Source organism: Acartia tonsa, chromosome 9, assembly GCF_053477335.1.
Source record: "Acartia tonsa isolate MP-2025a chromosome 9, ASM5347733v1, whole genome shotgun sequence".
Lineage (NCBI taxonomy): Eukaryota > Metazoa > Arthropoda > Copepoda > Calanoida > Acartiidae > Acartia > Acartia tonsa.
Window position 1 is genome coordinate 39,838,009 of NC_137268.1, and position 545,154 is coordinate 40,383,162.

The following is a 545,154-nucleotide window of genomic DNA, read 5'->3' on the forward strand; positions in this document are numbered from 1 at the left end:
TTGATTGATTTCTGCTATTCTAACTTTTCTGCTGTTTTTGGATCGATAAGTAAACATACATGAATATATTTTAAAAATGGATTTATTATTTCTTGGATCTTACACCAGATTATCATGTACTCCTAAGTGAAACTTGTAGCTAGCTAAAATAACGACCCCTCATATCCATCCGATTTACCCCATCCTCTCCCTCCCTACTGGTTGAATTAACTGTCCAATAAGTGATGTCCATGTTAGCAACCTAAATTTACGAGAATTTTTTCATAATATCCATGTATATTCTACATCCATTATTTTAAACATAAAGGATATTAAGTAATCTTATTTGGTAGTGATTAATAAAAAAAATAGTAATATGTTGTCCCACCTTCCCATCCCTTTAGGTTTTATGCCATTTTGCTTGAGGGCTAGCTAAGAGCAATACCATCGTTTCGTTTTTTTATTTTTGCTTATTTTGAATGTTATCATCCTTGTTTACAAGTATATACAAAATGTTATTTTAATGAAAATTTGTAAATAATTTATAAAAACTATTTAAATATTTCATTATTTCCAGCTACGCAATGCCATCGTTAATATACTTTGATACTGAAAAGAATTTTAATCCTAGTTCGTAGAAAATTTTTGAAATTGAATTGTGGATTTTCTTTAATTTAATTCGTGGATTTTTTGTTTTGTTTATTTCTATGTTTAAACGTAGTAAGTGCATAGTCGAGAACAGAAACACCCCTTACTTTGAAATTAATAGGGGGGGGGGGGGTTAGTTTTTAATTCAGGTTAGGTTATATTGGGTATATGGTATCCTCGGAGGTGTAGTGTTCCCCCATAAAAAAATAATCTCCTCTTTATTTACAATTTATTTACAGGGGGGGGGGGGTAGATATACCACACTTTTCTGGGATCTTGCTGAGTCAAGTATCAACTGTTGGGAATATCAAAGGATGACTCCATGCAAAATTTGAGCCGGATCCGGCCAAAACCGGCCGTGAATTTTCTGAAAAACCGGTTTTTTCCGGTTTTTAAGGGGTATCTGTAAATCGATTCAGCTGGAGCAAAACCGGTTGGAGGTACAAAAAATTTTACTTCACATGAAATTTAGCCAATGCAATTGCCTACAAAAATGTACTTCATCATCAACTTGATTGGACAACTCTTTCCCCTCCTAAATGTCCATTAAAACCTCGGAAACGGCAAAATTCGCGAAAAATCACGCCTTCGGCGGCGAATAACGGCTAAACGGTCAGCCGGAGGCGAATGAAACATAAATAAAGAAATGTCCGCCTCAAAAAGTTGTTCAACATCAAAGAGATGCTTGAAGTCTCTAAAACGACTCCTTCCCCTCCTTTAAGGGGAAAAACTGAAAAAACGTGATTTTCAAAAGTATGCCCACTTCGTGGGTGTGGGGGGCACTGAACCCGTCACCCCAGGGTCACCACATATAAAGTCTAGGCGGCCCACAATGCTGAATTTTCACCAAGTGAAAGTCTTGTGTCAATATCTCTTATGAGAAAAAAGTTATTAATTAATTAAAATTTCAAATTGTGATTTTTTGATGGATTTCTTTGATGAAATGACAGGCTGGTCAATTTTTAGGCCATTTTTTGCGGTTTTTGGGCTGTCACGTCCATACGGTTTGATATAATCTCACGGGACCTTTTGCCCAACCTAAGTATGGTTATTTGTGAGGTATAGGAAAAAAAATCAGACTTATGCAAAAGATTATAATTATAATCTTTACACAGAAAAATGGCACGAGGTGAGGGTTTGAGGGGGCAAAATGAGCCAACCAGCGATTTTTGACGGCGCACAGCGACAGTGTGCTTCATCCAATCCGGGATTTTTTTTTCTTAGACCTCACAAATAACCAGACTTAGGTCGGGCAAAAAGTCCCGTGAGATTATCTCAAACCGTTTGGGCGTGACGGCCCAAAAACCACAAAAAATGGCCTAAAAATTGACCAGCCTGTCATTTCATCAAAGAAATCCATCAAAAAATCACAATTTGAAATTTTAATTAATTAATAACTTTTTTCTCATAAGAGATAATGACACAAGACTTTCACTTGGTGAAAATTCAGCATTGTGGGCCGCCTAGACTTTATATTTGGTGACCCTGGGGTGACGGGTTCAGTGCCCCCCACACCCACGAAGTGGGCATACTTTTGAAAATCACGTTTTTTCAGTTTTTCCCCTGAAAGGAGGGGAAAGAGTCGTTTTAGAGACTTCAAGCATCTCTTTGATGTTGAACAACTTTTTGAGGCGGACATTTCTTTATTTATGTTTCATTCGCCTCTGGCTGACCGTTTAGCCGTTATTCGCCGCCGAAGGCGTGATTTTTGGCGATTTTTGCCGTTTCCTAGGTTTTAATGGACATTTAGGAGGGGAAAGAGTTGTCCAACCAAGTTGATGATGAAGTACATTTTTGTAGGCAATTGCATTGGCTAAATTTCATGTGAAGTAAAATTTTTTGTACCTCCAACCGGTTTTGCTCCAGCTGAATCGATTTACAGATACCCCTTAAAAACCGGAAAAAACCGGGTTTTCAGAAAATTCACGGCCGGTTTTGGCCGGATCCGGCTCAAATTTTGCATGGAGTCATCCTTTGATATTCCCAACAGTTGATACTTGACTCAGCAAGATCCCAGAAAAGTGTGGTATATCTAGGGGGGGGGCTATGAACTCGCTAAGCAGGGAAAATTTCCAATTTACAAATGTTTCTACTTTACATAATCCCTAGCAGACAACCAGCTAGAACCCGTGGCAAAGCAGGAAATCATGCAGAGAAGAGATATGACCCATTTTTATAATTATTGTTATCTTTTTACATTTCAATCAAAGGACACTAAATCATTTATTAGTATTTGGTTTCTAATTTATGTTATTTTCATTTTTATTCTTGTTTTCAACTTATTTCCTTTTATTATCTCATCTTATATTAGCGGTTTCGCCCCTAGCCTCGAGGGGCTGTGCCCCAAGAGGTAATGAACAGGGTTATATCAGTTTCTCTGTAGGTGGGGCTGACCCACGCCCCAAGAAAATAGCTTAAAACCACCATAGAATTATTATGTAAATTCACTGAAGAGTAGAGCCCAATCAGCGGTTACAGACATACGGACGGACACCATTCTACTTTATATTAAAGATAATAGTTTAAAAATATCTGACTGAATATTCAACCGTCAGTCGATCAAACTAAAGACTTGCTTGTTTTGGACTTATATCAAAAAAATAAAACTGTAAGTATTTTATAATGAAATTCCATAGTTCGTGATTAATTGACAACGCTAGACAAAAGGTTTTATAAACACGCGACGATAAGTGTCCTTATTTTAAGGACAGGCGAACAAAAATTTCGAAATTCTTTATTAGAAAAAATCCGCGAACCATTTCCGGTGTCGGCGGATGCGTTCACACTGTGCGCGGCAAATACGCGAGCTTATTAGAGAAATATGCTCTGCGCGTAGTAGAATTAGGAGCTTAAAAGTGTGCATGTGATACTACAAAAGAAAATCACATAATTTTAAACAAATGTTAGATTTTGATATTTGTACACTATACCCGCATCTTGATTACAATTATTCAGTATCTTTGCTTTACATATTATGTCTTTTGTATGGGGTTAATGACGATCAGACAGTTCTACACGGATGTTTTATAAGGTACATACCATCTACTTTAATTTTAGAAAAACGCTTTATAAACAGAATATTCTTCTTACTAAAGAAATGATTTTTAAGCTTTAAAGTCATAAAACCTTACATAAATGTTTAAAAACTGAAGAAAAAAATAATTTGTGATGTAAAGTATAAACTTTGATGTATCATATTTTGCTAAATTTTTATAGTTTCGATTTGTAGGAGCACTCAGCTTACTTTTCCTACTGTGCGCTTCGAATTAGCTCAAATGTTTGCACCTTTCAATATTTGAATTGTATTGTTGTATTTGGGTTTTGTTAGGTACAAGCGAAGCTTTTCTACATACGGGTATGTCTGACAGTCCGTCTGATAATTTTTTTTACAATTTATCAATGAGATGATTTTTATTCAAAGAGTTTTTTTTATTGGCATTTTCTTCTATACTAGCGGCTATGCCCCTAAAGGCTTGAGGGTGAGTGGGGAGAGTCGACCTTCAGAGGACCTATGGGAAGCCACACTGTAAAGGAGAATCATGTCGGTTAAGTGGTTAGCAAGACCTCCTTATAGTAAAACTCGAAGTGAAAATGTTATTTGCTCTTAAAAAATGGTCATCCTTGGTAAATTTAGGTTTTAACCAGCTGTATGTAAGCTATAAATAAATATATAATAAATATTTTACATTTAATAAAATCTTAGAGAATAAACTCATAAAACATAATTTTCTAATTTGATATAACAAGTATGGAAACATCCAATAAAGAAAGGGTTAAATATTTAACAATATGGTTCTACTTTATAATTTAGCTTTTCATATGTCCTGGAAGGTTTATAACCTTTTTTTGTGGATGATTACCACCCTCCTTCGAAAAATAGCCCCAAGAAAAAATGACCCCCGCAAGCAAACAAAAAAAAATTTATAGAAGGAAGACTTCCTCCCCCCTCCAAAAAATGTACATATATATTTCTTTTTTACAACCAAATTAAAATAAGTTCCGTTCCACCCCGCACCCCCGCATCAAGTGCTTGTATATGCCTCTAGGGGGTGCTGCCCCTAGTATAATATATATTTCATTTTTCTTTTCTAAAATAAGCAGAACATCTATCTACCTCTAACATGCACCTTTAGCGCAAAATAAAGGGTTAAAATAACTCGTTGATTGGGTTGAAAAGGAAACAATTTGGTTTCTATTATTTGATTCAAAGAAAGAAAGTAAAGTTAAGTAACCCTTTCCAAGTTAAGTTTGTGTAAGTAGTAACATGAACTTTTGCGTATTCCTATTACGCTGCTCTTTAACTTTGTTCGTTCTTCACTTATGTATCCTACACTAAAAAGCAGTTAGGCTTATTGTCTAAAGCACAAGATCTCAGAAAAGACTGGTCAGAATTTGATACGCTTTATAGATATATTAGTGTAGGCTATTTTCCTTACCTTCCCGCCATCGAAGAAACTAGTATTCTATTATTTATTTTGACCGTCCGTCCATAACTCTGAGGATTTGAGGAAATTTACGTGGTGAATATAAGAGATAGACACATTTTTTTGTGAAGATTTAATGAACCAATAAATATCTACTATTTAACTTGAAATCTTTAGGTGGCTGCTAAACGATATAGATCTATTCTGCTATTCATTCAATCACATAAAGTTTCCAGTATTGCTTCGAAACTGAACGGTATCCGCTGCATTTGAACCAGTTCTCGGTAATACTGGGGGGAAAAAACATGTATAGCATCGTATTACTGATAATTTTTCACGAATGTTAAAGTAAAAATCATTAATTAAAACAAGTTATGTTAGCCAGGGACTTCGCAAACTTGGGGCTAACAAAACTGGTGATAATCTTATATTTTTTTATTATAATATCTGTCTATAATACGATACAATAAATAACTATACTTGCTCAATCTTTGTTTTTTTTAATTCTTTTCCTACTTTATTTAAATACTTTTGTATATTTAGGCTTCCCGTAGGGAAACTAGAATAGATGGGTATGTACACAAAATTTACTCTACATTTTTACCTATAGTTCAGAAATAAAAAGATCACTAAAAATCTTCCAAAAGTAGCATAAAATACAGAATATTTCAATGCGTTTTATATAACTTTTCAATATACAACTCTATATGTATAACTAGCGACTTCGCTCCTAGTATCTAGAAGCTCTATATTTAAAGGAGTAAGGAAAATAGCCTGAAACTAAACCCAGATATAAGAATTAAATCGCCTAAAACCATCAAGGGACCTATAAGAAGCTTCCATAAAGTGGAGAACTCAATCGGTTCAGTAGTCTTTAAAATCTTAAGGTACAGACAAAAAAAAACTTACTACTTTATATAATAGGATAATCTGTCTGTCTGCCTGTCTATCTATTAATTCTTTAAGAAAATTTTCTATCTGAAGACATCAGTCAGCTAAAAAACCTCTCTTAATTAAAATCATAAATTTCTTTACTTCTTTGAAAATGCTCTAGATGTATAAGTTTATACTACAGTATGGTCAATCAAAAATATTGAATGACTGTTTTTTGCTATTCAAAGAAGCTTTTTATAAATCTTAGATTAGTATTTTAATATTTTAAGACTAAAACCAATATTTAAAACATTTGAACAAAGACAAAAAGCTTTGAAAATAGTGGGGAGGAAATTTTTATAGCATCCCCAAATTTATGTCGGGGCGGGGTTAATACCCCTTTATCCTCCCCGCTTGGACATCCTTAGTCCCTCAGACCTTTTATTGGACGTTATCATGTTTGTTTGTATTTGCTGGATCTCTATTCCTTTATCCCTGGTGTTTTGTTTGGTTTCAATGAATCCTATAATTGGCGCAATTCAAATTTACACTGCATGCCATTTTTCAGGAATACAGGAATATGTCAATGGCATAAAATATTTCTAATTTACACTGCATGCTATTTTTCACTGACACAGGATTATGTCAATAGCATAAAAAAATTATAATTTAAACTGTATGCTGTTTTTAGGGAAGAGAGGGAAACAACGATAAGTCAATGGCAAACAAATAATTTCAACAAAAAATATAGAGGATACGTGATAAATTATCAACATCACTTGATTTTTATAATATGAATTCCTAAACATTTAAGAACAATGATATAAGAAAAGCATTTCTATGATCAATAAAAATTAAGTTTTTGAGTTAACAATCATAGCATACATATTACATAACCTTATTAATACACTATTACTTCTGGCATTTACTTATAATTTTTAACCAAAAGACAACAAAGTTTTTGTTGGGTATAATACAAAAAATGCATGTTTTAAATTAAAATTCCAGAAAAGCTTTGTGTCTCCCAAGTAATGGGATTAAAATAACATCTTTGTAAGTGACCAATAAGAAAGTAGAATCGCCCCCCCCTCCCCCCCTACAAAAAAAAGAACATGTACAAACTTACGGACAATCTTAATTATAGAAAAAAAAGCGCTACTTAGACGACAATCTTTACAGAGGGACCGAATCTTCTTGGTATTCGGATGTGGATACAAAAAGTGAAGGTTGTCATTTTAAGAAGCTCTATTAGTCCATCGTATTCTAAAAATATGGAATTTTAAGAATATGTAAAATCTGTCTAATGTGCATTTTAGGTATTTCCTACATGAAAATGTTCTCCATTTTCTTTTGTTATTTATCCATGCACTATTAATTGCAATGAACGAACTTACTGAAAGACACCAACTTTACATTTTGCTACCTATTACAGGAATTAATATACCAAATTTGATATCAATAGGACAATTCTATCATGTCTTAAATTATGTTAAGAGCTAACGGAAAATCAACTCTGTATATTGAAAGGCTTTGTACTTAATTAGGGTCAAAATTTAAAAAATACATTTACATTGTGGCGTTCTATTCAAAGTATAAGAAAACTGTAAAGTTCCAAACATATGCTCCAAAGTCCCACGGTCAACCCTCAAAAACTATCAGGGATCTAGAGGGATAGACCAATAGCCGATAAATTGATGTATATCCCCAATGATGATACACAAAATTATCTCTTCTGTATCTTACAATTAGTGGTTGAAACGGTACGAAACCCAACTTAATGAACAAAACAATCAAAATTCAAAGGTCCCCAAAAAAGTTAAGCAAACTAAGAAAAATGTTATTATACAGCTTTGAGGACTAGTGAAATAAACAGCCCAATATCCCATACCTCCCTGCAAAGCTATAGGTAAACTAAGGCAGCTGTTCCATTTAAACTAACACTCAACAATCGTTAGTGAAATAAAAGAGGCGATGGGTTAAAATCTCTAATTGATGTTTCATCTGGAGCACCTGACCTATAAGATACAGGGTGTGCGTTTATTTCCGTTAAGGCACCATTTAGCAAATCATTAAAACTGTATTTTTACAAAATAGCATAAATTATCCATTTCCCCTGTGCGTCTCACTTATAACAATGGACATAGAATATACGTGGATATGGACCTCATTTACTGGTCAGTTTGTTCGTCCAGTAGATTTGGAGGGCATTGGGGAAATGGGGGTATATTGTGGGGTATCGTTATTTTATCCAATTGCGAGCATTACTTTATCAGAGTACATGAAAATCTGTCGCAACATCCCAGTGATAATTATTCACGATGTCTTTATGCAAATGTGATACATTGCGCAAGTAATTGCACACTAAGATATGATATTGGGTAGAAGTTAATGGGAGGAGATATGGGGGGATTTATCACCTAATAAGAATTTCAATTTTTTTTATACTTACTAAGTTAAAGATGTGTCCTTAAGTCTATCTGTCCGTCAAACGGAGCAATTCAAAATGCAAGCTCAAATTGATGATAGCTATACTCAAACTAAATATTACATTCTACAAGATAAAGGGTGTTATAAAAAAAACAACAATCGCTTCTCCTTTTTTAATATAAACCGTACGGTTTTGGTCCAAAAATAATAAAAAATAAACCAATTCATTCTCAAGCAATGACAATAAGAAAACAATATTGAATTTTGAATCTACTCACCTCTCCAGAGATAGTAAAATTGGCTGACTCAGATTATGACGTCAAAAAAATTAACCAATGAGAGGCCAGTATACACTGTAATTGACAAATGGTAAAATTTATAGTGGCCTCTCATTGGCTGACTCAGATTATGACGTCAAAAAAATTAACCAATGAGAGGCCAGTATACACTGTAATTGACCAATAGTAAAATTTATAGTGGCCTCTCATTGGTAATTTTTTTAAAGTCATAATCTGAGTCAGCCACTTTTACTAGCTTTCTCTCCAGAGTAATACATCTCGAGACCTAGCCCTTATGGAAATTTTTCTACTACTTAAAATTAATCACCAAAGTTTCATTGATTGACTAATTCTAACTTACTATACAGAATAAATAGAACTCAATTAGACCGTAAAACCAACTTTGGAGGATTTTCCAGAGGGTAAGATTAGGAATACGGAGTCATTGATTTTAATCAAATTCAGGGATTAGGGACAAGTAAATAGTAAATAGGGTCGGTCCGTCCGTTAGTATGTCAGTCTGTACATCCATTAAAAACATGCTTATTTTCATCTTTTTTTGGCTACAATTTTTTGTATAGTATTTTATACTATTCATCGGATTTTTAGAATGAAAGTATGCCCTTTTACTGTATCTTGTTGTACGTAATTTTTCATCAAATTTATGTAAAATTTTGATTAAACTTACAAATTAATGTTATGCAAATTAAGTTCTGACACTATATGAGTTATTGTTCGTTTGTACTTCCTTCTGATTTTAAAGCTTCCATTTTTTTATGTTATGATTTATGCACCGTGTTCCAGAAAAGCCAAAAAATGACAAAAAATCATAGAGAGTGTATATTTTAAATTTTTGATGAAATTTTATTTGAATAGCAATAATTATCCATATATCTTTCAATATAATAGCGAAATTTTGAATATCTCCATCCTGGCTGGCACAGGATGCCAGCAAACCTGGAAGGGTCATACAGGTAAAGAGCAAAAATATTTTGCTTGCCTTAAACTAAGCATTTTAAGTTACCAAATACTAAAATATCCTATACTAGTATACCTATATGAAATTTAAGTGTTCAAGTTAATTTCAGGGTCCAGGTATGATCCTGCAGGTCCTGATCCCCCAGGAATCTTTAAATAGCTCTTCAAACCGCAATTTTTGACCTATAGACTTCAAATTTGAAACATAAGCTTTTCTAACAAGTATATATGACCTACTAAAATTATAAGAAAATCTGCCGCCATTTTCCCGCCGCCCGCCGCCGCCAAAATTTATATTTTGAGATTTATAATCTAAAGTTTACATACAGGTCCTGATCCCCCAGGAATCTTTAAATAGCTCTTCAAACCGCAATTTTTGACCTATAGACTTCAAATTTGAAACATAAGCTTTTCTAACAAGTATATATGACCTACTAAAATTATAAGAAAATCTGCCGCCATTTTCCCGCCGCCCGCCGCCGCAAAAATTTATATTTTGAGATTTATAATCTAAAGTTTACATACAGATAAGCCTATTTCTTATTTATTTTCTGTGCTTTTATGTAGGGAGGGAGGGGACAATGGGCTGTTTATTATAATAGTCCCCAAAGTCACCAAATAGCGTTTTCTCATTTGTAGGCATAACAACTTGTGGGACTTTTATTGAATTTTGATTGGTTGGTTTATTAGTTGAGTGTCCAAACGTTTCAATTACTAATTGTAATTTATAAAAGGGGCAATTTTGTGTATTAGCATTGGGAATGTACATTAATTTCTCGGCCATTGTCTAATCCCTATAAATCTCTGATATGTAAGACTTACATTTTATTTTCAATTTACTTGAAAGGAGGCATTTTCTATCTTAAACAATACAAATTCTACTTGTCTTTTTTTAATAAGTATGAAAGCACCTTTTGCAAGAGGTTTCTTAATAAAAGGGTGAAGGGAGTAAATAATGCTAACGAATTAAATAAGAATATATATTTGATGAACTAGAAAACCACATACATTTTTGAGACTTCTAGCTTTAATGTGTTCAGATGTGGATATAAGTGGGGCATTTACCCCCCCCCCCCCCTCCCCAAATAACAAGGTAAAATTGTTAAGATAATAGCCTAGACATTTAGGGATAATCTTTATTTAAAACTTTTCTTTACTTTTAGTTTAAATAAATATGTATTTAAAATAAGTAGAAAATAAATTACTTTTATATCTTAAAAAAATATTATTTTTTAGTAGACCCTAGTATCTAAAAGGCTTGAAAAAACAAACTTCGCATACATTATACACAGGGTAAAGTTCTCTGATATTATACATACATCTAATATCACCATGTAAGAGGATTTGCTTGCGCTCTTTTGCGCTTAAGAGATCTTGAACCAAACGTAAAATTTTCATTAGAAGAAAATTGTCTATTTTACAGAAATTGGGTATGCTAAGAAAACCATCTACAATTACAAAAAAAAATGGAGATTTGACTTCTTTTAAAGGCTAAACGTATAAATTATTACATACTGATTCCAAAAATATATAATACTTAAAAATAGCTTTAAAAATAAAGGGTCAACACTGTTTTGAAATGTAGTTTAGTTGACCTTAAAAATAGTTGTTTACAATGATGAAAAGGAACTTAATTCCATACCTCTTGTATAATTACACATAAACTTCTTATTTTTCATAGTAAAGAGTTAATTCTTTCGGCTTTATTTCCCAAAACTTGTGTATATTACTAAACAATTGTTTAAAAGTTTATTTTCCAAAATGTAAAAAACGATTTTTTGTCACTCGCTGGAACATAGTGTTATGTTTTTATAGCATTTAAAATCACTGCAAATACCTGAATAATTGTACTTTATTGATTTAGTTATCCTATCCCTGAACATTAAAGTAGAAAGAATAGAGGGTGCATGAGCTACATGTAACTCTGTGCACAGGGCGGGGACACTGTCCTGATATAGTACTTGGTTTTTCAAATCAGCTAATAGAATAAGATATATAAACACAGCCGAGTCCCTACAAAAGAAAAGAAAGCAATTTAGTCGCAAACGAAAAGGGTCTCAAACACTTTGGCAAGGAGTTGTTTGGCTTATACATTTATTCTCTGAACTATGATGCTTTTAATGCTGTCATCCAATTAAGCTATATCCCTCAATCCCTGAACGGTTCAGTAGTAATGTAAGTATCTGGTTTACTATTCTCTGGTTCACTGAGTTTAACCAACTTGTTGCCGTAATAATCAAGAGAATATGGACAGTTATTCAGCCATTTTATCATGTAATATTTGTGTGGGTGTTTATTTTCTTCCTTTCTACAGAGAAAGCAATTTAAAAAGGTACAAAAAATAGTTTATATAAGTTTTCCTGACTCCTTTTTATTCTTATTTTATGTTATGTTAGAGCTCAGCAGTGATGACATTTTTTATGGAAAAGGACCCCGCAGGATCACAGCCCCGGCCAGGGGCTAGAAATAAGTTATTATTTCTTCAAAAGTTTAAAATGACGGAGTGGGGGTTTTGGTGGTGTAGAAATAGGTTTAATTGAAAGTATCTAACTATTAAGGTTTTAAATGGAGAAACATTTCACAATAAGACGAAATTTAAAAGATGCAAATATCCATTTCATGACATATTATTTAAATTGTTGAACAATTTTTACTATCTCTATAGTAAAGATACAATAAGTTACACTAATATAATTTTTACAAAATTACAAAGAATTTAAAGCAAAAAAAGTATAACTTTATATGTGATTTTATTTTGCATCCGACTTTAGAAACATGATTTTGTATTTGGATTAAATGATGTGTAAACTTATAAGAAATACGACAGGAATCCCTAATGAACTCTGAACTCATCCAAACAAGGATAATTTAATTAGTAGCACAGCAAGCAAGGGATATATGACAGTAATTTTTCTTTTTTAAAGTCATAAAGGTGAAAATAAAAATAGGACTATTGTAATAATATTTTGACTAAAGTAACACAGTCAAATAACTCAGGCCTCGGCAGACGCGACTAAGTTTTAAATTTAAACCTCTTTGCAGGCTTTAAAATCTGTTTTAAAAAGAGGAATTGCTATATTTTGGTCAGGTTTAGACTTCAAGCTGATTATTTATTTTGTAAAAGGTTGATTTCCCTGAGGCTTACAGGCGGCTGAGCCCTGAAATTAACATTTTTAGCAGAATATAAATTATATTTGAGCCATTGAGGACTTTTTAAAAAGTCTTTATTTACTTGAAGCTTTCAGGTCTGACAGAAAAATTTCAACATTCCACTTGACAAGCTAATTTGTAGTTTCAGAAATAATCCTGCAAGTTCAGATCCTCCAGGTTACTTTTAATGGTTCCCTTGGCCTCAGACTTTTTTCCTACAGGTACAGACTTTCATTTTTTTCTTTTTATTGTTATAGAGTAGCTTTTATATTTTTGCAAATTGACTCATAGAATAAATTCGATTATTATTAATATTACAACTTGGTTAGACTTACAAAACATTATTGTTAGTCATATACCTAACTAATTCAACCAGAAATTTTTAGTTTACAAATTTTTTGATTATCCAAAACTTTTTAAAAATACAATTATATTCTATAAATGTTATTTATTTTCTAAAATGATAATCCGAAATAAACAGTTTATTATACCAGTCTCCAAAGTTTTATATTAGCGTTTTCTTATTAACATTGGAGACTGTTGATTGGTTGGTTCATTAAATTGAGTGTCTAAACGACTCAACCAATAATTGAAATCTACAGAAATGACAATTTGTGCATCAATTTATCGGCCATTGTCTTGTCTTTCTAAATCCCTGAAAACGAGTAGAAAGTTTCTATGAAAAAAACTTTCCTTTCAATGTTAAAAGGTTGCGTGATTTTAACTGAAAATAATTTATTCTTTATAAATGAATTGAAAAACATTAATATTTCTATTTTGATGAAAATGTTTATAAGTTTTAATTTTTGCTTTCATTTTTAGGTAATTAATTAATATTGTTTTTAATTTTTAAGTTTCGTTATAATTGAATAGCTTCAACGTAGATAGATAATGATTTTGTGCTCACAACTTTTATAATTATTTCTGTCTTTTAATATTTATTTTATTTTCATAAAAATTTAACATTCTTTTAGCGAAAAAGAATACTTTAAATGTCGTCATACCACGAAATTTTGTGAAAAAGTAAAGGTATCCTTATAGATATAAAACAGGATGTTTGTTTTCTGTCTGTCTGTTTTAACAGTTCTTCTTTACAGGGAAACTTTTGATAAGTCAAGGGAAGGTTGATAAAAAAAAATTTATGAGGGTACCACCAACCTCCCAAGATAAATTGTTCTTTAGAAAAATCCTCCCACCCTCCTTCCAAAATTTTTCTTTTCTTTTTAAAACTTAGATTAAAAGTAGGAGGGTCGACTCCCCCTTCCCCCCACCACAACTGCTCTAGGAGCGTATCCGCAAGTACCTACACAAAAAAATAAAAGTTAAAGTTATGAATTAAAGCATATATTTTTTCTCATCATAATGTTTTTAATTTTTTTCCAATATTGTAATTTTTAGATTTTTTACTTTTCAGCATGTTTAAATAAAAAATGAAACAAATAGTATATTTCATAGGATTTATTTTCTTGTTCAAATGATACAAAAATATTTAATTTCTACGATGAGTATTCCCAGCCTCAGTGTAGTTTAATTTATCATATTTTACTATTTTAATCATAGATTAAGATCACAAATTTAAAAAAAAAATTTACAATCATTTTGTTAAAATAACATATAATCAATGTATTTTGTACTCAAGCAATTTGTGATAGAAATAAATCATTAATTTTTACATTTATTTGATAGTTAAATTTGAGAGAAAAAAAATAAGTTAAAAGCTTTAAGTGCAACAAAATAAAAACTAAACATAATATTGTTCAATTTAAGGAAATCTTTTATTTCAATGAATTAATTTTACTTTAAGGCCTTTTATAGAATTTGATGGATTTATTTTTTCTATAATTATTAACCAAGATTTAGAAGATTTTCTTTTGATTTGTTTTTAGTGTAAAATCTGTCCAGAACTTTGAGGTTGTTATCCACCGACAGATCATCCATCCCTGGATCCCTAAACAAAAAAAGTTAACAGTTGATAGATGGATTTAGAATATAAGTGGATATTATGACAGGGGAAAAATGTTGTCAATTTAGGTTGCTAACATAGACATCACTTCTTATAGATTACTTCGTTCATCCATTAGGAGGGGAGGGGATGGGGTAAATAGGGTAAATGGGTGAGTTAGTTATTTTAGCCAGCTACAAGCCACTTTATTAGAGTTCAATTTTAGAATATAATCTTAATTCTTAAGAAAATTAAGATTAAAAGCCAAACTTGTCATTAGAACTCGCACAAGATCAAATAGATATAAAGAGGGGCAAATTCTTGGAGTATTTTATTTGCTTAACCTGCAATAGCTGTTTATTGCATCGTAGTAAAGACAGCTCTCCGCAGATAATAAAGTTAAAAAGTATCAGAAAATGGATAAAAATCATAAGAGTAAAACCAGTTTTGTTAGTCCCAAGGGGCTATCATACAATGATATACATGATTTTTCATTATAGCCTAGAACCAGTTATAATCCAGCGTATATTAATCGGTTTTCAAACATGTTATGAATATTTCAAGACAATCCTAATTCATAAAAATAGTTACCTCTTTGTCCTAGTAGCCCAGGTGTCCCAGTACTTGGAGGATCTAGAATTAACATTCATGTTTTCCACCAGATTGCCAGGACCATGCTCCATGCCAGTGAAATAGTTTTCTGGTACAATGGCCAGTATACATTCAGCAAACTCATTCAGATCAACAGCCTATTTTAGAACATCTATAATTATGTTTAAAATTGAAATGATTTACAAAAAGTAAAAGACTAATAAATGCAATTTGTTCAACGTAATGTTGACATAAAAAAATCACAGGTCTAATTCAAATACCAGTTGAAAAATGCATTGGTGAGAAGCAAAAACTGTTATAAGTTTTCTCGATCCTTCTTAAGAGTATACATTGGACTTGAGAGGAAAAAAACTTGCAGTTGAAAATGTCCTTTTAAAAATTAATCAATCAGGAAAATATATAAGATCAAAACTTTAAGCAGTACATAAGGACAGACTTAAGTTTTAGTGTTGCTTTGATAGTAAAAATACAGATATAAGGTATAACCAACAAGCGAAATAATCTAAAATACTATTTAGGAGGCAGATGAAAGATAATAAGGCCCCCAACGACAGCTGAAATAACGTATAGGTTTCGTAATTTATAAAAAAATTATTAAAAAATATAAATACCTGGGGTCTTGGATTTAACAGGAGATTTTTGTAACAGGTGAAAGCTTCTTCAGAAAACAAAATTTCATCTGGGATTCCTATGTCCACTAACCATTTAGGGGATTTCCTGAATTTTTATAGAATAAGCAAGGACAAAGTCCAAATTGTGTCAAAAATGATCCATGTGACGTCATAAAAATGAGGGATTATCCATAACTTTTTTTAGAGATTTTCTTTCCCACTTCTCCTCTCATCTCTCTCATTTTTAGGACGTCACATGAATCATTTTTGATTTGGTCTTTGTCATAAGCAATGACTTACAAACAAAAGTAAATTTTGTGTTGTTAATTTCATTTTTATTAAATTAAAGTTATAGACAGCTTTCCGCAGAAATAAAAATGGAAAATGATTAAATTTAATCCAGTTTTGTTTACTCTAAGGGGCAGAAGGCCAAGGCTAACAACACTGGTTTTAATTTTATGATTTTTATTTCAAGATTCGTGAAAAATTATCTGTAATACATGATTTTTTAGTGTGGCAAAGAACCGGTTTTAATCCAGAAGATATTAATCGGTTTCGAAGCCATACTGGAAAAAGTTATCCACTTTAAATGATTTGACTACAAAGGAATAATGCAGGGAGGGAGGGGATATTATACTAGTCCCCAAAGTTTTATAATACCGTTTTCTTATTCGTTAGCTTACCAACTTTTGGGACTTTATTGAATTTGTGTTGTTTCTACATTAAGTTAAGTGTCCAAACGTTTCAACCACTAATTGTAATCTACAGAAGGGATAATTTTGCTACTCATCATTCTGGATGTGCATAAACTTTTCGCCCATTGTCTTATCACTGTAGGTAGACCCTGGGAATAATGAGTTTATAATGAAAATGTTTTACTGAAAAGTTTACCTTGTTCTTAAAACTTGGGGATGATTTTCTTGTTTGGTTGGATTATTCCTAGACACTCCAATGTCCTGAGTATCATGGATAAATCTTCCCTGAAAAATAAATTTGTTGAAAACTATCACAATGCCCCACTATTAGTTGAGCATCTTGGGTAGGTCTGAATATACAATTGTTCTGTCTGTCTGATGGTCCATTAAAGATTTTACTTATTTTATTTTAATTTAAATTTCCTTTACCAGATAAGCTAAATAGCAAATATCATATTTAAGGATTGTTTGTCTAAAGCTAAGGATCTTTGAAAATATAGATCCAAAATGTCTGTATAAATGTCTAGAGATGGTTTTAGGCTATCATCCTGACTTTCCACGCCCTTCTCTACAGACTAGCAACTAGTTTCTTTATAATGTACTAACATACTGTTATTTTTTTTCATTTTCTAAAAAAGTCTTTTTGTGCAAAGGTCAATCCTAAATTAGTTTTTACCTGTACTAAAGATAGGAGCCAAAAAATAAACAATCTACATATCATTCCTAAAAAGTAAATTGTTGTGCATGTTAATGTTTTTAAAGAATATCACTCCAATGTAGTTGTCTATATGATAGCTGCCTACATACGATATCTGTGCATTATATTGAAGTTTTTCCTGAATAATCGTATTCATAAGGTAGATTTAATATTAGCTCATATTTAACATCATTGGTATGTATTATAAAGTCCACATAAAAATTCGAAGAAATGTTCTGAACCCAATCAAATTGTCTAACAAGTAGGCAGTCAAGCTCAAAAAACTGCCGAGGGGGTGTCAACACCACCATTAAAATTAGAATTAAGAAGAACTATTTCTCCTTTTCTTGATTTCAAACTTTGAATACCAAAAACCTAACTTAGACCAACAATCTTTTTAATTTTATATTTCCATCCATAGCTTGGAATTATAAAATGGTTATTTTAATTGTATTGTTTTCTGAAGGGAAGGGGCGAATTCGTACTGAAACTATTATTTTTCTATCAATCAATCAATCAAATAAGAAAAATATTTAGACCTACCTGTGGGGGATGTGAGCCAAAGACTGACTAGAAATCTATCTTCTCATCATATTTATACAATATTAGATTATCATAATCAGACACCTTACACAAACACAATAACATAAAAAAATATGATTATTTCCTTCAAAGTGCCTGATCGATCACTGAAATCCCCCTCCCAACCCAGTTATATTAAAATAAGTTAAAAACAAGGATGACAACATCCATAAAAGCGAAGCACTGAAACGGTAGGACAAACGGACATAAACACCTATATTAAGCTATAAAAATTGAAAAGAATTTTAATGAATATAATAGATTTAAAATCTGCATAAAATTTTAAGGATTTTTTATAAAATTCGTTTTTTATATAATTCATTATTTAAAAGCGCAAATCCAATTTAAGTTAATACATTTTGACCAATAGAATAGGTGGATTGGAAACTACCTGCGCTCTAATTGGTTGAATGATGTACGTCACTTAAGCTTCTCCAATCAGGGCGCAGATAGTTTTCAATCCACCAATCACAGATGTCAAAATTATTTAACTTAATTTGTATTTGCGCTTATAGATAAAGAATTATACAAAATTTTATGCAGATTTTAAATCTATTATATTCATTAAAATTCTTTCCAATTTTTATAGCTTAACCTATATAGTGTCAGAACTGAACAATCATAATATAAATGTATAAGAGTCGAAACAAAATTGTAAGTAAATTTGTTGAAAAACTGCTTTATACAAATAATGTTTATGGACATACTTACATTTTTAGGACTTGATTATAGAGTTGCTTCGACTAAAACATTATACTTTGTTGTCCCAGGAATCAGTATACCAAAAATCAGATCAATCGGATGATTAGATCACATAAAAATTTGTTGTTAAAAAAGTAAAAAAACAACATATTTAAAATGGACGTACGGACATTTTGGTAATGATTATAGAGTTGCTACGCTTTCTACATCGTACCTAACTACTTAAGGAATCACCATGCAAAATTTGAAATCGATAGGACAATTATAACATGCCTAAATTAACGAAAAAAGCTATCCGTGACGGACGGACGGACGGACGTACGGACGGACCGACCCTAATTATAGAAAAGCTTCGCTTTTAATAAAGGGGCAAAAGTAGTTTTCGTTTGTTTGTTTTTTTATGGTAGGATAAGTTAGGTAGGGAAGCCCTGCAAGGTTTGGAAAAAAATTAACCCTACTAATTTTCAATTATCAAAAATAAATATTGGAAGGGTGTTCAGTATTCGCAAGGCACATTAAGGGAAATCACCAAAATTATAAATTGATAAATATTAGAAAAACATCCAAAATGTACAGACAGAGACACAAATATTTTTTTAAAAGTTTTTTATTTAAGCCTGGTTAGGCTGCTTTAAGCGTTCCCCGAAATGTTTAGATGCACTGCACATTCAAAATAATTAATTTTAAATAATTATTTTTATTAGATTTAGAATTTCCAAACTTATGACCTAGAAACATTAAATTTAAAACTGATGGATTTACTTTTCTTGTATTTACAATTAAAAATACATTTACTATTCCTATTTTTTTCTACCCAAAACATTTAATCACAAGGATGACAACCAATTTCATTTTTATATAAATCAATATTTAAATAAAAGATAAAGGGCATAATTACATTTAAGATATTGAATGGATGCTTCGCTATAATCATTGAGCCAATTGAGGAATCAACATTACAAAAATATGAATATGATAATTATGATATAAATAAATTTTTCGAAAAATCATCATCATAAAATGGACTTTTTAGTAATAATTTTAGATTTGCCACGATTTCTGAACTGTTTCAGGAATCAACTTTAAAAGTTTCAAAACTATTGGATGAGTATATCTTGCCTAAATCAACAATTAAAGCTATGCTTTACGAACGAACGGAACGACATTTATTGTAGAAAATCCGCGATCTAAAAAAATGGATATATTCATAATGTTGTGCGTCAACAGAACTTCGTTTTGACGCAAGTTTCTTGTTTTGCTGAAACCCAAACTAATACAAAAACTAATTCTGTTTTTGTTATTTCTATTTGAAGGTGCGAAACTTCTCAACATGGCAATATGAATTGGAAAGGATTTTTCTGAGGTCCAGTTTTTTATTGGAGTTGTTATATCATTAAAGTAAAACAATAGAGGGGGAAGGGGCTAAATAACTGTATATGTCCCCCACCACGTGGACCTTATGCCAACTTTCAATTGGATCTTTGAATATCAGCCAATACAGTTGCAAATATCAACACAGCCAAGTCGCTACAAAAAAGCAGAAATAATTTGCTAGCAGACGAAAAAGGTCCCCATCACTGGAACCAGGCAGTTGTCCGGGTTAAAACAGGTGCTATAGAACCATCTTAATTTTTAAGGAGATATTAGTCCGTCCTGAATGACTGAGATTTTTGGTTCAGACAGACACACAGACACCTCTTTTATATTTGGATTCTTAAAAACTTGCTTATGTATAACTTTGCATAAAATTTAGATTACTGTAGAACATTAATTTTCCTTTGCTACAAATCATATAAGTTTTTCAACCTTGTTTTTATATTTTTTGTCCTTTCTATAAAAAAAATATAAATAGTGGTATTTAGTAAAGTCTAAATTTATAATTCTGTTTACAATTATTTTCATAACTTCATGTTTAAAAAAATAACAAAAATTCGATTAGGTTCTTTATCCTTTCTTTTATTGAAATATGTAAAAATAGACTTTCACATAATTTTTTGAAAAAGATACAACTTTTACTATAAAAAAGCACAAAATCTAATAGGTCTTAAATTTTCTTTAAAATGTTAGTATCCTTGAAACAGATTTAATAAGTTTAAGGCTTTATAAAACACAAAATAATAACAAGAATTAAAATTAAGACACTGCGAGTTTGAATCAACCAATCAACATTTAATAAAAGTACCTAAAAGTTTAAAGACTACAAATGATAGAGCGTGTTTATAAAATGTGAGTACCATAATAATTACGGTCCAATGTTCCCTCCCTCCCTGCCTAAAGTAAATCTACAAGATACTACTTAACTCTTACCCCCTGGATATTTTAGAATTTTTCAGTAGATAAAGAAATAAGTAATTTTTTTATTTAAATTTCCATTATAATTCCTTAAATTGCCAAGAAAAAAATATTAAAAAAACTGTTTTGTTACAATGACAGAAAGTTTAGACATAGGTATGCCTATCTGCTAAGATACGCTATATAAGTAAAGATAAGTATATCTTAATTTCTTTTATATATTATAAAAAAAATAAAATAGGTTTTATCTTCTTCCATTGCATTCCCTGATAAAACAAAAGAATCGGTCTACTATTGTTAAACTGTAAAACATTAAAGTAAAGGGGGGCATGGGTTGAGTAACTGTATGTTCACTGGGTTTGGACCCTGTGCCGACTATTAATTGGGTCATTGAATATCAGCCTATAGCTTCGGAAATATCAATACAGCCATGCCGCTACAAAATAGCAGAAAGCATTTTGTTAGTAGACGAAAAATGTCCCCACCACTGGAACCAGGTAGTTCTCTTTGTTTTACATCTATACTTATAAATTTATAATTAAAACATAAGCTAGAAATCCTTTGCAATTTGATATACCTAACTATGTAATAGGTTAATCAATTCAAATATATATTTAGATCTTTTTGGTTAGACAATTTACTTAATCCTTTATTCGAGGATTTTTTTTTGAATTAGAATTAGTATTACAGCTATAACTATTTAACCAATTAAAATGAATGAGTTAGGTCTAAATAGAGAAAGGAGAATAGTAATAGATAGATAGAGGGAGAAAAAGCTATAGATAGTATGAAATAAATAAGTTAGATATATACTCAAATACAAATATGAAATAACTTTCAGTTTGAAAAGATGTTTAAATATTACTAACCATAGAGATGGTTTGAATTAAACCTGAATCTTACTATGAATTACTTAAAAACTGTTTGATCAGGAAAATCTTCACCAACTATCTCATATGCCAGGTGAGAAATACCTAAATTACCCCACTGAGTTTCTACTTTACAATGTAAGTTATAGAGAAATAACGTTTCTTAAATCATAAAGGGCTAGAAGTAGTTAACTAAGCATTCATATTTCTTAGCAATTCACACTAATTGTATAACAAAGAAAATCTTGTTATCACGGAAAGAAATTAAACTGTAATATTTTTATTTTCGAGATCTTTAAAACCAGCCTTAACTAAGGATTCTAATTTCCATATTAGTAGCCACAGTAGGAAGCTAAAACAGATTCAAAACAATGCAGAACTACTTTGTTGGTTTTACTGATTTTTTCTATTAGTTGATTTCTTAAGTTAGCTTAAGATAATCTATGGTGACACTATAAGTATTGAAGTACAGATACAAAAGATCTTATAAACAAACGGTCAGGCATAGTTGAATGATAATTGTAGAGTAGAAGCACATAAATCAGATAAATATATACAATAGGTTGAGAAGCCTACCTCAAATAGCAGCCAATAAAAAAACACCTTTCCACGATGATTTCTGACGAACAGAAATATGTAAATACTAATTGATGTAAAGTTTCTCTCCTTCAAACACCCAACTTATTTTTGAAAATATTGGGGGCGGGTGGTTCCAATGCCCAACTTGCGTGGGAGATCTAATCCTGTGGTATAAATAAGATGACTTTGAATTCAAACAATCAAAAAAATTAAGCAGTTTGAAAGATTGTGATGGAACACCCACAATAGGAATTTCATTGAAAGTTTGCTCTCTAAGATCCAAACATTAGGATCATGGAAAGAAAACGAAGTAGCGGGTTTCGTCGTATTTTCACAGTTGCTTTTGATTGGCTATTTTAGGTTAGGAAAGGTTAGGTAAATGGTTATGATTGCCCCGCTGGTTTAGGAAATTTGAAAGGGTTAGATAGAGCCACTCGCAAGAGCTTGAAATAAGAGAAAATCTATCGAAAAATACGACGAAATCCGCTACTTCGTTTTCTTTCCATGATCCAAATATTATATGAGATAATAGACATAATATATCAAGATGATTTTTCTGAACTCAAAGTTTGTCAAACCTAAAAAAGGAAAGTTCTATTTTAAGAAATACAACTATTTGTAGCTGAACCAAGTTTTAAAAAAATATCCCCTTTCCTACCAAAATATGTTGTTACTCCACTGTTTCCCTTTTGGCTGATTTATATAATATCCCTCTAAATTATCTCTATTTACAAGATGTACGATAATTTATAGAAACTTTTCTATAATATGTGTAATTGTATGTTTCTTTGTTCATCTGTTATCTGTTCATCAGATATTGTTAAAGTTTTACTTTCTAGAGAAGACATTCAGAAAATTTAATAAAACATAAATTTGACTATGACTAAGAGATATATTTAGCTTGTTCCAACTTTGGACAGAGATCATCATTATTGAGATAAACTGTATTCGTAACTTTTAAACAACAATCACTTAAATCAAAATGATAAGCAGATCATTATTTTGTAAGTCTAAACAAAATTGTACATACAATTGTTTTCTGGTGACGATTATAGAGTTGCTACGCTTCCTAAACCATACCTATATGTTTGAAATTGATTGGACAATTCTAACATGTCTAAATTAACAAAAAGATCATAAGCTTTGCTTTTAATAAGATGATAAAAAAATGTGGATAATTGTTCTTGTTCCTAGTGTCCACGTTATCAAGATAGTTTCACCAAATTAGAAACATTTAAGCTGGATCCAAAAGAGATATTTACCTTAGAATAACATAAGCAATTTCAATTTTGACCATCTATTATCTACTGTGATAAAGCAATCAGAAATGACTACAGACTCTGCTTTTTATCACATTATCAAAACATTTATAATTAAGATCTTAATCTCACTATATTTTTATTGGGTGCTTAAAAATGATAAATCCTCCAAATAGAGAGAGGAGACAATGAGCTGTTTATTACGCTTGTCCCCAAAGTTTTACATTAACGTTTTCTTATTCGTTGGCTAAATAACTTTGGGGACTTTTAATGGATTTTGCTCGGTTGGTTTATAAAGTTGAGTGTCCAAATGTTTCAACGCCTAATTGCAATCTAAAGAAGGGGTAATTTTGTGTAATAACATTGGGAATGTACATCAATATGTCGGCGATTGTGTTATCCCTTTAGATCTTTGTAAATACTGATATTTAAAGAATAATACATCTATAAGTATAAAAAAAAATAATACAATTTATTTAACTTGAAAAGTAATCACTTGATTAGATTCCTAACTAACTATTTATTCAAATTAAACATTCATTTAAAGTACAAAGAATCATTTCTTAGATTTCTTTCTATATTAAAACTTATTAAGAAATTTCATTTAAGCTACTTGAATTGTCTTAAATTTGGAAATTTTTATCTTAATGGATTAGTTTTTGATATTTCTATTTATAAATGAAATAAAATAAAATTTGTAACCATCCTAAAACTGAGCACATTTATCAATGAAAAATACCTACTAAATTTTAAGTGTTTTCTTAAAACTTACATAAAAATTATCATTTATCTATTTCATCGTATTATGGACAGCTTATCGCGGATATTAAAATGAAAAATTATGATTGAGATCAAAAGCAGTTGTGTTTGCCCAGTGGTGTCAGTGACCCGGGTTAACAAAACTGATTTTAATTTTATATTTTTTTTTATAATTCTTTAAAAATTATCTGCAATACGATGCTATACATGATTTTTCAGTTTGGCTGAGAACTGGTTCTAATTCAGCGGATTTTTATCGGTTTTGAAGCCATATAACAAAATATGTTCTAATTGTCTTACTAATAGTTACTATATATGCTAAATTTAAAATTGACTTTATAGGATCAATTCTTCCATAAAATGAAGACCTAAATATGTATTGGCTTTCTTAATATTGTACTGGAACACATTTGACACACACGTACAAACACACATCCATACACTATCATTTATTATTAGCTAGCTGTTTTGAAGTTGGTAGCATTTGATGGCCATCTCGATGGTTATGAACCTTCCAATTATGTTTGATGAACAGGCATTTTTCTCATAAACAGATTATCAAGCCACTACATTTTTAAACCTTCGAAGATTTGGGAACCAACTAAATTCTTCATTTTATGCTTTCAATTAGAGAAGTATCTTTCTACAAATTTTTACTAGCAATGAATATATTTTTTTTGTAATTTGCATTACAGCCATACAGACGAGGATAAGATAGGCGGTTTAGAAGTTAAATTATATTATTCTGGTACCAAAATATGATTTTTTTCATGAATAAAGTTACATCAATGTTACAATAAAAGGATATAAGTAGCCTGATAAACTAAATTAAACCTAAAAACATTGTGCTTTTATACAAATTAAAAATATATGTCTACGATTTTAGTATTTCATTAATATAATCATAGCTGAAATATAATTGACTATCGTTAAAGGGAGCACTTTGTTATAACACTATTCTAATAATGACAATTTAAAAACATTTTCAAACCTAATTTTCAAAAATGTAGATTTTTAAATATAAAACAAAAATTTGTAAATCTATAAATCTTCGATAATGAAAAATGAATGAAAAATAATGAATTATTAAATACTTCTAATGCTAGCAGGAAATGTGCATATGATTATTAGTAAAAATAATCAAATTCATTGATTTCCAATGGGTATAACAAATATCCAACAGTTTCTGTATGATTTGAATGGGCGATGCAGTTACATTTTTCTTCATGGATAATACAGGATATATTTGAATTGAATTTGTTTGAAAATATTAAGACAATTGCCGATAAATTGATGTACATCCCATTGATTATACACAAAATTACCCCTTCTGTAGATTATAATTAGTGGTTAAAACGTTTGAACACTCAACTATATGAACCAACCAATCAAAATTCAATAAAAGTTCCAAAGGTTGTTAAGCCAGCGAATAAGAAACCGTTATAATAAGACTTTGGGGACTGTAAAAATTAAAAGCCCAATGTCTCCTCCCTCATTGTTTAGATCTAGAATATCAAGAATAAAATTTTATTTTATCTAAGTGATTAATAGAGAACGATGTCTGTCTGTCTGACCGTTTGTCCGTTAGATTAAAACTCGCTAACAAATGGGGTATATTTTTCAGGGAATAAACCTAGTGGTCATACAAAAGTGAAAAAGTGCTTTCGAATAAAGTTACTATTGAGCACTGAAACCCCCCTCCTAAAGAAAAGGGGGGTGGGGATGTTTTATTTTCTGTGTTTAGCCATGGCGGGGAGCCCTAATAACGCGGACGACCCAACATAGCTTAACCTGACCTAAAATAATAAACATACAAAAGAAAATTACCAACCTCATGTTAAAGGTGTCAAAAATATATTTTTCCCTACAAAAAAAGAGAGAAAAATTAAAAAGAGAAAAGTCAGAAATGTCAAGGTTTATCCTATTAAATCCATGAAAACGCCCTTTAGAAGAATAAGTATATAACTCCTACTAAGCTGTTTGAATGATTTCATAGCTTTGGTTTGATCGATCATTGTTTTTATAAGAAAATATCTCGCCCAAATCTTTCACCCTCCTTTTTATTGCCTACTTTCCCCTACCCTTTAAAAATTAGTGTTCGTATAGAGTAGCAAAGACTCGAAAATATAGCAAAACAAGGATTAAAATGTCCACAATTAGCGAAGCATAAACAAGGTAATATAGATTAAACGTGATATATATAAAATCTTTGGCATTTATAATGAATGTGATCAAAATAACCTTTATCATCAAGAATTTACTATACATATAACATTTGCGCTTTGACTTCATGTACTTTAATGAGTAATAATAACTTCAATCTTCCTTTATTTTGATATATATGGAATTTAAATTGAGGGGTAGTTTTCCGGGTTTTTCAAGTTATGTTATGTTGTATTAGGTACTGCAAGGTTAGGGCTCCCGCAGTTGTTTTGCCTTGGAAAACTTACACTTTTCCCCAAATAAATTATGTATTTGTTAAATTTTAAAATGTACCTAGCTTATCCTTAGTTTTACAGGGACACCGTATGTATGTTTATCTTAGCTAATCAACATTCCAATTAGCTTCAAGAATTTTGGTATTTTAATAATTTTAATTTCATACATTTTTATTCACATAGTAACCCAGTTTTTATTGTACCTATAGTTTTTACTTTCAACCAGCGTTGCAGAGCCGTTTAATTTTGATTCGGCTCCAGCTCCGGCTCCTAAATAAAATTAATATATCAATTTTTGTTCATTATTGAATTGAGAAAATAAAATAATTAATATGAAATATTTTGCTTTGCTTTGATTAAAGCTATATGAAAGTAGAAGGATGTGTGTCTATTTGATAAGTAACAATAGTATTTCAATTTAATAAATAGAAATAGACCGCTAAAAAAATCATTTTTAGCTAATCCGGAGCCGGGGCCGTTTTTAACGAAAATTCCAGCTCTGCAACACTGCTTTTAACTGTTTCATATGCTTTAATTATATAGTTAGATATGATATTTTAGTAAAGTTTTTTAAGTTCCTAAACAACCTTTGATTTAATTGGCTTTAACTATTGTTTAAATTTCATCAAGATTTTTAATAAAAGTAAACTTTATTTCAATAATATCTAATCGATTGAGTTCTGCATGATTTTATTTCATTTATTTTAATAATTAAGTCTTGGAATGGTTTTAGTCTATTTTTCTGCCCCCTGCCTACTCCTTGGAATTCATAGCCTCTAAAATTACATGTTAGGGGCGCAGCCGCAAGTTAATGTTGAAAATAAAGGAAAACTCTGATTTTAAATTTTTTATGGTTCCTCCGCTGTTTTCCTATTGGCTGATTTAAAGACTATGTATCTAGATCTTCTATTCTTATGTACGTCTTACGTTAACATATAGCTGGCATGCAAATAACAAGACTCATTGTTGCACAATTTTCTCGCAGCGCACAGAATTGCGCGAAAAAGATTTAATTTATTTGTGTTTTATCTAGCCGAGAAATCTCCGGTAATTGTACCAGATCCTATTTTTTAAAATGTATGTTCCAGTATAAATGTATGTAGAATATATATTGATATTTATTGTGGTCAATTTAGCTTGCCAACATGGAACTCATTCATTGGTCAGTTAGTTCATCCAGTAGGAGGGAAGGGGATTAGGTGGAAGTTGGGTACGAAAATCAGGTGTAAGAACCAAGTAATAATAGTTATTTAACGCATCATATTATAAACAGCTTTCCGCGGATATAAAAATGTACAATTATAACAAAACTGGTTTAATATTATGATTCTCCATTTTTATATTCGTAAAAAACTTGATATAAAACGATATTAAACATGATTTTTCTGTGTAGCTGAGAACCTGTTCTAATCCGGCAGAAATTAATCGGTTTCGAAGCCATACTGGAATATATTCATCCCATCCCAGTATATCGTGTAAGTAGTATATTTGCTGTTCCACAAATACCATTGTGACATCGTCTCTTTATAATTCAGATTTTTATCAGGTTAGGGTACTTCAAAATAATTTTAAAAATAAATTCTATCTTAAGCAAGGTTTTACAGCTTTTCATAACTTCTATAAAATAATACAAATTAAAACATTAATTGTATCCAATGTAGGTTTTAGTTCATTAAGATGATATTAACCTTTTAGTATCCTTTTAGGTTGAATACCTTGAGAATATAAGTATATCTCCACACAAAAATCAGCCGTTTATTAATATCATAAGAAGCCAAGTAAAACACATTATTATAATGAAAATACAATGTCAATTCATAGTTTTAACATTGGACTGACAAAAGCAACTTCTTAGACTGGATGTTTATTTATCAAAGACTATGATGAAAATAATACTTTATCTGAAAGAAATATCCTTTCTTATAGACTTTTTAGATGTAGTGAAGAACGGACAAATGGTCATTTGAAATCATAGAGTCGCTTCGCTGCAAAAAAAGGTGAAGAACCCTAGTGGAATAATTGTGTTGGGTGCATAACACACACCCCAGGATACCTAAACTTACCAAATTAGCTGGCTATTGTATCTTATATCCAGGGATCTAAGTCAATGGCAGATAAATTGATGCATATCCCCAATAATGATACACAAAGTTACCCCTTCTGTAGATGACAATTAGTGGCTGAGACGTTTGGACACTCAACTTAATGAACCAAACAATCAAAATTCAATAAAAGTCCCCAAAGTTGTTAAGCATAAGAACAAGAAAACTTTGGAGACTAATGAAATAAACAGTCCCCTCCCTCCCTGCTTATATCTATCTATTGCTGTATTAGGCCAAATCCTATAACATTAAGTAGTACGTAGTTATGTCTAATGCTAAAAATCTCGGAAATGGTGGTTCTCGTTGCGACGTGACGTACTTTTCAGAAAGCTTTATTTAAGTCTTTTGGTGGTTTTAGACTATTATTACCAAATCTTTCTTCCCTCCCCCCAAATAACAATAAGCAGCTATTAGTTATCTATAATACAAAGTAATTATTAATTCTGTTCTACCCCTAACAAATATACATAATATAGTAATTTTCAGATAGTAAAAATCATAAAAATTAGAGAAATAGTAAATGTATGTATTTATCATTCTCAATTGCCTTTTCAATTGTTATAAATACATTTTCAGTATAGCTTCGAAACCGATTGATATCCGATGGATTAGAACCAGTTCTTAGCCATACTGAAAATCATGTATAGCATCGAATCACAGACATTTTTTCACAAACATTAAAAAAATAATCATAAAATTAAAACCAGTTTTATTTGCCCTGGCCTTCGTCCCCTCGGGGCTAACAAAAATGAAATTTATCCTATAAGTTTTATTTTACTGTCCGCGGAAAGCTGTCTATTGCACGATGCAATAAATAACTATTCACAATTGCCTTTTCAATTGTCATAAACGCATTTACTGATTAGCTGTAAGCTTATTTGGTTGCTCATATATTGTGTATATTTTGTTTTTAGTAGCAAAGCTACACTATAACAGTTTATATATCTCCTTCTGTCTGTCTGACTTTACCGTTTTGTATCTTAATGTATACATGTTTTACATATTCTATTGGCGATTTCTTTAAGATGGTAGGTCACAACCACAATTTTTTTTAAAACTTTCTATAATTAGCGTTACTAAAAAGGAGAACTATATCGTTCCAGTGGTTATCAAATCTTAAACAACACACAGATAAAGAGACATAATGTTTATTTTATACAATATAAATACATGAAAATATTTCCCGAAAATATTTAATCAATTTTTTTTTCTTTTCTACATAAAAAATTTTTCATCCTTGTTAAACATGATTGTATATTCTGATACACAAATTAATTTCTTACACCATTCACGATTTTCTTAAAATAATCAACTTTTTATAACAACTCTTTTTATATTACCTATAACCAGACTAGTTTTATCTATCTTTCTATCACATTTTCCTACTTTAGTTACGTTGCCTTTTCTCTTTTATAGGGATTTTTCCTGTGTGGCTTCCAATCAAAATATCCACTGGATTAGAACCAGTTCTCAGTCAAACTTTAAGAAGCATGTAGAGCATCGTATTACAGACAATTACCCAGTGATATTAAAACAAAAAAAACATAATACTAAATCCAGTGTTGTTAACCTTCGGACCTTCGGCCTTTAGGACTATCTTTTCTCTCCTTACTCCTCTCTCTCTCTCTCTCTCTCTCTCTCTCTCTCTCTCTCTCTCTCTCTCTCTCTCTCTCTCTCTCTCTCTCTCTCTCTCACTCTCTCTCTCACTCTCTCTCTCACTCTCTCTCTCTCTCTCTCTCTCTCTCTCTCTCGCTCTCTCTCTTTCCTTCTCCTTCTCCTTCTCTCTCTCTCTCTTTATCTCCCTATCTCTTTCGCTTTTTCTTTCTCTCTCTTTCTTCTTCTTTGAATCTTTCCTCTTCTTTCCTCTCTCTCTTTCTCAATCTATCTATCTCACCCTCTCTCTTTATCTCTCTTATATTTCATCCATCTATCTATTAATAAGTATCTCATTTTAATATAATCACCACCTAGCTTAAATTATCAATTAAACCTTTCTGTAGCGTGGGAACTTGATGGCTGATAAAAAAAATAGGTAAATATATTATTAATAGCGAAACTACACTATAAAATGGTTATGTTGGTAATGTACAATTCACTGGTAATTACTTTATAGGAAAGGCTTTTTTATCCCTAAAAAAAATAGTTTTAGAAATAATTTAAATTTTGAATGATCGCTAACAAGGGCATCTATGCAGCTCAGTAATGACATGGTAAACAAGGATGACAACATCCATAAAAGCGAAGCTCTGAAATGGAAGGACAAACGAACATTAACACTTGTAGATTGTCAGAACTAAATTAGCAGAATATTAATGCATCAGAACAAACAATATTGTAAGTAAATTTGTTGCAAAACTGCATAAATAGATGATACTGTTTAAGAACATACTTACATTTTCTAGACTTGTTTATAGAGATGATTTGCTTATAACATTGTACCTTGTTGTAATAGGAATCAGTTTTCAAAAAATTGATTATAGAGTTGCTACGCTTTCTAGATTGTATCTAACTACTATCATCATGCAAAGTTTGGAATCGATAGGACGATTCTAACCTGTTTAAATTAACGAAAAGAGCTAACTCTCTTTGACGGACGGATGGACGGACGGACGGACCCTAATTATAGAAAAGCTTCGCTATTAAAAAAAATGTTTATTAAAGTTAAAACTTAATGTCTGATTTGATTTAATATAAGTCTTTAAAGATCTTTAAAATCTACCAATAAAGAAGATAGATACAGTCATTTTATTTAACTTAAACTCTGAGAGGGTCGGTCAGACAGACATACCTATTTATAGAAAAGCCTTTGACAAATTTTATACAAGGAGACCGTAAAAGTCTAAATGAGAATGGGGTATAAGGGAGGTATTTTTAGCCATCTAATTAATCTAGAGCTACTTTTTATACACAAAATATTTTGGTACTCCTACATTTATGCCATAAAAAAACTTTTTATGATTTTCTCTCTATATTTTTATCTTTTTTTCAATATGGCTTCGAGACCGATTAATATCCACTGGATTAGAACCGGTTCACAGCAATCATGAAAAATCATGTATAGCTTCGTAATACAGACAATTTTCCACGAATATTAAAATGCAAACCATAAAATTAATACCAGTTTTGTTAGACTTGGCCTTTCGGCCCATCAGTGCTTACAAAACTTGTTTTTCATTTTAATACCCGTTGAAAGCTGTCGATACCTTTTATATATTTTGTTTGGACACCACTTTTTTCTCTAGAATATAATTACTAGTATGTTTATGAGAGCACGATTAGGGTTTCCAGTTAGATAAATTTGTATGTATAAACCTTTTTGGGGTTTAATTTTTGGCAGGAGGCTTCACATAGGTTGCAAAAAGTTTTTGGTTTGATGCTATTTTTCTTGTTCCTTGCGTGCACATGGTTTCTCTAGGGGGCTGCAAGAAGCTCACCTCAAATTAAAATCAAGGGGGGGGGTGTTATTCAGATAACAAAAGAGGTGTAATTTCATTGTCAGTGGGTAGATGCACCCCCCTTAGGTGTACAGCCCTACATAATCAACTTACTATAACTTAAATTGTCAATTGTTTGGCAAAGTGGTGTTTAAAACCCGAAATTCAACCCACCCCCCCCCCCTCCCCCCACCAAAATTCGAAAGATGTGACTTTTTAACTTGAAGAATGTATTAGTGAGGGTGAATTTTACTGCTATATGGTAACTGCATTGTACTAAAAAATGGAAACCATAAAAAAGCATCTATTTAAACCATCTATCTTTTACCCCTTCCCCACTCATCTTTTACCTCTTTCTCTATTCTCTCTCTCTCTCTCTCTCTCTCTCTCTCTCTCTCTCTCTCTCTCTCTCTCTCTCTCTCTCTCTCTCTCTCTTTCTGTCTCTCTCTCCCTTTCTCTTACATTCTTTTTAATTTTCCTCTCTTTCTACCTTTCTTTACTGGTATCTAATTTAAAATCTTAATTTGTTTAGCTATGATCTCGCTAATATGCTTGTAATTTAAATGAGCTTTTGCCAATAAATTAGCTAAAGGTATACTAGAACTTATTCTGCCTTATTTTAGTAGGTTGCTATTTCCTCTGTCATATACTGGTCAGTTTGTTTAACCAATAGGAGGGAAGGGGATGGGGTAAAGGGGGTGGATTGAGAGTATCGTTATTTAGCCAGCTACAAGTTTCACTAATGTATGTAGAATTTACTTGGATATTATGACAGGGGAAAAGTTGTCCATTAATTAGGTTGCAGCTCCAAGTTTCACTTTATTAGAGAACATGATCATCTGTATGTTCCAAGTAATAATATTTACATGAAACGCATGAAGTTTGTTTTTATTTCCAATTCTAGAAAATTATATATTAGTTTGGAAAGCTTTCTATGATTCCTGTAGCATTTAGGTACGATTTAGAAAACGCAGCATCGGAATTGGTATATTTCAATAGTACATATTCTTTTGGAAAAATAAACAGACCTTTAAAAGAAACATTTTATTCTTTACCTCTATAAAGACAAAAGTACTTTTCTTTTCAGTAACGAAGCTCCTCTATAGTTCACTTTGTCAGACCGTCAGTTGGTCAGTCAGTAACGCTATGGGAGAAATATTTTTTTCTCTGCATCTATAGTAGATAGACAACTGAAATTTTAAGTGAAGATTCCGATGAAAATCGCGCGTTTAGTCTACACACTCTTTTGCCCGTGTGCGTTAGTCTTGCTCTCTCTCTCTCTTTCTTTTATTTGTTATGACAACTGAACATCTGTTCTATAATTCACTTTGTCCGCCTGTCCAATCCATCATTTTTTGTGCTCCAGATGTTGTCATCCTTGTTGTATTTTGTGAACTAATTACCTTTACATTTAATTATTAATACTCTTCTGTCTGATATTACTGTCTAATGATGCTAAAGAGTATTAGTGTCTAGTGTAATGGATATGGTAATGGCACACAATGGATATAGTATACGTGGATATATGGTCACACGGAAAATTTGACGTCAATTTAGGTTGCTAAAATAGAGATAATTTCATTTGTTCATCCATTAGAAGGGGAGGGGATAGAGTAAAGGGGTGGATGGAGACAATCATTATTTAAGCCAGCAGTGGGAGAATCACTTTATTAGAGTACATGAAAATCTGGTGTGCAACATCTAAGTAACAATATATCAATTTATAGTGGCTAGTGTAATGGGTATTGTATAATGGCACAAAAATGTGTAAGACAGGTATAGTTCATTAGATTGTATATGTAAATAGCAGGGATATAAAGTGATCTAGTGGTTGAAACGTTTGGACGTTCAACTTAATGAACCAACCAAAGCCCTCAAAGTTGTTAAGCCAACAAATAAGAAAACATTATTTTAAAACTTAAGAGACTTGTGTGATAAACAGCTTATTGTGCCCTCTCTTCCTGGTCTAACAGGTATTATCCATTAGATATGCGTACATAGAAAGGGAGGGAGGGGACATTGGACTGTAAATTACAACGCTTATAAATATAATCTTTATTCACTGGCTTACAAACTTTTATTAGCCTAGAATGTTTAGTTAAAAATTTCACTGATCCATTTTAACCATTAATTTTAATCTTCAGAAGGGCTAATTTTGTTTATCATCATTAGAGATTTGATTTATAAAGCGTCATTGTATTGCACTCAGATTAAAGCTTGCTATTGTCCCGCTTTTTCGCCTATAATATGGCCACAGTAAAAGTGTCTGACTATGACGTCAGAAAAAATTAACAATTAACCAATGAGAAGCCAGTATTCACAATGGTAAAATATATAGCGGCCTCTCATTGGTTAGTTGTTAATTTTTTCTGACGTCATAGTCCGACACTTTTACTGTTTTCCTATAAGGCCTATTTTTGTAAGAATATGTTAGATCATCTTTTTGAATTATGTTGTAAAATATATCTATAATAAAAAGTAGAATGATGTCTGTCCGTCCGTCTGTCTGTCTGTCTGTCTGTATGCCTGTCTGTATGTCTGTCTGTCTGTCTGTCCCTTAAGATCTCGGTAACCACTGAACCGATCGGATTCTACTCTTCAGGGTATACACCTATTGGTCCTGTGGTGGTTTTAGGCTATTTTCTTGGGGGGTGGGACACCCCTAACCCCCCAAAAAAACAAAAAAAAATCTCCACCATTTTTTTTTGCTGAAGTTTTCCTATGTCCTAGAGGCTAGGGGCGAAGCCGCTAGTTATATATAAAACAAGGAGTAAAGCATCAAAAATTATGGATGGAAAAACGGAAAAAAATAGTTTGCGAGCTGATGTTAACATTTATGGCCATCAAAAATATAGGCGTAAAAATCACAAACCTTTATATAAAGTCCTACATGTCTTTATTTAATATGACCGACAGAACAACAACGGGTGCTAATTGGTAGAGGAATCTTAATTTTAGCAGAAACAATCACATTTCCCCAAAAATGTTTCAGCAAGACATAGAGACTGACCTTCCAATTTAAAGAGAATCTTCGCTACTACAAAGAATATTTGATTGATCGATGCTATAAATTTAGATATTTACTATATGAAAAAGAATTCAATAGATGCGTAGAAATAAAAAACAAACATCAACAAAAAGATTAAAATATATATAAAAAATATGTATAAAATATCAAATTTTGGTTTTATTTTGTTATTTGCATAGAAATAAGGATTTACTTGAAAGTTTGAGTGTTTACCTTAAATTAAACTTTCCTTGGCTTACTGAGAATTAAATTATTTAGAATATTCAGTAGATTCCCTTTAAAAGTGTTGAGTTAAGAACTAACCCCCCCCCCCCCTTTTTTTTGAATTATGAAGAGTGAGTTGTTTCGGTCAGGTTAGGTAAGGTTATACTGGTTATACTTATACTCAATTTTAAAAAAAAACATAAGGGGGGTGTTTTAGTGCTCGATATTCACTTTTAGGGAATGCACTTATGCATTATGACTAGAGATAACCTGAAATAACCTTTCTGCTGGATATTAGAATAAAAAACTATTATATTACAACCAGTATTGTTAACCTAAGGCCCAGGATAACAAATCTGGTATTGATTTTATGATTTGTATCTTAATATTCGTGGAAAATCATCTTTAATGCGATGCTATGCATGATTTTTCTGTATGACTGAGAATCCAGCGGATATTAATCGATATCAAAGACAAAAAAATATCTCTTTAACCTGACATAAAAGCAACTAAAATTCTGTATATGGATATTTCTATGTACTAGTAAATCAAGAATGAAAGAAAATGTGTTTGATTTTAATATAATTCTATTTAATGCAGCTTCCCTAGAATCTAGAGGCTCTATAAAAGTTACAAATATGTTGAATTTTACTTTTTGTCAGTAAATAAACAGTTATTTTATTTCAATTACAACAAATGACTTTTTCGTGCACCAAATATCTTCAAACACAATATTTATTTATCTATTTTACTAGCGGCACTTCAGGAGTGGGGAGTCAAATCTGATAACCCAATTTCTTATTTTAGATTTTAAAAGAAAAAGTAAAAAAAAAAGTTTTGGGGGGTGGAAATTTTTTTTTTTTTGGGGAGGGGGGTATTTTTCATTTTTTGGGGGGTTGGGGGTATTCCATCCCCTAAGAAAATAGTTATAAACCTTCCCGGGACCTCTGAGAAGCTACCCTGTTAAGGAGAACCCGATCGGTTCAGTGGTTAGCGAGATCCTTCGGTACAGACACACAGATACACAAACAGACAAACATCCTGATAGTTTAGTATAAGGATTTACATAAACCCTAGTTTTTTGTGATGGCACCAACGAATTCACAATTTCTAACAAAATTGTTAAAGATTTCATGGAAAAAATAGTTAGTTATACATATTTTTACGTTACGAGGCAAGGTCATGAGTGATGTAAAACAAATCTGTGTTTTCTTCCAAGGATCTAAAGGGCAAGGGCGTCCAAGGGGGGGGGAAGTGGTGATTACCCCCCCCCCCCCCCATTTAAAATATACCCCTACCCTGGGGTTGCCGTAGACACCCACAACCATTTAGGAGGGGGTTATTTATCCCCCCAAAACAATTTTTTTTTTTTTTTTTTTGGGGGGGGGGGAATTTGCGGCACGCTTCGCGCGCCATTTTACCCCCCCCCCTTCCCAAACCAAATTACCCCTCCAAATAAAAAAGCTCGGACGCCCCTGCTAAAGGGATATGACAATGGCCGATAAATTGATGTACATCTCATAGGATGATACACAAAAATACCCCTTTATATATTACGATTAGTGGGTGAAACGTATGGACACTTAATGAACCAACCAAACTAAATTCAACAAAAGTCCCCAAAATTGTTAATCAAACCAATAAGAAAATAATATCATAAAACTTTGGAGACTTTGTAAAACAGCCCAATGTCACCCCCCTCTCTGTTTTTTTTTACCTTTTATAGGATCTTTTTTCAATATTTTGCCTTTTCAAATTCATATATTAAATTTCCTACAAAAGTGGAAATTTTTCCACGATTTTTTGGTTAATGGGATTTAGAAATATTATGTTTTTATTAAAAAACATTCCTATCAACTCTGCTTTTATTTGACATAACCGAAAATTACTTAAAATTTTCCTACATTTTTTTGTATTTCTGATTATTTTGTATTAATTTAAATATGTAAACAAAATTTATATAGACATGCTGTAAATTTGGAATTTAATGAATATCTCCATCCTGGCGGGCACAGGATACTAGCAAACCTGGCAGGGTCATCCAGGTAAAGAGCAAAAATATTTTTTTGACTAAAACAAAGCATTTTATTATACCAAAATACTAAAATATCCTCTAGTAGTACATCCTTATATGAAATACAGGTGTTCAAGTCACTTTCAGGTTCCAGGTATGATCCTGCAGGTCCTAATCCTACAGATCTCCAGAAATCTTTAAATAGCTCCTGTGGCCGCAATTTTTGACTTAGAAACTTCAAATTTTAAACTTAAGCTTTTCTGACATGTCTACATAAAGATCCGCCGCCGTTTTCTCGCCGACCGCCGACTGTGGCGGCTGGCAGCTGCCAAGTACAGCTGCGGCCGCTGAAATTTATATTTTGATATTTCTAATGTAAAAATTTACATAAAGATAAACATTTTCTGGAAAAAAAATTTTTCTAGCTTCAAAAATAAGAAAATTACAGCCGTTTGAAATTTTTAAGTAAAAAAAGACCTAAAAACAAAGGTTGTTAAATAAAAGGGTGAAGGAAGCGAAAATTGACTTAGACTTATAAAAGGTAGGATATTCATTATCAAACAGGGGACTTGCACAAAAAAAATTTAGCCCTCTAGCTCTAACAGGAACTGAGATAATAGGGGGAGGGGCGTTGAACGCCACCTCCCCCGACCGATTAAGGTGCGGCAAGGGGCCCGACTGTAAAGGGTTAAGGTCGAAAATTCATTATCAAACAGGGGACTTGCACAGCAAATTTTAGCCCTCAGCTTTAATAGGATTTGAGATAATAGGGGGGATCGTTGAACGCCCCCCTTCCCCTCCAACCGATTAAGGTGCGACAAGAGGCCCGACTGTTAAGGGTTAAGAAAATACTTACTTACAGACCACAATTATAGAAGAGTTGCCTCTAAAAAATTAATAAAAGCATTTTTGTGAAATTTTTAGAACCTAAACTTATTTAAAACTAATTAAATCAAGTTCTTTCACTTTTTTGTATCTTTTAACTTATTTTTCTATTAACAAGGATGACAACATCCATAACAGCAAAGCAAATGAGAACTCTTATAGAGTATCAGAACTTTTTCGTTATAGGATATACTCTCATTTTTAGGATTTCACTTATAATTTTGTACATTGTTGTCCCAGGAATCATCATTTCAAAAATCAGATGAATGGGATAATTATATCATACAAAGAGTTTTTGTTAAAAATGTTAAAAAAAACACCATTTACAATTAGACGTACGGACTTTCTTGTAACAATTATAGAGTTGCTACGCTTTCTTAATCGTACCTAATTGTTATAGTAATCCTTATGTAAAGTTAGAAATTTATAGGATAATTCTAAAATTTAATAAATAAGAAAAAGAGCTATCTGTAACGTAAGAACAGACGGGCCGACCCTGATTATAGAAAAGCTTCACTTTTTTAAAACCAGGTGGATTGTTGTGGTACAACTCTAATACCATGGGATTATATATTAGTTCATATATTTGTATATAAATATATTTCTTCGAGTAAAATAGTAGATAGTAAACATTAGACCTTCATGCTAGCAACAGTTAAATAGAATTATAAATAGATAGGTATTTTCAATATAAATATAATTCTTCAAGTAAAATAGTAGATAGTAAACATTAGACCTTCATGCTAGCAACAGTTAAATAGAATTATAGATAGATAGGTATTTTCAATATAAATATAATTCTTCTAGTAAAATAGTAGATAGTAAACATTAGACCTTCATGATAGCAACAGTTAAATAGAATTATAAATAGATAGGTATATATTTTTATATAAATATCATTCTTCTAGTAAAATAGTAGATAGTAAACATTAGAACTTCTTTCTAGCAACTTTAAAATAGATAAAAAGTTAAATTAATAGAATATCAGTATTTTGTAAAACACATTTTGACTTTTGTAAAGCAGTAGACAATAAAGATTTGACATTTAAGCTATGGGTTTAATAGTAGGATTTGTGTATGGATTTAAACTCCATACGCACGCACGGACATACAGACTTTGTTCTAATTTGTAATTCTCACAATTCTAACCCATACCTAACCTAACCTAAAATAAGCCTTAAAAAATTTTTTTTTTGTGGTTCAGATGCAATATGAGGGAAGTAACGAAAACATGACATCTTATTAAGTTATATCATATTTCTTGGAATAAATTAGTACTTGAATAATATTAATAATAATGTATGTCTTACATTGTTATTAGATTTACTATGACATCAAATGAATAAAACATATTTCCATGAAAAGATTTTGGATGTTTACCACAAAGTCCCTGTTGAGCAATGAAACCCTCCCACATATTAAAAATAGATAACTAGGGATTGGTGGCAGTTATTACCTCAAAATATGTTAGGGTAGGTTATATTGTGTACTAGGTAGCCCTGCAGTGTTAAAGCCATTGCTGGGATAAGTCAGAGAAGAAAATGCATTTTTATATTAATCATTATAGTTTTTAATAAGTTCATTCGGGGGACTGTCATTTACACATCCAGCAAATTTACAGTGGATGTGTTTTCGCCAGTGCAATGGATGTATTTCTGACAAACTGAATTTTTACTGTATAAATGACAGTAAAATCGATTCTCATGCCATAAAAACACCCAACACTGCCAAAAATACATCCAATATATTAATACACATGTCAAAAATACATCAGACACTGGCATTGACACATCCATAATTTTTCAATTATATGTCATAAATACATCCAACACTGGCATTTATACATCCAGTACAGTACAGCAAGGTTAGAGTCCCGAAAATAAAATGGGGTCTTCTCAGAAAACGCCTATCTCAAAAAACGCCTACTAAATAGATTTTTTAAAGCATTTTGTTAACATAGATAAGTCATAGTTTTATTTAGAAGGTTGGCTAAGTTTTTCAATATGTATTTAGAGTTTAAATTTTTAATAATATTGTAACATTTTGGAACATATAATGAAGCAATAAATATGCTATTTTGTTTATTCTTACAAATATGTTTTTTCAGATGATAAAATGTTTAATATTTAGCTTAATTTCAATAATTGAAAGTAGAGTTTTTAGTCTGCCAAATGGTTATCATCAAGTTGAGCAACCTATTAGGTTAGTGGATTTTTTAAAGCATTTTTGTGTGTTGTGTACATTTTGTGATTTTTTTAGTAATTGATATGATTTCTTGCAGACTTTTTTTGATTGGGATCTAATGATATGAGCACATCGAATGTGCCTCCTGCCTTTTCGGACATATCTGTATTTAAAGTTATTTAGTCAAAACAATAACCTTCGAATACCTTGCTGTTGGCCCATTAATGTTTTCAAAATTATGGGGGAAAGTTTTTTAAATTTAATTTCTTTAAAACTTCGAAATATATTTTTCTGGATACAAAACAAACTCCCCAAACCAATTAAGAAAATCAGACATTTATGATTAGATTTTGTCAATGGTAACTGGGTATAGTTAAGCAATACTATTTTTCTTCAAAATACACACAGTATAAATCTTACACTGCCTCACCATATTTGTGTATAAAACTTTGGAACTATGTATGCAATATTAAAAGTTGATTTTTTCTGACTAATTTTAATTTATATAGTTTATAATTTCAGGTATCAGAACTATGAAGTCAGTTCTCATAATGATAAAGGAAATTTGAATATTACAGACAATTTTAGAAATTTTCTATTGACATTTAAATATTTACATAATGTAGAATTTAAACAAGGATGATAAAATCCTTAAGTAGCGAAGCTAAAACAAATCATGAATGGAGAAAGTAAGTTATAAAACAGATGTTTAGTTGTCAGGAAACATACTTTAAAATGACATGCAATAAATTGTAGAAAATCACAAAAAATTTAAGCATGACGGGCGAACCAAGGAAGCAATATATTGGGAGCTCATTTGTACAAAAAATCTTTAATAGGAGCTTTACAAAATGTCCTAAAATATATGCCGTGTGACGTCATAAAATTTGGGAAACAATTTTGTATGTATTAAAGGGGAATAGATGTTTTAAACCTTTTAGTAGATTACCCCGCTTGAGCTAAAAACTTTTCTGGTCTTTGGTGATTTCACAATATTCACATGTGTGCACAGACTTGGATACCAGACTTGAATCTGGAATTTACGTGGATATGGGCTGCTATAACAAACTTTCTTTGTATAGAAAACAGGTACAAAATACTAAAGTAACAGGATTGATGTCTGTTAGTGTGTCTGTACGATAATTTTGCTATCTGATGAACCGATATGGTTCTCCTTTAACTTACAGGTCCTGGGAAGGTTTGAAACTAAATTGAGCGAGGGTACCAACGACCTCCTAAGAAATATCGCCTTTTTTCACTTTTTAAAAAATAAAATTGAAAGAAAGGGACTTCCACCTGAACCCTCTAGCAGCGTAGCCGCTAGTAGATATAAAAGCAATACAGGATTGGAATCTTAAAGTAATGTCGATGTGAACTACTATGAAAAAAACCTTTATGCTTATAGTGCCTAACAAAAAATCACTTAAAATCCAAATGACCAACGATAGGCAATATACATTTTACCATTGGTCCATTACAATGTATACTGGCCTATCACTGGTCATTTTTATTGCATGACGTTATTTTTATAGGCACTATAAGCTGCTTCTCCAGTTATTAATTGTTTATATTTTAGACCCTTTATTGGCAACCTCCCGTCGAATGCTTGTATGAGGTCAAAGATGGTGAAATTGTTTCTATTGTAATAACAGATGAAGACCTAAGAGCAAATATTGGACATGATGACGTAGAACAGGGCCTCCCAACAGCTAAACGTTCTGACTTCTGGCATGCTCTGTTCAATTTTGATAAAAGGTAATAAATAAATCAAAGAATTGTTACAAATTTTGATATATTTCTAATCTAGAACTAAGACTTCCGATGTTTTTTTTTATTTTCATAATCCTATTGGCTACAGGAGATTGACACTTCTATTTATCAAATTTCAAGTGTTTATGTTGAATATACATACAGATTTAGTAAGAATTATGTTGACAAATGTTAACTTCATTTTTTAACTGGGATTTTTTACCTTTTCGTCATTGTAGCTGTCAATCAATTTATTGACAATCTATTTTTTAGTATATCTTTACAACCGATTAATATCCGCTGGATAAGAACCGGTTCACAACCGTACTGAAAAATCATGAATAGTATCGTATTATAAACAACTTTCTACGAATATTAAAATAAAAATAATAAAATCAATACCAGTTTTGTTAGCCCGGACCTCGGCCCTTTAGGGCTTACAAACTAGTTTTAATCTTGTATTTTTGTATTTTAATATCCGTGGAAAGCTGTCTATAATTCGTCTCGATATTAGTATTCTATCAATATTTAGGAAACCTCATGGTGGAAGTAAATCTATCACGAACAACCTGGACGTTTTGGACCGGCGCTACATGATCTACATGCCCCCACCTCCAAAAGACAATGGCCTCAAAAATATTGGTTAATTGATTCAATCTGTTGGGGCAACGCAGTTTTTCCTACCAGCAAAAGTTCAGACACTGTCTTTTTTGACATTAAGTTGGTCTGTTTTAATGTAAATTTCAATAGTAATTTATCCAAAAAAATACTTTTTATGAAAGTTTTTAAAATAAAAAAAATCATTTATGACAAATATTTTGAAACAACGATACAAATATACATAACAAAAAAGGGTTAGTGTGTAAATGTAAAATTTTAATCTAACAAAATGGATATTAAGCATTTACTGTTCTTTTATTAAAATTAACATGAAAATATATTTCAAACAAATTAGTAAATTATTCATTTTTTGACAATCATTTAAAGCAGTTTTTGAGCTTTTAAGTTTTTTTTATAAAATTTCAAGTTTCCTATTAAAAAATTATCCGTAATTTACCAAATAGATATAAGAGGCTGGAATTAACAAAACAAAATAAAGAAAAAACAACACTTAAAAAGCTATAAAATTTCAACAAAAAAAAATTTCAAATTTGTATAATTTTAAGTGTTTTTATTCATATATAAAAATATGCTTTTGTTATTTTGTATTTAAAGCAATTTGACTTTATTTGATAATAAATATTTTAAATATTTTGTTTTTTGGTACTTTGCATTTTTTATCCTCTATCATTTAGGGTGCACCTTACGCTATATTCTTGTTTTTTACATAGACGTTTATTTTGCTAAAATATCCATATCCTAACTAAAGTTATGAAGGTTTATAGTTTTTTTTATAGGGTAGATTCGCTCCTCTAAAACAGCCAGACGTACAAACCAAATGCACATTAGAAGCTAACAAAAACAAAATTTCAGTTATTTCTGAGCTAAAGCAAAAAAATTACATTGTTTCTTTAAACTCGAGCCTAGATATTGAAGTTTACTTTTTTCTACGCTTAATGTCCCAATATGTGTCAAAAGATCTCACTGTGTACCACCACCCTCCCAAGAGAAATCACAAAACAAGGATGACAACATCCATTAGTAGCAAAAAGGCAGTCTGACCGTCATTGTTGTTTTCTCCAAACGACGGAAAATTTAATTTTGATATCTTTAACTGAAAAAATTTTGAAAATCGGACCATAAACACCAAAGATATGAGGGAAAATTTGGAAAATATAAAAATAGCCTAAAACCTGCTAAAAAGCCGTCCGACCGCCATTGATGTTCTATAGTTAATTGTGCTCTTTAATGATGGGAATGTTGTCAAAAAAATTCAGAATTCTATCTTTTATAGGAGCTGAGTAAATCCCATTTCCCCCATAGCGTTACGGACGGACGGACTGACAGACAGACAAAGTGAATTATAGAGTAGCTTCGCTACTAAACACCGAAATTTTTGTATACATAGAGACTTGAACGCAACATAGAAAAGTTACGTATTATTTTTTTAAAAATCAAACCAAACATTTAAAGTGCCACTAGAGAGGAATATCTTAAGTAAAAATAGTATATATACTTCCAATAAATTGCCATATTTGTTTCCGGTTTAGACTTCCAGCTGATTTTTGAAATTGCATTGATTGATTTCCCTTTGGCTTATAGGCGGCTGACGAGCCATGCAATTTTGGATCAAATATTTTTAATCCATTAAATTTGTCTAGATTTTTAATCCATTAAATGGACCAATAGGAAAACAATGCAGGATTAATCCGACAATAATGTTGGTTAGAAATATATACAATTAGTTCCAGAATTGTACCTTGTTGTCCTAGGAATCAATTTCTATAAATCATATGAATAGGATAAATATATCATATAAAAAACTGTTGTATTTAAAAAAAAATAACTAATATGTTTAATATGAAGCTATTGACTTTCTGGTAACGATTAAAGAGTTACTTCACTTTATAAAACATACCTAATTGCTACAGGAATCATGATACCATGTTTTAAATCGATAGGACAATTATAACAAGCCTAAATTATGCATAGATTTAGACTCTTAATTACTAATTACTTATTATCAAAACAGGTTGGTGATGATTCTAACATTACTCCGTTATTAGTTAGCATCTCTAAGGAATAGTAAAAAGCAGGGATCTAAAGGGATAAGACAGTGGAAGATAAATTGATTTACATCCCATATGATGACACTCAAAATTATCCCTTCTGAAGATTACAATTTATGGTCAAAACGTTTGGACATTTATCTTAATGAAGTCCCCAATGTTGTTAACCCAACAAATCAGAAAGCTTTATTATAAAACTTTGGGGACTATGCCCAATGTTCCCTTGCTCCCTGAGTAAAAAGGTTTAATTGGTGGCAGGTTGCGCCCGTCTTTTTATGATCAAACAAACTTTTTGCTCCAGTTTCGTGGCGTTCTTAAATCATGCTCCAATACATAAACAAAAAATCTTGATGGTAAAATTCTTTTGAATAAAAGATTTCCCTAAAAATATCATAAAAATGCGGGGGTAACAAGTATGTAAATCTGCAAAAATTATTCGAAAATTGTGATAAGGATACGCAGGTAAAATTTGTATGTTTCCCTCAAATCACTTATGGACCTCACACAATCCTTTTTTAAATTGTTCGTCATGGTTGTTAGAGCATCCCCGCAGGGATAATATTCCGTAATAAGAGAGCACAGCATTTTATGAAATGCCGCGCTGTGATTGGCTGAAATTCAGCTCACCACTAAAATAATTTAAAGATCCAGCTCAGCTTTTTCAATTTCATAATAATATTTTCAGTATAGCTTCGAAACCGATTAATATCCGCTAGATTAGAAATGGTGCTCAGCCATACTGTAAAAATAACATGTATATAGCATCGTAATACAAACAATTTTCCACGAATAATGAAATAAAAGCCTAAAATCAATAACAGTTTCGTTATCCCGGGCAATAGCCCCCTCGGGGCTAGCAAAAATGGTTTTAATCTTATAATTTTCCGTCTTGCTATCCGCGGAAAGCTGTCTATAATACGATACAATAAATAACTATTATCAAGTACTTCTTTTTAGGAATTGATTTTACAATGAAGTTAAATTAATTCAAATTATATTGAATAAAACATAAAAATACGTGTTATTAGCTGTTTTACCATAAATAATTGAACCCGAACTGAATTATTAGATTGACAAAATATCCACCAACAATAGATATAGAATATACGTGGATATTATGACAGATAAAAATTTTCGCCAATTTAGGTTGCTGTTTTCCCTGTTATCTATTGGTGAGTTCGTTTATCCAGTAGAAGGGGAGGTGATTGGGTAAAGAAGGCGATGGAGGAGATCATTATTTAAGACCGCTATAAGTTTCACTTTATTAGAGTAAATGATAATCTGGTGTAATATTCATGTAATATTAATTCCATTATATCAACCAATGAACAATTGTTTATGAAGTGATTTTGAAATGAGGGTATATTGTTAGTTTTATGGGTTCTATGTAATTGTATACCATATCAGGGATATAAAGGGATAAGATGAATTGATGTACTTCCTCAATTATGATACTCAAAATTACTCCTTCTATATATTACAATTAGTGGTTAAAATGTTTGGATACTAAACTTAATGAACCAACCAATTAAAATTCAATAAAAGTTCCCAAATTTGTTAAGCTAGCTAATAAAAAACGGCACTATAAAATTTGGTGACTAGTAAAATAAATAGCCCAATGTCTCCTCCTCCCTGATGCCATATACTTTTATCATAACCGCGCGTGCTACTATATCAAGGAAATACGGATATGTATATGATTTAAATGTGATAGCAAAGTAAGAATAATTATTATTCACATCATATCATAGACAGCTATCCGCGGATATTAAAATAAAAAAAATTATTTTTAAATTTTAATATTTGTAGAAAATAGTCTGTAATATGATGCTATACATGATTTTTTCAGAATGGCTGAGAACGGTTCTAATCCAGCGGATTTTGATCCATTTAGAAGCCATACTGGAAATATTTTAATTATAATAAACTTTAGACTGTAGTAACAATATAACCATTTTTAAAAGCGAAGCTTTTCTATAATTAGGGTCGGTCCGTCCGTCCGTACGTCCGTCCGTCCGAGATAGATAGCTTTTATTCGTTAATTTAGGCATGTTAGAATTGTCCTATCGATTTCAAACTTTGCATGATGATTCCTGTAGTAGTTGGGTACGATTTAGAAAGCGTAGCAACTCTATAATCATTACCAGAATGTCCGTACGTCTATTTTAAACATGTTGATTTTTCTACTTTTTTAACAACAAATTTTCAAGTGTTTTAATTATCCGTTTGATCTGATTTTTGGTATATTTATTCCTGGGACAAAAAGAACAATATTATAAGCGAAGCAACTCTATAATCAAGTCCAAAAATGTAAGTATGTCCATAAACATTATCCTGTTTTAAAGCAGTTTTTCAACAAATTTACCTACAATTTTGATTCGACATTTATACATTTATGTTCCGATTTTTCAGTTCAGATACTATACAAGTGTTAATGTCCGTTTGTCCTACCGTTTCAGTGCTTCGCTTTTATGGATGTTGTCATCCTTGTTTACTTATGGATGTTGCCATCCTTGTTTACTTTTAGCTCTTACACACTCTTTCGATTGTTCTTTTTTACTACATTTTACTAAGATTTTTAAAACTATCATTCAATGATTCAAACTTTCTGTTTTTTCTGTTATCCCTTTACTTTAAGTAGAAATAAGAATATTATAAAGAGTTAACTTTTTTAAAAGCGAAGCTTTTCTATAATTAGGGTCGGTCCGTACGTCCGTCCGTCCGAGATAGTTAGCTTTTATTCGGTAATTTAGGCATGTTAGAATTGTCCTATCGATTTCAAACTTTGCATGGTGATTTCTGTAGTAGTTAGGTACGATTTAGAAAGCGTAGCAACTCTATAATCGTTACCAGAATGTCCGTACGTCCATTTTAAACATGTTGATTTTTTTGCTTTTTTAATAACAATTTTTTATGTGATAAAATCATCCGATTGATCTGATTTTTTGATTACTGATTCCTATTACAATAAGGTACAATATTATGAGCGAAGCATCTCTATAATCAAGTATTAAAATGTCAGTATGTCCTTAAACAGAATTCTGTATTTAAGAAGTTTTGCAACAAATTTACTTATAATTTTGTCAAACCATATATTTTCATATTTTGTATATTCAGTTCTGACACTCAATAAAAGTTAATGTTCTTTTGTCATATCGTTTCAGAGCTTCGCTTTTATGGATATTGTCATCCTTGTTAAATTAAAGATTATACCATCTAAAATTAATTATAAAGGGTAACCTACTAAGAATTTACATGTTCCACAAAAATTCTAAAAGGTTGACTTTTATGACTAATAATGAATATAATAACTTGTGTAGTAGTAAAGAGATCAGTCTAATATATTTTGGTCTATTGTTGCATATTATGAAATAAATTTTATTTTGGCTGATTGGTCTGGTCGATATTGGAGACATTTTGAGTATGGATTTAGACAAGAATATCAAAAACAAATCAAAACCTTATACATATATATATAACAAGTTAACAGAATAATTTTTGTCTGTATCTCGTTTTTGTACCGGAGTATCTCGTTAACCGCTGGACTGATATGGTTCTTTCCTTTACAGCGAAGATTCTTATAGGTCCTGGGAAGGTTTATAGCTATTTTAAAAGAGGGTATTACTACCATCACAAGAGAAATCGCATCAAGCAAAAAAGTGACCTTCACCCTTTTTTTACCTTTTCTTTTTTAAACTAGAATTGGAAAAAAACTAAAGTGCCCCAATAATTGTTGAAATTATTATGTACTGACACTTATTAAATAGCCGACACGTGACATTCATATTTTGAAATAAATAATCCTTCTACATAAATCGAGACATTTTTTAAACGGCCATGGCGCGAAACTACTTGACCTCCCAGCAGCCCGATCTTAATTCAATGGACTTTTGGGTCTAGGGCTACTTTGAAGCATGCACCAATAGACGTGCCCATTCCACAAAGACCTCCCTCATTGCCACTATCAAGGAGAACTACGCCAGCTTGGACAGGTACATTTTGACCTGGACCTGCCGGCGGTTGAGGAGGCCGGTAGAGGCGGTGATTGAGGCTGGCGGCGTTTTTATTGAATAATCTACTAGTCATATACCTTCCCAGTTTTTAAAATTCAATAAAATCGTTTTTATGTTCATTTCTTTTAAAATTACAAAATGTCTCGGTTTATGTGCCGCACCCTGTATATGGTGTAATTTTCTTTGTTTTCATTTTGGGTTTAGTTACCCTAACCCAAGAGAAATAGCCTATGATGTATGAGTAAAAAAAAATACTCAAATTTTTGTTCTTTTTTTCTTGAAAAGAAAAATGTTAAGTGTTTGTTGGGTCCCATCAATCCTCCGCTCAAAAAGTGCCTTTTAAGCATAATTTAACAATTTATGTATATATCAGCTCTAAAAATCAAGTTTAAAATATTTTCTCGTATTCATTCGAATCCGGTGGATAGGAACCGGTTCTCATCCATACGAAAAAACTATGTCTAGCATCGTATTATATCCAGTTTTCTACGAATATAGAAATGTACAATCATATTCTATATCCGCGGAAAGCCGTTTATAATACGATACGAGAAATAACTATTCCAATCTTCAACATTAATTCTTTTTTTTCTGAAATAATCTTTCTGATCTAGTATAAAACACGTGACCTCGTGACGTCAAAACATTATGAACAATTTATAAATAAGTAAATAAATGTAGGTTTTACACAAGTTTATAGAATGTATGAGAGCGCAATGGATGTATAAACGTGAATATATTTACAGGGGAAAATTTGGCGTCAATTTAGGTTGCTAATATGGATTTATTGGTTAGTTTGTACATACAGTAGGAGGAGGGAAGGGGATGTCGTAAAGTGTGTGGATGGGGGTATCGTTTTTTCAGCCAGCTGAGAGTATCACTTTATTAGAGTGCATGAAAATCTGGTGCAACATCCAAGTAATTTTATATCGATTGTAAGCGCTGAGCATACCATAAGTAAATTCACTACTGTAAAGTAGAGATACTTAGAACTAAGATTTACAATAATTAGAATTTTTTTAAAATCTAATTTGAGATATTTAAAACATATTTTGTAAAAATGTGCTTTTTGTAATGAATTAAAATGTTTTTCTTTCTTATACGACCCCTGCGATGGCTCCAACCATAATACCCAATAAACCTAATCTAACCTATCTTAAGGTAAAACGCAAACACGCGAAAACCTAACCCCCCACCCCCTATATTAAATTTATTTTAAAAAGTCTGCACTCTACAAGGCACTTTGATAGAAACCATATGCATTTTACTTTCAGGAAGCTATGAAAACATCTAAAAATTAAAGAATATTAGTAGATGGACATATGTTTTACCCTATTTTCATGGTTCTATGTAAATTAATTTTGTTTAACTCTGTATGTGTTGCCCAATTATCGAGTTATTCTTGTTAATAAATCTTATGTCTGTAGATATTAATGGTTGGGGAGCTTACTTTGTTAAAATCTAAAATCATGGTTCAATATTTGAAAATAAAGTAAATAAAAAACTACCCTATCTCCTCTCTTATTTTCAATTTATTTTTCAAAATCACTGCCCGACAAGAAAACCAAAAGAATTTTTTTTGATTAGTAAATTCTTGTGTGTGTCATTCATATATATGTCTTTATGTATCAGTAACAGGATATCTTTCTGTGTGTGTGTAGCTAAGTTCTAACTAACCGCTAAACCGATATGATGCTCCTATACAGTGAAGATTCTCATTCTCAGGTTTTTAACTATTTTGTGGGTGGTTATCTCTTCCTTCCTAAGAGAAATTTTTCCTAGAAAAGTTTACCATCCTAATATTTATTTTTCATTTTAAAACTTGAATAGAAAGTAGATGATCGACTTTTAAACCCATTCCTCTTACCTTATATCATATGAGTTCTATAGGGGCGTAGCCGCTAGTATAAAGTTTTTAAAATTAGATCCCCAACTAATAAAGGATTGAAGATATCACGCAATGATTGTTTTCAATAAAATACCAACAATGATTAATGACCACCGAGGTAAAAATGATTCTAGTCACGCTCTATAACTCCTTATCTTTCCATCTATCTACTTTCCCCTTTTTTTCTCTCCTTTGCGTTCCTATTTATAATTACAAGGGATCTAAAGGGGAAAGACAATGGTCGATAAATTGATGTACATCCCCATTAATAATATACAAAATTACCCCTTCAGTAGATAACATTTAGTGGATAAAACGTTAGAACAGTCAACTTAATAAATCAACCAATAAAAATTCACTAAAGTCCCCAAAGTTGTTGATAAAAAAATGTTATTATAAAACTTTGGGAACTAGCGTAATAAACAGCCCTTTGTCCCCTCCCTCCCTGGTTCCTATCTACATGATTACCATACTAGAAAATATTTGGAATAAAATTTATTTATTATGCTAATTGAGAATGCATTAAATTAAATGTATTAATGTATTCAATTAAAGTAACCATAAGGTGCTCAATGGTTTTGCATTAATAGTTGCCTCAACATAGCCTGAAACCATCCAAATATATCTTTAAAGCTTCCCTATAAAGTACAATACATTCGGAACAGCAATTTTGTGATTTTTAGCTTGAGACTAATAAAACCTTACTACTTTATATTATAGGATTAGCGGTTACGCCCCTGACATTTAGGGACTCTGTATTCAAAGTGGCAGAGGGGCAGAAAACAATAGCTTAAAGCAATCTTAAGCCTTTACTCTGAAAATGAAATAGCCTTAAATCACCTTAGGAATTATGTGAAGCTTACTTGAATTAGAGAACCTAATCGGTTTAGCAGTTAATGAGATCTTAGGCAATAAACAAAAATCTTATGACATAGGATAGTAGTAGAACAACAGTAAAAATTATAGTCAGTTTTGCTTCTGTTCAAGTAAAAGAACCTAATACAACATCTACAGTGATCTATGCTAGTTATATTCAACTAATTAATAATTAGAAAGTTTACTAATTATTTATAATGACTTGAAATTATCAGATTTTATAATTATATAATTAATGTGATTTTTGAATAGGATATAATCTTTAATAACAAAAAAAATAATATCCTTTTTTCTTTTAAAAAACTACCATCCTTATATAAAAGTAACAGGATCTTTGTCTGTCTGTCTCTGTGTAACCGATATGGTTCTCATTTACAGGATAGCTTCTCACAACTCCGGGGAAGTTAATAACTATGTTGGGAGAGGATACTATGACCCACCACCATTCCAAGAGATATCACCCGATTAAAGAAAGCAAACCAAAATATTTTTTGTTTTTGATCAAACTAATATTTACAGACTGGTGTGTTTTGACTTCACAACCCCCCCCCCCCCCTCCCTCCAACTAAATTACCCCTAGATAAGAGCGTAGCCGCTATTGGTTACAATAATGCAGCTAAAAGTATTCTGAACCTTACCCCTAAAAATAAGCATAAAATATACAACCCTAACATTAAGCTTCCATGTAAAATTTAGACCACATAACCTAAAGTGTTCATGCAAAATCAACAATAAAATTTTAAGAATTTTGACTTCTTATTTTTTTCAATAATAGCTATGTTTTTTCCGTGCTTTTAAATTATAAATATTTCATTTTAAATCTAAATTTATTCAAATTAGTTTAGATAAGTATTTTTTTATTTAACTTTTTGAATAAACATCATATACCACCAAAAATCAACCCTTCTTCTATCTTTTAACCATTTAATGTTTATAACCGCGTTTCTTTATGGTAAAAATAAGTTGTTCAACAGTGATCTAAAGGGATAAGACAATGGCCGATACATCCCCATTGATAATAAACAAACAAAGTCTAAAAAGACCAAGCTAATATTGCTTGATTCACTTCTACAAATAAAGTACTAAGAAAGAGAGGTAATCATGCTCCGCCAATAGAAATTCTCTGTGAGAACTAGGCAGACCTGCGATTGGGTAGAAACTGTACACTTTTTGGTATGAAAGGCCTTATTTTTTTAATTCTTCCCAATAAAAAAAGTCGCCTATAAATGGTCGAATTTCTTAATTAAAACCTATAGATCAATTTGTATCAATAGTTTTTAAATTTAGTGAGAGATTGATAAAAAATGAGTCTAATTCCTTTCCATTTTTTATAAGTGCAATTTTAATTTTGAAATTAATTGTCACAATGCATTTTTTAAAGCTAATGGCTTTAGTCCATGTTTTTAGAGGATTCGCTAATAAGGTGGATAAAATTACCCTAACATGAAAGATTAAAAAATTTCGCATATGATAATTGAGTTTTTTTTTCTTTTATTTTTTCTTTTGTCAGTTTATACATTTTACACACTGATATCTTCCAATATGAAAAAGACTACAAGCCGATATTAACACTTCCTGAAAATTGAGCAAATTTATTATTCTATATGTTGATGAGATCTTAAAAGACATACCATGCACAAACCTATTTAATTTTCTTTAAATATCTTCTTTTAATTAAAGAATCTGGTTAGTGTATACTTATTAAGCATGTACAGAATTTTAGTTTCTGAAAGTGTACTTAGCATCCGCGTCCTATCTCAATATTTGCTACTAGCTAAAAAAGCTTCAAACTTTCCAAAATAAATCAAAATTTGAATGTATAATAAGGGATATAAGTTTTCCGGAATTTTAATCTAGGGAGTAGATTTGAAATCTGCATCAAATTTTCAGGATTTTTTATAAAATTCGTTTTTTGTAAAATTCTTTATCTAACAGCGGAAATACATTTTAAGTTAATTAATTTTGACCAATAGGATAGGTGGATTTTAAACTACCTGCGCTCTAATTGGTTGAATGATGTACGACATCCAATCAGAGCGCAGATTTTTTAAATCCACCAATCACGGATGCCAAAATTAATTAACTTAATTTGTATTTCCGCTTTTAGATAAAGAATTATACAAAAAACGAATTTTATAAAAAATCCTTAAAATTTGATGCAGATTTCAAATCTACTCCCTAGATTAAAATTCCGGAAAACTTATATCCCTTAATGTATAAATCATTTATACATTATATTGCTTTTCCTTTTGACCAGAGTAGCTGAAAATAGCGTTTGCAATAACTGGTTTATCTGCTTTACACATTTGAAAACTATTGAAGAAATAGGCAATCCATTTTCAGCACATCTTATTAAGATATTACATGTTAGTTCTTAATTAGCAAATATTTGATAACTTGTTTTAAAAGATAATGTTAGATTCTAAAATAATTTTCTCATAAGCAGAGTAAAAAAAATAAAGTGATATGTACAATATTATTTGTAATGTTTATAAAATTCTTTAATTACTAAAAAAATCTATTAAACTAGTTTTGTTTCTTAATAAATGTGCAGTGATTAAAACTTTTTAAAAAATTACTACTCCTGTACATTACAATGTGTAGTCAAAACATTTGGAGACTCGTCCTAATGAACCCACCAATCAATATCCATTAAAAGTCCCCAAACGAATATGAAAATGTTATTATAAAAAGTTGGGGACTAGTATAATGATCAACCCAATGTCCCCTCCCTTCATGGTTGTTCAAGCTATTTGAAAATAATGCGCTTTTGATACAAGGAAGAAATCTAATGCATCTTTAAAAGAAAACCAGAGTATAACTAGGTGGTGGTTTTATGTCATAAACTGATTTGTCAAACTCCAAAAGATGAGATGACAAAGACAAGCATAATTACTAAAATGATAGAACTACATCCAGAACCAACTCAAATTGAAATCATCACAGTAAATAGAAAGAGGGTTGCAGCTCCAACTTCATCAAATGTCTTCATCCATATTGTATTACCAAGGTGTATCAAGGTGCCCACAAAAGAGTGAACGATAAAATGAGAATAAGGCAACCTGTAAAGTAGAAAAAGTCGTAAAGGCCATGTTGGCCAACATCCAGATCATGGAGGCAAAAGCGAGAAAACAATGTCTTAGTACGTGTACAGCAAAGATAGGAAAGCCTCATCTCCACTGCTGATTTCAAGTTTGAGGAGGAGATCACAAATCAGTTGAAAAACCTAGGAGAGATATGGGGAATTGCTGCAGACGCAGTTGTCACCCCTTAGTGCTGAAACCAATATAACAATACTAAGTTTTGCTGCAAGTATCCAGTTGTTTTGTGTGTTATGTTTTATGTTGTCCCCGGGAGCAACGAGCCTGTTCCTGCCGCCCAGTTCAGCTTCTACTCCGCCCCTGTTGTTGCTTTTGATAATTTAGATCCAGAACACCTCACCAAACCCCATGGTCAATAGCTCGTGCCCGCCATAGGGCCCGCGAGGCCGGTCAGCTCGACCTTGTCACTGACAAGTACAGTAAATTCAAAGTTTAATGTGTACCACAAACAATTTGAACTAGTAAAATATAAATTGGAGAATACTTATTAGTGAAAAAAGGAGAAGAACAAGTGAAAAATTTTTCATCTACATAAAAGAAATAGTTACCTTGTAGTCATAAAAAGTGAATTATGTAGAATATTTAGAATGGATATAGTTTAAACCACTGACCATGACCAGTAAGCTTTATATGTAGTACTGTAAAAGAATATTTGTATGCACAAAACTTGTTATTGTATGTTTATTTAAAAATTAATTTGAAAATTTTTGTGATTCAGTTTATAATCTGTGATATTTAGACCAAAGTTTTAGAAAATTATTTTTAAAAAAGTGCTTTTGAATTAATCCAGAAGGAGAGAATGGGATGGAGTAAAGGGAGTATCATTATTATAGCCAACTACAAGCATCTTCACCGGTGTCCTGGATTGGAAACAGGTTTTTTTTACATACATCTAACAAGACCTATGTAGCCATGACCGGGAGATGATGATGGTTCAGTACATGATTTTCGTTAAATCACAGCTGATCATTTTTGTGGATTTTTTTTGAAAATTACTTTAATACCCAAATTTTAATAGCTTTTCCCCCAAAAAATCACAATTTTCTCACATTTGCAGCTTAGTTAACCTAACTTTACGCAAGAAAAGTATAATAAATACAGCTGAACTAAGGACTGTTTTATCATCAATAACAAAATCTTTAAGAATCAATTGAATAATCTAAGATTAGTAGTCTAGAAACAAAATAAGAGTTATTTGAAGTAAAATATATTTGAATTGATGTCTAAACAGATTTTGTAATTAACCCATTAGTGCCGAGTGCCACTTTTATGGGCCGATCGAGCTGAAAGTTTCAGGGAAGCTTTATAATGGTCAAAACGGAATTCGTATTTTTTTGTTTTGCTCTAGTGGCGTGCACAGGAAAGTTGCAAAAAAACCCGGTTCGGCTCGGCCATAAATACCAACCAGGCATTATGACCCGTTTTGGGCAGTTTCCGCCGGCGTTAAAACCCGGTTTTGCTGTAAAAACCCGGTTATTTTGACCAAAAATCAAAAAAATGTAATTTTTGAAAGCCAAAAGTGAGATGAACACTTTTTAGAACTTTGATACGATCCGAAATTGAAAACTACACAACCTCATGTAATCTATAGAGCTACAAGTATAATACGAAGTGATTTATTTCAAATTTAGTGTTTCGGCTATAGGTGCCGCCGTTTTTGGGTAAAATAACCCGTTGCTCGAAGTTTTAAAAGACACACACTACAAAAAAAGAACATATAAAATTTGAGTTTTACATATCAGAAAACGAGCATAAAACTATTGGGTGACACCTATAGAGATTACTAGGGTTATTAGGGTGGCTCAAACCCTTACTAATGACGTAAACTGTTATTTTTATTGGTTGAAAAGTTAAAACCGGGTAATAAAAACCGAAACCGAGCCGGGTTTTAAAACTGTCGGGTATTTATGGCCAAGCCGAACCGGGTCATAATAGGGCGTAAAAAAACAATAAAAAAATCATATAAAAAATAATAATTTGAATAAAACGAATTCACAAATAGATGTACTTGTCAATAAACATTAGATTTCACGAAAAAAATCAGCGACTTTACTATAAAAACAAAAAAGTTAGAAGGGATATTTTGAATTTTCATGATTTTCAAATTTTGTTGAGCTATACCGGCAAATGGAAGTAAGCTAAACTGCCTGCTCCAGGGGGAAATGAAAGCCAGGGTAGTAGAGGGGGGATTCATATTGGGAATGATGCAATTATGAAGCCGGAAACCGTTTTTTTTCCATTTTTTGGAACCGGGTTTTCATGCCCAGTTCGGCACTAATGGGTTAAAATATTTCATGTCCCTGTTGCATGCCTCATGACATATTATATTGTTAAAACATTTAAAAGACTGTGAAAAGACCTCTGAGGTTCCACTAATGAAGTTAACCCAAACATGCTTCAGAAACAGCAATGATTCTGTTCCAAGTTTTCCTTGAAATATTAACAAGTTAACCTGCTCAATATTGGTTTCTGGCTGATTTGATGTCTCAACATCAAAACAATATCAACTTGGGGTGTAACAGATGTCCATAACCATAGTTGCCATGTTCAAAGTCCTATATTACCATATATACCAGGCTACAATTGATATACAACCAGTCCCTGGTTCAAAAGAGCTTGGCAGAAGATTAATATATTTAACAATTGGGATTATCACTTGTATGTGTTTGACATGAACTTGAAATCCTTGTAAAGACCAGTCAATAGCTGGTCTTGATTGAGTCTCTGCTTTTTGTACACACTTCTTGTCTTTACTACTGATTAAATGTCATAGTGAGAACCATGGAAGACACTCTTGTTCTTTGAAGCAAGAGTTTCAAGTGGTTCAAACTGTGTTATTTAGATGAAGTAAAAAACATAACAAGGTTTTCATAGGTGAACCTACAGAATGATTAATGATACAAATTGGATTCTAAGCTGGATGGATAATTTGCAAGTTAGTGTATTCAAACATTTTGTTGATATGACTCATAAATGTAAGAGCAGCTACCTGACAGGAAAGTACTTGGCTCAAAGCTTGAAGAAAATAATAGTAGCTTATATATATACTAGCGGCTTTGCCCCTAGCCTCTAGGGGCTTTGCCCCAAGAGGTTATCAAAAAAAAATTAAGGTGAAATTTGTAAAAGGACCAAGGAAATCTCATGCAAAAAAAAAAAAAAAAAAAAAAAAAAAATGTTTTTTTTTGTTTTTTTGTTTTTGGGGGGTTGGGGGTGTCCCACCCCCCAAGAAAATAGCTTAAAACCACCACAGGACCAGTAGGTATATTCCCTGAAGAGTAGAGCCCATTTGGTTCAGCGGTTACCAAGATCTTAAGCTTCAGACAGACAGACATCGTTCTACTTTGTATTATAGACTAGCGGCTTCGCCCCTAGCCTCTAGGGGCTTTCCCCAAGAGGTTTGATCAACCTAATTTTTAGTATTTTAGATTTAAAAAGAAAAAGTAAAAATTTTTTTTTTTTTGGGGGGGGGTATTTTTCATTTTTTGGGGGGTTGGGGGTGTCCCACCCCCCAAGAAAATAGCTTAAAACCATCACAGGACCAATAGGTATATTCCCTGAAGAGTAGAGCCCAATCGGTTCAGTGGTTACTGAGATCTTAAGCTTCAGACGGACAGACAGACGGACAGACAGACATCGGGGGGGGGATTTTCATTTTTTTGGGGGGGTTGGGGGTGTCCCACCCCCCAAGAAAATAGCTTAAAACCATCACAGGACCAGTAGGTATATTCCCTGAAGAGTAGAGCCCAATCGGTTCAGTGGGTACTGAGATCTTAAGCTTCAGACGGACAGACAGACAAACAGACGGACAGACGGACAGACAGACATCGTTCTACTTTGTATTATAGATAGCTTATTACTAGAGTGAATGTGAATGCTAGTTACATGAAAGTTCTCTGTCCTAAGCAGATCAATACTTCCCTACCTAAAGCTACCAGTAGTAAAGGGACATACAAAGGTGTTAAGTAGGAAGACCAAAATGTAGGATTAACAAAGCAAAAATAAAGTTTATCTATCAAATGGTGTTAAATTTGGAATCATAGGCCCACCTGACTTTAGCATATCAATCCGCAGAGTAGGCAGAAACCATGGTGAATTTCTGAGTAATAGAGAATGAGAGGACATGAGCTCTTAGCTGAAGTAACTAGGGCAAGGGAGTCTTAAAGACCATGTAGTTAATTGCATGGCAGTCTAGGCTCACACCCATGAAGAGATCTCTCATGACAGTAGCTGGTTCATAGGATACCAAAGGATGTAAAAAAAAAGAATACTTGAAATTTTTTTCTAAATCTTGTGGTTATCCCTTTATATGGCAAAAGTCAAGCCACAAGTTGAAAAGAACGATGAAAGAGTCAAAAGTGTGTGAAATTGTTGATTAACAAACAAGGTCAGAATTATAAACTGACCAGGGTGGAGAGAGGTACCCTGTTTAGTGGACAGTATTATGAGGCATACTTGTTAAAGTTCAAGGATAGGGATGGTAACTTCAACGTCTCACTGCGAATTTTAAAAGAAAAAAAGTTGACCCTCAAAATTTCACCTTAAAGTGATACTTTTCTAATAGTTTTTAGTCCACTAACTCATAAGCAGTAAGAATTCAAATCCATTAAGTCCCTTCTAACGAGATATTGGCAACTTTTTGCACACATTTTTGCAAACGGCAATTATTTCCTTTATTTGAAGTTTTGGATAATAACATTTTCATAAAAGTTTTCAGTAATAATCATTTAAGATCCATTGTTGAGAAAAAATAACTGAAAAAATGTGTTTCCATGCAAAATAAGCTTAAAATCTAATGATTTTAAATATTTGCGATTTAATGGTAAAAAAGAATATTTTTTCTTTTTGATAGCCTGAATATGTTTAATTTTGTTTTTTATATAATCTATTCTTTGAATAGACATGCATATTCTTGCAGATTTTTAAAAAAAATTAAAAAATCAAAAATCGAAATTAATCAAAATTTATCTATAGCCTTTGAAAAATACTTTTGATATTTTTAACCTATATAATCAATAAAATAAATGAAAAATAAAAAAGTTTTATAAAACAAACTTTTGGAAAAGGTTTAAGATAACTTCATAAAATTAGCATTTAAGTAGGATATTTTTCTTGTCTATTTTAAAAATGCAAATTAAACATAGTTAACGAATATTTAATTAGCAAGAATAGTAATAGAATATTTCAATAACTACTTAAACCTTTTTGTGGCTATGTTATTTATTTAAACAGAAAATCTATTTTGTCAGAATTATAAAAATAATGAAATATTTTCAAACAAGCTTGCAAAATAAACGTAATTTTATCAAACTTCCTCACAGTTTTTAGAAGATATTGTTGTAAAATATTAATTATTAAAATAAAATCTTTAATTTACAATGTTTAAAACACCTAAAAGTAAATTCTAAGCAAAATTAGATTTATTCTCTAAATTTAGAGTAGCTGCGCTACTTAAAAAAACATCTAGTATTGAAACCTACAGCTGATCAAAAATCAATAGTCATAAATTGGTGGTTTACAGATATCTAAACATATGTATACACCTTACAGATTTATTTTTAAGATGGAATGTAAAGTATATTATACGAGATGTCATTTAGTCAAATTTTAAACAAAATAATTTTCATTCATTCATTAACAAAAAATAATGTTATAAATTTAAACTCACAAAGAGACTATTGTGTATTTCATTATTATGTTCTTTCTGCAATCTGATTCAAAACAAAAATTTTCTCTCATTCAAGTCAGGGATGAGTTTAGTACCAAAAAAAATAAAACAAATTGAAATACTTTTAATTTAATTTGATATTATTGTATAATATTTTCTTTTATATATAATTTAAGAAATATATTTATAAAATATTTACCTGTCATAAAGACGACATATAAAAACAACATCCTTATAAGGAAATTAAAATCTATTTTCAAAATTTTCAAATTCATTTTATGCTTAAGAAGGGACGAGAAGGATTTGAAATTCAACATTAACTTGTTATTTTGCTTGTATATTTATCATATTTGTTTACAGTTTATTGGTAAAGTTTGGTAATACTTTATTTCGAGTCTATCATGCAGTGGTCTTGAATCATGGATCAAGAAGTTTAATAGGCATATTGATATGAGAGAGTGTCTTTGTGAAAGAAATTTGAGGGCTATAACATTATGTAAGTCAGATAGATTGAATCTTATTAAAGCCAGGTGAATGCCTATGCAGACCAGAAGCAGTTCTGACCTGCAAATTTATTTTTGAACATTAATTCAAAATAATTAACTCTTACTCAAATTCTAGACTATCAATGTTATTCTATTGATTCTGTAAGATCTTGTTATAGGTCATAGCACAATCTTCAGTACAGCTGTTACTTATTATACTTTTCTTGCGTAAATTTAGGCTAACAAAGCAGCAAATGTGAGAAAATTGAGATTTTTTTGAGATAGACTCTGAAATTTTAGGTAAAAAAGTAATTTTCAAAAAAATCCACAAAAATGATCAGCTGTGATTTAATGAAAGTCATGTTCTGAACCATCATTGTCTTCCAGTCCAGTACATAGGTCTTGTTTCCTATCCAGGACACTGGTGTCTTTATCTTTATCTGAGTATATGAAAATCTTGTGCAATACCCAATCAATATTAAATAGATTCTCACTTATTACAGAAAGATTTATTTTAATGCAGAGAGGAAAATGTACTATCCTGACTTGTACGTATATATTTAGGTTTTTACAAATATAATAAATACTATTGCCTATTGTTAAAACTCAGGCACTTGGGAATAGCACAATGGACGGTAAAACATTCTTACCCCCGATAATTCCTCTGATTAACAACCTAACTATTACAGACAACCAACCCTCTGATTACACAACCTTTGTTTGTTAGAAGAACTCCTAACTGTGCATAGTAATAAGTTGCGCCTCTTTTGGGGTCACACCATAATTTGACCGTCATTGTTCATTCCCTCCTTGTTTAAAATGAAAAATGTATCTTTATATCTTTGCAAAGTTGTAACATTAATAAAGAAAAATTCATAACTAACTTCTTTAATGTTATTCAAAGGGTAGATGTTAGTTTCTAGTATTAATCCTTATGCTTGTCATATTTAACAATTGAATATAACATATCTTTTATTAACTTTTCTCAATAAAACCAAATATTACCAAAGGAAGTATCAAAATTCGGCGTAATCGTTCTTATTTTAGTTCAAAATGCCCAAGACACCAAAATATATAAACTTTTTCTAAAAGTGTTTTTGCGACCTACATATTTAGTAGAAGAGACCGCATTTCAAGAATATTTCACCGTTTTTTCCTAGAGGATTATTTTAGGTTTAGCAGATTTTTTTCTTTCAACAGAACCTCATACAGTTCAGTAATTCTTGAAATCTTCAGCTACGGACAGAAAACCTTACTACTTTATATGATAAGATATAAATATGATAAATAGTTAGAAGTATGATTGACAGAAGGATGGATGGATGTAAAAATGGATGGACAAGGTAATGGATAGACATAGGTTTTTAGATAGATAGATAACAGACTTATACGAATATATAGAGACGTCATTTAAGACAGAAATGGACCATATATTTCTTCTAAAGATGGATTAACTAAAAAGGATTTTAGTTGTATTGTATTTCTAGTAGCGAAGCTACTCTGATATTCAATTTGTATGTCCGTCAGACCGTCCGCACCGGTATGCGCCTTTCTCGGTAGCTATTGGAGATAGAGGTTTCCCTGTATCAATAAGCTTCAAATGTATAATTTGATTTTTCCGTCAGTCTGTCGGTCCGTCATAAAAAAAAACTAAATTTGTTTTATTATGATTTCAGAAAGGTTTCGTGATTTCTATGATTATTCCAATTTATCAAATGAACATCTTCTCTATAATTGATTTTATCTGTTTTCCTTTTATGGATTTTAAGTTCTTCAGTTATTATGGATGTTGTCATCCTTGTTACTTTCACTTCTCTTTCTTTATTTTAAATACAATGAGTAAAACGCAGGAGTTGGACAAACGTCGGAGTGGACAAACGCAGGATTTTTGGGACAAACGTCGGAGTGGACAAACACAGGAGCCCCAATTTTTTTTTTTTTTGAATTTTTTTACACAAACCACCACCATTCCTCCCCCCCCCCCCCCCCCTAGGTCCCGTTATTTTTCTTAGTTAGGTTAGGTTAGGTTATAAGCCAGTGGCCGAGCGCTGCGGCCATAGTCATTATTTTGTAGACAGGGGTATAAAAAAATTTCAAAATTGTCATATCATAAAAATAGCGGACACTCTTAGGTTTTACTTAAGCATTGTCCACTCTGACGTTTGTTTACTCCGACGTTTGTCCCACTCCTACGTTTGACCACTCCGACGTTTTGGACTCCTGCGTTTAGGAGTAGGACTCTTGCGTTTGTCCACTCCGACGTTTGGGACTCCTACGTTTGGGGTAGGACCGATTTTTAGATTTTTTTAATGAGTAATACTTTTTCAAACATAAAAACCTAGTTATAGAGCTGCTGCTCAACCAAAAACAGAAACAATTGAAAAGATTTTTAGAATGTGAGTTAACAAACTCATTAAGAGGACAAAGCTAGCAGGATTTTGACTTATTTATTACGGCTGTAAAGATTAACCCCTCTTCAAATTTTTGGTACTCTTTCTTCGAAGTAGGGGACAAGTGTAATGAAAATAAAATGCTTAAAGTGCAAAATACTTAAAATAGTTGAAAATTTGAATTCCTTTCCAAGGTTGACGTATAATTGAGTTTGTACGTGAGAAAAGTTTTTTGGTGAAAGGTTTCGTGATTTTTTCTCCGATAAATCTATTCTTGGTTTTGACAAATGCTATTTAGATCTCGTTGTCAGTACTCCCGTCCAAGATTTTTTTTTATCTTTCGCTATTTTAAGATGTAGTCATACTTGTTTATTGTATTAAATGTTTTGTTTAAAAAAAAACTATTTATTTGCGTCAAATTAAACATGATAACAGAGCTTCCCTTTAAAGGACAATAGAATTTTGAAAAATTTAAAGTAGCTACATTTACTTACTAGTGTATAATTTTTTCTCTCTCAGTATAGATTAGATATCTGATAAACATGTAAAAGGGTTTGTTTTCCTAAAAATTCACAAAAAAAAGGAGGATTGATATATTTTTCAGGGATATTAAGGGATAAGACAATCCTTATACTAAATTAACAGGGTGTTTGTCTGTTTGTTTGTCTGTGTATCTGTGTGTCTGTATCGAAGGATCTCGCTAACCGCTGAACCTATTGGGTTCTCCTTAACCGGGTAGATTCTCATAAGTCCCGGGAAGATTTATAACTATTTTAGGGAAGGGTACCACTACGCGTAACCTAACTTTACTGTTGGAGTATTATTTTACAAGATCAAAAAGTTTCCCTCTAACTAAAAAAAAATTTCAAAAAAATAATTGTACAAATTGTCATTTATATAATTGAATATATTCATGAAGAAATAAAATGAAACAACAATTCATCAAAAACTCATACATTTCTGTGCTATATAATTGAAGCATTTTTTAATGTTCACTTAAAATAGCATTAATAGCAAAATATACATATATGTTTATTATTTTTATTTGGTTATTCTAAGCATTCTTAAGATTTTTCTCATAGCAGACAGACGGAAGAAAGGTCGGACAAAATGACATCTAGATTAGCTTTGCTATTAAAAAGCGTATACACAGATCATTATGATATTCCAAACACCTTAAAGTAGGCATAAAAAATTTCCAATTTTCAAACGAAAGTGTTAGATTTAAGAAAAGTATAACTTTTGTTATTGATTCGTTTATATTTGCTAAAAGTTTGATTATTTTCTTTCTAATTTTTCTAGGACCTGCCAGCAATTTGAGTAATGACGCATGATAAATGAATTATTCTAATTTAAATATTATTCCTCCAGTAGTTTTACAATGTATTGTACAACATTCAATTGGGGGATAAAGGGATATGAAAATAATCAACGGTTTTAGAATAAATTGTCTCAAATGCATGAAATGTCTATTTTCTGCCCATGCTGTTATGTTGGACTCGTGACAGAATAGAAAACCAGACCATAACATAAATGAAAGGATAGTTGAAATTAAAAGCTTTGTTAAGAGTGCTTACTTTTGAAATCAACGTTTAATATTTAATTATTTTATATAATTTATTTTAGAAAAGGTTTAGGTTGAGTTGATGTTGGTAAGTCTCCCAATGGATCTTACCCTGTTTGGTAGGGCTAGAGCGATAGAGCCCACCTTAGGGTGTAGAAATATTTCTTTCATAAAAAATTAAAATAGGTTAGTGGTTCAATGGTCCAATTATATGCATAAACGAAATCACTAAAAAATAATTAGAATACAATTGTAGGCTACCAAGAACGTCCAAAGGGGGTAATTGAGGGATGATTACCCCCTCCTCCAATTTTGAGGTTTTATCTCCCCCCCCCAAAAAAAAATAAAAGCTTGGACGTCCTTGCCAATTAGATATAAAGATGATTACACTATAAAATCTTGGACGGCCTTGTAGGCTACATAATTTAAATAATTATTGGTGGATTTTAACCAGCGGGCGGCAGCCAGCTCTAAAAATGCGAGGCTGAACGCAGCTGTGGCAAAAAAATTAATCATCTGACCAAATATTACATTACAATCTAAACTAATCTATGAAATTTTGTCTATTAGCCTATCTTTATTTTTTGAGTATATGGGACACTTATTTTATATTCATATATTTCAATGAATGATGAAGTTAGAAAAACATTATCATAAAAGGACGCTCCTGTTTCAGGGATTATTCAGTGATCTTAAGGGATAAGACAGTGGACAATAAATATCATCGCCAATGGTGATAAACAAAATTACCCCTATTTTAGATCAAAACTATTAGTTAAAAAGTTTGGACACAGCTATAGTTTGAAACTCATAAAATAAAATTCAATAAAAGTGGCTAATGTTTTTGAGCCAACGAATAAGATAACGTGGTTATAATTTTCTAAATCTGTAGGTACCAGTTTGATTTACCATCCAATGTCCCCTCCCTCCAAAGGAAAATTAATAATTCATCTAGGCTATGCACCCAACCCCTAGGTGGTTGTAAATTAAATTTATTGGTATTTTGTTCAATTGTATAGTATAATATAAGCATACTTTTAACGCTTTTTAAGATACTAACTTAGAATTACAGTACAAATAGCTAAATGCCGTATTATATAAATAATAGATATAAATTACACATATTTATCAAAAAAGGTAAAAAACTTTTTTATTTTTTTTTTATTATTGACCTAAGAGTGTCCCTTTTCAAATGACGCATACTTTTCAATCAACTATTGCTGTCTAAAATACATGTTTTGAATACAAAATTTTCTTACAATCAACTTATTTTTATATTTAAATTATATTTTGTAGACTGAACAAGAATGTTAACATCCATAATAGAGAAACCTCAGAAAACAAACGAAGATAACGAACAGTGAGAAGTATTAAGAGCAACGCTATTTATATCTAACATTGACAAGGATGGCAACATAAACACAAGCAAAGCACTGAAATCAAACGGTCCAACAAACGAACATGTACACTTGTAGAGTAACCACAAAGTTGTTTATGAAATCAAATGTTTTAAATGGTTTTAAGGAACTGTGAGTAGAAATGCTGCATAGTCATACCTCATTGCTGTAGAAATCTTTATCAATTTTCGAAAGTGATTTCAGGAAGGGTGGGGATATTGGGCTGTTTATTACACTGGTCCCCAAAGTTTTATAATCACGTTCTTATTCGTTGACTTAACAACATATTTATTTTGATTGGTTGGTTCATTTAGCTGAATGTCCAAACGTGTCAACCACTAATTGTAATCTACAGAAGGGGTAATATTGCGTATCATTATTGGGAATGTAGATCAATTTTTCGGTAATTGTCTTATCCCTTTAGATTCCTGTCCTTATTTAGAAAATCCCTGAATTTAAAATATTGATATTTTTTAAGTGGATAAAAAACATATTGCGTTTGTAAAAAATAACACTTGAAATATTTTGATAACAATGTTGACTTTTTTAAAATGTTGTTTCAGTATTTGCAAAAAAGGGGTTGAAAATAATCAATAAACAAATAAATGTGTAAAGGGATAAGTTTTATCAAATCAAAAAGGTTTCAAAACTAGTTTAATTTTAACAAAAAAAAGTTTTTCGATAGGATGGATTTTCTTTTTAAAAACATGTTTAGACATGCAGCTGAATGTAAAAGTTATAATATGTCGATTTCACTGAGGCTTACACGCGGTTGACGCACAGCTGACGAGCCCTGGCTATCAGGCCCTTATTCTATATATCTACTTATTTTATTGAATTTAGATTTTAAAGGATTACAAAGCTTCCTTCTTTGGTGGCTCAAAAACATTCCAAAAACAATTTTCTCTTGAAACTTTAAAAGACGTCTTGAAATTCAAAGAATTGCAGTTAGCCTATTGTTCTTTGGGGGACTAGAGTTACATTTATATCAACTCCTATGTTAAATCTTATAAAAAGCTATATACGGCATGTTAAAAACTACGTATAAAGCTACCGTGAGAAACGTACATATGAAATTCAAAGTTAGAAGTTTTAAATTTAGGTTTCACGCTAAATTCATGCACGAATAATATGTTAAGTATTAATATGCAAGTTACATTTTTTGTAACAATTTTCTTATTTTTGTCCATCTGTCCATTTAAAGTTTTTCTATGCTAGAAAAATATTATTCATAGTAAAAAAGAAGAAAGTAATTTGAACTTCTAAAAGTATTTTTCATAACATTATATATTTACTAATTTAGGACTTCCAAATCAAAGGGTTATTTAATGCAATAATTGATATAACCTACACCTAAATGTATACCTACCACAAAAGTGTTATTAACCATCTGCCAAGTTAAATTATTAATCAATAAATAGATCCATGATTATCTAATAATCTTCAAGTAACTTTAAATTCTTAAGATATTAAATCAGAATATTATCCTATTGTATAAAAAATCAAGTTTTTTTTTAACTGTTCTCCATTTAATGCAAGCTTAACATAGGTTGTAGACTATGGTTTTAGCCTATATATTTTTAGATTTAAATTATAGGATATTTTAGGCTATTTTTATGCTTACCTATTTTTACAGATCTCCTATATGCTGGGGAAGCAGCCGTTAGTTCTCAAAATAGTAACTTTAGTATTTTTATTCATTTTTTATCATTTTTAGAGCATTTTTATTCTTTTTAGGCGACACTTTAAATCTTGTAAACTGTAGGAAGCTACAGGACATTGGTATTTGATTACAAAACTGATAAAAATTCCTTTAAAATGTTTCCTTCTTTTTAAAAGCGAAGCTTTTCTATAATTAGGGTCGGTCCGTCCGTCCGAGATAGTTAGCTTTTATTCGTTACTTTAGGCATGTTAGAATTGTCATATCAATTTCAAACTTTGCATGGTGATTCCTGTAGTAGTTAAGTACGATTTAGAAAGCGTAGCAACTCTATAATCGTTACCAGAATGTCCGTACGTCCATTTTAAACATGTTATTTTTTTTACTTTTTTAATAACAATTTTTTATGTGATAAAATCATCCGATTGATCTGATTTTTTTATTACTGATTCCTATTACAATAAGGTACAATATTATGAGCGAAGCATCTCTATAAATTTAAGTATTAAAATGTCAGTATGTCCTTAAACAGAATTCTGTATTTAAGAAGTTTTGCAACAAATTTACGTATAATTTTGTCAAACCTTATATTTTCATATTTTGTATATTCAGTGACACTCAACAAAAATTAATGTTCGTCTGTCATATCGTTTCAGAGCTTCGCTTTTATGGACGTGTCATCCTTGTTTGTACTAAACCCTCTATATAATTTACATAATCCGTCGGTTTGTCAGTCCGTAACGGGAAATTTCTTGGCTGCCATTTAAGATAAACTACTGGTTATGAAAATATCCATTACCAAAGAGCATCCCTAACTTACTAAAAAAAGTCTCTAAGACTTACGAAAAATAGAAAAGCCTAAAACCAATCTAATACAAAAATTCCTTTTTTCAATAAATGAAATTTCTGCGAAAGTTGTGAGCTCAAGATTTATAGTATGGATCTTTGGATGAAGTTAATAAAAATTGTAGAGAAGCTTCGCAACTTAAATATTTTGATGAGATAAACCAACTGTTAAAAGGTACATAACCTAATTATAGAAAAGTTTTAGCTAAGATGCTTGAAAAGTAGTTAATGTCAGGGATGCAAAGTGATAAGACAAAGGCCAATAAATCGGTGTACATCCCCAATGATGATACACAAAATTATCCCAACCAACAAAAATTCAGTAAGTCCCCAAAGTTGATAAGCCAACGAATAAGAAAATGTTATCATAAAACTTTGGGGACTTGTGCAATATTCAGCCCATTGTCCCCTCCCCTCCCAGAGTTAAAGTTGAAGTATTGTAATTATCTAATTAGAGAGCACCAAAAAATAAGTACTTAGATATTTAGAACAATCAGTTATTTAGGGGGTCTTTAGGTTATACGAGTTATTTTAGAGGGATAAAATTAAAATATTGTATTAAAACATTTTACCAGTATGGCTTCGAAACCTATTAATATCAGCTGTATTAGAACCGGATCTCAGCTATACTGAAAAATCAAGTACACAATTTTCCACGAGGAACAATTTAAAAATCATGAATCAATAAGGTAGCCAGGGCCTTCGGCCCCTCGGGGATAACACAGCTGGTTTGAAATTGAATCTTATAATTTTTCATTTCAATATCCGCGAAAATTATATATATGATACGATTTTTAATTGCCATATTTGTATTTATCGTAATGGATATAGAACACGTGGATATATTGACAAGAGAAAATTGATCGTTAATTTCGGTTGTTAATAATTTATTAGTCAGTTCGTTCATCCAGCAGGATGGCAGGTGATGGGGACAAGGGTTTGGATGTGGGTTATTGCTTTTTTAGCCAGCTGCAAGCATTACTTTATTTGAGTACATGAAAATTTGGTGCAACATCCAAGCAATTATATATCGATTATTGTCTTTAATCCTACCTTTTTAGTTCTAACACTCGAATTTATATCTGCTACAATGTTCGTCTCCACCCCTTAGATAGAATCACACTAAAAAATTCTGAACAAAGTTATAGTGTCTCTAAATAGACCAATGATACTAGAAACATCAATGACTGGTTTTGACAACTTTACACTAAAATAAAGAACAGTGATTACTATCTCTAATGTTATTTTTATGTTTATTTTTGATGGATTCTTTTTGAAATAGTCAATTTGAAATTTCATAATCCATCATAATACAGGCACCCATATAACTTGCGTACTTTGTCTAGGCACCCTTAGACAGAAAGATGCCAATTATATAGCAGCTATACTAGTCAAAACTGTCTGTACGACCGGCAAATTTGGGTTTTATTTAACTTTCTCACTCCTGTGTATAATTTGAGTTAAGTTATTCAAATTTGGTGAAAATTGTTCATTTCTTTCTATTTCCGTGTTTCCTCCTTTTCAAATCTTTTGCATCTTAGAAAATAGAAATTGTTACCATTTTTTTCTTTGCTTGTGAGGTCTTTTACACACAAAGAATAATAAAGAATAAATAGATATGTTTTTATGTATTATAGGTCAATAAGTTTTGTAAATTATATTGAGAATGATAATGGATAAATCTGTTTTTGTAACTGATAAATAATTTTAGGTAGGTGTATTCTTCATTTGACTTCAGTTAGGTATAAATATGTGCGAAAAAAAACATTACACTTTATCTTATTTTTAAAAAAAGGTCAAGATTTTAAAACTAGTAAAGGACAAGCTACCTGATTCTTAAACTTTACTGGTCATCTTTATTCGTCTATGGAGTAACATGAGGTCCAAATTCGTGAAATTCTTGTAAAGGAATAGGTACCTTCTTCTTAATCTTTAGTAATAAATGGATCTAGGGTAAGGTCTATTTTTGTTAAATCTGCAAAGAATAAGCTACCTATAATTTTATCTACAGTAGTCTATGGGGCTAAGATGAGGTCTACATTTCTGGAAGCTTGTAAAGAAAAAGCTGCCTATAATTTTATCTATAGTAATCTATGACGCTAAGGTGAGGTCTAAATTTGTGGAAGCTTGTAAAGACCTGTCAACAGTAAACAGTGTTTCAAGTGTTGCTTAAAAATAGCAAGGAACGAATTCTAGGAATACTTTCATAAGCACACAAAAATACATCCATGTTATTTACTAAGTATATTTGCGATTACTTTTATTTAATGAAATCTTCCAATTTTTAACATTTACAAAACAGCCTGCTTTATTGCATCAAGATCCATGACAGATCTATATAGGAAATAAACGTCTATAAATGAGCTCGAGTCTTCCAATGGTAAAGTGTTTAAAACTCATAGTTCTCCAATAATCCTCATTAAACTCTCATTGACCAAAGCGATAAGACCTTTATCCTATTTGTTTATGGAATGAATTAAGTTTTTTACTTCATGTAGATATTTGAATTACATTGAAGTATTTAATCCTTATTTCATAAATAAAAAATATACGTTCATAATAGAGTAAATCTAAGAAAACTGTATTTTAAAAGAATTCAATTGTGGCGACACTTCCTTTGTGTTAAAATATTAAAACTAAAATTTTAATCATATTAACCCTTTGGTGATGGTAATGTGAAAAAATATAATAGAAAAAATCTTTTTAAAATCATTTAAATGAATAAATATTTACTTCTTTCTTTCAGATAGTAATGGCGGGGGAGAAAAATTGATTCATTGAGAAATAGATAAATAGATATGTACTTATAGAAAACTAGCCAATAGCGATATAGTTATATTGAGCCAACTCTAGTATATATTTATTTAACAGAAAGTCAATAATGTAGCACAGCGACAATAAGCAAACGATTTCTTACTAATGAAGAACAGTATACTATGATACTATAGTAATTTATAAAAAATTGTGGGGGTTTAAAACGGCAAGTATTTAAACAATAACTTAAACAATAGCTTATTGAACAAATAATTTCACATCTAATTTAAGTATCTATATTAAAACCTAAGTGAGGATAAAAATAAAGTGGAAAAAAGTTTATATGGATATTTTGAAGCCACACCTTGTTAGAACCATCCTTTACTTTGCATTCTCACGTTACAGTTAGCACAATTTTTACAATTACATTTTCAGTAAAAATATTTTCCTATCAGTTTATCTTTATAGAGCTTTCTTATTTTCTTTAAAAGATTTTAAATCTAGAAAGGCTTAAAATAACTCATTTTTAAGTCTATAAAATATATTCAAACACGAAATTGTTACATTTAAGTAAATAAGGAAAGCGTAGCAAATCTATATTCAATGCCAGAAACAGTTTTACTTTTAAACTTTTATTTGACAACAATATTTTGTACTATAATATTATTATTCATTTGATTAAATCATGATGATTTCTAGGCCGATTCTCTATAATAAATAATGTCCAATTAGATAGATTTATACAGGATTTTTGTTTGAACTTCTAAAATGATAGTTTAAAAGTGGATGTGTTGTTACTTAATATTTGTCATTGTTAATCTGTCTGCTTTGTTGAGCTTTGCTTTAAAGTCATCCTTGTTTATTTTTAGAATATCTGTCCCTCTGTTTAAGAAGTAGCATTAATGGATGTAAGATATACGTGGATATATGTATAAACAGGGGAAAATTTGTCGTCAATTTAGCTTACTCATTTATGGGTCAGTTTATTCAATCAGAAGGAGGGGATGGGATAAAGGGGTTGGATTAGGGATATCATTAATTTAGCCACCTGCGAGCATCACTTTATTAGAGTAAATGAAAATCTGATGCAACATCCAAGTAATAATATAACGATTGTAGCATAAAAATGGTCCAACTTTATCCGTCTGGAAAATTTATGATGTTCTAACTAGAGATACTTTTTTAGGGACCATCCAAATTTATATATTGGAGTTCATATAAAATTGAAGAAGAAAAACTAAACTTTTTTCGTCCACGTACTTTTTTAGGAAAAAAGTCTTTGAACATTCAAATAATAGAATATAGGGCGCATGAGCTATTTGTAACTCTGCCCACAGGGCGGATTCTTTTCCAGATTTTGTATTGTGTCTTTGAAATTTAAGCACAGACAACTCCCTTTAGAAGAACAGAATGCAATTTGCAAGCTGAAGAAACGGGTCTCCACTCTTTGGGCCAGACAGTTATTTGGATTATGTATCTATACTTACATATTTTTATTTTTTTAATAATTATAACAACATATATAGAGCAAAGCAAAAAAAAACAATTATTGTTGGAAAATATAAAACCTTTGCTTTAAAATAATAATATAAAAGAATGTTATGTTCGCTTTACTTGGATTTTTTTTAGCTACTTTTTGGAGAATCCAATTTACACTATTTTATTTCTACCTTATTTTTTCATAGATTAAACATTAATGTTTATTTTTTTCATGTCTGAAGTAAAGTTCTCTATACTTAATTCTAAGTCCTAGGACAATAAGGCATGGATCTACTGCAGTTCACGGTAAAATATTGCTGGTAACGAATATTTCTAAAAATCTATGAATTTTAAAGTATGCTAGCTGCCAAACGGCTGAATGTACAGATCATACCCGCACGCCATTTTAAGCGGCATAAGAAGGCCTACAAATAATCTGGAATAGCCAAGATCTAATGAAGCTTCACTGAAGAAAAAACGCGTAAAATAGGTTTTTTTCGCGAATTTCTCTGCACTGCGAGATAATTATGAATTATTGATTTATGGCTATTCCAGATTATTTGTAGGCCTTCTTATGCCGCTTATAACAGTGTGCGGGCATGATCTGTGCGTTCAGCCGTGGCCCCCGAGGTGCCGAAGGCACGGCCTAAAAAAACTGGTTTTAATCTTATGATTGTACATTTTTATATTCGTAGAAAGCGGTTTATAATACGATGCTAGACATAGTTTTTTCGTATGGATGAGAACCGGTTCCTTCCACCTGATTCGAATGAATAAAAGAAAGTTAGTTACAGAGCAGATGTTTAAAGGTAAAATAATATAACTTGCAGGTAGGCGGATAGAAAAATGTATATACCTATTGAATGGTTTTCATGGGTTTCTTCACCAAAAATTGAGCTTTATATCTACTCGATCATAGAAACAATTATTGGAAATCTACCAAATATTTAATCAAAGAAAAGGTGAGATATGTTTATTACCAAGAGAGATAAAGTTTCATATTCTTATTTCTTCCCACAAGTATCCTTATACATTTTCATCATTTTTTTAAGCGAAGCTTTTCTATAATTAAGGTCGGTCCGTCCGTTACGGATAGATTTTTTCTTTAATTTAGACATGATTGAATTAGAAAGTATAGCAACTCTTTAATACCACAAGTTTGCATACATTTTAGTGTACACATTTAAATCAATATTCAGCTTATCATAAGTTCACGTTCTTTTCTTCTATCGTTTGATTTCAGAGCTTCGCTTATATGGATGTTGTCATCTTTGATAAAATAAAAATCTATGTAACATATTTTGTTTCTTTCAATTATTGGTTAAAACGTTTTGTCACACAAATTGATGACCCAACCAATCAAAATTCAAAAAGTCCCTGAAGTAGTTAAGCCAACGAATAAGAAAACGTTGTTATACAACTTTTGGGACTAGTGTAATAAGCAGCTCAGTGTCCCCTCCCTCCCTCTATTTATCACAGAGTATTATAAACAGCTTTTCGGGGATAATGATTGTAAAATTGTAAGATTAGTTCCAGTTTTGTAAGCCCCGATTGTTTTTATCATATTATGCGTATAAAAATGTATATAATACGCTACGATCAAGGACGTCCAAGGGGGGGGTAAAGTGAGGATTACCTCCCCCCCCCCCCCCCTTTAAAATTTACCCCTATCTTGGGGTTGCCGTAGGCACCCCTAACCATTTAGGAGGGGGTACTTACTACTAAATATTTAATAGTATTTAAATTACCCCGGGGGTAAATTTTGGGGGGTAAACAAAATTTACCCCTGCCAACAGATTTCAGGAGGGGTATTTACCCCCCCACCAAGCAAATTTTACTCCCGGAGTAAAAAAAAATTGGGGGTAGGGATAAAAAAAAAATTGCGGCGCGCTTCGCGCCCCATTCCTCCCCCCCCCCCCCAATAAAAAAGCTTGGACGCCCCTGGTTACGATACATGATTTTTCAAATAAACTTCGATTTCTGTAGATTGAAACTATTGGTTCGAACAATGAATAACTTCTAAATAGCTAAATGTTCTAAATTGTCTCATCAAAATTTCATGAAAATATTCAAAAAGTCTTAAAATGGTAGAGGATATTTCTATAAAACAGAGAATTTTTCTAACAGCAATTTTTTCTTCTTTTAGCTACATGATACTTTATTACAAGGGTTTTTGGAAGCTCTTTATACTATAGTGCCTGTAAAAAATTATGTCATATGAGAATAACTAAAATATTAGAATTATATATTTTTCAGCCAAATTTTATAAATCCATCCCCTTTTTAAATCTTAAAACTTTTAGCCGAAAAATCCTGAATTAAATTAATGGATGTCATTCTTTATAGACACTATAGAGAGCTTTGGTTTTTTGAAAATTGCTTTGCCGTAAGGAAAGAACACTATTAGAAAGGTCTAAAATAAATGAGGACCCGATAAGTCGTAGTAACACAGGGGGTGGTCATTACTTGTTTTTTAAGATATCTTTTTTTTAGAATGGACAGAACACTATCTCTTCTTTTTTTGTTATCTCTTAAAATTTCCTAATAAAATGAATAATTTGAAATTAGCTTTTCTTCTACCTTTTGTAACCTTTAAATAAAAGTGACATGTTGTTTGTCTGGCAATGTGTCTGTCGTTAAATTAAGATTTCTAAAACCGCTAAACCCACTTCACAGCGAGGTCCAGGAAGGTATATAACTTTTTAGGGGGGGGGGGGGGCGGGGGGTACCTCTACCCTCTCATAGGAAATCGCACCTGGAAAAATAGACCCATAAAATATTTTTTTTTACTTTTTCTTTAAAAACTAAAATTGTAAGTGGATTTTCGACTCAATACTCCCTTTTCCCCCTTTTTCTCAAGTGCCCGCTCTTAAATCAATGCTTAATTACTCCTAGGACTTATGGGGTAGTGAAAAAAAATCTTCGAAGAAGAAAAATGGTCAACATTTTGGTGTTCATGTAAACTAGAATAACAAAACAGAGAGAAAAAACGTCAATGTTAATTATAGCCGTCCAAGGGTGGGGATAAAGGGGTGTTTTTCCCAATTAAACTTTGAAACCCCTTATTTACACCCATCAAAATTTTGAAAATGCATTAGATTATCTGGTACATCGACTAACCTCCTGAAAGGACATATCGCCTCTTAAAGAACAAACGTAACACATTCTCGGTGTACCATTGCATGGACACTCAAAATTTGGCGACAGTCAACAAAACATTGGGACATTATTAGGCCAGGGTTTTACCCAACAAACTTAAATTTAGCAAAATATTATTTGTAACTTATATTGTTAGTTTTATTAACTTAAGCTTATTCATTATTTAGGAGCATGCGATTTCTGTATTTTATCTTACCTGAACAAAATTAATAGCAAGAGGCCTTTCTCTTTATACGTAAGCTCTGAAGGGGGTACTAACCCTGCGGAGCCTTGTGCCCAATTTAACCTAACGTAACATATACTAAGATAAAACCCTAACACACAAGAAACTTCTCCCTCCCTTTTTTCATTTTTACCAAATAAGGGAAGGGGTCTGTGCTCGACCAGACATTTTGAGGGAAACCGCTAAATTAACAGCATATTTTTAAGTTTATGTGACTTAAAACCAGCGTTGCGGAGCCGTTTGATTTAGCCTAACTTAACATTGGAAGAAATCATAACACCAATAAAACTTCCCCCTCCCTTTTTTAATTTTTTACCAAATAAGGGAAGGGGTCTGTGCTCGACCAGACATTTACAGGGAAACCACTAAATTGACAGCATGTTTTTAAGTTTATGTGACTTAAAACTAATAATGATAATAATAACTTGATATGGTAGTAAGTTATTTTTTTTTAAAGTCGTGTTAAACCAACTCTCAATATTTGACTTAAAAATGTATTCATTCAATACATATTTATCTGGCCCAGAAAGGGTCTGCCAAGACAGGGAGATGCATTTCAAAAAAGATATTGTTGATTGATTCCAAAAATTTATTAACTTTAAAGGCTGCTAGCGGCTAAACGGATGAACGAATATTTTAAACTTTATTTTGACCAACAAAACAAGGCCTCAAACTTTAGTTTTAAAATAAAAGTTAAAAAATTGGGGAGTAATTTTTTTCCAGGGCGATTTTACTTAGTAGGTTGGTGGTAACCTTCCCAAAATAGTTATGAACCTTCCCAGGATCTAAAAGAAGCTAAATTGTAAAGGAGAACCATATCGGTTGAGCGGTCAGCGAGATCCTTCGGTACACACATACAGACAAAAACACACAGACGCAGATAGAAAGACATCCTGTTATTTTTCTATAAGAAGATTGTTAATGGTTATTTACGATCTGGGAAGGGACTCAAACTCAACACCTTCCCGAGGCAATACGTTCCCACAATTAATTATATGTCAGAAAAATTATCCCTGTCCAAGTTTCTGTCAACTTTAGTATTGGAGGTCCAAATTTATTTCTGAAAAAAGCTTTCCAATACCATTTAAGGCGACTACTGTTGAAACCATAGACGAGTCATTAGGTAGAGCAGAAAAAGGACATATTTGTCAATTTCCTATAAAATTAATTTTTCAACATATTTTTAAAGTTTCAAATCAATTTTACTGTGTCGGCGATACTCTATGATAATGGAATGTATGTAAGTACGTTTATCAAAATGATAATCGTTTTGTAAAAATAAATCCAAAAAAATTAACAACAAATTTTCCTCTATTCTTTTTGTATTATATTTTTATATTCTTTTTTCAATATTAGCACTTGTTAGCTTTAATAGGAATAAATATAATCTATATACGTCCAAAGGGGTATACAGGTATACTGTATACTGTTTCCCCCCTAAAACTTTGAAACCTCTCATTTTACTCTTCTCAAAATTTGAAGAAAAAATACAAGAGATTATCTCTCTCAAACCTTTGATACACCTCATTTTAACCCCTTTAAAAAAGCTTGGACGTCCCTTTTATATCCTTTGAGCAAGATTTTAATAGTTTCTATGCTACAACTACACTATGAAGATAAATATTAAATCAAATATTATATTTATTCCAAGCTATAACTTTTAAATCTTTGCCTCCTTTGTTATTTTAGCTCTTTTTTCTACTTGGACAGAACATGAAATTTATGTGTAAAGAAGTCATTAGGAACAGTTCTATAGTTATTTTTTATTGAAATGTAACAGTCAAAATCATAATGACAGAAACTCAGTTTTGGGTTCTAATCTCACTACAATCCTTGTTATAGCTAACGGTGTAAAAAATTCAACCAACTGCTGCTTGCCGGATGCGTGACATCAATAAACTGGCGCAGCCCATTACTAGTTAGGATTTAAAGACAAAATTTTGTAATGAAAGGTTGGATGTCTAAAATAAAGTATTGATATTATATAGACAACTACCTGCCCACAGTGGCAGAGACCCTTTTCGTCTTCTAAGCAAATTGCGATTTGTTCTTTTGTAGGAAATCATGTGTTTATATTTCCGACTTTATTAGCTGATTTTAAAGACCCAATACAAAATCTGGACAGCCCTCATTCCTCCTCTATTCTTTTACTTCAATGTTGTCTATACAAAGTCTGGATAATAAGATACACCTTTCTCAGCTTATACAGATAATATAATGTGACAATATAAAAAAGACTACCTTAGAACCCAATCAGGGTGTAAATTGGGACCTATACATCTTTCTCAGTAGCACAATACACCAATTAAAGGAATAAAATTGGACCATAATAAATTTTTAAGTCATTGATGATATATTTTTATCAAAATTGTCAGAATTTAATAAACAGAACATTAATTTTTAAGTCTAAACAAAATTATACATAAATTTGTTGCACAATTGCGTTAATACAGGATAATGTGAAAGGACATGCTGTCATTTTAATTTGATAGAGATGCCTTGCTTATGATGCTGTACTTTGTTGTCCTATGAATCATTCCAAAAATCAGATGAATAGGATAATTATATCATACAAAAAGTTGTTGTCAAAAGTTTCAAAATCTGCTTCTTTTTAATGGACTTTCCGGTAACGTAACAAACTGTCATAAGAATCATCATGCAAAGTTTGAAATTTATAGAACAATTTTAACATGTTAATTAAATTAAAAGAGCTAATCGTTACAGGGCTACGGATGGACCGACCCTAATCATAGAAGAGGATTGAGTCTTATAATGTATTACAAATTTCAACTTCAAAGCCGAAGCCTATAATACAAATATACAACTGTACTCTATTGTAGCCTTTTATTCTTTACAATCAGCAAAAAAAGAATCCGCAGTTGCAAGAAGATCAACAAAGTACAAAATCATTCTTGTAAAGTTATGATAACCCCAAAAAATATAAGTTATATTCAAATTAATCATCATATCTAAATCTTTAGGTTTAAATATCGGATGTGCCCCTAGTATCTAAGTGCTCTGAATTCAAAATATTTGGAAAAAAGTTTAAAACAATCCAAATACTTGAATCTAAAAAAAACTTAAAACCATCCTGGGACCTTTGGAAGAATCACTAAAATATGTAGATATCTTTAATCTGTTAGTAGTTATGAAAATGATAAGCATTTATATATTACATAATATATAGCTATTTTTATTTATGCGTATGTTTTGAGCTTTTCTTATATAGATACTGTTGTTTTCATCCTTGTTTCATTTTAGAATTGGTCTCTGATTTTAAATGGTATGTGAAAAATTTGTACTAAAATGTTAAAATCCTACCCAATATTTGATAACTTCCCATCAGTTTCATATAAACTCCTTTTAATTATACTGAAATTAATCAGGGATCTAATGGGATAAGACAATGGCCATAAAATTCAATAATAGTCCCTAATGTTGTTTTGCCAGACTTTGCACTGTTTTAGAGTAGCCAGAAAGTAAATATGCTAATCTAATAATCTCTTACAAAAATTTTAAAAATCCTCGAATAAAGTATATAAGTATACGTGGATATATTGACAGGGGAAAATTTGTCGTAGATTTAGATTGCTAATATGGACCTTATTCGTTTATTGGCCACTTCGTTCATCCACTAGAAAAGGAGGGGATGGGGTAAAGGGGGTGAATTAGGGTTATCGTTATTTTAGCCAGCTGCGAGTACCACTTTATTAGAGTACATGAATATACGGTGCAACTTCAAAGTACTAAAATATCGATTTCTCGAATACATATAAATTCAAAATCAAAAAAAGAGGTTCAAATCCAATCAATAGAGATAATAAAAAAAACTGCCACTTGACTCTTTTTATACAATCCTCTTACTATAAAGTAGACACATTTGCACCAGTGTTTATACAAGACAATTTTCCACGAATATTAAAATAAAAATCATAAAATTAATACCAATTTTGTTAGCCCGGGCCTTTGGCCCCTTGGGGCACACAAAAATGGTTTTAATATTATAATTTTTCATTTTCTTATCCACGAAAAGTTGTCTATTATACGATGCAATAAATAACTACTCACCCCTTTTCCTAACGCTAATGATTTTGCTGAAAGTTTCAAATTAATTTGGGAAAATGAATAAACACTTTCTATCACATTTGCGGATTCCAAAATCAAATAGATCATATCTCAACAAAAACTTAAATTTGACCAAAAGGTGCTTTTCTAATGTGCTAAACGATTTTTGGTCGTTTATCTTTATATACCTTTATTTGACTGTACAATTTTTGGTAAGTTGATGATTTTTATATGATAAAATGTATTAAAACAGACCCTTCTTAATCATATATCAAACGATAGATACTTTCAATTGATATCAAACATCAAAGAATACTTCTCATAAAAGATTGAAATAATCTGTAAATCTTATCTAAAGATTGGATCAAATGAAAATATGAAAATGAACCCATATTTATTAAGTACTTACCAAAACTTTATACTTGTATTTTTTTTTAGTTTAGTAGTCAATTCCTTCCCTATGCATTCCGAGAAAGCCCATAAAATAAACTTTTGATTTCAAAAAATAAAAACTGGAAGGTTTCACAACTCAGTTATAAGAACAACGAGGAATTTGGTAAATTTTTCAACATTTTTTATTTTGCTAAATTTTCAATATGGCGAAAAATCAATTGATTTTTGAACAAGTTCAACTTTGTAATGAGTGTTCCTTTGATATCGATAGGATATCTTATTTTAAAATAGAAAATTATTAACACTTTCACCTTTGCTTGGATTTCAAAAAAAAACTTTGGGAACCTATATCAAATATTGATTAAATGCACAATCCAGTAGTTTTCCTAATTTTAGGAGAGCTTATTGAAGTAAAAATTAGCTATGTTGTGTAAAATCTCATTTTTGCAGAATTAAACGAATACACTTGAAGTGGCATTGTTTCAAAATGTTTCATATTATAACAGTAACGGATTTTTAGCAAGTGGTCTTCCTACAATACCAAAAAAAATAATTTTAAAAAAATTTTATAAATAGTATTTTGCTCCTTCGCCCTTAGTTTCTAATTGTTTTACAAAATTTATAACTGTATGTCCCCAACCCGTGGACGCTGTGCAGGCTTTTAATTGGAATATTTAAATATCAGCCAATAGCGTCGGGAATATTAACACAGCCAAGTCGCTACACAAGAGCAGAAAGCAGTTTGCTAGCAGACGGAAAAGGTCCCCAACACTGGATTCAGGCTGTCTGGGTTATACATCTATAATAATTATAGATTTATTACCCAATCGAAGATCATTTTCGTTTTAAGCTGCAATGCATAATATCTTTTAAAAATTTATGATTGTATTTTAGGTCCCCCAAGGGGAATATTATCAAAAATGAAGGGTTACTTTTATTAGGGGATACCACTTTTTTTTATAGACTTTAATCTTTTGATCTGTAGAAAATTGACCTCCAAAATAAAAATTTGAAAATATTTCTTTAATGCAATAAAAGAAGTGCACTGTCTTTCTTTCACTATTTTTTTGTGTCTCATGAGTTGAATTATAATTTTATAAACTTAAAAGAGTTTTAAGACAAAGGGAGGGAGGGGATATTGGGCTGTTTATCACACAGGTCACCAAAGTCTTATAATAACGTTTTCTTATTCGTTGGCTCAACAACCTTGGGGACTTTTGATGAATTTTGATTGTTTGGTTCATTTATTTGAGTGTTCCAACGTTTCAACCACTAATTGTAATCTACAGAAAGGGTATTTTTGTGTAACATCATTGGGGATGTACATCAATTTAACGTCTATTGCCTTATCCATTAGATTCCTGAGTTAGACAAAAATATTTGGGGCACCCTTTGTAAAATAGGTTTTGATTGCGACATATAGTTCACTATTGAGGGTTTATTATACATACAAAATAATTCTAATAGACATATGGATACTAGAGTGATATTATGAAGAAAATTATCTTGTCTAACATCTTTCTTTTTTACACGATGGATTTTCTGTCATTAATTATATGGTTGCTTATCTATTCATATTTTTTTTAATTCCTAAAACATTTCTTTGAAATCTCTAAATCAATTAGAGCTATTCAATACAGAATAACGGATGGACTTGAATGTATGAAAAAAATCTGGATGATCAGTCTTCATATTTTTCTAACGTAGCAGATAATTGATTGCAAATATATAGCCGACACACTTCACAAGTCAACGATTTCATTATAAACAGTCCAGCTACTCTATAAATCACTTTAATAGGTCAGTGTGTCCGTCCAGAGATGAAAGGGATAAGACAATGGCCGATTAATTGATGTACATCCCAATGATGATACAGCTTAATGAGCCAACCAAAAGAAATTCCCTGATGTGAAATTCCCCATTGTTTTTTAGCCAACGAATAAGAAACATAAAGGACTAGTGTAATAAAAAGCCCATTGCCCCCCTCTCTATGGTGTTCGTCTTACAATAAACATCCAAGTTCTAGGGGGTAACCATATTTATATGAAAGCGAAGCTAAGTTTATAAACTGTTTTCCTTGTATGAATTTTCTGCTAACAATCAATACATTGTAAAAAAAAACAAGGATGACAACATCCATAAGTAGCGAAGCATAATCAATTAAATAAAAATTTAGATATTAGTTGACAAAAGCATGTATATTAGGAAAAAATCACGAAACCTTTTCAACATTTGTTTTTAATTTCTTAATATTTATTTATATTTCAGTAATATGACTAACAGACTGACGGTCAAAGAAAATTACATACTGGATGCTCAGAACAACGGGAAATTTAATTTTGATATTTTATCTGCAAAAATAAAAAAAACCGGACCATAAACACCAAAGACTAAAGAAAAATGTGAAAAATATAAAAATAGCCATAAACCTGCAAAAAGGCAGCTGACCACCATTGATGTTTTCTTGAAACGACAGGAAATTTAATTTTGATTCAATAACTGAAAAATTTTTGGAAATCGGACCATAAACACCAAAGATATGGAGAAAAATGTGAAAAATACAAAAATAGCCTAAAACCTGCTAAAAAGCGGTCCTATCGCCATTGATGTTTTATAGTTAATTGTGCTCCTTGATAATGGAAATGTTGTCAAAAAATTTTAGCCTTTTATCTTTTAACTGAAAAAACTTTGGAAATTGGGCCATAAACACCAAAGGTATGGAGAAAAATGTGAAAAATACAAAAATAGCCTAAAACCTGCTTAAAGGCAGTCTGACCGTCATAGTTGTTTTCTTGAAACGACAGAAAGTTTAATTTTGATTCTATAACTGAAAAAATTTTGGAAATCGGACCATAAACACCAAAGATATGGAGAAAAATGTGAAAAATACAAAAATAGTCTAAAACCTGCTAAAATGCGGTCCTATCGCCATTGATGTTTTATAGTTAATTGTGCTCATTGATAATGGAAATGTTGTCAAAAAATTTCAGCCTTTTATCTTTTATAGGAGCCGAGAAAATCACGTTTCCCCCAAACTAAGACGGACATACGGACAGACGGACAGACGGACAGACGGACATTTCAAATTATAGAGTAGCTTCGCTACTAAAAACTATATTGAGCAATTTATTTTCAATCAATGAGGAGGTTGAAATATTGTATTATTTGTTGTTGAAATATTTTAATCAATTTATTACCGCTTAGTACACTTAACGATGCTTTATTGTTTAAAATTTGCTGTAATAATTCTTAGGAAAAACAATTAATACATAGAATGGGCTAAGATTTCTGAATGTGTCTATTTATTTACTTTTAAATATACTAGCAGAAGCGCCCCTACAATCTCATGGCTATTTATCTTAGAGTAGATCTAGGAGGAAAAAATATTTTAAAAAAACATCTCCAAAGATCCAAATAACGCTTCCCAAAAATTAAAAACTCAATATCAGATGTTAGCGATATTGTTAACAGACAAACTAAAAGATCTTACTACTTTGGTTAAATTTTTTACTTTCAAATTCCTTAACTGTCATAGTTCAATGATGGGTAAAAGATTGGAATATTTGTCTACAGCTAAGCAAAATCTGCAATTTTAACCACTTCACAAATGTTGCATAGTTTGTTTAATAATATATTATACAGTGATCAGCAAACTGGGTGGTTTCCCTCAAAGTGCCTATATGAGCACAGAACTCTCATTAAAATCGAAATAAAAGGTCCGGGTTAGTGTTTAGGTTATTAATTTTACAAGATGCTAAATATCTTTTTTTTTGTATATTCTAGCTAAGTATTAGCTCTCTAATCATCTAAACAACAAGAATGAAAACATCCATAAAAACGAGGCTCTTAAATCAGAAGGAAGGACAAACTAACAATAACTCTTGTAGAGTGTCAGCACTCCAAAAGCAGAACATTAATTTGTAACATTATGGACTTTCTGCTAATAATCATAGAATAGCTACGCTTCCTAAATCGTACCTAACTGTTATAGAAATCATCGTACAAATTCGATAGTAATTTTCTAACATTTCTAAATTAAGTTAAACAGCCTACCGTTACGGACGTATGGACGGACTAATTACAGAAAAGCTTCACTTTTAAAAATATGGAATTCAATTTTGAATAACATCTATTGATATACATTAAACTTACCCCCTAATTGTACACTCGATAATCATTCTTTTTATCCATTCCTGGGGTTAATTTAGCAAAAATTACATACACTAGTGTTTATGCGATATTGTGAAATTTAACATTGATATTTTATTATTTTTCTGACGTTTTTTTTTTTGTTAAATTTATGTTTTACTTTTTAGTGAAAAGGGCGTCCCTCCCAACCCTTATTTAAATTGAATTTTATTTTCTGTTGTGTGTTCTAACCCTGCAGTGCCCTATCCCTACGGGGAACTTACCTTTGTAGGGCTCTCCTAGGCTTTAGTCTTTACTTAACCTTGCCTAACAAAAAATACTTGCTTCGAGGTATAATAATATTTTATCATATAATTAGAAGATGAAATAAAAGTTTATGATTTTAATTATATTAACGGATTAATCAAAAGTATAGCATGTATTTTATGTTCTTATTTTTGCTATATAAAAGTTTTAAAATTGCTTTATTACAAAAACATTTAAAATATCGATATTGCTCATCAAGTATGCAAATTTTATAATACCATTAAGGAGGGTTTTTACAAAAAAGTTAAGTTTGAGACATAAAAGAATAAAGTATAGTTAGTCAAACATTTATTATAATTTTGAATGAACACAAACGTGAAAACCCAAATTGTGTCAAAATTGTGAAAAAGAATCCATGTGACGTCATAAAAATGAGGAAGATGAGAGGAAAAGTGGGAAAGAAAATCTCTAAAAAAACAGATGGAAAATCCCTCATTTTTATGACGTCACATGGATCATTTTTGACACAATTTTGACACAATTTGGGCTTTGTCAACACAAACTTGTTGCAACCTTTATCTCGAAGACAAAATGCTATTAGATTATTTCTTTCATAATGTCTTTTCTCTCAAAATAGTCAAAAAAAAAGAATAATAAAACTAATAAAGGCTACCCTATTTAGAAGAACAAAATCAGTCCAGCTGTTAGTAAGATCTTAAACATCAGACAAACATAGAAATCTTTATAAGGATCAAATCATTTCTTCAAAATTTAAAATTAATGTATTTTTGTGCAGCTGAAAATCATACATCGAATTTGTATGGAGTGTCTCTCAATGGTTACAAAAGTAATTTTATTTATGTTTTACTTGAAGAGTTGCAATGATAAAAACATACTTTTAAAAAAGTTGAATTGAATAATGATTTAGAATAAGGGATATAGAATACGTGGATATATTGACAGGGGAAAATTTGTTGTCAATTAGGTTGCTATTTTAGACCTCATTTATTATTCAGTTCGTTCATCCAGTAGGAGGGGAGGGGATGGGTTTTAGCAGGTAGATGGGGAGGATCATTATTTTAGTAACTTGGAACATCACTTTATTAAAGTAAATGGAAATCTGGTGCAACATCCAATTGAATATAAGTAGGTTATGGGGATATATCCCCAAATGTACAATTTATATCCGTAGATTTGTAATTAACTAATGTTTATTATCTTGTGTTGTTTGTAGCGCAGCTACTCAATAACAAGAGTATGTCCTTACGTCCTTTTGTCCGAATGTCACTCCGTCACAAAGGAATTGTACTAATACTTTCAACAATTCTTGATTTCATGTTTTATTTTAGACCTTTCTTAAATTTAAAAAAAAAATTTGTTTTTGTAGTAGCGAAGCTACTCTATAATTCGAAATGTCCGTCCGTCTGTTCGAGACAAAGTGGGGAAAACGTGATTTTCTCGGCTCCTATTAAAATAGACAGCTGAAATTTTTAGTGAAGATTTCTATGATATATGCGAATCTTTTTAACATACTCAAAAGATAATTTTCAAGATGTCTATTAAGAAATTTTGAGATTCGTTACTTTTTACTGTTTATTGTACTTTTTCTTACAATCATTTGTAAAGTTTTAATGATGTGATTATTGTAGATACAGTTGTCCTTGTTTAAAAAAAAACTCAGCAACCAGAAGTCTATGTGTTCTTTGTTTATTAGCGGATTTTAAAAAAAACAGCCAATATGACCCAAAACATTTTCACCATAAGTTTTTAGACTTTAATTATCTGTTTAATGTTAAGTTATAATTTTTTTACTTTCCTTATGATTAAATTTTTTTTTTAGTTAGATGGTTTTATTTAAATCCAACTTGATATTTGCAAATAAAACTGAAGCAAAGTGCTTGTTGTTCTTTCTCATGCTTATATGCCCTTTGCATAGGCATTGATACATTTTGTCAGATTACTATTATTATTATTTGATTCTTTATTTGTCTTTATCATTTACATACAAAAATTACATTTAATGTATAACAATATTATTTTAAAAGTCATTCACAATATTCAAAAAATAAATTGGATAAAAATTATTAATGTACACATATATTAAAGAATATTATATCAAGATTACAGAACAAACATTAGTAGTCTATGAGATAAAAAAAAGGGTTATTTTTAAAAGCGGAGCTACTCTAAAATTCTTTTTGTCTTTCCATCTGTCACTCAGTTTATAACGCTATGTAGGAAATGAGATTTTCTTCGCTGTTATTCAAACCAGACGGGGCTCATTTTTTTGTGATGATTCCCTATAACAATTAGCATCCAGTATGTGATTTACTTTGTCCGTCGGTTTGTCAATCATGCTACAAAATATAAATATGAAAAAACATAAAAAAAATATGTGATGAAAGGATTTATGATTCTCTCGTTCTTATTCCCATAAATGATTTCTTTGTTCTTCGCTTCATCATCATGTTGTCATCCTTGTTTTAAAACTACTTATTTGGTAAACTGAATTTGAGTTTCCGATTGTGAACATAGCGCCCGCATCCTATCTCTAGCTTTTTTAGCTAGTAGTAAATATTGAGATAGGATTAGGGTGCTTTGTACACAATCGGAAACTCAGATTTATTTTCTATATAAAACTTTTTAAATATTCCTGCAAAAGATACGCATTCAAATACATTTGTCAGTTGCGCTTGCAGTTGGCCAAAAAAAAGTTATGTTGTGTTGATTAGACGAAGATCGCTTCATTGGATTTAATATTCAAATAAACAAAATCAGTTAAACACCACTGCTGAGCCTTAATTAATAATAAATTACTACACTAGTCCAAAACTAATTTGGTCTTTTGTAATGAAGGCAAAATGTATCGCATGTCTTGTTATGATTGTTTCATGTTAAACTTTTGCCACTGCTCACAATTACTCCCGCCAAAATTACAACTGTAAATTTGTATTATGTGGGCATTTTGACAAACTGTGGGGATTAGAGAGAAAGATTATGTTACGTAAATTTAATCCTTGTATAAAATAATATGATGTCTGTCTATCTGACTGTGTGTGTCTGTCTGTCTGTCTATCTGCTCTCGCTCCCAAGAGAAATCGCAAATGGGTAAAAATCACATCAAAAAACTAATTTTCACTTTTTCTCCTTAAAACTGAAATGGAGAGTTATGGGTTCACTTACCCCCTCCCCCTTAAACATTTCTTTGATAAAAATGCAATTTCTGTCAACATTAATAGTTTATGCTATTCTAAAAATTACTATAGTCTGTCAGCGAGGAAGGGAAGTTTTCTTGTGCGTTGGCTCAAAACTTTGGGTACCTTTATCAAATTTAATTTTTTTTAGTTCCAAACTAGTAGTTTTATACTCTTCAACTAATATCTTTTAAATAAAAAAGGGGCAATTTTGTTTATCATCAATGGGGATGTATATAAATTCATCATCCATTGTCTTATCCGTTAATCCCTGAGAGTCTATTGTTAATTAAAATGGCAATATAAATATTCATATCAACATTAATCTCAATGTGAACAATCAACGTTTGTAATTTTGTTGGCACCTAATCTTTGTACGATAAAAAGGTTAAGAGGTGAAATGAAATGTTGTATTGCTACCAGAGACACCATTGCGCTACCAAATGGATATACAATACGTGGATATATTGACAGGGGACAATTTTTCTATTTAGGTGCTAAAATTTATTGTTCAGTTCGTTCATCCAGTAGGAGGGGAGGAAATGTAGGGTGGGTAAAATGGATGGATGGGGGGTATCGTTATTTCAGCTAGCTGTGAGTATTACTTTGTTAGAGTACATGAAAATCTGGTGCAACATCCAAGTAATAATACATCCATTGCGTTACCCTATCATTTTACTGTCTGTTCAGAGGCCATTTTATATCATATACTTAGTAAGTTGTAAGGGGTCATTCAAAATTTTTAAAAGAAATATAAAAAACAATGAGTTATAAATATGATTAATTTATACTATTTTTTTAAGAAGTCATGATATTTTTTTAAAATTTCTCTTTCTGCGATTTAGAAGGCAGTGCCCCTAGTTGATAACGTGTTATTTCATTACAGCTCATTTAAATCCTCTTTTTATTTACAATTAATAAGGAAGTTATTGTTTTTTTCAATAAAAAGAAACACAGCAAATTGAGTACAGACTTTAATTAGTTATATGGTAGCTGAGCCTCAAAAAATGGTTGTTTAATATACAATTTTTTTCCAGTATGGCTTCCAAACCGACTTATATCCGGTGGATTATAACCTGTTCTTAACCATACTGAAAAATCATTTAAAGCATCGAATTACAGACAATTTTCAACAAATATAAAAATAATCATAAAATTAATACAAGACTTGTTAGCCAAAGCCAAAACCAAAACCAAAACTAATTTTAATCTTAATTTTCATTTTTATATACGCGAATATAATACGATGCGTTAAAAAAAAACTATACATTTTGATATTTACCTTTTTTGAAGAATTGAAGCACCTCCATGATTTATATGCAAAATATATGAGAATTAAACTCACAATTGAGAGTACCAACTAAATTATTATTTTCTGACCAATCCACAGGAAAAGGGAATCAGGGAAATTTTTATGTTAAATAAATAAATTTTTTATCGAATATGATTATAAGTTTCTATGTCTGTCCGTTAAGATCTCGCTTACGAATCAATCATATAATTTCTCCTTTTTTGGGGAGCTTTTTAGCTTTTTTTATTTAGATTTCTGATGCCCTAAGAGTCTAGTTATTGTATTAAATAACATGTGACAAAGTGTACCTCTATAACCTTTTTTAATTATTACAGACAGCTTTCCGTATAATAAAATTATAATAGTAAAATTAGAAATTATAAGATTAAAACCAGGTTTGTTAGTTCCGAGGGAATGAAGGCAGGGTCTAACAAAACAGGTACTAATTTTATGATTTATATTTTAATATTTGTTGAAAAATTTTCTGTAATTCGATGCAATACATGGTTTTTCAGTATTGCTGAGAACAGGTTCTAATCCACCGGACATTAATCGGTCTCGAAACCATACTGGAAAAGTTGTTCCCTTCTCCGTGCTAGATAAAGTAGAGATAAGACTGTACATGAGAACTAAATGGGTCAGAAATTTATGTTACAGTCAATTTTAAAATGTTTTTTTTTAATATTCATTTTTGACTTCCACAAAAATGTTAAGAGATTTAATTCCGTTATATCTAATTTACTATTCTTGTATTTTGTTGAATTTTTGGAAAAAAGTGTAAAAAGTGATTAGTTATTTTTTATCTTTATAGAAAGGTAAACAATTATACATACATGTTAGAATGGGATAAATGTCTTCCAGAGAGCGAAGTTTAGAAGGTTGGCAAAATAATTTAAAAACAGAGGATTTAAATTGGTAAATTAAACAATACTTTTAAAGAAGAAACAGGATGATTGTCTGTGTGTGTGTGGAGCGAAGGATTCTCATCTTGTATCTTGTAGCTGAAGGTTTTTAACTATTTTTTGGGAGGGTACCAGTACCTTCCCAGGAGGAATAGCCTTTAGAAAAATTGTCCTAGAGGCTTCTAGTACCCTAGCCGAAGTTGATATATAGTTTGCAAATGTCAAACAGACATAATGTATTGTAGAGAAGCTACGATAAATTCTAAAATAAGAAGCTAGACATCGTGAAATGCAAATTATCTTAAAAGTTTTTAACATTAAACCTCTTTAAATTGCCGAGTAAAATTAGGAAAAATGTTGAGATTTTCTACCGAACAATAGAGTAAAAAAAAGAGTTTCTCGTATTCATTCGAATCCGGTGGATAAGAACCGGTTCTCATCCATACGAAAAAACTATGTCTAGCATCGTATTATATACAGCTTTCTACGAATATAAAAATGTACAATCAAAAGATTGAAACCAGTTTTTTTAGCCGGTGCCTTCGGCACCACGGGGCTAATAATACGATGCGAGAAATAACTATTCTTAGCTTATTATATTTCAGTCCAAACAAAAGTTATTTCCAAAAGCAGAAAGAGAGAGGGGGCAATGGGATGTTCAATACACACACCAGTCCCCAAAGTTTTATGATAAAGTTTAATTAATAATTGGCTTTACAACTTTTGGAACTTTTTGAATTGATTGAATTTTGATTTGATGGAGCTTTCAACCTCTAATTTTAATCAACAGAAGGAATGTTTTGTCTTATCTCATTAGGTCCCAGATTTCTAAGATTTTATTAATTTAAATTTCTTTTCATGAAAATTCTATATTTGTCTAAATTATCCATATTTTAATAATAAATATTTATATCAGAACTGTTTAGTTCCTGTTTACAAATTTAACTTAATTCCCCCCCCCCAAAAAAAAAAAAACCTGTCTAATCTAACTCTAAACTCAATTGTCTATATAATCCATCTTTCTAAAGATAAATGTTCCGATTAGAACTGTTTAGATAGTTTTAATTAGCTCTGTAAAAACCTGTCAACAGTAGTTTACACTATTTTAAAGACAGATAACCGTAAACATGGTCAGTTTTTCTAGAAAATGATGTATATCATTGTAAGTCTATCAACTTTAAGTTATGTTTATCCCTAAAAATTACATCAAATAGTTTAAGGCCTTCCCTGAACCAATGTAGAACTTCCCTGAAAATTAAGACATGATCAGTCCACCTTTAAAGATCTTACACGAGTACTATATAATTTACAGATTGCTTCGAAACCGATTAATATCCTCTGGATTAGAACCGAGTTTTAGCCATAATGAAAAATCATATATAGAATCATAGAATTATTACCATTTTTTGTTAGCCCTTTTGGCACCTCAGGGCTAGCAAAACTGGTTTTCATGATATAATTTTTTTTATTTTAATATCTGCGGAAAGCTGTTTGTAATATGATGCGATAAATAACTATTCTGTTTTAAAACACTTCTTTGTCAATGAAAATTTCAGATATTTAGTTAAAATCTGTAAAAATTCAGTAATAGTATTATTTAGGGGTGGCATTCATATATCTAAAATCTTTGGACGTTGTTCATTACAGTCAAACAAACCAGGGATCTAAAGGGATAAGACAATGGCCGATAAATTGATGTACATACCCAATGATAATACACAAGATTACCCACTCTGTAGATTACAATTATTAGTTGAAACGTTTGAACACCTAACTAACAAACCAACCAATCAAAATTCAATGAAAGTTTCTAAAGTTTTTAAGTCAACTCTAATGAAAACTCTATTTTAAAACCTAGTATGATAAACTGCCAAATGTTCCCTCCCTGCAAACTAACACTAGAATAAAGAAATTTATCTTTGTTACAGTAAAGAAACCTTTAAAAAAGTATAATTTGTCATATTCTGTTTTTACTACTTGAATTTATGGGGGGGGCTGTATTCTGCAAATTCTAATTTTAAAAAGATGAAGTTAAAAAAATTAAGGGGGGGGGGTCATTATTTTCGAGGGGTCTTATATATATATTGGGAGGATTGTGGTACCCTACCTCAAAATAGTTATAATTTTCCCAGGTCCTATGAGAAGCTACATTGTAAATGAGAACCATATCATTTCAGTGGTTAGGGAGATCCTTCAGTACAGACCCACAGACATTCTGTTACTTTTTATGTAAGTAAATATATCTTATCTATATTTTCCTAAAACTTTTAAGATATAACCTGAATAATTATTTTACAAAGAAAAGGCTTTGCTCCTGATTTTTCATGAATGACAAGAACAAATGTTTTCAAAGTAGCATAGCATAAAGTCTTAGGTTAAGCAATATTATTTTGGAATTTTTTGAATGTTTAGATTTAAATCAGAGCTCGGCAGCCGCGCGTAAGCATCACATTTTAACTTCAAACTTAAAATTTAGCTGGATGTCCAAACATGTTCCTAAACAGACAATCTTTTAGAATTTTTTTCTGTACACAGCCAAGTTTAAATTTAAGGCCAATGCATGGCTGTCGAGCCCTGATAATACAAATGGCAAAAGAACTAACAAATCTTGGAATAAAAAGTTGTCTTGAGTTATAGAGTAGCTAAAAATAGAACGAATTACCAATTGTATTTTAAAATATCTCAATTACCTTATTCTAACCTTTTTAAATGTAGCTGGTTCTAAGCATATTTTCTTTCTGCAACACTTTACAGCAGATTTAAGCTAATCAAGCCATTAAATACACTGTAAATATAGGTCACAAGTCTATTCTAAAACCCCGTCAATCCTAACTCTTTCAGGGTCAAACGATGCCGCAATAATCAGAAGTTTCATTTAACACACACACAAAAAAAGATATTTATGAATGATAAGACAATGGCCGAAAATTAATGTATATCCCCAATGATGATACAAAAAATACCCTTTTGTAAATTACAATGAGTGGTTGAAACGTTAGGGCACTCAACTCAATTAAACAACCAATCAAAATTCTATAGAAGTCCCCTATTTAGGTGAGCTAACGAATAAGAAGACGTTATAATAAAACTTTGGGGACTAGTGTAATAAACAGCTAAAATAAGCTTATTATAAATGAAACACACTGAAGGGAAATAGATTTATACAAAGGAAATTAAAGAATTAAAGATATTGAGGCTTTCAAACTTTTAAATCTTTTTTATAGTTCCTACAAAATAGTAAATAAAATTTCTTTGTAACAATAGCTAAGCAAATGGACCGTAAATTGGAATTAGTAAAATATTCTTGACAAGTTGCCTCGCCCATAGATTCTAGGGGAGGGCGACGGGGGTCAGTAAAATAGCCTAAAACCAATCAAAGCCATCTATAAAGTTTCCATTTGATTAATTCAGACTTACAGTGACCGAGATCTTTAGCCTCAGACAAAAAAATCATTCATTGTAACCTATAAAATTCCGTGTCATATTTATAACTTTTTTTAAAAAGTATTATCAACTTGAAATTGTTCCCTTCTTTGCCAAAAAGACGCACAAGAATGAAAACAGAATAAAGGAGAATATAAAGTTAAATAAGTTAACAATTATCGTCAATTTGCTATCATAGAACTCATTTATTCGTCAGTTTGTTCATTCAGTACGGGGAGGGGGGTGGATGAACATTGTTATTCTAGCCAGCTACAAGATTCCCTTTATAAGAGTACATGATAATCTGGTAATAATAAATCCATTACCTTAAAATACTAAAAAGACGCACAAGAAAAAAAAACTTTTTAATACAATTATATTGACAATGAATGAACACTTTGAAATTAAGAAGTATTTGTATAAAAGTGGATGTTTAATGTGAACATTTGGTCACGAAATAACCATTGATACATTTACAATTCATTCAATTAAAAAGCGTGTGAAAAGTTTAAATAAGAAAACTAGACTGAATATTTAGTTCGGCTTCTTAAGATAGCCAAACTATAGGTAGCTTTGCCATAAAATATTATACCAGATTTTTAAAAAATCATTATCGTTATTAACAGTCAAAGTTTTAACTATACTATTTTATAAAGAAGCTTTTTTTTATCTGTAGATAAGTATCTCGCTACTGACATGTCCGAAGATAGTATTTGTAAATTAAATCTGGGTATGGTTTTGAGCTATTTTTATGCCCTCCATATTTCCATCAAATAAAGTGTCCTAGATTCAAAGGGCGCAGCCGCTTGTATATTTTAAACTAATAGATAAAGTATACGTTTGGAGCTTATTTAATGGTCAGTTCGTTCATCCAGTAGGATTAGAGGGAATAGGGTAAAGAAGTGGTGTAAGAAGTATTGTGTTAGCCAGCTGTAAGTGCTACTTTATTACAGTACATAAACCTAATGCAACATCCATATGAAATATATCGATTATTAGACTTAATAAATAAAAAGATAAAGAATTATTGAGTAGCTTTAATAATAATAAAAAATTTTAATACAATCAAAATAATTTATTTCACAAATAGAAGCACCAGTAATAGAATTCACAATATAAAGCAATTAATAAGTAAAGTAAACAACTAATCATAAAAGAATTTTAAAATAAAATAGTTTTGTTTATATAAGTTATTTAGACAATCAAAAAAATTTTTATTAAAGAAAATATTTCATAAATCTTATTCTTCATTTCCTTATTATTTGGAAATTATTAAAATTAATAAGGCTTACTCATTCTAATTTTGATGAAAAGCAATAAAAAAGTAAAGTACAAAATTTATATAAGTAAAAAAACATTTCTATTATATAAGCTGGATTTAATAAGCTATTTAGACAATCAAATATTTTTTATTGGGGAAAATACATCAAAAATCTTCTTATTTCATATTATTTAGGTCTTATTGGAAATTAATTTGGCTTACTCATTCTACTTAAATATTAATATGAAAATATAAATAAAGTATACAAAAATAATGTTTATTTGGTTCCTGTAAAATAATTGATAAAATAGCTACAATTATAAAGATGAATATATAATTGTATAATTGTATGTAAAGGGACAATAAAATAAAAAAATGTTCTAACCAGGGCTTGGCAGCCGTGATTAAGCCTAAAATTTAAAAAATTTATGCTTAGACTTCTAGCTGATTTTTTTTAAATTGTAAAAGGCTTATTTTCTTAGGCCTACCAGCGGCTGCCGAGCCCTGATTCTAAACCAGCATTAGTTACAATGAAATAGAGATAACTAAAGGAAAAAATATTTTTGTTGTACTTCTAGGCTTGTACTTATCACAACGTAGAGTTAAAAATGTACTTAAGCAAAGTACATAACAGTCTTGTGTTAGATAAACTTGTACTTAAGCAAAGTACATAACAGTCTTGTACTGCTTAAGCAAGTACATAATAGTATTGCTGTACAGATAGACTTGTACTTAAGCAAAGTACATAACAGTCTTGCTGTACAGATAGTCTTTTTGTACTTAAGCAAAGTACATAGCAGACTTGCTGTACATATAGGCTTGATGTACTTAAGCAAAGTACATAACAGTCTTGCTGTACTGATGGACTTGTACTGCCTTCTCAATGCTCATAAACCTGAACAAAGAATACTATTTAGTATTTATATGGTTACTTTTTATTGGTGCTTTATAAATTTGAGATAAGGTAATCAAGTTATTACATCGCTGAAGGAAATACATTAACTAGAATTAAGACAGACAGACATAGCATGTTTCAGAGATTATTCGAACTAGTATGATTTAATTTACACAAAATCTTTATAGTTATACAGCGGATGCACGCCTAGCTTTAACGAATGGGTACCAAATGACTAAATAAAATAGCCTAAAAACCATCCTAGAATCTAGTCTAAGATACCCCAAATTAGAGAATTAAATAGGCTTTGCAAGATCTTAAAGACAAAAAAAAACCTTCCTGCTTTATATAAATGGAGATTTCTAATCTTAATTTGTCAGTGGGGTAAACAGTAAGCTATAAAAATTGAAAAGAATTTTAATGAATAAAATAGATTTGAAATCTGCATAAAATTTTAAGGATTTTTTATAAAATTCGTTTTTTATATAATTCATTATTTAAAAGCGCAAATCCAATTTAAGTTAATAAATTTTGACCAATAGGATAGGTGGATTGGAAACTACCTGCGCTCTAATTGGTTGAATGATGTACGTCACTTAAGCTTCTCCAATCAGGGCGCAGATAGTTTTCAATCGACCAATCAAAGATGTCAAAATCATTTAATTTAATTTGTATTTGCGCTTATAGATAGAGAATTACACAAAAAACGAATTTTATAAAAATTCCTTAAAATTTTATGCAGATTTCAAATCTATTATATTCATTAAAATTCCTTCCAATTTTTATAGCTTAGTAAACAGTAAATGATCTGACCTGGTATCATCACAGTTCTCGAAGGTGTTAGTATCAATATCATGTTCCTTGTCAATGATATGATATCTGGCCCTGATGGCCACAAGGTGCGCGTAGTAGGCGGGTGCTGGGATTGATACACTTCGGGTACATCTTAATTGAAAAAAACAAGGATAAGAACATTCATCAATACAACATCATAACTTAATTACATGAAACTAATTGATGCATAAACATAAGTCCTATGGATAATAGAGGCATTTTCTACAGGATCTTTTTCTGTGAGTACCGAAGGATCTCACTAACCGCTGAATCGATATAGATCTCCTTTACAATATATTTCTCATAAGTTATGGGAAAGTTTTTAACTAATTTTGGGGATGGTTCCGCCACCCTTCCTAGAAGAATCACCAATAAATACCAAAAATATTTTTAATCGTCGCTGAAAGACTAATTGACTTCCCATCCTTATGAAAAAAAAACTACAATTGAAACTTGAGGGAGGGGAAGTGAAAACCTGACATACCTGGCATAGGTATGACAAAGCTGATAGGTGAGAGTCTGCAGCTCATCAGCGGTCAAACTGTTATCATCCCATAGGCATCTGTAGTACGAGGGACGGCTGGTACCCTACAATTAAGGATTGTCAGTAATAATCAGAGATGGGTCCTATTTAAAAACAATCTGAAACAAGTACAATTATCAATTATCCAAAAGTTCTGATGTGGACAAATAAATAGTTTTTCTCGTATTTATTCGAATCCGGTGGATAGGAACCGGTTCTCATCCATACAAAAAAACTATGTCTAGCATCGTATTATATCCAGCTTTCTACGAATATAGAAATGTACAATCATAAGATTAAAACGATGCGAGAAATAACTATGCCAACACTGTAAAGTCAAAGACAAGTTTACTTACGTCAGAACCTACCATAGTGCGTACAAACTATCTAAATAATGTGATTCAATATTAAAATAGGATATAGAATCATCTTTAAAAAATAAAAATAATATTTATCTAAGTTTAAATGTTTGAAATCTAAGGTTAAAACGAAATAAATGTTAGATAGACTTCCATGAGGGGGAAAAAACCACTCTCAAACTTTAAAAAAAAAACCTCAATCAACCCAGCCTTAAATTTTTCATTAATTTCTAAATTCTCCCCTCCCCCTCAAACCTTTTGAACATAATGTTACCCCCTTCAAAAGACAAATCTTGGACGTCAAAGATTATTAGATTGTGTCTAAGATTTTGGATAGAAAATTTTTACCTGGATGCCTTGATGGCTACACAGGTAGAAGTCATTCTCTGTAGGATGGGTGATGTTGGAATCAACTGTAGTTCCAGCAGGCACGTTCCCAGATCTAAATAGTTTAATTATTATTTTTTTGACAATATGAAGGAAAGGGAGGGGGTGGACATTGGACATTGCATTTGTACTCAAAGCTTTGTACTTTATCGGTAATACAAAAATTTTAATTAGAACATGTTAGTAATTTTCATCTACATAAGGGGATATTTTGTTTATCATTAGGGATGTATATAAATTTTACGCCCCCTATTATCTTTTCCCATAAAATCACTGCAAAAAATATACTGAAGGTAAAGTTCCACATTATTAGAGTAAATAAAAATCTGGTGTAAGGTCCATGTGACTATAAATTTATTATGACAACTTACCTTCCAGATTGATCTCTCTGATCTGCACAGAACAGCCTGGTGTGGTGCCGTTTCTGGACAACTATGAAGGTGATACCAGGACGGTATCCCTCCTCCAGCTCCATACAGGATTTCCTACAATGGATATAATATACTTGGATAAAATGACAGGGGAAATTTTGTCGACAATTTAGATTATTATAATGGAACTCATTTATTGGACAGTTCGTTCATCCAGCAGGAGGGGAGGGGATAGGTTAAATGGGATGTATAGCTATTTTAGCCACCTGCGAGCATCATGAAAAGCTGGTGCAACTTCCAAGTAATATTATATCGTTTGCTACTGAATAGTGAAGCTGCTCTGTAATTATACTTCTCTGTCTGTAAAAAAAAAAAGGAATTGGGGAAACTTTAATTTCTCGGCAAATGTTAAAGATAAATAGGCGGCTGAAAAGGTTAGTGTATCCCTTAATAAATGAGCGTCCAAAATTAAATTTACTAAGTCCATCAGTATTTCAGTCATAAAAAGACCAATACATATTTTACTTAATGAGAATTTGTGATTGTTAAATTGGAAAATTATTTATGTGTATTTATTGTACATATATAAAATGTATCTAACCTGATAGCCAGAAGTTCATGTTGCAGGACAGTATTGAATTGTCCTTCAGATACTCCATCACGATACAGAATTATCCTTAATATTAAATTAAGACCTTTTTAACATGATATGAATTTCAGTAAAATAGCTATTTTTTAGGAAAGCTTTTGTCGATTTCATACCTAAGAATTAAATTGCATTAACTCGGGGTTGGACAATGCATGTGATGATATTGTTAAAACTAGCACAAAACTTAAATATTAATAAGTATAATATTTTTTTAATTATAAATATAATATTTACTTCAAATTTGTAGTAAGTATTGTCACAAAGGGATCTCAAGGTATAAGACAATGGTCGATAAAACATCCTCAATGATGCAACCCATAATTACCTCTTATGTAGATTAAAATCAGGGGTTGACACTCAACTTAATGAACCAACCAATAAAAATTCAATTAAAGCTACCAAAGCCAACGAATAAGAAAACGTTGTGACCTTATTTAATAAACAGACCAATGTCGCCTTCCTCCATGATAATCACCTGTGAGGTTTGAAACCAGTTCTTCTGTAGAAGCTGACTAATGATTCCTTCACCATAGAAGTCAGGCTGTTGATCACATCTTTTCTTGCCTAATAATTACACTTCTCAATTAAAGAAATATGTAGTTACAAAAATATCTTAAAATAGATATAGAATATACATGGATATAATGAAAAGGGGAAAAGTTGTCGTCAATCTAGATTACCAACATGGATATTATTCATTGGTCAGTTAGTTCATCCAGTAGGAGGTTATATATGTAGAAAGGGAGTTGGATTGGAGGATCGTTATTTTAGCCCGCTGCGAGTTTTATTTTATAGGAGAACATGAAAATCTAGTAATATTACCTGTTGAATTCTGACAACAGCACTGTAGGCACTAGGATGACCATCTACAGAGGCCACCAGGGCAGCTATGCTTGGCTTCTTGTTGTCCCCAGCTGGGGGGTGGGTCACTGTCGCCCCCATGAAAATCACAGGCTCTCTAAAATAAATTAAATTGTTTCTAATAAAACCTTTATAGGACTATTTTTCGTAAAGATTCTTTCTGCATTATTGCTCTAGTCCCCAAAGTTTTGCAATATATATTTATGATTTGTTGGCCTAATAACTTTTGGGACTTTTACTGAATTTCGATTGTTTAGTTTTATTAAGTTGCGTGTTCAAACGTTTCAACTACTAATTTTAATTTAAAGGAAGGTTAAATTTGTGTGTATTGGGGATGTACATCAATTTATTGGCCATTGTCTTATCCCTTTAGATCCCTGCTAATAATAATATAGTAGAATAAATCCTGTAGTTTACCTGAAAATCTTGGGTCTATTTTCTGGAACCAGAATAGTGTTGATGCCTCCGAGCTTGGCATTGATCTTCAGGCACAGGTTGGATAACATCTGAGCTGTCGTCCTTGTCACATTCTTGGACTAAAATAGTTTTTTTCTATCATAAATCATTCTTTCTCTAAATTGTTTTATATTGTTATTGACAATAATCTGTAATACAAATATTAGAAAAATGCCTGTCCAAAGTTTCAATACCTCGTTAACCGTTGAACCAATTAGGCGAGCTTTTCAGAGAATATACATATAGGTTCTAATCTAAGGTTTTAATCTATTTTTCTGGGTGGTGTTTAATAACCCCACACTTTTTTTCACCTTAAGGCTAGTATGATTTACACGTGTATATAAGTCTTTTAAATTTATCCAGACGAAAAAAGGTTCCCACAACTTTAGCCAGGTAGTTGTCTATGTTATACATCCATCGTTATACATACAGGGTGGGGCAAATAAGACCGGACAAACTTTAAACGGCCATAGCGCCAAAACTACTTGACCAATCAGCACGTTTTACCACACTATAAAAAGCTTAGGTAATGACCTTTAAGCACAAAAAAATCTTTGGACAACGAGCTAGCCGCGCATATGTTTAAAAAGGCAGATTCCAAATGCGCCAGTGGTTTAATCTGGATTCTCGACTAGGGCCCACTAAATCTGACCTCAGCCCATCTGTAGGTGAGGTAGAGTTATGCAACCTTCTGGGGATACTGTTAGATACATAAGTAAGACACTAGAAAAGACTAGAGCTCTATCAGAAATGGCTTGGCCGTAGTACTCCAGCAAAGTGAAACGGGGCAGATTTTGACATGGGTTGCATTGACAACCCTAGCTAAAACGTCATGCCATTTTCGAAAAGGTAAAGAACGCCGTTCTAGCTCAACTGTGGTCCAAATAAGAGCCTCCGTGTCTAAGGGTAGCTTGAAAGTTGGGCGAATTTGGATCCTGCGGTTACTCACGTTCCTAAGGAAATATGGCCTCCCAGCAGCCTGATCTTAATTTAATGGACTTTTGGGCCTGTGGCTACTTTGAAGCATGCCCCAATAGACGTGCCCATACCACAAAGACCTTCCTCATTGCCACAATCAAGGAGAACTACGCCAGCTTGGACAGGTACATTTTGACCTGGACCTGCCGGCGGTTGAGGAGGCGGGTAGTGGCGGTGATTAAGGCTGGTGGCGATTTTATTGAATAATCTTATAGTCATATACCTATTTTCCTTGCCAGTTTTTAAAATTCAATAAAATCTTTAAAATTGACGATTTTATGTTTATTTGTTAAGAAGTTAGAATTTGTCCGGTCTTATTTGCCCCACCCTGTATATTGAAATACTATACGGGCATATTATACATATATTGAAATACTATAAATAAGTTATAATGAGTGTAATGAATAACCTTGATGCACTGAGTAGCAATGCCTAGGACACTGTCACCCATCCTCTTGACCTCCGCATAGACTGGAGTCTTGCCTGGTAGCACCACTATAATCAACTGAAGGTCCTTGTACTCATTCCTGAAAAATAATGTTATTAAATCCTCTATAGAAGTAACAATTTTCTGTCTGTGTGTCTGTCAGTATCCGTCAAGATCTGCTGAACTGATGTGGTTCTCCTTGATAGCAATAGCAAGATTTCAACATTAAAAATAGAATGATATTCATCAATTTATCAATTGTCAATCAAGATCCATGAATTAAAAGATTTATAGGCTTAAGTAACATCAATTTGAAGCTAAACTATCCACCCATCTAATATTCATCTCTATAAATCCATTCTATATTTATCTTTTTATGTCTTACTTGAGATAGTTGAACATAGGCTGGACATTAGTAGCATCATGAATATATTTACAGAAGCATGGTTCTCTCAGGATGCGCATGCCAAGGTCAGATGAGATTTGAGTCAGCCGGTCAACAAAGTTCTTCAGGTCCTGGGGCTTCACCGACTGCTGCGGAGTAAAACAGGCTATAGCCCAATCCTTAAAAACAGAGCACTTAATACAGAAATAAAATTTGTTAACAAAATTCTATTATACTTAATACACATAAAAAGTATGAGAGGGTGAAGTGAAAAAAAGAATCGTAAGATTAAATAAAAAACCGTATTAAAAAATCTATTTGTCTTTCATAGCATGGCCGTTAGTCCGAAGGACAGAGTAAGTTGAAAAAAATACGCAGTATATCTTAGATAGCAGCAGAGTCTATCACATTACATCAATAGCGTTATGCACGGACTGAAAGACTGACTGACTAAAGACGGACGGACATCAAATATGTAAATTTATAGCTTCGCTACCATAAAGAATGAATGGAAAATATAAATATTCATAACTACATTACAGACGAGACAATCAACCAACAGACAAATTAATTTACTTTTTTAGTTCCTTATTAATACACTAGCGACTACGTCCCCTTATCTAGGGGATTTGTATTTGTAGGGGCAGAGGGAGCTAGAAAAAAACTATCCCCTGTCATAAATTTGAAAATAAAATAGCCTAAAACCACCACAGGACCAATGTCAAGATTTCCTAAAATAAAAGAGAACCCATTCTGATCAGTCGTTAATAAGAGCTTAAGATACAGACAAAAAATCCTCATTAAAACAATCTTCTTGTATGTTAGCTCATACAATTTTAATTTACACACAAACTAATCAAATGTATAGAGTGGAGCTTGATAGCCCTAGTGGCTAAACAAGAGTGTCTCAGCCTACTCCATGACTACTTAGGCCTAAACCCCAAGAAACTATGGCTAATCAATCAATCAAGTAAGAGCCCTGATAATATTTAATAGTTTATGTATACCTTTATAGTCATCCCTTGGAAGAACTGCTTTCCCCTCATATCCCACACCCCCTGGGAGGGGATGGTGAACGTCCTAGAGTTCCTAGCCCCGTACTCCAGCTTGGGAGGGTTAAGGACACGCCCCTGGGTTTCCATCATGCGGGTGGACACCTCCAGGCCAAATTCTTTGATAAAGGGATCGTTATTGAAGTCTGCCTTCTGAATCAGATTCCTAAAATATATTTACTATCAAAAATGTTTTTGGTAATTTCTCTAAGCCTTTTAACAAGGATGGCATCAAAAAGTATGACAGACAAAACAATGCACATAGGAATCTGCACTGAAAATTTCCCACAGCAAACTGACAGACATAGTGAATTATAGAGTAACTTTCTAACTGCATTCTAATTAGAAATTTTAATTTTATCAAAAAATTACCACACGAAATGGGGCAATAATTTGTTGCTATTAAAAAAATTCAATTAAATTGTCTGACTGGCTATATAAAGTTTATTGTGTTTTTTCTTTCGGTATAAATGCTCCTATTTTATTTACCTGATTTCTCTTTCTCTGTCAGGAGCAGACCTAGCCGTAGCTTTGATCATAGTGGATGTCTGCATGTCTGTAAGCTTCTTCAGGCACCGTTGTCCTGGCACTATACGACATACCTAGATTCAAAATTAAATATTTCTTTACTGTAATAAGATAATCTTCCAAAAATTACCCTAAGCCAATAATATCATTTGGAATTTAATTTCCAGTATGATTTAATACCTAATATCCGCTGGATTAAAATCGATTCTCAGTCATATTGAAAAATCATGTATAGCATCGTATATTTTCCACAAATATTAACATAAAAATAATAGATTCTAGTTTTACTTTTGTTAGCCGGGACTTCGGTTTTACGAGGTTAACAGGCAAAGCCTTATTTTAAGATTCCTTCTTTATAAATCCAAGTAATTTTAGCCAATTTAGAGGCTACTGACTAAGATTTATTCTACACTATAGACTTTCTCATTGCTCTTTATGGGTTTACTAGCGGCTTCGCCCCTAGCCTCTAGGGGCTTCGCCCTATATAGTTTTGGGAAGTCAACCCTCCTTAATAGAAATATTCAAAAAATTATTCTTTGTTTAATTACTCTGTGGTAAAATTAAACCCAGGTTGTGCGCTTTATGCACAAAAATTTTAATTTGTACAAATTAAACCCAGGTTGTTTGCCATATACACAAAAATTTCAATTCGTAAAAATTAGACCTAGGTTGTTCGCATACACAAAAAATTAAAATTTAAAAAAAAATATTTAGATTTTTTTTTCGGGGGGGGGGGGGATTCATGGGGGCTTCACCCCATGTTGCAGTGGGGTTCCCCCACCCCAATTACTGGTTTTTGTTTAAAAAAAATTTTAAAAAAAAAATTTTAAAAAAAATTTTGGAAGTGGGGATTTTTTTATTTTTGGGGGGGTTGGGGTGTTCCACCCCCCAAGAAAATAGCTTAAAACCACCAGAGGACCAGTAGGTATATTCCCAGAAGGGTAGAGCCCAATTTGATCAGCAGTTACTGAGATTTTACAAAAAATGTAAAAAAAAAAATTGGGGGGGTTGGATTTTTTTTATTTTTGGGGGGGTTTGGGGTGTCCCACCCCCCAAGAAAATAGCCTACAACCACCACAGGACCAGTAGGTATATTCCCTGAAGAGTAGAATCCGATCGGTTCAGTGGTTACCGAGATATTAAGGGACAGACAGACAGACGGACAGACGGACAGACGGTCAGACGGACAGACATCAAGCTACTTTGTATTATAGATAATTATATTTGAAAGTAATGGATTTAGGATATAAATGGATATATTGACATTGAAAATTTGTGTCAATTTAGCTTGCTAATTTAGACCTTATTTATTGGTCAGATCGTTCATCCAGTAGTAAGGAAGGGGGTGATTTAATGGGGGCATCATTTCTTTGGCCAGTTGCTAGTATCTTTATCAGAGTACATGAAAATTTGGTGCAACATCCAAGTAGTAATATATCGATTTAGATACTAAAAAGGTAAAACTGACCTCCATAGGAAGATAGGTATGCTTGTGTTCTTGTCCAACTTGGAGACAGGGCAATCCTGGATACTTTAATCTCATCCTACAGATAAAAAGTAATGCAAATAATTAAATTAAGGAAGATTTAGGGGAGTCTCCTGGAATCGTTTTAGGCCTTTTTATTTTTAGAGTTATATTTTTTTCCTTCCATATCCTTTCAAATGCAGAGCCCCAAGATATTAAAAATTGTCAAAAAAAATAGAATTTAGGATGTAACCAATCGCGTGCGTAAGAGGTTTGTAGATAGTTGATTTTAAAATTTGATAGGACAGCCTTCCTCTTTCTAATTCCCCTTAAGGTTAAGACCCCCCTTGGCAAAACCGCATTTATCAATCAGTCATACATTTGATTATGCAAATATTTTCGCATTGTCATCTGAAAAGAGCAAACATGCTTACAAAAATTTGTAATGTCTAAAATCAATTCATATTTTGTTTGTGAGTTAACCATTTACAAATATACAGGGGCGTCCAAGCTTTTTTATTTGGGGGGGGGGGGTAAAATTTTGAAAATAAATTTGGAGGTTAAGGGGGGGGGTAATCTTTATTTCATAGAGGTATTTTTTTTATTTGGGGGGGGGGGTAAAAATTTAAAATCAAAAATTTTTGGGGGGTTAATTACCCCACTACCCCCCCCCCCTTGGACATCTATGCAAATATATGTACCTATACTTGTCCATGAAGAACTTGGCAACTATGCACTCCCCTTGGCACACACCCTGTAACCATTTACAAATATATGTACCTATACTTGTCCATGAAGAACTTGGCCACTGTGCACTCGACTGTCTGCCCATTCTCCAGCTGTAAGGGGAAGCACTGCAGCTGAGCAGACCTGCAAGAGTTATTTATCGCATCATATCAAAGACAGCTTTCCGCGGATATTAAAATAAAAATTATGATATAAAAATTGAAAGAACAAACTAACAAAACCGGTATAAATTTTATATTATTTTTTTCAATTTTTGTGAAATTTGTCTGTTATAAAATGCTATACATCTTCTGTAAGGCTGAGGATCGGTTATAATCCTACGGAAGCAATGCTCGAATAGTTATTTCTCGCATCGTATTATAAACGGCTTTCCGCGGAATAGAATATCAATTATGATATTAAAACCAGTTTTTTTAGCCGGTGCCTTTTTAGATTCGTAGAAAGCTGGATATAATTCGATGCTATACATAGTTTTTTCGTATGGATGAGAACAGGTTCCTATCCACTGGATTCAAAGGAATACGAGAAAGAAATTTATAAAATAATCATGATTGTTTTGTTAGAGTCAAGCTTACATTAAAAATTAATCATTAACATATTTCTTAAATGATATTTACATGATAAATGTAAGAAAATACCTAAGTTTTTAAAATTTGAAGAATATAAAATGGGCAAAAATTTTGAGAGGTCTAAGTATACTTTCAATCTATTTAATCTAATAGCAGCGTACATCATATCTTATTCAGTAATACAGATACTACACAATAAAAATCTAGATAATTACCTTCTAGTAAGATTGCATACTCTATACTTCCTAGGAATCTGTGAATGGGTGATTTCAATCTTCAAACCTTTTAACTCCTTAGACAATCTGGCTCTTTGGGTATCATTCAGCTGAATACTTTCACTGTCAATGTTTCTATAATAAATGCAAAATTATGGATGTATAATCAAGACCCTGCCCAAGTGATGGAGACCCTTTTCGTCTGCTAGCAAATTGGTTTCTGTTCTTAGGTATGGACTCAGCTGTGTTTATATTTCAGACACTATTAGCTGGTTTTAAAGACCCAATTCAAAATCAGGACAAGGTCTATTATTCACATCTTTACTTGCGTATACAATGAAAAAGCCCAAATTGTGTTCAAATTTTGTCAAAAATGATTCATGTGACGTAAAAAAAATGAGGGAGATGAGAGGAGAAGTGTGAAAGAAAACGCCTAAGAAAAAGTTGGATAATCCTCATTTTTATTACGTCACATGGATCATTTTTGACAAAATTTTAATACAATTTTGGCTTTGTCGTATACAACATGGACATCAATTATTGAACACTTCGTACATTCAGTAAGAGGGCAGGGAATAGGGTGAAAAGGGTGAATGGGGGACAGCTACGAGTGTCACATGAAAATATGGTGCAACATCCAAGTAATAATATATCCATTACCTCAAATCGAGCAGCTCGGCCATGAAGTCGATGACTGGCTGTGCCTTATAGAAGGCAGTGGCAGACACATCTATATTAAGGGTCATCTTCCAGTGGGACGGGCGCACAGATTGATGGAATCCAAACCATACCTGAATGATTAAACGTATAACTACAGATGTATAACCTAGACAAGTACATAGCCCAAGTGGAGGAGACCTTTTTCATCTGCTAGCAAATTGCTTTCTGCTATTTTTTAGCGACTTGGCTGTGTTTATATTTCCGACTAGCATTCAGTACATAATTTACTTATTCTGTTGGTCATTCTTTAAAAAACATAAATACTAGTTTGTAAAGGTTTCGTACTTTTCTATGAAATATCCTATACTTTCTTATTGATTTTTATAAGAACTGAACATATGCACTATAACCCAGCTTCGCCGTTTGTTTATTCATTTTTTGGTGTTTCGCTACTTAAGTATTGTCATTCTTGTGTTAAATCTAAATTCCTACCTCTCTACCACCTCCCAGAGGGTGATAGTAGTTGGTTGGAGGGGAGAAGAAAGATCGTCCAACTGGAGTGTACATCATACTCGGTAGATGGCGCAATACAACATCTAAATATTTACTTAGAATCTATTTTGTCAGCCACTGAACCCATTGAAACCACCTTTAAATATGTAGGTTTATAACCCTTAAAATTAGATTACTTTACCACCCACCCAGGCGCCTGTCAGCATAAAACTTGTTGTGTACAGTAACTAAAGGAAAGTAGATAGTAGATGAGAGGGGGGGGGGAAGCGTTCCTGGACACATGGAAAGGTGTAATATAAATCCTTATTAAATATAATATGAAAAATCTACCTTTATCAGCAAATACATAATAGATAAAAAAAATTATATCTTGGTTTAATCTTAAGGAATCATTTATTGAAAAACTTATTGATAAAAATGGATTCGAACAAATTTCAAATAATATTACCTATGGCAAAAGAGGCGTCCTCAGGAACATCCCTGGCGCGTCCTTCAATACTTGACAGCAAATCATACAGAGATATCTTGTGCTAAAAATATATTTTAGGAGTTTCAATTATTCTGTTATAATAGTAACAGGATGTTTGTGTGTGTGTGAGTGTTTGTAGCTGATCTAGACCAATACGGTTCTCCTTTACAGTGAAGCTTCTCATATGCCAGGGAATCATTTTTTTTACTTTTCTTTATTCAGATGAAAATTGAGGATCGCAACCCCCGAAATCATAAGTGCCCCTGGAGAACATACTACATAAAAGATGTATATGTATGTTAGTGCTTCCAAATGTGACTTAATATCTCAAAAGCCGATCTACTTGTGCGCTAAGGCAGATTTTATTTAAGTTTCTTGTCTAGGAGATATCCTATCATATATTTCTGAAGCTTAAGATTTTGTTGACTGCGTTCTTCTTTCTAGGAAAGCTTCATAAAGGTCCCAGTGTGGTTTTAGACTTATTTTCTCCTTCCTAATTACACTCTTTAAATACAGGGCCCCTAAATGCTGGGAGCACATCAGCTGGTATAAGATTTTAAGTACCTCAAACTTGATATCAACAGTGAACAGTCTTTCTCTGCCATCCGGGCCTGCTAAGGTTACTTCCAGAGATACCTGTATGTATACAATCAAATAAATCAAATTTGTATGATATAAGGATATGATCTAATAAGCCTAAATTGGATATTTGTCACCTATCCTTGCCATCCTACAGCATCCTTTTAATTAGATTAGAGTAGGCCGAGGGTAAAAAATGAAAAATACACTCTTACTTTCTTGATCAAAGAACTTTGTTAAAAGACAAAATTGATTTATTCATAGTAGTGTAGCTTAAGATTTCACTTTTAAAAGCTTATATAGATATAGGTGGTTTTAGGCTAATCTAATGTTTAGATTTATGTTTTAAGTGTGAATTTAAACAATTTTTTCTCTAATTTCCTACTACCTCAACTAATATTACGCTCCGAAATATGTTAATTATTTTGTATTACCTTTTCGTTATCAGTGACACTAGGTAATGGTTCCATTGTATATAGGCTGTCTCTACCATCATACACAGGCAGAATTGGACCTAAGAAGAAAAGTTTAATCTTTACATTCAACTTTTTAATAATAGTTAAATTTATCGAGTCAAAAAATTTAATAATTCGTTGGCTCAAAAAACTTTGGGTACTTTGTTCCAATAAGGTTAGAATTAGAAACATATTAACCAATAAGAAGTCATAACATTGTTAAATATGCTATTAAAGTGTATCAAATTATCATCCATTGTCTTATCCTTTAAGATCCATGCATTTTATGCTGTTTAAAATTTGTTTACCTGCCGAATTGCGCCATATTGGTGTATAGGCATCAACCATAGTTTTCACTATCTCTCTATTTACACGCCTAAACAAAATATAATGGATATATTATTACTTGGATATTGCGTCATATTGGGGAATAGGCATCAATCATAGTTTTCACTATCTCTCTATTTACACGCCTAAACAAAATATAATGGATATATTATTACTTGGATATTGCGCCATATTGGGGTATAGGCATCAACCATAGTTTTCACTATCTCTATTTACACGCCTAAACAAATTATGTTTTACTGAACATCATATATGATTGTTGAAATATGTCGTTGAAATGTGTCATTAAAACGAACTCGTTAAGATACCGAAATAATTGCCTGAAGAAAAACTTATATAATAGAATATGTAAACTTCGCTTTTATGCATAGTGGCATTTTTGTTTTATTATATTTAAAAATATTGTTTGTAGAATAATTGTAAATAAATGTTTATATGAATTGACGCACATAAATTTTATGTAAATTTATTTTTAATTTGTTTTTTTTAAGAGTATAAAATGAACATTAACTAGATTGTGTTAGTGTGTCCATTACTTGAAAAAATATTAGGTGGTGGAGGGGGGAGTCGCAAATGCTCCCCCCCCCCCCTCCTCCAATTTCAATTTTAGTTTTGAAAGGAAAAGGAATAAAATTTGGGGACCGGGGGGTTATTTTTTTACTACGGGCGATTTCTCTTGAAAGTGTGGTTGTACCCTGCCCCAAAACAGGGCCTATAAGAATCTACATTAACGAAGAACCATATCAGTTCAGCGGTTAGAGAGATCTTCGGTACACACAGACAGACATCCTGTATCTTAAATATAAGCATTGTACCTGGGACAACCAGAGGGTGTAAAGGACAGCTTGTATTGATAAATATATCCAGGTCGAACTGATACCTGAAAAACAATATATGTAATTTTTATAACAAGTAAAACATGATTAATAATGTAAGAGTAATTACATAAATTTAAAATGATGGATATTCAAATAGTTTTATTAGTAGAGGAGCTCAGGTATCTAAAGATAAGACAAAGGCCGAAATATTGGTGTGTAATGTGGATCTCCAACAAAATTACCCTTCTCGATATTATACAGTTAGTTATTGAAGCGTTTAGATGCTTGGCTTAATGAACCAACCAATCAAATTCAATAAAAGTTCTTACAAGTTGTAACTAGAGAAATAAACAGCTCAATGTCTCCTTCCTCTCTGAGAACAGCTACTCTTTAACTTACTCTTTATCATACTATGTTTTCAAATCTTTGTATTTTGTCAAAACATTTTCTATTGTTTAAATTTTTTCTTGCACAATATATTACTATCAGTTAAAATCCAAATTAGCTTTAAGCTTTAAAGCAGCTTTAAGCTTTAAAGCAGCTTTAAGCTTTAAAGCAGCTTTAAGCTTTAAAGCAGCTTTAGAAATAACTAAAGTAGATAAAATACAGAACCTAAGTTTTATAGAATACTTTGTGCAAGCTATACTTGTTTATTAATGTGTACAAGTGAACTGAACAAATTCTGGGAACCAGGAAATATGTCACAAAAATATATTACAAAGAACAAAACAACTGTATAACTAGGTTAAATTCATTCGTCATTTTATCTTAGTCGATGACGTATTTCAAATAGACTTTTAAACGACTTTAATATAGGGGACTCTTTTGGAAAAAAAGACAAATTTATATTAGCACGCAAAAAAAGCTTTAATGTTAACATTTTTAACTTTTAAATTAAAATGTTAAAAGCTACGTCATCTATGGAAATGTTAGTCGTTTATAAGTAAAATTGGCACCGATCAAGTAATGTCAAACTTTTCATCTAACTTGACAATCAAAAGTTTCAAGTACTTTCCAGTATGGCTTCGAAACCAATTAATTTCCGCTGGATTAGAACCGGTTCTGAGCCATACTGAAAAAAAAAACATTTCTCGTATCGTGTTACAGACAATTTTCCATGAATAATAAGATAGTTTAGTTGGCCTAAGACTTCAGTTTCTCGGGGTCAACAAAACAAGAATTAATTTATCATTTTATTATCAGCGGAAAGATGCCTATAATACGATGCTATAAATATTTGATCCAAACTATAAACTCTTTACCTCCAAATGATTAGCTCTCAAAGCTATAGGCCTTCCTTCCTGGCCTAGAGCTGGTCTTCTAGGGGCGTGGAACATCATTGCCTGCAATAGAAAAAATAAATGTATAGATATAGATGATCCAGACAACCACCTGCCCCAAGTGGTAGAGACCCTTTTCGTCTGGTAGTAATTGGATTGCTTGGATATAGTCCATTTGGTGGCAACGCCTCTGAAAGGGCGTTTTGTCGTTTTTTCGAATTGTTACTGTAAAAATACGACGAAACGCCCCTTAAGAGGCGTTGCCACGAAATGGAATATACCTGATTGCTGTTCTTTACGAGGGACTAGGCTGTGTCTAAATTCCCAACGCTATTAGCAGAGTTCAAATAACCAATACAAAATCGGGAAGGGGTCTCCGCCCTGTGGGCAGAGTTAAATATAGCATCACAAAGTAGCATAATTTCTGTTTAGAAAAAAAAAACTATAAGGCAATTTTTTTTCTATTCTCCGGCTTAAAATACTCATAATTCAACAAAAATGTAAAACACAAAATGCAGTTTTTTGATATGCAAAATAAATGTCTGGGAAAGAATGATAATCATGTTTTTTTTCAGTATGACTTAGATGTGGATCTAATAAAGTGGATATCCATCGGTTTTGAAGTTATACTGCAAAAAAATCTTACCTTATTAGGTGAGGGTGTGGTAGCAGAACTGGAGGGTGGAGAGTTACTACACTCCCTGGAGTCTGGTGGGGTTAGGTCAGGTAGATTATGAGCCACTACAGGAGGCTCCAGGCTCGTCATCGTACCTTCGTCTAAAAATTCAATATTTAAAAACACAAATTTTTTGTAAAGTATTCAGTTAATTAAGGTAACAATGTAAAAGAAAAATTATCAAATAACTTCAAAACAATTTAATAATCATGAAAATGTTGTAGTTTATTTTGAAATAATAAAATAACAAAGACATTAAGTTTAATAAATCAATGTGTACGACTTTTAAAAAACGTTTTGAATTTGAAATTTGTCATTAAAATAACCAAATTATTAAAAGTTTAATATCATAAGGTATAAAAAAAAGTATCCCAAAAATGATGTAAGTAAAATAATATAAAAAGATGTTACCAGTAATAGTATCCATATTCAGGAACACCTTTTCTCACTGGTTAGTAAAATCACAAACGGTAAAACACAAATTAAACTGATCAAAATCAATTCAAAACTAAATTAAGAATTATTAAATTAGTCATGTCCACCCGGCCATATGGGCCCCCTTAAACCCTTCCCCTTTGTTACCCGTTTATATTCTCTTCAACTGTCCCTCCCCCTATTCCGACCAATCTGACCGCTTCAATTATTTGCTGCTTCGCTTCTACATGGTGTTTTTACAATGAAGTATATTTTTTAAAGGTTTGAATGTTCTACAAGTTCTATTTTTGACGTTTCAGCGTTATGCAATTTTTGTGATTAATAAATGAATTTTTAGCGGTTGTGAATTTTATTTTTAAAAATGCAATCGACGGCGAAGTTTTTACGTAGCTAAAAACAATAGAAATAGAAGAATAGAAGCATATTCTGAACCATTTTTTCGACAAATCTAAGAAGGAACATTTCTAGCAGACAAAAGTATTGTTTACTTTCGACTCAAGCTGATGTGGATTCTTAAGAAATTATAGACTCGCTACTCGATAGTGAGGCAAAATTATTTTTGTGAAAAATCATCCAAAAGCACATTAAAAATCTACAAAAATTAAACAAAATCATATGTTAATAACCCTTTAAGATTTTATTTAATTTTTGTAAATTATTTTATTCGATTTTGGATGATTTTTCACAAAAATAATTTTGCCTCACCAGCGAGTAGCCAGCCTAACTTATTTTTTAAGAATCCACCTCGTTACTAAGCTTTCAAATTTAAACGAAATTTTTGGGTAATTAATTCTGATTCCGCAAAGCTTTCTACTAAGAAAATATACTGTTTACAGCTGTCTTTTATGTATGTATGAAATGAAAAAAAACATGCCTTCGTAGCAAAATGTGTACACAATTTCAACCAATGAGATCCAATGTAAATTCCGATGCGATTCTCCTATTGGCTCAATCAGACATTCCCTCTCTTTCTTAGTACCTTTATTCTCAAAACCTTTCATATATATGATTAAATCCTTAATTGCCCATAAATAATTTCAATTGGTTTTGTAGAGGTAAATCTTTCAATAAATAACATTGTTTCCAGTATGGCTTCGAAACCGATAAATATCCGCTGAATAAGGACCGGTTCTTAACTCAACTGAAAACTCATGTATAGCATCATATACCAAACAATTTTCCACGATTAATAAAAATAACAAAACTTGTTATTAATCTTATAATTTTTCATTTAATAAATCCGCGGAAATCTGTCTATAACACGATGCGATGAACAACTTTTACGAAATTGCTAAATTCAACATTTTTTGTGTTTTGTATTGACACTGATCCATTTTTTTGCGCGCGTAAGACAACTTGTTTGGTGTTGTGAGGTGATATGTTTGAGCAATCAGTGTTTTAATATTCTGTATGCTATTTATCTCATCAAGGTAGCTAACTGGATGTATAATATATGTGCATACAATGACAGGGGAAAAACTGTAGCTAATTTAGGTTTCTAACATAGGCATTATTTATTGGTTAGTTCGACTATCCAGTAAGAGGGAAGGAAATTGAGTAAAGGGGGTGAATGGGAGTATCGTTATTTTAGCAAGCTACAAGTACATGCTAATCTTGTTTATAAGATACTTTTAGTAATTTGATAAATTCATTAGTAGCTCTATATATAATTTGTATGTAATCAAGAATAAAATAAAATGGAAGCTATTAGCTCAAAAAACGAACATAAACACTTGTACAGTATCATAAGCAGAATATATGTATGCATATAAGTCTGAACAAAATTGCATGTAAATTTGTTGCGAAACTGATTATTTTCAAAATACTGATTTAGCAGTACAGTAAAATTAGCAGAATATATTTATGCATATAAGTCTGAACAAAATTGCAAGTAAATTTGTTGCAAAACGTCTTAAATACAGGATACTGTTTAGATCGACATATGCACATCTTTAGGACTTGCTTCACTTAAAACATTGTACTTTTTTGTTCTATGAATCAGGTTTCCAAAATTTATCTTTTATTACATGGTCATTGGGTTCTGCTTTTTAGAATAGCAATGCACTGTCGTGGTTGTCAGCTATTTGCTTAACTTCTTTTTCTGATTATTTTGTTTCTGTTTTATCGTGTAAACATTTTCCAATATTTCTACTTGAAGAAAAGCACGCAAACAGAACATTTGATTTGCTGTATTACATTTTTAGACATTTTTTGGTAGAAAAGTGATGACGGGTAAATAAATTCTGAAATATAATTGACGCAAGTGAGTACAAAATATATACGCATATTTTGGTCAATTTTGGTGTTTTAAAAAGTTTTAAAAAATCCGAGAACTCGAACAATTGTCATCAGAAAAGTTAGTTATGAAAAAGGGGGAGGCAGGTTGTGCTAAAATTCCGCAAAGGTGTGAGTTTTAAGGCTTAAAAACAGTTGTAGAACGATAATATTTACTAAATATATGTATATATATAAAAAAAATTGTTTATGGTTCTATTTAATAAGGATTACACATATTAAGTGAATATTATCGTTCTACTACTGTTTTTAAGCCTTTAAACTCACACCTTTACGAAATTTTAGCACAACCTACCTCCCTCTTTATACAATATAGTTATTGACAAATCAAGTAAATGCAAAACAAGAATGTAATTCAAAGCCTTAGTTGATAATGAATCAATTATTGAAAAATTCAAAAGAATAAGAGAGATGGGAAGTAAAAAATTAGTTTTAAAAATTGTCATCAACGGCTATTTCTATCAATTTTGTTGCCAAACTTAAATACTTTTAATTTAACCGACAAGGCCTAACATTAAAGTATAAGAATAGAGGGGGCATGTGCTATATAAAACTCTCCCCTTCAGGGCAGAAACCTTGTTCGGATTTTGTATTGGGTCTTTAAAACCAGCTAATAGCGTAAGAAATATAAACACATCCTATAACCTAAATACAAAAGAACAGAAAGCAATTTTCTAGCAGACAAAAAGGGTCTCCGCCATCTGTCTGAATTATATACCTATACATTTACATAGACTACAGAGAAGCTGCGCTACTATTCTAAAATGTAGTAGTTAAGGAAGTAAAAAATACGTAACACTAATTCTTGGATGGCTAATTATATGAAGACAAAGATCTATGCTAATACTTTCGGACAGCTAACAAAAATATTTGAATACGATTTGCCAGGTACGTCAAAGCCTTTTATTTTCAGATGGGTGAAATGCGGGTTTGAAAGGTTTGAGGGTGGCAATGCAATGGTTTTTTTTTCAATTTTAAGGGTGGTAAATTAAAAAGTTTAAGGTTGTTAAACAACCCATTACCCCCACCCTTAAAAGATTATGCATTTGCAAATATTTTGAGACAAATTCTTTGAAATGTTAGGAAATCTGCAACTGGTTCTGTCATCCGATAGTTTAAAACCTTTGGGGGATAAGGTTATAGATATTCTGTTTGGGGTTTGTAAACTTTACAACCTAAACTGTAAAAGAGTCTTGGAGATGCGACCTCCAAATTTCAAAATTCTTTGAACGTACGAACAAGACTCTTACAGAAATGCTTCGCATCCAATCCACTTACTTATATTCTCTATAAATTTTACACCATATAAAACTCTGATCTAAATAATGATTGACAAGCCATGGTAATTATCGTGCGTAACTCAGGCACAAGACACAATTACTCTGGCTAGCCCTTAGGCACTTTTTATATGTTTTTATGTATTTTTTAGTCTATTCTTACCAATAAAATACCTTATATGGGTAACACTAGCATAAGTATGGTAATCTGTATGTGATTGAATATTGTTATATGCTTATGAAAGACATCATATCTAATGTTAAAGTAACCATGTAACCATTATGTACTACTAAGTATGCCTATAGCCATAGCTTCATTTACGTCACAAGTTTAACATACAAACACTTTATTAAACAGACAAGGGCTTAGATCCTGGTAAATAGTTGTTTTTATAGCTTGCACCTCTTAAAATATCTCAGTTATTCATTGACTCTCGAACTATCAAGTTCTCCTGGCTTAAAGGTAATGACTTAGTTATTTTAGCATGAATTGTGCCTAGGTCTTATGCTAGAGATCTAACTCTATGCACAATTTAATGCTTTGGACTTAGGGCATTTTCTGTCCTACACAACTTATGTTTATTATATCCTATCCTGTAAATATTTTCATACTTAACTGATTCACTTGTAATGTAAATACACTTTATAAAACCATCTTCCTTCTTAAGTGCTTAATATACTTATATGATATAGATCGAACATCTTAACCAGTTATTTATTTTTAGATTAAAGCAATATAATACTTCGCGTGGGTATTTGTTGAGCTACCACGGGTTCAACCAAATTCGTATTATACTCGTGGGAATAAAAGGAAAAGCATTCTACACTGATGAGCCGGCGATGAGAATGTCTATGTGTATTGCAGTAAAAGTAGGTTTTTAAGTAGTACTCATAGAAGAGCGATCTCCATGCCATAATATTGGACAAGCGCCCCATTCGCACTACCAGTCTAAACATTTCCACCAATAATATTAATTTACAAAAGGATAACTTATTCGCTTGTTACACAGTATCTGATATAACCTAACCTAATCTTACACAAAGTAAGGAACAAACGAACGAACAACTATTGCATTTTTCAAAATAAGAGTGGGGTTTTCTGCTCAACAAGGCATGTTGAGGGTAAATGTTTTTTTTCTTAGAAGTGTCTCTTCTTTTCTCTTATAGTGTCCAAACAGATCTTTATGAAAGCGTATAGTTTCAAGAAATTTAGATTGAAAGAAAGAAAGGGAAGTGTCAACACACACTTTTTCTAGAATTACTTAATTAAAGACCTTTAAAACAGGGATAAATATAATATTTGAATAATAAAATTATGTATTTTACTTCTATAAACACAAGTAATTTATACAAAAATCTTGTTTAAAAAAACTAATATAAATTGTAAAAAAAATAATTGACCAAGAATAGATGTTTTTGAAGGTTGATTCAGTAAGCTTAGTTAGTTTTTGTAAGTACAGTGATATGATTCGACTACTTTTAGGCATGCTTTAATTAAAATGGACTTGTACATAGTAATACAAGTTAAAATTACGAAAGTTAAGCTTTAGTTAATTTTGGATTTAATAATGTTTGAAATTAAATTAACTTTTGGGCATAAATAATTGTTTATTACATTACATCATACATTACTTTTTTACAAAAGCTCTTTTTGTTTATTTATACATGTTAGAATTGTTCTATTGATTTAAAACTTTGCATGATGATTCCTTTAGCAGTTATATAAGATTTAGGAAGCGTAGCAAATCTATCGTTACTAGAAAGTCAGTAAGTCTATTTGAAGCATGCCGACTTTAACTTTTTGACAAAAACATTTTGTATGATATTATAATCATATTCATCACAACAAAGCACAATATTAAGAACGAGACATCTCTATAATCAAATCCTAAAAATGAAAGTATGTCCTTTTATTGCATCCTATATTTAAGCAATTTTGCAACAAATTTATGCACACTTTTGTTTAATGTTCTGCTTATAAAGGTTGACTTTCAACAAGAGTTATTGTTTGTTTGTCCTTCCTTCTGATTCTAGAGCTTCCCTTTTATGAATGTTGTCATCCTTTTATATTTAAAGCATTGTTATAAAGGTATACTTCTTGTGCTGCCATCTTTTCTGAATGGAGATTCTGCACCTGACCCTGCGCCTCTAGGTACTGTACAAAACTAATTTAATAGATTAAATAGAGGGATATGGATATGGAAACAAAATAATATTCAGTAATTTTATGCATTTATGAAAATATTGTTGGAGATGAGACTGCGGAGAGCTTAGAGTGTCTTTTACAGCGTGTCTATTTCACTAAGGAGAATATAGAGGATAGATATTAAAATATTGGGGTAAAAATTTATTTTATTCCAAATTGTTTTTACTTAAGGACTATAATATCCTTATTAATAGAGTAAATGGGATCATCTGACTGTTTGTTACAAACTAGCGGCTAAGCCGCATAAGTCTTTAAGGGGCACTTTAGGGATCTACTGCAGTTCACGGTAAAATATTGCTGGTAACGAATATTGCTAAAAATCTATGAATTTTAAAGGCTGCTAGCTGCCAAACGGCTGAACGTACAGATCATACCTGCACACCATTTTAAGCGGTATAAGAAGGCCTACAAATAATCTGGAATAGCCAAGACCCAATGATGCACAAGGAAAGCTTCGCTGAAGAAAAAAAGCGTAAAATAGGCCTTTTTCGCGCATTTCTCTGCACTGCGAGACAATTATGCATTATTGATTTATGGCTATTCCAGATTTATGGATATTCCTTCTTATGCCGCTTAAAACAGTGTGCGGTCATGATCTGTACGTTCAGCCGTTTGGCAGCTAGCAGCCTTTAAAATTCATAGATTTTTAGCAATATTCGTTACCAGCAATATTTTACCGTGAACTGTAGTAGATCCCACTTTAGTTTTGCAAAGTCGTCCCTCTATTTTAAATTTCATTTTTAAAAATTAGAAAGATTGAAAAAATAAAGTGGGGGTTCATTTTTTCTAGAGGCGATTTCTCTAAGGGGGGTGTTGATACCCTCCCCAAAAATAGTTTTGTACAAATAACACACACACAAATAGATGAGGATTTAGAGGAGCTGAATGCTTTGGTTGCAAAAGCACTAGATATAAATGCAAGCAATTATCCGGTTGTTGATAGAAATAAATATGCTAGGAATGGATTTTATTCATTCATTAATACAATGAAACAAAATATACTAATATGTTTTCTTACTACAAATAACAAGTGAATGTCGTAAACCTTCCAAGGACCTATGAGAAGCTACACTGTAAAGCAGAACCATATCGGTTCAGTGGTTAATGAGATCCTTTGGTACAGACACACACACATATACATACATACACCGAGATCCTATTACTTTATTATTAGGATAACTGTTCTTATTTTATTTTTTGTTCTTTTTATGAAATTAATTTTTTTGATATTTAAAAATAATTCTTTTAATAAAATATTATTAATGTATCACATAAAATTCCATTCTGTCCAGAAATTACCAAACCAAACCAATTGGAGACACCACTCCTGTAAACACCAATGAAATCATTATTGAAGATATATTTAATACTCCTTCATCTGATGTGACTGAAGATGATCATAAACATTTACATTATCATTATGATCATTTAGGTCATGAGGTTCCCAGTTACATCAACCATGATCATACATATCATCAACAGGATAATTATGATCATTTGCATAGTAATCATGCGTATAATGATCATGCGCATAGCGATCATGCGCATAGCGATCATGCGCATAGTGATTATTCACAAAATGATTATCGATACCTTGATCATGAAAGTTATGAGCTACCAAACACTGATCACTACAATGAAGTTCATTCATTTGATGATAGTCAGGAATTAGCAAATCAACATGCACAATGGAATGCCTACAAGACAGGCACAAGAACATATTTCAGACCAACTCCTCCAGCTACCTTCCAACAAAGAGCTTCTGAAAGTAAAGTTTCAGGTATAGTCACTAAAGAGACTTAACCCTCAAATATCTTAAATATGTATAATGTATATAGTCAATCAAAAAATCACACTTTTCTTTTAAATTTCTAAAATCATATGATTTATTATGTCTTAAATATCTATATATTTAGTAAAGAGGGCCATACTTAATGATTAACTTGAAGAGAAGCTGTACTGGAAATAAATCCTTTAATCCTCAAAATATTCAATCTGTCAAATTTGTTATCAATTCCATTTTGCTATAAATAAGAAAGTGAATTGATCATGTTGAACTTAAGAACATATATATTTTTAATCATTGAGTAGCTTTCTTTTATAATTGCGAGTATTAAAATATATGAATTACTGAATTTTTTAAATTGTTTTCATATACAGGTTATAATCATAATCTTTTACACAAACCCCTAGAAATATTAGTATTAATATTATTGGATCTTTTCATTGGAGGATGTTTTAAAATTCTATTTTTTCTCAACGTTTTTAAAAACTATGAAAAAACATTGAATACATTAAAAACATTGTAAACATTGGTAAAATGTGGCTGTGATTTTTTTCCCTTAGGTTTAACATGTTAGTATTCTTTGATAAACTAGCGGCATCGCCCCTAGCCTCTAGGGGCATTTCCCCAATAGGAAATTTTAAAAAAGAAAAGTACCACTAGTGCAACAACAAACACATTTTTTTTAAAAAGGCGGAGATTTTTTCCAGTTTTTGGGGGGTTGGGGGTGACCCACCCCCAAGAAAAAAAGCCTAAAACCATAACAGGACCAGTAGGTATATTCCCTGAAGAGTAGAATCCGATCGGTTGAGTGGTTACCGAGATCTTAAGGGACGGAAGGACAGACATCATTCTACTTTGTATTATTGATATATTCTAAATATACATGTATAATATGTACTAATTTCAGAAGAGGAATTCGCCGACAGAAATGATATTGCAACAGATGAAGTGATAGACAGAGCAGCTTACCACTACAGCCGTCCTTATTACAAGCCACCTCACCCGCCCCCACCTCCAGTGCCTGTACCTGTACCTCCCACGGTTGTTCCTGGACCAGTGGCCGTACCTGTATATGGATATAAGTATCAGGTAGTATGAGAGGAATAAATCAGCGGCTTGCATGGTAATGTATCAGTTTGCAGTTCGAATCTAAACATTAACATTTCATACTAGAGACGTTAAAAATGATACCAACCCCTGCTATGTCATGCAAGCCATAATCAATAAACAGGAAAAATAAATAAGCATGCCTAGTTATAACTTCCAGACAATGGTCGTGTAGTCAAAAGTTTGGATGTCTGTTTGATAATTAATAGTCCAGATTCAGTCTAAGTGATTCTAATTTCAAGATATTAGAAATTATTTAATTTTATTACAGCCTTCTGTCTTTTAAAAGAGATAATAAATGCAAAGGAGGGAGGCGTTCACTGCTCCCCCCCCCCCTCCCCTACCACTCTCTTAGGTAGTACATCTCTACGTTTCCATCCATACATGTACAAAAAATAAATTACATTAAGATTACAAAAAAATCCCCCAAGACTGTTTACAAAAAAAATCTGTAAAGAATAAAGAAATAAATCTGTGTTTTGAATAACAAGCTTATTTCCCAATTTATTCTTATTCTCAATTTACGCACATAGGGCCTAAATAGTAAATACAATAAAAAAATATTTAATATATATAAGATTACTTTTATCTTTTTCTTACAAACAATTGTTTCCTTTTAATGCCTAGTCGAGCACTGAAACCCATCCCCTAGTTTGATAAATTTTGGGGAACAAAACTTTATCTTTAATGATTATTTTAGGCTAGGAAAAAGTTTCAAAGTAAGGTAGGTGGGGGGGGGGGGAGTTGGGGGCTGGTCAAGAAATATATTTGAGTGGAAGCACCAAATATTCTGAAAGGCTGCCTTCTATCAAATTTTAATTTTTAAAGTTAGGTATTGTACATTCTTTTTGGTAAATCAGAATTAATTGAAAAAACCTTAAGGTTTTTTTGGTATACTTATCCCAATGTTTGTGGTCTGGTTATAAGAAATTGTTTTGGTTACTTTATAGACTAGATAATCTGGATATAACAACATACAATCCCTTCAGATAATGGATTTATTATCACTTGGATCTTACACCAGATTATCATGTACTATAACAAATGAAATTTGTAGCTGGTTAATACAACTGTAACTCAATTCACTACCTTTAACCCATCCCTTTCCTTCATATTGGATAAGGGAACTGACCAATAAGTGAAATACATGTTAGCAACCTAAATGTACGACAATTTTTAACCTGTCATAATATCCACGCATATTCTATATCCATTGTTTAGAAAGAGAAAAAAATATAAAAAAAAATCTATGAAAAAGACTAAATCAACAATCATTTATGTTCCGTTTAACACTTTATCCAAAGTATAGTACAAACTTAACTTATATACTAATAAAGTTAATGCCCCCCCCTGAAGGCCTCTAGGGGCATTTGAGGGAGGGTGGTGTGTTTCAAGTCGACTCTTTACTTTCAATTTTAGTTTTAAAAGAAAATTTAAAAATATGCCATGGCGATTTCACTTGGGAAGGCAGTTTTACAGTACACACCACCAAAATAGTTATGAACCTTCCCTAGACCTATGAGAGGCTTCACTGTAAAGGAGAACCATATTAGTCCAGTGGTTAACGAGATTTTAGGCTACAGAAAAACAAACGATTTATTTGAGAGGAAAATACTTTATTCTTTTTTTGCTTTTCTGGTGCTTGTTTAAAGTATGGTAAAGTAGAGTTTTAAATAGTCCCGTATGGATACGATACCACTTATACAGCACTATTCAGGTCCTAGAAATTTGTTTCTTTCTTTAAATTGAAGATAATATCGGAGGGGGTTTCATTGACATAAAAACAGTTTTAAGTAAAAGCTCATTTATATTTGTAATCAAACCCCTGAAGATCAAATCGAATCCCCACTAAAAAAATGAAGATTTCTGTATTTATTGAGTATATCATTTAAGGTAACCGCCCAGCCCGTGTATAAAAGACATGGACCTGTCAATTATGGACATAAAGAGGAGAGAAATGGAGATAAGACACAGGTAGAATAATCTTTCTCGTATTCATTCAAATCCGGTGGACAGGAACCGATTCTTATCAATACGAAAAAAAAACTATGTCTAGCATCGTATTATAAACCGCTTTCTACGAATATAGAAATGTAAAATCATAAGATTAAAACCATTTTTTTTGGCCTGTGCCTTCGGGACCTCGGAGCTAAAAAACGGTTTTAATCTAATAATTGTACATTCTATATCCGCGGAAAGCGGTTTATAATACGATGAACTATTACCACTAATTAAAATAATGGCGTGACACGCCTATCAATTTTGAGGGGAATGTTGAATTTTGACACCCCTTTACACGCCCCTGAAGGCCTAGAGGCATTTTTGAGAAGGAAAAGGGGGGGGGGGGGAATAGTTTACTGAAAGGTATTTTTTTCTTGGTACAGATGAGGTACCCTTTCCAAAATAGCTATATTTTTTCCATGTACCTACAGGTAGCTTAACTGTAAAGGAGAACCAAATCGGTACAGCAGTTAGAGAGATCATTAGCTACATACAGACAAAAACACACAGTAAGACATCCTGTTTTTTTTTCATAAAAGCAAACTTTATTTCAGGGAATGTACTACACTCTACTACCAGACGGTCGCCTGCAGAAAGTAGTCTACACTGTCAACGGTGATGAGGGTTATGTAGCCCATGTGAGCTATGAGGGCGCAGCCTCCCACCCTAGCCCTGTGCCTGTGCCCCCTCCAGTTGTATATCCCACCAGAGGTGTAAATCCGGGCGTGGCAGGTGTCCCACCTCCAGTGGCAAGGGCTCCCACACCTCTGCCCCATTATTCAGGTAAATATCAAATATTTTAAAAAACATTTGAGACGGTTTACTTTTTTATTTTAACTAAAACCATTGCACCAAAAACATTCGTGGTTTATTCCACTAGTTCCCAAAGTTTTATGATAACGTTTTCTTATTCGTTGGCTCAACAACTTTGAGGACTTTTATTGAATTTTGGTTGGATGGTATATTAAGTTGAGTTTCCAAACGTTTCAACCACTCATTGTAATCTACTTTTGTCTATCATCATTGGGGATGTACATCAATTTATTGGCCATTGTCTTACCCTTTAGATTCCTGATATAGACCACACATAAATTTTGTTATGTTAGTATAGGTTAGGTAGGGGTTAAAAGATAGTAACATCTTTGACTAAGGTCCCAGAGGGTTTTGGAGGGACTGGAAACATGTTTTTTTTAAATAAATGGAGAGGTGAAGGATTCAGTGGTTCTTTTTATACATTTATACGTTTGAATGTAAAAGCTGTAACCTTTTTTTTCATCGATAGTACATTTCTTTAATCCTATTTTTGTTTATGCACTATTTCTAGTAGCGAAACTACTCTGTAATTCACTTTTTTAGTAGAGATGCTACTTTGTTACTCACTTTGTTGTTTGTCCGTATGCCACTCAGTCAGTCTGTAATACTTTAGGAGAAATATGATTTTCACGGCAGCTATTGAAGATAAACAGATAAAATTCCTTGTGAAGATTCCTATGACATATGCGCATCTATTCTATGCATTTTTTCTGTCTGTCGGTCGGTTATGCTTCAAAAGACACTAACCTTATTTTTAAAGGTTTCGTGAGCTTTTCATATTCTTACTTTCTTTTTCTGTTGTATAACTCACTTGTATGATGTCATCCTTTTTTTACTAAACATTTAAATCTCTTGTATGATAATAAAAGGATTTTCTATAGTAGCTCTACTACTTACAAATATGTAATTGCCCCCTAGGCTATTCTGGAGAAGGTTATGTGGGTGCTAGAAATCCCACACCTTATCCCCATTACTCAGGTACAGTCTAATTGGTCAATTAAGACAATTTTGCAAAGAAAAAAAGAAAAACGTTCGCCCCCCTACATGTAGGTTAAAAATGGCTATGTCTTAGACAAAAATGCTCTAAAAGAGAAAGGGACATTCGACATTACACAGATGCCTGAAATTTTACAACCGAGTTATTTATTCGTTGGCTCAAAAACTTTGGGTACTTTTATTGAATTTAGACTGGTTTGTTACAAACTAAAAGTTTCCAATATTTTCAATCAATAATTTCATTTTGCCCAAATAAGTAATATAATGTCTAAAACTTGGGAAACATGCGAATAACTATTTTCTAATATCTATAATCATTCATTGGTGATCTTTTCTTTATGGAATGGACAATTCAGTCAATCCTTCTCTCTCAAAAAGATTTGCTAATTAAGAGAGGGGTAGGTTTCTGGTAAAATCCGTAAAGGTTATGTGTTATAAGTAAAAAAAAACTGTAGTAGAACGATAAAAATTTATGTTAACTTTTTTTAAAATTTGGTCTATAGTTCTTTTCAATAAGAAATACACATATTTAGTGAATATTATCGTTCTACTACTATTTTTAAGCTTTAAAACACACACCTTTACAGTTTTTACCAGAAACCTACCCCTCTCTTTATAGGACTGTTCTTAAACAAGCTTACATAGGTAGTGTTGGCCAAATATTGGCTTAAAAATGTACATAAAGCTCAGTCATAAAAATGATGATGAGCACATAAGAACAAGTGGTGCATCATAAACTGCCTAATCAAGTAAAGATTCCTTCCCTTATTTTAAACTTTATTGAAAGAAAAGGGTAATTTTCAGTGATTTTAAATCAGTGATTGGTAATGTAAGGGGTTTACAACGCCCCCCTCAAATTTGTAATTGTTCACCATTGTAAAAAAGTATATTTTATTTTGTTTCTAGTAACAGGAGAATATAGAGAGCTTCCAGTGCACGACTACCTCATCCCACCAATAGGAGTTGGACCATTAGGAGGTGGACCACTAGGAGGTGGACCATTAGGAGGTGGACCACTAGGAGGTGGACCATTAGGAGGTGGACCACTAGGAGGTGGACCATTAGGAGGTGGACCACTAGGAGGTGGACCATTAGGAGGTGGACCACTAGGTGTTGGTCCAATAGGACCAGTTGATTCACCCTACCCCCCACCACCACTACATCCCACTCCCGCAAACCCTAATCTCCATCATGGCAGCGGGGGTGGTTATGGGTACCATCACACCCCTCATGGAGGTAACCAAGGCCCCACTCCAGCCCCAGGGGGCGGGGAAGCTGGTGGCCCTAATCCTGGAAATTCTGGCCCTGTCTATTATGAAGATATTCCTAAAAAGGAGACTTGAAAAGTTTTTAAATACACTTAATGTGTTTTGTATTTCGTTGCCAGAAAAAATTGTTTTTAAAAAGCTTTTTATTTATATTGTTACATGTCCCTACAATATAAAAGATATTTATAAGAGAATGATTAATGACTGAATTTTAATATTTAAGAGGGTCATTTTTTTGCGTAATTCCGTAAAGTTAGGTGTTGGGTTGTAGTCAAATGCTATTATTAAATCAAAGTGTCTTAATTATTAGCAAATTGACTTAATAAGAGCATTTGACTACAACCCAACACCCAACTTTGCGAAAAAAATGACCCTCTCCACCTCAAAATATTTACTGCTGAAAGTGTGTAATATTTTTTTATTTAAAATTTATCTTTTTAACTATTTTGTATCTTTTGTATTTTTGACTAAAAATCATACAATTTACCACAGTTTATTATTGCAAAATTTTAGTTTGAGACTCCCAATCATTACAAGACCAATGCCATCAAGTCAAACAAGAAGTAGGAATTCTAAAAAATCTAATTTTTGATAAAATTTAGTTTAAATTTTCAAGTTTTATTTTGATCCCCAATCATGATAAGAAAACCGAAGATTCTTAATACAAAATCCTTTCATAAAGTTGTTCATAAAATCACTCATAAAGGTAGTATTTTTTTGGCAATTTTTCTCAATTATTTTGCTAAGGTCAAGCAAATCAGCATTCAGTTGTAAAGATTTTGGTGTATAGTCCCTTTCGTGACAACGCCTCTTAAGGGGCGTTTCTTCGTATTTTAGCAGTAGTTTTTCTTCTATTTTTAGGGGGCTATAACCCTGCGGGGCCAATTGCCTAACCCTGCGGGGCAATCACCTAACCTAACCTAAAATAACCTATCAAAAGTCATTTTCAAAATACGACGAATCGCCCTTTAAGAGGCGTTGCCATGAAAGGAACTACACCCAGATTTTTTTTATAATCAATAAGTGTAAACCCCTAGGGGATGAAAGTTAAACTTGAAATTTTCAAAAAAAAAATTTATTTTCTGGTTGCCAGTAATGAAATCAACACATCTTGTTTAACTAATTGGCACTGGTCTAGTCATGCTTGGAAATTTCAAATTAATTTTTATAGTAATGATAGCTGTGTTACTTCCACAATAATTATTTATTAATGTTTATAAAATATTATATTTTTGTTTATTCTACAAATTTTATTTTGCTAATAAACGTTTTATGTTTATATGTTGTTTTTCTATATAAGTGATATGGACAAAAAAATAAAAAATTTATCAGTTGCTCATAAAATTGGGTTATTTGTCTAAGATCTAATTCATTTTATTTTATTTTTAAAATATACAAGCTTTGCAGCTTAATCAATTCGGAAAAAATCACGAAACCTACATGTGATTTTCAGTTGTCGTTGGGGGGGCAAAACTTAGTAGAATTGACGACCTACATATCTGCCCCCCTAATTTTATTATGAAATTTCGCTTGTTGGCTATACCTTATCCATTGAAGCTTTGTCTCTTTCGTGGGTTTATATGAAATATAAATTCATAAATATTTTTAACATTTTTCAGTGTTTTATTTCAATAGTGTATTACTATTCCTCCAATTCTCAAATGTATGAGATTGATTATACAATAAGACTATTATGAAGCTTTCCTATAACTTTTGGAATAGCAATAGATTAATACGGACAGACAAACATGAATATCTCCTGATATATAAAAAGTAGTAAGGTTATTTTGTCTGAAGTTTAAGATATCAACTACTTAACCAATTGAGTTTTCTTTTTTATGTATTCTTCTCATAGGTCTTGTGATGGTTTTAGTCTATTTTATTTACAGATTCAAGTCTTGGGATGTTTTACCCTCTCTGCCCCTTAAAATACAGAGCCCTTAGATGCTAGGAGCGTAGCACCTTGTTATTAAATATGTTAGAATTTAGAAATAATTACTAAAACGTATTTTTCTTTCTTTTAATAAAACTAGTTCCTACACTTTACAGGAAAGCCCATTTAAGTGGTTAGCGAGATATTAATTGCCTGACAAAAAACATACTGCTTCATAATATAGAAATTTAAAAAATGGATTTATTATTACATGGATCTTACACCAGATTTTCATGTTCTATGATCAAGTAAACTCTGTAACGGGCTGAAATAACTAACTCCCCTTTACCCCCATCCCCCCACCCCCTACTGTATAGACTGCCTTACCAATGAATGCGAGGGGATTTTGCAACCTAGATTGATGCAGATTTTCCCCTGGTCATAATATCCACGTATATTCTTCATTTATTATATTAAAGAACTTTTTAAAAGGTTGCGCGAATTTCTATAAGAGAAATTTCGTGATTAAAAAAAAACATGTTTATTCATTAACAAATACTTTATTTCACAAGAAAAATTTATGTAAGTTTAATCCATAGTACAACATTTGAATTATCAAGAAAACGTTAGGACGACAAAATAGGAACAAAATATTTCGCCCACTAAATGCTTTCTTCATCACAAATTCAACATATAAAAATTAAAACTGTCAGTTAGATAAAATAAATTATACATTACATATACAACATAAAAACATTACATAATTTCAAAACGGTGTAAATTTATTAAATACATTAGATAAATTAATGTATATTTTAACTTTGAAAGTTTGGCACTTTTTTATTGTAAACTACAAAAAAGATTAAATTATAGGATATATTCTTTTTGAATAAATAAGTTATGAAATAAATTAAGTCTTTGCATTTAAGAGTTTTTATTTTTGGCATTTTAATTAAAGTTTTTATTGTGTTTTTAATTGAAAATATAATATAGTATTCACTTATCACATGCTTAAAATCACTACATTACTCAATACCGCAATTACTCTATAATTTAGTTTTCAACTTAATGCCTCTGCATGGAAATATAACTTGAGGCTGTAGCAGTAATAGTATTCATCGCATCGTATTATAAACAGCTTACTGCGCCACAGTGCGTGTGAAGGTGCTTTGACTTTAGTGTCCGAACCTAAATTGGGACATAGTGCATTTCATTACCCTAGGTTAGGTAACTTCATTTCACTTTTCAATAAAATCTAAAATGCAGCCGTTTTTGAGAATATTAGATTTGAAAATTTCAAATTCAATTTTCATCCACTAGGAGTTACCGCATAATCATGACAATAAAAGCAAAGATTATTTATTTAAATTTTTGAACAACTTTGCTTTTATAAAGTCTGTCATAAAACCTCTCTATATATGATTTATTTCAGGCTGAATTTCCGTGACCTTAGCAAAGCAACTTATAAAAATGGCCATGAATCAACTCACTTTAGGAGTGATTTTATGAAGAACTTTATAAAAGCAAACATATTCAAAATTTTAAATAAATAATCCCAATTTAGGTTCTGACACTAAAGTCAAAGCACCTTCATACGCACTGTTACGCATGTAAAAATAATTCCGCTGCCCATGATATTATTGACCTTGTTCATTTTACTGTAAGAATAAATATTGGTACAAAAATAATGATAAATGGATATAATAAATATTTTAAAATACTTTTTTGGCATAAAAGTTTTTACCATGATAGCTTTAATTGATCAATATTAAGGAAGAACAGTTTACTTGAATAATTCTGTGTGAATCTGTTGTCAGAACATAAATCCTAAAAATATTTCGGATTTATCTTGGAATTCTTAAGACCAGAAGTGTGCAGAAGTGGGTGTATGTAATTACACCATCCTAGAAAAATTAAGGGGTGGTGGATAGATACACCCTGTAGTTGACCAAACCTCTAAAACCCCCCTGACAAAATAAATGATTAATTTTGTCTGTTAGACCGTCCGTAAGTACGTATCGCTATTTAGGAAGGGTAAATTTCTCGGCTGCCATTGACGATAGAAAGCTGAAACTTTCAGTACAAATTCTTATGATATATGCAAATCTAGTCTAAACACTGCTTTGTCAGTCTGTCTAACGATCATGCTTTAAAAGACATAACCCTTACTTTTACAAATTTTATGATTTTCTTTAAGCATTTGCACATTTTTTGTTATGACAACTAAACATCTGCTCTATTACTTACTTTGTCCGTTTTGTCCTTTCTATGATTTTTTTGTGCTTTGAATAAATGCATAATCAATTAATTGTGCTTCGCAACTTATGGATGTTGTCATCCTTGTTTTTATATAACTAAATGGCACAGTTCAGAAAAATGAAGATAGTTGAATAATGTTTTACCTTAGTTTAGGACATAGCTTTATTATCAATGCCTCCTTCTTCTTTTCGTTCTACAGCTTCTACTTTATCCTAAAAGAATATATATTAGATATTGTAAGAGGAAGAAAAGTCGTCAATTTAGCTTGCTATCATTTATTGGTCAGTTCGTTTATCCAGTAGAAGGTGAGGGGATGGGATAATGCGGATGGAAGGGGGAATCGTTAGTGTAGCCCGCTGCAAGTTTCACTTTATTAGAGATTCGAGAATATAACAAACTGGTGTAGGATCCAAGTAATAATAAATCCATTAAGGCTTCATATTCTTTCATATTTGACCATAAAAAAAATCATGTAATATGTAAGTAAATGGATGAAACAATACCTGTTTCTTATATCTTCTTTCATTTCCCATCCAAGGCATCCAAAAGAATCGATCATACCTATGAAAAAAGATTTAACACTATGATAAATTTTACTGATTTAAAGCAGGGCTCGGCAACCGCGCGTCAGTCGCCTGTAAACCTCAGGGAAATCATCCTTTTACAGTTCTAAAAAACAGTTGAAAGTCTAAACCTGACCAAAATACGGCAATCCCTCTTAACAAAAAATTTGCAAAGCATCCACACGGGCTTAGATTTGAGGCTTAGTCACGGCTGACATGCGTGCGGCTATCGAGCCCTGTGTAACTTTCTTAGTGTAGAGAATAAATCCTATTATATAAAGTAGTGAGGCCGGTTTTTTGTCTGTAGCTTACCAATTGGGTTCTTTATTTTTGGTAAACTTCATAAAGGTCCTGTATAGTTTTAGGCTATTTTATTTTTTTATTAAAGTCTTGGGATAGTTTCAAGCTATTTTTCTAGCTGAATCTGCTTTTCTTGTTGGTTCCTATAAGTTGGTCTTTTAATACAAGCTCAACAAAGGAATTGTGATGGTTTAATGCTATTTAATACCTACTTTCCCTCACTTAGATGCTAGGGGCAAAGCAACTAGTAATAAATCAAATAATTCAAATTACCTTCCATATTGTTTTGCTTCTTCTATAGTATTTGGAAGATTTGTGTCTAAAATTATGAAAACTATTAATTTCTTATTTCTAAATGTCTAAAATGAATGATGTATTTTCTTATGCAAATAGGTAACTGTATAATAAGATATATAAGTTGGAAGGAATTTTAATGTTAGGGGAGATTTTAAATCTGCATCAATGTTTAAGGATTTTTTATAAAATTCGTTTTTTGTATAATTCTTTATCTAAAAGCGGAAATACAATTTAAGTTAATTAATTTTGACTAATAGGATAGGTGGATTGGAAACTACCTGCGCTTAAATTGGTAAATAATGTACGACACTTAAGCTTCTCCAATCATAGCGCAGATAGTTTTCAATCCACCAATCACAGATGTCAAAATTAATTAACTTAAATTGTATTTCCGCTTTTAGATAAAGAATTATACAAAAAACGAATTTTATAAAAAAAAATCCTTAAACTTTGATGCAGATTTAAAATCTCCCCTAAACATTAAAATTCCTTCCAACTTATATATCTTACTGTATAATACTGGTACACTTTCTATTATTCGTGTTGTCTTAAAAACTTTTGGGTGCTTTTATTCAATCTTGATAGGTTGATTCAAACTAAAAATGCCCTAACTTTTCAACTAATTTAATCTTCAGATAATTTACTTTACATTCAATATCTCATCCCTTAAGATCCCTAATATTTTCCAAGAACCACCAGACAAAGGTTAAAAGATGAATAAACCATACCTGCAGTTTCAGGTAGTACGAGTCCAGGTATAACTCCCAGAAGGCCAATGGCAGCCATTAGGTAGAAGGGTAGGTCTGCATACACTGTGGACTAAAATAAAAATTTTATTTAATGCTGCTTGCCTAGCATAAGGGTATCTTTGTTCGAAGATTTTCCAAAATAGCCTAAAACCAATCCAAGACTTAATGGTAAAATAAATAATAAAAGTTGAAACTACACCAATAACTTAGATCGTCTTTAAACCTTAACGATCGGGGGGGGGGGGGGGGATCGAACGATAAAAGTGCTGAGAGAGGCCCGACTTTTATATGTTAATTAAAATTGATTAAGGAGGAAAATCGACCGAGCCGGATTAATATATAAGTCTAAGAATCAGAAAAAGAAACTAAATTTATTTGAAAAAAGAGTCGCGAAAAAAAAACTTTGACTTAAATGAAATAGATAACATAATTATTCTTACCGAATATACTATGTATGGTGAAGCTACTTGGGCCAGGGTGGACATAACGTTGGCTAGGGCAATGCCTTGACCTCTCAAACATGTTGGCATTACCTTAAATAAATTAACTGTAATCAACATTCAATTATATTAGTGTATAACTTTCTAAATCGTTTATAAAATTATTGGCTGCATTTTTTTTGTCTTTTTGTTCTTATTGTGCGAGTTTTGGTCTATATTGTAATTCTTTTATATCTAAAAATGTATAATTAAATCTTTAGAAAAATACCAAATGATTACTTTAAAATGTTACCTCTACAGTATATTGGAAACCAGTATTCATAGCATATGTTGCAAAAAATCTTCCAGATAATGCAAAGAAGGTTGACAGATAAACATATTCTAAAACAAGATTAGTAAGTATAAAAACTGATGCCTTTTTGAACTGAAAAAAAAGAAGGATCTATTGCAGTTCACGGTAAAATATTGCTGGTAACGAATATTGCCAAAAATCTATGAATTTAAAAGGCTGCTAGCTGCCAAACGGCTGAACGTACAGATCATGCCCGCACACTGTTTTAAGCGGCATAAGAAGGCCTACAAATAATCTGGAATAGCCATAAATCAATAATGCATAATTATCTCGCAGTGCAGAGAAATGCGCGAATTAATGACTATTTTACGCGTTTTTTCTTCAGTGAAGCTTTCCCTGTGCATCATTGGATCTTGGCTATTCCAGATTATTTGTAGGCCTTCTTATTAAGAGATATAAGTTTTCCGGAATTTTAATGTAGGGAGGAGATTTGAAATCTGCATCAAATTTTAAGGATTTTTTATAAAATTCGTTTTTTGTATAATTCTTTATCTAAAAGCGGAAATACAAATTAAGTTAATTAATTTTGGCATCCGTAATTGGTGGATTTTAAAAATCAGCGCTCTGATTGGATGTCGTACATCATTCAACCAATTAGAGCGCAGGTAGTTTAAAATCCACCTATCCTATTGGTCAAAATTAATTAAATTAATATGTATTTCCGCTTTTAGATAAAGAATTATACAAAAAACGAATTTTATAAAAAAAATCCTTAAAATTTGATGCAGATTTCAAATCTCCTCCCTACATTAAAATTCCGGAAAACTTATATCTCTTACTTCTTATACCGCTTAAAATGGTGTAGATCCAAAAAGAATACTGTACTTTCGTATAAAGACTACAAAACTAGTGTCCTTGTAAAACTGTAAAAACCTATGAAAAGAAAGCATTGAATATTTTTTTCGAATTAGTGGAAGTAGTGAAAACTAGATGCCTTTTTTTCAAAACAGGTACAATAATTTAATCATATTTATTAAGATTTTGGGTAAAAAAAACAATCATAATATTATGCCAGTTGGGAGTGTGGAAGAGAGGGGGTATCAACACACCCTCTTACAATTTAAATTAAGGAGACATGCCTTCCTTTTTTAAACCTTTTCAAAGTTCTCACAACTCCTGACAAAACCCTGTGCACGCAACTGATTAAATTTTGAAATTTTTTAGTTTAGTCAATTAGACCTAACCAAAGCATTTGATTAAAGTAATTGAAAGTTTACTTACGTTTTAAAAGAACAGCTATCAGCATACACAAACCGCAAGATCCTAATAAAAATATAAATTAGAAATAACTAGAACATAAATTGCCAAAAAAAAAATACTAAAACAGTTTTGAAAGTTTACCTATTGAAATAGCAGCTGAAAATCTTCTGCCAATGTATGTCAATCCTGATAAGAAAAAAAAATATAAATTCAACAACAACAACAAAAGATATTATGATTAGAGCAGCTATTTCTTAACTAGATCTTTCGAACCGCCCATCTAATTTTTCTGAATTTTCATTTAAAATCATTATTTTTTTAATCTTCATAGATGTATAATTGATTCTAAAACTTTAAAATTAAAAAATCTACTAAAAAATGTTTTCCGACTTACCTACTATAGATAGTAAGTCAGCTGGTAACTCTAGAGCTGTGGAAACCATGAATGCTATATAGATAGATACATCTAAGTTAGATATATTCCTAAAAATATACAAATAAACATTATTTTAAAAAGGTAATAGTAACTTATTTCATCTCTATTTTTCTCTTAAGAACACGCCACCCAATCAATACATGAAAACAGTATCCAAAGTTTTTGGCCCCCAATAAGAAACTTTGGGAACTAGTGTAATTTTCAGTCTAATTTATCCTTTCTTCCAGCTGATATCTATTTATTAGAAGCTATATAAGAATCATTTAATAATGTTTCCAAACGTCTTTCACACAGGAATGAGGTATAGTGAAATAAATCTAAAATAATTTGGAGGCCAGATTAAAAAGTCGTCAATTCTTCTGAGTTGTTTTCCCCATCCCTCCCCCCCCCCCCCCCCCAAACGACAGCTGACAATAACGTATAAGTCTCGTACATAATAACATAATGGATATAGTAAACGTGGATATTGTGAGAGATTCTTACATATCCTGATAAAATGTTTCTCACAGCTGTCTAATACGATAAATCTCCCACCCCTTTTGACTCTACCACTTCCCCTCCTCCGACAATAGAGGAACTTGACCAATATCAAAAGACTATATTAGAAACCAAAATTGACGAGAAAAAAATCCCCTGTCACAATATCCACGTATTCTATATCCATTATCAACACTATACCTGACACTAGCATCAAAAAGGCAGGAAATGATTACAAATAGTAGAACAACCATAAGTGTATTTTTACAGATCCTAGCCTGGCGGAACAGATCCAGAAAACTTGCTGCATTCCTAAAATGTAAAGGTGTACTTCATTAAATGTTTATACAAAAGAATTTTAAGTATTATGCAACTATTATATTTGACGAGCAAAAATGGAAAATTATGTTCATTATTATAACAAAAGTCAATAGCTTTGATATAGAACGACATTTAAGAATTATGCAACCAAAAATAGTTTTTAAATATTACCACACTCTAACCAAGAGTACAACACTAGAGGGAGAAAGGGTTAAATAAATGAATTTCTTCATCGCAATTACCTTGTGCCGACTCTCAATTGGGTCTTTGAAAATTAACCAATGGTGTCGTTAAATATCAACACAGCCAATTAGCAGAAAATAATTTGCTAGCTGGCGAAAAAGGTCATTGGAAAAGGGGGGTAGTTAAATATCTGTATATACACCTATACTATGGGTCTGTTAGTTAAACAAAATTGATTTTACAAATTGATGCTTAATTTTGTTCATTTTTTACCTTTGAGCATCTTCCTTCTCTTTCTTACAGACTTTCAAATATGATGTATAGGCTTCTTCTGATACCTAAAAAATAATTCTATTACAAAAAAGTTACTTACAATCTATAAAATGGAAGAAATGTATTACTCATAATCACTACCATGACAAGGAATAAATATTTTCTGCCCAAATGAATAAAGATGGAGCGATAAGCCAAAGTAGTGATATGCAATTTCACATATAAACGAAAGACTTCTTTTTTATGTTAAAAAAAGGTTTTATTTTTTGCTTTTCTTTCCTCTAGCGACCATTTCTCTCCCTGACAGATTTAGAATTTTAATGAATAGATCTTCCAAAAAAAATCCAAAAATTAATATTAAGACCCTTAGTTAAGGAAATGGATTTTTCTTACTACAAATTCAGGGGGTGATATAATAAGGTTTTAAACTAAGAAGTGAATAATGTTTAATATTATTACCTCTTTCCTATTTATCTTAGCAATTTTCTTCATAACTTTGACAGCTTCCTCTTCTCTTCCAACTGACTGCAGCCATCTAGAATAGTTATTTATCGCATTGTATTATAAACAGCTTTCCGCGGATATAAAAACGTACAATAAGAGGATTTAAACCAGTTATGTAAGCCCCGAGAAGCCGAAGGCACGGGCTTTAATATTATGATTGTTCATTTTAATATTCATAGAAAACTGAATAAAATGCGATACGATACATAATTTTTCAGTGTGGCTAAGAACCGGTTCTTATCCACCGGCTATTAATCGGTTTTGAAGCTATACTGGAATAACATACACATTATGGTAGATGTCGAATGCTATTGTAAAGTCAAGCTGCTTGTCGTTTTCCTTTAAAAGCGTTTATTGATTCATGATTAATTATAAGCATAAAAGAAAAAAAAGTTTATCAAAATAACTAAATAATTCGCCTTTTACATCTCGGGTAGGAAGAGGTAGGCCAGGAAAATAGCCTAAAACCACCCCTAGACATTTTTTAGCCGTGACCGTAAAGAACAACCCATTCAAACAAGCAATTTCCAATCAGAAAAAAACTTACTTCTTTATATTGAAGTATTGTTAATTAACAATTTAAGCCTATATATAATATGCTAACAAAAAATCCTTAAATAAGTAATATGGTTATTTTGTGTACAGGTTAAAATTTCAATAACCATTGAGCCGTATAAGTATTCAATTTCAGAGATTTTTCTTCCCCTTGGCATTCAGAGTCACTATCGAATTTATTTATAGGTTAATCTTTATCTTTAAAATTTACCTGCTTGATTCAGGCATAACGAATGGTACAGCCAAAGCAATAATCATCTAAAATAAAAACATATTAATAAAATTACAAATATAAGAAGTACTTTTCAAACCCAGATATTTATTTTCAGAGAAAAAATATATGTTTGATTGTAAACAAAGAATTAGAAAATTCTTTGGGAATAAGTATCCAAAAATATTTTAAGAAAAATAGATAAAATGTAAATTAGTAATTTTAAATAAATTATCCCCAGGGATCTAAAGGAATAAGACAATGCCTGTTAAATTTATGGGGGTATAGTCCCTTTCGTGGCAACGCACCTTAAGGGGCGATTCTTCGTATTTTCTGCGGGGGGCTCTAACCATGCGGGGCCAATTGCCTAATTCTAAGAGGCAACCAACTAACCCAATATAACCTAACCTAACTTATAAAAAGCTATTTTAAAAATAGACGAATCGACCCTTAAGTGGCGTTGCTACAAAAGGGACTATTCTCAATTTATGTATATCTTCCATAATGATATATTCAAAACTATCACTTCTGAAGATAACAACTAGTGGTTGAAACGTTTAGACACTTAACTTACTCAACTTATTGAACCAACCAATCAAAATTAAATAAAAGTCTCCAAAGTTTTTAACCAATGAATAAGAAAACGTTTGAAAATTCTATAAAACTTTGGTGAATAGTGTGCAGCCCAATATCCCCTCCCTCCCTCCCTGATCATCCCGTATCAAACCAAATTTTTAAAAGCGAAGCTTTTCTATAATTAGGGTCGGTCCGTCCGGAACGGATATCTTTTTTCGTTAATTTAGGCATTTTAGAATTGTCCTATTGATTTAAAACTTTGTATGATGATTCCTGCAGTAGTTAGGTACGACTTGTAAAGCGTAGCAACTCTATAATCATTACCAAAATGTCCGTACGTCCATTTAAAAGATGTTGATTTTTAACTTTTTTAACAAAAAAAAATTTGGGATACAATAATCCGTTTGATCTGATTTTTGGAGTGCTGATTCCTATTACAACAAGGTACAATATATTAAGCGAAGCATCTCTATAATCAAGACCTAAAAATGTAAGTATGTCCTTAAACAGTATTCTGTATTTGAGAAGTTTGTAGCAAATATACGTATAATTTTGTCAAAACTTTTATATTTATATTTTGCATATTCAGTTCTGACACGTTACAAGAATTTTTGTTCGTCTGTCCTACCGTTTTAGAGCTTCGCTTTTATGGATGTTGTCATCCTTGCTTCTTTAATATCCGCTTCTTAAATTTCTATGCCTACATAAACTTTATAATTTGTTTTTATAATCCTTATTCTTGCCTTTAAATGTTATAATGATATATTCAAAACTATCACTTCTGTAGATTACAAATAGTGGTTGAAACGTTTAAAAGTCTCCAAAGTTTTTAACCAATGAATAAGAAAAGTTTGAAAATTATATAAAACTTTGGTGAATAGTGTAATTATCTGCCCAATTATTTTTATAATCCTTATTCTTGCCTTTAAATGTTATATAAGAATTTAAAATGTAGGAGACGGACACAAAATGCATTGAAAACAAATGCATTTACTTTCATAAACATAGAAAAATAAATAGTGTGAAGTGCGTATCTAAAGTTTACATAAATTTTTAGTGAACACCTCATAGCTAAAAAAATATTTATAAGTATTTTTTATTATCATATTTATTTTTTACACAATTTTTATAAAGGGGTGGAGGATGATTCACACATACATTTATTTAATTTTTTTAAATAACTTTTTGAGAGGAGGGTCAGGTGCTTTTTTTCTGGGGTTATTCTTTAAACTTATTTAGGACCTAAAAAAGCTACCCTATAAACATGAATATATCGTGACAAGACAGAAACACACCAGCAAAAAATAAATACAGATAAACATCCCAATACTTTATCATTTACAATATTTACATGTTTTTACCTGTGGAAAAATGATCCAAGAAAATATTTTCCAATCTCCCGTGTACTTTATTAGCCAAGGTTGAATTATTCCACTAAAATATAGACATATAGAATTAAAGTAAAAGAATAGAGGGGGCAGGGTTTAAATAACTGTATGTTCACAGGGTGCCGACTTTAATATCAGCAAATAGCGAAAAATATTAAAACAGCCGAGTCGCTTCTAAAGAAAGTATTTTTCTAGCAGACGAAACCATGTAAGAAACACTGGAACAAGGTAGTTGCCCGGGTTGTTCTTCTATACTTATACATTTATTGTGTAAAGTTTTAAGATTCAGTTAAAAATTTTAAACCAAAAATCTTAAAAATATTAATGGATGTAGAAAGATGCAAAATAAAAAAAATCTGATTTTTGTTCATGTATCACTAGCGGATACGCCACTAGCATCAAGGGTATCTGAATTCAAGGGAACAGAGAGGGGCTAGAAAATAGCTTAAAACCATCCGCAGACCTAAATCTAAAAATGAAATAGCACAAAAACTCAGACAGATCCTTTATGAATCTTACATAAAAAAAAGTTGTTGAGATCTCAATCTTCAGACAAAAAAAACCTTACCATTTTATATAATAGGATAGGATATGCTGGCTAAAATAACAGATTGAACAAAGAGTTAAAATAATTTTTAGGGGATGAAAAGATGTTTGAATAAAAGAGGGCAACACTCCACAAAAAAAGTTATCTTCATGTTGTACTTTTTATTGTATCATAAAAGGAGTTGAAAATATTTGTACTTCATTTATTCTGAATATTATTTATCTGTTCTTTCAACACAAAAGGTGTATTTTTACCAGGGCTCGGCAGCCGTTCGTAAGCCTCGTGTAAGCCTAAGTGAAATCTTAATATTTCCAAACCTGTTTCTAAACAGAAGTAAGTTTATATTTGATGCTTATGCATAGCTGAGACGCGGCTGCCAAGCCCTTATTTTTTTGTACTTGATCAAATAAAGAATATAATAATATTAACCTCCTTACCTTATTGTTAGGAATAAAGCTAAGCCAAGATTTCCGACCAATGTTCTTTTAGATTTATCCACATATTCAAGCACTGATAAAAATAAGTCAGAATTAATTACTTAACTTCTAAAATTGCTCTATTTGGTCCTTTGAAAGTAACCATTTAATTTGCTGTATTGTATATAAAAGCAAATGATTTATAAGATAGCAGTCAATTAGTCTATATAAATAATAATATCACCAAATTAATCCTACAAATCAGGGAAGTTTCCTACTTTAATAACTAATTATTAGATATCCTATTCCTCAATTTTCAGATATCTATAACAATGCCTTCATTATCCTTATAGTTATACTAAAGTAACAGGATGTTTGTGTGTCTGTGTGTTTGTGTGTTTGTACCGAAGGATATCGCTAAGGTTTTAAAAAAATATTTGAGAGACTTGAACGAAACATTGCATTGGTAGGTATCGTATAGGCTTAAAGAGAGACTGGAACAAAAAAAAAGTGCCACTAGAGGCCTCTAGGGGCGTAGCCGCTAGTATGACTATAATGTAACAATACAAATTTACATACATAATATTATTTTGAGTATATATGTTACTAGGTATTTATCGTGGCCTTTCTCCAAAGTTACAAGCGAGCACAGAAAACCAAACGCTCCTTATTTTTGAAATTAATTATCGATTTATTTTCTTTATGCCTCCCCCATGGGGCTACTCTGTTCCCAATATTATGACATAACCTAACCTAGTGTAAATCACTAACAAAAAAAAAATAAAGGGGGCTTGGGTATCTGTGTTTGACTAAGCACTTTGGGGTTCTTACTTACCTAAGACATAGGGCATTGAAAAATACAGTGGATGAGAAATTCCAGTGATAAATCTTAACAAAATAAAAAAATATAAATAATACCATTCTGTTTTGGCTATCTTTAGTTATCTATAGTTTAAATCGTTGTTTAGCAAATGTTAAAGTTGTCATATCAATTTAAAACTTTTCATGAAGATTCTGTACAATTAGTTACCATTGAGAAGGTATATAATTGTATTTTAAGCACGTTGTGTTTTAGAATTTGACAATAAGATTTTGTTTCAATATTGTCTGTAAAACTATGCTATACATGATTTTAAGTATGGCTAAGAACTGGTTCTAATCCAACAGATATTAATTTGCTCCGAAGTCATGCTGGAAAATCATATAAAATGTACCTTAGGACAAAATATGACGTCATATCATACACAAATGTAGTACCCACTCCTGCTGACATGGCTAAAATAAACAAGGATAAATATAATAATGGATATATAATATGCGTGGATATATTGACAAGGGAAAAATTGACGTCAATATAGTTTGCTACCGTGGACCACATTTATTGGTCACTTCGTTCATACAGTAGGAGGGGAGAGGGGATGGGGTAAAGGGGTGGATTGGGGGTATAGTTATTTTAGCCAACTGCGAGTTTCACTTTATTAGAGTACATGAGAATCTTGTGCAATATAAAAGTATTAATACATCGATTATAATAATCATTCTTTACGTGGTAATAACTTTTAAACGGAAAAGTAGCTTTTTTCCCTGTCAAACCCGTTTTCTCATGGATTAAGGACTAAAAGACCCTAAACAAAGCTAAAATATTACTCAGCCTATATAAATGATGAAATAAATTTGAAGGGTTTACTTAGACAACCTTTTAGCCTTATACTTTTACTATACTACTACATAATATTGACGCATTGTCAATAATTTTCATTTTGTTGATAAAATAACAGCATCAATGATTTACGAAAGTATTAAAAAATGAAAAATAAATCATACCTATTACATTTGCAGCTACAATAACAGGAATTCTAAAATCATAAAAATTGTAAGCTTTTTGCCTGCTCAATACAGCTAAAACTCCCTGCATTAAATTTAACTTTTCTTGAAGAAGAAGTAAAATTAATTCATGAGGGAGTTTCTTGTTAATTTTTCATGCGAGGGTTGAGGTAATCTTCTCTATTATTGAACTTTCAAACCTTCCCAGGATATATACTAATATAGCCTTCTAATAAAGGAGAGTCATATAAGTATGGTATAATAATTTGTTACAATAAATGTAGGCTTTGTATATTTAAAATTTTAAAATTAAAAAAAATACTGACCTTCCATATTTATCAGAAATGTAACCAAAGGCCAGAGTACCAGGTATAGCACCTAAAGTATATTGGTGATCATCGAGGTTGCGTGATTATATCACAATGTTAAAGGGGGGAGGCGGATGTGCCACTTTTTGAAACCAAAACCAAAAATCAACAAAGGAACTCATCTAAAAAAAAGAGTTACAGGTTTGAGATTTTGCATGGCAGTTGCTTTATATGGGTACAATATGGAACTGTGAAGAGACGACGGCGCAACCGCCGAAAACCGGCGTTTCCCGCCGAATTTTTTTTTGCCTTTTCTCGGCGGTTTTCGGCGGTTGCGCCGCCATTTCTTCACAGTTCCATATTGTACCCCTATTAAGCAACTGCCATGCAAAATCTCAGACCTGTAACTCTTTTTTTAGTTGAGTTCCTTTGACTTTTAGTTTTGGTTTCAAAAAGTGGCACATCCGCCTCCCCCCTTTGTAAAGGTTGCGTGATTTCTTTTTTATAATATTTTAGATATTTCTCACCATTTCTGTCTATATTTTATTTCCCTAGCATATATTATCTTATTTTTATGCCCCTTTTTCTATAAATCATCTACAAAGACACAGATTTACTAAGTTAAAGTAGGTAATAACCCACATTAAATAGTTATCTATTAAAACCTTATCTACTTTAAGGTAGGGACGATCGGACTGTAAATTACAAAAGTACTAGACGTTTGATAAACACAATCTCTCATTGGTTAGCATAAAAACCTGGATGTTTCTAACTAGTATTGACAAAACTTTTCAACTATCAATTATAGCAAGAAACGCATAATTATGTTAATCATAATTGGGGACGTGTACATATACATACTTATCTCTCTATGGTTATCTATCTATCCTTATACTTAAGTAACAGGATGTCTCTTAGTGTGTTTGTATGTTTGTACTGAAGGATCTCGCTAACCTCTGAACCGATCGGATTCTCCTTAACAGGGTAGCTTCTCATAGGTCCCGGGAAGGATTATAACTATTTTGGGGGAGGGTACCACCACCCTCCAAAGAGATATAACAAAAAATCAGATTTTTTTTACGTTTCTCGATTTTACAAAGAGAGTTCAACGCTATATAAACGTCAACGCGAACATAGGCATATTTCAAATATAAAAAAAAAACATTTTAAGTGCCACTAGAGGCGCTATTGAAGATGGGCAGCTGAAATTTTTAGTGAAGATTCTAAAGATATACGCGCATCTAGTCTATGATACATTGTTTTATTCCCCTGTCTGTTGGTCATGCTTCAAAAGACATAAACCTCATTTTGTAAAGGTTTCGTGATTTACTAAGTTTGATTTTGAGATTCTCTCTCTTTTCTTTGTAATCTGTTCTATATCTTACTAGGTCCGTTTGTCCGTTCCATTTTTTAGATTTGCTACTTATGGATGTTGTCATCCTTGTTCTATCTACCATCCCAAACTAACCTAGGTAGAAAATAGCTTGAGATAATGTAGGAATCCAGGAATCCTCACAAACCCAATCAAAATCACTCACAACAGATCTAAATAAAAAATAGATGATCTTATCAGTGAAGCTTTACTAAAAATAATAAGAGCGACTGATATAGTAACAGAGGTATTCTATCAGCCCAAAACCGAAAGCTAAGGAAAGTGCGATTTTCTCATTTTCTATTCAAGATAGATGGCTGCATTTGTTTTGTTAAGATTCCCAATACCAATAAGCATCTAGACTATCATTTATTTGGTCCGTCTGTCTGTCAATCATGCAAGAAAATTAAAGATTCTAAAACATAGAAAAAAAATGTTAAAGATTTCATGATTTTGTCTAAAAACGTATTTTTGATTTACGACCACCCAAAATCCCTTTGTCCGCATTTCCATCTCTAATTTGTTAGTGCTTCGCTCCTTAGATGTTGTCATCCTTGTTTTTGTGCAAATTTCATCTGTACAGACTTTATGTAATTTATATTTACAATAGTACGTCAGTAAAAAATTTAAAAATATGTTATGTCACTATTATATGTAGTGCACCTTACATAAGGTTGATTTGACGCAAATGAAAAACAAGGATGGCAACATCTATAAGTAGCGAAGCTCAAACACTATAGATAAATATCCGGAAAAATGAACTGTAGAGCAGTTTCATAAAAAAAGACATTAAACTAAAACTCACGAAACCTTGTAAGATTTATACCAAGCAAATCTAGGAATCGATCCAGCACCTCAACTAATAAGCAAATCTTAATGAAACTTTTTGAGATATGTGTAATGTTAACTTATTTAATCCCTAAAAATATCAGCCGCCTATCTGGAATAGAAGTAAAGAAAATCATAAAAACTTGAAAATCTAGGAATCGAACTAGCACCCCAACCAATAATCAAATCTCGATCAAATTTTATAAAAGTATGTAGAATATGAAAGTATTCAATCCCTGAAAATTTCAGCCGTCTATCTTGAAAAGGAGTTGAGAAAACAATGAAAACTTAAAAATGTAGGAATCGATCTAGCACCCCAACCAATTGACGAATCTTAACGAAACTTATTGAAAATATGAAGAATGTTAACATAATTAATCCTTGATAATTTCAGCTCTCTATCTTTCATAGAAGCCGAGAAAACCACGTTTCCCCCTTTCTGTCTCTGATAGACGGACGGATGGACAGACGGACGGACATTTCGAATTAAAGAGTAGCTTAGCTACTAAAAAGGATCACAACATTCATTAGAAGAGATAGTAGAAAAATATAATTAATCTAATTTAAAGTTTTTTGGTCTTAAGATTAGATTTCTATAACTACTGAAATAATTGAGTTTTTCTTTTTAGCCTTGGGATGAATTTGGGCTAACTTTATCTCCCTTTTAATACAGGGCTCTATATGCTAGAGGCGCAGCACACAAAACCTATATGTGATTTTCAGCTGTCGGTGGGGTAGGGGCGGGGGATAACACTTAGTAGAATTGACGACCTTTTTAACTGCCCCCCAAATATCATTTTAGATTTATTTCACTTTTTGGCTATATTCTTCGTATGGGGGAAAAATCGTCCGTTAATCTTAAATAGCAGCTCAGAAAATAACCTTTACCCTATAGCATTACGGACTCACTGACTGACAGACAGACAGACAGCCAAAATAGATTTGCTAATAAAATGACATACTTATGAAAATTTTCTGTGTCATATTCCCATCCGGCATCACAATGAACCTAAACATTTTAAAACTCGTTAAGTTAGGTATAATCATCTAATTACTTTATAATATAGTGTTTTTTCCATGTTTTATACTATTTGTTTTTTTTTAATAGATTCAAAATGCGATGACAGACACCAAGTAGACAGATAATATAGGCAAGTTTAAAAAGGGCCATATTGCCACTAAAATACTGCTTCTAAACTTTAAAATAATATCTCATTTTACGAATCTCTTTATTTTGTACATTAATAAATAAATCTTTACAACAAAATATAGAAATAAATGTACTGTACAAAAACGGACCTCAAATTTCCCTACCATCATTTTGGGCAATTTAAAAAATGCGTCTATATCAATAAAGATGCATTTTTTCCTCATTTACTGAGTATATTTGCGATTACTTTTATTTAATGAAATCTTCCAATTTTTAACATTTACAAAATGGCCTGCTTTATTGCATCAAGATCCATGACAGATCTACATAGGAAATAAACGTCTATAAATGAGCTCGAGTCTTCCAATGGTAAAGTGCTTAAAACTCATAGTGCTCCAATAATCCATAATAAACTCTCATGGACCAAAGCAATAAGACCTTTATTCTATTTGTTTATGGAATGAATTAAGTTTTTCACTTCATGTAGATATTTGAATTACATTGAAGTATTTAATCCTTATTTCATAAATAAAAAATATACGTTCATAATAGAGTAAATCTAAAAAAACTCTATTTTAAAAGAATTTGATTGTGGCGACACTTCCTTTGTGTTAAAATATTAAAACAAAAATTTTAATCATATTAACCCTTTGGTGATGGTAATGTGAAAAAAATATAATTGAAAAAATCTTTTTAAAATAATTTAAATTAATAAATATTTACTTCTTTCTTTTTGATAGTAATGGCGGGGGAGAAAAATTGATTTATTGAGAAATAGATAAATAGATATGTACTTATAGAAAACTAGCCAATAGCGATATAGTTATATTGAGCCAACTCTAGTATATCTATAAATGAACAATTCCATCGGACCAATGAACAGACGCTAGGAAATAACTTATTTATCTATAATACAAAGTTGCTTGATGTCTCTCTGTCTATCTGTCCGTTCCTCTGTCCCTTAAGATCCCCACTGAACCGATTGGATTCTACTCTTCAGGGAATATATCTACCGGTCCTGTGGTGGTATTAAGCTATTTTCTTGGGGGTGGGACACCCCCCCCCAAAAAAAAAAAAATCTCCCTCAGTTTTTTTAAAATTAATTTGAAATTAGTAGTCGCAGCGCCAGACTCCCGGTACTTATTTTTTTTAATTACCTCTTGGGGCAAAGCGAAACCGCTAGTTAAATAAATAAGAGTTAGGGATTCCTTATATAGCCTTATAGCATATGTAAGGCTAAGGAAACGCTAAATTCTAAACTAGCCTAGAAAAATTAACAAAAATAATGCATAAAATAGCTGTGCCATAAAAATCTAACTTACTATTGGCCAAGATTCATTAACTACGATCTCAGACTCCGAGAAAAGCACCTAAATCAAAGATAATATATTACAAATGTTTTTTTATAGTTATTTATCGCATCATAGTATAGACAGCTTTCCACGGATATCAAAATAAAAAACAATAAAATTAAAACCAGTTTTTAGGGGCCTGCGGCCTAAGCTAACAAAACTGGTAATAGTTTTTAAATTTTTTTTATAATATTCGTGGAAAACTGTCGTTAATACGATGCAGTACATGATTTTTTAGTATTGCTGCTGAGAACCCGTTCTAATCCAGTGGATATTAAACGGTTTAGAAGCCTCACTGAATACTAATAAAAGTATCCAATTATAGAAATTGGTAAGGTTTTTCTTTTTGTCCGTTAATATCTCGCTTACCGCTAAGCCAATTAAGTTATCCGTCCTAGCTTTACGTAGGTCTTGGAAGGGTTTTAGGCTTTTATACTATCTTCTCCCCCCCCCCCTCTTCCCTTAAAAAAATAAGACTCCCTAGTTGCTAGAGGCAGCGCAGTTAGTTTACAATCGTAAATAAAATCATCTCAAAGAAAAACTTGTAATTGTTTTTTTAGGCACTAGTCTAACATGAAAGTTAATTGTGAATCAATGCAAAAAGTTCGGTCAGTTGGACATACGGACAAACTTAAGTTATTAAGGAGCTTCGCTAATTAAAATCTTACTTTAGACCAATCAGGAGCATATTTATGGCAGTTGCTAAATTCACCATCTAGTACATTATCAAAATCACTAAAATTATTTTGGAGGATTTTTTGGAAATGCTCGAAGAATTTATTTTTTTATTTTAATTGAAGATTTGATTTTTTCGCCATTCTATGGAAACTACACATAGGTCCCGGGATGGTTTAAGTTTTTTCGGCTTTCCCTACCTCTTCGAATACTGATCTTCTAGATTCTAGCGGTGCAGCCGATAGTCAATATAAAAGAAAAAACATAGAGTAATAATGCATTTCTTTGTATACTTATAAAATTTGTATTTTATTATGATTTGATAACATAGACAGTTGCTATGATTCTTATATAATATTCTAGTGATTTTATTCCTATTTTTGGTATAGATAGTTCTCTTCTATATTCTTTGGATATATTTGCGTTTATTAATTCATCTACCTACAAAAAAAATATAATGATAGAATTACAAGGAAAAATAACAAATAGAACAAGATTAAGTGAGTCTTTGGTCAGAATTTTTTGAATTATCAATATTATAAAATTAGAAATATATTTATCGTCCATTGGCTTGTCCATTAGGATCCCTGGAAAATAGGTCACGAGTCTTGGTGGTCCAAAAATGGGTTTGAGTGAAAACAGGAATAGTTATTAATCCTATCGTATTATAGACAACTTTCCTCGGATATTAAAATGAAAATTTATAAGATTAAAACTAGTATGTTAGACCCAAGGAGCATAAAAAACTGCTATTAATTTTATTTTATTAGTTTTTATTAATATTCGTGGAAAATTGTCTATAATTCAATGTTAAACATAATTTTTTGGTTTGGCTGAGAACCGGTTCAAATCCAGCGGATATCAAACGGTTTTGAAGCCATACTGTAAAATACCTTGCACCAATGTGGTGGAGAATAATTGATAAGAACCGAGGATAGGTAAACATAGCCAAGGAAAAGGTTGAACGGGAAACACATTATCATCAGCCGTACTTGAAACCTAAATAAACATTTTTTGTGTAATAGCAACATGATCTCTGTCTGTCTGTATGTCTGTATGTCCGTCTGTCTGTGTGTGTGTCTATCTTCACTGAAGGATCTCAGGGGAGTAGCCGTTAATAAATGAATATTGTTCAAAGTAGAAGGTATTATTCCTGGATATGTATGCCTATATCTTACATCTAGTTTTTTATAAAGAAGGTGTACTAATTTGTGATTTAGTTTTCACCCATTTGTGACGAGCTCCCAAAGTTCAAAGTTTTGATTCACCGGGCTTCAACAAAATAGATTTTTTCAATATTACTTAACAGATTTCAAAAGTAAGGTGCAAGGACGTCCAAGGGGGGGGGGGGGGTAAAGGGGTGATTACCCCCCCCCCCCCCAAACAAATTTGGGGGTACCGCGGGGGTAAATTTTTGGGGGGGTTAAAAAAATTTACCCCTGCCAACAGATTTCAGAGGGGGTTATTACCCCCCCCCCAAGCAAATTTTACCCCCGAGGTAAAAAAAAAAATTTTTTGGGGGGGGGTAAAAAAAATTTGTTTGAAAGTATTGATTCACCGGGCTTCAACAAAATAGATTTTTTCAATAATTTCTAAACAGATTTCAAAAGTAAGGTGCAAGGACGTCCAAGAGAAGGGGGGGTTAAGGGGTGATTACCCCCCCCCCCCCACCCGACTAGCTTTTTTTTAAAATTACAAAAGTTAGGACACGTTCATTACATATTAGTTCTGATACAAGTATTCCTAACTTTTGTATTTCTTTTTATGTTTATCTCAGTTCACATAATCATGAAATCTTTCAAGATTCTATCTAAATATCTAGTCATCATTATAACTATTTATCTTCCTCCTATCTATCTATTTCCAGTATTGCTTCTTTTTTGTTTATCTCAGTTCACATAATCATGAAATCTTTCAAGATTCTATCTAAATATCTAGTCATCATTATAACTATTTATCTTCCTCCTATCTATTTATTTCCAGTATTGCTTCAAAACCGATTGATACCCGGTGGATTAGAACCGGTTTTCAGCCATTCTGAAACATCATGTAAAGCATCGAATTACAGACAATTTTCCACGAACATTAAAATAAAAATCATAACATTAATACCAATTTGTAAACCCAGGCCTTCGGCCCGTCTTTGCTAACAAAGTTGGTTTTAATATTTAATAATTGTACATTTTATATCCGCGGAAAGTTGTTTATAATACAATGCGACAAATAACAAAGTTTTCAAACCTGTTCCAGGATCCCACGGCGTCCAATAAATCATCAAAATCTTTTATTTTTACTTCTGTGGCAACTTTTTCTGTTTTCGGACTTTTTTCTTTCCGTTTTTCTAACATTTTCAATCTGAAAAAAAACAATATATCATATCAAGATATTGAGATAAATGTTAAATATTACGGCTAAATTTTAGCCACTACAATCTACCAATCTTAAAATAAGTGTTGCATTAATCTAACACTCAGATAAACGAACATTTGTATTTATAAATAGCGAAGCAATGAAAGGTTCTTTGTTTACTATATTCATTATTCATTTTTAGGAAGCACCAAAAGATGGTTTTTATTATACTACTGAAAACGGATAACAAAAGTTTGGGATGGAAGGAAATCAGGGATTTTAAGGGATAAGACAATGATCGATGCAAGATAAACAAAAATACCACTTTTTTATTAAAATATTGGTTGAAAAGTAAAAGCACTGCCAGTTTAAATCAACAAATTTAAGTTAAAAATTTACCAACTTTCAAGACAACAAATAAAACAACATGTTTTAAAACTTTGGTACCAGTATAATTTAAAGTCTAATATACCCTTTCTCCCTGAGTGGAAATTTTTGAGTTTATGCTTTGGCGGTCATTTCATTCACTTTTTAAAGGGGTAAATAATTATTATAACAATAAAAATTCATAAATTGTAATAAAAAAAACAATTATTTAAATTCTTTAGTTTTTTTTTCTTTCTCTTATGGTGAAAAATAATTTTTTGGTTTTATAAACATTTTGCATTGTTTTAATGACATTAGTCTATTCCAGTATGGCTTTTAAACCTAGTAATATCGACTGGATTAGAACCGGTTCTCAGCCGTACTGAAACATCATGTACAGCATCGTATTACAGACAATTTTCTATGAATGTTAAAATGAAACATCATACAGTTTTGTTAGCCCGGGCCTTTGTTTTTCATTTTAGTATCCGCGGAAAACTGTCTATAATTGGATGGGATAAATAACTATTGTTGTATGTTTGTTTACATTTTCTTGTAATCATATGATTTCCTTTTCTGTCCAAAATATTTGTCAACTAAATGCTTTCTCTCTCCACAACATTCCAGGGATCTAAGGGGATAAGACAATGGCCAATAAATTGATGTTCACCCACCAATGTTGATGCACAAAATTACCCCTCCTATAGATTACATTTCGTGGATGAAACGTTTGGACACTCAATTTAATGGGCTAACCAATCAAAATTCAAAATATTCCCCAAAGTTGTTGAGCCAACAAATAAGAAAACGTTTAATACAATTTCGGGGCCTAGTGTAATAACCGGCCCAATGTCCCCCTCCTCCCTGAACACATTCTCTCCTCACAAACTTTCTTAGGTAGGTGTTCATATAGAACAACAAATTTTTAGTATTCCCATTAAATTATTGTTTAATTTACATTATTGAATGGTTATTCGTTATGTTTCGGTATGTTTTTCTTGTATTCCCTGGCAAGTTCGAACCCATTAATCCCTGTTTCCTTACACCAAATTTCCTAGAGAATGAGTGTGTTACGCGGCATTCCTAACTATCTCCGCGCGGCGCGTAGCTTGTAAACAGACAAAAGAAACGCGCACTTTTTCTTTGATTAGTCCCACGTGAAGAGCTACGTGATTGAAAATAATGTATTGCTTGAATATACATGCGCTCTGATGTGTGGAATATCTCAAATAAGCCTTCTGCTTAGTTTGACATCATAATGTGGTAAGAATTTATCTTAATTCTTAATAATAAGTGTAGTATGGTATATTTTTACGAAGAAATTTAAAACATTAATTTTTCAACAAATAGACCATTTAACTGCTAACTTTTGACATACGAATATTTTCCTTAATTTTATTGATCATTTGAATCTAAAATTATCAATTTCTGATGCTGTTTAATATGTTTCGTGCCAATTTAAAGTTTTTTAGAAATTTCATATTTTTAATTAAATTGAAATCACGCAACCTCGATCTACAAAAATAATAAACCATTAATACTATGTAATTAATTTTTATATTTTTGTTTTAGATTCACCGTTTTCATGGTAATAAATACACATTTGTAAACATTCACATGTTGGTCATTCGGAGGGCTTGGAGATTAAGATTTCGTGTACGGCAAGGCATGCGTACCGAAACAATGAAAACGAGACAGAACAGATGCAGCTAAGAACATTCTGTGAAGTTTTGTGAATGTGTTGGTTGTGATACCTTACCACACATTATTATTATAGTCATAATCAGTACAGTTAACTTTAGTGACAATTATGGGTCCTAAAAAGAATAAAGGTGAACAATTGAGTAAGCGGCTGCGTCCAGCCGTTGATGCCCTAACCAGTGAGCTAAATAGAGTGATGAAGTTGGTCAGTGATACTTCAGAACTTAATGTTAGACATCTCACTAAGGAATCAATCCTTGTCCATGACAAGTTCGAGACATTTGACAGCATCATGGTCGGTTTTAGCAAGCTTGGTTTGAGAATCCAAGAGCTTGATGAGTTTAGTGACATTTATTCTGATATAGTTACTGTGCAAAAAGACTATAGTGCCTTGAAAGATGCTCTTAATGCTATAGAAGAGCTTAGTGACATTCAAAGTGTTGTTGATGTTGTTGGTGATAATTTGCCTAACCATCAGGCTGAACTTTATGATCGATGTTTGAAGATTGTGAAAGTTATTAAAGGGCCATATTTTCCCTTACCTGATGCAATTATAAACACTTTGTCTGCTTTGATGAAACGTTTGGCTGAGGTTAAGCTTGAACCTGTGAAGCCACCTACAACGTCGGCGGGTGCCTCGACAGCATCGCCATTTGTGTCACCGTTTGGCACACCACAGTTCGCCGCCGGTTCTATATTCACGCCAGGATATATGAATCGTGTCGACGAACGTCTTCTTCCCAGCTTCGACGGCCTGGAAGCATCCTACGTAAGTTTTAAAGACACTTTTAAAAAGCTTACTGTAGGACAAGACCCGTCGTATTTACAGTTATTGTTAAGCAGTGAAAAGGTCTGTAAAAATAAAGAGCTTAGACTCCAGTTAATTCAGATTCAATCGCATGAATCTCAGTGGGCCTACCTTGACGCACGTTTTAAGTCCAAAACACGTCAGATGCTCTGCCTTTTCAACCAATGGGAGAAGAAGTCTAAACCGTCGGACTCCAACCAGATTGTGACTGTGTTAGCAGAGTTTGGCGGAGCAGTTAGCCAGCTGGAGCAGCTGACTAAAGATGATGAAGATGATGAAGTTACCACTAGCCAGTGGTTGACTGTGATACTTCTTGAGATGTTATCCAAGAAGTTGCCACGTGATTTTCAAGACAAGCTCAATTTATCATTGGGCTCGATGGATGTCCCAAACGTCCCAAAGCTGTTAAAGATTATTGAAGAACAGCGTGGCGCCATTTTAATGAGGTGTTCGACTGATATGGACACCCCCTCTAAGAAGAAAGGTAACCCTGCGACAGCCGCTACCGCCGTAGGTAAACCTGGTAAATCTAAGATGAAGCAGTCATGTTTTGTAAATGGCTGTAATGATATGCACTTACTTTACAAGTGCCCAAAATTTCATGACCTGTCAGTGTCAGACAGGAAGAGTATTGTGGAGAGTGCTGGATGCTGTTGGATTTGTTTGCAAAAAGGGCATAAATCTGTGGATTGCCCGAAGGCAGATGTAATAGGCGGCTGCAAAGTGGACAATTGTGGTCAGGCCCATAACAACCTCTTGCATGAGAGTGTTGATATGGCTGCCGCCGTCTATGAAGTACATACTTCCCCTGAGGCGAACCTAATGTTAATGTTACAACAATTAGACGTCGTTGACATTAATCGCCAGAAGGTCCCAGTGAATGCCATGTGGGACACTGGTTTAACTACCACAATGGTAACCCAGTCACTTGTTAATAAACTTCAGTTACCTTTTACTGGACGTTCAGCAAGAATTTCTCTAGCTGACGGTGAAGTTAAATGTTTCCCGACGGTCAAGCTATGTTTAGTTGATCGACACAATAATTATCACATGTTAGAACCTGTGGTAGTGCCTCTCATTGGTCGAAAAGAGGCGATCTGCTCCATAAATCCTGTGGATGCAGCTGTTTTGTTTGATATGAAACCTGAAGATTTTACTTTGGTTGATGGGCAGGTTGATTTGCTCGTAGGGCACCTGCACCCATCGATGTTTCCCTACTCTGTACGTTCAGTAGGAGAAACCATGCTTTACTCCAGCCTGTTTGGATCTGGATATTTTGCTGTTAGTGCTAATGGTTTAGCAAAGAGTAGGTATGTTGTCTGCTCAGATGTTCAGCCGCAGCCGACTGTTGGTGCTGCTTGTGATGCTATTATTGAACCTGTTGGTTCTGCTTGTAACGCGGCTGATGAACCTTTTGGTTCTGCTAGTGCTGCAGCCGTTGACAACTTGGCTACGGCGGGTGTTGCCGTGGTTATTACTGATAATGATGTTAGTTGTGCTGCAGTTATTCCTGATGATATTGGTAACGATACTGTAGTCGTTGATAACTTTGTTACGGCGGGTGTTGAGCCGCTGAATGATTCGGTTCCAGCCGGACAAGAGCCGACGGGAGTTTCGGTTCCAGCTGGGCAAGAGCCGATAAGAAATTCGGTCTCGGCCGGACAAGAGCCGACGGGAGTTTCGGTTCCGGCCGGACAAAAGCCAGTAGATGATTCTAAGTCTTATGACAGCCACACTTTTATTACGTGCCCTGATGGTGTTATGAATCAAGAATCGACTTGGTTGCTGCCAAGCTGGCCGCCCGACGCAGGGTAAGAGGCCTGCCAATGGCAGGTGGAAATATGGCGGGTGTTGCCGCCAGAAAGTCATTGAAATTTTTCAAACCACACATATCTAATCTACAACATGAATTATTATGTGAAAATGATCTTTAAAGAGAAAAAAAATGTCACAAGTTATATATTAGGCTTGTGAAGGGAACCAAATGGGTTCTGTAAAGAATAAGTATTCATTATTCAACTAATTTTATTGTTCATACCTAAGCACAAAAATTCTACAAAACTGTTTAGACTTTTAAAGCAGATTTTAAAAAGATTTTGTTTCTTTAAGTATGATTTTGAAAAGCAAAAGTTCGTGAAATGATTTTTGCAGATTTTAAATTGAGAAAAATAGATTTTTTACAAATTATTTTCTAGTTTTTTTTTATGGTTCACGTTTACTCAAAAAATGTTATTTCTCAGATTCTCATATGAAATAATGCATTAAAGTAAAGAACACAACATGTAATATTATTATGATAATGTTTAAGATATTCCTCATTATTATTTTAAAAGATTATCGCAAAAAATCAAGATATTTGTTTAAATTTGTAAGCAAATCAAAGATTTTCTTTCATTCCGGAGGCAGAGATTCTTAACAATTCATGTACAAAGTTTTTTTTGTTCACTCCAGAAGCTGGGATTCCATTAATCCACGCGTAAAGATTTTTTTTCATTCCGAGAGCAGAGATTCGTAGTAATATACGTACCTAGCGATTTCGGACAATTTTAAACCTTGAGAAAGTATTTTATAGCAATTATTTTCCTAGGTATATATATTTTTCGTTCATGTTTAGCATTTATAATAATGAACACGATGTGTAATATTATTAAAATATTGATTAATATTTTATTTGAATATCACAGAATTAATTTAAGATAAACTATGCATATTTTAAATTAACTCTACCTTCATTTTTATCGCATATATTAAAATTGAAGCAGTATTTTTAAAAAGAAGTGGATAACATTTCTTAAGATTTATAAGTAACGCAAATTTTGATACAATTTCGTTTAAATTTTCAAATCGATGCAAGATTTTTTTCATTTGAAATGCAAACTTAAGTTTTTTATACGTTTACGTAAGTTTTTTCAATGATTTAAGTCTTTCCGGGACCAGGGATTCTTTTCGCGGAAAATTTCCTAGGTACCTGCCCAGATATAAACATTTTTATCCTTGTTTGATTGAAATTCGATATGATAAAAAAATTAACACAATGAGATTTTTTACATCATACAAATATTTCTTTATGATTTATTACAATCACATAAATAATTTAATACTATATGTATATTAAAATTATTACTATTTACCTTTTAACCGATGTACCTAAAAGAAAAATGCAGATTTTTTCGCCTTGAATTAAGTAGATTCTTTGAGTTCGAAGATTTAAGCTTAATAAGACCGCTCTATAGTGTATCTTAGCTCTGTTACCTCGGCCAGACATACTACAGAACGGCAAAACTAAAGCATAAGATAATTTTATTTTGATTGCTTTGATTGATGATTCTAAAGTTTCTTGAATTATTCATGATTCTTTAATTTTTGATTTGATTTAAACATCACTAATTATGTTTATTTTCAGTTGATGGAGCCCTGCGCCAGAAATCCTGTCGGAAATTATGCAGTATCAAAAAATTGTGATGGAAAGACATAACGTCCGTCAGGATAGCTGGAACATGGCATTATTAATATTTTAAAGATTGGTTAGTTTGTATCTTGAGGGGTTCATTCTAACTGAGGCCCCAAATTGCCTTAATTTTGACTGTATGAATATGTACAAGTTGCTTTCTTCTCAAAACAGAGAGAAATTGCAAACTCAGCATTTAGAGAAGTTCTTTTCTTATATTGAGCTTTTGTTTTATTTTGGTAAATTTAATTTGCATATTTAATTGCAATTTTAATTTTACGCAGTTTTAATTCACGAAGATTTAAAATTATGAAATTTTAATTTTCCGAAGTTTGATGATTTTTTACAGTCATATTTATTTAGATCTAAGTATCTATTTTATTAAAACATGTTAGATTTAAGGATCTTACCTATCTTATCTTAAAAATGTTTAGATGTAAGCCCGAGTATTTTTCCGCTGGAAACAATGCTAATTATTGAGAAGTTTTTTATGAAATTCTACTTTTCTTTTCTAGCAAAAAGATTTAGTAGAAAAAATGTCATTATTTAATCTTTCTTTCTTTTGATGAAAAAAGTTTGAGTTGATTATTTAATTATCGATGCGATTTTTAGTATAAAAATCATTTACCTATTTTATTATGTAGGTGCCTAATTGAAGTTTAGGTACTATTGATTATTAATTCATGTATTCGCAATTACATGGTCTGTAATTCTAATTTTATTGAGATTATGAGGCCATGATATAATGAGATGTGTGAGTGGTAAATGTGCAATTCATGTATATTGAATGCTTTTCCCATTCCTTATTCCTATCCTTATGTGGTAGTGGACTCGGTTTGAGTTATTGTGGTATTCGCGAGTTACCATAATTAATTTTAGGCCTTATGGCCATAACATTTTAAACTCTTGTGGTTTATGTGTTGTGAGATTGTGATTTAGTGGACACTGTCTGCACGCATATTGCAAAGATGAGGTATTGTGTTCGATTCCCAGTGAATAGACGGGTGTGTTTCGGTATGTTTTTCTTGTATTCCCTGGCAAGTTCGAACCCATTAATCCCTGTTTCCTTACACCAAATTTCCTAGAGAATGAGTGTGTTACGCGGCATTCCTAACTATCTCCGCGCGGCGCGTGGCTTGTAAACAGACAAAAGAAACGCGCACTTTTTCTTTGATTAGTCCCACGTGAAGAGCTACGTGATTGAAAATAATGTATTGCTTGAATATACATGCGCTCTGATGTGTGGAATATCTCAAATAAGCCTTCTGCTTAGTTTGACATCATAATGTGGTAAGAATTTATCTTAATTCTTAATAATAAGTGTAGTATGGTATATTTTTACGAAGAAATTTAAAACATTAATTTTTCAACAAATAGACCATTTAACTGCTAACTTTTGACATACGAATATTTTCCTTAATTTTATTGATCATTTGAATCTAAAATTATCAATTTCTGATGCTGTTTAATATGTTTCGTGCCAATTTAAAGTTTTTTAGAAATTTCATATTTTTAATTAAATTGAAATCACGCAACCTCGATCTACAAAAATAATAAACCATTAATACTATGTAATTAATTTTTATATTTTTGTTTTAGATTCACCGTTTTCATGGTAATAAATACACATTTGTAAACATTCACATGTTGGTCATTCGGAGGGCTTGGAGATTAAGATTTCGTGTACGGCAAGGCATGCGTACCGAAACAGTGTTCATATAGAACAACAAATTTTTAGTATTCCCATTAAATTATTGTTTAATTTACATTATTGAATGGTTATTCGTTATTGCCCCCAACCTTTTCACCAATGAAATAAAATATACTAGCGGCTACGCCCCCCTAGAGCCTCTAGGAGCACTTATGTGGGGTGGGGGGAAAGTAAACACACCTCCCAATTTACAAATTAAATTTAAAAGAGAAAGTAAAAAAAAATTAGGGGGGTAATTTTGTTCTAGGGTCTGTATTTGTTGGGAGGGAGGATATACCCTCTTCCAGAATAGTTGTGAACCTTCCCTGAACCTATAAGTTACACATTAAAGGAGAACCATATCGGTTCAGAGGTCAGCGAGATCCTTCGCTACAGACGTAAAAAGCTTACTACTTTATATAATAGGATAAATTAGTAAGATTAGTAAGGAAAATTTGTCACCATACCTTTACGTGGTTTTCAGCTTTCGTTGGGGGGCAACAGATAGTAAAATTGACGACCTCTCCATTTGCCCCCCAAATATTATTTAAAATTTATTTCTCTTGTTGGTTATTCCTTATACCTGCCTAGATGAGCTAGGTTGGAAACCGCTAGTGAAAATTACTATGACAAAATCTAATCAAAGAATTAAATCTTGATTAGCAAAATAGTTTCTGTTTTAAAAACATTTTAATGCATCTTTGCAGCATTCGCTGTATTATTTGAAGTATTTTTTGGTAGTTATCCTACCAAACTTTCCGAGATTTGCTGAAATAGGAATATTTTACCAACATACAGAGGTGGATTCTTTAAAAAAAAGTTTGCCCTACTAATCGCAAAGTGGGGCAAAATTGTTTTTGTGATAAATCCACCAAAATCACATTAAAAATCTACAAAAAATAAACAAAATTATAGAAGGGTTATGAACATAAGATTTTATTTAATTTTTGTGGATTTTTTATGTATTTTGGAGGATTTTTCATGAAAACAATTTTGCCCCACTAAGCGATTAGTGGGGCAATTTTTTTTAAAGAATCCACCTCAGGTTTACTACGGGAATACTTTGGGGATTACTGTAATAAACAGTCCATAGTCCCCTCCCTCACTACAGGTTTTACTAACATTCACTTTGTTAATAAGTACATTATACTTTCCAGTAGGTATTTGAATCTTTTAATATCCACTAAATTAGTATCAGCTCTCACCCGTACTGAAAAATCATGTATAATATCGTATTACCCACAATTTTCTACGAATATTAAAATAAAAATCATAAAATTAGTACTAGTTTTAATCATATGATTTTTCATTTTAATATCCGCGGAAAGCTATCTATAATACGAAGCAATAAATAACAATTGTATTTTACTTTTGTTTAAGTATGATCTGATTTAATTTCGATTGGAATTACATGAAATTAAGTGTCTAATAAGATAGATTACGCTTTGGAATAAATTAGTTATAGATCATTAAAATATGTATATTACAAAATATTCAAAATGAAACTTTTGATAGATAAGAGTTTATTAACCCAACTAATTACCCAGCCTATGTATTTATCTAATTACCTTATACTTTTATCATTTTTAAAATTATTTAATTAACAAAGCAACTGTTAGCCGGATTTAAATGCTATGGCCTTATCATTTGTGACAAAATAAGCAAAGTAAAAGGAAACTTTGTACAACTTTGTGTTAAAATTCTCCAAAAAGAGAAAGAAAGATATAATCACGAAACCTAATAAACAATTAAGTATTTGTATTTTCTAGCCTGACAGACCAAGTAAGTTGAATACTAGATGCTGTTTGGAAAGATCAATAATATTTGACATAATATCACTTCACATAAATGCATTTCAAATAAAACATTTGAAATAAAACCATTTCACATAAAGGCACATTTGACATAAAAACACTTCACATAAAGGTACATTTCCCATAAAAACGTTTCACATAAAATTACACTTCACATAAAGGTACATTATACATAAAGGTAGACTTGACATAAAGATACACTTCACATAAAAACGTTTCACATAATGGTACATTTATCATAAAGGTACACTTCACAAAAAGGTACATTTGACAAAAATGTATAATTGACATAAACATACATTTGACATAAAGGTACACTTGGCATAAAGGTACACTTGACATACAGGTAAATTTAACATATAGGTACATTTGACATAAATGTACATTTGACATAAATGTACATTTGACATAAAGGTACATTTCGCATTATGATAATGATTGTATACTTGACACTTTTATATCAGCTGTCACTTTAAGTAAAATTTTATTTTTTTAGGCAATAAAAATTTATGTCAAAATCACCGTATGTGAAACCTTTTTACATGAAGTGTAACTTTATGTGAAATGTACCAATATGTAAAAAGTTTTTATGTGAAATGAACTTTTGTGGGAAGTGTACCGAAATTTCCTGATATGTGAAGTGTATGTAAATTTTAAAGTTTTTCTATATGTGAAATGCATCTTTATGTGAAGTGTTCCTTTAAGTGAAATGTACCTTTATGTGAAGTGTACCTTTATGTGAAATGTAATAAATAAAAAGTTTAACTTAGTTAATTGTCAAAAGTACAAATGTAATCAAAATAATAACTGTATATATTTTTTCTAAATTATTTTTTGTATTCATAGTTTATACAAGGATGACAACATCCATAAGTAGCGAAGCACAAAAATTGTGGATGGGAATCCATAAAAGTAGATTTAAAGTTTATTTATTAAAATCAATAATAGATTTATTGGAGAAAATAAACATGAAACCTTGTTTTATTTTGTATGATGAAGATGGTTAAAGTAAATTACATACTAGATGCACATAAGAATGGGAAAAAATATTTTGAAACTGTTAATGCAAAAAAGTTTTAAAATTGGACCAAAAATGCCAAAGATATGGGGAAATATATCAACATATAAAAATAGCCAAAAACCTGCCGCCATTGTTTCTTTTCTTAAAACGCCAGAAATTTAATTTTAATATCTTTAACTGAAAAATTTATGAAAATTGGACCATAAACATATGGGTAAAAATGTGAAAAATATAAAAATAGCCAAAAACCTGCAAAAAGGCAGTCTGACCGTCATTGTTGTTTTCTTCAAATGACGGGAAATTTGTTTTGATAACTTTAACTGAAAAAATTTTGAAAATGGACCATAAACACCAAAGATATGAGGAAAATTTGGAAAATATAAAAAAATAGCCTAAAACCTGCAAAAAGGCAGTCTGACTGTCATTGTTGTTTTCTTCAAACGACAGGAAATTTAATTTTGATATCTTTAACTGAAAAAATTTCGAAAATCGGACCATAAACACCAAAGATATGGGGGGAAATGTGAAAAATATAAAAATAGCCAAAAACCTGCAAATAGGCAGTCTGACCATCATTGTTGTTTTCTTCAAATGACGGGAAATTTAATTTTAATATCTTTAACTGAAAAAATTTCGAAAATCGGACCATAAACACCAAAGATATGAGGAAAATTTGAAAAATATAAAAAATAGCCTAAAACCTGCTAAAAAGCAGTCCGACCACCATTGATGTTTTAAAGTTAATTGTGCTCCTTAATGATGAGAATGTTGTCAAAAAATTTCAGCTCTCTATCTTTTATAGGAGCCGAGAAAATCACGTTTCCCCCAATTCATTAATTACGGACGGACAGACGGACGGACAGACGGACGGACAGACGGACGGACAGACGGACGGACAGACGGACGGACGGACAGACGGACGGACGGACGGACATTGTGAATTATAGAGTAGCTTCGCTACTAAAAAACAACTGTTAGTGTTTTGAATTGTAAAATTTTTATAAATGACAAATGGCATGACTAAGGGATAAGACAATGAACGATGAATATTTCCGAAAATTGTTTTAAAATTCTGTCTTTGGTAGCTGTTGATTAAGTGAGAAAATTATGATCGCCATACTATTCCTTTTGAAAACAAAACTTTTTAGATGCTCCAAAAAAAAAAAATTGGGGGGGGGGATACCTGCGTCAGGGAGGGGGCAGCAGATGCATAACTAAATCAGATAAACACAATTAAGGGCACAATAGCTATACAGCAACCTAATAAATTAAATTGGTATATTTACAATGGCTTCTCTAGTAACTCAAGGTAATCAACAAAATTCAACATTGAGCTGGGGAAGTGAAGCTATGATATAGCCGGGTAAAGTAAGGAGCGTACTACAATTTCTTACTACCCATATATGTATCTATATCAATTTAAACTTATTAAATTTCTATTCATTTATCTATCTCTTAGCATATTTAATTCTATGCTTTAATTTTGATTTATGTTACTATATGTTTATACTAGCGGCTACGCCCCTAGAGGCCTCTAGGGGGCACTTGAAGAGGAGAGAGTCAAATTTGATAACCCAATTTCTTATTGTAAATTTTAAAAGAAAAAGTAAAAAAAAAATTGGGGGGGCGAAATTTTTTTTTTTTTTGGGGGGGGGGGTGCCTTCCCCCTCATTTTTATTTTAATTAAAAAAAATTTAAAAATTTTGGGGGGGATTTTTCATTTTTTTTTGGGGGGGGGAGTTAGGGGTGACCCACCCCCCAAAAAAATAGTTATAAACCTTCCCGGGAACTATGAGAAGCTACCCTGTTAAGGAGAACCCGATCGGTTCAGCGGTTAGCGAGATCCTTCAGTACAGACACACAGATACACAGATACACACACAGACAAACAAACATCCTGTTACTTTAGTATAAGGATTTTCTCTCCTTTGTATGCTTCCATCCTAGTTTGAAATATTATAAAACACCACATTTGTGGAATTTCCTATGACTTATGTAGATGACAAAAAGATTTAATTCATGAAATGTGTCTATTTTGTATATAATTTATAAAGTCGCCGCTACACTATAACCAGAGTAGAACTGACAGACAGACGGAAAAATATGAAAATACAACTAATATAGTCAATCAGAATATATTTAATGCGGTAGAGGTCATCAAATCTATATGTGTAGCAGAAATAAGTTTTCTCTATTGCTATCCTTATACTAAAGTAACAATATGTTTGTCTGTGTGTTTGTGTGTTTGTATGTTTGTACCGAAGGTTCTCGCTAACCGCTGAACCGATCGGGTTCTCCTTAACAGGTTAGCTTCTTATAGGTCCCGGGAAGGTTTATAACTATTTTAGGGGAGTGTACCACCACCCTCCCAAGAGAAATCACAAAAAAATCGGGAAAAAAATAAATATTCGTAGACTTATACGCAACATAGCAAGGTATCGTAGAGACTTGAGCGCAACATTAGATAGGTATCGTAGAGACTTCAACAAAAACAAAACAAAAAAGGGGTATAGTCCTTTCCACGACATCCCTCCATAAGGAGCGATTCTTCGTATTTTTAAAATGGCTTTTTGTAGGTTATTTTAGGTTAGGTTAGGTTATATTGTGTTAGGTGATTGCCCCACAGGGTAAGGTAATTGGCCCCGCAGGGTTAGAGCCCCCCGCAGGGGCTAGAAATAGGAGAAAAGCTACTGTGAAAAATACGAAGAATCGCTCCTTATGGAGGGATGTCGTGGAAAGGACTATACCCCAAAAAAGTGCCACTAAAGGCCACTAGGGGACGTAGCCGCTAGTTTAAGGTTTAAGGCTAGTTAAAAAAGATTGATAGGTAGATAAAGATGTACGTGACGTCATTGTGATCCCTCCTGACAAACTAATGTCAAAAGGACGTCTAATGATTTAGCTTTTTCGAAACAATCATTTTTGAGACGAAATGCGTTGGAGGTTTTGAGTTTTTTATCCATACAGAAATATGTAAATCCTAACCAAAAGAAAAAAAATATTTTTCATGAGACGAAATATAAAAGATGAATTGCATTCAGGGCAATAACTTTATATTATTTATACTGAACATTATATTAATTTCTTATATATCAGGTAAAAGAGTAAACTTTTAAAGATAAGTTTAATAATATGTTTCTATTTGCCTCGCTTAAAGCTAGTCAATAACTTCATTTTTTCTAGCTTCGAAAATTAGATGAAATTTGGAAAAGAAAAAGCTTCCACGAAAATTTTGACCTATAATTCTAGAAATTATATGAAACTTCTTAATCAGATATTTGAAATTTTAAATAAAATTAGAAAAGCTTATTTCTAGGTATAAATTGTGTTTAGACTGTGTCCCTAGCTCCTATGAAACTACTGTATTCAAAAAAAGCTTAAACCACTTAGGACTTGAATTTGAAAATAAAATAGTTGAAAACCATACTGTGACCTAAGAAAGATTCCCTACAATGAAAAACAAAATCAGTTCAACTTGTAAGATATAAACTACAATGAGATGCGATATTTATGGATGTTTTCATTCCCATATTATTGATATTATACTACAAGAATTTATTATCTTCAAATGACGCTTTTTATCAAGTTTTGTTTGACAAAAAATTTTTGTAAAATTTACACGTTCACAAATAAACAAAAAAACTACCAAGAAGGACATTATTCATATAAGCAAAACTCATAGAAACATGGACAAAAAAATGAACTTTGGGTAAGACGTGTTTTTAATATGATGAAGAAAGTTTTAAATCCTAATTATTTACTTTTTTCGTATCAAATCGCCAAGAGAATCCTCATTTCAAATTTTACTTCAATTCAATAATAATTGAAATAGACGATCAAAAATTATAATCAGAAATCACCTCGAAAGTGATTATTCAGTACTTTTACACATATTTTTTATGGGTGGGAATATTATAGATATTGTTATTACAATTAATTATGGTAAGTTTTATTGTTTGCTTGTGATTTTTTTCTATGATATATACCTACATATATTTATGCCTTATTAACGATTCTAATATACAAAATTCAGGGAGTAAAGGAGGGGACAATAGATCGAATATTCAATTTTCAGGAGCCTCAGACTTTGGGTACTGGCTTAAAGGGAATGTGCAAGAATTTAGTAGGTTCTGACTGACTTTGGGTACTAGTGCATCAAATGCCGCTAACTTGCTTGTTAGTTTTGAATATAGCAGACGAGTATCAATAAACGTAATTTGTTATGAAATGGCTGGTTTGAACAATTTTTTTCTCTCCAGAAAATAACATTTCATAGATAGAAACTTTATTGTGATATTTGTGGAATAAACATTCTAAGAACCCTAATCTAACAACCTAAATTAAGGGTTATGGGGTTGAACGGGTTCCAGGGAGATTTTTCTAGTAATTAATTACAGAATGGTTACATCAGTCTGATGTACAGGTAATCAAATTTTCAAATGAATAATTTTTTTCTTAAAACTTTTTTCTTATTTTATAGTTTTCTAAATTTTATTAACACGCCCTTAAAATTTCCTTAACATTTTCTAGATTAATCTGGATTTTATGGTCTTTCAGCGAAACTCTTGAATTTAATTCATTGCCCATTGCCCCCTCCCTTACTCCCTGACAAAATGTAGCGTCAATTGTACAGACGGATATGCCATGAATGTAAAAAAGCGTTTTATGCATTTAAAAGTAAATAAATATGTTTATAATTCTTAATCTTTTTTCAGGATGTTTTTTTTTAAATTTAACATTTTGCGTTCTTTAATGCTGTCATTAAATTAATATAAGACTACAGTCATTGTCATTGTAATTGCGTTAATGAAAAAAAAATTACATGGTCGAAAATTGTCTTTTTTTAACATAAAAAATGGTCAAATTTACTTAATACTTTATGTTTAATTCATAATTATGACTCTACTGTAATTGGATGTTATTAACCTTGTTTCTAAAAACTACAGTCCAGTTTTTAGACAAATCAAATGAAGAAGAAAGGAGAGGACTAAAAAGGCTTGGTTAAAATGGATGTAATTTACATGGATATTATAAAAGAGAAATTATATCGTTAATTTTGGTTTCTACTTTAGTCCTCATTCATTTGTCAGTCCTTTCCACCAGTAGAAGTTGAGGGGATGGGGTAAAATGGATGAATGGAGGGTGTCGTTATATTAGCCAGCTGGAAGGATCTTTTAATAGAGTAGACGAAAATATGGTGCAACATCCAAGTAATTATATATCCATTTTGGTTAATGATAAAAGGTCTGTTTGAAGTTGACAGAGGCGCTATTCAAGATTACAGATCTATAATTGATTTTATTAAAAGGGGCGAAGAAAAACTGCATAAATAAACTTTAATAAGGTAGAGGGGTCAGTAGATTTATCCAAAATTGGAGCTAAAATAACGTTATTCCCCATCCCCTCCTCTCCTACTGGATAAACGAACTGACAAATAAATGACATGTTAGCAACCTAAATTGACGACAATTATTCCCCTGTCATAATATCCACGTATATTCTTTATCCATTTCAACAATAAACTAACAGCCTTTCAGAACTTTATCAAACTTTGCACTAAACTTTAAAAAACAAGGATAAAAACATCCATAAGTAGCAGAGCTTAAAAATTATGAATGGATTTTGGGGGAAAATTTACTATAGAGCAATGTCATACAATAATCATTAAACTTGATAAAATAGGGAAAATCACTCAACTATCTTGAATAGAAATTGAGTCACGAAAACTTAAAAATCTAGGAATCGATCAAGCACCCCAAATAACAGACAGACGGACAAAACAATGTATAGATTAGATGGGCATATGTTATAGTATCTTCATGAAAATTTCAGCTGTCTATCTTAAATAGGAGCCGATAAAATCACGTTTCCCCCATAGCGTTACGGACTGACGGACATACATAGAGTAGCTTCGCTACTAATAACGAACTTTAATATGTGGTTTTTTAAGGATATATTAATATGGTTGCTCCACTTGGAATTTTGAGAATCTGCACGGTGTTTCATTGCAATCTAGGAACTGTAATCAAAGGACATTTTAGCCCTGTATTATCCTTTTATAGTAAATCTCATTTAATTTACAGATAGTGCTTCAAAATTACAAAGTAAAATTGCAAAATAAGGTATTTTTGACTTCAATTTTTTCCCTTTACAAATGACAAAACACACAGTTATAGTAATATTTTTTCCAAATCATTTTTTTCTAAATTATTCTGTCATATCTGGATGATATATCAAAACATAAACTTGAGATTTCAATAACTAATGTAAATGAACAGATTAAGTTCTCCTTTTAGGGAAGCTTTTCATAAGTTCTAGATTTTTTTAGACATTTTTTTTAGGTTAAGCCTTGAGATGGTTTTTAGACTATTTCTCTGTTCCTAGATTCTAGTGGTGCAGACACTAGTAGTAAAAACAGAATTCTAGAAGAAATGCTTTGAATGTCAGTATTATTATTATCTATAATACAAAGTAGCTTGATGTCTGTCCGTTTGTACGTCCGTCCGTCCCTTAAGATCTCGGTAACCGATTGGATTCTACTCTTCAAGGAATATACCTATTGGTCCTGTGGTGGTTTTAGGTTATTTTCGTGAGGGGTGGGACACCCCCCATCCCTCCCCCTCCAAAAAAAATCCCCCTAAATTTTTTTAAGTAATATAAATTAGTGGTGGCAGCACCAGATTTACTTTATTTTCTTTTTAAAATTAATTTGAAATTAGTGGTGGCAGCATCAGAGGTACTTAATTTTTTTAATTACCTCATGGGTTAAAGCCCCTAGAGGCTAGGGGCAAAGCCACTAGTAAATTAAAAAAGGATTAAATCTTTATTTGCTTTTTGCTCTTTATAGGTCACCCGTGCAGGAGGGGACATTGGGCTGTTAAAATACTAGACCCCAAAGTTTTATAATAACGTTTTCTTGTTCGTTGGCTTAACAACTTTGGAAAATTAATTGAATTTTGATTAGCTGGTTTATTAAGCAGAGTGTCAAAACGTTTCAAGCACTAATTGTAACTTACAGAAGGGGTAACTTTGTGTATCATCATTGGGGATGTAATTTAATTTATCGGTTATTGTATTACCCTTATATATCCCTGTTAGCTATGCCACAATACTATCATAAACAAAGATAAATCTAATTTGCCTAAATAAGATATTTAATTATTTTGAATCACCACTGCATTTGGTCTATTGATGAGACTTTTTTCCATACATTCTCTCACAATGCATCTGTTCTTTAAAACACTGAAAAAAAACTATGTTTAAATTTTAAAGGTCAGTTGTCAGGAAGTTGATAAGTTAAAACCTCGGCCCGACATTGCGTCATAACTAAAAACATTAATAGCTATTTCTTTCATCGTATTATAAACCGCTTTCCGCGGATATAGAATGTACAATTATAAAATTAAAACCAGTTTTTTAGCCCCGTGGAGCCGAAGGCACAGGCTAAAAAAATGCTTTTAATCTTATGATTGTACATTTCTATATTCGTAGAAAGCTGGATATAATACGATGCTATCCACTGGATTCGAATGAATACGAGAAAAATGTTTCCTTCTTTTACTGGTGCGCGACATAAATAGTTAATATAGTTAGGACAAAGGTCGTGGAATCAAAAGATTGGTTGTTTGAGGGACGTGCAACCATATAATCATGCACAGCATTAAGCAAGGTTTGGTTCAGAGATACACTAATAGTTATTTCTCGCATCGTATTATAAACAGCTTTCCGCGGATATAGAATGTACAATTATACGATGAAAAAGTTTTTTTAGCCCCGAGATGCCGAAGGCACGGGCTAAAAAAAAAGGTTTTATTCTTATTATTGTACATTTTTATATTCGTAGAAAGCTGGATATAATACGATACTAGATATAGTTTTTTCGTATGGATGAGAACTGGTTCTTATCCACCGGATTCGAATGAATACGAGAAAGTAAAATCTCGTGTAGTATCCCCACCTCATGTTAATTTTGTCACTGAATTTACACATTACATAAATTTTCAACTAATTTTAAGTATCTTAAACCCATATAATTGGTGTCAATGCAAATTTGATTAATTACTGTTTGTATTGTTATTTCGAAAAGAAAAGTTATAGGTTCAATATTAAAATTAGAATAAAACTCAGGGATCTAAAGGGATAAGACAATAGCGGTATTATCCTCATAGGATTTTGATATTTGAATACTTCCACCCCCCCCCCCTCCCCAAAAACAAAACTATGAAACACGGACGCGGCGCTCGGCCCCCTAGCCTCTAACCTAACCTAATTGTAAAAAAAATGCACCGCGGCCAGGTTTCATAGTTTGATAACGCCCAATATCCTAATGTCCCCTCACTCCCTGATAAAACCTTGTATAAATATTATTTCTTACAGTGATTCTAAGTAATTCACGTATTTGTGCTACCCTATATTTTTACAATACAACTATCTTCGCAAAATAAAAAATAACATTATATGATTTGTCTTCTGATGTGCCCATTGCCAACATATTGAGTTATTGTTATAACTATATTATCGGCTATTTGTTTTTAAATGTATATTAGTAAGTTACAATATGGCCTAAAACTTGCCCATAAAAAATATGAACATATTACTTTGCTGTATCAATGTATGAGTTCTTAAAAATTAACTACTACCAATCATCCTATCAATATTGTAATAAAATTACAGAATAAAAATGTTAATTTTGGTTGTATTAATTAAATACTTTTGTTCTCAGGCTAATTGTTTCATTTTTATCCCTTCTAAATGACAATTAACAAAAAAAACAAGGAAAGTCCAGTTTCAAATATGATAAATATAATTCGAGAAAAAGGAAACGTTTTCTTGGGAGAGTGGTGATACCTTCCCCCAAAATAGGATTGAACCTTCCCAGGACCATTCTATGATACAAAGTAGCTTGATGTCTATCTATCCGTCCGTTTGTCCATTTAGATCTCGGTAACCACTGAACCGATTGGATTCTACTTTTCAGGGAATATATTTATATACTGGTCCTGTGGTGGTTTTTGGCTATTTTTTTGTGTGGTGGGACACCCTTAACCTCAAAAAAAAAATCTCCCCCAATTTTATTACCAAAGGTAATTAAAAATTTGGTGGTCACACCACCGCAGGTACTTCATTTTTTTATTACCGCTTGAGGCGAAGCCCATAGAAGCTAGGAGCGAATCCATAAAGAATGACCAAATCGGTTCAGCGGATACACACACAATGACGCATGCACAGACAGAGATCCTATAACTTTATTTTAAGGATATAAAATAACAGATTTAGGCAGTAAAGGAATAATTATTTGTTGCATCGTATTGTAGATACCTTTCCGCGCATAGTACAAAAAAATTAAAACTAGTAAAATTTTTTTAAATTTTTAGTTTAATGTTTATTTAAAATTGTCTATTATGCAATAGGATCCATGATTTTTCAGTTTGGCTCAGTGCCGGTTCTAATCCACCGGATATTAATCGGTTTTGAAGAGAAGTCGCCTCTAAATAAAAATAACCCACCAATGTCGTTTTCTTTTTAAAATAAAATTTGAAAGTGTGGTATGGTCAACTCCCCCCTACCCGTAGAGGACTCTAGGGGCGAAGCCGCTAGTTAATTACATATAGTTATACCATAATATGTAGATTTACTATATAGCATGAAACATAAGAATTAAACGATTTTTACTTTTTATGCAATAATACACATTAATAATCAGATGGAATCTAGATTAGCAATTTCGAAATGGTCAGACTTATGTTTAGTTATTAGTTAACTAAAATGTTTTGTAAGTAGTGCTGTTATATGTAATTAAACAAGGATGACAACATTCATAAAAATGAAGCTCTGAAACGGTAGGACAAACGAACATTAACACTTGTAAATTGTCAGAATAATTAGAATATAAATGTATTGAAGTCGAAACAAAGTTGTAAGGAAATTTGTTTAAAACTGCTTAAATACAGGATAATGTTTAAGGACATACTTCCAGTTTTAGGACTTGATTATAGAGATGCTTTGCTTATAACATTGTACTTTGTTGTCCTATGAATCAGTATACAGAAAAACAGATAAATCGGATTATTATATCACATAAAAAGTTTCTTAACGGACGAACGCCATTAGGGATTTAACCCAAGAGGGTTGAGATACCACCCTTCCTCAAACCAACTAATATTTTAACTAATGAGACTGGGATCTAATTTCTTGGAATGATGATACACAAGATTTCCCTTATGTAGATTACAATTAGTTGTTGAAACGTTTTTACACACAATTTAATGAACCAACCAATCAAAAACAATGAAAGTCCCCAAAATTGTTAAGCCAACAAACAAGAAAATTTTATTATAAAACTTTGGGGACTAGTTAAGCTACACTTCTCTTCCACTAACAGACAAAGCCCTTACAATTAAAATCTTCAATAAATAGAGAAACATAATACTTGATATGACACTTATTATCTAAACAACAGATTCTCCACTAGCCTATAAGTGTTTCATAGTAAAGGGGTTAACAATAACCAACAAATAGTTTTAGCTTAATACACATATGATTATGAACAAAAATACCAAATTTTTCATTAGCGCATAAATAACTAGTTTAAAAATATTTTTTGCTTCAAAAATAAAATTGTAATATGATTTTACTTAAAATCAGATAAATACGCCTGTGTGTCATTAAGATTTCAATCAATATATTTAAATTCAAGTAATGAATAATAAAAGGTCTGTGACCTTATTAATAACTAGCGGCTACGCTCTAGGGGCACTTGAGGAGCAGAGAGTCGAATTTAATAACCCAATTTCTTATTTTAGATTTTAAAAGAAAAAGTAAAAATAATAATAAAAATCACCAATCTGTTAGATTCTATTTAGTTCCTAGCAATTTTGCTTCAAAAACTAAATATTTTTATAAAATTTCTAATTACGGTATATAGCTCATAAGATTAATTTCTTGTGGTAAAATCAAAAATAAAATACTTTTCCAATGCTTAAAGTGCCTATCGAGCATTGAAACCTCCCTTATTTTTGAAATAGATTAGAAACAAGTGAATGGATTTTTTCCTCCTAAGTCTGACCCCTTTGTGGCCAGAGGTACCCTAACCCTGTGGGGCTACTAGGTACCCAATATTACCTAACCTGGCCTAACATAATAAAGAAACAACCACCCGACCCAAATATCCCCCCCCCCCCCGATATTTTTTAATTAATAACAATACAAGGGGGTTAGGGAATTCTGTGCATGGCTACTTTCCTTTTCCTTATTATTGGAATTGCAAACGTTTTGATTTTATCTTAAGATAGACGCAACTATGAGATCGTGGTTGCGATTTTTGTACCCTCTCTAACATTATCAATGTTTTTTGTTAGTAGTGGAAATATTACCTCAATTTTATACTGTATATAAGTTTACTGTGTTTTTTTCCCATTAGCATCATTGGCTTACGATTGCTAGGAAACTTATGGACAAAATTATTATTGTTAAATTATCTCAGTAACTTATTTTCACATCTTTTAAGTCCTAAGGTTCAAACAAAACTGATAGTATGGTTTTATTAAATAAAATTATAATAATTTTCCCTTTCTTTTCCCCCCTCCTATCTCTCTTTCTCTCTCTCTCTCCGTCTCTCTTTTTCACCCTCTCTCTCTCTCTCCCTCTCTCTCTATCTCTCTCTCTCTCTCTCTCTCTCTCTCTCTCTCCATATCTCGCCTCTAAGAAGCGCAAAAAACACCGCATCGAAGTTGAAGGAAGGAGAAAAAAATGTTTGAATGCGTAAGCTAAGAATTTACGTAAATGCAATGTGCTAAACAGCCTACAGCGAAAAAAAAATAAAGATTAACGCAAGCACATTCAGAGAGGGAAGTTTATTCTGAAGAAAATTAAGAGCCTTAAAGAAGGCACATAATGGGAGGTATAAAGGGGTGTTTACCCTCACCCCTCCCTCAAACTTTAAAAGCCCTGTTTTTACCTCCCTCAAAAAATAATACATTAGATAGATTCCCCCCTCAAATCTTTTAAACCCCTCATTTCACCCCCCCTCCCCCCTCCCCTTAAAAAGAGTTTGGACGTCCCTGAAGGAGGGAGTATTTTTCAATTTTTCTTGGGAGGGTGGAGGCACCTGACCAATACCAAGCTTCACTGTAAAGGAGTGGTCAGCAATATCCTTCGGTACAAACAGACAGACAAAAAAACAAAGATGATATAACGATTAATGTTCGATTTGGTTTGAAGAATTATGTTTCCTGCTTGAAGAAAAAGTAAGCGCACCATAGTAACTTAGTTTTCTTTCAATACTACCAAATTAAATAATTGAAAGATTGAATTGTTTAGTTATTATATTAAAGTAAAGTAAAAGAATAGAGCTATACATAACTCTGCCTACTGGGCAAAAACCCTGATCCGATTTTTTGGATATCTCAAATCAGCTAAAAGCGATGGAAATATTAACTCAGCCGAGTCCCTACAAAAGAACAGAAAGCAATTTGCTAGCAGACGAAAAGGGTCTCCACCACTTGGGCAATGTAGTTGTCTGGATTATACATTTATACTTATACATTTATAAGCATTGTAATACATAGATATGCATTGAGAATAGAATCATTTAATTGTTTCTTGGCAAGCTATAATAAATGTATAAGTATTAAGTATAGATGTATAATCTGTCCCTGGTATAATCCAGACAACCATCTGCTCCAAGTGGTGAAACCCCTATTCATCTGCTAGCAAAGTGCTTTTTGTTCTTTGTGTTTATATTTCCGACGCTATTAGCTGATTTCCAAGACCCAATTACAAAAAAATTGGACAGGGTTACATAAAGCTAATGCCTCCTCTATTATTTTTTAAAATTAAGCTAAAACAATTTTACTTAACATTTGTTTGCAATTTATTTTTTTGTTGCAATGTAAAAATACTATAAAACGCACGTGCACAATTATGTTTAATTTTGGTATGAAACTTATAAAACAAATAGTAAAATCATTAATGATATAATAGATTATTACTTGAATGTTGCTCCAGATTTTCATGTACTCTAATAAAGGGATACTCGCAGTTGGCTAAAATAACGATACCCCCCATCCAACCCCTTTACCCATCCTCTCTTTTCCTACAGGATTAACAGAATGAACGAACTAACCAATAAATAAGTTCCATGTTAGCAACCTAAATTAAAGACAGATTTTCCCCTGTCAATATATCCACGTATTATTTATCCATAGATCATATATTAATTACCAAGAATCGACCCAAACAATTTATTGAAACAATTACGTATTCTAAAATACATTAAACGAGGCAGACATTTTTTATGGAAATGGGGGGGGGGGGATTATGGAGATTTTAACTAAGAAATAGACAGATAGCTCCAATAGTATCCTCGCTCCAAGAGCAGGGAGGGTGGGAGTGAGGTATTCCAAAACAATTAATTTTATATTTAAGATAAAAGTTATCAAAAAGAAATTAAATTTCTTTTAAATCCTATTTTTAATAAAAAATATGGGTATGTTATGTTTTTTCTTCATGGGTATCCTCAAACTGTGACCCATACATGACTAGCTGTCTTGATTCTTTTTAAGAATTTTTGAATTTTTTATTAAAATCCTAAATGGTAAAACTAGTATTTTTATTTGGTTTATCAGTAATTAAATGTCATTGCCGCTTTATACAATTTTATCAGGGCTCGGCAGCCGCGATGAAGCCTCAAATTTAAAACCATTTAGATGTTTTGAATTTTTATTTTGAAAGAGAGATTCCCATTTTTTTTACAGGTTTAGACTTTCAGCTGAATTTTTTTAAAAAGGCAACTGCCTAGCCCTGAATTTTATTATTATCCCTAAATACTTTTGTTGTTTTTATATAATTTATTTCGAGTTAAACATGAAACAAACTATGAATTTATGTATTTTTAAATGTTTATAATAGATAAATTACGAATTACGGAATATAAATCATGTACATTTGAAGTATGAGATATTATTTTTTTGTTTTAATAGAAACTCAAGAAAATCATTAAGAAAATCAGAATTTAGACCCATATTATTTAAAATTGATAAAGCAGATTTTACAACAAACAATGATTGAGAGAAACAGTTTAGAATGGTCCATCTTGATAAACATTCATCTTTACTAATTTTTAATGAGCGATCTTTGGCAATTAGAATTAGCAATGATAGTTGAAAAAATATTTCATTTTTAGCAAATATAGGGTACCAAACATTAAAAAGATAAAAATTTTCTTTGAGGTAAATGAATTCAGGGGTATCATTATTAAAATAATAGTCTAAATATAAAGCAAGTGCATTTATAAAGAATTTTGGGTAAAGGCAAAAAAATAATGAATGTTCTATACTACTTTCTACATTACATAGATTACATTTGGTAGAGTCACTATGACCAAAAAGACCTAGTTTTCGTTTTGATACAAGAGTGCGGCATATTTGTTCAAAAAAGAAACTTTTAAAATATAGGGGTAGAGGAAGAGAGAATAATTTATTGAAACTCAATTCAAAAGACTCAGTGTCAGGGAAAAATAGACCATCTCTCAAACGAGTTTTTATTGCAGGATGTTGTTTTTTGAATTTATTTCTTAACATGATTTTGAAGTGTAGAGAAAATATTTGTGGATTAAAATTGTTTAGGTTAATGAGGGGTTTTCCTAAATTCATAAACTCTTTTTTGGTGACTACTGGAAAGTGGGATGCAATAGATTTCAAAACATTTAATTTATTAACTAGAGTAGTACATGCAGGGTTATTTGTTATTTTAGTATGTAGAGTAGGAAGTATGATAATTCTATCTCCAATTATTCTGTGGTCAAAAATATTTGCAACTGTAATGATATTATTTTGTTTAAGAAGGGAAATTTCATTTGATGATAATTTGTGTTTAAGCATAGAAGTAGAGGTTAATGAAATTTTTAAACAAGTGTTTTTATTAGTTTCCAAATCTTTTAGAAATGATATAATTTGATTAAAATATCTATCATTACAGTTAGGGTATATCGATTTAATGGAGTTCTTATTTTGAAGAAAAGTAGAGTAACCAAAGTTATTTAACTGCTATTGAATAACAATTGTAGAAAAGCTCCGCTTAGGGTAGGTCCGTCCGTCTGTTATTAATAAAAACTATATAACATTTCTTTCATTATTTAAAAGATATGGCTTTCATCCGGGCCTTAGATCGGTTGGGGGTTGAAGCGAAAAGACCCAAATTACTATCTAGACTCCAATTATTAGAAGTCTAGAAGTTGATGCGAGGTTCCCTTTTCGCTTAAAGACTTTCTGATTATAGAACAGCCAAAGTCATTTTTGATATATTTTGTCAGAACTGAATAATCAGAATATAAATGTATAAGAGTCAAAGCAAAGTTGGAAGTAAATTTGTTGAAAAACTGCTTTATACAGGATTATGTTTATGGACATACTTACATTTTTAGGATTTGATCATAGAGTTGCTTCGCTAATATAAATAGCTAATATTATTTTATATTATTTGTGAAACTTGTAAATATTTTTAAAAATTAAATGAAAATTGGGCCGAAGGACAGTCAAGATTGACTTTAACGGCCCTGTAGTACAATTACCCTAATTATGTCAATATAAATAAATATATCTATAAAAATGATGTAATTTAAAATGTATTTAATTATTTGTCAAATTAATCTGTAATTTACTGCTAATAAATCATATCATATCATATCACTTTGTTGTCCCAGGAGTCAAAATATCAAAAATCAGATCAATCGGATGATTGGATCACATAAAAATTTGTTGTTAAAAAAGTAAAAAAATCAACATGTTTAAAATGGACGTACGGACATTTTGGCAATGAATATAGAGTTGCTACGCTTTCTAAATCGTACCTAATTACTAAAGGAATCACCATGCAAAATTTGAAATCGATAGGACAATTCTAACTTGCCAAAATTAACGAAAAAAGCTATCCGTGACGGACGGACGGACCGACCCTAATTATAGAAAAGCTTCGTTTTTAAAAACAAACTTTTATGTTTTTATTCTCCCTAATTTACTTATACCCTAAACCTGAGGTGTAGCAACCTACTTTTTTTTAAGGGTGTGGTGATTAAAAAAATAAAATGTTAAAAAATATCATTTACGATTTCATTTTCATGAGATTTGGGTTTTTGATAACCTTGGTAAAGAAATTATTCAGATTAGATGAATCAATTTTTGGTGAAACATTTTGAAAGCAAAGCTTTCTATGATTAGGGTTGGTCTATACGTTCGTTCGTTAACTTAGAGATGTTAGAATTGTCCCATCAATTTCAAACTTTGCATGATGATTCCTCTTACAGTTAGGTACGCTTTAGAAAGCGTAGCAACTCTATAATCTTTACCGAAAAATTCGTACGTCCATTAAAAATATGCAGATTTTTTACTTTTATGACAACAAAATTTTGTATGATATAATTATCCTATTTATCTGATTTTTAGAATAATATTTAAATTAATAGTGCATATTTTCTCAAATGAATGGCCGAAATTCATTAATTGTTTAATTATTGTCATTTTTAAGACAATTATACTTTAATAATACATGAATGGAAAATATAGTTATACTAGAGTTGGCTCGATAAAATTATCTCCCTATTGGCTAGTTTTCTATATGCATATCTATTTCTCAATAAATCTATTTTCCTCACCCGGCATTACTATCTAAAAGAAAGTAAATATTTAATAATTTAAATGATTTTTAAAAGATTTTTTTAAATTATATTTTTTTCTTTACATTACCATCACCAAAGGGTTAATGATGATGATTACAATTTTAGTTTAATATTTGAACACACAAAATGTCGCCACAATCGAATTCTTTTAAAACATAGTTTTCTTAAATTTATCATATTATAAATTTAAATTTTCTTTTTTATGATTAGAAATTAAATACATCAATATAAGGTAAATAGCAACATGAAATGAAAAAAATGAATTTATTTTTAATAAAGTAAAATAATGGGTCTTATCGTTCTGGGCAATGAGAGTTTATTATGGATTATTGGAGCACTATGAGTTTTAATCATATATTCTTTGGAAAACTTGAGCTCGTTTATAGACATTTATTTCCTATATAGATCTGACATGGATCTTGAAGCAATTAAGCAGGCCGTTTTGTACATGTTAAAAATTGGAAGATTTCATTAAATAAAAGTAATCGCAAATATACTTAGTAAATAAGAAAAAAATAACTAGCCACCAAAAATGTATCCAGTTTTAAATGAAAACAAAAAATTAATATTTCAAAAAAGTGAGTTATGATACAATTTTTAATAAAGATGAAAATTGTGATAAAAACATCAAGCAAAAAATCTCTTCCTAAAGATGAAATGGCAAAAAGATGATTTTAGAGCAAGAAAAATAGGGCACAGCAAAAGTGCAAAGTTTTAGTGTTGGTTCATAACAGCAAAAATGATGTGATTTTGAGTAAAAACATTGGGCATGGGCCATGGCTATGTAGCCGGATCTCTAAATCAACTATCGTTTTTTGGGGTAGGGGGAATTTCGCTCAAAGTGCCTAGTCGGGCACAGAGCCTTCCCCCACTCCTTAAAATACGTTTGAAATAGATTTAAATATAATTTGTTTTTTGTTTATAACTCTAGGTTAGTTTATGTTGGGTAAATAGTGACCCTGCAGGTATTGTCTCGCAGAGTTAGAGCCCCTTGCAAGGAATCATATAAATTATAACGTGGATATTGCACCATATTTTATTTTACTCTAATAAAGTGATGCTCGCAACTGGCTAGAACAACAGTACCCTCATCAACCCCATTTACCATATCCGCTCCCCTCATACTGGATAAACGAACTATCCAATAAGTGAGGTCCATGTTAGTAACCTAAATTGACGACTAATTTTACCCTACCAATATATCCATCCATTGAAAAAATACAATGATAAGTACTTAATTATTTAATATTAATATTTATTTTTGTGCTTTTTTGGCAACACATTAAAAGGGTGTAATGGCCGTGGGAATTATACATTTTTACATTCTAGAAAAAAAAAAATTTTGAAATGTAAAAGATAGTTGATAGTACAAGCGAAGCTACTCTATAATTCACTATGTCCGTCCGTCAGTCCGTCCGTCCGTCCGTAACGCTATGGGGGAAATGGGATTTACTCAGCTCCTATAAAAGATAGGATTCTGAAATTTTTTGACAACATTCCCATCATTAAGGAGCACAATTAACTATAAAACATCAATGGCGGTCGGACGGCTTTTTAGCAGGTTTTAGGCTATTTTTTTAATTTTGCACATTTTCCCCCATATCTTTGGTGCTTATGGTCCGATTTTCAAAATTTTTTCAGTTAAAGATATCAAAATTAAATTTTCCGTCGTTTGGAGAAAACAATAATGACGGTCAGACTGCCTTTTTGCAGGTTTTTGGCTATTTTTATATTTTTTACATTTTCTCCCATATCTTTGGTGTTTATGATCCGATTTTCAAAATTTTTTCAGTTATACATATCAAAATCAAATTTCACATTGTTTGAAGAAAACAACTATGACAGTCAGACTGCCTTTTTGCAGGTTTTTGGCTATTTTATATTTTTTACATTTTCCCCCATATCTTTGGTGTTTTTAGTCCGATTTTCAAAATTTTTTCAGTTAAAAATATCAAAATTAAATTTTCCGTCGTTTGGAGAAAACAATAATGACGGTCAGACTGCCTTTTTGCAGGTTTCTGGCTATTTTTATATTTTTTACATTTTCCCACATATCTTTGGTGTTTTTAGTCCGATTTTCAAAATTTTTTCAGTTAAAGATATCAAAATTAAATTTCACGTCGTTTGAAGAAACAACCATGACGGTCAGTCCCATCCACAAAATTTTGTGCTTCGCTACGTATGGATGTTGTCATCCTTGTTTAAATACATTGAGAAAACCTTAGTTTCGTGAATATAAAATTATGTCATGTAATATATATACTAGCGCCTTTGCCCCTAGCCTCTAGAGGCTTTGCCCCAAAAATTATTTTTTTTAAATGGATATGCAACCATAATACATTTTTTTTAATGGGGGGGGGATTTTTTGTTTTTGGGGGGGTTGTGGATGTCCCACCCCCCAAGAAAATAGCCTAAAACCACCACAGGACCAGTAGGTATATTCCCTGAAGAGTAGAATCCAATCGGTTCAGTGGTTACCAAGATCTTAAGGGACGGACAGACAGACAGACAGACGGACGGACGGACATACATCAAGCTACTTTGTATTATAGATATGATTCAATAACAAAACTTAAAATCGTAAATGCAATTAAAAAGTGAATTTAAAAATAAATAGAAAGTCTAAAAAATAAATTTTGGTCCAGAAGTTTCGACGCTTGTAATAATGGGATTGGATTAAATGAATGAATTTAGAATAAACGTTGATATTATGACAGGGTAAAAATTGTCGTCAATTTAGGTTGCTAACATGGAACTCATTGATTGGTCATCTGGTAGGAGGGTAGGTGTTCGTTTTCTTAGCATGCTGCGAGTATCACTTGATTAGAATACATTAAAATCTGGTGCAACATCCAAGTACTAATATATCTATTGTAATATGGGATAAAACAGAAGTGAATAAATAAGAGGCTATTCGTCTGCTTTAAATTCCTTTTTAAGATGGGCGGCTTATAGTGTCTGATTGGCAATTTGGGTAGTAAATCTATTAATAAAAGTATTGATCATGAAAAGAATACAAAGTAGCGGGTTTCATCGTATTTTGCACAATAGCTTTTTTCCTATATCTAGCCCCTGCAGGGGGCTTTACCCCAGTGGGGCCTATTTCCTAACCCTGCGGGGCAATCATTAACCCAAAATAACCTATCAAAGAATTCAGTGAAAATACGACGAAACCCGCTTTTTTCTTCTTTCCATGATCCAAAAGTATGAATCCGAAGAAAGCACGAGTAGCGATGAAAAGAAAAGAACAGAGATAACCTAATATTAGAGTTAGCGTAGAGTTAGAGTATCTTTACCCCCCTAAACCTTTGAAACGCCTCTTCTTCCCTTCCTCAAAATTGTAAAAAAAAACCAAATCAGACTATCCCTCTTAAACGTTTGAAACCCCTTATTTTATCCCACTCACTTGGACTTCCCTGTTTAGTGTTTTAGATAGACTTTAATTTGACCTTAAAGGACGTACTTACATTTTAAAATGTTAGTTATACGTTTCTAGGCTTGCACGAATGTGCTCGATCGTTCAAGGAATCATTTTGTGTTTATACTTATATAACAGTAAAAGGGGTGTTTGTCTATGTTTAGCAAAGGATCTTGTTAACCGCTGAACTACCGATATGATTCTCCTTTACAGTAAAAGGTTCTTATAGGAACACAGTAATAGTGTCTGACTGATTATGACGTAACAAAAAAAATTAGCCAATGAGAGGCCACTATAAATTTTACCATTGGTCAATAACGGCCTCTCATTGGCTAATTTTTTTTTGTTACGTCATAATCAGGCAGACACTATTACTGTGTTCTTCTTATAGGTCAAGTGAATTTTAAAAATTTGAGATGGGAACTACAACTTTCCCCTGCATAATAATCATTTTATTTACGATGAAATTAAAAGAGGAGGGTCCCTCTACCCATTTTTTAAAGTAGCCGCTATTATTTATATTTCAGCCCAAACCAGTTTTACTGTTTCCAATTAAATAAATTAATAAATCATACATTGTGATTAGTCTAGACGTTATCTGTCTGTAAGAAGACTCAATGCACAATGCAGAGACCAAAATTGATTCGTTGCTTTACCTTTATATCTAAAATTACAGTAGAATTAAAGCTATTTAAAGCCTACTATTGTATTGTTAAACTTGTGTAACTTCTAGACCCCAGAACCAGGCATAAGCTGCTAGAATGAAAGGTTAATAAAAATGAATTGAACAAGACTTTTTTGTTCCCTCAATGGTCCTGTCAGATTTTCAGTATTATGATTATTATTTCAAGCTTCTCTGTGACTTTTTCTTCTTTTTAGATGAATCTTTTTTTTGCAACGAATAAGATTACGCGTTTAAAAAAACTGCTTTTCAGATGTTTTACTTTCTTTTTTTTAGTTTTAATAGAAAATTAGTGATTTTCAGAGACTTTAAGGGATAAGACAATGCTTTAGCAAGGCTATTGACATCAGCCCAATATCCTCTACCTTCCTGGTAATTAAATGTCCTCAAAACTGATTGATATACGCTGGATTAGAACCGGTTGTCAGCCATACTGAAAAATTATTTATAGCATCGTATTAAAGAATATCTTCCACGGATATAAAAATCCACAATGTGATAAATAAATTGACAATAGAATTTTTTCTACAACTGTTTGCAAGGATTATTTTTAAAATATTAGGGATCTTTGATTATGAACTTAGAACACTATTTTGGTTGTAAAGCTGCGCAATCTAAGAAAAAGTTTAAACTTGTTGAACATTTTTGTCCACTGCACTGCAATGATATTTGTTTCAGATGTTATGATGTGATGTGCTACAGAGAGAAAGTGAGAGGTGAATTGAATGATATATTTACAGCGGAAAATTTGTCGTCGATTTAGATTGCTATCAGTCTTATTTGTTGGTCATACAGTAAAAGGGGAGGGGGTTAAGGGGGTGGATTTTAGCCCCCTGCGAGCCTCACTAGTATAATCAGAGTACATGAAAATCTGGTGCAACATCCAAGTAATAAAATATGTGTTGGTAAATTCCAAAAAAGTGAAGAAAAAAATCCTTTTATGAAAGGGTGATTACTCTTGGTAGGGTGTTGGTACCCTCCCCAAAATTATAAACCTCCTCGTGACATAAGAGAAACTACACTGTAAAGGAGAACTGTATAGGTTAATAGTACATAATGGATTTATTATTGCTTGGATCTTACACTAGATCACCATGTGCTCTTATAAAGTGAAATTTGTAGCTTTCTATCCACTTACTTTACCCCATCCTCTCCCCTTCTACTGTATGAACGAATTTATCAATAAGTTATATCCATATTAGCAACCTAAATTGACAAGATTTTCCCCCTATCATAAAATCCACGTATATTCTACATCCATTTAGAGCATTTACCTGTTCGTATCTGCGTGTATGTGAATACATAAATATCAAGTGACAAATTTAGAATATTTACCTGTCCCTAAGTGCGTGTATATGAATACATAAATATCTAGTGACAAATTTAGAATATTTACCTGTCCATATCTGCGTGTATATGAATACATAAATATCTAGTGACAAATTTAGAATATTTACCTGTCCCTATCTGCGTGTATGTGAATACATAAATATCAAGTGATAAATTTAGAATATTTACCTGTCCGTATCTGCGTGTATGTGAACACATAAATATCAAGTGACAAATTTAGAATATTTACCTGTCCATATCTGCGTGTATATGAATACATAAATATTTAGTGACAAATTTAGAATATTTACCTGTCCCTATCTGCGTGTATGTGAATACATAAATATCAAGTGACAAATTTAGAATATTTACCTGTCCCTAAGTGTGTGTATATGAATACATAAATATCTAGTGACAAATTTAGAATATTTACCTGTCCATATCTGCGTGTATATGAATACATAAATATCTAGTGACAAATTTAGAATATTTACCTGTCCCTATCTGCGTGTATGTGAATACATAAATATCAAGTGATAAATTTAGAATATTTACCTGTCCGTATCTGCGTGTATGTGAATACATAAATATCAAGTGACAAATTTAGAATATTTACCTGTCCATATCTGCGTGTATATGAATACATAAATATCTAGTGACAAATTTAGAATATTTACCTGTCCCTATCTGCTATCACCATGTGCTCTAATAAAGTGAAATTTGTAGCTTTCTATCCACTTACTTTACCCCATCCTCTCCCCTTCTACTGTATGAACGAATTTATCAATAAGTTATATCCATATTAGCAACCTAAATTGACAAGATTTTCCCCCTATCATAAAATCCACGTATATTCTACATCCATTTAGAGCATTTACCTGTTCGTATCTGCGTGTATGTGAATACATAAATATCAAGTGACAAATTTAGAATATTTACCTGTCCCTAAGTGCGTGTATATGAATACATAAATATCTAGTGACAAATTTAGAATATTTACCTGTCCATATCTGCGTGTATATGAATACATAAATATCTAGTGACAAATTTAGAATATTTACCTGTCCGTATCTGCGTGTATGTGAATACATAAATATCAAGTGACAAATTTAGAATATTTACCTGTCCATATCTGCGTGTATATGAATACATAAATATCTAGTGACAAATTTAGAATATTTACCTGTCCCTATCTGCGTGTATGTGAATACATAAATATCAAGTGACAAATTTAGAATATTTACCTGTCTATATCTGCGTGTATATGAATACATAAATATCTAGTGACAAATTTAGAATATTTACCTGTCCCTAAGTGCGTGTATATGAATACATAAATATCAAGTGATAAATTTAGAATATTTACCTGTCCGTATCTGCGTGTATGTGAATACATAAATATCAAGTGACAAATTTAGAATATTTACCTGTCCCTATCTGCGTGTATGTGAATACATAAATATCAAGTGATAAATTTAGAATATTTACCTGTCCGTATCTGCGTGTATGTGAATACATAAATATCAAGTGACAAATTTAGAATATTTACCTGTCCCTATCTGCGTGTATGTGAATACATAAATATCAAGTGACAAATTTAGAATATTTACCTGTCCCTAAGTGCGTGTATATGAATACATAAATATCTAGTGACAAATTTAGAATATTTACCTGTCCATATCTGCGTGTATATGAATACATAAATATCTAGTGACAAATTTAGAATATTTACCTGTCCCTATCTGCGTGTATGTGAATACATAAATATCAAGTGACAAATTTAGAATATTTACCTGTCCATATCTGTGTGTATATGAATACATAAATATCTAGTGACAAATTTAGAATATTTACCTGTCCCTAAGTGCGTGTATATGAATACATAAATATCAAGTGATAAATTTAGAATATTTACCTGTCCGTATCTGCGTGTATGTGAATACATAAATATCAAGTGACAAATTTAGAATATTTACCTCTCCCTATCTGCGTGTATATGAATACATAAATATCAAGTGACAAATTTAGAATATTTACCTGTCCCTATCTGCGTGTATGTGAATACATAAATATCAAGTGACAAATTTAGAATATTTACCTGTCCCTATGTGCGTGTATATGAATACATAAATATCTAGTGACAAATTTAGAATATTTACCTGTCCCTATCTGCGTGTATATGAATACATTAACATCAGTGACAAATGTCAACACAAAGAACGTGTTAGCTGTGCCCAGTTTTAGTTACACTCAGAAAAAGGCCACTTTAGAAAAAGCCATCCCCAAATTCGCTCGTAAGAAATTTGCTTTGCTTCTTTGAAGTATTTAAGAAAATAGCTGCGATAACCTTCAGAAATGTGCGTATTTATGTCATATCCGTTACTTTAAAATAGTAAGGTTTTTCTTTTATCTTTAAGATTTAAAACACTACTGAACCGATTGAGTTTTCTGTTTCAGTTAAGCTTCACATAGGTCCTGGGTTGGTTTTTAACTATTCTATTTTCAAATTCAAAACTCGAGTTGGTTTCTTTTCCATGCCCCTAAGAATATAAGAATATAAATATATCCCTAGAAAAAAAAGGAAAAAGCATTTCAAAGAAATTTTAAATAAATCTTTTAGTCAAAAATATTTGAGGCACATTTCTAGTTTAACCTAGTTTTTGTTTGAAAAAAATGTGCTTTATTAATTTTTAAACCATCTAATAAACAGACATTTTTTAGCTGCAATATAACAATGGATATAGTATACATGGATATATATTGACAGGGAAAAATTTGTCGTCAATTTAGATTGCTTATATTTTAGCCCGCTGTGAGTATCCCTTTATTTAAAGTATATGAAAATCTGGTGCAATATCCATATGACATTATATCGAATGCAATATAACATCAAAGAAATAAAGGAAAAAGAACGAAATTTTCAACTGTCATAAAAATGAAATAAATTAGTTGAACGTCATAAAAATGATGTAAGATAAGTTTAAGTAATACAATACCAAACCATAATTTGATAATATATTTCAAACATCTTAGGTTAATTTTTAAAGGCGAAGCTTTTCTATATTAACGCTTAAGATACTACGTTATAAGAGAAGTATCTTTATTAGACCTTTTCATGAAAATACACTTTTTCGAATTTCGGTCTTCTGCTAACCTAAAAAGTTACTTTAGGAGCCTAGAAATACATGTACAAAATTTCAGCTCTCTATCTCTATCAAGTCAAAAAATATAAGTATGTTCTTAAACAGTACCGATTAGTAAATGTATACATATATTTACTTCTTATTCAGTTCTGACACTCTACATGTATTAATGTTCGTTGATTCTACCGTTTAGAGCTTAACTTTTATGGATGTTGTTTAAAACAACTGTCAATACTAATCCAAAAATCTGGAGATCATAAAAGTGTCAAAAAATCTCCCCTTTACAAAGGATTCAAAATGCAAGAACATTTTTTTAACTCTTATTTTATACATCTTAATTGGAACTGATGATCTATTTAATAGTAAAAATATTGTCTTCCATCAATAAAAAGTTAAACAAAATAATAAGTGTTTATTATCTATAATACAAAGTAGAACGATGTTTGTTTGTCTGTCTGTTTGTTTGTAGCGAAGGATCTCGCTAACCGCTGAACCGATCGGGTTCTCCTTTACAGGGTAGCTTCTCATAGGTCCCGGGAAGGTTAATAACTATTTTCTTGGGGGGTGGGACACCCTTAACTTTCCCAAAAAATGAAAAAAATCCCCCCCTAAAAATTTTTTTTTTTAATTTTCTTCAAAATTTAAAACACGAAAAATTAGTTTGATCAAACCTCTTGGGGCAAAGCCCCTAGAGGCTAGGGGCAAAGCCGCTAGTAATAATTACAAAGAAGTAGTAAGTTATAGGCGTTTGTGTGTTTTATGTCCAGTAAGATCATATAAACGGCTAGATAAATCGTTACACAGTTTTCAGAGATAGTTTAAGGCTATTCATTGGGGGAAAGATAATTAATTTCTTCATAAGAGATGATACCCTAAAAAACTACTTCTCCCCCCCCCCCAAAAAAAAAATGAGAGATAATTAAAAAGATCACAGTTATTTTTCGTCAAGACTTTTTAGAAACCATCGGAAGGTGAGATATAGACAAATTATATAGTAGCTGCTCTACTATTTTTAGAAGTGAAGCTTTATTATAATTAGGGTCGGTCCGTCAGTCCGTAACGGCTAGATCTCTTCTCTAATTTAAGCATGTTAGATTTGTCCTATCAAGTTTAAACTTTGCATGGTTATTCCTGTAGTAGTTAGGTACGATATAGAAAGCGTAGCAACTCTATAACGTTACCAGAATGTCCATACGTTCATTATATACTTTTTTAACAGCCAATTTTTATGTAACATAATAATTCTATTGATCTGTTTTTTAGTAGCGAAGCTACTCTATAATTCACTTTGTCCGTCCGTCAGTCAGTCAGTCAGTCCGTCAGTCCGTCAGTCCGTCAGTCCGTCAGTCCGTAACGCTATGGGGGAAATGGGATTTACTCAGCTCCTATAAAAGATAGAATTCTGAAATTTTTTGACAACATTCCCATCATTAAGGAGCACAATTAACTATAAAACATCACTGGCGGTCGGACGGCTTTTTAGCAGGTTTTAGGCTATTTTTAGATTTTCAACATTTTCCCCCATATCTTTGGTGTTTATGGTTTGATTTTCAAAATTCTTTCAGTTAAAAATATCAAAATTAAATTTTCCGTCGTTTAGAGAAAACAACAATAACGGTCAGACTGCCTTTTTGCAGGTTTTTAGCTATTTTTACATTTTCCACCATATCTTTGGTGTTTATGAACCGATTTTCAAAATTTTTTTAGTTATAGATATCAAAATCAAATTTCCCGTCGTTTGAAGAAAACAACTATGAAGGTCAGACTGCCTTTTTTGCAGGTTTTTGGCTATTTTATATTTTTTTTAAATTTTCCCCCATATCTTTGGTGTTTTTAGTCCAATTTTCAAATTTTTTTTCAGTTACAGATGTTAAAATTAAATTTCCCGTCCTTTTAAGGAAAAAACAATAATGGTCAGACTGCCTTTTTGCAGGGTTTTGGCTATTTTCAAATTTTTTACATTTTTCACCATATCTTTGGTGTTTATGATCCGATTTTCAATTTTTTTTTCTGTTTTAGATATCAAAATCAAATTTCCCGTTGTTTGAAGAAAACAACCATGACGGTCATTCCCATCCACGAAATTTTGTGCTTCGCTACTTATGGATGTTGTCATCCTTGTTTAAATACTGATTTCTAAGACGTCAAAGTACAATGCTATAAGCGAAGCATCTTTATAATCAAGTCCTGAAAATTAAGGATGTCCTTAAACAGTATAATGTATTTAAGCAGTTTTCGACAAATTTACTTTAAAGGTTGTTTCGAAATTATTAATTTATATTCTGATTGTTCAGTTACACACTCTACAAGTGTTAATGTACATTTGTTCTACCGTTTAAGAGCTTCGCTTTTATGGATGTTGTCATCCTTGTTTATAAATTAATATCACAAGAAGATTATTAAAGGATTTATAAGGTGCAAACTTTGCATTTAGTCCATCAAAGCATTTTAAAGCTAATAAGATTTTAGCAGTTACTTATTTTTTGTTGTGGGATTATTTTCATTCAGGAAGGGAGGGGATATCTGAGTGTAAATTATACAGGTACCCAAAGTACCCAAAGTATTATGACCTTGCTATTGTATTCGTCAGCTCTAAAACTTTGGGTATTTTTAGGGTTAATTTTGTTTATCATTATGGGGATGTATATCAGTAAGTCGTCGTACAGAGAAGCAGTATTGTGTCTTTGTTAATCAGCTAATAGCGTCGGAAACATAAAAGAACAGAAAGCAATTTGCAAGCAGACGGGTCTCCACCACCATGGACCAGGTAGTTGTCTAGATAATACATCTACACCTATATATTTATTGTTAAAAAATAATTTTCATTGCTTGTTTGATTTAAAAGTTCTTGATTATTTCCTGTTATCAAATATATGTTTATCCAACATTTTTGTGGTCTGACTCCTTCTTTTACAAATAGATGGTAAGATCTTGGATGACGGGTAAAAAAATGATGTTTTTCAAAGTCGTACGCGATATTTGAAGGGTGACGCAAATTTTAAATATCAGTTTTCGCGGTAAAATATTATTTCATTTACTTATTTTCTCTATACGATAAAAGCGATTCGTGCAAGATTTTTTAATTTGCTAGGATAAAAAGATTTATTTTTTCTCAAACCGCGAAAACTGAAGTCTGAAATATTGCCTGTGACCACGTATGACTTTGAGAAACGGCATTTTCTTACCCATCATTGGTTCTGGTTTTTTTTATTACTTTCATAATTCTTAGATTTCTTATAAGATCTACATCATAGATATATTTGATGTTTTAATAAAACTACGAGTTTTTAATCCAAATGTTGATTCATATGACCAATATAATAGTTTTATATGGGTTTTAGGTCAAAAAATAACGTTTTTAAATTTTATTTACTCGTTTTTTAGTCATCTTGATGAGATTTCAAAGAAAAGAAATCTTTTATTACATATATAAGTTTTACTTTTGACAAAATGATGCTTTAAATGAGTTTCAAGTTTAATTACATTCCATTTATAACGAAATAACTCATAATTTTAGCTAAAAAGAATATTTTACAAATGTGTAAAACCACCAAAACATATAAAAATCGTAGCAGTTAAATTTCCCCCCTTTGAAAAGAGGCCCTAGGTTAAATAATAACTAGGTTTCTGGATTTTATAACAACAAATTTCTTACTTATGTAAGTGTGATGCTTATAAATAGCAGGGTTTTTAGTGGTTAGTGGTAAATTAAACCAAAAATTTAATTAGCGTTTTAATTCTATTGCCCTAAAAACCATTCCTATTATTTGAAGTAAAATACACCTAACAATAAACAATCCGTCAGGGCTCTTTACCTATCCATGCAGGGTACTAATCTTCTGCTAAATTGCCCTTATAAAGATATAATATTAAGTGATGTTAAGGTGTTATTTTTAAAAGTAAAGCAAGACGGTTAGCTATTTTCAATAATTTAAACATGTTAGAATTGTCATATGATTCTTATAACAATTAGGTACGCTTTAGAAAGCGTAGCAACTCTATAGTTGTTACTATAAGTAAATATTAAGTAAGTATGTATTTAAACAGTATCCTTTATTTAACCATTTTTGCTACAAATGTACTTACAATTTTGTTTAGACTTATATTCTGCTTATTCAGTTCTAACACTCTACAAGTGTTAATGTTCGTTAGTCCCACCTTCTGATTTTAGACCTTCACTGTTATGGATGTTGTCATCCTTGTTAGTTATAAAATGTTTAATTCACTCGTCTTACTGCATAGATGCTTTGGTATAAGCATTATTTGAACTACATTGTCAAAACACTTAAAGTTTCCCCCAAGCCTAAAGCTAAATTTAAGTAGTTAGATAATTAATTATGTTTTCTTCTTCAAATAAACCATATTGGTTTAGTTTATTAACTTCTTTTAGTTTTTCAGTATTGAATAAAAAATCATGGAAAAAGTCTAAAAGATGTAGGTATGCCTATCATACAAAATTTCCCAATGTACTACAATTTCATATTATTGTGTAGATTAAAATTTCACCAAATTATTTATGCTAATTTATGTTATATATAATAGGTCAGATTACAATAGACTTCTGGAAATAGATAACCACTATTTCTAGATGTATTACTGTATTACCCCTTTCAGGTAAGGCAGCATTGCGTCTATTAAGACACCAGGGCTGCCAAAAACAAGTCCACATTGAACTTTGAAATTTTTGTTCAATCGCCTGTAGTTTTTCTTATCAATATGAATTAACAATTCCCTTCCTATAATTAGACCTTCGAATTTCGATAATTAGACCTGAGGAAATATTAGGCAGGAGGGGCTAGATGTTCTCTTATACTGTCTATACTTGTTATTGCCAGTTAATATCAAATAATATGTAATACCATAAACATTAAATTTCAAATTCAGAGGTTTTTTTATATAAATCAACCACTTCTAAATTTCTGATATGCCAATAAAAATTGAAAACGTGCGTTAACATTTTTTACATCAGGGCAGACGTAACAATTATTAGGCGAGAACTGGAAATTTGTGGTTTGCAAGATTTTTAAAAAAAATGATGAAATGGATTATCTAATTGTATTATAACTCACATTTTTAGTAGCGAAGCTACTCTATAATTTGAAATGTCCGTCTTTCCGTGTGTCCGTAAGAAACGTTTTAGGGGAAACGTGGTTTTCTCATCTCCTATAAAATATAGACAGCTGAAATTTTTAGTGAAGATTCCCATTATATATGCCCATCTAATATATACATTGTTTTGTCAATCTGTCTGTTATTTGGGGTGCTAGATCGATTCCTAGATTTTTACGTTTTCACGATTTTCTCTACTCCTTTTCAAGATAGAGGGTTCAAATTAATCAGGAATTAAACAATTTTACATTCTACATATTTCCACCAAGTTTTATTTAGATTTGTCAATAAATAGGGGTGCTAGTTCGATTCCTAGATTTTTAGGTTTTCGTGATTTTCTCTATTCCTTTTCAAGATTGACGGTTGAAATTATCAGATATTGAATTTGCTCATATTTTACAGTTTTCCATCAAGTTTCATTAAGATTTGGCTATTAATTGCGGTGCTAGATCGATTCCTAGATTTTTAAGTTTTAAAGGTTGCGTGATTTTAAAGTTTCTTGATTTCCCTATTTTATCAAGTTTCATGTTTATTGTATGTTACTGCTCTATATTTAAATTTGTCCTAATATGCTTTAATCATTTTTGAGCTTTGCTTCTTATGGATGTTGTCATCCTTGTTTTATTCATTTTTATAAAAAAAATTCTTTCCGCACTTTCAGACTTAATAAGAATGGATGTAGAATATTAGTAGATATTATTTCAGGAGAAAAATTGCCGTCAATTTAGCTTGCTAACATAGACATCATTTATTGTTCAGTTCGTTCATCCAGTAAGAGGGGGGGGGGAGGGTTAAAGTGGGTGGAAGGGGGAAATCGTTATTTTAGCCAGGAACAAGCTATAAGCTTTATACAAAAAAATCATACAACTTTATAGAAAAAATTTTAATAAATCATTTCCCAACTTATTTAAGCATTTTAAAGGTTTTATACAAACAGTCAATTTTGCAAAAAGCAGGGAAAAGGGATAAGGATTCTGACAAAAACTCTAAGTGAAAATTTCCCCACAACCAACTTTTTCTTTTAACCTCCCTTCTTTCCCACTTAACTTTAGTTACAGGACAAAACAAATTTACGCCAACATTACGCCACAAAAATATCCACATATTCGGCAATTTCAATTGGAATAAATTTGCTGAATCCCAATCCCCTGTAAAGAGGAAGTATTAAATTGACAAGAATGCAATCTCTTTAAGATTTTACATATCACTTGAGCAAATTTATTTTAGTTTAATCATGTTAACATAAGAAGGCAATTACAGCATTTAAATCAAACAAAAAGGAAAAGTAATTGGATGTATGTATGAGTGTCTGTTTTAATCATTACTTCTGGCTACGTCCCTAGAGGCCTCTAGGGACGTTTAATTCGATAACCCAATTTTTTAATTTAGATTTAAAAAGAAATAGTAAAAAAAATTGGGGGGGAATTTTTCTAAGGGCGATTTCTCATGAGATTGTGGTGGTACCCTCCCCCAAAATAGTTTTGAACCTTCCCATTACGTATGAAAAGCTACATTTAAAGAAGAACCATATCGGTTCAGTGGTTAGCGAGATCCTTTGGTACAAACAGGCAGACAGACAAACAAATACACTAACATCATGTTACTTTATTATAAGAATTAGTCCTGAATATGGTTGCCTGTTATAAGTGGTTTTCTGTTTGACTTGTTTTTAGCTATTTTTCATAGAAATAGGTCAATCAATTTCCCAATGAGAAATAAGGTATCATGACGACATTCTAAAAAATGGTTTAATTTTCTTAATTCCTCCAAAACAACAAGAATTAAAAGGTTGTAAAATTAAATCTAAATAGTTTCTATCCACAAAAATTCAGACATATTAAAAGTTGTATTGCAACAAGGATGACAACATCCATAAAATCGAAGCTCTAAAATCAGAATGAAGGACAGCCGTATAATTAATTGCTCTTGTAAGTCTCCGAACATTAATTTGTTTTAAATAATTAAAGAGTTGTTTGGCTTCCTAAATCGTTCCTAACTGTCATAGGAATCATCATGCAAAGTATGAAATTGATAGAACAATTCTATCATCTAAATATCAAAAAGAGCTAATCATTACGGAAGGAAGGACGGACCGACTCTGTTTGTAGAAAAGTTTAAAAATTAAATTTTTGACTAGGTAACAAGGAAAACCGAAGCTGTACCTATAAATACCAATTTTTGGTATTTAATGAACTTTAGCTTATTGCTGTTGCATAAGAAATATGCTCAGAAAAAATGACAGTACAAGGAATCATTAAAATGCAATGTAAACTTTCAGTAGCGAAGTTAAAAAAAAATGACCGATAGATTGGTGTACATTCCCAATAATTTCGTATCGTGTATCAGTAGCGTATAAGTAGTTATAAATTGCAACATTAGAGTATAACACTAGAGAGAGAAAGGGTTAAATAACTGTATCCAATGGCATCAACCTTGTGCAACCTTTCTATTAAAAATCAACCAATGGTGTCGCTTATATTAACACAGCCAAGTAGCAGAAAATAATTTAGAAGCAGACGAAAAAGGTCATTGAAAAAGAAAGGGAGGTAAATGTCTGTATATACCTACATCTATACTATAGATCTGTTATTGCAACCATAAACACATCCTTATACTAAAGTAACAGGATGTTTGTTTGTCTGTGTGTCTGTACCGAAGGATCTCGCTAACCGCTGAACCGATCGGGTTCTCCTTAACAGGGTAGCTTCTCATAAGTCCTTCTATTTTCTTGGGGGTTGGGACACCCCCAACCCCCCCAAAAATGAAAAATGCCCCCCCCCCAAAAAAAAAAATTACCTACGTTTTTTAATTAAAAATGATGGTGGGGGGCACCCCCCTCCCAAAAAAAAAATTTCCACTCCCCAAAATATTTTTTTACTTTTTCTTTTAAAATCTAAAATAAGACATTGGGTTATTAAATTCGACTCCCCCCTCCTCAAGTGCCCCTAGAGGCCTCTAGGGGCGTAGCCGCTAGTCCTTATAATAAAGTAAAAGGATGTTTGTCTGTACCGAAGGATCTCGCTTACCACTGAACCGATCGGATTCTCCTTAACAGGGTAGCTTCTCATAGGTCCCGGGAAGGTTTATAACTATTTTGGGGGAGGGTACCACCACCCTCTCAAGATAAATCGCCCCTAGAAAAAAATTACCCCCCCCCCCCAATTTTTTTTTTACTTTTTCTTTTAAAATCTAAATGAATAAATTGGGTTATCAAATTCGACTCTCCCCTCATCAAGTGCCCCTAGAGGCATCTAGGGGCGTAGCCGCTAGTTGCAAATAAAGTAATATTTTATGTAAAGCAGTTACAGCTTGCCGATGAACAGAATGCATAACTAATATTATCACTTTCATAGTAATAGAATTATAATTATTTATTGTATTTTATAGTATTATTTTTGTACTAATCATAAATTAAATGTCGTCCTAGCAGTATTTAATACCGAAATGGTTCTCCTTTCTTAAAAAGCTTCTTTTAGGTCCTGGGAAGGTTTATAATGATAAACATTTTACACCTATCAATTTCAAACTTAAATTCGAATGGATATATGCGGTGTGGATATTGTTTGGAGGGGGGGGGGGAGTTTTCCTGTTGGGGGAGGGGAGGAGGGAAAGGCAGGGTTGAATATAGTGCAAAAGATCAAAGTGGCATTCTGTTGAAAGATATTATTTTGGCCATTTTTTGTTGAATTAAGAGAAATTTGATATTATTTTATTGATCGATTGCAATGAATTACGGAGCATTCTCGAAAATTGCGCTTCAGACACGTTTCTATAACCTGCCGTCACACGAGTTGAAATCTCCTAAAACTTACTTTAAATCAAAACGTTTTTTATATTCTCATTCGTTTTCAATTCACCGATAGAGTTAGTACTCTCTCTTTACATCGCTTTTTAAATACATTTTCAACAGTAAGTTTTAGTTTTTTAGTGAATTATATATACTATTTCAACGTATTACATCATTTACTATTTTCATTTGGGGATTTTTATTTGCATTTGGGATTATTCGGGAGAATTTCAATAGTAAATGGAGATTGGTTCCTAAATACTTCTCGAATTCTTCGAATTTTCCCAATATTCTAACTCTTTTAGCTTACTTTTCGGGGATTCTTTAGTAATTTATGGAATATCGATCGATAAAAAATATGAATTGTAGCATAAGGAAACGAAATAAGACGTTTTTAATGGAATAACATGAAGTTACAAAATGGCCATTTTTTGTTGAATTAAGAGAAATTTGATATTATTTTATTGATCGATTGCAATGAATTACGGAGCATTCTCGAAAATTGCGCTTGAGACACGTTTCTATAACCTGCCGTCACACGAGTTGAAATCTCCTAAAACTTACTTTAAATCAAAACGTTTTTTATATTCTCATTCGTTTTCAATTCACCGATAGAGTTAGTACTCTCTCTTTACATCGCTTATTAAATACGTTTTCACCCACCCTCCCTAACCCCTTTTTTTTTTTTCATATTATTATGGGAAAGTTTTTTACTTCTAATTTTTTGTATTTTTTACATCAATATTTATTAGTTCCTATTTGACATATTAAGCTATTCATGTATCTACATTTCTTTCAGATCATCGTTTTTTAAATTCTTTGTGATCATGACACCTTTTGAGTATTACAAACTAAGGAATGTCAGGACATTTCATTTTTGTAATCTCCGTGAACTTAAGGAGAGATTAACTTTTTGTCTTCTTTATTTTGTCACATTTCATAGTGCCACAAACAAACATCTAACAGTCAGAGGAATGATTAATCGTGTATTCATTCTTCGTGATCAATTAGAGCATTTTAACCATGATTTTAAAGATTGTTTTTTCACTACTAAATCTGTTTATGATGAGTTTGGCCGAACTTTTAAAGAATTGGAAGCCGAATTTCGCACCAACATGTCATGTCTTCTTAATGAATAATTTACTAAATTTCAGTTTTCTTTTCTTATACAAAGTTTCTTAATTTTTTCAAAATTTCCATAAGCAAATTTCTAAATTAATTTCATTTTCTTCCAATTTAAATTTTTCTTTTTTTTAAAAAAATTGTTAAATTTACAGCATGTATTTTTGATTTTGCATGATTTTCCTAAATGTTTTACTTTATATTGTTTTCAAATCTTTTCACTTTTTATTTTTTCATCTTCAGAATTAAAATGCCTGTTCCTACAGGACATTTGCACAATTCCTCAGATGAGGATAATCCCCCCCCCCCCCGCACCTTCTACAGTGGCTTCTACCATAAGTTTATCGAGAACCTATTCGGTTCCATTAAATGCCTCAGCTCCCTCTATGGTTGTAGCTCCAGGCCCTTCATCGGCTGCGCAAACTATTATTCCAAAGGATCCTAAAGATCCTTTAGGGTTAAATAACCTCCCTCAAGCCGGTTCGTATTTGCCGGGGATAGGTTTTGTGCCGCAAATGCATCAGCCGCCAAAAATGACAACGCGACTTCAAGAGTCTGCAGCTTTAGCGCGACCATTGGTGTCTGCAGCTCCCATGATTGAATCTGAAAGAGTTAAAATGCCTGCTAGACATGATTCAGTGTCTTCAGGTAAACTTAATACTTAGAAAATCATGATTTGATTCAATAATTTGGATTTTGAGTTCAAATAATTTTTTCTTCTTCTTGACAGTTTTTTACCCCCATAAAATTTTCTTTTAGAAACTCAAATTTTTTCCCCTCTTTATTTTTTCTTTTTTTTTCACACTTATAAACCTTTTTTCTACTTTATTACATTTAAACAAATTTTTATGTTTTCTTTAGATGATTTTTCCCCCAAACACAAGAAGTCGAAAAAGAAGAAACGCTACCCAAGTAGTTCCTCTTCATCTAGTTCATTCTCCTCATCTTCGAGTTCTACGGAATCAGATGAACCTAAGAGAAAAAGAAAAGGTATTTTTATTAGACAAAATCCTTTCTCTTATACAATTATTTTCATGAACTCCTTAAATCTTAATGATATTATCACAAAAAATTTATTTTAAATACTGTTTAATTTTAAAATATAAATTTCTTAACACCTTATTTCTATAAGCGCTGACTGAATATTTGACATTTATTCTTCGGATAAATATTTCTTCATATATTTTCTTTCTTTAGGAAAGAAGAAGAAAAAGAAGAAAAGCAAGCGGCACTCGTCTGATTCAGACAGCAGCAGCCAGCTAGTAGGTGGCCGGAAAGCTCGACGTCGCCTCCGGCGAGCAGCAGAAATCCTGTCAGACCCACCAGCATGGATAGGAATGACTTCTGCGGACATTCACGCCGAGCGGGAACGTTTATTCGAACATCTCAACGTAAGAAAAACTTTAAAATTTTTTATCAATCATATATTTTTTAATATATGTAGGGGTTAATTAGTCCATTTTTCAACAAAAAAGGGTAGTTACATTGGGTTAAGGGTATTTTTTCTAAAATTCATTAAAAATTTTTCTCTATTCAACATTTTTTCGAATTTCTTTTTTTGGAATATTAGTTTTTTGTTATTTTATCCACATTATCTTTCTTACATTTAAAATTTTTTCTTGGGAATCTCACATAGTTTTTTCTATTCAGTCTTTGGATGAAAAGAACGACGTCTCTCTCACATTTTTAAAATGTGTCATAAGAGACACCTGTCGTTCTAAGAATTACGTCGAGGACGCTGCGAAGCGCCTCGTGGCGTTGAAGGCCCCCAAGAACCTGTTATACGACTTGCAGCAGTCGTTGCAAGCCTGTTACCAAGCAATAAAGGCAAGAAATTCAAATTTCTTTTCTTTTTTCGTCTTACATTAATCAAAACTATGTCATTCATTTTCTCAATTTATTTGAATCCGGCAGATAGAAATCAGTTCATCCTACATAAAAACTATTTAGTATAAAATTATATCTAAGGATGCGCAAGTATAGATTAGCACCAGTTTTATTGGCTCGTGCACCCACGGAAAGATTTTTATAATATAGTGCGTGAAATAACTATTCTTTCGTTCCAATTGAAGTTTCATTTTTTTTTTTTCAATTTCATTTTTAAAAAATATTTTTCTACGGAAACTTTCTTTTAATACAGCAGTTATCATTATATTTTATAATAATTTTATCAATATTTTCGTTTTATCTAGGTAGCTGAAAGCTCCTTAGGATACATTGAACTGGCCTTTTCTAAAAATATTGGCCACGCCAACCGAGTAGCTCTAGCAGGTAACAGGCGCTACCTCACCTCGCAACAGCAGCGCATCTCTGATTCGTTACCTGACTTTCGAGGAGACTTTAGCCGAGGAGCACGTGGCGGCTTCTCTAACGGCCGGTTTAACCACAATGGAGGCTCAAACCCTCGGGGCAGAGGATCCAGAGGACGAGGTCGAGGAGCTCTTCGCTGCCACGGTTGTAACGGCGAAGGACATAAAGTCGACGACTGTCCTTCCGCCAACTCTAAATCATAAATCTAATCCTCTTTACTCTATTCAAGATCTAAATTTACCAATACCTACCTCAGATATTCCTAATTTCCATATTTCTTCTTTAACAAATTTCTGTTTTACAGAAGATTATGATCATTATATACGTTTATATGACATTCAAACAGAATTCTTATCTAGTTATTCTCCAGCTTATTCTATTCATTCGCTTACAGCAATCAATTTTTATAAAAATATCCTTAATGCACCACCTTTTGTTTTACAAACTCTTACCTTTGGATATCAACCAGGTAGATTATCGAGAATAATTCTTTTTATACTTACTTATATTACTTTTGTTAAACAAATTTTTTACAATTATTCTCCATAATCTATCTTTTTTAATTTTTAAGTTTTTACATCTCCTGTGTTACCGTATTTCGAGAAAAACAACAATAGCGCTGTTCGCAATCCTGAATTTGTTCATCAAGAAATTCAATCCTTGTTAGACAAAGGTATTATTGCTCAAATCGATCATCAGCCTTATTGTTGTTCGCCTCTTACGGTAGCTAGTAGAACATGTAGTTTAACTAACACAACTAAACTCAGGAAAATTCTTCGACACATAAATTATATTTTCATTTTCTTCTTTCTTTATTTTTTACATTCCTTTTTTGATTCCCCTAAGTTTTTATGTTCTTTTTTTATAAAAAAACTCTTTTTCTTTTTCATTCTTTTGTATTACCTCTTGAAATATTTTTCATTAAGTTTTTTCAAAATTTTTTAATATTATTCTTTTTTCAAATTTTTCGAAGAATTTTCCTGCTTTTAGATTGTGCATCGATTTATCACGCCATATCAATCTACTTCTCCAGCCTGAGAACGTCTCCTTAAACGACATTAAGACAGTACTGCCTCGCATTTCTCAGGATGTATTTTTTACATCTTGGGACTTGCGGGGCATGTACCACCAAGTACATCTAGATCCCGCTGTTACTGAACTTTTTGGTTTTTGTTACAAGAATGCTGACAATTCCTATTCTTTTTACAAATACCTCAGGCTTCCCTTCGGGGTTGCCTCAGCCGTTTTCTTAGTAGATGCCTTGATCCGTCCAGTCAAACATTTTTGTCATCGTCACAATATAGACATTAGTGTCTATATTGATGACGGTTTGACTGTCGAATTAAATTATTTTAAATGTCTTCTCAGTACACACTTTGTATTATCAGTTTTACTATGTGCAGGTTGGCATTTCCAACTTTCTAAATGTCAACTAGAACCTGTCCGACGCATACAATATTTAGGTTTTATTCTCGATAGTAGTAAAATGATAATTTCCCTTCCCATCATAAAAATTCAAAAAGTTTTATTTCTTCTTGATAAAATTTTACTTGCTTTTGACTCCAATGATCCTGTAGATGTTAAAATTTTAGCCTCCTTTTTAGGCAAATTATGTCATGCATATTTTAGTCATGGAGATTTTATTCGTGTAATAGCTAGAAATTCTAACCATGCTCTAGGTGTTTACACCTCACAGTACGGTTGGAAAGGATCTTTGTTTGTTAATGCAGACATGTTTCAAGAGTTGTCCCTCTGTAAAGAACATTTTGTTTCTTTAAACGGACAACCCATTCGCACTGAATCCAAAACAATAGAAGTTTTGTCCCCCCATCAAATTTCTTTTTTAATTGACAACATTGATCCTAATGATTTAAACAAACATTGTAATGTTTTCGTGTCGGACGCTTCCGACCATTCAGCCTTTTCCTTCAAAGCTGGAGATTGTAAAATTATTTCTGATTATTTATTTACTCCACAAGAGGCTGAATTATCTTCAGGCCATAGAGAACTTTTAAGCATTATAAAAGCTTTCGAACACTACAGCAATTATTTTGCTACTCTTAAAGGGCAATTGGTTATTTGGATAACAGATAGTATGTGTCTTTACTCTTTTTTGCGTATTGGAAGCCGTAATTTAGTAATTCAAAAATTGTTAATCCAATTAAAACTTTTGGAATTCCAATACGCAATTCGTATTTTACCTAAGTGGATGCCCCGAGACAGCTCACTCATCACGTTAGCAGATTTAGGCTCTAAACTTTTTAAATCTTCAAATGAATTTGGAATTAGTTTAGATGATTTTCAATTTCTTCAAAGTTATTTTTCTATCAAATTTTCAATTGACTGTTTCGCAACATCTAAAAATTGCAAAGTAGAGAAATTTATTTCCCCTTTTCCGCTACTAAATTGTGTCGATATTGACTTTTTTACAGTTTCCCTGACTAGTTCAGAATGCTACTACATCCACCCCCCAATTTCTCTACTTTCTCGTGTTTTTAATAAATTAAAATTGTATGATGATATAACAGCAGTAGTAGTTTTGCCCTCATGGCCGACGTACCCTTTTTGGAATTGTATTGTTAAAGGATCTTATTTTAATTCTTTTGTCAAAAATTTTCTTCTTTGGGATCCTTATTATATTGCTTCTACACCAAATAATTTTTTCAATGGCCATAAGACGTTTAAAACTCTCGCCTTATTGATTCACACCGGTAAAGAATATGCAATTCCTTTACCTCAATTTTAATTAATATATTTTTTAACGAACTGTACAAAATTTTTTCAGCATCTTAAAATGAGAACATCTTTCAAACACTCTACCGTTAATTATCATAAGTTTAATGCTTCCTTACAAACCCTTAAAGACAATAGACCTCTAGAGAAGAGAGGCCCCCTCTATTTTCCTTCAGTTTTAGAGAAATACAACCTCACGGAAAGAAGGAAACGTCACATAAAACTAACCGCATCATCAAGAACTAAGTCCACACAATTACTTCACAATCGTACTTTACGACGTTTTGAAATTTTTTGCGGAAATAGAAATAAAACTCTATTAAATTTCTCAAAGAAGGATTTAGCTGCTTATATAGAATTTTTAGAGGACTCCGCAGCTAAAAAATCCGCCGTAGTCGGACTGGCAGGCGCCATAGACTTTCTCGCCAGCGCATTGGATATGAAATCCCCCTGGACCCCCCAAATAGAGAGAATGTACCAAGGTATCACGAGACGAGCCTCAGCAGAACAGCCTCTAACCAAGAAAGCGCCTAAACTGCCCATCCAATATCTGACTATGGCTATTGATAAACACGTGACACCTTTTTTAAAGGATCCAGACCAGGTAATCAGTTTTTTACACAGCTCATAAATCCTTCTTCGGATAAAATTTTCTCAAATTTTTTACCATAGATCTTTAGAAAATTTCGGACCAAACTAATTTCAATATACGGAGTTTCTACACTTTTTTATTCTTTCATCTCACACTAATATTGTTTTCTAATAGAAATCTTATTTGTTCTTAAGATTCCAATTGTAACCTTCCGAGCGATCGTGGCACAACACTTACAATACAGCTTGTGTGCCCGCATCTCCGACCTGTTGCGTTTGAAGGCTTGTGATCTAGCAGTTACTACACTAGGAGATACTCCCGCGATGTCCATAACCTTCAGATCTTCTAAAACTGATCCTAGGTACTTATTTTTTAATACCTTTCCCAGATAATTTTGATTTTAATTCAAAATTTTAATTTCAAATTTTATACAAAATTTCTTTTCTACCTTATTAGTTTTAATTTCTTCGTTAAAATTTAAATTACGGTTACAAAACATTTTTTCTAGTTATCGTTTAATTAACATCTTATATACCTTAGAAATTTCGAAAGTTTTTTACCAAGGAAACCTTTTCCTAATTACAATTTTATTCTGCTTAAATTCCACAAAGTCTAATGAATTTTTTCAATTTTTTATCTCATCTAGAACATCATTTGTTTAAATCTTTTTACACGAAGACATAAACATTATTTTTTTCTAGATTCGAGGGTTCCACCAATTATGTTATCTTCAACGGATCAGAGTACTGTCTTTATTCACTACTAGTCCTGTATTATAACAGGCTCCGGTTGTATTCATCAGATTCATCCTGTTTAGATACCAGCTACCTTCTGCCACGCACAGGCAACGGCACCACTTCGAAATCTTCTGGGCGAGTTTTTTAAGCATAATAAATTCACACATTTCTTTTACCTTTTTTATTTTTCACAATTTTTATTAGTAATTATTTTTAGAATCCTAGTTGCAGATGGACGTTACGCCATTTCAGCTTCTACCTTAATGAAGGATGTCAATTTAATTTATAGTAATCTAGGACTTAAGCATAAAATTACATCTAAATCTGCTAAAAGCTTAGGAGTGTCATCAGCTTTTAGATTAGGTATGAGGGGCTAGGTGGGTGGCCCGCAGGGGTTAAGTTCATTTTTCCCAATATATTTGTTGTGATACATTAAATTATATGTTGTTTAGGTCAAGGAACTCAAATTCAGAGCTCAAATAAGCATTAGACTAATCTGAAGCTAGCCCCAGCGGGCTAGGTTGGTGGCCCGCAGGGGTTTAGTGCATTTTTTCTAATATATATCTTGTTATATATCAAACTATAGGTTTTTTAGGTCAAGAAACTCAAATTCTGAGCGAAAATTAGCATTAGACTGACCTGAAGCTAACCCCCCCGGGCTAGGTTGGTTTTCTGCAGGGCTTAAGAGCATTTACCTAACCTAACCTAGAAACTTACTTATATTTTTATAGGTTTTTTTCTCGAATAAACTGTGTCTATTAATGAAGACTTTATTAAGATGATCCAGCAAGTGGGTGATCCGACCCCAGCGGGCTAGGTGGGTGGCCCGCAGGGGTTAAGTGCATTTTCCCCAATATATATGATGTGATAAATCAAATGATATGTTTTTTAGGTCAAAGAACTCAAATTCAGAGCTAAAATAAGCATTAGAATAATCTGAAGCTAACCCCCAGCGGGCTAGCTGGGTTGCCCACAGGGCTTAAGTGCATTTTACCTAAGCTAACATAGAAACTTACATTTATTATTTTTTTTAGGTTTTTTTTCTAGAATAAACTGTCCATTCATGAGGACCTTATTTCAGATGATTCAGCAAGTCGAAGACCGACCCCAGCGGGCTAGGTGGGTGGCCTGCAGGGGTTAAGTGCATTTTCCCCAATATATATGTTGTGATAAATCCAATTATATGTTTTTTAGGTCAAAGAACTCAAATTCAGAGCTGAAATAAGCATTAGACTAATCTGAAGCTAACCCCAGCGGGCTAGATAGGTAGCCCACAGGGCTTAAGTGCATTTTACCTAACCTAACCAACCTAGAAACTTACATTTAATATTTTTTTTTTTTAGGTTTTTTTCAAATAAACTGTCCATTCATGAGGACCTTATTTCAGATGATCCAGCAAGTCCAAGACCGACCCCAGAGGGCTAGGTGGGTGTCCCTCAGGGGTTAAATGCATTTTTTTAAAAGTATGTGTTGTCATACATCCAACTATAGGTTTTTAAGGTCAAGAAACTCAAATTTATAGCTAATAAAAGCATCAGACTATTCTGAAGCTAGCCCCAGCGGGCTAGGTGGGTTGCCTTCAAGTCTTAAGTGCATTTTACCAAACCTAACCTAGAACCTTACTTGTTTTTTATGTTTTTTTTCTGGAATAAACTGTGTCTATTTATTAGAACATTATTTAAGATTTAAGACCCCAGCAGGCTAGGTGCGTGGCCCGCAGGGGTTAAGTGCATTTTTAGTTGTCATACATAAAATTATAGGTTTTTTAGGTCCAGAAATTCAAAGGGGTAGTTTCACGAAATGCATTTGAACTTAATTTAGTGAACTGAATATTTTTTCCTGGTTAATTGGTTAAACTACATTTATATGGCATATATTTGAAAGAATTTCAATTTTGATAGTACAATGTTAGCGGTGGAAGAATTTAATATGCTAATAGGATACAATTTTTTAATTTAATGTATGACACATACCATGAAAAAACTAGCATCAGGTTGCTATTGTGTTTTTTTTAAAGCTCCAAATTGACTTTAAAAACCTATAGTTTGATGTATAACAACACATAATTTGGAAAATTTACCCCTGCAGGCCACCCACCTAATTCGCGGGGGTTAGCCATAGGTCAGTCTAATGCTTAAAATAGCTCTGAATTTGAGTTTCTTGACATAAAAAACCTATAATTTGATGTATGACAACACATACTTTAGAAAAAAAGCACTACACCCCTGTGGGCCACCCACCTAGCCCGCTGGGGTCGGTCTCCAACTTGCTGGATTATCTAAAATAATGTCCTCATTAATAGACACAGTTTAATTAAGGAAAAAAACAAAAAGAATAAGTAAGTTTCTAGGTTAGGTTAGGTAAAATGCACATAATCCCTGTGGAAAATCTACCTAGCCCGCAGGGGCTAGCTTCAGGTAAGTCTTATGCCAATTTTAGCTCTGAATTTGAGTTTCTTAACCTTAAAAACCTTTATTTTGATATATAACAAGATCTATATTGGAAATAATGCATTTAACCCCTGCGGGCCACCAACCTAGCCCGCTGGGGCTAGTTTCAGATTAGTCTTATGATAATTCTAGCTCTGAATTTGGGTTAACTGACCTAAAAAGCTTATAATTTGATGTATCGCAACATATATATTGGGAAAAATGCACTTAACCCCTGCGGGCCACCCACCTAGCCCGCTGGGGTCGGTCCCCGACTTGGTGGATCATCTTAAATAAAGTCCTCATTAAAAGACACAGTTTATTCAAGAAAAAAACCTGTAAAAATATAAGTAAGTTTCTAGGTTAGGTTAGGTAAATGCTCTTAAGCCCTGCAGAAAACCAACCTAGCCCGGGGGGGTTAGCTTCAGGTCAGTCTAATGCTAATTTTCGCTCAGAATTTGAGTTTCTTGACCTAAAAAACCTATAGTTTGATATATAACAAGATATATATTAGAAAAAATGCACTTAACCCCTGCGGGCCACCAACCTAGCCCGCTGGGGCTAGCTTCAGATTAGTCTAATGCTTATTTTAGCTCTGAATTTGAGTTTCTTGACCTAAAAAACCTATAGTTTGATATATAACAAGATATATATTAGAAAAAATGAACTTAACCCCTGCGGGCCACCCACCTAGCCCCCTTGGGGTCGATCCCCGACTTTCTGAATCATCTTAAATAATGTCCATGTGAATAGATACAGTGTATTTAAGTTAAAACCCTAAGAAAAAACAATTTAAGGCAAGTTTCCACATCAAAATAGACCAAAAAAAGCCTAAAAACCCCATTTCCGCAGGGTTTTTCTTACCTAACCTAACCTAAAAATAAAAAATTTTGGATTTTTTTGCCATTTAGATGTAATACCTATAGGACTAAGCTTATATACCAAGTTTGAAGGGTCTAGCTCAATATTTAGACCATTTTTCTCACGGTTTAAGAGCTTATGTCATTACGCCCCCCCCCCCCCCCCCCTTTGTATTATTTTTTACATATTATGTTTTTTCATTTAAATTCTTAATAAAAACAAGATTTTTTAATTTCATATTAGTTATTTCTTTCAGTATTTTTTCAGATTATTTTAAAATGATTCTTTTTTTTTAAAAAAAGAAAAAAGATTTATATAATAGCTACCTACCATCGAATTTATTAATCTTTCGATTTCGAACTGGTTTATTCATATCCGAACACTCTCACGAATTTCTTCGTTTCATTTCGATTGGTTCCTAAATACTTCTCGAATTCTTCGAATTTTCCCAATATTCTAACTCTTTTAGCTTACTTTTCGGGGATTCTTTAGTAATTTATGGAATATCGATCGATAAAAAATATTAATTGTAGCATAAGGAAACGAAATAAGACGTTTTTAATGGAATAACATGAAGTTACAAAATGAATAACATAATGACTAAATATTGCTTTTTCCCTAAAAGTTTTTTAAGAGAAATAACTTTACTTATTAATCTTCAATGATATATCTACAATAATCCTATTTCGTTTTAACTTTTTCGCCCTTCCCTAGCATCCAGGGGCTTTGAAAACGTTTGGAAGGAAGGGAGTACAAAATATTTTAATTCCGTCCTATCGAAAATTTCCCAATACAGAGCCCTTAGTCGGTTTAGCATTTTATTAGCGATTCTTTGGCAACCAAAATGAACTTTTTTAACCTCTTTGTAGCAATGGAAATCTTAGCAGCTACTTAGATATGCCGTAGAATTTTTCTTACAAGAGAACTGTTGTAGAGGTATTTAACAACATGAAAGTAACAGTTCAAATATTCAATTCAAATTTCTATTTTTGTCATTTTTTTGTCTGTTCCGTTATCCAGTAGGAGGGGGTTATTTTAGCCCGCTGCGTGTTTCCCTTCATTTTGAAAAAAAAACAATATAGAATACAACAAATTCAAATAAAAAGATCTAATTATTCAACATCTTTATTCATCATTATTAATAATAAATCGCATAATTGATATTAATTATTGTTGTGTAGTATTGTGGCCCAGGCTGCCAGACAGACAGCCTGACAGACAGACAGACAGACAACCTGTCTGACAGCAGAAAGACCAGACAGACTAAAAAAGATTGGTTCTGTAAAGTTCTGTTAAAAAAAGATGACAAGGGTGGATAAATTCATAAACGGCTTGCTACAAATCTTTTAAAAACTACAACAATTATAATTATAATAAAACTGTAGGAAAATTTAATTATGAAAAATTACCAATATTAAAATCCTATAGAAGGTAGGTATATCATTCAGTTTAAAAATAAAAAAGTTTTAATATTATTTCATTTTTAGCCACCTTTCTAAAAAACTACATTATTTATTTTCTATCAGAAAAAAAATCAAAAAAATCTAGAATATCAGTTAAGAATAGGCCCAAAAAAGGTTGGCGTTAAAAATTACAGTTTTTGAGGGCAGAAAATATTTTTTTGCTGGTAACTAATGCCTGACAGAGATCCTTGCAACAGAAAGGCTTTATAAAAATCTCTGCTATGAAAAAAATGATAAAATAAAGGAATTATAAATTCTATATAAACGAATAAAAACAAATAATGTTAACAGATAAGCATCAGATACTGTGAGTGACTTCAAGTTAATCACAATTTTGTGGATTAACTTGCTTTATTTTAGTTTTACACTTGTCAATAATTAAGGAATTTTTAAATTTAATTTTTCCAAGGATAACCAACTTAAATAAAACTGCATTAAGTTTTTCAGCAATTGTTTTCAATTCTAAATAAAAGGTTTTTTTTAAATTTTTAGTCTTAAGTTACACTGTAAACAGCATACATGGATTGAATAATGAATATTTAACAATGATTTAATTTAAGTACTTTTAAACATTAAACAGTGTAAATTAAGAGTAGGTTGTTAAGTAAAAAAGGATTTTTAAGACATTTTTCATCTACAAAAATTTAAATGACTAAACAACTTATAAATAATGTCATTAAAATCCCTTTACTTAATATTTTTTTTTAAATTAAACCTTGGAAAAATATAAAGATTGGAATTAAAAAGGATGGGATATTTAATTTTCTGGATGTATGATTAGTTTTAATTATTTTTGTTTTAGTCGACACTGACCGACAGTTGCAGATTTATGTAGGAAAAGTGTCACGACCCTTTGTGGGGTATCATGGAACGTCTCCTTTATAAAATCTACTGACATTAAATATTTGTTTTGTGTATCACAATTCTTAATTCTCTCTCTCACCGACAAATAAAAATGAAACCTACGGCACATTTAGTAATTATGCTAACATTTTAATTTTAAATTGAACAAAAATGGTTGTAAAAAGAAAACTAAATGTCCTTTCAAAATTAAATTATCATTTTCACATTTTTCTAACAATTACAGACATTCAATGTTATACAGATAAATACGAATATTAATCTGTTAATCTTTATAATGTGCCGTACAATTTTGGTTATTTTTTTATGTTTAAATCGAGGCCATTTTGTGACAGTCACACAGAAAAATTAATAATAATAAACATAACAGCCAATTGTGTTTTTTACTTATTTCTTTTATATTTTATAAATATAATGATAGATTAATTTTGCCCAATTGAAAATGAAACTTTAAAGTGATGCTATTTTTTATGTATGAGTTTGTGTGTAATATTAAGTGTGTGTGTGTGTGTGTTTGTATGTGTGTGAGTACACAAGACTCAAAAATAAAATAACATTGAATATTTAAGAATTATACAACATACAAAAAATGACATCACCGTTCATAAATAAAATGAGGAAAAAGAATTATTTATATTAATATGGGCAAAAAATTAATATTGTTTGTATTACCAACATTTAACAAATAAACTTTTTAAGTAATTGTGAACAAGATTTTTTAAACATGCAGCAAACACAAATATAACCCCTCAAATTTTTTAAAAGGTTAAATTCGTGCTTGCAACTGATAATTAATCATTATAGCAATCAATAATGATTTAATTCAAACATTAGAAATAATGATATAAAAATAAATTAAGCCTAATATTAGTTTACCCTTCTCCTTCCATTTCATATTAAACAATTTATATTTTTTTACAATAAACATAAACTTATATGGCTGCCTTAGTAAACAAATATATATAAAAAACTGACCATAGCTTAATCAATTTTTATATCATTTTATAAATATGACATAGCGTTTTTCAGCACTAATATTTCCTAAAATGGCTAGGAGATATTTTTGGAGGTAAAACTATCATTTGATATTAATTTTCTTTTTAACATATAAATGGTGTTTTTCTTTTCTGTCTTTCAACTTTTTATCACTTGCTTTTAATCAGTACCCAACTTTCATTTATTCTAAGATATTAAAAATATCTATGTTTGATTGATTGATTGTAGATAATAATGCGCGGCATTTTAATCACTTTTTACCCGCGCATTTTTGCTAGTTACTGAATTAAAAAACATCAGGCAAGCAACTTTATATAAAATTCACCACGATTATATTATTATTTATATTAAAAAACATTAAACTGGCCAAAATTATAAAGAATTTAACTACACATTTTGAGGAAACATTTTCTATCTTCATTCTTAAAATATTTGTATATAATGCTAGAAGCTTTTTTATGATAATTAAATTCATACATTATATAAATGTATAAATATTGATAGAAGAATGAAAATGAAGTTGTTGTTGTGGCACTCTCTAAACTAAATAGTTGACTCCAACAATGTTGTTTATAAAACTGGAGGTCACTGAACTGTATTAATAATCCACACCAGGTGGCTGCACAAACTCTATCAATGATGTGGGTTTAGGTAAAATCATACTTTTTTAAATAATATATAATCAATATTAATAAATCTATGGCGATCTCTGAGGGGTTCTACTGACACCCCGGGACCCAGTCTGATTATTTCTTTTTGTTGTATAACACTAGCTTTGCTAAAGTCAAGCTGTCTCTAATTAAGCACATAGTTGTCACTAATGGCTCATTAGGGGAATTGGAACATTTTTGTTATGTCTAGGTGAGGTATGGTTGGTGGATCTAGGAATACTTAGTGGAGTAGTGGGAGAATTTCTTAATTTGATGGCATTTCTAAGTCGTTCTAGATGTGGTTTAGCTGGGTGAATTTAGACAATCTAGGAAAATGAGGTATCAAGACAAAAGATTGGTGTTATGAGGTTATAAGGTGGTGTTAGGGGCAGGATAAGAGAGGGGTCAGGGTTGGCTGTTGGGTTGATTGTGACAGATACAGCTGGCGTGTTGGGGAGGCTGGGAATAGTGTTTTTGTTCTTGTTGTTGATGACTGGGAGATGCTAGTTGTTGTAGAGCAGCTATGTACCGATTATCCATCCTTTACGTGGTTCAACTCATACATATCTACAAGAAATAAGTAAGTTAGGTACCTACTTAATGTTTCTTCTTAAAACAAACTCCTAAGCCCTCTAAGAATGTAATTCACAAGGGATGAAAAACAGCAGTTGAATGCACTATTGAAGAAATAAGTAAACAAATACCCAGGTAAAGTTACAATAGCATCGGATAGATTAAGGAGAACGGGATACACCACGAGACATTATTTTGGTGTATCTCTTGCTTAATCAAGTGAATTATTATATGGTCATTGGTCAAAATTCCTACAGACAAATCATTTTTGCCGGAAGTCATTACTGAGTAAGGGGCCAGGGAATTGCCCAAATTTTAACTTTTCATGTCGCACACCTGACAAAGCAGCAGTAATAACCAACAACAAGCGAGTGCGCTACCTCCTACGCCACAGCCGTGGATAAAAAAAAATAAATCCATACTTTACCTAGAGATATGCCTTCCTTTGTTGCGTTTCTGATTGAAAGGTCTTGCATTTTTCTCCATAGATCTTCACGTTCTCTCTCTCTTTTCTTCTCTCTAAAAATTTTAAAAAGTTATTGTGAATTCATGTCATTTGATGAATTTTTAAAGTGGTGAAGCTACTCTGTAAGTTGTTGTGTCTGTCTGTTCGACCGTCCAACAGACCGTAACATTATGGGGTAATTCCTTAACCGCTATTTAAGATACTGTGGATTTATTTGGTGAAGAAAAACCTTAACAAAGAGCGTACAGTATATAACTTACGATGACCGTCAAGCAACAGAATTATAACCCCGCCGCCAAAAAAAAAGGTTTGAACATCCTTGGTCGTATTAAAAAAACGAGCTTACTAAGAGTAAAATGTTACCATACTTACTTTTGTCTATCAGCTTTGTATGACGCGGTGAGATCGTCGAAAAGTTTTGAGTTCATTTCCATGAATGTTTTGAGTACGTTGTACACCAGCGCTACGATGGTCTGGTTCCAGTGCTCTTTGCTGATCCTGTAATACATTTGGTTCATTAGAATCTCAGTAACGGCCATATACAAATTCCAAATAATGAAAAAATACAATAGTTACCTACCGATGCTTTTTTATTAGAGAGGCAATCTTTTCAATTAAATTTTGAAAATCTTAGGAAAATATTAATAATATATTTGCCAATAAAGGCATTTTTATCCTATTGTGTAAAAAAGTAAGGTTTTTTTGTCTTCAGCTTAAGATTTCAGTAGGTATCTACTGATCCGATTATGTTTTCTACTTTGGGAAGCTTTATATTGGTCTCGTGGTGATTTAAATTTAATTTTGGATTTAATCCATGGGATGGTTTTAGGCTATTTTAAGACCTCTTCATGCCCCTTTTCAACTAATATAATTAAGTATGTGTAGATACTGAAGACTGACTCATAAATAGTATAAAGTTCAACGCAGCAAAGCAACTATAAACTTAGTTTTTACCTGTAGAGGGCTGGGAACATTATTGGCATTATAACTTGATTATTTTCATCAATGAGTGAGGTTATGTATTCATTATTCCAGAAATACAGGGCTCTCTCTGCAACCTACAATACACAAAAACGTTCTTGTTGGATCCATTATCATAAATCATATAAATATATGTCATACTTCTATTAAAGTAACAGGATGTCTATCTGTAACCGATATGGTTCTCCTTCACAATGTAGATTCTTATAGGTCATTTTAAGGTTATAGCTGTTTTGTGGTTAAAATCATACCTGTAAAAAATTACACCACAATTTCTTACTTAAAAAAAACTGAAAGTCCGGAAGGGTGTACTTCCTCCCCTCCCCCTTCTAGTGCCCCTAGAACTTGTCTGTTACATAAATTATGGAGATTTTGCTAGTAACATACGATCTCGCCAACCACTGAACCAAAACTGCTTAATATATAATATTAATCTTTAACTTTTAACTATTTTTTCTCCTCTCTCGTCATTACCTAGTCAAATTGCTTCATTTATCAAATAATAATAACCTACAAAAGGAAGAATTTCACATGTGAATTGGGGGGGGGGGGGGGGATTTGTTTAATGTCCAGTGGATTATACCTGGAAGTGCGGACTAGAAACACATTTAGCAATCTGTTTGAACAAAGGCTCCTGTATCTTGACAAATTGAGCGGGCTCAATCACATCCAAGATCTCCTCAATCTCCCCAAGAAACATCACCTTAGATAGATAGATAAATAAATATTTACATTGAGTAGATAGGTAGATATTGAATAGATATGATTAAAGATTAGAGTAAAAATTAGAGGGAGAAAGGGTTAAATAACTGTATCTCCCCATCGCGACCACCTTGTGCAACCCTTCTATTGGGTCATTGAAAATTAACCAATGCAAAGGTGTCGCTTATATTAACACAGCCAAGTAGCAGAAAATAATTTAAAAGCAGACGAAAGAAGTCTTTGAAAAAGAAAATACTTTAGATCTGTTGATTCAAGGGACGATAATACAAATGCTTTCATCTCCCCTTAAGAGATAGGACAATGAACGTAATATTATTATACATTCCTTATAAATGTAAACAATACGACTCCTTACTTAAATTAAAATCATTGGTTGAAATGTTTGGATACTAATAGTTTGAAACCAACCAATCAAATTTCAATTAAAGTACACAAAGTTAATGGACCAACGAATAAGCTTTCAGGGTTATAAAACTTTGGGTACCGGTGTAATTTAAAGTTCAGTTTCTCTTCCCTGCCTAGAAACAGCTAAAAGGTTGGAGCAGCAAACGCAAAAAAAGCAATTAAGGCCGATTTTAGGTACATTTTCTCTAGCTTTGTGCTCCCTTTTTAGCCATAGAGGGCCGAAAAATACCCTTCTTTGCATTTCCAAAGGGATAGTTGAATGAAATGCATTTCAGAAAAATAATTTCAAGCATAAGTTACAATTATGCCATCAAACATATATAATTTTGTATTACCATAAATAACAAACAATTAGACATCACTAAAATAGTCGTCATGCTGTTTTTGTGAAAATAAGCCAATCACAATAATACGATTCAGAGGCGTCCAAGCTTTTTATTTTGGGAGGGGTAAAAATTTTTGAAGGGGGGATAATTCGTTTTTTTTTTTTTGGGGGGGGGGGTAAAATGGCGTGCGAAGCGCGCCGCAAATTTTTTTTACCCCCCTCAAAATTTTTACCCCGGGGGTAAAATTTGCTTGGGTGGGGTAATTACCCCCCATGAAATCTGTTGGCAGGGGTAAATTTAGTTTACCCCCCCCAAAATTTACCCCCGGGGTAAAATTTTTTTTTTTTTTTGGGGGGGGGGGGGGGGGTAATTTAAATTTTATTAGATATATAGTATTAAAAATGCGCGCAAAGCGCGCAAAATTTTTTTTATTAGAGATTTTTTATTTTGGGGGGGTAAATACCCCCCCTAAATGGTTGGGGTTGCCTACGGCACCCCAAAAATCGTTTGGACGTCTATGATACGATTTTAAGTCTTGATATTTTAAAACTACCTGGTAGAAAATTGAAAATCTTTCAAATATATACCCCATAGATGATGTTTAAACCATTGAAGAAAAAAAATTTAAAGTTCACTAAAATCATGTTTAAATGCATTTCGTGCAACTACCCCTTTTCATTTCTTGCTTTCGTAAAAATTATAATCTCACTTTCTATAAAAATTCCATAGATAGTTTTTAGAAAATTGAAAAATCATTATTTAATATTTATACAAAAAAACAATAGATTTCTTAATAATAGAATTACTTTTGATAATTATTTTCAAACAAAAGAACTTTGAATTCTTTTATTATAATTTTAAGAACATTTTTATGAACATAATGACTTTCTGTCTATTATTTGTTTCCAAGATTTTTTGATAAAATTTTATTAATATCTCACCTCTTTTTGCGAACATGTCTTTGGCCAAAACTTGAGGAGTCCTTTTATAACCTGAAATTAAATGAAGGCAGCTATAATTCTGTTTTAAATAAAAATATTTCGTCTTTTTTGTATTATTATCTGTCTATCTATATGTCTTTGCTTAGCAAGTAAGGCTTGGTAACAAAAACCTGTTTGTTTGTTTGTCTTTTCTGTTTAACTGCTCAGTAAGTGTGGCATCCTTCTCCAGAAACTGTCTAACATAGTGGTCTATCTATCTGTCTGTCCATCTGTATGTTTATTTGTATGTCTATCTATCTGTATACCTGCTCAGTAAGTGTGGCATCCTTCTCAAGAAACTATACAACACAGTGGCCTATCTATCTGTCCGTCTGTCTAACTCTCTATCTGTCTGTCTGTCGTTCTGTACCTGCTCAGTAAGTGTGGCATACTTCTCAAGAAACTGTACAACACAGGAGCCTATCTATCTATCTAACTACCTGTCTGTCTATCTATCTATCTGTATACCTGCTCAGTAAGTGTGGCATCCTTCTCAAGAAACTGTACAACACAGTGGCCTATCTATCTATCTATCTATCTACCTGTCTGTCTGTCTATCTGTCTGTATACCTGCTCAGTAAGTGTGGCATCCTTCTCAAGAAACTGTACAACACAGTAGGCCAACTGTGCGTGATACAAGCTCAAACATCGCACCTGCAAAACACAAAAAAATTATGAATAAGCTTGATTTTGGCGCGATTTTTAAAATTCAGAATGAAAAAAATTCTTTTCAACAAACTTTTCGCTTTACGATGAAGTTTTGTGCAAAATATTTTATCATAGGATGGAATAGTTATTTCTCGCATCGTATTATAAACAGCATTTCGCGGATATAAAATATATACTTACAAGATTAAAACCAGTTTTTGACCCCCGAGATGCCAAAGGCTAGAAATATTTTTTTTTCGTATGGATGAGAACCGGTTCTTATCCACCTGATATTAATCGGTTTCGAATGAACACGAGAAAGTTCATTAAAATCTTAGCAGAATTATTTTACCTTATGCAGTGGTATTAGCACACGAACTAGAAATTGTTTATGCTCAGCCTGAAATAGTAATTTTTTATTACTACAAAATAAACAACTTTTAAATAAACAATAGGTAAAGATGTATTTCTAAGATATACACTTCGTAGAACTATCCCTTTCAGTTTTATTTTAGCAATTGGTTGATTAAAACTTAGTTGTCCTAATATCCAAATCATCATACTTCTTTAATCCTTCATTTTGTATAACATATTCATACAGCCGCTAGTATCTTTTAAATAAACATAAATTCTTCATTTACAAGTCTAAACTTACAAATGATTTCAGATGGCCTACTGACTATCAAGACAACTTGTAAATTATAAAATCAAATAATCAGGGATCGGAAGCCGCGCGTAAGCCGCGTGTAAGCCTCAGTGAAATCGTCATTTTATCACTATAAAATTTAGCTGGATGTATAAAACTGACTCTTTAGTAGACAATCCTTCTTTCCAAAATTTCTTTTTCTGCTCACAAGCAGGTTTAAAACTGAGGCTTATGCGCGGCTGAGGCGCGGCTTCCGAACCCTGCAAATAATCACCTTCAGTGGCAACGCGAACCCATTAATAATTGAGCCCAGAATTTCCAAAAGCTCTCCAACTCCATTAAAGTGCTCTGTCTCGTACACAAACCTAAACAGAGGGGGAAACCATGCAGCCAACTTATTACATAAGACATGTCTTCTTGTTGAAGTGATTCCAACAACTTAAGCTTGGTCGTATTACACAAAAAAAAATCTCATCAATTTTCCCCATTTGATTTTTTTACTCTCCCAAAATTGAATATGAAGCAATATACAAATTTTTAAGCATTTAGTAAATGAAACCATATTTAAATAATCCCCATTTTTTGGTTATTAGTAACACACTTACTAACAGTTTTATATAATAGTTGGTTAGTGTTAATTAAAACTAATTAAAAACAAGCTAGATATTTCTAAGGACTAAGGTTTACTGTTTTTTTTAAACTACCAAACATTTTCTGTTGTTCTTGCATACACTTTAATTATATTCTTAAGAAACATTTATTTAGATGTATTTGAATCAAGTTATGTTTTTATGTTCCTTCCTTCTACTTCCCACAAAAAAATTCCAGATTAGAATCAAATTAAAATTCGGACCCTAACCTAACAAATTTGATTTATCTTTTGTTGATTATGTTATTGGTTTGCCTTTTCACACATAAACACTAATAGCTTTTTGATATCTATAATACAAAGTAGCTTAATGTCTGTCTGTCCGTCCGTCTGTCCCTTAAGATCTTGATAACCACTAAACTGCATGGATTCTACTCTTCAGGGAATATATCTACTAGTCATGTGGTGGTTTTAAGCAATTATCTTGGGGGGTGGGATACCCCCCTCCCCACCCCCCCCCCAAAAAAACCAAAAATTCCCCTGAATTAAAAAAAATAATAATTTGAAGTTAGTGGTCGCCAGAGGTACTTAATTATTTTCTTTAAATAACCTCTAGGGGCAAAGCCCCTAAGGGCTAGGGGCGAAGCGGCTAGTCCTGTCACAAATGTTTGCGCCATTAAAAGTCATAAAATTGATCATGTTGTGGGCAATATAACACCAAACCTACGATAATACAATATTTAAATTTGCATTAATTGTTTAAATGTGTGAGTTTGTGTTGAATCTTTCAGGGATCTTAATGGATAAGCCAATGGAGGATAGATTCATATACATCCCTAAGATAATAAACAAAATTACCCCAGATTAAAACTCCTGGTTAATAATGGCTAAATTTCGACACTTTAGAACATACCAATCAAAATAAGTTTCCAAAGTTTTACTGCCAAAAAATAAGATATCGTGGCTTTAAAACTTTGGGTACCAGTGTAATTTACAGTCCAATGTCCCCTCCCTCCATGGAAATGTAAGTGTTACTGTGTATCTGTCAGTGTAAAAGTTTATTTGAGGATTGAATTTTCATATATTAGACCAATAAATATTAGGAAACATTTACAGATTTTTGAAAAATTCAGAGTAATTTTTAAAATAGTATTATTCTTTATTTAATTAAATTTGTATTTGTTTTATTCTAAAAAGCAACTTTTTTAAACTGCATATTTGTTTGTGGTTGAATAACAGTAAGTATCAACTCATTTATTGGTCATTTCCTTCATCCAGTACAAGAGGAGTGGGTGGGGTAAAGAGGATGATGTAGGTATTTTTATGCCGCTGCTAGTTTCACTTTTTTTTGAAAACATGAAAATCTGATGTTGTATCCAAGTTATAAAATATCCATTATGTGTCTATGTGAGAGAGACAGAGTGGTTTTGATGTATTATGTGACACGTAGGGTTGGCAATCCGAATCCGGAATCCGCCCAATTTTTGGCCAATTTTGAAATCTAGAATTCGAATCCGGAATCCGTTTTTATAGCGGATTCGGATTCTTATTGTTAGGCTAAAGTTAGCGTCTTGAGTTTTTTTTCTTTCAACCCCCGCTATTTCTAGGCAAAGATCACAATCCCCATCTCTCCCCACCTACACCACCAAGTGGAGAGATAAGAAAATATGAAGAAAAAAAACGCAGCTTTAGATTCTTCCCAGTACCCGGTATAATTTAATCCCATAACTTACTTAAAAAAAAAAGCCCTTTAAAATATTGCTAAAATCCAGAATCCGGAATCCGTCAAAAAAAATAATTCGGAATCTGCGGAGAATCCGTTTTATTTTTGCACGGATTCTTGTATGAATCCGAATCCGGTCCAAAAATTAGACGGATTGCTAACCCTAGTGACACGTGTTTATTCATTCTAGATTGGCGATAACATGGCATTAAAAACTACAATCAAAGTTTTTAAAATTCAAGTAATGAAAGATTTTACAATATGGGGGGGGGGGGTAATATGCCCATTCAAACTAAAGAAGTTTTAAAGGGTTTTTAATGAGGTGGTGGATGTTTTTGATATTATTTTACTACCTCAGGAAAAGAACCCTATAAACATGCTTTAAAATTAATCTGTTTAAATTAGAGTGATTTTTTTTACAATTAGGTGAAGTTTAATTTTAAAATTCAACACATTTATTTTTTTGTACAACTTTACAGCGGATACTTTTGCGTCATTCTTTTTACAAGCTCTGCCCCACCCAAAAAATAAGTTTATACAAAACAAATGAAAAAATAGTTTTAAAAGATTTCTCGTATTCATTCGAATCTTGTGGATAGGAACCGGTTCTCATCCATACGAAAAATTATGTCTACCATCGTATTATATCCAGTTTTCTACGTATATAAAAATTTACAATCATAAGATTAAAACCTTTTTTTTCAGCCCGTGCTTTCGGCACCTCGGGGCTAAACAAAACTGGATTTAATCTTATAATTGTACATTCTATATCCGCGGAAAGCTGTTTATAATACGATGCGAGAAATAACTTTTAAAGTTATCTGTGGCAGTGGAAAAAGTTTAGCCACTCTGAATCCATTAGCAAATATTGTTATTCCTATGTTACTCATATCATGTCATTTCTATATTTTAAGTAAAAAAAGTTTTAAACGTTGTTTATATTATATAAACACTGGGCTATATAGAACCAAAAAATAAATCCATCACTTTTACAAACACTAATTTCAATCTTTAGATCTGAACCTCTTCAAGACCTTTATATTCATCAAAATCATCCAAAAGGACGTCCAGGGGGGGGGGGAGAAAAAAGGTGTTTACCACACCTAAACAATTTTAGGGTAAATGTTAGATCACCATCCCACCCCCCATCAAAAAAAAACTTTTAAAACGCTCCTTACTGGCCTCTACCCTCTTTCAAAAAAAAGCATGAACGTCCTTGAAACTAACAAGAACAAATTTATCATAATCAAGTAGCTGAAACCCTTTACAGAAGTAAACAATGACGTTATAATTAATCGATATAATTGACCCTAATTCTCTAGAGGTAAAGATACATAAACTGTAATTACTCGAATCAATTTGTATACATCTTTATTTTTTCCTTAGTTATCTAATGTAAGGATATCAGATGGTAGGAAGGGGACATCGGGCTGTATTTAGTAATAGTCCCCAAAGTTTTAAAATAACGTTTTTTTATTCGTTAGCTGAACAACTTCGGGGACTTAATAATTTGAGTTAGTTCCTTGAGTGTCCAAACGTTTCAACTAAAAAATGTGATCTACAAAGGTATTAATTTTGTGTATCATCATGGGGGATGTACATCGATTTATCGACCTGTCCCAACTTAAAGTTACCAAGAAGCATTTTGATAATTGAAAATAAAAGCAAAAACAAGAAAGAACAAGTTCATTTACTCTGTTTCTATATAAATTAGGATTGGCAATCCGTCCAATTTTTGGACCGGATTCGGATTCCGGATTCTTATATTTTTGACGGATTCTGGATTTAGGATTTCGGATTTTGGCAATATTTTACAAGGCCCTTTTTAAATAGATTAAGGGATTAAATTTTACCGGGTACTGGGAAGAATATAAAGCTTCGTTTTTATCATATTTTCACAGTAGCTTCTCCACCCTGCAGCGGACATTTTCTAACCCTTATTCAACCTAACCTAACCTATAATAAGCAGGAAAAGCTACTGTGATATATTCGGTCCAAAAAAAAATCTAGACTAATTTTTGCCTAACAATTAAGAATCCGCTATTAAACTAACGGATTCCGGATTTTGGATTCCAAAATTGTCCAAAAATTGGACGGATTTCAGATTCCGGATTGCCAACCCTAATATAAATTAGTCTTCTGCAATTTCTTTCTCAGTTTCCCCTTATAATCGTCTTTTAAATGACTCTTTCCGTTCATATGCTAAATTACAACATTTAGGCCCTGTTACTTATGTATATTGTAATCCTTAATGTGTCTTTTAAAAAATATTAGAGCTAGATCTTTAAATCATTTTAGTGTTGAGCCAGATCGGGATGAGCCAACTTTCCACCAATGAGAGCACAGCATTAAATAAAATGCCGCGCTGTGATTAACTGAAATTCGGCTCACTCCGATCTGGCTCACCACTAAAATGATTTAAAGGTCCAGCTCAGTTATGTATGCAAGAGAAGGCAAAAAAGAAAATAGTTTGGTATTGGCAAAAATGACATTTCCTAATAACCTCAAGACTATAAGACAACACAGCCAAATACATAATTAATAAGAGGATGTTAAGTCACAAATATAGGAATAGATCAATGGACAAATAAATTATTCTTCCCAAAAATGAAGGTGTAAAAATTCAGATTTTGATGAGTAAACCAACCATTGAATTAATTTCGAGAAAAAAATATATACCTATCAATTTAAGCTATTTTTAGGGGGCTACCTTAGCATTTAATAAGACTACCTAAATCAGATGAATTTACGAATTATTTTTTTTTCAAATTAATTCAGTTGTTGGTTACAGCTAGATTTTGAAAAATAGTAACCATCATGGGGGGGGGGGTGTTTGAAAAGTAATTTAATTATCATTGTCCTATCCCTCCCTGATGTAAAGTATAATGTGTAAGAGAGAACAGATAATCAATATATTTCTATTTTTATACACAACACAAGATTCATATAAATAGAATCTTAGCAACAAGGACAATTTCTTCAAAATTGCAACACAAATTTTTGTGAGTAGAAAAACAACGGAAATAACTATTTCGACTGTAGGAGTTTTTTTTAGTAGACTATATGAAAAAAATCTTTTTAATGACAAAAGAAAACAAATGTACATATATATATATATATATATATATACTGTCATTGAACCAAGTTTCTAACCACCCCCCACCCCATCCTCCACACCCCTGTGGAGAGTACTTTTTCATCAGGCCTCATCTAACCTGGCCCAAAAGTAGCATCACCTTTGCTACATTTTACAACTTCAAATAATAAATAATTGTGTATAGTTCCTTTTGTGACAACGCCTCTTAAAGTGAGTTTTATCGTATTTTCCCAGTAGCTTTTGATAGGTTCCTTTAGGTTAGGTTAATGCCCGCAAGGGATAGAAATAGGAGAAAAGCTAATGTAAAAATAAGAAAAAACGACTCTTGAGAAGTTTTGCCACGAAAGGGACTATACCCAAATAATTTACTTTAGATCTCGGATATTATCTATAAAATTATGAAAATATTCCTCATTAGAAATTCCAGTCTAATAATATAATTTACATACACACAATGTCGTCTTAGTTATACTGTGTCAGCTTATATGCCGCGTAACCTTTTATGTGCTTTTAATGGCGCGCATTTTATTTCTCAAAACTCAAGGCTACACGAGACAAATGTTTGCCATTAATTAAACACAAATTTCATAAAAAATGTACCTATAATTTTTTTAAATTGAAAAAATAATGTTTAATTAATGGCAAAAAAAAATAGTTAACTAAACAGGTATGTATACAGTTTCATTGAGTATTATGTTCTAATATTGAAACTTTTATTAAGATTTAAAAAAACTTCAAATTAAATAAATGATATCTGATCTATGATGCAACAGTACATAAAAGTAAAAAATGTTAGTAAAATTCTCTTCAAGCTATGTTAGAAGATATATGTCTAAATTGATAGTTTTTTCATAAGGTGAAAATTACTCATCGGTTAATGGAAGAAAAATATCTGCAATTATATTAATAAAAATGAAACTATACACACGCGAAAATAAAAGATTTAAATAAAATAAAAACAAACTGAAATGTTGATAATGTTCCTACCTCACTTTTCCACTGCTCAGAGTCTCAACTTTCCTGGGTAAAGATAACGATACTTGGCAAAACAATAAGAAATACACAATGGTATCAGAGATCATGCGCTCACACAAAATTATTTTAAAATAAAAAGTAAAGAAGGTAAATACACCAATAATAATGCAATTGATTCATTTCATTGATAAATAGTTTTGTCTGTTGCAATGACAAGTAAAAATCAAATAAAATTCTCAATTTTTAAAGACAATTTTGAACATAAAAAGTTAGTTCAGATAAGCAAACAAAAAAAGGTCACCATTCCCAATTTTTCATTTTTTGAAAAGTTGGCAGTAATTTTTGCTGTAGATATCATTTATTTTATCATTAAGGGCACATAAAAGCCCTAAAAAAGCTTTTAAAAAGTTCTAAAACAGGATGTATAACTAAAATACTGACATCTTTAATTCACCAAAAAGATTACTTAACTGAACTAAATTTATATTCTTATTAAAAAAATTATTTCCTTTCATATAAATGACAAAAAATATGTTAGCTAAATTTGTGAGACCAAACTGTATTTATTATTTTTTATCAAGAGCACATTTTAAAAATAATTGAAGCATAAATGTTTCATCTAATTTTGATAATATTGTCCAATGTGAGGTAAGTAAGGATAGAATATATATATATATAATAATATTACTATATAAGCAGAGTGTGCTATGAGGCGCCTAATTAGACTACAGATAATTGTAGCTGTAGTAGGGATAATAATAATATAATAATGACTTGGGCTGCATGCAAAATTAACAAAAATTAAATGGACCAAGTGATAAATAAATATTTGAAATCAAACTATAAAACCCAAAATGTTAACTAAACCCATTTCCTTTATTGATTAATCTAGTACAAATATCAGTAAAAAGTATAATAATTTTACCCCTGAAAGGACTGTCTTTCATGATAAGTTCCCTTTTTACTATTTTTTAAGATAAAAATACCTACCACTTGATCCGGAAAATAAAAATTTGGGTTGCACGACCACATTGAAATATAACATTAAGAAAAAAAGAGATTGAGAATAAGACATCATTTGTGTGGAGAGAGAGAGAGCAAAAAAACTGTGCATAGCAAAATGATATAGAACCATTGTCAAGAAATGAATGAAAAGTTTCACATCTAATAAAGTCAAAATATATCATATTCTCCTCAAAATAGACTTGGATACAATATAAAAATAATAATAATTGCTTACATATATTATCTTTAGATGTCCTAACACCAGAAAATGACCTTGTAGGGAACCCGGGCAATTCTACAATTGACAAAATAGGTACTATTGTGCTTTTAGCATAAGTTAATATTTGTGTCATGTTTGGTTTACAAATTTCAGCTAAATAACAGATTTACACCATTCTTAGTTGAGTAATCTTTAGACTGTGACAATGAAATACTTTGGGGAGCCGAAAGTCGTTTGTAAAACTGCCTGGGTACCATTAAAAAAGGCCAAAAAAAAGCAAAATAGAGTGTAATACAATACCTCAAGAAAAAATTATTGATTTGTTTTCTGATAAAGGCGCGAAGACCGAGAAATTTTCCATAAATTCTGTGGAGGACTGTTTTCAGAAAATCTCGTTCTCTGCAAAAAAAAAAAAAATGAAACGTTTATCTAAAACTGTAATTCACTGAAAGTAGGAGTCAGCAACAATAGAACAGTTTTTGTCGTCATGGCAGTAATGACAGACTAACATTATTTAGGATTTAATTTAAGTACATTTAACTGTTATTTAAGATTTTGAAAATATAATTTATTTGGGGTATAGTCTCTTTCTTGGCAACAAATCGTAAGGTGCGTTTTGTCGATTTTTCGCAGTAGTTTTTCCCCTATTTCTAGTCTCGGGACAATTGCCTAACCCTGCGGGGCAATCACCTAACCACCTAACATAAAAAAACTATAAGACGTTGCCACGAAAGGTACTATACCCGTTATTTGAAAGTAAATACGAATATTTAGGCAGTATTCTTTGGAGATAATTCAGACCTACGGACACATCCCTATTATAAACAGCTCCTCTAAAAACAACAGTTTTTTATACATATGGCTTTTTTTACCGCATGATCACAGTGTTATCTATAATACAAAGTAGAATGATGTCTGTCCGTCCGTCTGTCTGTCCGTCTGAAGCTTAAGATCTCGGTAACCACTTAACCAATATGATTCTACTCTTCAGGGTATATACCTATTGGTCCTGTGGTGGTTTTAAGCTATTTTCTTGGGGGGGTGGGACACCCCCAACCCCCCCAAAAATGAAAATTTCCCCCCCCCCAAAAAAAATTTCATATTTTTTTCTAATTTTAATGTTTTTTATGTTTTTATATGTTTTTATATCTTTTTATATTTTTTTATACTTTTCTATATTATCTTTATATTTTCAATTATTTTTCTTCTTTTTAAATTTCTTTTCTTCTTTTAAACTTTGTTTTATCAAATTCAAAAAGATTGTGAAAACTTCCTTAACATGTAGGGGCGAAGCCCCAAAAAGGCTAATGGCAAAGAAATTTTAAAAACAATAAAAAAAAAGAAAAACTTAAAGGTTTTAAATAATATAAATCAATATAAATAAATATAAAAAGTTATAAAGGGTTATAATATGTTATAAAGAGTTAAAAAATGTTATAAAATACAGAAAATATCTAAAAAAATGTAAAAATTTTTATTAAAATTCTCCCCTAAACCTTTAGAAAAAAGCCCCTAGAGGCTAGGGGCGAAGCCGCTAGTTGTTTAATAATCCACTTTATACTAAAAAATTTACACATTGTGTTTTGCGTTAGGTCCTGCCACTAGGCAACATATTTGATATTTCTTGTGTATTAAAATAAAATAAAACTATATAAACAATATACCTATGTAAATATTCGTATCATATAATTGTGTTTTAATATGTTGACTGAAATAAATATTTTGATAAAATACAGGGTACCTACTAAAACAAATTGTAATCATTTACATAGGCATTTATTAAAACAGTTCAATTTTTAATTATTGAATTGATGCATATTAACTCTGTAGTAAGTCTTTGAAGTCAGCTAATAGCGTCATAAATATGAACACAGCCAATTCCCAAAATAAAAGCAGAAAGCAATTGCTAGCTTGTTGCGAAGAGCTTACTGTATAGGTATTATTTTGCTGAATTAAGAAAACATTTTTTAACACAATGTCAATAGGTCAGTATCAGCAACATTATTAATTAAATTCTTTTGTGTGACACAGTGTAACACATAGAGGATTTGTTTATTGAACACTTTTATATAATAGTATCATAAAACATTCTTTTATCTATTATAGAATCGTCTGTATATATGGCTTTAAAATTCCTAACAATTAGCAGATAACAAACCCGTTGATTTCCCGACGTTTTACTGGAAGTCCTACATCTGTGCATAGTATTGATTTGCACTAGTTTTTGGCCATGGCATTTCCTATACTCTAACTAATATATAGCGCACTAACATAGTTTATCTTTGTCTTGAGTTATAACACGGTTTGACCTTAGAATTATTACCACCGACAGCCACAGGTTTAAAAATAAAGGTAGCTGCTTACCTAGGATCTTCTGAATCAAAAAGCTCTAGAAGTTGCAGGACAAACTTTTGGTCAATAACTTTCTTTCCAATGGTTGGCTGGAACTCGGGGGACTCCAGGAATCGAAGGAAAAACTCGTACACAAGCTGAAAATAAAAATTTTTAATGATGAATATAAGGATGCAGGGTTCTTAAGGGATAAGACAATGGCCGATAAATTGATATACATCCCAAATGACACAAAAAATACCCTTTCTGTAGATTTCAATTAGTGGTTGTAACGTTTGAACGATCAACTAAATGAACCAACCAATCATATAACTTTATTATCAGACTTTGGGGTCTAAAAATAAACAGCCCAATGTCCCATCCCTCCCCGACTGGGATGTATTTCTGTGACGCTTTTTAAAGTTTACTTTTTACTTCATCCCGTGCATCTAGGGAAGGGCAGGGATGTCAGGAAACTAGCCTAAAACCACCCTAAAACAAGTATACAACTTCTCCGAAAAGTATAACCAATTTGGAACAGCATTTCCTTAGATCTTTAGCTTCAGACAAAATAGCCTTACTACTTCATATTAAGGATGGTCTATATTTTATAACCTGCAGTAAGGAATAAGTTGCACTTTTGAGTGAGGACTTTTAGATGCTTTACTTAGTGACTTGTTCAATTTATCTTTAATAGTTATTTCTCGCATCGTATTATAAACGGCTTTCCGCGGATATAGAATGTACAATTATGAGATTAAAACTTGTTTTTTTTAGCCCCGAGGTGCTAAAGGCACCGGCTAAAAAACTAGTTTTAATTTTATGATTGTACATTTTTATATTCGTAGAAGCTGGATATAATACGATGCTAGACATAGTTTTTTCGTATGGATGAGAACCGGTTCCTATCCACCGGATTCGAATGAATACGAGAAAACAATTTTTAATCTTTTAAGATTTCTTTAGAGAAATTTTTAAAGTAAAACACTTAAATATTCAGTTATATAAATGTCTTTTTTAAAACTTGAAAGTAGAAGACTTAATCTTTCTGTTAATTATTAAAAACTCTCTAAGAAAAAACGACACATTTTCCAAAGTGGAAAATTAATTTGAAAGTTTATTTTTAAAATCAATAGGTAGATATTAGGGTTGGGCTCAATATCCGGCCGGATACCGGATATTGAAACTATCCGGCCGGATATCCGGCTCTATAACTTTTATACTTTACACCAAAAATCTCTGCTTTTTAAAATCTTAAATGACTATAATTTTCTTATTATTGAAGCTAGAAGAACATTTTTTCTGAATAAGTTTAACTTTATGTACATTTATATAAGATTTCTGAAGAAATTTTTTTTACTACTTTAATATATGGTAATTTGGCCGGTTATCCGGCCGGATATCCGGTAATTTGGCCGGATAACCGGATATTTGCCGGATATCCGGCGTTGGCCGGATATCCGGCCGGTTACCAGATATCCGGCATTTGAAATCAGCCGGATATCCGGTATCCGGTATCCGGCCAAAAAAGTATCCGGCCCAACCCTAGTAGATATTATTTTTATTTTACTTTATTACTTATTCCCACACTTGACCCTTGCTTAACCTAACCTAACTTACCGTTAAGTGTGGCCAGGAAGCTTCCAATGTTGGGTCGTCCTCCTCCGGGTCAAAATCTGGATTATCACTGGGAGGCAGCGTGCGGAATAGGTTACAGGCTATCTGAAATTCAGGCAAAAATGGATATTAGATGGCGAGATATTCGAAATGTTATTTCTTGGATGTTGCGCCAGATTTTCATGTACGACAAATTTTCCCTTGTCAATATATCCACGTATATCCTATATCCATTGGCGAAAAAGATAGGAAATGAAGAGAAATGCTAGAAGACCTCTGCAATAGATTGCATAAATGTTTTTCTTTAAAATTAGGGAGATTTTATACAGGAAGTTTTTGTACACACAAGACAAGCGCAAAAGCGCGGTATTTTTAACAACCACTTGTTTCAAAAAATTCACAACCCTTCTTTACACCATTATACAAGTTTTTAAAAAATAGATTTTAAATATTAAGGATTACTAATGTGTTCAAGATGTTGAACTTTTTATGACATAAAGTTTAAAAACTTGGCATGATGTCATCCTTGTGAACTAAACTCCTAAGCCTGAAAGTTTATTAACAGACTCAGACTGTAAACTTTCCCAGGTACAATGTAATATCTCAACTATTGTGGGTAGGCTATTAAATTGATTCAAGTTTATTTGAGAGGATAATTTTTAACCTATTTATAGATATTATTCTTAACTAATAAAGATTTAGTATGTAAGTTTATTAATCCATACCCCTTCCTAATCTCTGACCAGAGCTGCCTAAGACAGATTTTTAATCAAAATAGGGATTGGAGGGGATAAAGATCAAAAGAGTTGATTTTCAGTAAAACCAGGAGATTTATACATTTAAAAACATCCACGAAAGCTAACAATTCATATATAGCCTCATGTAAACAGATATTACGAATTTTTATTGGAATAAATCTACAAAATCTTATATTGAAAAGTAAAATTACCAGAATTTATCTAATTAAAAAGTAATAATGTCGCTCTGTTGCACCATTATTATGTCAAATTCTTGACTTAATTGTACTCAGAACATTACTATATACATATACTTGAATAGGATGCTAAACTTTAGGTTTTCCTGTTAGAAATGTTAGGTTTATTCATCTATGTCAGGAAAGCTAAGAAGAACAGTGCTGCAGTTTAAGATTTTCAGATTAACACTTATAATAAAACTTGTTTAAGCAAAGATCTCGTTAAGACGAAATGTAATGTTCAACTAGGCTATCGTACTGTTTGAACGATGATTAATTAAGACATGTTTAAAAAAACCTGTGCACGGAACCAGTTTAAAAGTTTAGAGCAAAATAGTTTTCTTTAAATGTATTTCTGAAAAAAACATTATTTTTTCTTCAAATGATTTACACTATATAGCTCTGACGTTGTAACTTTAGACAAAGCAGAGAATCAGGGTTGTAAAAAAAAAAAAAAATTTATAAGATTGAGATTCTGCCTTGGAAAGCTTGCATTTTTTATTGAACAAGGATGACAACATCCATAAAAGCGAAACTCTAAAACGGTAGGACAAACAAACATTATCACTTGTAGAGTGTCAGAACTGAATAATCAGAACCTTAATGTATAACAGTCGAAACAAAATTGTAAGTAAAGGGGGGGTTTTTTAATGCAACCATCTCGTAATCAATGTATAAATGGCACTTAGAATTCGAATTTTGATCTAAAATTCTGCATGAGTAATCCTTGGTAGGTCTATTATCCCTAAATCGAACAAAAAAGTAGAAAAAGTAACGGCTAACGGCTCAGCCGTTTACCCGTTTTTTGGCTATTTTTAGGGCAAATCTGTCATAGATTACGTAGGAATCAACCTTTTGAAACATATTTTTGCTTTAAATCATGTGAAATGATACAAAAACAACATTTTCAGATTTGTAGTACCAGCAACTACCGGCTAGAACCGTTTGAAAACATTTTGGAGCAGAAAATAGCATTATGTGGAGATAGGTTTCGTGATGATTTGCATTGAAAATATCCCAAAAAATGGCTAAACTGTTGCGCCGCCAGCTGTTAGCCGTTATTTTTCCAACTTTTTGTTCGATTTAGGGAAAATAGACCTACCAAGGATTACTCATGCAGAATTTTAGATCAAAATTCGAATTCTAAGTGCCATTTATACATTGATTACGAGATGGTTGCATTAAAAACCCCCCCCCCTTTATTGAAAAACTGCTTAAATACAGGATAATGTTTAGTGCTTGATTATAGAGATGCTTTGCTTATAACATTGTACTTTGTTGTCCTAGGAATCAGTATTACTAAAATCAGATCAATCGGATTATTATATGACATAAAAATTTGTTTTTAAATAAGTTGATAATCAACATGTTTAAAATAGAAAATTATAACATGTCCAAAAAGGTATCAATAGTCTAAGGGGAAAATAAAACTTAACATTTGGGGGAAAATGATAAAAGAGGTAATGTCCCCCCCCTCCCCCCCAAAAAAAATATTGTCCAGAGAAAAATTTCTTACCATTCTAATTATTTCCGGGTAGACAGGTTCAGTAAGGACACCTCGACCAGCTGTTATGTAATCAACCACCTGAAACAAATAAAAATATAAGATGAATGGATTTATAATTACTTGGATCTTCCACCAGATTATCATATACTCTAATAATGTGAAACTTATAGCTGGCTAAAATAACGATCCCCCCAACCTACCCCCTTTACCCCATCCCATCCATTTCTACTGGATGAACTGACTAATGAGTGATAATCATTATAGCAACCTCAATTGATGACAATTTTTCCCCTGTCATAATATCCACATATATTCTATATCCATTAATATATAGATTTCCTACAATTAAGATAACTATGTTAGTATTCAGAGACGTCCAAGCTTTTTATCTTGAGGGGGTAAAAAGAGGGATTTTAAGTTTGAGGGGGGTAAACGCCCATTTACCCCCACCCTTGGACGTCTATATTAGTATTTAGTTAATTTATTTACATTATTATCTTTGATGAAACCTGAAAAGTAAGAACTTGTATTTTATAAGGAAAATAAAGGATTATGGATGATTGAGGGAAAGGTAGGTTGCGGGTAAAATCCGTAAAGCATGTGTGTTTTAAGTTAAAAACAGTAGTAGAACAATAAAAATTTATATTCACTTAAAAATTTTTTTTTTGTCTATAGTTCTTTTCAATGAAAAATACACATATTTAGTGAATATTATCGTTCTACTACTATTTTTAAGCCTTAAAACACACTGTTACGGATTTTACCCGCAACCTACGTTTCCCTTTATGTATACCCCCAATCCCAAATTGGTGGAAAGGTTTAGACACAGCTAATTTGAACTAATTAAGGCTAAATAAAAGTACAAAAGTTTATGAGCCAACGAAAGAATGAACGTATTTATAAAAGTAGAAAACACAATATTCTTGAAATGAATATTGGATGGATATCTTCAAATATGTCCCTTTTTGAGCTTAGTGTACATTAAGATATATAAGTTTTCCGGAATTTTAAAGTTAGGGGGAGATTTGAAATCTGCATCAAATTTTGAGGATTTTATATAAAATTCGTTTTTTTTATAATTCTTTATCTAAAAGCGGAAATGCAATTTAAGTTAATTAATTTTGGCATCTGTGATTGGTGGATTTAAAAAATCTGCGCTCTGATTGGATGGCGTACATCATTCAACCAATTAGAGCGCAGGTAGTTTAAAATCCACCTATCCTATTGGTCAAAATTAATTAACTTAAAATGCATTTCCGCTTTTAGATAAAGAATTATACAAAAAAGAATTTTATAAAAAATCCTTAAAATTTGATGCAGATTTCAAATCTCCCCCTAACATTAAAATTCCGGAAAACTTATATATCTTAGTGTACATGCATGTTGTCGTTTTTTATAAAAAAAATCTTCCAAACTTTAAAACTTTTGACATAAACCTATAAACTTTTAAAGCGTAAATTATTACGTACATTTTGCATTTTCCAAGCTACATACACGGAATACATTTTGCTTTTAATTTATAAAAACTAGCACTTGACGCAAAGTGACGAAAAAAAATTATGTTATTTTGCAATAATTAATTAGTTTTCATAGTTTTTGTGTAAACATTTTACTTATTTTTAACATAATTTAATCCTGATAAATGTTGAAAAAAAGTTAAAACAAACATTCTGGTGCGAGCAAGATAAGAAATTATGTTATTTTATAATTCTACTTTATTTTTGTACAGAGAAGTTTTTTCCTCAATTTTTATTGTCAAAGAGTTTCACATATTTTTTGGGGGGTTTAGATTATAAGTTTGCGGTTGAGCACTTACCACCCCCCCCCCCCTCCCTTCATACGCCATATTTATCAAATAGATGGAAAATAAGAGGATGTAGTTTTTTTTTCATGCAGGACTCGGGTTCTAACCCTTTACAGCATATATTTGCGGTGAACTAACCCTACGGGGCTACCCATCAACCAATATAACCTAACCTAAATTAATAAACAAACGAAAAACTTCTCCCCTCCTTCCCCTTATATTCAGTTTATTTCAAAATAATGAGTGGGTAGGGGTTCTATCAGTTCTTATTTTTCTTTTTTAATATATCAAAATAAAAAATATCAAGAAAATCATTATAAAATTACCTAATACATGTAAATTACTATTTCTATAATTACTATCTTAGCTTTAATATATGTTGTCATCCTTATTTCATATTAAAGTTTGCTTTCTTTTTGTCAAAATACTAAGTTTAAGTAAATACTACAATTTACAACTATCTCCTTCTAGTTATTACCAGCTATACAAGTTAAATATTCAAAACAAATATTTATATGATATTTTAAATTAAAAAGTTGACCAATCAAAAAATTAAATTAATCCTATTATATAAAGTAGTAAGTAGTTTATTTATCTGTGGTTCAAAATTTCAATAACCACTGAACTGATGGGTTATCCAATTTCGGAAAGCTTTACAAAGATCAAGTGGTAGTTTTAAGCTATTTCATTTTTAGATTTGAGTCTTAGGATGGTTTTAGGATATTTTTCCTACACCTTCAAATACATTATAGAGCCTCTAGATCTAAGGGCAAAGCCGTTAGTTTTTCATAAAGGGTGATTATGTTAAAAAAGAAGCAAAGCATCAATCATCTTATTTGGCCATTCATATGAATAATAAACTTACAATTTGGGACTAGCCCAGCAACTAGGGATCTCAAAAACTATGATATTTCATTGTAGATTATCTAAAGACCTTGCAAATATGATATTATTTAGGATATTTCATAAAATATAGACGTTGACATCATTATTTACTAAAAACTTTTGAATAGCATGATGTCATAATATAAAGACATGTGAAACCTGACCGCTTATATTTTATTTTAAACAATATTTTACTGTAAAATTGACTTAAAACAGTTACATATGAGAGTAAAAATGTTTAATTAGATATTTTACCTCTGTCATAATTAAAACCAAATGCATAGCAAAAATAATCAAATCTTTTCCGAGATATCAAAGTAAAAAAAAGAATAGAGGGTGCACGAGCTATATGTAACTCTTCCCTATGGGTGTGGTGAACCCTGTGTTTTGTATTGGGTCATGAAAATCAGCTAATAGCGTGGGAAATATAAACACAGCCGAGTCCCTACAAAAGAACATAAGGCAATTAGCCAGCAGATGACAAAAGTCTCCACCACTTGGGCCAGATAGTTGTTTGGATTTTACTGAATTTATACTTGTGCATTACATTTATTTTCTAGATAATGGCATTTAGAAATCAAAAACGTATTTGTAATATGTTTGTTTTTTACAGCTTGCAGAGCTATATTTAGTTGAAAACCTCACAAATAAAATTTTAATATTTAATCAAATGCTTTGTTTACATCAAGATGTCATAAAGTGTCAACTTTAAAAAGAGTTAAAAAGAAACTTTTACTCACAATGTTTCAACATTTTCTCCAAATTACTGTTTTAAAACTGTTTATCAAGCTATAATAATAAATTTATTTCCTATTATGAAATAAGATACAAGATTAATCAATATATAATATTTGTATGTTTGTGTTTATACGTGTGTTAGTTCTATAACATGAAACTTCAAGTTTACAAACATTTTATCAAAATAAGGATTAACAATCTTCTTTATATTTTTCTTTTTATACATCTTAAAAAGCGAAGCTTTTCTATAATTAGGGTCGGTCCGTCCGTCCGTCCGTACGAGATAGATAGCTTTTATTCGTTTAGGCATGTTAGAATTGTCCTATCGATTTCAAACTTTGCATGATGATTCCTGTAGTAGTTAGGTACGATTTAGAAAGAGTGGCAACTCTATAATCATTACCAGAATGTCCGTACGTCCATTTTAAACATGTTGATTTTTCTAATTTTTTAACAGCAAATTTTTATGTGATCTAATTATCCGTTTGATCTGATTTTTGGTATATTGATTCCTGGGACAACAAAGAACAATATTTTAAGCAAAGCAACTCTATAATCAAATCCTAAAAATGTAAGTATGTCCATAAACTCAATAAACATTATTCTGTATCAAGAAGTTTTTCAACAAATTTACTTACAATTTTGCTTCGACTCTTATACTTTTATATTCTGATAATTCAGTTTAGACACTATACAAGTGTTAATGTCCGTTTGTCCTACCGTTTCAGTGCTTCGCTTTTATGGATGTTGTCATCCTTGTTCAGAGTGTAGCTACTATAATACAAACCAGTAGGCCGTAAATTACTTCGGAGTGTGTGGGGGGGGGATCATCTAATGAAGGGCCGGCCATCTCTCTTAAGGAATCTTATGACTAAGTAGCTATTAATAGACTACACCAGATTATCAAGTACTCCAATAAAGAGATACTCACAGATGGCTAAAAAATGTATATCACTCCCTGTACCCAATTTCCCCTTGAATGAACAAACTAACCCAAAAAATAAGGTCGATATTAGCAACATAAATCGACGATAAATTTTCTCCTGCAAATAAATCCCCGTATTCTATATCCATTGAAACAAAGTTTCTGAAGCATATCTCAAACAGCAGCCGAGTAAATCACACAAATTTATTAAAATATATTTTTTCAATTTTGTATTAGGAATAAGAGGGGGGGAAGTTTTGACACATTTGCGTAAACAGTGAGTATAGGCTTTATCTTTGGACTAAGAGGATAGGTTAATAAAGATAAAATCATTCTTATATGATGAATTTTCCCAAGTTTTAAGATTTTTTGATAGGCCTCCTGGTTCAGGAGCTGCAGGCCTCCAGGTTCAGGAGCTGTAGGCCTCCATTTGGTAGTCTCTGGATGGACAGGTAAAAATAAAAATATTTTTTTTATAGGTAGGGGTCAACTTATTAAACAAAATATGCATCTTTTTTGTTCAAATATGTAAATAATATTAACAATTATGCATATTTTGTTATATAAAATGACCTATAACTTTTGAAGAAAAAATTTTGATTTCAGTTTTTACCTGTCAAGAAACCACCTGGAGGCCTGCAGCTCCTGAACCTGGAGGCCTATCCAAAAAATCTTAAAACTTGGGAAAATATATCATATAAGAATGATTTTATCCCTAGTAACCTATCCTCTCAGTCCAAAGATAAAGCCTATACTCACTGTTTACGCAAATTTGTCAAAACTTCCCCCCCTCTTGAATACAGGGAAATAAAGTGATACTTACAGCTACGCCCCTAGAGACCTCTTATGGTCCCTTGAGGGGGTAAGTGGGATAGTTGCCTCCCTCCACACTTTCAGTTGTAGTTTGTAATAAAGTTAAAAAAAATGTGGAGGATAATTTTTCTCAAGGTTTTTTCTCTTGGGAGGGTAGTGGTACCCTCAAACAAAATAGTTATGTACCTATGATAAGCTACCCTGTAAAGAAGAATCATATCTGTTTAGTGATTAGCGAGATCTATCGGAACACACACACACAGATCCTGTTACTTACTATAAGAATACCCACTAAAAAGATTAAAAAGTAAATCCATGTTTAATAGAAGCAAAGTGACCATTACATGTTGTAGAACTAATTTTAGCTGATTGTACTGACACCAATTTAAGATAAATCAGAGAGAATAGTGGTCCAAATAATTACATTTAGATCAAATTTCTTCGAAGGATTGAATCTTAACCTTTATTTGTTACAAAAAAGTACAATTTAACATATTTTTTTCCAAAGAGATATGCAGCTTTTAAACCCAAAACAAATGACCCAAGGGAAGTAAGGAAAAATAAGAATTATGGAAGTTTGATTTTCAAATTTTGGTGATAAAATGATTTAAAACTTTATTCAAAATCGACAAACTTTCAAAGTTTTTTTTTGTTTGAAGAGAAAACAAATGCGGGAGAAATGTTTTATTTTTAGATAGCACCAATATTTTCCCAGGCTAATTTACATAGCATGTGTGTACAATCATTATTCCCTATCCTACAACTTATCTTTCCTCTACCTTTACTCTGGGTCTAGGTACCCATTAGACTTAGGACAATAAAGTGATGTATAAAATTGTTTATCAGATTTACTACAAATTTCATTTTAAAAAATCAACTTAATGGTTTTATCCATATTAATACTCCATTTGTATTTTACTTTAAGATTATAATAATGTTTTGTCTGAACATGTAAGTTTTTGAGACAACCAAAGAAAATAATACAACTCTATAATTTGTAACTCTATTAAGTTAACCAGAAGCTAAGAGAGGCCTAATTGTGATTCTTCCAAAGTTGCAGCTAGAAGGAAGAAATATTCTAAAAATTAGAATAAGAGTTAAAAAATATGTTATTTTTGACCAAAGTTTTCTAATTCCTAGTGATTTAAATTGATGTGAAAATTTCGTTAAGCATCCCCAGTGACAATACACAAATTACACCTTCTGTAGATTACAATTAGTGGTTGCAACGTTTGGACGCTTAACTTAATAAACCAACCAATCAAAATTCGATAAAAGTCCCCAGAGTTGTTGTACCATCGAATAAGAAAACGTTATTATAAAAAATTGAGTACTGGTGTAATAAACAGCCAAATGTCCCCTCCCTCCCTACTCATTCCTAACCAGATCAAGTTTACTCTTTGTTACCTAACCTGGCTGAAATATGGCAAGTGTCCTACCTTACTGAACCCAAAGAAAAACCTTTAAGTAAATAAACTTGGAGATTAAAACATCTTTTCTTTAGTGATACTAAACTCCCTGAAACAAAGGGCATGAAAAAAAATCATTTTTATTGTTTTTTTTTCAGTTTTGTTTTAATAATACTTGATTCTCTGCCTGGGTTGTAAGAGGAAAAAACACATTAGGAATACAACATTTACAGATTATAATCAAGAACAGAGATAAGAACCATGTAAATGGAATAGTATACACAGTCAAGGAGGGAGGGGATATTGGACTATAATTAACACTGGTACCCAATTTTATCGTATTTGTTGGCTAAAAAAAATTGGGTACTTTTATTGAATTTCACCAATAATTTAATCTACAGGAGGGGTACTTTTGATTATCATCATTAGTGATGTTCAACAATTTATCGTCCATTGTCTTATCCCTAATGAGTTTGTGGAAGTTTAAAGTCACCAAAATTATAAGGGGAGGAGTAGGTTGGGCAAAAAATCCGTAAAAGTGTGAGTTTTAAGGCTTAAAAATAGTAGTATAACGATAATATTCACTAAACATGTGTATTTCTTATTGAAAAGAACTATAGACATTTTTTTTTCAAAGTTAACATAAATTTTATCGTTCTAGTACTGTTTTTAACTTAAAACTCGATTCCGGATTTTTAGCGCAACCTTCTCCTCCCTTTGTTATTTTTAAAACAAAATTTTCAACACCTAACAATGTCAATTTTTCCAGAAGTACTTCAGTAACAACAAGTAATGATTTTTAAACATAAAATAAACAAATAAAGTGGTAGTAAACATGTAGAAAAAAGGAATTTTATGATACAATTTTTTCTAGGAAACAATCATTTTAAACTGTTAGCTTATAAAGTTACATACTTTAACCTCATAAAGAACATTATTACGCCATGTTAAGTAATAATTCTTGATAACGCTTTACAAGCACATCAATTTAAATCTCTTATTAACCCTTTTTTTGAAAAGAGTGAAGCTACTAACTCAGCAAGAGTACTTTAATTAAGGGTTTGGTTTGGTTGGATACTTTTTTGGCCGAAAACCGGATATCCGGCATTGGAAATCAGCCGGTTATTCGGAATCCGGATAGCTTCAATATACGGTATCCAGCCGCATATCCGCCTCAATCCTACTTTAATTGTATTTCATTAGGTAATTAAAGTCAACCAATTTTTAAAAATTTTATTCTAATAATTCAAAATTTATTAAATAATTGAAATATCTATTAGATTTTTATTTCACTGTATACTTCAGGGATCCTATTGGATGAGACAAAGAGTGATAAATTAATTTACATCCCAAATAATGGTGAACAAAATTAACCCTTCTGAAGATTAAAATTATTGGTTAAAAATTTTGGACACTAACAGATTTGAACATGTAATAATTCAAGATAAGTTTTTGAGGCAACGAATAAAATAACTTTCTTGTAGAAGTTTGGGTACCAGTGTAATATAAAGTCCAATACCCCCTCCCTCCCTGATCTACTTACAAATTTTTTTTCTTCTCGTATTCATTCGAATCCGGTGGATAGGAACCGGTTCACATCCATACGAAAAAACTATGTCTAGCATCGTATTATATCCAGCTTCTACGAATATAAAAATGTACAATCATAAGATTAAAACCAGTTTTTTATCCCGGGCCTTCGGCACCTCGGGGCTAAAAAAACTCGTTTTAATCTTCTAATTCTGTATCCGTGGAAAGCTGTTTATAATACGATGCGAGAAATAACTATTAACTATCCTAAAAATCTCCTGCAACACCAAAAAAACTAAAAATTATTTTACTAATCAAATAGCATTAAACTACTGTTTATTATGGAAATGTACTTTACAGAATATAAAATAAAGTTATAAACTGAAATAAATATCTGATTGATATAAAAAGTACCTAGAAGAGATGTGTTTAATCCTCTGTATAGGTTCTCAACTTTGTAAGTTTATTTGGCAAATATAACATCAAAGATTGATAGTCTGTGTTAGTTGGAATAGAGTTTGATAGATGTGCTGTATGTGTATATATTTTAGTATGTACGTCCGCTCGTCACTTCAAGACAAAATACATTTATTAATAATCTACACTTTTTAAATGTTCAGTTATTCTTTTACTTTAAATTTCAGAATTTGATTAGTTTTGTAGTTTTTAAGTTTTGAGATTACCCTATTTATCCTGATAAAAAAGTAACAGGATGTTTTCTGTATGAGTGTACTGAAGGATCTCTGTAACAACTGAACCGATTTGGTTCTCCTTTAGTGTAGCTTCTCATAGTCCTTGGAAGTTTTATAACTATTTTGGGGGAGGGTACCACAAAAGAGAAATCAACACTAGAAAAAAATGCCCCCTCCCCAAAAATGGAATTTTATTATTCATTTTAACATTTTTTAAAATGATTACTGATTCCTATAACCTTGATGATTATGTGTGATTGTGTAAATGCTAATCAGCTGATCACGTCATATCAAACACAAACACAATCACACACATGCACACACACACACACAGACGACAGAGAAGCAGAGAGACCAAATTGATAAGAGCACACTAAAAGAGTATTTAGTCAAAACATGGATGACAACATCCATGAGTAGTAAAACACAAAAAAAAGAATGAAATGGACAAACTGACAAAGCGAGACAAAGAACAGATGTTCAGTTTTTAAAACAAAAGGTAAAAAGAGAATATGCAATACTCTAAGCATATAGACAGACAGACAGACAAAACAATCCAAAGACTAGATGCGCATATTGCATATAAATATTCACTGAAAATTTCAGCTGTCAATCTTCAAAAGCAGCCGTGAAAATCAGTAAAATCAGTTTACATTTAACACCCAGCTAAGCTACAAGGTTTATTTCCTTTACAAGCAACTTTTTCTGTCTTTATTTTTTTAAATTTCTTTATTTTTAGGTACTTATCTTTTAATATATAAATTAAATTAATATGATTTATGTCATTTAGACTGAAGAGGGTGCAATGTTCACCGAAATATAATTCAATTAATAACTAAGAAGTATCAAAGTTTTTTTTTACTTAGTGAATTTATCATGTTGTAAGAAAGTTTTTTAAAATAGGTTGATCAAAGTCAAATACAACAAAGTGTAACATTAAATTGAGCAAATATTTTTATGCTTTTTTGGAATTGATATTTGCAAACGAAGTTTTGCTAAAATATTTTATTTCATTGCTAATTTTGTATAAAATAAATTAAGTTGTAGGGTTTCATCAAATAAAGAATTACAAAACATACAGAATAAAATTAGGATTTATGTGATTTATAAGTTTTATTGATTAAAATATGGAGAAGTATTTAAACTGATATGAAAGTGTAGTTACATTTTATCATGCAGGCCTTCGAATTTTGAACAGGTTATATTTATATAAACCGAATATCATAACTTTATTTACTTAAAAAATTAATGTTCAAAATAATTTTTTCTTACAATCACCACAAAGATAACTATCATTTGATTTGATTTATCTTTTATTTGTGTATTAAAAAATTAATCTTATAATCTTAGTCGAACCTTTAAAAAAGTTTGAAGCGTAGGTAAATATTAATGCTAAGAAGCACAGTTTATAAGCAAGCATTCTTGAAAAGCTCCATATTACTTTATGAAAGCTCATTTTAAAACCAGATTAAAGTGGGTGTGTAATTGTGAAGATGTATTTTAATTTTCAGTTTAATCAAAATAATTCAAGGATGATGACATTTAGGCGCAGCGCAGCAATTGTAATATTGCACGTACGGGAATAGGTTTCCAAATCATTATGCCTATATAGTGATCACATGGAAATTTTTGTAATTTTTCTTCATCGTCCATAAAGGGGAGAGAAATATTTCAAGTTATGCCAGAATAATTGGAATATCCATTTCAGCATGATCAGTATTACCAAAATACGACAAATAGTTATACCTCATTTAGGGTGGCTCGTTTGATCTCCTTGCCCTTGAGATCTGCGACGGGGTCCATGAAGTCGAAGCCGACACAACACTGGCGCAACTTCCGGATAAACAGCTCCTCCTGCTCGTGGCTGGGCACATCTGAAACATGGGCAATTTAAATTTAGCGGGAAATGAAATGTACTGCGTTTTGGCGCTAAAAAGTTTGCTATATATCGGAAACCGGTTTTTAAAAGATTATATATTATGGAAAGCCAATTGCCTTGTTAAATGTTTTAAAACAGAAATTTCGTCATTGACACATAGTAATTAATGATTCTTATTTAAATAAATCTAAGATAAATATTATACATTGATAAATATTTTTTTCTATAAAAAGAATATATAATATAATAGAAATAATGAGGTACTATAGGATTTGTATAATTAAAAATATATAATAGGTATATATTGATAGTATAAATACAATATTAAGGTAACTTGCAAAATAATATTTCTTAACTATATAGGTAATATAGTTATTATTACTTTACACCATCTTTACTGAAATTAATCGAAACCATGGGAGTGCGGTATGGAGGGGAGGACACATCCCCGTAAATTCGAAATGTGGAATGCCTCTTCGCCCTTTTTCACCCCTTTAAAGGTTTTACACCTCCCCCCCCCCCCCAAGTGATTTTCGATTTCCACGCAACTTGAATAATTTTGGATTATATAAAAAGAAATGCCCTTTGTAAATGTTGATTATAATGTTAAGAAAATATTTTAATAAATTTGATGATTTCTAGATGGAGTTCAATGAAAAACTCTTGAGAGAAAAATCTAATTAAATTCATTAAAAATATTTTCTTTTCTTAATTATCTTACAAAATAAACCATTCACTGAAAACTTTTAAATTATGTAACACAAGAAAATTTACAGTGTGGCCACAACCAAAAAAATACTGATACTGAAGAAAAAAAAGGAAATACTGAAAATACTGAATCCTAAAATAAGAAAAAATACTGAAATACTGAACAAAAAAATACAAATACTGAATAAGTATTTTTTTTATATGATTCCTCATTTCAAAATTTCATATCATCATAGCTTTGTTATTAGTGGGATATTTTAAAGATCTTTTAATTTTGCCTCTTAGATTTTCTTGCACCAATTAAGCAGAAAATGACTGATAAATATTTTAAATGATTACAAAACTTAAAATTTGTTTGGGGGGGGGGGGTAATTACCCCCCATGAAATCTGTTGGCAGTGGTAAATTTTGTTTACCCCCCCCCCCAAAATTTACTCCCGGGGTAAAATTTTTGGAGAGGTAATTTAAATTTTATTAAATATTTAGTATTAAAAATGCGCGCGAAGTGCGCAAAAATTTTCTTTGTTAAGAGATTTTTTATTTGGGGGGGGGGTATTTACCCCCCCAAAATTGTTTAGGGGGATGTAAATACCCCCTCCTAAATGGTTGGGGGTGCCGTGGGGGGGGGGGAGGGGGGGGGGGTAAAATGAAAAAAATTTTGGGGACCCCAAATTCGTTTGGGGGGGGGGGGTAATCGCCCTTTTACCCCCCCCCTTAGACGTCTATGGTAAAGAGCATGCTAAAAAACTTTACCTTCAATAATCATGCAAAGTACTCACCTTATATTATTCATTCTATTAATAGACAAAAAAAAATACTGTATAAAAGCATCTCAAATATCTAAAAAATTTATATTTGAGATGAAATTGAAAAAAAAATGTATATTACCATAAATAAAAACAAAATTAATGTACAAAGTTATAGGGTAATTCAAAGGAAAGTAAAGTGAGGCGCGAAGCGCCAAAAAAAATCTGACATCAACTACTTAAATAAACATCTTATTTAAGCAAATTTTTTTGGAATTTAAGAAATAATGAAAATACTGAATCATGAAAATTTCCAAAAACTGAAAAATACTGAATAAAATTTTCAAATACTGAATATTCAGTATTTACTGAAAATACTGAAGCCCCAATTTCCAAATACTGAAGAATACTGAAGATTTTCAGTATACTGAAGAATATGGCCACGCTGAATTTACATAAATAACATCAAGTTCATAAAATAAAGTAATCTAAAATAACCCCTAGTGGGCAAGTTTTTAACTAAAATTACCTATCAAACTTGTCTCCTTGACAAGGATAGGAGAATCCGCTTGTTCTGTGTTTTGCAGCCATTTTCTATTTTACATTTACACAATCAAAACTGGTTTATTTGAGAGCCATGATATACTTAGGGTATGAATGAGGACTATTAGTATTTCAAAAATTAAAATTACTTAAAATAGATAATCTACATTTTTAAATTCTTAAACAAACTTGAATAATATTAAATTTTGTGTTCACATATTATTCAAAATTTAATATTAAAAGATGTTTACATTCTTGACTTAATGACTAAACCCCGCCGATAAAATCTGCCTAAAACTAGTTAATATTTAGAGTTTAGAATATTTTTATTTTGAAATGAATATGAAATTATCAGAATTTGCTGAGTACTTTTTTAAGTTACTCAAAAATTAATTTTAACACGAGATATGATTAACATTACATTTAAATTAGTGCAGCTACATCTCAATTAGTATTATCCAACTATCTTGGTATAATGTAAACAAAACATAATTTAAATGAGTCCCCCCTCCCTTCTCAAAATTAGCATTTTTAACATTAGGGTAAGGATTAAAGTAGAGGTAGGTTGTGCTAAAGTTCCGTAAAGATGTGAGTTTTAAGGCTTAAAAACAGTAGTAAAACGATAATATTTACTAAATATAAATATATAATTTTTTTTGTCTATGGTTCTATTCAATAAGGAATACACATATTTAGTGAATATTATCGTTCTACTACTGTTTTTAAGCCTTAAAACTCACATCTTTACGTAATTCTAGCACAACCTACCTCCACTTTTATCATCTATTGCTATATCATTCACAGTAACCTAAGTTATTACTTGGATTTGTTTGTCCTTGTCTGTTTCTAAGCCAAAAACAAGAAAATTAAAGTAAAAGAAAAAAAGAGAAAAGAAGAAAGAGAGAGGAGCGGATGAATTACATTATTAAACAAAACGTCAGAACAGAAGTAAATAAACATACAACAACTCTTTTTTATGACAGTGCCCTTCACAGACAGATAGACCACAATGTTAGATAAAAATATCAAGACAGCCAATTTAGAAAAAAATATTATTTTTTTGTCAAAGTCAAAAGAAGCATAAAATTAACCAACTTCTTTAATTTCAAAATTTAATTTGCTACTTTTCTACCTATAGCCTTGGGGCTATTTTTATAGTTAGTTTAAACCTATCGAAAAAAATAGCCTACAACAGGACCTTTATAAAGCATCTTCGGAAAGCAAAAAAATCTGTTTATCCATTTTTTTTTACATTCTTTGCTGTTTCAAATTAAAAGTTTAGTTATTAAGAATAGACACTACCGCATTTTTGAGAGGTTAACATATAATAAAATGATAAATTCTTTGCAATGACTTACAATTCAAATATTTCAACTCTTACTTTTGTTTATCTCATTCATGTTTACTTGATAATCTATAATACAAAGTAGAACGAGGTCTGTCTGTCCGTCTGTCTGTCTGTCCCTTAAGATCTCGGTAACCACTGAACCGATCGGATTCTGCTCTTCAGGGTATATACCTATTGGTCCTGTGGTGGTTTTAAGCTATTTTCTTGGGGGGTGGGACACCTCCAACCCCCCAAAAACAACCCCCCCCCCATTTTTTTTTTTTTTTCTTAAGATTTCCTTGGTCCTTTAACGAATTTCGCCTTAATTTTTTTATCACCTCTTGGGGCAAATCCCCTAGAGGCTAGGGGCGAAGCCGCTAGTATGAAATAAAGTATATCCATGAAAAATGATATTTGATAATCATCAAACACTTTAAGTCCAGTTTCATACTTTTTGGAGGCTCAAATTTCATAAGATATAAATTATACTATTTCAGTTTGATTTTTCTTCTAGGTTTAGGTTCAGGAAAAGAGTTTTGACTTTGTAGTAAATTTCCTAATAAAAGTTGGAGACTTGTGTGGGACAGACATGTGTGTGTGGGTGATTATCAGGACAGGACGGGGCTACTGGCATGACCGCTCATGCCAGTAGCGCGTCTATATAATTTTCAAAGGTGAAAATATTGAAATATTTTGTTTTTTTGGTTTAACTTCTATGTAGTCATTAATACAACAAAAAATTTAAAAATGGTGGCACTTTTTTTTAATAACAATTTAATTCTATTAAACTTTATAATCTACTTTTTCAGTATAATTGAATTCTGTATACAAAAGATAATGTTTAAAAAATGATTTATTATATGCCAATGCATAATCACATCAAATCAAATTCTCCCAAAAAGCTGACATGTGCCTTATAAATATATGAAGAATGTTTATTAATCTTCAAATTGCTTATTCCTATCTTTCTGATTGAAGAATTATTAATAAAAGATTCTTGGATCCACATATATATATTTTACACCCCTTTGGCCCGAATATAGGAGCTGTCAAGAAGTCATGTTTGACAAAGAGATAACACCATACTTTAGTTCATCTATAATCACTGCTAGGGGTTCTAATATTAACATTAGGATAACATTATTTTAACAGATTATTCTGAAATATTCATTTTTATATTCGTTATATTTTACTACAGATATAAATAATCGATAAACTCATGAATTTTTTTTTCATAATATATCTAAGAACTGATATTTTGGTTACATTTTTACTTAATTATCATAGAAATAAGCTATGATGACACGTCATCGGAATAATATAAAAACTTTTCCATTTTTGATAAATCCATTGTAAGGAAATATGAAAATAAATGCATTGCACTTATGCCTGTTTGTTGTGCAAAAGTATGCCAGGACAGACAGACTAATTCATACTCTACTTTAAAAACCTATTCTTTTCATTTCAATTTCAATTTTAGTTTTCAACTTTGAAAGTGTCATTTGTAAATAAGTTATAGATAAGACACAAGTTTATATGTTTTTAACCCCTTTTTGGCGTGGGTTACAACAAATACATATAATTTTTAAAAAAAGCCTATACTATCAAAAATAAATTCTTTTTCCTTATTAAAAACTGATACTTAGACATCTCCTTACAAGCAACTCAACAGTTAACAGCCATGAAAATGCCAACAAAAACTTTTTCTTATTTTTGACATTTTCCATTTTTGAACATGCCCTTAATTCACACTCCATACTGTTGATGTAAAAATGGAGTATGTCAAATTTTTTTTTAAAATTAAGTGAAAAAATCATATTTAATGAAAGACCTCCCCCCGTACCCCCCCCCCCCCTCTACAATAAATATACAAAGCTTTTATGAAAGATGGAAAGGGGGGAGGGGAAAATGTAAATCAATGGAAAATTGCAAAACTTATCTTTTTTCTCAAAGGTTGTGTATGTCTTATATTTCCTTACATGCGGATCAAAACAACAAATATAATCTAATTTATGTCTGTGATTTTTGTATGTGAGTTTTGCTATTTTAATTTGCTCTATGTATGACAGTCTAATTAAACTTCAAAATTTAAATATTACAACCAGGGAGAAAGAGGACCTTAGTCTCTAAATGACACTTACAACTGCGTTATCTTATTCGTTAGTTCAAAAAAAACGAACTTTTATTGGATAGTTCTAAACTTGAGGTGTCTAAAATTTCTAACGCATAATTCTAATTGTAATTTTTATAATTTATGGATACATATCAAATTATCATCTATTGTCTTATTCTTTTAGATCCCTGAAATACAATTGAAACATGTCAAAGCAAAGTGTTGCCTTCAAAACATATTTTTATCATTAATCATTTTTTCCTTTATGAAAGGAATTGCACTTACTAATATATGAAAAAAATAAATTGGTTATTGAATTTCCTTAAGGAAACAATATTGCTGGAGCTTCTATTGTAAAAAATAAAATAAAATATTTCCTCTCTTTAAAAAACAAACAGATGATAATGGATTTGGAAACAAAACAAGTTTTTAAAAAATTAAACAATTCACTAATCTTATTTCACCAAAAGAACAGAATCACTGAAATTGAATTAAAAGTTAAGGAATGCCAACAATCTTTAATTGCACATTATGCAGAATAAACACTTTAGATATGAAAACTATTTCTTTAGAACAATTTTCCTCACTTTTTACATATCACAACATATATACATATATTCATGTACAAATACTTAATTGCACATAATATGAGTGTATAGTTTCTAGGCACTAATTTACATTTAACTAATGCAAGATAGATTCTAAAAAAGACTTTCCACTTTGCTAAGAGAGACAGATAAGTGTGAGAGAGTAAGTGAGGATACACAAGGATCAAAATTAAATTATAGCAAATTTGATTTCATCTCATATTTGAATAGAATCAGTCTAATTAAATACTCAGTGTCTTCTAATTGAATTTCCTAAGTTTGCTATGAAATAATAATTTTCAATCATTTTTATAGGAACACCGAGGAGTAAAAGAGGGATTTTAAAGCTCATAGGAGTGTAGGTGTTAATGGGTGGGTTCCTGGGTATTTTGGGAGGTGTATACTGTCCGCTCGCCCGGCTTAGCTTTCCCTTTTCTTTTATACAATAGAGATGAAAGATAGAAACTCTAAAAAGGAGCTAGCATTCAGATTTTCATAGGTATAAAAAAATATTTGTAGTATAAAACTGTATAATGAGATTTATGCCTTATGGCACTTAATATTATATGTTTTTTTTTATCAAAAGCAGCAATTTTAAAATTAATATACATAGTCATTAAGAACATTTATCTAATTTTAGTAGCCCACGCTATGAAATATTTTCATTTCTTACACAAATCTCTTTGAAATGGTGTGTCCAGAATTATTAGATCCAATTAAAAGAGATATGCTTTAAGCTTCCCAGGGTCAGCTTAGGTTGAGTCAGGGATAAGGGATTAAAATCTTACAAAATTGGAATTTTCTACAGGGTTAAACTTTTTCACCAAAATTACATTTTTGCAGGGTAAATTTTAATAATGAGCCAATACAGAAAAAAATATTTCATTAAGCTATTTCCTTTTTATATTTTTTTTGATCCTGACCTATCCCAAAAATTAAGCATGAAATTACAAACAACAAATCTGCTATAGGTTTAATTCTAACAACAATTAATGGCTAAAAAAATCGTTGTAATCTTATTTATCGATTTTAAAATCAAATATATTTGATTTTTAGAGGCTATTAGTTCAATTACTAGATTATTACACACATTCTTTATGTCAAATTCCCAAAAATCATATATTTCTCCCACTTCTCTTTTTATTTTATCTCTTTTTTCCCTCTTGATATTTTTTTATGAAATCCTTTCCACTTCAAGATTTGCATTCCCACAGCTTTCCTGAATTATCATTATTTGTTGTAAAAAGTTTGCTGGGAATCCCCCTTGTCCCCATAATCCCTCATTGGACACCCCCCCCCCCCCTTCATCCTCAAGTACAATAACAATTCTAAACTCCCCACTCACACATTTCCATTTTTTCTCCCTTTCGCCAATTAAAACTTCCTCTTTGCAAAATTGTATTGCAGACACCACCTATTCCCCTTCCCAACTCTCTTAAAAACAAGGATGACAACATCCATAAAAGCGAAGCTCTGAAACGGTAGGACAAACGGACATTAACACTTGTATAATGTCAGAACTGAATAATCAGAATGCGAATATATAAGAGTCAAAGCAAAATTGTAAGTAAATTTGTAGAAAAACTGCTTGATACAGGATAATGATTATGGACATACTTAAATTTTTAGGACTTGATTATAGAGTTGCTTCGCTTATAATATTGTACTTTAATGTCCCAGGAATCAGTATACCAAAAATCAGACCAATCGGATAATTAGGTCACATACAAATTTGTTGTTAAAAATGTAAAAAAATCAACATGTTTAAGATGGACGTACGGACATTCTGGTAATGATTATAGAGTTGCTACGCTTTCTAAATCGTACCTAACTATTACAGGAATCACCATGCAAAATTTGAAATCGATAGGACAATTCTAACATGCCTAAATTAACGAAAAAAGCTATTTAAAAAAAGTAAAAAAATCAACATGTTTGAAATGGACGTACATACATTTTGGTAATGATTATAGAGTTGCTACGCTTTCTAAATCGTACCTAACTACTAAAGGAATCACCATGCAAAATTTGAAATCGATAGGACAATTCTAACATGTCTAAATTAACGAAAAAAGCTATCCGTGACGGACGGACGGACGTACGGACGGACGGACCGACCCTAATTATAGAAAAGCTTCGCTTTTAAAAACATTGCATATCAATGCTTCCCCTTTTTACCTATCTTCTTTGCTGCACATACAAAAATTAGGTAAATATATGCATGTTCAATTCCACTTGCAATAAATTGGAAATTGTGATTTGATAATTAACTAACCTGAGTATTTTTACTTATTTACTTAAAGTAAAACAATATAACATTTTAATCATTAGATTGACTTAAGTTTAAAAACAAAATCAATTAAAATTTTAACAGTTTTGGAAAAACACCTTAAAATTGTCTATTTTCATTCAAAGGTAGCATGAATACAAATTCTGTTTCAAATGTACTTTTATATTATATAAATATAAAAATACTTAAATAAATTGATATTTCCAAATATTCTCAAAATTGAAATATACTATCAGTGAAACCTTTTAAATTAGAAATAATATTTCTATCAACAATAGTATTAAAATATCTGATTTCAATAAAGGAATAATTGCTTTTGGTTTTATAAAAACATTTTTGTGGCATAAATGGAAATTTTTAGAACTCTTTTTAAAAGCTTTAAAACTTAGAGTTTTTCATTAATAAAAACATAGTCTAAATGAAAATATTTGATGCATATTATTTGTTGTATAAATATTTGAATTGGCCGGCCGGTCATCCCATACTAACTAAACACCTGGGCATACAAAAGCGCTTATACAAAATAGCAAAAAAAAGTTTAAAGCAAGTTAAAGTATCTTGAAATATTTTAACTATAATAATACTATAACATTGTCAGAAGTTTGGCACTATGTTTAATTATAAAAAGTTTTCTTATGCTATTTCATTATCATAATATGTTTTTTTTATCTACATCAAGATTTTAATAACTATTCTCTTTTATAGAAGATTCACGTAGGCCCTAGATGGTTTAGGGCTATTTAATTTTAAGCTATAATTTTGCTTTCCCTATTAATTTTATGAAGCTCCTAAATGCTAGGGGCTCAGCCGCTAGTTTAATGTACATTGTATAATTCTTCTAATTGTAGAAACACTCACATATTTATATCAGCTGATTTTTTCTGCAGAAAATAAATGAATTATGAGGAATGCAAGAAAATTGATGCCATCATCCTTTTAAATATTCATGTTTTAAATCAACTTTTTGAAAGAATAAAAAAAGTGTTAAATTCCAAATTATAAAAAAAGTTATTTCCGACATTTCTGATAACTTTGACAAACCTATCATTTGGACTTTTTAACATAATTTTCATGGTGAAAAACTAAATTCTTCTGGGAATAGTAATTTATCTTATCGCATTAGAGACAGCTTTCCGCAGATATTAAACAAAAAATTTTAAGATCAAAACCAGTTGTGTTAGCATAGCACCAAGAGGCCAAAGGTCCGGGCTAACTGAACTAGTTTTCAATCCTATGATTCTTATTTTAAAATTTGTGGGAAATTATCTGTAATACGATGCTTTACAAAATTTTTCAGTATGGCTGAGATAAAGTTATAATCCAGAGGATTCGAAGACATGCTGAAAAATAAATCAGGAATAACCGTAACAACCTAGCGAATATTCTGGTGAACCCTACAGGTGTTAGCTGTCTGACCTTTCCATGTTTTAAGAGACTTCGGAGACTTTGATTGAATTTTAATCGGTTACTTCATTAAGTTGAGCGTCCAATTGTTTCAACCACTAATCTAAAGAGGGGTTATTTCAATGTATCATCATTGGGGATGTGCATCAAATTATCGGCCATTGTCTTATATAGTTAGATCCCTGGCACTTTCTATTGTCAACTCATCCGGCTTAAACAAATTGTTTGGAAAAATTAAAGTATACTTTTAGCAGATATGGGAAAAAAGTGAAACTAAAATAATTTTCATAATTATGATTTTTAGCTTATTGGTATAAAAGTAAGTTTGACATTTTGTAAAGTTACATACTTAAATTCTGCCTATTGCCCCTAATTCTTAATACCACTTTTTACATAAAAAAAAACCAGCAAATATTAAAACTAAAATTGTATTTTGTGTAACTAGCTGAAAGGAAAATTTTAAAATTTTGCTTTGTCTAGAAATTAAAGGATTAATTTCTTGCCAATCTTAGATGCTCATTGCTAATGAATCTTTAACTTTAATGTAGCAAATAATTAACCCTTATAAGAAATTTAGTATGGAAAGTACATCATATCCATGTATATTAAATATATATACATGCTCTAGACTAAAATAAACATAAGCCACAACAATTGTTAACTTTTGTTGAGAGGTTGTGTGAATTTTACTTCCTGCTTTTACATTCAACATTCCTTTAACTTTCTCCTGAGTTATGTAAATTCTTTAGGCTTAAATAGGACAAACTTGAATAATTAAAATGTCATTTATCAAATATTTTTAAATTGAAAGGAGTCTTACAATATTTCGTTTATATAAAAATGATGAATCTATAATTTTGTAACATTTAAAATTAGCTGTAATGAAGATTCTCTTTTTAAAATGTAGCTCTCTCTCCCTCTCTCTTAACCTCTTCAAAAGAAATAAGAAAGAAGAAAATAAAAGTTTTAATTGGGTTCCTTCTTATTTCTAATTATTAGACTCTTAATCCCTAAATTAATAAGGTTAAATCTGTGGTAATTTGAAAATGCTAATAATTAAAAACTTTTTTTGTTAGCAATTATTTAGTAACAGTTTTTGTTAGCTTTTAGGTATATGAATAAAATACAAGATCTATACCTACCTAACATTAGCTTGTCCTGCCATGATTTAGTGTTCCTTTTACATCAAAGAACCCTAATAAACTAGGATGATCTTATTACATCAACAATATTATCTGTTTAGCATTATTAAAACAATGTTATATTGTAGATATAGGTCTTTAAGAGACTAAATAATAAAGCAAAGAATTGAAGACTACAAAAACCGACCTACTAATGTAGATATTATTATAAAACCTACAAGTATACCTTCTTATAATTGTACCATTTTGCTAACCTTGGATTTTTTCAATGGTGGTACTATGTACTAATAACTTTGTACAAAGTTTTGCAAAACTTATTTAATATATCTCAAGCAACAAAAAGTGTAAATAAGTTTTTTTCTTTCTTTCCTTTATTGTGGGTTCATGGCAGGTTATTGTATAGATAGACAAAAAGTATCTAACATTATAGTCTCTTAAATTAACAATATCATTAAATGAAAGGTTAAAATGGAAATAAAAATGTACTATTGAACTCATATTTATGAAGCTAACCCGTTGTTTAACATATTACTTTTTAAGAATATCTTTAGCGTAAGAGCAAACTACACTTTAATAAGCTTCATATTGTTTTTTTTTATTAGTATGAATAATAAAATGGATTTTAAGGTCATAATTGCACAAAAAGAATATTATAGCTTAAAAAAGAAAAGAGAATACGTTGTAAGGCAATTTCTGTAATGTTTTAACAGGCAATTTTGACAGAAAATTTTTAAAAGTATCTAAAAAATCTAATTATAAAGTCCATAAACCACTTTTTAAGAATTAGCAATTTAGTAAAAGTAACAATTTAGCTTAAAATTAAAATACAGAAATTAAACCTGTGTTTCAATAATAAAAATAATTTATTTATAGATAAGAAACAGGATATAGTGTTGCTAACTTAAAAGATAATAAAATTAATTCAGCTAATGTTAATTAATTATCAAATATGCAATTTTAATGATATTTAATAGTGCATTATTACTACATTAATTTATTTTTATGCATAGTTATGAATGAAGTACCTACATTTTAAAATTGCAGCAATATTCATGTTTATATTTGCGGCTAAGCCCCAAGATGCCTCTAGGGGGACTTGATTAAATATTGGAGGAGAGGGGGTCAAACTCCACTTTTAATTTTAGTTCTAAAAGCAAAAGTATTTTCTAGGAGGGGTTTCTCTTGTTAGGGTTTTATTTGTATTACCCTCGATCCACAAAAAGTTATAAACCTTTCCTATGCTTATGAGAAGCTACATTGAACAGAAGAACCATATTGATTCAGCGGTTAGAGAGTTACTTTGCTACACACAAACACAGGGGCACACTTACAGAAACATAGACATCCCATTACTTTTATGAATATGTAAGCCTGAACTAACGAGAACTGTGTTAATGTCTTCATTGCTGCACGACACCACCAGTCAACAGACCAGTACATTCACACACACACAAACCAGGGATCTAAAGGCATATAAGACAATGGCCGATAAATTTACATACATCCCCAATGATCATACACAAAATTATCCTTTCTATACATTAAAATTAGTGGTGGAAACGTTTGAACACGCAACTTAAATAAAAATAAAAATTTTCTTAAGTTCACAAAATTGTTAAGCCAACGAATAAGAAAACGTTATTATATGTAAAACTTTGGGGACTGGTGTAATTATCAGCCCATTGCCCCCTCTCTTTCTCTGCACAAAACACAGATGTTGTATATAACTCATGGTAATACAAAAATATTGACTATAACAAGACTAGGTACTAATAGTCATTTCAATATTTTTAACTTTTTTACCTACCAGGGATCTATTCTACAGGGATAAGCCAAATGCTTATAAATTGATATACAATACATCCCCAATGATAATACACAAATTACCCCTTCTGTACATAATGATAAGTGGTTTAATCGTCTGAACACTCAACCTATCAAAATATGACATAAGTCTACAAAGTTGTTAAGCAACGAATGAGAAAACGTTATTATAAAACTTTGGGGACTAGTATAACAAACAGCCCAATGTCCACTCCCTCCCTGATAACCTTTCCATAAGATATTTACACATAATTATTATCTTAATAAAAACTTACAAGACCTTATTGAAAATTGAATATCCTGTCCAGACTGTAGGAGTAAATGAAACAATGATTTTATTCATGTAATTCTTTTCATCTTGGGTTTAAATAAGATTAAATTTGATGTTCATAAAAACAAGCAAAATGTCTATTTTCAACAGCATTAAAGGGGATGTAATATGTTTTTATGTCTATTTAAAACTAATAGCAGTTACGCCTCTTGAGACCACTAGGGGCCTTAAGGTTTGGGGGAGGGGGGAAGTCGACCCAAACCAAGAAAATTTTTTTAGGGGTTGGGATTTTTTTTTAAGGTACGATTTATCTTGGTTGTACCCTCCGCCGAAATAGGTATAAACCTTTTAAGGACCTATGAGAAGCTATATTGTAAAGGAGAAACATATCGGTAAGATAGATATTTCAGTATTTCTAATAGTCCACGAATTATTCCAAGGTTGGTGTTATCTTTATTCAAGATATTTTGTTTATTTAATAAAATACTTTTCATATCTTTAAGTTATCTAAAAATTAAGTTAAGGACAAATAACTGCACTAAATTATAAATCATTGACATAAAGGTCGATTATCAAAGTTTTTAAGGATTATTCAAAAGATAAGATAATCAAGAACATAATATACAAAATAAAATATATTAAATAAGCTCCTTTTCAAAAGCAAATACCTTACTGTTAACACTTTCCATAATTTTGTTGTTGTGCTACCAATGGCGTAGTTAACATTGTTAATGTTAATAGTATTGCAATATTTTCCCTTCTTCTTTGAAATGGTAGCATTTTACTGTTTTATGTAGTTACTAGAAACTACGCCCCTAGAGGGCTCTAGGGGCACTTGGAGTAGGGCAATTTCTTTTTGGAGGGTGGTTGTATCTTTACCCAAAACAGTTTTAAGCCTTCCCAGATCCTATTAGAAGCCACATTGTAATGAAGAACCATAACGGTTCAGTGGTTAGCGAGAGCCTTTGCTACAGACAATTATAGAACTATCCTTGTTTTATTTACAAAACTAATCAGTCCTAACAATAACAACATAAAAATATTAGAATTGATGATTTTTTACAAAAGAAGATCTCTTAAAATGAACGTCATTTCGAGAAAAGTAATTTTTTTAGTAGCGAAGCTACTCTTTATTTAATTTGTATGTACGTTCGTCAATCCGCAACGGGGAAAAAGAGATTTTCGCGGCTACTATTCAAGATAAGCTGATATTTTCAGTGAAAAATCTAAAATTGTATTGTCCGTCTGTCTGTTGGTCATGCTTCAAAAGACATAAAAATAATTCCTTAAAGGTTTTTTAACTTTTTGTTTTTGTGTCTTTTTTCTCTGTAATAATAATTGAACATCTGCCCTTTAACGGACTTTGTCTGTTTGTTCATTTCATGATGTTTTTGTGCTTTGTTTCTTATGAATGTTGCCATCCTTGTTTACTTCGAGGTTGTATATAATTAGGAGCTCTAATAATAATATAAATATATAATGTTTCATTAAAGACAACTGATATAATATATTTTCACTACATATAATGTGAAGTCTATAGAATATGAAAAGTATTACAATTTAATTAAAATATTATTAAAGAAACTGTTATTTTTTAAAAGCAAAAATATGTTCGGGTTCCCTTACTCCTGGATATCTTTAATTAACATGATTGTTAAAGATAGAGGCTAGAGGCTAGGGGCGAAGCCGCTAGTAAAATATAAATTAAGATTTAAAAATGCAAATATTTATCAGACGTCACTAAAACGTCTCAACATCAAATATTTCAAGAGTTTCTACAAAACAGGACATCAGTTCGACGTCAGGAGAGTTATGGGTTCGAGTCTCGGCAAAAATATTGAAGGCAATTTGACAACAAATTCATGCATTTCATTATAGAATATAATAAATGATAATTTAATTTTTAATGTTTATATAAAAGAATAATAACTACCTAAATAAAAATTTAAATGTATATTTTGATGATTGAATTGGACGTGTACATCAATATAAAATAATTGTCACCAACGAAAACATTTTATTTCGAAGGTTAAATTTTATTTCGAGAAAAATAAAATAAAATTCTTTAGATAAGACGTTATGATTTCTTTAGACCTAATATAACTGTACAAAATGTAATCCTACAATTTAAGCTTATTGAAATTCTTATAATCCCTTTAAGCCTTTTATTATTATTTAAGATATTTTAATTTTATAAATGGTAGCGCAGCAATAAAAAGCTACCTACCGACAATTTTGACAAATGATCTATTTTAGCAGACAGTGTCGATAAATCACTGTATAAATATTTTCCAGTAAAGCTTCGAACCCATTTAATATCCGCAGGATTAAAACCGATTCTAAGTCATACTGAAATGCATGTATAGCATCGTATTACAGACAATTTTCTAGGAAAACTAAAATACAAATTAGAATAAAACTAGTTTAGTTAGCACGGGCCTACGGCTCCTCGGGCCTAACAAAGCTGAACAGATTAAGGGAAGCTTGACATCGGTTGCAAAATGGTTTTAGGTTATTTCATTTATTAGATTTGAATCTTAAGATAGTTTTAGACTGTCCTTATGCTTTTCCCCACCCCTACAGATATTCTAGGAGCGCAGCTGCTAGTATGTACATATATAATGAAGCTGAGATAATAAAAATCTGATATTAGTCTATAAATCTTTTTCTCGTATTCATTCGAATCCGGTGGATAGGAACCGGTTCTCATCCATACGAAAAAACTATGTCTAGCATCGTATTATATCCAGCTTTCTACGAATATAGAAAAGTATAATCCTAAGATTAAAACTAGTTTTTTAGCCCGTGCCTTCGGCACCTTGGGGCTAAAAAACTAGTTTTAATAATATAATTGTACATTTTATATCCGCGGAAAGCGGTTTATAATACGATGAAAGAAATAACTATTATGTGATGATATAATAATGGAAATTTGTATGAAAATTGATGAAAAGTTAATTAGGATTTTCTCAGAATTTATTCTTCAAAGGAATGGGGAGACTATAGAACAACCCCGCCCCCTCCCTCCCCCTAAAGTCTTTAAGATTATAATAGAGAGACAGAGCTAGTATTACAAACAGCTTTCCGCGGATATAAAATGTACAATTATAAGATTAAAACCAGTTTCTTAGCCCCGAGATGCCGAAGGCACAGGTTAAAAAAACTGGTTTATTCTTATAATTGTACATTTTTATATTCGTAGAAAACTGGATATAATACAATGCTAGACATAATTTTTTCGTATGGAAGAGACCCGGCTCTTATCCACCGGATATTTATCGGATTCGCATGAATACGTAAAAAAGTATTAAGAGATATTGAGAGTGGGTAAATGGGGTAAGTTAACTGTAATATAAAACCAAAGCCTCGGTTTTTCTCTTATGATATTAATATATTAATATTATATCGAAATAAAATTAATTTCATATGGTGTATGTTGTAATTCTGTTCCTTAATATTTTATCTATGACGTTTTTTTTAAAATTTAATTGAAAGACTTAATTTTAACAATATATATAAAATGCTTCATTTTATTTTCGGCTGATCTATAGTTCAATTTTTTAATGCTATTTTCCTAACACTCTATCCTAAAAACCAATTTTAAAAATCCATTGAAAACATAATCTATGTTGGTCTACATTGTATTTGTTTAATATCTGTGCAAACAAAGAAAGAAAATATAAAACAGCTGAATCTGAATATTATTGGCTTACAACAGCAACTAGATGTTGGAGCTGAATAAATCACAGGAAAAATGTTTGACAATAAGAAGGAATAAAATCTGGAAAACAAGAGTAAATAGTAGAACAGCAATCAAATATATCATATAGACAATTATTGAATTACTACACATATGAAACTATTGAACAATGGACATAACCAAAAAGGGTAGTCTCTTTAATGAATTGACAAATGTATAAAAGTAACTAATTTTCAGGAATAGAAAACAATAAAAAAAGTATGTCAATCTTTAAAAATCTGCAGCCGATTGTTTATGATACTAGTGAGCTGCAAAAAAATAAATAGTCTATTTAATACTAAAGGGGCCATTGGAATGTATATTACACTAGTTACTAAAGTTTAATAATAAAGTTTTCTTATTTGTTGACTTAATAACTTTGGGGAATTTAATGAATTTTAATTGGTTGGTTCATTGAGTTGAGTGTCCAAAAGTTTAGTAATTGAAAGAGAAAATTTTGTGTTTCGTCATATGGGAAGTATATGAACATATCGGCAATTTCGTACAGGAATAATAATTGTTTTTAAGAAGCTGAATGTCTTTGTGTTTAGTGTTTCTTGCTCCCTTCTGGGATGGAGAATGAAGCCCCCCCCCTAGATATACCACACTTTTCTGGGATCTTGCCGAGTCAAGTATCAACTGTTGGGAATATCAAAGGATGACTCCATGCAAAATTTGAGCCGGATCCGGCCAAAACCGGCCGTGAATTTTATAAAAAACCGTTTTTTTCCGGTTTTTAGGGGGTATCTGTAAATCGATTCAGCTGGAGCAAAACCGGTTGGAGGTACAAAAAATTTTACTTCACATGAAATTTAGCCAATGCAATTGCCTACAAAAATGTACTTCATCATCAACTTGATTGGACAACTCTTTCCCCTCCTAAATGTCCATTAAAACCTCGAAAACGGCAAAAATCGACAAAAATCACGCCTTCGGCGGCAAATAACGGCTAAACGGTCAGCCGGAGGCGAATGAAACATAAATAAAGAAATGTCCGCCTCAAAAAGTTGTTCAATATCATAGAGATGCTTGAAGTCTCTAAAACGACTTCTTCCCCTCCTTTAAGGGGAAAAACTGAAAAAACGTCATTTTCAAAAGTAACCCCACTTCGTGGGTGTGGGGGGCACTGAACCCGTCACCCCAGGGTCACCAAATATAAAGTCTAGGCGGCTCACATTGCTGAATTTTCACCAAGTGAAAGTCTTGTGTCATTATCTCTTATGAGAAAAAAGTTATTAATTAATTAAAATTTCAAATTTTGATTTTTTGATGGATTTCTTTGATGAAATGAAAGGCCGGTCAATTTTTAGGCCATTTGTTGCGGTTTTTGGGCCGTCACGCCCAAACGGTTTGAGATAATCTCACAGGACCTTTTGCCCGACCTAAGTCTGGTTATTTGTGAGGTCTAAGAAAAAAAAATCTCGGATTGGATGAAGCACAACGTCGCTGCGCGCCGTCAAAAATCGCTGGTCGGCTCATTTTGCCCCCTCAAACCCTCACCTCGTGCCATTTTTCTGTGTAAAGATTATAATCATAATCTTTTGCGTAAGTCTGATTTTTTTTCCTAGACCTCACAAATAACCAGACTTAGGTTGGGCAAAAGGTCCCGTGAGATTATCTCAAACCGTTTGGGCCTGACGGCCCAAAAACCGCAAAAAATGGCCTAAAAATTGACCGGCCTGTCATTTCATCAAAGAAATCCATCAAAAAATCAAAATTTAAATTTTAATTAATTAATAACTTTTTTCTCATAAGATATAATGACACAAGACTTTCACTTGGTGAAAATTCAGCAATGTGAGCCGCCTAGACTTTATATTTGGTGACCCTGGGGTGACGGGTTCAGTGCCCCCCACACCCACGAAGTGGGCATACTTTTGAAAATGACGTTTTTTCAGTTTTTCCCCTTAAAGGAGGGTAAGGAGTCGTTTTAGAGACTTCAAGCATCTCTTTGATATTGAACAACTTTTTGAGGCGGACATTTCTTTATTTATGTTTCATTCGCCTCCGGCTGACCGTTTAGCCGTTATTCGCCGCCGAAGGCGTGATTTTTGTCGATTTTTGCCGTTTCCGAGGTTTTAATGGACATTTAGGAGGGGAAAGAGTTGTCCAATCAAGTTGATGATGAAGTACATTTTTGTAGGCAATTGCATTGGCTAAATTTCATGTGAAGTAAAATTTTTTGTACCTCCAACCGGTTTTGCTCCAGCTGAATCGATTTACAGATACCCCCTAAAAACCGGAAAAAACCGGTTTTTTTTATAAAATTCACGGCCGGTTTTGGCCGGATCCGGCTCAAATTTTGCATGGAGTCATCCTTTGATATTCCCAACAGTTGATACTTGACTCGACAAGATCCCAGAAAAGTGTGGTATATCTACCCCCCCCCCCCCCCCCTTAAGAAATATTATCCTAAATAAAAAAAAACTCATACAACCCCAGTAGACCACTTTTTTATCAATTATAGTATAATCCAAAATCATTAAAAATTTTATGCCTAGGGGTAAATTTGGCCCTTTGATAACATTAATGAAAGCTTTTTTTAAATAAATTTTTTTGGGGTCTTGAAAAAAACATGGGTTTTCAAGATATTTAACTCAAAACATGGGTAAAATAAAGCACATTGGATTCTGTCAAAAGTCAAAAGGTGCATTTTCCAATTGTATAAATATATTCTGATTGCACAGACAAATAAATACAGGAGTAATCAGAAGGTTATCATTTAAGGGTAAACTATTTTTTTCTGGATATGAATTTTCAAAATACATTTTTCTTATTCCAAGCTAATGATTATTAATACTTTTATTACATTGGGTAAAAACTATTAGTGGTTTCTTTTAGTTATCTCTATTGTCCAATTACTTAGCTGGGCATGTTCGATGTTGTTAACAATACAATCATGATGACCAATAGTAAACCTCAATAACTTATGTTTTTCATATAATGAACAGATTGCTAGTTAAAATTAAGGAAGGTTTAGGAGGCATAAGGAAGTTCTAGTTATGAAGTATTAGATAGCTAAAGAAATAAGTTTTATATTTTAGATCTAAAGAAAATATCTTTAGTTTTAATTTATCCCTAAGAAAAAAATAATGTAACCATCACACATAAAAATAAAAAAAGATTTTGTTCACTGAAAAACTGTAAAGAAAATTTAGTTTAACTATTGGTCACTAAAATCTATTGTTCTATCAATATATATGAACTCTTCAATAAAACAAGGATGACTATAACCAAAGTTTTTAAATGATTTTCTAATTAGTATTACACAACTAGATAATTGTGATAAATTAGTGTGCAAAGCAAAGACGTTCAAGGGTGGGGGTAGGGGCCTTTAACACCCTCAAAATCCCTCATTTTTACCCCCTCTAAATTTAAAACAATACATAAGATTACCTTCTTTAAACCTTTAAAACTCCTCATTTTACCCTCCTCTAAAAAAAATATATCTAATAGACGTCTCTGGCGGTAATGCCTCCCTTTTATTTAGAAAATAAAGCAAACCACATTGATAGCCAATAAGAAAAAGGAAATAATAAGTTTTTAACAATTGCCAACAATTAGAGATAACATAAAATCATTTTTCAATCTTGTATTTCTTTTTGGCCACTGCTTCAATTTTTGCACTACTAATTGTTTTTCCCTTTCTTATAGTGTTAAATTTAATATTAGATTGGCCAAGATATGTATCAATTACCTTGGGATGTAATAAAATAAATTTTAATTGAAGTTTTTCCTGTTTTTTATGAAAAGAAGCTCCTCTATTTTTACATGAATCGATTTCAAATTTTGCATGGTAATTCCTTTAGTAGTTAGGTACGATTTAGAAAGCGTAGCAACTCTATAATCATTACCAAAATGTCCGTACGTCCATTTTGAACATGTTGATTTTTTTTACTTTTTTAACAACAAATTTTTATTTGAACTAATCGTCTGATTGATCTGATTTTTGGTATATTGATTCCTGGGACAACAAAGTATAATGTAATAAGCGAAGCAACTCTATAATCAAGTCCTAGAAATGTAAGTATGTCCATAAACATTATCCTGAATCAAGCAGTTTTTTTCAACAAATTTACTTACAATTTTGCTTTGACTCTTATACATTCGCATTCTAATTATTCAGTTCTGACATTATACAAGTGTTAATGTCCGTTTGACCTACCGTTTCAGTGCTTCGCTTTTATGGATGTTGTCATCCTTGTTATTATATGAATATAATTGTCCTTGGTAATATTTGTTTAATAAAAGTAGAGCAATTTTCCCTAACCAGAAAAACTGCATTTTTAAAGTGTTGGCTTTGTACTTTCTCCTTTGAATGGTTAAACCATTGGTCAGTTAAATTGCATGCAACTATGACGTAGCAACTCAGAAATCAATATCATAAACAATGGATTTTATTTTGTATGGATTTAATACTTTTTTAAAGAAAGTCTCTGAAAAGTTGTTTGTGGGTTTATAGCTCTTTTTTCTTGATGAATTTTCAAAACTAGCTGGGTCCTTTTTTTTGGAAAATTATAAAATATGCTTTTTCATGGGTATAAGAGGTAGATATTGGAATTTATCTATATCAATTTACACAACATAATGTCTTTTATAAACCATTTTTCGCAAGTAATCTTTTATTCACTATTCTATAATCTAATTTGCAACTAATTCAAAGCAATCAAGACAAGACAGCTGACCTTCAAATTAAACAATGAATTTAACAACATTAATACCATAATCATTTTTAATATTTTTAAACAGAAATTTTCTTAATGAAGAGTAAACATTTACAAACGAAAATTTTGATATCATATGACCTATTTTTAATTGTTTTAATATAATTTTTTAATGGCTCAATCATTAAATGCGTGGCAACCTTATAATGGTTTTTGTAATAATAGCTAACTTTATCATATTTTATCCTTACTTAGAAATGAGAAGAAAAGTTATGACTTACTGGCTAATCCAAATTATCAAACTTTCATATTTAGGTTTCTTTGAACTTTTCAATAACTTTATCATCCTTGTTATTATTAACATTTTTAAGTATATATTTTGGGAAAATCCCCAGATTGTAAATTTAACCTTAGTCATGACATTTCATAATATTATATCACTTATATTAATATATGTTAATTATGTAGTTTTTTCTTCAATAATATACAGTCAGTCAATTTTTCCATTCATGATCCTCATTTTGGGAGGTAATTGGTCATAAAAAAGTTTAGGAAAGTTTTTTTTTGTATCAGCAACAAATATATTGAATGTATGTAGTTTATTGAGTAACTAATAAAAAAGTTTCAGACCTTTTCCAAACAGAATTTATTTGGTAGCTAACTTTTTTACAAAACTTTAAATTTCCTTAACATTTTTGCATTTAAAATTAATCTTTTTTAAGCGTAAGTTTGCAAAACAGAAAATTATTTTTAAATTTTTTATCAGTTTTTATTAATTTTATTGTTAATTACCTATATTTAGTCACTTTAGAAAACCCCTTTACAATTTGGATTATCTTTGGGGAATAAACTTGAGAGACTAATTTAATTTTGCCAACTATAAAAAGTTTGAAAAGTTTTGATGATTTTTGATAGGTAAATGGTAAACACTACCTACCTTAGGGAAAAATATGAATATTAAATTTTTAAATGGTCAGTAAAATTGATAATAGTTTATTAGAATATCAATGATACCAAGAATATTTCAGCAAAACAGAGTTTATGGATCATTTGGTATTTCTCTATTTTGTGTTTAACTTCATGTTTAATTTTTGGTTGGGTAAGTAATTAAAAAATCAATAAGCAACACTTATTCTAAAGAAAAGTTCTGGGATGATTAAAATGAACTGTGTTAAAGTGACAAGGGTCTTCAACAAGTAGACACAAATAACGTCTAGTGTTAGAATTTTAGTTTTAAAGCTATGTTAGAGATGAAGTAGAGTAGAAATTTTTAATGGTACAAAAGAGAATGAACAACCATTTTTTAATGTGTTTTCTCAAAGACATGTAACTAAAGATTTTTAAAAATTATTTTATCATAGAAAGTGTTAAAAAACTTGATAAGTTTATTTAATGGATTATAATAGGTTACATAAAAGTTTAACTTGCAGCTTTAAAACTTAATAATGAAAGTTGAAGTAATAAAAAAATGGATAAAAGTTTATCAAATATTTCAATTTGAATAAAAATCTAACACTTCTGAAACAAAATTACTTATTCTTGTTATCCTACTTAAAAATGATCAAAGTATTTATCCATAAATGTTAAAATTGTCAAAATAAACAGCAAATGAAAAAAGTTTATATATTTATAAGGCGGTAGATTTAAATAACTATGGAAATAAAGCTTATGCTAAAACATATTACATGCCTTTTCTTTTTTGTTAATAAAGTTAGATGATAAAAGTAAAAATGATATTGCTGGTATGAAATAAATGTCAAATCTTGATAGTATGTGTGCAATACATAAATATTTAAAATTAATTTCAATGCTTTCAAAAAAGTTTATTATATTATTTAAAAACTTAATATTAAAGAAGATTTTTTAACTTGAATAACCCTACATAACAAAATGTATCTAAGTTAAAATGAAGTTTATGTAGAAAAATTTAATATTTGTACATAAGAAAAAGATTAGCTATATTGGAAAAGGAATCCATAAAATATTTCACTTTTCATCATGTACTAAGAAAGTCCTTTTAAAATCCTCCAAATCCAATTTAAAAGTATGTTAACTGTGTTTTTCGTCCAAAATTTTTGGATCACAATTGTCCATTTGCATAGACAAAATATTAACAGAAAATTAATAACATTACCCTGTTAAAAAAAAAATATTTTCTTTTATAGGCAATAGATATTATAAAATATACTAGGGTTGGGCCGGATACTTTTTTGTTCGGATATCCGGCTGATTTCAAATGCCGGATATCCGGTAACCGGCCGGATATCCGGCCAACGCCGGATTTTCGGCAAATATCCGGTTATCCGGCCAAATTACCGGATAACCGGCCAAATTACCAGATATTAAAGTAGTAAAAAAAAATTTCTTCAGACATCTTATATAAATTTACATAAAGTTAAACTTATTCAAAAAAATGTTCTTCTAGCTTCAATAATATGAAAATTATAGCCATTTAAGATTTTAAAAAGCAGATATTTATGGTGTAAAGTATAAAAAATTATAGAGCCGGATATCCGGCCGGATAGTTTCAATATCCGGTATCCGGCCGGATATTGAAAATGGCCGGATATCCGGCCACACCGGATATCCGGCCCAACCCTAAAATATACATATAAATGCACTATAATAATATAGTGAACAAATAATAGAATAATAAGTTCCTTCCTACATAATATTAATAATATAATGACAATACAACAAAAACTAAAGATAAATATTGTACAATGTTTTACATAGGTATCTAATCAAAAATAGAAAGGCTAGGTAATAAAAAATATAGTAATGAAATGTAAATTATAATGTAAATAACATCTAATACATTTATAAAATGTATATTGAGAAAGTAAAATATAAAACAAAATTTTATCTGACAATAAGATTGAATAAATACAAAAGCATCTTTTTCCCTAGGTAGCTAATTAAAAAGTGCACTTACCATTGAGTAAAGGCAGTTGTGTAAGCTCGACATCGCCCCCAGTTCTGTATCGCGAGGAGCCCTGAGATTTCTTCTGTTTCTTTTTCAACGACCTAGCCAATGCAGATAGATGTTTCTGTTACTGTCGTTAAATCCGGGAATAGAGGGTTAAATTCAAAGAAAAAGCTAAATCCGGGGGGAAAAGGGCAAAGTCTTAGAGGAAAATGAATTTATTATTACTTGGATCTTACACCAGATTATCATCCTAACCACCCACTGTACCCCCCTCCTCCTATTGGATGAGCGAAATGACAAATAAGTGATGTCCAATATCATTATCCATGCCTCCTTGTCATAATAATGACGTATATCCTATATTCATTAAAAATAAATAAATTGTTTTTTTTTCTCTCAATATAACATTTAAATAATAATAAAAAAGGAAATTAATTCTCAATAAAATACATGAGAAAAGCTTAAGGAACTCTTATCCAATTATTCATTCAATATTTAAACAATCAAAGTTCTCTCAATTAAAAAGAAAATGGTCAACCTTTCCCTATTTCACTTTTCCCCTCCTTTTTATTCTTTTTTTCTCCCTCTCTTTGCAACTACGGCCTCGAGAAAGATCAAAGTGAAGCTTTTTTTAATGTAAGAAGAAAATAAGTTTTCATTGCAATTAGGTGCGAATAAAACTTATTAGCATTTTAGATTGAATTTCAGTCAAACATAAAATGCTTCAAATAAATAAAGAAATTCTTTTACCAGCATATTATAACAAGGAAAAGATAATAAAAGGGCATGAGGGAGAAAAAAATATCATAAGTTTACCAAAATTACTTTTAAAATGTCTTTAAATGGTAGATAAGTACTAAAATGTATATTTATATCTAAATAGTTCCTTGGTTTTAAAATTGATGGCCTACCCAAAAGTAAATTACTGTAGCAAATATAAAAAATATTTCATTTATTCAATTTAACCTCTTCTTAATAAACTATGGAACAAATGCAAATTATTTAAAAGTTAGGACAACTTCAAATCTTAATGGGCGCGGCACTAGAAAATTAACAATTTTTGTGGTTGATCCACTAAGGAACATCTACGACTGCCTCTTTGCGAAAGGATCGATTCTGTCCACAATTGTCCCACTCGACATCCTGGCACTGTTGGCAGCCCTTCCACCAGTTTTGTATCACACAACCTTTGTCACAAGGTTCTTAATTTCATACTTGAGAACTTCATTGCATGCTGTAAAATTAGATTGAAGGGTGATCTGAAATTTTATTTTGTTTTACAAAGATCTATTATTCACAGCATTATAGCGGCTACGCAAAATGAAAACCTTATAGGTCCAGGGGTTAGCAGAATCTTTTGGTACAGACTGTCATCGTGTTACTTTTATTTAAGGATTAAGAAAGGGGAAACAAGAAATAAAACAAACACAATTTTGTTTCTTTTGACATATATCTAAGATTTGACTGTAATTCAATTTTTCAATGATTCAATAGTCTGTTTTATTATCATTATAATTCATCCCTATTGAAGTTTATTTTTCTTAGCTAGAATATTAGTTTATTACTTGTGTAGGTATAAGTTTTGTTTATTTAATGATATAAAGCCAAGCATAGGTAGGTTTAGCTTGCTTATCACAATTATTTATTTCTGTTAATTACTAATAAAATATAAAACAAGGATAATTATGTTAATAGCAATGGCAGTAGGATATAAGTGGATATATTGACAGGGGAAAATTTGTTGTCAATTTAGCTTGCTAATATGTGCCTTTTTTATTGGTCAGTTCATTTATTCATTAGTAGAGGAGCGGATGAGAAATTTTATGTAGAAAAGCTGCGCTTAAAAATATGTAATTTAATACAACTATAAAAGTATATATATTATTTACTTTAGCAAAGCTGTACAACTGAATAAGCTAACTCTTAAACTAAGTACAAACCCAAATTTTTAAGCAACTACGCTTAATATCTCGTATAATAATATAACTCTACTTATCAAAGCTGTAAACGAAGGTATTAAAGGTCAAAGAAAATTTATTAGGATAAACAATTTTGGAACTTGCTTACATTTAAATTTTTACAAATTTTTCTGCAAACTAAATATTTATAGATTTTTCATTTGAAGGGGGAGTTCTATAAAGAGTAGGTATTTAAATCAATTTAAGTATTATACTACTTAGAATGAAAGAAATACAAAAGTTTTGAAAAGTATATTATGGTTTTAACAAGTAGTTTTTAAAAAACTAGAGGCTACGCCCCGAGAAGCCTCTAGGGGCATTTAAGGTAGGAGGGGGAAAAATCGACCTCATCCCACTTTAAAAGTTTCAAAAGATTTTTTAAAAATATTTTTTGGGGGGAGGGAGGTGAAGACACCCACCCCAAAAATAGTTTAAAACCTTCCCTGGACCTATAAGAATCTTCACTGTAAAGGAGAACAATATTGGTTCAGCGGTTAGCGAGATCCTTCGGGACAGAAAAAAACGCTTACTACTTTATATAATTAACTAGCGGCTTCGCCCCCAGCCTCTAGGGGCTTTGCCCCTAAGAGGTTTGATTAAACCAATTCTTCTTATTTTAGATTTGAAAGAAAATTTTTTTTTTGGGGGGGGTGGGTAGTCGACCCTACTATTTTAATTTTAGTTTTAAAAAGAAAATTTTTTTTTTTTTGGGGGATATTTTCATTTTTAGGGGGGTTGGGGATGTCCCACCCCCCAAGAAAATAGTTATAAACCTTCCCGGGACCTATGAGAAGCTACCCTGTAAAGGAGAACCCGATCGGTTCAGCGGTTAGCGAGATCCTTCGCTACAAACAAACAGACAAACAAACAGACAGACAGACAGACATCGTTCTACTTTGTATTATAGATAGGATAAAAACCTTAAAGGGTACCTATTTTTAGCATATATACAACTTTTAAACATACATCATTTTCCCAACAACAACAACAAAAACATTAAATGGGGCTTATTAGTTTTTTTATTTATTCCATTAAAATGCAGAAAGAATAACATAGAGTATTCTGAAAATTGTAACCCACAATACTTTTTTCAATTGGAACTTTAATTAATAAAAACTAAAAAAGGGCACTTTTTGAAAATATCAATGGGATTTAATTTTGTATAAAAATGAAATCACTGTAAACCCAAAGAAAATCCGGTAAAACCAAAGACTAGGAAAATACTGAAATTTTTTACTTTATTTTCGACTAGGTAGGTAGACAAGAAAATACGAGACGAATTATTCTATTTTTACATCAAGCTGACGCATAAATCAAACAAAATAAGGGCGTAAGCTGCTATTTCAGAAAGGGGCACGTTCTCAGCCATTAAAAATAATTTTATGACGCTGAAGTAATAATATTAAGTAGTTAGGCGTATCCTTTTTAAAATGTTAGTATTACTATTAAGTTTGATTGTCTAAAGCTTAAATTTTCAAGAAAAGAATTGATTAAATTCTCCTTTATAGGTAAGCTTCATAAAGGTCTTAGTATGGTTTATTTCTAGATTTAAGCCTTGGTTGTAAGCTATTTTTCAAACTAAGACTTTAGATCATCTATAGTACAAAGTAGAATGATGTCTGTCCGTATGTCCGTGTGTCTGTCTTTCTGCCCGTCCTTCTGTCCGTCCGTCCCTTAAGATCTCGGTAACCACTGAACCGATCAGATTCTACTCTTCAGGGAATATACCTACTGGTTCTTTGGTGGTTTTAGGCTATTTTCTTGGGGGGTGAGACACCCCCAACCCCCCCAAAAATAAAAAAAAATCCAACCCCCAAAATTTTTTTTTTACATTTTTTGTAAAATCTCAGTAACTGCTGATCAAATTGGGCTCTACCCTTCTGGGAATATACCTACTGGTCCTCTGGTGGTTTTAAGCTATTTTCTTGGGGGGTGGGACACCCCAACCCCCCCAAAAATAAAAAATCCCGACTCCCAATATTTTTTATTTTTTTTTTTTTTTTAAACAAAAACCAGTAATTGGGGTGGGGGAACCCCACTGCAACATGGGGCGAAGCCCCCATGAATCCCCCCCCCGAAAAAAAAAATCTAAATATTTTTTTTTAATTTTTGTGTATGCGAACAACCTAGGTCTAATTTTTACGAATTGAAATTTTTGTGTATATGGCAAACAACCTGGGTTTAATTTGTACAAATTAAAATTTTTGTGCATAAAGCGCACAACCTGGGTTTAATTTTACCACAGAGTAATTAAACAAAGAATAATTTTTTGAATATTTCTATAAAGGGGGGTTGACTTCCCAAAACTATATAGGGCGAAGCCCCTAGAGGCTAGGGGCGAAGCCGCTAGTATATAATAAAGTAGAGGATAAATACAGATATAATAATCAATATAGCTACCGCAGACAAAATTGTATAAATATTATTTAGAGGGAGGGAGAAAAGGGTAAATTGCAGGGACAATAATCTACACCAGCCCTTTCTTCTCCATGTATTAATAACAAACTAATATTACTTTAATAATTACCTACCTAATTACATTATTTCAGGTAAATTTTAAAAATAGAAAACAAATAATAGATCCATCAAATAATCCACCTCTTATTGTTAAAGCAGTTTCGATAATAGTCTGACACAATCCAATTGAAATATTTGTCTGTCGATGATTGTCCGTCCGTCTGTCCATCTGTCTGTGTAGAGTATTACCAGAAAAAATGACAAAATACTTTCTGTTGTAAGTAAATAAAACTTTTAATCATTTGTAAGAAATCAAATATATATTGTGTTGTTCTTTTTTAATGTTTTGCCCCGTATAAGAAAATTAAATTACATCCTTTTTCAACTGGCCCTAATGGACCCATAAATCAGAGACCAAATCTATTTCCGTTTTTGTTTTCTAAAAATGTTGCCAAATATTTTTTTCAGGAAAACCTAATTTATTGCAGGTTTGATCGCCAACCCAAAATTTAAAAATAGAAATCTATTTCTAAATATAAGTTTGAATCTACGTAAATGGTGTACCAAGAAATGCAACAACTTACTACCAGGGATTTATGGGAACGGACAACAGACGAAAAACTAAAGTTCTTAGGTGTATGTGTGGTGAAGCTTATGATTATTAGGGAAGAAATGAATGTAAATTAATGTAAATGCCATTATCCCTTCCCTCCCTGAATAACAACCCATGGGAGACAAGAAAACAGAGCTGGATCTTTAAAAGCGTAGCCGTGGCCTTAGTCGTGGTCAGAGTTACAGCCACCAACCTAATAGCAATCTTTAAATCATATTAACCACGCGTAATCGTGGCCACAAAAAAAAATGCGATCTTTAAATCATATTGACAACGCGTAGTTGTAATCGTAGCGTGGTTAACCACGCTAAAAGTGACCACAGTCCGTTGGTGTGGCTAAAGCGTTGCTAAAGCCACGAAGACAGCTGCTTTTGATAATTTTAACATAAAACTATTGAAAACGTAAATTATAATTGTTAAATGAATGTATGAATAATTGTACGGGCATGGAATATTTTATTTAAAAACTATCATAAAAATATTTTAATTGTGGTTTTTATAAATAATAAAATAAAGGTAAATTATAAAAGTTAGGATGTAGTTTATTTATATGATGTATAAAATAACGTACGGGCATGGAATGATTTGTTAATATTGAACCGTCACGTATGGGTATTGGGTAATACTAATAAAGTATGTTGCCTGTGTTACATAAAGAGACAGTTTTTAGGAAATTAATATGATAAAACTATAAATATACTTAAATTAAATTAAATTCTTTTGGGGATTTATTACTGCAATATTATTGATAAGGTTGGAATATGATTACATTTTTTAAATTTTAGTAATTGAATGTATTTTTTTTTATTTATATTGAATTTATTGGACTCTCCCTTTGTCTTGTGTGTAGTGGCTGTCTGTCCAGCCGTGCTGGGCAATTGGCCGGGCGTGCAATGTCGTGCTGTGCCGTGCCCCGGCACGATATAGGCCATACCAGCCGTAGTACCAACTACATTGGCTCATGCCCTTAATAATATGTAAATATTACAAACATTTAAAATGTGTTATTAAAATAGTAATTTTGTATAAAATATAATTTCATTTCTTTGATGAAAATAATTTATTTTTAGGTGGGCCATAAAAGATTTTAGATATCCATAATTCTAGGATAGCCGGCATTGCACTTCTGTAAAATCATTTAAAAATCCATGTTTTATTAGCAGCACTGTGGCGACGACTACGGCTACAGCTACAACCACAGCTACGCCTACGACAACGACTACAACTACAACTACAGCCATGACTACGGCCACGGCTACAGCCACGCCAACGGCTACACATTTAAAGATCCAGCTAAGTAATGTGAAAAAACAAATAAAAAAATGTTATTATAAAATTTGGGGACAAGTGTAATAACCAGCCCAATGTACCCTCCCTAACTGGGTTGGTGCAAGAAATTGATCTTTTCATAATCAATAATATTATGTGTCTTACAATTTTTTAGGTCTGCCTTTAATAGTCGTATATTTTTTTTTCTTCAGAACTTTTGTATCTGTTTATGGAACAGTGAAAAAGTTAAATTGTTACAAAACATTGCAATTGAAAAGGTAGGTAGGTATTAAATACAAAACTACTAGAGGCTGAAATCAACCCGAGATCTTTAAAAATATTCACTAAAATGGAGAACTCCACTGGTTCATCAAGCAAACAATGTAAATCATAGAATGATAAAACTTAGTTTAATACTTTGCAACATAATTATGAAAAGGTATTTTTATCAAACACATTTCAATAAGAAGAATCGGACAGCCAGAATCCATGTATTGAGAAGCTGCGCTTCCATAATTTGTTTTTTGAACCTATTTTGATATATTTATATAATTTTAAGAAATATTTAGCTAGGTACCTAGTAAAATATATTCCCCTTAGGTTGAAATGTAAGATGAATTGTATTTCTTGGCTGTAAAAAGAGGATAATTGCATTTTGTCACGTTTTAGACATCCTGATGTGTTTTAGGCTATTTTTCAGTGTTGTGGAGCCGGAGCCGGAAGCCGCCATATTTTGCTGGAGCCGGATCCGTAATTTTCGTTAAAAAACGGCTCCGGACTAGATGAATAAAGAAATTTTTTTAAAATTGTAATTTAGGTTTTTCAAGTCCATTTTTATCAAAAATTGAACTTTAAAAACCTTCAAAAGTAAAAAATAGACGTGGGAAAAAAATATGTCGAGTTTTTTCTTGATTTTAGGTCGGAGCCGGAGCCGCACCAAAATCAAACGGCTCCGCAACGCTGCTATTTTTAGTTAAAATAATTTTTTAACAACTTGCATAATAAACAGACAATGATTTAAACAGATTTAATTTGGATATTTAACTTATAGACACTTTTTGGCCTAGCATTAACGTTTAAGAGTTGGGGGTAGAGGGGTGTTTAGCTTCCCACAAGCTTAAAAAACCGGTGGTTTAACCCCCTATAATTAAAAAAAATACATTATATTACTGGCCCACCTCAAACCACTCATTTTCCCCATTTTATGTTGCCTAGGTACATATAAGTTATCACTTAAGTCATATCTGCCTGCCTATTCTCATATAATCAAACAAAATAGTTAGACAAAAATATTAAGCAAATGTTGAGGCGTGAACAGCGATTTACCAGGGGGTTTGAAAGTGTTAAAGAAATAAATAAGGAAGCTAATATGTCTTAATAGATCCCCCAAACGTAAATAAGATGTTTCAAAGGAGGCAGAAGCACAAAAAAGATTAATTTTGAGCGGTTTACCAGACACAAACAAACTTTTTTACGGAAAAAAGGTGAAATCAAAGAATTTTAATATTTTAAGTATGAAATTAACCTAGAGAATAGAAATGTTGGGTGTTTAAGATTGGAGTAAAAGGTTTGAAACCCTGCAGCAACCAATGGATAAATCACAATGTAAGTCACACACTAGATCACTGTAATTGTAATAAAATGAGGTGGGATGATGGATAGGTAGAGATAGGTTGTGATGTTGATGGATTTATAAAACTTGTGGGATCACTTTGAGTCATATCACAAATGAACTTTTTCAATGTAAACAAACCTTTTTAACATCAAGTCACTTTTTAAATATCTTTCTGTGGTTATCAACCACTTTTACTATTAAGAACACACTGGCAAAGGGTGTGGCAATTAAAGAGGCAGTGACTTTTTCACTTGCCCTTTTCTTTTTCAGTTTTATTGAACTTATATCTCAAGATTTTTTTCTCACACAAGGTCAAAGAACCATTTTAGTCACTAATTTATCTGAAAGAAAAGGCACGTTAATTAAATCAAGTTATTTTCAAAAAGTTCACATAAAAAAACTAGGTAGGTAGGTATTGATTAAAAACCCAAAATATAAATATATTTTTTTTACTTAGTACATAAAAGGGTTAATCTACCATGTAATGCGCAAATAAACCATAAAGCACGTTTTACTATATAACTTTTTCAAAAATATATTCATGCATAATTATATTTAAGCACACATGAAAGGTAATACTAAAAATGTTTATAAAAATGCATAAAATTAAAAATCACATGATCACTTTTTATTATTAGTTAGAAATACATTTTTTATCAACACGAGGTGTTTATATAATTAGACTATATGTTTCATAGTATACTAAAAGTTGTTAAGGATTTTTAATGTAAGCTGTTTAACATAAGGCCTTATGGCATGTTAACCAAACACAACTCCTAATCTAGGGGGCACTTAGAACTAGAAGGGGGTCCTTATGCTAGATAGATGGATATATTTAGGGGATAGATAGATAGATAAAGTGTTGACAGGTGTGCCCGGCCGAGGGAAGGTCTGTCTGTCCATCTGTAACGTGTCATGTGTGAGTTTGTCTTCCTTCTACCATGATGCACTGTACAGTCTAACTCTAACAACAGCCTATGTAAGCTAAGCCATATAATACACACAGCTTTAGCTATGGTGTGTGTTAGGGAGGTAGAAATATAAATTTTGGCGTCTTCTAAAATTCTCACCACTGAAATAATCCCCACCCTCCCCCTCCCCCTGATTTTAAGAAGGAGGTAGTTAGAACATTATAGTTATCTTATAAAATTGTGCACTCACACAATCACTGGCTTACACACTCACTCCTTCCTCTCTTCTACAAGATGGCGGGTTTATAGTTAGACACTTTATCCATAGCAGCAGTGCACACACACACACACACACACATACACACATTTATAATATGATATATATATATATATTTAGTGTCTTGTGTGGGAAGAGAATAGAATATTCCCCCCCCCCCCCCTCCCTGTGTTATCCTTTCTCTTCTTCCTTTCTTTACCTCATGATTATACTTTTGTATACATATAGATAGATATATTGTCTTACTCTTACTACTTCCTTTTTTATCTTTCCATCCCCCTTTTATTACCCCTCCTCTTTTATAATATTTGTGGACTTTGTCGGCCTCATTTATTCTAAGCATGTTTTACCCTTCCAATGAAAAACTTCCCCTCTTCCCTTTTTTTATTCTGCCCAACCCCTGCCTCCTCCCATCCCCGAGGGGAAATAATATAAGGTAGAAACTTTGAGGGCGGGGGAAAGTCTAAAAGGGAGGTGTATATGAAAGATATCAGCCAGAATTAACTTTAAGGCAAGGTTAAGTTTTTTAGATTCTTTTGCATTAGACATACTTACAAATTAAACAGCCATATTAACCAAATCAATAGATTAAAAATTATATTTCTCTCATTTTTTGGTTTTAAGTTTAAAGATGTTTAAACAAAAGAGATGAAAATTTTTTATTTTACCTCTTGCCAAAAATTGAATCTACAAAACAATTTCTAAAACGAGTAAATAAAATTTTTATATTTAGGTAGAAATATGAAGACATTCTTTTGATGTAAGGACAAATGGAGTTACTAATGGAAAAATATAAAGAGAAGGCACAATCCCTTTAAATAAAAAGTTAAAGTAGTAAGGTTTTTTGTCTGTAGCCTCGATCTCGATTACTACTGAGTTGAGAGCGTTAGGGGCTCAGATGTTTGTTACATGCAGTACCAAGGATTTTTTTAGTTTGTGTATTAAAATTTTTCTAATCACTGAACCAATTGAGTTCTTCATTGTAAGAAAGACTCACATAGATAACTATGATTTAGGCTATTTTACTAACTCCCCTTTTTATGCTATGGGCGAAACCACTAGTTCCAGATGTAATATAAGACCTTTGACATGAAGGCAAAGATGTCTCAAGTTTTTTAGCTTCTGGGAGCATAGCTTTTCTGCAGATGATGTATTGGGTACTTTGATTATAATTTCTTGTAATAACATCACAAGCCACAAGATTATTATTTTTATACAGGCGGACAGTCCATTTTTATTAACTATTTCTATTTTGTTTTATTTGGTGTGGCAGTTGTTATAGTTAGGTACAATGTGCAACTTAAAAGAAACATGGTAAGGACAAACACTAACAGCAAAAATCAATTCTATAACAAACAACAGGCTTAGATAGTAGCTAGGGTTCCATTTTTTTTACAACTACCATTTCAAATCCACTTTTCACTTGTTCATTAGCCACAAGGGAGCGGCTTCTTAGCTTGAAGAAGTTTTCCCCTCTCAACTGAACTCTAATATATAATCAAACATACACAAAATAGCTACACAGCTAAGGTTAGTTTTATAGCCATCTCCAAGTATTATATATGTCATTCACTTATGCATGATAATTGATGATAGGTAGTCTTTACATGTAATTAGGGGGGAGGGGTGATGTATCTGCTAAATAAATGATTTGCTAACGTGGAAAGAATTAGCTTTGCCCTTAACTTGACAGGTGTACTGCAATCATGTGCTCTTAATGGAATAGTGATATCAAAAACTTATATTACCAACATTAAGTCTAAAACTTGACATGCTATCAAATAATACCTGTAATCAAACAAGACTGAAAAGTCATAAATATTATGATTTATATGAATTAATGTTAAATAAATTAAACTTAAATAAAAGTAACAGTATCTCTATGTGTCTGTCTGTCTCTGGTACCAAAGGATCTTACTAGGAGCTGAACTGATATGCTTCTCCATTACAATGTAGCATCTAATAAGTCCTTGGAAGGTTTAACAAAATTTTGGGGGAGGTTACCACAACCCTTCCAAGAGAAATTGCCCCTAAAAAGAAAATCAGGGGTGTATATTCTGCATAAGATTCATTATTTCCCTAGATGCAATTTTTAAAACTCTTTATTTTATTTATATTATTCTCCCTCCCACACATTATTTTAGCTTTTTCACCATTCAGAGGAGAATAACGGAAAAAATGTTTTCATTTCTCTTGATTTTTACATTCCCCCCCCCCCCTTGTAGGATATACAGCCCTGAAGAAATTAAATACAAAAATAATTTTAAAGTGACACTAGGTGGTGCCACTATATGACTTATTGAACTTCCCTTTGTACAATGCAATGGTGCAAAAACATTTTCAATAAAAAAGAAAACTACAATTGTCCCCAGGGGTCTATTATGTTTATATAGTGAGAAGTATTGATTTAGTTTTCTTAAACCTCATCCACCTGTGGAAATTTTTTTTTTATTTATCCTCATCCACTGCACACTGGTCCGAAAACGGAGATTTGGGTCAACAATTCGTTTTTAGCCGTTTTTTGGCCGATTTTATTGCCCAATACGGCAAATTGGGGGTTTTAGGGGTCAGGGAGTCCATTTACGAGAAAAAAAATATATGACCTCAAAGGTCAAAGACCTTTAAAGTCTGATTTTGCCATTCTCGTGGTTTTATTGGACATTTAGGGGGGGAAGGAGGTGTCCAATCAAGGCAACACTGAAATACGTTTTTATAGGGGATTGCATTAGCTAAATTTCATGTGAAGTAAAAAATTTTGTAAAATAAACTGGTTTTGCACCAGCTGAATTTCAAATTTTTCCCTTTATTTTATTTCTAGTTTTAACCCATTTATATAAATATATATATATTGTTAATGTTAATATATTATATTATTAAGACATACTTTTAAAAGAGAATTTATTTGATACTTGCAAATTGTAATTTTTAATTAATGAAATATTTACAAATTATGAAAGCCCAAAAAATGTGTTTATATTTGAATTGAGCAAACGAACACACATACAAACGCACACACACGAACACATAGTTTCGACCAATCAGAGGCAAGATTGTCCAATGAGATCGTCCAATGAGAACTAAGGATTTTGGCTTCGACCAATAAAAGACAAGGACCTATGTTTCGACCAATCAGAGGCAAGATTGGATGGAATCGAGATTATCTGGATTCTATGTATATTTTATGACATACATGTTATTTTTTTATTATTATGCACAAAACAAACAAAATCAGATGCCATATATATCGTGAAATATGAAGTATTACAATACCAACAAATTCTCTTTAATAAACATGCGCGACACTCGGAGAATACTCACTAAGAAAATTTTGCCAAACTTACCCTTATCTTAAAAACTGAGAAAAAAAACCACATTTTTGCATTTTGTACCATTTTTTGTGTTATAAATAATTTTTGAACTTATATAGGACTTATTTTTGTTAAATACCCCTAAATCCCTGCTAATTGGATAATATCTAGGGAGGGTATATTACAACACGAAACACCTCGCTACCGTCATTGTAATCAACATATTAGACATACTGAAATGATAATATAAAGCTTATATTAAAGACAAACTAAAACCTCAGCATAATGATTCTGCAAGTATAAGAAATATAAAACATACAAAGAATAATGATCATGGTTTTATTGTGCATGACAGTTTATAGGATCATTAAATAAACAACAATATAAATTCATAATAAATATTAACATGTGATAAAACATAAGCTGGAGGTTGCAGTGATGGGACACTCATAAAGCAGGACAGCCACGAACCTGTAAACATAATATGTTTAATATTACTTCCGATTCTTCTTTGCGGCTTTTCTTGCAGCCCTGCGTTCCTTCTTACTCATTCGGAGCAGCTGCAGTTCATCTTGTAGTTGAGCGTTCTCTTGCACCAGGTCCTCCTTCATCCTGGTCAACTTTGTGGTGAGTCTGTCCATGGCGTCCGAGTGGCGGCGAAGCTGGTCATTCTGCTGGCGTAGTTCATTGCACTCTAATTCCATTTCTTTCAGCTTTTTTTCTTGCGTGATCTCGTACTCCAGCTTGATGGTCTCTAGCTGGACGGACAGCTGCGTCACTTCACGGCACTTTTCCTTGAAAATGGTGGCCACCTTACCCGTGATTTTTTGTTGCTCACGCTCTCTTTCCTCAGGATCTTGATTGTTGTATTTCCATACTCTGTTGAGAAGACGTTCGAGGGCGTTGATGGACTGTGGGCTGCGGCCTCCACGGGGTCTAGCCAGGCTAACCATACTATCGCTCCTCTCCCTGCTCCTGGTCCTGTGAGAGGTCCTCCTTCTGCCCGTGCTCCTGGAGGCGCTGCGGTTCCTTTTCCCATAGAACATGCCGCGTGCCTTCAAGATCTCCAACATGATAGGGTTCTCTGTATAATCAGCAGAAACCCCTAAGGGTAAGGGCAAAGGCAACATCTCTGGTTGTTTGTCCGACGGCTTGGGCGGCTGACGATAGGCAGATCTATGGTGTTTTATCACCCACAGGGCCACAGTGCTGGCGCCGTTGTCGGATGGTGTGCGCCCCAATGACTTGTTCTCTACATATTCTCTGTACCTCACGCCAAAAGACACATAATGGCCGTTGTACGGAGCCAGAAATATTTTCATCAAATTGAGCGGCTGTTCTCCAGAAATCGCGGTGTATTTTCGAATGAACAGATTCAACTCCTGGATCTCGGACCAGAATTTTTCAAGTTCCGGCGAGAAGCGGACACTTGAAAAGGTCACACGATGTCTGCCGCCGGTAGCCATAGCGGCCTCCACTATGTTCTTGATGGCGTCTTGCATGTCTTCAAGCTGCTCCTCAACATAGAAACGAGTCAGCACATCAATGGTGATCCGCATCGGCCGTTCTGCTGCTTCCAGCGCAGCTAAAATCCCCTCCGTGAATTCGGAGAGACTCTCCTCATCCGCCTTTCTAAAGACGACGTCCTCGTTCTCCTGCCCGTGGATGCTGAAATCGGAGATGTGCAAGTGAAGGCATTCCTCCTTCTCCTTCTCTCCTCTCCTTCCTCTACTGGACTCCTGTCCTCGCTCATCCTCCCACTCCGAGCTCTGGTTGTCCTCCATATCGCGTGCCATACTGAAAAAATTTGAAAATTCAGTTTATTTTGGAAAAAAATAATATATGTTTGAAAACGGGCACGAGCGGTTAAACATAAGTATACTTATGTTGTTAAACTTATTGAGATATACATTATATAGAAAAAAAAAACATTTTGAAAAAACAAATTAGCATTTAATTTGTAGGTTTGTTATTTTTGGAAAGAGAAAAAGCTTGAATATTTTTTAATTAAACTGGACGTTTTGAGAAAAAGGATTAAATTAATAGAATTACACTTTTGAAAACAGGAAAATGTTTGTAAAACATAAATGATTGGAAATAAATTCGACATATAATTAGTTTACTGGATAAAACCATCTTTTATTTTTAGAATAATTTATTACCTAAGATAGCTTGAATGAGGTTTGGAAATGTGATAGCAGAACAGAATATAAAATACTGATATCATTATGTTTGAAAAATACATTTAACGTAAACTTTTTAAAATTCGCTTTAGCCAATAGCGTCGATACACGAAAGAATATGAAATTAATTTCCGTTTAGTAGCTGTTGCGAACGAGGGTGCGCATAGACTGAATGAATGCCGCTGAATGTTGTTTTGGTGTTGTGTTGCGTTGTCGTTTGAAAAAATTTGTAAAATGTAAGCGATTTCCGGTAAAAAAGCGTCTACAACGCTACTCGGAACTCTGTTTGTAAATACAGAGGATTATGGCTTTGTGAGTGCTAGAGTATTATGACAACGCGTTTAATATCTATATTTGCAACGACCGGTTTTTTTTTATAAAAAAAACGATTTTTGGAGTTGTGGGTTTTGTAAAAGTGTTAAAACTCAATTGTGTGGAGAGTATGTTGTAAAAGAATATATTTTTGTTATATACATTAATGAAATATGCTATTTACAGAATTTGGAAAATGAATAATTTAGAAAAAAATTAAGCATTTTTGATGGCTCTGATATATTCAGAACCTATTTTTCCAGTTTGTAAAACCATCATGATTTTTGTAGGGTTTACTCCCTTTTTGGTGAGGATATCGGCTAGTTGGAGGTCTCCAGGTACCCATACTAGCTTCTCAATCTCTTTCTGGCTTATCCATTGTTTCACCATTCCTATTTCTCTGCGGAGTCTTCTTTCACCTACATCAGTGGCACTGTGAACCGCTGCAAATGCATCATTGTTGTCTATGATGGCAATAATTGGCAGTTGGTATTGGTTACCAAGTAGTTCTCTCAAGAACCATCTGGTGGCAATGGCTGCATCAGTTCCTGCTGTGAGACTCATTGTTTCTGCTGTCAGTGTAGAGTTGGCAACTCTTTGAATTTTGTTAGCTTTCCATTCAATCGGTGCACAGTTGCCTGTTTTTGGATTGACAAGAAACAGTATATAACCTTGAGTGCTGTTTACTCCATCATTCAGGTTGCCAAAGCTGGCATCTGTAAAGGACCAGATTTCCACATCTTTGAAATTTCCAAGATCTGCTATCCTGACCTTTGCTACGTCTTTTAGTTTGATGAGTGTTTTCCTTGCTGCCTTAAGATCAGCAATGGTTCCAGCTTGCATTTTTGTTGAAGAATCAATCATCTCAAACTGTAGGTCTGGGCGAGTGGCTCTTACAGTCCAGTTTGTTGCTCCTGTCATTTGTCTGAGTATTGTGAGCTCTTCTGGATTCATCTTTTCTGTCGTTTGGCTCATTCTCTTTGCTTCCAGGTGAGGGATTTTTACTCCTTCCACATATTTCTCTTGGTCAAGTGTTATACCTTGATTGTCCTGTTTGAGCATGAATCCAGTGTAAAGGAAAGAATTGGATTCGGATTTTCCAATTTGGAAAGCTTCAAGGACTTTGGGTAAAATTTCCTTGTTGAAACGTTCTGTGCCACATGATATGAAGTCATCGACATGTACTCCTATCATTCCTTCCAGTTCTCCTTTCTCATTATGAAAGAAGAAAAAACCTGAGTCATAGTCTGATTTTTTGAATCCTAGTTTCTCAAGTCTGTCTCTAACCTTTTCATACCATTTCTTGCTCGCATCTCTCAGACCATATAGACACTTTTTCAGTCTCCAGAGCTTCTTGGTCAGATTGGCTTCCTTGGGAGGTTTCACCAGGACAATCCTGTCAAGTTCATTTCCTTGCAGAAATGCAGATTTTACATCACTGGCCGTTATTGTCCATTTGTTTGTAGCGGCTACTGCTAGCAACACTCTTAATGTGTGCTTGTGCAGTGTAGGGGATTCTTTAGCTACCTCTTGTTGTTCTTGGAAACCCTTGGCTGTTAGACGTGCTCGTAATTCATCTCCTTTCTTTGTTATGACCCATAAAGTGGTGATGTATTCTTGGCCTTCATCCTCTATGATTTCATAGGTGTCAAACTCTTCAAGTTTGTCAAGTTCTTTCTGTTTTGCCTCAGTTGCTTCTGGTGTATTCGTCTCTTCTTTAGCTATTAGTACCGCTAGTACCTCCTCTGGTAGGTTTCTGCTTGAATTCACTTCTCCATCTGGTTTTTCTACCCTTGCTTCTTCAGTTTTCCTTATCTCAAGGTTCTCAATGTCATCACTGAGTACTTCTCCATTCTCTAGAGCAAAATTGTACCAGTTTGGATATTTTCCTGTTCTTTTTCCACTGCTGGTTACTGTGGCATTATGCCAGGTACCATCAAGTTTGATTTGAACTTTCTCAGATCTTTTGAGTATTGCAACTTGTTTGCAGGCTGTTTTCTTTGGTGGTCTGCCAGGTCTCCTCCTTTCCTCTGAGATTGTTCTGGATTCTTCTGGTTGTGTTTGAGGAGTTCTGTCGTCTCTTCTACTTTCCTCCTCAGCTTCTTCCTGTATGATAGTTGCCTCTTGAGGTTGTTCTGTTAGATCAATGTTTATTTGTTCTTGATCATATTGCGTGATATCTGGAGTTTTGTTAGCTTTGTCTCCTTGTTCTCTGTTGTCCATTTTTGGGTCTTTCTCTGTTACAGGAATTGCGTCCTGTTCTTGTTCTTCTGTTCTGATCTTTTCCGCTAGTTCTGGTTTCACTGGATGTAATCTGTTTGCGTGCACTTGTCCAAAGTATTTCCCGTGTCTCACGCAGATTACTTTCCCATCTTGATATACTACTTTGCCAGGACCTAGCCATCTATCATCCTTCTCACGTCGGTAATATACGTAGTCACCAGGTTTGTATACGTGTTGAGCTGTTCTCATCTTAGTTCTAAGCGCTTGCTTGAGTTTTTCACAGTTCTGTGATTTGATAAAAGCAGCTCTCGTTTCATGCATTGCTTTCAGCTGGTCCTCTAAGGCTTTGCTGTGTGATTTCACTTCAATCACATTTGGAGGTTCATCAATGATGTTGGGAATGTTGGGTTGTCTCCCGTATACTAATTGAAACGGTGAGAAACCATATACCGTTGTGAGCGAATTTTTCGCTGCACATGCCCAGGCGAGGGCGGTCTCCAGATCCATGTCAGGGAAGTCCTCCAGATTTCTGACTAGGATGTTGTCTACTAGTGCGTGGTTTCTCTCACATATTGAGTTGCTCCAGGGGCTGTAGGCTGCTGTGGTGTTTACCTTTATGTCTAGTTTACTCATGGCTTCCATTATCACTGATCCTGTGAATTCTGTGCCATTGTCTGTGATTATCTCGCTGGGTTTTTGAAAATATCTCACCCAGTGGGTCATAAAAGCTTTCACCACTTCATCTGGCTGTTTTGATTTCAGAACTGTACCTACTGTAAATCTTGTGAAACAATCTATCATGTATAGAATAGGTTTACCTTTCCATATTTTCAAATCCATAGCTACACACTTGTTGAAGTCATTGGCCATTGGATAGGCTACTGAAGGTCTGTCAGGTGTTCTCTTCTTCAATATACAGCCTTCGCATCCGTCTATTATCTTGTTTATCATCTCATTAAAGTGATCCTTCCACTTTTCTGCTCCTTTTAGTAGGTCTACAAACTTCTCTTTGCTCCCATGTCCAAATTGTTTGTGTAACTTCTCCAGCATCTTATATTGTTCCCTGATAGAGGCTTCTTCTAAATCAATGAGCAGGATGTGTTCCATGACCATTGAGTCCTCATTGTCATCTTGTCCTAGAAGATTTATAATGTAGTGTCCTGCACTTGTGGTGTGAAGTTTTACTGGGTTGCTGTTAGCTGTTGCTGTGTCATTTATCATGTTGATGACAATTCCTAGCTGTTTCATGTGTTCCTTTGACATTAACAGGGGAATGTCACTGTTGATTACATCAATCTCAAGTTCATGAATTTCATTCGCAATGATTACTGGAATCTTGTAAGTTCCTAGAGATGACAGAGATTGTTGGTTTCCAAACGTGAAGGATGTTTTGCTCATGTGTGGACCTGATAGTAGGTGTTTTAAATGTTTTGGTATAGCTTCCATGTATATTTTGATCCATTTTGTGCCAGCTACTGAGCTGGAGCAGCAAGTATCTAGCGCTGCCGCATTGAGTGATTCTGCTGTGAATTTTGACATCCGCAAATTGGCTTCGTGTTGGTGTAATTTATTTCAATTTTTGCCGTGTAACAATGGGCCTAGAACGTCCTCGATTCTTAATGGGCGATTTGTTTTGGAGGTTTCGCTTTTAATTTGAAAAATTTTGATGTTTTGAAAAAAAAATAGATTACACAGAGATACTTTTATTGGGAAGACGACCTACGTTTCTATTCTGTGGGGAGGTTTTGTGAAAACGTACCTAGAATGTCCTCGATTCTTAATGGGCGATTTATTTTGGAAATTTCGCTTTTACTTTGGGAATGTTTATGTATTCGTATGTGCTATTGTGTAATTTGAAAAAAATTGCACTGCAGAATATTTTTATTGGGAAGACGGTATTTGCAAAAATCGTTTCTATTCTGTGACGAGGTTTTGTGATTATTATTATTGGAAATAAATAATAAGCTACTTTTTGTATTTCGTTTTTGAAAAAAAAAAAAACGGGGGTGATCTGTTTGTAAAAGATCAATTAGGTTTGGAAATTGTATGTAGTATGAATAAATAAATGCACGGTTGATATATATTTATTATTGTTTGCAAATTAATAAATAAATACACATAGAGGTTACTTTATTTATTTTGGAATGGATTGGAAACAGAAATTATGTTTGTTAACACAATAATTTATTGCTATAAACAGCGTGTACAATATAATTTGTTTGTAAAAACAAGGAACTTTCATTTGTTCCTGAGCTCTACGGGTTTGGAAAATTTGAAAATCAGTAATACTTTTGACAAAGTTTATTTACCTAGCATCCGCATAGGATTTAGACTAGCCAGCTACGGGCTTCAACTATGGTTCTCTTACACATTTTTGTCAGTATGTCTATTTATCGTTTCTTTTGGAAAAAAAAACTTTACACCGACCACTACGGGTCTAATTTGGAAATTTTACTTTGACTAGTAGCAATTGTGTGTGTGTTGTGATATGGTTGCCGTAGATCTTTTGAAAAAATTAAACTAGCTCTGCTATCACTGTTAAATACCCCTAAATCCCTGCTAATTGGATAATATCTAGGGAGGGTATATTACAACACGAAACACCTCGCTACCGTCATTGTAATCAACATATTAGACATACTGAAATGATAATATAAAGCTTATATTAAAGACAAACTAAAACCTCAGCATAATGATTCTGCAAGTATAAGAAATATAAAACATACAAAGAATAATGATCATGGTTTTATTGTGCATGACAGTTTATAGGATCATTAAATAAACAACAATATAAATTCATAATAAATATTAACATGTGATAAAACATAAGCTGGAGGTTGCAGTGATGGGACACTCATAAAGCAGGACAGCCACGAACCTGTAAACATAATATGTTTAATAATTTTAGTTGGACAATTTCCAACATGCGGATATTTGATTTTATCACATTTAAGCAAGTATAGCCAATTTATCAATGTCAACAATACCTTCTTAGATTTTAGGGTTCTGCAGCTTTGGCCCCAAATTATTTCAAAAAACATATTATCAACATGGGTTGATATTTAAAATAAAGGTGGCCCAGGATGTCTTTGAAGGCTGGCAGGTCAACTTTTGTCTAAATTGTTGGGTAGGAAAAATTGAATTGTTGACCCCTCCAGACCAGTGTGCACTGGGGTAAATTTGATGAATACATAATGGGGAAGTGTGGTATTTAATTTAAGTAAATTGTAAGTTCATTCTGTTCACATCAAAAGAGTAATATTGAAACATTGGAGAATTAAAAAAATAATAGGGTTGCTGTCTAATATACTAATTACTCCATGCCAAGCCTCTAGGGGAGGGCCTGGGAGGTCAGTAATACAGCCTAAACCTTCCAAAGGCGCTTATAAAGATTCCCTGAAAAGTACAACCAATTTAGACTGCTTTTTATTGTGATCTTTAGATTCAGTTCAGGTACTACATCTAAATGGAAAAAATCCAAACTTTTTGATTTTTAGGTTAGGTTGTGCAAGTAAAACCCTATGGAAATAGGGTTTTTAGGCCAATTTTGATCTATTACGTTTTTTCTTGGGGTGCTCACAGGAGTTAAGTGCATTCTTTCTAAAGTTTGTGTTGTTGTATATCAAAATATAGGTTTTTTTTAATTTTGGTCCCCAATTTGCTAAATCATCTTAAATAAGGTCCTTATAAAAAGACATAATGTATTTAAAGGAAAAACTCAAAAACAAAACAATAAAAGTAAGTTTCTTCATCAAAATTGTCAAAAATAGGCCAAAAAATCCCATTTCTGCAGGGTTATCTTACCTAACCTGAAAATTAATAAAAATTGGATTTTTTTCATTTAGATGTAGTACCTATTGGACTAGGCTTATGTACCAAGTTTCAAGAATCTAGCTCAATATTTAGACCATTTTGCTTACTGTTTAAGTTTTGATGTCATTATGCCCACCCCCCCCCCCACCCCCAAATTCATAATACGCTCATCCTAATTGCATATTGTTAAGAGATCATATATCCTACAGTTCATATTTCCATGTGCCTCTGATCTCCATTATTAAGTACCATACTAATTATTAATAGTATCTTAAAAAGGGGCTAGTTATAACTATAAGTTGTCTTCATATTTTGATTTTTGATAGGATATTCAACATTAGGGGAATCTGATTAGCGGGAATCCGTTTGTGAGAATCTAAACAGGGGGAATCGAATATGGGATATGTGTCGGATACCCACATAAATATAGCACTCAATAAATCATATATTGAGTTGTTTTATGAAATACTTAATAAAAGCAAAGTTATAAAGAATTGAAAAATATTAATATTTGTATTTCTTATCATGGATAAGTGTAAGCTCCTAGGGGATTAAATTTGAACTTGAAAATTTTCAATCCTAAATCTTTCAAAAATTTGATTTTGTTGGATTTTCTGGTGGTCACATATGAAATCTATCAGAAGTTTAGATTTCTAACTAGATTTTAAAACATGAACTGAGTATTGTAGGATACACTACCTAATATATCTTTGACTCTAAGGGCACTCTAATAGCATATACTTTAATAACAGTATACTTTTATTTATGAAGGAGGGAGAGAGTCACTTATCAAAGGAAGCGGATACTTAAAGAGATGCTAAGCATATAAAAAAAAAGAATTAAATCAAGAAAGAACATGCTTAAAATTGCTCATTTGTAATAAATAAAATCCTTATCCCGAAATCTCCTTCCTAATATTGATCTTTAAAAAATGTCTGCTTTCTATGTTCCCTAATAAAGTAAGCCGACAATTTACATGATAGATAGATAGATAAATGTACATTCTGCAAGTTACAACAGACAAACACAACAACAATAACAACTATCACAACAACAACGCACACGAAAGATTCATCATACTTGAGAAAGTTGAGAAAAAAATTTTCTCCACAGACAAAATATTAACTTACAATTTCCAGACAACAGAACCTCCTTTTTATTATTAATCTGTATGGCTTCTCCTTATAGATTTCTCATACATATTTGATACATTGTTTAAACGTATATATAAATGTGTGTGTGATTTACAATTTATATAATTAAATTCAGTAAATTACATGCAGAATTAGAACAAGATTTGATTATCTAAATTAGTTGTGACAGCTCAAAATAATATTTCAGAAGAATTCAACACATTGAAAAATGTAAAGTTAAGCCAAAAAGACATTGATTTTTAGAATAATAAGATAATTTGAAAACTGTATATGTAAGACTCGGCAGTAAAACTGCTGCAAAAAAATTTTAACCAACCTATCCTCGTAAGAATTAGTGAGAATGAGTGGCCGACCAGCAGGGCATCAACCCTCCACTCAACTGGAGTTTACTCAGGCCATGAGTGATTTCAAAACAATGTTTCCTAACATGGATACTGATGTTATAGAGGCTGTGCTCAGGTAATATTCTTTTCAGGGAGTGGTCAATTATAAAAAAAAAATCTTTTTTTAACCAATAACAATTACGTCTGTCAGAAATGAAAACCCTTATACTAATATACATATTACTGGGTTTTATGTTTCTAACAATAAGAATTAAAAATTGTAAGAAATAATATCCATAATTGTATACATTTTGACATAATGATCATTTCTGACCACTCTGAAGAAATGTTTGAAATCATTACTATAGCTGTATTTTCTTGAAATAAAATGAGATATTATAGAAAAAAGTAAATAAAAGTTAATACAAGTGACATTAAAGAGGGGGGTGGGGGCAAAATTATATCTAAACTTAAACAGTGAGCAAAATCTAAATAATGAGCTAGAATTTTAAAACTTTGTACATATGCCTAGTCCAATAGGTACTACATCTAAATGACGTTTTGCTCACTGTTAAAGTTAAGATGTCATTGCGCCCCCCCCCCCCTCCTTTTTTGAAATAAAATCCTTGAAAGATCTAAAGATTTGTTAAATAAAATAGAATAATTAAACTCAGGTCCAACAATGGTGCTGTGGATGCTACAATAGACCAGCTGTTGACAATGACAGCTGACCTGGAGGAGGATAAACCCCCTCCAATTAACACCCCCTCACCACCTGATTACCTGGCCAACCCACCTACATATAACCAAGCTTTGAGGTATTGTATATTTTAATCTGAATACAAAGTGTAATTGTTCTGATAAAATTAATGTCTGTGTCTCTGAGTAAACATTCATAGAATTTAATTACTCACAAACTTAGTATTCAAGAGTTTTTTCTTCACAAATATGCCAAGTATTGGAATGTTGCATAGATGATTATCAACATAAAATATTAGGTGTTGATTTCATACAAATTCCTTTTGATATTGAAATAAATTTTTTTCCAACCCTGTCACAGTACAAAGTTTCGCATATTTTTCCTCAAATTATAATTTGTTTCTGTCCTAAAATTCTTAAAATCTAAAAATGAATTAAAATCTTATTGCTATAACTAATACATTCATTTCAGAAATGAAACTTCCAACCCCAATGACCTATCAGATTTACTGAGTGCCTCCAGCATAGGACCACCTGATATTCTCTCAAACCTAGAACAACATGGAGCCACAGGGGGCGGAGCATTTGCCAATGGTCCTCTATGGTCAGCCAAGGGATGGAAACCCCCAATCCTAACCCCCCTGCCACCAGATTTTCTGAGGGTAAAGAAACTAAAACAGGGTCACGCCTACACCCATCCCAACCACCGACCAGAGCATCACTCACCCTTCAACCAAGAAATGCTTCGCGAACGAATGTCCGAAAATGAAAAGAAGCTTGGCAGTCTTACATCACACTCAGACCTTGCAGACCTACAAATGCTGGAGGATGAAAAATTTGCCCTAATGTTACAAAATGAGGAGTTTATGGCGGAACTGCGAGTCAATGATGAATTTTTGTCAGCTCTCCATGAAGACCATGAATCTGGCCAACCAATAGAATTCAGCAGCAAGAAAAGCCATGGCCACGGCCATCACATGGACGATGCGGCCTTCAAAGAAAAACTCAAAAACATGGGGAAGACCTCAAAACAAAAGTTTGCAAAACTTGCCATGATGTTCCGCCAGAGAGGAGGGAACAGATTGTTAGGCCATGCCCCAGCGCCTAGCAAAGATAACCTGCTACTGGATGCAGAGAATTATGTTGAACAGCAGGATAGTGATAGTGAAGAGGAGAAGCATAGCACTACAAAGGTAAATCAAATCATGCAAATGTTTATAGAAAAGGGGGGGGGGTGCGTAATGACATATAAACTTAAACAGTGAGCAAAATGGTATAAATATTGAGCTTGATTCTTGAAACTTGGTACATAAGCATAGACCTGTAGGTACTACATCAAAATAGTAAAAAAATCCAAAATTTTTGATTATGAGGTTAGGTTACGTAAGAAAAAACCTTGCGGAAATGGGGTTTTTAGGCCTTTTTTTGTTGTCTATTTTGATGTAGAAACTTACTTTGATTGTTCTTTCTTAAGTTTTTTTCCTTGAATACACTATGTCTATTCATAAGAACATTATTTAAGATGAATCAGCAAGTCAGAGACCGACCCCAGTAGGCTAGGAGGGTGATCACAGGGGTTAAGTCATTATTTCTAAAGTTTGTGTTGTTATTTATCAAAATATAGATTGTTTTTTTTTTTAATTTCGGTCCCCAACTTGTTAACTCATCTTAAATAAAGTCCTTATGAATAGACATAGTGTATTCAAGGAAAAAAACTTAAGAAAGAACAATCAAAGTAAGTTTCTAAATCAAAATAGTCCAAAAAAGGACTAAAAATCCCATTTCCACAGGGATTTCTCACCTAACCTAAAAATTTTTATTAATAGATTTTTTTCATTAAGATGAAGTGCCTATTGGACTAGGTTTATGTACCAAGTTTCAAGAATCTAGCTCAATATTTAGACCTTTTTGCTCACTGTTTTAAGTTTAGATGTCATTACTCCCCCCCCCCCCTTAAGGGGGGGGGGCGTAATGACATTTATTCGTAATCCGTGAGCAAAATGGTCTTAAAATTTAGCTAGACCCTTCAAACTTGGTATATAAGCCTAGTCCTATAGGTATTACATCTAAATGGCAAAAAAATTTAAAAAATTTTATTTTAAGGTTAGGTTAGGTAAGAAAAACCCTGCGGAAATGGGGTTTTTAGGCTTTTTTTGGTCTATTTTGATGCGGACACTTAACTTAAATTGTTTTTTCTTAGGGTTTTAACTTAAATACACTGTATCTATTCATATGGACTTTATTTAAGATGATTCAGCAAGTCGGGGACCGACCCCAGGGGGCTAGGTGGGTGGCCCGCAGGGGTTAAGTGCCTTTTTCCCAATACATATGTTGTAATACATCTAATTATAGGTTTTTTAGGTCAAGGAACTCAAATTTAGAGCTAAAATAAGCATTAGACTAATCTGAAGCTAGCCCCAGCGGGCTAGGTTGGTGGCCCGCAGGGGTTAAGTGCATTTTTTCCAATATATATCATGTTATATATCAAAATATAGGTTTTTTAGGTTAATAAACTCAAATTCTAAGCAAAAATTAGCATTAGACTAACCTGAAGCTAACCCCCCCGGGCTAGGTTGGTTTTCTGCAGGGCTTAAGAGCATTTACCTAACCTAACCTAGAAACTTACTTATATTTTTACAGGTTTTTTTTCTTGAATAAACTGTGTCTATTAATGAGGACTTTATTTAAAATGATCCAGCAAGTCGAGGACCGACTAATCTGAAGTTAGCCCCAGCGGGCTAGGTCGGTGGCCTGCAGGGGTTAAGTGCATTATTTTCCAAAATACATCTTGTGATATATCAAAATATAGGTTTTTAAGGTCAAGAACTCAAATTCAGAGCTAAAATAAGCATTAGAATAATCTGAAGCTAACCCCAGCAGGCTAGGTGGGTGGCCTGCAGGGGTTAAGTGCATTTTCCCAATATATATGTTGAGATACAACCAATTATAGGTTTTTTTAGGTCAAAGAACTCAAATTCAGAGCTGAAATAAGCAGTAGACTAATCTGAAGCTAACACCAGCGTGCTAGGTGGGTTGCCAACAGGGCTTAAGTACATTTTACCTAACCTAACCTAAAAACTTACATTTAATATTATTTTTTTTAGGTTTTGTTTCTTAAATAAACTGTCCATTCATGTGGATCTTATTTCAGATGATCAAGCAAGTCGAAGACTGACCCCAGCGGGCTAGGTGGGTGGCCCGTAGGGGTTAAATGCATTTTTTAGAAAAAGTATGTGTTATCATACATCAAATTATAGGTTTTTTAGGTCAAGAAACTCAAATTTACAGCTAATAAAAGGATCAGACTAATCTGAAGCTAGCCCCAGCGGGCTAGGTGGATTGCCTGCAAGTCCTAAGTGCATTTTACCTAACCTAACCTGGAACCTTACTTTTTTTTTTAGGTTTTTTTCTGGAATAAACTGTGTCTATTTATGAGAACATTATTTAAGATGATCAAGCAAGTTGGGGACCGACCCCAGTAGGCTAGGTGGGTGGCCCGCAGGGGTTAAGTGCATTTTTAAAAAGTATGTGCTGTCATACATAAAATTATAGGTTTTTTAGGTCCAGAAATTCAAATTGAGAGCTAATAATTGAATCAGACTAATCTGAAGCTAGCCCCTGCGGGCTAGGTGGGTTGCCTGCAAGGCTTAAATGCATTTTACCAAACCTAACCTAGAATCTTACTTTTTTGAAGTTTTTTTAATTGAATAAACTGTTCATGAGAACATTATTTAAGATGATCTAGCAAGTCGGGGACTGACCCAGGCGGGCTAGGTTTTACTTAGATACACAGTGTTCAGTCCTAAAGCCATCATTTAAAAGATTCTTCATACAGGAGGCTGACCCAAGAAGGTCCCCAACTTGCTGGATCATCTAAAAAAATTTCCTCATTCATAGACACAGTTCATTCAAGGAAAAAACCAAAAAAATAAGTAAGTTTCTAGGTTAGGTTAGGTAAAATGCACTTAAGCCCTGCAGAAGATCAACCTAGCCCGCGGGGGTTAGCTTCAGGTAACACTTATGCTTATTTTAGCTCTGAATTTGAGTTTCTTGACCTTAAAAACCTATATTTTGATATATAACAAGATATATATTGGAAAATAATGCATTTAACCCCTGCGGGCCACCGACCTAGCCCGCTGGGGCTAGCTTCAGATTAGTCTTATGCTAATTCTAGCTCTAAATTTGAGTTAACTGACCTAAAAAAACTTATAATTAGATGTATAACAACATATATATTGGGAAAAATGCACTTAACCCCTGCGGGCCACCAACCTAACCTGCTGGGGTCGGTTCCCGACTAGCTGGATTATCTTAAATAAAGTCCTCATTAATAGACAAAGTTTATTCAAGAAAAAACATGTAAAAATATAAGTAAGTTTATAGGTGAGGTTATGTAAATGCTCTTAAGCCCTGCAGAAAACCAACCTAGCCCGGGGGGGTTAGCTTTAGGTTAGTCTAATGTTAATTTTTGCTCAGAATTTGAGTTTCTTGACCTAAAAAACCTATATTTTGATATATAACAAGATATATATTGGAAAAAATGAACTTAACCCCTGCGGGCCACCAACCTAGCCCGCTGGGGCTAGCTTCAGATTAGTCTAATGCTTATTTTAGCTCTGAATTTGAGTTCCTTGACCTAAAAAACCTATAATTAGATGTATCACAACATATGTATTGGGAAAAAGGCACTAACCCCTGCGGGCCACCCACCTAGCCCCCTGGGGTCGGTCCCCGACTTGCTGAATCATCTTAAATAATGTCCATATGAATAGATACAGTGTATTTAAGTTAAAACCCTAAAAAAAACAATTTAGGGTAAGTTTCTACATCAAAATCGACCAAAAAAAGCCTAAAAACCCCATTTCCGCAGGGTTTTTCTTACCTAACCTTAAAATAAAAAATTTTGGATTTTTTTGCCATTTAGATGTAATACCTATAGGACTAGGCTTATATACCAAGTTTGAAGGGTCTAGCTAAATTTTAAGACCATTTTGCTCACGGATTACGAATAAATGTCATTACGCCCCCCCCCCTTTACAAGCATCTAAAGAATACCTAAACTTAATTTCTTCATCTTTTCTGCCATTATTAATTTATGAAAATGACCCATTACCTATGTATAAAAATCTTTCCAATGCCGTTTAAATGTCCTGGGAAGGAATGCATCATAAACTCAGTCCACAGCCACCCCTCCCCTAATATTTCTTTTGTTCTTAATACAAACTTATTACCTGGCAAAAATTATTTTATCAATTGGTACCTACTTGTAGCTAAAACATTGAAAACTTTAAAAACATCAAAACAAAGGTCTGCTAATTAAATAATCATTTTATTTTTTCAGGGTAGAAAGTACCAGTTAATGTAGGGAATAGCCCTGTGTGAGAGGTACGCCGATATGAGTCAGATTTATTTGCAAATGAGGAGGGACAGGCTGAAACAGGACATGCAGGCCAAAACTAAAGAAATTATGGAAGAAATGCATTTAGACATTTAAACTGGAGACTATGTATTAATTTTTCTTTGCACTTTTAAGGAGTGAAAAAATCAACATTCAAAAGAGATTCAAAATAATTTCATTTCAATTTAAAGCCAGACAGAAAGGAATTTTAAAAAGCTTTATATGAATTCCTGAATTGTAAAAGTTATTGCTAACAGCGGGGACGCCAGTTATTGGAAATAAATATTTACCTACTCTATCTTCAGATTATTTAAAAGATGTTATGTTTTTCATTTGAATTTGAATTTTTAAAGTCAACTCAATTTTTCATTCTCAAAAAACTTTTCAGTAAAACATATAGAAAGTAACATTTTTAGTTTGTGTATTTTGTCATTTTTTCTTCATGATTTCCTTAACTGGGAAGAAAGTTTAGCAATTCAAATAATTCAAAAAAATTCGTTATACCTTTGAAAGTGAAAAGAATTTCCTAAATTTTCAGCCACTCATACCTATTATACAAAATAAATTTTGTAATTTGAACTTGCTGTAGCCAAAATTTTACCTGATCTAATTTTTTTAAATGCTTCTTTTTTTAGCTTAGTCCCACCTCAATGTTTTACTTTGCATTACATGTTGATTAGTTAATTTCATAATTATTTATACAGTGTGGGGTTTGACTAGTAATCTGTTTATTAAAGCAGTTCATCACCTATGTTTGAGATCTTTTTGTTTTGCAAACAACTTAAAGATTTTCTCGTAATTATTCGAAACCGATTCTAATCCGATGAATTAGAACCGGTTCTCATTCATACGAAAAAAACTATGTCTAGCATCGTATTATATCCAGTTTTCTACAAATATAAAAATGTACAATCATATGATTAAAACCAGTTTTTTTCAGCCGGTGCCTTCTGCACTTAAGGGCTAAATAAACTGGTTTTAATCTTATAATTGTACATTTTTATATCCGCGGAATGCCGTTTATAATACGATGCAAGAAATAACTATTACGCCATTTTAAAAGAATATTTCAAAATACTTCTTTTATATTAGTAAGATTCGTATTTTCATGCAATTTGATTACTAGTCATCATAGTTAAGGCTATTAGGAACTTATTTCTAAAATCTACTTTAGCCAATACTACTGGTAAGTTCAATTCTGAAATCTTTTTGTTTCATAAATGGCTCATTTTGCAAATGAATAACCAACAAGAAAAAAATGTATCTAAAAATAACCTATGTAATGGTATACATTAAATGGTTAATAACATCTTTATATTTTGCTATAATAAAGAAAATACTATCTTCAAATCTAATATTATGAAATATACCTAAATGTATCCAGATATAAATCATTTTTACAAAAACAAGATTAGATCTTCAGAAACTAGTAGATGAGCAACTTTTATACACAGAATTCCTCTCAAATACTCTGCTATCATAACAATGGGTTTTTGTTTTAATTTACATAAAACATAATATACAGAATTAATTTACTTGCAAATGTGATATTTTACAACTAAATAGCTTTAGTAAAACTTAAGCTAATTTAAAAATTATAATAATATTGTACATTATCTTAAATATCAATTTATTTTAATTTAATTTATCTTTTCAATACATCAGTTCTATTGTCAGACATAGAATATATTCAAAAATTTACATCTAATTGGACATGTAAAATCCAATTACCAAATTCTTCTACAATATATGTCTCATCTTTTTAAGCTTATTATAAAGTACATTTTGAACAAAAACTTTTATAACAATCCCTAAATTTTAACGAAAATAATAAATGTATTATCTTACAATTATGCTTTTAAATTTTTACTTTTTTATTGAAACCATATGAATGTAATTTAGTTATATTTTATTCTTGTAATTAACTACTTTAAGATGCATATTTAATTAGTTACCTAGGTAAATCTATCTTTGTCTCATAGTGACAAGGTATACACTAAACCTTCTATATTGATTAATAAATCTTAATGTATATAAAGGGTCAATTATATGTCAGACTTAAAATTGCAACAAAAAATATTGTAATTACATCAATTTTAATTGTCTTTTTATTACTTTATTGATTAATTCCTTGAATTGGACTTTAATTTTCTAATTCAAAGATAAGAATTGAATGTTTATAAATGAATTTAATATCTTGCCAATATGTTTAGCATATTAATTGTAAAAAAAATATTTTAAGATTCTAAAAGGACAGACAAAGTTTTGAGTTTTTCAAAACATTTACCTAATTGATCTAAAACTATTGATTCATATTATGTAGATTATAGATGTTCCTAATTCTAAAATCTAATAAGTGAAGTGTCCCCTTAACAAGAAACTAGGAGTACCATAGTTCATTATTTAATAAGACTATTGTTATTATACCTAACCTTTTACATTGAACGTCCCAATTTACGAGCTAAATTCTCAAAAAACCTGCAATGTGATATAAATAAGGAGTAAAAGCATTAAGAATATAAAAAAGAAAGATAAAAGCAAAATTATCTTTGTGCATTTTTTATTCTCAATGTTTTTATTTACCTATGAATCTAAATTTTTTAGTTTTGTTTGCTTAAACTATTATTTATTTATTCATAATATTTCACATGTATTAATAAATATGTTTATATCTTATTTAGTTGTCTAATCTTAATTTAAATTTTATACAAGGTTGAAAATGTTTAAAGTACAAAATATCTAGAATTCTTTGAGAATATAGAAAAGAAGAATTTTGTTGTATGACTGCTATTCTATAGGTAGCAAAGGTATGATTGTTCGCCAATAATTTAAACCCAAGGGTACCCAAGCATTGAATGTTTAAATTATCTAAACATTACATGAAATTCATGTGCCATAATATTTCTATTACAATAATTGTTAAAAACATATCTTAAAGCACTCATTTTAATTCTGAAAACTAAAATTAATTCATTAAACACATTTTAATACTGTTTACATACATGGAAAAGGATAAATAATATAGTTTCATACAATTTTAAAAACGCATAATGTTAAGCTTTAAAAACAAAGCTTGATTAGAAATTATCAAAACATGAAAGGAAATAACAGGTCTCGGCAGCCTCAAATTTTAAAACGTTTGATTTTTGTTATGTTTTTAATAGAGGGATTGCCATATTTGGATTAAGTTTAGACTTTCTGCTTATTGTAAATTATGGAAGGTCGAATTCCATACAGCTTATAGGCGGCTGACGCGCGGCTGCCGAGTCCTGTGAAAGACCTTGTAATTGAATTTGGTATTGAAACAGACAAAGATCTGAGATCACGTGTAGGATAAATATAAAATTACAGAAATAAAAAAAACATTATTCTTTGTTTCTTCTTTAAAATCTGTTTATCCTAAACTTTAACTTCACGTTAATGCGTTAATGTTCTAGGACTTCAATTATTTTGTTCATAATCCTAGTCTTAGCTTCTGTTTAAATTATGTTCACTAGAAGAGGATTTAGCCCACCAAGGCAGGTGCCGCCGCAAGGGCTGGAAAAGCTACCGCTAACGGTGCAGTTAAAGCTGAAAAAAATATTCTATTATTACATCTTATTGATAATTCTAAAATTAACCTTACTGTAAGGTTTATATGCGCTACAAAATATTATTAAACCTGAGGTGGGTTCTTAAAAAAGGTGGCTGGCGATAGCTATTTTTTTTAAGTACCACCCTCTGATTTCAATAAATAATGTAATTGTGATAAATTATTTTTTAGGCTTTTTAACAATTAAAAAATAGCCTAGGTATAGGTAGAAAAGTTAGATTACATTGTGTTCTTAAAGGTTTATTTCCACGTTGTGGTTAGGTTTAAGAGGCACATTAAAAAATTTACGGAAATATTCAAAAAACAAAAAAAACAATACTTTTAAATACAGGATGTCTGCCTGTCTATCCACTGAAGTATATCAATAACCGCTGAACCGATATGGTTTTCCTTATAATGTAACTTCTTCTAATTCCAGTAAAGGTTTATGATTATAATAATTTCAAGGGAACCCACCCATAGAAAAAAAACAACCTCTCCAAAAACTGTTTAATATGTTATCTTTTAAACTAAAATTTAAAAGTACTAAGTACCCCCTACTTTAACCTTCCTAGTGTCCAAAGATGCCTCTAGAGGCGTAGCCGTCAATACTATATTCTACCTGTCGTAGTGGCTGTGATAGCTGCTGCTAATGGTGGAGCTACCAAAGCCAAAAGTCCTAAAATATTAATCTATGAAAAAAAAATCAAAAATAATGAATTCAAATTAACATCTTAAGTAACTTGTTTCTAAGGAAGGAGAGGGCATTCGACAATAAATTACACTGGTACCCAAAGTTTTATAATAACGTTATCTTATTTGTAGGCTCAAAAACTTTATTATCGAATTTAAATCTAAAGAAGGGGTAATTTTGTTTACCATTATTGGGTATGTATAATAATTTATCGCCCATTATCTTATACCTTAACATAAATGTTTATAACTTTCCCTATTAAGAAATCAGTCCCACCAACGACTTCAAACTCCTTTTTTTAACCATTTTTTGTCCACTTTTTTTTATAAAATGCATAGAAGATTGAGTACTGTGAAACATTTACCTAAAACCCAATTAAAGAAACCAAACGTGAAGAACATTGTAGCTCCCAAGAGGATGGTGTTCACAAAAGCAAATGCCAACAAACCTAAAATACAAAAATAAACTTATTAAGAATGCATAACAACATTTTTAAGTAGAGCATTACAGACAGTTCGAAGGACAAAGTAATAAATTAAGCAGAATCCTCATAAAACAAGGATGACAACATTCATAAAGCACTGAAACGGTAGGACAAACCAACATTAACACTTGTAGAGTGTCAGAACTGAATAATCAGAATATAAATGTCGAACGAAACAAAATTGTAAGTAAATCTGTTGAAAAACTGCTTAAATACAGAATATTGTTTAAGGACATACTTACATTTTTAGGACCTAATTATAGAGATGCTTTGCTTATAACAATGTACTTTGTTGTCCTAGGAATCAGTATTCTAAAATCCAGTGCAATCGGATAATTTTATCACATGCATCATAATGCAAAGAAGTCATAATTCAAAGTTTGAAATAGATAGGACAATTCTAACATGCCTAAAATAACAAAAAAGAGCTAACCGTTACGTACGGACGGACAAACCCCAATTACAGAAAAGCTCCGCTTTTAAAAATTCATCCTTCTATACTTAATAGCGATCAAGAAAATCATGGTTTCTTCTGCTTAACAAAAATTACCTGCATGCAATAGCTTTTATTGCAAAATTATTGAATCTTAGGACTAAAATTACAACATGCTTTTAGACACACTAGTCTCCCCAAGCCTCTAGGGGGAGAGTTTAGTAAAATAGCCTAAAACCACACAAAGAGGTATATAAAGCTCCCCTAAAAAGGAAAAATAAATTCTTTGACAGAGCAACAGTAGGAGCAATTTTGACGTCTTCAGTTATATATGACGCGGTTATTAAGCCGAGATTCGAACCTATCACCTCCCCGAGCGGATGCGCTACTTGTTGTGTCACGGTCGCGCGGGTTAACGCTTACCAAAGCCAACAATCCAACCAATGGAGATCACATCTACCGCTCTTTCTTGCGGTAGAGAATCAGAAATTGGCTGGTGGGCGGAGTTGGGAGGGTGAACAAGTGGCTCAGAATGGGGCGGGATAGCATCCAGAGGGTCCACTGGTATGGCGTCGAAAAATAATGTTGACGGATGCGTATGAAGTTCTTCAATTGGATTACTTACAATTTCAACCTAAAAAAGAAATTTATTTTTTTCTTGTGAAGAACTGTTAAGATATCTTTTATTCTGACTACAAGCGGCTATGTCCCCGGAGGCCTCTAGGGAGACACGAGATACGTAGGCGGAGTCATCACCCCTAAATTTTCAATTTTAGTTTTAAAAGAAACATTTTTTTTTTTTGGGGGGGGGGTGTAGGTGTTGTGGAACTTATAAAGTGGCTAACAACTAAAAAATATCTCACTAGTTCCTATGTATGAAGCTTGAAAACTAGAAATCTAATTAAATGCTACAATATAGTCAAACAAGCACAAAATATTAAAAAACCAACCATTATTCATTTTGGATGAAATATAAGATATATAAAAACCTTGTCTTTGATTGCTTCTGCATTTGGTAGAACTATCTCTGGTATATCATTTAAGTCTAATCCTGAAAATAAAACACTTTTTTCTTTTATTCTTCTTTAAATAAAATTAACAGGATCCGTGTCTGTCTGTACCAAAGGATCTCGCTTACAGTTACCACTAAACCGATATAGTTCTCCTTTACAGGACAGCTATTCATAGGTCCTGGGAAGGTTTATGGCTATTGAGAAAAGGGTAGAACCACCCCTCCCAAAAGAAATAACCCCTAGAAGAAAAAAACCCCAAATTTTTTTTTCTTTTATATAGAACTGAAATTAAAACCTCAAGAGCCCATAGCCGCAAGTATTTTTTTTTGTCTAAATCTTACAATAACAATAGCTACTAAATATCTGAGTTTTCCTTTCGAAGGAAGCTTCATATAAGTCACAGGAGAATGGTTTTGGGTAATTTTTCTGCATCCTTCTTATCATTTTTAATACAAAGCCCTAAATGCTGTGGGTGTACTATATGTACATTATAAATGTTCTTATTTTAGATGACCAGAGGCACACCCATGAGAAGCAAAGCAAGCCTACATAAACTATTTTCACTCCTGAGCATACCCCCCCTAATTTTTTCTCAATTACTGAAAGTCTTGTACTTTCAGATTATCAATAATGTCAGATTCCTAAAGCTCAGGATTGGAACAGTTTTTTCACCTCCTCTATTACCACTCTACTATTACCCCACTATTACTCAATTAATCAACATTTTCTTATTATCATTAAGAACCTAACCATGGTAATATGTCGTGATTCTGCCTTATAAGAGCTTAAGAACTGTCAGTCATTTTCTCTTCCTAATGAGGTGAGACATTATCAGGAAATATACATCCCTGACAGTGAAAAAACTGACCTATGGTAGAGAACATACTACCTATAGTTAGTTATAAAGTCTTTCAGGAACCCTTGAAAGACACCTATAACTGAATGTTGACTTTAACAGCATTAGGTTATAGTAAATTTTATAGTTGTTTTACAAGCATTACCTCAGGAGTTTAGAATCAGATCAAGATTCTAAATTTGCTGTATACAGCTATAATCAAATGAGGGAGGTCTGGACTACTAAACAGTCAGAACCATCTCAACAAGCAAGCACAGACACCCGTGCTCGCAAGCGATCTGTTAATAAACAACTAGAGTTTAGCAGGTTCTTAAGCTCTTATAAGGCAGAATCACGACATATTACCATTGTTAGGTTCTTAATAATAATAAGAAAATGCTGATTAATTGAGTAATAGTGGGGTAATAGTAGAGTGGTAATAGAGGAGGTGAAAAAACTGTTCCAATCCTGAGCTTTAGGAATCTGACATTATTGATTATCTGAAAGTACACCTTTCTACAAGCCTTCATGCGATTGACACATCGCTATGGAGTACCTGCTAAAGTTTTTTTCTGACCCAGGATCCCAATTGGTCAAAGCAGGTAAAGATACTTAATTGTCTTATGCTGACATCACTCGCACCCTAAATGGTAAATTTGATGTCACTTTTGACCATGCAGTAAGTCCTACTGCTACCCCTAACTTTCAAGGTTGTGTTGAAAGAAATATAAAAGAGATTAAAAATATCTATCACCAAACCTATAGTGGTTTAAAATTGGATGTTGTCTCATATGAAACAGCATTTAGTTATTGTGCAAATGAGCTCAACAACATACCTCTATGCCTTTCATCTAAAACAGATGATTTAGGACATGTTGACCTAATAAGTCCTAACAGACTTATAATGGGACGCAACAACCGTAGAGCCCCCACTGGGCCAGCATCACTAGCCCAACCAGGTAGACTGTTAAAACAGATCCAGTTAATGACAGAATCCTGGTGGAAAGTCTGACGAACAGAACATATAATAAACTATGTTCCTAGACCTTCCAGGTTCAACAGAACAACAGTTCAACCAGAAGAAGGTGATATTGTCATCTTTAAGAAAGATCAGGAAGAACTAAGTTCTGATCATATTTGGCGAATTGGACGTGTAACTGAATGTATAGTGTCTAAAGACAACATTGTTCGCACTGTCCGCATCCAGTATAGATCAGACTGGAAAAATAAGTTCCGTGAAACTACTAGAGGAACTAGGAGTATTGCCAAACTATTTGCTGAAGATGAGATCCCTTTCATTGATCAGCTAAATGAGAGTAGCCTTCATGCTAATGCTCTCTATTTCAACTATCTGAAGACCAATCAGAAAGTTTATGATCTTAGAGACAATGAAGCTTACCCACTCATTCTACCCTCACCATGGGAAGAAGATTAATTATGTGTGCATAATTCATGTACATAACCTTTAAAATATAAAAACAAACAAAAAAAAAAAAAAAATATATCAAAATACTAAAAAAAAAACCAATATTTAACATTGTATTATTATATGTTTATTAATTGTGATAAAATATTATCAAATAAAAATTTAAAAATACATTTATTATTATTTGTTATATTTCAGCTTGCAATCATGGGAGTACCTACTGGTCATTTCTCCCGCCCCCCCAGTGTACTATATGTACATTATAAATGTTCTTATTTTAGATGACCAGAGGCACACCCATGAGAAGCAAAGCAAGCCTACATAAACTATTTTCACTCCTGAGCATACCCCCCCTAATTTTTTCTCAATTACTGAAAGTCTTGTACTTTCAGATTATCAATAATGTCAGATTCCTAAAGCTCAGGATTGGAACAGTTTTTTCACCTCCTCTATTACCACTCTACTATTACCCCACTATTACTCAATTAATCAACATTTTCTTATTATCATTAAGAACCTAACCATGGTAATATGTCGTGATTCTGCCTTATAAGAGCTTAAGAACTGTCAGTCATTTTCTCTTCCTAATGAGGTGAGACATTATCAGGAAATATACATCCCTGACAGTGGGCGCAGCCACTAGTTATATTAAAAACTGCAGGGATGACAAAGATTTTAAAAATTAAATAAGACATAATTAATTTATGAGCATTTTGCATCAATTTTCTCTTTAATGTATGTCTAATATTTTAGGTTATGGGGCAGGGCCTAAAAGAAAAGTTAAAGGCAAAATAATTTTTCTTATATGCCAAATCTCTTCTGATAGCCTTACAAAAAGGATGTTTGTTTGTCTGTACGATGGATCTCGCTAACCGCTGAACCGATCGGGTTCTCCTTAACAGAGTAGCTTGGCTTATCATAGGTCCCGGGAAGGTTTACAACTATTTTAGGGGAGGTTGCCACCACCCTCCCGAGAGAAATCACAAAAAATCAAATTTTTTTTACCTAGAGACTTGAACGCACCAAAGACATGTTATTTAAAAAAACTAGAAAATATTGACTAACCTTTATTGGTATCTGGTATTTGTAGAGAATAGCATCTTATCTAAATTCATGCAAAATATATTTTAACATTATAATCATGAAATGTTATTCCTAAATTTGTTTCATATTATTCTAACTGAATAGTCACATTTAAAAACAAATTGAATCAGGGGTGTATTATATGCTACATAATTAACCATGCTAAAGGGGAGGGGGGGGGGGGGGGGTTGAGGGAATAAAAAATATGTGGTTGGGGGGAAGAAATGTAAAAATTAAAAACTGAAAACATTTTTTGCCATTTTCCTCTCCTCCTTACTGAAAAAAAATGATTAGTTCTAAAAATATTTTTCCATTTTCCCCTTCCTTGCTGCCCCTGGATAAAATTAGGAGAAAAAATATAAATTTTGCAGCAGGGGAAAAATGAATCTTATGCAGAATAAATTTAAACCCCCTGAAAATATACCTAATCATTCATACAACAATTTAAAGAAAGATCAGTGAAGAATTTACTTCTTTAATTTTTGAGGATTACAAAATCAAGAGCACTAATGAACAGATGTAGCGCAGAATTAAATTTGATAATATATAAAGTACGCTACAATAATAATACAACTTATTATGTTAAGAATTGTAAAATAAAACGGCTAAAGTAATTTTAATAACATATTACTATGGACCTTTGCTACTTGTATTACGAGGTTTTTCTTTAGTTCATTAAAATTATTTTTGATTCCTTTGAAGAAAGTAGTATGATGAAAATACTGAATAACGCCCACATTTTACCTGAAAGAGAACATCACCTATTGTTGCTTGCCATCTTTAGTGGCAAGGTAATTAGGCACTAAGCACAAATTCAAGTAAAAAATAAACCATTAACAATAGAATTGGCCAATTTAAAGTCATAAGAACAAATGTGCTTACTATACAACAAGGAAAAACCAAAGCAATGTGCTTAACAATAAATGGCAAGTCGGAGGTATTTACTAGTTAGGAAACTAGAGCACAGCAGCTTTCCTACAATTTAAGTTTTAAATTAATTTAAATTAAGTTTCTTTTGCTTATGAATTCGAAAGGGCGTTTTTTTCATATCATTTATTGTAACTTAAACCTCGACAGAAAAGTCAAATTATAGAGTATCTTTGTCATTTTTAATGTTGATATGAATAAATAAATGCAATAATTTATATTTATTTAAATTATCATAATATAATGTCTAATATCACATAATGTTACAAAACAATTTTTCTAACTACTACTTTACTTATAATACATAACAAGTGAGCAAATGTCATTAAGGGGGGGGGGGGGTATGATTTCTCTTAAGAGGGTGGTGGTAGTTATAATCCTTACATGAACTTAGAAGCTCTATTATAAAGGAGAACAATATCGGTTAGCGAGATATTTCGGCCCAGACACGCACACAGAGATCCTGTTACTTTATTATAAAGATAGAATACTACAATTGTTAAATGTTTAAGGTATTAAAACAAAAATTTTGATTGAACAAAATCGTCAAATACCAAACAAATCATAATCCAAAAGGGAAGACACTAAGTCAAATTTTTAACCTTAAGACAATATGACCTAAGAATAACATTTGATTAGAATATCAAAATTAGTCTACTGAATGCAGGAAGGTAGAGGACAACAGGGATCTAAAGGGATAAGACAAAAGCCGATAAATTGACGTAAATGATTTCAAAAACTGAAGTACAAGTTTTATATTTATTTTATTTATGTTGAATATGCATAGTAAAATAGGCAAGAATTAGCTATATCTTGTAATTCAGAATGGCAGTGTTTAATGTTAATAATTCAGAAAGTTCCTTCTTTCCTTAGAAACAAAATAGTTTTAATCTACCTATACAATTTTAATTAAAACATAGTCAGAAAATCAATCTAGTTTTCTAGCTCAGCCGCCAACCGTCGTAATTTTCCGTTTCTAGTCCTAATATCTCGTAAATATTTCTGTGTTTCCAGCTCCACAATCTTGCTGCTTGGAATGGCAGATTTCTTCTGTCTCTTGCTATCCATTTCTCCACCCGCCATTTTGGATTGAGCATTATTGATTGATTGATTTTCCTCGTGTTTGCGCTTCTTTATAATCTTAACAGCGGCATCCAGTACTTGGTTGTCAGTCAACGGAGGAGGTTCTGGTTTTCTGGAGTAAAAATACATATATGAAATAAATTACACAAATGAAAGGTATTAAAGTAACGATTTAATTTTGTTTAAACAAATAAGTCAATAGCAAACTTTCTGCTGATTAAAAAAAACATTGTAAGGCCATACATTAGTTGTTAAATAGCTAAACTAATGAGTTAAAAATACTTACTTAGAAAACAATGGAGGTCTAGTCTTTCTATGGTGGTGATATAGCACAGATTTTGTTCCATACTCAATCCTGATTTTGGATCAATTTATCCATTACTTTAATTTTCACTTTAGTCAAATTTTAGTAACATTTAATAAAACATGTTCAATAGTTCAGCACACTAATTCCATTTAAAATTGTAGTGCATTTTAATATTTTCAAGGGGCGTCGTAGCTCAGTGGTAACGCACTGAGTTACGGTGATGAGAGTTCGAGTTCTAGTCCCCATGTGGTAACTCGAATTTCTCAGTTGAATACATTCACGCAACTTCCCCTGGTTGTGTAAGAAGGGGATTATTGAGTAAGTTTGGATACTTAATAGTCAAGTACATAATATCAGTACTACCCTTATCCCAAGCTCCTCTGCGGAGAGCGTCATTCATTACGGTGACATAATTTGGGACACCTGCCATACTCGGCGAGGGTGAGGTAATAATGAGTAGCTCTCATGAGATAGCGGGTCAAGTCATAATGTGCTTGAACGTGGAGCTTGATAGCCCTAGTGGCTATACAAAAGTGTCTCAGCCTACTCCATGACTACTTAGGTCCAAACCCTAAGAGACTATGGCTGATCAATCAATCAATCAAAAGGGGATAATTTTGGATTTAACCTTGTTTTGTGATGTAACTAAAGGGAAGTGGGTAAGAAGGAAAAAAATGAAAGAAGTGGGTTAGGTAAAAGTTTTCAATTAGAATTGTTTGTCATATAAATAATCATGTCCCAGGGGTGTATATTCTGCACAAGATTTATTTTTTTTCCCCGGCGACAATTTTTTTTATTTTTTTCCCCCCCTTGTTTTTTCTCACCAAGTAGGGGGGAAAATGGAAAAATATTTATATAACTCTATATTTTATTTATTTTTTCCCTCCTGCCACACATTTTTTTAGTTTTTTTTTCACCTAGGAGGGGGGGGAAATGGAAATTTTTTTTTCAGTTTTCTTTATTTTTACATTTTTTCCCCCTCCAACCACTTATTTTTTATTTTTCCCCCCCCCCTGAGCCGGGGATCCCATGTAGAATATACACCCCTGTCATGTCCTCTAAATCTAACTCAAGCTAAGCTTTGATAAAGGAACTGTCTTGCCAACATAGTTTTCGCATTTTGGGGTGAATAAAAACAAAATTTAAAGAATGTAAAAGTTAATAACATTTCATTGAAGCATAAAATACCTAGTAAAAATAAATCTAAAGTTTCATTTTCAATAATGGATAATATTCCTTTTCTTGTCTGTTGGTGGGCTGGGACTTGCTTCTTCATGAAGACGAACATGCACACGTCTGTTTCCAAGAGATTTGCCATCCAAAGATTTTACCTAAATTAAAGAAGAAACCATTTATTTAGACTACTATTCAGAGGTGTATATTCTGTACATGATTAATGTTTCTCTCCTGCTGCAAAAAAAATATTTCAACCCCCCCCCCCCCTCTAGTTAAAATAAAATTCCCCTTTATTCTTTTTTCTGGATAATAGCATCAGCTGATGTTTTCAGTACACTTCACCTATTTTTCAAAGAAGACGATAAAAATCAAAACACCAATAGGATTCTTCTAAACACACAAAAGTTTTCACATCATCTTTTACCAGGGTTCTACAGGGATAAGACAATGGTCGATAAATTGATATACATCCCCATTGTTAATGCACATTATTACCCCTTCTGTAGATTACAAATATTGATTAAAACGTTTGGACAATCAACTTAATGAAACAACCAAAAAAATCATAAAAGTCCCTTAAGTTATTGAGCTAACTAAACGTTATTAAAAAACTTTGGGGACTAGTGTAATTAACAGCCTAATGTCCCCGTCCTCCCTGTCTTATACCTTGACATTGATGCTAGCTTCTTCCAGAGGAATTCTAATATTGACTTCATTTTCTGTAGTTTCCATAATATCAGTAGTGCACACAACATTGTCTGAAGACGTTTTCTTCGTTTTGGAAGATTTCTTGTTCTCATATCTTTCAGATATTTTGGAGGATTTTTCATAGTTTTTGGATGATTTTATTTCTAATGAAGATTCTAATTCAATGCTGCTCTTGGTACTTCTGGTTTTACTAGAGGTCGATAAATCGGATCTGAAATTAGTATATTTATCTTTTTGGCATATATTGTCAATAAATAATTTAGTAGGTATGACACACTAATTCAATTTCTGTTTTTTTGTCATATTTTCTACCTCCCCCCCTACCCCCCCAAAAAAAGAAAATAAATAAGTTACAGCACTTGGATGAAGCCAGACAGTACTATTTATATATCTTCTATCTATTTATAAACTGTGTAACTTAATTATTAGAATAAAACCAGTTTTGTTAGACCCGAGGGTCCGAAGGACCAGGCTAGCAAAACTGGTATTAATTTTACGATTTTTATTTTAATTTTCATTGAAAATTGTCCGTAATACGATGATATAAATAAATTTTCATTATATCAAAGTACCGGTTCTAATCCAGCGGATATTGACCCGTTTCGAAGCCATACTGGAAATTATATTACCTTGATGATGAAATTTGCACTGATGAAACAGTATTATCTTTGGAGGAATATTTAGAAAATATTTCTTTGTATGAGGAATACTTGTCAACATTGTCCACCTGTTAATTATTGAAATAAAATGGAATGTTAAAACATAATTGCAATGTAAATTTGTAAAATGTTTATTAAATCGTATAATATTAAGTAGATAGCTTGCTTGTATCCTATTATGTAAAGTAGTAAGGCTTCTTTGTTTGAAGATTAATATTTCATTATATCTACTGAACCTATTGAGTCCTCTTTTTAAAAGAAAATTTCACATAGGTTGCAGGTGGCCTAAGGATAAGCCTTGGATAGTTTTATGCCATTTTCCTACCCCCTTCATAACCCTTTGAATAAAAAGATGCTAGGGGCAAATCCGCTAGTCTTAAAAAGTAATAAATACTTAGTTCAATATTATAGTCTTTAGGGAAATAAACTATAACAATAAAAAAATAATTTTGCCGGATTTTAAGGACTAAATGCATCAGATAAAAACCAAAACATCACTACAATTGAATTATTATTCAAATGTTCACCTCTGAAAAATCCGTTGGTAGTTTTTTAATAAAACTAATGTTAGCTTCAACCTTTTCCTTCAGAGAAGATATCTTTCCATACTTTTTCCTCGCCTCTCTGGAGCAAGTTTTCATATATTAACATAAGTTTAATTTTAGAAATCAAATAATATCATACAACAAGATTAGTTTTCATGAAAACTGATGTCATATAATATTGAAAGGAAAAATATTGTTCCTTCTTCTAAAAATCCGATGAATATTGGTTAAGTAATGGCATAGAAACAGGCCACTTTAATACAGTGTGACACGTAGACAAACAAATTGACAACTTTTTATGGACACCTTTGTTTTGGAGGTCCATACTGCATGTGGAGAAAGAATTTTTAAAAATTTAAAGTTGGGGAAAATGATAAGAAGAGTTCTAGAACTTGTTCTTTGGCCACTCTTTTTGTTTATATTAAGTTTTAATCATCAAATAATATAGGAACACTTTCCTGAGTATTCTATCAACCTCTTCTGCGCCACTTGTAGTTCCCCCTCCATTACCCACACCCCCATATTCTCTCTCCCCCTCCCTACTACCACCACTCTTTTCTCCCTCCCTTGAAGATGATTCTACAAGTTGACCGCTTCGTTGTCGCTTATGCTGTTTGGAGGATTTTTTAGATAATTTTGCTTTACTACCACTTTTGTGATCTTGTGTTTTTGCTCTAAAACTAAAACATAAGTTATTTTATATCAATCTTCAGTATAAGGAGAGGTATACGTGGAGATCTCGTAAAACTCGGCCTTTTGTACATTTAAAACATCACAAAAAGCTAAAAATTCATTTCAAAAGCTCCCTACGGTATAGCTCCACTGCGGAGAGCTTCATCCCATACAGTGACTTAATTTCGAATGTTTGCCATGCTCTGTGAGGTTGAGGTAATAATAAAAAGCTCCCGTGAGACAGACTGTCAAGTCACAATGTGTTTAAATTGGCCCTATAGTAGTTATACAGAAGTTTCTCGTCCTGCTCTATAACTACTAAGGCACAAACAAAAACAATAACTACATACACACACACAAGGGACCCTAATAGACTCGTATGTGATTCGTGAGTATAATTCCATATTGGTAGTATTCTAATAAATCCTAAAATTGGGGCTGGGCCGGATACTTTATTGCTCGGATATCCGGCAAATTACAGGGTATATGGCCGGATAACCGGATATTGAAGCAAAAACAATCTTCATAAAAATCGGCTGCCGTTAACCCCGCCGACTGCCGGCTGTGGCGGATGGTAGCTGCCAAGTACAGCTGCCGCCACATGTTTTAAGATTTCATAGAAAAAATTTTCAAAAATTTTTCTTCTACCTTCAAAAATAAGAAAATTACAGCCATTTAACATTTAAAAAGTAGGGATTTCTGTAGTATAAAATAAAAGATTATAATGCCGGATATCCGGCCCAACCTTTCCTAAAATGTTACCTTAATAAAAGTTGATTAAATTCATCTGGATTGTCTGCCAATAAAGCTTCAAATAGAACATTTAGAAAGTCCAATAATAAGTATGTGTGCAACTCATTATTTTCTTTTACCTACAAATAGATATTAATGATTGGTGGTATCTCTCAAATTGCTTAGTCGAGTATAGACCCCCCCCCCATTACAAAAATAACTTATTTAAAATAAATTCTAGAAAGGGTGCTAAATATTTTGCCTCAAACAACCAATATTATTACTTGGAAGTTGCACAAGATTTGCATGTACTTTGGTAGTGATGCTCGCAGCTGACTATAATAATGATACCCCTTATCAAACCCCTCCCCTCATACTGGATGGACGAACTGACCAATTCACAGCTAGCTTAAGCCAGGTACAGGTTTACCTGAGCACGCCAAAGAAACTAACTAGCAGGGGTGTTCTAGGAAGGTATTGTGAGTTCATAACCACTCTTACTTAAATCGTAGCTGTAGCTTCCCTACTATGATTTTTTTCAAAATACATTTTCTTGGCTGCTGGGTTTCAATTTTTCTTTCTACTATAATTATGAAATTAATTGTTTGTTTCAGTGAGCTAGTTTACAAAGTTTAAAGAGCAAATCTATCTGTTAACTGGATATCTCAGTCATATAATCCAATCCATCAATGAAAAATAATAAAAGAATTCATATTCTTTTACTAATTATAAAATTTTAAAGTAGATACTTTCAAGGTTATATAAATTACATTTAGGCTAATAAACCATCCTTATTTTTAATTTAATTGATGAAAGCAATGATAAAAGCCTGGTGAATCTGTATCAGATTGTCCCAGAATATTTCTGAGACAATTCTGAAACACCTAGTATATTTTTCATTTCTCTACTGCAAATTATATCTTTGAAGTCAAAGATAAATAAGATTATTTTAAACTTAATCATCTAAACTATAATATGTCTGAAACAAGTAAACTGAAATAATCATAACACAACAAGAACAAACTCTTAGTAGAAATTATATTTTCATTTATTCAAGCCTTCTCAATTTTGATCATTTGAGAGTTACTGACTGGTAATATCAGTACATGTTTAACAATAGATCAGATAATTGACTCAAATTACATTGATAATTGATACCAGAACTTATTTCTTGTTGGTTGAACAAATTATTAAAGAAGGTCTCTTCTTTTTTAAAAATCTGATAAACTAATTCAGATGATCTATACAGACCTGTTTTTTTCTATCTTTGGAATCTTACAGTCAAACAAATATTACAATTGCATTTCTGCTCTGTTTTATCATCTGAACAGGTACTTCTTTGCAGAATAAGATCTTTATTATTAGGCTAGCAAGTAATTCAGTTAAATTACCAGTATTTTTTGGCAGTACTTAAGATATTTCAACAAGTACTGCATGTGCCAGTTAGAAACACAGGGTTGTTAATGTTATAGTTCACATTCATTAAATATACAGAAGCTCTCAAATGATTAAAATTGAGAAGGCTTGAATAAAGCAAAATATAATTTTTACTAAGAAGTTTGTTCTTATTGTGTAGTATAGCTCTAACCGCGCGTTTTTTGAGAATTAGACATACCATGTAAACTATTTCAGTATCACCTACTCTCATTATTTTTTTTGTCACAATGGACACAGACCATGCCATATTTGCCTGTTAGTGTAAGGATTTTTTCAGTTTACTTGTTTCATATTATAGTTTAGATGATAAGTTTAAAATAATCTCATCTATCTTTGAAGATATAATTTGCAGTAGAGAAATGAAAAATAGACTAGGTGTTTCAGAATTGTCTCAGAAATATTCTGGGACAATCAATACAGATTCACCAGGCTTTTATCATTGCTTTCGTCAATTAAATTAAAGATAAGGATGGTTTATTAGCCTAAATGTAGATTATATAAACTTGAAAGTATTTACTTTAAAATTTATAATTAGTAAAAGAATATGAATTTTTTTTATTATTTTTCATTGATAGATGGGATTATATGACTAAAATATCCAGTTAACAGATAGATTTGCTCTTTAAACTTTGTAAACTAGCTCACTGAAACAAACAATTAATTTCATAATTATAGTAGAAAGAAAAATTGAAACCCAGCAGCCAAGAAAATGTATTTTGAAAAAAATCATAGTAGGGAAGCTACAGCTACGATTTAAGTAAGAGTGGTTATGAACTCACAATACCTTCCTAGAACACCCCTGCTAGTTAGTTTCTTTGGCGTGCTCAGGTAAACCTGTACCTGGCTTAAGCTAGCTGTGAATTAATAAGGTCAATATTAGGAAGCTAAATTAACTAAGTCCAAATTTTCCCATGTCATTATATACTATAGGTATCCAATTGATGATACACATGATAAATTTCAAAGAGGAAACTTTAAAAATACAACTATGGCTAGAACTATTAGATTATGAATTTGTATATAAATTTTCTAGGAATAGGGGTATTGTAGGTCCACAAACTGCTTGGGGTGAAGCCTCAAATTAGAAAAGTAAATATAATATAGATAATCATTATTCGCATACAGACAAAACAGCCTATATGGTAGTTATGCTAAACATTTGATAAAAATTACCTTTTCAATATCAATATGAGAAATATTGATGCCCAAACATTGAAAGATTTTTTGGAGACTTTCTAGTTCCAGGTCAAGGTTCAAGGAGGATTTGCTGCTAGATTCATTCCCAGATAGCTTACTAAATAATAAAAACATTTAAAGCAAGTATTTTTTAATGTTTTATACAGGAACAGAAAAGAGCTCATGATCAATTTGAATTATTGCTAAAAATAGGAATTATTTCCGCTGGGTAAAATATGTGCCGAACCAATGGATATAATATACGTGGATATAATGACAAGGGGAATTTTTTCGGTAATTTAGGTTGCTTTTTTAGAGTTCATATATTAGTCAGTACTTTCATACTTTCCGGGGAGTAACTGTCCGACGTATAATGAAGTTGACTCTATGCTTAAAAATAATCTATTCTCATGGTGTAAAACTTTCTACGTTAATTAAAAAAGTTAAATTATAAATGTTCCGAATTGTTGCCAATTTTGACTTTTTATTATCAATGACAAAGGGAAAAGAAGGTTGCGGGTAAAATCCGTATAAGTGTGTGTTTTAAGGCTTAAAAATAGTAGTAGAACGATAATATTCACTAAATATGTGGATTTCTTATTAATAAGAACTATAGACAAATTTTTATCGTTCTACTACTGTTTTTAACTTGAAACACACAACCCTTACGGATTTTACCCGCAACCTACTTTTCCTTTATTAAATTTAAATTCATTAGGTAATGTTATTTTAAATACTAACTTGTTTATTTTATGTAACAACTTTGCTGTTATTTGGCCAGTAAATGGAACATTAAATCTTCCGCTCAAACTTTTCAAAATATTATTATTTATTTCATCCAAATCCATTTTAGCATTTCTGAAAATAATACATGATTAGTTTGTGACAATATCTATCATATATCGGTTGTATAAAACAATTATGGCAACAAACTGGTTTCATTTTTAGAAAATAAAGGCCTAAAAATGTATAACAAGTAATTATCAAGTTAAATTTAAGATCAAAGAGGTTTATTCAAAGGAGAACTATTATGCCAGTATCTTTTCTACTAGGCAAACTAATCGTTATGTTAAGCTTATTTTTTTTTAAGAGGGATGATAATCTGATAAACTTAATTTTCATATAGTATGATTTTAATAGGATGTTCAAAATTTTGCAGAATATACACCCCTGTTATTTGTTACAAAGAGAAAATGATATAATGTTTGTAAAATGTAATTTCAGACTACTGGAAAAGGCAAAATAGTTTTCATTTAAATGAACAATTCCCACTTGCATTTAAAAATATTGGGATTTTTTAAAACTTTGTCTGTTCTATTTTGCTTTGTTTTTCTACAATTAAAAAAGAAATACTTTTCCCATAATATATTAACAAGGTTACTAAATAATGAGCAATAACAAATATAAAACAAGGCTTTTCTTAACATGGTAGGTAAATGGTAAAAAAACATAAAAATGTTAGATATCGAAAAGTTTTTGAAAACTTTACTTTACATTATCACATATTACACCAGTTTGTAAACTTTCTTATATGGAAGCTCATCTAATATTTTAAAATAAAAATACGAAGATTTTTCAAACAATTTTTGGAGGATTTTTAATATTTCTTTTTGTAATTAAAATAACTGAAATTGGTAACAAAAAATAGAAATGCAGGTTAAGAGTTTTTGATTCTAGCTTCTAGTAGAGTTTGAGATTCCCAGTAACCTAAAAAAATTATTATTGTTCAGACAAATGTAAATATCTACATAAAACAGCATTTTATTACAATTTTAAGTAAGATCTTAAAATATCTGTAATATAGAGTTGATTTTTTAAACAAAAGATCTAGGAAAGGGATAGTTTGATTGAGAAATACTTTTTAAAGAAAAGTCTTATATACTTTTGAGGTGGTTTCAGGCCTTTTACCCCTTCGCAAAGCCCATGGAGGATCAGAACAAAACTAGTATATAAAGTGATTTTTGTTTGTATCTTAGCTTATAAACTCACTAGCCACTAAACCATTTAAGGAAAGCTTCACATGTGTCCCAGGAAGGTTTTAGACCATATCAGTTTTATATTTATGTCTTGGACTATCTTTAATTTTGAAATCAAGCGCTGTAATTAAAAGTATAAAAACAAAGGACAATGCGTCCGCTTAAAGCGAAGCTAGTTAAAAATATAAAAATAATAATACCTCGTTAATACTATCTGCAGGAGCTGGACCAATCGCTAACACAGTTTTACTTCCTAAATAATACATTTCTAGAATCATGAAAGAGATTGAAACAGATAGGAAGAAAATCTAACTATAATTGTATAAACAAGATTTTTAGAAATAATGTTTTTGATAAATAGTTCTAAAATTATTATTATAATAGGGAAGGTTTTAATTATTACATTTATGGGGGGGAAGGTACCCCCATCCTCCAAAGAAAATTACCCCTGGATATGAAAATATACCCTTTCCCACACCCTTTTACATTTTCTTTTAAACAAAAATCCAAAGAAGAGGCTCGACTTCCCCCCTCCCCGCATTCCACATTTGTCCCTGAGTGGACAGCTGCTAGTTTACTTAAAAATCAAAATCTTATTACCTGGAGCAATTTGAGTTCTACCAGCATCAGCTATCACTGCGCTAACCAAACCTGTGGTCACAGAATATAAACAATAATGTCAAACATATAGAAAATTCAAAAAATGCCTACATGTTTAAATTTAAAAAAAAAGACACTACAATTAAATAAAAAAGGATATTTTTCTACACATACCGCGCAGCAACTTAAACAAAGTAATAATAGTTTCTGTAAAAAAGACCAAAAACAGTTCATATTAAATATTTCCAATAGGCCCGTTAAAAGGAATATATTTACAGCAAACTTTTTTAGGTTTACTGTATGTGATTGTCTTTACTATTTAATCTGTGTAATAAGAATAGTATGTACTGTCCTGTTCGAGTATGTTACATGTATAAACAAAATACCTTACTTTAATATCCGAATAAAAGCGTTGACGTGCGAGTATTACTATTTAAATAAAATATATCTCTTTCGTCATTTATTTATCCAACTAAATAAGATTAGGTATATTCCATGCCTGCACTTCTTGCTTTAGCCAGCAATAAATGTAATTCGTCCTCGGAATCACATTTTAAAGTCACCTTAAAATATTACATGTTAAAATAAGAATAAAACAAGTATAATCTGGACACTTATTCCATTATGGCTTCGAAACCGATAAACATCCGCTGGATTATCCATACTGAAAAATCATGTATAGCATCGCAATATAGACAATTTTATAATGAAAATCATTTACTTAAGACCAGTTTTGTTAGCCCGGATCTTAACTTAAAATCTTTTAATTTAATATCCGCGGAAAGGTGTCTATAATGCGAATCGATAAATAACTGTTATTGATAACATTTAGTAGGGTGTGATAAAAATGCTAATGTTTTTCTCTAGAGTTTTTTTTCATATTATGAAAATAACTTTTTTTTTAACGCAACCATAAAGTAAAACATTGCAATGGTTGATTCCTCTATTCCTATGCTTTGGACTTTGAAAAGACTAAATGTTTCATTTTATCAGTAATGATGTTATAAATATATACCTTAGGTTGGCCATTGCATTCCCATATTTTAAGCCATCTGGGACATTTTCTTCTAGCTTGTTTATATGCTGCTAACGTAGCGTGAGAACATTGGGCTGCAGCCTAAAGAGATTAATCAGTGGAATTAATATATTTAGGTATTTTTAATTAATTGTTGTGGACTATGTCATGGAGAGAAGACATTGGGCTGTCTATTACACTAGTCCCCAGTTTCCTTACTCGTTGGCTTAACAACTTTGGGAACCTATTTTTAATTTCGATTGGTTTGTTCATTAAGTACAGTGTTCAAATGTTTCAACCACTAATTTTTTTCTACAGAAGGGAATATACATAATTTTATCGTCAATTGTCTTATCCTAGCACTACGACAACAAGCTAATATTTCAGATTATGAAAACTAGAGAAGAAAATCTTAAGACAAATTTAGTAAATGAAATATTTAATTTCTTACCTTTCCTTTGCCCATTTTAAGATCATTTCTGACGACCAGAACCATTTTACAATCTTCAACATCCTCAATGTCGCTATATTCGCTATCTTCCCCGCTAGAATACACGGCTGAGTCCTCTAGATAGATAGAAAGATAGTCAGATGGATTTATAAGATAGATGTCGCTATCCTTATCATTGGAATACACGGCTGAGTCTTAATGCTTATTAATGCTTGGATATTGCACCAGATTTTATGTTCTCTCTAATAGATTGATACTAGCAGCTGGCTAAAACAACGATCCCTTTGATAACTTCCACCCCCTATACCCCATCCCCAAGCCTCCTACTGGATAAACTAACTTACTAGTAAATAAGGCTTAGACTAGCAACCTAAATTGACTACAAATTTTCCCCAGTCAATAAATCCATATATACATTTCTAATCTACATAGACTCTATAAGCCTACTTTAACTTAATTATAGAAAGCATTAATTTAAAGATATTTCTATATGTACCAAACAAATTGTCTTAAAAAACCTTCCTTCGTCAATCAATCATGATAAATCTAAAAAGTTACAGAGCTTAAATTTACCTGATTTTGTGTCGTCTTCCTCACAATGTTCTGATTTAGTGCTAATATAAGCTGCGGTGAATGTCACTGAATTTAATAGATTTAAAAATGAAATTCTTTCTTAAATCATAAAGGGAAAAGTAGGTTGCGGGTGAAATCCGTAAAAGTGTGTGTTTTAAGGCTTAAAAATAGTAGTAGAACGATAATATACACTAAATATGTGGATTTCTTATTGAAAGAACTATAGACAACAATTCTTTTTAAAGTTAACATAAAATTTTATTGTTCTACTACTATTTTTAAATTAAAACTCACAACCTTTACGGATTTTACCCGAAACCTACCTTTCCCTTTGTTTTTACTGTTAAAAACATAATTACAAGGATGACAGCACCCTTAGAAGCTAATAATACCAATTATGGAGTTGATTGGTATTACTTAAAATCTTAAAACTGCTGAAATAAAAGGAATGAAAACAATAGTGAAGCTTTGATTTGGTCCTAGTACAGTAGTTTTACTCCAAAATGTATAGATGGCTAACAAAAATGTCCAAGAACCATTACAAAAAAATCTGCACTCCCCCCATAAAAGAGGACAAATGATTATTTTCTTTTAATATATAAAGTGATACTGATCACCTAAACAGGGATAGTTTATACCTATTTAGTTTTTTAAAAGTCAAATAATTGAAAATCTATTCCTGCAGCAAAACCAAAGCCAGCCACAGCCCCCTGCCAAAATCTTAGCTCTCTCAATATATCCATATTTATGTGCATTGTGTAAGTAGGGGCGCAGCCTCTTTATCTTTCACTTTGTCCTTGTTAAAAAATAAAATAATTCACTAGATATGTATGATGAACAGTTTAATGATATTGTATCATAACATTTTATGTCAACATCTAAAATCAATTTTAGAATATTTTTTTCTGGTAAATAAAAAGAGAATTGATTGATAATTTTTGGAAGCACATAGGTTTACCGAGTTTACTTAGTAAAATTAAGAATTTTTAATTTTAATTTAGAAAAAAATTAAGGCTATATTCATCAAAACTGAAATAAGAAATTTTAAAATCGAACAAAGTAACCTTTTACTTTTAATCTTTTTAAAGTCCCTACACTAAAATAAAAAAAACGAAGGTTTGAATAAAGCCTTTCCATTCCATCTTATTAAATAAAGTAGTAAAGGGTTTTTGTCAATAACTACTGAACCGATTGGGTTCTCTTTTTTTAGGGAAGCTTTAAATAGCTCTTGTAATGGATTTAAGCTATTTTTTAAAACCCATCTCTGCCTCTTCAAATTACAGATCCACTAGAGGTTAGGGGCGTATCCGCTAGTACAAAAGAATCAAGGTTTTTGTCTGAAGCTAAAGATCTCGGAAAATTATGGTCCGAATTGATTACAATTTTCAAGAGTGTCCTTGGGTTGTTTTAGGATATTTCCCTTACCTCCACCAAAGCCCTCCCCCATAAAGCAACTATTTTAAAATATATATCCTCTCTTAAAAAGCAATAATGGAGAAGAAAATGACATCAATAATTTTGTTAGAAATGCAAAGGAATAACATACCAAAACTGTAGAAAAAATAACTATAGTATGAGTATTGCAATCATCATAAGTAACACATCTTAAAAAGTAAAATCAAACAATTAAAATCAGAAATATAACTGTCAAAAAAAAGGATTTTAACAAACTTAAAAAAAAACTTTTGAGTCAAATTATAAAACTTTATCTTGTAAGTGTAACAATGCCCCTTTATTTTGATTCAGAAAAATTAACTTGTAGGTTGTTGAAACTTTTAATCAAAATTTTTAACTTAAATTTTCTGTCATTTATCACATTTCTGAATGTATTTACACATTGAAATTACACGGGCTGGTTTCAAAACAAAAATATAATCACATTTTAAAAATTCATGGATTGGACAATCAACACATTAATACACCCTTTCTGGGGTATGAATTTATGCCATTGGTAGCATGGTAAATTTTGTGAGGGAGGAGGGCTAGATTAGATTAAATGTCCTCTCCCTCCCAGTACAAATTACATACATATAAAAATTTTCTAAAAAATCAAACAAATGACCAAAACTTTTCTGATCTATGGATTATTTGGCAACGCTCTTGTATCACATCAGTTCCAAGGACCAAACCCTCTTCCCGACATTCCACCGCCGCGGCCGAAGCCCGGGCCACCGCCAGGTTTCCACATCATCTGGTTTACCGCGTCATTTATGCCTCCCATATTTCCTATTTTGTTCAAATAAAATTTGTTATAAATGTAATTCAACAAGGCCGTCCAAGGGATGGGGGGGGGGGGGGGAGGGGCGTTTACCAATCCAATTAAAAATTTGTTTCACATTTTTTGTGAGTTGGTAAAAAATTTACCCCCCCTCCCCCTCTCGAATTAGAACTTACTCCCCTATTGAGATTTATTAACCACCTCGAAAAAAAGCTTGAACGTCCTTGATAGAGTATTATTTATATTTGAAAATTTAAGATTAAACAACATTTTATTATTTTCCTTGATTCATAAACATGTCATTTCCACCCATGTTGTTCATTCCTCCAAAATTACTAAATAAACAAAAAAAAACTATTAAACAAGGATATGTGTGCTCTTATAAATAAGATTAGTTATTTATCGCATTGTATTATAGACAGCTTTAATCTATTTCAAACATGCTGATTTTTAACTTTAACTTTTTTGACAACATTATTTTGTATAATATAATCATCTTTTACATCTGATTTTTGGAACAATGATTCCTAGGACAGCATTCTAGATAAATGTTGACACTTGTTTTACCGTTTGATGTCAGACCTTCGCTTTTATGAAGGTTTTCATCCTTAAAAACTTGAACCTCTAATATATTTTATTAAACTTTTTAAAATGTGTAACCTGTTGTTCCAAGCAGGCATGTTAAAATTGCCAAATCCAGACATACCCATTGGATTTTGCTGCATACTATTTCCTAAATTAAAAATATAATTAAAAAACAAGTAGGTTTAGTTCAATCGATATATTATTACTTGGAAGTTGCACCAGATTTTTTCGCTTAACAATATCCCCATCAACACTTTTAATCTAGCAACTTCTTTTAAAATTTTGATTGGTTAGTTCATTTAGTTGAATGTCCAAACGTTTCAATCAACCACTATTTGTTGTCTATAGAATGGTAATTTTATGCATCATTGAGGATGTACTTCAATTGATCCGTCATTGTCTTAAACCTTTGGATCCCTGATAATGTATAGGGATAAAATACAACCATAAAAGGCAAATGAATGTTTTCTTGTACGAGTTCAAGCCCTGAAAAAGGGATTTAGGATATACTTGGATGTATTAACAGGGGAAAATTTGTCAATTTAGTTTGCTAACGTAGACCTCATTTATTGGTCAGTTAGTTCATCCAGTTGGAGGGGAGGGATTGGGATAAAGGGGGTTGATAGAGCTATCGGTATTTGCCAGCTGGGAGCATAACTTTATCAGGGTACATGATAATCTGATGTAAGATCCAAGTAATAATAAATCCATTTTGCATACAAATGTGTTGAGATCTGGATAAATTACCTGGCATCATATTACGAGGTCTCCTCATAGGGCCACCACTAAAATCTGTATAATTATAGTCGCCAGGATTAATATCATTGAAAGCAGCTGCGCCCATCATAAAACTTCTGTCATTGCCCCCTCCACCTCCCTGGGAATTTGTAATGTTTATTTAGCACAGGCCAATTTTACTGTAAAAGGCTCTGCTAGGTGTCATAAAAGTTACGAGTTCTTATCACTCAAAAATTGTGTCAAAAAGACATTTACTTTCTAACGTATGATGCTTGACATCGTTTTTACTAGAGTGAAAACTGTCTTGGCCCATATACAGCCTTTTTACTATTAAAATAAAAAGAGTTTGTGTGAAAAATTAGAATTATTCCAAGGTCTTAAATAGGTAGGTCTCAATATATTAAAAATAGTTTTAATAGACTATTAGTTATGTAAATAAACACTCCTGCATTCCGCCCATGGGGTCGAGGATACTCTTAATTACTTCCTCTTTGGCCATGTCTTTCCATTCCTGGGTTTTAGATACGTACATTACTTTTTCATCTATATTGAGTATGAGGGGACCAAACGGTTGATTGATACTACAACAAGTATGACAACAACCATAAGTAGCGAATCTTAAAAACTATGTATGGACATACGGAACAAATAAACTATAGAGCAGTTTAATACAAATTAAACATTAAAATACAATAAATCACGAAACTTTTTATGATTTATTTAAAAAATCTAGGAATCGATCTAGCACCACAACAAATATGTAAATCTCAATGAAACTTTGTGAAAATATGTAAAATGTGAACTTATTTAATCCCTAAAAATTTCTCCCGTCGGTATATCTGGACTATGAGTTGAATAAAACCTTGAACACTTAAAAAACCTAGGAATTATTCTAGCACCCCAATCAATAAGCAAATCTCAATGAAACTTTATAGAAGTTTTCAGAATTTAATCTTATTTAATCCCTGAAAATTTCAACCGTATAACTTAAATAGGAGTCGAGAAAACCACGAAAACTTAAAAATCTAGGAATCGATCTAGCACCCCAATTAATCGACATATCTTAATGAAACATGGTGCAAATAGAAAGAATGGGAACTTATTTAAATTTAATCCCTTAAAATTTCAGGAAACTATCTTAAAAAGGACCCGAGAAAATCACGTTTCCCCCCAAAAGATTCAGACGGACATACAGACATATATACGGACGGACATTTAAATTATAGAGTAGCTTCACTTCTAGAAAGTTGGGCGTCGTGGCTCAGTGGTAGCACACTGAGCTACGGTGGTGAGAGTTTCGAAATCTCTACATGTTGACTCGAATTTCTAATTCGCAATAATATCAAGCAACTTATTATTAAGGTAACACAGTTCATTACTGTAACAATTCAAATTGATAATTCCAATCTTGATTAGACAAATGCCTTTTATCTAAAAGATGTGTAGATTTCATTTCTGGCAACTAAGAAATCAAACAAAATCAAATTTTGGAAAAAATTAATTTTGAAAATTTTATCCCCTTTGTGCCTATACTTATTCAATATTTATGATAAGAAACACAAATATTCTTATTTTATAATTCTATGCAAGTTTCCTGTTTCAAGTTTTTCATGTGACCACTACATGATTTTTAGTAAGAAACTTTTTGATGGTTTAAGTATTGCGCATAATGCCACCTACATCGTCTAACCTGGGACAAAATCAACCGTTTTAAAATGAAAACCGTTCCCTTAATTTAAGTAGGTGTCATGTAATGCATCATATATTTTCCCTGACTAGGTTCTTGTCCCCATTTAGTGTAATAGTTGGCTATCCTTGTTCTCAACAGCTGATTCAACATTTGGTATTCTGCTGGTGATAGGTTTGGTTCCCCACTTCCTCCTGCCACTAAAATAAGTATTGAAAATTTTTCCATCAGTAGATTAGAAAGACAGTACAAGAAGCTTTATTTATTTGATTTGAATTTCAGATGTGCGAAAGTTCGATATAGGTTATTACCAGAGACTCGAGAGAGAGAGAGAAAAGGGGGGGGGGAACAATGGGATGTTTAATACACTGGTCCCCAAAGTTTTATAATAACGTTTTCTTATTCGTTGGCTTAACGACTTTGGGGATTTTAGTGAATTTTGATTGGTTGTTTCAATAAGTTGAGTGTTCAAACTTTCCTATTATTTTACTGTATAAAACTTTTTGTTCTTTTTCACCTGTTTTAGCTTAAAAATGCAGAGCTAAAACTAAATATAAATTCTCCTAGTAATTGATTACCTGGTGGATTATCAAAAGAATCAATATCATATCCTCTTGGCGGATTTCTGTTCATCCCTCCATCGCCGATTGGCCCACCCATTTCTGGCCCGACCATCCTTCAGATAACGAATTAACATTTTACACGGAAATAAAAAAACATTAAAATTAAAACATAATCTTAGTTGAAATTGCCGAAACTTCCTAATGTGTGTAAACAATGAAATCTCATAACATTGAAAACCTAATTTTCATGGGAATCGCCTATATTTTATACGTTTAATAATCATTTTGAATGTTAAATTTTCCTGTTATTCCAGATTCCATCGTTGACTCGCATTCTCTCCTCTGGGCCTCTGAAGAATAGAATATTTACAATTATTTAGAACAACCTTCTTTATTAGTCTTCATCTACAAAATTGGATAGGTAAAGAATATTATACATGTACTTTATTATAGGGGAAATATTGTCGTCAATTCAAGTTACTAACATTGGCCGGGCAGGGCATCATTTATTAGTCAGTTCGTTCTTCCAGTAGTTATAAAACTCAAAGTAATAATAAAACCACTCTACAAAATATATCTAGCATTTTTAAATTTATATATCCCTAAAGGGGTAGTTTCAGAAAAATTATATCAAGCCTAAGTTTCAAGTATACCATCAAACATATACAATTTTGTATTACAATATATAACAAACAATTAGACATCACTAAATTGGTCGTCATGCTTTTTTTTGTGAAAATAAGCCAGCTATATAAATTGCATATATCATAAGAATTTTCAAGTCTTGATAGTTTTAAAACTACATGTTAGAAAATCTACATTCTTTAAAAAATATGCCAATGACCATAATTATATTAAATTGAGCTTAGGTGTCTTAATAATATTGCAGATCAATATCTTATGAAGTTGATTAGGGTTTAAAAGATTAATTGCTTTTAATATTTCTGTTTTAATTCCAGATAAATAATGATTGGTTAGCATGGTTAAAAGTGTATTGATTAGATTCCTATCAGGTACGGTCAAGTTAAGGTAGTTTCTAAGTACGTACCTGAAGTCCATGTCTAGCATATCAGGATCCTCGTCAAATCTGCTGGCAACTGGAGGTAAACATGGAGCACCCGGATTCTAAATAAGCAGATGATTGGAATGGATTTATTTTTACTTGGATCTTACACCCGATTTTCATGTTCTCTACTAAAGTATTAAACACGCCGCAGGATAAAATAACGATTTCCCCCATTACCCCATCCCCTCCTACTGGATAAACAAACTGACCAAGAATACACAGGGGAAATAGCAAGCCAAATTGAGGAAAGTTTTTCTGCTGTCATGATATCCACGTATATCCATTACGATTTGGGTAAGATCTGAATTTCTAAAATTTCACGATTAGTTAGGTACTTATGTATGTAACCAACTAACGCACAAAAATAAATAAATAATTGTTTGGGGTTTTAAAAAGATACCTATTCATTACTAATAAGAAAAACCCAAAAAAACTGAAATAAACATTTTTTCGAGTATATTAAGTTGTTTAATACTACCTCCCATCTTCATTTTCAATTTATTTCAAAATAAGGGGTCTGTGCTCGACCAGGAATTTTAGAGAAACTGCAAAAAACAAACTTACTGCTTGAGGCATAGGATTCACTGGATTGACAGGAGCATCAGGTCTCTAAAACAAACATTGGAATTATTTTTATAAAAGCTAACAACTTTGAAGATTAAGAGGATTGTTTTATCAATTGGTCTGTTCATTATTATCACTGCAACAGCTAAGTCCATTGGAAAAAAAAGAAAACGAGAAACATTTAAATTATCACATGGTAAAAGAATTTAAAATTAAGTTGTATAGGCCCTTTTAAATCCTGCAATAAACACAAATCCTTTGACAAGTAGACTAGTCATTCTGAGTATCTAAAACAAAAATCCGTTTTATACGACACATAAAGTTTAGGACGCTCCCCCCCCCCCCCAGGGTTTCGGATCCGGATCTGGATCCGGATCCGCAAGGATCCGCATATTTTTGAGTCCAAGGATCCGGATCCGCAAAAAAATGCGGATCCGGATCCTTAGACTCCAAAAAATGCGGAAAAAATGGAAAAATCTACCTAAATTTATATAAAATCTCAGACATTCTCTTGATGACTCGATGAGAGCCAATCTTTAAGGTTTAGGTTCAGACTTGAAAATTAAAAGTATTTTTGACTTCGAATTAAAGAATAAAATTTTTTTGAAAAATTTGGTGATTTTATTTTTATTGTCAAAGATCCGGATCCGGATCCGCACTGACCAAATTTTGAGGATCCGGATCCGCATAAAATCAATGCGGATCCGAAACCCTGCCCCCCCCCCCCCTCCACGTTAAAATGCGCAAAAAAATACCTGATAAGGATGAAATCTGTTGACCATTTGATTATTTTGATTAGGCAGAGGATAAAGTTCAAACCATTCATTTTTCTTAGAGTTGGCCCGTTCAGCCTTTTTCTGGGCCATAGCTTTTCGGTCCAATATTTCTCGTAGGTCTTTTGCTATAGCGGTTCTTCCCTATAACAAAATATTATAAATTGGAATAGAGTGCCAAGTAAGCATGTAAATAAAAAATTATTTAATCCTTCTATAATACAAAGTAGCTTGATGTCTGTCCGTCTGTCCGTCTGTCTGTCTGTCTGTCCCTTAAGATCTCGGTAACCGCTAAACCGATTGGATTCTACTCTTCAGGGTATATACCTATTGGTCCTGTGGTGGTTTTAAGCTATTTTCTTGGGGGGTGGGACACCCCCAACCCCCCCAAAAACAAAAAAAATCCCCCCCATTTTTTTTTTTTTTTTTTTTTTTTTTGTAGAAGAATTCTTTTGTAGAAATATTCTTTTGTAGAAGAATTCTTTTGTAGAAGATTTCTTTTGTAGAAAATTTCTTTTGTAGAAAATTTCTTTTGTAGAAGATTTCTTTAGTTCTTCTTATTTTTTTTTGAATTTTTTTTGTTGTCATCTCTTGGGGCAAAGCCCCTAGAGGCTAGGGGCGAAGCCGCTAGTACATATAAAAGTAACAGGATGAATAAGTATCTGTCTGTGTGTTGCAAATGATCTTGCTAACCACTGCACTGAATGGTTATCCTGTTAATAATTCTCTGTTGCAGTATCCAGGCCAGAACCTATTTTACATATCCTTCTTATGTAATAGGCCTGGAGAAGGTTTATAACTATTTCAAAAAATATGACCCCCCCCCCTCCCAAAGAAAAAGATAATGTATTCAAATGTTACTAACCTTAGTTGGGTCAAGGTTGGCTTCAAGCTCGTCCAAGGCTTCTAGAACTTCCTCCTCCGATTTCGGACCTTCCTTGATTTTCTTGGCTTTCAGCTTGGCAACTTCAAGTGCAAAGTTTTGCTAAATTCAAAAAAATCTATTAAAATATAAGTAAAGCATAAAGAATGGATGTAAATAAATCTACATTCCTTTCTTACTCCAGATTTTTAAGAAGAATATGTAATTATCATTTGTTTTACTAATCTCTGAACAAATTCTTTAATTATTTTATAACTAGAGAAATTTTAGATTTTTAATGTCGCAATTTTTTTAATCAACATACGAGTTCTCCATTTTAGGGAGGCTTCATAAAGGTCCCGGGATAGGTAGTATATTAGATTTCTTAATTTAAGTCTTAGGATAGTTTGAGGCTATGTATCTAACCCTTTCCTCCCTTCTCGAATAGAGAACCTCTTGGTGTTAGGGGAGCTAGAGTGCCTCTTATTTATTGTTAGATTTAACATCAACAAAAAACAACGAAATTTTACCTCTTCCCAAGGCTTTGTAGGCTCTTTTTGATCATCATCATTCTGAATAAAAACAAAAAAAATCTTCATAAATACATGAAGTACCTAGTAAGTTTTTTTTTGTGTTTGTCCGTTGAAATTGAGTTCTCAATTAAATGGAAGGTTCACATTACATATAGGATGGTTTTAGGCTAAATTTCTGACAATACCCCTTAAATACAGAGCTCAAAAATACTACGGGCGCAGCAGATAATGAATAATACATTTCACAATATAATAACTAGGTACCTACCTATGTAATTTCCTTGGTTAGTATTAATAATGAAATAGAAGGTAACCAAATTACTGTAGTCTCTAGAAAAAGATCCATACCTATCAAATTTATTGTGCACAGGATTTATAATAAATCTTACCCCAATTCTGCCTGTAAGTCCATTTTCTTCCCCATCCCCCCTTCTCCATAGTTGTATGTATGTTAATATCAGGTTTGTTATCATACGATTGGCCATACAGTCCCAATGGATACCATCACGTTTCCGCCTAAAAAAAAAATAATTAACACACAGTATTATAGACAGATTTCCGCGGATATCAAAATAAAAAAAATATAAAATTGAAACCAGTTTTGTTAGACCCGAGGAGCCGAAGGCCTGTGTTAATTATCTTCTTGTCAAATCTAGATCCATCACTTCGTTTTGTAATACCTAGCAGCAAAAACCAAAACAACCCTTTGATTTCACGATTTTTGTCCGGAGATCCTAGCTGTGCACGGTGATAAAATGCGCCTGTTTTAGTGCAAATAACCCCCCCCCCTCTCTCTTTAACATAATGTCTTACAAATAAGTTAGATTTTCATCGTCTTTGGTATGACGCATTTCTAGAGATGTGTAAAATTGAAATGATTGAACATACCTGAATTGTTGTAGCTGGAAGAAATAATGAAGGTCTAGAACACCATAACCTGCTCGTGTCACTTCATGGGCAGCTACTGCATTGGCCTGTACAAAAAATTATTGTTTATAACTTCGTCAATAAATGGTGCTATATAAATATTCTGATGATTTTAAATAGATGTGATAACTTTTGTCTTAGGATCAGCTAGAAGTTATCCAATCGGGTTTGTGTAACATTAAAACTTTTTAATCATAAGAATTGTTAAGGAGAAAAAGAGAAAAGGAAGATAAGTAGAAAAAAACCTGAATTAAAGTACGATTTCAAGAGTAGAATATCTACAAGGACAGATGTTTACATAAGAAGCTGAGTTAACAAATAAATACACTACCTCAACAACATTGTATCTTGTAAAGAAGCATTGAAACTCTAATCCTGGTACGTTCATACCTCGGCTCTGCGTTTCTTCGGAGACTAAAATTAAGTTTATTTTAACTCAGCGAGAGGAAAGGCATTTCGCCGTAAATTACAGTGGTAGCCAAAGTTTATAACCACGTTATCCTATTCGTTGCCTCAAGACTTTGAATACTTTTCTTGAACTTTGATTGGATCTTTCAAAAACTATAAGTGGCGAAAGTTTTCTCAACCATCAATTTTAATCTACACAAAAGAAATTTTATTTATCATCATTGGGTATAATTATTAATACATCATCTCCCGTCTTATCCCTTAAGTTCTCTGATTTTAACTACATGAAAAATGCTAATTCTTTAAATTTTTGTGAGAAAAATATAGGTACTATGACTCAAGGATAAAGGTATAGATTTTAAAGTGCAAATGAAATAAATAGATAATTCATCGAATTATATACAGCTTTTCGCGGATGATAAAATGACTAATAATAAGATTCGTTTCAGTTTAGTTGGCCTACTGAGGCCAAATACCCCGGCCAGCTAAACTGGCAGTGATTATATTTTATTAATTGAAAAAATCTTGTCTATAATACGATGATTTTATTCCAGCGGATAATGATCGGTATCGAAGACATACTGGAAAACTAGTTTAAATTAAAGAAAGGATTACCTAGGGGGCAAGTGAGAAAGATGAAAGAACCGTCCTCCTTTGGTAAAACTTCTCTGACAACTTTCAATAGTTTCTGTAGGTTTTTCTTGTATTCGAATTTACACTGAGGTCCAAATCTGATGAGAAAAATAACGTTTTTATGAACTTTCCTGTTATAAAGATATAGAAGTAAGTATGGTTTTTGTCCGTATATTATGTCTATGATCTCGTTAACTAATAAATAGTTGAAATTATTTATTTTAGGGAAGCTTCACATAGTTTAGTCGCAGGATAGTTTGAGGCTTTTTTTTGCCTTAAAATGGTTTTATGCTAAATATTTCTGCACCCTTCCAATACAAATCCCCTTAAAGTTAGAAACACATCCACCATGTATGTACTTCATATACAGAAATAGATTTAGCACCGTAAGAAAAAACTTATTTACTCCCATCTTTTAAGAAAAATTTATTCAATACATTCTTTTAACGGCCAATACCTATTTTAGGAATGAAATATACTTCTTAAAAGGCACCATAATTTTTTTCTAGCATGTATATTTTTAAACGGAGCTCTTGGGACAATCTGACACAAAGTGGCGAATCTACTGATAACAATAGATATATAACCTGTTAACATCCCATAACGTGGAGTTCATAATAATCGTACTGATGGGAGCACCATAGTTCTTCTCGTAGTTTAATAATGTGTCCTTAAAAATAAGAAAATGTCAGGGCAATGTAATCAAATTTTTAAATGTAATGTTAGAATTGAAACATCGACTTCAAACATTGCAGGACGATTCCTGCATCAGTTAGGTACAATTTAAAAAGAGTAGCTAGTCTATAATTGTTACTAGAAAGTCAGTAAGTCCTATCAAGACAATGCTGATTTCTAAAATTTATTGGCAGTTGGACATACCAGTCCCGAGATATAGACTAAATAGGCCAATAAAATCATTTTTCTGACACCCTTACCTCTAATTCTTGGTGGAAAACCTGTACAGTAAATATGTACAATATAGTTACTTTGTACTTCTTGTTATGGTACCACCGTGGCTCTATGTAAGTTCGCCCAGATGTCAAACCTACAAAATAAAAAATATCTTGTATAATTTACAATATGGTATACAAGTTCAACAACAACCATATGCTATCAATATTGAAATAAACTAACAGTAAACTGTGAATTTAAGTAAATAGGGTAGTGCGGGGTTAATGCGGTAGGGGGGTCTAATTCCGGTCACTCGACCAACTTTTTTAAAACCGTTTTTTAACGGTGTTCTAAACGTTTGCGAGAGATCTTCAGAAAAGCAAAGTTGTAGTTTATTGCCTATACTTTCATTTTTACTTCAGCAAATTTTTGTCAGATCACTCCTTCTATGATTTTTTTGCCCTCAAAAAGTTGCAAAAAATTTGCAAAAAAAATTTCAAAATAGGCCATGTTCAATCTAAAATTGTGAAAAAATGGTAAGTCCTATTGACCCCCGGGTTTTTGTAAAATGAAAGATATGGCATTCATTTATCGTTTGCAATTGGAGGCGTTGTTCTAACTTGATTTTTTCATAATTTTTTTTTCGTCTCAAAAAAAGGGTCTATTCCGGTCACTTTTTTTTACTTTTTTTTATTACTGTATTTATAAATTTATAATACCCTAATTTTTTTTTCAGGTGATCTGGAAGCATGAACAACCCAAATGCATGACCTAAGCTTTAATCATTGCCTTGCCTGTTGTGTGATGTACATTACTAGTCATTTTACTGCTTGTATTATGTCATGTTTTGTTGCCTAAGCTTTTCAATTTGTAAAGACATTAAAAATTTTTCAGACACATTTTTATAGTAATGGGAAGAGTATATCACCCAAAGGAACGCCTTAAATATTTGCCTGAAGATGTATCAGCTGCATTGGCTCATGTAAGAAGGGGTATGTCTATTAGAAAGACCGCTAGAAGATTTAAAATTCCATATGAAACCCTTGCATCTTTTTCATATAAGAGGGTGTTCGCGATTTTTGCGCGGTTTGGATTTTTTATGTCAAATCGGCTAGGATTAAGCTAGAAAGGTGTTTAAGGTGTCTATAGAAAGCTCTTTGCATGTCCTAACAAAAACTCCCCAGGATATGGGTTCTATCTCCAAGATTTAGAGTACATATTCAAGATTTTGTAATTTCAAAATTCCTGTTGCATAAAATGTGTTGAAATATTAGAGTTAGACCCCATGTCATTTGGAGTTAATTGTCAGGCATGTAATTCTGCATCTTTAGACACCTTAACCACCCTTGTAGGTCAATCCTAGCCAATTTGAGACAAGAAAAAATGTATCAAAAACTGCTGTCAAAACTGGCAGGATTTTTAAGATTAAAATTTTTTTTTTGGAAAAAATCACTTTTTTCAAGAAATTCCAAGACCTGCGAATCAGAAATTGCCTCTAATTTATGTATAAAGCTTAAAAAAACCTAATCATGTAATAAAAAGTATGATTTTTTTTTTAAAGTTTGCATGAAAAAAATCGATGTTTTTTTTGCGATTTTACCGACTTTTTTAAAATGGGCAAAATGTGGTCAAAAAATTTTCTGATCTGCATGCGACTAGTACCGTTAGAAAGCTAATGACCTCAGCTTTCTACTCATAGTTTAAAATGTTAAAAAAAAAACATTTTAAGGGGGTGTTCCACCCCCCCCAAAGTCAACTGACCGAAATAGCCCCACTGGTGGGGTTATTCCGGTATAGGCCAACCGCCGCCCTTAAAACCGATTTTTTACCGACTTCTAGTTGCGAGAACTTAACGGGACCAAGACAGGCTTCTTCGTTATTGCCATATCTTTCATTTGCACTCTTAAAAACCGGTAAAAGTTTTTGGGAAGTATGTTTTTTTTAAGTTGAAGCAAAAAATTGACCGGAATAAACCCGCACTACCCTACCTATTTAATTTTACAATGTATTTGTATTATCAACAACAAGAAAATTAAAAGACTATTTTTTTCTTTTTTCAGTAGGTAATTAATTACAAAAAAAAACATTTCAAGTTTGGTATTTTAATCTTTATCTACTATATTCTGCACTATTAAGGTTACCTCGGCTGTCTAGAAGATAATCTCGGTTTTCCTTGTCAAAAATTTTATAAAGCTCTTCATCTGGTTTCTTATCCTAAAAAGATGTAGGAAAAATCCATTATTCTATTTTAATTTAACATTTAATAACAAAATTTAGGTATTAACTAATTTTAGTGTTCTTGTGTATTTAGATGAGATACAGCTATAAACATATACATGTTTTTATGGTTTGGTCCCCACTCCCAATGTCCTGAATTTAGATTCCTTTCGTGGCACTATCCTTTCATTTGATTTGTGATTGGACATATAAATCCTTTAAGAAAATTAACAGGATGTGTCTCTGTCTGTAGCTTAAGATCACACTCACTGCTTGTCGTTAAAGCTTCTTATAATCGCCCCTAGAAAAAATTACCCTTCTGCCAATTGCAAAACTAAAATAGGAAATAGTGGGTAGACCTACCGCATACTCTTTCCTCAATTGCCTCTAGAGGCGTAGCCACTACTTAATAAAAAAGAAGCTTAAAATATAACATAAACCAACCTTCCATTCTGTTTTCTCCATATCAGGAAATCTACTCTCCAATTTACCCCCCAACAGTTCGTTGGGTATGATGGAGGGATGGTTCAACAGCCACACCATGTCCCTGTACAGACCTCGCATTTGGGACCCTCCTGTAAAAGCAAAGTTGTTAAAGATTAACACACAAATCGAACGTTTATCATAAAATTATCAGAATATCCTAATGTTTTAGATGTAATAGATAGTACAATTTAATGGTGTAAATCATGTCTGACGAAAACATTAAAAGCATTATAGTTTTCTTGTTATATCAGTACATGACTAATAACTAAGGTCTATTCCAAGACAAAAACAAACAAATAGAAATCATACCTAGTATTACAATATGTTGATTCCTAAACATGTCCCCGAATTCCTCGGGCATAAATATATCACACATTTTCACAGGTGTATTTTCTTTTTTATTCTAGAGATAATTTCTGACTCTCCTGAAAATATTAGGTAATATATTAAAAGAAGGAACAAAAGCTTCACTATTTATAAGCTTAATAAGGGGGGGGGGGGGGTTAATGCTACCATCTCGTAATCAATGTATAAATGGCACTTAGAATTCGAACTTTGATATGAAATTTTTGATGAGTAATCCTTGGTAGGTCTATTTTCCCTAAATCGAACAAAAAGTTGGAAAAGTAGCGGCTAACAGCTGGCGGCTCAGCCGTTTAGCCATTTTTTCGCTATTTTCAATGGAAATTCATCACGAAACCTATCTACACATAATACTATTTTCCACTCCAAAACGCTTTCAAACGGTTCTAGTCGGTAGTTGCTGGTACTAGAAATCTAAAAATGTCTTTTTGCATCATTTCACATGTTTTAAAGCAAATATATGTTTTTAAAAGTTGATACCTTCGTAATTTATGACAGATTTACCCTCAAAATAGCCAAAAAACGGCTCAACGGCTGAGCCGTTACTTTTTTAACCTTTTGTTCGATTTAGGGAAAATAGACCTACCAAGGATTACTCATGCAAAATTTCAGATCAAAATTCGAATTCTAAGTGCCATTTGTACATTGATTACGAGATGGTTGCATTAACCCCCCCCCCCCCTCCTTAAATGAAGAATCTTATAAATTAAACAATATCTTACCTACCTAGCCTTTACTATATTGATGGATATATTACCCATTTTCTCACCAAGTTTTTCCATTATCATAGATAGGTATTTAATTTTTACATTGCCTACATTTTAAATATTCTCTTTCTGAAAAGTAGAAAAATCAATTTCATGTAATCGTAATTATAAAAAAATGCATAGCATCTGTAAATGTGTCACTCTTCCTCAATAACTGGCCAAGAAATTGTGTAAATTGTTGTTAAATACCTAACTTTCTTGTTTTAATGGATTTTTGTATCTTGAAGTTAAGAGTTAGATTTAAATGTAGATGCAATTTTTGGATCAAGTCAAGCTGAGTATGCCAATAGCCTGTTTTGGCACACGCTACTTGACTTGGGGGAATATTGGCATACTCTACTTGACTAGGGGGAATATTGGCATACTCTGCTTTACTAGGGGGAATATTGGCATACTCTGCTTTACTTGTCAAAATATGCTTTTCCTAGAATTTTGAAATAATTTATGTATATATACTAGCGGCTTCAACCCCGCCCCCCTCTAGATGTCTCTAGGGGCATTTGAGGGAAGTAGAGAGCTGAAAATCTCCTTTACATTTAAGTTTTAAAAAGAAAAACTATGTAACAAAATCTTGAAATTTTAAAAAGAAAAACTATGTAACAAAATCATGATATTTTGAAGGACCAATAAGAAGCTTCATTGAAAGAAGAATCATAACAGTCCATCGATTATTGAGATCTTTTATTTTGAAATTTTAATGGTTTTAGGCTAATTTTCGTAACTTTTCTACTAATTGGAATAGAGAGCTCCTAGATGCTAGTTTATTTATTTGCGTACATAAAGTAGTAAATTTGTAGGTTGAATTAGATGGCAACCTATATAAAAAATATCAGACTTAAATAAATATTCTTAAATCCTGAGTCATGATCATACAAGTAGCAAAGCTACTCTATAGTTAACTTTTTCTAATCAGTCTATCATTTTAAACTTTTTCCCCACATTTAGAGTCAGTCCATTAAGTATTCAATTTTTGTATGTTAAATAAATGTACTTTCGATTTTATACCTTTAAATATGACAATTATTACATGTTGTTATTTGACTTTAGACAGAACTTCTATAAATATTATCATTCTTGTTTCTTTTTAATATAATCCTTTGTAATAAATTCCAATCTGTTATATAAAAGAATTTCTAAATTTCCATTTCCTTATCCATAATTTTTTCGGCCTTTTTTAATCATTCAGTTACGGGAAACATTAATCCCCTAATCCCCAATTTCACATCTCCGCCTCTTTTAAGTCATACATATATTAATACCAATAACAAGGAAGACAACTTCCATGAAAGCGAAGCTCAAACCTACAGACAAACTAACTTAAACGTATTATAGAATGGCATTTATTATTATATAGAAGAAAAAAAATATTATCTAGAAGCATAAACATAGAACCATTATAAACTTGTCAAAACTTGCTTCATATTATTGACCTTGAATGTAGAGTAGCTTAGCTTTGCTAACAAAGCATTTTTATTGCGTGTGAAAGAAATGTGGAATAATGTCGGTCGGAATTTAATTAAGATTAACAATTTAACCTGTTTATTACATACACATGTTTATTGAATAAAATTTCTATTTAAGCAAATGCAAGTTTAATATTTCATCAGTCTTTTTTAATATGTCTACATTTAAAGATACAATTTTAAAACTTCTTACATCTGAACCTAGAGAAGTAATTATTTGGTTACAGGAAAAAAAATTGCTCAAATCAAAATTGCAATGTGAGGCATGCGCCAACCCTATGACCTTTCATAAAATTAATATCATTGATGGTTATTATTGGAGGTGCATGAAAAAAGCCTGTGAAAATTTTAGAAAAGGTAAATCAATTCGAACAGGATCTGTGTTCGAAAAGAGTAAGGTACCATTGCGTACATGGATTCATCTGATGTATTTGTGGGCTGAAGGTGTGCAGCTGAAGCAGGCTTGTAGCTTAGCTAGTGTATCTAAACCTACAGGTGTGGCCTGTTTTAGTTTTTTTCGCAGTGTTTGTGTAACCTATTTTCAGCATCATCCCATCAGACTTGGAGGCCCACAAATAGTAGTAGAGTGTGACGAGTCTGCTTTTGCACATAAAGTCAAATACCATAGAGGAAGAGGTCCTGCACAGACTGTATGGGTCTTTGGGCTGGCTGATAGAAGTGTTAAACCAGCACTAACATACATGGAGGTTGTTGAAAAAAGAGATGCAAACACATTGTTACCCATCATTAAAAAAGTGGTGAGGCCTGGCACGATCATCCATTCAGATGAATGGCGCTCCTATTGTAGAATACAGGAGCTTGGTTTTGAACATCGCACAGTCAATCATTCTGTTAGTTTCATAAACCCAACAAATGGTGTTCATACCCAAACAATTGAGAGTAACTGGAACAGGAAAAAGAGTTTTATAAAGTCTATGAGGGGATGCAGACGTGATTTATTGACATCTTATCTAAACCAATTTATGTGGTTTGAGCGTCACAGTACAAATTCATTTGATTCTCTGTGCAACCAAATTGCGATGCAGCATAAAGTAGGCTAAAGTTGTTTCCTTACTCATACTATGGAAAATATATGGCATTCTTTGTATGATAATGTGTAATATATGAATTATACAATGTATAACAATATGTAAATAATATGTCGTTAAATATGATATTAAAAGATTAATTTAATTTGTTATTTATGTATAAAATTGTGTCTTTTGGTAAATAAATCGGAAAATATGTTAAATTCATCTTTTTTTTCTTTTTTTCGTCATGCTGCTTTGTTTGATAAACTATTGGCATACTTTGCTTTACTTGATGAAATATTGGCACACGCTACTTGACTTGGGGGAATATTGGCATACTCTACTTGACTAGGGGGAATATTGGCACGCTCTGTTTGACTTGTTGCCATTGGCATATTCAGCTTGACTTGATCCCAATTTTTATACATTATTATAACCCACTGATATCTCTATTTTCTAATTTAATGTGATGAATTCTTTTTGGACAATATTAATATTTATCCAAGGTCTTGTTTTGAATACATCCAGTCATCTTTTCGTAAATATAATAGTCTCTCTCCAAAAATATTGATTCACAATTAAAGAGATTTCTATCATGAAAAATTTCCCATTTTATAATAAACTATTATCTATTACTCGAATACCATCATCTAAAGAATAAAATGTTTCTTTGACTTTCCATAAATTATCTTCATTCTCTGTGAAAGGGTCTTTGGTTTTTATATCAATATTCTCTAAGGCACAAGGTACTGAAATATAAAAACAATTTAATAAAATCTCAGCTACTCTAATATTTGAGTACAAGATTTATTTTTTTCCCCTGCTACAATTTTTTTTTATTTTTCTTCCCCCCCCTAGTTTTTTCTCACCAAGTAGGGGGGAAATGGAAAAATATTTAAAGACTTCTATATTTTATTCATTTTATCCCTCCTACCACACATTTTTAAAGTTTTTTTCACCAAGGAGAGGGGGGGGAAATGGAAAAAATGTTTTCAGTTTTCTTAATTTTTACATTTTTTTCCCTCCAACCACTTATTTTTTATTCCCCCCCCCCCCCCTGAGCAGGGGATCCCATGTATAATATACACCCCTGTTTGTCCATCTGAATAGTCCGACCGACTAACCGACCGTGTTCTAGTATCTGCTCGGTCTACAGCTTCTATGCCATTTACAGCACCAACACAATTACTACAAAAATAATGTCTTAAATGTAACTCCTCTTTTAATTAAAACTCTCATTAGATTATTGATTCCCTATTAATAAAAATAAGTATCCTATGAGAGGAAGGGGACATATGGCTATTTATACAATAGACTCCAAACTTTTATAACAAGGCTTTCTTATTCGTTGGCTCAATTTCTTTGAGGACTATCTAATTTCGGTTGGTTGGTTCATTAAGTTGAGTGTCTAATCTTTTCGGCCACTAATTGTAATCTACATAAGGGGTAATTTTATATACCATCTATATATCACTTTATCGGCCCTTACAGCATCCTTATTCTTTTATAATAAATCATTTTATTTGAAACCTTTTTCTATCTTGCCCCCAAGATTTTAAAATCTTTTAGTAACCTTTTAATCTGAAAGCATGCAGAAACATTCTTCGTAAATCTTCATCCCTTACATCACAGTAGGTAAAATCCCCAAGAATTGTGTGTCCGATTAGTTTACAATGAATTCTCAACTGGTGTCTCCGGCCTGGTAAATAATTCAAATGAATAAAATAAAATATTCCAATCTAAAAGAAACAAATGGGATGTATGAAGGGTATTAAAATAGCTACTTAGGTATTTTATTTTCATATTCATTTTCTTGAAAATAATTAAAACGAAGTTTTAGATTAAAAATAAAATGTAAATCAAATTTTACATGAATTGGCCCATAAACAGGAGCAACTCATTGCAATTGAGTTTGCATTTGCACTTCCAGTCAAAGGGTTAGTTCATCGGTCTGATGTTACTTAAATTAATATCCTACAATATAATGGGCATTAAAGAATCGCATCCCATTACAAGCTTCTAGCTCCTATCAATGAGCACTTGAAATCGAAGGAAAATCCCGGCAAAACAATGTTATTAAGTTGTAAAATTAAATTAAACTGGGTATCACTTTACCTGTCATTGGGTAAAGCAAGACTTTACTAACAGGCTGATTTTTGTAGTAACCTCTCTCTAGTAACAAAACCTATTTAATTTAACTATGATTTCACAAAAAATATTGTGATTTTTAGTAATACCATTAAAATAAAGAATTTTATTAGGGCTGCAAAATCAACTATACCAAGAGGGCATATCTAAATAAAAATAACAAGGATCCTCATTTCATAAAATCATGTTCGGTAGAGGCATAGTTTAATTCCTTTGTTAGAGCTGATTTAGGAAAAGCACAAAACTTGCTACTTTCAGTGCACATGCGAATCTTTTCAAACTCAGGTCGAGAATCTTTCCCAATAGACGCATTTATTTCAAGTACATTTTCTATAACATAGAAGATTGGCTTAAAAACTAAATTCATTGTATATCCATCGTACAAATATTAAGAAAATCGTACAAATAATTTCAATTATTACGACTTTTAAAACCTACCTACTGTTTGATCACCTTTTGAAAGCTTATTGCAAGTTACTAACATATTCGATCTTGCTCAATGTAAACAAAGGTTCATTTTTAATATTTTCTATATATATTTAAAGCCATTCCTTGTGTCAAGTGACCTTCAACAAGGGCCAAATAATATTTCTCTGTTTGTCTTTTCTCAAAACATTTAGAGGCTTGAGTCGAGGCCTGTTTGGTTAGGGGTATCATTAACACTCCTGCTTATAATACAAAGCTTATTTTATTACTAAATTGTTCAGTAAAATTTTTTTTTGTCAGAGATAAAAAAATAGTCCGAAGTGGCTGATTTCAATTAAGCTTTATAAATAAATGCCTTGGTTATTTTCCTGACCTCCCCAGTCATCCCCAAGATGCTAGGGGCAAAGCAACCAGTATTAGGGTTTAGTAGTGTTTTTTTTTTATTTTAAATATTTGATAATCCTCCTCAAATAACTCAAAAAATATTACATCTCGAATTTTTTCCAATCCAACGGAATCATTATTTGCTTGACATTACTGCGCTCTTTCTGGAAATAGTTGTCCATGTTATTATTAAAATAAGCTTTCCTGAAGTAGAATAATCAAGTCTATGCGCTACATAAAATCCATGCGAGAGATCTTTATTGACTAATTCTGGAAATTTGTGCGCCAGTTGACCTAATACACTTAATCTATAGTTGTTTAGATTCATTTTCTTGTTATTGTGAAGGTAATGTACTGTAATAATCTTAATATATCTAGCTTAGCTAAGCTAGATTATGGCAGTTGTCCTACTTGACCTAATACTTATTTTTTGGCAGGGTTTCGGATCCGGATCCTTGGACTCAAAAAAATGCGGAAAAAATGGAAAAACCTACCTAAATTTATATAAAATCTCAGACATTCTCTTGATGAGAGCCAATCTTTAATGTTTAGGTTCAGACTTGAAAATTAAAAGTATTTTTGACTTCGAATTAAAGAATAAAATTTTTTTGAAAAATTTAGTGATTTTATTTTATTGTCAAGGATCCGGAACCGGATCCGCACTGACCAAATTTTGAGGATCCGGATCCGCATAAAATCAATGCGGATCAAAAACCCTGTTTTTTGAGATATATATTTCATCCTCTAAATATTTTATTAAACACAGCTCAATAATTACAAACATTCAGTGGCGTGCAGAGTCATTTGCCGGGTAGTGTGAGCAAAAGGTATAAAAGGCCGTTAAAACTTTGATTTTAGTGATAATGAGATGCCCCCACTTATTTCAGAAAAAAGGGGGACGATTAACGATTTAACATATGTTGTCATATCTCTAAAGTTGTATTTAAATGAAACTATGCCTGTCAGGAGTATCAGTATTGAGAACTACATCAAAATCTTTGTTTACCACAAGAAAGTTTTCAGATTTATGCAATACCTAAATATGAACATTATATATGACATGTTACGAAATAATGAAACGTAGCGCGGCACGATCCTAAGTCTTTAAATCTGATATGTACAAACAATCGGCTACGCCCCTAGAGGAAATTGAGGAGAGGAAAATTGAATTCCAACGCCCAGTTTTTAAAGATAAAGTTAAATAAAAATTGTGCGATTTCTATATATGTTGCGTTCAAGTCTCTACGAATATTTCAAATTTTTTCGATTTTTTGTAATTTCTCTTGGGAGGGTGGTGGTACCCTCCCCCAAAATAGTTATAAACCTTCTAAGGACCTATGCGAAGCTACCCTGTTAAGGAGAACCCGATCGGTTCAGTGGTTAGCGAGATCCTTCGGTACAGACAGACACACAGACAGACAAACAAACAAAAAACTACATCCTAGGATATCCTGTTACTTTATTATAAGGATAAAATATTGTAAAGAGTTATAAATAATCGGGTACACGAAGCATCTGAAAATTGACTCTCTTCTATTTATCGTTACATGACCACAAACTTTAAACAACTTAATTTTAAACCTTATCTATATTTAACTAAAGGTGTCAATCCTACCTCTAGTTTGTCCAGATGTGTTTTAATAGTTTTAAGATCCATTATATCATTATTTATCAAGGCCTTTCCTTTACCATTAATACTAGATAAAGTTCTGCAACAACCATTTATTATCGAAGCATTTAATCTTATAATTTTCATTAAAAATAAATTTCGCTGACATTTAATCTTTTCTGAAATGAATATTTTAAAGATTCTTTATTATGGGTAAAACGATAATGACGGTTAATACAAGGATGACGTCATCCATAAAAGCGAAAGCTCACATAAAAAGAGAGGGGTAGGTTTTCGGTAAAATCCGTAGAGTTTTTGACTCCGCTTGGTATTTGGAGGTGCTTCGTCAAAAACCTCTATCTGGCAGATATCTGTCCGTCTGCGGACAGCGTTTCCGCCACTGCGGCTCTCTAAGCTGACAAATAACTGACCTCAATGCACTATAGTTCGAATGGAGAGTGCCGGGAAACAAAATAGGTTAAATTGAGCCGATAAAATGATATTATGGTATGAAACAGGGAATTGAAGTGATCGCAGTGGTGTCAAATTTATGACCAGTGTGCTCAGATGAAAATTTTGCTCAAGTCCATTTTCAAGGTCGCGTGAAGTCCATTTTACATCCATTTCTTCCATTTGAAGTCCATTTGGGAAGAAGGGGGTAAAAAAGGGGAAGGGGGAGAAAATTTTTCTCAAGTCCATTGAACATCGGGAGGTTGCTTTTTTTCAAGTCCATTGAAGGTTTTCAAAAGTCCAATTTTCGTGAAAAATGGACTTGAAAAGTCCAGTCTGAGCACAGTGTTTATGACTGAGGGAGGCATGAAGCGGAAAAAGTATTGTCAGGAAAAAAATGTGCGCGGCATTCGTGCCAATTGGATTGGGAGGCCGCCGTGTCGGCGACGATGTGGCAGCCGTGACAGATAATCTGCCAGAAAAGTCAGGTTATCGTTATGTGTTATAAGTAAAAAACAGTAGTAGAACGATAAAAATTTATGTTAACTTTTTAAAATTTTTTCTTCTCTGTAGTTCTTTTCAATAAGAAATACACATATTTAGTGAATATTATCGTTCTACTACTATTTTTAAGCCTTAATACACAATCTTTACGGATTCTACCAGAAACCTACCCCTCTCTTTGTTGTTATATTTATAAAGTTAAAAAGTCAACATGTTTAAAATGGACGTACGGACAGATCTGATAACGATTGTAGAGTTGCTACGCATTCTAAATCGTACCTAACTACTACAGGAATCATCATGCGCAAACATTGGAATCGATAGCTAGCTGGATACATTCTACCCAGCGAAACATTTTTAAAAAAAGGTAGCATGCTACCTTTTTTGATATCTCTAAGAGTAGCATTTTGGCGAAATTTTGAGAGCTCGTAAGATGGTAGCTAGCTAGTATTTTAGAGCTCCTACTTTAGTAGCTTGCTACCTCATAAATTATTAGCTTTTCTGCTAACTTTGGCGACCTCGAAAATACTAGCAGAAGAAAAAACGCGATGTCGCTCAAACGTAGCATTTTACATTGTTAACACACACATACATCAAACACACAATCAACCCATGATCAAAATTGATAGGGAGAAAAATATAGTTTATAAATTTGCCACTAGGGACTCAAATATTTTTTTAAAGACTCTAATTAATCTTTCTGTTTTAAAATTGAAAACGATAAAAAATGGTAATACATAATGTTATATAGTGTTGATAGTCTTTGGTGAAAAAAGTAATTTTTAAAAGGCATTCTTTCTTTTAAACAACAGCAAATATAGATTCATATTTTAATATTCATTAAATTAAGCCGAGAAAGGTATACTCTCTGCTAAGTTGAAAGATTAGTCAAGTAAGCAATGAGTTAAAATTTGAATAAATTGATAGACATGATTAAGAATGACATTTTCTATCTCTGTCTCTCTCTCTATCTATCTATCTTTTATATCTCTCTCTTTCTTTTTGTTTCTCTCTCTCTAACATTCCTCCATCCCTTCGTGCGCCTCCCCCCTCCCTACATGCGTCTTCCTTTTTTCTCTACTAGCGGCTACGCCCCTAGAGGCCTCTAGTGGCACTTTAAATGTTTTTGTTTGTTAAATTAAATTTTTTATGTACGATACCACCTTATTTGACGTTGAAGTCTCCCCTAAGGGGGGGATTTTTTTGTTTTTGGGGGGGTTAGGGGTGTCCCACCCCTCAAGAAAATATCTTAAAACCACCACAGGACCAGTAGGTATATTCCCTGAAGAGTAGAGCCCATTCGGTTCAGTGGTTACCGAGATCTTAAGCTTCAGACGGACAGACAGACGGACAGACGGACAGACAGACATCGTTCTACTTTGTATTATAGATGAGTATAGCTTCCCCCTAAATTTGGAGCATTTAAGAGTTCGTATAAGAAATGTTTCGAGTCACCGTCGAGATCTCAATTGACGCATTTTGATTTATGCTAATATTGTGCTACTTCGCCCCATACTCTGCTACGATATCGATGGCGAACTCGCATGCTACCTTTTGCTTGAAAGGACGATTTTCCAATGTTTATCGCCACAAAATTAGGTGTTAATTCATGGCGAATGGGATTGGAGGTAGCATAGGACTCGGTACATATATTGCACGAGCTCGAAGGCGACTCTACGGCGAAATGTCTTGCTGGGTAACATGTCTAAACCAACGAAAAAGCTAATATCCGTTCCAGAAGGATGAACCGACCCTAAATATAGAAAAGCTTCTCTTTAAAAAAAGCATACGTTCATCATAAAACAATTAATCATATACAAACTTTAAATACAGACAAACTTTTTCATTAAAGTTTTAAATATTTTTGTTGCAATTGTTGAAAGAGCACGGAATTTTTCAGGGGCAAACATTCATTATAAAAAAAATTAAGTATTAAAATATATAATTTTCTTTATCAAAAGTAAACAAAATTCATTTTCGAGAAATATCTTCGATTTTTTTAGTAAAAATTAATCCGCGAAATTGATTTTTCGTTATTTGCCCCTGAATTGTTTATACAAAGTCGCGGCATTCCTCGCTCAGGGGCAAAACATTATTTTGATTTGAATATACTTAACGAGTTAACTAAGTAGTAATTTTTAAAAACTTGTTTAAAATTATTTCCCGTTAATTTTTGATTTTTTATTATTTAATTTTTTTATCGTAATTATCATTATAAAGTTTAACAATACGTCGATCTAAATTAATTTTGTTGCCCCTGAGGAGTAAAATATCGTCAGCTTCGAAGTCAACAAATGTCAGCAAACACATCACAACAAATATAATTTCTCTTTTTACGTTTTCTGATTATTATTGACAATTTTACATTAAATTGTTTTAAATATTAGATAAATTTGTTATAGAATGTATATCTTTTAAGAGTTGTTACTAAATAGATAATTAATAAGAAAATTAAGATGAATTTTAAAGAAAGTTTATGTTAACGTTACTGTAAATGCCGGGATTTATAATACATTATAAGAGTGAGCTTTCCCTTTTGTTAAATTTTAGATTTTAATTAAGATTAGGTATTATTTTATGCAGTGGATATTTCAATTTAAATGGTAGGTATGTATGTATGTTTCTGAATGTTCATTAAATAACAAATATTATTTGATATGATTACATATTTAAATTTTTATATATAGATATCTCTGAAGAACTAATAAAATTTAGATGCTTGTTTTTTTTGACAATTTGATGATGTAATATATTACGTGTAAACGTCAAGATATTATTTACTGTGTACTTTTGTTAAATTAAGTAATGATTTAGTATAAAATAGACTCTGCATTAGAAATATAGTTTTATTTTAAATTATCTCACACACATAATAAAGTCTTCATATTTAATAACAAAAAGGAAAAAAATATGAAACGTTTTTATTTGTTTCAGATAATCTTTAAGGCTTAAAGCTTTTGTATAGATAAAACATTTTCTATCTTCTCCCTCCCAGTTATATTGAGGGGGAGAAGATTATTAATACAGGAATTCTATCTATCTATTTAAATTAGTTTAATTATCCAGATCTAATCTAACCCTTTAGAGGGGCCGGGATTCAACAGGAGATCTTATTTTGGTGCATCTCTAAACCAAATCTTGCTAATGAAGTGCATTATTATACTGTCGATCAAACGCACTTCAGACAAAAAAAACTTTGATTTCACGACTTTTATATAAGTCCTTCTTGCTATGCATGTATGGTTATGAGTTGCTTCTGTTTTGGGGCAAGGTATTCCCACCTACTCGGCGAAATATATGTATTTCATTACACAAATAGATAGATGTATAATTACTGCAGGCCCAAAAGAAAAAAATCTACCAAAGTAAATAACAGCTAAGCATAATATTAACCATGGCCAAAGTTCACGTGTGCAACGTGTTAGTCCTCGACAACCCCTCTCCATTCCTGAACCCTTTCCAGTTCGAGATAACATTCGAGTGTATTGAAGACCTGGCCGAGGATTTGGAATGGAAAATAATTTATGTCGGCTCCGCGGAAAGTGAAGAATATGACCAAATTTTGGATACTGTTTATGTTGGACCAGTCCCAGAGGGAAGACACATGTTTGTATTTCAGGTAGAAAATTCAATTGAAAAATTTCAATGAGGGAGCGGTTATTGGACTGTAAATTACACTGGTAACCAAATTTTATAGCCACTTTTATTAGGTATTCATTGGGTCAAAATTGTGGGTACAAACTTGTAGGTATTGTCCAAACATTTTAACCAAATATTTTAATCTACGTTAGGTTGTTTACCATCATTGTGGATTGATATTAATTTATTTGTCGTCCATTGTCTTATCCCTTAATCCCTGAAAAATTTAGATATCTTTTTATTGCCTATTATTGATCTTATGTAGTTTCTAAACCAAGTAAATAGATAATTTTACCTGATCGCAAACTACACTTTCTTGCTAGGCTGACCCACCTGATCCATCCAGAATACCAGAGGCCGACCTTGTAGGTGTTACAGTTGTGCTTCTCACCTGTAGCTACAGGTAAATTGATAAAGGATGTGCAAAAAAAACCAAACTTTTAAAATTGACATCTGAACAGTGAGCAAAATAGTCTAAATATTAGGGTAAATTTTTGAAACTTGGTACATAAGCCTAGTCCTATAGGTAGGTACTACATCTAAATGGCGAAAAAATCAAAAAAAATTATTGTTAGGTTAGGTAAGAAAAATCCTGCGGAAATGGGGTTTTTAGGCCTTTATTGGTCTGTTGTGATGTAGAAACTTACCTTTTATTGATTTTTCTTATTTTTTTCCTTGGATACACTGTGTCTATTTATAAGGGCATTAGTTGAGATGATTCAGCAAGTCGGGGACCGACCCCAGCGGGCTAGGTGGGTGGCTGGCAGGGGTTAAGTTAATTTTTTCTAAAGTTTGTATTGTTATATATTAAAATATAGGTGTTTGAGTTTCGGTCCCCAACAATAAAAGTAAGTTTCTACATCCAAATAGACCAAAATGGGTCTATTAGCAATTAGCTCAAGTTTTGGAAATATTAGAACCAGTCCTGTGTCCCAATTAACTTAAAACTTGACTTGTTATTGATAGGTAGATAACTTAATTAGATATAAATAGATCCTACTAAAAGATTACTTCTCTATAAATGAAAAATATATTTAAAATAGTTGATAAAAAAAATGAATATTGTTGAGCTTCATAAACCATAATATCATTATCAAACATATTGTCCTTTTTTTCAGGGCATCCGAATTCATTCGAGTCGGTTACTACATTAATAATTCATATCAGGTAAAGAATTGTATTTGTATAAACACTTATTGGTAATAAATTGCGTCTATTTATGGACCACGGCATTCCCAATACTCTTATTGTTATGGCCTTATATATCAGCAGTAGGTTAAACTTGTCTGTAATTTTCAATGGTGCATAAATCTTTTGAGAATCTACCTTAATCACTGGACCAAGTCAATAACTTGCGCCTCTACTGTTGTTGTTATTAATAAATCTTTAATCTGTATGACAGGATCCCGAACTACAAGAAAATCCACCAAAAAAGCCAATCTTTGAGAAAATTCAGCGGAGCATAATGGCGAGCAATCCGCGAGTGACCAAGTTTAAGATCAACTGGGATAACAACAATGAAACTACAGCGACCTCCATGTCGGCAGAGAACAGTGCGTCATCAGCTTTTGCAACAACTGTCAGTCATTAAGTTGGCTGAATTGGGCACTTTCCACACAACGGCTTTAACCAAAAGAGTAAAAACTGTTCTTAACAACTTCCATGAATTGGCTCTTGTCAATTGCATTATTATTCATAGTTTTGCCCCAATGTTTTTCTACAGTTCAATTAATTTTAAATAAATGCGTGGAAAATCCCAATCAATTCAAGTTAAAGCAAAATTAAACATAATATTGGTGGTCACCCATAAAAATAATATGATTCATAACAAGGACATACACGTGCAATTGAGGCATGAAAGAAATACATTACACTAATCATATGCATAATAACTTATCATCATTGTTTGTAAGTTTATCATCATCCCTGTTAACTTATTTTTTTTTATAATATTTTATTTACCTACCATTTACCCAATCTTTTTAAAGGATGTTGAAGGCTTTAACTTACCTATTTATGACATTTGACACCCCCTAATCAAAAAAGAAAAATATCTCTAACTTGATACCATATTTATTTGATGAAACAAATCTCCCAATTACTTTCGCTGTTTCAAAGGATTGTCAGTCTTAATTTTCGATTATTTGCTCATTATATAAAGCGCAGCTACATAATAATTGACTTAACTCGTTTGTCTGAATTGACGTTTGACATTGAAAGAAAATTGTGCTTTTGCGATTTGTTGTGCTTTTTATGGTAGCTATCATCCTTGTATATTTTTAATCACGTCGTGCATTCAGAAAAATATTATTTAATTAAATTATTAAAAATGTTAATTAATTTTCTCTTCAGATTTTTTTTCTTTATTTCATTATTGTTATATTTTTTTTATTATTTTTGTACGTAAAATCACAACTATGTAAAACATATTTAATCATATTATTTCTTAGTACTTATGTTTGTAGTGTAGAAGCTTATTGGTTCCAGTAATCTCAGCTAGTTTTGTTTTATTATAATAAATAATGGGATCTAGTGCAGTTTACGGTAAAATGTTCCTGGGATCGATTATCTACAAAAATCGATTAATTTTAAAAGCTGCTAGCTGCCAAACTTCTCAAAAATACACAGATATCTTGCAGCGCAGATAAATGCGCGAAAAAGACTTATTTACGCTTTTTTCCTTATCCACGCTTTCCCTGTGCGTTATTGGATCTTGGCTTTTATTGGCTACAGATTATTTGTAGGCCTTCTCATGCAGCCTATAATGATGTGCAGTGCAGGAATAACATGTACGACGTACGTTCAGCCGTTTGGCAGCTAGTAGCCTTAAAAGTTCATAAATCTTTGCAGATAATAGTTCCCAAAAACATTTTACCGTGAACTGCACTAATTCCAAATATTTTATTGGTAATGGTTAAATGGTATCCTGAACTGTTTATTAAAAAACAAAATTGCCATTTACCCATTAGTATTAGTTTCATAGTGTCGGTACTATTTTTGCTTTTTATTTATATAAATTGTTTGAATTGTTATCAGGGGTGTATATTCTGCATAAGATTCATTTTTTTCCTCTGCTGCAAAATTTTTTAATTTTCCCCTCCTGTTTTTTTCCAGCAAGAAAGCGGGAAAATGGAAAAATATTAAAGAACTCTTAATTTTATTCTTATTATTCCCCCTTCTTGCATATTATTTTAGTTTTTTACACCAAGGAGGGAAGAAAAATGGAAAATATGTTTTCAGTTTTCTTAATTTTTACATCAGCCCCCCCCCCCCCCTCCAATCACATATTTTTAGATTTTTCCCCTTCCTTTAGCAGGGTAAATTTTGCAGAATATACACCCCTGATTGTTATTCTTTAATGTGTCAGTTATAAAGCTTTAGTGGTATGTTATTTTCAGTGCTATAATAAAGGGTAACAAAAATATTAAGTATCCAGTACCTTTATTTATTTATTTTTGGGCTAAATAGATTACACCAATTTTCATTATTCATTAGGTATATGTCATTAAAACTTAAAAAATCATTTTCTTCAATTGTTTCCTATTTAGCCCAAATTGTGTTTATTAACTTTGTGATATTAAATGTTGCTGTTATGTTATTTAATCCTACAAAATTATTTTTTTAGCGTACAAAATCATTCAAAGCATCCTTAATCTTATCTTAAAAATTCAAATTTTTCCATTGATCTCTTTTTGATGAAAGTAAATCTTTCTGAATTTGAAATGTTCCTATATTATTTAAGAAAAGAAGTCTAGTAACAAAACTTATAAGTCAGAATAAAATGCTCATAGAATGTAAATATTTATTATTTATTATTAAGGTCATTACTTGGAATTATAATGATAAGTCAATGGGTCAAATTTCAATGAGGCAAAGTTTTGCGGATTTTTGAGACGTACAATGTTATTTGAAATTGACAACAAAAATAACTTCGAACAATAATATGAAAATTTATTTTGCGATGATACCTGCAAAAAATTATTTTATTTTATAAAAGAAAAACGTTGTTAGCTCATTAAGATGCGTATTTAAGCTTCTAAAATTTTATCCATAAACTTATCTTGAAATCCAAGAAAAAAATATAAAAAAAGATATGTAAAAATTATTTTATATGAAATGCATGCATTTTATTCAAAATTACATACTTGCAGATTTCAAGTAGCACAGCTGCTATACAATTTTGGTAGAAAACAAGAAGAATGGAAATTCTTCGCAGCGTTTTGGGCGCTGGCGAACAAAACCAGCCGACGGTCAGCTCGGCTGGAACAATTGGTAAGGATTATTGTATTATTACGGGTATGCATTTGAACTTCCCCGCCCCCCCCCCCCCCCCCTATAAAAAAGAATAAGGAGTAGTTGCATGAAGTGCATTTAAGAAAGTGATTTTAAGCATAAGTTACAAGTCTACCATCAAACATACATACATAATACATATGTTTGTATAACAAAGAATAACAAACAATTAGACATAAATAAATTAGTCGTCATGCTGTTTTTTTTTTGTGAAAAAGGCCAGCTATTAAAATTACATATATCACAAGAATACAAGTCTTGATATTTTTAAAACTAGATGACAGAAAATTGAAATTCTTTCAAATATATGCTCAAAAATGTAGTTTAAGTCAATAAACGGAAAAAATATGCAGTTCACTAAATTCAAGTTTAAATGCAATTCGTTCCTTTAATTAATTTTGAAAATTAGATTATTAGTTGATCCACCCGGCCCCACAAAGTTTATGCCTACACTAAACCTCATTATGAAATTGATTTAACTTTCCTGTTTATTATTGGATTTTAATCCATATACTTTTTTATTTAGAGAGGTTATTAGACAGAGTTAATAGTTCAACACTACTAGAAGATAGAAGAGATGCGTGTAGAGCAATCAAAGCTATGTCAAAAAAATTCAGGTACTCATTTTTGTCAGGAAACTAAAAAGAAAAGACAGTGGCTGATGAATTGATGTACAATGTAGATCCCCAAAAATGATACACAAAAGTATTCCTTCGGTAAATTAAAAATTGTTGTTAAAACGTTCGGACACTCATCTAAATAAGCAAACCAATCCAAATTCAATAAAAGTCCCCTAAGTTGTTAAGCTAAAGATTAAGAGTATTTTTGTTTATCTTGCCTTAAACAAAATATATTTATCTGTAATACATATTTACAATTAAAATATCAAAATAAACTTGTTTTTAAAAGTCCTTACTTGCATACAGCGGCTCCTCTAGTCTCTAAGGCTCAAAATTAAGAAAGGACTAACAATTAAAAAAGCATTAAATTTACTTGATAATATAAAGTTTCAGGAATATTGTAAACCTAGTTTTTTTTATTAATTCTATATACCTTTTACTTAAGTGAAAATGAGAAAATTCGCTAGGTACCATATAAAGAAAGTTTTAAATATTTACCTACCTATTATATGTAGACTGGAAGTTGGTGCCCAGGGGTTGAATTCTATGATACACGTGTTGAAAACTGACCAAACAGACTCGGAGATAATCAGGTATTTTACAGGGGCTAGAGCAATTCTTATATAAAAGTAACAGGATGTCTGTCTGTTGCGAAGGATATCTATTTTTGAAATAGTACGTAATACCTCAACTCTTTCAAGAGTAATTACCCCTAGAAAAAAAGTTTCCCGAAAAATCTTTTTTAAAACACCAGTTGAAAGTGGGAAGGTGTACCTAACTGTTCTTTTTTCCCTCAAGTGCCCCAAAGAGCCTGAAGGGGCGTAACCGTTAGTAAAAAAAAGTAAGCTTATATTTTCCATTGTTGAAAGATTAATAATATGCCTCCTTTAGTTGGTTGTAAGTTATTTAGATTGATCAAATACAAATTAAAATTACTACCTACCATTCAACGAAAAACCCAAAAAAGTGATTTCAAAATAATACATTTTTAAAAATGCTATACGCCTGTTTGTGATCAAATATTCAAAATGATATGCATTTAAAAGCGAAGCTTTTCTATTATTAGTACGATTATGTTTAGACTTACAAACTAATGATCTACTTATTAAGTTCTGACACTGTACAAGACTTATCCTTGTTTGTCCTTCCTTCTGATTCCAGAGCTTCGCTTTATGGATGTTGTCATGCTTGTCAATAATAATTTCATGATTGTTTTTCTGATTGTATTATTGATTTTAGTTATGTACTTGAAACTCTGGCAAATATATTTTGTCCTGATGAGTTTGAGGAAGAGGTCATTCCAGAGAAACAGAGAGATGACTTTACAGGTATAGATAGATGGATAGATAAATTGATAGATGGATAGACAGATGAATGGTTTAGGGTATGGAAATCTTGAAAGATTTTTGTAGAAGATAGATAAAGGATAACAATTTATATTCTTTATTCATAGGAAGACAGATAAAAATATAGATATATGTATATTATATTTATTGATTGATGGATATTTAAACAAATTAAATTAGATTGATAAATAGATAAAAATAAGATTAGGAATAGATAGATAAATTAAATATATATTCCTAGTTAGACAAGTAAATACCTATACTAACAAGAATTAACAAATTGGATTTGTAAATAGACCAGAAGTTATGCTGATGAAAAGAATGATAAATAGATAGACAAACAGGCAGACAAACCAAAAAAAAATTATCAAATTCTTTTGTAATAAATTAATTTTACTTTAAGGTGTTGGAGAAGGTTTTTCAGAAATGTTCCTAAAACACGAAGAAAATCTTCCATTATTGTTAGAGTTTCTAGAAGAATTTGACTTCAAAATTAGGTAAAATTGCCTACTTTAAAGTTATTTTGTAGAAAACACAAATTTTGAGACCAAAGTAAAAAAATTTAAAAGATAAATCAAAAAAATTTCACGACTATCTATCTACTCTTAATTTCATTTGTTAGGGTAATATTTTTTTCTTGCAAAAGTTGACATTCCCATCGTAGTTTATCAAGATCAATTAGCTGGATCATATGATTCTTACAGGTTGGCAGACGGGCATTCTCCTTCCTAGTCTTTTGATTGTTTTATTTTAGACGCCCGACTATTGCTGCAATGAATTCATTACTGACAAACTGTCCAAGAGTTATACAGCAACAGATTCTAAATAGCCATGCAGGTAAGTTAGATAATGACATCCTATTACATCTATAATACAAAGTATAACAATGTCTGTCTGAAGCGGAAGATCTCGGTAACCGCTGATCCGATTTGATTCTACTCTTGAGGGAAAATAGCTACTGGTCCTGCGATGATTTTAAAAATAAATTATCACCCCCTCTTCCCCCAATTTTTTTTTAATCACCCCTGAACTTGTATCAATATTAAGAATGCCGTGGCCTGACTAAACAGGCGCAACTAGATTTCACGCACCGAAGGAATTTCATACAGCAGACTGCAATCAAAGATTTGGGTGTTTTAATAATTGGGTTGAATAGTGCCATAAAATCTACTTTCAACCTTCCTTAAAGGTATTTATCAGGTAAATTCTACACAGGGAGAGAGGGGACATTGGGCTGTTTATTACACAAGTCCCTAAAGTTTTACAAAACGTTTTCTTATTTGTTGGCTTTACAACTTTGAATTTGGATTTGATTTGTTGGTTCATTTAGTTGAATATCCAACCTCTAATTGTAGTTACATTAGCTTAGTATACATTACATCTATAGGACATATATTTAAAAGAATTCAAATTTTTCACCAGGTAGTTTTAAAAATATTGAGACTTAAAAATCATATTTATTGGATATATGCTACACATGTAGCTGTCCTGTTTTCACAAAAAACAGCACGAAGACTATTTTGGAGGTGCCTAATTGATTGCTATTTATTGTAATACAAAATTATATATGTTAGAAGGTATTCTTATAATTTAGGCTTGCAATTAAACTTGTTAAATGCACTTCATGCAACTATCCCTTTGCTTATCGTATTTGTACTGTACACACTTTATAATTGAAGCTTATATATCCTAATTTTATTTGAAATTATGTTCGGAATAAAATCTTAACTAGTTCTTAAGAATATAAGACTGAGATATGTACTTGTAAATACAACAGAAGTTTAAGATTTTCTTGATATAGAATATTTGTATTATCATCTTTATTTTCTAATTAGGGGCTTGTTTATTCGATCTAGATGAAATGAACTAATTTGTCTATTTTGATACAAGAGAAATTTTATAAATGTTTTCAGGATCTACTGCAGTTCATGGTAAAATATTGCTGGTAACGAATGCTTCCTGGTTCCTGGCAATATTACAAGATTCCTGGATCCAGCAGCACGCATATTCCCCTAAATCCTAGGTTCCTGTTAGCTGGCAATCTGCAAATTTTTCCCATATTTTTATGATGTTTGTCTCTGCACCCCCCCCCCCCCCCTCTCTCTAATTCATTATTTACATTTGATCAGTCTAAGGTTTTTGATATACTGTGAATTGTAGCAGAGCGTAGCAATATTTATAGCATTACCTAACTCCCTCAATTAAAACAGAGAAACACCACTACTCTCCCACCCCCCACCATATCAGACAACCATGCCAAAATAGCCACTTTTGAGTTGTGTGAATCTTATCAACCTCTAATTGTGGGGTAAGTGTAATAAGAGGGAAATTGGAATTAAAAAGGGAAATATTGCTTTTTAACAGGAATATTTCAAACATGGCAGTGGCCAGGAATATGCATAAATTGCTGGCAACCAGGAAAGTTAAACATTGGTGGCACCAGAAATATTTCTTGTTATGCTAGATCCAGGAATCTTCTAACATTGCCAGGAAACAGGAAGCATTCGTTACCAGCAATATTTTACCATGAACTGCAGTAGATCCTGTTTTCATTTATCTGTCTATCTTATAGAATAAGTTTTTTTGGGTCATGTGAAGGTAACGGAATTGCGGTTTTCGTCATAATTTCACAATAGCTTTTCTCCTTTTCTAGCCACTGCGGGGCGCTCTAACTCAGCGTTGCCAATTGCCTAACCCTGCGGGACAATCACCCAACCTAATTTAACCTAACCCTAAAATAACCTTTCAAAAGCTGCTGTGAAAATACGACAAAACCCGCAATTTCGTTTCCTTTACATTTTCTGAAGCTTAAGATTTCATTAACTATTATTAATTTAAGGGAAGCTTCACATTGGGGTAGGGATAGTTTTAGTCTATTTTCTTCCCCCATCAAACCTTTTTGAATACAGATACCTTAGATTCTAGATCACTAGTCTAGGTTTATAGCGGCTTATGGGTATGAAATTTCGAAAATGTTTAAAGCTAAGCTTTCTATAGGTATATTTATCCTTATATAGAAGGTTGCGAGTAAAATCCGTTAAAGTGTGTGTTTTAAGGCTTAAAAATATTAGTAGAACGATAATATTCACTAAATATGTGTATTTCTTATTGAAAAGAACTATAGACAACTAATTTTTTTTAAAAGTTAACATAAATTTTTATTGTTCTACTACTGTTTTTAACTTGAAACACACAACCTTTACAGATTGTACCCACAACCTTCCTTTCCCTTTTAAGGTTTATTTCTATTTAATCACATATTTATCTTTGATCTAGTTATCTCGCTGCTTATGGATGTAATAGAGGATTCGGTACACCGACAAACCTCCTATCACGACAATCGTCCTAATGCGACAAACGTCCTAATGCGACATCTCTTTAGTAAAACGTCCTAAAATTTTCAAAAATTATGAAATAAAAAAAATCTTTCAAAATTTGGGAACAAAATCCACTAACAAAAAAAAAACGATTGGAACAATGAAAACCAATATGGCGATATATAAAACACATGGGAATATTTTTTTAACTGAAATTTATTTCTTTAATAATTTCATTCATAGGCCAAATTTTAAAAATCTGTCCGACAGTTTTTCCAAAGTCTGTGTTGGCTATCAAACGGCATGGTTTAGAACCCGATACATCCTTGCATTACAAAATTCGACCTTTATTTTTTTGGACGTTTTACTTAAGAGATGTCGCATTAGGACGTTTGTCGTTTAGGAGGTTTGTCGCATTAGGATGTTTGTCGCATTAGGATGTTTGTCGCATTAGGACGATTGTCGCAGTAGGATGTTTGTCGGTGTACCGAGGATTCTTAGGGAATAGTAGCTTCGCAAAATTGCATAAATTTCATGTGAGTAAGATTTCCAGTCAAATGCGCTTATTCGGTCAAACTGTTTTTAAATATGCGTTTAATTATACTATGCGTTTGATCGACATTAAGAACAGTTAGACTTGTTAAGCGCATTTGACTGGAAGCTTGCTCGCAATTTTATTGAATATTACGAAAGCTACTATTCCCTTTTATATCTTTTAATGCATCAGTATCCATCTATTTGTTTATCCATCTAGGTATTTCTCGGCTAATGGATGTGTTAGGTGATACTAGAGAAGTTCTCAGAAACGATGCTCTTATTCTTTTATTTAAACTAACCAAAGGTAAGCTATATACTATGAAAATGTTGAGTAGCAACAACAAAAAGTAAACAATATTTCGAGAGAAAAATAACAGAAAACTACTCAGTATGTAACATAGATTTAAAGGTCTTTTAAGAAATATTATGTCAGAATAAAAACAATATTTACTCGCATTAGTGAATAAAAACCTATCTCTAATTTGTTTTTATATTTTTTGTTGTTGTTATGTGAGTGGAAGTATTGTACGATAGAAACTGTAGAGACTGTAAAAAATGTTTTTTTACATGGCTTTAACGTTTTTAAGTTCCTACACCAGGGGCGTCCAAGCTTTTTTATTTGGGGGGGGGGGGGGTAAAATTTTAAAATAAAAATTTGGGCGGTGCCTACGCCACCCCTAAGCTCTTTTTTTTTTTGGGGGGGGGGGGGTAATTTTTATTTCATAGAGTCATTTTTTTATATTGGGGAGGGGGTAAAAATTGAAAACTTCATTTGGGGGGGGGGGGGGGTAATCACCCCTTTACCCCCCCCCCTTGGACGTCTATGTCCTACACTAAAAGTGTATTCATCTTATCATAAGGCAAACCAAAGAAAAATAAGCTTGTATTTTTCCCATGGAAAAAATAATATAATATTTTCTACCAAAGAAAATTTTCAAGAATAGGCTACTAAACTTGAAATTGATTTATTATTTCTAGAGAAAATGAAATGTTATTTTTTAATGGAAATTTTTTAAAATTGTTGTTTTTAAAAGTCTTTTTTAACCGTTTTCTCGTAATAAGTAATGACTCTAAGAAACTCGAAAACATTTATCTTCTAAAAGTCATTTTGTTTGTCTCGTTTGTCCGCAAGTTGAAGGATGCATGTAATTTATGTTTGCCACAGTATTACATTTTGAGTAATCCTGCCAAGTTTTATCGGATTTTCCTATTTTTACTTAAAGTATGTATCTGAAAATAATTTCTAGACGTTCTGTGGTGTTTGTGTGTCTACATGGTACAGGACAAATATCTTTTAAAAGCGAAACTTTTTTAAAAATAGGGTCAATCCGTCCGTCAGTTTTTCACGGTTAGCTCTTTTCGTTAATTTAGGCATGTTAGAAATACCCTATCGATTTTAAACTTTGCATGGTGATTACTGTAGAAGTTAGGTACTATTAGCCATTTTAAAATATTTTCAATGCAAATTCATTCTTTGCTGCTCCAAAACGTTTTCAAACGGTTCTAGCCACTAGTTGCTGGCACTAGAAATCTAAAAATGTTTTTTTTGTATCATTTCACATAATTTAAAGCAAAAATATGTTTTAAAAAATTGATTTCTATATAATTTATGGCAGATTTGCCCTAAAAAAAGCCAAAAAACGGCTAAACGGCTGAGCCGTTAGCCGTTTTTTTCAACTTTTAGTTCGATTTAGGGAAAATAGACCTACCAAGGATTACTCATGCAAAAGAGGACTATCCACGAACGAGAGCACATGATTATAAGTACCTTCCAGCATTGATCCTAAGTATTTTCTTTCAGAATATAATAGGTCACCATATATTATTAATATATTGACGAGAAAATTTATGTTTCACCATGTTTTTTAGGTATTTTAATTGATTTTGAAAACTTTTATGAAGCTAATTCTTTTAATAAAATGGATATTTGATGATACATATGCGAATACTCGTGTTATATAGATTGTAAATTAATCCATATTAGCATTAATTTAAACATACATATGAGATATAGTAAATGTGCTTTTGACTTTCTTTAATTTTTATCATTTGACAACATGGACAATTTAAGACACCCCAAACTCAACAAAACGTTTGATAGAATTTTAACGAAAAATGGTGGACATTTTTTACTTTTCTTCAACTTGCAGTGGTGAAACATAAATTTTCTTGTCAATATATTAATTATTAATAGTGATCTATTATATTCTGAAAGAAAATACTCAGGATCAATGCTGGAAGGTACTTAGAATCATGTGCTCTTGTTCGTGGATAGTCCTCTTTCAGATCAAAATTCGAATTCAAAGTGCTCACTGATTACAAGATGGTTCAATTAACCCCCGCCCCCCCCCCCCTTTACTTACAATTTTGTTTGTACTTATGCAATAATAATATGCTTATTCAATTCTGACACTCTACAAGTGTTAATGTTCGTTTGTCCTTTAATTTCAGATCTTCGCTTTTATGGATGTTGTCATCCTTATTTTTTCATTTGAAAACGTATATGTTTTTATAAGAAAACTGATCTCAATTTAAATAATTTTATATTAATATAATATTTTCCCCAGGAAACTCGAATATCCAGAAAATTGTGGCGTTTGAGAATGCCTTCGATAAACTGGTGGAAATTATGGAGTTTGAAGGCTGGACTGATGGAGGTAAATCATTATACAGAATTTTCTAGTGATACTTCGAAACCAATTAATTTCTGCTGGATTTGAACCGGTTCTCAGCCATACTGAAAAATCATTTATAACATCATAAAACAGACAATTTTTCACGAATTTTGATTTTATTACCAGTATTGTTATTCCGGGCCTTCGGGGCTACAAAACTGGTTTAATCCGATATTTTTTAATTATGATATCCGCGGAAAGCTGTCTATAATACGATGCGATAAATAACTCTTCAACGAATAAAGATTCAAAAACTAATAATAACAAGGATGACAGCAAAGTAACGACGCACAAAAAAATATGGATGGAGAAACAGAAAAACTGATTTTTAAAGCAGATGTTCATCTATCATAAAAAAGAAAGAGAAAGATAGATAATGATATGATACATGGTAAAAAAATCACGAAACCTTTGTAAAAAAAACTTTAACTTAGATAGGTAATAAACATATATGTTTTAATTATATAATGTTTGTTTGAATATATCATATGAGTCAAAGTCACTATAAAGTCTTTTAATCATAAGCATGAATAAAAGGGATCTAGGGTGTATCAACCACCCTATAAAACTGAAAAACCTTGGCAAAACCGTGTGCGCGTCACAGCTTATAATATAGTTTTAGTAGTGAAGCTACTCTATGACTATTTACTACTATATAATATTAAAGGTTTTCAATGTTTAGGAATTGTAGTTGAAGATTGTCTGAGGTTATTGTTAAACTTGTTAAGAAACAATCCATCCAATCAAACTTTATTCAAGGTAAGTTGGTCCATTTTTAGTAGCTCAGTTACTTAATAAATATGACACGTACGTTATTGCATCGCTAACGCTTAGGAAATGTTTACATTGATATTAAAGGAGTCAATTTATGACCTAATGTTTTGTTACAAGCTTGCTATGGTTCTCCTTTTAGATTAAAGCTTCTTATAGGTACAGGGAAGGCTTATAACTGTTTTGGGGGAAGGTATCTCCGCCCAAGAGAAATCTAGGGGCTTCTCCGCTAGCTGACAGGAGTAAAGTACAACCTTTCTTAGGCAAGGTGGGCTTTTAGTATGAATTCCACGTCCTGTTAATATTCTAGAAATAGAATATTTAGAGGAGGAAATAAAAAATAATAACATAAAACGGAAATGAAGGTTTTTTTAATAAGATGCTACTCTATAATTCACTTGTGTGTCCGTCCATCTCAGTCAGTCCGTTACGCTATGTGGGTAACGCCATTTTCTCGGTAGCTATTCAAGATAGATGGCTGAAATTTGAGTATCCAATACATAATTTAGTTGGACCGTTGGTCTGTTAGTCATGCTTTAAGATATATGAATATTAAAACATTAAAATAGCAAATTCTAAAGGTTTTTTGATTTTTCTATATTACTTTTATCTATAAACACTAGGTAAACATCTGCTTTTTAAAAAACTCTGTCTGTATTACAATCCAAGATTTTTTTGCTCTGCTAAATGTTAATATTTACATCCTCGTTTTTTTGTATTCTGCTGAAAGGGCTCATTTATTTTTCCTAGCTAAAACATATCATGAATCTATAAAAATATTATTTTTGTAGGAGGGAAGCTACATATCTCGTTTGTTACCTGCTCTGGGCAATCCAGGTACATTTACATTATTCATTAGGTAGTAGCGCAGCAGTAGGGCTGGAAATTTTCGGCACTTGATTTGATTTTGGGTCAATTTATATAGTAATTTTATTAATGTATTACTATTTCTACAAAACTTCCCCTTTTTTTTATATTCCTCTCCCCTTTTTCACCCCAACATTAAAACTGAAAGTGCCCAAAAGTGCCCTAAAGGAGACTGATAAAAGACGGACCAAAACTGCCCGCCTAAAACCAGTATTTGGCCAGACCATCCCTGAGCTCTGCAGCAGGGCTGTCTTGGCACGATACTGGTTTCTACCGGACAGTTTTAGCCGGTTTGTTTAAGGCCGCCTTTTATCGAACCATTATCACTTACATTTTGAAAGCTGATTTTGAAAGCAAATTACCAAAATTTAAAACCCCTTTAGGGCGGTTAAAAAAAACCTTTTGGGCCTCTCTTTAGTACCGCCCTTAGCCCTTAGCTGCAGTAAAAAGATAAATCTGAATTTTATAGATTACATTATTTCATCAATTTTATTATTTGTTACATAAAGTCTAAAAAAGTCTTAGTCTTATGTTTGTTTCGTATTAATTTTGACAAATAAAATCATACAAGTTCATTAATGTATAATAAAGAATTGCCAATTTAGGTCTTGAATTCATTAATGGCTAAGCCTTATAAAGATATATTTATTATATGATTTCTCTCCGAATATTTATATTTTTAATTAGGGTGTCGGAGCCGGAGCCGGAAGCCGTGAGCAGCAACATTTTTGGTGGAGTCGGAGCCGTATTATTCGTTAAAAACGGCTCCGGCTCCGGATTAGCTAAAAATGATTTTTTAAAGTAATATTATAATTTGGCAACGGTCTATTTCCATATAATAAACTGAAAAACTATTGTTACTTAACAAATAGACACACATCCTTCTACTTTTATATAGCTTTAATCAAATAAAAGCAAAATATTTTATATTATTTATTTTATTTTATCAAATTCAATACCTAATGAAAAAAAATTGATATATTAATTTTAAGGTAGGAGCCGGAGCCGGAGCCGCATCAAAATTATACGGCTCCGACATCCTGTTTTTAATGTATAGACACTAGGGTTTCATAAAATTATTCGGCTTCTCACTTTTCGTACTTTTCGTAGTTTCTTTTTTATATCAGTATGGAAGCTACTCTTGTGATTCCAAATGTCTATTTGTCTGTCTATCTGAAACTTTAAAAAAAAAACACTTGAATTTCTCTGCTCCTATATAAGATAGACTGCTGTTAAAAAGATTCCTGAATCGTGTTACTAATAAACATCCATTCTTCAACTATTTTGTATTGTCAGTATGTCGGTAATTCTATAAGAAACATTGGAATTCTACAATTGAAGTACGGAATAACGATAGACAGATTAAATATATTTGTGAATATTCCTCTGGCGTGGCTAATTCTGGATGTTGCCATTCTTGATACCAAGTTGAATACATATAAGACTTATAGCATGAATAATTTTATATATAATGAAATCATATGTTTTCGGCATACACTGCTCTGCTTTCTTCAGTAAAGAAATCATTTTAAGACTTCTTGTGTGACCTTTTTTCATCCTTTCATAGATGTAGTATCGCCATAAATACGTAGTACGTATTTTGATAAATCTCCATGATGGCAGCGGAATTTTAAAAGGACCAAAAATACCATTTTTGATAATAAAATTGATTCATACTTCCGATGATCTCTAACTACAATAAGTATAAAAATCATGGAAAGTTTAAAGTCCTTAGGACAGTTCTATCAATGAATTTATTTATCTAGAAGATGAAGAATATGGTTGGGATGCCCAGAAAGTTTCAAATATGCTCCACATTCTTCAACTTATCAGGAACAAATTTGTTAACCTTATATAAATATTTTACAAGTAGATTCAAGAAAAGAAAACACCAGGGCTCGTCAGTTTCAGTCGTTATTAGCTGCCAACATTTCTTTTACATGTGTTATTGCTGATCTTTTTGGTTGTGTCATTTTTAATCAAATAAAATATTTGAAATTTTAAAATTACATTCGACGTTGAAAGTAAAATTCCTATATAAATATCCCCCCATAAAATAAATTGAGGGGGAGTTGAGGGGGGTGGGGAAATAAATTGGTTGTTAAATGTAAAAATAATTTCCTGATTTAAAAACTAAGAGTTTCGAACCTAACAATTTGGTAATACTCTCCCCGAATTTCCTAGAGTAATTTTTTGGAATGGATAAGGGTAAAATCTAATTTATTTATATCCCCAAAATAATTTTAGCGGGCGTGAAATTACCTTTTTAATCCCCCACCCCCCTAAATCTTTGAAAATAAATTTTTTTTAAGTTAATAATTTGTGGTTTTGCTAGAACTCTAGTTGCCCCCACAAACCCTTTGCAAATAACAACATCATGTCAGCATGCCTGTAGACAGGTAAACATTTTACCTATACATTCTGTATATATGGTCTGTTTGAACTTGCAATAATAAATATGCTTTATATGATATGCAGCTAATCAGACAGACAAAAGAATATTGACTACCACAAATATAAAGTAACTATGTAAATCTGCCCCAAAACTACTTTATTACAAAATGCTTAATGCGGACATATTAACATTTTAAAGCTTGATTCTAGAGATGCTTCGCTAAAATTTTGTTGGACTGTTATAGTATTGTAGAAAAATTTTTGTACTTTAAGTTAAAAATTAGCCTCATGCAGAGTTGGAAATCGATAGGACAATTTTGACATGCCTAAAATTAATATAAGAGCTATCCGTGACCTACGTTCGGACGGACAGACCGACCCTAATTAGAATTGACGCGGAGCCGTTTGATTTAGTTGCGGCTCCGGCTCCGCGAAGCCGCTTCTAAAAATAACGGCTTCGGCTCTTTAAAAAAAATTAAACGCTTAAAAGGGTTTCCATATTATAAAATTTAAACATCAAGTTTAATCAAGGCATAAAAAATCTTTTTTTCCAGATATTTTTAGCTACCTCCGGAGCAGGAGCCGCTCTAAAAATAACTGCTCCGGGACCGCATCCCTTCTAATTAGAATTAAAAAGCTTCCCTTTATAAATGATGACTTAAGACTTGCACAACTGCTGTATATTAAGAGTGGAGTGTTAGGAGAATTAGAGGAAGTATTATTGGCCAGTGGAATACCAGCTGATGTGCTTACAGAGGCTATCAATACCATTGCTGATCTAATAAGGTAAGAGGAATTATTATTGGCCAGTGGAATACCAGCTGATGTGCTTACAGAGGCTATTAATACCATTGCTGATCTAATAAGGTAAGAGGAAGTATTATTGGCCAGTGGAATACCAGCTGATGTGCTTACAGAGGCTATTAATACCATTGCTGATCTAATAAGGTAAGATGAATTATTATTGGCCAGTGGAATACCAGCTAATGTGCTTACAGAGGCTATCAATACCATTGCTGACCTAATAAGGTAAGAGGAAGTATTATTGGCCAGTGGAATACCAGCTGATGTGCTTACAGAGGCTATCAATACCATTGCTGATCTAATAAGGTAAGAGGAAGTATTATTGGCCAGTGGAATACCAGCTGATGTGCTTACAGAGGCTATTAATACCATTGCTGATCTAATAAGGTAAACAAACTCGTCTATATAACAATTCTTGGGTATAGTCCCTTTCGTAACATCGCACCTTTCACTATAACTTTTCTCCTATTTCTAGCCCCTGAGGGGGATCTAACGCTGCGGGGCCAATTACCTAACCCCGTGGAGCAATCACCTAACCCAATATAACCTAACCTAACCCAAAATAACCTATAAAAAGCCATTTTAAAAATACGACGAATCGCCCCATATGGGGCGATGTTACGAAAAGGACTATTCCCGAATTCTTGAAAGTATTTTAAGATGTTGGGAAAAGTAAGGACCCTAATATTCTAACATATAATAATTTACTCGTTCCGTATTAAAATACTAAAGGCTTCGCCACTAGCATATAAGAACTTTGTATTTAAAAGTGAGAGAAAGATGGCATAAAGGTTGGCTAAAATAATCCTAAGACTTATCCTTATAATAAAGTAACAGGATGTGTGTCTGTTTGTCTGGCTGTACCGAAGGATCTCGCTAACCGCTGAATTGATCGGGTTCTCCTTAACAGGGTACCTTATCATTGGTCCTGGAAGGTTTTTAACTATTTTGGGGGAGGGTACCACCACCCTCCCCAGAGAAATCGACAAAAAAGCCGCTCCCTGCGGACATTTTTGCAATTAGCTTAAAACATAACTAACACTATCCATCGGCGAAATTATATTAGAGTACATATTATAGGTTGTAAACTCCAAGTAACAATAAATGTATTATTCCAGGGGCAACAATGAGAACCAGGATCAGTTTAGTTCTGTGGTGGCCCCTATGGAACCTGTAAGACCTGTGCTTGTCCTCCTACTTATCTCTATGGTGAATGACAAACAGCCCTTCCTACTTCGCTGCTCTGTTCTCTACTGTGTTCAGGTAGTAATGTAAAAGAATAGATGGGGCATGAGCTGCCCACAGGGTGGGGATCCTGTCCTGACTTTGCATTGGGTCTTAGAAATATGCTAATAGTGTTGGAAATATAAATACAGCCAAATCCATACAAAGGAACAACAAATAATTTGTTAGCAGACGATTAAGGTCTCCACCACTTAGGCCAGGTAGTTGTCTGGATTATACATCAACACTTTTAATTTTATTTTCTATTTAGTCAAATATGAAAGTTTGCTTGTTTGGAAGCTTTATTGCCATTAATAAAATTAATACCTACCTAAAATTAACAGAATTAAATAATAATAAATAAGATTAATAAATGTGTTATTTTAGCCCTTGAGGGAAAGGATAATACACAATAAATGAATCTTCCCTGTTAACATTATAGTAGTTTGGAGTAAGTCAAAATTCAAATGTAAATATCTTTTATTTTGACGTGGCTTGTAAAAGTTTACTACATAATTTCTTATCTATATACAAATAAAGATATTTACACAAGAAAGGAAATGCTTATCAAATTCCTTAACTTGTATTTAGTACATATTTCATCCGTTAGGTGTTGCAATACTTAAAAATCTATTTTCATATCTTGATATTTACACTCAACAAAACACAATTATTTATGAAAATATAAAACAACCTTAATTTTTGGCATGGTAGCTTGATTTATTGAAATAGAATTTTCTGATTACTGAGCGACTAATGATTAAGCAAAATATTAACTGTATTTTATTGTCCTTTTAACATAATGCCTTAGATGATATTCCATAGGACAGTGATAGAACGGATAAGAAAATTTTAAGAAAGCGGAATCGCTTCTCTATTCTAAGGGATAGTTTCATGAAATGCATGAAATGAATTAAGGTACTTAGAGTAATGATCCAACTATTTAAATTATTGTATAATTAAGTATATTTCAGATGAAAATTGAATTTAAAATGAGGGGGGGGCGGGGGGGTGGTTATCTTTTATGGATGTTGTCATCCTTGTTACAACATAGAATCGTGATTATCTCTTTCCTAGATATGTTTTTTTTTATGAAATCGTAGCATTTCAATACTGTTATATTTTAGTCGTACCTGTACAAGAATCAAATTGGACAGAACAGTATTGTGGACGCACTCCTACCACAAGAGCTTGAAAATAATGCAGGAGGTCAGTATTAATTATTTTCATTAGTGCACCTCTGGGATCTAAAGGGAAAGTATCAAGAATTATTAAACATTATTATGATTATTATTCCAGTATGACGTCGCAACCGATTAATATCCACTAGATTAAAACCGGTTCTTAGCCATACTGAAAAATCATCAACAGCATCGTACATTGGATAACTTTGCACGAAATTTAACAAAAAAAAATCATAAATGTAATCCTGTTTTTAGCCCAGCCTTAGACCCCTCGGGACTAACAAAACTGGTATTTTCTTTTAATTTTTAATTTTAATATCCGTGGAAAGATTCCATACTACGATGAGATTAACTATTATCTTTACTTTATAATAGATTTTTTTTCAAGGTGAATTGTCCAGCGGACAGTTGTTATGTGGAGGATTATTCTCCAATGATCCTATATCCAACTGGTTGTGCTCTGTCGCCGTAGCCCAGGTGGGGTAGTGTAATAACATTTCAAAAATAAGATTGATATTTTTATGGATTATTAAGGTTATACGCTTTAAGGACCCTAATGCTTACCTAATTTAAGTATCTATTGCTTTTTTTACTTGTCATAATCTGATTTCTATTTTGATTTTCGATAAATAAAAACCGGTTTTACTTATGTTTTCTTTTCTTTTATTTCCTTTATTTAAGGTTATATCTGAATCTGCACAGTTAAAAGAAGAGTTGTTAAGAGTTCAGTTAGCAACTCAGGTACTGTATACCTTATTTTCAAATGAATCTTTAGAATTAGACAATAATAAATCTCCTTTTAATTTTAAAGGGAAACCGGCATTGTCTTATCCCTTTAGAGATTTTTATTATTTAGTTATTTTGATGGATAATTCAACGTTTTTATCTTTTGAACTACAGGCTTTAGAGGGTTTTCTGCACCTGTTTCAAAGTAAATAATAACTGCTTAGCTATCCGGGTCTTTTTACGCCAAAAGTACATAAATAATATAAAACATATTTTCTCTTTTAGGGTGGAACGGCTCCAATGTCCTTATTGGTCCAGAGTATGAATCTTATACAGCACAATGCTTCTATTACAACTAGGTTTGTCATAGACAGATGGATAGATAGATAGATAATAAAGTAGACAAATAGATAGATAGGTAAATAGACAGACAATCATCATATGTCCCTATTTTTCCTTAGTATGAATCTTATACAATGCTTCTATCACAACTAGGTATGTATGTCATAGACAGATTGATCGATAGATAATTAGACAGACAGACAGACAATAATCAAATGTTTTTATCATAACTAGTTATGTCATAGACAGACAGACAAACATCAAAAGCTCCTATTTGTTCATAGTATGAATCTTGCATTAAGCAATATGCATCTTTTACAACAACAACAACATCTTTTACAACTAGAAGGTATGATAAATAGAAAGATCCATAGACTGACAAACATTAAGTGCTGCTATTGCTTCTTATTAATTGTCAATCTAACTAAGGACAATGCATTTAATATATCTTTTTTTTTGTCGCAGTCAGACATAAAGACAGTTTATTAGATTGTTTTATTTTGTATTCTAGGCTTGGTTTGCTACAGCTTATCTGTGTTTGGGTTTCTAATTGTCCTCCAGCTGTTACTTGTCTTCTACAGGTAAAATCTGTTTTTGAGATCTTAAAGGTCAAGCATGAATACATAGTTTCATCTATTTAGAGGTAATACGGTACTTTTACACAGAGCACCCTAGTGAGCACTGACTTTCCTACACCATTTTGATATGAATTAAAATTAAGGGAAGTTGGGATGGGGGGGGGGGTGACGTGTTTTTTTACTTATGTTAGGTTAGGTTTAATTAGATGCTTTGTAGCCACGCACGGATAGTTAGAAATAAAGGGGGAAAAAATAATTTATTTAAAAAAATAAAAGGGGGATAGGGAAGGAATCAGTGCTAAAATGACACTTTTTGTAATAAGACCGGTATTGCTTAGAGGTGCACTCTTCGCGTAATTGCAAAGTAATGACATGAGGGACACCTATAATATTGATGAGTATAAAGAGAAGAGAAGTTAGCCAATGCGTAGATCTTTTCTTAACATTTAATGCTATAGGAAGTAATCATTTAAAAGTGAAACTTTTCTGCATATGTGTATAATGAACAGCTATGATTGGTTAATGGTTATTTAGGCATGTTAGAATCGTCATATTGATTTAAACTGCAATTCCTGTAACAGTAAGGCCTAATTTAGAAACTAGATTAACACTAAAAGCATCACCAAAAAGACAGAATTTGTTGACATTTCAGATATCTGATACCTATTTATTGCCTTAATTTTTGAAATAGCAATTTCTTAGAAAGATAAGGCACTATGAAATAAGCGAACAAGTATACATAGACGTTTTTTTCTGATTTAGAAATAAAATTCCTTAATAATTTGACCGCCATATTTGTTAAGCTTCGCTGGATATTGTCTTCCTTGTTTAATTATTGCAAGCTATGCAAAAAGCAGCTTATGTTGCAAAAATATAAGATTCAGTGTTTTTTGCCCCTTTTACAAAGTTACTAAAAAATCAGCTTTTTCTTTGATGATTTTCGAATAAATAGATTGACGTGTATTTCAACCCAAATGTATATTAAATCAGCGTTTATTAAAAAGAAAAGTTTTTTTAACGAGATGTTATCAAAAACAAAGGGATAGTTTCACGAAATGCATTTGAACTTAATTTAGTGAACCGCATATTTTTTGCTAGTTAATGGGTTAAACTATATTTATATGGCATATATTTGAAAGAATTTCAGTTTTCTACCCCGTAGTTTTGAAAATATCAAGACTTTTGTGATCGTCTTTTTGTGATATAAGCAATTTAAAAATACGAATTTTAAGTCTTGATATTTTAAAAACTACGTGGTAGAAAATTGAAATTCTTTCAAATATATGCCATATAAATGTAGTTTAACCAATTAACCAGGAAAAAATATGCAGTTCACTAAATTAGGTTCTAATGCATTTCGTGAAATTACCCATTTAATCCTTTTTCCATTGAATGTTTCTTTTTAAGGCAATTTTGGTTTTGTGTGAATTTAAGTACAAATGTAAATTGTATGATTAACTTTAGTTTTGATTAGATTAGATTAGATTTATTATTCTTGGGTGTACATACATAGAAAAAAAAAACTACAATAATAAATGAATTAAATGAATATTATATACATTTATATATACAGAAAAATTTTATTGATATGGTTAATTTATAAAAATATTTTCTTCCCAAATGGCAGTTTCCTAAAAAATAGGAGTATGCAGTAATGTGTATTCACACATTGTTTTCATACAGGCCATATAAATAAGACAAAAAAAAAGATAATAAGCAATAAATGAAATCATATTGGAGAGGAAAGAATGATAATAGGAAGGATTGATTAGGGCATACAAGTCTCACACCATTATTGCAATAATAGAAATTTAAAAAAAATTTAAACAAATAAATTTTGATTAATTTATCAGATTTCAAACAATATTGAAAAGAAATATATAAATTTATCTACATTCTTGACATAATGGGTTGTTACACACTAGAATTAAGCTTGATAACAAAGATTCTTTTAGATTTTTAATAAATTTTTTTCTTGGTTGATTGTGGGTTAATAAATCATTATTACAATGGTTATTCCATAATTCTTGAAAATGATACTTAGGAAATCTTTCAATAGATTTAAACTTCGGCTTTTTAACATCAAACATATTTGAGTTTCTAAGATTTCTGGTATGTAATTGGTTACGGCGAAGCCATGTACCTTGAAAGGAACTTGGTAGTTTACTGTTTATAAAATCATACATAAATAATAATTTCAAATAATTAGCTGATTCATGTAAAGGAAGGACATTCATTTTTTTAAATAAAGGCATTGTGTGTGAGATGTGTTTCTTACTAAAAACAATTCTTATTGCCTTTTTTTGCAATTTAATTAATGGTTCCATAGTAGATTTAAGACCACAACTCCAGGCAGGTAAACAGTAAAGTAAATGACTATTTAATATTTATAAGGGAATGAAAAAGCATTTTTTTGCTATCTAAATTCAGTATATGTTTGGCTCTATTTATAAGAAATAAGGAACTAGAAATTTTTTTACGTAAATGTTCTACATGATATTTAAAATTTAAAGAAGGATCTATAAATACACCTAGGAATTTAATTGCAGGAATATTGCTACTTGAATTGACATAATTTAAGATTTTTATTTTCTCAGGATCAAACTCATTTTCATTGTTAAAGTTTAGCTTAATATTAAGAGCATTCCAATCAATAGTATTTTCGTTTTTATTAAATATCATAATTTTAGTTTTATCAGGATTTAAGCTCATTTGATTACTCCTAAACCAATCAGATATCTTTTTAAGTTCATTGTTTAATTTCAGTTTTATCTCTGTAAAGTTTTTACCAGAAATTAAAAAATTACTGTCATCAGCAAATAATAGGGTAAATAAATCAGTACAGTTTTTAAGATCATAGAATTGGTCCTAAAATAGAGCCCTGTGGGACGCCTCTATCTATTTTCAGCTTTGTTGAGTCAGTGTTGTTTACATGTACAAATTGCTGTCTATTACTTAAATAATTTTTAAACCATTCAAGTTCAATGCCATTAATGCCAATTTTTGACAACTTTTTAATTAAAATATGGTGTGGAATTGTATCAAAACATTTTGCAAGATCACAGAAGACTCCAATTACAGTTTTATTATCGTTTTTTGCTTCGGCTATGTAATTTAAGAGGTGTACCACAGGGTGTATTGTAGACTTTTTTGATTGAAATCCATACTGATGTTCAAAAATGATATTATTACTAATCAAATAACAAGAAAGTTGTTGATAAATGACTTTTTCTAAAACTTTTGAGAAAATAGCTAATAAACTTATTGGCCTATAGTTTGATGGATCAGCTTTTTCATTAGAATTATTCCCTTTTAACTAAAAAATAGGTATAACTTTTGCGATTTTTAATTCAGAAGGTATTTTTCCAGTTAAAATAGTTTGGTTAATGACATGAGAGAGAGGAAGAGCAATAACAGAAATAATTTTCTTTAAAAAAGAATTTGACAGGCCAAAAATGTCCATACTTTGTTTATTTCCCATTTTTTTAACAATATCTATAACTATATTTGGGTTTATTGTATGCATTTTAAAACTGGAATTATAATTAGGTATATAGCTACACGGATCAATGTTAGAAGGATTTATTTTAGATGATATCTTGCTTGCTACAGAAGTGAAGTGTTCATTCAATTTCTCAGAAATTTCTGCATTATCCAAATATATAGAATCATTAAACTTCAATTCATTGATACATGTTGCTTTATCTTTTGTTTTTCGGATTGCATCTCTAATAATATCCCAAGTTTTCCTCAAGTCAGATTTACATTTTTTTAGCTCATTACAATAATACAATTTTTTAGCTGTTTTTATTGCACGATTATAGACATTTCTATATCTATTATATAACCTAATATTTTCAGCAGTTGGTTCATTAATACTTAACGTTGACAATTCAATTTTTTTATCTCTACATCTCATTAAACCATCAGTCATAAATTTTTCAATTTTATGTATGTTCTTATTAATTCTTATCTTTTGTAAAGGAAAAGAAAGTTCATAAAATTCATTAAAAAGCTCATAAAATTTATTAAAGCAATGTTGGGGTTCCATACTGTTAGTTACATTTTCCCAATTAACATTTCTTAATAGATTGATAAACTCAGTAATTTTTTCTTCATTAATATTTCTTGTAAAAATAAACGATTCTTTACTTGCTTTATATGAATAAGGTGTTATTGTGAAAATTGGAAAATGATCAGATATATCATTTAATAAAATTCCTGAATGAAAACTATTATCTTTTGCGTTAGTAAAAATTTGGTCAATACATGTTGCTGTTGTTCTAGAAATTCTTGTTGGTCTTGTTATCAAAGATAAAAAACCATTTGCAATGCAATTTTCAAGAAAATCATTTGTTTTTTCATGACAATAGTATTTTAGAATATCAAAATTAGAATCTGTGAAAATGTAAGAGGCACATTTAAAAGACATTAATTTACTTTGTAGGTTAGAAAAATTATCAATAAAAAAATCCATTTGTTGAGATTCTGTAAATCCAATTTTAGTAGTATTAGGCCGGTAGACATTACTTAAAACAAATTTCTCTCTGTTATATTCAAGTTGAATTGTGAGTGACTCAAATAAACCTTCTTCAAATGTTGACAATTCATTCAATATTTTGAATTTTAGATTTTTATGAATATAATAAGCTATCCCGCCGCCCCCTTTATTCTTTCTACACTTATAGATAAAGATATAATCATCTATTTTAAAAATATCTTGGTCATAGATAGTCCAGACTTCTTGCAATGATATTACATCTATTATGACTTTATTTTCTTTTAAATAATCTATATATTCTTTAAGCTGAATAAATTTACTATTGAGACTTTGTATGTTCCAAGAGAGAAATTTTAATGTTTTAAATTGTTTACATTTTTCAATAAATTGTTTGTTATTAAAATATGCACATGATAAATCAATTTCATAATACGGATTTTCATAATTATTACCATTTAATGTAGAATCTTTATATCTAGATAAGAAATCATATTCAATATTATTTAAAATCTGACAGATACTGCCCACCCTATCGAAAATCATTACATAAATATAGTGTGAGACATATACATAAAAGGTATAATGAAGAAAGGAAGTTGGGGCTGTAAGGGGAAAATAGGGAGAAGTTTTTAATGAATGAAAGATATGGAAATTGGGTATAATTTAACATATAAACAAAGATCACTAACAAGGGTATAAAATTATATTTACATGAAGCAATTTTTAGTTGCGAAGCTACTCTATAATTAAAATATTGTAAAATATAATGTAAGAGGATAAAACTTAATCAAAGTATTACATATAATAGAATAATAATGTTTATCTCTTAACAATATTTCTCAATTATTTGATTGGGTGTGATTTCAAACATTTTTACTTTAAATACTTTCTCACTCTTTTTGGTAATAAATTTGACAATTTTGCCATCTAAATGCCAAACTTTTTCAAATTTCTCAGATTGAATCAATTTTTGCATGACAGCATAACGGCGTTTAGTAAGATCAGCAGCAATACGATAGCTTTTTGTGCCTTTTTCACTATCAATTTTCCAAACCTTAGCAAAATTTTTGTTGGCAAGAATTAGATTTCGAAGGTTGCGGTTTTTGAAACGCACAAAAATAGGTGGGCACATATAATTAGGTACCACTCTTTGGGATGGGCAATACATGAGCTGTTTCGATGTAATCTGATGGATGTTTAACGCTGAAACCAATAGAATCTTTCTTTTTGATCAACACAGGCTCAAGCACTTCATGCACAGCAGCCATACAAAGCTTAGCATGGTCATATTCAGAGATATTTTTGGCTTGGGCTTCTGGTACAAATAAGCCATTTATACGCACACAGTAATTCCTTGATGCCTGCTCTCTAGCATCCACTCCTTCTCTGACAGTCTCAAGTCCTTCCTTTAAGGGAAGTATATCCTTATCATTAATTTGTGCTTTAAATGCAGATAGTTCGCTTTTTAAAGCATCTAAATCTGCCTTTTTAGGCCTGGACTCAAGATCATCATTGAGCTTCTTTATCTCCTCTTTCAGATCAGTATTTGCGTCCTGCAAATCACTCATGGCTTTAGAAAGAGAAGCCAGTTCTTTTTCATTTGCAGTAATACGGGCAGACAGACTCTCAATTACTTCTAATTTAGATAGTCTATCCTTGATATCCCGAATATCTTCTGTTAGTGTAGTTTCTACACTTAACTTGTTACCTAAACTTTGACATTTTGTTAATTTGATCCCTTGTATAGGAAATGAATTACAAATACATGTGTTTATAGGATGAAAACTAAACACTAACTGTTTTGTAGTTTTGTAGGCCCCGCGAAGGGCCTTACCATTTAAACCAAACCAATTCTCCTCAACGCGATACGATACATGACTTTTAGTCAGTGTTGTGGATCCGGATCAGGATCCGCAAGGATCCGCATTTTTTGAGTCCAAGGATCCGGATCCGCAAAAAAACGCGGATCCGGATCTTGGGGTATAAATTTATGGAAAAATCTACCTAAATTTTATATAAAATAGTCAATTACAAATTTTGAAAATCAGACATTCTCGTGATGAAAGCCAATCTTTAAGGTTTAGGTTCAGACTTTGAAAAATTGAATTTTTATTGTCAAGGATCCGGATCCGCTTTAACCAAATTTGGAGGATCCGGATCCGCATACAATTAATGCGGATCCGCAACACTGCTTTTAGTATAGTTTTACGTCGCTAATTAATCGGATTAGAAGCCAGACTGGAGTTTGTATCCTTGTCTTTTTTTGCATTCTGAGTTTTCAAACAAAAAAATGTTTAGGTGGAAGGGTCTGTAAACTTTCTGATGGCTCAAATTTGCTCAAACGAACATGATGATACTGAGAAGGTTGCCAATGGATTGTGTGCATTCTTGTTAGGTAAAATAGTTCAACTTTGTTTATAGACATTTTTAATAGTTATTTCTCGCATCGTATTATAAACGACTTTCCGCGGATATAGAATGTACAAATTTAAGATTAAAACTAGTTTTTTTAGCCCCGAGGTGCCGAAGGCAACGGCTAAAAAAACTGGTTTTAATCTTATGATTGTACATTTTTTATTCGTAGAAAGCTGGACATAATACGATGCTAGACATAGTTTTTTCGTATGGATGAGAACCGGTTCCTATCCACCGGATTCGAATGAATACGAGAAAATCTTTTATGATTTAGAGGGTTGTGATTTTATAAGCGCGATTTCGCTATGGAAGGTTGTGGTACCCTAACCCAAAATAGTTAAAAACCTTTCTGAAATCTTTTGGTACAAACACACTGAAAGACTCGCATACAGACACACATCTTATTACTTTAATAGCTTCTAGCGGCTTCGCCCCTAGCATCTAGGTGACCAATATTGGAAAGAAGCAGAGGTGCTAAAAAAAGCTTCAAACCTTACTAATTCTGGAAATAGCATTAAACTATCACAAAAATTATATGAAGCATGATTACAATCGGTTCCGTAGTTTTTAAGATATCAAGCTTAAGACAAATTTTTCCAACCAGGTATATAATAGGATTGAGGAAAACCAATATATCATAGTCTCCTATTTAATTAGCAAACTATTTATCTAGGCCTTTGTATCCTGTATAACAACAATACAGTAGCTGGATTGGGACAGGAGGATTTGGTTACCCTGGTTGAAAAAAGAGTTGGAGCTGACACTTTTCTTGATAAGATTGGCGATATACCTAAACATGAAGGTTTCAATAAGGTAGGATATTTCTATTACTGAAAAGGGGGGGGGGGGGGGGGTTTAATGCAACCATCTCGTAATCAGTGATTAAATGGCACTTAGAATTCGAATTTCGATCTGAAATTTTGTATGAGTAATCCTTGGTAGGTCTATTTTCCCTAAATCGAACAAAAAGTTGGAAAAGTAACGGCTGGCGGCTGGCAGCTCAGCCGTTTAGCCGTTTTTTGCCTATTTTCAGGGCAAATACATCATTAATTACGCAGGAATCAACTTTTAAATACTTATTTTTGGTTTAATTCATGGTAAATGATAGCAATAACCATTTTTAAAATTTCTAGTACCAGCTGCTAAACGGCTATAACTGGCTGAAAACGGCTGGGAGCTGCTAAGAGTATGAAGGGTAGATAAGGCTTGTGACGTGTCTAGGGGTAGGTTTTTATGGGTGCTGAGCTCAAAAATGATACCTAAAATAGTGGCGGCCCATCCATATGGCGGCTGAGAAACAGCTGCAGCTCAGCTAGGAGCAGCCAAGAGTAGAATGAGTACATAGGGCTTGTGACGTGTCTAGGGTTGGCTTTTATTGGTGCTGAGCTCAAAAATGCTACCTAAAATAGTGGCGGCCCATCCATATGGCAGCTGGGTAACAGCTGCACCTTAGCTAGGTAACAGCTGCAGCTCAGCTGGGAGACCAAGAGTAGAATGAGTACATAGGGCTTGTGACGTGTCTAGGGGTAGGTTTTTATGGGTGCTAAGCTCAAAAAAACCACCAAAAATAGTGGTGGTCTATCCATATGGCAGCTGGGTAACAGCTGCAGCTCAGCTGGGAGCGGCCAAGAGTAGAATGAGTAGATAGGGCTTGAGACGTGTCTAGGGGTAGGTTTTTATGGGTGCTAAGCTCAAAAAAAAACACAAAAAATAGTGGTGGTCCATCCATATGGCAGCTGGGTAACAGCTTCAGCTAAGCTGGGAGCGGCCAAGAGTAGAATGAGTAGATAGGGCTTGAGACGTGTCTAGGGGTAGGTTTTTATGGGTGCTAAGTTCAAAAATACTACCAAAAATAGTGGCGGCCCATCCATATGGTGGCTGGGTAACAGCTGCAGCTCAGCTGGGTGCAGCCAAGAATAGAATGAGTACATAGGGCTTGTGACGTGTCTAGGGGTAGGTTTTAATGGGTGCTGAGCTCAAAAATGATACCTAAAATAGTGGTGGTTCATCCACATGGCAGCTGGGTAACAGCTGCAGATTAGCTGGGTGAAGCTAAGAGTAAAATGAGTACAAAGGGCTTGTGAGGTGTCAAGGGGTAGGTTTTTATGGGTGCTAAGCTCAAAAAAAATAGTGAAATATTCAATCTTTGGTTATCCTTTAATAGTCCTTAAAAGTGCTTACAGCTGAGTCTTAAACAACGGCTTAATGCATAGCTGCAGCTGTTACCCAGCAACCATATGTATGGGCCGCTACTATTTTTGGTAGTATTTTTGAGCTCAGCAGCCATAAAAACCTACCCCTAGACACGTCACAAGCCATATCTACCCTTCATACTCTTGGCAGCTTCCAGCAGTTATTTCTATCATTTACCATTAATTAAGTGATTAAATGACACTTAGAATTCGAATTTCGATCTGAAATTGTGCATGAGTAATCCTTGGTAGGTCTATTTTCCCTAAATCGAACAAAAAGTTGGAAAAGTAACGGCTTGCGGCTGGCAGCTCAGCCGTTTAGCCATGTTTAGCCTATTTTTAGGGCAAATTCATCATTAATTACGCAGGAATCAACTTTTTAAAACTTATTTTTGGTTTAATTATTGGTAAATGATAGAAAGTACCTTTTTAAAATTTTTAGTACCAGCTGCTAAACGGCTAGAACCGGCTGGGAGCTGCCAAGAGTATTAAGGGTAGAAATGGCTTGTGACGTGTCTAGGGGTAGGTTTTTATGGCTGCAGAGCTCCTAAATACTTCCAAAAATAGTTATTATTATTATTTGATTCTTTATTTGTCTGCCGCCCATCCATATGGCAGCTTGGTAACAGCTGCAGCTCAGCTGGGAGCGGCCAAGAGTAAAATGAGTAGATAGGGCTTGTGACGTGTCTAGGGGTAGGTTTTTATGGCTGCTGCCCTCAAAAATACAACCAAATATAGTGGCTGCCCATCCATTTGGCAGCTGGATAAAAGCTGCAGCTAAGCTGGGAGCAGCCAAGATTAGAATGAGTAGATAAGGCTTGTGACGTGTCTAGGGGTAGGTTATTATGGATGCTGAGCTCAAAAATACTACCAAAAATAGTGGCGGCCCATCCATATGGCAGCTGGGTAATAGCTGCAGCTCAGCTGGGAGCGGCCAAGAGTAGAATGAGTAGATAGGGCTTGTGATGTGTCTAGGGGTAGGTTTTTATGGGTGCTAAGCTCAAAAAAACTACCAAAAATAGTGGTGGCCCATCCATATGGTTGCTGGGTAACAGCTGCAGCTATGTAGCTCAAAAATACTACTAAATATGAAGGTGGTCCATCCATATGGCAGCTGGGTAACAGCTGCAGCTCAGCTGGGAGCAGCCTAAAGTAAAAAGAGTAGATAGGGATTGTGACGTGTCTAGGGGTAGTTTTTTATGGGTGCTAAGCTCAAAAAAACTACCAAAAATAGTGGTGGCCCATCCATATGGTTGCTGGGTAACAGCTGCAGCTATGTAGTAAGCCGTTGTTTAAGACTCAGCTGAAAGCACTTTTTGGGACTATTGAAGGATAATAAAATATTGAATATTTATTATTTTTGGTAGTTTTTTTGAGCTTAGCACACATAAAAACTTACCCCTTGACACGTCATAAGCCCTTTGTACTCATTTTACTCTTGGCTGCACCCAGCTGATCTGCAGCTGTTACCCAGCCACCATATGGATGAACCACCACTATTTTTGGTAGTTTTTTTTAGCTTAGCACCCATAAAAACCTACCCCTAGACACAACACAAGCCCTATGTACTCATTCTATTTTTGGCTGCACCCAGCTGAGCTGCAGCTGTTACCCAGCCGCCATATGGATGGGCCGCCACTATTTTTGGTAGTATTTTTGAGCTCAGCACCTATAAAAACCTACCCCTAGACACGTCTCAAGCCCTATCTACTCATTCTACTCTTGGCCGCTCCCAGCTTAGCTGCAGCTGTTACTCAGCTGCCATATGGATGGACCACCACTATTTTTGGTGGTTTTTTGGAGCTTAGCACCCATAAAAACCTACCCCTAGACACTTCTCAAGCCCTATCTACTCATTCTACTCTTGGCCGCTTCCAGCTAAGCTGCAGCTGTTACCCAGCTGCCATATTGATAGACCACAACTATTTTTGGTGGTTTTTTTGAGCTTAACACCCATAAAAACCTACCCCTAGACACGTCACAAGCCCTATGTACTCATTCTACTCTTAGTCTCCCAGCTGAGCTGCAGCTGTTACCCAGCTGCCATATGGATGGGCCGCCACTATTTTAGGTAGCATTTTTAAGCTCAGCACCCATAAAAACCTACCCCTAGACACGTCACAAGCCCTATGTACTCATTCTACTCTTGGCTGCTCCCAGCTGAGCTGCAGCTGTTACCCAGCCGCCATATGGATGGGCCGCCACTATTTTAGGTAGCATTTTTGAGCTCAGTACCCATAAAAACCTACCCCTAGACACGTCACAAGCCATATCTACCCTTCATACTCTTGGCAGCTCCCAGCCGTTTTCAGCTGGTTATAGCCGTTTAGCAGCTGGTACTAGAAATTTTAAAAATGGTTATTGCTATCATTTACCATGAATTAAACCAAAAATAAGTATTTAAAAGTTGATTCCTGCGTAATTAATGATGAATTTGCCCTGAAAATAGGCAAAAAACGGCTAAACGGCTGAGCTGCCAGCCGCCAGCTGTTACTTTTCCAACTTTTTGTTCGATTTAGGGAAAATAGACCTACCAAGAATTACTCATACAAAATTTCAGATCGAAATTCGAATTCTAAGTGCTATTTAATCACTGATTACGAGATGGTTCCATTAAAAAACCCCCCCTTATACAAAATCTATAATACAAAGTAGAACGATGTCTGTCTGTTTGTTTGTAGCGAAGGATCTCGACTGCTAAAACGATCGGGTTCTCTTTTTCAGGGTAGCTTCTCATAGGTACCGGGAAGGTTTATAACTATTTTCTTGGGGGGTGGGACACCCCCAATCCCCCTAAAAAATGAAAAATATCCCCCCCCCCCCCAATTTTTTTTTTCTTTTTAAAACTAAAATTAAAATAGTGGGGTGGACTACCCCCCCCCCCCCCCAAAAAAAAAAAAAAAAAATTCCCCCCCCATAAGAAAATTTGGATCATGGAAAGAAAACAAAGTCATTCCTAATTAGGACAGAAGTCACTGGAAATTGATCTAAGGAAGGCTACTTATGTCCTTCATCTAACAAAATCTAACTTAAAGAAGGTGACTTATGTTTTTTGTCTGACAAATTCTTACATTAGGAAGGCTGCTTATGTCCTTTATCTTGCAAAACTTAAATTTCTGTCCTTCACATAGCAAAACCTCACAAAACATAGCTTTTCTGTCCTTCACATAGCAAATTCTTGCAAAATATAGCAAATTCTTACAAAACATAGCAAAAACATAGCAAATTCTTGCAAAACATAGCAAATTCTTACAATACATAGCAAATTCTTGCAAAACATAGCAAATTCTTGGAAAACTTAGCTTTTCTGTCCTTCACATAGCAAATTCTTGCAAAACATAGCAAATTCTGGCCAAACATAGCAAATTCTGGCAAAACATAGCAAATTCTTGCAAAACATAGCAAATTCTTGCAAAACATAGCAAATTCAGGCAAAACATAGCAAATTCTTGGAAAACTTAGCTTTTCTGTCCTTAACATAGCTAATTCTTGCAAAACATAGCAAATTCAGGCAAAACATGGCAAATTCTTGCAAAACATTGAAAATTCTTACAAAACATAGCAAATTCTTGCAGAACATAGCAAATTCTTACAAAACATAGCAAATTCTTGCAAAACATAGCAAATTCTTGCAAAACATAGCAAATTCTTACAAAACATAGCAAATTCTTGGAAAACTTAGCTTTTCTGTCCTTCACATAGAAAAAATACCCAGGTGACACCAAGCGTACCTACTGAGAGGACACCAGGTGGAAAATGTTCTAAGTGTCAAAGAATTTTTGGACTTAGCCAAATTTACTAAGGATTCGAACCATTTCCCAAATCTTACCATCAGTACCAAGGAAGTCAGGTCACCGTATCTCAAGAACCGGTGGTTGGATCGCGCTGAAAATTCGTTTTTGAGTTTGGGACCCTTTTTGCAAGAATTTGCTATGTTTTGTAAGAATTTGCTATGTTTTGCAAGAATTAACTATGTGAAGAACAGAAAAGCTAAGTTTTCCAAGAATTTGCTATGTTTTGTAAGAATTTGCTATGTTTTGCAAGAATTTGCTATGTTAAGAATTTGCTATGTTAAGAATTTGCTATGTTTTGCAAGAATTAGCTATGTGAAGGACAGAAAAGCTAAGTTTTCCAAGAATTTGCTATGTGAAGGACAAAAAAAGCTAAGTTTTCCAAGAATTTGCTATGTTTTGCAAGAATTTGTTATGTTTTGCAAGATTTTGCTATGTTTTGCAAGAATTTGCTATGTTTTGTAAGAATTTGCTATGTTTTGCAAGAATTTGCTATGTTTTGTAAGAATTTGCTATGTTTTGCAAGAATTTGCTATGTGAAGGACAGAAAAGCTAAATTTTCCAAGAATTTGCTATGTTTTGCAAGAATTTGCTATGTTTTGTAAGAATTTGCTATGTTTTGCAAGAATTAGCTATGTGAAGGACAGAAAAGCTAAATTTTCCAAGAATTTGCTATGTTTTGCAAGAATTTGCTATGTTTTGCAAGAATTTGCTATGTTTTGCAAGAATTTGCTATGTATTGCAAGAATTTGCTATGTTTTGCAAGAATTTGCTATGTTTTGTAAGAATTTTCTATGTTTTACAAGAATTTGCTAATGTTTTGTAAGAATTTGCTATGTTTTGCAAGAATTAGCTTTGTGAAGGACAAAAAACCAATTTTATGCAAGATTTTGCTATGTGAAGGATCAAAAAGCTAGGTTTTGTGAGGTGAAGGGAGGCTACTTATGTCCTCAATCTTGCAAAATCTTTGTTAAGGGAGGCATGTTATGCCCTTCATCTAAGAAATTCTCACTTAAGGAAGGCTACTTATGTCCTTCCTAGGAAGGTGACTTCTGTCCTAATTTATGAATGACTTTGTTTTCTTTCCATGATCCTTTTTACATTCTTATTTTAAATCTAAAATACGAAAATTTGGTTTTATCAAACCTCTTGGGGCCCAAGTCTAGGGGCGAAGCCGCTAGTAATATATAAAATAATAGAGTGGGCACGGGCTTTATGTAACTATGCCAACAGCGCGGAAACCCTGTCTCGATTTTGTATTGGGGAACTTTGAAATTAGATAATAGCTTTAGAAATATAAACACAGCCGAGTCCCTACAAAAGAACAGAATGCAATTTGCTAGCAGACGAAAAGGGTCTGACCACGTGGGCCAGGTATTTGTCCGGATTATACATCTATACATATACATTTATTGAATAGAACACAGGAATACTAAATAAATACTATATCAAGGGAGGGGGGTGTTTTGACACATTTGCGTAAACAGTGAGTATAGGCTTTATCTTTGGACTGAGAGGATAAGTTATTAGGGATAAAATCATTCTTATATGATGAATTTACCCAAGTTTTAACATTTTTTGGATAGGCCTCCAGGTTCCGGAGCTCCAGGCCTCCAGGTGGTCTCTGTACAGGTAAAAATGAAAAAAAAAATTTTTTTTGAAGAGTTAGAAGTCAACTTATGAAACAAAATATGCATTTTTTTCTTCAAATATGTGAATAACATTCAAAAATATGCATATTTTGTTTCATAGGTTGACTTCTAACTCTTCAAAAAAAAAATTTTTTTTTATTTTTACCTGTACAGAGAGGACCTGGAGGCCTGCAGCTCCTGAAAAAATCTTAAAACTTGGGAAAATTCATCATACAAGTATGATTTTATCCCTTATAACCTACCCTCTCAGTCCAAAGATAAAGCCTATACTCACTGTTTACGCAAATGTGTCAAAACTTCCTCCCCCTTTAAAGCAGGAACCTCTATGGGTGGAGGACTATAGAGGTGAATTTCTCAAACCCTTAAAAAGATGCTTGAACTTCTTTGCTTATAAGTATTGTTTTTTAGGCTTTGAAAAGTCCCCAGCTACGGTGTTCAAGTATTGATGAACTTATAGTCGACAATCTGTTCTGTCAGCTGTTTAGAAGTCTTGATAATGATATTACCACAGTTATAGGTATTTTTAGAGTTATATTGATAAAGATAATTTTTAATCCAGTTTGGCTTTTAAACCGATTAATATCCTCTTGATTAGAAACGGTTCTAAGCCACACTGAAAATTCATGTATCGTGTCGTATTATAGTCAGTTTTATACGAATATTAAACTAAAAATAGTTATATTAATACCAGTATTGTTAGGCCGGGCATTCGGCCCCTCGGGGCTAACAAAACTGAATTTAATCTTATGATTTTTCATTTTAATATCTGCGGAAAGCTGTCTGTAATACTATGCGACAAATAACCATTATTGTGTAATTTTATTCTATTCTAATTTATGTTAATTCACATTAGTTTTAATCATTCGTAGCTTGATATTTATTGCGTTCTTTATGTACAGTACAGCAAAAAATAAAAATGAATATTAAAAAAATGGAATTGAAGTTCTTATTTAAAAATATCTCAAAATAGGTAGGTAGTAATTTGATGTAGTTTTTCATTTTTAGTGAATAGAAAAGCTGCGTCTCTACTGAATGGAAACCCTCAAATTGACGCCTCTGCCCAGAGTGCTATCGAAAATTATAAGGTAAATGTTGGTGGGTTTTTTATAAAATAGATTTAAGGAGTTTTCAATATGGCTTAATACTTTAATATCGTGTAAAGTTCTTTCTTAAGAATCTGAACATTTGTACAATTGATTGGTTCATTAATATCAAGAGTTCTGTTTACTGAAGCAGTCAAAAAACAATAAGTAAGCTCTTTCAATGTATACACTGTCAAATGTCTTTATTAAGTCTAAAGAACAAAAATATCATCAAATTATTTGGAAATTGCATATTTCATAATTCATATAAAAAACGTGATAAAACAATAAGCAAGCTCTTAAAATGTATGCATTGTCAAATGCTTTTCTTAAGTCTAAAAAAACAAAAATGTATATATGTCATTGTCAACAGATATACACGGTGTTTCAGAAAAAACTGCGTTTTCCGTTTTTCTGACACAACCTGAAGGAATACAGAAAAAACAATTATATGGCCTTATTCTCTGTAAAAAAGTACATCAAATTTATAACAGGTGTTTTTCATTATCTCTAAAAATACGGCCTTTATGATAGGTACATAGTTTCCAAAAATGCTTTATGTGAAAAATGTTGTGCAAGAAAAATTAAAATAACTCTTCTATTATGTATAAAAAAAATCGTAGAATTTCAATATTAATTTAGAAAAAGGTATAAGAAAAGTACCTTAATGAGTTTTAAAGGTGAAATGCTTTTTAGCTCCTCACAAAAGCATTTTTAAGAAACTGCAATTTGTCATTTTTTCACATTTCTTGATTGTGATGCATTTTCAGTAAAAGAATCTTCTTTAATAACGTAGGTTATAGTAAAAAGAAAAAAACTCCTTTTTATTTGACAAAAAAATCTCTAAAGACAAAAAAGTTATTGAAGTTTGAATTTTTTTTATTATAGCATTTAATTACAAATTATGGATAAATTATGAGTTTATATCTTAACCTGTCAATCAAATTAAAGGATTATAGGAATAAATGAGGGGTGGGGATTTACAAACATGAGCAATTTTTAAAGTCATGGTTCTTAAGTATACAAAAAGAAAAACTGAATATTTGTTTTCAGTGAGGGAATTTTAAATGCAATTTTTAGTGTAATTGGTAGAAAATTGTATTGGCCGTATTAAGATGTTGTGTTCAAGTGAATAATTTTTTGATAACCAACCTTAAGGCACAAAATTCTACCAGAAAAAAGCATCATACGCATCTTTTGAAATATTTATGATTTAAATGCGCCGTTATTTTCAGAGATATTAAAAAACACCTGAAACAATATCGATGTATATTTTTATAGAGAATATTGACATATAATTATTTTTTTTGTACTCCTAATGGTTGTTTCCCAAATTTGGAAAACGCAGTTTTTTTTTAAACGCCCTGTAGATATTGTATATTTTATATTTCATGATTAAATTCTTGTTTATTTTTTAATTTGCAAGATCTAAACAAATATATTTGGTGACATACCTGCATTACTTTTCAAAATCTTCAGTGATGCCAAAATAATAAGATCTTCATGAAGACCTTGATCTTCATTTTTTCCGGCGTATATAAGTGTAATTTTTTTCACGTATAAAAAAAAGGACCTAGGTAGATGTTGTATTCAAATGCTCTTCTTAAGTCAAGCTGTTCTTAATTATGGACCATTTCATTATTATACAATGGGTTATCATTAAGAAAACTAACTTAATAAGATTATTTGACTACAACTCAACACTCAACTTAAATAACCCTGTTTATGATTGTACAATGGGGGTGTAGTTCCCCTACCCCTAGGAAGCTCTGTCTTTTGCAAGTAGTGTCTTTTACAAGCTGTGTCTTTTCTCTTACAAGCTCTGTCTTTTCTCTTGCAAGTCATGTCTTTTGTGAGTCCAGAATCTAGAAAAGACAGGGCTTGTATTAGAAAAGACACAGCTTGTAATACAACCTCTGTCTTTAGTGATTGCAAGTCGTGTCTTTTCTCTTACAAGCTCTGTCTTTTGTGGATTCTGGCCTTACAAAAGACACAACTTGCAAAATAACAGAGCTTGTAAGAAAAGACAGGACTGCAAATGAACCTGTTTTTACAAGCTCTGTCTTTTCTCTTACAAGCTGTGTCTTTTCTATGCAAGTTTTGTCTTTTGAAAGGCCTAAATTCACAAAAGACAGAGCTTGTAATAGAAAAGACAAAACTTGCAATCACTAAAGACAGAGGTTGTAATACAAGCCCTGTCTTTTCTAGATTCTGGACTCACAAAAGACATGACTTGCAAGAGAAAAGACAGAGCTTGTAAGAGAAAAGTGTCTTTTCTCTTACAATCTCTGTCTTATGTGGATTTTGGCCTCTCAAAAGACAAAACTTGCAAGAGAAAGACACAGCTTGAAATACAACCTCTGTCTTTTGTGATTGCAAGTTGTGTCTTTTCTCTTGAAAGCTCTGTCTTTTGTGGATTTTGGCTTCTCAAAAGACAAAACTTGCAAGATAAAAGACACAGCTTGTAAGAAAAGACAGGACCTGTTTTTGCAAGTTCTGTCTTTTCTCTTACAAGCTGTGTCTTTGCAATGTCTGTACAAGACAGAGCTTGTAATAGAAAAGACACGACTTGCAAAAGACAAAACTTGCAAGAGAAAAGCCACAGCCTGTAATACAACCTTTTCGTGTCTTTTCTATTACAAGCTCTGTCTTTTGAGGATTTTGGCCTCTTAAAAGACACAACTTGCAAGAGAAAAGACAGAGATTGTAAGAAAAGACAGGACCACAAATGAACCTGTTTTTGCAAGTTCTGTCTTTTCTCTTACAAGCTGTGTCTTTTCTATTACAAGCCATGTCTTTTCTCTTGCAAGTCATGTGAGGCCAGAATCCGCAAAAGACAGAGCTTGTAATAGAAAAGACAAAACTTGCAAGAGAAAAGACACAGCTAGTAATACAACCTCTGTCTTTTCTCTTGCAAGTCGTGTCTTTTTTTAAGGCAAGAATCCACTAAAGACAGAGCTTGTATTAGAAAAACAAAACTTGCAAGAGAAAAGACACAGCTTGTAATACAACCTCTGTCTTTTCTCTTACAAGCTGTGTCTTTTGTCTTACAAGCTCTGTCTTTTCTCTCTGTGTCTTGATAGTTGAGATACCGGCACCCAAAGCGAGGGGAGTACTACCAGATGCCTGACTGACACCCTGGCGAAGACTAGACATTGATATCTCAACCCTTACTCCTGTAGTAGAGCGCCAAAGACGAGGTACCAGCACTAGCGCTAGTGTCAAACCCTATACCGTAGTCAAGCTGACTGTAAGTCAGACTACCCGTATACTTGCTCTGGTATCTCTTCTTTGGCAGACTACTAGCGGAACTAGGGTTGAGATATAACTTTGTATGGACATTCTTGACGGCATTTAAAGCATCTTCTATTAAAGCAAGTTTGAGCTGGGTCCACTCCTTCTACCGGTTAAGGTTGCCTGACTTTGGGGCACCCTTATGAGTGACTTTAGACTATGGGTTCAAATGGTATCTATATACACCAAAGGAATTTCTGTATCTTATCTGTGGCCTGAGCTAGACCCATTTTGTCAACCCTCGGTAGTGCTTTTCTCACTCCCAACCCTATCCCCCATGTACGCAACCCCTATACCGTACTCACGCCGATACCTTGTCTTTGGCGCTCTACCAGCAGGGGTAGGGTTGAGATAATTCTTGACGGCATTTAGAGCATCTTTTATTATAGCAAGTTTAAGCTGGGTCAACTCCTTCTACCAGTTAAGGTTGCCTGACTTTGGGGCACCTGTACGAGTACTTAGAGTGACTTTAGACTATGGGTTCAAATGGTAACTACTAGTAGAATCTCATAACGAATTCATAGACACCAAAAGTATTTCTATATCTCATCTGTGGCCTGAGCTAGACCTGTTTTGTCAACCCTTGGTAGCGCTTTTTTGCTCCCTACCTTCTCCCTTGTATACACAACTACTATACCGTACTTGCTCCAGTACCTCGTCATTGGCGCTCTACCAGCAGAGGTACGGTTGAGATATCAACACCAAACTTGGTGTGGACATTCTTGTGTGCTAGTAGAATCCTATAAGCTCTTCGTAGACACCAAAACTATCTCTGTATGTCATCTGTGGCCTAAGCTAGACCCGTTTTGTCAACCCTCACTGCCACTTTTCTCGCTCTATTGAACACCATTCCTTAGTCAAGGTGACTACTAGTAGGCTCGCTTCAGTTCCTCGTCTTTGGGAGTCTACTAGGCTGCCTATAGTAGACTCAGTTTAACCAAACTTCGTATGTGGTATCTAATGGCATAATAGATCATATCACATTAAAGTAAAGTGCCCTCTCAGACAACTGTAGTCAAACCGAGAACTCTAAGCTGAAATCTTGGAAATCCTTATGTCAGCCTATCATTTTCAGGGTACCCTAAGGTCTAGAGTGACTTTAGACTATGGGTTCAAATGGTAACTGCCGTTTTAAGTACTCTAAATGCTCATCATGGCAAGCTGAACAACTTTTATAAAAAGCCTTTTGGACAATTTTTGACTCCTTAGGGGGGTTAGTGACCCCCAAAGACGAGAACTGAGAAATTTCCAAAATTTGAGTTCTTGTACGAATTTTTTGGCCCATAGAATCAGTTCTAGGCAACCAAAACCACTTTCAAAGGTTTTTTTTGGTGTCAGGGGACTATGCTGGTTCATATTAGATAAAAAAATCACAATGTCAAAATTTTGACCCAAAACCCAGATTTTGAGATTTTTAGTCACCAACTTTGGGGGGGCACCTTCCCCTTGAAAGTTGGACTAGAGACTTCCCAAGCTGAGCTGTGTCTGAGCTAGGAGGTGCTCAGACAAATGCTCAAGAGTATCTGTATCAAATTTGAAGTCATTATCTCAACTTTGATGCGTTTTACAGCACTTTTACAAAAACCCTCCAAAATGGCCATTTTTGGCAAAAATGGTAAGGCATGAAAAAATCATTGATTTTCATCAAAAATCATTTTGTTCTAAAAATCATCATAAATCATCTCAATGGACCCAAAACTAAGATTGAATGCCTTTGGCCTGCTCGATTTTCTTATTTGAGATATGACTTTAATAAGCTAGGAGATGATAGTCAGATGCCTAACAGACACTATACAAAAGACTAGAGGTCGATATCTCAACTGTAGCCTGACTTGTGGCTTGCCAAAGTCAAGACTTGGATTTGGTGCTAGGCTGGCAGCACCCTTCAGATTGACTACCAGTGTCTTCAGGGCGCCCTAAGTACCCTCTAGAGTGACTTTAGACTACCATATGTGTCGAGTTATCTCTTCAGAATGCCAAGAGCTCTCCATAGACACTGTTCTAGCTCAACTGTAGCCCATATGGTCAGGGTTGTCATATTGGGCACTTTTTATGATATTGGGCGGCCCAATGCTCAAAAGGGGTTTGGGCGCTCAAAAGTGGTTTTGGGCACTCTTTTAGGGCAAATGTCTTAAAAAGCATATAAAAAGGATATAAAATAGCCTAAAACCATACTGAGACTTATTATTAGAAATAAAGTAGCCTAAAACCATCTAAGGACCTATAAAAGCTCCACTAGAAAGGAGAACCATATCGGTTCAGCGGTTAGCAAAATCCTTTTTTAGATACAAAAAAAAGCTTACTAATTTATAAAATAGTTAATATCACCCAAAAAATATGCCCGCCCCATCCCCCTCTTTTTTACCCACTCCCCTTTTTTTACCCCCCAAAACAGAGGGTGCCTATTAGGGTGGGGTCGATTTGGACATTTTTTTTTCTGAGACCAAAGCGGGGATCTGCAAATGAATTTTATGAGTACAATACACCTCTGGATGATTTAAAATTTATCATAAGTCTACGGTGACGACCAGACATTCAATTGTATAGCTATTTGTAAATGGGTGTCGAAAATTTATTGAATCTGAACTATGGCTTCATGGTGCTCCCAGGAAAGGCATTGAGGAGCAGAATCAGGAACTTTTGACCGTTTCAAAAAATCTCGTTCCTAGCCTGAGAAAATCTCAAAAAACCTCTACAAGTTGGACAATTCTCAATAAACCTTTGAAAATGGTGGTTTTTTAGTCATTTCTAAGGCTAAGAATGAGATATTTTGAAACGGACAAAAGTTCCTGATTCTACTCCTCAAGGCCTTTCCAAGGATCACCATGAAGCCATAATTCTGATTCAATGATATTTTTACTCTGATTGACAAATAGCTATACAATTGTATGTCTGGTCGTTGGTAAATAAAGGATAAAGAAGCAAAATATGACTTGGACTGACTTATAGTCGAAAATTTATTATATAACTGGGGAAATGCACAAAAAAATTTAGCCCTCTAGCACTACTAGGAACTGAGATAATAAGTAAAGAGTACTTGATTGTCGTCTTTGCATATTTTTTTATTAATGAAATACATTTTTAAGTGGTTGCATTCTAAATATCAATTTGTTAAAATTCTTTTACAGTCAGAAAATTTATTTAAGTTTTATCTGTTGCACATCTCCTCTTTGTCTAATTCCGATATGTACCCGCCCTAGTGCCCATATCTGCCCAAAAGGACTGTACTCAGAAAATATATGGTAAACCTTAAATTAACAATGACAATACAGAACCTCCCTGGACCCTGGATAAGTATTTATATTTTATATTGAGTTTTACTCCTCGAAAATTTTCTTTAATGTTATGAGAAGGCAGCAAAATAGCCTTAAATCATACCGAAACTTATTATTTTAAATAAAATAGCCTAAAACCATCTCAGGACCTATAAAAGCTCCACTGTATAGGAGAACCATATCGGTTTAGTGGTTAGCAAGATCCTTCACTGAAAAGAAGAACCATATCAGTTCAGCGGTTAATGAAATCCTTCTCTAGATACAAAAAAAAGCTTACTAATTTATATAATAGTGAATATCACCCAAAAAATAGGCCCGCCCTCCCCTCTTTTTTTCACCCCCTCCCCTTTTTCTCCTCCCCCAAAAGAGGGATGCCGAAACTGCCCAAAAGGACCTTATATTGGGCGGCCCAAAACCGCCCGCCCAAAATGACAACCCTGCATATGGTGACTTGCACTTGTTTTCCGGATCTGCAGTTACTACTCCCGTCCTGCTGAGATGGGTTGCGTATGGTAGAATCTTCATAACTCCACTCTCCGTCAAGCTAGAAATGAGTTTAAGTACTCTAAAGACTCGTCTTGACAAGCTGAACAGCTTTCCGGACCATAATAGGGGTCTGGTGTCACTCTAGAGGGAACTTAAACCCTAAAGTCAAGATACCGGAATCCAAGTTTTGGGGTACCACAGTTCAGGGCGCCCTAAGTGCTCTCTGATATGTGATATGCTCTCTGATGCCTAAGGGTGCCCTGTACCAAGTTTGGTTATGCTAAGTCTTCTCTAGGCTGCCTGGTAGACTCCTAAAGTCGAGGTATCAATACGAGCGCTAGTGTCAAATGCTATACAGTAGTTAAACTGACTTACCCATATACTCGCTCCGGTACCTCGTCTTTGGCAGTCTACCAGCAGAGCTAGGGTTGAGATATGAAAACCAAACTTAGTGTGGACATTCTTGACACTTTTTGCCTTATCAAACACCATTCCTTAGTCAAGTAGACTACTGTATACTTGCTCTGGTATACGGTCTTTGGCGTACTTCTAGCAGATGTAGGGTTAAGATATCAACACCAAACTTGGTGTGGACATTCTTGACAGCATTTAGAGCATCTTTTATTAATAACTTTTTCAAATTGGGTCGCTCCTTCTACCGGTTAAGGTTGCCTGACTTTGGGGCACAGAGTGACTTAAAACTATGAGTTCAAATGGTAACTGCTAGTAGAATCTCAAAACGAATCCATAGACACCAAAATAATTTCTGTAGCTCATCTGTGGCCTGAGCTGGACCCATTTTGTCAACCCTCGCCACCACTTTTCTCGCTCTTAAGGGCAGCTTGACTGCTGTATAGTGTTTGACACTCAGGCTCGTGCTGGTTCCTCGTCTTTGGCGCTCTACTACGGGAGTAAGGGTGGAGATATCGACGTCTAGTCTTCGCCAGGGTATCAAGGCACTGAGAGAGAAAAGACACAGCTTGTAATACAATCTCTGTCTTTTGTGATTGCAAGTCGTGTCTATTCTCTTACAAGCTCTGTCTTTTGTGGATTCTGGCCTCACAAAAGACACAACTTTCAAGAGAAAAGACTTGTAATAGAAAAGACACAGCTTGTAATACAACCTCTGAAGTTGTGGCCAAAGATTAAACTGACAGGCTATCATAATCATTGCAATAAACTTTTTACACCTGTAATATCATGTTCAAAGATAAAAAAATGTATTCATTTGCATTATCATTTAAATTATTAAATAATCTTTTTATATATTAATTTTACTCTATGGCAAATCTGTAATTGTAATCAGTAAAATTGACTTTAAAAATCTTAATTTGTGTCAGAAATTTTTTTAATATCTTTTAAAAATCCACGCTTAGAAAATGAAGATCCATGCTTTTAAAATGAATTTACATGCTTAAAATAAGAAGATCCATGCTTAAAAAATGAAGATGCACACTGTTAAAATGAAGATACACTTCTAAAAATGAAGATCCACACTTAGAAAATAAAGATCCACACTTAGAAAATAAAGATCCACACTTAGAAAATAAAGATCCATGCTTAAAAAATGAAGATACACACTTTAAAAATGAAGATACACGCTTATAAAATAAAGATCCACGCTTAAAAAATAAAGATCCTCGCTAAAAAAAGAAGATCCACGCTTAGAAAATGTAGATACATTCTTTAAGAATGAAGATACATGCCTTTCAAATGAATATACATGCTTAAAAAATGAAAATAAAGATCCACACTTAGAAAATAAAGATCCACACTTAGAAAATAAAGATCCATGCTTAAAAAATGAAGATACACACTTTAAAAATGAAGATACACGCTTATAAAATAAAGATCCACGCTTAAAAAATAAAGATCCTCGCTAAAAAAAGAAGATCCACGCTTAGAAAATGTAGATACATTCTTTAAAATGAAGATCCATGCTAAAGAATGAAGATTGACGCTTAAAAAATGTAGATCCATGCTTTAAAAATGAAGATCCATGTTTTTAAAATGAAGAATAATGCTTAAAAAATGAAGATACATGCTTAAAGGACGCCTGCAAGAAATACCACGCTTTAACTGCTGAAAGACTGCCACAAGTAGACCCAATACCCGAAATTTAAAGCCTTCAGCTTCAATAACAAAAAAGTTCTAGGCATTTCAAAATAGCATTTTATGTACAAGGAAATTTTGAAAGATTTACAATGCTTATAAAAGAAAATATTAAATTACGTCGCCTAGACACAAAATTATGACTTTATCTTTGTCAGAAACTTAGATTGCAGGTAACTGATTACATTTTTACAATAAAAACACGACATCTCATAGTCAAAATCCATGAAAAAAATTCGACTTAAATTGCATTTTTAAACGAAAATCAAACGGAAACAAAGGGGGAAACTAAGACAAGCTCAGCTGTGATTGGTTGTTTAGCTGATTCAACCTTCTGATTGGCTACAGTACAATCGGTTCAACGCAAGTTAAACTTAATTTTTTTTGATGATTTTGAATATAAAAATGGGTATTTTTATTGTAAAAATATAATTAGTTACTGGTTGCCTAAATTTATGACAAAAATAAGCTTATAATTTTGTTTCTAGGCCACGTAGTTTAATTTCAAAATTTCTAACATTAGCACTGCAATTCTTTCAAAATTTTCATTGTATATAAAATGTCATTTTAAAATGCCTAGAACTTTTTTGTTATAGAAGATGAAGGCTTCAAATTTGGGGTATTTGGTCTACTTGTGGCAGTCTTTCAGCAGTTAAAGCGTGGTATTTCTTGCAGGCTTCCTTTAAAAAATGAAGATACATGCTTAAAAAATAAAGATACACGCTAAAAAATTAAGATTGCTGCTTAAAAAATGAAGATTGACGCCTAAAAATGAAGATTGGCGCTTTAAAATGAAGATTCATGCTTTTAAAATGAAGATTGAAGCTTTAAAAATGATGATCCATGCTAAAAAAATGAAGATTTATGATTAAAAAATGAAAATCCACGCTAAAAAATGAAGATCCACAATTAAAAAATGAAGATTGATGCTTAAAAAATGATGATCCATGCTAAAAAAAATGAAGATCAACATTTAAAAAATTAAAATACCAGCTAAAAAAATGAAGATTGACACTAAAAAAATCAAGATACACGCTAAGAAAATGAAGATTGACGCTTAAAAAATTAAGATTGATGCTTAAAAAATGTAGATCCATGCTTTAAAATGAAGATCCACATTTTTAATATGAAGATTGATGCTTAAAAATGAAGATACATGCTTTAAAAATGAAGAAACATGCTTTAAAAATGAAGATACACGCTAAAATATGAAGATTGGCGCTTCAAAAATGAAGATCCACACTTAAAAAATTGAGATTCTTGCTTTTAATATGAAGATTAACGCTTATAAAATGAAGAATCACGCTAAAAAAATGAAGATTGATGCTTAAAAAATGAAGATTGATGCTTAAAAAATGTAGATTGATGCTTAAAAAATGTAGATCCACGCCTTAAAAATGAAGATTCACATTTTTTATATGAATATTGATGCTTAAAAAATGAAGATACATGCTTAAAAAATGAAGATACATGCTTAAAATATGAAGATACATGATTAAAAATGATGATCTACGCTAAAAAAATGAAGATCCATGCTTAAAAAATGAAGATACACACTTACAATAAAGATTGATACTTAAAAAATGAAGATACACGCAAAAAATGAAGATTTACACTTTAAAAAGGAAGATCCATGCTTAAAAAATGAAGATTGACGCTTAAAAAATTATGATCCACGCAAAAAAATGAAGATCTACGCTTAAAAAATGAAGATCCATGTTTTTAAAATGAAGATTAATACTTAAAAAATGAAGATACATGCTTAAAAAATGAAGATACATGCTTAAAAAATGAAGATACATGCTTAAAAAATGAAGATACATGCTAAAAAATTAAGATTGCTGCTTAAAAAATTAAGATTGACGCCTAAAAAATAAGATTGGTGCTTTTAAAATGAAGATTGATGCTTAAAAAATGAAGATCCACGCTTAAAAAATGAAGATCCATGCTTAAAAAATGAAGATACATGCTTTTAAAATAAAGATTGACGCTAAAAACATGAATATTGATGCTTAAAGAATGAAGATTGGCACTTAAAAAATGAAGGTACACGCTAAAAAAATGAAGATATGCACTTAAAAAAATGAAGATCCACGCTTAAAAAATGAAGATCCACGCTTAATAAATGAAGATCCATGCTTAATAAATGAAGATCCACGCTTAAAAAATGAAGATCAACGCTTTTAAAATGAAGATCAACGCTTTTAAAATGAAGATCCATGCTTGAAAAATGAACAAGAATTAAAAGTAAATTTACAGATTTTCCATGAAGTAAAATTAAGATATAACAAGTATTATTTTATGATTAAATGATAAAATAAGTGAATATTTTGTTATCTGGGAACCTAATATTCATGGTGAAAAAATGTTCATAGCTACGCTTATGATCACGTGTCACGTTTATCAATGGCCAGTCTTCGGTGATGTTTGGGTGATGAAAACCCAAGTAATGCACGTATGTAAATTGGTGAATATTCCCCTTTAAAAACTGTAAAAGAAATTCCTTTAATATTACCTACTTTTCAAGCAAAATTTTACGTTAATGATTTCATTAGTATAATAAATTAAACTTTTAAAAAGAAATCTTATTACCTAATGTTTTAATCTAGGAAAATTATGAGTTCATGAAAATTATACATCTGCTTTTTGCGTATCTTTTTTAATATTAATTAAGATCTTATGTTATAGTTTTACGCAACTCATTACAGGAAAAGGTGATTTATTAATATAAGGAAAATAAGGGAAAAAACCCACAAAACCTACAAGTTTAAAATGTAAGCTTGACTAGCCAATTGAATAGTATTAAGGGGTATGGCAATGAACGATGAATTAAAGTCACTCCCAATTATGAACAAAATTATCCTTATATTACGTTTTGTGGAAAGTTTGAACACTGTTAAGTACTTTGTACAATTTAATCATGATTAAACAGTAACATGACCCTCCTGAAGTTAACACATGTTAGAACTAGAAGTTTTTTTTTTACAGTTTAATGACCCCTCGATCCTAGTAGCCCCTAGAGGCACTTAAGTGGGAGGTCCATTGTCCCCTTTCTTTCTGATTATAGATGATTATTAAGTGTTTTTTACTAATTTTATATTAACTAGCAGCTTCGCTACTAGATGCCTCTAAAGGCACTTAAGAAAAGAGGGAGAGTAAGTCAACCTTCCATTTTCAATTTTTTTTTGGGGGGGGGGATTTTTTTTTCAGGAGCGATTCCTATCAGGAGAGTTAATCTAACCTCCCCAAAATTTGTTTTAAACCTTTTCTTGACTATTAGAAAGATTCACTGTAAAGCTACACACGAACAGACATCCTGTAATTTTTAGGCGTTTATTCGAGATCAAGATCAGAAGATTAAGGATTATGTTGAGGCAAATATTCAATATGATGCAGAATATAAACGATTACAGGTATTAATTTATCTATTGCTAGCGGATATGCCCCCTAGAGGCATCTAAGGGCACTTGAGGTAACGGGAGCTGAGGGAAGTCTACCCTAGGCCTAAAACTTTTTTACTTTGGGCGATTTCTTTTGGGAGGATGCTCATTGCTGAATGATACCCTCACAAAAATAGTTATACAATTACATACACCTTCCCATGATCTATGAAAAGCTACAATATACAGGAGAACCATAGCACCTTTTTCATTAAATACACATTTTAGGCCCAGTATGAAGAAGTAAACAAAAATTTTCAGCTGCTAAGGGATCAGAATGCAATATTACAGGTCAGTAATAAATATATCAATCTATGGACCTACTTATCTTGTTGTCATTTAACATTTGTTTTATTTAATAAAATCTACCTATTGTACTATATGATTATAACGGTAACAGTTTATTTTTATCCGACAATAATAAGGACCTCCAAACCAAGGGTCTCCAGACAAAACCTGTCATTCTGCATTTTCACACATTTACAATATTTTTCTATGTCTATACGCGTAAGGAAAACTACGATTTTTTCAAATGCAAAGTTTTTATGAAAACTTATCTTGTTATATCTAAATGGATATGTTATTACTTAGATTTTGCACCAGATTTTTCTTTTCTCTAAAAAAGTGCAACTTGCTTCGGGCTAAAATAACGATTCCCCTCGTTCCACGCCTTTTAACCCATCCCCTACCCTTCTTACTATATAAACGAGTTCCATGTTAGCAAGCTAAATTAACGAAAAATTTTCCTCTTTATCCATGTACTGTACATTCTACATCTTTTTATATCTATCTACAAATATTGTATATCCATCTAGGCTCAAGCAATAAATACTACAAATACAGTCGGTACACCACCTTCCTTAGATGGGACAGGTCAAGTACAACAGCTTACACAATCAGCTGAGCTTATACAGGTTAGTTAACAATTTGGGTGAAAAAATTGGTTTAACAATTGTTATTCATCGCATCGTATTATAGATAGCTAGCTTTCCGCGGAAATCAAAATAAAAAAAAAATTAAAACTATGTTGTTAGCCACGAGGGGCCGAAGGCCTTGAATAAAAACTGGTAGGATAAATTTTATGATTTGAAAAATTGTCTGTGATACGATGCTATACATGATTTTTCAGAATGTTTGAGAACCGATTCTAATCCAGCGGTTTTGAAGCAATTATGGAAAATTCCTTATACCTAATGTTTTTTCTTACGAGACAATAAGAAATATTAAAAACTATTCAACTTAAATATATTCATCTTATTTATAATACAGAATTTTTTACAAGGACGTGTAATGTATATGCAGGTAGGGCTAGCAATTCATCCATGTGACTATATATTTATTTATTCAGGAGATAGAATCTCTAAAGAAGGAAGTATTAAACCAGGACGAATATATCCAAGAGTTGGAAGCGAGGCTGAACGAAGAAACACCTCCTAGTACTGTTCCCGTTGTAAATGGCAACCCACAGACCAAAGAAGCTGGGGTAAGCCGTTTTTTTTAGGATCGCAGCTACTCTTCAACCAAGGATTTGGCCGTACAATATCACCACATCATATACATGTTAATTAGTTTATTTTGAGCTGAAATCAAAGATAATAAATCTGATATCAAACGACTCCTTTATTTTCAATTTTGGTGGGCGTTTGGGGGTATCAGCAATTTTTTAGATTAGCGGAATCTTCAGGGATGAACTATCGAAAGACTTAATTCTATTTTGTATTTAATTTATAGATTATTTGCTCAGGCAAAATTTTTACATTCCCTGATTCCTTTAAATATATTACCAAATAATAACAATCAACTATTAAGTCGCAAACAGCTGAGGCTCTGACCAATGAGATGCTACGCAACCAGCTGGATGTGCTGAGAGGTCTAATCATGAAGAAAGATGCAGAGCTTCTGAAGTTGAAGAACAGTATGCCACTACACTCCCCCAAAGAAAGAGACAGGTAATGGAAATTTTGTTGATATAGACGCCATTTTATGTAGTTTTTATCTGTCCATCTTCTATCTATCTATCTATCTATCCTGTCTTTATTATCTATCCATTTTTTATTTTTCTATCCATCTCATATCTATCTATCCATCTCCTATCTATCTACCCATCTTCAATCTATCTATCCATCTTCTATCTTACTATCTATTCATCTTCATTCTATCTATTTCTCTCTTATCTATCTATCCATTTTCTATCTATCTATCCATCCTAGGTTTGAAGACATGTTTAAAACCTCTCTGGAGTTGGAAGCTGAAAAAAGAGCTAAAGCCTCCGATGTTAAACTCAACAACGAAATTAAGGTGTCATTTTATTTGTTTTTGGTAGTATTTTAATTTTATTGCATGGTTGTTTAGTATCACCCGTATATAAAGTAGTAGGATGGCCGTCACTATATGGATTTTTCCTTACAATCGGATGGAAGATTTATAGGAGATGTTTTATTATTACGCACAGCTAGCTTAAGCCAGGTACAGGTTTACCTGAGCACGCCAAAGAAACTGACTAGCAGGGGTGTTCTAGGAAGGTATTGTGAGTTCATAACCACTCTTACTTAAATCGTAGCTGTAGCTTCCCTACTATGATTTTTTTCAAAATACATTTTCTTGGCTGCTGGGTTTCAATTTTTCTTTCATGAAATGAATTGTTTGTTTCAGTGAGCTAGTTTACAAAGTTTAAAGAGCAAATCTATCTGTTAACTGGATATTTTAGTCATATAATCCAATCTATCAATGAAAAATAATAAAAAAATTCATATTCTTTTACTAATTATAAATTTTAAATTAGATACTTTCAAGTTTATATAATCTAGATTTAGGCTAATAAACCATCCTTATCTTTAATTTAATTGATGAAAGCAATGATAAAAGCCTGGTGAATATGTATCAGATTGTCCCAGAATATTTCTGAGACAATTCTGAAACACCTAGTATATTTTTAATTTCTCTACTGCAAATTATATCTTTGAAGTCAAAGATAAATAGGATTATTTTATACTTAATCATCTAAACTATAATATGTCTGAAACAAGTAAACTGAAATAATCATAACACAACAAGAACAAACTTCTTAGTAGAAATTATATTTTGATTTATTCAAGCCTGCAAATTATATCTTCAAAGATAGATGAGATTATTTTAAACTTATCATCTAAACTATAATATGAAACAAGTAAACTGAAAAAATCCTTACACTAACAGGCAATTATGGCATGGTCTGTGTCCATTGTGACAAAAAAAATAATGAGAGTAGGTGATACTGAAATAGTTTACATGGTATGTTTATTTCTCAAAAAACGCGCGGTTAGAGCTATACTACACAACAAGAACAAACTTCTTAGTAGAAATTATATTTTGCTTTATTCAAGCCTTCTCAATTCTAATCATTTGAGAGCTTCTGTATATTTAGTGAATGTGAACTATAACATTAACAACCCTGTGTTTCTAACTGGCAAATGCAGTACTTGTTGAAATATCTTAAGTACTGCCAAAAAATACTGGTAATTTAACTGAATTACTTGCTAGCCTAATAATAAAGATCTTATTCTGCAAAGAAGTACCTGTTCAGATGATAAAACGGAGCAGAAATGCAATTGTAATATTTGTTTGACTGCAAGATTCCAAAGATAGAAAAATGCAGGTCTGTATAGATCATCTGAATTAGTTTATCAGATTTTAAAAAAGAAGAGACCTTCTTTAATAATTTGTTCAACCAACAAGAAATTGGTTCTGGTATACATTATCAATGTAATTTGAGTCAATTATCTGATCTATTGTTAAACATGTACTGATATTACCAGTCAGTAACTCTTAAATGATCAAAATTGAGAAGGCTTGAATAAATCAAAATATAATTTCTACTAAGAAGTTTGTTCTTGTTGTGTTATGATTATTTCAGTTTACTTGTTTCAGACATATTATAGTTTAGATGATTAAGTATAAAATAATCCTATTTATCTTTGACTTCAAAGATATAATTTGCAGTAGAGAAATTAAAAATATACTAGGTGTTTCAGAATTGTCTCAGAAATATTCTGGGACAATCTGATACATATTCACCAGGCTTTTATCATTGCTTTCATCAATTAAATTAAAAATAAGGATGGTTTATTAGCCTAAATGTAAATTATATAACCTTGAAAGTATCTACTTTAAAATTTTATAATTAGTAAAAGAATATGAATTCTTATATCATTTTTCATTGATGGATTGGATTATATGACTGAGATATCCAGTTAACAGATAGATTTGCTCTTTAAACTTTGTAAACTAGCTCACTGAAACAAACAATTCATTTCATGAAAGAAAAATTGAAACCCAGCAGCCAAGAAAATGTATTTTGAAAAAAAATCATAGTAGGGAAGCTACAGCTACGACTTAAGTAAGAGTGGTTATGAACTCACAATACCTTCCTAGAACACCCCTGCTAGTCAGTTTCTTTGGCGTGCTCAGGTAAACCTGTACCTGGCTTAAGCTAGCTGTGTACGACTAGTGATCATTGGCATGTTTAAGCATTTTTTATTTCTAGTGTGGTTGGATTTTGGGTCGACACAATAAGAGGATAGTGGTGTGTATGGATCATTTTAATTTCCCTTTCAGTATAGCTTCAAAACTTTTTAGTATACGCTGGTTTAGAACCGATTCTAAAAAAATGTATATCATCGTATTACAGAAATGTTTCTACGAATAATAAAAAAAATCATGAGAATAATACCAGTTTTGTTAGCCATGGCCTTCGGCTCCACGGGCTCACAAAACTTGCTTTAATCTGAAAATTTTTTAATACGGTACGATAAATAACTATTATACAATTTAAGAATGTTTAAAATTTATCATTCATTATCATTGCATGAAAAAGGTACCATTATTGTTCTGGAACGAAATCTGATTAATGTGGAGATTGTCGAAACGTTTTTGCCAATGATGGTTTAAATCTATAATAGGGGTATTGAATGTTTATTGTTTATAAACATTATGGATGTACATAATTTTATCTTCCATTGTCATATCCCTTTAATCCCTTAATATCTTTGCATTAGTCCTATCTCTTGAATTCTAGTAAATGTATTTATGCATTTTAGACCTCACCATAGCATTTGACACATACTCATAACATTATTTCAATGTAAATAATTTAGGAGAAAGAAATTGAGAGGTTGAAACAAATGCATCAATTCGAATTAGATGAGCTAGCTAAGGAAAGGGATAGAACTGAGGTAAAACCGGTTTTTACCCTATTTGACTTAATAGATTGATGAATAATTGTGTCTTCATAAAAAAAACCAGTTTGTTTATAAGAGAATGCATGAAAGAATAGATGATTTAATGTATGTATAATAAAACTTGTCTAAGACCTTTTCTGTACTTTCTATAGTCTGTTAAGGTTTTTAAAGTTCTAATCCCATTGAGACGATATCTCTTTATTTATTATCATCCATTACTCATAATCACTGATAATTGTCAAATATTTCTTATCTTCATGCCCAACAATGTTGTCATCCTTGTTTTCTAATCCTAGGCTGAATTATACAAAGTTAAACATGAGATGGAAGATGCTAAAGAGTATGGAAGCAAAAAGAGGTAGGATAATAAGTTTCAGGGGTGTATTATATTCTGTAAATTTGACCCTGCTGAAGGGGGTGGGGGATAAATGGGGAAAAATGTAAAATTTTACAGAACTGAAAACATTTTTCTTCCCTCCTTGGTGAAAAAAAATAAAAGAATATGTGGGAGGGGGGATAGTATGAATAAAGTAAAGATATATAAAAATATTTTTTCCTTTTTTTCTCCTTCTTTTCTGGAAAAATATAAAAAATTGCAGCAGTGGAAAAAAATTTATCTTTTTCTGAAAAAACACCCCTGCATCTACTCTATGATTAGGATAGTCTAATTTTACTATACCTAATTAGTTTGGGCACGGAATTCTGCTATTGTATAATAGTAGGGGAGGGGGGGTGGGGAGAGGTATATATTCTGTACTATACCTGCTTGTTCGAACTGTTTTTTACGTTATATAAACACTGATACTTCTTTTATTAATTGCAGATTTTAAAGTTTCAAAATATTTGAATGAAATAAGTTTATAAAATTGTCACTTATTGCTATTTGTTGAAAATGATAACAAAACTTTCTTATAAGCTCAAAGCAAACAATTGGAATATAGAAAGGCTCAAATTCATGCTAAGAAATGTAACATCCCTAATATTTTAATAAATAAATATTTCAGTCAGGAGACCATTAGTAAGCTAGAATCCGAGGTGATTTGGCTGAGAGCAGAACTGGATGAGATGAAACAGAGAAAAAGAAATACTCTTGAAGTTCCTATTGCTGCCCCCACACCTGCGGCTACTAATGCTGATATTGAAAGGTAGAGAAAAATTGATATTAAAGATGGCAAGGAAGGAGGGATGGGATATAGGGCTGTTTATTACTCTAGTCCCCAAAATTTTAAATAACGTTTTTTTTATTTGTTGACTCAACAATTTTGAGGGCTTTTATTAAATTTTGTGATTGGTTGGTTCATTAAGTTGAGTGTTCAATCGTTTCAACCACTAGTTGTAATCTACAGAGGGGATAATTTTGTGTATTATTATTTGGGATGTATTGTACACCAGTTTATTGATCATTATCTTTGTGCAGTTCACGTCAAAATGTTTCTGGTAACGATTATCTGCAAAAATCTATGAGCATTAAAGGCTGCTAAAGAGCGGAACGTAGATGTCAGACACGCAAACCGGTTTAAGCTGCATAAGAACGCCTAGCAGCCTTTAAATGTCATAGATTTTTAAAGATAATTAATTCACCTATTTTTATTTATGTTTTAATATTTTTTGTATGCTAGGTTGACAGAAGAATTGAATGCCAGTAAAGTAGCTCTAGAGGATTTGAGAAGTGAACAAGAGGATCTACTTGTCATGCTTTCTGATCAGGTATAATGATTTAAGCAAGTGATTCTAAGAACCTTCCAGAGATGGGTTTTTGAAAGAAGAATGCCGCGTTTTATTATGAAATTATTATGAAAATGCCTCGTAGGATTCAAACAGAGTATACAACTATTTATTTAATTATTTCGCTTTTGTTTGTACGGCTTTTATAGAAGAAAAATAAATAATCTTAAATCCATTTTTGCTTTATATTAACTAATGCAACTTTATAGAGCTTTAATAGACACAAGGTAAACCTGGGATAGATAGTCATGGAAGCTTTTTATATTGCCTATAAAAATGACGTTATTCTGGCCTGCCATTGGTCAATTAAAATATACACTGGCTTACCATTGGCCAATTAAAATGTATACAGGCTTACCCTTGGTTAATTAAAATGTATACTGGCTTACCATTGGTCAATTAAGATGTATACAGGCTTACCATTGATCAATTAAAATATATACTGACCTGCCATTGGTAATTTAGTCTGTGTATTGGCCAATCATTGGTCATTTGTATTGTATGACGTCATTTTTTTATTTCATTTTAATTACTCTTGGGGCTACGCTCCTAGCACCTAGGAGATTTGTATTCGTAGGTAAAACGTTAAGGTAGGGCACATAAAAGGTCTAAAACCATCCCAAGACCTTTGTTACCTAAGCTTCCATAAAATTGATAGTTCAATCGATGATCTAAATCTTAAGCTACAGACATTTTTATAGACATTCCACATTATGACTTCTTACCAGATTAAAAGTCATATTCTATGGAACCTTCTACACTCTCTATGCTCCATGTAAGAATGGTAATTGATGCTGCTCTTTTTTCAGACAAAATTGTTTATAGTACAAACTTTGAAAGCTCTGATTTTATCATATATTTTATTGAGGTCGGAGATTAGCTTAAAACCACTCAAAGATACTTATATAGTTTCCATAAAAAGAAGAGCCAATTCAGACCAACAGTTTCTGAGATCATACGCTTTAGACAAAAAGACCTTACTACTTTATATTGTAGGATTATACAAATGGCTGAAATAATAATTTTAAAATTTTGAATTCCTAAGTTGTATACTCTGTTTAAATCCTACGAGGTATTTTCATAATAATTTCATAATAAAACGCGGCATTCTTCTATCAAAAACCCATCTCAGCATTGACCTATAGTATTTTTTAGTGAATATACTAGGTTTATGTTTAATATTTGGTTTATCAACTAAAAGTTGGGTTTTACCATGGTTTTAAAGTACTTAAATTAAACTGTTTATAATATTACAAGTTACCAACCCTTTTTCTAAATATACATTTTTAATCAAAATTATAGGATCTTGGACAAAGTAGCTTCGGACAAAGTAGCTTCAGGACATTTACTTAAGAAGCTACTTTGTCCTGAAGCTACTTTGTCCGAAACTACTTTGTCCAGATCCAAAATTATATACTTTTGTGTCAAAGCTTTTAACTTTTAAGAAACAGTTTGAACTTATATAAAACCATGGTGAAACCTAACTTTTTAGCAGATAAACCAAATATTAAACATAAACCTAGTATATTCCCTAAAAAAAATACTATAGATCAATGCTGGAAGGTGCTTAGAATCACTTGCTCTCGTTCGTGGATAGTTCCTTTTGCTCTAAATGTACTTTGTAAATAAAAATTTGGCTTAATACAATAAACATCTACGTAGTTTTCTTCGATGACTTATCTTCCACTTAGTAGATTTTACTGAACAAAACTAACATTGTAATTATTAAGGAGGAAAAGATGGTCAAGTATAAGAGCCAATTACGCGGTTTCCAGGTTCCAGTGTCGGACGACGAAAATGGAGATGACGATCTTACATGACAGAGGTATAGTTATGGATTTATCATTACTTAATTATTACACCAGATTTTCATCTTCTCAAATAAAGTCAAACACCAACTGGCTTAAATAACGATTTCCCCTTCAACCACTTCATCACCTCCCCTCTACTGAATAGACTAACTAACCAGTAAATGACAGGGGATATAGCAACCTAGATTTTTCCTTTGCCATATTATCCACGTGTATTCTACGTCAATTAGTATAGTTATGTTTTAGCTGTTTTTTGATAAGCCATAGTTTATAGTTTGTGAAGATAAGACTCCTGAGGTGAATCCTTAAAAAAATTTTTTGGCTCACTGCCTCACTAAAATAGTGAGGTAAAATTATCCCCTCTAAATTTTTAGCGAGCCTCACTAATTTTAATGAGGCAAAAGTTTTTTTTTTAAGAATCCACACATCTAGAGTAGTATGACACACTTTTTATGGCTGTTATGGCCAGTTTAAGCTTAAGTATATTATGACCTGACACGCTATATCACTCACACACACATTGTAAGACATCAATGCATACAGATGGACAGATAGATTACGTTTTTTATTCATCGGACAATTAGAAAAAAAGACAATAAAGGTATTAAAATGAATGTAAGCCCGAATCCGCTTATTTTTGAACAAAACACGAATCTTGGAAATCCGCGAAAACTTTTATTTTGGCTCGGATTCATTTGAATCATTAAGTTTGCCAAAGTTAAATAATATGTTTATGAATCTTGATGTTTTTTTTAGGCCTTTTATGTAACCTACTAATCTTTTCAGAGGGAGTTAAACAGAAAGAATGATGTTTTTACAGTTCTTCCCTAGAATTAGATTTAACATGTTTCTACCCTGGTTTTGAGTTTATCATGGATATTAAAGAGTATGACATCCGACAACAAAAAATTGGGGCAATTTTAGTATAGTTGAGTTAGGTAGGTATGTAATGTTCATCTATAATTTTTGGTTTTTCAAGTTAAGAAATGGGAATTAGATATAATTATAGTGTAATAGATTCTAACTCGATTAGGTATAGAATAATCACATTACTTGGTTTAAATAGGTTGAAATAGCTCTAAGTAACCTGTTGTTTTTTCTAATTCGGGCGGTCATACTTTCATTTTATTGATTATTTTTATAAAAAGATTCTGTTCATTATAGCTTTGATTTAACATTTTCTCGTATCATTGTAAAAAAAAGAAGAGGCAGAATGTTTGTTGCTTTCAAAATAAGTGAGAGATGTTTTTTTCTGTGTTCTACTGGGCTTTTTAATGGATACCACCAAATTTTCATTAATGATGTCATATTCTTTATCCATGAACGTTTTATATTTATATGCATTCCTTATTTCCAGTGATGTGAAACAATGAGTTTATTATTTTTATTTATAATTATTATATAATTGTTATTTATTTTATTCTGTTACTATTTGAATTATGTATTGTTTAATATTTTATTAGTTTTATAAAAATTTTCATGGAAAAAAAGGACAATGTTCTTGAAATTTATCTTCCAATTTTTCTACCTTTAAAATTACCAAGAAAGGCAAAAGGGGTAGTTTCACGAAATGCATTTTAACTTAATTTAGTGAACCGCATATTTTGTGCTAGTTAATGAGTTTAACTATATTTATAGTTTTTGAAATATCAAGACTACGTGGTAGAAAATTGAAATTCTTTCAAATATATGCCATATAAATGTAGTTTAACCAATTAACCAGGAAAAAATATGCAGTTCACTAAATTAATTAAGTTCAAATGCCTTTCGTAAAACTACCCTTTTGACATAAAAGAATATTTGTGCTTTTAAGAATACTTTTATTACCCATATATATGAGAAAATATTTTGTTTAATACTTTTTTTTTTACTCATAACTAAATTATAAAAACAAAAAATTTTTTTTTACCAATTTTACTTAATAATAACTTGGGTACAATGATAGCAACATTTTTTACAGAAATGAATCCTTTGATTTGTAAACTACCTATAATGGATTAAAACAACAAAATTTTTCTCTATCAAATTCAATGTTATTTATTCAATTTACCCCCCATCCCCCTAATTATTACCATCACAATTGCATTTATAAAAAAAATTGTAGGTATTATTTATCAACTTATTGAATTATTTATTTTACGTCCTAAATTTTCAACTATTGTACATTTTATTGCAAATGAACAAAATTGAATTATAATAATAATGTTTTTATCTATTTATTATGATATTTATACTTTTCTTGTCTGTTTTAGTGTGATTTTCAACAACTTTTTCAGATATAGAATGATTAACCTAATATTGTGAACAAAAATGGTTTAAAAATTAGTTGGTTTTTCATCATGGTTGAAGCTTTCAACGCAAATTGTACCAAAGAATGGTAATTTTTTTAGGTTGTTTTTTAGACAACATCTTAAGTAGTAGAGTACAAAAAATCATGAATGCACAACCAGACAAAGTGAGTTACAGTTCTTATAAAAAAAAAACGAAAATAATATGCGATGGATCATAGAAGAAATCACGAAACCTTTATGAAAAGTAGAAGGTATAATTGCAAATTGGTACTATGTATTTTTACCAAGAATTTCCGCAGTCTATCTTAATTAGCAACGGAGAGTAATTCTCCATCTAGCGTTACTGACAGACAAGTGAATTATAGTCTAGCTTTGCTACTTAAAATATTTATTTTTACCCCCATTAAACTTTTCTTAAAACTTTGGGTACCATATTATATATTTAAGTCCAATTTAACCCCCTTCGATCCCTGGGACCAATAGACAAAAGTATTAATCTGTATTTACAGAAACTACAGTATCGACCAAGAAATATGTATTTCAATATTATGATAGACATTTATCGCATCGTATGATAGAGGGCTTTCCGCGGATATTAAAATAAAAAATTATAAGATTAAATATGGTGTTTATTTTATAATTTTTCTTTTGATATTCGTGGAAAATTGTCTATAATACAATGCTATACGTGTATGGCTGAGAACTGGTTCTAATCCATCGGATAATAATTTGTTTCGAAGCCATACTGCAAAATGAGATAACAATTTAGCTTATTTGCTACCTAGGTCAAACTTAAGCAAATCCCAGAAAAGAAAATTACGACGAACAGAAAAAACTAAATCAAAACCAAAAGTACAAAATACTCCCAAATTTAAAGGTAACATCATATAAAGAATTTTAAAACAAAAATACTTTGCGATAAAATTAACCTTATTAATATTTAATTTGTTTTAGAAAATGTCCATAAAACTGGTTATAAATATAACACTCCAATAGGTGAGTTTCTTTTATTATTTTACAGAAATTTTTCGGGCATTTGACCGCGGATACTTATACTTAATATTTACAATAAGGGGGGGGGGGGGTTCTGACACATTTGCGTAAACCTGGTATATAGGCTTTATCTTTGGACTGAGAGGTTAGGTTATTAGGGATAAAATCATTCTTATATGATAAATTTTTCCAAGTTTTAAGATTTTTTGGATAGGCCTCCAGGTTCCGGAGCTACAGGCCTCCAAGTGGTCTCTGTACAGGTTAAAATGAAAAAAAAATTTAAAAAGAGTTAGAGGTCAACTTATAAAACAAAATATGCATCTTTTTGAATGTTATTCGCATATTTAAAGAAAAAAACATGCATTTTTTATTTCATAAGCTGACCTCTAATTCGTAAAAAAAAATTGTTTTCATTTTTACCTGTAGAGAGACCACCTGGAGGCCTGGAGCTCCGGAACCTGGAGGCCTATCCAAAAACTTTTAAAACTTGGGAAAATTCATCATATAAGAATGATTTTATCCCTAATAACCTATCCTCTCAGTCCAAAGATAAAGCCTATATACCTGGTTTACGCAAATGTGTCAGAACTTCCCCCCCCCCCCCCCTCCACTTAGTCAATGGCTATAATTGTATAAAAATGCATATTTATCTATGGTTTTATAATCAGTTGTATATGGATTGGACATTAAGAAATTTTAGGCCAATTCCTGTTTTGTTGGGCCCTAGGGACTGATGGCCCTAGTCAATATAAAAGAATTTATCTCACGATTTATTCAGTTTCTTTTTACGAAACAGTTTAGATAAAGGAATTCGACCATTTTTGTTCCTTTAAGATTATTTTAATAAAAAAATCTATGAATTTAATCTTAAAATCTTCGAATTATTAAACTATTTTAGTTCGTAAGCTTGGATTATACAAGAATTCTACAAAAGAGAAAATAAGATTTTCTTTCTTTAATATAAGGTAAATAAAATTATAATATATTTGGTGTTTTTTCTTTGAAAAAATTCTTAAACACGAATAAAATATCATTTTCATGGATAAAACAAGGATGACATCATCCATTAAAGCGAAGCTCTGAAACGGTAGGACAAACTAACATTAACACTTGTAGAGTGTCAGAACTAAATAATCAGAACATAAGTGTATGATAGTCGAAACAAAAATAAAAGTAAGTTTGATGAAAAACTGAATAAATACAGGATAATTACTTACATTTCAGGACTTCATTATAGAGATGTTTCGCTTATAACATTGTACTTTGTTTTCCTAGGAATCAGTATTCCAAAAATCAGATCAATCGGATAAGAGGGGGGAAGTTTTGACACATTTGCGTAAACGGTGATAACGGCTTTATCTAGGACAATTGTAACATGCCTAAATCAACGCAAAAAGCTATCCGTTTCGAACGGATGGACGGACCGACCCTAATTATAGAAAAGCTTCGCTTTTAATTATTTTTTTTTACATTTAGGTTAAGCTTGGATCAAAAGGTAGAGAGAATTATTGAATCAATAAAACGAATGGAGGTAAATTTAATATTTTCAGTAGAGAAGCTACTCCATAAGTCATATTGTCTGTCCGTCAGTCCGTAACACTATGGGGAAAATGAGATTTTCTCAGCTGCTTTTAGAGCTAGACCACTGATTTTTCTTTTCAACAACCCCTTCTTATGCAGCGCGCGTATTGAAGTATATGGTTGTTTGACAGTTTTAACGCAGCTCTTTAGCGGCTTTTATTTGTTTGCTAATTTCCACGTATCTAACCTAGTTGTTTTTGATCCAATTTTCAAAATATTATTTTGTAAATAGTATCAAAATTAGATTTCCAGTCGATCTATAGGATTTTTTTGTTCATAGATTAAAGGACAACTAACTTTTTTTATTTTTTTCTATCGCAATTAAAAATAGGCTACCGATTTTTTTTCTTCTGAGGTTTCCATTGTCCAAAAAGCATCTAGTATGCAACTTACTTTGTCTACCAGTCCATGGGTCATGGAAGTATAAATTGTTGACATGTGACCTACTCATATATTACTCTGAGTCACTGAACTACATAATATTAATATATCATTATAATAATAATTTTCAAACGCTAAAAAGGCCTCCAATTTCATTAAGGTAGTAATGTATACATTTCTTAAGAAAATAGCTTTTTGTTTTTAAGATAATGACGTGCTTAGTTCATTATATCTAAGTTTTAGCATATTTAAAACTTGCCAAAGTACGAAACTGAAATTTTAAATAGTTTGTTGAAATAGTTCAGCACTTCATTATTATTGTATGAAGAAGTTAGCAAATTTCCAAGCTATTTTTATATTTTTACCAAACATTCTGCATAATTTAATTTTAAAATTTTGTTACATGAAAAGTTTGTAAAATGTTTAGGTTAATGGAAAGTTTTAGGTTATGATGTTAACTTTTTATTGTAGTTAATCTGCTATGTTTGAATGTTTTTCTATCCGTAACGCTTTGAGGGAAATACAATTTTCTAATTCGTAAATTTTAATTCCTTTCCGAATTCGCAAATTTGCTAAAAGAATGATAGCTTTTTGGAACTTTTTAAAAACACAAAATTGCATAAAGGAGGAATGTACAGTGCACAGTAATTACCAAGTAAATTATCAAGATAAATAGGGACAAACTTTTACTTTGCAAGTTCAAGTTTTACACATATACACAAGTACAACATTGTTTCAGAAATAGTTTTTTAAGTTGATGACGCAATAAATACTTTGCAAATGTATAAGTACAGGGTGCGCCACATAAAACCGGACTTTTTCTAATTTGTGAACAAATGAACATAAAATCGTCAATTTTAAAGATTTTATTAAATTTTAAAAACTGGGAAGCTAACTAGGTATATGACTATTATATCATTCAATAAAATTGCCTTCAGGATCAATCACCGCCTCTACCCGCCTCCTCAACCGCCGGCACGCCCAGGTCAAAATGTACCTGTCCAAGCTGGCGAAGTTCTCCTTGATAGTGGCAATAAGGGAGGTCTTTGTAGTGTGGGCACGTCTATTGGTGCATGCTTCAAAGTAGCTCCAGGCCCAAAAGTCCATTGAATTAAGATCAGGCTGCTTTGGAGGCCCCATTCCCTTAGAAAAATGAGTAACCGCAGGATCCAAATTCACCCAACTTTCAAGCTGCCCTTCAACATGGCGGCTCTCATTTGGGCCACAGTTGAGCTAGAACGACGTTCTATACCTTTTTGGAAATGACATGAAGATTCAGCCAGGGTTGTCAGCGCAATCCATAGTTTAAAATGAGTGTTTAAGTTCCATATGGGTATCTAACGTCGAGAATCCAGAAATTTTCACGATTTTTGACGTTTTTGACATCTTTAAATCTGCCACGTTTCACTTCACCGGAGTACTACAGCCAAGCCATTTGAGATAGAAAGCTCTAGTCTTTTTTATTGTCTTACTTATGTATCAACAGTACCCCCAGCAAGTTACATAACTATACCTCATCCTAAGATGGGCTAAGGTCCAATTTAGTGGGCCATAGTCGAGAATCTAGATTATACCACCAGCGCATTTCGAATCTGCCTTGTTGAACATAAAAGCGGCCAGCTTGGAGTACGAGCCCATCTTCGTCCAAAGATTTTTTTGTGCTAAAAAGTCATAACCTAAGGTTTTTATAGTGGGGTCAAACGTCCTGATTGGTTAAGTAGTTTTGACGCTATGGGCGTTTTAAAAAAGTCCGGTTTTATGTGGCGCACCCTGTATATTTGAATTGGGCTCTGTTAAAGTAAATATTAAGACAAGGACAACCTTTGATATAAGATGCATAACAATATTATATGGGAGCTCCAATCTGATTTTTTAATTTACTTGAATTTATTTTAAATTTGGGTTTGTTGTCTTTTACTAAGGGGTGTATATTCTGCAAAATTGATCAAGCTAAGGGGGGGGGGGGGGAATAAGAAATATGTGGTCGGAGGAAAAAAAACTAAAAAAATATGTGGGAGGGGTAATTAAATGAATAAAATATAGAGTTCCATTTTTGATGGAAATTACTAGGAGGGGGGGGGGGGGGGATACAAAAATTTGTAGCAGGGGAAAAAATGACAGAATCTTGTGCAGAATATACACCCCTGCTTTTACTTTACATCATTACTTAACTATTTTTATTAAATATATATATTACTATCAGTGAGGGAGGGGACATTGGGCTGTTTATAACTCTAGTTACCAAAGTCTTATGATAACGTTTCTTATTCGTTAGCTTAATAACTTTGTGGCCTTTTATTTAATTTTTACTTGATTAGTAGGTTTATTAAGTTGAGTGTCCACTGTCCAAACGTTTCAACTACTAATTGTAAAGGGGTAATTTTGTGTATAATTATTTGGGATTTACATCAATTTATCGGCCATTGTCTTATTCATTTGTATCCCTGGACTACTATTCATTCTTATTAATTACAATAACATTAAAATAATTGTTTTAATGATTTTCAGGTTGGGGGAAATTATCCTGAATCTAATCAAATCTTTGAAGGAAGGGAGTTCAGAAGATTATTGAGCGATGTTCTTTTTCGATTTAGCAAGATTCCGCTGAAGCTAATCCTAGGTAGGTGCTTATGTTATGGAGATGGGAATATGAAATCCAAAGATTAACTACTGATGCTTCTTAACTTATATTATGTAGATAAAGGGGGGGGGGGGGGGGTTAATGCAACCATCTCGTAATCAATGTATAAATGGCACTTAGAATTCGAATTTCGATCTGAATTTTTGCATGAGTAATTCTTGGTAGGCGTATTTTCCCTAAATCGAACAAAAGGTTGGAAAAATAACAGCTAAGCCGTTTAGCCATTTTTGGCTTATTTTCAAGGCAAATCGTCACGAAACCTATCTCCACACAATATTCTTTGCTGCTCCAAAACATTTCAAACGGTTTTAGCTGGTAGTTACTGGTAGTAGAAATCTGAAAAAAAAATGTTTTTTTTGTATCATTTCACATGATTTAAAGCAAAAATATGTTTAAAAAAGTTTATTCCTACGTAATTTATGACAGATTTTCTATAAAAATAGCCAAAAAAATTCTAAGTGCCACTTATACTTTGATTACCAGATGGTTTCATTAACCTTCCACCCCCCCCCCCCCCCCCCTTATAATTTTTAGGACAGCATAATATTTCTTGGTTCTAGCGGCTAGACTCCTATAAACCTCTATGGACACTTCAAATTTGTTAAAAATATTTTGGAGAGTTTTTTTTTCTATTGGGAGGGTGGAGGACATCCTCGCCCAAACTAGTTAAAACCATCGCATGACCTTTAGAAAGCTTCACTGTAAAGGAGATTCATATCGGTTCAGTAGTTAGCGAGATCTTTAGCTACTGACAGATACCTAAACATCCTGTTACTTAACCTTTAATTCCATTGCAAAATTTGACAAATATTTTTAAGATCTTAAATGTTTTCTTTAGAAATGTTTTTGCCTCCGTCTGTTGCCTACCCCTTGATTTACATTAAAAACTGATTAACCCTAAAAAACATTCCTTTTACTTCAATTTATTTATCTCAATTTAATATGAAACAGGATGACAACATCTATAAAAGCGAAGCTCTGAAATCAAACATTAGTAAAAGCAAAAATGACCATATGTAGAGTATTAAAACTTAGTAAGCAGAATGCTTATTTAAAGGTGTAAAAAACGTATATCATCTAATTATAAAACTGCGTAAATACATTATTCTGTTTAAGGACATACTTACATTTTTAGATTTGGCCGTAAATTACACTGGCCCCAAAAGTTTAATTTTAAACGTTTTTTTATTCCTTGGCTCAAAACTTTGAGGACTTCTATTATTACTTTATAAGGTTGTATAAACCAAAAGTATCTAAACTTATTCATCCAATAATTTTGATTTACAAAAGGGGTGATTATATTTATCTTAATATATGGTTCTCAAGATCTACTTTGCCAATCTATTCTTAAGCTATGCAGCTAACAGTTTTAAAGTTGCATAAAACCATTTTACTTTTATTTGCGACTTAATATTTTAGTTGTGCTTAATAATAAAGGGAGGGGGCGGAAGTGACACTTTTTGAAACCATAACTAAAAGTCAAAGGAACTCAACCAAATTAAGAGTTACAGCTCTTAGATTTGGCGAAACTGTGAAGAAATGGTGGTGCAACCACCGCTCCCACCGAAAACCGCCGCTTCTCGCCGAATTTTTTTTGCCCTTTCTCGCCAAATTATACAATTTTCAATCATCTGAGATTAACTTTTTTTTCATAAAAATTTCCTGTAATATCCTATAAGAGCTAGGCCCCTTGCCTGCCTAGCTGCAGCGCCAAATATCCCTTATATTTTCACTTGACAAAGGGAAAAGTAGGTTGCGGGTAAAATCCTTAAAGGTGTGTGTTCTAAGGCTTAAAAGCAGTAGTTGAACGATAATATTCACTAAATATGTGTATTCCTTATTTTTTTTAAAATTTAACAATAGGCCTGAAAGTTGTTAATAAAACCTGAAAAATTCACCAAAAGCTTTGCTAATGTCAAGCTGATACTGTTTTTACGCCTTAAAACACACACCTTTACGGATTTTACCCGCAACCTACTTTTCTCTTTGTCAAAATTTAAAAAGTGTCAAGTGTAAATAAATTGAACTGCATCATATTTCTAGTAAAACCACGCTTCTCTTCTTCTGCAGCAGCCTTCCACTTTCCTGTTGTTCCTTATATTTGAAAATGGCGAGAAAAGGCAAAATAAATTCGGCGGGTTTTAGCAGGAGCGGCGGTTCCGACGACTTTTCTTCACAGTTCCATATTGTACCTCTTTAAAGCAACTGTCATGTCAAATCTCAGAGCTGTAACTCTTTTTTTAGTTGAGTTACTTAGACTTTTATTTTTGGTTTTTAAAAGTGTCATTTCCGCCTCCCCCCTTTAATAAAAAGCATTTGTAATGCTTCTTCTTTTACAAATTCTAAGGTTTTATGAGCCAAATAATAGTCAAAAACATCCTTTTTTGTTTTTATCATGAATCCTAAATAATCTTTCCATAGAATGTGTTTTTGTCAGTTATGTTGTAGCCTTTGTCGTGTGTGGACGCTAAAGGGCTTGCTCCCATTATGGCTGTAATTATTCAGTCTTTCTTATACACAGTCAGCTTATATATAATACAGGTTGAAAAATGTGTTTGAAACCAATTTATGTAAAGAAGTGAGAAAACCAGCATGTAGAAATTTCCACATACCAAAACCATTCAGTGAAGCCAGCTTAAAATATAAGAAAAAATTCTTTTTTTTGTTTCCAAGATGTTTTTCTGTGTTATCTGTTGGGGAATATACTTCCCCACAAACCCTACTTGCAGACCAACCCTCCTCCTCACCCTCCTTATGGAAGAACCTCCCAACATCATTCTACAAGAACCTGTTAACCCCTTCTCCCTCCTCCCAAGCCTGACTGCTGGGTGACGCTTGGCTGTAATCTGAACCTAACTTCGCATCATCACATTGGTAAATATGGGACAAAACAATTTAGCTTGGAGATAACTAATTTGTTTTTTACATAACTCCTGATGTTTCAGTTATTATCTCCTGGTTTTACTCATGCCAGGCAGCTGCCATTTTTTATGGGTAGAGGGTTTCTTTATTGAAACTTTGGCGTCTTGCTGTCGACGACTTGCAGTGATCTCTGACACTTTCCCTTCAATTCAAAGTCATGGTATACACTGCATAAGAAATCAGCACTGAGAAGCATTGATACCTGTCTATGTTGATCTTGTATATAGTGTAAAAAGTGACAATAGTAAACTTCATTTAAAGCAAAGCAGACGGTTTTCCTCCATCTTTATTTCCGTGGAATCTTGACTACATCCATTTGAAGAACATATCTACTTGAAGAATAACATAAATATATTTAACTACAAATCTATTATCTTGTTGATTATCATTATTATTATCATATGTCTGCCCATGCAGAGTAACATGGGAACATTATTATTTGTTTTGGTATATGTTTACCATAAACATTATTATCCAGTATTTAATGAAAAAAAATACTGATGAATGCTATATGTTTGTACACACTATAGCCCATTGTGAGTAGCCCCCTCACCCTACCCGAAGCCTAGCGGGTCCAATGTCATATATTTTGACAATTTACTAATTACAATTTTTTAACTCTATTATTACTGTGTAGTTAGCGTAATGTTTTTATTATTCTTTAAATTGTTTATGTTTTTTTTTTTTTAAATTTAAATGTATGATAGTTCCTTTAAATTAATATGTGATTTAATTATGTATAGTTTGTTCTTAAAAGAATAAATTATTAAATAAGAAGAAGAATGTGTTTTTGTGTATTTTGAGTATATCCTAAACTTATTTTCTTTTTTTAGACGGATATCCCTTTGACCCTAAAAAATATGATACAAAAACATGAAGAAACTTTTAATGTACATTTATAGCTTTTCTTTTCAACTTTGTTAATACACTTAGTTTTACGTGATTTTGTCAAAGCCCCTAGAGGCTAGGAACAAATCCGCTAGTATACCCTATTATTTAAAGTAGTCTGTATTATTTTTTGTCTCGCTAAGCCCAGAACAAATATGGTTCTCCTGTATAGTGAAGCTTCTTATAGGTCCCTATATGGTTTTAGGCTACTTTATTTTTACAAATAAGTCGAAGTAAGGTTTTAGGCTATTTTTCTGCCCTTCCATATCCCGTCGAATGTATAGCTCTTCCATATCCGTTCGAATAAAGAGCCCCTAAATGCTAGGGCCACAGCCGTTAGTCTATAATACAATAATACAGTCTATGTGTAATGTATCTGTATCTAAGGATTTCGCTAACCGCTGAACCGACCGGGTTCTTCTTTACAGGGTAGCTTCTCATAGGTCCTGGGAAGGTTTTTAACTATTTTCTTGGGGGGTGTGCCACCCCCCATCCCCCCAAAAAAATGATAAAATACCTCCCCCCACAAAATTGTGTTTTTTTTCGTTTTAAAACTGAAATTAAAATAGTAGAGACGATTACCCCCCCCCCCCCTATCCCAAAAGAAAAATTCCCCCCCCCCCCCCAAAATAAAATTTTGTTTAAAATTTTTCTTTTAAATCTAAAATTCCAAAAAAATATGGTGATCAAACCTCTTGGGGCAAAGCCCCTAGAGGCTAAGACGAAGCCGCTATAATAAACAAAGTAGCTAGATGTCTGTCCGTCCGTCCGCCCAACCAAAAAAAGAAATTATTTGTACTAATTTAAATTTTTGTGTGTACTGCTGACAACCTGGGTTTAATTTTGCCACAGATTATTTGTTTGAAAATATCTCTATATTTTTCAAAAAATTGTATATAGGAGGGGGACTTTACCCCTAGAGGCTAGGGGCGAAGAATGTATATATTTTCTTTAGTTGCCTTATAAAGTACTACCTGCCACGCACTGTGAGGCCTCTGGGGGGGAACTTGAGGTGGAGGGAGGAGGTCGCCCTTCCCCCACAACCAATTTTAGGTTTAAAAAGAAAAAGGAAAAATTGGGTGTCGGGTTAATTTTTTTTTTAGGGGCGATTTCTCTTGGGAGGTTGTTGGTACCCTCCCCCAAAATAGTTATATACATTCCCAGAATCTATACAAAGCTACACTGTACAGTAGAACAATATCGGTTGTACGGTAAGAGAGATCCTTCGGGAAAGACAGACAGACATACACACATATAGATCATGTTACTTTTTTATCAGGATTTTTCTTTTGTTGTTTCCCCTTTAAATATTGATTGTATTTAGACGGGCACTGTCCAGTCTCCGCACCTGACTTTGTACCTGGCAATCAACTATATGCATTCGTGCGGAGCATTCTACATAGATGTCATGTCTATCAACTTTTTGGAGGAAATAGACATAGAAAGGTGAGCAGGCACTTTAAAGGAAAAGGAATGGATATATTATTACTTGGATCTTACACCAGATTTTCATTTTCTTTAGTAAAGTGAAACTCGTAGTGGGCTGAAATAACGATTCTCCTATCCCCTTAAATCCTAATGGATGAGCGAATTGACCAATAGACAAATTCCATGTTAGCAACTTAAATTGACTTCAATATTTCCCCTGGCATAATATCCACGTAACTTTTTATCAGTGTTGCGGATCCGGATCCGCAAGGATCCGCATTTTTTTGAGTCCAAAGATCCGGATCCTGGGGTATAAATTTATGGAAAAATCTACCCAAATTTATATAAAATAGTCACTTACAAAGACATTCTCGTGATGAGAGCCAATCTTTAAGGTTTAGGTTCGGACTTAAAAATTAAAAGTATTTTTGACTTGGAGATTAAGGAATAAATATTTTTTGAAAAATTTGGTGATTTTATTTTTATTGTCAAGGATCCGGATCCGCATTGACCAAATTTGGAGGATACGGATCCGGATCCGCATACAATCAATGCGGATCCGCAACACTGCTTTTTATCCATTGGAAAGGGACAATTGAAGAAAACTTATTTGATAAAATTCTTAAGTAACATTTATATTCATATTTTAAACAAATAATACGTTTTTTCCTCTTTAGGTGCATTTATAATTCGACAATCCAATAATAATACCATATTTTGAAATTTGTCTTGGATTTTTATCCCTGGTTAAAAAGAAAAAGATAACCGGTTTAAAATATCAACATATTTGAAAATGTACTTAAAAACTTTGATACTTTATTATTAAAGATGTTGGATCGGCTAATGAGAAGATATCTAAATAGCCCTCGTCTTATGGAGATGCCTTTGGGAGGTTTAGTACAGAAATTTAATATTAAAGGTAGGTAAAAAAAAATAGTTAGTCCAATATTAAAAGAGAAAAGCCATCCCATACAATTATTTTGCTAGGGGTAATCATAGGTTTCCCCAGGGAGGGAGGGGACATTTGACTGTTTATTACAAAACAGTACACGAGTTTTTCTTATTCGTTGGCGTAGAAACTTTTATTGCATTGGTTGGTTTATTAACTAGCAGTGTTCAAATGTTTCATCCATCTCAACCAATAATTTTTATGTAAAGAAGGGGTAATTTGTTTATCATAATTCGATGAGCGCATCAGGTTATCGTTCATTGTCTTATCCCTTAAGATTTCATGGTTTACCCCCACTAAAACGAAATGGATCTCTTTGCCTGATATATTTTAGACCTACGTACTTAGATAACCTATTTAAAATGACCTTATTTTGAAATGAATCCAGCAAAGTTTTCTTTTTGTCTGTCCAAATACGCAAAAAAAATCCATATCCGTTTGAACGGATTCAGTCCAAATAAAAAATATATATTTAATGGAAATTAAAATTTGAACATCTAACTTCATTCACTCAAAAGAATCCTTATAAAATCACTTCCCTTAAAACATAATTTCTAAAGAAGCTTAAAAGGTTTAAAAGTCTCAATTACTTTTTTATTGACTGAGATTGAATTAAATTGAATAGTTGTGGGTTTATTGTATTCCTAGTTAATCTGTATTATTTTATAGTTAGGCTTTCAAATTGATCAACAGTTCCTGACAGGTATCTAAAGGGATAAGACAATGGCTGATAAAATGAAGTACATCTCTATTGATGAAGCACAAAATGAAACCTTCTGTAGATTGTAATTATTGGCTGAAACGTTTGGACACACATAAACGAACCAATCAAAATTCAATATAAGTTTCCAAAGTTGTTAAACTAACGAATAAGAAAATGTTATCATCAAACTTTGGGGACTAATATGTAATAAACAGCCAAGTTTCCCATTCCTCCCTGTACTGAGTTCCCAAACTCTTTTTTTCAGAATTTAAAAAAAAAGGCTTCTTTTTTTAAATTTAAAGTCCTTTTTACATTATAAATTTTTTAGGATTAGTCTGTTAATAAAAACAGCTAATATCATTATTAGATCCGCCTAACTAAGATAATAAATTGGTACATTATGTTATAGAATTATATCTAAAGTGGTTTCAACTCAGCACTACATTTAATATACAGGGTGGGGCAAATAAGACCGGACAAATTCTAACTTCGAAACAAATGAACATATAATCGTCAATTTTAAAGATTTTATTGAATTTTAAAAACTGGCAAGCAAAATTGGTATATGACTATTAGATTATTCAATAAAATCGCCGCCAGCCTTAATCACCGCCTCTACCCGCCTCCTCAACCTCCGGCAGGTCCAGGTCAAAATGTACCTGTCCAAGCTGGCGTAGTTCTCCTTGATAGTGGCAATGAGGGAGGTCTTTTTGGTATGGGCACGTCTATTGGTGCATGCTTCAAAGTAGCCCCAGGCCCAAAAGTCCATTGAATTAAGATCGGGCTGCTGGGAGGCCACATTTCCTTAGGAACGTGAGTAACCGCAGGATTCAAATTCGCCCAACTTTCAAGCTACCCTTATACATGGAGGCTCTTATTTGGACCACAGTTGAGCTAGAACGACGTTCTTTACCTTTTTAGAATTGGCATGAAGTTTCAGCTAGGGTTGTCAGCGCAACCAATAGTCTAAAATGAGTTTTAAAGTTCAATACGGGTCCCTGAAGTTAAGAACCAAGAAATTTTCGCGAATTTTCATGGTTTTTGACGTTTTTTACATCTCAAAATCTGCCCCGTTCCACTTTGCTGGAGTACTACGGCCAAGCCATTTCAGATAGAGTGCTCTAGTCTTTTCTAGTGTCTTACTTATGTATCTAACAGTATCCCCAGCAAGTTGCATAACTCTACCTCACCTACAGATGGGCTGAGGTCAGTTATAGTGGGCCCTAGTCGAGAATCCAGATTAAACCACCGGCGCATTTGAAATCTGCCTTGTTGAACATAAGCGCGGCCAGCTCGTTGTACACATCCATCTTCGTCTAAAGATTTTTTTGTGCTAAAAGGTCATTACCTAAGCTTTTTATAGTGTGGTCAAACGTCCTGATTGGTCAAGTAGTTTTGGCGCTATGGCTGTTTAAAGTTTGTCCGGTCTTATTTGCCCCACCCTGTATGTATAATAAAGGTTTCCCAAAAAATTTTTCTAGTGACGATTTCTCTTGTAATTTATTGGTACCCACTCCAAGATAGATAAGAAACTTCCTGAAACCACACAGTAGATACTTCTGTGTTTTGTACCCCCCCCCCCCCCCTATTTTCTTTACTAATCCTTTGAAATACTTATTAATATTGTTATTTCAGACATGGCATGGTTATCAGACCAGCCCCACTATCTAGCCCAGAATGTTGCTGCAAAATTAATCAAATGGCTTTTTGGCGCCTTTTTTGAACAAATCGTCCAAGGTGTGTTCATATACCATAAAAATTGAGCTCAAATAACATAATAAAGAACAGTTGTTTTGGGAAGCAGATAAATTTATTCATACGTTCTTAGAACCGAACATGCCAATAGCAACATTTTACTACAAATGGCTTATGCAACTTTAATTTTTCAAGTTTAGATAAGACCTCTTTGAAGCGAAGATTTTATATAAGTACCTACAACTTCCTTATTTCCGTCTGTGAATTGATAATTAGAGAATTAAACATGGATAACTGTCTAGGTTTACTAAGTACACCACTCTTTAACAGACCAGAAACAAAATGGATGCGCGCTTGCAACACCTTCACTTTAATGTCAGTTCTTTTCGTACAGTAATTAGTAGTAGATTTCTTTAGCTTTTAAGCTATTAAATTTTTTTTTATTTAAGCACTATGAACATAAATTATATGATCCAGGACTGTTTAAGATAACAGATGTAAGCCAGAGAAATTGTAAGAAAAAAGTTCTCTATTATAGAAGGTCTGTCTGGAAAGAGCTGATACATAAGGCACAGGAAAACTCAGTTGTAATAAATCGTAAAAACATATCTATTAAGAAAGGTATTTTGACAGTAATTAATAAACAGATTTTTTTGTCAGAGAGCGAGTGGGGACAATGGGCTGTTTATTACACAAGTCCCCAAAGTTTTACAATAACGTTTTCTTATTAATTGGCTTAACAACTTTGTGGACTTTTACTGAATTTTTATTTATTGGTTTCTTAAGATGAGTGCTCAAACGTTTTAACCACTTATTTTTATCTAATATTAGTTTTAACTAGGCATTATAAATACTTCTCTGATTAAAAATAAATAGAAATAAGCATTAAGACAAGTTAAAGTTTACCAATAAGGGTCCATCATAAAATCAGATTTACAATTCAAGTATTTCTAAACAGTATTTACCTACCCTTTTAAATCATATCTATTTATGCATTAAAAAACATTGGTTTTTAAAAAATCAGGGACTTGAAAAATTGACAAAGAATAACTATATAAAAATGAGCAAAGACCAGTTAGAACAACTAAAATCTTCTAGAACAAGTCCCAATATTTCCGAACTAAGGTAATTTTTTTTTATCAGAGTTAAAATAAATAGGTATTAGTTATTTCTTTCATCGTATTATAAACGGCATTCCGCGGATATAGAATTTTTTAGCCCGTGCCTACGGCACCTCGGGGCTAAAAAAATGGTTTTAATCTTAAGATTGTACATTTTTATATTCGTTGTTGTTGTTGTTTTGGCTGCTCATAGTCAGTTTCCGGTCCGGGTAGTCATCAGTGGGGTGAGGGGGGGGGGCGTGGGCTTATGGTGGGGGCTCTGGAGGGGGGCGTTGGAGGGGAGGAAGGCTGGTGAAACTTGGATGGGAGGAGAGGAAGGCAGCTACATGGGTGGGATTTTGCCAGAGGTCCATAGGAGTAAGATTTGTAGGATTATTTGGGCATGAAAAGAGGTGCTGGACTGTTTCTGGGGTAGGATTAACAGGACAGGATGGGCAGTTGGGGGTAAGAGAAGCGTTGATGGAATGGAGGTAGCTTTGGAGTTTAGGACAATAGTTGGATCTTAATTGGGAGAGGATGGTTCTGTAGTGCCTGGGGAGTTGGATTTCGGAGGGGTTGATGTCAGGGGGAGCTTGATTAAGGACAGGATTAGGGGGGTAAGAATTTATGGCTTGGGTGACAGCTGAGGTGTGGAGTCTGGAGATTGTGGATTTGTAGTTTGTGGGAAGGAGGGTGTTGTCGGGGGAAAGAAAAGGTTGGAGAGTAGGAAGGAACATGGATTGAAGGGTGGATTTTTTGGATCTAGGGCCAGGGGGGGTTGTGACGTTGTGAAAGGATGGGTGGGAGGGGCGGAGGGAGGAGGCCAGGTATTGGGAACAAAGAAGGGAAAGGTGGTTCCGTACTGGTAGGATTTTGGTTTCTTGGTGGAGGTGGCTGATGGGAGATTTTTTAGTGGAACCAGTACAGATGCGGAGGGCTTGGTTTTGGAGGACTTGGAGTTTGTCAATGTTGTTTTTGGAGGTGTTAGGGAACCAAACAGGACAGGCATAGGTGGTGATGGGGCGGAGGAGGGTGTTGTAGGTGGTGAGGAGAGTCTCCTTCTGGTGGCCCCATTTGGTGCCAGCCAGACATTTGAGGATTCTAAGGCGGGAGGAAATTTTTGAGGAAATGGTGGAGACATGGGAACTGAAATTGAAAAAGGTGTCAAAGGTAACTCCAAGGATTTTAGGGGTTTTCTCAAGGGGAAGGGTGGAGCCGTTGATTTGGACTTGAGGATGGAGGTTGGATTGGTGCTTGCGGTCAGAAGTGAAGAGGGTGACAGTGGATTTGTTGGGAGCTATGGAGAGGCCGTTGGTGGAGGCCCAGTCAGCGATTGAGGAGAGGTGGGAGTTGATGGATTCAACTGACTGGGGGATGTTAGGGGAGGAGTGGAAGGAGTTAAGGTCATCGGCATAGGAGGAGGTGTGGGCAGGGGGAATGTGGGGGGCATCTGCTATGTAGAAGTTGAAGAGGACTGGGGAGATAACAGAGCCTTGGGGGACGCCAGTGTGGACAATTTTAGGAGAGGCATTGGTGTTTTGATAGGAACAGAAAGCCATCCTGCCACGCAAGTAGCAGGATAGCCATCTAATGATGTTGGGATGAAGGTTGGAGGAGGAGATTTTTTGGAGAAGGAGGTGGATGGGAATGCAGTCAAATGCTTTGGAAAGGTCGATGGAGGCAACAGTTGTGCGGCTGGGGGGGAGGTTTTGATTGAAGCCATTGGCAATGGTGGTGGAAAGGTTGAGGAGGGAGGAGGTGGTGGAGTGGAGGGGTTTAAAGCCGTGTTGTGAGGGGTGGGTGGAGAGGGATTGTTTAAGGTAGGGGAGGAGTAGGCGTTCAAGGACTTTTGCTGCAGGACAGAGGAGGGAGATTGGGCGGTAGGAGGTGGAAAGGTCAGGGGGTTTACCAGGTTTGAGGAGGGCAATGATTTTGGATAGTTTCCAAATGGCAGGGATGTTGGCAGCGGAGATGGAGAGGTTGAAAAGTTTAGTGAGGTAGGAGATGCCATTTGGACCAAGGTGTTTAAGGTGAAGGATGTTAAGGTTGTCGGGGCCAAGTGCAGAGGAATTGGAGGAATTTTTAATTGCTTCAAGGACAAGGGCAGGGGTAAAAGGTTGGAAGTTTCTGTTGAGGTGGTTGCGGCGGCGGATTTTACGGATAATTTTTCTGGAGAAAGGGTTGGAAGTATGACGGGAGACAGAGGTGAATTGACTGGTGAAGGATTCGGCAATGTGGAGGTGAGAGGTGTGGACTTTGTTGTTGTTGAAGGAAATGGGTTGGTTGGAGGGAGGGGAGTTGTTTTTGCCGGAAAGGGACTTGAGGAGGGACCAGAATTTGGAAGGATTTGTTCTATGGTCGGATTTGGAAAGGGTTTCTTGCCATTTTTTGTTGGAATGTTGGTTTACTATTGAGGAGATTTGGTCATTAAGGATTTGAATTTGAGGATCATGGGGGTTGGTTTCTCTTAAGGAGTCTCTTTGCTGGATAAGGGGTTTAGCAGACTGAGGGAGGGTAGGGTTGGAATTTTTGATGAAGCCAGCAGGAACAGTGTGTTTGGAGGCAGTTTGGAGGATTTGGCGGAAAGTGGCTTCACCTTGGGAGCAGGAGGAAGGGTCAGGAAGGTCTTCAAAAAGGGTTTCAGTTTCTAGGGTAAAGGTGTCCCAGTCTGCTTTATGGAAGTTGTGGAAGGTTTTGACAGGGCGGGGGGTTCTGGTGATTTCGGGAATGGAGAGGAGAATGGGAAGGTGATCAGAATGGAGGGTGGTAAGGGTGTGCCAGGAGAAATCAAGGGCAAGGTGGGCAGAGCATAAGGAAAGGTCAGGGGAGGTAGGTTGGCCATTGGGGGGAAGGCGGGTAGGGGAATCCTCGTTGAGGAGGCAAAGGCTGCTCTCATTGAGAGCTTCCAGCAGAGCCTCCCCACGATTCATGGCAGATTGGTCAAGGGTAATGGAGTTCCAGGCAGGGTTGTGGGCATTGAAGTCACCGACTAGGATAAGGTCATTTGGATTTTCAAAAAGGAGGTTAAAGTCAGGGGTGTATTGTGGGGGGCAGGAGGAGTGTGGGGGGAGGTAAAGGTTGATGATTTGTAGAGGGGAGCCATTGCGGGAAATTTGGATGCCATCAACCTCAAGGGGGCCATTGGAGAGGTGGTTGAGGTTAAGGTGTGTGAAGGGGATGTCTTCGGCAATGAGGAAGGCTATTCCTCCACCAGGTCGGTCTTGTCGATCCTTCCTGATGAAGTTATAGCCAGGGAGGGGTTTAGGATTGGATTTGCAGGAGAGTTTAGTTTCTTGGAGGCAGGTAATTGGGATGTTAAGGGTTGAAATAAGGTTGTGGAGTTCATCTTGGGTGGTAAGGAGACCGTTACAGTTGAATTGGAGGATGAAAGGTTTACCAGGAGGTTTGCGGGGGGCAGGGGTGGGGGGAGGAGGGGGCGGGGGTGATTGTGGGTGTGGTGGTGATGGAGGTGCTGTTGGGGAAGGTGGGGGAGACGGGGAGTTGGGTGTGGAGGGTGAGGGAGGGGGGGAATTTTGGGGGGAACAGGAGGGGCATATCCAGAAGGGGGAGTAGTGGGTGGAGGATGGAAGGAGGGAACATTTGGGGTGGACCCATTGGAGGCAGGAGTTACATTGGAAGGAGCCAGTGGATTTTGTAACACCTAAGGAACAGATAGGGCATGGAAATTTGGGGCCACGGGATTTAGGTGGGGGTGTTGATTGTTGGGGGGAAATGGGTGAGAAGGGGGTAGGGGAGGCAGAGATGCAGGGTGGACAGGACCAGTTAGAATTGTATTCGGATTTGGATGAGAGGAGGGAACATTTGGGATGAACCCAAAGTTGGCAGGAGTTACAGAGGAAGGCACCAGAGGAGCGGGTTATGTTGCGGGAGCAGGTAGAGCAAGGGTATTTGGGACCAGGATTTGGATGGATGTCGCCAGAGAGGATGAGGGGAGGAGGGGGGGTGATGTTGGATGTGGTTATGGAGGGTTGGAGTTGAAAGGCCTCCAAGGCCTCCAGAGCTGACAGGGGCTGACTTAAAAGCCCTTTAGGCCAGCCCCGTGGGGGAAACCCGGACGGGAGACATGGCTGTCAGAACAGGTGGTTTGGTGCAGGTTTGCCCGGGGGTGTACATCTTCTTCTCCTCCTCCCCGGATAGGTCCACTGCGGAAAAGCTTGCACCCTCGTAGAAAGCTGGATATAATACGATGCTAGACATAGTTTTTTTGTATGGATGAGAACCGGTTCCTATCCACCGGATTCGAATGAATACGAGAAATAGAATTTTACAAAGACAATTATGTTCCTATGTAGCGCAGTATTAGAAGTTAATAATATCTTAGTACACAATAGTCAATAAAATCATCAATATCTATTTTTTTACCTTATTTTTTACAGACGGACGTACGAACGTATTCTGTTTAAAAGTTTCGACTTTCTTATTTACCTAAACTTAATTTAGGTTTCTACCAAAGTTCAACAAATTTGATGTACGACCTATAGTGAAGACAGTGCAGAAGGACTCTTATGCCAGGTCAGGGGCGTCCAAGCTTTTTAATTTGGGGGGTGTAAAATTTTGAAAATAAAATTTTTTTGGGGGGGTAATCTATATTTCATAGTGGCATTTTTTTATTTGGGGGGGGGGGTAAAAATTGAAAATCCAAAATTTTGGGGGTAATCACCCCTTTACCCCCCCTCCCCCTTGGACGTCTATGTGCCAGGTAATCATTCATTCTATAATTAAGTGGGTTACGAGATATCTACTGTAAATATCCTTCATTTTTAAATTTCTTTTTTTAAAATTAAGTTTATATATCCATTAGCGGCTACGCCCATAGAGGCCCCTGGGGCACTTAATGGAAGTGTGGTGCGAATTGACCATCCACTTTCGATTTTAGTTTTATAAAGAAAAGTAAAAATATAAATTTTTAGGGGAGGGGGGTGTAATTTATTACTAGGGATGATTTCATTTGAGAGGGTGCAGGCCCCCTCCCTAAATATTTATAAACTTTCCTTGGACCTATGCGAAGGCTTTTTTGCAAATCAAATTCTGTATCGGTCCAGCGGTTGGCGAGATCTTAAACTACTATTATATATGGATAAGATTAATGTGACTATTTTTTTTATAGTTCGCACATATCAATGCAGAAAGTGCTACAATCCATAGCTGCCAGGTTTCCTGCTAAATCAGATCTTTCAGGTCAGTTACTGCTTGATTGAGATAATATACAATGTTAGAAAAAATGCATTTAAAAGAATTGGAGGAAAAGTAAAGTTTATTCTTCAATGTACTATTTCTCTTTCAAAGACATGCTTATAATTTACAATTGAGTTAGGGTAATACCAACAACTTTTAGTTTAGATAAAGCTTAATTTTCACCGTATACTTTCTTTTTAGAATTTTATCTGAAAATAAAAAAAATTTTAAGTTGATTTTGTCATTTCTCAGCCATTCTGAAATAAAATGTATAGTATCTTATTACAGACAATTTTCCGAATACTATCAGCGGAAATCTATATATATACAATCAATGCGATATAGAGATAACTATTATAGGAAAAACATTGCATCTTGCGTGGACCAAGTTCTTAACAACACTCAGCCTTCCTGAGGAGAAAATTTATTGTGTAGTTGCGGATATCATTGATGCTTTCGGTAGCATTAAACTAACTGAACTTAAAAGGAATGAATTTGAGATAAATATTAATAACATTAAAATTAAAAGCGGGAGGCGGAAGTGACACTTTTTAAAACCAAAACTGGAAGTCAGAGGACTCAACTAAATAAAGAGTTACAGCTCTGATAATAGACATGGCATGGCAGTGGCAAGTGTGAAAATATTAGGGAAATTTTTATGGAAAAAAAATTTTCTTCGATGATTAAAAATTTGGCGAGAATGGGAAAAAAAATTCTGCAGGAAACGGCGGTTTTCGGCGGAAGCAACAGTTTCTCCGCCGTTTTTTTACAGTTCTATTTTGTACCTCTTTAAAGCAACTGCCATGCTAAATCTAAGAGCTGTAACTCTTTATTTAGTTTAGTTCCTTTGACTTTTAGTTTTGATTTAAAAGTGTCACTTTCGCCCCCTCCCTTTAACTTTTATAATTTTCTAAATAACCTACCTAATATTTTTCTTGGTGCAGTTACTCTATAAAAATATTTTATCCCTACTTAAGTCTGTTTTCTTTTCCAGACTCTCATGATTTTAAAACTGGAAATCATGCAATTCTCATAGATTAAACGCTCTAGTAAATACAGTGTGTTTTTTTTATGAGAACTTTTTTGAAAGCAATTTTACCCCACTTATAGTTATCAGAATTTAATGATTAATGGCTTATTTTCTCTGTTTTTTAAAGCAATTAATAGAACAACAAAAAATATTTTAGTTTTTATTTAAAAAGTACAGTAAAATCTAAATTTCAAAACTTAGGTGTCAACATATAAAAATGGTTTTAGCGCATTTTTCTTTAAAAAATGGATTTTCTGTAGTCGACTTTGGGGGGCCAGTACTCCCTCCCTGGTTGAGATATGACCTTCAAACTTTGATATGTTCTAGTACATGTCCCTAATAGTATCTGTATACATTTTTAGCTCTATATCTTAACTTTGAAGTGTTTAGCAGCCATTCTTGCAAAAGGTTGATTATTTGAGCATAAGAAAAATGCGCTAAAACCATTTTTAGATGTTGACACCTAAGTTTTGAATTTTAGATTTTACTGTACTTTTTCAATAAAAACTGAAATATTTTTTTGTTGTTCTATTAATTGCCTTACAAAACGAAGAAAATAAGCCATTAATCATTAAATTCTGATAACTATAAGTGGGGTAAAATTGCTTTCAAAAAAGTTCTCATAAAAAAACACACTGTATGTTATTTTCAGTGATTCATTGACTATAACTGCTCTGAATTTTTTTCATTTCGCCTTTATATAAACCGGTGTATAAGCGCATTTTAATGCTCTTAAATTTTTTTTTCAACATTGATTTTATTTATCTCTTGCTCTCTAAGGATTTTGAAAAAGTATAAGACTGTAGAAAATGAAACCACATTGAATAATATTAATACAAGAATATTTCTACATGTGGTCAGAGTTCATGTAGATGGACAATGGAAGAATTTTATAGGTAAACCATATCTGAAATATTTCAAACTACTGGGTTCTTCCTAAAGATAGTACTAAAACATTTCTTATAGCTATGAGAATCTTCACTGTAAAGGAGAACCATATCGGTTAATATGTTAGCGATGGTACAGACGCACAGACAGACAGAATGTGTACAAAAAAAAGTTGCCTCAAAACTAAATAGAATTAACAAAAATTTGACTTGTACTTCCTTTAGTAAAGAATGGTGTGCTGCAAGGTGATCCTTTTAGCTCTCTGCTCTCTGACATCTATTATGGATACTTGACAAAGAAAAGAATGGTCGAATTTTTACAAGACAAAAAGGTATATCTACAAAGTTGGTTTTCTAAATTATTTCTAACAGTGTAGCCTAAATGATCTATTTCTAACATAAATAAATTTAAAATTTGCTCTCATACAGATATTAGCTTGTTGTTTCTAATGGACATAATTTTCCTACTAGTTGTGAATTTTTCATTTTTTTGGATATGCTTATTAATGAGCAACTATCAGAAAAATGATTTTGTTTTGTTCAGGGAATGTTATTAAGAGGAGCTGACGACTTCTTGTACATGACAACATCTAAAGAACTTGCTCACAAGTTTCTAGCAGTTATCAATGAGGGGTTTCCAAGCCACGGCTGTAATTTTAACAAGACTAAAACTCAAACCAATCTTTTAGGAAAGGGACACTCCATATTTATAAAGATTTTTCAAATGTCAGAATGAACAAAGTTGAAAATTGGTCATTCCAATGACTGTAGTTGCTTGATAACTTGTTAATATTCAATTCATTGATAGGAATTCAGGAATGTTGCAATAGATGGTAAATCTTTTTGCGTCGTGAATTTATAACAGTTTTGTCAATGACCCCTCCCTTCTTGAGTCTACAAAATGCTTATACATCCACTCCCTTTTATGTCATAAAAAATGTTATTAAAGAGTGTCCTTTTATAGATGAGAGTATTGATAGTTTCAGCTATTGTGGTTCAATAATTCAGCTGAGTAATAGAAGTATTTGTCCTAATATGGATTCCTACAGCAACTCTAATATGTCTTATGCTCAGTCTTGGCCCTCAATGAATAAACCTCCAGGTATTTTTGGAAAGCTTTGTTACATGATGGATTTGTCCGTCTGTCCGAACTAATCTTACATATTTGATGGTAAAGGGGTAGTTTCACGAAAGGCATTTGAACTTAATTTAGTGAACCGCATATTTTTTCCTGGTTAATTGGGTAAACTACATTTATATAGCATATATTTGAAAGAATTACAATTTTCTACCACGTAGTTTTTAAAATATCAAGACTTGAAAATCGTCGTTTTTAATTGCATATATCACAAAAAGCATTTGAACTTAATTTAGCGAACCGCATATTTTTTCCTGGTTAATGGGTTAAACTATATTTACATGACATATATTTGAAAGAATTTCAATTTTCTACCACGTAGTTTTGAAAATATCAAGACTTGAAAATCGTCTTTTTGTGATATATACAATTTAAAAAGACGATTTTCAAGTCTTGATATTTTCAAAACTACGTGGTAGAAAATTGAAATTCTTTCAAATATATGCTATATAAATATAGTTTAACCCATTAAGAGAGTTAAGACTCTAGGGGGCTAGGTGTCGCTTCGGGTACTAGGTAACTAGACCTCTCTCCACGCACCTTGAAACATACATACAATACTTATGATTGCGGTGTAAAGCGTCCATTCACCCATCAGACAACCAACTCTCTGAGATGCACGACCTTTGTCTGAGAAGTCCTAACTGTGCATGGTAGCGAGTTGCGCCTGTTTTGGGCCAAGGCATTCCCCCCACTCTAACTATTTACGTCGCGCATCTGACATAGTAGCAGTGGGAACCATTTTTAACGTCTTTAGTTATGACGCGGTGTCGGACCAAGATTCGAACCTATCACCTTCCCGACGACGAGCGGATGCGCTACGTGTTGAGCCACGGTCGCGGGTTTAACCCATTAACTAGCAATAAATATGCGGTTCACTAAATTAAGTTAAAATGAATTTCGTGAAACTACCCTTTTTGAATCATCCATCAATAAACCTTATATAAACATTCATTCATCATTAATGCATTAAATATTTACATTGAATTTTAACATCATATAACTATTTTAATAATTTAACATTTGATTTTTTTTTATTGGGGGGGGAGGGGGCAAAATGTATTTTTTCTTTGACGTGTTGTAATTGTCCCACCATTTTTCTTGGGGGGGCCGGAGGGGGGGGGGCAGATTTTTTCCTTTGGGGTAAAGCCAATCCGCAAATTAGAGTAAAACTCACTCTGGCCATAATTAAAGTTTCCCTGAAAATTCTTATTTTAGTGAACTTACAGAAAGACTTACATGCTTTATTAAGGTATTGGATGAGGTGCTTGATAAATCTAATGTAATATTTATTTTAGGATTATGGATTTGTAACAAGTTTATTTCTCTCTGTGGATTGAAGTTGTCTTCTTTATATTTTAATGATACCAATCCAAAGGAAATTTGTTGTCCATATATTTAATCGAATTTGTTGACGAATATTTATTTTTGTAAAACTTTAGTGTTTTTTTGTAAAGGCATTATTCAGACACTTGGAATTTAGCAAAACGTTCGACAACTGTATTATATTCAAATCTATAAATAAAACAGAAAAAATACATCAAATTAAATAATAGGAATCTTGTCTAAAGAGTCTGGCAGCTAATGTCTACATAGCATTAAAAAGGTAAAAACTGAAATAATATATTTTGTTTTTGCTTAAGAAAGAAATGAACTATGAAGAAAGTTAAAAAGTAAAAACATTTTAAAAAGCTAGAAAATAGGATGTCATTTTTATTTTAAAAAGCGTTTACATATATTTGAAAGAATTTAAATTTTCTACCAGGTAGTTTTAAAAATATGAAGACTTTAAATTCATATTTTTGACCATATGCAACATATATGGCTATCCTGTTTTCACAAAAAAACAGCATAATGACTATTTTGGTGGTGCTAAAAATTTAAAATGATTGCTATTTATTGTAATACAAAATTATACATGTTAGGATGGTATTCTTGTAACTAACGCTTGCAATTAAACTTGTTAAATGCACTTCATGCTACTGTCCCTTTTAATTAACCTAACTGTTTTCCCTGGCAGGTTAACTGTAATGTTAGACGTGCTTATAAAATGTAGAGGAGGAACAATACAAGAGAAATGGCTGTGGAATTGTTTACTCCAGGCATTACAATAGTTTTCATATTTATTTATACCTTTGCAAATTTCAGCGTTATAAAAGTTTTTTCCTTGACGATTCATAGAACAATTAGGTACGATTTAGGAAGCGTAGCAACTCTATTATTGTTACTATAAAGTCTGTAGGTCCATCTAAAAATGCCTTTTTTCTGTATCCTGTTTTCACGCGATTTTGCAACAAATTTATATACAATTTTGTTTAGACCTACAAATCACTGTTATGCTTATTAAGTTCTGATACTCAATATTTATTGTACTTCCTTCTAATTTTAGAGCTTTGCTTTTATGGATGTTGACATCCTTGTTTTTATTATTTTTGCCTGTTTGGGAATATGATATTGACATCGATGTTGTTATTTATAAGGTTATCCGGCCAAATAAGTATCCAGCCCAACCCTAGAACTTATTTATTAAGCTAATTTTTAATTGTGAAGGGTTTTCGAAGATTTATGAAAGCTTGCTACAATACCAACTTCAAAATAACACAGGCATTGGTCTCAAATAAAAAAAAAGATATGAACTAAACTTTGTTTTCTTATATCTCAGTATTTTACTTCTACGATTGTTTTGATTATTGATTTTTTTTCTTCTGATGAGTTAATTTGAGACAAAATTGAAGACTGAGGTTCGGTACATATGTCTGAGGACTCTTATTAAAGAATGCAAGTCTAGTATTTATCCCAGGTAGGGGTTGCCAATCCTACAAAATTAATTCTAAATATGTTGTACCTTTCAGGGAAGCTTAATTAATGTTTTGGGCTATTTCTTTACCCCTTTCGCCTTTCCCTGTAGGCTAGTGGCGAAGCATCCTATTATAAGAAAGATACAATGATTAGTCATCTTTTATATTATCTTTCTTTGAACTATCCCTGACATTAAATGAAACCAATGTCATATTCATTTGAAATTGAAATATAGCACCACCAAAACTTAATATTTTAATTCCTCCTACTGTAGATACTCCCCCCCCCCCCCCCCCCCACCGGGGGACAAAACATATTTTTGTTACATCCCACCCCAAATAGAATGCTTAATAAGTGTTAATTAAATCTTAAAATTCTTCCCTAATTCGAAATGTTTAAACTGTGTAATGGCAACTCTATTGAAACAGATGTATCTTGAAAGGAGCCAAGGCCTCACTAACCAAAAGTTTAAGCATTCCAAACAAATGCTTACTGGATCAAATAATACTAAATGTGGTGAAGGTTGTACCTGGAGTTACCTCAACAGCTGACTGGAAATAAATACGGGAGCTCTTGAGCCCTGAAACTACCCCCTTAACTACTAATAAGGGGGGGGGGGGGTGTTAGTCATAAGTTAGGTTATATTGGGTAGTGGGTAGCTCTGCAGGGTTAGGGCTCCCTTAGTATGGGTGGGGCATATAAAGAAAAACAACTTTCATATTTCAATTTATTTCAAAATAAGGGGAGTAGGTCATTAATTCTCAACCATATAACCAGTTTAGCAGCTGACTGTATTTGTAACTAGATTTTCAACATCGGGTTAAAAAAATAGTTTTAAATACCTACTTAATTTACATGTAGAAAACACCAGTTATCAAATTAATTAAAATCTAGTTGCTACTGTACTTTACCTATGTTTTTATAAAATTTATTTTTAGTGTTAGTTAGTCTTAGAATTTAAAATAAACACCTTTTGATAAAAAATATTTAAGGTTTTACTTCTATTTTTGTAAAAACTTGTTAGAAAGAAATGATTATCGTCATACGAAATTTGAAGAATTGTTATTTAAATACTAATAGTATGAAGAACCAAGTTTTGGTAACAAACTAATCAGTTTCCAAAGAAATTTATTTATCTAGCAGTATTAAAAATTCTATAATATTATAATGTATTTTATTAGCGCAGTTACTACTTACTTATAAACAATAGTGTGATTTCTCTTGACAATAATATCAGCTACAAACTCTGCTCAACTCTTTCTAGTTCATTTTTCATTTGCCTACCCCTTAACACAAACAAGCTTCCATTATAAATGAATTGATGATGTTTATAAAGCTGTGCCTATAATTTTTGCAAATTATCTTAAATGCCCTACATTATCAGCTTAATAACCCATTAATTTTTGTATTATTAGGGTTCATTATTATATTTTATTGAGGCATTATCTTGATTTAGCTACCCTACTATTGGCCATTGGGAAAACCTGTCCTTGTTATGTATGTATTAAATGTACTTAAAAGTTAAAAAGAATATTAAAATCTGAAAAGTTTATAAAAAGTGGTGCTATCCCACAAATCATATTAACTCTTTAAACACTTACTCCACCCCCTCCCCTCCTCTCATTATTTAGTATTTTATTAATTGAAAATAAGTAGGGTAATTTATTTTCAATGCTTAACTCTTAATCTGGGTCTCCGAGCCTTGTAGTGCAGGGCTTCCTAGTACCCAACATTCTCTCATGAAAAGCTACCCCTACCCCCCTTTTTCTAATTTTCTTAAGACATAAGAGAGAGAGGGGGGGGGGGGCAGCGATTACTAAAACACTCGTGGCCAAAAGAAATAATCTGAAATCTAAAATGCTTAGGTAATATCTAAATAACATTACAATCATTCCTTTCTTAGATTATATATTTATTTTATGACACACATAACAAATATGAATACAGTTAAACTTGTACAACAATTTTTTAAATACTTGCTTTCAAAATATGTGATTATTTAGGTGGCTGTGTTGTGATATAAGTACATAAATAATATTAAATTCAAGATAAAATGTAATATACATATTATTTTCAGAAATCTAATGAATGTATTGAAATGGAGGCTAATAAAGAAAGACAGATAGAAGAGATAGTGGCCCTAACATCTATCTACGAAGATTTATTTGAGTTAGAAAATGAAGATAATTATACAGGTATGTATTTTAGGGCTGTACAAGTGAAGTTTGTTTCGATTTGTCCAGCCGTATACAAGATATTACCAACTACTAAATATAATAGGTTTTACCAGTATGGCTTCGAAACCGACTAATATCAACCGGAAAGAATCATTTCTCAGTCATACTGAATCTTGTATTGCATCGTATTACAGACAATTAAAATCATTTTTTGATATTTTTACAATTGTATATTTTCATATCCGCGGAAAGCTGTCTATAATACGATGCGATAAATAACTATTATAAAACTTATTTATTTCAGTACGGATAGAGGAGGGAGAAATGAAAGCAAGCTTAACAATAGCATTAAACCAAGATTATCCATCCGCTGCGCCCCCAATCTACTCTTTATTTGCTCCTTTTCTTTCCAAAACAGATAGGTAAGTAAAGGATTTTTCCAGTATGGCATCGAAATCGCTGGATTAAAACCGGTTCTCAGCTATACTAAAAAATAATGTATAGCATCGTATTACAGGTAATTTTTCACTAATACTAAAATAAAACCTTGGAATCTTTACATATAAATAGATTTAAGCCCAGAATCTGTTTAAACAATATAAATGCTCCATAATAACAGTAATAAAATATACAAGAAAAGTAACAAATAAATAATTATAGTTATCTATAATACAAAGTAGAACGATGTCTGTCCGTCTGTCTTTCTGTCCCTTAAGATCTCGGTAACCACTGAACCGATCGGATTCTACTCTTCAGGGTATATACCTATTGGTCCTGTGGTGGTTTTAAGCTATTTTCTTTGGGGGTGGGACACCCCCAACCCCCCAAAAACAAAAAAATCCCCCCCCCATTTTTTTTTTTTTTTTTTTGCTGAAGATTACCTTGGTCCTTTAACGAATTTCGCCTTAATTTTTTTTATCACCTCTAGGGGCAAAGCCCCTAGGCTAGGGGCGAAGCCACTAGTACAATATAAAATAATAAAGCTTGGAATCTGTAAGAATCATCTGACTGAGATTGAACTCTGATTTGAAATCTTTCATATAACTGGCTTGGAATCTGTCTGTCCTAAAATATCAACAGTATAATATTTTATCATTTTTATTCATAATTAAATCGAGAAAAAAAAATTTAAATCTCTTTTTTTAGGCAAGAATTAACTAGAAATCTAGAAAGTGTATATTTGGACAATATTGGCGAGTCTGTAGTTTTTCTATGGATTGAAGAAATCAGACAATATTTACAAAATATAGGAAAATAATCATTTGGATAATATAATCATAATGGTTGATAGTATCTGTATATTATCTATTTGCATTCAAAAAGAACGGGAAAGGTAGGTGGCGGGTAAAATCCGTAAAGGTTGTGTGTTTTAAGTTAAAAACAGTAGTAGAACGATAAAAAATATTAACTTTTAAACAAAATTTGTTGTCTATAGTTCTTTTAAATAAGAAATACACACATTTAATGAATATTATCGTTCTACTACTACATATTTTTAAGCCTTAAAACACACACTTACGGATTTTACCCGCAGCCTACTTTTCCCTTTTTCAAGTTTTCTTCTAAAACATGAAAGAATGATATTAATGGAAAAATGGGTAGTTATACTGAATTTAGTGAACTGCTTATTTTTTCCTGTTCAATGGTTTAAACTACTTTTAAAGGGCATATATTTGAAAGAATAAAAATTTTCTACCATGTAGTTTTAAAAATATCAAGACTTGAAAATCGTATTCTTGTTAAAAATGCAATTTGTATAGCTGGCTTATTTTCACAAAACAGCTTGACATCTAATTTAGTGATGTCTAATTGTTTGTTATTAATCGTAATACAAAATTATATAGGTATGTTTGATGATATGCTTGTAGCTTTTGTTTGAAATAATTTTTATGAAATGCACTTCATGCAACTATCTCTTTGGGCTATTTGAAATTGAAAAGTAGAAAAGGTTTAACTTTCTAATCTTTAAAAAGACATTAAAAAACAAGATCATTAAAAAGGTACCTTACGAAAATAAACTCATTTAACTGAGACAGCAAGAATAGTTATTTCTCGTATCGCATTATAAACGGCTTTCCGCGGATATAGAATGTACAATTATAAGATTAAAACTAGTTTTTTTAGCCCCGTGGTGCCGAAGGCACCGGCTAAAAAAACTAGTTTTAATCTTATGATTGTACATTTCTATATTCGTAGAAAACTGGATATAATACGATGCTAGACATAGTTTTTTCGTATTCATGAGAACCGGTTCCTATCCACCGGCTTCAAATGAATACGAGAAAAATTACTTATTGTTCGACGTGCGTTGTATTGTGGTAAGCATGGTAAAAAGAAATGGAAAACTTTTAGAGAAGCTTCGCCAATGAATAAATGTTCTATAAGCGATGTATTAGATATGATTTTCTAAATGATTATATGTTCATTAATAGATACCTCTACTGGCTGTGATAACAATGAAACATGTGATACTGTAATTAATCAACAATTAGAAGATTTACTTATTAATGATAAAAGGTATGTCTTTACATGCTTACTTAAATAAAAATAAGGATTACTTTATTTTCTTAAAATAGATGTAAATATTTTCTTCTTAAAATTAATGTAATGATTTTATTTTTAGTTCGCCATTGGTAGAATGCCCAGAAATTTACACAACAGATGTTTTTGAGGACAGAAAAAGTGTTTTTCAGGTTAAGAATTTACTAAGTAGAAAAATCTATTTTAAATTGATCAAAAAAAGTTTGGCTTCTCCTTTTTTTTACACACTTTCTCAATTTTCCTCCAATTACCCACTGCCCTTTGGTAGCATTCCTAAATCTACAAGAATGCTTCAATAAAATATCAAAAGAGTATGATTTCCAAGTCTCTATATTGTTGTGTGTGTAGCCATTATTTCTTAGTGTTTGGATCTAAGTAGTCATGGAGATGGACAAGACACTCTTGTATAGCCACTAGGGCCAGCTCAAGCTCCACTTCAAGTACATTATGACTTGACCCGCTGTCTCATGGGAGCTTTATATTGTTAAAACTGATTAGTCGAAGATTTTAACTTTTATATTAATTGAACAAGTTCACATAGATTAAATGGACATAAATCTTTCATGACATAGTTTTTACTTACAGATATCAGACTGACGGACGTACAGACACACTCTGATCGTAGAAAATCCTCGCCTGTGCAATGAAAGGGAAATCGTATAAAAAGTTGAAATATTTTAAGGTTTTCATTAAACCTAAAATAATAATTCTGGTTTATTAACCTGTGCTTAGAAAGAAAACATTTTAAAGAGAGACCTTATGTATAAAAGATAAAACCAACGTTCATTGAAAGGCCAAGTAATGCATAGCTAGGGTGGGGAAGCGTTGTTTTAATCACAGTAAGGTTTAAGGCCATTTTAAAGTTCTATTTCTACCGTCCACACCTTGAGAAACAGCCTAATTAAGATTTAATGTAAATCAGATATCTTAAGTCCCCAAAGTTGTTAGGCCAACGGACAAGAAAACATTATTATATAACTTTGGGGACTAGTGTTAAGTGTAATAATGAGCCCAATTTCCCCTCCTTTCCTAAATATAAATATTTATATCTTTTGACATGATGTTAATCTTAAATTATTTCTGACGAATAAACCTCAAAAATTCTAAAATTTCATGCTGGTTACAAAATTTGTTCTGAAGATTATTTCAAAGAACTATGGAATTAAAATAAAAATTTTGTGTACCTTTTATTCAGTATTATAATGGTACATTATTTATTACACTAGTGGCATCGCCCCTGGCCTCTAGGGGCTTTGCCCCAAGAGGTTTAATCAAACCAATTGTTCGTATTTTAGATTTAAAAGAAAAATTTCAAAAAAAACTTTCCCGGGACCTATGAGAAGCTACCCTGTAAAGTAGAACCCAATCGGTTCAGCGGTTAGCGAGATCCTTCGCTACAAACAAACAGACACAAACAGACAGACATCGTTCTACTTTGTATTCTATTGCAGGGACTTCCAAAAGGGGGGGGGTCTGTGGCAGTAAAAGGGTGTTTCACTGTTTACATTCCTCCCCCTCATACCTCTATTAGGTTTGTTAGGTAAATTAGGTTTTTTTTTGCATTTTTCATCAAAAATATATCTTTTTACTCCTCTCCCCCTCCTAAAAAGAAAAAAGAATTAACTCCCCCTCATGAATATTTTACTCTCCCAAAACTTCCCTTGACCTATAAAAAGCTTAACTAACGATTAGAGCCAAAATTGGTCCAGAAGTTAGCATGATACTGTTACCTTTTTTATACGAGTTACAACACCTAATAACCTTATCTTAGTCAAAAATGATGTTGACTTGTTTTCACTACGATACTTATTGATATAAATGATCTAGTTTGTTTGTAAAACTAATGAAAAAAAATCTTTCAATTAACCTATATTCTTAAAACACGGTTTTAAAAGTTACCTTAATGCCATCCAGTTTTATAACATTGATTCTTTATCAATCGTTTTTATAAACTAATGAAGTTTTACAAGTTGTGTTTTTATTAGGAAAATTTAAATAACTTTTGTAATAGTCTTTTCTGTTCTATAATTTTACTTGTATAAGTTATTACATTGAAATCTTGAATGCTGTAGTAATTGATCTGATTATTAGTAATGTTATAAAAGGTGAAGTAGTATCTTTTATCAGAAAACGCACCCTTTGAATTCACCACTTTTGGTTTATTGTCAAAAGTTACTTTTTTCAAGACATGTATCCTATTTCTTTAAATACTATTGTCACGCATAAAACATAGAATGTTACATTTTTACTTGATTTAGTTAGGCTGAAACCCGATACATTCTCGACAACAAGCTAACAATTAAACTTTTTTTTGAATAAATATTTCAATTTGGGGTTCTTTCAAACACATATGATTTCATAAAAAAAACATATTTCTAGACTCTTGTGTGGTCCCAACCTGCGGGGCTATTCTAACATTTACCTTACCTAAAAGAAGAATAAATGGTTTGTTTTTATTTAAGTTGCAGGGAATCGCTTATTTTTTAGTTAAATCTATTCCTTACTAATCTAACTATTTTACCAGTGAAATTTTTGGAAAATGCTATAAAAGATTTATCCAAAACTTTAATATCAATTTAAACGAAATTCTAATTATATTTTTCCAATTTTTTGGGATTTTATAACAACTTTTTTGTTAAACTTTTTAATGTGCTGTCAAAGGACTTTCTTCAAAGTAATTTTCTTTAAAATTGCTCTTTACCCTATGAAATTTTTTTTTATAATTTTTGTCTTCTTAAAAAAGTGGATACATTATTTAATTGTTTAAGAGCAACAATCTTTGTCAATAAGAAAGGTTTTTTTTAATTTAACCTATTTAAAATATGCTTATGTAACTTAGTTGTTATGAATTGTTTTTATTCAACTTATTTCCATCACATTATCCATAATACAAAGTAGAACAATGTATGTCCGTCTAAATCTTAAGATCTCAGTAACTGCTGAACCATTTGGGCTCTACTCTTCAGGGAACTAGTCCTGCGGTGTTTTAAAAATTCCTAGTTGCATTCACAGGGTTTGGACACCCTCTTACAATTTTTGGCAACCCCCAACTCAAATCAAGGGGGTTATAGAGAAGTGTGAGCTTTTGGGGAGTGTAATGTAATATAGACAACAAGAGGGGTGTTATTTTAATGTCAGTAGGGTGTATGTTAAAGTTACATCTAGGTGTTATTTTTTTTCGCGAACCCTCATAGATTATATGCGAGTGTGACTTTTTTAACTTAACCCCTACATCCCTGTTCTGTGCGCTTTTGTGCATAAATGTGTTTAGCAAATAGCTTGAATTTCTATTTGTATTTCAGGGACACTGTGCAGTGGTACACAATACTGATGAAATTAAAGCTGTTTTGAACAAGGAATCATTTACAATAATAAATGCCTTGATGCAGTTTCTTTACTTTTTAGTATTCAAATTATGATAAAATATGATGAAAAATCCTATTATCCCTATTACATAAAGTGAAGGTTTTTATATCTGCAAGCTTCACATAAGTCCCAGGAGGGCTTTAGGCAATTTTATTTTTAGATTTATGTGTTAAGATAGTTTTCATCAATAGATGCTAGGGACGCAGCCACTAGGTAGTATATCATAACTTGAATTAAAAAGATGATTATGATTAGTAAAATTATTTTATAAAATTGTGTGAATTGATGATAGTTGTATGAGAATAAGAAGATAGCCCATGCAACTCATAATATGCAGGCATATAGAATATACTTACAGGATAAAAATTCTTGGCTTCAGGTAAATAATATTTATAATAAGAATATTGTCCATGCAACCCATAATATACAGGCATACAGAATATACATACAATACCTAAGCTGGATCTTTAAATCATTTCAATGGTGCGCCAAATCGGTGTGAGCCAACTTTCCACCAATGAGAGCACAGCATTTACGAAATGCCGCGTTGTGATTGGCTGAAATTCGGCGCGCCCCGATTTGGCGCACAATTGAAATGATTTAAAGATCCAGCTCTGGCTTATAAAAAGTTATTTTGAATATTTTTTTACTCTAGGTATCATTATTTAAAAGTAACAGGATTTAGGTCTATTTTTCTGTGTTTACCAAAAGATCTCGCTAACCGCTGGACCGATATGACTCCCCTTTACTTTAAATCTTCTCTTAGGTCCCTTAATTGAAAGTAGGTGGTCTATGCCACCCCCTTTTCAAAAGTGTCCTTAATGGCCTCTATTTCTTGACCTCCAAACCCCAACTTATTTTTAATTTGAAATATGTTCTGTAGCCTTTGTGCGGGACTTTAACCTTGTCGGGCCCTATCCCTACGGGTTACTGTACCTGCTGGGCTATACTGATCTTTCCTAACCTACAAAATTAAATATCATATGTAGTATTAATGCAAAGTGAGTGAAACCTACGGAGTTTTAACGAATTCGAGATTTTTACTTTTTATTGTATGCAGTTTCTGAAAAAACTGCGCAAGATGACTAAATAGTTAAACTCAACTAGGATTGTGATGATGATGGTGAAACTGCTGCTGGAAGCAGAATGCTGCATCTACTTGAAATTCTTGAGGCAAAAAATGTTTTAGTGGTTGTTTCCAGGTAGTATTTTCAAAAGGGCTCTCAGCAGCTGCGCATCAGCTGCCTGTAAGCCAGAGGGAAATCAACCTTTTGCAATTTTAAAAATCAGATTAAGTCTAAACCAGACCCAAATATGGCATTCCCTCTAAATAAAACATTTCTAAAGCATCCAAACGGTTTAAATCTGAAGCTTATTCGCGGCTGACGTGTGGCTCCCCAATAAGGTCGTCAACACTGGTCGTATTTTAGGCATGTTAGAATCATCCTACTAATCTCAAACATTGAATAATTTATTATTTTCAATTTAAATTTTAAACAATGATAAAAGTTTTTTACCAAACTTTTGGTCTTTGAAATGTTGAGTCTTGTGACGATTAGACATGATTTAAAGCAAAATATTTCCATAGCTTTAAATGTAGGACAAGGGACATTAAGGTTAAATGAATAAAAACATATAAGGTCTACCATGGTCTTGGAAGAAAATTGAAAATCTGTTTTGACGTTTTATTTTATTTAACACAATGAACTAATGATTTTTCGTAAAGAATCGCAAAACATTTTAGTTTTTTCACCATCACATGCTCTCGTTCGTGCAGAGTCCCCTTTAAATCAGGAAGGAAGGGTACAATGGGTTGTTAATTACACTAGTTCGAAAAGTTTTTAATAACGTTTTCTTATTCGTTGCCTTAACCACTGAAAGGACTTTTAATGAATTTTGATTTGATGATTCATTAAGTTGAGTGTCAAACTTTCAACCAATACTTGTAATCTGCAGAAGAGGAAATTTTGTGTATATCATTGGGAATGTACATCATTTTATCAGCCATTGTCTTATTTATCCCTTTAAATATACAGCTGTTGATCTTAATCTTTAGGTAATGCCCCCAACTTATTTTTATATTAGATATTTAGTTATATAGTATTTATAGATAAAAGATAATTACATAATGTTTAAAGATAAATATAATGTATGATATAAGAATTTTATTTACTATATAAATTGTTATAAAACTAGAAAAAAAGATATAGTAAGATACATGTTTGAACTGCTGTATATTGGAAGAGATAATACAATAATATCTAAGCTTTTGATGACTCATTGGATTATTAGTTGAAAAATTGGGTTATTTCTTTTTATGAAAATTTGGTAGTTTCTAAACCAAATTAGTAGGGTAACGCGGGGTAAATGCGGTAGGGGGGTCTAATTCCGGTCACTCGACCAACTTTTTTAAAACCGTTTTTTAACGGTGTTCTAAACGTTTGCGAGAGATCTTCAGAAAAGCAAAGTTGTAGTTTATTGCCTATACTTTCATTTCTTACATCAGCAAATTTTTGTCAGATTACTCCTTCTATGATTTTTTTGCCCTCAAAAAGTTGCAAAAAATTTGCAAAAAAAAAATTTCAAAATAGGCCATGTTCAATCTAAAATTGTGAAAAAATGGTAAGTCCTATTGACCCGCGAGTTTTTGTAAAATGAAAGATATGGCATTGATTCATCGTTTGTAATTGGAGGCGTTGTTCTAACTTGATTTTTTCATAATTTTTTTTCGTCTCAAAAATATGGTCTATTCCGGTCACTTTTTTTACTTTTTTTTTATTACTGTATTTATAAATTTATAATACCCTAACTTTTTTTTCAGGTGATCTGGAAGCATGAACAACCTCAATGCATGACAAAGGCTTTAACCTTCCCTTGCCTGTTGTTAGATGTACATTATTAGTCATTTTACTGCTTGCATTATGTCATGTTTTGTTGCCTAAGCTTTTCAAATTGTAAAGACATTTAAAATTTTTCAGACACATTTTTATAGTAATGGGAAGAGTATATCACCCAAAGGAACGCCTTAAATATTTGCCTGAAGATGTATCAGCTGCATTGGCTCATGTAAGAAGGGGTATGTCTAATAGAAAGACCGCTAGAAGATTTTAAATTCCATATGAAACTCTTGCATCTTTTTCGTATAAGAGGGTGTTCGCGATTTTTGCGCGGTTTGGATTTTTTATGTCAAATCGGCTAGGATTAAGCTAGAAAGGTGTTTAAGGTGTCTATAGAAAGCTCTTTGCATGTCCTAACAAAAACTCCCCAGGATATGGGTTCTATCTCCAAAATTTAGAGTACATATTCAAAATTTTGCATTTTCAAAATTCCTGTTTCATAAAATGTGTTGAAATATTAGAGTTAGACCCCATATCATTTCGAGTTAATTGTCAGGCATGTAATTTTGCATCTTTAGACACCTTAACCACCCTTGTAGGTCAATCCTAGCCAATTTGAGATAAGAAAAATTGTATCAAAAACTGCTGTCAAAACTGGCAGGATTTTTAAAATTAAAATTTTTTTTGGAAAAAATCACTTTTTTCAAGAAATTCCAAGACCTGCGAATCAGAAATTGCCTCTAATTTATGTATAAAGCTTAAAAAAACCTAATCATATAATAAAAAGTATGATTTTTTTTTAAAAGTTTGCATGAAAAAAATTGATGTTTTTTTTTTGCGATTTTACCGACTTTTTTTAAATGGGGAAAATGTTGTCAAAAAATTGTCTGATCTGCATGCGACTAGTACTGTTAGAAAGCTAATGACCTCAGCTTTCTACTCATAGTTTAAAATTTTTAAAAAAAATATTTTAAGGGGGTGTTCCACCCCCCCAAAGTCAACTGACCGAAATAGCCCCACCGGTGGGGCTATTCCGGTATAGGCCAACCGCCGCCCTTTAAACCGATTTTTGACCGACTTCTAGTTGCGAGATCTTAATGGGACCAAGACAGGCTTCTTCGTTATTGCCATATCGTTCATTTGCACTCTTAAAAACCGGAAAAAGTTTTTGGGAAGTATGTTTTTTTTTAAGTTGAAGAAAAAAATTGACCGGAATTACCCCGCGTTACCCTAAGGGGTAATTTTTTGGGGTTAATGAAAAAAAAATCCCTAAAAAATGGGGGTTTTGACTTAAGATGGAAATTTAGTTTTTAGTTTTAGGTCATGGTTGGTTTTAGCATGGGTCTAAAGACATAAGACAATGACCGATACATTGATATACATTCGGATCTACAATGATAATACACGAATTCAACTTCCGTAGATTACAATTATTAGTTAATTGTAACGTAGATTAGATTAGATTAGATTTATTATTCTTGGGTGTACATACATAGAAAAAAAAACTACAATAATAAATGAATTAAATGAATATTATATACATTTATATATACAGAAAATTTTATTGATATAGTTAATTTATAAAAATATTTTCTTCCCAAATGGCAGTTTCCTAAAAAATAGGAGTATGCAGTAATGTGTATTCACACATTGTTTTCATACAGGCCATATAAATAAGACAAAAAAAAAGATAATAAGCAATAAATGAAATCATATTTGAGAGGAAAGAATGATAATAGGAAGGATTGATTAGGGCATACAAGTCTCACACCATTATTGCAATAATAGAAATTTAAAAAATTTTAAACAAATAAATTTTGATTAATTTATCAGATTTCAAACAATATTGAAAAGAAATATAAATTTATCTACATTCTTGACATAATGGGTTGTTACACACTAGAATTAAGCTTGATAACAAAGATTCTTTTAGATTTTTAATAAATTTTTTTCTTGGTTGATTGTGGGTTAATAAATCATTATTACAATGGTTATTCCATAATTCTTGAAAATGATACTTAGGAAATCTTTCAATAGATTTAAACTTCGGCTTTTTAACATCAAACATATTTGAGTTTCTAAGATTTCTGGTATGTAATTGGTTACGGCGAAGCCATGTACCTTGAAAGGAACTTGGTAGCTTACTGTTTATAAAATCATACATAAATAATAATTTCAAATAATTAGCTGATTCATGTAAAGGAAGGACATTCATTTTTTTAAATAAAGGCATTGTGTGTGAGATGTGTTTCTTACTAAAAACAATTCTTATTGCCTTTTTTTGCAATTTAATTAATGGTTCCATAGTAGATTTAAGACCACAACTCCAGGCAGGTAAACAGTAAAGTAAATGACTATTTATAAGGGAATGAAAAAGCATTTTTTTGCTATCTAAATTCAGTATATGTTTAGCTCTATTTATAAGAAATAAGGAACTAGAAATTTTTTTACGTAAATGTTCTACATGATATTTAAAATTTAAAGAAGGATCTATAAATACACCTAGGAATTTAATTGCAGGAATATTGCTACTTGAATTGACATAATTTAAGATTTTTATTTTCTCAGGATCAAACTCATTTTCATTGTTAAAGTTTAGCTTAATATTAAGAGCATTCCAATCAATAGTATTTTCGTTTTTATTAAATATCATAATTTTAGTTTTATCAGGATTTAAGCTCATTTGATTACTCCTAAACCAATCAGATATCTTTTTAAGTTCATTGTTTAATTTCAGTTTTATCTCTGTAAAGTTTTTACCAGAAATTAAAAAATTACTGTCATCAGCAAATAATAGGGTAAATAAATCAGTACAGTTTTTAAGATCATTTATGTAGATTAAAAATAGAATTGGTCCTAAAATAGAGCCCTGTGGGACGCCTCTATCTATTTTCAGCTTTGTTGAGTCAGTGTTGTTTACATGTACAAATTGCTGTCTATTACTTAAATAATTTTTAAACCATTCAAGTTCAATGCCATTAATGCCAATTTTTGACAACTTTTTAATTAAAATATGGTGTGGAATTGTATCAAAACATTTTGCAAGATCACAGAAGACTCCAATTACAGTTTTATTATCGTTTTTTGCTTCGGCTATATAATTTAAGAGGTGTACCACAGGGTGTATTGTAGACTTTTTTGATTGAAATCCATACTGATGTTCAAAAATGATATTATTACTAATCAAATAACAAGAAAGTTGTTGATAAATGACTTTTTCTAAAACTTTTGAGAAAATAGCTAATAAACTTATTGGCCTATAGTTTGACACGTAAAGACACTAAACTCAATGTATCAACCAATCAATATTCATTAAAAGTCTCCAAAGTTATCAAGCCAACGAATAAGAAAAAGTTATTATAAAACTTTGGGGACTAGTATAATAAACTGCTCATTGTACTCAGGGTTGTCATATTGGGCATTTTTTTCGATAACGGGGGCCGGTTTTGGGCGCCCAAAAGGGGTTTTGGGAACCCTTTTGGGAAAATGTCGTAAAAAAGCATATAAAAAGGTCATAAAATAGCCTAAAACCATACTGAGACTTATTAATACGAATAAAAAAGCCTAAATCCATCTCACGACCTATAAAAGCTCCACTGGAAAGGAGAACCATATCGGTTCAGCGGTTAGCGAAATCATTCTCTAGATACAAAAAAAGCTTACTAATTTATATAACAGTTAATATCACCCAAAAAATAGGCACCCCCTCTTTTTTTCACCCCTTCCTTTTTCACCCCCTCAAAACGTGGGGTGCCCAAATCTTCCCAAAAGGATCGATAAAGGGCGGCCCAAAACCGCCCGCCCAGGGACTGATGACCATGCACTCTAACATTCATAATTAGGCCCCTAGAGATCAGTTGCGAGGCTGTAATATAACGTATTACTTTGGTTTTAGTTTGTCAAGTCTCCCCCCCCCCATCCCTCCGTGCCCATTAAGGCTAGGGGCACATCTAATAGTATAAAAGACAGCAAGTACTTTAACTATACAATACATATTTTATATGATCAATTAAATATTAATTAATAATAATTAGGTAAGAAGATGATGTAAATTTAATAATTGATGATTTGTATTGGGTTAACTAGAAGATTAGATCATTTGTTATTATAAACCTAGATAATTGACCAAAGAAAAGTTTAAACACTTCTAGTATGGCTTCGAAATCGATTAATATCTGCAGGATTAGAACCGGTTCTGAAAAATCATATATAACATCGTATTACAGGCAATTTTCCACGAATATTAAAATAAAAATCATAAAATTAATACCAGTTTTGTTAGCTTGGCCCTTGGGGCTAACAAATGTATACACAGTCGAGTCGCTACAAAGAGCAGAAAGCAATTTTCTAGCAGAAGAAAAAGCTCCCCACCACTTTGGCCAAGTAGTGATTGGAATATACATTAAGAGATATAAGTTTTCCGGAATTTTAATGTAGGGAGTAGATTTGAAATCTGCATCAAATTTTAAGGATTTTTTATAAAATTCGTTTTTTGTAAAATTCTTTATCTAAAAGCGAAAATACATTTTAAGTTAATTAATTTTGACCAATAGGATAGGTGGATTTTAAACTACCTGCGCTCTAATTGGTTGAATGATGTACGACATCCAATCAGAGCGCAGATTTTTTAAATCCACCAATCACAGATGCCAAAATTAATTAACTTAATTTGTATTTCCGCTTTTAGATAAAGAATTATACAAAAAACGAATTTTATAAAAAATCCTTAAAATTTGATGCAGATTTCAAATCTACTCCCTACATTACAATTCCGGAAAACTTATATCTCTTAATATACATAGGGGTGTATATTCTTCAAAATTGACCCTGCTTAAGGGGGGGGGGGGATGAATAAAAAATATGTGATTGGAAGAAAAAATGTAAAATTTAAAGTTCTTTTAATATTTTTCCATTTCCCCCTCCTTGGTGGAAAAAACTGGGGGAGGGGGGATTAATAAAAATTTTGTAGCAGGGGGAAAAGATCTTGTGCAGAATATACACCCTTGATTATATCTATACATAAACATAAACATACATAAAATGTTATAAATAACTAACATAATAATAATAATGTTATAAGATGTGATGTCATTCTTTGTTTAGAATGCAAATATTAAAATATCCAATATTCATAATTTAATTTTTTATTGAAAACTTTGCTTTATTTTTTTTTCTTCAGACTATATTATTATGTAACTTTTTCTTATTAAACATATATTAAACTATAACAAAGAATGTAAGGGGGGGGGGGGGAGTAATATTATTATTCGTATTTTAATAAATGCATACCATAGAAGAGAAAAAGAAGAATGCCTGCCTATGCACTTCAAACCGGTGCAACTTGTAAGTTAAGAGGACCTTTGTGCACAAGAGTGGTTGAAACAATTGTTGGTTTGCTTGCAGGGGTTTGTACAGGGTTTCACTGGGAGGGGGGGGGGGGAGGGTGATGCTTTATGGCAGTGAAAAAAGGCAAGGTAGGCCTTCCAAATTTAATTTAAAGGGGGTGTTTCCTAAGGACTTCCAAGCTTTTTTTATTAAGGGGTTTAAATGACAGTTTTTAAAGGTTTGAGGGGGGGGGGGGGGGTAACACTTACTTACACTTGTCCCCCCTTGGAAGTCTATGTTGTTACATTTCTTTTTTTCTCATATCTTTAGAATGTTAACATATTTCATATTCAAAATTAAAATATATGTATGTTGTATAACAATATTTTTTTAGATGGTATGGAGGTATCCAACTTGGACCTGATAGATTCAAACACATTAATAATATGACAAGGTACGTTAGTAGCAGCAAATTGTGTTAATTATTGAGAAACTTTGCTTCAAGTGTGTCACTGTCTGTATGTGCTATCTGTTGATAAGGATAATGGATATATTATTACTTGTCTTACTTGGATCATACACCAGATTTTCATGTTCTTTCATAAAGTGATACAAGCAGCGGGCTAAAATAACGATTCTCCCTTTCCACGTTCTTTATCCCATCGCTTACCCTCCCACTGAATGAACGAACTGACCAATAAATGACAGGGGAAATAGTAACTTAAATTGACGACAATTTTCCCTTGTCATAATATCCACATGTATTCTACATCCATGAAAAAGATACATGCGAACAGAGAAACTATAAAGATAAAAAATATTCCTTATAATGACATAAAAGTTTAGCATCCTGAAATCTTATTTGGATATTTAATAATAGAACTTTTCTGATAAAATAGAAATTGTCTGCTTCAATTAAACCATAAAAGTTGAACCTACAAGACTTCAGAAAACTTAATAATCCTGTTGCTAATCGAATAATGAAAAGAGAGTACTAAAATATTTTCTTTTTTTTTAACATTTTATAATTCAAATTTTTTAACGTACTAAGTAAGTAGGTATTATCCAATAATATAATAAGTTTTTTTTTTGTTGGAAGCTTAAGATCTTATAAATTGTTGGTCCGAATAGGTTGCAATTATCACAGAAGCTATATAGGATATATCTCCTTTCGTGACAACGCCTCTTAAGGAGCGTTTCGTCGTATTTTCGCATGTGGTTGTTATTATCCGCAACCCAAAAAATAATGCAAAGCTCTCATTATTTTTATAACAATGTTTACCTAATTTTTTTTCATGAAGGCATTTTTTCTTATTCCTTTATTTTATAGTAGCAATTTAGATCCTCAATTCTGTAGTCTTCAAAAAGTTTGTCTGTCTTAATGAAACTTTCTATTCAGTCTTAAATTTTAAAAAGTAGTTCGATGTCTATCTCCCAAAGAAGTTGGTTTGTCCGTCTCCATTTGAATATTTGTCGGATTTTCAATTGTTTTCACTAATGGCACAAGAAAATGCTTTTCAGTCAATCTATTCATAAATTGGATGTATAAACGTTAAAGAAGTTATGTAAAGTTTCTGTTTAAATGAAGTTTTAAGTAACTTGCCTTTTTTCTTCGAAATTTAGTTTTGGATTGTAAGTTTCAGTTATATGGGGTTTGAATGAAAATTATCTAATGATGTTTATTTTTTTTCAAATAAAAAAAAATATTGGATAATTCATAGTTTTTAGTAAAGAAGCTTACTTAGCTTGAAAATTAATTCTTTTAACTAGAAAGTAGTTATTAATATCCAATTGAAACCTAACTCCTACATTTCAAGAAATTAGAAATCCATCCAGTATGAAACGAGAAATTTCTTATTATAATTTACATCCCATTATTTCTTGTGAAACAAGGTTGACAATATCCATAAAAACGACGAAGGTTTAAAATTAGAAAAAAGTACAAATAAACAATAACTCACTTGTAGAGTGTCAGAATTAACTAGAAAAACATTATTTAGGAAGTCTAAACAAAACTGGGGTATTCCTATCCAGTTTTTTGTTTAGGTTTTGGTTTTTAATTTTCTTTTACATCCACTATTTAAGGGGTCGTTTATGTGAGAATGTACATTTCGTTGCAAAGTTGCGCACATACAGGATACAGTAAAAGGACATACTTTCATCTTTTGGATTTTATAATAGAGATGCCTTTCTTATATTTTGTACCTTGGTATCCCTTGCATCATTATTCCTAAAATCAATAAATAGGACAATTATATCTTACAAAAAGTTGTTGTTAAAGTTCAAAATCAGCATGTTTTTAATGACCGTGCGTCCTTACCAATTATAGAGCTGCAACTGTAATAGGAATCACCATGCAAAGTTTGAAATCGATAGGAAAATTCTAACAATCTTAAATTACAGATATAAGCTTACCATTACGTACGGACATACGACCAGTCCCTAATTACAGAAAAGCTTACCTTAAAAAAAAATTTACGCTAATGAGTTTAGTTCTGATTAATAAATTACCAGCTAGTGTTTTTTAAGTACCTTAACTTAGTGTCATATTCACCGAAAAACCAGAAATTTCTCAATAGTTTTTAGTTTTTTTTAACTTATGATTTTTAGTCTAGAATTTCAAGATCTGATTTATATAGTTTTTAGAGTATATTAACAACATCCATAAAAGCGAAGCTGTAAAATCAGATGGCATGATAAAGGAACATTAACAATTATAATTATTATTACTTGATGAGCAGAATAATAATTTACATCTTTTTGGATTTAGGATATAACTATTTGTACATTTCAGGAGAGCTTTAGAAGAATCTGGAATGTTATCCCAAGATAAAACTGCCCAACATAATAAGAAGAAAAAGAATAAGTGACGCAATTTACCTCACGAACATTGCCTGTTTATTATTATAGAGTTTCATGTAATTCCAATGTTTAAAAGGAAGGATGTATGCAAGGTCGTCCAAGATTTTTGGATGTAAAATGAGGGGTTTCAACCGTTCGAGAGGGGTTAATCTAATGTATTTTCAATAGCATTAACAATTGGTGTCTACCCACTTACCAATATAACCTAACCTTACCTGACCTAAAGGAGAACTCTCCCTCCTACCCCTATTTTCAGTAACTTTTTAAAAGCGAAGCTTTTCTATATTTAGGGTAGGTCCGTCCGTAACGGATAGTTTTTTTCGTTAATTTAGGCATGTTAGAATTGTCCTATCAATTTCAAACTGTGCATGATGATTCCTGTAATAGTTAGGTATGTTTTAGAAAGCGTAGCAACTCTATAATCGTTACCAGAATGTCCGTACGTCCATTTTAAACATGTTGATTTTAACTTTTTTAACAAAAACTTTTTATGTGATAAAATCATCCGATTAATCTGATTTTTGGAGTACTGCTTCCTATTACAATAAGGTACAATAGTTAAGCGAAGCATCTCTATAATTAAGTCCTAAAAGTGTCAGTATATCCTTAAACAGTATTCTATATTTAAGAAGTTTTGCAACAAATTTACGTATAATTTTGTCAAAACTTATTTTGTGAATTCAGTTCTGACACTCTTCAAATCTCAAGAGTTAAAGTTTGTCTGGCATACTGTTCAGAGCTTCGCTTTTATGGATGTTGTCATCCTTATTTTCCTAAAAGTAAAGGGTAGGGGCTATCAAGGCTCAAGAGGGTACTTTGTGAGATAGCGCCGGATTTTTTTTTATATATCTTGAAAAAATAATTAAGCTTATTGAAAATTGTCTGTATGAAATGAAGTACTTGATACCACAGTTCTAGAATTTCAAATACATGAGGATGTGTTCCTGTTCAACTTTATACAAACTTTGAGAATCCAGTTTTCATCCAGATCTTTTAACCTGTCTTATAAAACCACCAAGTTTTTATACATTTTTGCTATTTATTTAAATCATATATCGGATCCTTAATATATAAACTATTAACAAAGCTTACAACCTTTCCTTTATTTTCATATAAGATTACCTTAGTTTATCTTTTGGAACCTGCAAACACTAAATACAAATTTAAATCTTCCCTGAAAAGAACAGCCCATTCGAACTAGCTATTTACAAATAAATTACTTTTTTATTTCTTAAGATTTTCTCGAAATTATAATTTTAAGACTTTTGCCAAAATTTAAAAGAAAGATTGAAAAAACCTATACTTGATCAGATTTCATCTCGAAAGGAGGAACCAGCAGTTTTGAAAAGTTTAATCTTGCTAATTTTAGTTTCAATCTCATAGAACAAGAATGAACTGAACATGCAATCAAAACATTTGAACACTATTAGTTTGCAGAAGGGGAGGGGACATTAGACTTATTAATACACTAGTCCCCAATGTTTTATGATAACACTTTCTTATTTGTTACCCAACAACTTTGGGCACTTTTGTTGTTTTTCGATTTTTTTCTTTAAGTCGAGTGTCCGAATGTTTTACCCACTACTTGTAATCTACAAAAAAGTAATTTTTTGTGTCATTATTTAACAGTGGGATCTTTTGAAAAAAAACGGGACATCCAAAAAATTTAAAATCGACTTTTATCTATCCTAGAAATTAATAATGGCTGTAAGTAGACAGCTAGAAAAGAAATTTTTAAAAAATATTCATTTTTGGCGGATTTATGCCATTTTTAAAAAAGGTAGTGAAAAATTTCTTTTCAGTTTTGATGATTTTCCAGATTTTTTTACACAATTTTTTCAAAGCAACAAAAAATACATTTATGTTCATCTTATGAAAATAATTTTTGATTGAGGTACTTTTCAGATACCTGTACCAATGTCTAATTACAGAAAAATTTTAAAAAAATATTTTTTTGGTGGTGTAAATTGACATTTTGTGAGAAAATTTCACCAAAAATATTAAGATTTTTAACCCCAAAAAATCAGTTTTCTCCATTTTACCCAAAAACGGACAGGAGGCCCCGGGTTTTGCAATAATAATATCAATATACAACATGTATTGTGTATTAAACAGTTTTCACAACCTGGGGCCTCTTGTCCGTTTTTGAGTAATTGAGCATTTTAAATTGCATGGTTTGAACAATTTCGTTCTTGTTAATTTCAAATTTTCCCCCGTTAGAGGGGGAAGGAGTCATTTTAGAGCCCAAAGTCATCTCTGCAATATTTTCAAAATTTTTGAGGCGGATCTTTCTTTACTTCTGCATTATTTGCCTCCGACCAACCGTTACGCCGTTATTTGCCGCCGTTGGCGTGATTTTTAACGATTTTTGCCGTTCTCGCGGTTTTAATGGACATTTAAGGGATAAAGGAGTTGTTAAATAAAGATGACTTATAAATACTTTTATTTTAGCAATTAAATTGGCTAAATTTCATGTGTTCTAAAAAAAATTGTATTTCTAACTGGTTTTGGTCCAGCGGAAATTCAAATTTGGAGATTAATTATAATATTGCAAAAACATTATATACGCATCAGAGAGAGAGAAAGAAATATACGTTTGAGAGAGAATATAATATTAGTAATTATGTTTAGATTCTTATATAAACTTTAAATGAAGATAGCTAGACTTAGAATAAAGGTATTAACACAAAATCAAAAGTGTTTTGAAAATTATGTTATTGTTGTTTATATCTGTAAAAAAAACATTTAAAAACATGCCTTATAAATTTCCTATTTTACTTATACTGGACCTACCTAAAAATGCCGGGACTCGAACTGGGTGCACCTGACGCTATATTCATGTTAACAAACATTGTTTGCATTGAAGAAATATTTACAAAGACGTTGATTTTGTTAAAATATTCCTATCCTAACTAAAGTTATGAAGGTTTATAGATTTTTAAAAAATAGGGTAGCTTCGCTCCTCCAAAACCGCCAGACGTACTTACCAAATGCACATTAGAAGTTAACAGGGGCAAAATTTAAGTTATTTCCTTGCTAAAGCAAAAAAATTACATCATTTCTTCAAATACAAGCTTATTTATTGAAGTTTACTTTTGTCTACTCTTAATGTCCCGTTTTTTGGCAAAAGATCCCACTGTGTATTTGGGATTTACAATGTACATCAATTTATGGGCCATTGTCTTTTCCCTGTAGATCCCTGATTAGTTTGTGCTATACATTGCTCATTATAAGGTGTATTCTGAAAGTATACTAAAATATGAAATTAAAAATGAAAGAATAATTTTGATTAACAATTTTATATTTTTTATTTACCCAGGTAGTCAGATACAGCCATAAGTTTTGGACTCAATTTATTTGGAAAATATTTATCTTTAATTTTCCTATCACTGTTATGTATTTTTTTTTAATTTTACATTTTTTAATATTTTCAGACTATTTGTTAAAAAATCTAGAAAAATGGCCGAGAAGGAGAAAGGGTCAGGTGTATCAGCTGATCAAATAAGAGAGGAGAGAAAACAAAGAGCTATGCTGGGACCTCTACCTCAAGATTTTCTTAGAATTCCAAGTAAGACGTTGAAGCATTTATTTGGTATAGAATGGGATAGACCAATTTTTCAATATGTTTTATTACTACACCTTAAATTTTTTTTAGAATAAAATGAAAGATTAGGTATTTCCACTAATATTTAGAACCCTTTAGATAAAGGCAAGTTATTTAAAAGCTCTGCGCGTTGGCAAGGACATCCAAGCTTTTTATTTAAGGAGGTGGGGAGAGGTTTCAGAGGGGGGGGGGGTAATCTATAGTAAATGCTAAAATGTTGGGCGGGGGGAGGTTAAACACTCCTCACCAGTACCTTGAATGTCCCTGCACAGTTGAACATCCGTACGATGTAATTGACGAGGTAATCCACCTATCAATCTATTTAGTTGAAGAGGGACCTATAAATTCTGAGGACAAGGACCATCAGATGGCTCTAGCCCTGCAAAGACAAATGGACCTCAGAGAGCAGAGACAACACGCTCCACAGGTGAAAAAAACTTTTTAGGCATAATACTTTCATGACGGTTTCCCTCTCATTAAACCTGTACCACAAACGACCTTTTAGAAATTTTCTGAAAGTATTTCTGTGAATCCATTTCTTATTAAAACCCGAAAATGTCTATGATTGTAACACTAACATTTATATTGTAATATAATCCGCGACCGTGGCTGATCACGTAGAGCATCCGCTCGTCATAAGGGATCTCAAATCACAGCCCAACACCGCGTCGAAACTAAAGATGTTTAAAATGCGTTTTGCAGCTGGCAGACTTTAAAGTTCATAGATTTAAGTAAATAATCGATCCTTGGAACATTGTACCCTACAAATAAATCTGTCTGTTTTAAATCTTATCTTGCTTTTTCTGACCCTCAAAATTGAACCTATAGTTTATCTTATTATTATTCAATTATTAATGAGAACTGTTTTCCCGCCTGTTTATCTTTCATAATTTGGTTCTAAACCAAATATTTATTTTTATTTTTTAATTTTTAATAAAAGAATTTCAATGCTCAACAAAATTAGACTTTATTGGGGAAGCAAATGAGGTTTACTTTTGGGGTGTATTTTCTTATATCTAAAAAAAATTGGATTTGGCCTCCAGGTTGTCTCTGGACTGGTAAAAATGAAAAAAAAATTTTTTTGGAAGATATGCATCTTTTATCTTCAAATTTGTTAATAACATTCAAAAAGATGCATATTTTATTTAATAATTTGACTTCTAACTCTTCAAAAAAAAATTTTTTTCATTTATACCTGTCCAGAACCAACCTGGAGGCCAAATTCAAAATTTTTTTTAAATATAAGAAAAATACACCCCAAAAGTAAACATTTTTTAAAATAACCTATCCTCTCACTCCTAAGACAAAGGCTATGCTCCCTGTTTACGCTTAAGTGTCAGATCCGACCCCTCCCCCCTTGCTTTGGTGCTTTCACATAAAGTGCCTGTTAATAACTAGACCCCGCTCCCGGCCTCCCATTTTTTTTTATAATAAATTGAAAACAATGGGGAGGGGGTTCTTTTTTCTTAACCTACCCCTGCAGGAAGCCATAACATAAACATAAACATAAACATATTTATTAGGGCATAAAAATTAAACAAACCCTGTTTGCCTACCCAATATCCTAACCAAACTTGACCAAAATTAATTAACAAACAAACGAAGTCTTCCCTCCCATTATTTTCGAGAGGTATCAGTGCTCTACAAGGTACTTTATGTAAAAACGCCAATCATTTCTTGTTTTCTCTTAGAGGCTGGATAAGAACGTGACTGGCAGGTTAACTATAACTATTGCTGAGGCGAGACTTTCTAAGGTAATATTCTTAAAGCATATAAGATCAGGGAGTGAGGGGACATTGGGCTGTTTATTAAACTAGTCCCCAAAGTTTTATAATAAGGCTTTCTTTTTCGTTGGCTTAACAAGTTTGTGGACTCTTATTAAATTTTGATTGGTTGGTTCATGAAGTTAAGTGTCCAAACGTTTCATCCACTGATTATAATCTACAGAATGGGTAATTTTGTTAATCATAATTGGGATTGTACGACAATATATCGATCATTGTCGTATCACCTACTTTAAGAAAAATTTTTAAGACAAGTTTTTGACAAAGTCCAAAATTGGTGTGGTAGATATTGATATCTATCTTTTAGATATCAAACTATCTATCTAAATTTGTTTCTAGAATTATGGAGTAACACGAATGGACCCTTATGCTAGATTAAGGGTTGGACACCAAATCTACGAAACTCCAACGTGTACTAATGGCGCTAGGAAAATGGACAATGGACAGCTTTCTGTGAATAGTAAAATTAATTTATTATTATTTTATTTTTTTGTTATTCGTGAAAAATGTCTGTAACACGATACATGATTTTTCAGTATGGCTCAGAACCAGTTATAATCAAGTAGATATTTATATGTTTCGAAGCCATACTGGAAATTATTTGTTATTGTTTTAAGTATTAAACGCCGTGGTAAAGTCAAGCTTACATAAATGTACATTGTACATGAGAAAATACTGTAGTTAGAAAAATGATACGGTGAAAATATGGGATGCACATTGATTTATCATCCATGTAACTTTAATAAAGTAATATTCATCCCTTGGTAGTTGAAAAATTTTGGGTATACGAATTTTTTTAAGGAAATTAAATTGACCATTGAAATGTGACCAACAGGGAACCTAAATGGAACAAAACAATAAATTGTTTCACAGTGCGAGGAACAAAATACATTGATGTGGAAATTTATGATGAATGTACTTTTTCTACAGGTAAGAACTATTTTAGTGTGATTTGATTCATTTATGTGATGTCTTATACGTTACATTATATTTAGATACTAGCGGCTGCGCCCCTAGAGGCCTCTAGTGTCAATTTAAATGTTTTGTTTTTTTATTTCAATTATGTAATTAATTTCTATGTTGCGTTCAAGTCACTAAGTAAATTTTTTTATCTCGAATTTTTGTGTTTTCTCTTGGGAGGGTGGTGGTACCCTCCCCCAAAATCGTTAAAAACCTTCCCGGGACCAATGAGAAGCTACACTGTTAAGGAGAACCTGATCGGTTCTGCGGTTAGCGAGATCCTTCGGTACAAACATACACACAGACAAACAGACATCCTGTTACTTTATTATAAGGATTGACATAGATAACGGTATGTTTGTTATCTGTTATCTTTAAGTTGTCTTATGTCCTGGGAAGGATTCTATAGATAAGATTTCAAGGGAGAAAACCTTGACCCTCCCAAGATAATCAACCCTAAACTAGAATACTCCCCCTTCTCAATGATTTTAAAAAAGCTTAGGTACTTTTTGAAACTAAAATCTAAGATGCTGGGTTAAACTTCTCTAACCCCACTTTTTATTGTCCCTACACCTTCTGCACAAACAGAAATCCAGCAGACATCCTGTTACTTTATTATAGGGATTGCACGTTGAAAACTAAAATGTGATGGTATTTTCTTCATTAAAAAAAAAATGGTATTAATGATTTTTTGGTTTTATGACTTACTCATTATTACGTGTGGGTGGAATCCCTTGTCTATAGAAGAACAAAAGAACCATTGTTAAATTTGTTTATTTTCATTTTATTACCAAACAATTAAATTTTGTTAGGTAAGGTTTGTAAAAAAAAATGTGGGGGTTTTCTATGTTTTATAATGTTTTATTTTTGTTAATTACCGGAAATTCTATTCATAATTTTAATTGAAGGTAAAAACGATGATAATTAATTTATATAACTCATTTATACTACGTCGCGCATTTTTTGGGTTAAAGCTATTAGAACATAAGATCCAATTTTTACAGATTTATGTGAATTTTTTCACACTATTAAAAAAACCAATGCTTTCTTGTCATTGGTTTTTATGGTCCCAAAGAACTCTATATTAATGGTGTCCAAAAAGTTTTCTTGTCTTGTTAAATTTAGCTTTCCTTGTCGCTCCTTTTTTTTGGAAACTAATGTAAGATACTTTTCTAGTTTTCATTGGAATGTAAACAACACTGGTACCCAACGTTTTATAACTACGTTATCATGTTCATTAGTTCAAAAACTTTTGGCACTATGGTAAAAACTGTCCCCATCTCACCTCCCCCTCGTATATATATTCTTTAAATGGAAACGGTCGATACTGAAAAGGTCATCTAAGATTTTAAAATTATAATCATTAATATTTCTGACCTGAAGCCTTTGTCTTAAAAGTACAAGAACCTTTTTCTGTAATTAAATGTTTTATACCCAAAATAGAATGAAATTAAAACAAGTTTTGTTAGCCCTGAGCAGCCTTAGGCCCATGCTAACCAAAGTACAGTGTGTTTTTTTTATGAGAACTTTTTTGAAAGCAATTTTACCCCACTTATAGTTATCAGAATTTAATGATTAATGGCTTATTTCTTCGTTTTTTAATGCAATTAATAGAACAACAAAAAAAAAATTTTGTTTTTATTTAAAAAAAACAGTTAAATCTAAAATTCAAAACTTAGGTGTCAACATCTAAAAATGGTTTTAGCGCATTTTTCTTATGCTCAAATATTTAACCTTTTTCAAGAATGGCTGCAAAACATTTCAAAGTTTAGATATAGAGCTAAAAATGTTTACATATACTATTAGGGACATGTACTAGAACATATCAAAGTTTAAAGGTCATTTCTAAACCAGGGAGGGAGTACTGGCTTCCCAAAGTCGACTACAGAAAATCAAATGTTTTTCTTAGAAGATTTAGGCAAAAGAAAAATGTGCTAAAACTATTATTAGATGTTGACACCTAATTTTGAATTTTAGATTTTACTGTACTTTTTAAATGAAAACTGAAACTTTTTTTGGTGTTCTATTAATTGCATTAAAAATCGAAGAAAATAAACCAATAATCATTAAATTCTGATAACTATAAGTGGGGTAAAATAGCTTTCAAAAAAGTTCTCATAAAAAAAACACACTGTAGTATTAATTTTACGCTTTTTTTATTTCAATATTCGTAGAAAACTATGTGTGATACACTGTCATATATGATTTTTTAGTATGGCTGAGAACCGGCTCCGTCGGATATAAATTGATTTCGAATCCATACTGGAATTGTATTGTTGGGGGGGGGGGGAATACAGGGATGATTGTCCCCCTCCAACTTTGAAATTCCTCATTTTACCCCCTCAAAATGATTAAAAATACATTATATTACCCTCTCAAATCTTTGAAACCTCTTATTTTCCTCCTAAAAAAAAAAGCTTGGACGTCCCTGCTAGCAAAGATCTAAAGACATGGACCAAAACATTTCTTCACATCTTATAGTTGGATCTCATCGCTGTATAATTACATGTGAACAGTATAAGACAATGGCCGATAAATTGAACTCAACTTAATGAACAAACCAATAAAAATTCAATAAAAGTTTCTGAATTCTTGAGCTTGAATAAGAAAACCTTATTACAAAACTTTGCGGACTAGTGTAATAAACAGCCCTTCCTGATATTTAACACAAAAAAAATTAAGTGAATTTTTGCAATTTTATCTTGACTCTAGCTGTATTGTATAATTACTTTTGCAACAAAAGTAAAAATATATATTACGAAATTGGGGATTTACCTAATACGTTATTTTGGTGACGATATACATATACTTACATACGATGTACTTGAAAGCGAAGCTTTTCCATAATTTAGGTAGATTAATTCGTCCGTAACGGATAGCTCTGATCATAATTCAGGCTTGTTAAAATCGTCTTATGGAAGTAAACTTTTATTAAGGCATAATTCAGAAAGCATGATAACTCTATGACCATTACCCTTAAGTAATAGTATGTTCATTTTAAATGTGTTGTTTTAAGTTCTTATTAGATTTTTTAAAATTTGCTTGCAGCCAAGATACCTGACATATAAACATTTATGTTGTTGTGTGTTATGAACAAGTGTTATTTATATCCAAGTACAATAGATATACCCAATATGGATTGTATGTATATCAAGATAATTCATCTGACTCATTGCAGACAAAAAAACATTGTTTATTTTTGTTTATATACGAGATATATTCAAGAAATAGTGGAAAGAATATTTTTGATGATATGATTTTTATCCTAAGAAATTTAATTATTTATAACTAACTTATTATGTGGTTTGTTATGGGCTTCACATTATACGAAAAAAGAAATTTTCACAATATAATTTACCCAAATAAGCTTTTCCTAAGCAATGCAACAATTCATAGCTGACTCATAATGCGTATAAAATGAAAAAATAATGCCCTTACGTACTCAAATCTGTAAAATGTTTGGACCAATGACATGTCTGGGATGTACCTTTACTATTCTCCTATTGGCTGATTTAGACATTATGTCTCTTAGTTATCTCTAATCTAAATACAAAGTAAATCTAAATTAAAAACACTTGAAATAAGCTTCTGTAATATGAAGATTTAGTGTTGACGCTTTTATATTATATAATACAAAAACTAATTAAAATAACAATGTTTGTTATACAAGAGGGGTATTTTCTTTGTTATTAAATAACACTACACGCAACAATAACAATTATGTAAAATATTGAATAAGAAAAGAAAAATAGAAATTTAAAAAGTTAAATACAAGGACAATCATTAAGCAAAATATTTTTTATACTATACACTTGATGAGCAAATTGCTTTACTTTCAGAAATACTAGTAGGTTCACCCATGGTGTGGTGTTAGTTTCCCCACTCCCCTAATTTTTTTTAGGGGGGGGGGCTATTTTTTTGTTTTGAAGGTGGGAGTATCCCAACCTTCAAGAAAATAGCTAAAGACTACCACAGGACCAGTAGCTATATTCAATGAAGAGTAGAGCCTAATCGGTTCAGCGGTTACCAAGGTCTTAAGCTTCAGACAGACAGACCTATGAAAAGCCTCTATAAAATAGAGAACTCATTTGGTTTCGTATTTGTTAAAAGCTTAACCTTGATTTTTTTTCCAGATGCGTTGATAGCCCATGCCTCCATTCCTATACCTGAAAGTGTGCTTTTGGCACAGGTAATTACATTGTTTAAATTTAGTATAAAGAATGTTCGTAAGTATATCTATTTCTTTAGATTTTCCGAATCATGGAAAGAAAACGAAGTGGCGGGTTTCATCGTATTTTCACAGTAGCTTTATTTTAGGTTAGCCCCGCAGGGCTAGAGCAACTCGCAGGGGCTAGAAAAAGGGGAAAAGTCTTTTTCCATTTTTCGATTTCCCTTATATCTTGTTCTTCAGACCAGTTATGAGGTTTATACCTATTTTTTATCATAAACTTTTTATTGAAGGAGCTCTGTGATGACTGGTGGCCTCTCTCTGGTCAGGAGGGAGAGGGCAAGGAGGGTATGATACATCTGGTACTCAGTATGCAGTTAATATCCCCCCAGGTAGATATAGATAGGAGGGTATGATACATCTGGTACTCAGTATGCAGTTAATATCCCCCCCCCCCCCCCAGGTAGATAGATAGATAGGAGGGTATGATACATCTGGTACTCTGTATACAGTTAATATCCCCCCAGGTAGATATAGATAGGAGGGTATGATACATCTGGTACTCAGTATGCAGTTAATATCCCCCCCCCCCCCCCCCCCCCCAGGTAGATAGATAGATAGGAGGGTATGATACAACTGGTACACTGTATACAGTTAATATCCCCCAGGGAGTAAGGGAGGGGACAATGGATCGAATATTCAATCTTTAGGAGTCTCTCTCAGACTTTGGGGACTGGCTTAAAGGGAATGTGCAAGAATTTAGCAGTTTCTGACTGAGTTTGGGGACTTGCGCAAGAAATGCCGTTACTCGCTATGTTAGTTTTGAATATATATAGTTTTGCAGACAGAGAGTAGTTCAAATATAAATACACGGCCCCCCTCCCATACTATATTTCACTCCCTTCATCCCCACCTCCTTTTTAAAAGTAGACGAGAAAGGGAAATGGAGAAGGGAGGTGGGGGAAATAAACAGGATAAAAAGGAAGGCGTGCGGGTCATATACTTGCCCATCCAGCTACACGCCTGCCTGCCCCTTTTTTCCGTGTTCACATCACTTGCCCCCAAATCTCTTTTCTCTTTCCCTGTCATCTGAAGAGATCCAGGGAGATATTTCTAGTAATTAATTACAGAATGGTTATGTCAGTCTGTAATACTGGTAATCTTATTTTCAAATGATTGCTTTTTTTCTTGGAACTTTTTTCTTAGTTTATGGTTTTCTAGATTTAATCAACAATCACTTTACAATTTCCACCATATTTTCGGGATTATTCTGGTTTTCATGGCCTTTCTTCAAAAACTCCTAAATTGAATTAATTGCCCATTGTCCCCTCCCTTACTCCCTGAATATCCCCCCAGGTAGATAGATAGACAGGAGGGTATGATACATCTGGTACTCAGTATGCAGTTAATATCCTCCCAGGTAGATAGATAGACAGGAGGGTATGATACATCTGGTACACTGTATGCAGTTAATATCCCCCCAGGTAGATAGATAGATAGATAGGAGGGTATGATACATCTGGTACACTGTATGCAGTTAATATCCCCCCCCCCCCCCCAGGTAGATAGATAGATAGGAGGGTATGATACATCTGGTACTCAGTATGCAGTTAACATCCTCCCAGGTAGATAGATAGATAGGAGGGTATGATACATCTGGTACACTGTATGCAGTTAATATCCTCCCAGGTAGATAGATAGATAGATAGATAGGAGGGTATGATACATCTGGTACACTGTATACAGTTAATATCCTCCCAGGTAGATAGATAGATAGATAGGAGGGAATGATACATCTGGTACACTGTATACAGTTAATATCCTCCCAGGAAGATAGAAAGGAGGGTATGATTCATCTGGTACTTAGTATGCAGTTAATGCAGTAACACACAAATTAAAGAAAACAATAAAGCTACACACTGAAAACACACACTAAGACCAGGGGCCGCTATTCAGCCAATTAATTCAATTTGAAATTGCCTAAAATTAATTATTTTGTTGGAGTAAAGTTGGAGTAAAACTTGCACTAACTTGCATTAACCAGCCTCTAAGACAAACTTAAAATAATTTTTACATTTTTGTCTGGATGATTATGGGCTGATTAACTCTCCTAGATTGTAGGGACTCTAGTGCTATTCTATAATAATCTATGAATCTTATATTATCTGTCTAGGCCGGAGTGCAAGTACCTACAGTGGTTCCTAACGTATCTGGTGGCCGTCCAATGACCTATCAGCCCACCTATTTGCCTCAACAAGGACAACAACCACCAATAGTTCAACAGGAATTTTTTTCTTAGAATATTTAATAAAGAATGACATTTCTTTGAAGGGAAATACAAAATTATGGGGTTTCTTACTTTTTTTTGCAATACCGCAACTATTCCGGGATCTAAAGGGAATAGACAATGACCGATGAATTAATGTACATTTTACATCCCCATTGATCATACGAAAATTACCCCTTCTAATCTACAGATTACAATTAATGGTTGAAACGTTTGGATACCTATTTAATTTAACCAATTAAAATTCAATTCAAGTCCCCAAAGTTGTTAAGCCACCGAATAAGAAAACATTATTATAAAACATTGGGGAATAGTGTAATAAATAGCTCTGTCTCTTCCCACCCTGGCAACGATTACAGCTCAAAACTACTTTGGTGCAGATTAAATAATATGTAGTTGTCTACTTCTGTAGACGAAATTGGCTGTTCTCAGCTAATGTTAAGGATTGATATTCGTCTTGGGAAGCTTTACCATCTCAATGGGCATTACATTAGCTAAATCTTTGTCTTTTTTACCCTCAAAGGTGAATAATATTTAAATAGATGTAGATATACGTATATTGGCAGGGAAAATTTTTCGTTAATTTAGGTTGCTAATATGGACCTTATTTATTGGTCAGTTCATTCATCCAGTAGGATGGTAGGGTATTGGGTAAAGGGGGTGGATAGGGGTAACGCTATTTTTGCTAGCTTTAAGCATTTCTTTATCTTAGTACATGAAAATGCAACATCCAAGTAATAATATATCGATCATATGAATCATGTCATGTTACCTTCCATGAAAAAATCCATCTAAGATTAGAGTAAAACAACAGAGGTGGAAGGGGTTAAATAACTGTATGTCCTAACCCCGTTGACCCTGTGCCGACTTTAATTGGATCTTTAAATATCAGCCAATAGCATCGGAAATATTATCACAACAAATTGTTACAAAAAAACAGAAAGCAATTTGCTATCAGACGAAATTGGTCCCCGAACACTGGATCCAGGTAGTTGTCTTGGATATATATCTATATTTAAAGATTTTTTTATCTAAGTAAAAAAAATGTGCAGATACCTGCCCAGCCAGCTGAAATGTCGCCTGAAGATGTTGAAGAGTTCAGTAAAATGTTTCCTAGCTTAGATAAACAAGTCATCAAGGTACATAGTTGCTTCCTTTAAATATTTGACCTCTACAGGCACTTTATCGCTAGATCTCTCTACACACCTTGAAACATACTCCGCATCTTATAATTGGGATGTAAAGCTTCCATTCGCCCGATAGACAACCAACATTTTGACTGCACGATCTTTGTCTGGAAGTCCTAAAAGTGTATGGTAATGGTTTGCGCATGTTTACTCTTACTATTGATGCTTCGTGCCTGACATTTTAGCGTCTTTAGTATGCTGTGGTGTGGTCCAGCCTCTAACCAGACACCTCCCAGTCAACAAGTCAACGCGTTACCATTTACGCTAATGCCGTGTTTGTTCTTTCTATATTAATCATTTACTTAAGTTGTATTATGTACTTAAGGTGAGACAAGTCATTAAAGGTATCCAGTTTTTATAGATAGATTTTTATCAATAAAAACTAGCCCCCATCCCCATATTTTAAGTACAAAAATCTTGCAATCTAGTAATCTATGTACATATGTATCTAGGCTGTGTATTCTGACAACAGTGGAAACAAAGAAGCAACTGTGAATGCCTTACTTCAACTCAGTCAATAACAGTAATCTATTTAAGTTTATCATTCGAATGATTACCAGGGCCGTGCCTCAGCCGCGCATAAGCCTCAAATTTAAACCTGCTTGTGTGCAAAAGATAACAGAATTCTGAATTGGATTGCCTGTTTAAGAACATGTTAAGATATCCTGCGAAATTTCAAAGTTATTATATGAAGATTACATTGGGGCTACACGCGGCTGACGCGCGGATGCCGAGCCCTGATAAATATTTAATGCTTATGTAATTTTCTGTCCAACCAAGCACTGTTCTGATTTGTATTGTAATTTATTGTAAAAAATCACGATTCTAATCATATATTAATTCTAACAATCCAAAGATATTCTAAAGTCATTTATTTAATATTATTTTATCTTTTATAATCGATTTTTTTTCTTAAAAAGAGTAAATACTAGATTTATCATGTTCATTGCATTTTATTAAAGAATTAATCTACGTCAAAAAATTGTAAATAAAATTCACAGATTTTTATAATAATGGATGATTATGATTATAAAGTTATAAAATTGTATATACATGAATTATTTTCGCAGTTATTTTGGGGAATCCCTTTTATAATATTTTTCTTTGAATGGATATTTTAAATTTTTTTTTGCACCTTTCATTTTTGTATCTTTAGTTTTTTAAATATTGCTCAGCTTTTTACAGTTCACAGTAAAATGTTACTAGAATGCTATACAAACTAGGAAATATAGGAGCTTAATTGGAGCCAAACGGCTGAAATAAAACGTTTAACAATTTAATAGCTACTAATTTTGAAAGTTCTTGGTTTTTAAGATAATTTTGGTTCAAGCAATATTTTGCCGTTAAATGAAGTAGATCCATTTCTTTTGGATAAGTATTTTTTTCTTAATTAAAATTTATTTTGATGATTTTATAAAGATCATATTTTATTTTACAACTTAAGTTACAAAAAAAAATAGGGAACAGTCCATTTCGTGGCAATGTCCCTTAAGGGGCGATTCGTCGTATTTTTAATGGCTTTTGATATGTTATATTATGTTAGGTTAGGTTATATTGGGTTAGGTTATTTCCCTACAGGGTTAGGCAATTGGCCCCGCAGGGTTAAAGCCCCCTGCAGGGGCTATAAATAGGAGAAAAGCTACTTTGAAAAAAACGAAGAATCGCCCCTTAAGGAGCGTTGCCACGAAAGGGACTATACCTAAAAAATCTTTTGAGAATATTTTATCCTGTCTACACGTTCAGTACATTTCTAATTTATAATAATTTAATAACAAGTATAGGATCATTCACAAAATAGAAGCTTAACAATAACAAATCAGTTGAAAATACATTGACAACTATAGAGGTATGACGCTTATCATTATTTAGAAGTAACAGGATCTGTGTGTGTCTGTCTGTGCTGAAGGATATCCCCAACCCCTGGACCGATATGGTTCACCTTTACAATAAAGCTCCTCATGGGTCCTAGGAAGGTTCATAACTATTTTTGGTATGAAGAATGCTTATTATAGACGTACTTACCTTCTAGAAGGTAATCATAGAGATGCAATGATTAAAACATATTTCTTTATCGTCCTGGGAATGCCAGTTTAAAGTAATCTTTTAGTTGTGTCATAAAGATGAACGTAGTGATTGTATCGTTACAGGAATCTTAATTCAAGGTCATTGATCAGTCAGAGCTATCCAACGTGAATACAAACACACACAAACCCCAATTAAAAGATAGCTTCATTTCATAAAATGAACATAAACTTTCTCTGTTCTCAATAAATTCCATTTGGCTAAAACACTTCAAAAAGTTTTAAAAGTCATGATTTTTATTTAGAACTTTTATTTGAATAGAATTAATTTGATTTTTTTGTTTATGAAACTAAATATATAAATACACACAAGTGGTATTCAAACAACGTAGCTATCAAGTCTGAAATCTAAAGCGATTTAGGCGTGGTTGAAATATCCTATCAATTTCAAACTTTGCATGTTGATGATTTGAAAAAAAATTATACTTTGCCGTTGTCCTGAAAACATGATTTTTGATTTGGCAATTCTTAAAGCGATTCGGCAATATTTTAATTGTTGAATCTTTAAATAAAGCTTTAAAACGCTAGTATATCATTATTAAAGACTCTTTAATTTACATCAAGTTTTTGCTTAGATTTTGATTAATATTATCTATAATACAAAGTAGAACGATGTTCGTCTGTCTTTTTGTTTGTAGCGAAGGATCTCGCTAACCGCTGAACCGATCGGGTTCTCCTTTACAGGGTAGCTTCTCATAAATCCCGGGAAGGTTTATAACTATTTTCTTGGGAGGTGGGACACCCCCCAACCCCCCCTAAAAAATGAAAAAGACCTCCCCAAAAAATTTTTTCTTTTAAAACTAAAATTGAAATAATGGGGTCAACTAACCCTCCCCCCCCAAAAAAAATCCCCCCCCCCCCTCAAAGAAATTTTTAAAAAAAATTTTCTTGTAAATCTAAAATACGAAAAATTTGTTTGATCAAACCACTTGGGCCAAAACCCATTGAGGCTAGGGGCGAAGCCGCTAGTTCAATATGTAAAGTGAAATCAATCTATTTGTCAATGTTTGTTTTTCAACCTGGTAAGCTTTGCTTTTATGATTATTGATATTTTCGTCCTTCAAGCAGCTTTTTTAAAAAGTCTTTCAAATTTCTTGGTTAAATTTTAGATCTTACAAGAAGTATTTTTTTTCTGTAACATTGTTTGTTAACTCATATAGCTATTCGTATTCAGTGTATTTAATAATTTTCGAGTACTTGTAACTTTTACAGGGTTTCCATAAAGCAGTACATTTTTTTGTATTGAAATATTTATTATTAGTAGAACGGGGGATAGGTGGGGTTACAATTTGAATAGAATAGACCTATAAAAGCATAGGGGTGGATTTTATATTATAATATTTTTTAAAGATCACTTCTAGCCCATTGACTCAAAGGGCCAATGGCCTAAAATACACATTATTAAGTATAATCGGGTATAGTCCCTATCGTGGCATCGCTCCTTCAGGGGCGTTTCTTTGTATTTTCACAGTAGCTTTTCTCCTATTTCTAGCCCCTGCGGGGTGGCTCTAACCCAATATAACCTATCAAAAGCAATTAAAAAAAAACGATGAATCGCCCGTATAATCGAAAATGCAGTACTAAATTTATGCTGTATTTAATGAAGTTAAATGTTTATAATTTTCAAGCACGCTTTAAGTAATTTGGTAAGGTACTTTTATTAAAGATAAGTTATTTTTATTTGGTAATTTCTTCTTATAAAAACTTTTAACATCCTAATGGATTATATTTATAAAATTTTATGAGGTTATATGTACACTTATAGAGATGATGTAGAAAAGCAAGTCCTTCCATGGTTGTAGATTTTGGAAAAGCAGGAGCTGCTATTCAGCCAATTAATTCTATTTGAAATTGCCGAACATTAAATATTTTTTGAAGTAAAGTTGGAGCAAAACTTGTTTTTTTCTTGTACCTGAAAGGGAAGTGGGTAAGAAGGGAAGAAAAAAGGGAAGGGGGTTGATGGGAAATTTTCCTTTAGAATTGTTTGTCAGAATAGCATTCCCTTTTCCCTGGAAATTGCTGAAAATTAAATATTTGTTGGAGTAAAACTTTTTTTTGATATAACTGAAAGGGAAGTGGATAAGAATTGGAAGAAGAAAGGGAAGGGGGGTTGTGGGGAAATTTTCCTTTAGAATTGTTTGTTAGAATATCATTCCCTTTTCGTTGTTAAAAACATACACATATTTAAATCTTTTCACACACACATACACCTTTCACAAATTTATGCACACAGGAAATATTTCATAACCAATATCAAAAACAAATAAGCAACTGATTGAATGAGTGTAAAACTCAGTCAGTCAATCAATGAGGGAAGAGGGTACTCATGGAGATAATTATTGTTATTTAAAATGATAACGCAATAAAATTTAAGTGTATTAATTAATTTAAATATGCTATAACTTCCCTAATTATTGTCTGCTTTTAAGCAACAATAAGTTCTTTTAATTTGTTGACTATACCTTTTAAAAACTATGTAATACCATTATGTCGATATTTTTGATTTAACTGTTTTTTGTCGACAACATATATTGATATTATTAAAGTTTTATTTTATCAAACGACATTTATTACCAAATAGTAATCTTACAACGACATTATACAAAATTTTAAAAGTTCTTGGAGCCTCTTTGATAATTTTATGTACGTAAAAAGTTTAAAAATAAACTTTAGCATGCTTTTAAAATGTTTCTACAATATTTACATCATAGAATAAATTGTCATATTTATATTATATTTTATTCTTAATAATTTTTGAAATTTCATCATTACGTCAGGATTTAATTTTAAATTCTAGAGCATGATATTTCTATTAATAAAAAAAAAATTAACATTTATTTAAAACAATCCATGACAATTGTGGATTGTTGTCTTCGCTTTAGGTTGCTATTTCCCCTGTCATTAATTGGTCAGTTGGTTTATCCATTAGGTGGGGAGGAGATTAGTTTAGAGATTAAATCAATTTGAATCTGGGGTAAAATAAAGGACTAGTTATTTATCGCATCGTTTTATAGACAGCTTTTAACGGATAGTAAAATAAAAAAAATAAGATTTATTCCAACTTTGTTTTTCTTTAATTTCTTACTCTTTTTTTTAAAATGATTGATCTTAACTATAATCGAAAATGCAGTACTAAATTTATGCTGTATTTAATGAAGTTAAATGTTTATAATTTTCAAGCACGCTTTAAGTAATTTGGTAAGGTACTTTTATTAAAGATAAGTTATTTTTATTTGGTAATTTCTTCTTATAAAAACTTTTAACATCCTAATGGATTATATTTATAAAATTTTATGAGGTTATATGTACACTTATAGAGATGATGTAGAAAAGCAAGTCCTTCCATGGTTGTAGATTTTGGAAAAGCAGGAGCTGCTATTCAGCCAATTAATTCTATTTGAAATTGCCGAACATTAAATATTTTTTGAAGTAAAGTTGGAGCAAAACTTGTTTTTTTCTTGTACCTGAAAGGGAAGTGGGTAAGAAGGGAAGAAAAAAGGGAAGGGGGTTGATGGGAAATTTTCCTTTAGAATTGTTTGTCAGAATAGCATTCCCTTTTCCCTGGAAATTGCTGAAAATTAAATATTTGTTGGAGTAAAACTTTTTTTTGATATAACTGAAAGGGAAGTGGATAAGAATTGGAAGAAGAAAGGGAAGGGGGGTTGTGGGGAAATTTTCCTTTAGAATTGTTTGTTAGAATATCATTCCCTTTTCGTTGTTAAAAACATACACATATTTAAATCTTTTCACACACACATACACCTTTCACAAATTTATGCACACAGGAAATATTTCATAACCAATATCAAAAACAAATAAGCAACTGATTGAATGAGTGTAAAACTCAGTCAGTCAATCAATGAGGGAAGAGGGTACTCATGGAGATAATTATTGTTATTTAAAATGATAACGCAATAAAATTTAAGTGTATTAATTAATTTAAATATGCTATAACTTCCCTAATTATTGTCTGCTTTTAAGCAACAATAAGTTCTTTTAATTTGTTGACTATACCTTTTAAAAACTATGTAATACCATTATGTCGATATTTTTGATTTAACTGTTTTTTGTCGACAACATATATTGATATTATTAAAGTTTTATTTTATCAAACGACATTTATTACCAAATAGTAATCTTACAACGACATTATACAAAATTTTAAAAGTTCTTGGAGCCTCTTTGATAATTTTATGTACGTAAAAAGTTTAAAAATAAACTTTAGCATGCTTTTAAAATGTTTCTACAATATTTACATCATAGAATAAATTGTCATATTTATATTATATTTTATTCTTAATAATTTTTGAAATTTTATCATTACGTCAGGATTTAATTTTAAATTTTAGAGCATGATATTTCATTTATTGAGAAAAAAATTAACATTTATTTAAAACAATCTATGACAATTGTGGATTGTTGTCTTCGCTTTAGGTTGCTATTTCCCCTGTCATTAATTGGTCAGTTGGTTTATCCATTAGGTGGGGAGGAGATTAGTTTAGAGATTAAATCAATTTGAATCTGGGGTAAAATAAAGGACTAGTTATTTATCGCATCGTTTTATAGACAGCTTTTAACGGATAGTAAAATAAAAAAAAATAAGATTTATTCCAACTTTGTTTTTCTTTAATTTCTTACTCTTTTTTTTAAAATGATTGATCTTAACTATTACCCAAAAATATTTAAAATCTACTTATTGAGTGATTTAATAGATATTATTATAAAAAACGAGAAAAAAATAACTGTATATTATTTGTTAAAAACAAATTTAATTTTAGAATTATATATAGTACTTTTTTAGGGTATAGTCCTTTCCACGACATCCCTCCATAAGGGGCGATTCTTTGTATTTTTCACAGTAGCTTTTCTCCTATTTCTAGCCCCTGCGGGGGGCTCTAACCCTGCGGGGCCAATTACCTAACCCTGTGGGGCAATCACCTAACACAATATAACCTAACCTAACCTAAAATAACCTATAAAAAAACATTTTAAAAATACGATTAATCGCCCCTTATGGAGGGATGTCGTGGAAAGGACTATACCCCTTTTTTAAATTCACGTAGATACATATTAAATCAAACCAGAAAAATCTACTTCATATTTTTTATTAAAGGACTGTTTTATATTTGATACTAAAATGCTAATTCTCTGTAAATCTGGATCAAAATTTATAATCTAAGCTTGCTATTTTTGTTTTGAAAAGGATATATCATGAGTTGTATTTTCAAGATTTTTAAAGTTATTTAAAAACTACATGGTAAAAGCATTTTTTTTTTATAAAGAATGACTTTATGAACACTTTTATATGTATACAAAATAAATCATCAAAAGAAAAGTAAACATTTTTTGTAGTTTCACTTATGAAATATTTTCTATAAAACTCCCTCTTTATTAAGTGTTACTTATTAATCATTATTATTTATTTGTGATCATTTATGAAATGTACTATAAATATTTAGATTTTATGATGGAGATAGGTCGATAGGAGATTAAATATTCTTCCCAAATTCATTAAGATTAAAATTCTATTATACTTTTAAAAACTTAAGTTTGGAGTTAGATTTTTTTCTTCTATTTACCTATCTCTAAGTTTTTATTTACTAAGCATTTTTTTGTTTTCTTTTTCATGTGATTTCTTAACTTTTATCAAAAAAATCTACTTAACTGTGAACATTTTTTAAAAAATTTTACTTACTAAATGTATTGATATTCTATATTATATTATTATGTATTTTTACAATTTGTATATTTTATTCCCATACAGCGACTTAAATTAAGGTAATTAGATCATGTAATGTTTTTGTGTTTTTTAAATTCTTTTTAAACAGATTTAAACATGATTTTAGTATCTCTACTTTTCTTAATTCACATGCACCTTTAGTCTTGAGGGGAGAAGACAATGGCTGATAATTAAATCTAGACGCCAATCTTTTTTTCAATAATTTACAAACTACTTAAAGCCAACTTTACTCGTCAATTTTAGGGAGGAGATGAATTTATTGTCCATTGTCCTATCCCTTTTTATAAAACTTATTTAAATGTATACCTGATTTTTAATCATGAAGGGGGGTTGGGGTAATGGAATTTGAAACCCCAAATTTGATGAACACGATCTATGATTCGTTGGATTAAGAAACTTTTGTGTATTTTAAACCTTCATTGGTTAGCAAATACTATCAGTGTCCCAAATTATCGTAGATTTTGGTGTGTACATCAATTTATCATCCATTGTCTTATCCCTTAAGATCCCCATATCCACCAGATATAGGAACATATAGTTTCAATAAATAAAACAGTAGGTTATGGCAAATAAAAAATTACATATTGCAAGTAAAACAATATTTATTTGAATAAAATATCCTACAACAGATGTATACTTAATGGATATAGTATACGTGGATATTATGACAGGGATAATTGTGTCGTCAATATTAGAGTGAAACAATAGAGGGAGAAAGGTTTAACAACTGTATCTCCCCATCGCAACCGTCTCGTGCAACCTCTCTATTGGGTCATTGAAAATCAACCAATGGTATTGCTTATATTAACACTGCCAAGTAGCAGAAAATAATTTAAAAGCAGACGAAAGAGGCCTTTGAAATAGGAAGGGAGGTAGTTGTCTGTATATACATCTCTACTATAGATCTGTTTCGTCAATTTTAGTTGCTACAATTGTCCTCTTTTATTAGTCAGTCCTTTCCTCGAGTTGGAGGGGATGGGGTAAAGGAGGAGGATGGGTGTTATCGATTTTTAGCTAGAAAATAGCTTATTATTTGTGTATGCGAGAATCTGTCACACTATCCACATATTCTATATCCATTGTATTGATGTTAAGTATATTGTTTGCCCTGATCTACTTAGTATTAATCAGAAAACATGTTCCTACTTTTGGAAATCACCATGTACGCAATTTTAATGGATTTAGAATATACTTGGATATTATGACAGGAGAAAAATTTTCGTCAAATTAGGTTGCAATTTCCCCCTGGCTTTTATTGTTCGGGCCGTTTATCCAGTGTTAGGGGAGGGGATGGGGGATCGGTATTTTGACCCACAACAGAGTTCACTTTATTAAAGAACATGAAAATCTGGTGTAAGATCCAAGTAATAATATATCCATTGCAATTTATTATTTAAGTACTAAAAATTTCAGAATGTTCTGTTGATGGTTTATAAAGTTAAAATGTTGGAAATTGAAGGGGTGGGGGATGAGGTAAGTTTTACTTTTTGTAATATTGCAACATAATAGATGATTTGGAAATTTTGACACAACGATTCCTAGGACAAACACGCACATTATTTTATGCGAGGCATCTCTATAATCAAATCTTAAAAATAAAAATTGTCATTTTACAGTATCCTGTATTTACGCAATTTTGCAACAAATTCATTTTATTTACAAATTTGTTTAGACTCACAAATTAATGTACTGCTTTTGATTTAAGTTTTGATACTCAAAAAGATGTTGGTATTGTATGTCTGTCCTTCTCTGATTTTAGAGTGTTGCTTATATCAATGTTGTCATCCTTGTTTTAATCCTGGGACATCAGTAAAGCTTATTTATTTTTATTAGTTATCGAAATGGTAAACTATAGACAAAAAAACATTACTACTACGAAGATTTTATTAATATGATAATAATAATACCTATCGAATTCACCTAAATGTGAGATTGTACCTAATAGTTGTTGTTTTTAAATAATAGTAAAACACTAGAGGGAGAAAGGGTTAAATAACTGTATCTCCCCATCGCAACCGCCTTGTGCAACCTTTCTATTGGGTCATTGAAAATCAACTAATGGTGTCGCTTATATGAATATAGCCAAGTAGCAGAAAATAATTTATAAGCAGACGAAAGAGGTCTTTGAAAAAGGAAGGGAGGTAGTTGTCTGTATATACATCTATAATATAGATCTGTCGTTTTTAAGGTGGTTGTTTGCGGTGGAATCAGTGTAATATTAGCTTACTGCCTCTATAAAACATTATCATTCATGGCTATAAACTCAGAAGTAAGTCTAATTTCTTTCTGAATTTTGAAGACTGTTAATTTCTTCCTATAGTATTTTAAATAGATTAATTTTAAATGATAATTTAATTGCATAAACATGAGAGTACAATGTTTATTCATGCTCGGTGAAGCAGGGGGTGAGAAGATATTTGCTGTTTATTACACTAGTTCCCTAGTATTTATTAGAACGTTTTCTTATTCGTTGGCTCAACAACTTTGGGGACTTTTATTAAATTTTGGTTGATTGTTTCACTAAGCAGTGTTTCGGAGCCGGGAGCCGTGGAGCCGCCATAATTTGCTGGAGCCGGAGCCGTAATTTTAGTTAAAAAACGGCTCCGGCTCCGGACTAGATAAATAAAGAGATTTTTTAAAAATTTTAATTTGGTAACTCTGTTTTGTCATGTACAAATGCCCTTTTTAAGTTTTTCAATTCCATTTTTATCAAAAATTGAACTTATAAAACCTTCAAAAGTCAAAAATAAAAAATATTTTTTTTTATGGGGGGAAAATATGTCGAGTTTTTCTTGATTTTAGGTTGGAGCCGGAGCCGCACCAAAATCAAACGGCTCCAACACGCTGTCACTAAGTTGAGTGTCCAAACTTTTCAACGACTACATGTAATCTACAGAAGCTGTAATTTTGTGGATGTACATCAATTTATCGCTCATTGTCATATCCCTTAAGATAGATACCTGAATTTAAATATCTTTTGTATAGGAAAGTAATGGAAGTAATACTCAAGTACCTCTGGACCAAAATGGTAAGTAAATGGATTTATTATTACTTGGGTCTTACACCAGGGTATCTTGTGAAATTTGTAGCTGGCTAAAATAACGATGTCTCCCATCCACCCCTTTTTTCCTGACATAATATCCACTTTATTCTACATACATTTTAGTAAAGGTTTATTATTTGTAGCAAAGCGGTTCAATAATTACGTTATATCTGTTTATCCGTTCAACCTAATAAGTTGGATGGGTGCAATGGGTTGAGGGTGTACCAAAATTTACCAAAGAGGATAACGTCCAAAAATGTCCTTTTACTCAAAACTAACTAGGTACCTATTTAGAGATAATTAAATCATAAACTTGATATGTTTTTGTTTTTACTTTGAATTTTAATATATTTAGGCCAAACCAGAACTAATAATATGGATTATATTTAGGCCAAACCAGAACTAATAATATGGATTGCGCCATTTGTCTTTCAGAAACAAGGTAAGTTTTCAATAAAATCATTGAAAGAATTTCACATGGTCATTCTGGATTAATGATCTATATAAGGGGTAATTTTTATATTTTACAATTTTGGGGTACATTTATTTTTTGTCCCTTGGACTATACCTTTTCCTTTAATACCCCTTAAAATTACAAAATATTTTTGTAACAAAAATTTCTATATTTGTAGATACGCTGTAAAAACCAACTGTGGTCATAGTTATTGTGGTAGCTGCTTTTTTGAGGTATTTTCATTTTGTTTTTCAATATTTCTTATCTTTTATCTCAGTCTAATAAATACATTTCTTCAAATTTTAATTTAACAATAAATTATCTATCTATATATCATCTAGAAATGGAGACGCACTAGTTAACTATCAGCTACTTACTGTCCTCACTGTAGACATAAACTCTATCTATCTATTAATATATCTAGGTATGGAGACGTACTAGTCAACTATCATGCAGCTACTCACTGCCCTTACTTTAGACATAAACTCACTATCTATCTATCTATATATCTAGGTATGGAGACGCACTAGTTAACTATCAGCTACTCACTACCCTTGCTGTAGACATAAACTCTATCTATCTATATATCTAGGTATGGAGACGCACTAGTCAACTATCAGCTACTCACTACCCTTGCTGCAGACATAAACTCTATCTATCTATATATATAGGTATGGAGACGCACTAGTCAACTATCAGCTACTCACTGCCCTTACTGTAATCATAAACCACTCTATCTATCTATTTATATATATAGGTATGGAGACGCACTAGTCAACTATCAGTTACTCACTGCCCTTACTGTAATAATAAAACCACTCTATCTATCTATTTATATATCTAGGTATGGAGACGCACTAGTCAACTATCAGCTACTCACTGCCCTTACTGTAGACAGAAACTCTCTATCTTTCTATATATCTAGGTATGGAGACGCACTAGTCAACTATCAGCTACTTACTGCCCTTGCTGTAGACATAAACTCTATCTATCTATATATATAGGTATGGAGACGCACTAGTCAACTGTCAGCTACTCCCTGCCCTTACTGCACTGTATACATAAACTCTATCTATCTATATATCTAGGTATGGAGACGCACTAGTCAACTATCAGCTACTTACTGCCCTTACTGTAGACATAAACTTTCTACCTTTCTATATATATAGGTATGGAGACGCACTAGTCAACTATCAGCTACTCACTGCCCTTACTGTAGACATAAACTTTCTACCTTTCTATATATATATCTAGGTATGGAGACGCACTAGTCAACTATCAGCTACTTACTGCCCTTACTGTAGACATAAACTTTCTACCTTTCTATATATATAGGTATGGAGACGCACTAGTCAACTATCAGCTACTCACTGCCCTTACTGTAGACATAAACTTTCTACCTTTCTATATATATATCTAGGTATGGAGACGCACTAGTCAACTATCAGCTACTTACTGCCCTTACTGTAGACATAAACTTTCTACCTTTCTATATATATAGGTATGGAGACGCACTAGTCAACTATCAGCTACTCACTGCCCTTACTGTAGACAGAAAATTACTCTCCTTCTTACCTATTTTTCACAAGGAATAATATTATTTTAATTATTATAAACTTGACTTTTACAAAGCAATTAACTAACAGTTTTTGTCAAACTACGTAAATTCTATGTAATAGGTTACCAATTATTAGTAGTTAGCATGGCGTCATAATTTTTGATATTTAAAATTGCACATACTGCTGCTCTGCCAGAAGTGTGAAATTACACCAAAAATAATATTTTTTTGTTGGTCTAACAAGTATGATGACAGTTAAAACTTATATAAGAATAAGATTTATTTTCAAATCGGTTTAGTTATGATAAACATATTACATAGCATTTTCAGATATAAATCACATCATTTATAAACTTTAACTAATGTGTTATCTACGATTATGAGGCATTCCATAAACCAGAGGTGTATTAAATGGGGCCTTCAGTGTTAAATATAATTTAAGTATTTACATATTTTAAAAAGTATTTTAAAAATTAAAATGATGTGTTCAGAAAAAAAATAAATAAATTGATTTTTAATCCTAATCTAAGCTCTCTCACAAGCAGTATTATATAAAATGGCTCAAATTTCTTGCTAAATAATATTAAAACAAAGAAAGAAAATCCGAATTGATAGGTGAAAATAATCAAAACCATGGCTATGCTAACTAAAGTTTATATAAGATTATCAGGAAAGCATTCATTGCAGACAGCCTTAGTACATACTGTTTCAACTTGAATCATTAAATAAGCTGTAAGATTTTTAATAAACATTTTACGTGGTTGATAAGAATTAAGAAGATCATTAAAGCAATTTTTATTCCAAAGGTTAGGTAAACAAAAGTTTGGGAGATTCTCAATGCTTTTGTATCTAATAATAGGGATATAAATATGATTACCATCCAATCTCCTGTTGTTTCTTATATCATTATAAATCTCGTTTTTCTTTTCCATGTCTCATGGAAAGAGTGTGGAAGTTTGTCATTTATATATTCATTTAAATGTTGTGCCATTAAAGGCCCTGAAAATCCTATTCTATGTTAGATTCATCATATTATTAAGCTTAGTATAATTATCCTTATTAAAATGTTTTCAACAAAATTAATACTTGGAAAATATCATGCGTCACAAGGTAGGTATAGTAAACAATGTCATTTCTAGTTAATTAAAAACAACTAAATGATATTAGGGTATTTTTCCTTTATTAAAGTAACAGTATGTCTATCTCTCTGTACCTAAAGATCTTGCTAACTGCTGTATCGATTTGGCTTTCTTTTACGGTGAAGCGTCTTATAGTTTCCGAAACAATTTTTAAAAAAACTATTTTTGGGATGGGTATCTCAACCTCAAGAATTCTGTACTTCAAGACAAAATTTTTAAAAAGATGACAACTTCCATAAGCAAAGTTAATCATATCTGATTTTTTTTTTGGGGGGGGGAGGAGTATAGTAAAAAATTTAGGTTTTCACTTATTTTTATGATTCGCCCTTTCAAATTCAAATCCATAGGAGATTATTAATATACATATATATCATATATAATTTAATAATAATATATCATCAATGTTGCTATAATATATTTGGCATTTGAAATCTCCGTAATTTTTGTTTATTGTTTATTTTTTTCAATTTTTGTAAAAACACTAGGTAGAGTTAGTTAAATTGTTTGATTCAATTGACATATTCAAAGAAAATAAACGCTCCAATAAGTTTATTGATTAAGGGGGGGGGGGGGAAGTTTGTACACTTATAGGAAATGAAATTCAGTACCAAAGATTGGGAGGGCACTGTGGGTTTGTTTTTAAAGTTATCAACCTAATTCTTTTTGTAGGCTCTCTTATATGACTGGATATACACGTATTTCTTTGAAAATTGAATTTCGGCACTTTCCTTCTAGGGGCTTGTGGAGCAATAGACCCCCAAAAACACTAAAAATATGAGTTCTGAACTTATTTTTAAAGATATCAACCTGATTTTTTTATAATACTTTTTTAACATAACCGAATCAACAAACCATTACAGATTTCATTTTGGGACTTTCCTTCTAGGGCCTAGTGGAGCAATAGACCCCCCAAAACACTAAAAATATGAGTTCTGACCTTATTTTTAAAGATATCAACCTGATTTTTTTTAATAATACTTTTTTAATATAACCGAATCAACAAACCATTACAGATTTAATTTTGGGACTTTCCTTCTAGGGGCTTGTGGAGCAATAGACCTCCAAAACACTAAAAATATGAGTTCTGACCTTTTTTTTAAAGATATCAACCTGATTTTTTTTATAATACTTTTTTAACAAAACCGAATCAACAAACCATTACAGATTTCATTTTGGGACTTTCCTTCTAGGGCCTTGTGGAGCAAAAGACCCCCAAAAACACTAAAAATATGAGTTCTAACCTTATTTTTAAAGATATCAACCTGATTTTTTTTATAATACTTTTTTAACATAACTGAATCAAAGAACCATTACAGATTTCATTTTCGGACTTTCCTTCTAGGGTGTAGTGGAGCAAAAGACCCCTAAAACACTAAAAATATGAAATCTGACCTTATTTTTAAAGATATCAACCTGATTTTTTTAAACACTTTTTTAACATAACCGAACTTGGTAACTTTTACAGATTTCATTTGGGACTTTCCTTCTAGAAGCTAGTGGGGCAAAAGACCCCCTAAAATATTTTTAGAGATATTGAGCTGATTTTTTTCAATCGGTTATGTTGAAAAAGTATTATTTTTAAAAAATCAGGTAGATATCTTTAAAAATAAGCACAGAACTCATATTTTTAGTGTTTTTTGGGGTCTTTTGCTCCACAAGGCCCTAGAAGGAAAGTCCCAAAATGAAATCTGTAATGGTTTGTTGATTCGTTATGTTAAAAAAGTATTATAAAAAAAAATCAGGTTGATATCTTTAAAAATAAGGTAAGAACTCATATTTTTAGTGTTTTGGGGGTCTATTGCTCCACAAGCCCCTAGAAGGAAAGTCCAAAATGAAATCCATAATGGTTTCTTCAATCGGTTATGTTGAAAAAGTATTATTTTTAAAAAATCAGGTAGATATCTTTAAAAATAAGCACAAAACTCATATTTTTAGTGTTTTTTGGGGTCTTTTGCTCCACAAGGCCCTAGAAGGAATGTCTCAAAATGAAATCTGTAATGGTTTGTTGATTCGTTATGTTAAAAAAGTATTATTAAAAAAAATCAGGTTGATATCTTTAAAAATAAGGTAAGAACTCATATTTTTAGTGTTTTGGGGGTCTATTGCTCCACAAGCCCCTAGAAGGAAAGTCCCAAAATTAAATCTGTAATGGTTCGTTGATTCGGTTATGTTAAAAAAGTATTATTAAAAAAAATCAGGTTGATATCTTTAAAAATAAGGTCAGAACTCATATTTTTAGTGTTTTGGGGGGTCTATTGCTCCACAAGCCCCTAGAAGGAAAGTCCCCAAATGAAATCTGTAATGGTTCGTTGATTCGGTTATGTTAAAAAAATATTATAAAAAAAAATCAAGTTGATATCTTTAAAAATAAGTTCAGAACTCATATTTTTAGTGTTTTGGGGGGTCTATTGCTCCACAAGCCCCTAGAAGGAAAGTGCCGAAATTCAATTTTCAAAGAAATACGTGTATATCCAGTCATATAAGAGAGCCTACAAAAAGAATTAGGTTGATAACTTTAAAAACAAGCCCACAGTGCCCTCCCAATCTTTGGTACTGAATTTCATTTCCTATAAGTGTACAATCCCCCCCCCCCCCTTAAACAAATAACTTTTTTTAATATCTTACAATTCTGTAAACATTTTTTTTACAAGGAAAATTTACTAGACGGAACCAAAAAAAACGTGGATATTGATTTACTAAAGGTTTAAATGATGAAGAAAGGGCATACAAATCAGCTAATTGTTTTTTTCTAATGGTGTCTTTGGTGGGATTGTGGCTATTGTCTCGATTATTTAAAATTCATCAATAAACAATAAAGATATATAATTACTGGGATGTTGGCTCGGTATATTTTCATATACTTTGTTCAGTGCTATAGAGCCGCTTATTTTTTTTGTGGCTTCGGATCCGGCTCCTTCCTAAAATGGAAAATAGAAACTTAATAAAACCAATTTAAAATACTTAACAGGGTTTCCAAGTTATAAAGTTTAAACTTTAAGTTTAATCATGGTATAAAAAATTATATAAAGCTTTAACCCATCACCCCTCCTACTGGATAAACAAACTGACCAATAAATGAGTAAGTAAGCTAAATTGTTACTTATTCTTTGTTCATTGATCCTATAAAATAATAATAAAAACATGACAGATGAGCGAAGTACAGAAGACCCTGGTGAAATAGAAACTAGAAATGGTATTCTGACAAATATCCATCTATATAACCAAAGATATTCAGGTTAGATATCTAATTTTCTATCAGTTTGATTTTCTATTTTTAAAATTTAAGTAACAATATGTAATCCGTGCCTTTTTTTCTTGTGTCTTTATTTAAGAGTAGAGTGCCCCCCCCCTCCACTCTAATTCTTCAAACCTGTCCTGGACCAATGTGAGATAGAGATCCTGATATCTATCTTTATTTGTAGATTAGGCCTCTAGGGGCACGTAAGTGGAGGGGGAGGGTCAATTTCCCCCCATTTTTATTATATTTTTAAGAAGAAAAATCACAAAATTTTATTTTGGAAAGTACATTTTTTCTAGGGGAGATTTCTCTTGGTAGAATGGATATCCTCCACCAAAATAGTTATATACCTTTAGATCTTCCGCCACCGTCCAAAAACCTTATAAAAGCATTATTTATTAATGTATTTGTACAGGTGAACCTAGATCCTGGCTCCAGGTTCTGCAGGATGCTCCAACCCTCCTCACTCACTTGGTTACCTCCTTCTTCTCTGGAGGTGATGTTTATTTCTGTTTAAATCAGGCAATTAATAATCCGTGAAAAGAGGGAAGGGGTAAAAATAAGTTTGTCTTAGTAGATAATTCCAAATTGTCTGATTTTGCGAAAATAGGCAAAACAATTTAGTCGGAAAACCGCTTGCAACTTTTCCTTTAGTAGAGTTCCTTTGACTTTTAGAATTGGTTGCATCCCCCCCCCCCCCATGTTATCAAAGATTGACAGAATATTTGGAATATTTATTCCAGCATGTTGAATAAACAACTATTCTTTATATTTTTTCATAATTGTATCCATCTATCTATCTATTCATCCATTATAACACTATTTGTTTTAGAAGATCATTTTACAATCATGTTCCAGCTCAGAATATTCGTTCTTGTTCTCTTCTATCTACTTTATCTACTTTCTCCCCTCGATTTAATTCCAGAGGTAACGTTTATCTACTCAATAATGAATATAAGCCATATAGTTATTAGGGTTGGGCCGGATATCCGGTCATTTTCAATATCCGGCCGGATACCGGATATTGAAACTATATATATCCGGTTAGTTGCCGGATATCCAGCGTTGGCCTGATATCCGGCCCAACCCTAATAGTTATAAACTTTTCCACCAATTCAAACAAGAGATGTAGGGGACATTAGGCCGTTTAATACACTTGTTCCCAAAGTTTCATAATAATGTTTTCTTGTTCGTTGCTTTAACAACTTTTGGGACCTTTATTGACTTGCGATTGTCTGGCTCATTGATTTGAGTGTCCAAACTTTTCAACTACTAGTTGTAATCTACAGAAGGGGTAATTTTGTGTATCATCACTGGTATGTATCCCTTTAGATCCTTAAATTCAAACCTTTTTAATGCTTTCTTGTAGCTTGTATAAACATAAGAACCTCAAAAACAAAGACTTCCAAAAATATTTGTATGTCCAACTTCTTAGGTTTTTATTTTATTTTTGGTATTCATGTTTTATTTGATTTTGATTAGGTATAATCTTTCAAAATCATGTCTTAATACGAAGGGAAACCTATATAATTAGGGCAATACGCTAAAGCTAGTTTATTTTTATTCTAAATTAAGAAAACTTAATAACAAATGTAAAAATAAAGATAATTACAAATTTGTATCTCCACGCGAATCAAAGCAAATACGTGGATAAAAAAAACAATTATAATTAGATATTTATGTATTCAATACCAATAATGAATATTTTCACTAGTAGCACAGCACTACAAAAATAATACAATAAGATATTAAATTATAAAAGTAGAGAATGACATCAAAAACTACAAATCCAAAACTTCTTCAGCTTAACAATGAGAAACCATTTTTCGAGAATTTTTGGGACCAGTAAAAATTACAGTCCATGGCAATGTCCCCTCCCCCCCTGCATATCTTAGATTTAGAATATGTCACCTTTTTCTACTGATATCATTCTTGTTAACGAACTAGTTCCTTAGCCTGTAGCTTTAAGGTGAGGGCGGGGAGTCAAAAAATAGCCTAAAACCACATAAAGACCTTTATATAGCTTTCCTGAAGAGTAGAAATAATTCAGACCAGCAGTTAAAGAGATCTTTAGCCTCAGAAAAAAAGTAACGTACATACTAACATCATATCCTAGTTATATAATAGCTACGCTTTTTAATATATCAAATATTAAATTTTTTAATAATGAATATTAGATATTGTGTTAATTATGTAAGATTTTTTGGATCAAGTACAGTTCACGATAAAATGTTCCTGGTATCGATTATCTCCAAAAATCGATGAACTTTAAAGGCTGCTAACGGCCAAACAGCGAGATTATGCTCTGGCTAAAGTTTAACCGACAAAAGAATCTTGAAGTGCACATAAATAAGAACTTATTTTACGCGTTTTTATTCAGTGAAGCTTTTTCTGTTTATCATTGGATCTTGGCTATTTCAGACTATTTTAGCCCTTCTTATGTCGCTTTAAACGGTGTGCGGGCATGACATGTACGTTTAACCGTTTGGTAGCTATCAGCCTTTAAAAAAAATGATTAGATAATCGATACCAGGAACATTTTACCGTGAACTGCACTAGATCCGATTTTGTGTTTTCTGATCTGTACTCTATAAATATATATATTTGGTCAATTTGTATTATTAAAGCGTGGAGATTTGTTTGAAGAATTTGTACCGTTGGTTACCTTCAATAAGTATTCTTGTCTGTAAGTCTGTCTGAATGTATGTAAAGCTTTTGTGAAATTGAAATAGATCAAGATGCTTTGTATAAAATCTTACAAGCTATATTTTAAGAATGCGTTTTACTTAAAAATACAATATAAATTGCCACATTAAAATCTTTAAATTTACTAGTGGCTACGCCCCTACAAGCCTCTATGGCACTTTCAATATTAGTTTTAAGAAGAAAAATAAAAAAAAATTCATTGCGGCTATTTTGTTCTAGATCTGATTAGATTTCTCATAGGAGGGTGGTAGTTTTAAACCTTCCCACGCCCATTGAGAAGCTAAAGTGGAAAGGAGAACCATATCGGTTAAGTGGTTAGTGACATCTTTTGGTAAAGACACACATATACATCCTGTTACTTAATAATTAAGCTTTTATTCACTTCTAATGCGGCACTGCTAATGGTCATAATTATCCTTGTTAAGATTGCTTTCGGCATAGTGGGTATACTGGACGATATAGTTCTCTTCCTGTTCCTGGCACTATACCTTTCAGAAACTGTCAGGTAAGAATAGTTTATAGGTATTAAAGGCTTTAGAAAAAGACGGTAGAAGAAATAAGCAGTTTTTGAATCCTATTATATAAAGCAGTAAGCCTTTTTTGTCTGTAGCGAAGGATCTCGCTATCCGCTGAACCGATAAAGTTGTCCTTTACAGGCTTCTTATAGGTCCTGAGATTGTTTTAGGCCTTAGTATATAGAGCCTCTAGATGCTAGGGGCGCAGACTCTAGTTTATAGCGGGTGTGAAGGAGGCAAAAAAAAGCCTAAAACCATACCGGAAATTATGTAAATCTTTCTTGAGAAGAAGTACGGAATTATTTAAGTAGTTGTTGAAATCCTACTAAGCTGTTGACAAAAAAAAACGTTAGGTACTACTCTATATCATAGGATTAAGATTTAATATTTTATTTTATTTAAGAGAAGTGATGAGCAGATTAAGCAGCAATAATCAACAACCACAAGAATAAACATTGTTAGTTACAGAGAAGCTATTTAATATAACTATCACAGGAACTATATCAAGCTAACCTACAATAGAGAACCGAATCGGTGTAGTATTTATTGAGATCTTTAGCTTCAGACAAAAAAAACCTTACTACTACATCTTATACCTAACAAGATATATAAAAAATAAATTTAATAAATTATTTCTATGACTGTTTGTATTTTTTTACACAGACAAGTATTTCTAAAATAAAAGGTCTTTTAAAATATAATGATTTATAAATATTTTTCATAATAATTAACATGTTTTGTCAAATCTATAATCAATCATTTTGTAAATCCCTTTTTTTTATTCTTGGAATTCTTAAAATTAATGTTAATGTACCAAAAAATCTAAATTTTTATGTATTTTTGTAAATTTTATATGTTACTTAAATGTTAGTATGTTTTAAAACAAGAGCGATAACAATAATATTAATAAATATTAGAAAATTTAATAGTTATTTATCGCATAGTATGATAGACAGCATTCCACGGATATTAAAAAAAATTAAGATTCAAACTAGCTTTGTCAGCCCCGTGGTTCCGAAGGCCCTGTCTAACAGAACTTGTATTAGTTTTTATGATTTTTATTTTAATATTCGGGGAAACTTGTACGATGCTATACATAATTTTTTTAGTATAGCTGAGAACCGGTTCTAATCCAGCGGATATAAATTGGTTTCGAAGCCATACTAGAGAGTAAATTACTATTTTGTTTCAACTGATCCACAAAATTATTTTTTAACTCATTTTGCTGTTATTTTTAGTAATATTATGTAAACTTTAAATTAAGATTTTTTGTAAAATTTAAGGCAAAACAGTTTTTCTCTTGGTGCCATATTACTTTCCCTGGTTAGATGAACTTTGTATAAAGAACTTTGGATCATGGAAAGAAAACAAAGTCATTCCTAATTAGGACAGAAGTCACTAAAAATTGATCTAAGGAAGGCTACTTATGTCCTTCATCTAACAAAATCTAACTTAAGGGAGGTGACTTATGTCCTTTGTCTGACAAATTCTTACATTAGGAAGGCTGCTTATGTCCTTCATCTTGCAAAACATAGCAAATTCTTGCAAAACATAGCAAATTCTTGGAAAACTTAGCTTTTCTGTCCTTCACATAGCTAATTCTTGCAAAACATAGCAAATTCTTACAAAACATAGCAAATTTTTGCAAAACATTGCAAATTCTTACAAAACATAGCAAATTCTTGCAAAGCATAGCAAATTCTTGCAAAACATAGCAAATTCTTGCAAAACTTAGCAAATTCTTGCAAAACATAGCAAATTCTTGCAAAACATAGCAAATTCTTGGAAAACTTAGCTTTTCTGTCCTTCACATAGCTAATTCTTGCAAAACATAGCAAATTCTTACAAAACATAGCAAATTCTTACAAAACATAGCAAATTATTGGAAAACTTAGCTTTTCTGTCCTTCACATAGCTAATTCTTGCAAAACATAGCAAATTCTTACAAAACATAGCAAATTCTTGCAAAACATAGCAAATTCTTACAAAACATAGCAAATTCTTGCAAAACTTAGCTTTTCTGTCCTTCACATAGCTAATTCTTGCAAAACATAGCAAATTCTTACAAAACATTGCAAATTCTTACAAAACATAGCAAATTCTTGCAAAACATAGCAAATTCATACAATGAGGGTCCCAAACTCAAAAACAAATTTTCAGCGCGATCCGACCACCGGTTCTTGAGATACAGTGACCTGGTGTCCTTGGTACCGACTGTAAGATTTGGGAAATGGTTCGAATCCTTAGTAAATTTGGCTAAGTCCAAAAATATTTTGACACTTAGTCAAATTTTTGAAGAAAAAATACCCAGGTGACACCAAGCGTACCTACTGAGAGGAAACCAGGTCGAAACCAGTGTCAAAAAAATTTTGGACTTAGCCAAATTTACTAAGGATTCGAACCATTTCCCAAATCTTACCGTCGGTACCAAGGACACCAGGTCACCGTATCTTAAGAACCGGTGGTCGGATCGCGCTGAAAATTTGTTTTTGAGTTTGGGACCCTCATTATATGAATTTGCTATGTTTTGCAAGAATTTGCTATGTTTTGTAAGAATTTGCTATGTTTTGTAAGAATTTGCTATGTTTTGCAAGAATTTGCAAGAACACCACACCCATGATACACCACAGACTGCACTTCTGACCCACTATTACCTAACTGTAGAGATGCGTTGCTACATGATTTTTAAATAAATGTACGAGCACTATAATGCATTTTTAATCCAGATGCTTTAATGTAAGTGGTTTGTATTATCTAAATTTTTGCATTGTAGCAAAAATATTTTGAAAGGATTAATTTTTACCCAATTGCAATTTAAGAACATTTACTTCAGAGGGGACAATTCTAGTAGGTATACTTATTAGGTGTGTATATTCTTCATGGGATCCTCTGCATATCCGGGGTAGAGGATTTTTTTTCCCGGCTATTTTTGAAATTCAAGTAGTGCAGTTGCAATTATTATGCCTTTTGGTGAAAAAATATTTGTGTTAAAATTTTAACCATTTTGGACAAGTATTATGCCCGGTAATTTCACTTTGAAGTTTTGACGCCCCCCTTATGGGGATCAAAAAATCATTGCATCAGAACTATGGCTTCATGGTGCTACCTGAATAGGTCTTGAGGAGTAGAATCAGGAATTTTTGAAGTTTTCAAAATATCTCGTTTCTTTTCTCAGGCTAGGAACGAGATATTTTGAAAATCCCCTAATCCGGGGGGGGGGGGCGGTGAAAGAAAAAATATTGAGCACTTAAAACATATTTTTCATTTCAACTATTGGGAGAAAAAATTAGTGGGGAAAAATTAATATTTTGCAGCCGGGAAAAAAATGAATCTTGTGCAGAATATACACCCCTGATGGTTGGTATGATTTTATTAATTACCTATTATGGAGATTGTTATGTCTTCATATGTTTTATAAAATTTGTTACTAACTTCAGCTGAATAATTAATACCTCTTAAAATGCAATAAATTAATAAAAATAAAATATACCTACCATTCTTCGTAGTAGTGTGATTCTCTTTCGATTTTTAAGTGATCATCTGGAGAATCCAGATGGGAGGCGATACTCTAACACCCAAGGTTAAGTTACAGTAATAACCAACCCTTTAATTGGACAACCTTTGAAAGGGGCGTCGTAGCTCAGTGGTAACGCACTGAGTTAAGGTGATGAGAGTTCGAGTTCTAGTCCCCATGTGACAACTCGAATTTCTCAGTTGAATACATTCACACAACTTCCCCTGGTTGTGTGGAAGAAGGGGATTATTGAGTAAGTTTGGATACTTAATAGTCACGTACATAATATCAGTACAACCCTTATCCCAAGCTCCTCTGCGGAGAGCGTCATTCATTACTGTGACTTAATTTGGGACACCTGCCATACTCGGCGAGGGTGAGGTAATAATGAGTAGCTTTCATGAGATAGCGGGTCAAGTCATAATGTGCTTGAACGTGGAGCTTGATAGCCCTAGTGGCTATACAAAAGTGTCTCAGCTTACTCCATGACTACTTAGGTCCAAACCCTAAGAGAAAATGGCTAATCAATCAATCAATCAACAACCTTTGTCTGTGAAGTCCTAATTGTGCATGGTAATGAGTTGCGCCTGTTTATGGGCCAAGATATTATGCCAACTCCTGACTATTTATGTCGCGCGCATCTGACATAGGAGTAGTAGGAACCATTTTGAAAGGTCTTTAGTTATGACGCGGTGCCAGAGATTCGAACTGGCACCGCGAAATAAAATGTAGTTTTATGTAAACAATTATAAATGGAAAAGAGCTACAAAACCTACGTCATAATAAAAATTTAAGCTACATAACTCAGGGAGGGAGGAGACATTGGGCTCTTTTTTTGGCAATCCGTTTTTTTAATAGCGGATTCGGATTCTAGGCTAAAATTAGCGTCTTGAGTTTTTTCTTTGGTATTCTTGAAGGCAAAGATTATCATCATTATATAATATCATTTAAATCTGGTTCGATTATCGGAAGTGAATTATAGAGACCACAAAGAACATTAATTTTAGGACATATGTAGCACTTAAATTTTTAATAAAATCCTTCTAAAATATTGCTAGAATCCGGAATCCGCCAAAAAAAATCCGAAATCCGAGGGAATCCACCATTTTTTGGACGGATTCTTGTAAGAATCCGAATCCGAATCTGGTCCAAAAATTTGGCGGATTGCCATCCCTAATAATAACATTTTCTAATTCGTTGTATCAACAACTTCCTTAAACTTTTGTCGAACTTTGAAATCTTGGTTCATTAACTTATGTATCCTAACTTCAATTGTAATCTAAAGAAGTGGAAATTTTGTGTATCATCATTGGGGATGGGCATCAATTTACGGCCATTATCTTATCCCTTTAGATCTCTGACATACACCTATTTAAAAAGACTTCCTTTAGAAAAATTTAATTAATTAAAATGATTTTCTATTAAAATTTTCCTTTTATCTTTATTGTCTGGATACAAGAGAATTGTATGGTATTGTTGCTAAGGTTTAAAAACTAAAAGTTTTTTATCGCATCGTGTTATAGACGGCTTTCCGCGGACATTAAAATGAAAATTTATAAGATTAAAACCAATTTTGTTAGCCCCGCGGAGCCGAAGGCCTGGTCTATCTATACTTGTACATATATTTAATTTTTTATTGTAAAAGTCGAGTAAACTTTTCAGCAATGCGATTCTATACGTGATTTTTCAGTATGGCCGAGAACTGGTTTTTATCCAGCGGATATTAAACGGTATTGAAGCTACATTGAAAATTATCTTCTAAAAAAAGAACATACAAAAATATTTGATTTTTTAAAATCAATTTGTTAAACTATTCCATTTAATATAGAAGGAATGTGTATCAGAGAGAGAGGGTACAATGGACTGTTTATTACACTAGTCCTCAAAGTTATATGATAACGGCCTTACAACTTTAGAGACTTGAGTGAATTTTGATTGGTTGTTACATCAAGTTGAGTGTTCAAACGTTTCAACAACTAAATTTAATCTGCAGAAGGGATAATTTTGTGTATCATCAATGTGAATTATTCATCAATTTATCGGCCATTGTCTTATCCCTTAAGATCCCTGGATGTGTATTATAATTCGTTAGAAATGAAACTTTTCGACAAAAAATTCTATTAATAATTTTTTTAATTTTTAACTAATTTTGATTAATAAAATATTGATGGTTTCCGATTAAAGATAATTGAAGAATTCAAATGCCCTAGATATTATTTGAGGTGTGACCCAGCAGATACCCAGCCCTTTAATTGCACGTCTAGTTTGGTCCTAAATGTCCATGCTAATACTGAAGACTTGTTAGTAGCGAAGCTACTCTATAATTCGAAATGTCCGTCCGTCTGTCCGTCCGCCTGTCTGAGACAAAGTGGGGGAAACGTGATTTTCTCGGCTCTTTTTAAAGATAGACAGCTTAAATTTTTAGTGAAGATTCCCATGACATATGCGCATCTAATCTATACATTACTTTGACCATCTGTTTGTTAATTGGGGTGCTAGATCGATTCCTGGATTTTTTTGTTTTTATAATTTTCTCGACTCCTTTTCAAGTCAGACAACTGAAATTTTCAGGGATTAAGTAAATTTGCATCCTACATATTTTTACTAAGTTTCATTAAGATTTGTATATTGATTGGGGTGCTAGATCGATTCCTAGTTTTTCAAGTTTTCATGATTATCTCAATCCTGTTCAAGATAAACAGCTGGAATTTTTAGGGATTAATTTAGTCAACATTCTACACATTTTTAGAATTTTTTTTAAAGATATGATAATTGGTTGGGGTGCTAGATTGATTCCTAGTTTTTCAAGTTTTCATGATTTTTTCGACTCCTGTTCAAGATAAACAGCTGGAATTTTTAGGGATTAATTAAGTCAATATTAAACAGTTTTTCACCAAGTTTATTAAAGACTTGCTATTGGTTGGGGTGCTAGATCGATTCCTAGATTTTATGTTTTTCTTCTTAGCTTAATGCTTCAAAAGATATTATACATTTTTAAAAGGTTTCGTGATTGATTTTATTTATGTATTTTTAACATACTCAAAAGATTATTTTTCCTGATGTCTATCAATAAATTTTGAGCTTCGCTACTTATGGATGTTGTCATCCTTGTTTATATAACAATTTATCTGATATTTAAAATAGAAAGATTAAAAACACCTACATGTTTTTATATATTTTAAGAAAATCTTTTCTATCGTAAAAAACATTGTTCAATCGTCATGCGTCGTTGAATTGTGTAATATAAATTATTTATAACTTTTATATAAAGATATCTATTATTATCATTTTATAACATATTAAACCATTACTTAAGTTTTATTAGAGACAGTAAAAAATATAGCCATTTCATTAATGTTTCTTTTGCATAAATATAAAGAAAATCTATATTAGTTTCTTATTTTTATTATTGATTTTTTATTGATTTGGTTAAATGTTTGATTTGTTAATTAAGAATGTTTTAATCTATTATCAGATTGGAACAATATTTTTCTATCTTATTTTAAGAATAAAATTAATAAGGGTATTAAGTATAAAATTTAAAATAATAGGAATTTTGGAGTAGTCATAATATGGAAAAGATTAAATGTTTTAACATTTAAAATTACTACGCATTGTGATGTCATAGGTGATTCATTACATGGCTATTTTAATTTTAATTTTTTAAAAATATTTGAAGTATTTTATGAATCTTTGCTAGAAGTTGCCATTATTCTTGCCTTCTTGGTTTATAAAGCCTACGATATTAAGAACTACTTCGGAGGGACACATACTTATTATAGAGTAAGTTTTGAAATCAACACTTTAGGACAGAGAGGAAGGGAATATTGGGCTGTTCATTACACTAGTCCCTAGTGCTTTATAATAAACTAGCGGCTACGGCTCTAGAGGCCTCTAGGGGCACTTGAGGAGGGGAGAGTCGAATTTATTATTTGTTTATTATTTTAGATTTAAAAAGAATAAGTAAAAAAAATTTTATGGGGGGGGGGGGCGAAAATTTTTTTTGTTGGAGGAGCCTCCTCTATTTTTATCATTACTTAAAAAAATTATTTTTTTTTGGTGGGGGGGAGGTAATTTTTTTCTAGGGGCGATTTCTCTTGGGCGGGCGGTAGTACCCTCCCCCAAAATAGTTATAAACCTTCCTGGTACCTATGAGAAGCTACCCTGTTAAGGAAAACCCGATCGGTTCAGCGGTTAGCGAGATCCTTCAGTACAAACACACAATCACAAAGACAAACAGACATCCTGTTACTTTAGTATAAGGATTTCTTATCTCAACAACTTTGGGGACTTTTTATTGAATTTTGATCGGTTGGTTCATGAAGTCGAGTATCCAAGCATTTTAACCACTAATTGTAATCTACAAAAGGGGTAGTTTTGTGTATCATCAATGGAGATGTACATCAATTTATCGGGCATTGTTTTAGCTCTTTAGAGTCCTGATTTTAGCAGCTTTGTCTGTCCGCCTTTCCTTGCTTGCAGTCAGTAACACTAAACATGAGGATCAGGGAAACGTGATTTTCTCTTGTTCTTTTTAAGATAGACAGCTGTAATTGTGCAGCTGGTCTTCATTATTTCGTCCATCTATCAGTCGTTCACGCGTCAAAACAAAAAATACTTTTCTTTATTTTTTATTTGATATTTTATGACAAATGAACATCTTCTCTACAACTGACATTATTATATTTACATATTTTGTTTTTTGTGCTTCGCTACTTAGGTTTACATTAAATATTAACATTATTATTTTGATTCCCTCCAACAATTGAAACATCATTATATTTCTCGTATTTATTCGAATCCGGTGGATAGGAACCGATTCTCATCCATACGAAAAAAACTATGTCTAGCATCGTATTATATCCAGCTTTCTACAAATATAAAAATGTACACTCATAATATTAAAACCAGTTTTTTTAGCCGGTGCCTTCGGCACCTCGGGGCTAAAAAACTAGTTTATAATATTAACATTATTATTTTGATTCCCTCCATCAGTTGAAACATTATTATCAGTGGCATGCGAACCGAAGGGGGCATTTGGGGCAATCTCCCCCCTCTAGCGACCAAAACGCCCTTATTTAAAATTTATATATATAATCAAAATGCCCCCCCCCCCCTAAAGCAAAGTGCCCCCTGGGTGCACTTTGATTTAAAGGGGGGGCAAAATTTTACAAAATCTTCAAAATGCTCCCCCCCCCCCTAGACAAAGTGCTTCGCACGCCACTGATTATTATATTTTTAGATGTATCTAACTTCTTGTATGTATTTGTACAATTTCATTATTTGTATGAAAACTTAAAACTTTTTATGTAATTTTTATTGTTTTGACAATCTATGTTTAAAAATAAAATAAAAAATAATCGTTTATATTTATGTATGTTTATTTATTGGTGGCTTAGGCGTAAAGTGTTATACTAGAGACTTTAAAATAGTGCTAAATGCAGTCAGGGAGAGGACATTGGAAAGGAAATCACACGGGTATCCAAAGTTTTATAATCACGTAATCTTATTTGTTGGCTCAAAACTTAAGGTTACGTTGATAAAAAGATCCTACAATTAAAATATTATATAATAAAGAATTTTGCCTTCATTCAACAAAGAATACAAAATATTGGGAACTAAATCCAATAATACTTATATAATATCTATTCAAAATAAATAACCAATATTATATTATATAATAGAAATGAATAAAAAGTGCCAAGTAAAGGTTTCTTTGAAGAACAAATAATTAAAAAGCAGAAAATTTAATTATTTCTGCTGTGATTTCATTTTTATATTTTGCAAAATTTGTTATCAACAATTGTATAATATTTTATGTAATAACAGTCAAAACGGATCACCATCCGCTGGATTGGAACCCGTTCTCAGCCTTACAGATAATTTCCCAAAAATCTTAAAATTCAAATTATAAGATCAATACCATCTTTGTTAACCCTGTCCTTCGGCCCCTCATGGCTATCAAAACTGGTTTTAATTTTATAATTTTCATTTTAATATCCGCGGAAAGCTCTCTATAAAACGATGCGATTAATATTTATTCCATTACGACTTAAGGGAACTCTACAAGAAATACAACGTTTTAATTTCTGAAAGACTGCCACAAATTTGTCCTATTACCTAAATTTGAAGCCATCAGCTTCGATAACAAAAAAGTTATACCCATTTCAAAATGACATTTAAGGTATATGAAAATTTTCAAAGATTTCCATTGCTTATAATATAAATTACAATATTAAATTACGTCGCCTAGACATAAAATTATAAATTTCTATCATGAGCAATGGAAATCTTTCAAAATTCTCATGTACATAAAATGCCATTTTAAAATACCTACAACTTTTTTGTTAATAAAGCTGAAAGATTTAAGTTTGGTGTATTTGGTCTATTTGCGGCAGTCTTTCAGCAGTGACATACTTTTTGAAATATCATTTAGTGTAATAAAATCTATTATTCTTTGTTAAAAAACTTATATAATTGTTTAGATAAATTGAACCTAAAAAATGTTCTTTTTGTATTAGTTTCAGACAGTGTGGTGCGTTTTAATCTAGTTATTTCTCGCATCGTATTATAAACATCTTTCCGCAGATATAAAATGTACGATTATACATTTTTATATTCGTAAAAAACTGGATATAATACGATGCTAGACATAGTTTTTTCGTATGGATGAGAACCGGTTCTTTTCCACTGGATATTAATCGGTTTCGAATGAATACGAGAATAGCCCGTGCCTTCGGCACCTCGGGGCTAAAAAACTGGTTTTAATCTTATAATTGTACAATCTATATCCGCGGAAAGCTGGATATAATACGATGCTAGACATAGTTTTTTCGTATGGATGAGAACCGATTCCTATCCACCGGATTCGAGTAAATACGACAAAAATAATTTATAAGATTATTTTGAGTTCTTCAGGTTCAAGTTAGTTAGTTCGAAATTAGACTATACCCAATAATTGTTAAATGGATGTAGAATATACGTGGATATATTGACAGGGGGAAATTTGTCGTCAATTTTGAATTTATGTTGCTTACCTCACTTATTGGTCAGTTTGTTCATCCACATGAGGGATGAGGTGGATGGCGGGAATCGTTATTTTAGCCAGCTATAAGTATTACTTTATTAGAGCACATGGAAATCTGGTGCAACATCCAAGCTATAATATATCGATAGACACGAGTTAGCTGATTCGAAATTAGACGGGACAACCTGTTTCTGAATATAGCCAAAAATGAGTCAAATAGCTGCTGCAGATTTTCTTTTGATGCTAAATGCTTCTTTTTCATACTAAAAGAATTGAAACTTTTTTTATTTGACAATAAAGTGGAAAATAATAATATCGATCAAAGGAACCTTTTCACATATTTTAAGCTCATTTTCATAGTAAAATGTTTAGAATTTTCCTCTGTCCTTTTAAATAAAATTTAATATAAAAATAATTCCATCAATAAGGTCGTTAGATACAAAATTTAAGGTAAACTCAAGTTTTATTATATTTGAGACATAAGATCTTTGTCAAATGTCCAGCTGTCATGCTTCTTTTATTCCAGGCACGAGGTATAGGACATCTGATTTCCAGGGAAGGATTAATTTTATACCTCAGATACAATCTACTTTCAGTCAATAGATACAGGTTTCAATCTGATGTTGATATTCTCTTATCATCTTTATCAGGAAGCTCTGCCATAGTCTTCTGCAATTAGGCATTGAACAATTGGTAGCAAAAGAATACACTCAGGTAGTTTGATGTACGTTGGCTTAGCTGATAGGCTTGTCAGGACTTGATCATTAAACTGCAAAGAAAAATTACAAGATTAATTTTCTTGTAAGTTTATGCATTTGGTAGCAAGTTTAAAAATCATTCCATAAAAAATATTTTTTTTATTGCAAAATTATAAATGTTTGAAATATATTAAAATATGGTGCTACAAAAACACAATAAATTATGGTGCTACAAAATATAACCCGGAGTTTCCTAGCAAATTTTACAAATTAAATACAAATATAATGACTTTTACCTAGTCAGGGATTGTAGATTTCTTAAATAGGAGCTTTTTCATCATCATACTTTGCAAGTTGAACTTTTAAATCGCATTAGTTGGACATTTGACAATCTTATTCTTTTAGTTTACCTACCCATTTTTAATTTTTATGATAAGTTTATGACATTGGTTATAAAAAGTGTTTATGCCAGACATGTTATCGAAATAGGGATAGACAAAAAATTTCAAAACTTCCCCTTCTAAGACTTTATTTATTGTTAGAAAGTTTTGTACAATGCTAGTTTGTACTACAATTTAATTTAAATGGTTAAATTTTTACTCAACAAGTGATAGAACGTTTTTATAAAAAATTGGAACCAATGTAATTTATAATCCATGCCCTTCTCTTTTTTTAAAAGCGAAGCTTTTCTATAATTAGGGTCGGTCCGTCCGTCCGTCCGTACGTCCGTCCGTACGTCCGTCCGTCCGTCCGTCCGAGATAGATAGCTTTTATTCGTTAATTTAGGCATGTTAGAATTGTCCTATCGATTTCAAACTTTGCATGATGATTCCTGTAGTAGTTGGGTACGATTTAGAAAGCGTAGCAACTCTATAATCATTACCAAAATGTCCGTACGTCCATTTTAAACATGTTGTTTTTTCTACTTTTTTAACAACAAATTTTAAAGTGTTTTAATTATCCGTTTGATCTGATTTTTGGTATATTGATTCCTGGGACAACAAAGAACAATATTATAAGCGAAGCAACTCTATAATCAAGTCCAAAAATGTAAGTATGTCCATAAACATTATCCTGTTTTTAAGCAGTTTTTCAACAAATTTACCTACAATTTTGATTCGAGATTTATACATTTATGTTCCGATTTTTCAGTTCAGATACTATACAAGTGTTAATGTCCGTTTGTCCTACCGTTTTAGTGCTTCGCTTTTATGGATGTTGTCATCCTTGTTATTGTAATATTTGCTTCTCCTCAGAATGTAAGAAGTTTATTTCCCAAACGTTTTAAATTGGTATTTTATAACAAATTTTGTAAAATAAACTTTATGAAAGAAAAGAAAGTTGAAAACTTTATATAACTTCTGAAGCGCCCAATATCTTATACAAGCAAAAAAATTCTATCACTACGCGCAAGCACGCTCTTATATGATGCGCGCGTTATATTTTTGTGCATTTCCCCCCATTTTTTCTCTCTTCCACTTTGAGAATAAATTATTCATGCGTAAACGTTTGTTGTTTAAATTAAATTTAAGATTTAGAAAACTTAAAATCTATTTATGTTATAATTTTAGAGGATTATCTAAAATACAATTTATAATTATCAAACAATGTGTTTTTAAAAGCAAAGCTTTTCTATAATTAGGGTCGGTCCGTCCGTCCGTACGTCCGTCCGTCAGCACGTCCATCCGAGATAGATAGCTTTTATTCGTTAATTTAGGCATGTTAGAATTGTCCTATCGATTTCAAACTTTGCATGATGATTCCTGTAGTAGATAGGTTCGATTTAGAAAGCGCAGCAACTCTATAATCATTACCAGAATGTCCGTACGTCCATTTTAAACGTGTTGATTTTTCTACTTTTTTAACAACAAATTTTTATGTGATCTAATTATCCGTTTGATCTGATTTTTGGTATATTGATTCCTGGGACAACAAAGAAAAATATTATAAGCGAGGCAACTCTATAATCAAGTCCTAAAAATGTAAGTATGTCCATAAACATTATCCTGCATCAAGCAGTTTTTCAACAAATTTACTTACAATTTTGCGTCGACTCTTATACTTTTATATTCTGATTATTCAGTTCAGACACTATACAAGTGTTAATGTCCGTTTGTCCTACCGTTTCAGTGCTTCGCTTTTATGGATGTTGTCATCCTTGTTAAACTAGAATTATTCAGATAAGAATAATTTTGAACTATTAAAAGCCTATCAAGTAACATCCATAAAAACGAAGGTCTGAAAGCAAATTTTAGGACATAACTTAAACCGCAGAATATTATTTTTAAGGTATCAACAAAATTATGTATAAACTTGTTCGAAATTGCGCAAATACAGAATTCTGTTTAAGGGCATACTTACATTTTGAGGACTTTATTATATAGATGCTCCGCCTACAATAGTGTACCTTGATGTCCTAAAGTTGATTCATTTTCTATAACATACCTAGCTGTTACAGGAATCATGATCCAAAGTTTGAAATCTATAGGGCAATTCTAACAAACATAAGCAACAAGGAAAGTGATTTTCCAAAGAAGCCACGGAAAGTAAGACGTACTGCTTTATAGGCAGCTTATACCACCAATGAAATTAATTCGGGAAAAAATCACTAAACCTATACTTGTTTTTCAGCTGTCGTTGGGGGCAACACATCGTAAAATTGACGACCTCCCCATTTTTTTCTATTAATTTTCTTCTTAAACCCTAAATTAAATAGCTAAATTATCAATTTCTGGAATATATGAAATTAAAAGTTTGATATAATTTTGTAGATTTTGTGATGATTAAATTTGTAACATTAAAAATCTGCTTTTCATGAATTCTTAGATTTAACAAGGATGACAATATCCATAAAAGCGAAGCACTGAAATGGTAGGACAAACAGACATTAACACTTGTATAGTGTCAGAACTAAATAATCAGAATATAAATGTTTAAGATTCGAAGCAAAATTGTAAGTAAATTTGTTAAAAAACTGCTTGATACAGGATAATGTTTATGGACATACTTACATTTTTAGGACTTGATTATAGAGTTGCTTCGCCTATATTATTGTACTTTGTCGTCCCAGGAATCAGTATACCAAAAATCAGATCAAACGGATAATTAGATCACATAAAGATTTGTTGTTAAAAAAGTAAAAAAATCAACATATTAAAATGGACGTACGGACATTCTGGTAATGATTATAGAGTTGCTACGCTTTCTAAATCGTACCTAACTACTACAGGAATCACCATGCAAAGTTTGAAATCGATAGGACAATTCTAACATGCCTAAATTAACGAAAAAAGCTATCCGTTACGGACTGACGGACCGACCCTAATTATAGAAAAGCTTCGCTTTTAAAAATAAATTGCAATTAGGATAACAAGGATGACAACATTTATTGGTAGCGAATAACAACAAAATACATAGAATGCATGAATGGACAAAGTAAGTTATAAAGCAGTTTTTCATTTGTCAAAGAAAGAGACAATACAATACAATTAGATAAAATGAAAATAACGAAATCTAAACCAAGGGCGTCCAAGCTTTTTAATTGGGGGGGGGGGGGGGGGCAGGGTAATATTTATATCATATAGCCAAGGACGTCCAAGCGTTTTTTTGGGGTGGGGTGAAAAATTCAAAATTTTGGGGGTGCATCATTGGACGTCCTTTATCTAAACAAATCAGTGTTTATATATCTTGAAGCATGACCGAGAGGAAAACGGACAAAACAGTGTATAGACTAGATGCGCATATGTCACAGGAATCTTTAATGAAATTTTAGGTTTCTATCTTTAATAGCATCCAAGTAAATCACGGACAGACAGGCAGACAAAGTGAATTAAAGAATAGAGCTTCGTTACTAAGGGAAAGAACAGATAAAGATATTAGTCCCATATATCTCGTAAACGGCTAGAACAATTGGTACAATATTTTCAAGGATGTTTTTCTCTTGTGGGGGCGGTGTTAACCTCCCCACAAATAGCTATAAACTTACCTAGGACATCTGTGAAACTACACTGTAAAGGAAAACCGTATCAGTTCAGCTGTACTAACAGACAGACAGACACATAGAGATCCTGTTATTTTAATAATAGTTATTTCTCGCATCGTATTATAAACGGCTTTCCGCGGATATAGAATGTACAATTATGAAATTATACAACTAGTTTTTTTAGCCCCGAGGTGCCGAAGGCACTGTCTAAAAAAACTGGTTTTAATCTTATGATTGTACATTTTTATATTCGTAGAAAGCTGGATATAATATGATGCTAGACATAGTTTTTTCGTATGGATGAGAACCGGTTCCTATCCACCGGATTCGAATGAATACGAGAAAATGATTTATAAGAATTAATTAATAATCCATTGTCCAATCCCTGGTTTCCTGGTGAAATGATACAGCATAAGATGCATTTCCAAACCAATTTTGTTAAATAAGAAAGTTGTAAAATTATCGCTTATATAACAATGATACGCGCTTCAGCAAACGTTCATGCAATGCAAAAAAAATGTATACAGCCAATTTTTGAAAATAACATTTTATAAGATTATCTGATTGTTTTTTATAATATGTTTTTTGGTAAAGCTTTTGCTTAAAACAATGAACACTTTGTTGTTCAATAAAAGATTTTGTTGTCTGAAACGACCAATTTTATGTCAAAAATAGTTTAGATTTTATTAGGCCATAGATATAAAAAAGACTAACTTCTTGGCTAGCCCTAACAAATTTAAAAGAATTTAGACCATTGCATTTCATTTATTGGAAAGGTAACGTGTTAATAATGACAATTCGCTTCGTCAAAAAGAGGGATTTTTACCATTTTTCTAAATGAGAAATTTAAAAAAATTTATTTGAATGTTAATAAATTTATAGAAAAATACTTTAAAATTCCGATTTACTCTTTTATTATAAAAATCTAACTATAACCCAGCTGTTTAAAAATCCGCATGAAAACTAAAGGAACGACGCATGCATACGACGCAATACCATTATTTTCCTCGATGTAAAAAAACGGCGCATGTACACGCATTTGAGCTTATACGATGCTTTTTTATTATTTTTCTCGATATGCTCTTACGACGTACGTGTTTTTAAATGCATCGCAATTTGGACCAGTTTTGCGATGGAAAAATGAAAAATGCGTTGGGTTTTATTTAATATTTATTCGGGGGAAAAAAATAAAATTACGCCGTACGCATCGTATGAGTAAGTCATTTTTTTTATAAAATTGGTTGGTGTTATATTATAAAACACCAGGTTTATTTATTTGAGACAAAAAAAATAAAATTAGCCGTTTGCATCGTGTTGGTTTGGGCTAGACGCTACAAAATATTAAATAATATTTAACGACCAAACGATATAAATTATTAGGAGGGGAAACTTTATTCCCTCCCATTGCATTGGCATAAAATAAGAATTAGAAAGAGGGGGGTAGGTTTCTGGTAAAATCCGTAAAGGTGTATTTTTTAAGCTTTAAAAATAGTAGTAGGACGATCGATAATATTCACTAAATATGTGTATTTCTTATTGAAAAGAACTATGACAAAATTTTTTTTTAAAGTTAACATAAATTTTTATCGTTCAACTACTGTTTTTAACTTATAGCACATAACCTTTACGGATTTTACCAGAAACCTACCCCCCTCTTGAAATTGTCATATTAATAAAATTCTTACCTTTAAAAATGATAAAACTTTTATTTAAGATATGACGATTAGAATTCTCCTTTCAAAATATAGCAACAAAAGAAAGATAAATGTTTTTAAATCCATTTACCTTTCCCCCATCGCGATTTTGAACGAAGCTCTTTAATGGATTTAATCTTCACACAAATTACATTTGACATCTAAGGTTGTATTGTCTGTTTCTTAATTTTCATTTTTATATCACAATCTATTTTGTTGTTGTTATTTTGCTGGTTGAGTCACGAGTGTATACTACTGTCTACGACTACCGTCTACCTGTGTACTTGTAGCTAGTAGTGGCTAGCATAGTGTACACTGGGTCCCGCAACACCCATGCCACACTAGCAAAACAATAACAAAACAGGGGTAAACGCGGGAAAGTGTTGCGCAGCCCTAGCTTTGTTCATAACCACCCCCATCCCATCCCATCCAATTGGTGTCCCCCCCCCACACAAGTTTCCCCTCCTCTTTTTTATTTTTTTAAGGCTATTTCCCCCCCTACAAATCCTCCCTTTTTATTGACGCAAATTACCGGATGAGTATAAAGAAATTAAACATTTTTTTGTAAGTAAAATCCCTATTTAAATAATATTGCTTGCATCATTTCATAAAGTCACGTCATATTTATTTCAATTTAACGACGTCATATACGATGTAGAAGTTGTTATTTTTTTAAATTAAACTACACTAACAAATTAGCTACATTTTTTAAAATTTGTCAACGGTTCTGTGCGTCGTGTGTGTTGTTATTTTTATGGAAGAAAATGGAAAGATGTAACAAGTAACAATTTTATCAAATTCTCAACGTGTTAATAAGGCAATAGCGTTACATTTTCTTATAAACCGACGCATTTCTCATAATGTAACATATGAATGTGTCGTTCAGCCATCCTCCATGCGGCTTTTTGAAAAGCTGGGAATGACTTAACACCCGATGTCTGTAAGCGATAGCCTGATATCTAGTTGCCGAATGTGTACGCAGTTTCCTGGGTGTTTCCTCATCCTAGCTCAATATTTACTACTAGCTAAAAAAGCTTCAAACTTAAAAAAAAAAAATCAAAATTTAAAAAATTCAAATTTATAATGTATATTGTATAAATCGTTTACACATTCAAATTTTGATTTTTTTAAGGGAAGTTTGAAGATTTGTAGCTAGTAGTAAATATTGAGCGAGGATGAGGAAACACCCAGGAAACTGCGTACACATTCGGCAACTAGATATCAGGCTATCCTGTAAGCTGCAGTGTTCACTTAAAATTGTGGAAATATTCAATATTGTTCCAGCTGTTAATGCTCAAATGAAATCTTAATCCTGCTAATACAGAACAATAGAATTTATCTAGAATATAAGAACACCCTGAGAGGCGCGCAAGGAAAAGAAGTATATTGTAATTGATATACAATACGTGGATATATTGACAAGGGAAAATTTTTCGTTTTAGGTCGATAATGTGGACCTCATGTATAGGTCAGTTCATTTATCCAGTAGGAGAATAGGGGATTTAGTAAAGGGGTTGGATTAGGGGGATCACTAATTTAACCAGCTGCGAGTATCACTTTATTAGAGTACTAGCGGCTACGCCACACAGAAGCCTCTAGGGGCACTTAAAGTGGGAGGGAGAAACGTCGATCCGTCCCTCTTTTAATTTGAGTTCTGAAAAGAAAAAAGTAAAAAATGTATATTTTTTAGGGGGGGGGGGGCATTTTTATTGTTAGGGTAGAGATACCCTACCCAAAAATAATTAAAACCCTTCCCTGGACCTACAGGAAGCTTCACTGTAAAGGAGAACCATATTGGTTCAGCGGTTTGCAAGATCCTTCGCTAAAGACAAAAAAGCTTACTACTTTATATAATAGGATATGAAAATCTGGTTTAGCTTCCAAGCAATTAATATATCTATTATACTGTACAACTTTCAAATCTTATATAACTGCATATATAACCAAAAAGTTAACAAAATGTTCACAAAAAATAACCAAATTTGACAGAAGCCAATTTGAAACCAATTTATTAACTTTATTAGCAAACTGCGACCATCCAGCCTTTTATACAGGGAAGATTTTCTGCAATTGGGGGTCTGTATGTCCGTCCGTGTGTAACAGATAACTCTAATAATTAATTATGCATGTTAGAATTGAATTAGAATTATTAATTTCAAACATTGCTAGATGGTTCTTAAAACAGTTAATTAAACTTTTTTGTCAGTAGCCAAATATCTCGCTAACCGCTGATTGATATGGTTCTCCTTTTCAGTGAAGCTTTCTAGAGGTCTAATGAAGGTTTTTAACTTTTTGGGGAAGGTATTTTAACCTCCAAATAAGGAGAAAAAAATTTTTACTTTATTTTTTGAAAAAATAAATTGAAAATGGAAGGGGGAGGGGGGTTCGTTTTTTCTTTATCCCACCTTAAGTGCCTCTAAAGGCTTCTAGGGGCGAAGCCTCTATCATCTAAAAAAAAGATAGCTAAACTCATGGTTTAAACATTTTTTATAAAACACTTCACAAGGGAAGTAAAAAAAAAATGGTTCTGGCTTACATAGGTTGATAGGCGCATTACAAAACCCGGCACAAGTTAAGCATGTTATAAAAGTTCCCAATAACTTGTAATGCAAATTTTACGAAGTATGAAGAAGGTCCAAGGGTATAAAATGGAAAGAAAGAAAATATAATTCATCAGTTATCCTAGTTCAATTGACTTGAATACTTCTGAAGATCTACCACAAAACCAACATACTCAAAATGATGATGAAAGTTATCCTACCTATCTTTCTTTTGCAGGTAAAATATAAATTAAACCATCAATTTGAAAACTTTAAATTCAACCATTTGATTAAAGCTTTAAGGGAGGGATAAGACATTGTCTTCTTATTTAAACTGGTTTCTAAAGTCTTTTAAAACACAATTCCTTTGGGGAATAATATATGTTTTTTAGAAAAGGAAGGTTCATGATTATACATTTAATATTTAGACCGTTTCTGTATTTGGTGGCCACAGATGGTATAAACAACCACAAAAGAATCTTGCTGAACTTCTTACAGAAACTCCCAGGTTAGAATCGATAATTTATTACTTGGATGTTGCACCAGCTTTTCATTGACTTTCATAAAGTGATGCTCCAAGCTGGCTAAATAACCATACCCCCCCTCCTCCAATGATATAATATATGACCCATATAAGTATCTTCAAATATGATACTAAAAATAATATGCTAACACACATTTCATTATACTTATTTATCAATTTTGTTATAATTAATATTTTTCTTATTTTCAGTTTGAGCACTTTATTGGCAGCTGTTCAGGCCGCTGGCTTGGCCGATACTTTTACACAGCCCGGTCCTTTCACCGTGTTTGCTCCAAGCAACGATGCTTTTGCTAAAGTAAGTTTTATATTACAATCAAAATTTGCATAAAATTGATGACAAAAGTAGAATAACAATTTGAAAATAAGCAAAATAATATAGTTAGTCAACTTAGATTAGTCATTGATTTTTCTTATCATTTTGAGCACTTTTTATCGGAAAAAAACATCTAGTTGTTTGTGTGAACCTCCCTTATTTGCAATACCATTAGTTTTTTAGCTTCCTTTATCCTTTCACAATAATACTAATTCATCTTTGGGTTTCCAATTTTCTTTGTTTCTAAATATAATTTTTTTAGATTCCCGCTGAAACTTTGAATGGTCTTCTTGCGGACAAAGAGGCTTTAACAGCTGTTCTCTTAAGACACGTTCTTGCTCAGGTTAGATTGAGCAGATATACTTACAGCTTCGTCCATATTGTTAGGGTGCTTTGCTTTAGAAGTTGATGGATTGAAAATAATAGCCTCTAGGGTCCCTTGAGGCTAGGTGGGGTTGTAAGTCGACCTTGTTCTTTTTTTAATTTTAATTCTGAAAATAAACTAAAAACAATTTGAAGGGGTTATTTTTTTAAGAAGGTGGAGATAACCTCCCCTAAAAGAGTTAAAAACATTCTTTGAACATATAAGAATCTTCACTGTAAAGAAGAACCATATTGTTAAACATTTCAATAACACCGACTATGATCTAAGTTTACTTTAAATGCGTGCAACTTGAAAATGACAGAAAGTTTAAAAACTTTGAATAATACGCGAAGGGATAATTTTCATACCGACATTAAAATCATTAAATTATATTAGTTTTTTATATTTAGAAAGTGCCATCATATGCTTTGGCCAAGGGTGACAACAATGTTTCAACTGTTGGTGGTGATGCCTTGACAGTCAACAGGTGTGTAGTTATTTAGTTATAGAGCAGCCACAAAATAACAAGTTCTCTAAGAGACAGTGATAAGACTATAGAAAATTAAATTAATTTCTCATTTATAAAAAATTACCCTTCAAATAGCATTGATTAATTAAATAGCCTAAATCCAATGAGGGCTAGTACCCACGTTATCTTATTTGTTGGCTTAAAACATTGGCCACTTTTATTAGTTTTATTTGGTTGGTTTCTAACTAGTAAAGTCCAGACTTTTCAACCAATAGTTTTAATCTACAGAACGGTTAATTAGAGATGTACATCAGTTTTATCGTCCATTACCTTATCTCTGGAGATGCCTGCCTTAAATCCAAAAATCTAAATTCAACTAGACATTTCTATTTTTCAGAAGTTCCAACGGTGTTACCGTTACATCCGCAGCTGGCTCAGGAAAAGTTGTCGCAGCTGATATCAAGGCCTCCAACGGCGTTGTTCATGTTATTGATAGTGTTATATAAATTTTGGTGGATTTATTGTTGAAAATTTTGAAATATATTGAGCTTTAAATGTAATATTCGTGTATTTTTCTTGCTCTCTGTCTGTTTGTCCTTTCTGTTTTCTTTTCGCTTCTATGAAAATTTAGCTACTACACTATTCTAATGTCTTAAATTGACGTAAAGTATCTAAAAAAAAATCGCTTCATTTTGATGTAATTATCCTTTAGTTATTTAGGTGGTGTTCTCAGGAGGTTTACAATTGTTTTATAGTCCTCTAAAATTTAACTTAAAGTGGGCACACATTCAGGGAGTAAGGGAGGGGACAATGAGCAATTAATTCAATATAAGAGTTATCAAAGAAAGGGCATGAAATCCAGTTAAATCCAATAAATTTGTAGGAAATCATAAAGGGATTGTTAATTGAATAATAGATTTCCATAGCATCATGTAAAGTGAAATCACAACTTGTTTTTGATGAAATATATTGAGGTTTTTTGGTGTGATTTTTATATTAAAAGATTATTAGACCCGGCCAGCTGCTAGCAAGAATATGACTGCCCCTTTTTATTCTGTTTATTCCCCTTGCCCCCACTTCCCTTATCCCTTCTCCCCGTCTGCAATATTCGAAACATACATAACGAGTAGCGGCATTCTATGCGCAAGTCCCCAAACTCAGTCAGAAACTGCAAAATTCTTGCACATTCCCTTTAAGCCAGTCCCCAAAGTCTGAGACTCCTAAAAATTGAATATTTGATCCATTGTCCCCTCCCTTACTCCCTGGCACACATTAATAATTCAGTTGTAAAATATTCTTGCAATGTTACTTTTTCTATTAAACCTTCCATTTTTGAAAACAAATAGAAAATAAAAGGGAGGGGTCGTGAGACTACCCTGTACTAAACATAACCTTACCTAATCTGACCTAAAGTATTAAACAAACAATAAAACAAACGAAAAACATCCCTTTCTTATTTAATATTTTTTAATAAAAGGGAGGGGTTTTGTAATCAACAAGATACTTTAAGGGAAATTGTCAAAGATTTATTACGAATATGTCCTAATGAAATACTTCAATGGATTTAAATCCTTGTCGACATTTTGGACAAGTTTTTAAGGATCAGTACAATTTACAGTCCATTATCCCTTCCCTTCCAAATATTCTCTTTTATCAAGAAATTTATTGCTGCTCTTTATAGTGCCTATAAAAAAGGGATAAAATTGAAAAAAAAACTTTCGGCCGAAGATTCCTGAATGATGTCATATCATCATAATAGTGTAGGGGGAGAAGTCACTCAAAAATCAGCCACATGACGTCATAAAAATGAGGGATAATCCATCACCTTTTTAGGGGTTTTCTTTCCCACTTCTCCTCTCATCTCAATCATTTTTATGACGTCACGTGGCTGATTTTTGAGTGACTTTCCCCCCCCTACTTAATAGTCCATTATTCTCATAAGACATAATTCAGAATATTTTGGCAAAATGTTTTAAATTTGTCCCCTTTTTTATAGTTGCTTCTTCTTCTTTTAGCCCTTTCAGCTCAGCCTGGATCATCGTCATTTCTTGCCAGGTTCAAAAATCTGGCTGCTTCCTGTGGCTTAGACCAAAGGTCTCTGACATTGAGTGTGGTCGGATTGTTCCTTCAGCTGAATAAGTGATTAGTTGTGTGAGATGCGTCGTTACATTGAGGGCAGGTGTCTATGATGGGTGTAGGTTGATTCTGGCTAATTCGGGCCTTGTAACTATTTAAGTAGTTGCTGTAGCCAGATCTCAGTTGAGCAAGGGTGGATCTTGTTTCTCTGGGTAGGACCTTTTCAGAGTCTGAGATCTTTGGGGGGGGCGGCATTTAGGACCTTGTTATTTGCCATGCTTGAAATTTCATTCTGGACACAACTTGTATGGACATATTTAAGCTGTTTCTTGTATGTTTCTGGAGACATATCTGGGTAGAATATTTGTTTGATTTTATCACCAAATGAAGAGGCCAATGTATTTTTCATTTGACGTGGAGGTGGAGGGTCAGACAGATTGATTCTGTTGGGGTGATTTGGCTGCTGGGTGGCCAGCAGGAACTGTTGACTAAGCATCTCGCAATGTGGCTTAACTTTCATGATCTTAGTTTCATGGTGCAGATGGTCTATATCTGTCATTAAATGACAGCCTGTGGCGACACATAGCGCGGCATTCTGGGCTGTCTGGAGACCTTTCCAGGAGGTGGCACTTAGGGAAGGTGTCCCGATTGGACAGCAGTAGTTGAGGACTGATTGTCCAATAGCCTTGTATGTTGTGACAAGAACTTCCTTCTCTTTCCCCCAGGTGGAGCCCGCCAGGGCTTTCAACACGTTATTTTTGGTTTGAAGTTTTGTTTTCATATCCGTAGCGTGTTGTCTGAAGGAAAGCAAGTTGTCAAAAGTAACGCCCAAGATCTTAGGTTTATTGACAGTTGGGACTGTTTCACCATCAATAATTATGTCGAGGGTGGTGCTGACTTCATTTGAAGCTGTCGTGAATAATGTTGTTGAAGATTTAGAAGGTGAAATAAACAGGTTTCTGCTTTTAAACCAGTTGTTGAGTACTGACAGGTAAGAATTCAATTCTTCGACCAGTGGTTCAACAGTTGGGCCGGAATTAAGCAGGTTTCCGTCATCTGCATAGGTAACTAGATTAATCTTTCCTGGTGGGCTGGGCATAGATGACATGTAAAGGTTAAATAGTATTGGGGAGAGTACCCCTCCTTGTGGTACCCCCTGTGTAACCTTTCTGTACGTGGATTCAGAGTTTCTGAAAACCACGTAGGTCTGGCGGCCTCTCAGGTAAGAACATAGAAAACGTTTTACATGGCCATTCAGTGGAAGGTTGTTTATGTCATTGAGGAGAAGGCGATGGTCTACTGTATCAAATGCTTTTGATAAGTCAATGGCCACTGAAACTGTTCTATGTACAGGCTTTTTTTCTGTTCAGTCCTACATTTATGTGGTTTAGTATGCTCCGGAGTGCTGTGGTGGTTGAGCGTCCCTTTCTAAAGCCATGCTGGTGGTCGGCCAGGTGGATTGAAGCAGTGATGAATGGTAAAAGAAGCGCTTCTAGGATCTTTGCTGCTGGCGACAGGAGAGAAACAGGTCTAAAACTTGTTCCCTGGTCTATGGGTTTACCTGGCTTTAGAAGGGGGATGATTCTTGCAACTTTCCAAATGCTCGGGATGATGGAGGTGAAGATACACTTGTTGAAAATGATGGTCATGAACTTGATGCCATTTGGGCCCAAGTTTTTAAGCATAATGGGTGATATGCCATCTGGTCCAGCAGCTTTGGAGTTTTTGGCTTTTTTGATGGCAGCTGCAGTTTGAGAGGTGGTGAACAGGATCCTTGGATCACTTGGTTTCTTTTTCATCCGCCTTAAGATGTTTCTAATGGCCTTGTTGGGCTTTGTATTTGATGGTGGTGTGTACTGCATATTGAAATGATTAGCCATCTCCTTGGGGTCATTGGTAATTTTATTATTGAAACTGATGCCGTGGTTATCAGGTTGTACAGGTTGATCATTTAGGTTTTTGATGGTTTTCCACAGTTTCTTTGATCCTGCTTGACAATTGGATAGATGTTCTTTCCATTTTTCCTTCCTGTGTTCATTAATTAAAGTGTTGATGTTCTTGTTCATATCACACGGTTAGTTTTTTATTAAATGAATAAGTTAGGGTACAATGTTTGGCACTTTCGATATAAGTAAATGATAATAACAAAGCCACAGAATACGACAATACCTTCAGAAAAATCGATGAAAATAGTTTTCATACTAAATTTTGTTTTTTTATATTTTTTCTAAAATGTCATGACAGAAGATGCAAAATGTCGTCTTAGTTTTTTGAAAGGATTAATCTTCTCTGAAATCTTAATTATCAAAATATTTTTTTTGGTAAATGATTATACGATATATGTCAAACATTTTATCAGAAAGAAATATTTAAAATTGTGAAGTAGAAACCTGAATAATTTTTCTTGTGGAAATAGTTTTCTGCAAATGTTGATAAACATATGTCTGCTAGCATTAAGATGTTTGTACTGCCAATACACGTTGGGTTTTATTTAAAGAATTTCTTTAAAATGTTTTTTTTACATTGTGTACCAATAACGCAATATTTGCTATCAGGAAACCCCCGACTAAGACTCGCCTACGACCCGATCTTTTAGGATTGCTTTGTAATTTACATTTTTGAAAGTCTTTCAACAGTATACACAGCAAATTCTCTCTTTTTTAACTAACTTTCCGAATAATATACCTAAAGCATTTGAATTGACAAAGGCTATGCTAATATTTTTACCATTCAAGTTTATTTAATATTCTAATAAATAGCGCAACCCTCCAAGTTTATGACTACTTTTCATGAACATTTGATCTAAAGAATAAGCTCTGACGCAATGTCATATAAGGATATTATAATATTCATTAAAAAAATTGTTATTTTTGCATATATGTTACATTTTACAGTGTTTTGTGGCTCAAAAGAAAGACAATTAAAAATTATTTCATATTATATAGTTTAAATTACATAAGATAACCTAGAAATAGTAAAAAATTCCCTTTCTTTATTTGTCGCAAAAGAAAATTCAACAAAGATTTTCATTAAAAAACACCTTAGTGTAAAAATTAAAAAGTTTAAACATGGTCACAAAAAGATTCAATTAGTTTATTAAATGTTTCATTTTCAGCAAATGACGATTAATCTCTATTACAAAGAATAAAGTGTAAAAAGATATTCTCGTTTTAATTTTAAGCAACTTAAAATGCATTTTAATACCTTTTAATGATTTATTTTTTAAAACATCATTTTATAAAATGTTATTGATTTTTAAAGTTATATATTAGAATGTTTTTAAATTTTGTTAACATTTTGTTTTAAATGTAGAAAATTGGTAATTCTAAACATTCAAAAAATGATTTTATTAAATTTTCATCACTTAAATTGCATGTTTGATGAAATTTTCAACTGATAATTCAAGAAAAATCGTTTAGGTTTTATTATATTTTACTTTGAAATGTTAAAAAAATATATTATTGTCAAAAATGTGGAAGTTATACTTTCCTCAAAAAAAGACCTAAAACATGCAAATTAACACGTGTAATGAGATTTTTTTTCTTTCAGGTTTAATTTTAAGTAATTATTGATATTTTTTGTAAAAAGGATTTTATATAAAAAGTTTTAAAACTCGAGTTATGTAGTGGTTCTAAAAAAGGTTGCGAATTTATGCAATTTTCTTGCAAAAAAAATTTTCTAGGATTTTAAAAATAGCAAAGGGTGTTATTAGACGTACTTACAGATACAATTGCTAAGTCATTTTGGCCAAACACTAAAATAAAGTTTTGACATCTGAGGGTCCAGCCGTGATCAGGGATTCTATCATCAGCAGGATTAGTTTTTCTAATGTCATCTCGTTCATCTATTAATCTGGCAGCTTCTGTTGGGAGGGCATTGAAGGTCTTTGGGATTCTTCCGGCTGGGATAAATTTTCTGGCCGCATTTAGAACTGTAATACGGAAGAATCTTTCTGCTGAATGAACATCTTTGACCTCCTTGGCTTTTGAAAAAATCTTTTCTGTAAAGTCCTTGAACTTTGGCCAGTCTGCTTTATTGAAGTTAATGTAGGCGTTGTGTTGAGTGTTGGTTTTAGAGAGTTCGGCTGAGATGGTTATGATGATTGGGATATGATCAGAGCTCATTTTAGTTTCTGTTTACCAGTTGGTGGTTGGTATCAGGTTAGAAGACGCTATACTAATATCAGGAGCAGTTGATGAATTACTGTGTACTCTTGTTGGTTGATCTTCGTTGATGACGCCAAAATCCAGGCTGGATATTGAGTCAACTAAGAGTCTACCTCTGATATCAGCAGTAGCTTCAGTATGCCACAGCTCATGATGAGCATTGAAATCACCTAGTATTAGCGATGAAGGGCCAAGGTTATCAAACAGGTTGTTAATTGGAGGATTGTAGTTTTGTTGGCAACTGCTTTGTGGTGGTATATATATATTTCTGATGAAGAGATTGTTGTTGTCTTTACTTGGTAGTCTGATGGTTAAAGATTCCAAGTGTTGATCTCTTTCATGGCTGGGAGGCATAGGTACTAAATTAAAATTGACGTCTTTATGAATAAGGAACGCCAATCCACCTCCTTTGTTGGTACCTCTGTCCTTCCTTATGAGGGTGTAGTTTGGTGTCTTCTTGAGCTTCGATTTACCAGTGAGTTTTGTTTCTTGAAGTGCGCCAATAAGTATCTTTATTTTCTCCATGTAGTTTAAGAGTTCATCAATCTTGTTGTTAATACCATTGATGTTATATTGAAGCACTTTCAGGTGGGAGCCAGTGTTGTTTTGAATCGGGGGGGTGTTTTGGGGGGGGGGGGGGTTGTTGTTGGGGGGAGAGTGATGTTGTTGTGGGGGAGGGTTACCAAGGGGGGAAGAACGGGGGCGGGGGTGGCGTTGATATCGATGAGGGCGAGGGGGAGGTGGGGAGGGGCGGGGGATGTGTCGAGGGGGGGTGAACATGCAGCATGGTCCAATCCAGTTGGGATATTTTTTTCTCTCATTGGATGATTTTAGTTGAGAACATTTGATGTGGAGCCATTTTTTGCATTTACAGCATTCTACAGCATACGATATAAGATTCTTGGAACATACTGGGCAGATCCAGGGACCTGGGTTCTGCTCGATGCCAGCTATGAGTAGAAGAAGCCGAATAAGACCAGCTGGTGGTGTCTTATTCTTTGTCAGGTGAACTAAAAACTCGATTCAGCTGTGGTGTGACCCACATTGTCTTGGATGTTAGAAAAAAAAGCCACTGGAAGCATTTGTGACGCTGAATTGCTGGTTGAGTGGGAGATTGTAGGTATTGGCTCTTGGCTTCTTCTGCTGGTGCTGATGTTGTTGCTGTTGCAGATGAAGGTGGATTCGCGACGTAGACACGGCCAAAAAGGGCTTCGAAATTGCTGCACAATTTATAGGCAAAATTATTTTTCTAAAGGTAAAGTATAAACCCCTTTAAAAAAGTAGGATATAAGTTGTCAACAATATTTATTTATTAAAAAAACATAACAGTATAAATTTAATATGGTTTAGTTTCTGCGTGGAAGCTCAATTACAAACCTAAAACAAATATCATAAAAAAAAATAATTTTTTATCTCTTTTCAAATTTAAAATTATGATCAGTTAGAAAATTGAAGTAATGAAGTACAAAAAATATTTAATAAAATAAGAAAAAAAACTGAAAAAAAGACTCACAAAGTAATAAAAGAGAGAAAAGCGCCATTTTTTTATTATAATGGCCTGTCCGTTGGTCTGTCTGTTTGTTGGTTTGGATAATTTAGAATTGTCCTATTGATTTCAAAATTTGCAGTAAGGTATGATTGTAAAGCGTACCAATGTATATTTGTGCTTTTAACAATTTTGTGTGTTAAAATTATCCTATTTATCTGATTTAAAAAAAAATAATTACTGTGAAATTAAGGTATATATAATGATACGAGTTTCAAACACTTATCATTTGGAAAACTTGAGCTTATTTATAGACATTTATTCCCAATAGATCTGACATGGATCTTAAAGCCATGAGGCAGGCCAGTTTTGTAAATGTTAAAAATTTAAAGATTCTATTAAACAAAAGTTGTCGCAAATATAGGTATTGAATAAGCAAAGCATCTCTAAAATCAAGACCTAAAAATGTAAATATATATTTAGACTGTATCTTGTACTTAACAATTTTGCAACAATTCATATAAATAAATTTATAAGTTCCAACACTCTTTAGGTATTGATGTTCCTTTGTCCTTCCTCTGATTTTTACCTTTGCTTTTATGGATGTTGTCTTCCTTGTTTTCTAAGGGGTCTACTGAAATCATAGTATATTACCTAAATTTTACATAAATTCCATCTGTTTCTCCAGTGCCAGGGAGGACAGAACTTTATTTCTGAGCGCCTCGGTGACCACTCTGTAGAATTGAACCTTAGTGGCATCTGTATCCCAGATACACCGGGACCCGTATTCTAGCTCAAATCTAAAGTAAAATATGAGTAACTGCACAGGTACCTAAAGGGATAAGACAATGCCCGATAAATTGATATTCATTGATGATAAACAAAATTGCCTGAAGATTAAGATGAAACACCAATTGGACACTAAACTTTATAAACAAACCAATCAAAGTCCAATACAAGTCAACGAATAGGACAACGGTATTATAAAATTTAATTTTGCCAGATGGTAGATACCTCCCCCCTTTCTACACGATTCTTAAAAGAGGTATATATTTGTGGCAAGCCAAACTTGTAAAATACACTTTGCATGCTAAAAAATATTTGAAACTTACTTTTTAATCATCTTTGGATCAGGTTTATATTTTCCTTCATACAGTTCTTTCTTTATGAAAACGTCATCAATATCTGAAAACAATAAAATCACAAGAATATGGAGAAAAATATTTTATAAAACAGCAAACTAAATTCAAAGCTATTGTGAAAGAATGATAAATTTAAGTGAAGTGTTGGTAGGTTTTATGCTATTTTGCAGAGAATTTTAAATCCTCATATGTTATCTTTAATTAAAGCAATAATATCCTTTTATAAAAGTAATAGAATGTCCATCTGTCTGTCTATACCGAAGGATCTCGCTTTACATAGTAACTGGTAAGCCTTTGGGGGAGGGTACCACCACCATCAAAAGAGAAATTACCCCTGGAAAAAAATTAACCCTCCCAAAAAATTTGTATTTAACCTTTCATTTTAAACTAAAATTTTAAGTGGAGGGTGGGAGTCTACTTTACCCACTCTAATTTGGTGCCTCTAGGGGCGTAGCCGCTAGTATAACACATGGTTATAGATAATAAGTCAAAAATAGGCTATTTAACAACAAAATTTCTGCTACAATGCACGACCAAAAATATTGGTATGCATGAATTTAATAATAGAATGTGCAAGAGGTATTTATTAGGTTTCCAGAAATAGAGGTAAAATGCCTGTAGGCGTTATTGGACCCTACATATTTTCCTCCTCCCTTCATTTTTATCTACCTAAACAAATTAATTTTTTATTAGGAAGTGCCCCTCTAGGATGTTAATGGGGGGGGGGGGGCTTATTGTACATTGTGTAAAATAATGTTTCTAGATATAGAATGTTTCTTAATTTTCTTTCCTTACAAGTAAAATTATATTTACAGCAAATAAATTGTCAAATGGAACAAATAAAGATGTGTTTGTAAAATTATATCTCCCCAGATACTTGTTTGTGTATTCTATCTTCAGTAATAAATGGTTAAAAGAAAGGTTTGTAGATTATCCTAATTTTCATCTTCTTCTTTTTCCTTGATTATTGTCGAAGAGTTTCAAACAGACATAACATAGTTATGGAGAAGGTACTTTACAACTATGATGACAGTATTGTTCACAAATGGATGTAGAATATACATGGATATTATATATTACAAGGGAAAAATTGTCATCAATTTAGATTGCTAACATGGAACTCTTTTATAGGTCAGTTCATTCATCCAGTATTAGGGGGAGGGGGTGGAAAGAATCGTTATTTTAGCCCGCTACGTGTTTTACTTTATTAGAGAGCATAAAAATCTAGTGTAAGATTCAAGCAAGAATAAATCCATTTTTACAGTAGTGGGGAGCAAGTCACTCAAAAATCAGCCACGTGACGTCATAAAAATGAGGGAGATGAGAGGAGAAGTGGGAAAGAAAACCCCCCCAAAAAGATGGATAATCCCTCATTTTTATGACGTCACGTGGCTGATTTTTTACTTCCCCCCCCCCCTCTACATTTGAACATACCTACTGTATAAGCAAGAACATATCCCTTTTCTTCCAAAAACTCTCTCAGTCCAATCTGAAAGAAAGAAAATATATGAATAAAGAAAATAATTTTATTTTTCTAATTATTTTTGAAAATTAATTAACCATTCTGGCTTAGAAACCGATTAATATCAGCTACATTAGAACCAGTTCTGAACCGTAATGAAAAATCACGTATAGAAACAATTTTCCACGAGTATTGCGACGTAATAAAAATCATAAAATTGATAATTGTTTTTTTAGCCCGGAACTTCGGCCCTTCGGAGCTTACAAAACTGAATTAATTTTAAAATTTTTCCATTTTAATAACAGCGGAAAGCTCTGTAATACGTTGCGGTAAATAACTATTCATCATTCATAAGTATAATTATTTCATATCTAGATTATGACGAAAAAAAGTGAGCGAAAAAGATAGAAATATAGATACTGGCCCTGTAATGTTTTTAAGCTATTTTCTTCCACGCTTCCATTTTTGGTAAAACTTTCATTGATTTCTACTATTATGAGGCTAAACCATTAGTTCTAATGAGATATAATGACTAGGGTTTTTATAGAACACATAATTCTATATTAAGATTTTTTAAGAGTGCACAGTGATTCTCCAGAAGGTGTGAAACCATCATGAGGTAAAAAACGGAAAGTAGGTTTTTCCCAATTTAACTTTTAAGGGGGTACTTGACAACCCCCCCCCCCATACACTGCTGTACCACACGCCACTTATTTAAAGCATAAGATACAGTATGCTCAAATGTAACGAGTATTAATGATGTAACAATTTTCTAACTGGTAGAAAAATTGGAAGCATAACTTTTTATTAAATATTTCTTTCTGATTTTGTATTCGTTCCTATGGAATATATTTTACTAGCGGCTGCGCCCCTAGCCTCTAGGGGCTGCGCCCCAAGAGGTTTGATAAAACCAAATTTTCGTATTTTAGATTTAAAAGAAAAATTTAAAAAAAAAATTTCTTCGGAGGGGGGGTTAGTCGACCCATCTATTTTATTTTAGCTTTAAAAAAGAAAAAAAAAAATTTTTTTTGGGGGGGGGTTGGGGGTGTGAAATTAGTTATAAACCTTCCCGGGACCTATGAGAAGCTACCCTGTAAAAGAGAACTGGATCGAGATATTTTACAAACAAACAGACAGACAGACATCGTTCTACTTTGTATTATAGATAAATAGAAGATATATGGAATATATTTTATAAATAGAAGATGATTCATATTTTAGTTAGAAACAAATATGTCAAACATTTCAAAAGAATTAATTACAAAAATTAGAAAGAAAAAATTTAAAAAAAGAATTACTCAGAAAGTAAATATTTATAGGTATTTCAATGTAAATATATATTATTAGTAGGGTTGGGCCGGATACTTTTTTGGCCGGATACCGGATACCGGATATCCGGCTGATTTCAAATGCCAAATTACCGGATATCCGGCCGGATAACAGGCCAAATTACCAGATATTAAAGTAGTAAAAAAATTTTTTTTCAGAAATCTTATATAAATTTACATAAAGTTAAACTTATTCAGAAAAAATGTTCTTCTAGCTTCAATAATAAGAAAATTATAGCCAATTAAGATTTTAAAAAGCAGAGATTTTTGGTGTAAAGTATAAAAAATTATAGAGCCGGATATCCGGCCGGATAGTTTCAATATCCGGTATCCGGCCGGATATTGAAAATGGCCGGATACCCGGCCACACCGGATATCCGGCCCAACCCTAATTATTAGTTAGAATCTTTAATGATAGATAGATACAATTTTGGAAAAGATGGATTGATAGATCGATAGTTAGTTCTATACATAAACACACGGTGTAAAAAAAATTTCTCACAATTTCAACCGTCTTAAGTACTTGAAATCTTAGAGATAGACCTCATATTGTTTAGAGTTTTTGATGGGGCATGTAAATAAAGTTCTTTAGACACTTTAACCAGACAATTTGACATAAAGAAGACGAACCCGTCAAAAATCAGGCAGGTGGCTCAATCTTTTTGAGTTCCTTTTTGTGCCAAATCGTCTAGGATTGAGCTAGAAATCTGGCTAAGGTGTCTATAGAAAGGTATTTACATGCTCCAACAAAAACTATAATCAATATTTTGTCCATCTTCAAGATTTTAATTAATTAAGAAGGTTTGATCTTTTCTTGAAAAATGTCCCCAATATTGGGATCCAGGAAGTTGTCTGGTTACACATCTATACTATAGATTTATTCACAAATTAATAGAAATGTAAATTCAAAAATAGAAAGATAATAACCTGGGAACCGGGGAAAACTTCCCCCATATGATTGCTTTCTATGGTCAAAACTTCAATGTTCACTTTGTCCCAGGGTATACTTTCCAGAACCTAAAAAAAACAAGAATGACAAATCAGAGAGAAATAAAGAACAAAAGATAACAGAAATGTAGAGTGTAACTGGTTTTCACCCCCCACCCCAAAAAAAAAAAAAATATCCAGTGTACTTAATTCAGGGGGGAGGAGGACATTGGACTTTAAATTGTACTGGAACCCAAAGTTTTATAAATCCTTAAAAACTTTTGTCTATTGTTTAAATTGGCAGTTTGCAAACTTATCAACTATAAATTTGTTGTTACAGAAGGGTTAAATTTGTTTATCATCATTGGGGATGAAAAGCATTTCGGCCATTATTGAATTAGGTCCCTGGCTTGCAATTTAAAAACTTTGGGGACTTTTTCTAAATCTTGATTAAATGGTTTAAATTTAAAGTATCTATAATGTTTCACCAATAAATCAATTCTACAAAATAATTATTTTTGTATTATGTTATTTACATATATTTATATCCAATTGTCTTATCCCTTAAGATTACTGATTTAATGCTAAAATTATTTCTAATTAGGAAATTACGCATTGGTTTATAGAGAACATACAATTATTAGATAACATCTTTAAATATATCGACAATAATTACTTGTTACTGATTTAACGCAAAAATTATTCCTGATTAGGTTTATTACGTATTGGTCATAGAGAACATATAATTATTAGATAATATCTTATAAATACACTAGCGGATTCGCCCCCACTATTTTGATTTTAGTTTTAAAAGAAATTTTTTTTGTTTTGTCGGGGGGGGGGGGGTATTTTTCATTTTTGGGGGGGTTGGGGGTGTCACTTCCCCCAAGAAAATAGTTATAAACCTTACCGGGACCTATGAGAAGCTACCCTGTAAAGGAGAACCCGATCGGTTCAGCGGTTAGCGAGATCCTTCTCTACAAACAAACAAACAGACACACAGACAAACAGACACACAGACAAACAAACAGACAAACAGACAGACATCCTTCTACTTTGCATTATAGATTGATAATAATTACATATATGTTTCAACCTTGCTTATTAAAGTGACAGCATGCCTGTAAGTCTATCTGTATGATCTCTAAGGTCTCATATACAACTGGAGGGAAAATTTACAATGTTAAAGGAATGGTTTCAGGCTATTTGATGTAAGATATAACACCCCTATTTTAAAATACGACCCCTAGAAAAAAAATAACCCACCATACAAACACACACACAAACAGACAAACATCGTTCTACTTTGTATTATAGATAATGATGTTTCTGTGCGTGTCTGTCTGTGTAACGAAGGATTTTGCTCACCGTTTAACGAATATGATTCTCATTTACAGTGTAGCTTCTTATAGGTCCTGGGAAAGCTTACACATATTTTTAGAGGAATCTAGAGGCGCAGACACTAATTACATCAAACAAGTTTTAGTAATTCCTTAATTACAAGTTTTAGAAAAAGGAATTATGTTTATATTTTTGTCTTGATTTGAAACCTTTAACATGAAGGAAGTTACAGCGTGTTTGTACTTTGTTTCAATTGTTAGGCAACTTAACCACTTAACAGAGAAGCTTGTTATAGGTTCATGGAAGGTTTATAACCGTTTTTGTGGAGTTTACCACCACCCTTCCAACAGAAAAAGACTCTCTCCTCCACTCATTTATTTTTACTTTTTAAAAACTAATCTAAATTTGAAAATGGTCGCCCCCCTCCCCCATTTTAATTACCCTAGGGTCCAATAATACCGTATATGCTAATACGTAACAAAATACATGTTTTGATCATACACGTAAAAAAGGAAATATAAAAAAAGTAAAAATACTATTTGTATTTTAAACCAATGAAGAATGCACGTCATAATATAAAAGGATAACAAAGACGATTATTTCCATAAGCAGCACAAAAAACATGGACAAAAAAGTACAGTAAATCATTATATAAAAAATCTTTTAATAATTATTTCTCGCATAGTATTATAAACGGCTTTCCGCGGATATAGAATGTAATTGTACAATTATAAGATTAAAACCAGTTTTTTAGCCCCTGCCTTCGGCACCTCGGGGCTAAAAAACTGGTTTTAATCTTATGATTGTACATTTTTATATTCGTAGAAAGCTGGATATAATACGATACTAGACATAGTTTTTTTCGTATGGATGGAACCGGTTCTCATCCATACGAAAAAACTATGTCTAGCATCGTATTATATCCAGCTTTCTACGAATATAGAAATGTACAATCATAAGATTAAAACTAGTTTTTTTAGCCGGTGACTTCGTCACCTCGGGGCTAAAAAAACTAGTTTTAATCTCATAATTGTACATTCTATATCCGCGGAAAGCCGTTTATAATACGATGCGAGAAATAACTATTAAAACCTATTATATAAAGTTTAAAGGTCTTTTTGGGTGAAGCTTAGGGTTTTAACCAAAAGATGGTTTTAAACTATTTAATTTTTATATTTCAGCCTTAAGATGATTTTATAGTATTTTCTGCCCTCATCTTATCTCTTAAAATGCAGAGCCCCTAGATGTTAGGTGCGCAGCCACTAGTAAGTTTATGTAACACTTAGTTGTGCTTTTACGATTTTGCACATTAGTGCATATGTAAGTAACTCTATTTTAAGGATTTACATAAGTCTTTACCCTATCTATAGAGTGACTGCGCCACTAAACATCTAAAATCACGTTTTTAGCAAACAAAAAATATTGTACTTTTATTTGTTGGAAAATTTGTGTAAATATTTTGTTCATTCTTTTGTATGATACGTATTGCTCTTTGTAGCACAGCTACAACATAATTATAGGTCAGCTATATCTTAGTGTCCGATTGTGTACATAGCACCCTCAACCTATCTCAATTTTTACTACTAGCTAAAAAAGCTTCAAACTTCAAAAAAATCTAAATTTTTAATTTTCAATGTATAGATTGTATCGCTTTTCCCTTTGACCAGAGTAGCTAAAAATAGCTTTTGCAATAGTTGGGTTATCTGTTGTACAACTTCGGAAATTAGGGAAGAAAGGATCAATTTTTAATTGATCTAATTATGATGTTGGTATTGATTAGACCTGTTACTCAAAATACTCTTTTTCGAATTTAATTCTTCTGCTGACCCAAAAATTTACTTTAGGGGCCTTGAAATACATGTACAATATTTTATACCTCTATCTCTACTGGCTACATAGCGCCAGGCCTCTAAAAAATAGTAAAAGGAGTAGGGGGTAGGTGAGATTTTAAGAGCCATATATACAAGGGGGTGACTCCCAACCCCCTCAACCCTTTGTTAAGCCTAAAACGTGCCCTTGATAATGTCTAATAGTCATATTTTGTGATTTATTGGCAATGCTTGTAAACAGGTAATTATATTTCTCGTATTCATTCGAATCCGGTGGATAGGAACCGGTTCTCATCCATACGAAAAAACTATGTCTAGCATCGTATTATATCCAGCTTTCTACGAATATAAAAATGTACAATTATAAGATTAAAACTAGTTTTTTTTATCCCCGAGGTTATTTCTCGTATTCATTCTAATCCGGTGGATAGGAACCGGTTCTCATCCATACGAAAAAACTATGTCTAGCATCGTATTATATCCAGCTTTCTACGAATATAAAAATGTACAATCATAAGATTAAAACTAGTTTTTTTAGCCCCGAGGTGCCAAAGGCATTCTATATCCGCGGAAAGCCGTTTATAATACGATGCGAGAAATAACTATTCCCTTATGATTTGGTTCTGATACAGGAATAAGGTATAGCCAACAAGCGAATTAAATCTAAAATAATATTTTGAGTGCAGATAAAAAGGTTGTAAATTTTTCAAAGCGTTGCCCTCCAACGACAGCTGAAAATCACGTATAGGTTTCGTGATTTTTTTCGAATTAATTTTGTTTTGGGAATAAGCTTGTTATTTCTCCGCTATTTATGCACATGATGATACTTGTTTTGTTTATAATGCAAAAGATTATGTACCACGTCAAGTCATAGTTTTCAAATGAATCTTTTACTCTTGTAAATAGAGTTACTCAAGAGACATGTTGTCTAAATGAGCCAATAGGAGAATACTGGCAAAACATTCAAGAGATCTCATTGGTTGAAACATTTTACAGATTTTGGTACGTAAGGGCATATTTTTCATTTCGTTTGCATTATGAGCCAGTTGTAAATCATCTAAGGATTAAGCTTTTCATAGGTAAATTAATTCATGTAAAAAGTTCTTCTCTCGTATAAGGTGAAGCATATGACCAAAAAAATCTTTTAATACAGTTAGATTTATAATGATATCGTCGAATAAATTCGTCTTAAAATTTGTCGCCCATACCACGTATATAACAAAATGTAAACAAAAGTTTCTGTCTGCAAAAATTCCCTTTTTAATTTTGAGGAAAAATGGGGTCAGTTGGACCATCTAGATATGCTATATCCTTTTTCTTATAGTACAAATCTAATTTTAGGTTTGAGGTATTCAAAATCTTTAAATGAACCTCGTAAAAGTGTCGAACTATGACGTCAGAAAAAAATAACAATTAACCAATGAGAAGCCAGTATTCACTGTAATTGACCAATGGTAAAATATATAGCGGTCTCTCATTGGTTAATTGTTAATTTTTTCTGACGTCATAGTCAGACACTTTTACTGGGTTCTCTTTAAATAGATAAATTCTCTATATTATAAGTTTGCTTATAGATGCGTGGATGTATTTTTGATGTAATCTATAATACAAAGTAGAACGATGTCTGTCTGTCCGTCTGTCCGTCTGACCGTCTGTCCGTCTGTCTGTCTGTCCCTTAAGATCTCGGTAACCACTGAACCGATCGGATTCTACTCTTCAGGGTATATACCTATTGGTCCTGTGGTGGTTTTAAGCTATTTTCTTGGGAGGTGGGAAACTCAAACCCCCCAAAAACAAAAAAATCCCCCCCCCCCAATTTTTTTTTTTTTTTTTTTTCTGAAGATTTCCTTGGTCCTAACGAATTTCGCCTTAATTTTTTTATCACCTCTTGGGGCAAAGCCCCTAGAGGCTAGGGGCGAAGCCGCTAGTTTAATATATGATATTAGATTATCGTAAACTATGTATGTATACGTATTTTTAAATAAGAACAAGAATGATACTGCTCCTAAAATGTACAGTAAATACAATTTTTTTATTACAGAAAGTTAAATTATTTTGTAATGGACTTTACATTTATATAATTGATATAAAGTAATAAGGTTTTTTGTCTTTAGCTTAAGATTTTAATAACCACTGAACTGATGAGGTTCAACTTTTTAGCTTAACACGGGTCCTGTGATGGTTTAAGGCTATTCTTTTCTTTTTAGGAAGGTTTTTCTTGCCACTCTCTAGATGTTATGGGCGCAGCCGCTAGACACGTTTATAGAAGCTACGGATTTTAAGGGCTAAGGCATTGAGCCAAAAATTGGTACACATCCCTATTTAACAAATTATTACTTACTTAAATTATTGGTTAATAAATTTGGACACCTTTTTTGGGTATAGCCCCTTTCGTAACATCGCGTCTTATGGGGCGATTTTTCGTATTTTTCACAGTAGCTTTTCTCCTATTTCTAGCCCCTGCGGGGGGCTCTAACCCTGTGGGGCAATCACCTAACCTTATATAATGAACCAATCAATCAAAAATTAATTATAGTCCCAAAATTTTTCTTCCAACTTATAAAAAATAATGAGTCCATAAATTTTGGGTACTATCCTATTATATAAAGTAGTAAACGTTTTTTGTCTGTCTGTCTGTCCGTCTGTCTGTCTGTCCCTTAAGATCTCGGTAACCACTGAACCGATCGGATTCTACTCTTCAGGGTATCTACCTATTGGTCCTGTGGTGGTTTTAAGCTATTTTTTGGGGGGTGGGACACCCCCAACCCCCCAAAAACCAAAAAATCCCCCCCCCATTTTTTTTTTTTTGAAGGAGATTTCCATGGTCCTTTACGATTTTCGCCATATTTTTTTTATCACCTCTTGGGGCAAAGCCCCTAGAGGCTAGGGGCAAAGCCGCTAGTCTATAATACAAAGTAGAATGATGTCTGTCCGTCTCTCTGTCCGTCCCTTAAGATCTCGGTAACCACAAAACCGATCGGATTCTACTCTTCAGGGAATATACCTACTGGTCCTGTGGTGGTTTTAGGCTATTTTCTTAGGGGGAGAAACACCTCCAACCCCCCCAAAAAACAGAAAAATCTCCTTCATTTTTTAAAATAGGAATTAGTGGGGGGCGCCTTAGAGGGGGTAATTATTTTTTTAAATTACCTCTCTAAAAGTATCATAGTAAAAAACTTATTAAATGTTTTTTAAACATTTTTCTTTAGTCGAAGTGATAAAAATTCAATAATTTCAGGATTAAGGGTGTACAATTAATTATTTTTATACATTGCTTTAATCAAAAATAAATGAAATTAAAAGGAATTTAAAATAAAACAAATTAAATCTTTATAAATATAATATTTAAAAGTTTTTGGTTGTTAATAAGTTTATATTTCTTTGCGTCATATTGGTCATTTTAGTCACTTTTATTTATGACTAGTATATAATTTTCTTTAAAAATATTTGGTTTACTTGTATGTGAATAGTACAGTATATTAAGATTTTACGTAGGGCAAAAAAAACATGTATCGTATTGCTTCCTAATGGGGTTAACAAAACTGAGATTAATCTTTTTAATTTTCAAAATACGTATCAGCGAACAACTGTTTTACAATAACACACAATAAATATGAAGCTTGAATGTCATGTTTAAAGACGTTTAAAATTGTTCTTACTGCTACTAAGTCCGGTAAATGAAAACTAATCTTAATTAAATGGACATCTAAGAAAAAAGACGTAACCCTACCCTGTAACCAATTTAACCTAATCTTACTTACAGTTAACACAATCACACGAAAAACTTCCAATGCATTTAAAAACGGAGCGTGGGGTTCTTTGCTCTACTGGGCACTTGGGGGAAAACCCTTAGGGGCCGAAGGCTTTGGCCAAAAAAAAACTGCTATTAATTGTATAATTTATAGAAAATTGTCTATAATACGACACTTTGCACGATTTTTCAGTATAACCCACAAAACAAAATGCAATATTCATGAATTCTTGTTTTACGTCAAAAAATACATATCAAAGAACTAAAGAGCAAATATATCTAGAACATAAATAATAATAAAAAGTTATTAAAGGGAAGCTCTAACATTTCAATTTTTATTGTTTTATAACGTTATAGCGGCTGCGCCCCTAGCACCTAGTGGCTCTATATTCGAAGCGATATATGAGAGCAGAAAAATAGCCTAAAACCATACCCAGTCTTTTTTTTTATAAAAAGAAAGCAGCCTAAAACCATCCCAGGAATTATAAAAAGCCTCACTGAAGCGGAGGACCATATCGTATCAGCAGTTAGCGAGATCCCTTGCTACAATGAAAAAAAGCTTACTACTTTATATATAGGATTGCAAGCGTAACAACTCAATAGTATGAATGTTTTGCAAAGTTAGCGATGTTTGTACCTTGTACCTACTCTTCACTCAGAAGAACTTGACAAGAGGTCTCTATTCGTCTTTGTAAGAGAATGTAGTCTCTTTCAAATTTTCGTTAACTGGTTTGTGTTTTACAGGAAAAGGTAGTTTGACAAACCGCTACCTGAGCTGGATCTTTAAATCATTTGTAGCATTTTAAAAATGCCGCGCTGTGATTGGCTGAAATTCGGCGCACCCCGATCTAAATCACCATTAAAATGATTTAAAGATCCAGCTCTGGTGGGCAATTGATCAATTAAATTTAAATAATGACTTTAAAAATGACAGCCGCACCATAAGCGGATTTATCTTTCTCCATATTGTACTTTTAATAAAACTTTTGGCTTCTTGTTTATTGACATTTGAATAAATCTGAGTTAATTATCCCATAAAAAGATTACAAAATTTCAGTCCTTTAAAGACAAGTTTTTATGATGATTTTAAATAAAGCTAATAACCAGTAACTGAGATTTTAAAAATCCTACAATTTCATTGAGAAACAACCGAGATATAGAGTTAGAGATTAAGAAAAGCTAATATCATAAATAAATATGCAGAAAAAAAAGATTGTTCTAAAAATAATTAAAGAATACTTTTTCGCCTACAGAAAACTATATAAGTCAATGAAAATCATATAAATGCGTCAAAGGAAGAAAGGAAATTGCAAAAATATTTCTTTTGATTAATAGTTTTGGTAATTAATTAAAAGAAAATTACTAATTAGAGTTGAGTTATATATAGGAAAAAACGCAGGGATCTTAAGGGATAAGACAATAGATGATAAACTTATGTATTATAAGATTTGGCTAGCTGATTCTTCTTCTACTATTTTAGCTATTTTAGGACTGGTTCAGGGTGATTGGATGGTAACTACATTTGAAAATCAAGGATTGCTCACAACAGCTTTAAACACCACAACATGTACCTATATTCCACGTTCCATTTATTATTTTCAACTTAGTTAACAGAGAAGCTACTCTATTATTCATTTTGTTTATTATTATTTATTACAACTTAACATATGCTTAATAACTCACTTTGTTAGTTTATCATTCCTTAATTTTTGACTGTACTACTTATGTCATCCGTGATTTTTTAACAAGAAAAATTAATTCCCAAGGAAGTAAAGACGAAAAGATATAATCAAATACCTGCATTTCTGCTCCTTCTATGTCCAACGAGAAATAATTGATTGTTCTGTTTCCTACACAAATTATCAAATCTTTAATATGAGCAGTTATTCTATAGGCAGGGGGGCCGGGGGTTGTTAGTATGTTTGTCATGAATTGATTTATAGTTGCTTGGATATTACACCAGATTATCATGTTCTCAAATAAAGTAAAGTTGTAGCGGGTTTAAATAAAGTCCCCCTACCTCCACCCTTGTTACCCTTTCCTCTCTTCTCTGTACTGGATAAACGAAATGATAAATAAATGACAGGGGAAATAGCAACCTGAATTGACGATAATATCCACGCCTTTGCCCATATTCAGGATAGAATCAGGACTTTCGGACAAAATATGTAAAATTAAAGTGTTTGGACAGAACCCGAGAAACTACATTTCACGCCTGATTCTTTCATTCTACTTAAAGGAGGGTTCAATGGGGGCATTATTTTAAAAACTTGAAACTTCAAAAGTAGAATTGGTTGATTAAGAGTCATGTGATACAAACTTAAAATAAAAGCCCACATAACTTTTTAATTTAATAATCTTTCGATTATTGGTTTCTTAACAGCATAGCTACTCTATAACTAAAACAGAAAGGTCTGTAAGTCCAATTAAGATTTGATGACAAGTTCCTGTGGCCAGAATAAGGCTGTAGAGCGGGAAGCACTGCATCTTGAAGCTGTCTGCCGTTTCTTCGGGCACCAGACCTGCCATTCCAGTCTGAATAGATAGATATATAAATATGTAATCAGAAAAGTAGATGGATAGTTAGGTAGACAGATAGATAAATTGATAAGAAGTATTGTAACTGGATGTCTCTTTGTGTGTTCTGTCTGTCTGTAGCGAGGATCTCAACCTTATTCCCCCCCCCCGTCCTTCTAGAAGAAATATAATTTAGGATAGTTAGATTATATTCCAGTCTGATAGATAAATAATAGTTATTTCTCGCATCGTATTATAAACAGCTTTTTGCGGATATAGAATGTACAATTATAAAATTAAAACTAGTTTCAAAACGGGCTAAAAAACTAGTTTTATTCTTATGATTGTACATTTCTATATTCGTAGAAAACTGGATATAATACGATGCTAGACATAGTTTTTTCGTATGGATGAGAACCGGTTCCTATCCACCGGATTCAAATGTTTACGAGAAATAAACTTATATGCATATAAATAGATAATTAAGTTGTCTAAAGTGATTTACCAATATGAAATATATACAGAAAGAATGATAGCTTCAATCGGTATATTATTACGTGGATGTTGCACAAGATTTTCATGTACTCTGATAAAGGGAGGCTCCAAGCTGGCTAAAATAAAGATACCCTCCTTCCACCCCTTTAACCACATTCCCCTCCCCCCCATAAGAGGCATGTTATAAAAGGTAACCACAATATTGGTTAGGGTTGTGATAGCTGGTTTTCCCCTATACTGCAGAGTGTGTGTGTCTCGTAAGATCTCGTGAACCAATTGTTCCAAAAAGGAAGGTTCTAGGTGCGAAGCCCTATTTAATCAAAAATATATTGGGATTTGATGATTTAACTTAAGGAACCAAATTAAAAAATAGATCAATTCACATTAAATCATTACATCATAATTAAACTATTAATTAAAACAGAAGATTTATCTAAAATTAGAAAGAATCAATAGAAATTATTTATAAAGATCAATGATAAAGAATTAAGAAAGGAAGCGGATTTTAAAATGTTTACAATATAACCGGATTTTTTTTTCATAAGAAAAAAGTTATCGCATTAACAGACACCTTTCTTAAATATTAAAATGAGAAATTTTAAGATTAAATCCAGTTTTGTCAGGCTTAAGGGGCCGAACGCACAGGCTAACAAAACTGGTATTGATTTTATAAATTCTATTTTATCATTTGTGATAAATTGTCTGTAATACTTATATGCTATACATGATTTTTCATTTTTTTACTAAAGAAGGTGTATCAACTTTTTTTTTTATAGCTAGCCGGTTCTTTTAGTAAGTAGTAGATGTAAATTTTTTTATAGAATTCAGATATGCAATCGGTTTTTTTGTAGACCTCTTATTTTTTAAGTAATTTAAGTTTTAAAAAAAAATTTAAGTCGATTTTAAGGTACTAAAATGCAACAAAAAAAAGAAAGAAAATAGCCATTATGAACAAAAATAGTAAGATCTTTAATTTGACACCTTACTTTTTCAATTCTGTCAGGTAATTATTGAAAAAATCGATTTTTTTAAACCACCGAGAATAAAAACTTTGAACTTAATTTTATTATTTCACAGGTAAAAAAATATGGGTTCATATATACCTTTAGAATCAGAAAAATATTACGAATTCATTGTAAGCAAAATTGAAAAAAAAAGTTTACAATAGAGTATATAAACTATAATAAAAGGAATTATATGAAAATATCATATTATATTGTACAGGCAACGTCTTAATTCTTGAATTAAGTATAAAAATGGGAAGGGGGTAAAGAGGGGGTAAAGAGGGGGTAAAAAAGGGAAGACGATAGTGTTGCCTGAACAAAAAATATAATTGGCCATTTGTTTATTTTTTTATTTTTTTACTTTTTTTCAATTTTGCTTACAATGAATTCGTAATATTTTTCTGATTCTAAAGGTATATATGAACCCATGTTTTTTATGTCTGTTTGAGAAAATATTTAGGTCTAAAGTTTTTATTAAACCGAGGTTAAAAAAATAGATTTTTTCAATAATTACTCAACAGAATTTTAAAAGTAAGGTGTCAAATTAAAGATCTTACTATTTTTGTTCTTACTGGCCATTTTCTTCTTTTATTTTGTTGCGTTTTAGTACCTTAAAACCGACTTAATTATTTTTTAAAAAAACTTAAATTACTTAAAAAATAAGAGGTCTACAAAAAAACCGATTGCATATCTGAATTCTATGAAAAATTTTACATCTACTACTTACTAAAAGAACCGGCTAGCTATAAAAAAAAAGTTGATACACCTTCTTTACACTTTGTGAGAAATTCAATTCATGTAACGTTTTATTTCTTGAAAATTCTTGATTTTTATTTAATACGGATGTTATTAGACTAATTTTATTTAAATGATTTTTAGATAGTTCAAATGAAGCCTCCTTGCACGAAATGAATGATATTAGTGAAACTAATATATAACTTACTTTGTCCGTCTGTCTGTAAGTTTAGCTATAACGTTAGGTTTAATTTGGAAAGCGAAGCAACTGTATCATCATAGGCAAAAACGTCCATTTTTTGCTTTCTTATTTTTTTTTTGTGTGATATAAATTATGAAAATATCAATTCCTTGGATAAGTAGGTACACTGGTATAAACGAAGCACTTATAATTTTGTTTGTTTAATAAATCTTAAGTACATATGAGTTTCCCTATTTATTATTATTTTCTTTCTTGTATTTATTTATAAAAATGTATTATAAAACCCCATACGAGTCTAAACTGGCTAGATTTAATCTTTAAGAAAAACTCATTATGATTATTAAATACTTTCTTACTGAGTAAAAAGGATAATACTTTAATAGAAGCTAGCGGCTACGCCCCTAGAGGCCTCTAGGGCACTTGAGATAACCCATTTTCCTTTTTTAGATTTAAAACGAAAAAGTAAAAAAAAATGTTTGGTGGTTAAACTTTTTTTGAGATTTTTTATTATGCTATATATATATGTATATCTAATCTAGTACATACATAATGTTTATTTCAATTTTATTTCATTATATTAGAAAGTTTTTATTTGTATTTTTTGGGTTATTATTACCTCCAACCTCCCCATAAGTAATTGCAATAAGAAAAATACTACCCCCCACCCACCCCCTAAATTTAAAAAAAGGAAAATTTAATGCACAAGACCCCAGTGAAACCTAAGCAATTTTATTAAAATGTGACTCATCACTGACTTAATATCAACATGCTATTTTTAAAATATGATAATATGCAGAAGTAAAGGCACACCATGTTTTAAAATATGATAATATGCAGAAGTAAAGGCACACCATGTTTTAAAATATGATAATATGCAGAAGTAAAGGCACACCATGTTTTAAAATATGATAATATGCAGAAGTAAAGGCACACCACATTTTAAAATATGATAATATGCAGAAGTAAAGGCACACCATGTTTTAAAATATGATAATATGCAGAAGTAAAGGCACACCATGTTTTAAAATATGATAATATGCAGAAGTAAAGGCACACCATGTTTTAAAATATGATAATATGCAGAAGTAAAGGCACACCATGTTTTAAAAACAAGCATAACAAAATTCTTATCCAAGAAGGGAGGGGACATTGGGCTGTTTTTATCACACTAGTCACCAAATTCTCATAATCATAATAACGTTTTCTTATTCGTAAGGTTAACAACCTTTGGGACTTTTATTGAAATGATTTGTTGTGGCTCATTTAGTCCAAACGTTTCAACCACTAAAGGTAATATACAGAAGGGGTAATTTTGTGTATCATCATTGGGGATGTACATCAATTTATCGGCCATTGTCTTATCCCTTTAGATCCCTGATTCTTACCTCTACAGCTTTCATAGCGAAATTGGCCATACTTGGCTTTCCCTCCAGGCCCAGGCAGGTTCCTGCGCCCCAGGCTTTCCGCCTCTTCTTCAGGCTAAAAAGAAATTTTATTTGATGATTAATATTACTTACAAACTGGTATACATGTCCTTATATAAAAGTAACAGGATGTTGTACGTCTGTTTAAATTTGAGAAATTGGTTCAGTAACAATCTTAATCTACTGGTAAAAAAAACCTACTACTTTGAACCATAGCGCGAAGCGCCATGATTTTTTTATTGTGTGTTTGTGAGGTTTTGGGGTTCCAATGGCACCTCTCTTTTACGATTTAAGCTGATTAACACATTACAAATTTTTAAATAAAATTCTAATATTATACATAATAAAGTCTTTTTTAACCTTTTGTTTATTATGAATAAAATAATTACCTTAAGAAGTTCTTTTAGAAAATTCTTTCAGATAACTATTTACAAAATTAGATAAAACTAGTTTTAATCGAAGAAATTTTCGGTTTAAAAATTTTAATTTATGTTTAAAGTTAAATTCTTTAGCTATATAAAATTTAAGATGTACATATAGTATCTTAAAAGATTTTTCTTTCTTTTTAGTTTCATTATCCACGTCTATGAATATATTTTTTTTTATGTATCGATTTGTCTTTTAAAATCTTTCTATCTGTAAATCTATCCTTATAATAAAGTAACAGGATGTTTGTCTGTGTGTTTGTATGTTTGTACCGAAGGATCTCGCTAACCGCGGAACCGATCGGGTTCTCCTTAAAAGGGTAGCTTCTCATAGGCCCCGGGAAGGTTTATAACTATTTTGGGGGAGGGTACCACCACCCTCCCAAGAAAAATGACAAAAAAAATCGCTAGTTATCATATAAAAGTAAAAGGATGACTTGAAGGATTTGGTTCTCCTATACAGTAAAGCTTCTCCGGTTTGAGGGAAGAAATTACGCCCCCCCCCCCTCAAAAACTAAATTGAAATTAGTTGGTCGACCTCTCCCTCCCTCCCTTCCGTAATCTGAAATGCCCCTAGAGGCCTCTAGGGATAAAGCTGCTTGTACTTTTTTATACTTGTTATCCGGAGTTTAAATTTTAAATGTTGTATCTTTAAATTCATAAGAATTGTTTATCTTAATTTCTTTACAACTAAAGATTTAAAAAATCACGTTTAAACATTAAATTGGTTCACTCATACATTTTGTAAGGTTTTTTTCCCTTGAAATTTTAATTAGAAAAATAAGTTTAGTGGAGTGCATAGCACAGGCTTCTCCAAAGGGCAATCGAAGGGCACCAGACAGTTCGACTTAGATTTTTAACACCCGCCTTAAAACAAAATTAATGGGGGTGCAATGTTCTGGGATGGTTTTAGGCTATTTATTTTTCAATTAAAGTCTTTGAGTGGTTTTATATTTTTCTGCTCTTTTAATGATGAGCCCGTGGATGTTAGTGGCAGAGCCACTAGTACTGTATATATTAGGATGTTTTAACCTCTATCCCTCCATCAAATAATATTAATTTTCCATTAAATGGATCTAATAATATACTTACCCTAGTGGATAGATGGTTGGATTCGGCTCCACAAGAATTCCACTCCAATTATGCTCTAACTAAAACAAAATAAAGATTACATAACATATCAATTTTTATATGGGATGTGGAAAACTAATATATCAAAAATTTTCTTTGTAGTGGGAGGGATACATTACCTCAAAATAAACTGTATTGGAATCACTTTCAAAATCATCCGCGCCTGCTTCGATAAAAAATCCATCTTTGACTTGTCCCTAAAAATATAAAATTAATTGATTAAAGTGTTTTCTTTACAACATTTGTTTACCAAAAAATATATTTTCGACGCTAGATATGTTTTTTAAATTTCTCTTGGGAGGGTGGTGATACCCTCCCCCAAAATAGCTTTATACCTTACCTCGACCTGAAAAGCTAAACTGTAAAAGAGAACCATATCGATTCGGCAGTAAACGAGATCCTTTAGTACAGACATCCTGTTACTTTATTATAAGTATTCAATCACTAGCGAGTGTTTTCTAAGAAAGCTGATAACGGTATTCCTTCCCTTGAAATAATTTGAACATTTCTGGGACCTATATGAACTGAACAACAAGAAGTTTATGTATAAAGAAGAACCAAATCGGTCGATTAGCAAGATCTATAGGAACACACAAACAGAAAAACAAATTAACCCCAGGTTCTTACTATACTAATCCTTGTTATATAAAAAAAAACCAAGAAAACTCTAAGCATAAAAAAAATCAACACTATATAATTAACAAGTCTTTTTAAGCTACCCTCCCCTAAAATAGTTATAATCCTTCCCAGGACCTATGAGAAGCTACCCTGTTAAGGAGAATCCGATCGGTTCAGCATTTAGCGAGATCCTTCAGTATAGACAAACAAACATCCTTTTACTTTTTTTATAAGGATTAATTCTAGCGTTTGTCGTATCTATTGTTTGTCGCCTTTAGAAAAAATCTAGCGTTTGTCATATTCTAGCGTTTGTCGTATCTAGCGTATGACGTGTCTAGGGTTTGTCTGTCTACTGTTTGTCTGTCTAGCGTTTGTCACATCTACTGTTTGACGTATCTAGAGTTTGACGTAGTACCATATTCTGTTATTTACATTTATTTTTAAAGATCAAAATAATGTAAATAGTATTAAGATAATAAGATACAACTTATACATAAATCTTTTGTGTTGGTTTGTTTATATAATCTATGATTGAATTAAAGCTTTACATGAAGCTTTCTTATCTGAGAAGCCTCTAGGGGCAATTGATGAAGACAAAGAAAGTTCCTCAAAAAAATTCTGACGTAATAAAAATGAGGGATGAGGAGAGAAAGAGTGAAAAAAAAACAATTTTTATAACATCACATTGAGCGACTTTCTTCGTCTTCGCAATTGACGTGGGATATTTCATTCCCCAATTTAGTTAAAAACCTTCCCTAGACCTATAAGAAGCTTCATTGTAAAAGAGAACCATATCGGTTAAGCGGTTAGCCAGATCCTTCGTTAAAGACAGAAAAAGCCTACTATTTTATATAATAGGATATTGAAAGCGCTGTAACTCTATAATCATTAGGTACAGCTATTCCAGTGTCTGATTCATAAGTGATCATCTGAAGAATCATTCGCTCAAAAAGAGATCCGAAACTAAGCACCAAAGGATATTAGGTTATCTTCTAACAGACAACTAACCCTTAAATTGCACGACCTTTGTCTGAAAGACATAACTGTGCATGGTAATATGTTGCTCCTATTTATTGGCTCAGGCATTCCCCTTTTTATATATAGTTTGTTTTTAATGGATGTTTTCATTCTAGTTGTATTACATTAAATATATGATTCTATGAAAGCCCATAAATAGATTTTACCCAGAAAATAGAAACTGTTGTGGCCTTCTGGTCTAAAAATAATTCATCTTTCAATGAAGTTTGAAATAGAAATTTTAAGAAAGGTTTTTATTTCTATTCATTAAAAACAATTCTTAAAATTAGACCAAAAAGATACATATATTTTACAAAGTAAACAATGTCCGTCTTTCTGTATGAAAGAAAAGATCTAGTCTCACGCAGTAATAATAAACCAACAAGGTTCTAAACCAATCGACTGTCACACAGGACAAGACTTTAATTATGGATTCTATGTATACAAACAAATTTACACGCTTATCTCATATAGAATCTGAGTAAATCCCATACAGCAAACATAATTTTGAAAGCTTTTAACCACGGACGGACGCACCGAACTACCCATTTTGTAGGTAGCTGCACTTGTGTGGATTTTGAAAAAATAAATTTTTATGTAGTGGGCATTTTCTAAGTCTGGCGTTTTTTAAGACAGGCATTTTCTAAAACGATCTTTTTTTATAATATAATATGTAATATTTTTCTCTCGATATTCTTACAATTATAGTGTATAGAACGAAAAATATCAGAACTAAATGTTCAGTTCTTCATAGTTTTTTTGGTTTTGACAAAATTTTGGAAGATTTTATAATAGGAAAAAAGGATGAAAATCTGCTAAGAAGCTAGTTTCAAAAGAAATAACTGATGATCCAGTATCATAAATAGAAAAAAGAGATAGAATTAGGAGGTGGAGAAAAAAAAAGATAGATAGAGAGAAAGATAGACAGAAAGAGAGAATGAGAGAGAGAAAAAGAGAAAAAAAATATATATTTAAGTAGTGGAAAAAAACTTTGACGGGAGAAGGGGGCCGGGGGGGGGGGGGGGGGGTTGGGGGTTGCAGAGTAAGAAAAAAAGGAAAGAGAGAAAAGGATATATTGTAGAGATGCAACGCACCTAACAACAAAAAAATGAATCAATTCCAAATAAAATCCAACAAAATTATACAAAATATAGTTTATGGTAAAACTGAAAAAAATGCGAATTCTTATGAAATGAAAATATAAATCGATGGAAACAAAATTAAGTAGCGATGCTAAAAAATCTACCATAAAAAGTAAGCTTGCAGGGACCTAAGTGTTTTTTTACGTCTGAACGGACAAATTGACGTTTTCTAAAATCAAGTAGGTGCGCTACCAATAGAATAAATTTACCTTAAAAATGACCATATCCAAAAATATTGGTTGTCCAAATTGACCCGAGATTCTAAAATGAGAAAAACAATATTTTAATTTATTTTATAATGTCTTTATCCACCTTTGGGTATGTTTATTATGTAGGGGGTGGACATTTAGGGAGGTGTATCCACCCCCCTTTGACAATAAAATAATACCAATCTTGTTGTTTGTATTACACCTCCTTAAGGCTAACACCACCCACAAATTTGGTTTAAGGGGGTTGCAATAGTTTTTGGTGTATAAAATAGGTTGAAAAAAGGGTGAATATCTTATTCTATACATTTTAAATTCATCAACTTTCTATTTATCCATCTACTTATTGTCTACCTGTCTGCCTGTCTAGGCTATCTATCTATCCATCTATAACTGGGTGGATGAATGGTATGATTAATTGTAGAGAAGATACGAAGGGAGCAATCCAATTCTATAAATTGGAAAGTCTATTATCTATCTATCTATATATCTGTCTGTCTGTCTGTCTGTCTGTCTATCTATCTATCTATATACCTGGGTGGATTACTGGTCCAATTGTAAGGTAGATCTGATGGAGGGGTCAGAACCCTGTTCTGTAAATGGGAAATAACTTTCGGATCATCGGATTCCAAGCAGTTCAAATATGGCCTAAACAAACAAAATATAAATAACTGTAGGATTTGGAATGCCTTGGGTAATAAACAGTCACAAATCAAATTGGTCTTACAATTAAAGATTTAGTTATTTGTTGGCTGAATTTATCAAAGATCACACTGTAACATCTACTTGAAAAATAAATGATGAATGATATTAGAATCATAGTCATTGATATTCGCATTCTTGGCAAAAATCGTAAAATAATTACAAATTCTAGCCTTCCTATAATAATATATCTAAAATCCAGAGTCCAAGTGGTTAAAAAATATCCACCTACCTCGTAATAATATCCATAAAAATCCATGGTTCAAGCGCATTATAAATTCTCGGTTCATCGCTGATATCATCAATGATTGAGTTAATCTCTAAATCCTCACTAAAATAAAATAATATTAGTGGCGAAGCTACTTTTTATATCTATCTGGTCTGTACGCCTTGGATTCTTATTATGAAAACTAATGTGACTTCGCTTATAGAACTAGTAGAATTACCCCCCCCCCTCTCTTACTATATAGCCAAAAAATTGATCTAGTTTATGTGGATATATTTATAGGGGAAATTCGACGTCAATTTAGGTTGTTTATATGGACCTTATTTATTGATCTGTTCGTTCAACCAGTAGGAGGGTAGGGAATGGGGTAAAGGGGATGGAATGGGTGATGTTATTTTAGCCAGCTAAATGTCTTACTTTATTAGAGTACATGATAATCTGGTGTAAGATCCAAGTAATAATAGTTCTATTAGTCCAAGCACCTTCTAAAAAATAATATTAAGCTTTTCCGAATATCGTAGCTTGCCATTTATGAGATATTACTGGAAAAAACACATGAATACATTATGTTACTTTTGCGTAACATAAGTTTAACTGTATTTTTTAATTTTAAAATACTCTTAACAAATCTTCATTTTTTTCATATCAATTTAAAAGAAATTAGGAAAAGTTTGATTCTTAAAAATTCTAATTATCAAATTCTCTCGATTTTTTGCCTTTCTTCAAAACATAATCATTTTAATTAGATTAGGAAAATTTAAATTTTATTTTATCACGTTTTAGTTTTGTATTTTAAAAAGAATGCAGGAAAGATGTTTGTTTGACTGTCCCTTAATATCTCACTAACCGTTGGGTTATATTTTCAGGTAAGTTTATGTAAACTTTGTACAGTTTTTGTATACAAAATTTACTAAAAACCAAAATAGAAAGATAAGAATGGCTATTTATCGCATCGTATTATAGACAGCTTTTCGCAGTTATTAAAATTAGAAAATGTAGGATTAAAACCAGTTTTGTCGGCCATGAAGGGCTGAAGGCCCTTGGAAACAAAATTAGTTATATGATTTTATTTTAATATTTGCGGAAAATTGTCTATAATACGATGCAATACATGCTTTTTCAGTTTGGCTGATATCTGTTTCTAATCTAAGCGGATAATAATCGATTTTGAAGATATACTGGAAAAGATTTTTTAATTCAGCAAAACGAGGTTGAAAAAAATGATAAACACCTAAGTATTGAAATAACTTGGCTTAGTAGTTATAAAATTCCGACTCATAGAAATACAAACAAACATCCCTATACTTCTTACTAAAGGGGTGTTTGTACAGTACAAGCACAATTATTTAGCATGTAAAGCTTGTAAACTTCTTAAAGCCAAGAATTAACAATTTTAATTCATTAGAAAATTACTTGAAAACGAGACTTTAAATTGATATCCAAACAAGGATGACAACGTTAACAAAAAAGAAGCACGATGTCTGTTTAGTAACAAAGATACTCTATAATTATCTTTGACCGTCATTACAACAGGTGAAATGTTAATTACTCGGCAACTATTTGAGGAAGACGGCTGCTTTTCTAGAGAGAAGCTTCTGCAGACCTATTAGTATCTACTTGGTTAATGCATATTTAGAAATTTTATGTATTTTGAAATTTGTGCAAACCTACTTTATATGAATAAGTACGGCTACGCCCCATGAAACTTAGGGTGGAGATACTCTCTTCAAAATAGTTTTAAACCATCCCATGACCTTTAATAAGCTTCACTGTAAGGAGAACCATATAGATTGACTGTAATGGCCGGTTTGGTCTTATTTTTATGATGATACAACAATACGAAATTTCTAATTTGTTGAATAAGCATTAAAGGTTTTATTCATAGAGGCACAACCTTAAAAGGCATTACTTAATTATGCTATTAATTTTCTTCCCATTCCTTGTAATACAGAGTTCCTAGATGCCAGGGGCGCTTCAGCTACAGTTAATTATACAGTAGCTGAGTCTTGTTAGATAAGAACAAATTAGTTGAGTTTCAGCTTAATCACTTAAAAAGTCGGCTAAAACTAGTTAAATAGAAATTCTAGAACTATTGGATTATTGAAAATCCACTTAAACATATTTATATTTATATCCAATTACAAATACCAATTTATCATAATTCACACAAGTGTTCAGGATTTTATTCTTTTTTTTCAAAGATAAGCTTTTCTATAATTAGGTGCGATTCGTCCGCAACGGTTAGCTCTCTTCATTAATTTAGATATTTTAGAATTGTCCTTTCGATTTCAAACTTTGTATGATGATCCCTATTAAAGCAACTCTATAATCGTTACCAGAAAGTCCGTACGTCTATTTATAACAAGCTGATTTTTTACTTTTTTGACAACAAATTTTCAATGTTAAAATCATCCTATTAATCTGATTTTGAATACTGATTCCTATTTCAACAAGGTATAGTGTTGTAAGCGAAGCATCTCTATAATCAAGTCAGTAACAGTAACATGTAATTAATCAGTTTTGCGTCAAATTTACTTATAATTTTGTGTAGATATATGCATTAATATTCAGTTCAGTTCATTATAGGTTAATGTTCTTTTGTCCTTCCTTTTCAGAGCTTCGCTTTTATGGATGTTGTCATCCTTTACTTTTATGAATAATGTCATCCTTGTTTTATATAAAAAAATTATTTATTTCACTTTTTACCTTATACTATTTATAAAAATAAGATAAGATTACCTAATTATTATATTTATTTTAGAGAATAAACATGAAACTGTTCTTATTATTTAAAACAACATAAAACTTTAGTCTAAAATCAAAATATGTTTGGTCTGGTACAATTTTTTTGTAAATAAATCATAAGGGGGGGGGGGGGGATGATCTCTAGGCCTAACCCCAGGACCTAATATAACCAAAATTAACCTGAACTAAAGTAACACCATCCTCCTTTTTTTCAATTTACTTTGAAATAAGTGGGAGGGCTTTCTCTGCTCGACTAACCACTTTGATGAAAACCGACAATTTCTGTTATATTGTATGAGCACTATAAAGCTAAAAATACTTTATATATTATACCAGCGGCTACGCCCCTAGAAGCCTCTAGGGGCACTTAAGGTAGGAGGGTGAAAAGTCGACCTCATCCCATTTTAAATTTAAGTTTCAAAAGAGTAAAAAAAATATTTTTTTGGGGGGGAGGGGGGTTAATACATCCTCCCCAAAAATAGTTTAAAAGCTTCCCAGAACCTATAAGAAACTTTGGTTCAGCGGTTAGCGAGATCCTTGACAAAAAAACGCTTGCTACTTTATATAATAGGATAGAAAATTATAATTTGAGAAGATATTACTATATGAATTACATTGTACAGTTGTTTGTACCTTTAATTTTCATACAAAATTATTTTTATATAAAAGTAACAGGATCTGCGCCTGTCTGTGTGTATCGAAGGATATTATAAACCAATTAACCGATATGGTTCTCTTTTACAGTATAGCTTCTCACAGGTCCTGGTATGTTTTATAACAATTTCCAGGGATGGCACTCTTAATATCGCCTCTAGAAATGAGCCTCACCTTAATTTTTATTACTTTTTCTTTTCAAAATTAAAATTGTAAGAGGGGGGGAGGGGTAACTTCTCCTATCTCAATAAAAGTGCCCCAGGTAGAATTGAAATTGGTAAAAAAATGAAACAAAATGATAAACAGACTTTTAAGGCTTGTAGAGTAGCTTGTAAAAAATTTTAAATAATTTTTCATCTAGTTAAATTTTAGCTGATTAAAAAAATATTTTGTAGATTTTTTTTATAAAACACTTCTAATGATTGTAATTTAAGCTGTGGTGCTCTGGAATGGGAGTATTGCTTCCGAAAGAAAAACCAGTTGATATATTTTCCAAATGGATAATTATTACTTGGATCTTACACCAGATTTTAAGGTTCTCTGATAAAGTGAGACTTGCAGCGGGCTAAAATAATGATTTCCCCTTCTCCCTTCTTTACCTCTCCCTTCTTAATGGATTGACGAACTGACCAATAAACGATTTCCATGATAGTAACCTATATAGTAAACTACAATTGTAAATTGTCGCTTCTAGAGGCCTCTAGAGGTGTAGCTACTATTCTTGTAATATCAATATAACAACAGCACGTAAGGTGCACAGGGATTCAAATATTTGACCAGAGAATTATAATTTTTTTCCCAATTGCCATGTCCCTGTCCCTGTATCTCAGTTGTACCTTTCATATTCTCCGTTTTCTTGTTTAAACCAGACATCGAAGGTTTGAATTCTCTCGTTCACTCCCTCACAGGTCCTAGAAACAAGGGTGACAACATCCATAAGTAGCGAAGGACAAAATCTATTATGAAATAGGCAAACGGACAAAGTGAGTTGTGGAGCAGATTATCTGATAGCACAACAAAGAAAAGAAAGAGAGAATCACGAAACCTTAAAAAAAAGGTTGATGTCTTTAGAAGTTGCAAAAAGAAAAGGAAGGAGCCAAGAAAATCTGTTGTAAAAAGTTAAAGCGGCTAAAAGGCTAAAAAGCTATTAAGCTCCATATTGATGTGAACATTGACAAGAAGTTTCAGCCTTCTATCTTTTACAGGACCCGAGGAAATCATTTAAGAAAAATAAAAGCTGCTTAAAAGCAGTCTGACCGCTGCGGGTATTTTATGCTTAATTATGCTCCATATTGATGTGAATGTTGACAAGAAGCTTCAGCCTTCTATCTTTTACAGGAGCCGAGGAAATCATTTGAAAAATATAAAAGCTGCTTATAGACACAGGCAGTCCAACCGCTACATAGGTTTTATACTTAATTGTGCTACATATTGATGGGAATGTTGACAAGAAGTTTCGAGAAAGCCCAATCTTTCCCGCTTTTGTATTACTTTTGAGGAGTACGATTCCAGTTACGTCATATACGTTTCGGGAAAGAAAAAGGGAAGGGGGGAAGAAAATCTCTTCAAAAGAGATAGGAGAAAAGGGAAGAGATTTGCTTCCCCCCTTCCCTTTTTATATGACGTCACAGGAATCGTACTCCTCAAAAATTATACAAAAGCGGGAAAGATTGGGCTTTCTCAGAAGTTTCAGCTTTCTATCTTCAATAGGAGCCGAGAAAATCACGTTTCCCCTAAAACTTTTCAGACATACGGACAGACGGACATTTCAAATAATAGAGTAGCTTCGCTACTAAAATAAATATATAAAGAATCAGATTACTAATTAATTTCATAATATATTAGATATAATCTAGATACATACTATCTAAATCTGGCCATATTATAGGCTAGTAAGTGTACACATTTTGTTACGAAAGGGATGATATTTTTTTTATTTCTACCGAATAATGAGTCAGCTAAAATAGTCGCATTTCTTAAGTTTTTCAAGGCTGATTTGTTTTCAGTAAAATGTTTTTTCTCGTATAATGTGAAGCATATGACAAAACATTTACATACAATAAGTTGGCTATGGTTAAATTTCTTCTAGGGTGCAGTTAGCTTTCTGGAAATTATATCGTTGAAAAATTTCGTTGTCGAATAAATTAGAATAAAGAACTGGAAAGACTTTGGTGAAATATAGATAAAAAAATAACAAAATATGTGGGTTTCATCCTTTGGTAGCTGAAAAATAAGAAGGAGTAAGACAATGGGCTATATATTTATGTACACCCTCTATTATAATGAACAGGAAAAGATTAAACACCCTAGGTTTGTAAACCCCCTAACTTTAGCCTAACCCAGCGTGGCTATCAAGTAACCAAAACAACCTAACCTAGCCTGACCCAAAGTAAACAAACAGAAAATCCCTTTCCAATTATCTTCATTTAATTTTAAATGCGTATGGGGTGGGGGGGGGGGGGTCCATATTCATTTTAAGGGAAACCGCCAATGAGTTGTAGCGTTGCTACTCCATACTTACTTTGAAGGTTCTATTCTTGACCCAAGATATTCTGCTTCTCTTCGTAATCTTTCAATATCAAGTACACCATTCTGAGATTAATAGCTCTTTTAAAATTATGCATTAAGTCGTAAAGCCTTGGAAGTTAACAATTGCATTGATGAAGGAATAAGGTATATAACCAACAAGCGAAATAAATCTAAAATAATATTTGTGGGGCAGATGTAACGGTCGTCAATTTTACCCTCAACGACAGCTGAAATTACGTATAGGTTTCGTGATTTGTTTCAACTTAATTTCGTTGTTGTAATAAGCTGGTATTGATGAAAAATAACAGCAAACTGTTATATAAATAATGTTTGAATTACGAAACCTTGTAAACTGTTGTGTTGCTTCTGCTGTGGCGGAGACATACGGTAGTACAGATGTATG

The 545,154-nt window shown here is 32.3% G+C and overlaps 24 protein-coding genes across 39 annotated transcripts in view; 12 read left to right on the plus strand and 12 right to left on the minus strand.

Moving 5' to 3' along the window:
* Positions 1-14,190: 14,190 nt before the first annotated feature.
* Positions 14,191-17,937, minus strand: LOC145328904 (uncharacterized). Its single transcript, XM_080172848.1, has 6 exons — positions 17,858-17,937; positions 17,294-17,340; positions 16,814-16,902; positions 15,923-16,028; positions 15,291-15,448; positions 14,191-14,705 (listed from the first exon to the last, which is right to left on the minus strand). The coding sequence occupies exons 2-6, from the start codon at positions 17,336-17,338 to the stop codon at positions 14,603-14,605; spliced, it is 501 nt and encodes a 166-aa protein (XP_080028974.1). The 5' UTR covers positions 17,339-17,340; positions 17,858-17,937; the 3' UTR covers positions 14,191-14,602.
* Positions 17,938-40,572: 22,635 nt separating this feature from the next.
* LOC145327875 (uncharacterized) lies at positions 40,573-43,648 on the plus strand. Its single transcript, XM_080171407.1, has 5 exons — positions 40,573-40,663; positions 41,168-41,206; positions 41,659-41,734; positions 42,222-42,400; positions 42,927-43,648. The coding sequence occupies exons 3-5, from the start codon at positions 41,696-41,698 to the stop codon at positions 43,039-43,041; spliced, it is 333 nt and encodes a 110-aa protein (XP_080027533.1). The 5' UTR covers positions 40,573-40,663; positions 41,168-41,206; positions 41,659-41,695; the 3' UTR covers positions 43,042-43,648.
* Positions 43,649-95,187: 51,539 nt separating this feature from the next.
* On the minus strand, positions 95,188-113,593 carry LOC145328905 (protein argonaute-2-like). Its single transcript, XM_080172849.1, has 26 exons — positions 113,397-113,593; positions 112,956-113,086; positions 112,292-112,372; positions 111,027-111,091; positions 110,172-110,239; positions 109,843-109,922; positions 109,394-109,465; positions 108,809-108,890; positions 108,340-108,443; positions 107,848-107,978; positions 107,188-107,322; positions 106,437-106,526; positions 105,660-105,735; positions 104,153-104,265; positions 103,619-103,829; positions 102,612-102,790; positions 102,209-102,326; positions 100,783-100,901; positions 100,327-100,462; positions 99,980-100,068; positions 99,457-99,531; positions 98,856-98,969; positions 98,446-98,539; positions 97,700-97,803; positions 97,195-97,326; positions 95,188-96,381 (listed from the first exon to the last, which is right to left on the minus strand). Exons 1-26 carry the CDS (start codon positions 113,410-113,412, stop codon positions 96,315-96,317), a joined length of 2,682 nt encoding a protein of 893 aa, XP_080028975.1. The 5' UTR covers positions 113,413-113,593; the 3' UTR covers positions 95,188-96,314.
* Positions 113,594-116,524: 2,931 nt separating this feature from the next.
* On the plus strand, positions 116,525-128,358 carry LOC145327536 (uncharacterized). Its single transcript, XM_080171080.1, has 8 exons — positions 116,525-116,603; positions 119,082-119,144; positions 120,631-120,978; positions 121,892-122,073; positions 123,985-124,065; positions 124,647-124,875; positions 125,824-125,883; positions 126,808-128,358. The coding sequence occupies exons 1-8, from the start codon at positions 116,525-116,527 to the stop codon at positions 127,242-127,244; spliced, it is 1,479 nt and encodes a 492-aa protein (XP_080027206.1). The 3' UTR covers positions 127,245-128,358.
* Positions 128,359-130,450: 2,092 nt separating this feature from the next.
* Positions 130,451-150,950, minus strand: LOC145328906 (solute carrier family 22 member 21-like). The gene is made up of 27 exons (XM_080172850.1): positions 150,840-150,950; positions 149,492-149,597; positions 148,973-149,039; positions 148,592-148,638; positions 147,894-147,941; positions 146,384-146,430; positions 144,690-144,766; positions 143,240-143,291; positions 142,914-142,945; positions 142,304-142,364; positions 141,925-141,977; positions 141,111-141,183; positions 140,100-140,172; positions 138,163-138,209; positions 137,352-137,427; positions 136,893-136,957; positions 136,317-136,427; positions 135,597-135,685; positions 135,344-135,388; positions 135,224-135,265; positions 133,943-134,031; positions 133,651-133,743; positions 133,190-133,280; positions 132,438-132,483; positions 131,805-131,862; positions 131,445-131,513; positions 130,451-130,869 (listed from the first exon to the last, which is right to left on the minus strand). The coding sequence occupies exons 1-26, from the start codon at positions 150,944-150,946 to the stop codon at positions 131,451-131,453; spliced, it is 1,758 nt and encodes a 585-aa protein (XP_080028976.1). The 5' UTR covers positions 150,947-150,950; the 3' UTR covers positions 130,451-130,869; positions 131,445-131,450.
* A 46,303-nt stretch (positions 150,951-197,253) lies between these two features.
* Positions 197,254-202,252, plus strand: LOC145328909 (uncharacterized). The gene is made up of 3 exons (XM_080172853.1): positions 197,254-198,047; positions 198,255-198,448; positions 198,708-202,252. Exons 1-3 carry the CDS (start codon positions 197,906-197,908, stop codon positions 198,924-198,926), a joined length of 555 nt encoding a protein of 184 aa, XP_080028979.1. The 5' UTR covers positions 197,254-197,905; the 3' UTR covers positions 198,927-202,252.
* A 71-nt stretch (positions 202,253-202,323) lies between these two features.
* Positions 202,324-203,752, plus strand: LOC145328910 (uncharacterized). The gene is made up of 3 exons (XM_080172854.1): positions 202,324-202,704; positions 202,887-203,053; positions 203,394-203,752. The coding sequence occupies exons 1-3, from the start codon at positions 202,540-202,542 to the stop codon at positions 203,575-203,577; spliced, it is 516 nt and encodes a 171-aa protein (XP_080028980.1). The 5' UTR covers positions 202,324-202,539; the 3' UTR covers positions 203,578-203,752.
* A 4,076-nt stretch (positions 203,753-207,828) lies between these two features.
* On the minus strand, positions 207,829-274,475 carry wdb (serine/threonine-protein phosphatase regulatory subunit widerborst). Of its 7 annotated transcripts, none has more exons than XR_013882724.1 (19): positions 273,258-274,475; positions 266,528-266,622; positions 265,442-265,533; positions 241,017-241,144; positions 230,484-230,552; positions 227,998-228,099; positions 226,411-226,535; positions 224,347-224,445; positions 222,834-222,866; positions 216,712-216,802; positions 216,144-216,191; positions 215,714-215,797; positions 215,105-215,155; positions 213,293-213,412; positions 212,683-212,786; positions 212,101-212,226; positions 211,690-211,781; positions 208,898-211,256; positions 207,829-208,600 (listed from the first exon to the last, which is right to left on the minus strand). XR_013882724.1 is itself a non-coding variant. In XM_080172856.1 (18 exons), the coding sequence occupies exons 2-18, from the start codon at positions 266,575-266,577 to the stop codon at positions 211,222-211,224; spliced, it is 1,446 nt and encodes a 481-aa protein (XP_080028982.1). In that variant the 5' UTR covers positions 266,578-266,622; positions 273,258-274,475; the 3' UTR covers positions 208,657-211,221. The 7 variants fall into 7 exon arrangements, 4 of the variants coding, with proteins under 4 accessions (XP_080028984.1, XP_080028982.1, XP_080028981.1 ...); XR_013882723.1 differs by having other exon boundaries at positions 207,829-208,644; XR_013882725.1 differs by lacking the exon at positions 207,829-208,600 and having other exon boundaries at positions 208,658-209,436; positions 209,716-211,256.
* Positions 274,476-278,168: 3,693 nt separating this feature from the next.
* LOC145328912 (uncharacterized) lies at positions 278,169-280,173 on the minus strand. Its single transcript, XM_080172859.1, has 2 exons — positions 280,006-280,173; positions 278,169-279,640 (listed from the first exon to the last, which is right to left on the minus strand). Exons 1-2 carry the CDS (start codon positions 280,086-280,088, stop codon positions 278,338-278,340), a joined length of 1,386 nt encoding a protein of 461 aa, XP_080028985.1. The 5' UTR covers positions 280,089-280,173; the 3' UTR covers positions 278,169-278,337.
* A 381-nt stretch (positions 280,174-280,554) lies between these two features.
* Positions 280,555-284,100, minus strand: LOC145327537 (uncharacterized). The gene has a single exon (XM_080171081.1). It carries the CDS (start codon positions 284,098-284,100, stop codon positions 280,555-280,557), a length of 3,546 nt encoding a protein of 1,181 aa, XP_080027207.1.
* Positions 284,101-287,667: 3,567 nt separating this feature from the next.
* LOC145328913 (CUE domain-containing protein 1) lies at positions 287,668-296,627 on the plus strand. Its single transcript, XM_080172860.1, has 4 exons — positions 287,668-287,987; positions 288,526-288,669; positions 289,023-289,743; positions 293,895-296,627. Exons 1-4 carry the CDS (start codon positions 287,869-287,871, stop codon positions 293,916-293,918), a joined length of 1,008 nt encoding a protein of 335 aa, XP_080028986.1. The 5' UTR covers positions 287,668-287,868; the 3' UTR covers positions 293,919-296,627.
* A 283-nt stretch (positions 296,628-296,910) lies between these two features.
* Positions 296,911-304,268, minus strand: LOC145328914 (uncharacterized). 2 transcript variants are annotated; one of them, XR_013882727.1, is made up of 8 exons: positions 304,185-304,268; positions 303,473-303,512; positions 300,123-300,184; positions 299,557-299,767; positions 298,581-298,664; positions 298,145-298,201; positions 297,262-297,521; positions 296,911-297,231 (listed from the first exon to the last, which is right to left on the minus strand). XR_013882727.1 is itself a non-coding variant. In XM_080172862.1 (7 exons), exons 1-7 carry the CDS (start codon positions 304,227-304,229, stop codon positions 297,457-297,459), a joined length of 564 nt encoding a protein of 187 aa, XP_080028988.1. In that variant the 5' UTR covers positions 304,230-304,268; the 3' UTR covers positions 296,911-297,456. The 2 variants fall into 2 exon arrangements, 1 of the variants encoding a protein (XP_080028988.1); XM_080172862.1 differs by having other exon boundaries at positions 296,911-297,521.
* A 355-nt stretch (positions 304,269-304,623) lies between these two features.
* LOC145327538 (uncharacterized) lies at positions 304,624-308,991 on the minus strand. The gene is made up of 6 exons (XM_080171083.1): positions 308,878-308,991; positions 308,321-308,418; positions 307,650-307,902; positions 307,042-307,138; positions 305,787-305,853; positions 304,624-305,612 (listed from the first exon to the last, which is right to left on the minus strand). The coding sequence occupies exons 1-6, from the start codon at positions 308,989-308,991 to the stop codon at positions 305,351-305,353; spliced, it is 891 nt and encodes a 296-aa protein (XP_080027209.1). The 3' UTR covers positions 304,624-305,350.
* A 310-nt stretch (positions 308,992-309,301) lies between these two features.
* On the minus strand, positions 309,302-318,412 carry LOC145328916 (peptidyl-tRNA hydrolase 2, mitochondrial-like). 3 transcript variants are annotated; one of them, XM_080172866.1, is made up of 9 exons: positions 318,207-318,412; positions 317,528-317,593; positions 316,955-317,070; positions 316,504-316,605; positions 315,988-316,051; positions 315,489-315,539; positions 315,089-315,141; positions 313,654-314,619; positions 312,906-313,030 (listed from the first exon to the last, which is right to left on the minus strand). In XM_080172866.1, the coding sequence occupies exons 1-8, from the start codon at positions 318,280-318,282 to the stop codon at positions 314,593-314,595; spliced, it is 555 nt and encodes a 184-aa protein (XP_080028992.1). In that variant the 5' UTR covers positions 318,283-318,412; the 3' UTR covers positions 312,906-313,030; positions 313,654-314,592. The 3 variants fall into 3 exon arrangements, with proteins under 3 accessions (XP_080028990.1, XP_080028992.1, XP_080028991.1); XM_080172865.1 differs by lacking the exon at positions 312,906-313,030 and having other exon boundaries at positions 313,768-313,937; positions 314,142-314,619; XM_080172864.1 differs by lacking the exons at positions 315,089-315,141; positions 315,489-315,539; positions 315,988-316,051; ... (2 more) ...; positions 317,528-317,593; positions 318,207-318,412 and adding exons at positions 309,302-309,575; positions 310,330-310,439 and having other exon boundaries at positions 312,910-313,030; positions 313,654-314,594.
* A 495-nt stretch (positions 318,413-318,907) lies between these two features.
* LOC145328915 (uncharacterized) lies at positions 318,908-334,082 on the minus strand. Its single transcript, XM_080172863.1, has 23 exons — positions 333,764-334,082; positions 332,988-333,103; positions 332,637-332,767; positions 332,117-332,189; positions 330,020-330,129; positions 329,672-329,754; positions 329,067-329,182; positions 328,375-328,457; positions 328,005-328,090; positions 327,506-327,632; positions 327,114-327,155; positions 326,587-326,706; positions 325,704-325,865; positions 324,949-324,993; positions 324,367-324,443; positions 323,619-323,668; positions 323,334-323,429; positions 322,839-322,955; positions 321,513-321,578; positions 321,078-321,206; positions 320,406-320,478; positions 320,024-320,080; positions 318,908-319,749 (listed from the first exon to the last, which is right to left on the minus strand). Exons 2-23 carry the CDS (start codon positions 333,052-333,054, stop codon positions 319,638-319,640), a joined length of 2,022 nt encoding a protein of 673 aa, XP_080028989.1. The 5' UTR covers positions 333,055-333,103; positions 333,764-334,082; the 3' UTR covers positions 318,908-319,637.
* A 2,606-nt stretch (positions 334,083-336,688) lies between these two features.
* Positions 336,689-339,142, minus strand: LOC145328917 (RNA pseudouridylate synthase domain-containing protein 1-like). The gene is made up of 5 exons (XM_080172867.1): positions 339,017-339,142; positions 338,661-338,780; positions 338,418-338,486; positions 337,876-338,001; positions 336,689-337,051 (listed from the first exon to the last, which is right to left on the minus strand). Exons 1-5 carry the CDS (start codon positions 339,105-339,107, stop codon positions 336,915-336,917), a joined length of 543 nt encoding a protein of 180 aa, XP_080028993.1. The 5' UTR covers positions 339,108-339,142; the 3' UTR covers positions 336,689-336,914.
* A 4,965-nt stretch (positions 339,143-344,107) lies between these two features.
* On the plus strand, positions 344,108-349,614 carry LOC145328923 (histone chaperone asf1-like). Its single transcript, XM_080172877.1, has 4 exons — positions 344,108-345,442; positions 345,786-345,865; positions 346,581-346,629; positions 346,865-349,614. Exons 1-4 carry the CDS (start codon positions 345,218-345,220, stop codon positions 347,051-347,053), a joined length of 543 nt encoding a protein of 180 aa, XP_080029003.1. The 5' UTR covers positions 344,108-345,217; the 3' UTR covers positions 347,054-349,614.
* On the plus strand, positions 349,611-406,409 carry p115 (General vesicular transport factor p115). Of its 3 annotated transcripts, XR_013882729.1 has the most exons (36): positions 349,611-349,734; positions 350,282-350,372; positions 350,891-350,968; positions 351,615-351,703; positions 352,125-352,218; positions 352,476-352,558; positions 355,793-355,879; positions 358,143-358,232; positions 358,933-359,009; positions 359,813-359,858; positions 361,655-361,719; positions 362,222-362,287; positions 362,971-363,068; positions 364,205-364,349; positions 365,438-365,519; positions 365,883-365,971; positions 366,176-366,235; positions 366,506-366,579; positions 367,074-367,143; positions 373,940-374,036; positions 374,730-374,869; positions 382,100-382,208; positions 382,697-382,776; positions 395,270-395,353; positions 395,609-395,671; positions 396,196-396,294; positions 396,729-396,863; positions 397,190-397,329; positions 397,591-397,678; positions 400,513-400,590; positions 400,893-400,954; positions 401,601-401,741; positions 402,216-402,303; positions 404,052-404,146; positions 404,919-405,018; positions 405,281-406,409. XR_013882729.1 is itself a non-coding variant. In XM_080172868.1 (35 exons), the coding sequence occupies exons 1-34, from the start codon at positions 349,662-349,664 to the stop codon at positions 404,139-404,141; spliced, it is 3,051 nt and encodes a 1,016-aa protein (XP_080028994.1). In that variant the 5' UTR covers positions 349,611-349,661; the 3' UTR covers positions 404,142-404,146; positions 404,919-406,409. The 3 variants fall into 3 exon arrangements, 2 of the variants coding, with proteins under 2 accessions (XP_080028994.1, XP_080028995.1); XM_080172868.1 differs by having other exon boundaries at positions 404,919-406,409; XM_080172869.1 differs by lacking the exon at positions 400,513-400,590 and having other exon boundaries at positions 404,919-406,409.
* On the plus strand, positions 406,407-434,834 carry LOC145328919 (telomerase reverse transcriptase-like). Of its 2 annotated transcripts, none has more exons than XM_080172871.1 (24): positions 406,407-406,509; positions 407,209-407,300; positions 407,378-407,419; positions 408,315-408,381; positions 408,893-408,947; positions 411,887-411,998; positions 417,154-417,275; positions 418,086-418,176; positions 420,545-420,646; positions 421,082-421,173; positions 421,629-421,729; positions 426,166-426,237; positions 426,833-426,903; positions 427,261-427,384; positions 428,708-428,826; positions 429,043-429,149; positions 429,362-429,503; positions 429,779-429,919; positions 431,254-431,337; positions 431,516-431,561; positions 431,976-432,057; positions 432,506-432,559; positions 432,691-432,755; positions 433,183-434,834. In XM_080172871.1, the coding sequence occupies exons 1-24, from the start codon at positions 406,472-406,474 to the stop codon at positions 433,313-433,315; spliced, it is 2,154 nt and encodes a 717-aa protein (XP_080028997.1). In that variant the 5' UTR covers positions 406,407-406,471; the 3' UTR covers positions 433,316-434,834. The 2 variants fall into 2 exon arrangements, with proteins under 2 accessions (XP_080028997.1, XP_080028996.1); XM_080172870.1 differs by having other exon boundaries at positions 431,254-431,331; positions 431,510-431,561.
* LOC145328921 (protein IMPACT-B-like) lies at positions 434,834-455,297 on the plus strand. 3 transcript variants are annotated; one of them, XR_013882730.1, is made up of 11 exons: positions 434,834-434,949; positions 435,236-435,353; positions 436,078-436,177; positions 437,360-437,448; positions 437,555-437,624; positions 440,775-440,826; positions 441,129-441,217; positions 441,946-442,040; positions 449,395-449,454; positions 451,795-452,117; positions 452,643-455,297. XR_013882730.1 is itself a non-coding variant. In XM_080172874.1 (10 exons), the coding sequence occupies exons 1-10, from the start codon at positions 434,853-434,855 to the stop codon at positions 451,868-451,870; spliced, it is 846 nt and encodes a 281-aa protein (XP_080029000.1). In that variant the 5' UTR covers positions 434,834-434,852; the 3' UTR covers positions 451,871-455,297. The 3 variants fall into 3 exon arrangements, 1 of the variants encoding a protein (XP_080029000.1); XR_013882731.1 differs by having other exon boundaries at positions 451,795-451,954; positions 452,882-455,297; XM_080172874.1 differs by having other exon boundaries at positions 451,795-455,297.
* Positions 455,298-455,299: 2 nt separating this feature from the next.
* LOC145328920 (toll-interacting protein-like) lies at positions 455,300-468,682 on the plus strand. The gene is made up of 10 exons (XM_080172872.1): positions 455,300-455,430; positions 455,793-455,893; positions 457,158-457,220; positions 457,590-457,676; positions 458,084-458,180; positions 462,344-462,399; positions 462,672-462,770; positions 464,552-464,659; positions 465,715-465,804; positions 466,305-468,682. Exons 1-10 carry the CDS (start codon positions 455,322-455,324, stop codon positions 466,371-466,373), a joined length of 879 nt encoding a protein of 292 aa, XP_080028998.1. The 5' UTR covers positions 455,300-455,321; the 3' UTR covers positions 466,374-468,682.
* A 4,105-nt stretch (positions 468,683-472,787) lies between these two features.
* On the plus strand, positions 472,788-486,968 carry LOC145328922 (E3 ubiquitin-protein ligase RNF170-like). 2 transcript variants are annotated; one of them, XM_080172875.1, is made up of 11 exons: positions 472,788-475,146; positions 475,862-475,942; positions 476,659-476,701; positions 477,107-477,158; positions 477,349-477,403; positions 478,672-478,757; positions 483,014-483,102; positions 483,521-483,601; positions 483,938-484,032; positions 486,237-486,316; positions 486,730-486,968. In XM_080172875.1, exons 1-11 carry the CDS (start codon positions 475,099-475,101, stop codon positions 486,776-486,778), a joined length of 759 nt encoding a protein of 252 aa, XP_080029001.1. In that variant the 5' UTR covers positions 472,788-475,098; the 3' UTR covers positions 486,779-486,968. The 2 variants fall into 2 exon arrangements, with proteins under 2 accessions (XP_080029001.1, XP_080029002.1); XM_080172876.1 differs by having other exon boundaries at positions 483,941-484,032.
* Positions 486,969-505,726: 18,758 nt separating this feature from the next.
* LOC145328907 (uncharacterized protein SYNPCC7002_A0175-like) lies at positions 505,727-508,031 on the plus strand. Its single transcript, XM_080172851.1, has 6 exons — positions 505,727-506,019; positions 506,210-506,289; positions 506,515-506,620; positions 506,901-506,981; positions 507,413-507,489; positions 507,869-508,031. The coding sequence occupies exons 1-6, from the start codon at positions 505,981-505,983 to the stop codon at positions 507,975-507,977; spliced, it is 492 nt and encodes a 163-aa protein (XP_080028977.1). The 5' UTR covers positions 505,727-505,980; the 3' UTR covers positions 507,978-508,031.
* Positions 508,032-515,001: 6,970 nt separating this feature from the next.
* LOC145328908 (uncharacterized) overlaps positions 515,002-545,154 on the minus strand; it is a 33,885-nt gene continuing 3,732 nt past the window's right edge. Inside the window, exons 3-17 of the mRNA XM_080172852.1 lie at positions 544,744-544,814; positions 543,059-543,133; positions 538,830-538,928; positions 538,430-538,543; positions 537,899-537,950; positions 535,032-535,109; positions 534,874-534,932; positions 533,318-533,411; positions 529,424-529,514; positions 528,777-528,826; positions 520,059-520,148; positions 517,776-517,830; positions 516,312-516,384; positions 515,854-515,999; positions 515,002-515,090 (exon numbers count right to left, since the gene is read on the minus strand). Of these exons, the coding sequence (XP_080028978.1) occupies positions 515,861-515,999; positions 516,312-516,384; positions 517,776-517,830; positions 520,059-520,148; positions 528,777-528,826; positions 529,424-529,514; positions 533,318-533,411; positions 534,874-534,932; positions 535,032-535,109; positions 537,899-537,950; positions 538,430-538,543; positions 538,830-538,928; positions 543,059-543,133; positions 544,744-544,814 (1,140 nt within the window). The 3' untranslated portion in view covers positions 515,002-515,090; positions 515,854-515,860. The remainder of the gene's footprint in view (positions 515,091-515,853; positions 516,000-516,311; positions 516,385-517,775; positions 517,831-520,058; positions 520,149-528,776; positions 528,827-529,423; positions 529,515-533,317; positions 533,412-534,873; positions 534,933-535,031; positions 535,110-537,898; positions 537,951-538,429; positions 538,544-538,829; positions 538,929-543,058; positions 543,134-544,743; positions 544,815-545,154) is intronic.

Bases quoted from the DNA above. Each gene is read 5' to 3' on its own strand.
- LOC145328904 (XM_080172848.1), bottom strand. From the start codon at position 17,338: ATGATATGTAGATTGTTTATTTTTTGGCTCCTATCTTTAGTACAG. The intron at 16,029-16,813 runs GTAAACTTTTCA...ATAAAAATTCAG, and splicing joins CCCCAAGTTTTAAGAACAAG to GAAATCCCCTAAATGGTTAG. The intron at 14,706-15,290 runs GTAACTATTTTT...TTTTTTGTTTAG, and splicing joins TGGGCTACTAGGACAAAGAG to GGATCCAGGGATGGATGATC.
- LOC145328921 (XM_080172874.1), top strand. From the start codon at position 434,853: ATGGAGGCTAATAAAGAAAGACAGATAGAAGAGATAGTGGCCCTAACA. The intron at 437,449-437,554 runs GTATGTCTTTAC...TTTTATTTTTAG, and splicing joins TTACTTATTAATGATAAAAG to TTCGCCATTGGTAGAATGCC. The intron at 449,455-451,794 runs GTACGTTAGTAG...TGTACATTTCAG, and splicing joins CACATTAATAATATGACAAG to GAGAGCTTTAGAAGAATCTG.
- LOC145328910 (XM_080172854.1), top strand. From the start codon at position 202,540: ATGAAATCCCCCTGGACCCCCCAAATAGAGAGAATGTACCAAGGTATC. The intron at 202,705-202,886 runs GTAATCAGTTTT...TTTGTTCTTAAG, and splicing joins TTTTAAAGGATCCAGACCAG to ATTCCAATTGTAACCTTCCG. The intron at 203,054-203,393 runs GTACTTATTTTT...ATTTTTTTCTAG, and splicing joins TCTTCTAAAACTGATCCTAG to ATTCGAGGGTTCCACCAATT.
- LOC145328906 (XM_080172850.1), bottom strand. From the start codon at position 150,946: ATGTTAGAAAAACGGAAAGAAAAAAGTCCGAAAACAGAAAAAGTTGCC. The intron at 142,946-143,239 runs GTCAGTATTTTT...TTATGATTTTAG, and splicing joins ATTTCTGATAAATATGGAAG to AATTCCTGTTATTGTAGCTG. The intron at 135,389-135,596 runs GTAAGTCGGAAA...TTTTCTTATCAG, and splicing joins TGACTTACTATCTATAGTAG to GATTGACATACATTGGCAGA.
- LOC145328912 (XM_080172859.1), bottom strand. From the start codon at position 280,088: ATGTATTTTTCAAACATAATGATATCAGTATTTTATATTCTGTTCTGC. The intron at 279,641-280,005 runs GTAATAAATTAT...AAATTTTTTCAG, and splicing joins CCTCATTCAAGCTATCTTAG to TATGGCACGCGATATGGAGG.
- LOC145328919 (XM_080172871.1), top strand. From the start codon at position 406,472: ATGGTTGAAGCTTTCAACGCAAATTGTACCAAAGAATG. The intron at 407,301-407,377 runs GTAACATCATAT...AATTTGTTTTAG, and splicing joins AAATACTCCCAAATTTAAAG to AAAATGTCCATAAAACTGGT. The intron at 429,150-429,361 runs GTATATCTACAA...TGTTTTGTTCAG, and splicing joins AATTTTTACAAGACAAAAAG to GGAATGTTATTAAGAGGAGC.
- LOC145328922 (XM_080172875.1), top strand. From the start codon at position 475,099: ATGGTTTATAAAGTTAAAATGTTGGAAATTGAAGGGGTGGGGGATGAG. The intron at 483,103-483,520 runs GTTAGATATCTA...GTATTTGTACAG, and splicing joins ATATAACCAAAGATATTCAG to GTGAACCTAGATCCTGGCTC. The intron at 486,317-486,729 runs GTAAGAATAGTT...ATTTTATTTAAG, and splicing joins TACCTTTCAGAAACTGTCAG to AGAAGTGATGAGCAGATTAA.
- LOC145328917 (XM_080172867.1), bottom strand. From the start codon at position 339,107: ATGATACCCCTAACCAAACAGGCCTCGACTCAAGCCTCTAAATGTTTT. The intron at 338,487-338,660 runs AATTAAACTATG...AAATTAAATAGG, and splicing joins TAAATCAGCTCTAACAAAGG to TTTTGTTACTAGAGAGAGGT. The intron at 337,052-337,875 runs GTTACTAAAAGA...TTTATATTTCAG, and splicing joins GCATGCTTTCAGATTAAAAG to TACCTTGTGCCTTAGAGAAT.
- LOC145327537 (XM_080171081.1), bottom strand. From the start codon at position 284,100: ATGTCAAAATTCACAGCAGAATCACTCAATGCGGCAGCGCTAGATACT.
- LOC145328915 (XM_080172863.1), bottom strand. From the start codon at position 333,054: ATGTGTGATATATTTATGCCCGAGGAATTCGGGGACATGTTTAGGAAT. The intron at 322,956-323,333 runs GTAATCAATTAC...TACTTATTTTAG, and splicing joins TTCTTTTGATAATCCACCAG to TGGCAGGAGGAAGTGGGGAA. The intron at 321,579-322,838 runs GAAAATATATGA...CTAAAACCCAGG, and splicing joins GGGACAAGAACCTAGTCAGG to AATGGAAAGACATGGCCAAA.
- LOC145328905 (XM_080172849.1), bottom strand. The intron at 108,444-108,808 runs GTAATATTATTT...GTAAATATTTAG, and splicing joins GGACGCCTCTTTTGCCATAG to ATGTTGTATTGCGCCATCTA. The intron at 102,327-102,611 runs GTAAGACATAAA...ATTATTTTTCAG, and splicing joins CCTATGTTCAACTATCTCAA to GAATGAGTACAAGGACCTTC.
- p115 (XM_080172868.1), top strand. From the start codon at position 349,662: ATGGAAATTCTTCGCAGCGTTTTGGGCGCTGGCGAACAAAACCAGCCG. The intron at 361,720-362,221 runs AGGAACAAATTT...TGTGGTTTTGCT, and splicing joins TCCACATTCTTCAACTTATC to AGAACTCTAGTTGCCCCCAC. The intron at 374,037-374,729 runs GTAAAATAGTTC...CTATTTATCTAG, and splicing joins ATTGTGTGCATTCTTGTTAG to GCCTTTGTATCCTGTATAAC.
- LOC145328907 (XM_080172851.1), top strand. From the start codon at position 505,981: ATGATGATGAAAGTTATCCTACCTATCTTTCTTTTGCAG. The intron at 506,621-506,900 runs GTAAGTTTTATA...TAATTTTTTTAG, and splicing joins GCAACGATGCTTTTGCTAAA to ATTCCCGCTGAAACTTTGAA. The intron at 507,490-507,868 runs GTGTGTAGTTAT...TCTATTTTTCAG, and splicing joins GATGCCTTGACAGTCAACAG to AAGTTCCAACGGTGTTACCG.
- LOC145328916 (XM_080172864.1), bottom strand. From the start codon at position 313,760: ATGGATTTGGATGAAATAAATAATAATATTTTGAAAAGTTTGAGCGGA. The intron at 313,031-313,653 runs GTTAGTATTTAA...TTTATTATTTAG, and splicing joins TTGTTACATAAAATAAACAA to TAAGCTATCTGGGAATGAAT. The intron at 309,576-310,329 runs GTAACATTTTAG...CTTATGTTTTAG, and splicing joins TTTAATCAACTTTTATTAAG to TTTTAGAGCAAAAACACAAG.
- LOC145328923 (XM_080172877.1), top strand. From the start codon at position 345,218: ATGGCCAAAGTTCACGTGTGCAACGTGTTAGTCCTCGACAACCCCTCT. The intron at 345,443-345,785 runs GTAGAAAATTCA...CTTTCTTGCTAG, and splicing joins GACACATGTTTGTATTTCAG to GCTGACCCACCTGATCCATC. The intron at 346,630-346,864 runs GTAAAGAATTGT...TCTGTATGACAG, and splicing joins ACATTAATAATTCATATCAG to GATCCCGAACTACAAGAAAA.
- wdb (XM_080172855.1), bottom strand. From the start codon at position 266,577: ATGTCGAGTGGGACAATTGTGGACAGAATCGATCCTTTCGCAAAGAGG. The intron at 265,534-266,527 runs GTCGTAGATGTT...TGCATTGGCTAG, and splicing joins GATCCTTTCGCAAAGAGGCA to GTCGTTGAAAAAGAAACAGA. The intron at 212,227-212,682 runs GTAAAAACTAAG...AATGTATTACAG, and splicing joins ATGTTCCCAGCCCTCTACAG to GATCAGCAAAGAGCACTGGA.
- LOC145327538 (XM_080171083.1), bottom strand. From the start codon at position 308,991: ATGAAAACTTGCTCCAGAGAGGCGAGGAAAAAGTATGGAAAGATATCT. The intron at 308,419-308,877 runs GTGAACATTTGA...AATAATTAACAG, and splicing joins TACCAACGGATTTTTCAGAG to GTGGACAATGTTGACAAGTA. The intron at 307,903-308,320 runs GTAATATAATTT...TACTAATTTCAG, and splicing joins GTGCAAATTTCATCATCAAG to ATCCGATTTATCGACCTCTA.
- LOC145327875 (XM_080171407.1), top strand. From the start codon at position 41,696: ATGGGCTGCTATAACAAACTTTCTTTGTATAGAAAACAG. The intron at 41,735-42,221 runs GTACAAAATACT...TTTATATTTTAG, and splicing joins TTTCTTTGTATAGAAAACAG to ACCCTTTATTGGCAACCTCC. The intron at 42,401-42,926 runs GTAATAAATAAA...ATCAATATTTAG, and splicing joins CTGTTCAATTTTGATAAAAG to GAAACCTCATGGTGGAAGTA.
- LOC145328909 (XM_080172853.1), top strand. From the start codon at position 197,906: ATGTTTTCTTTAGATGATTTTTCCCCCAAACACAAGAAGTCGAAAAAG. The intron at 198,048-198,254 runs GTATTTTTATTA...TTCTTTCTTTAG, and splicing joins ACCTAAGAGAAAAAGAAAAG to GAAAGAAGAAGAAAAAGAAG. The intron at 198,449-198,707 runs GTAAGAAAAACT...TTTTCTATTCAG, and splicing joins GTTTATTCGAACATCTCAAC to TCTTTGGATGAAAAGAACGA.
- LOC145328920 (XM_080172872.1), top strand. From the start codon at position 455,322: ATGGCCGAGAAGGAGAAAGGGTCAGGTGTATCAGCTGATCAAATAAGA. The intron at 462,771-464,551 runs GTAGATATAGAT...TTATCTGTCTAG, and splicing joins TGCAGTTAATATCCCCCCAG to GCCGGAGTGCAAGTACCTAC. The intron at 465,805-466,304 runs GTACATAGTTGC...ATATGTATCTAG, and splicing joins TAGATAAACAAGTCATCAAG to GCTGTGTATTCTGACAACAG.
- LOC145328914 (XM_080172862.1), bottom strand. From the start codon at position 304,229: ATGTGGGCGTTATTCAGTATTTTCATCATACTACTTTCTTCAAAG. The intron at 300,185-303,472 runs GTTAGTCAATAT...TTTTATTTTCAG, and splicing joins AATACCAGATACCAATAAAG to GATTAGACTTAAATGATATA. The intron at 297,522-298,144 runs GTAGAATATAGT...TATTTTTTTCAG, and splicing joins TATCACAGCCACTACGACAG to CTTTAACTGCACCGTTAGCG.
- LOC145328913 (XM_080172860.1), top strand. From the start codon at position 287,869: ATGAGTGGCCGACCAGCAGGGCATCAACCCTCCACTCAACTGGAGTTT. The intron at 287,988-288,525 runs GTAATATTCTTT...AATTAAACTCAG, and splicing joins GTTATAGAGGCTGTGCTCAG to GTCCAACAATGGTGCTGTGG. The intron at 289,744-293,894 runs GTAAATCAAATC...TTATTTTTTCAG, and splicing joins AGAAGCATAGCACTACAAAG to GGTAGAAAGTACCAGTTAAT.
- LOC145327536 (XM_080171080.1), top strand. From the start codon at position 116,525: ATGGCTAATTATATGAAGACAAAGATCTATGCTAATACTTTCGGACAG. The intron at 119,145-120,630 runs GTACTGTACAAA...ATGATCATTTAG, and splicing joins ACCTGACCCTGCGCCTCTAG to GTCATGAGGTTCCCAGTTAC. The intron at 124,066-124,646 runs GTAGAATAATCT...ACTTTATTTCAG, and splicing joins GAAATGGAGATAAGACACAG to GGAATGTACTACACTCTACT.